General features: G+C 52.6%; 4 protein-coding genes and 3 long non-coding RNA genes across 31 annotated transcripts; 3 read left to right on the top strand and 4 right to left on the bottom strand.

Moving 5' to 3' along the window:
• Positions 1-3,610: 3,610 nt before the first annotated feature.
• On the bottom strand, positions 3,611-10,294 carry LOC142828053 (uncharacterized). The gene is made up of 3 exons (XR_012902983.1): positions 10,035-10,294; positions 7,461-7,520; positions 3,611-4,823 (listed from the first exon to the last, which is right to left on the bottom strand). It is a non-coding gene; the product is annotated as an uncharacterized LOC142828053 (long non-coding RNA).
• Positions 10,295-31,847: 21,553 nt separating this feature from the next.
• On the bottom strand, positions 31,848-59,811 carry UCN3 (urocortin 3). Of its 2 annotated transcripts, none has more exons than XM_025183223.2 (2): positions 59,644-59,811; positions 31,848-32,348 (listed from the first exon to the last, which is right to left on the bottom strand). In XM_025183223.2, the coding sequence occupies exons 1-2, from the start codon at positions 59,647-59,649 to the stop codon at positions 31,881-31,883; spliced, it is 474 nt and encodes a 157-aa protein (XP_025039008.2). In that variant the 5' UTR covers positions 59,650-59,811; the 3' UTR covers positions 31,848-31,880. The 2 variants fall into 2 exon arrangements, with proteins under 2 accessions (XP_025039008.2, XP_006120397.2); XM_006120335.4 differs by lacking the exon at positions 59,644-59,811 and adding an exon at positions 46,150-47,629.
• Positions 59,812-70,542: 10,731 nt separating this feature from the next.
• On the bottom strand, positions 70,543-344,846 carry LOC102464061 (uncharacterized). 24 transcript variants are annotated; one of them, XR_012902993.1, is made up of 93 exons: positions 344,516-344,843; positions 323,871-324,010; positions 316,046-316,226; positions 314,409-314,568; positions 313,232-313,325; positions 312,136-312,309; positions 310,524-310,708; positions 307,302-307,434; positions 305,293-305,409; positions 304,296-304,451; positions 300,933-301,049; positions 297,741-297,887; positions 296,178-296,297; positions 294,524-294,682; positions 292,507-292,629; positions 288,302-288,451; positions 286,273-286,410; positions 284,265-284,411; positions 282,890-283,009; positions 278,217-278,363; positions 277,842-278,045; positions 274,327-274,466; positions 273,657-273,780; positions 269,988-270,131; positions 268,627-268,817; positions 267,063-267,167; positions 262,825-262,851; positions 262,268-262,342; positions 261,272-261,352; positions 261,139-261,165; positions 260,056-260,100; positions 253,159-253,227; positions 251,829-251,906; positions 250,901-250,927; positions 250,063-250,116; positions 248,221-248,292; positions 247,558-247,617; positions 245,819-245,854; positions 242,307-242,351; positions 241,925-241,960; positions 241,009-241,053; positions 239,632-239,667; positions 238,016-238,051; positions 237,467-237,499; positions 226,633-226,704; positions 225,800-225,859; positions 224,404-224,439; positions 222,041-222,113; positions 218,434-218,478; positions 217,598-217,669; positions 211,107-211,143; positions 210,959-211,019; positions 207,791-207,832; positions 204,548-204,592; positions 202,504-202,542; positions 198,625-198,663; positions 186,924-187,058; positions 183,947-184,069; positions 182,475-182,750; positions 180,891-181,007; positions 174,059-174,133; positions 173,908-173,958; positions 171,451-171,486; positions 171,273-171,326; positions 169,856-169,900; positions 168,974-169,009; positions 166,922-166,981; positions 166,175-166,300; positions 164,756-164,827; positions 163,892-163,927; positions 162,876-162,935; positions 158,649-158,693; positions 158,059-158,094; positions 156,038-156,073; positions 151,463-151,519; positions 148,582-148,653; positions 146,269-146,340; positions 143,242-143,277; positions 133,112-133,192; positions 129,574-129,627; positions 128,599-128,652; positions 128,260-128,322; positions 126,383-126,445; positions 118,815-118,931; positions 110,661-110,738; positions 107,455-107,508; positions 103,899-103,947; positions 98,542-98,580; positions 96,997-97,197; positions 92,960-93,028; positions 91,914-92,084; positions 83,419-84,537; positions 70,619-70,747 (listed from the first exon to the last, which is right to left on the bottom strand). XR_012902993.1 is itself a non-coding variant. In XM_075925485.1 (92 exons), the coding sequence occupies exons 2-92, from the start codon at positions 323,944-323,946 to the stop codon at positions 70,680-70,682; spliced, it is 7,869 nt and encodes a 2,622-aa protein (XP_075781600.1). In that variant the 5' UTR covers positions 323,947-324,010; positions 344,516-344,845; the 3' UTR covers positions 70,543-70,679. The 24 variants fall into 24 exon arrangements, 23 of the variants coding, with proteins under 23 accessions (XP_075781600.1, XP_075781586.1, XP_075781619.1 ...); XM_075925485.1 differs by lacking the exon at positions 83,419-84,537 and having other exon boundaries at positions 70,543-70,747; positions 210,962-211,019; positions 344,516-344,845; XM_075925471.1 differs by lacking the exon at positions 83,419-84,537 and having other exon boundaries at positions 70,543-70,747; positions 344,516-344,845.
• On the top strand, positions 228,644-230,225 carry LOC142828056 (uncharacterized). Its single transcript, XM_075925457.1, has 2 exons — positions 228,644-229,504; positions 229,700-230,225. Exons 1-2 carry the CDS (start codon positions 228,955-228,957, stop codon positions 230,170-230,172), a joined length of 1,023 nt encoding a protein of 340 aa, XP_075781572.1. The 5' UTR covers positions 228,644-228,954; the 3' UTR covers positions 230,173-230,225.
• Positions 344,847-346,820: 1,974 nt separating the features above from the next.
• On the bottom strand, positions 346,821-370,473 carry LOC142828074 (uncharacterized). Its single transcript, XR_012903029.1, has 3 exons — positions 370,343-370,473; positions 361,481-361,590; positions 346,821-348,031 (listed from the first exon to the last, which is right to left on the bottom strand). It is a non-coding gene; the product is annotated as an uncharacterized LOC142828074 (long non-coding RNA).
• On the top strand, positions 351,656-366,374 carry LOC106731795 (uncharacterized). The gene is made up of 3 exons (XR_001368059.3): positions 351,656-352,410; positions 360,456-360,555; positions 365,542-366,374. It is a non-coding gene; the product is annotated as an uncharacterized LOC106731795 (long non-coding RNA).
• A 5,117-nt stretch (positions 370,474-375,590) lies between the features above and the next one.
• SLC35B4 (solute carrier family 35 member B4) lies at positions 375,591-404,857 on the top strand. Its single transcript, XM_075925616.1, has 10 exons — positions 375,591-375,763; positions 386,332-386,445; positions 387,485-387,587; positions 390,758-390,807; positions 392,797-392,878; positions 395,003-395,063; positions 397,182-397,291; positions 398,863-398,938; positions 400,445-400,520; positions 401,645-404,857. Exons 1-10 carry the CDS (start codon positions 375,687-375,689, stop codon positions 401,880-401,882), a joined length of 987 nt encoding a protein of 328 aa, XP_075781731.1. The 5' UTR covers positions 375,591-375,686; the 3' UTR covers positions 401,883-404,857.
• Positions 404,858-412,625: the final 7,768 nt, after the last annotated feature.

Raw genomic sequence — 412,625 nt, forward strand, 5'->3', positions numbered from 1 at the left:
CCTAAGAGCTAGGACCACCAAATTCAGTACACAGCTTTCTCCTAGCAAGGTCAGGGTCTGGTTGTGTCAGGACAATGGAATGTGCCTGCAATGGGATTGCTTCTCATAAAACCATACAGAAAAGAGACAGAATCACCAGGCAGGTGAAAGGAACTAGCTGGGGGGAGAGGGGGTTGCTTCCTCTCCACCTGTCTGGGACTACCCCAGCCCCAAGCCTCCCGCCCCTCAGGCACCCTTTAGAGGGGGGGGGGGACTCAAGCCCCCCCCCTCCATTTGTATGGGAACATTGCTGGCTGTTCCCCTTCGTCAGGGAGCGAGGGGAAAGTGCCCAGTTTGCTGCATTCCTCACTCTGGCTGGGAGTGCAGGGGGCAGATGAACCGGGGGACCTGTCCCCCTCCCCCGGCTGTGCTTGCTGGAGGTGCAGCAGCCATGGAGAGACACTTCTCACCTGGCCCCAAGCTGCTACGGTGAGAAAGGCCTGGGGTTGTCCTCTCTCCACAGGGCAGCTTCCACAGTGAACCCCTCTTCCCCAGCTCTGCCCCAGAGCAACGATTCAAACGAAGCCTGGGTGTTTTCATTTTATTTCCTAAAAAACAAACATTACATTAAGGACCCGAGCAATGAATCTGGTAGGGAACCTTTGCTGCTTCTGGGGCTTCACAGATGGCATGATCCTGGTCCCAAATTCTCCTGCTCCGCAACTTCGGGTCCTTAGCACTTGAGCTAAGGAGCGTCTCCTTCTGGGGACACCGTGTGTACAGCCATGTCACACAGGCCTCGGGGATTTTGGTAAAATGTTCCAGATGGTGTGACTGACAGGTCAGCTACTACCCCAGTGGGAAATTTTTACCAAAAGTCCCTGGTACAGAGAGAGTCTTTTGGGTGGCAATTTTATGAAAGGGATTTTTGTTTTCTCAGGGCTGCATTTGGCTGAGATGACTTCTGCTTTGTTGTCATTTGAGTTCCTGTTTAGCCTTTTCCTTCATAAAGGAGAGCAGGCCAAACATAGATTTTGTCCAACCAGCACAAAAACTCAGTGAAGAGAAATGGTTTTATAGTTCTTTTAATGTAAAGTATATTTATAGATCAACTGTGTCTGGCTAGACTGGGCTCCAATGATCCCTTTAATTTTTTCCACCCAGGCGTGGAATAATTTTATGTGCACTGAGGCATGTGTGAATGTGCACCACCAGTAGGAACAAAAAACCTAGCCGTGGATGCTCTGCTGATCAGTGGGCAGCGTTTGACTCTCTCCTGGGTAGCTGCCCAAGCACTCAGCTTACAAGGAACGCTGGTAGGTATCCAAATGCATCAGGATTACACCAGTGTGCCTGAGACTCTGGATGTGAAATGGGTCTGGGAAGGAACATCTATCCCAATAGAGTATAATGCAAAAGAGCAAAGAATCTGCAGATGCAGCATTGCCAACTCCTGCAATTTTAGGAAGAATCTTGCAATTGAGATGTCTGGGGCCTGGGTGTTTCTTGAAACTCTTGATTGCTAGAATCCTATTGCTACCTGAAAACTTCAGCTTCCAGTAAAAAAAAAAACACAGTAGAGAAAATTGCAGGGGACATAAAGTCTCCAACAGCAGAAGGCAAATAAAAAGAACCCCACCTTTATTATTTTGGTAAGTCTCACAGTTTTTAAGCCCATCTCAAGGGCTATGTCTATACTGTGCTCTCTTGTGCAAGGAAATATGCAAATGAGGCAAAGCAGTGAATATCACCACACCTCATTTGCATACTTAATGAGCCGCCATTTTGCGCAAGGGGCTCTTGCGCAAAAAGGAGCCATCTACACGGCTCCTTTTTACGCAAAACTCCCTCTTGAGCAAGAGCAGTTCTTCCTGAAAAAAAGCGTGTAGATGGCTCCTTTTTGTGCAAAAGCCCCTTGCGCAAAATGGCAGCTTATTAAGCATGCAAATGAGGCGCAGCGATATTCACTGCTTCGCCTCATTTGCATATTTTCTTGCACAAGAGAGCACAGTATAGACATAGCCAAGACGTTTGGGGCCTGACTGGGTGTTTGCAATACTGCAGTTGCATGCTGCAAAGTAAATTAGGTTTTGAAGACCACTCTGATTGAACAACCTGGGGTGTTATTCATAACAGACGAGGAATCTGGGGGCATTAGCTATCATTTGTACCTTGTGAGTGTCTGTAACGGGCCTGGCGCTCACCTCACACGAGCGCCCCCCTTTGGCTGAGCGCACATACCTGCGCTATGTCTTTAACAGCCTTTGGGCTACTCAGCCCAGCCGAGTCACACGCTTTGTTCAATCACAAACCCCTTCCAGGATACACCTCTCACAGCATCTCTCAGTTCAGTGCCATTCTCTCCGTTTGTCGCCTCATTCTGAACAAGAGTGGTCCCTCCAGGGCTTCTCCTGCAGACAACTCCTTTGCCCTTAGCTTAGGGCTTTACCTTCAAGCCCATCAGTCTCCCAACCGCCTGCCAATGGACGCTGACCATGGTTCTGCCAGTCAGCCCTGACCTTCCCCTTCCAGATCTAGGCTGCAGCTTCTTATATAGCCCCTCCTGGCCCCTGATTGGCTGGTTTCCTCCTAGCCACTCTAGCCACCTGGAGGACTTCTCTATGGCCCTTTTGGCCTTAGGGCCTAGCCCCATTGCAATATAACTTTAAAAAGACAGTTGGAGGACTGAGGTCAGGTCAGTTGGGGATTAAATCTAGGAATTTAGATTTGGCTTTTTAACAGCCTTTTGGCTACTCAGTCCAACTTCTGATCACATGGGTTGGTTACTTCACTCGCTTATGGCCTTAAACTGCAGCAAGGGAGGTTTAGGTTGGACATTAGGAAAAAGTTCCTAACTGTCAGGGTGGTTAAACGCTGGAATAAATTGCCCAGGGAGGTTGTGGAATCTCCATCTCTGGAGATATTTAAGAGCAGGTTAGATAAATGTCTATCAGGGATGGTCTAGACAGTACTGGGTCCTGCCATGAGGGCAGAGGACTGGACTCGATGACCTCTCAAGGTCTCTTCCAGTCCTAGTGTTCTATGATTCTATAATTAACCCAGGAGTTATTGTTTTGCACCAGACCAGAGCCATAAACCATCCTCAAAGACTTTCTTTCACTGACTCAGCTGTGTTCAACTTCATGCTCCATCCTTCCCTCCCTGAGAGGCCATGGAATCAGTTGTGCCTGGATTCATCTGGCCCTGTGTGAAAATGCACCAGCCTGGTGTTGTGCTTACGGCAATGGAGAAATTCTTTAGTATAAGCACTTAGTTAATTAAAGAAACCCATTAATGCAGCTCTGTGCACAATGTAATGTTACTCCGGTAATGGGAATGACTCAGCCATATGTAACTTGGCACAGTTTTAGATACCTGAAAACTGCTATCATATCCCCCCCTCAATCTTCTCTTTTCCAAGCTAAACAAGCCCGATTCTTTCAGTCTTCCTTCATAGGTTATGATCTCTAGACCTTTAATCATGCTTGTTGCTCTTCTCTGGACCTTCTCCAATTTCTCCATATCTTTTTGATCTTTTGTGTCACCTTTTGGCCATACATCTGTGGGTCATGGCTACAGAACGTCCGTATTTTAGGCTCTTGTCTGTTGTCACTTATGACCACCTGTGGAAGAAAACATTGTCCTCACTCTGAGTTTGTAAGCAACAAGTAGCCAGAGGCAGTTTTATTACGAGCTGCAGCAAGGGAAAAACTGGTTCGGACAGGGGGGGAGTCCCCCCCCTCACCGAGGCAGATCTTCGAATACAAGCAATTATGAAGCAGTTTATATACTGTCTATTAAATATAATAACAATAACAATTAGTCTCCTTGTTATTACAAACACCAATGGCTAACAGTTATTTAGTTCCACCCAGATGCTCCTTATCTCAAGGTCCCTACCAGAGTCAGCGTTCTACCCTTATCTCCGTATGGAGGCGAGAGGCGAAGGCAGCGTCTAATTACAGCTCTCGCGTTGTCTGGCCACAGACTTAGCCTGACTCTTGCTCTCTTGTTAACAAGACCAAGATGGCTGCACACAAATTCCCTTATTCCCTTTTCCTGCCTCCACAATCCCCCCTTTTGTGCCCACAGCACAACTATCCCTCCAAACCTTTATCTTCATTAAACATTACACAATTAGCACAAACACAAAAGCTATCTCTACCACCACATCCCTTACAACAACAATCAAATATGAAACTTTTAATAAGCAAAAGCAATATAATCATTAATATCCCCAATATAATTCTATGATGGGGCTGTTCTATAACTTTAGTAACATCATACAACATATCATAATTAGTAACCAAATTAGGTAGGGCAGGTACATGCTGATAGTACCTGTCCATAAGCACAGAGTCCAGATCAAAGGGAGAAACCCAAACCACTCCCACAAGTTTCTCCTTGGCAATATACAATACTTTGCTTCTTTCACCAAGGTCAGTTCTTAGGGTACGTCTAGACTACAGGCTTTTGTCGATGTCAGAGGAGCGGACTTTTCCTCTTTGTTTTCTTGAAACAGTCGTGGTTCAGCATCATGCAGGGGAGAGGTTACCAGCACATCACCCTGTAATATTTTGGCTCTTCTGGTGTCCAGCAGGTAGGAAAGCAGGACCAGAAGAGAGAGGCTTATCAGCAATCGGGGTAGGATCATTTCGAGATGGAGGGATCTTTTTGCAGTGAGAAGCATTGGCCAACAGTCAGTTCTTGGCACTTCACAGCAGTGTTGGTGGTTAGCAAAACTTGGTAAAGGTCTTTCTAGAGCGGTCTTTCACTGATGGACATACGAGTCTCTATTCTCTGAGCTAAAAGCCAGCTAGCTCCTTTGGAACCAAGGTTATTTCCTAGGAATAAAGCAAATTGTAAAAACAATCCTGCGTGGTTGTTTAGTTGTTTGGTACCAGCCTTATCAAAGTGAGGCCCTTTTGGAATGTGGTTGCCAGGGGAACCAGGGTCACAGTAACTGTTGAACGGTTTTACTTCCCAAGCTGGCCTAATACTTTGAGTTTGTCAGTTCTCAGCAAGATACCATGGACTGCCTCAGTTTACTCCTATAGTTCCTTTCTCTTGACTTTGGGGTTCTCCTTAACCCACCAGGTTAAATACAATTTAAGGGGTTTTAATTTACTCTGGAAGTACGAGTACAGCACCAGCATTATTATAAATGTTAAAATCAAAACTTCCCACATAATTTGACAAACACTATTCAACTCCATCTTCAAGATATTTCATCGCCTTACTGACGCTGCCCATGATTATAGGTTTGACCTCTACTACCTGGTTGAGTGCTGCAGAGGTAGATGTTTGGCATGGTCCACGGTGTTTCCCTATCTGTGTGTACTTCAGACGGCCAGCCTCGATATATCTTTGGGCATTGGCCACCAACTCCTCGATCTTTGCCTGCAGGGCCAGTAAACCCTCCTCTAGGTACTTACTTCCGCCGTGCCACTCAGAATCTCATGTTAGGTTACTCATCACTGCCGAAGTGCGATAGAGCCGCATTCCATCAATGGTCAGGATCATCCAGCGAGGGGCTGTTATACACACAGACGGATATGTAGAGGGGCAGGATGGAGTGGTCTGTCTGGGTAGTCAAACACCAGTAGGTACCGTTTATTTGGACCAGCTCGATGTTTTTGTTTCTCTGAGACAACCACATCAAACCTAGGCAGATTCGTCATGATGTTAAATGGGCAGGTACATAAAATTTCCTTATCAAAGTGGGTGCAACAATCCCTGGGTATAGGGAGGCTCCCACACCTTCAGAATAAGCGATGCCCTCGATTTATCTATATGCTCCTGCTTTGTCACAGGCAGGGAGGTTACCATTCTGATCTGATCTGAGTGAGGAATCCCCAGAGGGGCCAAAAACAAACTGTTATACTATGCCCTGTCCAGGTGGGCCTTTGGGTCCTCATGGATTCTCTACTTCCCCACTCCCGTGGGTAGGACGGGGGAGATGGGGACTCATTACCATAAGGGCTGGGTGGTTAAAGCTATCCTATTCTTCAATACTGGCCGTCTAATACCTTTAATTTAGTTCCATTAATTAACAATCCAATTAGTCTCTGGTCCAAATATCTGGTTAGGTTTAGTGAAATGGACACAGAGCTGGACAGATCCTTCAAACTATTCAGGATCAATCGGTTGGCTTGGCTGGTGTCTAGGCCTTTACGAGCACTGGATATTACTGCATCTACCAGCCTGGATTCTCATACAATTTCTGGGCTATGACATAAGTGTTGCTGACGGAGTTTCCAGGCCCAAACCAATCTGCGATGGTATCTGCTAAGCCCCTTCGTTGCCTAATCAGGCACTTGCCAATTTGATTAGCCAGTCTAGCACACAGCTGGTCTATACCAGTGTGGAACATCACCAAGGTAAGGACCAGTGACAGTTGTCCTGGTTCTGGGACAGGTCTGTTCAGGGCATGATGCACAATTGAGAGGCTCTATTTTGTCCTTAAGGACCTGGTTAATAATATCCAAATGAGGGCAAGTTAGCAATGGCCATTGTTTAACAAATGACAGCCATGCCTCAGGGGTTACCTTTGTCTGGGCTTTACGTGGTAAGCCCCAGTGGGAGTCAGTAGGTCCAACTTCAGTGGCCTAATGTTAGTGTTTAGCTTCTTTCCCACAATATTCCATACAAACTTTAACTTGGAGGACTGTGTATTCTTTGTCCTCCTAGTGTTCATGTTGTTACAATAAACAAAATAATTATGTGTGAATGAGGGGTGGCCCAAGACCATGTATTCCCCATTGCTATTAGCGTGTATTTGTTCTATGTATGTGACTTGAAGGAGGTTACATTGACTAGAGTCACTGTTTCTCTTATAGGACCAAGCATGGTTCACAGATGTTTAATTGTTAATAGGAACCCATGCAATTCCATAATTCTTGAGGCCTTTTAAGGCATCAGGCACCAATGAGTAGCAGGGCAAGTAGCTGTTATTGCAATGGTGAGGTTACTAGTTTCCTCATTGTTGTGGGCATCTTTACTTAAATATGCTGATGTCCACTTGCCCGTGTTGTTTCTTATAAATTTCTTATCTCTGGCCAAACCACTTTATGGTTGGTGTGCAAATTTACAGAAGCTAAATATTTCATTTGTGTAGCCATTAAAGCAAAACCAATCTGGTGGGGGAGAGGGCTGGTACCCCACTCCCAGTCCTTCTGTTCACATGATGCACTCCTTGCTTCCTTCCAGTTCCTTTTTTGTTCACCTGTGGAGACATTGTTAACATTCTCCTAGCCTAAACAATTTCCAAACTATTATCCTTTCACTGAATTTTAAAGTTGCCAATTGATTGGGCCCAATTATTAATTTTGATGGTTTAAATTAATGCTTCTGCTTTACTCAAATTATCCTTTCATTAAAACAATATCCTACACACAACAATATTTGCAATACATATTACAATTAAGACACACAAGACAAACTTGGACAGAACACAAACTTATTGTGTCATGACACAGAACCATGGTTTTTTGTTGTTGTTTGTTGTTTTTCTTCAGCTGGCACCAGCGCTTTCTGATGATCTGAAAGACAAGAAAATATTTCTACCCCCGTCGGGGTGGTCCATTATAACTTAAAATACTGCCTAAGATCTGTTAGGGGAACCTGTTACAGGTAGTTCCTTACCACTCCCATGGGCGAGTGAGCTACAACTTTACGAGAACAAGGGCACTTCATCGGTACTCGTGACCTTCCACTCCCTCGAATTACCTCTAGAGTTGCTAGCCCTCCCCAACAGTGGCATGCCTCAGTTTCCCTCTTGTACTACAGATCAGGCTTAATGTGTGAAGCTATAATGCTTCTCCTTAGCACAAGGTGTTGGTTAGTTATTGTTCCAGCAAGCAAAAAGCTTTTCTTTTCCTGAAAAGAATCATATACAGTGTTACTTATTAAGACTATAGTAATAATAATATTGACATTAAATTTTGTTAAATGGGCACATAAATATTTTGTTTGTAATTGGACAATTTACTTGAGGGGACAGGTGTTTTATATTCCTTTGAAATAGCCAGGCAGCCTGTATTCACATATAATGTTGGATTTGAAAGCAAGTCAAAAGTGTTATCAACTCAGCCTTGAACAGAGACACAGTGAAGTTTCAGGGCTTGGATTCTTAAAACAAAGATTTGTTTTCTTAAAGAGTAAATTTAACCTTAAGGATTGAATGTATAGATTTCATTCTTTTATACAGTTAACCAGTTAAGTGTCAATAGAATTCCTTATGATCTGTCCTGATTCCTGCTAAATGACCCTTCCCAATGACACATGTTTGTCCAGTATTAATTTGGTAAGGAGGATGAGCTTTCCCATTAGCCCCCACACCTCCTAATTCTTTTCTATAGGTAAATCCAAATGTGTATTATTGCAGTCAGCTATTACTAATTTTAAACTTCTCAGTATAGGGTTTTCATAACATCCATGCTGCAGCAGTTGATCTATGCTGCTGACTCTGGGGTGGATCACTCGACCATGCTGTGTAAGGAGATTTATTTTGCAGAATGTGTCTCCTTGTTAGGGCAGATTTAGCTTCTAGTGATTACATCTTCAAATTTAATTCCCACTAGTTGGCTTTTAGGGTGGCTTTTAGGTTACGTCCTCCCACGCCCTCAAGCTAATTATAACAGTGTGTGAGGGAAAGGTTTTAACTGTTTTTCTTTTTTCTGGATGGCCCCCACTTGTGCGTTGAGAAACATCCTTGGGTAGCCTGCGATTCCAGCCAGAGAGGCTGTAGTTATCTATTTGCTAACAAGGGCTTGAGAATCTCCTAAAGTTGCTTGGCAGCCCTTTCCTACTCCTGCATTGTGTTCCATGTATATGTTTCCAACCAAAATGCCTAGGGCCAATATGGCTTGATGGTCGGCAGGCATTCCTTCCTTGAGAATTTGGAGGAATACTTCCCACAAGCTGTTAAGTCTCTTCTAAAACTCAGTGTTTTGCTTTGGATCGGACAGATTTGTAACTAGAGCCCGTTCTTCCAAAGGGAAGATCTGATACCTTTCAATTATCTTCTGTGCCTCCTCTTTATCTTCAGTAATGTGTGATAAGGGCCCATATAGGGCTGGGCATAGAAAGGAGTGGAGGGGGTAATGTTGGGCCAAATTCCCCCCCTAAGCTTGGGAGAGGCTGTGCACTTGCGTGTAAGTTACATTTCTCACAGCAGGGCGGATTTTTGCTTTTCTGAGCTTCAATCTCATCCCTCAAGGCTTTAATTTCTTTCTCTGTCAATCTGTCAAATGCTTACAGGTCCTTGGACCATGATGCACGTACATGTAGTACACAGGGGTGCCTTTCAGCGGTCTGGGAGGGTATGCTTAGACTGATCCCCATCCATTTTAGTCATTCAGGGGAGCATCCTGTCCATTCCCCGTCTGCTCAGTGGCTTATAGGAAACTAAATCTACACACTCCAAAGAAGGGGTCTGCTGGGTCTAGAGTGTCAGACCTTATCAGCAGCTCATGAAATAAGGGGAGTCGTCACTCCCTCACATATCTGCTCGGTCTCGAGGTTTGGCTGACCCCCCTTGCGTTCAGAACTCCCTTGTGGGAGAGCCCTGGTGCGGCTGGAATCAGCTTACTTCTCAGAGACCTGGGCAGCGGCATTCACACTCCACTCATTACATTCACACTCAGCATGCTTTTCACACAGAAATTTTCCCACTTTTAGATGCATCTTTCATTATGGACCTCGTCCATATTTGGGGCGGCAAACAACACTGTTCCCCCCAGGGGCGGCAAACAACACGTTTCCCCCCAGAACCACAGCAGTTCCCAGCACTGCATAAACCTAGGTGCCTTATGTCCGGACGCAATACAACCTTCTTCCCGTACCCGGGGCGGCGCCACCAATACCACAGCAGTTCCCAGCACTGCGTAAACTTAGGCCTACTCGGGGATAACAAAACAACCTCCCCGGAACCGTTTTGCGTCTGACCTTGTTGCAGATTCAAGAAGTTCGGATGGCGTGAGCCCACAAGAAGCAGACGACCCTACAGGCAGTCCTCCTCCACACCCCAGTAGAGATTTCAAAAGGTCTCTTACCTCTCGTTTGGCGCCATGGAGGTGAAGGGGGATGGTCTGCAGCCACTGTCGCTGTCTTCAATCGGGCGTTGCCATCCGAGTCACGGCACCAAATTGTGGAAGAAAACATTGTCCTCACTCTGAGTTTGTAAGCAACAAGTAGCCAGAGGCAGTTTTATTACGAGCTGCAGCAAGAGAAAAACTGGTTTGGACAGGGGGGGAGTCCCCCCCCTCACCGAGGCAGATCTTCGAATACAAGCAATTATGAAGCAGTTTATATACTGTCTATTAAATATAATAACAATAACAATTAGTCTCCTTGTTATTACAAACACCAATGGCTAACAGTTATTTAGTTCCACCCAGATGCTCCTTATCTCAAGGTCCCTACCAGAGTCAGCGTTCTACCCTTATCTCCGTATGGAGGCGAGAGGTGAAGGCAGCGTCTAATTACAGATCTCGCGTTGTCAGGCCACAGACTTAGCCTGACTCTTGCTCTCTTGTTAACAAGACCAAGATGGCTGCACACAAATTCCCTTATTCCCTTTTCCTGCCTCCACAACCGTCCCCTCTAATTTTTTCCATCCATGTGTGGAATACATTTTGTTCTGTGCACCGAGGCACGTGCAGACATGCACCGCCAGTAGAAATTAGGGATGTTAAAAACTCATTTAAAAATGTAACCGTGTAACTGTTAAAAATCCTAGTGATTACACGGTTACATGCGCTGCAGTATACAGCTTGTATGTAAGCGTATACTTTTATATATAAGCTTTATGCTGCAAAGCCCAGAGTGAATTCTCCCTGGGAGCAGGGTCAGTAGCTCCCGCTGACCCGACTCCCATAGAGCCAGCTTGTAACTTTTACGGAAACCAATAAGCTGGTTAGCCGGTTAACTGTTTAAATAGTTACATATTTACATCCTCAGTAGAAACACAAGCTGCCAGCTGTGGACATTGTGTGCACTCTGCTAATCAGTTGGGTGGCATTTGAATCTCTCCTGTAGGGTTGCCCAACTGTCCAGCTTACGGGGAACGCTGCTTGGGATAGTTAACCCAGAATGTATGGCAGATTCCAGTGGGAGAGAAACATCCTGTCTCGCTAAGCAGGGCTCGACAAATTCTGGAAAACCCTACTCGCCACCCTCCCCCCCGAAAAAGTGTTTTTTTAATGGCATAAATTCCTAATAAGAATAAGAACAGTAGTTACTAATAAGTTATTAATAAATATCACCCAAGTTATTAATATATCTTATAAACCTCTACCTTTTTCCTCTGCTGCCATGTCTCCTCCCCAGGGTGGATAATAATTTTTGATGGGAGGCCACTCCAATAATTTGGAAAGTGGTCCATGATATGAATGGAGGAGGTGCGTTGTCTGGGATGGAGGTTGGGTGCAGAAGGGAGCTTGTGGTATGGGAGGGAGTTTCGGTGAAGGAGGCAGTTGTGATGTGGGGCACGGGACTGGGATACGGGGAGTTGGATTGTGACCTAGGTCAGGGAATTGGGGTACAGGAGAGGGTGCAGGGGTTTGGGTTGTGAGCTAGGGCAAGAGGGGACTGTGATCTGGGGCAGGGGATTTGGGTGCTGGATCTGGGAGGGGATATGGGTGCAGGAGAGGGGCAGAGGATTTGGGTGTGTGGAGTAGGGGGCAAGAATGGGGGGCAGAGGGTTGGGGAAGGGAAGGGGCTGGGGTGCCAGAGGCAGGCTCTGGCTGGTAAGTCTCCTGACAGCAGCCCATTCCTGAATCAGTCTCCCTGCCTGCTCTGCCCCTGCACAGGCTGCAGCCATGTGCTCTGGAGCCCCTTGTGCTTCCTGGCTGCCTGTTATTGAAGCAGGCAGCTCCCATTGGCCAGTTTCTGGTCAGAAACTGCCCAATGGGATTGCGCTGGGGGCGGGAGCAGCTCCTATAGCTTCCCCCCCTCCAGACTCATAGTTTTTAAAGAAAAACCGCCCCACAGCCCCGTTTCTCAGCAGTGTGCGAGTGGGGTTAGGCAAGTGAGGAGTCTGCTTGGGGCTTCCTGCAGCATCTGTGGGCCATATCCGGTGGCTTGGTAGGATGGATCCAGCCCATGGGCCTTATTTTTCCTAGGCCTGATCTAGATGGTGCTTGGTCCTGCCGTCAGGACAGGGGACTGGACTTGATGACCTGTCAGGGTCCCTTCCCATGCTAGAAGCTTTTTCGGAAAAAGGAGTGTGTGGACACAGAAGAGTGTTTTTTTTCGAAAGAAGAGGCCTCCAGGAAAAAGCACAAGTGCCCTGGTAGCCACTCCGCCCACAGCAGTCACAACTGAAATGCGAGCTAGCGTCCAATCAGTGTCCAATCGCGTTTTCGTTGCGCTTTTGCTGTGTAGACGCTCTCTTTCAAAAGAAGCCTGCAGTCGAGACATAGCCTTAGAGGACCAGGTCATGGGGAAAAGATCAAACTTTGCATTACTTTGTATAGCGCGCCACCTTGTGGCGATGGAGGGAGCAGCCACCAATGGATGATGGCTGCAAAAACCCAAACCCAGAATCTGGTGGTGTGTTCACAAGGGAAAAAAGAACGGAGGTTGCTGTTGGTATGGAGGGGAGGCAGCCGGAGGAGAGGAGCACAGTCGGGAATGATCAGGTACGACTGTTGTGTCTGCTCTGAGATGTCTGTCCAGATAACAGATACAGCTTAAAAAACAACGAAGAGTCCTGCAGCACCTTAGAGACTACTAATACAGTGGTTCTCAACTCGTTTCAGTCCACGGACCACCAGGCAAATCAAAAACATTTCGTGGACCACCTCCTTTGAGACATGATAAAAAAGAGCAGACAACGAACATGTTGGGTTGAAATTTATTTCTTACTAAAGAATTTTGGTGCCTGCCCACGCCGTGTGACTTTGGACAATGTTCCTGTGGACAACCGAAAAAGTCTTCATGGAGCACCAGTTGAGAACCACAGGACTAATACAGCATGTAGAAAAGCTTCAGAGGAGGAGCCGAGTTAGTCTGTAACTGGAAAAACTTAAACAACAAATGGTCTAGCAGCACCTTAGAGACTAACAAAACATGTAGATGGAATCATGAGCTTTCGTGGGCACAGCCCACTTCTTTAAGATGACCGGAGAATTGAAAGTCCAGATCCGAAAAGGCAACACACAGAAACCTGTTGGAGAACACTTTAACCTGCATGGGCACTTACTTGTGGATCTCAAAGTCACCATATTGTTTCAGGCCAATTCCACAAGCCACATACACAGGGAAGGGTTGGAACGTAACTTCATTTACCAGTTTGAGTCCCATCAGAGAGGAATGAATAAAGATATGGGCTGGCTCACACACTCCCTTCCACATCCTAACGACTTAATCAACCAACGGCTATGTCTACACTGGCATGATTTTCTGGAAATGCTTTTAACGGAAAAGTTTTCCGTTAAAAGCATTTTCGGAAAAGCGCATCTAGATTGGCAGGATGCTTTTCCAGAAAAGCACGTTTTGCAGAAAAGCGTCCGTGGTCAATCTAGATGCGCTTTTCTGCAAAAAAGCCCCGATCGTCATTTTCGCGATCGGGGCTTTTTTGCGGAAAACAGTACTGTGCTGTCTACACTGGCCCTTTTCCAGAACAGTTTTCCGGAAAAAGACTTTTGCCCAAACAGGAGCAGCATAGTTTTTCCGGAAAAGCACTGATGATTTTACATTAGGTTGTCAGTGCTTTTCCGGAAATTCAAGTGGCCAGTGTAGACAGCTGGCAAGATTTTCTGGAAAAGCAACTGATTTTCTGGAATAACTTGCCAGTCTAGACACAGCCAATTAGTATTTATAGAGGTGCAAATTGTTCTTAACAGCCTCTTGTAACTTGAACAATCTAATTCACTATTTTAAAAATTTTTTTCTTTCCCTCCCTTCTTTCCCCCATCCCACTACCCCTTTTTTATTCTTGGCTCTGGACTTTCAATACTCCAGTCATTTGAAGAAGTGGGTTTTGCCCACGAAAGCTCACTATACCATCCACATGGCTGGTTAGTCTTTAAGGTGCTGCTAGACTATTCGTTTTTTAAAAAAATGTAGAGGGTATCATGAGCTTTCGTGGGCACAACCCACTTCTTCAGATGAATGGAATAAGGAGTCCAGGGTACAAATAAATAGCAGAGAAAGAGGGAATGGGGAAGAAAAGAAGGAACAAAATAGGGCAAATATATTGTCAATTTGGGTACATCTACACTACAACGTTAATTCGAACTAACGGATCCAGACAAAGGGTATGTCTACACTACCCCGCTAGTTCGAACTAGGAGGGTAATGTAGGCATACCGCACTTGCAAATGAAGCCCGGGATTTGAATTTCCTGGGCTTCATTTGCCTAAGCGGGGAGCCGCCATTTTTAAAACCCCGCTGGTTCGAACCCCGTGCAGCGCGGCTACACGGGGCTCGAGGAATAGGAATCCTAGTTCGAACTACCTAGTTCGAGCCCCGTGTAGCCGCGCTGCACGGGGTTCGAACCAGCGGGGTTTTAAAAATGGCGGCTCCCCTCTTAGGCAAATGAAGCCCGGGAAATTCAAATCCCGGGCTTCATTTGCAAGTGCGGTATGCCTACATTACCCTCCTAGTTCGAACTAGCAGGGTAGTGTAGACATACCCTAAAAAACTAGTTCGAATTAGCTTTTTGCTAATTCGAACTAGCATGTCCACATTAAGTGGACCCTGAACCGGGGTTAAGGATGGCCGGAAGCAGTGCCGGCAGGGCATCAGAGGAGGACTTAGAGCGTGGAGATGCTGTCTCAGGCTAGCCGAGGACTGTGCTTAAATGGTCCCGACTCCCACCCCAGACAGACAGTTCTCAGGGGTGCCCCGCTTGCAAAGCAGTCCTGGCTTGGATTGCCCGGAGTACCCACACTGGGCACATCACAGCACTCGGCCATCAGACCGGCTGCACTTGCCGCAAGCTGCCATCTGGGGAGAGGGGGCAATTGGGGAGCTGCAGGAAAGCTTCCACCCCCAGAAGCCCGCAGAGCCAGCCCAGTCCTCCCAATCAGGGGCTCGTACCCCATTCCTCCCTCACCTCCTTCTACTTACCCTTCCCTAGCCCCTCTTCTTGATGTACAAAATAAAGATAACGTGTCTTCCAAAATGGAATCTGTCTTAATTGAACAGAACTGGGGGAGACTGGGAAAAGGAGGTGGGAGAGGGGAGGGCAACTAAAATGATCAGGGGTTGGGAACAGGTCCCATATGAAGAGAGGCTAAAGAGACTGGGACTTTTCAGCTTAGAAAAGAGGAGACGGAGGGGGGACAGGATAGAGGTCTCTAAAAGCAGGAGTTGGGTGGAGAGGGTGCATACAGAAAAGTTCTTCATTAGTTCCCATAAAGAAGGACTAGAGGACACCAAAGGAAAGGAATGGGTAGCAGGCTTGAAACTAGTAAGAGAAAGTTGTTCTTCACAAAGCAAAGAGTCAACCTGTGGAACTCCTTGCTGCAGGAGGCTGTGAAGGCTAGAACTGGAACAGAGTTTAAAGGGACGTGAGATCAAGTCATAGAGGTTGGGTCCATGGAGTGGTATTAGCCAGGGGGTAGGAGTGGTGTCCCTGCCCAAGGTTTGTGGAAGGCTGGAGAGGGATGGCACGAGACAAATGGCTTGGTCACTGTCTTCGGTCCATCCCCTCCAGGGTCGCTAGGGTTGGCCGCTGTCAGCAGACAGGCTACTGGGCTAGATGGACCTTTGGTCTGACCCAGGACGGCCATTGTAAGCTCAGGGCTCAGCGTCAGGGGTCTCAGTGGACCCCCTTGAGTCTCTTGCACACCTGCTCCTGGGTGGCCAGGCTGGCAGCTCTCCTGCCCTAGACGGCCACTTTCCTATGCCTAGTGCGGAGATCGTGGACGAGGTCCACGATGTCCGCACTAGCCCAGGCGGGTGCCCGCCACTTGCGGTCCCGGGCAAGCTCCCGGGAGCCGCCAGCCTGGTCCCGGGAAGAGTGGGAGGGCTGGGGGGCATCGGGTGGGTGGCTCGATCCGTGCCAGGTGCAGGGTCTGCTGGCTGGGTGCTGGCAGGCTTGCACCTGGCACGGGCACCATAGCCAGCCCGTGTCCCTTTAAGGGGTCCGGGGCCGGGAGGGGGGCAGTAGAGTTTCCCTGGTGTTGGCCAGAGTGGCCACCAGGGAAAGCTGGGGAGGGCTAGCCTCCCACTAGTTCGAATTAAGGGGCTACACACCCCTTAATTCGAACTAGCTAGTTCGAACTAGGCTTAATCCTCGTGGAATGAGGATTACCTAGTTCGAACTAAGTGCTCCGCTAGTTCGAATTAAGTTCGAACTAACGGAGCGCTAGTGTAGCGCCTAGGAAAGTTAGTTCGAACTAACGTCTGTTAGTTCGAACTAACTTTGTAGTGTAGACATACCCTTAGAGTGTCCGTGGTAAACGAGGCTGATAGAGTGGGCTGTAAGTACCGGGAACAGGAACGGGGTGAAGAGAATAGCCCTTCCACACTGCCAAATACAGGAGCACCCCCGCGAGTTGTTACCGTTCTCCATCTGCCTAACTCTGAAGGCAGTGCTGCGACCCACAGAGGGGCAGAAGTAAGGGAGGGCCATGTCCTTCCTTGGGCACTGTCTTCACAGCTGGCTGGCTGGCGAGCGATGGCCACTGCAGATGCTTAGAGATGGTAAATGCTAAGTTTAACGGCCGATTGGCTCCCACCCACAGGGTGATGCCGCAGGCCTGGCAGGGCCGGGGCAGCTTCCTGCCCACAGCTTCCCCATCCCTGCTGAGGATCGGCCCAAGGTTACATTGCAGGGACTGTCCTGACCCAGGAGGGCCCAGTGGGGTCCCAGCTAGGAGGACAGACTGAGAAATGGATCTTCCAGTCTCTCCTTTCCCGACTCCCCCGTGTCAAGGTAAAATTGCCTCCCACTCCTCCTCGTCGGGCTCACCCCCAAGCTGTACTGGAGCCCGTCTGTCTGGGGATTCAGCCAGCAGGCTTGCCAAGTTGGCCGCGCCCTTGTGCAGAGCCCACAAGGGAAGGGAGAGCCGGGGGGCAGGAGCTGCACCTGCCACAAGACAGCGACGTGTATGAAGCCCGAACACACCCCTGGTCTCTCTCGGTGGCTTTGTCCCTGACCGTTTGTTTCTCTGCATTAGATATTTTAGCACATTTCCGATGCCTTGGCGCTCAATGCCTTGAAACAGCCCATTGCCCTCCACAAAGCACTTTCACGCCCCTTCTCACTCACCCTCACTGCTCATGTCTCTCCTCCCATGGGACAGACTGGGACGTGAGGTGCAGAGAAGGGACATGTCCTCACCGGGCGAGGGCAGGGCCAGAGAGAAAAGCCAATGGTTCTCTCTTGTTCTAAGCAGAAGACAACAAGCCCCCCAAAGGCCACGACAGAGCCCGGGAATTGAGATGAAACAGTTTGTTGGAAAATCCCATGAACATTAATGAAGGCTATTTTTTGAAATCATGAATCGATCTGGAGGACAATTCCTTGCAAAATTGTTTTTTTTACAAAACAAAAGCATCTCCCATTTGTCACATGCTGTAACATTGTCTCATCCTAGACTCTTGAAAACATTTTGATCTAGAAACTAGATCAGATGCTTCCGGTTGGGCTCAGTCGTAGCTCCTCTGAATGATTTAAAATAAAATAGTAAAGAATTTGACTATTTCAGATATTATCCAGCAGAACTTCATTTATCCCATATAATTGGGACTGGGGTCAGATCCAATAATAATAATAATAATACATTCGGATAATCCAGGGAATGGGAACGTGTGAGGCTGCTGCTCCATCTAGTGGCTCCAGGAGAAATCCCTGGATTCTGCACCTGTGTGTGCCAGTTGTCCGGTTAACACGGAAGCCGCACAAAGGAAGGTTGGGAAAACAGCGTTCTGCTGCATGACGTTGTAATCTGTAAGGATTCCTCATGATAGGACACCTCCAATCACACACTGCAGCTAGTGACACTCACACAGATCCTCCCAGCTCCAACTGCCCCTCGCCATGAGGCAAGTAGGAGAGGGTTGTTCTCCTAACTGACGGGGGAAACTAAGGCTGAGAACGGCGCAGGGACTTTCCTTAGGTCACACAGGCAGCCAGGGGCAGAGCTGGGAACAGGACCCAGGCGTCGGGACTTTCTAACGAACCATCAGTCTGGAGTTTCACCTATTGACTGCTCAGAGTAAAGGCAGCTCAGGTGAGCTCCAGCAACCGTCCCTAGTGGGTATTCAGCCAGTGTTTTGGAAGCCCTAGAACCCGAGAGAGACTCAGGAACTGCTCCGAGACAAGCAAGGGCGAGAAGCAGCACCGTTCCCCAAGAGGAATAAGGGACCTTTTGGAAAAAGCTTTATTTTCCAAAAGATCCCCGTCTAGACTGGCGCTTTTTTCCGGCAAAGCCCCGAGCCAGAAAAAAGTGGCAGCCATGTTCATGCAAATGGAACGGGGGAGATGTAAATCCCTGTTTCATTTGCAATTGCGACTTGTCTCATCTGCATCCCTTTTCTGGAAAAGGGGTGCAGTGTAGACACAGCCTTCGGGTGTGTCTAAACTACATGGCTCCATCGATGGAGCCATGTAGATTAGGCTGATCAGCAAAGGGAAATGAAGCCACAATTTAAATAATCGCGGCTTCATTTAAATTTAAATGGCTGCCGCGCTGAGCCGACAAACAGCTGATCAGCTGTTTGTCGGCTCAGCGCGCTAGTCTGGATGCTCCTGCGCCAACCTGAAAGCCCTTTAGCGACCTCCCCGTTATGCCTTGTAGGATGAGGTTTACCGGGGAGGTTGATAAAGGGCTTTCATGTCGGCAGGGGAGCGTCCAGACTAGCGCGCTGAGCTGACAAACAGCTGATCAGCTGTTTGTCGGCTCAGAGCGGCAGCCATCTAAATTTAAACGAAGCCGCAATTATTTAAATCGCGGCTTCGTTTCCCTTTGCCAAACAAACAAATCTACATGGCTCCGTCGACGGAGCCATGTAGTTTAGACGTACCCTAAGGGACCAGGGCTTAGGTGGGGAAAAGTTCTCCCACGGGAACCTAGTGCTTCTGGTGCCTTGAATGTGGCCAAGGCCACGTGGCTCAGGTACCTCGGAGGCTCTGACCTTCTCCAGAGGGTCGTCTGGCTCCTAGCTCAATTAGCGGTAGAAAGGAGCAAACGCCAAAGAGGCTTCTCATCGTGCTCACGTACGTGGACCTGAATTCTCTCGGTCCTCAAGGGGAGCCCCGAAGAAGGAAACTCCCTGCAGCAAAGCCCTAGAGAGCTCTGAAATTGCCCCTGCCCTGCAGCTTGTCCCACCTGCCCGTTGTCATGGATTCTCTGTGAGGTCACCACCTCCCAACATCTTTGGACCAATAAGCTGAGGCGCTGCAAAAGGCCCTTGTGATGTCACTGCCACAGGCCCTTGTGATGTCACTGCCACACCCACCCCCCCCCGCCCACGGCCAGCCCTTTCGCATGTCTGAGCTGCCCGCCCTGTGTGGACCCCACACGCGTGGTGTTAGCGCTGGGGCTCAGGCAGGCTACACATGGGAACAGCGGAGGCCGCTCGGTGCCACACTCGGCTTTGCAGAGATTTGCAGCCTGCAAGGCCAGAAGAGATCGTGAGGTCAGCTACTGCGACCCCGCCCCCGGCTACGTATCACAGACCTCCTGTCTGGCGCAGAAGTGAGTTTTGGGCCAAAGCGCACCCGTGAGCGGCCTCTGCTCTTCACTGGGACGTGTCCCGGGATGGAGACGCCCCCCTGCCCTGGGTAGTTTGGAGGGAATGGATGCCATGCAGGGAAGGGAACTGAATCCGAGGCCTTGCTTGTGAGTCTGGCAGTGCATTATAACACATAGGGTTGCTAGGTGTCCAGTTTTATACCGGACAGTCCAGTTTTTGCGCTCTTTGTCCGGTAGAAAAATTCAGCAAATACCGGATATATGCAATGTCCGGTATTTTCTGAATTTCCGGCTGGGCGCCAGACGGAAGCCTGGCGGGGGAGGGACTGGGAGGTGGGGCCACGATTGGCGCTAGGAGCCCTGTGGTCGTGTACAAAAGTGGGGCGGGGCGGGGGCAGTGGCTGGGACTCCCAGCCACTTCCCCCACCTGGCTTCTGCACACAACCAGAGGCTCCCAGCGCCAATCGCGGCCCCGCCTCCCAGTCGCTCCCCCGCTCCGCCCGGCTTCTACTAGCCACTAGAGGGAGTGCCTGCCAGGGGCGTGGCCCGTTGGACTCCAGCTGCAGGCAGTAGCTGCGCCCCTCCGCCCCCAGCCATTCCTCCCGGCCAGCTCCCCTGGCACCCGATCCTCCCCCAGCTCTGCTTCCTGCCCCCCCTTCCTTCTGGCCAGCCCCACGGCCCCTGACCCCCCTCCCTCCCAGCCAGCCCCGCGGCCCCCGCCCTGCTCCTCCCCTCCTGGTCTCTCCCCTCCGCCCGGTCTCTCGTGTGCCTACGATCAAGTGTGTCTGGTATTTTGGGGAGGTCTATCTGGTAACCCTAAACACACATGCACACCGGCACTGGGCAGAGCTTGTTCACGTCACCTTAATCCTGGTGTTTCCAAATGTTTAAAGGCCTGGGCTACCCACAGTCCTGGTGGCCAGGTTGGAGATGGCAAAGTCTCTGGCTGCATGTGCCCTGCGGCTGCCTTTCAGGGTGCTAATGCAAGGGGGAGGGTTTCTGGGGGTGTTTTTGGAGGGGCATGTAGCTTATCATGGCAGGGAGTGTTCCTTGTCAGCCTGATGGCTAAGTGTCTAGTTTCTCTTCCAGACCTGCTCAAAAGGGGCCTAGGAGGATGCAATCCAAACTTGAGCCCCCCAAACTTTGATTTACATGCTGGGTCAGAGGTGGGGGTGAGGGATTTGGGGTGGGGGAGGGGCCTCTAGGCTAAGGCAGGGGGTTGGGGTGCAGGGTTGAGGGGTACAGGAGAGGGATTTGGGCTGGGGCAAGGGGGTGTGGGGTCCTGGCAGTGCTCACTGTAGCTCCTGGGAAGCAGCTGCCAGGTCCCTGTGGCCCCTTGATACATGGGCGGCTGGGGAACCTCCATGTACTATACTGTACTCTTGTGCCTGCAGCACATGCCTCCTGGGTGTGGTGTACTCAGGCATTGCCCCTGCAGCTCCCATTGGTTGCAGTTCTTGGCCCCTGGGAGCTGCTGAGCCAGCACCTGGGTTGGGGCAGTGTGGAGAGCCTCCCTGGCTGCCATGTGCCTAGGGGCTGCAGGAGTGGGCAGCTGCTTCTGGGAGCCATGTGGACCTAGGTGTGAGAAACACTCGTGTTCATGTACTGGTGTCTACGGGTGTGTAGGGCTGTTCAGTCTCAATCTGTCTGAACTTCTCCATGCAGCTCCCTAGGTAGCTGTTTCCTAAAAAACTCATCACTTGCCGCCTCTTAAAAAGAAGTGGTCCCGTAGCACCATAGAGACCAACAAAAATATACAGACTCATGAGCTTTCATGGGTAAAACCCACTTCCTCAGATGCCTCTGTGATGGCACATTGGGGGTCCCCCGTCTCCTGCACCCCAAAATGGCACAAACAGACTGCACCAGCCGGTGGAATAGAGGAAGTTTATTGCCTCTCCAGGTTACAGCACAGCACAGATGGAATCTGGTCCCAGAGCTGGGCTAGGATGCCTCAGGCCCCCTTGAGATGGGGGAGACTGGGCCCCTAAACTCCAGCCCCTTTCCCTAGGCTGTCTCCTCCATGCTTCCAGCCAGCAACTAACTAACTCTCTTCCAGCCCTGCCCCCCAGCCAGGGCAGCATCCACCTTCCTTTGTTCCTCTCCATGGGGGGGGGTGTCTGGCCACACTGGTTTGCATAGTGACTCATCCTGTTTTACTGGGTCGTGGTACCCACGGCAGCCAGTGGGGGTTACCCCAGAGCCAGCAGCATAGAAACCAGCCAGGTACCCCCACTACGTCACAGCCTCCTTAAGGGGAGGAAGGCAAGATGGAAAACGGCAGGGCAGAACTCGGGGGTACCCTACCACAACAAACCAGTCCGGACTGGGTTTATCTTGAGGCAGGATCAGAGGACAGACTCCAGGCAAAAAGACTAAAGTTTAGAGCCGCTGTGGGAACTGTGTCCTTTCTCCTGACCACGAAGGCTGGCCCCACTAAGGCAGCATTGAGGTTGTGCTGGTCAGTTATTGGTATGCAAGGTGCACACAGCTGGCCTGTGTCTAGACTGGCAAGTTTTTCCGGAAAATCAGCCACTTTTCCGGAAAAACTTGCCAGCTGTCTACACTGGCTGCTTGACTTTCCGGAAAAGCACTGACGATCTCATGTAAGATTGTCAGTGCTTTTCCAGAAATACTATGCTGCTCCCGTTCGGGCAAAAGTCTTTTTCCAAAAGACTTTTGCGCAAAAGGGCCAGTGTAGACAGCACAGTAGTGTTTTCCGCAAAAAAGCCTGGATGGCGAAAATGGCGATTGGGGCTTTTTTGCGGAAAACCGCATCTAGATTGGCCACAGATGCCTCATTCCACGAGGAGTACAGCTAGTTCGGATTAGGAAGCCTAATCCGAACTAGCTACTCCGTGCCGCGTGTAGCCGCGCGGCACGGGGTTCGAACTAGCCGGGATTTAAAAATGGCGGCTCTCGATTTATGCAAATGAAGCCCGGGAAATTCAAATCCCGGGCTTCATTTGCAAGTGCAGTATGCCTACATTACCCTCCTACTTTGAAATAGGAGGGTAGTGTAGACATACCCTCAGTCTCCTCTTTTCTAAGCTGAAAAGTCTCGGTCTCTTAAATCTCTCCTCATATGGGACTCATTCCAAACCCCTAATAATTTAGTTGCCCTTCTCTGAACCTATTCTAAGGCCAGTATATCTTTTTTGAAATGATACCACATCTGGACACTCTATTCAAGATGTGGGGGTACTATGGATTTATATAAGGGCAATAAGATATTCTCCGTCTTATTCTCTATCCTTTTTTTTTGACTGCCGCTGCACACTGCATGGATGTCTTCAGAGAACTATTCATGATGACTCCAAGATCTTTCCTGATTAGTTGTAGCTAAATTAGCCCCCGTCATATTACCTGTATAGTTGGGGTTATTTTTCCCCAATGTGCATTACTTTACATTTATCCACATTAAATTTCATTTGCCATTTTGTTGCCCAGTCACTTAGTTTGGTGAGATCTTTTTGAAGTTCTTCATAGTCTGCTTTGGTCTTAACTACCTTGAGCAGTTTAGTATCGTCTGCAAACTTTGCCACCTCACTGTTTACCCCTTTCTCCAGATCATTTATGAATATGTTGAATAGGATTGGTCCCAGGACTGACCCTTGGGGGACCCCACTAGTTACCCCTCTCCAATCTGAAAATTGACCATTTATTCCTACCCTTTGTTTCCTGTCTTTTAGCCAGTTCTCAGTCCATGAAAGGACCTTCCCTCTTATCCCATGACATCTTAATTTATGCAAGAGCCTTTGGTGAGGGACCTTATCAAAGGCTTTCTGCCATACAGTTCTCCTGGTCATCGTAAACACAGCTAGCTACAATTCTAATGATTGAATCTCCCATTACTAACTGCCTTTTCCTATTGATTGGAGTTCTCTACCCCGGAGAGGTAGCCTCAGTGCGAGAGGATACCCCAACATCTGGAAGGAGGGTCCCGGCTATGGGATGTATCAGAGGGGTAGCTGTGTTAGTCTGGATCTGCAAAAGCGACAAGGAGTCCTGTAGCACTTTATAGGCTAACAGATGTATTGGAGCATAAGCTTTCATGGGCAAAGACCCACTTTGTCAGATGCATGACGTCAGATGCAGTGGGTCTTTGCCCACAAAAGCTTATGCTCCAATACATCTGTTAATCTATAAGGTGCTACAGGACTTCTTGTCGACTACGGGAAGGTTTCTCTCTGCTCCCGTTCACTGCTCTCCTTCCCTGAGCCTTTCATCCTCCTTAACAGCACAGGGGCTGTCTTACCGGAGGTGGGACAATTGTACAGTGTCCTGGAAAGCCTCATCTATGTACCTCTCTGCCTCCCTCAGCTCCTCCAGTTCAGCCACCCTGGCCTCCAAAGCCCGGACGCAGTCTGAGGGCCAGGAGCGCTTTGCACAGAAAGCACACATATGCCACCCACCCACAGGGCAGGTAATCCTAGCTGCTACACTGAGTGCAATAAACAGGAGAGCCCCCATTCTGCTTCTGCCTGCATTCTCTCCTACAGCTACCTAGGTTATTGATAGTTTCTAGTTAATCAAAACTTCCTGATTTAAAACCTTTAAACTATACAGAATGGCAAGCGTACCTTAGCCTCTTCCCACTCCCCTTCCCAACTCCCTCTCAAAACTCCCTGGTTGCTGCTCCTGTTCACAAAGCTCCCTGGTCACTGACTCACTGCTTTATAAAGCCCTGGACTGCCTGGTAGCCCCACCCCCTGACTAAGGCTCAGCCAATTAACAGAGGATTCTAGATTTCAAACCTTTAGAAGCTCGCAGCTGCTAACTGCCAGCCACAGCACACGCTCCTTCAAACAAACAAAACAAGCAAAACAAACACAAGCTCAGCACACAGCAAGTAACCCCCCCTACACACAAACACACACTACAGACAGCCACTTACCTCAAGGGTCCTGTATTTGCTCCTTCTTTACCTGGAGAACTCCCTCTCAAAACTCCCTGTTTGCTGCTCCTGGTCACAAAGCTCCCTGGTTGCTGACTCACTGCTTTATAAAGCCCTGACTTTCCTCATAGCCCCGCCCCCTGACTAAGGCTCAGCCAATTAACAGAGGCATCTAGATTTCTAACCTTTACAAGCTCACAGCTTCCAACTGCTGGCCACAGACCACAGTCAAAGTGACTTGCCTGAGGTTTTGAACCAACTTTTCCTGATTCCTAGTCCTGTCCTGTTGGTTTGGCCTTCTGCTGCTCCGCTGAATGGCACACAGGCTGTGCAAAACCTCTTGAAGATTGTTCCGGGGCTTCACTCGCTTTGTGTTGAACCGGTGAACCCAGCAGTCCTGCCATAGGCTGTCTGGTTTCTGTTTGGTTCCCGGTCCTGACCTGGAGCCCCAAACACTTCTCTAGAGCCCTGGAGGCTTTGAAAGTGTAAGCGGGGGAATGGTCCCGCTCTTGTGGGGAACTTTCCTGGCTTCTATACACCCCGGTGAAATGAACCAGCGAAAGGATCTGAGTCCCCGCTCCCACTTCCTTTACCCCACGGCTCCCTGATCCTGAGGGCTCCCCCTCCACTCTCCTGAGTAGCAGAGCCCTTGAAACCCCAACAAGGCTGGGCCCAGGTTTCCTGGGGCTTAATCCCTGACCTTGTAGTCACTAGGGGCAGGAGTTAGGGTGTCCCCAGTCCGAGGTGCTCTCTTTACACTGCAGGCCTTCTTGGCCCAGTGATCACTTCATAAGGTTCAAAGCAAATACAATTTATTAAACATCAACTGATTAAAGAGAATAGAATAAGAAACAATGAGAATGGTTAAATGAGAACACACAGCCCTGCTCTGTAGCACAGGCACATCAACACAGCAGTCTGCAGAGTGTAAGGACAGTTCACAGTCTCTTCCTTAGAAGCCCTGGAAGTGCTGCAAGGGGCTGCAGGCTGGACACGCTTGCACTGGCAGTGACCACACAGCCTCAGTCTCTAAGTGGCCAGACCCCTCTCCCAGTCCAGAGCCTTTCCCCACACTTTGCAGGTCCCAGTAGCTCACCACATCCAGCTACAGGCTGTGCTGCTTGGCCAGTTCCAGCTCCTTGTGTTGCTTCTCTGTTCCTTTTGGCTTTCTGAGCACTGCCAGTCTGCTGCTCAACACAGGGTCTGCACTGCTTAGCCTGTCTGTGTCTGGTTCTGTCGCTGCAGGACTTCTTCTTGTCCTCCTCTTTCAGCTCTCTGTCTTTGCAGGACCTCTTCTGCACACAGCTTGTTTGTTCAGAGCCAGAGCCAGAACAATCCCCACTTACAACCTGTCAGTCAGGCTGAGCTGGAGTGTTGGCTGCTTTCCATTGTCTCTGGGGTCTGTCAGTCTCATGAACCCTTCCCCTTCTGAAGCTGGTAAACCAAAAAACTCCCACAGAGTTTTAGTAAGGGGTAACAGTCCCCTTACATTAGCAAGAGCTAGACAGCCCTGGCCTTGCCGAAGCAGACAGAGTGAGCTTCCCCACATGGCTCTGCTGAGACCTCATCGACTTCCTTTGGCAGTCCAGCTTCTAGTTCCCTCCTGGGGAGACACGGCCCGTGGTATCAGCTTGCGGGGGGTTCTGACACAGACAGGGAGTGACTCTTGCTTCAAGATGTACAGCCCTATGTGAATGCCCTATTCACCAAACAGAGTCCTTACAAAACAGCCCCCCAGGCAGTGAATTGTTCACTCTTGTCCTTTGCTCTCTGCTTTGCTTACAGCTTCCTGCCCTAAGGAAAAGGAAATGCTCCTACGGGGTAGTCAGAATAAGAACTAACCCTGGCCCCTGGTGAATAAAGGAAGGACAAAGCATTGGGCTAGTTTCCAGGCACCTCCCCAGCCTGCAGAATAAAGCCTCTGCTTTAAAACAAACAAAAGGATGTTTTTCTTCACTCAGCGCACATCCAACCTGTGGAACTCCTTGCCAGAGGATGTTATAAAGACTAGGACTTTAACAGGGTTCACAAAAGAGCTAGATAGATTCATGGAGGTTGGCTATTAGGCAGGATGGGTAGGAATGGTGTCCCTAGCCTCTGTTTATCTGGAAATGGATGACAGGGGAGGGATCATGTGAGGATTATCTGTGTGATCCCTCCCTCTGGGACATCTGGTATTGGCCAGTGTCAGCAGACAGGATACTGGGCTAGATGGACCTTTGGTCTGACCCAGTCTGGCTGTCCTTACGTTCTTCTGGTGAGGTCACACTATGAGAATGCCCACGCTGGGTCAGACCATCATCCGCCTCACCAGTCTCCTGGCTTCTCACAGCGCCACGTGCCTCAAGGGAATGAATGGTGATTCGTCAGCCAGTCCCAGCTTTCAGCGGTCAGACTGTAAGGATACCCGTTGCCTCTCTGGCCATCCTAGCTAATAGCCATTGAGGGACCTGTCCTTTGTGAACGTCTCTCTTTCTTCTCTGAACCCACTTATAGTTTTGGCCTTCACACCAGCCCCTGGCAAGGAGTTCCACAGGTTGGCTGGGTGCGGCGTGTCCGTACGTTTGTGTTAAACCAGCTGCCTGTTCGTTTCATGGGGCGAGCCCTGGTTTGGGCATTTTGTGAAGTGGTAAGTAGCACGCCCCTGGTCGCTTGCTCCGGAGCGTGCAGGCTTTGATGGAGCTGTATCCTATCTCCCCCTTCGTCCTCCCCCTCACAGATTGGTCTCCATTGAGCAGTAGCACCCAAGAGCTCCCCAGGCCTCCGAGAGCAGCTATCTCTGATCCACTCCCGTTTAGTGTTTGCTAAGTGATTTCCATTTCAAGCTGCTGTGACTTCTGGTGCAGGTTCCTTTGAACTTTCCTCCTTTTCCTGCCAGGGTGGTGAAACACTGGACTCAATGGCCCAGAGAGGTTGTGGAATCTCCATCACTGGAGATTTCTAAGAGCAGGTTGGACAGACACCTGTCAGGGGTGGTTTAAATCCAGGGTGGGCAATAATTTTTGATGAGGGGGCACTCCAAGGTTTTGGTCAGTGGTCGTGGGCTGCACTTTTCTATGGAGGAGGTGTGGGGGGTCTGGGCTGGAGGTGGGGTGCAGAGGGGAGCTGGGGATAGGGGTAGAGGAGACAGTGTGGGATCGGGGAGGGAGTTTGGGTGAAGGAGGGGGTTGTGCCCTGGGGCAGGGGATTGGGATGCAGGGTCGGGGAGGGGGTCTGGGTTCAGGAAAGGATTCTGTCCTGGGGGAGGGGTGTAGGAAGGACTGCAGAGTCTGGAGGGAGTTGTGATCTGGGGCAAGGAAAGGGGGTGGCAGTGGGTTTGGGGGGTGACCTGGGCAAGGGATTGGGGTGCAGGCTCAGGGAAGGGGTGTGGCAGCAGGAGAGAATTCTGGTTTTGGGAGGGGTGTAGGAGGAGCAGGGGAGTGCAGAGGGTTTGGGTGGGGACTCAGGCAGGAGGGGGTGGTAACCTGAGGCAGGGAGTTGGGGCGTGGGAGGGGGTGGGGTGCCAGATGTAGGCTCTAGCCGGGAGGTGCTTACCTAGGCAATTCCTGGGCCTGCTTGCCGTAGCCCCAGCTCAAAGCTGCTGGCTGCTCCCTCCATGTGCCACTTGCCGGGGTGCAGAGAGAGTCTCTGCATGTAGAGAGAGTCCCCTGCACCCAGCCCAATCGTAGCTGCTCCCATTGGCCATTTTCCAGCCAATAGGAGCTGCTAAGATTGGGCTGGGGCCAGAGGCAGCGCGTGAAGTAGCCTTTGTATCCTAAGGCACTCGGAAGGAGAAATTGGCAAGGGCATGAAGGACCTAATGCAACAATTGCAGTCTGGGAGGCACCGAGGACTGGTTGCCCCAGCCCCGCCCTTCTGCCTGAGGCCCCACCCTTCCGCCTGAGGCCTTCTGGGAGTGTAGAACCACCCCCACCTTGCTCAGTGGCCCATCCAGTCTGTCGCCCCTCCCAGTGGGCGCCAATCAGGCCCTAAGGGAATGGTGCTGGACAGTCCCAGGATGGGTTTGTTTAGATCAGTGCAATAATGCGATAGCCACACCTGCCATAATGGACCACTAAGGGCTCACCGGATATGTGACCGTTCCCATATGTATTTCATTCTGGAAGCTCCCATTTGTCTGTAGGGCAGAGTAAAGGGGAAATCTGGCCCCGTAGGGACCATTAGGTGATGGGTAAATGGGGCACGCGGGTTAGGTTGAGTGAGGTGTTGTTTTAGCAGGATAACCGCTTGGCCAGGTTTGAGCTGTTGCCGTCTGGCTACAAAGGCTCTGTCGAATGTTTCAGGAACACACAGCTCTCACTCCAAAGTCATTCTTTACTGAAGGTTTCATTGTACTCTTTCGAATCAGCTGATAAGCTAAACGATTGGCCTCACCGTTTTATCAGCGAATCAGGGGCCAGCTTTGCATGTAGCATCCATCTGATTGGCTGGCAGCCAGCGGAAAGGTACAGAAATGACGGCTCTGCAGCCACAAGTGACCCCAGAAACTTAGTGGTTTCCTGTCACCTCACACACCTGGACTTCTTTGAATTGGCGGTGAGCAGGAAAACTCAGGCTAAAACGAGATGCTCATTCGTGTTTGCTTTGTCATGCTCCTCTGAAGACGAAGGCCTTGTCTACACTAACTCCCGCCGTTGCTCGAATCGACCTGACTACAGCAATGCAGCTAGCATGGTGGAAGTCGACACATTTACTACGGTGTCTTCTGTGTAGGGTTGCCAGGTGTCCGGTTTTCACCTGGACAGTCTGTTTTTTCTGGCCCCTGTCCGGTAAACCCCCTCCCCCCCCGAAAATGTCTGGTATTTTCTGTTTCTCTAGGCTGGAAGGCCGATGGCGACAATCTTTCCCTGCCGCATCTGGCCTGGGTGGGGGAAGTGAGGAGTGTGGAGATTCTTAAAGGCGCAGCAACACTTTTTTTTTTTTGCTCAACAACTTTTGTCTATTTTTTTGCTCAACAAGTTTGGTCTCCTGTTTTTTCGGGTGTTTTTGGCCATGTTTGGGATTTTTGGTGAAAGCATCTCACAAACCTACTTCTGTGAGGTAAGGTCAGCGTGGGCTGCTCTTCTTGTTCTGGTGGAGTATCGAGTCGATGGGAGAGGGCTCGGAGATCGATTTAGTGCGTCTAAGCAGACGTGACAAATCGATGGCCGGTGGATGGATTGCTGCAGCGTCGATCCACCCTGTAGTGGAGACGAGCCCCAAACATACCTGACTCCTGGGAGCCGTTGCATGTGGCTCTCCTTTAGCACATGCAGTCAGCTTGAGTTTTAGGAACCAAAATGCTGAGTGGGGTCTAGTCCCAGCTCCCCAGCTGCACCAACTCGATACTAGTTTTACCCAGAAGGCCTGTGTAACTCACCGCACGTCATCATGGGGGTGGGATCTGAGGGCTGGGGATTGCCCCACAGCTTGCGGGGGCCTGAATTCACATGCTTTGAACCCGGACCTACTTTCAGTCTCGGGTCTTCTCTGGATGCAGTGACCTGCCATTTGCTGTCTGATGCGGAAGGTAGAAAGTTGGGTGCAGCATCCGGGCAGATTTGGGTGGGGGCGTCTGGAGGGGAAGTTTGAAAAGTAGTAAGATGAGCTCAAAACAGGCAGCCCCCCTGCTCCCTGCTGCTTGTTACTTTGGGGTGAATGTCTCAGTGGCTTGGTAGGGCTCTGTTTAGCCATCTCAGTACAGCCTGGAGCTGTGTCCCTGTCTTCTGGCCGGTCCACGTCTGCGGTTTAGGAATCTCCTTTAGCTCAGGCAGGAGAGGGGTGTGTGTTCGATCCAGACATCGGCACCCACTTTCATAAATGCTGGGGGCGAGGGGTGCCTGACCTCTGGCTCTGCCCCTGGCCCCACTCCACCCTTCCCACCCTGCCTCTTTTCACCCAGTTCTGCTCCCTCGCCCACTGAGCCTCTCAAAGGCTACGAAACAGCTGATCACAGTGGGCAGGATGGAGGGGGAGGCCCTGATTGGTGGGGCCCGAAGGTCCGGGAGGGGGAAGGGGAGCTAATAGGAGGTGCTTAGCACCCACTAGTTTTCCTCCGTGGTGCTCCAGACCCAGAGCCCGGGTAGATCTAGCGGTCTCCATCCCTGCAGACTGAGCCATCCCAGGGATGCTCGATACAGGGCTAGCTTTCCCCAACGGCTCACTGCGGGGTGCCCTTTAAGTGCTGTCTGGCCAAAGCTCTGCTCCCCGAGGAGGACCAAATGCCTCCTCCCTCCTTTTATTCACGCCACTCTCAGCCCTGCCTCTAGCCAGGTGCACAGGCCTGGAGGGCAGCGGCTGAGAACCCCCAAACTCAGCTCACCCAGGCCTCGGAGTGGCAGCTGGGTGGTGGCACCTAGTGGGCGTCATTAACCCCCTGGAGGGGAGAGGCTGTTCTGCCGCCTCATGTGCGGGTTGGTTAGGCATCTTACCAGGGCCGGCCATTTGGCCAGGCTTGTCATATGCTCAGCGTCCCCTTCTGTGACTGCTTCGTGGGGGTGTCTATGGCAACGAAAGCCCGGGGCAAGCGGGACTCATGCCAGCCGATTCATGCAAGGGACCCGGGGTGGAGCATCCCCACGGCATCGGACCCTGGGGTAAGGTCTTGCCAAGCCAGGCTCAAACCGCTGGCTCTGGTCTCCACACGGCCGGGCACAGCCCCGCGTCCAAGTAACCCTCTCCCAGAATCCTCAGTGTCATCCTCAACGTGACCGCTCCAGCCTTAGGATCGGGGTGCACTGTGGGAAAACTTACCTGCCCTGCCTGTCGCCAGCTCGCTTGATGGCGTGGCTCCTCCCTGCTCAGCCGGGGATCAGGAGACAACGGGGAGATACTGGCCTGACCTGCGGCCATTGGCCAAAGGGGCCATTGCAGAGGGTTGGGAGAGAGGACTAAGGACGTTGTCCCAGGGAATTGTGGGATACGTCCGGCTGCGTTTGATGGCAACACGGTCTTGTCTGGGTCCCAGCGCCTCAGTGACGCATCCCCTTGTGCGACCTTCACACAGATGCCTCTCTAGCCTGAGGGACAAGGCCCCGTCACGCTTTCTTTGCCCAGCGAGGCCTGACTGAGGGGGAAGGACAGGACTGGAAACTCGAGAGACTGTTGCCCATCTCCTTCCCCGTGGTCTGATGCCCCCTCGCCCGGAGCACGCGGGCAGCCGTCGGGGCGCTGAGGGGAGGAAAAGTTCAGCGAGAGAAAGCGAGAGAGACAGAGCGCGCTGAGTGTGATGCAGCTTTAAGGGTCAAAAATAGACAGCACTGACGCACAGTTCCATTTGGGCAGCCCCAGGAGGGGTGGGCTGAAAATGGCCGCCGCCCTCCCCAGCCCACCCAACCCTACCTCACCCGCAAGTTCGCTCCCCGCCCCCTTCACTTCCGCCGCCCGATCTGCGCCATCAAGTGGGCATTGGCGGCAGCCTTTGCCCTCAAGTTCTTGGCCTTGGCGATGTCGAAGAGGATGTTCATGATGTTGGTGGGCACGTCGAGGGAGAGGGTGAATTTGGTGCGCCGGTCGCTCTTGGCCCGGGTCTGGTGCATCTTCCCTTTGAGCGGCGCCTGGTACTGGTAACGGGCGTCCTCTGGGAACGTCCTTTTCTCCTTTTCCTCCTCCTCCGCTTCCTCCCGCGGTGAGGGAGCCTCCTTCCCAGGCGGGTAGTCGGAATTCCTCTTGTCCAGGGGGGAGTTCTCCTCCAGGAGGCTCTTCTCGGCCTCCGAGAGGGCGGCGTTGATGCAGTTGAAGAGGGACTCGGCTTTGTACAGCTTGAGGGACAGGCCCGTCCTTGCGGCGCACAAAATCAGGAGCAGCAGCACGAATCTGGTGGGAGACATGGTTCCCCCCTGAGGCTCAGGAGAGGGAGAGAAGGCAGGGAAGGTAGAAACATAGGTGAGTGTCATTAGTATTAATCAGTGTATGCTCAAAGCAGAATGGTCCAGTAATTCCGGGATGGAATGGAGATTTCCAGGGCTTGGAGGAAGTACCTGTTGGTTAGAGCAGGGAATAGGGCATCAGGACACCTGGGTTTTATTCCCACAGCTAGGATGAAGTGTGGTCTAGTGGTTACAGAAGAGGATGGGCATCGGGACGCCTGGTTTTATTCCCACAGCTAGGAGGAAGTGTGGTCTAGTGGTTACAGAAGAGGATGGGCATCGGGACGCCTGGTTTTATTCCCACAGCTAGGAGGAAGTGTGGTCTAGTGGTAAGAGCAGGGGGGACCCATGGTTTCCCTCTGTAATTTTGGGTGAGTTGCTAAGACCCACAGTTAGAAACGTGGCCTCTAATTGTGCAAGGAGACCGGAGCTTTTGGAGACCTACACGTAGAAATTGCTTTGCTTTACTCTTGCTGACATGCAGCTGCTTCTGGGGCGGGACCCAAGAAACTGTTGTCAGCTCCCGCAATGTTACTTGGGGCTGTCAGATTCTCATTGTCACTGCAGAACATCTTCAGGGTCAGATTCCTTGAAATCTCTGTCACCTGTTAGTTTGTAGTATAGGAAACTGTTGAGTCAATTAGAAATTCTATACTTAGTAATTAGGGGCGGGTATAATTGTATTCATTATTTGCTTATTAATAGTCATTTTATGGGAGTTAACTTTACTAAATTAACATACTAAAATAGATAAAAGGTTCTGACTACAGCCAATTCGGGGCCACTCCGACATCATGTTGAATGTCTGAGGTAAACGTGCGTAGGCTATAAAGCAGTTCCTTTCACCCCATCCGCTCCTGGGTTGCCTGGTTCTTCTCTGACACCCTTCGGCTATGCCTACACGGCCCCCGTTTTGTGAAAAAAATATGCAAAAAATATCCTTTTTGCACAAAACCCCCCTCTTGCACAAGAGCCGTTCTTCCTGAAAAAAATGCGGAAGAACGGCTCTTGTGCATGAGGGGTTTTTTGAGCAAAAACGGAGCCGTGTACATGGCTCCTTTTTGTGCAAAAGCCTCTGGCGCAAAAACAGAGCCTCGTTAATTATGCAAATGAGGGGCGGCGATATTCCACGCTTTGCCTCGTTTGCGTAATTTTTGTGCAAAACGGGAGCAGTGTAGACATAGCTTTCGTGACTCTTTAATACCCTGGGAGCAACACGACAGCGCCCCCCCCCGCCGGGAGCGTGGCTACACACAGGTGAGGCCCAAGCGGAAGCTCTGTGCATTCTGGGATTGTCAGTCCCAGGGGGTCACTCATCCGGCTCGCGCAGGGCCCTGCGACAGCTCTCCGGGACTTGCTGGAGGGGCGGCTGGAGACAATTCCAGGCCACCAGACCAGAGAGCCGAGACTATGAAACCGCACCTGATGGTACGGGCTGGAGACGGGGGCCAGCGGGACAGGAGCCAGCCATGGAAGAGACAGTCCTGCCACCAGCTACTCGGTGCCATGCAGCTCATGGTCCCAAACCTGACTGGGCTCCAGCGGCCATAGCTTTGGGAGCAGCGAAGCAGGAGACAGTGAAGAAAGCCTCCAGGCCGTACCGGCCCTTTAAGGGCTCCTTGACGCCATGCTCCGGGAGTTAGGAGGCATGCTGAGGGCTTCCCACCCATTCCATAGACCTTTTTATTTTAGCTAGCCTGCCCAAGCCTCCATCGGCTCCTAGGGGTCCCTCCCAGCCAGACCCACCTGCTGGGGGCATTATAAGGCTTGCCAGACCCCACATGGAAATCCAGCTAGGGCTGGCCTCTGTAATGGGCCCAAATTGGATGGGGGTGTGGTCCTGATGAGAAACTTCAAGAGGGTGGATATTGGGGGCCCCTCCACTAGCCACCTAAGGCTCATGGGGGCCCCCCAATCCTCTTCCTATCTGTGTGGAGAAGGTTGAGGGACCCCAGAAGCTTTCTAAGGCTTTTGGGATTGGGTAGGGCCTGGGAGGTGGACACCCTTCCGAGTAGCGTTCTGGGACTTGCCAAACTGAGCTCTTCTCGAAGGTGTCCTGTAAACTCCACAGGTGTTGGGCCCGAGGAGATGCATAGGAGGTGAGTGGGGGATGGCCCCTTGAGATGTGCCCCCAAGTCCTCCTGCTTCCCTCATCCCCCCCCTTTTGAGACCTGAGAAGGTCTCTGCCCTTCACAAGATCCTAAGATGTGCTGGAGAGGCACTTCTCTCTGCATAGGCATTAGGGGGTGTGACGTAGTGGGGGTACCTGGCTGGTTTCTATGCTGCTGGCTCTGGGGTAACCCCCACTGGCTGCAGTTGGTACCACAGCCCAGCAAAACAGGATGAGTCATTATGCAAAGGGTGTCTCAACCTGTCTGACCAGCCACCCCCCATGCAGAGGAACAAAGGAAGGTAGATGCTACCCTGGCTGGGGGGAAGGGCTGGAGGAGAGTTAGTTTAGTTCCTGGCTGGAAAGCAGGGGAGAAGGAGCTGGGGAGGGGGGCTGGGACTCCCCTATCTCAAGGGGGGCACTGAGGCCTCTTAGCCCCCAGTTCCTGTAACCAGATTACATCTGTGCTGTGCTATATCCTGGAGGGGCAATAAACAACCTCCATTATACTGGCTGGTGGAGTCTGTTCATGCCATTTCGGGGGTGCAGGAGATGGGAAAATCCCGACGCGTTGTCACAGGGGGTCGGTAAGATGGGAGAGAAAATCACATCCCCCCACTGCTCTCTCCAGTCCCTCGGTAGGACGATTTAGAAAATGAAGTAAATTCCCACGCAAAAAAAGTTCTTCCAGGGTGTTCAAAGCTGCAAGACCATCCCTTTCATAAAATAGCAGAAGTTTTCAGCACTGAGGTTTCACTTCTGTAACAAGCCAGTCACACACACAAAATACCCATAACCTTAACTCTGCCCCCATTTTGCCTCAAGGTTGGAATATTCTCAGTTGGGTTTAGAAAAACTGCATAACATCACTGCAGGGTTAAGGCTTAAAGAAGGCCATGGTTTAGCTGAATGTCTTTTGAGTGAAAGAAGTCATCTAAGCAAGCAAGAGTGAAATGGTCCATTTGATTTATGGACCAAACACCCAACTCTTGTTCAAGCACATTTGGCCCAGAAGGCTTCAAATTCTTACCTATTTGGCAAATCTTAGGGTAATAATGACTAGAATCTCTATGCAGGTTTATAATTATTAATGTGTAAGGAGTGGAGGAATGGCCCCATAATTCCTGTCTTGATGGGTGACTTTACTTACATAACTACATAGAAAACTGTCGGCCTGATTTTTAACTGCCTTATACCTTATATCTCAGGAATCCCTGGATCTAACGATCTCAAATTTGAATCACTGATCCCCATGTTCCTTCCCAAATTTCAAAGCAATCCACGTAACCGTGCAAAGTGTAGAGCACGTTAGAAAAGTTGAGCTTTCAGAAGAAAATTGGTCTCGATTTGATGGCCCACTAAAATACAGTCATTTACACGTGCAAAATGGGTGCCAAGAGGTTGGAAAGACGCTGGTGGCGTTGTGCCCCCGTTTTGCACAGGCGCAATGAACGGCACAATGGGACTGGGCCCACCGTGTTGGGAAAATGGTTTTAAAAATGCCCCCTACCTTAAGAAACTATGTAGTGACGGCGGATTGCGAATGGAAAACGCAGAGAGGGCCTGCATTTGGCCGCTGGCGCAGAATGCATCATCTGGTGTGAGCTGGAGGCATGTCCTACTGAACGCAACTCCCTACTATGGGGCAGGATGTCTAGACAAGGAATCCATGAAGAGTCTTTTTAAGGGGCTCATTTCAGCTCAATGGCTGCAGCAGCATCTTTGCCTGCCAGGACTGGATTATCCAATAAGCAGACTAAGCACGTGCTTAGGGCACCAGCAAAGCAGGGGCACCAAAAAAAATGAGATTTAAAAAAAAAAAAATTTATATTTCAAAAAAAGCATCAAAGTTGTCATCGTGGGAAAAGTCAGAACTCCACAGACCGCTCTTTTTCTCAGCTGAAAAGAATATAAAACCCTCAGAGAACAGCGTGTCAGGACAGACTCGATTCACTTTCCCTATTGTGTATGGAAGTGGACGTGCTTCGTCAAGTCAGCTTTGATGAACGTAGCCAGAATTTTGCAATCAGAAAATCTAGAAAGAAGCTATTTTGTTTTCAGAAGACATGTCAGTTTTGTGTCATTTCGAAAAATACAATTTTATTTTACAGTATAGTATAATACTATATTATATTCCAGTATAGTATAATACTATATTATATATTTTGAATTACATATGGGGGGCACCATAATCTTTTCAGTGCTTAGGGCCTCTAAAACTCTTAATCCGGCTCTGTGCCTGCTCTTCCCAAAGACCAAGTTGTGCAGTGTCTCCATTCCCCACGGATGAGGTTTGGTGGCTGTTGTCTCCACCGCGGCAGAGGCTGGGGCGGTTACTTGAGGGTAACCGAGTGTCAGGTGGTGGAAATGCTAGCTCAGTTTGGAACTCCCTAGGTTTCTATAATACTAATTGTTATCTTGGATGGGCTCAGAAGGGAAGAACTGGTGGGAGAGGTCTAGGTTGGATATTAGGAAATATTATTTCCCTGGGAGGGTGGTGAAGCACTGGAATGGGTTCCCTAGGGAGGGGGTGGAATCTCCATCCCTAGAGGTTTTTAAGTCTCGGCTTGACAAAGCCCTGGCTGGGTTGATTTAGTTGGGATTGGTCCTGCTTTGGACAAGGGGCTGGACTTGATGACCTTCTGAGGTCTCTACCAGCTCGATGGTTCTATGAACCCTGATACAGGTCTGCAGTTGTTATTTCCCCTGGACCACAGGGGTTTGATGGGGACTAGCTAATGTTTGTGTAGGGCTTTGCAAAGCACCATGGACATGCTGCGGGTTTTAATTCTCCCCTCTGAGCTCTTTGGGATGGAACCTTGGATTGAAGGAGCGGTTGGTGTGGTGGCACCGCGGTTTCTCCTGCTCTCCTGAGCCTGTGGCACCCAATTTGGCTTCTTGAGGATGGAAATAGCTGAACTGAATTAAAGAAAGTGGGATCAGTCTAGCGCAGGAGTCTGCAACCTATGGCTCAGTGTGGAGCCAAATACGGCTCTTTGGCCATTCCCAAAATACAGGCCACTGTTTAAATTGAAATGAAAAATTAATTCAACATTTTAAAACCGTGTCATTCCTCCTGCAGCCTGAAGGCGCGCATGAACCTGAATGGGACCAGCTATGATGTAAACTTCAAAGACTGGCTAACCTTGTGAGGAGGGCTTTAAACTAGGTTTGTTGGGGGCAGGTGAGCAAAGCCCACAGGTAAGTGCTGCATGTGCGGGACTGGGAGATGGGTTGGAAATGGGGGGGACTACGGCCTATAATGGCAAGGAGAAAGGAGGGTCAGGGCACAACAGGGAGGCAAGATCCAATCAGTATCTTAGATGCCTATATACAAATGCGAGAAGTATGGGTAATAAGCAGGAAGAACTGGAATTGCTAACCAATAAATACAACTATGATATCATTGGTATTACAGAAACCTGGTGGGATGGGACGCATGATTGGAATGTTGGTATGGAAGGGTACGGCTTGCTCAGGAAGGACAGACAGGGAAAAAAGGGAGGAGGGGTTGCCTTGTATATTAAAAATGTACACACTTGGACTGAAGTGGAGATGAACGTAGGAGATAGCTGTGTAGAGAGTCTCTGGGTTAAGCTAAAAGGGGTAAAAAACGAGGGTGATATCATGCTAGGAGTCTACTACAGGCCACCTAGCCAGGTGGAAGAGGTGGATGAGGCCTTTTTTAAACAATTAACAAAACTATCCAAAGCCCAAGATTTGGTGGTGATGGGGGACTTCAACTATCCAGACATATGTTGGGAAACTAACACAGCGAGGCACAGGCTATCCAATAAGTTTCTGGACTGCATTGGAGACAACTTTCTGTTTCAGAAGGTTGAAAAAGCTACCAGAGGAGAAGCTGTTCTGGATTTGGTTTTAACAAATAGGGAGGAACTAGTTGAGAACTTGAAAGTGGAAGACAGTATAGGGGACAGTGATCACGAAATAATAGAGTTCATGATCTTAAGGAAAGGTAGAAGGGAGACCAGCACAATTGAGGTAATGGATTTCAGGAAGGCAGATTTTGATAAGCTCAGAGAACTTGTAGGTAAGGTCCCATGGGAAGCAAGACTGAAGGGAAAAACAACTGAGGAGAGTTGGAAGTATTTCAAAGGGACGTTGTTAAGGGCCCAAAAGCAAACAATTCCGCTGTGTAAGAAAGATAGAAAATATGGCAAAAGACCAGCTTGGCTTAACAAGGAGATCTTGCACGATCTCAAAATAAAAAAGGAGTCATATAAAAAATGGAAACTAGGACAACTAACAAAGGATGAATATAGGCAAGCAACACGGGAATGCAGGGGCAAGATTAGAAAGGCAAAGGCACAAAATGAGATCAAACTAGCTACAGGCATAAAGGGAAACAAGAAGACTTTTTATAAATACATTAAAAGCAAGAGGAAGACCAAGGACAGGGTAGGCCCACTGCTTAGTGAGGAGGGAGAAGCAGTAACAGGAAACTTGGAAATGGCGGAGATGCTCAATGACTTCTTTGTTTCGGTCTTCACCGAGAAGTCTGGAGGTGTGCCTAACGTAGTGAATACAAGCAGAGAGAGGGTAAGTTTAGAAGATAGGATACACAAAGAACAAGTTAAAAATCACTTAGGAAAGTTAGATGTCAGCAAGTCACCAGGTCCTGATGAAATGCATCCCAGGATACTCAAGGAGCTGATAGAGGAGGTATCTGAGCCTTTAGCTATGATCTTTGAAAAATCATGGCAGACAGGGGAGATTCCAGAAGACTGGAAAAGGGCAAATATTGTGGCCATCTATAAAAAGGGGAATAAGAACAACCCAGGAAACTATAGACCGGTCAGTTTAACGTCTGTCCCAGGGAAGATAATGGAGCAGGTAATTAAGGAAATCATATGCAAACACTTGGAAGGTAATAAGGTGATAGGGAATAGCCAGCATGGGTTTGTGAAGAACAAGTCATGCCAAACTAATCTGATAGCTTTCTTTGATAAGATAACAAGCCTTGTGGATAAGGGAGAAGCGGTGGATGTCATATACCTAGACTTTAGTAAGGCATTTGATACGGTCTCGCATGATATTCTTATTGATAAACTAGGCAAATATAACTTAGATAGGGCCACGATAAGGTGGGTGCATAATTGGCTGGATAACCGTAGTCAGAGAGTTGTTGTTAACGGTGCTAAATCCTGCTGGAAAGGGATAACAAGTGGAGTTCCTCAAGGGTCTGTTTTGGGACCCGTACTGTTCAATATCTTCATCAATGATGTAGATATTGGGATAGAGAGTACGCTTATTAAGTTTGCAGATGATACCAAACTGGGTGGGGTTGCGACTTCTTTGGAGGATAGGGACATAATTCAAAATGACCTTAGCAAGTTAGAGAAATGGTCAGAGGTAAACAGGATGAGGTTTAATAAAGAGAAATGCAAAGTGCTCCACTTAGGAAGGAACAATCAGTTCCATACATACAAGATGGGAAGCGACTGTCTAGGAAGGAGCATGGCGGAAAGGGATCTAGGGGTCATACTGGACCACAAGTTGAATATGAGTCAACAGTGTGACGCTGTTGCAAAAAAAGCAAATATGATTCTAGGTTGTATCAACAGGTGTGTTGTAAGCAAAACTCGTGAAGTCATTCTGCCGCTCTACTCTGCACTAGTTAGGCCTCAGCTGGAGTACTGTGTCCAGTTCTGGGCGCCACATTTCAAGAAAGATGTGGAGAAATTGGAAAGGGTACAGAGAAGAGCGACAAGAATGATTAAAGGTCTAGAGAACATGACCTATGAAGCCAGGCTTCATGAACTGGGCTTGTTTAGTTTGGAAAAAAGAAGATTAAGGGGGGACATGATAGCGGTTTTCAAATATCTAAAAGGGTGTCACAAGGAGGAAGGAGAAAATTTGTTCCTCTTGGTTTCTGAGGACAGGACAAGGAGTAATGGGCTTAAAGTGCAGCAGGGGAGGTTTAGATTGGACATTAGGAAAAAATTCCTAACTACCAGGGTGGTCAAATATTGGAATAAATTGCCAAGGGAGGTGGTGGAATCTCCCTCTCTGGAGATATTTAAGAACAGGTTAGATAGACATCTGTCAGGGATGGTGTAGGTGGAGCTTGGTCCTGCCTTGAGGGCGGGGGGCTGGACTCGATGACCTCTTGAGGTCCCTTCCAGTCCTATGATTCTATGATTCTATAAGAAAAGTGCAAAAAGAAGCAGCAGCAGAAGTCCCATTCGACAAAGTCTGTGAGTGCAATGTTTCATTGATGCTGCTATTAATCCTCAGGTCAGTTATCAATAATACGACGTTGTATATTTGCAGTCATGCAAATGGGCATTCGGATACGGCTCTTTGTTATTCTGAATTTTGCTGCAGCTGGCTCTTTGGTTTGAAAAGGATGCTGACCCCTGGACTAGAGGAGCTGGGGGGAAATATAGTGGCCTGTGACAGGAGATCATAGAATCAGGCAATGTCTACATTGCAGGCTTCTTGCGCAAGAAGCTTTTTGCGGAAGAGATCTTCCACAAAATCTTCTTGCACAAGAGTGCGTCCACCCTGCAAAAGCGCATCTGAAAAGTGATGGGCTTTTGCGCAAGAGAGCGTGCAGACTGCATGGACTCTCTCTTCCAAGAAAGCTCTGATTGCCATTCGCAAAATAGCCAGCAGGGTACCTGTGCTTCTTCCGTTTCCCATCCCCACACACCTTTTTGCGCAAGAGCTCTTACGCAAAAAGGAGTTATTCCTTGTAGAAAGAGGAGTACCTATACCGCAAAACCCCCTCAGTTTTGTTGCTTCACTGTACATTTTCTTGCACAAAAACATTCTTGTCATATGGATGCCATTTTTACGCAAAAACTCTGCAGCATAGACATAGCCTCACAGAATCACAGAACTGGAAAGAAACTCGACAGATCATCAGATTCAGTTCCCTGCCCTCACGGCAGGACCAAGCACTAGGCCGGGGATCTAATGTGTCTATCTGGGCTTAATCTCTATGGCAGTGGTCCCCAACCTTTTGGGGCTGCAGGGTGCTTGAGGCGGGGCTGCTCACACGCCGGGCACCCGAGGGCGGGGCCACACATGCGCCCACGGGCGGGGGCGTGCACGCGCCTGGGGGCAGAGCCACCCATATGCCGTGCGCCCGGTGCCGGCGCCACCCATGTGCCACACTCCCGGGACCGCTGCTGCTCCTGTGCCTCATGCCTGGGGGTGGGGCTGCCCATGTGCCTCACACCTGGGGCTGACGCTGCTCCTGTGCCATGGGCCCAGGGGCGAGGCCGCCCATACGCCATGTGCCTGGGGCCAGCGCCACTCCTGTGCCGGGCGCCCAGGCTGGTGCCGCTCATACACTGCATGCCTGGGGCCAGCACAGCCCTTGCACCACGCCGGCCCTGATCACTCGGCGGGCGCACAGAAATGTCCCGGCGGGCGCCATGGCGCCCACGGGCACCACGGTGAGGACTACTGCTCTATGGTTTAGACCTACGCAGCAGGTCTAAAGTCAAATTAAGTGATGCAACTTCAGCTACGTCAATTGCGCAGCTGAAGTCAAAATAGCTTAACTCGGCTTTTGGCGCTGTCTACGCAGCAGGAAGTCAAGGGAAGAACATTCTTGCTCCGACTTCTCTTACTCCTCGTGAAACGAGGGCCACAGGGCTGTGTCTAGACTACACCTCTCTGTCGACAGAGAGATGTAGATTAGGCACGTCGAAATTGCTAATGAAGCAGGGATTTAAATATCCCGCGCTTCATTAGCATACACATGGCCTCTGCTTTTTTTCAAAACGGAGCTTTTTCGAAAAAAGAAAATGGCAGTCTAGATGGGACTCTTTCGAAAAATAAAGCCTTTTTCGAAAGATCCCTTCTCTCTCATAAAATGAGGTTTACAGGATCTTTCGAAAAAGGGTTGGTCTAGAGGGTTGGGTTTTTTTTTTAAAAAGCTCCGTTTCGAAAAAAAGCGGAGGTCATGTTTATGCTAATGAAGCATGGGATATTTAAATCCCTTCTTCATTAGCTATTTCAATGTGCCTAATCTACATCTCTCTGTTGACAGAGAGGTGTAGACTAGACACAGCCCAGGAGTTCGAATAAGAAGTCTTCCAGCTTGCCATTATTTCGAAATAACGGTTTGCTGTATCGGCACGCTCTTTGTTATTTTGGAATAACGTCAGGTCTTCTTCGAGAGACGTCCCTGGGGGTGCTCCACAGCAGGTGTTGGTGTATCCCAGTGGACTCTCTAGCTGGACTGGGAAGTTGTCTGAGGACAGGCCTGAATCAACTACTACAAGGACCCCGTTCCGCTGAGATCAGTTCAGCAAGGCTCCTCACGGCTGGGCGAAAAGGACGCGCCTGCCTGACTCCTAGAAGACAGGGAGGTGCCTGCGGGAGTCTCACTTAGGATACATCCGCTTGGGGTGACGCACCAGGTGCAACGTGGGTGTAACCAGGCGCCTGCCTGCATCTGCCTGCCATGGCAACGGGAGAAGGACTGCAGAAACGGAGCTAGGCCTGGCTCCAATGGAGGACCTAGGCCTGTGTGTAACACCGAGCCCGTTGGAGCCAGTAGATCCCGCCACATGCTCGCGGCTGCAGGGGCGCTTTGGTGGAAGACAGGGCCCTTTGCGCCATATTTCACCACCTCTCTCTGCGGAAAGAGGCGCACGAGTCAGCTTAGAGCCGGGGCGGGGAACCGAAGGCCTGGAGGCCGGATGTGGCTTGCTCCAGAGGCTTGGGGCTCCACCCCAGTTTTGGGGAGCCTGCGCGCGCACTCCAGCCCCTTTGCTCTCCCACTGCAGGGCTGGAGCATCCAAAATCTACCAGCCTGGCCCCCCCCCCCCCCCGGCTCTGATGTGGGAAGGGAGTGTGGGGAGGGTCTGTCTCCTTCTCGGATGGGGGCCACGTCAGGGAGGGGTTGGTTTCTCTTGTTTGCGTCTCACGTGTGTGCAGCCCCCGGACTGATTTTCCTGTGGGTCAACGGCCCCCGACCCGAACAAGGTTCCCCTCTCCGGCGTGGCTGACCAGGGAACCATCTTCCTCACGTGGGCGCTACCCCTCGGTGCAGCCCATTTCAGAACAACTGGCCACCTCTGTGCGGGGCAGGGGAGCCCCACTGGCGCAAGCGCACCGTGTGGGGCAGCCCGTGCCGGAGCACGAGGGAGGGCTGCCTGGCCTGTGGCGTGCAGGCCGAGCCATGAGGAGCCCGGCTCAGGAGGGCGGCTCCTTGGCACGTGCCCGGCCTCTGCCACCGCTTTGCCTGGCTCCAGCCGGTGGGATTAGCTCCTGGGCCCGATCCTGTGGGGCGTTCAGCACCCTGGACCCTCATTGACGCTTCCTCTCTGCCCCCAGCCCGACCCTCCTCCATCTCCGCCGGTGGGTTAATGCATGTGGGGGCCTGGCCCCAAACTGGAGGGGGCGGGGGAAGACATGGTACAAGCTCCCCCCCCCTCTGGGTCGGGCTCAGCTGTGCGCCAGGTTTGGGGCAGGGGGTGGAAATGTTGCCTTTGCCCCTGGGTGCATAACCCCCTCCCTATGCCTCTGAGGAGTGGGGGACCTATGTGGGTCGCTGACCCACAGAAAAATCAGTCGGGGGCTGCACACAAGTGAGAAGCAACCCCCCCCAGACGTGAACCCTGACTGAGAAAGAGAAAGACCCTCCCCATGTTCCCCTTACACACCAGAGCTGGGGGAGGGTCCAGGCTAGTAGATTGTGTGTGCTCCAGCCCTGTGAGGGGATAATGTGGGGAGGCTGGAGCACCAGCGTGGGGAGAGGGGGAGTCCCAAGCGTCCCATGGTGCCAAGGGGAGTCCCGAGTATCAGGGGGCCTGATCCAGGCAAGCCATGGTCCGCATACAGCCCCCCAGGCCTTAGGTTCCCCTCCCCTGTACTAGAGGGACAGGGCCTCATGGGCGAGGAGTTGTTTGGGGAAAGTAACTTACTGTTCTCCTGCTTGTCTGAAGTCCCCTGCTCTCACTCTGTGTTCCCGGAGTCATCGACTGAGCCAAGAAACCTGGCTGCGTGAGCTGGCGTCAGAGAGATGGAGTTCTGAGAGGTTTTAAACCGTACGCCTGGCAGGATTCATCAGACAGCTGCCTGGACTCGTCCGTATACATCTCAGCAAACAACCACTAGACTAGAAATCCGTGTTGCTGTACATGAATTCTCATCTGTTGACAATTTGGCCCCATGTGCTCTGTTAGGGTCCAGGGCTATTGGCCCTGGATTGTTATTACTAGCGACCGGGCTGCTGGCTGCATTTTCCATTTTGTTTGGAAACACCCAGCTGTAATTCAGAACGAATCGGGCCCCTCCAAAGTGCTCTCTGGGGCTGACAGTCCCCTAATCAGTGTGAGAATCCGTCAGAGGATTTGCATCTCTCTGAGACCTGTACAACTAACTATCAAAGCAGTTTGTACCGTTCTTTATACTATCATCTGACATGGAACGTCTGGCCCGACGTTCGGCTATGCCCAGACTAGCTTGTTCGGTCTCTGAAAACTCTTTGGGGACTTCCTGGGGGCTTGGTGACAAGACTCTTTGGGGACTTCCTTGTGATTGGTGACGAGAATTGTGGAACATGAAAAAATGCAAAGGAAGCCCGCCCTGAAGCATCGTTGGTTTTCAAATCCCCAGAAGAAGGACTAATTTTGTAACCATCAAGGCAAAGCCTCCGCACAATACACTACCGGTGGCCGGGCTAATGCGTTCTCTTTTCTTGGCTACTGCAAAAACCACTCATGCTAACCCTCCGGCTGCATCTCTTGTACCCGTGAATCCTCGTGCACCGTTAGCCATTATAAAATATTGCTTCCCGGAACTGTCACCGAAGAAATGTGGAATTCAGCCGAAAGGAGGAGCAAAGCAGCTTTTGAAGAGGCTTGGATTGAGTCTGATGATGAGACATGAGCCACAGGTGACTTTAGGGGCACATCTTTCGCTGGGATACAAGGTTGTGGCTCCAATGCACAATTTACAGGCATTATATTGAAAAGCTATAGCCAGCTGGAGCTATCAGAATTGACCCTAGCTGGGGACTGCTACCTGCCTCTTAGCTGTTAAAGATGAGAGGAAAAGTGAAGCAGACAGGCAAGGCAGATCGAGCAAGTTGGGAACAAAGCTTTTTCGGAATTATGATTAGTGTCCTCCCTTAATAACGACTCCAGCTAGAGCTAACGAGGTGGATCTGATTTGCTCTGCTTAGCTTCCCAGCACAAGTCGTTGCAGAGTGATCAAATATTACCAGTTTGGACCCAAGCCACGCACACAACCACTCTGAGAACTCATAAACCAACTGCATATTGCAAATGGCCCGTTTTGTTGCTGATGCACCGAGGACAAAACTGATTTTATGGCTCCGTCTTGCTTGCCCAGACTGTTACAAAAACAGCATTTTGTGCCTCCCCTCCCGCGAAAAATGTCCGACCTACCTCTTTTCCCCATCCTGGGAACCAGGCAGTTTAACTCTGAAAATTGCAGCTGAACCTTTGCTTCAGAAACTCAAAAGAGAGAATCATTTTGGTCTCATAATGCAGTTTCCTAGACAGCTTTTTGATAAAATGCCTCTCTCCTTTTGCATAGAAATAGGGCACCCGGCAGGAGCCCAAGCACTTATTGGAAGCACTGAAATATTTAAACTTCCTACAGATGAAACCGGTTCCCCTTTCATAAATGAATTCCAAGCCATGCACTCACCTGCAAGTCTTCTGAGCTCTGGAGCGAGAGCGCTCGCTGTTGCAAGCCGCCGTCTCAGAGTAAGGAGAAATACATCAGGCACATTACCCTGAACTTCTGTCTCCTGCCTTTTCTTTGATTGTTATTAAGAGGGCTGCGATAGTTTTTTCTCTCTATGGAAACGCTTTTCCCTCCTCCCTTGTGTATATATAAAAATGAGCGATCACGGGGTCTGGAGCGTAATTCCAGATGCGGAGCCTTCATTTGGACATGATTTCATTAAAAGGAAATCAGAAGGAGCTGGCCACGTCACGGGGCTGAGATGTCACTTCTCATTCAGAAAGAAAAAAATAGAGATGGCTATTAAGAGTCACACCAAGAAGAGGAGCTGTTGCAAACTCCAGCACTGCCTCGCCAGAACCCCCCTGCTTGGAATGCATAATCCTTAGCAGATTTCTACAGGTATTTGGGCTCCTAATGATGAAGATAGTAAGATTTTTAAAAGCACTGACACACCTATTTGCCTCTCTATAGCTTTACAAATCTGGCCCAGCATCTCCTCCATTTATTTGCAGAGTCTCTGGGCAAAGTCCACCCCCGGCGAACGCCACAGAGTTAATTAACTTGCATCAGGGACAGATTTGGCCTTTGTTCACCAATATTCAACTCAGCCCATTTGTGGCAGATGAGCAGGTATTATTGTCCTCACATGACAGATGGGGGAAACTGAGGCAGCAAGGTTATGAGACCTGCCCCAGGGGACAGAAAGAGTCAGCGATGGGGTTAGAATCTCCAGAGCCCATCCAGCTGCCCAAATAAGGAGCTGCATTGATAACAAAAGACAACACAGAGAAAAAACCACCCAGGACAAAGTCTTTTGAGTCTGTGGCAGTTTTAAGCCCAGGAGCTGGATCAGTGAGGAGTTTGTACAGGCTGAATGGCAGTTTGACTGCAGACCGAAACTACAAAAGAAAAAGATACCTGAACTTCACCTCTGGGTCCTGCCACAGATTGTCTGGGTGACCTTGGCCAAGTCATTTAGTCATAGTTTTGAAGCCCCAGAGACAGGTAACTCTGCTACATACATCAAAGATCTAATTGGTTATGGGCTAAACCCTTCGATGAACCTCAGAGAGAAAGGAAGTGGGGTTTGAAAAGGGTTAACATGTCCCCTTGCTATCTATTTAGGGTTTTCCTTTCTGGTTAATTCCTCCCAAGAACTAGGGGTCACCAAATGAAATTAATAGGTAGCAGGTTTAAAACAAACAAAAGGCAGTATTTCTTCATGCAGCGCACAGTCAACCTGTGGAACTCCTTGCCAGAGGATGTTGTGAAGACCAGGACTTTAACAGGGTTCAAAAAAGAACTAGATAAATTCACAGAGGTTAGGGAGATTAGAGAAGCTGTCAAAATAAAAAACTCAATAATAGTAGGAGATTTCAACTATCCTTATATTGACTGGGTATATATCACCTCAGGATGCAGAGATAAATGTTTTTGATATCTTAAATGACTGCATCTTGGAGCAGCTGCTTCTAGAACCCACAAGGGAAGAGGTAATTCTTGATTTAGTCCTAAGTGGAGCGCAGGATCTGGTCCAAGAGGTAAATATAACTGGACTAGGAAATAGTGACCATAAGTAATAAAATTTAACATCCCTGAGGTGGGAAAAACGCCTCAGCAGCCCAACACTGGAATTTAATTTCAGAAAGGGGAACTACACAAAAATGAAGAGGTTAGTTAAACAGAAATTAAAAGGTACAGTGACAAAAGTAAAATCCCTGCAAGCTTCATGGAAACTTTTCAAAGACACCATAATAGAGGCCCAACTTAAATGTATGCCCCAAATTAAAAAATACAGTAAGAGAACCAAAAAAGTGCCACCGTGGCTTAACAACCAGGTAAAAGAAGCAGTGACAGATAAAAAAAATCTTTTAAAAAGTGAAAGTCATATCCTTGTGAGGAAAATAGAAAGGATCATAAACTTTGTCAAATTGAGTGTAAAAAATATAGTAAGAAAAGCCAAAAAGGAGTTTGAAGAACAGCTAGCCAAAAACTCAAAAAGTAATAGCAAAATGTTTTTAAGTACATCAGAAGCAGGAAGCCGGCTAAACAGCCAGCAGGGCCCTTGGACGATCGAGATGCTAAAGGAGTCCTCAAAGATGATAAAGTCATTGCAGAGAAGCTAAATGAATTATTTGCTTCAGTCTTCACGGCTGAGGATATTGGGGAAGTTCCCAAACTGAGCCAATCTTTTTAGGTGACAAATCTGAGAAACTGTCCCAGATTGAGGTGTCATTACAGAAGGTTGTGGAAAAATTTGATAAACTTAACAGTAGCAAGTCACCGGGACCAGATGGCATTCACCCAAGAGTTCTGAAAGAACTCAAATGGGAAATTGCGGAACTATTAACTGTGGTTTGTAACCTATCCTTTAAATCAGCTTCCGTACCTAATGACTGGAAGATAGCGAACGTGACGCCAATACTTAAAAAGGGCTCTTGAGGCAATCCTGGCAATTACAGATAATTATATCTAATGTCAGTACAACTTACCCATAGTAATGAATAAAATTGTCAGACACTTAGATGAACATAATTTATCGGGGGAAAATCAACATTGTTTCTGTAAAAGGAATCATGCCTTACTAATCAACTAGAGGTCTTTGAGGGGGTCAAAAAAAAGGGGGACAAAGGGGATCCAGTGGATAGAGTATACTTAGATTTCCAGAAAGCCTTTGACAAGGCTCTTAAGTAAAGTAAGTTGTCATGGGGTAAGAGGGAAGGTTCTTTCATGGATTGATAACTGGTTAAAAGACAGGAAACAAAGGGTAGGAATAAATGGTCAGTTTTCCGAGTGGAGAGAGATAATTAGTGGGGTCCCCCAAGGGTCTGTCCTGGGACCAATCCTATTCAATTTGTTTATAAATGATCTAGAGAAAGGGGTAAACAGAGAGGGGGCAACATTTGCAGCTGATACCAAACTGCTCAAGATAGTTAACACCAAAGCAGACTGAAGAGCTTCAAAAAGATCTCTCCACACTAAGTGATTGGGCAACAAAATGGCAAATGAAATTGAATGCTGATAAATGTAAAGTAATGCACATTGGGAAACATAACCCCAACTATAAGTACACTATGATGGGGACTAATTTAGCTACAACTACTCGAGAGAGAGATCATTGTGGCTAGTTCTCTGAAAACAGCCCCTCAGTGTGCAGCGTCAGTCGAAAAAGCAAATAGTATGTTAGGAATCATTAAAAAAAAGGGAGAGAGGAGGGGTGGCCAACCCATTCCAGGCAAAGAGCCAAGATATCAGTGGATCCAGCGTGAAGAGCCGGGGCAAAACCGTAGTGAAAAAAAGAAGGACTGCCCCTTTAAGAAAACGTGTTTAGAGGCTTTTTGGCCACATCAAGCTCCCGCTGGCTGACGCTGTCTTTAATACTCCATCTTTAATGGCTGCGGTGGACGGCTCCCCTGCCCCGGTGAGCACAGAGAGCTGGAAGGAGAGGGCTGTTTTCAGGGGTGCGGGGGCGGGTTTACGAGGCACGGGGGTGGAGGGTTTCATGAGCCACATCCTGGGCGGGGGAGGGGGAAGGGGGAGGAAGAGCCGCATGTGGCTTGCGAGCCATGGGTTGGCCAAGGCTGAGATAGAGAATAAGACAGGGAAAATCTTATTGCCTCAATATAAAACCATGGTACGCCCACATCCTGAATATTGTGTATAGATGTGGTCGCCTCATCTCAAAAAAGATAGATTGCATTGGAAAAGGTTCAGAAAAGAGCAACTAAAATGATGAGGGGTTTGGAACGGGTCCCATATGAGGAGAGATTTAAAAGACTTGGACTTTTCATCTTAGAAAAGTGGAGACTAAGGGGGGATATGACAGAGGTCTATAAAATCATGACTGGTGTGGAAAAAGCGAATAAGGAAAAATTATTTACTTATTCCCACAATATAAGAACTAGGGGTCATCAAATGAAATGAATAGGCAGCAGGTTTAAAAGCAACCAAAGGAAGTTTTTCTTCACTCAGCGCACAGTCAACCTGTGGAACTCCTTGCCAGGGGATGTGGTGAAGACTAGGACTTTAACAGGGTTCAAAAACGAGCTAGATAGATTTATGGAGGTTAGGTCCCTCAGTGGCTATTAGCCAGGATGGGTAGGAATCGTGTTCCTAGCCTTTGTCTGAGGCTGGGAATGGGTGATGGGAGAGAGGTTGCTTGAGGAGTCCCTGTTCTGTTCACTCCCTCTGGGGTATCTGGCATTGGCTGCTGTTGGCAGACAGGACACTAAGCTGGATGGACCTTTGGTCTGACCCCGTCTGGCCGTTCTTGTGTTCTATCAAAGGCCTTTTAACATTATTGAAGCCAGTGGATCTTCCCCAGCAATTGTGGGGTTGGGGGGGATCAGGCTCTGCTGTGCTTTGCTCTAGGGGTCCTGAAACTGACCGATCCCAACAGGGACTCCTCGTTCATTCACCGAGGGGGCCACTGATGATTTCCGGCAGCGGAGAGGGATGGGGCGGGGTGGGGTCAGGAGACTACGATTAAGCAACATCTGCAGGCAGGACAGATCTCTCGAGTCGGGGTCTGGCACACAAGTAGCCCCCCCCGAAGTCTTCTGGGGAGCTTCTTGGGGGAGGGAAGGCCTCACAACCTGGCCTTCGGCTTTGCCTCACCCCTTGCTCAGGCGAAGACCCTGTGACTTGTTTAGTGCGGCAGGGCGAACGATCTCCCCTGGTTGGCTTGTCCGGAGCCCTTGGCCTCGCCCTCTGCACAGAGCCCGCCTTGATAAATGAGACCTACTTTCAGCCGGGGCCCGCGTCCGGGCGCCGTTACAGTGATTTCCCGTCGGACCCAGCCGAGATATTTGAACGCGGAAGCCCCGGCTGGCTCGTTATCAATCCTGCTTCTGCCAGACAAGAGGCTGGGGCAGGGGAGCGGAGTCAGCAGCCTTCGCCGGCAGCTTAATTAGCGTGGCTGCTCCGAGAGACACTGCGGAGAGCCAAGGGCCGAGCGATATTGACATTCCCTGAATAAACGCATGTCTCTGTCGGGGATGGAATGAAGGAAGCGCTGCCCCGAAATACGCGGGCAGCATCCCGCCGTGTGTCTCATGCAAGCAGCTAAATGTGGCCATGTCGGCTATGTCCACGCGCGCGGCGGCTTGCGCGAGAAATATGCAAATGAGGCTAAGCGTGGACTAGCGCCGAGCCTCATTTGCATACCTAAGGAGCCGCCATTGTTGCAGAAGAGGCTCGTGCGCCAGAAGGAGCTGTCTACACTGTCCCTTCTTGTGCAAGAAAACCCCTATTGTGCAATGCCGTTACGCTGATTATTTTCAGGAATAACGGCATTGCGCAAGAAGGGTTTTCTTGCGCAAGAAGGGGCAGTGTAGACAGCTCCTTCTGGCGCACGAGCCTCTTCTGCAAAAATGGTGGCTCCTTAGGTATGCAAATGAGGCTTGGCAATATTCCACGTGTAGCCTAATTTGCATATATCTCGCACAAGACGCCGTGAGCATAGACATAGCCAAAATGTGCTCCTTAGCCCACGCTCTGCGGTTGTGAGATCTGAGCACCTTCCCACCACGGGCGAAGCAACCTGCCTAGAACCGACCACATGGGGCGCTTTCCTTCTATCCCGGGTGGAAAATTCCATGGCGATTATTCTGCGGGATGGCTGTGTGTGTTAGCGGTGGCACGGTGGGAGACGTGCCCCTGGACCAGAAGGGGATGAGGTTGGCGGTGCGTCTCCAATCCTATGGCAGTCGGTTCCACAGGTGCGCGGCGCATGGGCGGCTACTGCCCCGGGCGCGCGGCACATGCACGGTGCTGGCCCCAGGCGCGTGGCGCATAGGTGGTCCCGCCCCCGGACGCACGGCATGTGAGTGGCCCCGCCCCTGGGCACCCAGCAGCCCCAAAAGGTTGGGGACCACTGGTCTAGATCATCCCTGAGAGGTGTCTGTCTAGTAGGGTTACCAGATGCTTTAAAAAAATAACGGACACACTTGATCTCAGAGGGGGGGGAGGAACTGGATGGGAGGGGAGCAGGGCTGGCAGGGAGGAGGTTGGCGGGAGCAGGGCTGGCCAGGGCAGATCAGGGTTGTGGGGAGGGAACCAGACAGTGGGAAGCAGGGCTGGCCAGGAGGGGGTTGGGGGAAGCAGGGCTGGCCCGGGGGGAATCGGATGGCAGGGAGCAAGGCTGGCTGGGAGGGGGTGGGGGGAATGGGGCTGGCCGGGGGAGATTGGGTGGGGTGAGGGAACCGGCTGGCGGGAAACAGGGCTGGCCCGGGGGGAACCGGCTGGCGGGAAGTGGGGCTGGCTGGGACGGGGTTGAGGGGAGCAGGGCTGGCCGGGGGAGATTGGAGGGGGGGGGAATCGGATGGCAGGGAGCGAGGCTGGCTGGGAGGGGGTGGGGGGAGCAGGGCTGGCTGGGGGAGATTGGGTGGGGGGAGGGAACCAGCTGGCGGGAAGTGGGGCTGGCTGGGACGGGGTTGGGGGGAGCAGGGCTGGCCGGGGGAGATCGGAGGGGGGGGGAACCGGCTGGCGGGGAGTGGGGCTGGCTGGGAGGAGGTCGGGGGGAGCAGGGCTGGCCGGGGGAGATCGGGGGAGTGAACCAGCTGGTGGGGAGTGGAGCTGGCTGGGAAGGGGTCTGGGGGAGCAGGGCTGGCCAGGGGAGATCGGGGAGGGGAGGAACCGGCTGGCGGGGAGTCGGGCTGGCCCAGGCGCACGCAGATCCCGGGGTGCTGCCCATCCTGTGCCTAGTCCCGGCAGGGCGCACGGGTTGAGTTCGGCCCCAGCGATTCCATCGCGTCCTGGCCCGGCCCCCTCCTCTTTACTGTGTAGTTGCGTCCTGCCTGCCTGATGGACACGCTCACACAGCGTGAGTGTCTCTACCAGCCAGGCAGGACACAACAACGTACTGATACTCATGATAATAATAAAACTTAATTAGAAAACACTGGACATTTCTGTGTCCGGTATTTTCTCAATTTGTTTCCTGGACAGAAAGCTCAAATACCGGACTGTCCGGTTCAAAACCAGACACCTGGCCACCCTACTGTCTAACCTGCTCTTAAATATCTCCAGCGATGGAGATTCCACAACCTCCCTGGGCAATTTATTCCAGTGTTTGACCACCCTGACGGGTAGGAACTTTTTCTAATGTCCAAACTAAACCTCCCTCGCTGCAGTTTAAGCCCATTGCGTCTTGTCCTGGGCTAAAACAGTCACAAAGAAATATCAACACCCCTCTTCCTGTTTTGAAATGGGATTGAGTGAGCGTGGCGCGAGCATCACTGTATGTTGAAGAGTTTGCTCTGTTAGCTCTTGTTGGTCAAAGCCTCGGGGCTAAACTTTCTCCCCTCCCAGTCCTTGACCATCCTGGATCTCTGGAGTTTGGGCTCAGGCAATTTTTGAATGCCATCATCACGTCTTTTCATGGTAAGTTGGCAGGCAGTGGGCCAGAGGCGGATTTCTGGCTAGAAATCAGGCCCGGAGCCAATACGCTCTGGCCTGGAGTGTAGGAGCCGTTTGATCTGCTGTGCAGAGGTTAAAACTCCTGGGCTATGTCTAGACTGCAGGCTTCTTTCGAAAGAGGCTCTTTCGAAAGCATCTTTCGAAAGAGCCTCTTTCGAAAGATCGCGTCTAGACTGCAGGCGGATCTTTCGAAAGAGAAATCCGCTTTTTCGAAAGAGAGCACCCAGCGAGTCTGGATGCTCTCTTTCGAAGACGGCCTCTTTACATTGAAGAACGCCTTCCTTCGAAAGAGGAACTTTCGAAGGAAGGCGTTCTTCCTCGTGAAACGAGGTTTACCGCCATCGAAAGAAAAGCTGTGTTCTTTCGAAATAATTTCGAAAGAACGCGGCTTGAGTCTGGACGCAGGGGAAGTCTTTTCGGGAAAAGGCTACTTTTCCCGAAAAAACCCCTGAGTCTGGACACGGCCCTGGTGTTCCCCTGTGGGAAGAGGGGGACTCGTGCTGCTGTTGGTGCCCACAGAGTCAGAATCCAGCCCCCGCTGCTGTGGGGACGTGGGACCCGGGCCTCGGCTGGTGTCGTGCACAGGGTGAATCACCGTTGTTCTCCCGGCTCCGTGCAGAGCCAGCTGTGGCGTCTGTCCCCCCAGGGGCCGTGCTCCATGGTGGAGCCAATAAAAGCCGAGCCATAAAGCTCTCTGTAAATTATTGCCTCCGCTAGCTGCTCCCGGCGACCTTTCCGCACCTGCTCCTGTGGCTGGCAAAGAGGCGCGGCGAAGCACAGACCGGAGTGGCAGGCCGGGGTCCGGAAGGGGGCAGGCCGGCAGCCCACGCCCTGACGTCAGCGGGGCCCAGTTTCCAGCTGGCGGGGTGTACTCTGGGGAGGCGTTCGGATAGCACTGAAAGGTTGCTCCACCGGGCTGCCTGTGTGTGTGTAATACTGCCACCCCGACAGCGAGCGTGCTGCTTGTGCAGCCATCTGCAGACAGCCATCTCGGCCTGGCGCCACCCAGCCCCACTCTCCACGCTGCCCCCAGACCCAATGCAGCCTTGGCCCCGGGCTCTTGGCCCCTGCCCTGGCACCAACATGCTGATGCACCTGTGCACGTCACCCGCATGCCCGCCTGCTGGGGGTGGGTCCCTGTCCCATGCAATGGCACGGGGACCACTCACGGAGAGAGGAGGCGTTTCCTCTGCAGCCTCAGCTGAGAGCCAGCTGGCTTGTACCTCAAGCTGTAGAGCAGGGGTGGGGAACCGAAGGCCCGGGGGCTAGATGCGGCCCCCAGCTTGCCTGGATCTAACCCCTGAGGCTCAGGACTCCCCCCACCCCCAGCATTGGGGAGCTCACGTTGTGGGGCTGAAGTACGCAAAATCTACTAGCCTGGGCCCCCCTAGGCTCTGGCGTGGAAGGGGAACGTGGGGAGGGCCTTTCAGGGGCCACGTCAGTGAGGGGTTGGGGTGGTTTTGTTTGTTTCTTATTTGTGTGCGGCCCCCAACTGATTTTTCTCTGGGTCAGCAGCCCCCGACCCCAAAAAGGTTCCCCACCCCGGCTGCGGAGGCTCACACTGAGCTCCAGAGGTTCCTAGTTTGGTCCCGCCTGGCGGCATTACAGGAACTCACTAGCAGCCCCAAGGGAGCAGGGGGTTAGCCGGGGGGGATTTGAAGAACGGGAAACGTATCCTAGCAAAATACACATTAAGCTCCCTTCGCACGAGTGGCCCTGCTCCTTCGTGCAGCTGCAGGAGGCTCTTGGGCCTCTCCTATGAGACTAGTGGTTAGTGTGGGCGCTGAGCACTCAGGTTACCTGGCCAGGGTGGGAGCTGAGCACTCGGGTTACCCGGCCAGGGTGGGCGCTGAGCACTCGGGTTACCCGGCCAGGGTGGGCGCTGAGCACTCGGGTTACCCGGCCAGGGTGGGCGCTGAGCACTCGGGTTACCCGGCCAGGGTGGGCGCTGAGCACTCGGGTTACCCGGCCAGGGTGGGCGCTGAGCACTCGGGTTACCCGGCCAAGGTGGGCGCTGAGCACTCGGGTTACCCGGCCAGGGTGGGCGCTGAGCACTCGGGTTACCCGGCCAGGGTGGGAGCTGAGCGCTCGGGTTACCCGGCCAGGGTGGGCGCTGAGCACTCGGGTTACCTGGCCAGGGTGGGCGCTGAGCGCTCGGGTTACCCAGCCAAGGTGGGCGCTGAGCGCTCGGGTTACCCGGCCAGGGTGGGCGCTGAGCACTCGGGTTACCCGGCCAGGGTGGGCGCTGAGCGCTCGGGTTACCCGGCCAGGGTGGGTGCTGAGCGCTCGGGTTACCCGGCCAGGGTGGGCGCTGAGCGCTCGGGTTACCCGGCCAGGGTGGGAGCTGAGCGGTCGGGTTACCCGGCCAGGGTGGGCGCTGAGCACTCGGGTTACCCGGCCAGGGTGGGCGCTGAGCACTCGGGTTACCCGGCCAGGGTGGGCGCTGAGCGCTCGGGTTACCCGGCCAGGGTGGGAGCTGAGCGCTCGGGTTACCTGGCCAGGGTGGGCGCTGAGCGCTCGGGTTACCCGGCCAGGGTGGGCGCTGAGCGCTCGGGTTACCTGGCCAGGGTGGGCGCTGAGCGCTCGGGTTACCCGGCCAGGGTGGGCGCTGAGCGCTCGGGTTACCCGGCCAGGGTGGGCGCTGAGCACTCAGGTTACCTGGCCAGGGTGGGCGCTGAGCACTCAGGTTACCCGGCCAGGGTGGGCGCTGAGCACTCGGGTTACCCGGCCAGGGTGGGCGCTGAGCACTCGGGTTACCCGGCCAGGGTGGGTGCTGAGCGCTCGGGTTACCCGGCCAGGGTGGGCGCTGAGCGCTCGGGTTACCCGGCCAGGGTGGGAGCTGAGCGCTCGGGTTACCTGGCCAGGGTGGGCGCTGAGCGCTCGGGTTACCTGGCCAGGGTGGGCGCTGAGCGCTCGGGTTACCCGGCCAGGGTGGGCGCTGAGCGCTCGGGTTACCTGGCCAGGGTGGGCGCTGAGCGCTCGGGTTACCTGGCCAGGGTGGGCGCTGAGCGCTCGGGTTACCTGGCCAGGGTGGGAGCTGAGCGCTCGGGTTACCTGGCCAGGGTGGGCGCTGAGCACTCGGGTTACCTGGCCAGGGTGGGCGCTGAGCACTCGGGTTACCCGGCCAGGGTGGGAGCTGAGCGCTCGGGTTACCTGGCCAGGGTGGGCGCTGAGCGCTCGGGTTACCCGGCCAGGGTGGGCGCTGAGCACTCGGGTTACCCGGCCAGGGTGGGCGCTGAGCGCTCGGGTTACCTGGCCAGGGTGGGCGCTGAGCGCTCGGGTTACCTGGCCAGGGTGGGAGCTGAGCGCTCGGGTTACCTGGCCAGGGTGGGCACTGAGCACTCGGGTTACCTGGCCAGGGTGGGCACTGAGCACTCAGGTTACCTGGGTTCACCATGCTACAGACTCCCTGCGTGGACCTGCCCTGCCGACAGCAATGCCAGGTCCCAGGGCAGTACCAGCAAGTCTGTAATCTAGACATACCCTTAGACTGGGCCGGGGCAGAGAAGACGAATTCCCAGGCCAGTCGCCTGACTGAGGTGGCCGGACAGGCAGATCCGCGTCCCCCACGTACTCCGGTTCGGGATCATACGTGCAGCCGCCACCCTGCCAACAGTCACTTTGCCAGGGCCATTTTGGATCCTTCCAGTGCAGGCAGCAACAGTTTGTTTCTTATGTCCAAGTGACTGTCCTGCTGTGATTTCCTGGCGGGGAACCAGGGGGAGGCTTTTACTCCCCAGCTCGCTGTATCCCGCCTCCCCCCCATCCGCGAGGGGCCTGTTGTGTCTGTGGGTGAGTGGGGGGGGGGGGATGTTGCACGTACGCCCACCAAGAGCCGCTGTGGTGCTGGTGCGGGTGATGCAGAAGAAGCGTTCTAAGCCACAGGAGGAGAAGAGCAGCCCCTGGCGGCCAGCAGGTCGGAGGGAGCCCCCGGCCAGGAGAATTCCCCCGTCCGCTCCTGCTCTGGGACTCCTCGGAGCTGCCCCACAGCATAGACCAAAGGGGAGGGATGCCTCAGCTCCCCTGCAAACGCTCCGGTGCGTTTTTAACTGACGTCTAAACGTTCTGACGGATTTTACGGAGAGGCCCAATTTTAGCTCTTTTCGCCAGGATGGTCCCTTATGCCAAGAATGTCTGTGAATTCACTGACGCTTGGCAACCCTGATCCCCACCTCCTCCCAGGCCTCGGGGACCGGAAGTGGGGTCCCCTCTCCCCCTTCCCAGGCTGGGGGCGGCACAGGAGTACCCCACTCACCCTGCCCCTTATTCCAGCACCTGAACGGTGCTGAGCAGGCCAAAGGTGGCCTATGCAGTGTGGAGAGTTAGTCAGGACGGCGCCTGGCCTTTGTCTGGGCCCGGAGACCTTTGTGAGTTTCCTTTGGGAGCCTGAGCTGCTGCGCAGGAGGAGAGAAGATGGCCAAGCTGAACCCCTCAGGCTACACAATCCAAGAGGAGCGTGGGACTAAAAATTGCCCATGTGTGGCAGGCAGGGGCTAAGGGGGGAAGCAGCACAGAGTGGCCGGAGCTGTCTGAGATCGCAGGCGAGGCCTAGAGAGACACAGCAGCCCTAGACAGCTTCTTCATGCCACAGGCCACGGTGCCTGGGGGGAGATTTGATCCACCGGGTGTACTCGCTGTGTCCTTTCTTACCCCCTCAGTTGTGAGCAAGACACGAGAAGTCATTCTTCCGCTCTACTCTGCATTAGTTAGGCCTCAGTTGGGGTATTGTGTCCAGTTCTGGGCACCGCATTTCAGGAAAGATGTGGAGACATTGGAGAGGGTCCAGAGAAGAGCAACAAGAATGATTAAATGTCTAAAAAACATGAGCTATGAGGGAAGGCTGAAAGACAGGCCTCTACAATCTTGAACTATAACCAAGAGACAAGTAAAAAAACCAGCAAGCAAATGGTCAAACCAGCAAGCAATTGGGTTTGTTTAGTTTAGAAAAGAGAAGACTGAGGGTGTCATAAGGAGGAGGGAGAAAACTTGTTCATCTTGGCCTCTGAGGATAGAACAAGAAGCAATGGGCTTAAACTGCAGCAAGGGAGGTTTAGGTTGGACATTAGGAAAAAGTTCCTAACTGTCAGGGTGGTTAAACACTGGAATCAATTGCCCAGGGAGGTTGTGGAATCCCCATCTCTGGAGATATTTGAGAGAAGGTTAGATAAATGTCTATCAGGGATGGTCTAGACTGTATTTGGTCTTGCCATGAGGGCAGGGGACTGGACTCAATGACCTCTCGAGGTCCCTTCCAGTCCTAGTGTTCTATGATTCAGGAGCACAGGACTTGTGCTTGACACATCACTCAGGAAGTACCCGGTTTCCTGTCATGGATTTTGGTCCCAGCCAGCATTCACAAGGCCCCAAACGCTGCTTCCGCTTGGCAAATCTTCCTGACGCCAGGGAAGTGCCTGGCTCCATGCCATGTGTACCCCACCTCAGGGCAGGCTGTTCCGAAGTTGGGCCTAATCCCTCAACGAGCGATGAGTTCTCTAATCAGATTCCACCAGTTATTAAGCGTTCACTCCTCCAGCACTGTGCCAGCCACCGCATAGTGTCACAGTCCCTTTGAGTATTCCAGGCTATCTCGCCACCCAGGTGACCCTACCTTTGCGATAGACGGTCCCCCAAGAATTACAGCCATATTCTGGTTAATCCCAATCCCAAAAGACCAGTCACTTACCCGGGCCCATTGCACCTTAGATCTCCCATCCAAGCCAACACTTGTAATCAATCCAATAATAAGGTATCTAAAGATTAGTTAACTAGGAAAAGGAATTAAGAGAGTCATTTACAAGTTTAAAGCAGGTAAACATACCTGTGCACAGAGGAGTTTCAATCTTAATTGAATAAAATGATAGAAGCTTGTATAATAAGCACATTCTTTATGGCTAACCCAGACTAAACACTGGGATCTTTTGCTTATGCCTAATAATCCTTGCATTTCTAGTCCCTTGCGTTTTTAGTCCCTTTCCCCCTTCTGCGTGGAGCTGCAAACTTAGCCAAGGGAAAAAATTCACTTGCAAGACTTACCTTCATAGTGAGGGAGAGAGTAAACAACCAAATCTTTTGTCCTCTTTAACGAACCACAATAGTCCATCTGTTGTCAACGGGCCTTCCTCGTTTCTGTTGGAAACTCGTATTAGTTAATGTCTTTCACCTGTCAGCTGATTTGCACATTTAGAGATGCCTACAATGCAAACACTCAGATATGCCCTTACAATATGGGATATGGGCGTTACAGGTGAAATTACTGCGGGCAGCAACTCCACACGTCTTCAGTAAAGACTAACCCCATTCTTATAACTCCATTTACCTATTTTAATGCTACTAACACATAGGGGATCCAGTCTGATGTCTGTGTCAGTGTTCCATTGAGGTCTGGGGATGTCGGCATGAGCTTTCACCTAGCCTGCCCACATCACAGTAAGCAGCCGAGAAAGGGAGCCGTTAGTTACCGCTGTGGTCTCCCTGGTTCCTACCAAAGCCCCTTTCTTTTAATTTAACCCTCTTCTTTCCCCCACTAACGTGTTTGCTCCTCCTTACCACGGATCGATCCTTGCGTTCTTTAAATTGTGACGTTAATGTCATAGAAGCTGTGTGCCCAGTGAATCGCCTGACTTCACGGGGAAGGCACTAAGCATCAGTGTTGTCTTCAAGTCATCATTGTCAAGTCTAAGTGGAGTCTCAAGTCACTACAGTTCAAGTCTCGAGTCCCTAAAGTCACTTTCAAGTCAAGTCCCAAGTCGAGTCTCAAGTCTTAATTTTAAAAATGGCAAGTCACTTTTGTACAAGCCATTGATATCGATAAATAACAATAATCACTATCTGTTTTCATTTATTAACCTAAATTGTACTTGCCGTACTTAACTACTAGTAGTCCAGCTGGGAGGCGGGGCCGCGATCGCCATTGTGGACGGTTTGTTACTAACAACAGCGGCATTTTCGGACAATTTTTTCACCAAGTCAATGTAACAAAATTAGCAAGTCTCAAGTCGAGTCTCAAGTCACAAACAACGAACCCGAGTCGAGTCTCAAGTCAAGTCACCTCGGCGACTTAAGTCCGACTCGAGTTCAAGTCATGGGACTCGAATCAACAACCCTGCTAAGCGCTAAGAAGGCCAACTGGTGGAGGTGTTAGACCCACCATCAGTGAACTCAATGAACATTAAGCTGGGCCATGGAGTTAATTTAGGAAGGTATTTGCAGGAGGGAGCTATTGTTATAGATGGAATCTCTCCTCTGTCTAGCTAGATGAATAAAATCTTTATACACACAAGGCTGCGTCTAGACTGGCATGATTTCACACAAATACTTTTAATGGAAAAGTTTTTCCGTTAAAAGTATTTGCGCAAGAGAGTGTCTAGACTGGCATGTGCCTTTGCGCAAAAGATTTGCTTTTGCGCAAAAGCATCCATGCCAGTGTAGATGCTCTCCTGTGCAAGAAAGCTCCAATGGCCATTTTAGCCAATGGGTTTTCTTGCGCAAGAAATTAACGTTCTTATCTACACTGGCCCTCTTGCGCAAGTATTCTTGCGCAAGAGGGCTTATGCCTGAGCGGGAGCATTCAAGTATTTGCGCAAGCAGCACTGATTTTGTACATTACAAAGTCAGCGTTCTTGCGCAAATTCTCGCGGCCAGTGTAGACAGGCGGCAAGTTTTTGCGCAAAAGCGGCTGCTTTTGTGCAAAATCTTGCCAGTCTAGACGCACCCACAAATGTTTTGAGCCCTCAAAACCACAAGTTGTGTGCGTGTATTGCCAACCAGATGCTAACAACACAGACCAGATCTACAGCCACAATCTAAGTCACCAAATCTTGTGCAGTTTGAATCCAAGGCTTTAGTTCAGTGTTTCGAAACCAGTGGTACGAGTACCCATAGGGGTATTCGAGAGCAGTCTGGGGGCACGTCAACACAACTGAAAACTGGAGAAAGCCGAATTTCTGCTTTACGTTTCATAGCGTTTTATTATTTTTTCCTTTTTACTCCCAAAAATTTAATCGCCCGCCTGTCTACGATTAAGTTGTTTAAACAAATGTGTTGCAATAGTAGAAAAAAAGTGTCTGAAAACTGTAGGTACTGGAGTTACTTTTTATTTTTTGGAAAAAGGGGTGCTTTATAAAAAAAGGTTGCGAAGCACTGCTTTAGTGTACAGGGGGAAGCAGCTACGTTTACACTGCACTGTAGTTAATTGCGTATCTTATTTGGAAATAGCTTATTTCGCCATTTGGCGCTGTCTACACAGCACCACATTTTGAAATAACTCACTATTCTGAAACATCCCTTAACTCCTCGTGGAATGAGGTTTACACAGACATCAGAATAGAATCATAGGACACTAGAACTGGAAGAGACCTCGAAATGTCATCGAGTCCAGTCCCCTGCCCTCATGGCAGGACCCAGTACTGTCTAGCCAACCCTGATAGAGATTTATCTAACCTGCTCTTAGATATCTCCAGAGATGGAGATTCCACAACCTCCCTGGGCAATTTATTCCAGTGTTTGACCACCCTGACAGGTAGGAAGTTTTTCCTAATGTACAACCTAAACCTCCCCTGCTGCAGTTTAAGCCCATTGCTTCTTGTCCTCTATAATGGGCTTGCCTTTAAGACGCAGGATAGCTATTTTGGAATACTCCCGAAACAGCATTGCAGAGTAGACGTAGCCAGGAAGTGTCTATTTCTGGATTTAACCTTCCCTAAAGTTTGGGCTTGTTTACTTAAAAGGTTTTTATAACCAGCCCCTTCTTCCTCCCCACGCCTGCTGCTGATTTGAACGAGCCCTCTCCGCACTGAGCTCTGTGAAGTGAGAGAGCAGGATGACTGGCCTGTGGGTGGATGTAATCTCTTTCCGAGCGCGGGCACCCGGCAACCGCTGATGGAAAGGGACCCATTCGCCTGTGAACAGCTGCCTCGGACGGTTGTAATTGCAAAGCTGGGGCTCATTCAGAAGCCAAAATAAGCTGCAGCGAAATGGGCTGCAAGTTGATGTCAAACCACCGACCAGGAGGCTAGCGCTGTGCACTGGCTTCTAAATGGTGGAGGGAAGATGATGCCAGAGAAACAGCAGCCCCAGATACAGAAGTGCTCCATGGACCCGCCTAGCCTGGTCAGTGGCCGCACTGGGGCAGTCCGTACCCACCCCGTTCAGTGCACGGGAGTCTCCTCTATGCATGTCTCTCTCCATCTTTCAGTGCAGAAAGGGGCCTCCACATGCGAGACAGGGCGACAGGGCCTAGCAAACAGGGACAAGCCAGCCTGGACCCTGGCTAGGGACTCTGGTTACCAGCCAGCGCCACGGCGTCTGTTACTATCGCCACGCACGCTAGCGAGATGACAGCGGGCGAGCCTTCACTTCACTGCCACTGCAGCGTGGGTGTGGCAGGGCGCCACTCACCACCCCGGCGCCTCCTGCTGGCCACTCAGGGAATCAGCTCGTCAGCCCCTGCAGCGCCCCCTTCTGGCCGGCGTCTCACCTGCTGTGATCTGTTATTGCGAACCACTTGCCGTCAGGAGCCACGTCCCTCCCAAACGGCAGCGTCCTCCCCACCGGGTACTGCCCCACAGCAGCACCCCCTCAGGGAACCCCAACCCCCTATGCCCACCCGGCTTCAGCGACCCACCAGCAATCGTCAGCTAGCCCCCGCCTCGGGGCAGACTACAGTCTGAAATGGCCGCTCAGCATTGGCAAGGGGGTGTGGACCTGCTGCCTTGGCCTTCCCTGGCTGCCTCCTTGCAGCCTGGGAGCTTGCCTGGCCGGAGCTCCCCAGCCCTGCTCTGTGTCAGGAACCCACCAGCTTCCCTGGGAGCCGGGTCCCTCCTACTCCTCAGCAGCAGCAAGAGTGAGTCAGGGAGTCTCCTCCCCCCAGGCGTCTTTATTTATACAGCCCTCAGCTGGGCCCTGATTGGCTGTATCTGCCTCAGCTGCTGGCTCCACAGATCCAGGCCTCTCCCCTTAAAGGGCCAGTGCAGGGCAGACGCCCCCTCACAGTGGACCTCAATCAGTGACTTTTGTGTGTGGCCATGGGTGCTCCTCTCCGCCCATTGCCCACCCCTGTGCCAGCAGTGGGTGGGGCCTCCGGAGGGACAGGCAGGGCTTCAGGGCAGAGTGAGGTGGTGAGGTCTGGGCCTGGGGGCCTGTGGCAGCCTGTCGGGGTTCCCCCGCCTCCTGCACCCCCGTAGCGGCACGAACAGACTCTACCGGCCAGTAGAATAGAGGCAGTTTATTGCTTCTCCAGGATACAGCACAGCACAGATGTAATCTGGTTCCAGGGCAGGCCTAGGATGCCTCAGCCCCCCTTGAGATGGGGAGACTGGGCCCCTAAACCCCAGACCCTTTCCTAGGCTGCTTCCTCCATGATACCAGACAGAAACTAAAAAAACGTCCCTTCCAGCCCTGCCCCCCAGCCAGGGGCTGGCCTCCCCTCCCCTCCTTCCTTTGTTTCTCTCCCTGGGAGGTAACTGGTCGGACAGGTTGGGAGACCCTTGTCTAGTGACTCATCCCCCATCCTGCTGGGCCGTGCTACAGACAGCAACCAGTGGAGGTCACCCACAGCCCTCCGCCCAGCACAGCCACCAGCAAGTTTCCAACACTACATCACAGGGCCCACAAAAGATTCATCTGGCCCTGCGGACGCGGAGCTGCTCCTGTTTTTGCAGTGGGTGCTTGAGCCTCAGAGCAGCCCTGGAATCAGCGTCTGATGCGATGCACCCAGGGGCACCATTGGCCCAATCCTAGGGATCTCTCTTGGCACATCATGGGATAGGCTGGGGAAGAGTAGGGTGATGCCTGGAACTGGCGAGGAATGGAACATCACCCGAGTCTCTGCTGGCCTTTGGAGTTATTGCCCCTTTGTCGCCCATCTATTTATTTTTCAGTGGGCGTAAATATCAAAATCCTCTAGCGTAGAAGGTGAGTGGAGACCAATGTTCCCTCTAACCTTTCCCTTCCACGTGCAGATTTTTTTCCCACCCATGTGTGGAATAATTTGATGTGCACCGAGGCATGTGCGAATGTGCACCACCGGTAGAAACACAAACCTAGCAGTGGGTGCTCTGCTCATCAGCTGGGCTGCACTGGAATTTCTCCGGAGTGGTGGCACAAGTGCGCAGCTAACAGGGAACACTGGTGGGGACCCTAAAAGGCAGTAACCCCGTTTGTCCGCACCTGCATGAGAAGGTGGTCTTTTGGGGAGGGAATTCTCCCTAGTCGCAGCACGGGGGATCGGCCGTGAAAGAGGAGATTTGATGAAACCGGAGACCAGATTGGGATAACGCCGCCAAACCGCCCTAGTCGATAAAGCTTGCTACTGTAACTGGAGTGACCCTCCCAGTACCGGCTACCCATCCCTAGAACCAGCTCCGTGCTGAGCACTCTATGCCCTGAAACTGGAGCAAAGGCAAAGCCTCAAGAAGTCCACTGGGGCTTCTCTATTGCTAACCTATGTTCTATGGAAGGCACCCAGATGCCATGATGAGGGGCAGCTGTGCGAAGCTCACAGACTGAGGACACTGAGGGGGGATATGATAGAGGTCTATAAAATCATGAGTGGTGTGGAGAGGGCCGATAAAGAAAAGTTATGTATTAGCTCCCTAAATAGAAGAACTAGAGGACACCAAATGAAATTAATGGGGAGCAGGTTTAAAACTAATAAAAGGAAGTTCTTCTTCACACAGCGCGTAGTCAACCTGTGGAACTCCTTGCCAGGGGAGGCTGTGAAGGCTAGGACTATAACAGAGTTTAAAGAGAAGCTAGATAATTTCATGGAGGTTAGGTCCATAAAAGGCTATTAGCCAGGGGATAAAATGGTGTCCTTGGCCTCTGTTTGTCAGAGGCTGGAGAGGGATGGCAGGAGACAAATCACTTGATCATTGTCTTCGGTCCACCCTCTCTGGTGCACCTGGTATTGGCCACTGTCGGCAGACAGGATACTGGGCTAGATGGACCTTTGGTCTGACCCACTCCGGCCATACTTATGTTCTTATGTAGGGAGGGAACACCGGGGTGCTTGTACTTTTAGATCATCAAAACGGCCACACTGGATCAGACCAAAGGTCCAGTTAGCCCAGGCTACCTCTAGATCAGTGTTTCTCAACCAGTGGTACGAGTACGCTTCGAGAGACGCCTGGGGGGTATGTCAAGACAACTGAAATTTGGAGAAAACTGAATTTTTGTTTTAAGTTTTACAGCACTTTATTAGTTTTGTACTTTTTACACCCAAAAATTTCATCACCCACGATTAAGTTGTTTAAGTTTAAGTTAAGCTTAAACTTACAATGAAGGGCTGTGTCTAGACTGGCCAGTTTTTCCAGAAAATCAGCTGCTTTTCTGGAAAAACTTGCCAGCTGTCTACACTGGCCGCTTGAATTTCCGCAAAAGCACTGACTTCCTACTGTAAGAAATCAGTGCTTTTTGCGGAAATACTATGCTGTTCCCGTTGGGGCAAAAGTCCCTTTTGCGCAAAACTTTTGTGCAAAAGGGCCAGTGTAGACAGCTCAGATTTGTTTTGCGCAAAAAAGCCCCAATCACGAAAATGGCGATCGGGGCTTTTTTGTGCAAAAGCACGTCTAGATTGGGCACCGACGTTTTTCCACAAAAAGTGCTTTTGCGGAAAAGCATCTGTGCCAATCTAGACGCTCTTTTCCGAAAATACTTTTAACGGAAAACTTTTCCGTTAAAAGCATTTCCGGAAAATCATGCCAGTCTAGACATAGCCAAGTTGTTTAAACAAATGTGTTGCAACGGTAGAAAAAAAATGTAGAGGTCTGAAGACTGTAGGTACTGGGGGTACGTATAATTTTTTTTAAAGGGGTACTTTATAAAAAAAAAGGTGGAGATCCACTGATCTAGACTGCAGGCTTAACCCATTAGAAGCTTTTCCGGAGGAGCTCTTCCGAGAAAACGTCTTCGAAAAGAGAGCGTCCACACTGCCAAAGTACATCGAAAACGATCTGCTTTTTCGAAAGAGAGCGTCCGCACTGATGGACACTCACGTTTAAGCTGTGATTGCTATGGACGGGTGGCCACCAGGGCACCAGTGCTTTTTCCTCTTTCCTCGTCTTGCAAAAGAACTCCCTTTTCCCCGTCCACACACGTCTTTTCGTGAAAGAGCTCTTTGGGAAAAGGCTTCTTCCTTGTAGAAAGAGGTTTACCAATGTTGGAAAAACCCCTCTGGTCTTTCGATTTTTCCCCCCAAAAGAACACGATTGCAGTGTGGAGTAAGTGACATTTTTTTGGAAAAACAACTGTTTTTCTGAAAAAACTCTGTAGTGTAGACATAGCCCCAGTGTCCAGTTTGCTGACTGTGGCCATTGCCAGATGCCCCAGAGGGAGCGAACAGAACAGGGAATTATCCAGTGATTCCTGCCCTGCTGCCCATTCGCAACCTGTAGCAAAACTGAGGCTGGGGACAACAACCTTGGCCATTTTGCACTGATCGTCTTCAACCCAGAGACCAAAGGAATTTTCTTCATTAAAAACCAGCACCCATGTGATCTGCTATTGACCATTAGCCATTAACAATCCCTTAGGAACTAAATAAAACTCTGATTTTTGAGCTTGCCATCCCGAGGGGGGAGATCCCCACCGGAGAAGAAAAGGGCGTCTTCAAATACAGCGAGCACTTTGGTGTGTTGTGTCTGTGGCATCATCACTATTTATATTGCAGCCGTAGCTGAAGGCCTCTGCCAGAGCTGGAGTCCTACCGTGCCAGGCACTGCGCAAACACAGAATCGGAGATGGCCCCTGCCCCAAAGCGCTTACAAGGAGCCCAGGATGCAGGGTGAGTGAAAGGACAGCGTTTCCCCATTGGACGGGGGTGGGGGGAAACTGAGGCACAGAGTGTTCAGTGGGTCACCCAGTAAGTCCTTTACCGTATGTCCCCTTCCTGCTTCACTGTGGGGGACCCGGAAGATAATTCTTCATCATTTCCTGCCTTTTCCCTGTTTTCTATAACTGCTCTTCGTGGGCGGCAGCTGTGCCAGGCGAGGGAAGACTTTGCCTTCCCAAACCACCAGCCTGGCCCCGCCCACCCCTGTGGTGTGGGGCTGGGAGTGGGGGGAGCACTTGACTCCCATAGGAACAGGGCTTCGGCAGAGGGGAAGGGCTGGGGCTCCACCCACTGTCCATCCCGCTGTTTGCTGGACACAGCTGGAGAATTTAAGGAAATTGGACCCAGGGCAAATGTCGCCTTCACTCTGTCACCGCTTGAATGCCAGCCTCCTTTTTCGAAGACGTGAGGGGGGGAGGGGGGGAAGGGGAGCATCTCAGGCCCGTATGCAAGAGGGCAGGGGGGGGGGGGCTGCGAAGGGTGTGAATGCACCCCCCATCGTCCTCCAAGTAAGTGTGAGGCTGGGGTGGCATGTTCCCCCAGCCTCCCTCCCCCATGCTCCAGCCAGCTGGGGAAAGGCTGGGGGTGATTTCTACCCCCCCCTCCCGCCACCCCAGGAGCGAGGCTGGGGGTGGGGCTGGGCTATGGGGGGCGGGGCAACCACTAGCTCCTCCCACGGCTCGCACCCCGCCCCAAAGAAATTCCTGCATCCGGGCCTGCATCTAGCACATAAAGAAGAAACTGTTTGCAGAGACATTGCGGGGGGATGTCCACAGGCCCCCACGCCCGGGTGCACACCAGGCTCTCATAGGAAAACAAAAACTAGAGACCACAGGGTTAAAAATAGCTTTTCCCCCCTCCCAGCCCTCAGCCAGCTCCGGCTAATGAGGCTGTCAGGCTGCAGACGGGTTTGTTAAAGAGCGCGCGTCCCCACGCCGCTTTCCCACACCTCTCCGGCCATCAGCTGTCTGATCTCTTGACCGGCAAGTCATTCTCCATTCCCCCTCCGTGTAGCAGAGCCCAGATTCCGATTTCCTCTGCCCCGTCCGGCCGGGCGGCTGGTTTATGTTCCCTTGTGCGGAGCGTTGCAGTCGGGCTAAAAGGCCAGCGCCGAGATGGGACACGGTCGACGTCCCATCCACACATCCCCTTCCTCAAGGTGTGGCTGCATGTACCATTGCGCAGCAGCACCCCCTGTGGCTGGTTCTAGGAACTGCGCCCCTCATGGCTTGACTCCTGCCCGCCCCTTGTTTTTCCTTGCCCGCCACAAGAATGGCTCTGTCAGGGGTTCTAGCCCCGCTCTCCCTTCCAGGAGTTGCGCTTCTTGGGGCTCTCACAACCCCCTTAGCCTGCCTCCCATAGGACTCTGGGCTTCCTCTTGCCTGCCCTAGCTGCTGCCGTAGAATCCAGCAGCCTCTGGCTCCATCAGCCTCCTCCTCACAGCCCAAGGGGGAAGACGGCTGCTGGGGGAGGGTGAATATGACCTGGCTTGGGGAAGGAGAGTGAACCGATGGGCGTGTGCGTCAGGAAAGGGTAATGGGGGAGGGGAAAGATGGAGAAGCAAGTGGGGAGCATTGGAAGGACAGAGGCCCCGGGGGAGCCTGGCAGAGGGGTCTCTGGGGCGATCGGGGAGGTTGGTCTGCTGATGAGGGCACTAGCCTAGGAGAGACCCAGTACGGCCGTTCTTATGTTCTTATGGCTCCTGGTTGTGGCCCTATCCTGGCCTTTAAATAGCTGTAGCCAACCTGGGCAGCTGCCAGGCGATGCGGTAGCAGTGGGGCCAGGAGCTGCGAGCCTTTTGCTGTGTTTTCACTTCAAAGCCTCTCACCCCAGGCAACTCCGAGGGGAAGCTAATCCCCAGCCCCACCCCTTCTATCATGGCCCCACCCCTTCCTCCCAGGCCCCGCCCCTTCCTACTAAGCCCCGCCCCTTCTGGGGGTGGAGCCTTCACAAGACCATCTACCAAAATTATTAAGCGGCCCTCCGCTGTGAAAATTACTGCCCAGTCCTGGGTGTACAACATAGCCCTGGCTGGGACGCTTACAGAAGGGGAACAGGTCGATATTCAAAAGCTGCTGGGCAGCATCATGCCCATGGGGCACGGTGAGCCAATGAGAGCCGAGGCGCTCTGACGGGGGCAGTTCATTGGTTGAGGGTGGCACCACCTGACCTCCAGCTGGCAGGAGACGAGGTTCCGCAGGTGCCCCCAGAAGTTTCTCTGAACTCTGTGGCTGCGTCACCATGCGGCCTCCAGACCCTCTTGCTCCAAACCCAGCAGGTACGTAGCTTCCCACCTGAGCCCGCTCTGGGCCCACGGCAGGGGGATGAAAATCTTCCGTGCTTTTGATTCTGGCCTAGGCTGGGAGGGAGCGATCGCCAGCTTCCTCGCGCACGGCCGCCGCTCACATCCAATCTGCGGGGCACAGCAAGACGACGCGAGACGATGCTTCCGTCCCCGCTGTCTGTGCTCAGGGCCATTAGCCTGACTGCATCATTACCAAATTACCCCATTACGCCACCTGCGCCTCGTCAGCTCACAGCCCATTTTCTTTTGTCAAGGTCACTCCCAAACCCAGCACTGCCATTTTCCTCCCCGAGTGCTTTCTGACCACGTCCATCCCGCTACCCGGATACAAACAAGTTACTACGCAACCCGTGCCCCGGCTGACCCCGCCCGGGACGTGCTGAGATGGCTTCCCTCCAGGAGGACGGGGTCACCGAAAGCAGACTCCCTGCCTAGCGAGGCAGCATTGAACCGGTTCTTCGAAATCCAGCAGTGGCATTGGGGCGTCTGTGTGAGGCCGGCGGTTAGGAGTGGATTGCCAGCGGAGGCTGTGAAGACCAGGGCTTTAACGGGCTTCGGAAAGAGCTAGATACATTCATGGAGGTTTGGTCCATCGATGGCGATTAGCCAGGGTGGGTCGGGATGGTGTCCCTAGCCGCTGTGTGTCAGAGCGAAATGGATCACAGGGGAGGGATCACGTGAGGATTCCCTGTTTCTGTTCACTCCCTCTGGGGCATCTGGCACTGGCCACTGTTGGGAGACAGGAGACAGGGCTAGATGGACCTTGGGTCTGACCCAGCGTGGCCCTTCTTATAAGACGTGGGAGGTAATTTTCCTGCTCGACTCAGCCAGAGGGCGTGAGGGGGGCACTTGGAGCTGTGTCCAGGACAGCAACCAAACCGCTCCGAGCGTTAGAAAACCCGACCTGTGAGGAATGGCTATAAAATCCGGGCAGGGTTAGTCCTCAAATCGGAAGCCTGGCGGGAGTGGTGGTGCCGGATAACAGTCTTCCAATCCGTGCCTGGCTGTTAGAAAGAGAACAGCGATCAGTTGTTTTCCAGGCCTGCTGAAGGGAGGGCAGGAAGGAGCAGTCGGAGCAGCAGGGGCGATTTTGATTAGATTGTAGGGAAAACTTTCTAACTCTCCAGACAGTTAAGCTCTAGAATTGGTGCCCACGGGTGGGGTGTGGCCTTCCCCCACCCCATCACTGGGGGTTTCTGTGAACAAGTTGGACAAACACATGGTTAGGGTTACTTGGTCCTGCCACTGCCCAAGGGGGGAGGAAGTGGAGTTATTACAGAGCCTTCCAGCCTATGTGATTCTGTGTCTCTATGGGTACGTCTACACTACAGCGCTAATTCGAACTAATGCGTCTAGAACTAAAAACTAGTTCGAATTAGCGTTTTGCTAATTCGAACTAGCAAGTCCACATTGAGTGGACTCTGAACAGGGCTTAAGGATGGCCGGAAGCTGTGCCGGCAGGGCATAAAAGGAGGACTTAGAGCGTGGAGATGCTGTCTCAGGCTAGCCGAGGGCTGCGCTTAAAGGGTCCCGACCCCCACCCCGGACAGACAGTTCTCAGGGGTGCCCCGCTTGCAAAGCAGTCCTGGCTTGGAGTGCCCGGAGTACCCACACTGGGCACATCACACCACTCGGCCATCAGCCCGGCTGCACTTGCCGCAGGCTGCCATCTGGGGAGAGGGGGCAATCGGGGGGCTGCAGGAGAGCTTCCACCCCCAGAAGCCCGCAGAGCCAGCCCAGTCCTCCCCATCGGGGGCTTGTACCCCATTCCTCCCTCACCTCCTTCCACTTACCCTTCCCTAGCCCCCCTTCTTATTGATGTACAAAATAAAGATAACGTTTCTTCCAACATTGACTCTGTCTTTATTGAACAAAACTGGGGGAGACTGGGAAAAGGAGGTGGGAGAGGGGATGAGAGAGGCTGGGAGAGGGGAGGGCAACTACAATGATCAGGGGTTGGGAACAGGTCCCATATGAAGAGAGGCTAAAGAGACTGGGACTTTTCAGCTTAGAAAAGAGGAGACGGAGGGGGGACAGGATAGAGGTCTCTAAAAGCAGGAGTTGGGTGGAGAGGGTGCATACAGAAAAGTTCTTCATTAGTTCCCATAAAGAAGGACTAGAGGACACCAAAGGAAAGGAATGGGTAGCAGGCTTCAAACTAGTAACAGAAAGTTGTTCTTCACAAAGCAAAGAGTCAACCTGTGGAACTCCTTGCTGCAGGAGGCTGTGAAGGCTAGAACTGGAACAGAGTTTAAAGGGAAGTGAGATCAAGTCATGGAGGTTGGGTCCATGGAGTGGTATTAGCCAGGGGGTAGGAGTGGTGTCCCTGCCCAAAGTTTGTGGAAGGCTGGAGAGGGATGGCACGAGACAAATGGCTTGGTCACTGTCTTCGGTCCATCCCCTCCAGGGTCCCTAGGGTAGGCTGCTGTCGGCAGACAGGCTACTGGGCTAGATGGACCTTTGGTCTGACCCAGGACGGCCATTGTAAGCTCAGGGCTCAGGGTCGGGGGTCTCAGTGGACCCCCTTGATTTTCATGCAAACCTGCTCCTGGGTGGCCAGGCTGGCAGCTCTCCTGCCCTAGACGGCCACTTTCCTGTGCCTAGTGCGGAGATCGTGGACAAGGTCCACGATGTCCGCACTAGCCCAGGAAGGTGCCCGCCTCTTGCGGTCCAGGGCAAGCTCCCGGGAGCCGCCAGCCTGGTCCCGGGAAGAGGGGGTGGGCTGGGGGACATCGGGTGGGTGGCTCTGTGCCGTGCCAGGTGCAGGGTCTGCTGGCTGGGTGCTGGCAGGCTTGCACCTGGCACGGGCACCGTAGCCAGCCCATGCCCCTTTAAGGGGTCCGGGGCCGGGAGGGGGGCATAGAGTTTCCCTGGTGTTGGCCAGAGTGGCCACCAGGGAAACCTGGGGAGGGCTAGCCTCCCACTAGTTCGAATTAAGAGTCTACACAGCCCTTAATTTGAACTAGCTAGTTCGAACTAGGCTTAATCCTCGTAAAATGAGATTTACCTAGTTCGAACTAAGCGCTCCGTTAGTTCGAATTAAGTTCGAACTAACGGCGCGCTAGTGTAGCGCCTAGGAAAGTTAGTTCGAACTAACGGACGTTAGTTCGAACTAACTTTGTAGTGTAGACATACCCTATGTATGTAAAACACTGAGACAGACACAAACACACACATGCATACACACACGCATGCATACATACACATGCATACACACACACGCATGCATCCACACATGCACATACACATGTGCACACACACACACACGAAACAGATGAAAGCGGGTGGGCATTTTTAGACAAGTATTCAGCTACATCTACACTGGCATGTGCTTTTGCGCAAGAGCAACCATGCCAGTGTAGATGCTCTCTTGCGCAAGAGCAACCATGCCAGTGTAGATGCTCTCTTGCGCAAGAAAGCTCTGATGGCCATTTTAGCCATCGGGCTTTCTTGCGCAAGAAATTCATGTTGCCTGTCTACACTGGCCTCTTGCACAAGAACAGTTGCACAAAAGGGCTTATTCCTGAGTGGGAGCATCAGAGTTCTGGTGCAAGAAGCACTGATTTCATACATTAGAACGTCAGTTTACTTGTGCAAGAACACGCGGCCAGTGTAGACAGGCAGCAAGTTTTTGCACACAAGCGGCTGCTTTTGCGCAAGATCGCGCCAGTGTAGACACATCCATATATAGAGAGTATAAACCCAAACTGGCATTTCGACAAGACACCAGAGCTATCTCAGTGCCCATGTGAAAAGTCTCTTGGGATCATAGACGTTAGAGAGGCTAAGACGTGCTATGTCGTAATACAGACCTGACTTGGATGACCTAGGCACTATAGGCCCATGTTTAAGGACTCAGCTTCTGGAGTCATGTGCTTACATCAGCTTTCATTTACAGACAGACTAATTAAAGGTTTGTCTACGCAATTAGTTCTGAACAGCTATGCTTGATTAACTCCATGTGTGGTTGCTCGTAGTTTGGAATAAGAGTGCTTTATTCCAATGTAGTATAAGCCTCTTCCAAAGTACATGGAGCTAATTTGGAGTGAGGCACTTTTATTCTGATATGAGTGTCCACAGGATTGGTTAAGCTGCTTTCCATTCACACTCCATCTTGAAATGACCCCCAATTTCAGCCCTCATGTCTCGTGTCAGGTCACATGAACGTGTTTCAAAGAGCCAATTGCATCCCTTTTTGCAAGGCTGGCTCAACTAGGGGTGGGTCTAGTTCCCCTCCAGTGGAAATATTTTGGGCAGGGGGAGATCTAGGTGCAACCTCTCCGACAGGTGGAATCGGCAGATGCAAGGGCTGGGTTCAGTATTGTGACAGACCCAGGGCAGCTGACAACAGTAGCTTGGTGGAGAGCAAATATGCAGGAAATTAGGTGATCAGTTTTCTGTTCCTGGACTGAACCGGCCAGGGACTGCTACCATGTAATCAAGGAAGGCAGGTACCCGGGGCCAATTAAGAGCTTGTCTGAAGCAGTAGGCTAATCAGGGCACCCATTAAGGCCTGCTGGGGCCAGCTTAAAAGGCTTCCCCTCAGGAAGGGCCAGGGGAAGGCCAAGGACTGAGAGGGAGGCGGTGCAGTGAGAGAGCGAAGGACTGCGAGTGCAGTAGGGGACTGTGGAGGAGCAGGAAGGGTTGCGCAGGTACTAGGGAGACGGTCCTGGGAGAGATCGTTTTGGGGAGGTGGCCCAGGGAAAGGCTGCAAGACTGGGAGTGGAGGAAACTCTGCCAGTGGCTATGGCCTTAGACAGGAACGTGGAGTCGCAAGCGGGCCTGGGTTCCCCCCACCCCCTCCGAGTCTGCCCCTGAGAGGGGGAACCAGGACTGCGGAGGGGTTCACCCCAAACAATGGACTAGCCTAGGGTGAGACTGGCTCAGTAGGCTGTGACCGTTGCCTCTCGTACAGGGCCAGAGGCTGCGCGGAGGGTCACAGCGAGCCCCTGAGGCAAACACTGTCCACCAGGAAGCGCAGGGCCCCGGGGCACGGCCGGAGTTTGCCACAGTTTCTGGGGGTTCTTTTGGACAATAAAACCCAGAACTCTCTTGAGTCCTACCCAGGCATCGGAGAGACCCTCACGCCACCCCGGGGGGCCTCTGAGAGGCGATGCTGCCCCTCTCACAAGCACAGAGCCGCCGTGAGACAAAGAAAACCTGCCATAAAAGGAACCCCGCAGTAATTTGGAAAAACGCCGCCCGGGGGGTTAGAAAATGCATGTGAAACACCCACCTCCGAGCACATGGGGCCGTGTCCTTTCCTCAAGGTCTCTCACCACGTGGGGTGACGTCCCCCCCACAAATGTCCCCTCTCACCCCTGGGAAGCGGGAAGGCAGGGAGCAAGGCCTCAGCTGCTCCTGCCTCCATGTCATTCCCTCTGCCTTGCTCCTGCTGCCACCTCCGGCTCCCTCCCCCCAGCCCTGCGATGCCCTGAGGTCCTGCCCCGAAAAGATTGCCCAGCGGGTTCGGCTGGAGCAGGCTGGGCTGTCTGGTTCCCCACAGCGGCTGTCCCACAAGCACCTCCAAGGGTTCCTCCTTGGACCTGGTTATCAGTGATGTTAGCTGTACCAGTCCACAGCAAACAGCTCTTAATTGGGCCCTAATTAGACCTGCCCTTAGACGGAGAGAAATAGTGTGTGTGTGAATGTGCATGTGTGTGTGTTTTGTGTGCATGTGTGTGTGTGTGTGCTCATGCATCCATGTGCGTGTTTTATGTGTGTATGTATGTGCATATGTGTGAGTATGCATTTTGTGTGTGTATGTGTACATGTTCATGCATGTGTTTTGTGTGTACGTGCATATGTGCGTGTGCGTTTTGTAGGTGTGTGTGTTTTGTGAGCATGCATGCATGATGTGTGTGTTTTGTGTGTGCCCAAGCACGTGTGCATGTTTTTGTGCATGCATGCAGGTTTGTGTGTGTGCATGTGTTTTGTGTATGCATGTGTGTGTGTTTTGTGTGTGTGCATGGGTTTTATGTGCATGTGTGTTTTATGTGTGCACGTGTGTATGTTTTGTGCATGCGTGTATGTGCGTGCATTTTGTGTGCGTGCATGTGTGTGTGGATTTTGTGTGCTTGTATGTGCACCCGTGCGTGTGTTTTGTGTGCATGCGTGCATATGGATGTGGGTTTGTATGCATGCGTGTTTTGTGTGTGCACGTGTGCATGTGTTTTGTGCATGTGGGTGTGGGTTTGTGCGCATACATGTTGTGTGTGTGTGTGTGTGTGTGTGTGTGTGTGTGTGTGCGCGCACAACGGTGACTAGGGCCCTTAGAGCAGAACAAAACCCGTCCTCCTCTCCTCTCCTCTCCTCTCCTCTCCTCTCCTCTCCTCTCCTCTCCTCTCCTCTCCTCTCCTCTCCCCAGAGCTTTAACAGCCTCACACTGGCGTAGCCAGCACAGCCCCTTAGGGCCTGGCCCACCCAGTTCTGCTGTGCTGGGGTCTCACCCCAAAGCTAACGGCCCTTGCTTCCCCCTGCGCCCAATAGCAAAGGGACTTGCCATGCCCCGCCCCAAGCCCACACCCACCTTTGGGCAAGGCAGCCCCGGTCTGCTGCGCCCCTGGGCAGAGTGGGCGTGGTCATGGTCATGCAAATTAGCCTGGCTCCTGACGTCTTCTCCCCCGGCTCCTCTCGGGGATGTCGGGGAGGGCTCGTGCCGACCTGCTGATGGATGTTTGCACCCGGCTGGAGCTCACGGAGGCAGGGGCTGGAGCAGCTGCCACAGTGCACCAGATTGCTGGCGCGTACGTGGGACTCCCTGGGTGCAGGGAGCTGGGCGTTGATGCACAGGATCCCAGGTACCGAGGATAGGCAGGGCCATGGGATCCTGGGCATCAGCCCCGTAGGAATGACAGTAGGAACAGCCAGGACACCCATCCCAGCCTGGAACCAGCTGTTTCCTTGCCCCCGCCACGTCTCAGTAGCTCCCTTCCTTCGCCTCCTCGTCTTGCTGCACGCCAGCAAGAGCAGAGTTCTAGCAGGGGGATTGCACTGCTGCCAATTCTTGTGATTTGTATCACGAGTCTGGCACCAGTTGGCACGGAAGCCCCAGCACCAGGAGTCATGTGATATCTGAAAACAAACCCATCGAGGCCTTGTGGCTGCACAAAAAATCTCTGAAGCGTGACTGGAATGCGACCTAGCGGCTCAAAAACCAGAACTCCCAAAGTAGGGCTAAAACGAAGACGGTACCTGGTTGGCATGTTACAAAGCCAGTTTCTCCTGCCATTAACACTGGCATGTCCACATCAAAAGCTACGCATGGGACACATCCAGCCCACTTAATTAGCCTCATTAACACCGATCCTACAACTGAGAGGTACAGACAGAACCTCTCTAGTCCAGAACGCTCTTGTTCAAAAACAGCTGTGGTCCGGAATGTTTTTAGTGAGCTGGATGTCCACTTTTCATGGGTGTGGTCAAGTTGCCCACAACCCCATAAAGTTTGTTTATAGCCACAAGTCCTGGCTCTCAGTGTTTTGTGCTTCATTTAGCTCTAATTTACCCCTAAATGTCTTCTAAGAGCCCAGGAAGCAGTGGAAGTCTTGGTCATGCCGCTAGACAATATTGATCTCCCATGGTTTGGCAAATTCTCTGGTTTGAAACTGGTCAGGTCCTGAGGGTATGTCTAGTCTTTTTCTGAAAAAACATCACCTGCGTCTAGACTGCTGCTGCGTTCTTTCGAAAGTAAATCGAAAGAATGCGGCAGTTTTTTCAATCGCGGCAAACCTCATTTTACGAGGAATAACACCTTTTTTTGAAAGTACTCTTTTGAAAAAAGGAGCTATTAAATGCAAACTGTGCTTTTTTGAAAGAGCGTGTCTAGACTCTCTTTCGAAAAAGCGGCTCACTTTTTTGAAAGATCTGCTTGTCGTCTAGACGCTCTCTTTCGAAAGAGGCTTGTAGTCTAGACGCTCTCTTTCGAAAGAGGCTTGTAGTCTAGACGTAGCCTGAGGGTGCTGGACTAGAGAGGTTCAACATGTACTACTTCTGCAGCTATATAGATCTCTTGGTTTCTGTCATTTCCACTCCAATTCATCTGATGAACTGGGTTGTGCCCACAAAAGCTCATGATTCTATATATTTTGGTTAGTCTCTAAGGGTATGTCTAGACTACACGCCTCTGCCGACAGAGGCATGTAAATTAGACTACCCGACATAGTCAATGAAGCGGGGATTTAAATATCCCCCGCTTCATTAAAATAAAAATGGTCGCTGCATTGTGCCGGCTCAGCTGATCGTTGGCACAGCACAGCCGTCAAGACGTGGATCGGTCGACAGGGAATGCCTTTGTCGACTGCTCCTGGAAACCTCGTTTCACAAGGCATAAGGGAACGGTCGACAAAGGCGTTCCCTGTTGACCGATCCGCGTCTTGACTTGCACGCTGTGCCAACAATCAGCTGAGCTAGCACAGCGCGGTGGTCATTTTTATTTTAATGAAGCGGGGGATATTTAAATCCCTGCTTCATTGACTATGTCGGGTAGTCTAATTTACATGCTTCTGTCGGCAGAGGCATGCAGTCTAGATGTACCCTAAGGTGTCACAGGACCACTTGTTGTTTTCAAAGTTACAGACTAACACGGCTACTCCCTGAGACTCCCCAAATCGGTTTTTTTTAGACTTTCCCCACATTTTAAAGCCATTTCTGTGAGTTTTGGGGCTCTGACTCCAACTATATATACTGGGTTTGATTGGCGTTCGTAAAGGTCTTTCGAAAGGATATATTAAAGTACTTATGGACTCTCCAGAAGGCTCCCTGTTTACAAGAACACCACCCCTGCATGTCTCTAAAGCAGTCTGCTCCACTGTTGATTGCCTGTGCCCTAAAAGTCTCCTCTATCGCACAATCAAATCAATGCGCAAAACTCAATTACAGTGGCATGACATTTCCAAGGAAACGTGGAGGATACATTCCAGTCATAGTTTGGTCCTACCAAAGCAATTCAGATGGCAAATCAATAGTAAACACTTAAGGCTAGATTTGTTTAAAAAAAAAATCAAGTTATCCATTTCCCATTATGTCCAACCTCCTAGAGTATTGATAGGAAACCCTAGCTGCATCTAGTACACCCAGTTCAGGAATCGTTGGATCCTAGAGAGCCCCAGAGCAGGGCCTGTTCCAGGTCGCTACAAGGGATGTGCGTTTGGGCGGATCACACCTTCCCGCCAGGGATCTGAAAGCACGTGACGGATAACCCTCCCCGCTCCCTTGGCAGGCCGAGGGAAGTTTGATGGTTACAGATGGGACGCAGAGGTTAAGGGACAGGACTTGGGCGTCTGGCCTTCCAGTGTTCCTGTTGTAACCGCTGCAGAACACTCATCCAAGATGTCAAACGGGTGTCCATGGACAGGGAGGGGGGCCCCCTGGGGCAATCTGCCAGATCCTTCATATGGGCAGAGCAGAGATGGGGACCTGTGATGGGGTAGACACACCCCACACTGGGGAAGAGGGGGCGGGCTCTGCCCTGCTGGAGGAAAAAGCCCCTCCCCCGCAGCCCTGCTGGGCATGCTCCCAGTGGGACCTGGCTAGAAGAGACCAGGAGGTAGCTCAATCTGGGCGGACAGCCAGAGGGGTAGGAGCTTATGGCCAAGCTCCAAGGCAGCCCGAGTCGCTGCCACGCCAGCAGCCGGAACAGCCAGCGCAGCAGCAGCCTCAGCCGCGATGCCAGCGACCGCCGGGAAGGACAGGCACCCGGAGGTGTGCTCAGCAGGGGGAGTCACTGGCCGGCTGGTAGGAAGCAGCCCAGGGCAGGGGATTGTGTTCCGGGAGGTCGGCGTGTTTTGGCATCTGACCCTGACAAGCAGGCAGTGGGACGCTACAGTGCCCCCGGGGCACTGGGCTGGGCCCTGGAGGAGTGGGAGGGCCCGGGGCCCCCTGCCTCCCCCACCAGACATGAACCTACTGTCTGCCTTTGGGGTGGGGGAAGACCCACAGGTGGATTAGGCTGGTGCGGCCGTATTCACCCCAGTAGAGGGGACTGCACTGTGGGCTAGGCTGGTGCGGACGTATTCACCCCCGTAGAGGGGACTGCACTGTGGGCTAGGCTGGTGCGGACGTATTCACCCCAGTAGAGGGGACTGCACTGTGGGCTAGGCTGGTGCGGACGTATTCACCCCAGTAGAGGGGACTGCACTGTGGACTAGGCTGGTGCGGCCGTATTCACCCCAGTAGAGGGGACTGCACTGTGGGCTAGGCTGGTGCGGACGTATTCACCCCCGTAGAGGGGACTGCACTGTGGGCTAGGCTGGTGCGGACGTATTCACCCCAGTAGAGGGGACTGCACTGTGGGCTAGGCTGGTGCGGACGTATTCACCCCAGTAGAGGGGACTGCACTGTGGACTAGGCTGGTGCGGCCGTATTCACCCCTGGAGAGGGGACTGCACTGTGGACTAGGCTGGTGCGGCCGTATTCACCCCAGTAGAGGGGACTGCACTGTGGACTAGGCTGGTGCGGCCGTATTCACCCCAGTAGAGGGGACTGCACTGTGGACTACGCTGGTGCGGCCGTATTCACCCCTGGAGAGGGGACTGCACTGTGGACTAGGCTGGTGCGGCCGTATTCACCCCAGTAGAGGGGACTGCACTGTGGACTAGGCTGGTGCGGCCGTATTCACCCCTGGAGAGGGGACTGCACTGTGGACTAGGCTGGTGCGGCCGTATTCACCCCAGTAGAGGGGACTGCACTGTGGACTAGGCTGGTGCGGCCGTATTCACCCCTGGAGAGGGGACTGCACTGTGGACTAGGCTGGTGCGGACATATTCACCCCAGTAGGGGGGACTGCACTATGGAGTAGGCCGGTGCGGCCGTATTCACCCCAGTAGAGGGGACTGCACTGTGGACTAGGCCGGTGCGGCCGTATTCACCCCAGTAGAGGGGACTGCACTGTGGACTAGGCCGGTGCGGCCGTATTCACCCCAGTAGAGGGGACTGCACTGTGGATTAGGCCGGTGCGGCCGTATTCACCCCAGTAGAGGGGACTGCACTGTGGACTAGGCTGGTGCGGACGTATTCACCCCAGTAGAGGGGACTGCACTGTGGACTAGGCCGGTGCGGCCGTATTCACCCCAGTAGAGGGGACTGCACTGTGGATGAGGCCAGGATTACCGTATTCACCCCAGTAGAGAGGATTGAGCTAAGGGCTAGGATGGGGCAGCTGTGTTTGCCCTAGTAGAGGGGAAGTCTACTTTTGTGGCTGCCGGCGCCCAGTGCTGGGCGTCAGGGTCGTGTACGCCTGGAAAAGGCAACTTCTGAGTAGTCAGGAAGCTTGCCCCCCGACAGGAATCTATGGCACCCTACCTCCTGCTCAGTCCTCCCACCCCCAACCCGCTCCTGCACCCTCCTTCCTTCCCTCCCAGATCCACCAACCTTTCCCACACTGAACACACTGGCAGGCCCCTCCCACACTCTTAATCCCTCAGTTTTGGCTCCCCCAGAGCCTACAGCGGCCCACAAATCTACTAGTCCAGGCCCCCCTAGGCTCAGCTATGTGAGGGGAATGTGGGGAGTGTCTTTCCCCTTCTCAGTCGGGGGCCATATCAGGGAGGTTTTTTGGTTTTTTTAATCTCACTTTTCCATGGCCTCCGACTGACTTTTTCCGCGGGTCAGCGGCCCCTGAGACAAAAAAGGTTCCCTGCTCTTGGGGTAGAGAACCCCAGCACCTCTGAAAGTCCCCACTTTTATTTAGGAACCTGCCCTTGGGAGGGAAGAATCCCAAGCATTGTTACAGGCTGGGGACCGACTGGCTAAGCAGCAGTTCAGCAGAAAAGGAGCTGGGGAATCCCGTGGCTGAGAAGCTGGATATGAGTCAACAGGGTGCTCTTGTAGCCAAAAAGGCTAATGGCATATTAGGGGGTATTAGGAGGAGCATTGCCAGCAGATCTAGGGAAGTGATTATTCCCCTTTATTTGGCACTGATGAGGCCACATCTGGAGTATTGCAGCCAGTTCTGGGCCCCCCAGACGCATTGGAGAGGGTCCAGCGGAGGGCGACCAAAATGATGAGGGGGCTGGAGCACATGACCTACGAGGAGAGTCTGAGGAGCTGTCCCTTTCTCCATCCCTGCCCCATGCTGGCCCAATGGGCTCATAGCCATCCGGATCCCCATCTCTGGCCCCTTGCTGCCCTCTAGTGGTCATTCTACAGTATAACCCCCCTTTCCATGTTATGGAACACAATCCCATTCCAGGCACATCCTGTTTTCCTGGCACAACCAAACCCTGACCTTGCTTTAAGTTATGTCAAGAGGAAGCTGCATATCAAATGTGATGTCCTAGCTCTTACAATTTAGGAGGAGTTCTTGAACAAGTGGACTCATGGATGGATAGACAGACACACATTTCTAAAATACATAGATAGATAATTATGTCACTGACAAAATCCACCCCTTTGAATGATGTATTTATACTGAACTAACCCCTGGTCTAGACAGCACTATATCAACCAGAGAACTTCTCCCATCAACATAGCTATCGGCTCCTGAGGAGACAGGAGAAACTCTCCCTTAGGCATAAGTATCATCTTAACTAAGCACTTACAACGGATGTTCCTCCAGGAATGTATCTAGTTCATTTTTTGGCCCTTGTAATAGCTTTTGCCTTCACAACATCCCCTGGCAAGGAGTTCCACAGGTTGACTGAGTGTTATGTGAAGAACTACTGCCTTTTGTTTGTTTTAAACCTGCTGCCTATTAACTTCATTGGGTGACCTCCAGTTTTGGTGCCATGTGAAGGAGTACATAACACTTTCTCCACATCAATCATCATTTATAGACCTCTATCACCTTTCCCCTTAGTCGTCTCTTTTCCAAGTTGAAAAGTCCCCGTCTTTTAAATCCCTCCTCACATGGAAGCTGTTTCATAACCCTAATCATTTTAAAGTTGCCCTTCTCTGCATTTTTTCCCCAATGCCAACATCTCTGGTTTTGAGATGTGAGCTTAGTAGATATTTTTCTATTTCCTCTCCATAACCCTTATTAAAGCACTCCTCCAAACAAGGTTGTCTTTGAAAAATAAACGTGGGGAGCTTTCACAGTAAAATTCACAAAGACAAGCTATCCTTTTCAATTGTTTAATAAAAACTAAGATTTTCTGTCATGCAGGAGATGAGCACCATTATTTGATGAACCAGTAGCAAGAGGGTGTTGTCTGGACAAAAAGAAACTCCTCTGCTTAAAGTCGTGGGCATTTGCACATTTAGTTTTGCTTCTATTTAATCTCTGCTGGTGGCTGGTTTTGGCCACAATACTAAAAATGAAATAAAACCACACAACCTTCCTGTACAATCAATGAACGAGTATCATAACAATGACCAAGAAAGGTTAAGTGACTTGCCAAAGTCCATGGAGGCTAGTCAGTGGCAGAGACTGCCGAGAAACTCTGTGCTTGCACTACTAGATCAGGTTGCCTCTCCCATACAGGACCAAGTCAAGGGAATGTAGCATGAAAGACCATAATTTAGAGACCAGGATGGTTATATGAAGCAAAAAAATTTGACAATTCAGGAGTTGCCTTTGTTAACCAAACTTCTTTCAGTAAGTGTGATTTTTAGCTACCGTATATCTGGGAAAGAGTTAATATTTCCTAACCAACTCTAAGTTCATGATTTCCTTCTTCATTTGCTCACTGGCAATGAAAGGTTTAAAGATCTGAGAAAAGCTAAGAGTCTCTGGTACCTTATGGGATTCAGATGCATCCCACACTGGGTCACCCTGATGACAAAGTGACTCCTTCGATAACGGGTTTCTCTTTTCTTACGGAATCTGGTTCAAAGGATTCTCATCTCCAGGGGACCTTTCAGCCAGGGTACGGCCCAACTTCAATCCAAGACACGGGCATCTTTCCCCGTCTATCCCTGCAGCTGCTTGATCTCAGCCGCTGGCATCTACACTAGTAACAGGTAGAGCTGCCCTCCTCATGTAGCTGAAACATGTAGGTCTAGAAACTGAGTTCGAAATCGCACAGGACAAGGCAACGATTTCCAGAATGACGTGGTATGGCCCAACTTGAGACCAGCTTTTCTTGTGATATTTTAGTAGCCCTTGATATTTCCTCTTCCATGAGATGAACTAACATCCCTGCATTATGAGTGGGAAGCTGAAGCAAAGATAGGATAAGTGATGTATCCAAGGCCAAAGAGAGAGTTCGGTGGCAGAGCTGGGATTAGCACTCAAGGAATTTCAGCCTCCGAGGCCTGGGCTCCTCTCTTGCTTCTGATCTTGGAGGAAACCAGGAAGCGGAGAGACATGTCAAAACAGCGACCAAGCTAGAGTTAGCGAGGGCTGAAGGCTGCTTTGAATGATGATCTAAGTTTTCCCAAACTGGTTCCATCCATCCCTACTGGTGATTTAATACAAGCTTGCAAAATCTTCACAAAAACGTACCAGCCGCAGGCAAAACTGACTGGTCCTTCCTTACCAAACAGATAGTCCTGGAAAAACTATTACATCTTCCTGGCCCATCACCTGGTGAGTGGAATTATGCCAAAGTGGGGTTAACCTACAGTAATATTTAAAAAAATCAAATAACATTTAGGTGTCTATTGGGTGAGAGTGGAACTGTCAAGAGCCGCCGAACACTTCAGCTTTTGCAGCCAAATCAAAGACATCCTCTTCTCAGTGGGATGGATGACATATCCATACCGAGAGCTCTCGCCTTGTCTGCAGAAGTAACAGCTACAGCCTCTTTGCGTTGAAGGGTTTGTCCTGCTGTATTTCCAGCCTCTGAGCTGTCCCGGGTTCACCTCCTGCAGTTCCCTTCTCATTTATGTAATGGGTCCGCAGCCAGTTGCCTTCCTGGGGCGAGAAAGGAAAGAGAAAAGAAATGGGTTCGCTTGGCTGGACGTTCTGCTCCTCCCGGAGGTTCTTAGGACACCCTTGGTCTAACACTAGGGCTTTATTTCAAAATAACCCTCCGTAGGTCGAAGTAATGACCCTTTACTTCGAAATAATGGGCCGCTTATTTCGAAAGCTGTACATCAGAACGGCCAGACTGGGTCAGACCAAAGGTCCATCTAGCCCAGTGTCCTGTCTGCCGACAGTGGCCAGTGCCAGGTGCCCCAGAGGGAGTGAACAGAAGAGGGAATCATCAAGGGATCCTTTTCCCATCACCCATTTCCAGCCTCTGACAAACAGAGGCTATGGCCACCATTCCTACCCATCCTGGCTATTAGCCACTGAGGGACCTAACCTCCATGAGTTTATCTAGCTTTTTTTTGAAACTTAAAGTTTTGGGCTTCACCACATCCTCTGGCAAGGAGTTCCACAAGTTGGCTGTGCGCTGTGTGAAAAAAAAACTTCCTTTTGTTTGTTTTAAACCTGCTACCTCCTAATTTCACTTGTGGCCCCCAGTTCCTATGTTATGGGAACAGGTAAATAACTTTTCCTTATTCACTTTCTCCATACCTGTCATGATTTTATAGACCTCTGTCATATCCCCCTTAGTCTCCTCTTTTCTAAGATGAAAAGTCCCAGGCTTTTTAATCTCTCTTCATATGGGACCTGTTCCAAACCCCTCATCATTTTTGTTGCCCTTTTCTCAACCTATACGCAGTATTCAAGATGTGGGAGTACCAGGGATTTATATAGAGACAATAAGGTATTCTCAGTCCGATTCTCTATCCCTTTTTTAATGATTCCTAATATTCTGTTTGCTTTTTTGACTGACACTGCACACTGACGGGATGTTTTCAGGGATCTTTCCACAATGAGTCCAAGATCTCTCTTTTGAGCAGTTAAAGATAAATTACTCCCCATCATTTTGTATGTATAGTTGGGATTATGTTTTCCAATGTGCATTACTTTACATTTATCAACATTAAAATTCATTTGCCATTTTATTGCCCACTCATCAAGTTTGGTGAGATCCATTTGAAGCTCTTCACAGTCTGCTTTAGTCTGAACTATCTTGAGCTGTTTGGTATCAGCTGCAAAATTTGCCACCTCATTGTTTACCCCTTTCTCTAGATCATTTATAAATAAGTTGAATAGGATGGGTCCCAGGACAGACCCTTGGGGGACCCCACTAATTATCTCTCTCCACTCGGAAAACTTACCATTTGTTCCTACCCTTTGTTTCCTGTTTTTTAACCAGTTACCAGTCCATGAGTGGTCCTTCCCTTTATCCCACGACAACTTACTTTACTTAAGAGCCTTTAGTGAGGGACCTTGTCAAAGGCTTTCTGAAAATCTAAGTATACTCTATCCACTGGATCCCCCTAGTCCACATGCTTGTTGACCCCCTCAAAGAACCAGTCTGTACTCCTTTCCTTGGAGAATAATGCTGATTCCGAAATAGTTCTTTCGAAATAGCGGCAGTGTGGGCGCTCCAGTGCTGCTATTTCAAAATAACGACTCCCCAGAGTCATTCAAAGTAATTACCCAGAGTAATTCGAACTAATTACTCCCCAATTCCCCCAGTGTTGCCTGGAGCTCTAAGCTGAGTTTAAATCAGACAGTGAGATCCAGACTCAGGTGAATATAACCCCTCCCCCCCAAAATGCCTCTATTGCTAAATCTAATGAACACCACCAGAAATGTTTAAGATTGACTGTGGACAGTGAATGTGTCTGGACTGCAACTCACAGGCTGACTGAGCGGTGTGAACCTCAGCAGAGGAGCACACAAGTGTCCCTCTAGGTTAGTTCATTTTACCCACCGATCAGCAGCAGATAACGGTGGTGGTATTGTCGACAGCAGCCGCGGCGGAACGGCAGCGTCCAGTTTCCTCTGGAATGTCTCTGCAAAGCGACAGGCCCCTCCTGACCCCGAAGAGGAGCTCCCCTGTGTATCTAACTCTCGGACTTTACCTCAGGCAACGGAAGTCCAGCTGTGCTTCCAAGAGCAATGTTTGCCAGGAGAGCCCCTGAGCACAAGGGGTGTATCTAGACTACATGGCTCCATCGACGGAGCCATGTAGATGAGGCAGGACGACAAAGGGAAATGAAGAGGCGATTTAAATAATCGCCGCTTCATTTAAATCAAAATGGCTGCTGCGCTGTGCCGATCAGCTGTTTGTCGGGGCATAAAGGATCTGCCGACAAAGGGTTCTGGCGTCGGCAGATCCCCGTATAGACTGCCGCGCTGTGCCGACAAACAGCTGATAGATAGAGCGGGGGTGGGAACCCTTTTTTGGGTTAGAGGCCACTGACCCACGGAAAAATCAGTCAGTCGCTGCACACATGTGAGAAACAACCCCCCCCCCCTCATCAGCGTGGGCTCCCCAATGTTGGGGGGAGCCCCAAGCCTCCGGGGCTGGATCCAGGCAAGCTGGGGACTGCATCCGGCCTCTGGGCCTGAGGTTCCCCTCCCCTGACACTGAGGCAGAAGAAAACGAAGAGGCCAAAGGAAAACCTGAGGGGTTAAAGGGCATTGACCCCAGGGCTCCTGTGAAAGCCAGCCCTGAGAAATAGTAATAGAGAGGCAGCCGTGTTAGTCTGATCTTCCTAAAACAAAAGGACAAACTATGTAGCGCTTTAAAGACTAACAAGATGGTTTAATAGGTGATGAGCTTTCGTGGGCCAGACCCACTTCCACAGATCAAAAAGCCCTGAGAAAGGCTTTTTGTCAGTTTCAAGCATTAAGCGTGGAGCTCGCACTACAAAGGCTGCTTCTAACTCCAGTTTCCGTCTGTGTGCTTCACAATGATCAGAACATCTTGTCTCCACGGGATGGAATTGTTAAGGGGCAGATTGTGTTCGCAAGGGAACACTGTCACCTACGTCCGTGGTGGGCTCAAAGCGAGGGAACTCGTGCTGTCGTCATTCACCGCGTCTGCTTTCTGGCAAGGAAGATGAAAGGGACTCCAACCACACGCAATCAAGCTGCTTAAAAGGGTTCAGGGTCATTACAAACAGGGACGATGGAGCACGCTGCCGGTGCAAGAGTGGAAGCGACTCTTCACAAAGTGCCGCCAACGTACAAAGTTCGCAGATTGAAACTGGGAACCTTCCCGCGTCTTTCAGAGCCAGCGATGTGGCCTTTAACAGCGAAAGGCCGCACGCCACAGTTGGACGCCAGCTGTTCCAATTGATGGGGCCTCCCCCACTACCAAGACCTCTGTGTCTGTTGTAAAACATAGTTCCATTCCCTGCTGGGATCAACCTCCTCCGACTGCCGGATACATTCTCCTGGTGGTCCTGTGCTTGAGACATCGCCACTGTTTCCACGGGTGAGAACTGTGAGGTCACAGACGGACAGATCAGGATCAGCTGACGTGAAGCAGCGCTGTTCTAAAAAAGGGGAGTAACGTAGCAAACACGAGGCATGCATGTGTGTGCCACTGCCATCTGCTGGGGGCAATCAGAGCAGCTCGCCTGTGTGTCATTAGCCCTTTACTGCTGAATGCTAGTGGAGATTCCCCTTTGGGTCAAGGACAGGGGCTTATGCTGAGTTTGATCTCTGCTGTTGATGTGAAGTGGCCCCAGAGTGCAAGTAGTATTTGTAATTACCAGCAAGGAGCTAAGATGGATGAAGGGACAAGCTGGGTACCAGAGCCTTAAGGGTCCCACCGTGGCAGCAGATGGCACGGAGAGCTGTCATTGATAGTTGGGCTGATGCTAAAGAGGAGGTTTTTCACCGTAGGCTCATACTCCCAAGGTATGGGGGAGCCTGGCACCAGATGATTTCCGGGATCGGAAAGGCCAAGTGTGACAACAGGCCTGTAATTTTTGCCTGCCTAGGAATTTATCTCCAAGAGCAGGTCAAATTAGTGTCAGGAAAGAAGTTTACAGAGAGGTCAAAGGACATGGATTAGCAAAATGGCCACATCTATATAATCCAAGGACTGTTGAAAATACGCTTATTGAAAACAGATCGGAAGTTTATGAACCAAGATGGAGGTGCTGGATCTTAGGTGTAATTGTGGGGGAGGGGGGTTGCTCCACCCACCATTCCCTTTGTGGGTCCTTCAGAAAGATCTGAGGAGAGAGGAGATAGAAAGAGCAGACGGAGGCTACTGGACCTGGGACCTCAAGCCTTCATCTTCCTGATCCTACAAGATGTCCTGACCAGAGCAGGCCAGAGAGAGGGACCCAGATGGCGTAACCGCTCCTGACAGCACCAGCGGCATCCCACTGAGATGACATGGGATTGGGCATCTCAACTGACTTCTTCTCTTTCCCCCAACAGGGCAGGTAGCACCATCTTTCCTAGCACCCTAGAGACTGTTGGGCAAGGGGGGGTTCCTTCGAAAAGTCTCTCCAGCAGAAGGCAAGGGAACAATGAAAGCCTAACTTCAGACTTGTCATTTCCGATGCTTGAACTGTCTCCCCTTTGTTTCTGTATCTTTAATAAAAAGTTAAACAACTTGTTTGCCAAGGCCCGTGCATGCCAAACCCCAAACCTTCTTTAATAACACAGCACCGTGATAAAACCCTGCACGTCGAACCAGGAACGTGGGACCCGGCACGAGAGAACAGAGCTGGGTTCTAAAATACCAAGGGTGAAGTCCCAAACTTGTGAGCCGTTTGCCTTCGGCTTAGCTGGAGCTAGGATTTCACCCCAAGGAGGGAGATGCTGTACAGCAGAACCCACTAATTGGCACTAATCAGCAACTGGGAGACCCACGGGGTACAAAGCAATTCACCACCACATGGGAGGTCTCTGGATGCAGTTGATAATTGAAGGACTGTGTGTCCCATGATGCCATTGATGGAAACTCAATTACCCAAGCAAGTCTGAAACAAAGGACAGGACTATGCAGCACTTTAAAGACTAAAAAGATGGCTTATTAGGTGATGAGTTTTCGTGGACCAGACCCACTTCCGGGTGTGGCCCACGAAAGCTCATCACCTAATAAACCATCCTGTTAGTCTTTAAAGTGCTGTATAGTCCTGTCTTTTGTTTCAGGAAGACCAGACTAACACGGCTACACCTCCATTACCAAGCAAGTCTGGCTTTGAAAAAGTAGCTGAGATGCTGTGCATTGTGCATTGTTTGCCTTCCTCACCAGCGTTGTTCCAGATTTGATATGCTGCCAGGCAATGTTCCCATTATTTTTTTTCCATCTGTGAGTGGAATAAATGTTGTCATGTGCACCAAGGCACATGTGGATGTGCACCACCAATAGAGATACATGCTGCCACCTGTGGGTGTTCTGCTAATCAGCAGAGCGCCAGATCTGATGTGCCGTTGGGATGATGTTCAGCATGTTCTATGCTCTAGGGAGGCCTACAACCTTGAGAGCTAAGGTAAGGGCCATATACATTTGAGGTGTCTCTTCCATGACTGTGTTCAGGTGTCAGAAATATAACAGGGCTACGTCTAGACTGGCATGATTTTCCGCAAATGCTTTTAACGTAAAAGTTTTTCCGTTAAAAGCATTTGCGGAAAAGAGTGTCTAGATTGGCACGGACACTTTTCCGCAAAAGCACTTTTTGCGGAAAAGCATCCATGCCAATCTAGACGCGGTTTTGCGCAAGGAAGCCCCGATTGCCATTTTCGCCATCGGGGCTTTTTTGCGCAAAACAATACCGCGTTGTCTACACTGGCCCTCTTGTGCAAAAGCATTTGTGCAAGAGGGCTTTTGCCCGAACGGGAGCAGCATAGCATTTCTGCAAGAACACTGACAATCTTACATGAGCTCGTCAGTGTTCTTGCGGAAATTCAAGCGGCCAGTGTAGACAGCTGGAAAGTTTTTCCGCAAAAGCAGCTGATCATAGATCAAAGAATCACAGAACACTAGAAGTGGAAGGGACCTTGAGAGGTCATCAAGTCCAGTCCCCTGCCTCATGGCAGGATCAAGCACCATCTAGATCATCCCTGAAAGGTGTCTATCTAATCTGCTTTTGAATATCTCCAGTGTTGGAGATTCCACAATCTCCCTAGGCAATTTATTCCAGTGTTTCACCATCCTGACAGTTGTGAAGTTTTTCCTAATGTCTAACCTAACCCTCCCTTGTTGCAGTTTAAGCCCATTGCTTCTTGTCCTGTCCTCAGAGATTAAGGAGAACAATTTTTCTTCCTTCTCCTTGTAACACCCTGAAATCCTTTTAGGTATTTGAAAGCTGCTTTCAAGATGGCTCCTGCCTAGATATGGCTTGCAGTGTTCTAAACAAAAAAACCAAACCAAACCAAACCAAAAAACAAAAAAACTTAAAAAACCCCCAACCCAACCAACCTACTCCTTGCTTCTAATAACTTACAGCCTAGAAGCAGCCATGTGGCCAATGCCATGCACAGAAACATGAATCTTGCATGACGATGTCACCTCGTAAGTCCTGATGGGCTTGGATGACCTGCCTGTCCCAGACGTGGAAGGGAAAAAGGCAACCCAGCTCCTTCAAAAAACAGGACTGTGCAGCACTTTAAAGACTAACAAGATGGTTTATTAGGTGATGAGCTTCCGTGGGCCAGACCCACTTCCTCGGATCAAATAGTTCCTTCAGGAACTGGATTTATCAGGAAGGGGACTGTGAAAAGCTGGTGGCCACTTCAGATTGGAACTGGAGTACGATCCAGCAGGCTTCCTTCTCTGAGAGCTGGGGAATGCTACGGGTCCCTTTCAGCAAAGCATGCTGGGAATGGGAGGAGTCTGAGGCCTTATAAAACACAGGGTCCTCCCACGTAGCCAGTCGGAGGCAGGAGCAGGATGGGTAACACCAGTGCCGGCCTGGTCAGTGTGTTCTAGCAGAGTGCAGACAGGCAGCGCCTGGGAAATAGGTCCCGTTTTCGGGACTCCAGACGCAGAGGCTGGGGCTGGCCTCGCCTTCTTAAAGAGACATGGATTCCTCAGGAAGGAAACACTTTAGCCATGTTTGGGGCACCAGGAGCCCTGAATCGAGCTGCTGGTGACAAAAACCTGGATGGATTTTTACTGCTCCGAGTCTCCCTTTTTCCTGCCACGTCGGGAGTGGTAAGTCTGGCCTGCTAGGGAGTACCAGGAGATATGGCTTTGTAGGAGCTCTTTGAAGGCAGAGAGGGGTAGGAGGCTAACGTAGGACTCACCAGTGCTATGAAGGGGTAGGAGAAGTAACCGGTGTGGCCCCACCCAGGACCTCCTGTGGTCCCACTGCGAACCCAATCAAATTCCAACTTCAGACCACTTGGGTTTCTTGCCCCCCGCTACTCCGATGGGGAGGCCATTGCAGACCTTGCTCCAGGAAGGATGAGAATGGCCCTGGGCCAGTCTCCCCCCATGTGTTCCTGCAGAAGCAAAGGAGAAGTCCCCGTACCTGTTGTGACTTTACACTGACGCTCACAGGTGAGTTTGGATTTAAACCGATTGCTGTTCCCTCCGCAGCCTCCGAACACGAAGGGCCTGCAGGCATCGGCTTCCCCGTGGTAATACCAGAGCAGCGTGTAGTGCAGGCAAGAGCCTTCGTCCATAGGCAGCCGACACGGGTCTGAAACGACACAGATCCCCACCCAGTGATCGACGCTGGGACTGAAAGAGGCTGGCCAGACGTTGCCACCCTTATTCCCGCCGCGCAGCAGCTGAGCGTGTAAACAGCCCGGTTCGTTGCAGTGGGGATTCTGGGGGAGCTAGGCCCAGATCCTGTGCACCCGGCTCCTACTACATTTAAACTGCAGAGTGGCAGCAGCCCCTTATCGACTAATCGTGTATACAAATTGTATCGAGTCTGTGATTAGTCATTTACTCGATATTTAACATCGTTAGCGCTGGGCAAGGTTCCCCTCCCTGCAGGGTCCTGCATCAGAGCCTGCATGAGGGACCCCCCAAATGTTCTACCGTCCCCACCTGCAACACCCCCTGCGGCTCCCGCTCGCCTACCGTGGCTCTGTCCTCAGCAGACACTGCCTGAAGGGTTCTTTGCAGACAGGAGCTACGAGCTCTCACCCGTGGCGAGCATCCGAGCCGGCTTCAGCCCGGCAGAAAATCAGATTCCCAGTGACGGGAAAGTTAGGGGTCATTTTCCCACCATGGATCTCGCAAACCACACCAGGCACTAGCGTCTGAGCGCCAAAAGTGCTGGTTAACCCTTCCACTGCTGATTAACCCTCCGTGGCCCTCCCTGCCCCCAGCACCATCTGTGACACGTGACATGGCATGGCAGGGCTGGAGAACACTGTTGCCGGCGGCAACATGTTGCAATTAGTTATCTGAAGAAGTGGGGAAAATCCAGTGCCTAAGTTCACCGTCTCCACACAGTAGGAGAGAGACAGAGATTTAGCTGGTGTAACTGGCTCCGTGTGTGCGTCTCCTTGAGTGCTCCTGAAAGTGACTTCCCTAAATGCCATTTAATTCAGTGCATTTCACCTTCTAATGGACTACGGGCATGTTGCTGCTCTCGCTGGAGCTGATCCATTATCTGCTTATCACCAGGAGCTGCAGCGAAAGCAAATGGAAATCACAGTTAATGAGGGCGTGCAAATAAATTAGCCGGGATTTAAATATTGATCGTTACAGGCTTACATGGTTTTCCGTCATATAACAAGCTCTTGATAAATGTCACCAAACAACTGGTGAGCGGTGGAAAGCGGCAGCAATAAAATTCTTAATGGCTTTTAACAACTCCGCCAGAAAGGTCAGATGTTAGAGGAAGCGGAGCGAGCGGCGGGGTTGGGGCGAGAAGGGAGATAAATGTCAGAGCGAGGCTCTGTAAATCTGAGAAGTTTGAAAAGCCAGACGCGACAGTCATCCAGCAGTAATAGCTGCCTGATTGCCAAATCCCGGTAGCATTTCGAGGGCTTATCCAAACTCATCCCCTAGCAAAGCCATTCGTGTGCCCTGGTCCTGGCAACCCACGCTCCAATGGGGCTGCCAGTTGGAGACGGACACCGCTGTGATCCAATAACTGGGCCCATGTCGCTGATCGCAAACTCCCGAGAGCCGACATGTTTCTTTGAAGTCAATGTAGGCCAGCTGGGTGATGCCATCGAAGGATGGTAAAGACCCCAACGCGGAGTAGGCAGCACCTTAGAGGACAGAGCAGGAAGGCTGCAAAACTTGGATCCAGAGACCACGTTGGGGGCTGTTTGGATTTAGCTCCCAGTCGGACACGGGCCTGTCTCTAGATGTTGGGACTCTTTTTTTTCATGTGTCTTTGGAGTCCACGCCGGGTGCTCCAATGTCACTGTGTCACCGTCACCAGGCGGATTTGAATCTGGGACCTCTGAAGCTTAGTATAGGAGCCTCTATCCTCTGAGCTAAAAGCCAGCTGGCTCTCAATCTAGGCTGTCGAGGTCTCTTGGTCTTAGCGGTTGCTGTGGTCTAGGTACCACTGCATGGGACAGTGAACCACACAAGGTGTGTGGGTTACAACTGCACTGCAGCCCTCTTCTGACACCCCAAATTTCGACATGACCCTAGGCCAGGGGGCCAAAGCCAAAGCTGGATCCCATGGCCATGGGTGGAAACCTGAACCCGGGGAGTGGGGCTTGCGTGTCAGCTTCAGCAAGTCGAATGCTAGCCCCGACGAACCCTTTAAAATGGGTCCAGGACTCACTTTATCGAACTTTGCCCATAGATACCACGGCGAGGGGCCCCTTGGACAGAATGTTTCTGCTGCTGGGGGCTGGGGCTGCCAGGGAACTTAAATCGGCACAGTGATGCCCTTCAGGGGTGTGAAAAATCCACCCCCAGGAGAAGGAGCTACACTGAGGTAGACAGCGGTAGGTCGATGGAAGAATTCTTCTGTCCACCGAGCTACGGCCTCTTGGGGAGGTGGATTCGCAGCCGCCACAGAGCATCCCTCCCGTCTGGGCAGTATGAAAGTAGACGGTCCCTGGGGGAGTTCTCACAGATGGTACAAAGCAGCACGGACATGCCCCTTCCTTGTTTAAACCACAGTGCTGTGTTTTCAAGGGGGGCCTGCCTGTCTGGGCGATTTCGTCCCTAACTGCAGCGATTGGCGTTGGCTCACAAGCCTGCCTCCGGCTCTCTCTGTTCACGTAACCCAGCGGTTCTCAAACCGGGGGTCAGGACCTCAAAGCGGGTCACGGCCCACGTTTTGCAGCATGGTACAGGGCCCGTGTGATATTGGGCTGCCCATGCGGTGGCATTGGGTCACAAAGCGAGGAGGTGCCCTAGGCCCCACTCCCCACGTGTCTGGTGAGAGGGGCAGGCGTCTGAACCACATTCAGAGAGCTTGGTTCAGTCTGTGTCGTCACGGAGGCAGATTTTCTGCTGCGGCCGCTGTACGGGCCCAGCCACACTTCCTATGCGGCCCAACCGCGTTCCTTTCTGTGCCACCTCGGGAGGTATCTGGGCGGCTGTCCCGCAGTGGCAAGGCAGGAAGAGGCGGAGCGAGGGTGGAGCTTTGCGGGGAAGGGGCGGAGTTGGGATTGGTCCTCGGGAGGGGGGGGTTGCAGGGAGGACCCCCTGGGAATAAATAAAAGTGAGTGCTTAGGAATGGACCAACTTCTGCTGGCGAGGGAGACAAGCTTTCAAGCTGCACAGAGCTCTCCTCAGGACTGGCGGGAGACCCAAAGAAGAACTGTGTGTAACTCAAAAGCGTGTCCCTCTCACCAGCAGTAGTCCAATAAAAGAACTAATATCCTGGGACCACCATAGCGCCAGCACCGCCACATACTATCTGTGTTGGTGGGACAGAGCCATCCCACACGGAGAGACAAGGGACAGGGGAAACACAGCAGAGGGAGAAAAAGCTGAGCTGAGACGGCCTGAAAGCACAGTCATGTGACCCTGAGATAACGATAGAAGAAAACGCTTTTTGGGCCCAGAGTTCCGGGCATGCTGCAAAGGGGCTGTCTCCTGCTGTGTTCAGAGAAACAGGACTTTGCACATGCCTTGTAAGTAAACATGGCTGTTTGAAAGACCATCCCAGACGCCATCTTTAATTTCTACTCCCACCTGGAACGCCCGCGCAGCCAAGAACTTTGACTAGCCGCCAACGTCCAAAGGGCAACTTAACGTATAACATTATTAGCAAATGCTAGTGTCTCGGTCTATTCTATCAGTGACCTTACACCTGTGAGCTACCAAATGGGTCGGGAACAGGGTAGATTTTAACGCTTTTTTCTACGAGCCTTGTATAAATCTGCCATCCAGAGCTTCCTTATTCCATAGATTTAAAGCCAGAAGCACCAGTGCCGGACCCCGGGAGGCCAGAGGGCCATGCTCCCCCTCTTTTTAACAAAAGAAACACAAGCACAGAATTCATGTCCCTGCAGACTTTCCCCCCCCCCCCATAGAATAATAGATCCTGCCTGGGAGGTGCTGCAATTACATCTTTCAGCCACCAGGGGCTGCTAGGGTGCTATAAGAGAGGGCACGCTGGTGTACTAGCAGATCAGCTGGCTATGGAGAGGGAGGGGAGACTTTGGCCATGACGTCCCCCCCCTTCTACAAAGAGTCTGGGGTATCCTTGGTCAGAGGGGCAATTAAGATAAATTAATTGGACCTTCATGACACAGGAAACCTGGAAAACATCACCCAGTAATTCCCACATCTGGCTCTCCAGGTTGGATGAAAGGAGCAACACGCTGTCAGGGCTGGACTTTTGTCCCCTCCCCATCCCCAAAACTCCTGCCCTGGGTGCCTTCCATGGCTCAGCTGGTCCGATACAATCATCTGTTATGCCCAGCGGGCTCAGCGTCCTGCCTCGCCACTCTGACTGTAAAAGTACCACGGGCTGAACCTCTCTCATTCGGGACTCTCTGGTCCGGCAGGACCATGGATGTTGCTGGACCAGAAAGCCCTAGCCAGAGAGGTTGCTAGGGGCTGGGTGCAGTTGGTCTGCTAGGCCAGCAGCCTGCAGAGAGTCCTGGCCAGCAACGGACCCCCATCGGTAGCCCACAGGCCAGCAGCTGTGAGCAGGCCCCGGCTTGGGGGCTGGCAGCTGGAGCAGAGACCTGTAGGGGATAGGCAGCCCACAGGACTGGTGGCCAGGGTTAGTAATGCCTGGCAGGCTGGTTGGGAGCAGCGGCAATGGATGGAGATGATGGGCCAGGAGGGGAGCCCCGGAGACCTGACTGGCAAACTCCCTTGTTTGGGACCCCTCGGGCCCTGAGGCTGCTGGACTCGGGAGTTCCAACCTGTACAACATTTGTCCATGACGGGCCAGGTCTCTCCATCTCGCCGCCACACTAACACGGCACGTGGGACCCTCACTGCGGCTAGTTCTAGGTTTGTTTCCCAACAATCAGCGCTCAGTGGTTTCCATTCATGGCTTTCCCGTCCTATGCCAACAGTGCTCTTGACACGGCCCTCGTTCCAACCCTACTGGGCAGGGGTTTTACAGTACAATTCCCAGCCTGCTGTGGGCGAGGTGGGGAGGGGGTTGTCTTCAGGGGTAGCCCAAGCTAAAATGCACACAGAGGAACATAAATTACCTGTCAGAAATGGCGCTGATTCCATGCTAGGCCTTGCTGGCTGGGTCGCGTTCTGTATTTCACTAAGTAATTCTTGCTGCGCTCTGTCCGCCTTCGCTACGGGCGCTGGCGACTGAAAATTCTCGTTGATATTCCGGCCCGTACCTGCTGGAGAGTCAGCGCTGGGGTCTTCAGATTTAATCAGCAAGGGAAAGGCTTTCCCTGAATGAAAAGCGTTGGCACAGTGTGGAGAGGAGACCTCAGTGCTGTGATGGCAGGAGAAGCCTAGCTTCAAACCACATACAGATCTACAGATTTACTGAGGCTACTCCTGGCTACTATTTCAGTTCACAGGGATGCTTCAGTTATTAGCTGGATCTACAGTGGGCCCCCAAACTTAGCAGCTGTGTTAGAAGCAAAGCGGGTTGAACAGTGCAAAGCCGTGTGTGGGTATGTGCCCCTGCAGGGACAGATGTTCCTGTTCGGAAAAGCTGCTTGGCCCAGTTCCAGGCATACTCTGTAAGGTGCATGCATGAGGAATTTTTGCACCATTGGGCATGTCTATACTGGGGCGCTATTTCGAAATAACTAGATGAGCCTCCTCACTACCCTAGTTCGAAACAAAGGGCTTGTTATTTGGAAATAATAACTCTGGCTCATGAAGAGGGATACGCTTATTTGGAAATAGTGATTTCGGGAGTTATTATTTCGAAATATAATGTAGACAGAACCATTCGGGGGCTGATCACACAAAATGGCGGGAGGTGGCTTCTTCTTTGTACAAGGCCCAGGGAAGATGTGAGCACCCGGATGCTCACCCGGGAACAAGAACAGTCGCGACAGGCTCCCCGGTTTAAAACGCAAAGGTGGTGTTCATCGGCGTTATTTATTTGCATTATGGGAGCACCTAGAATGGGAAGCGACTGTCTAGGAAGGATACTGCAGAAAGGGATTTAGGGGTCATAGTGGACCACAAGCTAAATATGAGTCAACAGAGTGACACTGTTGCAAAAAAAGCCAACATGATTCTGGGATGCATTCACAGGCGTGTGATGAGCAAGACAGTAGCGTTTTAGAGTTTAAAAACTATTTTTCGTTATATGGCATTTGGTTTTTAGTTAGCAGTGGCTGGAGACACAAAATGGCGGACTGCAATAATATCGAATTTCATTCTCCCACGACACTGGGTGTGTGCCCTAATCACTAGGCTAACAGCTGTCTGGGATATGGCTCCTCCTCCTCTTGCCTCACGGAGACCGGCGTCTCCCTGTGGATTGCTGGGAGAGGTACAGGGTTTAGGGGACACCTTTCTCATCGGCACCTCCCATTGGCTATTTCTGGCAGAGCACCACCTAGCTTAATGTCTTTTGTAGACTGTGTTGTAAGGTTCCTCTCGCTACATCATTGTAGAGGGAGTGTAGGGACCTGACTCAGGCTTTGTGCATTGTGATTTTCTAGGTGCTTTGAAGTTGCAACACCTAAGCCCTTTTGTGGCTCTGGGCCCATGTCTGATTTGACTGTAAAACTCCACATGTGGTTTTCAGGTGACATGAACGATAAACTTACCGCTGCTTGTGGACGTTCGTTCCATCTTGCCTGCACAAACTGCAAAGATAGGAAAGACAGCCATTCATGAATAAAGCAAACCCAAGACTAAAGAAGGGAAGGCATCGTGAGGTCAGAGGCAGGGTTAAGGGTGGGCGAAGATTTTCCATCGAAATCAGGTTTTCAGCTCCACAAAGATGTTGACAAAAAGTTTTTGCTTTGCTTGAAAAAGGCCAGAGTGGTTTTAGTCAAAACCTGAAAACTTTTGTGCTTTTTTGATGAAACGTCAGAACTCCCCATGGGGAAGAAAACAAGGATTGCTTCACAAGACATCCGTTAACAAGCAGTAAGGAATGAATGGCTTTGTCATGTGGCTTAAGAACATAAGAACGGCCAGACGGGGTCAGACCAAAGGTCCATCCTACTTGAAAGTAGGAATAAGAGATCTTCCGGAAAAGGGTTTATTTTCCGGAAAATCACGTCTAGACTGGCGCTTTTCTCCGGCATAACCCCGAGCCGGAAAAAAGCGGCAGCCATGTAAATTCAAATGCCGCGGGGGATATTTAAATCCCTCGCGGATTTGCAATTCCGACTCGTCACATTAGCATCCCTTTTCCGGAAAGGGGTGCCAATGTAGACACAGCCCACTTGTTTCTAAACAGAGCACTCTTCCTCCGACTTCCCTCACTCCTCATACAATAAGGCTACGTCGACACTGGCATGATTTTCCAAAAATGCTTTTAACGGAAAAGTTTTCCGTTAAAAGTATATTCGGAAAAAGCGCGTCTAGATTGGCAGGATGCTTTTCTGGAAAAGCACTTTTTGCGGAAAAGCGTCTGTGCCAGTCTAGACGTGCTTTTCCACAAAAAAGCCCTGATCGTCATTTTTGCGATTGGGGCTTTTTTGCGGAAAAGAAATCTTTGCTGTCTACACTGGCCCTTTTCTGGAACAGTTTTCCGGAAAAGGACTTTTGCATGAACGGGAGCAGCATAGTTTTTCCGGAAAAGCACTGATGATTTTACATTAGATCGTCAGTGCCTTTCCGGAAATTCAAGCAGCCAGTGTAGACAGCTGGCAAGTTATTCCGGAAAACGGCTGATTTTCCAGAATAACTGGCCAGTGTAGACACAGCCTAAGGGTTACAGGAGTCGGAGTTAGAAGTCCTCCAGCTTGTCAGTATTTCAACATTATTTCGAAATAGCTACCTGCTGTGCAGAGTCGGACTAAGTTATTTCAAAATAATTTTGCTGTGTAGACGTATGCTCAGGCCCTTCATTTTCAGGGTTTATATCAGTTAATTTTCCCCCGGGAATTAATTGGTGGTTATTAGAACAACAACAAAACCTGGGGAAAATTGGTGGAAAAACTATTAATAATTTATCTGGGTAAATATCAGGGTTTATTTTGATGGACGGAAGGGCAGGAGAAAAGAGTATTCAGTAGATTAATACTCTGATGAACGGAATTCAGTGTGGTTTTCTGCCGAACTAAAACAAACTCAACACACACTGCCATCTGTGAATTGAAGATAACAATAGATCTCTAATCCCCAAGTAAAACTTTTCATTTGAATAAACAGTTTACTTTGGAGATGCAGAACTATTAGCCTATAAATATGCACACCCAATAAACAGGTGTTGCAGCACATACACTCAGCTTCCTCCTTTTCTCATGACTTTGGGTTTTTTTTTTAAACTTTTGAATACTTTCTGGGGTTCTGAAATAGACTCAGACAGATTTTGGTTTCCCTCAGATCTTTACACTATCAGCAAACAACTTGACATGTGCACATGGTGGGTGCGAGATTCATCAGCCTGTTCAGATGTGCGTGCACTTGCGAGCTTGTGTGTGTGTTTGTTGGTTTGTTGTGTGTATTTTCTAGATTAAAAGACAGCCTTATTTAGCAGACAGACTCACGTATTATCATAATACACACATCTCATGCAATGTATTGTATTTTCCCAATACAAGACGTTATTTTTAGATGCCTGCATGATACAAAAATAGGATGAAAATTGGAAAAAAACAAATAATAATTTTGTCAAACCCAGGGTTTTTTTTCCAGTAAATATGGGTTTAAACTGAAAACAAAGGGTTTTAAGTATGATTTAGAGATCACCTCTCAGATCCTCCATTATCCAGAACTCTTTCTTGTTGAAACAGGAGCACAATGCTCCTACGTCTATGAACCCAGAGAAAAGTGTTTCCAAAGACACTGGTGTGACGGACCCCTCCCCCCATGCTTTATGAAACGGACTTATGGACATGAAAATACATAACTCAAAGATGCTTTGAGCAAATTATTTCATGTAACCTGTCACTCTTCATGTCATGATCGGCTGGTTCTCTTTATCTTACTTTGATGTATGTATCATTTTTGTGTGTAAAGTTAGACATGAGGGCTACGTCTACATTGGCACCCTTTTCCGGAAATGCTTAAAACGGAACAGTTTTCTGTTATAAGTATTTCCGGAAAAAGAGCGTCTACATTGGCAAGATGCTTTTCCGGAAAAGCACTTTTTCCGGAAAAGCGTCCGTGGCCAATGTAGACGCGCTTTTCCGCAAAAAAGCCCCGATCGTCATTTTCGCAATCGGGGCTTTTTTGCGGAAACGACTACCGTGCTGTCTACACTGGCACTTTTCTGGAACAGTTTTTCCGGAAAAGGACTTTTGCCCGAATGGGAGCAGCATAGTTTTTCTGGAAAAACACTGACAATTTTACAGTAGATCGTCAGTGCTTTTCCGGAAAAGCAAGCGGCCAGTGTAGACAGCTGGCAAGTTATTCCGGAAAAGCAGCTGCTTTTCCAGAATAAGTGGCCCAGTGTAGACACAGCCATGGAGTGGGGAATACTTTGTGGGTTTCAAGCGCGTGAATGAGAGGCATGGAGGGTGTTCCCTTGATATCTTGGACTACATCTACACTGCAGGCTTCTTGTGCAAGAAGCTTTTTGCAGAAGAGATTTTCTGCAAAAACTTCTTGCACAAGAGCGTGTCCACACGGCAAAAACGCATCAGAAAAGCGATGCACTTTTGCGCAAGAGAGCGTCCACACTGCATGGGCACTCTCTCACAAAAAAGCTCTGATTGCCATTAACAGAATGGCCACCAGGGCACCTGCGCGTCTTTCGATGGGCTGTTTTAGCGCAAAAAAATCCCGTTTCCTGTCCACACACACCTTTCTGCACAAGAGCTCTTGCGCAAAAAGGAGTTATTCCTCGTAGAAAGAGGAATACCTGCACCGCAAACCCCCCCTCTGTTCTGTCGATTCACTATAAATTTTCGTGTACAAAAATGCGCTTGAAGTATGGAAGCTCTGCAGGTTTTGGGGCAAAAATGGCCAAAAAAAAAGCCAAAATGGCCAAAAAAAAAAACCTGTAGTGTAGACATAGCCTCAATGAACAACTGTTAAACAGTCTTGTTTGTCTTTAAGTTTGAGCAGTGATTGGTAGGGGGTGACCTCAATTCCTTAAAAAAGAATAGGAAAACAGGGGTGTGGGTCTTTGGGCTGGGTTGCACCTAAAGGAAGGGGCTGAAGACCCCAGAGTGGGGAAACAGCCCTGGTTTGGAGGGGCAGCTGGAAAAGAGATTTCAGGGTGAGTTTGAAAGGTTTGTACTGAAGTTTCAGTGTCGAGTGAGCCAAGCGTTTTGTTTCTTTTGAGTTTGCTCTGCCTGTTCTCACTTCTTAGCACTGAAATCCTACGGCTTGCACTTAATAAAATCACTTTGATTTTCTATCACAAAGATTTTCTAATCTTTGGGGTTTGTTCCCATTTGGGGAGTGGTATCGCAGGAGGCTGGACCCTAATCTGCCCTTTCCTTGGACCTGAAGAGGTTCAGTGTCTGTACTGCTTCTTGGGGGGCAGGGACCTCAGCTCGGGGTCTTGTCTGGGGGAGACCAGCTGAGCTGGCCCAGCAGGACCGGGCGATGAGAAGCCCCAGAGAGCAGGAAGGTGAGTGGCAGCGGCCGTGGCAGCACCAGAGGCACCCCCGAGGGGTCGTCTGCGACCGCCCCCCGTCACAGTTGAGGGAATGGGAGTTGTGCTGTACCTTGAACTCTGAACATCGGCGTCCTCGCCCTCCCAGAGCTGCTGCCGAAAAGGAGGTGCCTTTCTGTGCAGTTACTGGGAGGAGCCAGAGGGTTGGCATGGGATTAAGCTTTTCAAAGTGCGGGCGTGACCCCGTACTGGGGTGCGGAACGTCAGGCGCCGGGTCGCCTTGCTCAGCCTCCCAGGGACCCCGGTGGCTCTGGTCAGCACGGCCGACCGGGCCACTAAAAGTCCCGGCTAATGCGGGGGCGTGACCCTGTCTTTGAAAACCACTGAGCGAGTCCCAGTGAGTTCTGACACCGCGCTGCCCCCCAGATGTGTCCAGCAGCAGGTCCCGCTCCTAGGTGGGGGGGTCAAGGGGCTCTGCATGCTGCTCCTGCCCCAGTCACCCACGCCACGCTCCCATTGGACGGGAGCTGGACAATGGGAGCTGGGGCAGCAGGGCCTAGGGGTGAGAGCTGCACGGAGCTGCTTGCGCGCCTCCGCCTCAGTCAGACCTGCTGCTGAGCACTTCTGGGGCACAGCATGGTCTGCAGTGCCAGGAGAGGCAGGGGGCTGCCTTAGCCCCCCAGCTGTGCCACTGACCGAGGGGAGCCTCTTGTGGTAAGTCCATGCCCCAATCCCCTGTTGCAGCCATGAGCCCCCCAAGCCCAGAGCCCCCTCCTGTACCCCAAGTCCCTCATCCCCGACCCCTCTCCAGAGCATGAACCCCCAGCTCAGAGCCCTGACCCCTCCTGCAGCTCAGCCCTATGCCCTACCCCAGAATCCCTTCCTCACGCTGAGCACCTCATTCCCAGCCCCACTCCAGAGCCCTCAGCCCTGCAACTCCAACCCTCTGCCTCCGTCCCCCTCCCAGCTCCCGCACCCCAAACCCTTCATCCCCAGCTCCGGTGGGTCCCAGGTATCAACAGTTTTCTTCAACTGGGGCGCCAGGAAATTCGTTTGAGAACCACTGGACGAAGCGGTTCTAGGAAGCCACCGTTAGGGGCGTGCGAGTCCCCCACGGCCCTGTCCCATCCAGTGCCATCTGCCCCAGGGAGCCGGCAGCGTGGCGGTGCGGGAAAGACATTGCTCCGGAAGCCACTTGAATAGAAATGGAAACACGGAGAGATCAAGAGGAAAAATTACAGCCAGGGAAGGAGGTCAAGCCTGTAGCAGGGCCCTGGTGCCCCACGGACGCTTGTATTCATCGGGGGGCTGGACCGGCGTTTGCAGAGAATGGGATGATATTAACTCCGCCACGCAGAGCTGTGCTGGCATTCAAATTGCTCCAATTTAGGCATCTCGGCAAAGCCGCCTCTCAGCAACCGGGGCTTCTTTCGGCGGACTTACCGCATGCGTCACTCATCTCGCTCCGGACCACGTCCTTCACGTCTTCTTCCTGCGTGTGCAACAAGCAAAACGGGGGCTGAGCAGCAGCATCTCCAGTGAGCGACACCAGGCCCCGCTCTTCCATCCTGTGGCCCCCCAGTGATGTGGGGCCACCCACGTGTGAGTCAGCCCTGTCAGCCGGTGACTGTAAGTTACACCCACTTTCCGCCTGTTGCCGGAGTGGTGTGCAGGGACCCCCAGTGTCACTGAGAAACAGGTTGAGGGTGCGCAGCTGGTGGAGAACTCCTCCAGAGCAAGCTCGAAATACACTCGATTAGGGCTGCCTGTTTGACAGTGTAACGAAGTGCGGCTGTCTCCCTTCTCTCATCAGTAGCAGGAGTTACACTGTACAGGGGAGAATCTACACCCGTGCTGTCCAACTGTAGTGGCTACTGCTATAGCCAGCTAGCCACGCTCCCCCAGCCAAATAGCCACGTGGCTAGTGTCTTGGACACTGCGGAGAAACACACACCTAACGCCATGGAAATGCCTGTTCCTTGCTCCAACCCTGGTTTGCTAGGAGGGGTGTTGGTTTCTCACTGCAGAGAGGGGGTGTGATTGCAGCGCATGTCTGCATAGAATCCTAGGGCTGGACGAGACCCCAGGGGTCATCGAGTCCAGCCCCCCCAAAGCAGGGCCAACCCCAACGCAATCATCCCAGCCAGCGCTTGGTCATACCCAAGCGTAGATGACTCATGAGGGGGAGGGGCACCATCTAAAGGCGAACGCGTGGCTGCCCCATGTGCCTCCTCTGCCCTGCATGCCCCCCGCCCTGGGCTCAGCCTGGGGCTGTCGTACTCTCCCCATCCTATGGTACCAGCTGGGGGAGGCCCTGTCCCCCCACCCCCCAAGCTGGGTTGGGGAGAGCCACATGGGCAGCTGTGGGAGCTGGTGTGGAGTCGTGAACTCTTCTCCTGCCCCGGGCGGCTGGGGAACCTGAGGGGTGCGGACATGAGCTGGGAGCTGCTGTGAAAGCCCCCCGCCCCTGCAGGTGGAGGGTATGTGGCTCCCCGCAGCTGCCCAGGAATCCTGAGGGGGAACTGGAGGGGAAGGGCCAGGCGAGGTCTGCCCCAGCAAAAAGTAGATGGGCCAGAGCCCCTGTGTCCCCCGCCAGAGCCCCCCTCACTCCAGTCGGGCTCGCAGGCCGCTGCTGCCTGGGATGGAGCCGTGACCCAGAGGGACCAGCCCCCTCCACCCCCCACTGCCAGGGACTGGGGCTGAGCGCGCCAGGTGCGGTTGGAGGATACAGCCCCTCCCCTTCCCCCACGTAGGCCAGTTGAGGAGGGGGGCTTGGCCGTGAAAACTGCCCCTTCGCCTCTGTACCCAAGCCAGGCTGTGCTGTCACAGGCCCCCTGCGACTGTCATTGGCTGGACAGGCACGACCCCAAGTGTGTCTGCACGTTCGGCAGCCGCACCTCCTCCCTGCGCGACCCGCCGCGGCTCCCCCTCTGCCGCTGAGTCTCCTCTCGCCCCCCCGCTCTCCCTCTGCCGCTGAGTCTCCTCTCGCCCCCCCCGCTCTCACTCTGCCGCTGAGCCTCCTCTCGCCCCCCTGTTCTCCCTCTGCCGCTGAGTCTGCTCTGCCCCCCGTGCTCTTCTCTCCTCCTGCCCGATCTCCTCTCACCCCGCCAGCTCTCCCTCTGCCACTGAGCCTCCTCTGGCCCCGCCAGCCCTCCTCTCCTCTCGCCCAGCCAGCTCTCCTCTTGGTAACTCAGGAACCACAAGGCTCCTCTGCAAAGCTGCTCTGCCCACCCGCTCCCGTAGGTGCACGGCAGGAGGCCTAAGTCACATGGAGGGGCCTTTCACAGCTGGGGGACTTTCACCCAGGTTGATGTCACAGTCCTCTGGAAATGCCAAAGACCAAGAGGCGCCTGTCCACACCTCCAGATGGCTGTCCTGCCAACACAGTCTCTTCAGGGGGCTGTTCGCTTGGCATCTCAGCCCGCCTCTATATTTGACCCGCACGCGAACGGGGTTAGCTGTGGTCAGACTTGTCAGCCCGGAGAGTCCCCCTGGCTCAGACATTCACTTCAAGCTGCAGATGTGTCTGATCCAGGGGCCAGGCCAGAGAACTCATTGCAGGAGGAGTAACTGTAGTCCGAATTAGGGGCTTTAGTTCGAACTACCCAGCCCGTGCCGCGTGTAGCCACAGGCAGGAAGTTCGAACCTCCGGACATTTAAAAATGGCTGCGCCCAGGAACATGCAAATAAAGCCTGGGATATTTTAATCCCGGGCTTCATTTGCAAGTTCGAATGACTACATTAGCCACCCTGGTTCGAACTAGGGGGCTAGTGTAGACATACCCTTTCTCTCCACCAACTTCATTTCATCAGCTCGCAGCCTCACTCCCTTCCTGGAAGCTGCTCCTCTGCTGACGTAGGGCCATGCCACATCCCTCGCTCTGACGACCTTAGGGTTTTTACACAGCCACCCGTCCCCGGGCTATCTGGGCACCTTCTGCTTAAAACAGATTAGCAAGAACCAAGTCCCTACTGAACTTCATGGAGGCTTGGCCTCTTCCCCCTTTTACGAAATACAGTTGGCCTCCAAGGGAGCTGTGTGGCTGATGGGCTGGGTGGCGTGTTTGCTTTTGGGGAGGGGTGGACAGACGTCAGCCTGGCGAACCTCGTTCCCGTGACAAGCTTTGTTCAAACTCCTGTGGAACTCCTCGCCACAGGGTGTGGTGAAGGCTAGGACTTGAACAGGGTTCAAAAAAGAGCTAGATAGATTTATGGAGGTTTGGTCCATTGATGGCTATTAGCCAGGATGGGCAGGAATAGTGTCCCTAGCCTCTGTTTGTCTGGAAAAGGATGACAGGAGAGGGATCCTGTGATGATTCCCTGTTTCTGTTCATTCCTGGTGGTATTGGCCACTGTTGGCAGACAGGATACTTTGGTTTGACCCAATCTGGCCATTCTTATGTTCAGCTCCAACCTAAAGGCATGCTTCTGTCTCCTTTTAATAATGGAAATTGCCTATCTCCTCGAACTGGAAGGGACCTTGAAAGGTCATTGAGTCCAGTCCCCAGCCTTCTCAGCAGGACCAAGTACCATCCCTGATAAATTTTTGCCCCAAATGGCCTCTGCAAGGATTGAACTCACAACCCTGGGTTTAGCAGGCCAATGCTCAAACCACTGAGCTATCCCTCCCCCTCCTACTCATTGTCTGCTCTTGTCTCCCCCATGGAACACCTACCCACGTCAACGCAGAGAACCCACAGAAGAGGATCCACACTGAAGATGGGAAGTTGGTCCCAAGTCTGGCTCCCTTGTGGAGTAGAGCCACATTCTGCTTTGCTGCTCTATTGCTCCCTGCGTTCTCTCTGACTCAGCGTGGAGCTCGCTGACATCTTACCAGCTGCTAATGGCCCGCTGTGCGGCACCCTTATCTCCTGCACCCCTTCTGGCTGAATTGGCTCTGACTGTCTCTCTCCTCCCCCGGACCTCTTAGGCATCGTTTGCCTGATTTTCTCTAATCTGGCGTGTGCAATAGGCTGCGATTTGGCGGTAAAGTACTCACAGAAAGCCCCGGGTCTCCTTTCTCTCCTTTCAGGCCGCCTGGACCATTTTCTCCCTGTTAAAGACACTTAGGTAATTACAGAGGTTCTGCAGATTAGGCAGCCACAGCCTCCAACAGTAAATGCATCCTGAAAGTGAAAAGAACGGGGACGCGGGGGGGCGAACCCAAGGTTCAAACTCAGCGTTTTCCCGTAAATGTAAGAGACAGCAGAAAATAGCTCAGGCAACGGAAATTGCCACATTCATCCCGACGCAGAAGAGTAGGGGATGCATTAGCCTCCCTGATTCTGTGGGCTAGTCTGTGTTTGCCCCAAGTTGCAAAGGAGCTAAAATAACCCAGGGGCTGCTTTAACATACACTCTCTGTATGTGGTCCCTAAGGTTCCAGAGTCCGAGTGAGAATCTGTCTGGCAACAGTGGTCCCCTGCCAGCCCCTTCAGCAGACTCCTACCCCTGACGAGCCCTCAGTTGTATTCCAGATCTCCTCCTGCCAGGTGGATTCTCAGCCAGCCTGCTACGGACAAAGCCTGGCTCCAAACGTTCTGGGGGTGGAGAGAGAATCTGACCCCCAAACTGTGCCTGTGCTATTTTATGCTCCTGCCAGATGGACGGGTTGCACCAGCCAGGCTTCCGGTGGCATTGTAGTTACAACCTCGGGAGACAACGCCACTGTCCTCACAGGGGACAACACCCGCAGGATGGCTGGCCATTTTTCTGAACCTGTGACGCCGAATGGGGGCGTAAGCACGGGAGCAAATTGCATCAGCCTCAAAGAAGGCCCAGAGCTAAACTCACCAGGGCACACCTGTGGCAGATAAAAGTGCTACCAGAAGTATCGCAAAGGAGGCGTCTACACTGCACCCTTAGCTCGAAATAAGACATGCAATTTGCGCTACGCAAGTTGCATATAGTATTTCAATATCTAAATAGGCGATTTCGAAATCTGGCGCATCTACACGGCGCCAAATTTAGAAATAAAACATTATTTTGAGACATCCCTTATCCCTCATGCAACGAGGCTTACAGGGATGCTGAAATAGCACATCCTCTACATTTCGCAATAGTGGATGTGTTCAAAAGACATGGGGTAACTATTTCGGGATATCTTTGGTACCCTGAAATAGCATTGCAGTGTAGACATACCCAATGTAGCAAAGATTTAATTCTGGCTGAGAAGAGAGTACAAAGGGGGATTTCAGAATCGATCAGCCTTTGTACTTTGCCGGTGTACCCAATTCCTGGTCAGACTAACAAGCGCAAATGATTTACGCTGCTTGTCTCTTGCCTCGTTTTGCCTTCCATTAGGATAATTTCGTTACTTGTGTATGGGCAACTTTATTCAGTTGACTTGCTGGCAGGAAAACCTGAAACTCTTCAGATCTTGCGTCTGTTTTTGTTTTTCATAGGTGTAATTTCCTGTTGCTAGCAAACCAAGAGAGAGCAAGGATGTTCAAAACCAGGAGCCTAAAGGCAGGCCGATTCCATAGTCAGCCCTCCAAATCAATGGCCTGATTTTCTCTGGTGTGAGCAATCAGTAACTCGTGCGGTGGTCTGGCCTCCAGCACATCAGACCACCTATTTAGAGACCACAACACAGACTCAGAAGCATCCCTTAATGCTCCCACTTTTGACCTGGTTGGCCCAGGCTTTTCCAGCTAGATGAGTTGGGTGACGTGAGCCCTGCTAGCGAGCCGAGCGTTCTAGAATCCACGGTGGAGGTAGGGTCGCCTTGTTTAATTGGACGACACCACCTGCAACAGCCAATGAAAAGGGGGAAGCTGTCGAGGAAAGCTGGCCAAAGAAGTGTTACAAACATGGGTGGTGGACAGGGATGGAGCATTGCCAGTGCCTAAAACCGACAGAATCTAGCCAGGAAATCCCAGATCACTGACCCTGTGGTGTGTCCACATTGGCGAGGAGGTGTCATTTCCAGCTCAGACAGACAAACCCACGCTGGCTGTGATGGAGCTGTCATGCTAACAAGAGTGGTGGGAATGGTGGGACAGGCTAGCCAAGGGTGGGCAAAATCAGGCTGGGGGTGGGGGCTGGATCTGGCCCACCAAACATTTCTCTCCGACTCACCCAGCTGATTAGCACAGGTGCATACTCACAGCCGGTAGCCTGTGCTCACCTTGCTCCGCCCTGCAGCCAAGCTGCGCCCAGGAGTCTCCTGCTCTCTGTGCAGAGGGGCAGGGGGTGAAGGGGAGCAGGGAGGGCTGAAGTAAGAGTGTCCCCCTGTCCCAGTACCACATCTCCGCAGAGCAGAGGTCAGGGAGAGGGAGACACAGCAGAGCTGCTCCAGTATGAAGCATGGACGGTGAGTGACTCAGAGGAGTGCCTGTCTTAAGAGGCAGTGCGTGCGCACACACACAGACAGACACAGACAGACAGACACAGACACACACACACACTTCCTCCCCATGCCCTAGCTCTGCAGAGTGGGGGAGCAGGTCAGCTTTCCCTGTCTTAAAGAGACAGCGCTTGGCTTCTCTCTGAAATTTACCCCCAGCAGCAGCCAGCTCACACCCTCTGTGTCACTGTCACACCCCCCCCAGTCTGTGCCACGCATGCACACGCACACATGCTCTTCTGTCTCTGCCACACACACTCAATTTGTGTCATAAAGTCTGTCTCAAAGACACAGTGTGTCTCTTTTCCATCCACACACTTTCTGTCTCAATAGCCCCCAGCCCCACCCCTTTAGCCCGAGGCCCCGCCCCTTCCAGAGGGGGCGGAGCCTGCCTGTGACCATGTACCAAATTCATGAAGTGGCCCCCCTGTGAAAATGACTGCCCACCTCTGGGCTCGCCACTTGCGTACGCATGCCGGATTTCAGATCCACACGCTGCCCCCCACTTTGCCCCACCCCCACTGCTCACTGCCCCCTCCCCTTTGTGCCTGCGGCAGGCGGGGCTTCAGGGGAAAGAGGCTGAGCAGGGGTGGGGCCTCGTGGCTGACGTGGAGGGCGGGGCTGTGGGGTGGAGTGAGGGGCGGGGCCACAGAGTGAATATGACCTTGCTCAGTCCAAGGCCTGTTATTACCCGTTATCTGTGTTACCATAGCACCGAGGAGCCCTGGTCACAGACTGGGACGTCCTTGTGCCAGGCGCTGTACAAACCCAGACTCCCAAAACACTCCCTCCCCGTCAGCACCATGCCGCAGCTCCAGTGTCGTTTTCTGAGCTCACGGCGCAGCTCGTCAGACTCACCTTTTCTCCTTTGTGGCCTGGAGAGCCGGGAGGACCCCTGAGGCAGAGCTGAGGCCTTCCTCTCCTGCCTCTTGCACCCTAAAAAATACAGCAGAAAGGGTCATTCTATTCTGGCCGCCTCCCACAGATACTCTTCAGTTCTTTGGGTCCCCCTACTTCCCCAAATCCTCTTCGTGAAACAGCAAGACTCCAGCCACGAACGGCAACGTGGGGCAAACGTCTGGCGTTGAGGTGCTCCCCGAATTCGTCCCCTTTCTCCGAACGTATCTGTTTATGCTTCAGCCCCAGTGCCTGCCGCATCCTCTGCACGTGGGAACCTCAGGGGACATGCAGCTGAGTGTTGCTTCAGCCCCCTATACTCTCAAGGAATCAGCCGCCCCCCCTCGCCTCTTGGGGGCACCCTGCAGCCAGCAACTTCCCCTCCCCCTTTCCTTGGGGGGTTCTCCATTGGGAACCCCATATCTGCCCTCCCTCCAGCGGGGCCCAACACCAAGCTCTCGCTTTCTTTCCCAAGTCTGGCTGCGAGGAGTTTGCAGTCTTGTCTCCGGTGGGAAAAGCCACCTGCTGTCACACACAGAGGCAGCAGCTCCCTCCGCCCCCCTTCTGTCTCCTTTCTGCCACTATTTTCAGAGCCACCATCTCCACGGGAGCTAAAGGGCTCCTGGGGCTTGATGGCTGCGGCTTCCTCCCACGGGCACCTGCTGGGCCTTGGTGCTGTTCCTGAGGCCTGTATTTTGTAATTGAGGGGAAACACAGGGAGCCGTGTGGGCGGGGAAGGCGGCTTCTCAGGGACTCTCTTTAATCAGTGCCAAAGCTAATGATCCTTCCCACAGCTCTTCGGGGTTTGTGTGTGTGCGTGTCTCTTGTACAGCTAATGCAAAAGGCCCAGCCTGTTGAAACAAAGGAGGGTCTCTCTTCCTCTCACTTCCCTCTGCCCCCTCGGACTTTTTTAAACAGTTTTCATCCCCAGTTAGGTAGGAGAGGGGAACAGGGCGGAGCGTGGAAAGGTCCCAAGAAGTGGGGGCCCCGCCTCCTGCTCCGCCCCTTACCTAGGGCCCGCCCCTACTCCGCCTCCTTCCCTGTGGCCCCACCCTCAGGCTGCCTCTTCTCCCGGGCCCTGTCCTTGTTCCCCACCTGCCCCCAAGACCCGCCCCTGCTCCGCCTCCTTCCCTGTGGTCCCGCCCTCAGGCTGAGGCCCCGCCCCAGACTCTGCCTCTTCTCCCGGGCCCTGTCCTTGTTCCACACCTGCCCCCAAGTCCCGCCCCTGCTCTGCCTCCTTCCCTGTGGTCCCGCCCTCAGGCTGAGGCCCCGCCCCAGACTCTGCCTCTTCTCCCGGGCCCTGTCCTTGTTCCACACCTGCCCCCAAGTCCCGCCCCTGCCCCGCCTCCTTCCCTGTGGCCCCACCCTCAGGCTGCCTCTTCTCCCGGGCCCTGTCCTTGCTCCACACCTGCCCCCAAGGCCCGCCCCTGCTCCGCCTCCTCCCCTGAGGCCCCGCCCCCACACTCTGCCTCTTCCTCTGGGCCCTGTCCTTGTTCCACACCTGCCCCCAAGGCCTGCCCCTGCTCCGCCTCCTCCCCTGAGGCCCCGTCCCCACACTCTGCCTCTTCCTCTGGGCCCTGTCCTTGTTCCACACCTGCCCCCAAGGCCTGCCCCTGCTCCGCCTCCTCCTGAGGCCCCGCCCCCAGGCTGCCTCTTCTCCCAGGCCCTGTCCTTGTTCCACACCTCCCCCCAAGGTCCTCCGCTGCTCCGCCTCCTCCCCTGAGGCCCCGCCCCCACACTCTGCCTCCTCTCCCGGGCCCTGTCCTTGTTCCACACCTCCCCCCAAGGTCCTCCGCTGCTCCGCCTCCTCCCCTGAGGCCCCGCCCCCACACTCTGCCTCTTCTCCCGGGCCCTGTCCTTGTTCTGTCTCTTCTGCTGAGCCCCTGCGCCCACTGCATCTCTTCCCACAAAGTCCTACCCTTGCCTCACCTCTCCCTGTTCCCTGCCTCTGCTCAGCCTCTTCTCCACCAAGGCACGACCCACTGCTTGTTCATCTCCATTCCCTCTCCGCTCTAGAGTTGCCAGATGGTTTCAACATAAATACCGGACACACTTGACATTACATCACAATCGACATTACATCTTAGTTAGAAAATACCCGCTATTTATATTTTCTCATTTCTATTTTCTCAGTTTGTTTCCCGAACAGAAAGCTTAAATACTTGACTGTCCGGTTCAAAACCGGACACCTGGCAACCCTACTCAGCTCTCGCTCGTCCTTATAGTACAAAAAAATTCAGAGGCCATAGAGGGCCTTCCCCTCATGTTAAAAGTGATGGGGTCATGGGTCCCCGCTCCCCTGCTCTGGCACTCCTGAAACAGGGTCTGCGATGACTGTCTGTGGCACTCGCTCTCTGTCCACTGGGAGCAAGATTCGGCCCTGTGAGCATGCCAAAGCTAACTGCCCTGCCTCCTATTGCAGAAAAGAAGTTCTAACAAACATTAGGATAACCCCACTGGCCCAGTGTTACTCCTGCTATAAATTCCTCTTCTCGGGGGCTTAGAATTTGGCTGCGCACTTTGACCTGGGCTGGATCTTCACAGATAAAACTGAGTGTGGATTTTAGCAAAGGAGAGCGAAAAAGGAAGTTACTCTTCCTAGGCCAGCTGTCTCCTGCTGCGGCACAGAGGTCAGTTCCTGCATCGTGCTCTTCCATAGCAGTGGGATGCTTGCGACAGGAAAGGATGCTAGAAGCCCATCTGTGGTACCAAAGTGACTTCGGCAAAGGAAGACCTGTTACTTTGTTTGAGCTTCTGCATCGTGGGCCATGTTTTGTCTAGCTCCGGCTATCTCCAAGTACATCACTGAGCGATTAAACCTGACATTGACCATGATAAATGCCAGCTGGAACGAGTCGTGTTTCCACTATTTGTCCTCATCTAGTGGTGTCCTCTCTTGGGGACTGATTCCCCCCCTGCCAGGCACCTTGTGCCAACCCCTGTGAGCTGTGCCAAAGTGAGCATAAACCACGACCTGCATTTTCTATAACACTCACTTTGTCCAGATGTAACGATGAGACACAGGGCAGATCTGGCTGCCGATCCATGCGCGGTGCACAACAGACACATTCACTGCCTTTGTGTGGTCCAATTTGAAGAGGTGAAAGCCACGAGAGGCTGATCTTGTGGGCGATTTTTGCTTGTTTCAAACAGGGGATTTGGAAGTGCTCTTTGTATCCCATGCGCAAACAGAAGCCACAGGGGAACCTCAGATGCTGCGTCAATTATATCCTTCGGTCATTTGGCAGAATTTAGAACTTGGAAATTATGGGCTCTAGATTCATGAAGGAAATGGAACGTTTGAAGTCCAAGCTCAGTTTGACCCTGATGCAAGAAGACCTAGGATGCTCTGTGTCCCGCTCTTCTGTCCGTCTGCTCTGGGCCATCCCAGGAAGTGGGGTTTTGAATGACTTCCATAGGACAACCTCTATTGTTTGTATAGCACTGATGCTGTATTATTGGATCAGTTATACCAGCTCTTCACATCAAAACTCTGCATCTCTCTAGAGGGTGGTATTCAGTGTATGATACTTTAGTCCTATATTTATTATCTGGTCATCTGATGGTTCCCTCTTCTGTTTATTCCCTCTGATGAGGCCGCATCTGGAGTATTCTGTCGAGTTTTGGACCTTCCACTACAGAAAGAATGTGGGCAAACTGGACAGAGTCGAGTGGACGGCACGGACATGATTAGGGGGCTGGAGCACATGACCTATGAGGAGACGCTGAGGGATTTGGGTTTGTGTAGCCTGTAGAAGAGAAGAGGGAGGGGGGATTTGAGAGCAGCCTTTAACTTCCTGAAGGGGGGGTTCCAACAAGGCTGGAGAGAGGCTGTTCTCAGGGGTGACAGATGACAGAACAAGGAGCAACCGGTCTCAAGTTGCAGTGGGGGAGGATTAGGTTGGATATCAGGACAAACTATTTCCCTAGGAGGGTAGGGAAGCACTGGGATGGGTTCCCTAGGGAGGGGCTGGAATCTCCATCCCTCGAGGTTTTTAAGGCCAAGCTGGACAAAGCCCTGGCTGGAATGATTCAATCATAGAATCACAGAACACTAGGACTGGAAGGGACTTCGAGAGGTTACCAAGTCCAGTCCCCTGCCCTCACGGCAGGACCAAGCGCCGTCTAGATCAGTGCTTCCCAAACTTTTCGGCATCATGCTCCCTTTTTGATTTTTGAGAAACCCTCCCTCCCCACGGCCCCCCTCCCCCCCAGCAGCAAAACTTGTTGAGCCAAAAAAAAAAAAAAGGAACTGACCGGGGCAGAAAAACAAAAATAGCAGCAAAACTTGGGGCGGGGGGGGGGGGGGGGAAGGGAATTAACCGGGGGGGGCGGGGGAGGGGGGCTGGGTCACCTCGTGCCTCCCCTGGAATTTCTGGGGGCACGCTCCCCAGTTTGGGAACCCCTGGTCTAGATCATCCCTGCTAGATGTCTGATTGAATTAGAGTTGATCCTGCTTTCAGAGAAGATGGGGCTACCCGGCCTTCCAACCCTAATCTTTTACGAGTCCGTGATTCTGTAACTGACGACCTTCCAAGCTATCGGAGAGACCCTTCCAGCCAGCAAGCTATTCCATCACTGATACAAACCTGACAGGACGTTGCAGCCATTTGTACGTGTATGACTGATTAACCATTCATCTTCTTTTCTTTTCCTATTGAAGTCTTCAGTTAGTGGACTGAGGATTGGCTGACAGAGTGATATTCGAGTGTATTCACCTGGGGATACATGCCGGCTCCTTTGGGATTAGAAAGAACCTCCCACATGGGTTTCAGTAACTCTTACTATAGTAGATCTGGTTGCTTGGATGGCAGCCCAGGGCTGCAAACCTAAAGAGGACGGTGTCTGGGTCGACAGTAGATTTTTTGCTAGAGGTATCTTGAAACTAATTATAAAGTAAACCACCAGCTCTGGAACTGTCTGTCCCATTTCGTGCTGTCTGCACCGAGTGTGACATTTCCAGTGTGGTCCATCCTGGGCACCCAGGCTCACCGCCACTGATCTGCAACATGCAGCCAGCTCTGGTTTGAAACGTATCATGTGACGGGACTGGACTAGACGACCTCTCGAGGTCCCTTCCAGTCCTGCAATTGTACGATTCTGTGAGCCCTCACCAACTCATTTCTTAATGCCTATTTACAGATTAACTTATGGGACATGGTTGGCCTTTCAGACATTCACCTTTTCTAAGCATTGCTCTTCTTCTTGATTCTTTTGACATTCACGCCCTTTATCGTCTCGCAGACGGCTGGAACTCAGCCGTTCCCTGCAGCACAGTGGAGAGGGATGTTTTTATTTTTAGTCCTGTTTCACTGGCAGATTTCTTGTGTGTTTAATAAATGATGCCCGGGGGTTGCTGATTAGCATGAATCTACAATATCCTCCGCTGCATTATGCTGCCATGCGCTCTTCATTATCATAAAATCCGGGGGCAGGATGTTCACATTCCTAAATAGCATTCGCATGTCTCATTTACAAGGCTTTATGTTGTGTTTCAAAGGAGCCCAGCGCGTCTTGTCTACAAAGATGCATCTTAAAGATGGCCCACAAAAAGAGTTTTAAAGCAGAAATATAGGCCCCAAACTCCCCAACCCTCTAAGGTTGTCGGGGTACATTCACCACATTAGCAGCTTTAAATTTGTCATGCTTCCCTTTCTTATTTAGGTGCCAGATCCTACCCTGGAGACTTTACAATGTAGACAGGAAAAGGCTGGAAGAACGGACGTGTTGTTATCCCCATTTTATACAAGGGGAACTGATGCAGAGATGTTAAGTGGCGTGCCCATGGTCACAGAGCAAGGAGGTGGCAAAGGAGCGCTGATCTCCTGCAACTGTCTAGTGGGTCTTAGTCCTTTAGCTCTGCGGAGGCGCATCCTGCTCACCTTCAGCAGTTAAAGCAGCAGGAAAGCTGGCAGCCATGGACTTCTCTGAGCTCACATTCCCACAACGAGGTTTGAGACACCTCCTGCCCCACGCCACCCCTCAGGTCTTTCTTTTGTGCTAAATGTCCTTTTGCCAGTGGCTCTGCATTGCATGGCCTCTGTGGAAGCCCACTGAAGCTCAGAGAGGCTGCAGGACTTCAATGTCTCTCTTGCCTCTCTTCACTTCTCAACCTTCCTGTTACATAAGTGCCTTTTCCAAGTGGTAATTTCTAGCTGGCTCCTGTTGCCATGGTGATGGGCAATGGTTACCCTCACAACACCCTGGTGATGGTGCCAATATCCCCATTGCACAGATGGTAAACTGAGGCTAAGTGACTTGACCAAGGTTACAAAGCGAGTCGGTGGCAGAGTCAGGCGTCTTCTTCATTCCGGACTAGTGCCATCACCACAAGTCTTGCCTTCCTCTTAGTGAGCCAGTAGCTCACAGGGTGGAGGGAGAGGGAAGGGGGCTGAAGTGGTTTACACATGTGAGCCTTTTGGGAAGAGTTTTGCTTGAACTATTTGTTTCCCTCTCCTCGCCAATTTTAAAGTTTGTCTCTTGGGTTAAAACTTAAATATGCCCTGGAGGCAACTAGTGAGGTCAGACTCTGTCGCACGCCACATACCGACCATGCTGTCTGTGGACAAGGCTGTGGTTAGACCTGGCTATGTCACTCGCTCGTGCCAAGTAGGGGAGTCTGTGCTCTCTCCCTAGGCCTTGCACAGATAGCTGGCACAGCCAACCTCAAGTGTACATCCCAGAAAGAACAACCACCTGCACCGTTCAGTGACGAAAGCCCTTGGCCAGATGTTTTGCCTTCACGACACAGTACTAGTGCCCTGGCGCCGTGGTTACAGGTACGCTAACTCACAAGTGTCCAGTGGCAAGGAACGGCTCAGTTAGTGGGAATTTCTGTGCTCCCCAAGAGTGCACAAAGGTTTAAGGTGAGGCTCCCCAATGTTTAGAGCTGGAGACAAACAACTCTTGTGCCATCTTATGTGTGTCATGCCATGTGCTTGTTACTCCCCCTTGTATCATGCTCCCAGTGTCTCTGGCACAACGTCCCTATTCATCCCTTCTAGCAGAGCCTCTTCCCTAGTGGTAGGCCAGGTTGCCTGTGGACTGAGCTTCTGGGGTGTGTTCTCGCACGTACTCAGTGTCTGTGGCTTCTAAGACCAGGTCTACACTCGGAGGCAATGTCGAACTAAGGTACGCAACTCCAGCTAAGTTTGATTTACTGCGGTGTGTCCATGGGTGGGAAGGCGTCGATGGGAGAAACTCTCCCATCGACTCCCCTGACTCTTCTCGATCCAGTGGAGTACCAGAGTTGATGGGAGTGCAATCAGCAGTTGATTTAGCAGGTCTTTACTAGACCAACTAGATCGACCCCCGAAAGATTGATTGCTGCAGTGCCAATAAGGTTAGAAAATGGCCTTACTGTAACACAGAGGCACTGACATCCCTGAGAAAGGAGCATGAAGTCTGCTCTATGGCCATAACTATGAAGCAGCTGGCTTTTAGCTCATGCGGTAGAGGCACATGGCTTTAGCCCTCTAAGATTCCCACGTTCAATCCCCGTTTCCGACAGCTCTGGCGTGTTGGCTTTGCCTCAGGACTGCCTGTGTTCAGCTACATTAGCAATACTTCTGCCAAGGTCAAAGAGTGCACTCTGCTTTAATCCACACCTGACTTTGGTTCCCAGCTCAGATCTCGCACCCAGTGCTCCAGGCTCCATGGGCAGTGAGCGACCACAAGGCTTGGGGAGGCAGGCCTGCCCACCAGAGACCATGGTGCCCACCACTGAAGCCTGCTAGCCTCAGCCCAGCCTCCTCCCCTTCAATATGGCTGCTGGATCTTGCCCCCTCCCTGCCCCAGGGCAGCACCTCCCAGAGCATCAGAGAGCCAGCGGACAATGTGGCCCCCACTGCCTCGGCCCAGAAGCTCTGGAGAGCTGGCCAGCAGGCAGGGCACAGGGCTGGGCCTGCCTATGATACCCATGCCAGGCTCTCTCTATGGCAGACTCTTAAAAGCTGACACCAGTTGGGGGTATGGCTGTCAGCCTCCCAGAAAAGCCGGCTGTAAGTGACTGGCCCCCGGGGTTATCAGGCTGGGCTAAGCCCGCTAGCTCACACCCCTCCAGATAATGACCAGAGTGATGTGAACTGTGCAGCGCATGTTCCTAGAATGTCTTACCTGTGGTCCCGGGTCGCCCTGCGGGCCAGGAGCTCCAGGGGGGCCAGCCGTACCAACCTTCCCTGGCAGGCCAACCTGCCCTTTAAAGCCGCCCAAGCCAGGAACCCCCTTGGCTCCCTGAGAAAACCAAACAGAGATTGGGTCAGAGACTTTCGTGCAAAGACAAAGCACTCCTGGCGTTTGCTACAGAGTTACGTCAATGGGACTCACCTTTGGCGGCACTCTCTAAAGAGCAGGACAAATACACCCACGTCTGATTAACCACCCGGAGCAACCTCGTTATCTCAGAGAAACTCGACCCCAAAGAGCCTCCTATGCTAAGGGACAGCTGGGAGTAGGAAAAACTCCCTAGCAATGCCCATCTCCTTTCCCCTGTCAATGCCAGGGGCAGGTGGGCACACCCTCTGCTAAGGTGCAGTATGGCCAGCCCTGGCATCTGAATGCCTCTATTTATCCACAGACCAGCGACTAACCAGCGAGGGACTCATCCGCCCCTCCATCACTGAGCGCCTCACAGCTGTCCTGATCCTCCCAATTCCCCCCAGGATGCAGGGCCCTGCTATTGTATAGCTGGAGACTGGTGGTAGATTAAGGGATGCACCCAAGGTCATGCAGGGAGTCTGTGACAGAGTCGGTATTTAAATTCAGGTCTTGAGCATCCAAATGCCCGTTCCACTAGTCCATCCTGCCTGCCAGTGCCTGCCCTGCCGACATGCTTCCGCATTCTGCAGCACCTGTCTTTGGGGCTCAGAGAGTCCTCGGATTCCCTGGCCCATTCAATCCCCGACCTTTCTGCAGAAGTTGCCAACAAAGGTGCCGATTGTGAGAGTGGTCACCATGGCCACCCCTTGGGCCCTGCACTGCTTTGTGATATGGAGGTAAATAGGATGAAATCCCACCAGGACAAATGCAAAGTTTCCCCGCTTAGGAAGGAACAAACGGTTGCACCGATACAAAATGGGAAGTGACTGTCAAGGATAGAGTATTGTGGAAAGGGACCTGGGGGTCATAGTGGACCACAAACTAAGTATGAGTCAACAGTGTGACTCTGTTGCAAGAAAGCAAACATCATTTGGGGATGTATTAACAGGAGCATTGTGAGCAAGACACAAGAAGAAATTCTTCCGCTCTACTCTGTGCTCATTATGCCTTAACTGGAGCACTGTGTCCAGTTCTGGCTGCCGCAAACTGGAGAAGGTCCAGAGAAGACCCCGCAGAAATGGTGAAAAGGTCTAGAAAACATGGTCTATGAGGGAAGACTGAAGGAATTGGGCTTGTTCAGTCTGGAAAAGAGGAATCTGAGGGTATGTCTAGACGACATTTATTTTTCAGAAAAAGCTACGCAAAATGCTCTCTGCATTTTGCGTAGCTTTTTCCGATCCTTTTGTCATAGAATCATAGAATACTAGGACTGGAAGGGACCTCAAGAGGTCATCAAGTCCAGTCCCCTGCCCTCATGGCAGGACCAAATACTGTCTAGACCATCCCTGATAGACATTTATCTAACCTACTCTTAAATATCTCCAGAGATGGGGATTCCACAACCTCCCTGGGCAATTTATTCCAGTGTTTAACCACCCTGACAGTTAGGAACCTTTTCCTAATGTCCAACCTAAACCTCCCTTGCTGCAGTTTAAGCCCATTGCTTCTTGTTCTACCCCCAAAGGCCAAGATGAACAAGTTTTCTCCCTCCTCCTTATGACACCCTTTTAGATACCTGAAAACGGCTATCATGTCCCTCCTCAATCTTCTCTTTTCTAAACTAAACAAACCCAATTCCTTCAGCCTTCCCTCATAGGTCATGTTCTCTAGACCTTTCATCATTCTTGTTGCTCTTCTCTGGACCCTCTCCAATTTCTCCACATCTTTCTTGAAATGTGGTGCCCAGAACTGGACACAATACTCCAACGGAGGCCTAACCAGCGCAGAGTAGAGCGGAAGAATGACTTCTCGTGTCTTGCTCACAACACACCTGTTAATGCATCCCAGAATCGTGTTTGCTTTTTTTGCCACAGCATCACAAGAGGCTTTTCCGACATTAGGCCCATCTAGACTGGAATGAAGAATGCAGGGGCTTCCGAAAGGGCGTTTGCTCTTCTGCAAAAAAAAAAAAAAAAAGTGGAAGAGCAAACACATCCCTGGTCATGAAAGAGGTTTTCTGGGATACCTCCGGTATCCTGGAAGAATTCTTGTAGTCTAGACGTACCCTGAGAGGGGACATGATAGCAGCTTTCAAGAAAAGGTTGTTACAAGGAGGAGGGAGAAAACTGGTTCTCTTTGGCCTCTGAGGCTAGGACAAGAAGCAATGGGCTTAAATTGGAACAAGAAAGGTTTAGGTTGGACATTAGGAAACACTTCCTACCTGTCAGGTGGTTAAACCCTGGAATAAATTGCCCAGGGAGGTTGTGGAATCTCCATCACTGGAAATATTCAAGAGCAGGTTGGACAGACACCTGTCAGGGATGATCTGGATGGTGCTTGGTCCTGCCGTGAGGGCAGGGGACTGGACTTGATGACCTCTCGAGATCCCTTCCAATTCCATGGTTCAATGAGTCTATGCCATCCATGGGCTGGGCACTAAAGTGAGATGTCCAGCTCATTTCTCAATACCCGGCCTGGTAACGTATTTCTCACTCCCCTGGGGCCTAGGCTGGATGAGTCAGCAAGCCCGGAGATGGAAAGGCTCCATTACCAATACCTGAGCCGTTAAATGCCTGCTAATGAGCACTAATGAGATTTCCCCAGAAGTGGGACAAGGAGAGAAGAGGAGGTGGAAGGAGGTGGAGGGGAAGGCCTCCGTGATGCAGCCCGGCTGCATTTCTAAGTCATGCGGATGCTTATTTGGAACACTAAAAATAGAAGCCCGTCGTCGGAAGCAAGGGAGAGTCACATTAAGCTCTGATGAAGGGAGAGCCGCTGCCTTTCCCATCCTCCGGACCCCGCCAAAGCCCAGCTCTCTTGCCGGATGAGACGGCGGATGAGTCAGCTGGGTCACTGAGTGTTGGAGGAGCAAGACGGGAGGCCCCCGGCATGATGAATGCCACGCATTCCCCCTGCCCAGCGGAGCCTGCTTTCCCAATTAGCACAGGTGACCCCCGGCCACTCTCCGTTTAATTGCGCCTCGGATGCTGACTTGCATAAGCGCGTGCGTGGCCGCAATACCAAGGAGGCGTTCGCAGGAGCTGGCCAGCCACAAAAGCGAGAACGTCTAAAGCAAACTAGCCAGAAGAAAGTACAAAGCTCCTCTTCTCTTTCACAGGATCACAGGGGCTAGTCCAGAGCCAGGGTCCATCCACGCCACAGCAGGGATGTTAGATATCGGTTAAATGAATAGTCGAGCAACCTCATGAATTTTTATCGGTTAGTTGACTAGTCTATTGTCCCCGGGGGCAGGGCCAGCAGCCAGGTCTCAGAGGCAGCAGCGCAGGGTGACAGGTGGGAGCTGGTCCAGGAGGGGAGCCGGTTTAAAAACCAGCTCCCCTTGAGGACGGCTGCCTGTTGCCCCATGCTGATACCTCTCATACCTGGCTGCTGGTCCTGCCCCCGGGGACAAGAGAATAGCAGAGGCAGCAGTGTGGGGTGGCAGAAGCTCCTGTGTAAGGGGGTCTGAGCTCCTGGACCTGGCGCAAGCCAGAACTGAGCTGGGCTGCCTGCCTGCTTGGCTTGGCTCCTAATACACTTGAAATGAAGAGACACAGCAGGGGTAAGTTCTGGACCTGGCACGAGCCGGGCCTCTGGCCAGCCTGCTAACAAATTTACTAGCTAGGATCGGGGGAGGGAAATGCGTGTTGTCTATAGCATTAACCTATACGCTTTTGCTTATCGGTTAATCAGTTAATCGACTCCGCTATTACATCCCTACTCCAGAGTCCTGTGTCCAACACAGTTCAAGTAGATGCTTCAGAAGAAAATGCAAGAAACCCGCCGCAGGAGGAGTTGGGGATAATCGGCTCCCAAGGAAAACCTCCTCCGACCTGCTTCCTTTCCTCAGTTCTGAATTTGCCACTTTGATGTTACGTCTCCTTGTCCTTGAGAAATGAACCTGGGAGAAAGCCGCTCTCAATTTACTGCCTCTGTCCCGGTCATTATGTGACATGCTTTTATCATGTCCCCTCTTATTCGTCTCCTTTCCCAGGCAAACGATTCTCTCGTCCTCTCTTCATCCTGCTCCCTTCACTCTTGCTGTACCTCTCTTTCCTTCTCCTTGTCCTTTCGCTGGTTAATAGCAGACAGACAGGTAGCCTGGACAATTGTGTGGGTAACGTAGGATGTTACCAGGTAACTGGTTATCTGGTTACCCAGTAAGCATCACCCTTAACGGGTTAATCTTACCAGATAACAGGTAACCGGTACCTGGGCACAGCCCCCGCCTGCGGCCTGCTGTGAACAAAAGTCCCACAGGGCCCCTGCACAGGGCTGTTGGCTCCCAGCCCACATGGGCTGAGATCAGGAAACAGCTGGGCTAAAGCAGACTCTGTCCACAGTGCGAGGGCTGCTCCAATCCACCCATGGTGGGTAGTTGGACCTCTCCAGCCTGTCCCCTCCTGCCCATTTCATGGCTTAACTGGTTAAACTTAATGTTTAACTGGTTAACTAATTAAACAGGATATTTTGCATCCCTATTGGCATTTGGGAATACATCCGCATTGCATCGAGCAGTTCCGATTTCAAGAGCTCCATTTGTCCGTATCATGGATTTCTGAGTTAAAACCCTCTCCCCACCGCAGACTGAGTTTTACAAAGTCTTGACAATAGGAGCATGTAGAAACACCATTTAAGGCTGGCAAGAGAAACAGCCAGCATGAATTCTCCCTCAGATACATTTCCACTGCACATAATAACACAGCGATTAGACTAGAGAAGGGTAGAGTCAATTCAGGGGCATTATTTGCAATGTGAGAAAAAATATGTAAAAGTGAACAGAAAGCCTGTTTTTAATGTCAAAAACTCTCTAGGATACAAAAGGAGCAATACCTAGATAATAGTGTAGTTTGCAACTACAGAGAATAAAAGAATGAATGAACAGCCGCAGAGACCAGCCACTGGAAATACAACAGAGATAGTTGAAAAATTTGCATCACAACAGTTTCCCATTGGAAAATGTCATTTCAACAAAACCAATTTTTTGGAGGGGGAAGAGCAAATGGTTTCAATTTTGATTAAATTTAATTTAGGAAAAAACCACATTTTGAAAGTGACAAAACATCCTGTTTCAATCTTTTTCCAATGCATCCTTCACATTTTCATTTCAAAGTGGCTTTTCATTTTGAAACGTCATTGTCTATTAGACAAAGGAAAAGGACAGAAAGTTATAAACGAAATGTTTCAATTAACCTGCAATGAGCTGGTTTCTGGAATTTCAGTGCATGGAAAAAATAAATTAAAATTTTGGTTCTCTGTCCTGATTTGGGACCATTACAAAAAACACAAAACCTCCAGTTTCACAGGGCAGCACATCTGGCTGCCCACTTGCTGTAATAGTATGCGTCCTTTTGGCACTAAGCTGCAGGCCATGATAAAACTGCCAGCAAACTGCAGTCATGCCTTGACTGATTAAATGACCTGCATGAAATGAACTGGGGGTGCGGGGTGGGTCTCAGTGTTATTCCAACTGGACTATTGCCAATGTGCTAAAAACCACCATTGAGAGCTTCCCTACCGAAGCCAGAAACTGATTGTTCTGAGAGGCTGAACTTTCTTTTTATCCCTAGAAAACAGCACTAGTGATGGTGATGAGATAAATACGGGTGAAGATCGTCTACTTGGCCCCTTTCACCATCACTAAACTCACACGTGCTCGTGCGTGCACAATTATTAATGAGAAATTATAAATCCAGCGCCGTTATAAAACAACAGAGCTGAGAAAAATGCTTCCCTGGCATAGCACTCCTTCCCGAAATCCCAAGCTAGGCTTAAAACCATGAGGCTTTAGAAATACAACCTTCTGGGCTTGTTCTACTTGCTTTCGGGGGCGTGAGCCTGGAGGTTTCACGTTTTCAAGCTTTTCTCCTCCACCACAGGGGGCGGAAACTTGGCTTTGGTTTTGAAAAGGGAAGTTGAGATTCTCAGGCAATCCCATGACTCCGGGAGCTGGGGCTTTAATGAAAATGCATCATAAAGGTGGCAAGAAAGATCATTGAGTCCAGTCCCCTGCCTTCACAGCAGGACCAAGTATCATCCCTGACAAATTTTTTCCCCCAATAGCCTCACTAAGGATTGAATTCACAGCCCTGGGTTCAGTAGGCCTATGCCCAAACCACTGAGCTATCCTGCCTCCCTATAGCAGCTGCAATTAAAAGGAGGCAGGACCAAATAAACCTAGATCATCCCTCACAGGTACAGTGAGCCCTCGCTACTTCGCGGTTCGACCATCGCGGATTCACGACTTCGCGGACTTTTTTCATTACATTATGTATATACGTGAATCCGCGATAGTCGAACCGCGAAGTAGCGAGGGCTCGCTGTATACATGTTAAATATACATGTCCCTACTTCGCGGATTTTCAACTATCGCGGTTGGGTTTGGAACCTATCTACCGCGATAAACGAGGGTTCACTGTATATGTCTTGAAAACCCCCAGTGACGGGGCTTCCGCAGCCTTCCTTGGATACCGGTTTCATCCCTTCACATAGACAGATTTTCCTAATACAAGTTCCTAAGACTCTCTGGACCTGCAACATCCATGGGTCCTGGGCCAGACAGCTCCTGGCCTAGGAGCCCAGTGGCAGGAGACTTGGTGGCGGGGAGTCCTGCCAGGGCCAACAGCAATGGAGCTGGGACCAGCATCAAGATCTGGCAGCCAAGACCCGGGCTAAAGCCAATGCCTGACCTGCATGTGGATTTTGTACCAGTGCAACTGTGTTGCTTAAAGAGGTGCAATTTTTTTTTATCAAAGCCATTCTAGTGGTACCTCCCTCGTGTGGACACATTTCTATCAGCATGAAGGTACCTTATCCCCGTATTGCTTATTCTCCTTTCTGCCCAGGAACAGCTGTGCGGGGATAAAGTGCCTTTACTCTGCTAGAACTGTGTCCCTGCTAGGGGTGCGTCTACACAGCACCCTAAACTCGAAATAAGGTATGCAATTTGTGCTATGCAAATTGCGTATCTTATCTCGACTCTATTTTGAAATAGCTTAGTTTGAAATTTGGCGCCGCTACACAGGGCTAGATTTCGAAATAACACACTATTTCGAGCCATCCCGTATCCCTCGTGCAACGAGGTTTACCGAGATGGCAAAATAGCGCACCCGTTATTTTGAAAAATATATCGAAATAACGGGCAGCTTGTGTAGACACGGGGTAACTATTTCGGGATAGTGTGCAGTGTAGACGTACCCTGGGGGATTTGTACCCCTTTATCTACACCAGGTTAGATAAACAGTGTGACTTTCGTGTCCAGACCAGCCCAAGGATTAAGTGCAGACGATGCTTAATGCCTAAGACAGGGGCCTCTCGCCCGCGGAAAAGGGCACACGAGAGTTAGCAGGAGTCTAACTTCATTAACTCCGTGGGATTGATGGCTCATTCAAAGCATGGTCTCGCAGTGGTCTTTGGAGCAGACTGACCTTTTCTCCTTTCTCCCCAGAAACTCCCACGGGGCCGTCTGCCCCTGACATTCCTCGTTCACCCTGGAGACAGACAAGAGAAAAATCAAAGCCAATTCCCTGCCCTGTGTGTCTTTTACCAAGCGAGCTGTAATTCAGTTACAAATGCACATGCGGTTTGGAAAGGCCCTGGTGCTCCTACTGCGGGAGGAACTCAGTTAGATGCAGGGGAGCCAACAGCCGTGCTGGGTCTATGGGCAAGGCGTGTGTGTAAGGTTGCCAGATGGTTTAACCAAAAATACCGACCCCTCCCCCCCAAAAAAACCACCGGGGAAAAAAATTCTTTTGGGGGAGGGAGGGGGAGACCAAAGCTGTTGAGCAAAAAAAAAAAAGAATGATTAAGCAATAAAATAAAATAAAAACAGCATTAAAACAGCATGTCCCTTTCAGTGCATGCAGATTAGGGATAGAAACAGGGGAGAGGTTGAGCACTAAGACCCAGGGAAGGCAAAATTGCTTCCCCTTGATCTTTAGGCTTTTTGCCAGCGGCCATTTTCTTTTCTTGATCAAGCCAGAACACAGCTTCCCTGCAGAACCAGGTAAGCAGGGTTTTTGGGGGTAGGGGCTGTCAGGAGGCCGGGCCCAGTTGCCGAGTATGTCGTAGGGTTGCCAGGTGTCTAGTATTTTTGCCTCCTGGCAGGGAAAAAACCAGAAAATACCGGACATTTTAGGTGTCTGGTATTTTCTGAATTTTTTTTCTGGATAGGAGGCGAAAATACCGGATTGTCTGGGTCAATACCAGACACCTGGCAACCCTATTTGTGTGTGGGGGGCTGGCTTCATGCTCCTGGAAGGGGCAGGGCCGAGGAAGCCCACCCCAAGCACTGCCTGGATAATGGCGTGCCCTCTCCCAATCCTCAGAGCAGTCCAGAGCGTGTGGCGTGGCAATTTAAAGGCTCTGGAGAGCCAGCTGCTCCTGCTGCTGCCCCAGCCTATTCAGAATATGCTCCTTTGCCCTCCCCGCCCAGTCAGCAGGCCTGTTTAGATGTCATGGCTAGCTAGATTCCCTCCGATGGCAGGGCCGTCTCGAGTCTGAGTGTTGCAGTTCACATTTACTAGAATTTGGTTAGCCCAGGAGACATTCTGATGAGTCACATACAGGGTCTGTCTGTCTGTCTGACTCCCTCTGCAACCCCTCTGCCTGGGTGGATCACTGGCGGCAGATAGGTTGGTCTCAGTGTTCCCTGTAAGCCGAGAAATTAAAATGCCACCCAGCTGATCAGCAGAGCGCTGACAGCTTGCAGCAGCTTCTATTGGTGGTGCACACCCACACATGCCTCGGTGCACAGAAAAAATTATTCCACACATGGATGGAAAAAATTAGAGGGAACATTGGTTGGCATGTTACCAGCTTTGGATGCCACAATGGAGGTCTGGTTAAATGCCATTCAAACCAGTGGGAAGAATCTCATTGACTTCTATGGGCTTCCAGATCAGGCTCTGAGCAAGCCAACTAATGCTTTGACCTGTCACCGGCCCTCCCCACCCCCAACCAGCTGTGGAGATGCGGAAAGGAAACCAACATCAGGAACCAAGCCCAGAGCTCGCGGATGGATATTAACATTCAGCTTTTGCTGTTCAGAAAGGGTGTTCCCTGCAGGGTTCATTAGCCCCGGTAAACTGTCTGAAATTTGCAGCCATTGAATTACATGCGGTTACCAACTGCATGGAAGCTAACGCCAACCGGTCTGAAACTGGTGTAAGCCCGTCTACACGTGAGCTCGCGCCGACTGGACTGCATCCATTTCAAAGCAGACTGTGTTACATCAGGGCCATTTCTGTGCCCAGAAAGCCTGCCGAGAGGGACTTGAGGGTTGGGGAATTCATTTCCCACTCACCTTTGGCCCCAGCTGTCCATCTGACCCTGGGACCCCCGGTTTCCCCAGGCTGCCAATCTCGCCCTGTGTGTGGAACAAGAGAGTGAAAAGTGAAGCAGGTGGGGAACAGAAGATTAGAAAGGGGGTGGGGTGGTTAATGGGATGTGACGTCTGCTCTCAGCCCTACAGGCAGCGACTCCAGGCTGGGACGGAGACTGGCAGGATCTGTCACGGCCCAGTGCTGTGTCTGACCGGTGGCTAGTAACGAGGAGGACCTCACTGCCATGCACAGCCCCTTCACTGGCGCTGAATTCCCTTAACCCTAAAGTCAAAAGGAGGAAAACAATAAAAAGACCTCACCTTTATCCCATCTGCACCGGGGCTCCCCGTCGGCCCAGGAAAACCACGCAAGCCCTTGGAGAGAAATGACAACCCGCGGGTAAAGGTTAGCAGGAGAAAACACAGTGCTGTTCCCCACTGTGCAAAGGGCCAGCACCAACTCATGCATGGCTTAATAGAGCCTTCCTGCTGGGAAACAAGCAGGAAGAATTCGGAGGCATAGTGGGGTGCATAGGAGGAGCATTGCCAGCAGATCTAGGGAAGGGATTATTCCCCTTGATTCGGCTCTGGTGAGGCCGCATCTGGAGTATTGCGTCCAGTTCTGGATCCCCCACTGTAGAAAGGATGTGGACGCATTGGAGAGAGTCCAGCGGAGGGCAACTAAAATGATGAGGGGGCTGGAGCACCTGCCCTACAAAGAGAGGCTGAGGGATCTGGGCTTATTTAGTCTGAAGAAGAGAAGAGTGAAGGAGGGTTTGGTAGCAGCCTTCAGCTACCTGAAGGGGGGTTCCAAGGAGGATGGAGAGAGGCTGTTCTCAGTGGGGGCAGATGGCAGAACAAGGAGCAATGGTCTCAAGTTGCAGTGGGGGAGGTCTAGGTTGGAGATTAGGAAAAACTCTTTCCCTAGGAGGGTGGGGGAGCACTGAGATGGGTGCCCTAGGAAGAGGGTGGAATCTCCATCCCTAGAGGCATTCAAGTCCTGGCTTGATAAAGCCCTGGCTGGGATGATTGAGTTGGGGTTGGTCCTGCTTTGGGCAGGAGTTCGGACTCAATGACTCCTGAGGTCTCTTCCAACCTTAGGACTCTATGATCCTATGATTTGTAAACTCTCTGCATTCCTCTCTTCTTCACCTGCCATCTACCTACCTAGCGGAATGGTCCGCTTGCTGTTTTCTACACTCATTCAGGCCAAGCAGTTTTCATATTTGCTCCCCGCCCGCCCCCTTCTGGAGAACAGCCAAGGTACACATTATTTCTTTGATGGCCATTTCTTACCTTTAATCCTTTCCGGCCAAGGTCGCCTGTTATACCAGGATCACCTTTCCCGCCCTGAATAAATGACACATAAGCCATGGTGTGTGCGTGCATAGCTGAACTGGAGTTCATTTGCAAATTCAATACAATCAATGTAGGGTTGAATAAGGATCTTAACTGGTTAACACACTACACAAAGGCAATTTCCACTCTCTTAATATTCACATTTCCACAACAGCTGCTGTGAATGACCCACTTCCACCTTGACTTGATTAGCCTCATTAACATAATATATATACCCCTGTCTTTGTAAAGTCCACTCTAATTCATCTGATGAAGTGAGTTTTACCTGCTAAAACGCATGCCCTAATAAATCTGTTAATCTCTAAGGCTATGTCTACACAGCAGTGTTATTTCCGAATAACTGACAATTTTTCAAAATGATGGCGAGCTGGAGGACTTCTTACTCCAATTCCTGTAACCCTCATTTCACGAGGCGTAAGGGAAGTCAGAGGACAAGTGTTCTTCCTTTGACTTCCTGCTGTGTAGACAGCGCCAAAAGCCGAATTAAGCTATTTCGACTTCAGCTACTTAGTTGATGTAGCTGAAGTTGCGTCACTTAACTCAACTTTTGCCCGGCTGTAACGACGTGCCCTAAGGTGCCACAGGGCTTCTCGTGGTTTTTGCAGAAGCAGACTACCACAGCTACCCTTCTGAGACGTATTCACAAAGATACGCAATTAGAAAGTTAACAGTACAAGCTCTCCTGATAGCATCTATATTGCCCGTTTTCCCGCAAAGGCTCTGTTACGTTTTATAAGCTTGTATAAAAGGATCACCTTCCCCATGGAAATGCAGCCTCCTCTGGGATGGAACACACATGACGGCAGAGGATATTCAACACACAAAGTGATCCCAGAGTGACTCTCTCTCTGCTATTCTCCGTCATCTTCGCATCGCAATTTACTGATTTCTGCAGGGCTGCTAAGAATGTGGTTGGCGTGTGAAGAGGCTGACAGAGGGCTGTCCCTATCTATGGGGTGGCAGCTTGTTTTATGGTAACTCTAGAACAGGGGCTCCTGATAGCTAGAGGACTGGAATAACACTGCTGAGATCCGAGCCACAATGGAGCAGCAAACCATTCTGGCCTTGAGTGTCCTGAGGTTTGGAAAGAGCCTAGCTGTCACGAATGGTCGGTAATGTAGGCACAGCCTTTCCAAAAGTGCCTACACGCCCAACTGCTGAAGGCTGGGGCAGCCACTGGGGAAGGCTGGGCCCATGGCATGGCAGCCTGTTCCCCCCGGCCATCAGGAAGGGATGGAGCTGTGGCATGGCAGCCCAGCTCCGCTGACCACTGAGGTGGGCCGGGGCATGGCTGCAGCATGGCAGCCCCAGCGCTCCAAGTGGCCAGGAAGGATCAGGCTGGGGATGGGCGGGGCTTGGCTCTAGGGGCGGGCCTCAGGCAGAAGGGGCGGGGCTGGGGCTTGCCTCCTCCCCCCTCCCACCGCCCATGCTAGCCGTGCTGTTACTGCTACCAGTTATTAGCAAGTCTCTGCCAGCTCATATACTAATTACAGCTCCTTTGCTCCAGAGGCAAAGTCACTTTTTGCCTGCAGAAGAAAGCTCCCACAATTCTCCTTGCCTCCCGTAACAAAAAAATCTCCTTCCTAGAAAAATTTGTGGAACTGGCAGCTGGCTGATTTTCTTGCCCATTCTTCCTGCACCAATTTTATCAGGTGCTGTGGATACTGTGGCAGGAAGTCAACCTGTGGAACTCCTTGCCAGAGGATGTGGTGAAGGCTAGGACTTTAACAGGGTTCAAAAAAGAGCCTGATAGATTCATGGAGGTTAAGTCCATCAATGGCTATTAGCCAGGAGGGGTAGGACTGGTGTCCCTAGCCTCTGTTTCTCTGGAGGTGGGTGACAGGGGAGGGATCACATAGAATCATAGAATAATCATAGAATAATAGGACTGGAAGGGACCTCAAGAGGTCATCGAGTCCAGCCCCCCGCCCTCAAGGCAGGACCAAGCTCCGTCTACACCATCCCTGACAGATGTCTATCTAACCTGTTCTTAAATATCTCCAGAGAGGGAGATTCCACCACCTCCCTTGGCAATTTATTCCAATATTTGACCACCCTGACAGTTAGGAATTTTTTCCTAATGTCCAATCTAAACCTCCCCTGCTGCACTTTAAGCCCATTGCTCCTTGTCCTGTCCTCAGAAACCAAGAGGAACAAATTTTCTCCTTCCTCCTTGTGACACCCTTTTAGATATTTGAAAACCGCTATCATGTCCCCCCTTAATCTTCTTTTTTCCAAACTAAACAAGCCCAGTTCGTGAAGCCTGGCTTCATAGGTCATGTTCTCTAAACCTTTAATCATTCTTGTCGCTCTTCTCTGTACCCTTTCCAATTTCTCCACATCTTTCTTGAAATGTGGCGCCCAGAACTGGACACAGTACTCCAGCTGAGGCCTAACTAGTGCAGAGTAGAGCGGCAGAATGACTTCACGAGTTTTGCTTACAACACACCTGTTGATACAACCTAGAATCATATTTGCTTTTTTTGCAACAGCATCACACTGTTGACTCATATTCAACTTGTGGTCCACTATGACCCCTAGATCCCTTTCCGCCATGCTCCTTCCTAGACAGTCGCTTCCCATCTTGTATGTATGGAACTGATTGCTCCTTCCTAAGTGGCGCACTTTGCATTTCTCTTTATTAAACCTCATCCTGTTTACCTCTGACCATTTCTCTAACTTGCTAAGGTCATTTTGAATTATGTCCCTATCCTCCAAAGAAGTCGCAAACCCACATGAGGATTACCTGTTGTGTTCCCTCCTTCTGGGGCATTTGGTATTGGCCACTGTTGGCAGACAGGATACTGGGCTAGATGGACTGTTGGTCTGACCTAGTATGGCCGTTCTTATGATCTTAAGTAACATATAGGCAAATGTCTCCAAAGCTGAATTCAGCATGAGAAAATTTAAAACCCTGTCACAAGAGACTCAGGGCACATTCTCAGCAGGTGCAAATCAGTGTCCAAGGGAGCGACTCCAATTTATACCTGCGGAGAATCTGCCCAAGGCATAGTTCAGAGTTCTCCACTAGTGTCATGCCGTAATTAGCAACAAAAGCACCCGAGGGCCAGCGATTGAAGCTACAGGTTCCTTTTTCTAGAAATCTGGGTCCGTGCTGCCAACTCTCGGGATTTTGCCACGAGACTCACGATAGCCATTGTTTTCCTTAAAGTTCCAACTCTTGGGGTCGTGTGGCTATGTGATGATTTCAGCCTTCTTTCTTAAGGAAAAAGCACGTTTCTAGCACTTGCAGCAGTAGAGGAAGATTCAAAATGCGACCCTGGTGTACCCGAAAGTCTCAAATAGCAAAAGGCAAATAACGCCCCCCACACATTGATTATTTTTACATAATCGCATGATTTTAAAGCCAATCTCATGGTTTTTGGACAATGGAGGCTGGCAATACTGAAAAAGGCTTCAAGCCATTTTTTCAGCCTTCACAATAGCCCTCTCTCGCTTTCTTGGCTAGACTCACCGGTTCCCCTTTCTGACCCTGCAGACCTCGGTCGCCTTTAGCTCCTTTGATTCCATTCTTCCCATCCAGGCCCGCTGTGCCCTGTTGTAAGAGGAGTAATGTTAATTTCTCCAGGCTGCCTGTGGGCAGCCTTAACAAAAAAGAAAACTGAATTATCCGACTCAGGCTGCAGTTCCTCACAGGCATAGTTCAGAAGCAGAAATAAAGGGGCTCATATTAATGCTAGAACTTTGTGTTCATATCCCACCTTTCCCCGAGGGTCTCCACAGCTTTTTCACAGGTCGGGCCTCACACCTATATATTTCATTATCCCCATTTTACAGAGCAGGGAAACTGAGGGAATACAGTTCTGGGATAAACGTGCATTAAAGCATTGAATAGCAAATTGGGTGAAGCTGCTTTCCTGGGCAGATAGATCCCAATTTTGCATCGGACTAACATCATTAGTGTCAGGCAATCTTCATGCATCTTTGGGGACCGCTCACCCCTGAAAGGAAAATCTCCCCTCCCTCCAGTCTCCACACTGGGTACAATCTTGCCTTTTCCTGACATTTGCAAATAAAGAAAACAGACAGCAGCAATTCTGAGAAATGCAGAAATTCATAGATTTGGAGCTGCTCCGGCAGCAATTTAAAGGGCCCAGGGCTCCGGCTGCTGCTACTATGGCAGCAGCAGCCAAGGCCCTAGGCCCCTTTGAATTTCTGGGCCCCACGACAATGGCCCCTTGGCCCCGCCCCTTGTTGGCAGGCCGGCCTAGTGCTCTATGTAAATCACCTCTGTGAGGGGAGTGGCTAACGCATTGGGAGCGCCGTGCCCAGCGCTGTAGCCTGGTTCGCACGGAGCGCCGTAACTTGCTGCCCTTGGGGAGGGGTGTTTTTTCACACCCCTGAGCCAGAAAGTTAGTGTAAAGTGCCTGTGTAGACCTGGCCTGAGGAAAAGAGGAGAGATCAGTGTCCAGGGGCACTTAGCGCAGTCGCGAGGAGCAGTGGCCCAGAAGTGGGATTTTTCCAAGGCCATTTGCATTTGGGAGAGGAAAAGAAGAGCCCAGAAGGGCTGGGGGACAGGGAGGGGACAAAACACTGGGAGATGAGCAGGGAAGAGGGATACATTCAGGTCAGGGCTGGGAGGGGAGGGGGATGAGGGGGATAGTTTGATTATATTTAAATTTATTCCCTAAGATTTACATTTCCAGCTTCTCCAGTTAAATAAAGGCTGGGCAAGCCAGGCTCCTAAGAGGGACATTTAAAGGCAATTACTTTTGGAGTGCTGGAAATAGCTACCACTTAGTCTAATGCTTAGTGGACGCAGTCATTAAGACTGCCTCAGACAGGTTTCAGTTTTAGAATGGCAGGCTAAAGGACCCGCTAGACATTACAATAGCGCAGCGATGCAGAGGGTGAGTCAGGAGCTGTGTCCCCTCTAAATTGTTTCCATCTGTGTGCAGAATAAATTTTGTTGTGTGCACCAAGGCACATGTAGGTGTGCACCACCAGTAGAAACGCATGCCACTAGCTGTAAGCACCACTCACCGGTTTACTGCCTACTGGATTTAGCTGTCAACATTTGACAGGAGGTGTTTGGAGTCAGCGTTTGCAGATGATACCCAACTGTTTAGGATAGTCAAGACAGAAGCAGACTGTGAGGGACTCCAAGAAGATCTCACCAAACGGAGTGATTGGGCAATAAAATGGCAAATGAAGTTTAATGTGGATAAGTGTAAAGTAATGCAGATCGGGAAAAATAACCCCAACTATACGTACAGTATGATAGGGGCTAATTTGGCTACGACAAATCGGGAAAGAGATCTTGGAGTTATCGTGGACAGTTCTCTGAAAACTTCCACACAGAGTGCAGCGGCGGTCAAAAAGGCAAATAGGATGCTAGGAATTATTAGGAAAGGGATAGAAAATAAGACCCAGAATATCTTACTGCCCCTGTATAAAACTATGGTACGCCCACATCTTGAATACTGTGTACAGATGTGGTCTCCTCACCTCAAAAAAGATATTTTGGCCTTGGAAAGGGTTCAGAAAAGGGCAACTAAAATGATTAGGGGTTTGGAACGGGTCCCATATGAGGAGAGGTTAAAGCGACTGGGACTTTTCAGTTTAGAAAAGAGGAGACTGAGGGGGGATATGACAGAGGTCTATAAAATCATGAGTGGTGTGGAGAGGGCTGATAAAGAAAAGTTCTTTATTAGTTCCCATAATAGAAGAACTAGAGGATACCGAATGAAATTAATGGGTAGCAGGTTTAAAACTAATAAAAGAAAGTTCTTCTTCACACAGCGTGTAGTCAACCTGTGGAACTCCTTGCCAGAGGAGGCTGTGAAGGCTAGGACTATAACAGAGTTCAAAGAGAAGCTAGATAATTTCATGGAGGTTAGGTCCATAAAAGGCTATTAGCCAGGGGATAGAAATGGTGTCCTTGGCCTCTGTTTGTCAGAGGCTGGAGAGGGATGGCAGGAGACAAATCGCTTGATCATTGTCTTCGGTCCACCCTCTCTGGGGCACCTGGTGCTGGCCACTGTGGGCAGACAGGATACTGGGCTAGATGGACCTTTGGTCTGACCCAGTACGGCCGTTCTTATGTTCTTATGTTCAGCGTTAGTGCAAAGGCCTCAGCATTGCCAACGCTCTTGATGTTGTCATGAGTTTTTCTCAAAGTTCCAGCTCCTGGAGTCATAGGGAGTTGTGATGATTTCAGTCTTCCAGCTTCAAAACGTTTCCTGTAAGCTGGGTGCTTGTGGGAGGGATTGCAATGCTGCTCAGCTGATGAGCAGAGAGCCCACAGCGAGACTTTTTTGTTTCTACTGGTGGTGCACATCCGCATATACCTCAGTGCGCATAAAATTATTCTGCACATGCATGGAAAAATCTGCATGTGGATGGGAAAGATGAGAGGGAGCATTGGTTTCTAGCCCTTGCAGCTGTGGAGGCAGCTTCAAAATGTGACCCCAGTGCACCCAAAAGGTTAAAAAACCACGTGTTGATTATTTTTCGATAATCTCATGAGTTTAGAGCCAATCTCAAGATTCTGGGAGAGCTTGACTCGTGATTTTTGAACATTTGCCATTGGCAATCCTGCCAATGACACCAAACTCAAGCCTCTTCCCCTCCCCTGCCCCATATGTCTCTTTGTCTTCTTCCGCCCTGCCCCTTTGCTTGGAACATCCCTGGCCACATCCCTCTCCCATGAGCTCACCCTCTCCTCAGGCAAATCACGTCCCAGAAGACCCACTTAGCCATAGGCACCATAACTCTGCCCTTCCTTACTCTCCCCATGCATGGAGCATACGGTACAGCCTCACTTGTCATGCCCGCCTGTGACGGCGCGTTGGGGGTTCCCCGTCTCCTGCACCCCGAAATGGCACAAACAGACTGCACCAGCCAGTGGAATTGAGGAAGTTTATTGCCTCTCCAGGATACAGCACAGCACAGATGTAATCTGGTTACAGGAACTGGGGCTAAGAGGCCTCAGTGCCCCCCCTTTGAGATAGGGGAGTCCCAGCCCCCTCCCCAGCTCCTTATACCCTGCCTTCCAGCGAGGAACTAACTAAATTCCCTTGCAGCCCTGCCCCCCAGTCAGGGCAGCATTCCACCTTCCTTTGTTCCTCTCCATGGGGGGTGTCTGGCCACTGGTTCAACAAGTTTGGCACTACCTTTGCATAGTGAGGTTTTCCCTGCTGGGTCTTGCTCCAGACAGCAGGGGTCACCACAGCCCAGCAAGTACCCCCACTACGTCACAGTTCTCCCCCCTCCGAGAGCGAACTGAGCAGGGTCACTCCGCTCGTGACCTAGGGAAGTTCGGGTCCTCTGCATGGGAACCTGCCCTGGGGACATGGGTGCTCCCCTTGACTCAGGCCGGCCGTGGCAAGGCCCCACATGAGCTGGCTTCCCTCTGTCCACGCGCCGCCCCGCTCCAGGGCGACTGACGCAGGCCTGTCCTCGGGGGTCACACCCACCCTTCCGCTGGCCTTGATCTCTGGCCAGGGTCTCTCGGGCCGGGGCCATGAGCCCAGTGAGCCTTCTCTGGACAGCCAGGGCGGCTTCCACCCCCGATGCTCCATCCAGGGAGGACTTCCCCTCCCATAACTCTCTCAGCAAGCCCAGAGGGTCTATCTGGGGTAGAGACCCCCAAGCCGCTTTCCTCCTGTCTTGGGCCTTCCCGCCCCTCTGGCAGGAGTCACAGGACCGGCAGTACCGCTGCACGGCTGTAAAGATTCCCGGCCAATAGAAGTGCTGGAGCAGCTTCAGCCGGGTGCTCCGGATCCCCCGGTGGCCCCCAACGGGGACATCGTGGGCCAAATACAGCAGCTTGAGGCGATACTTTCGGGGGACGACCAGCTGCCGCTGGACCCCCCATGCCCTCGCCTTCCTGGGGGGGAGCCACTCACGGAACAGGAGCCCACGCTCCCGCAGGAATCTCTCCTGGCCACCTCTCCCCCGGGGCTGAGCTGCATGGAGGCCAGCCTGGTCCCTCAGCCTCTGCAAGGAGGGGTCTGCCTGCACCTCAGCCTGGAATTCAGCTGCTGAGGCAGGGATCGGGACCTGTCCCCCACCTCTGCCTAGGTCCGGAGTCCCAGCCTGGCTGGACCCCGTGTCCACTGGGATGGGACCCTGAGGACGCTGCCAGGAGTCCTTCCCTGGACCCACGTTGTCAGCCCCCCGCTGGCTCTGGCTCTGGGTAGTGACTAGAGCCCGCTGGGATTCATGGGGCCACTCCTCTAGGTCATTCCCCATCAGCACCTCGGTGGGCAAGTGCGGGTGCACCCCCACTTCCTTGAGGCCCTCCTTGGCCCCCCATTTCAGATGCACCCTGGCTACAGGCACCTTAAACGGGGACCCGTCTATGCCCTTCAGGGTCAGCTGCGCGTGGGGTAGTATCCGCTCCGGGGCCACTATGTCGGATCGGGCCAGAGTCACCTCCGCCCCCGTGTCCCAGAAGCCCATCACCTTCCTACCATCCACCACCAGGGGTATGAGGCACTCGCTCCGCAGGGGCCGTCCTGCCCCCACCCGGTACACGGAGAAATCCGCCTCCTGAGAATCAGACCTCCCAGGGGAGGTGCACTGAGCATCCTTCCCCTCTCTCTGAGCTGAGGTTTGCCTGCCAGCCCCTGCCTCTGGGGCAGCCTGCCCTTCCTCCCGCCCCAGCCAGTTAACCCTGGAAAGTCCCCGGTCCTGGGACCTGGTGCACTGAGCCCTCTTGTGGCCTTTTTGCCCACAGCGATGGCAGGTTAGGCTTTGGGCTGTCTCTGTCCAGGCCCTGGCTGGTTCTCTGGGGCGCAGACGACCTGTTCCTTGGTCTCGCCCCGTAGTTGACTCCCTCCGTCGCTCAGCCGAGATCCGGTCTCTGCGCGGTTCCCTCTCTCTCCGGGACTCCCGTTCACACCCGGACCGGCTCTCCGTGAACTCATCCGCCAGTCTCCCGGCCTCCTGGGGGTTCTCTGGTCTCCGGTCCTTGAGCCACAGCCTCAGTTTGGGTGGGCACGCTTCATAGAACTGCTCCATCATGACCAGCTTGAGCAGCTCCTCTGCGGTCTGGGCTCCGACTCCAGACACCCACTTGCGGCAGTATTGCGCCAGGCGGGAGGCCAGGTCCACATAGGTCTCCCGTGGCCCTTTCTGTACCCCCCGGAACTTCTTCCTGTACATCTCGGGGGTCAGCCCGAACTTGTGCAGCAGGGCCTCCTTGACTCGGTTGTAATCCCCTGGCTGTAGGTCCTCCAGCTGACTGAGCACTCCGGCCGCCTCCTGGTTCAGTGCGGGGATGAGCTCCTGCAGCCAGTCAGCTGGGGGGAGCCGTTGCAGTCCACAGGCCCTCTCAAAGGCACTGAGGAACCCGTCTATGTCACCCATGTCCTTCAGTTGGGCCACCACGAGCCTCTCCAAGCGTCTGGCAGTCCTGGGACCCTGGGGCCCATCCGCACTTGGCGCAGCCGGTGCCCCGCCGGTTCTCCGCTCTGCCATGGCCAGCTCATGCTGTCGCTGCCTCTCTCGATCTTGGCGCTCCTTCTCTCGATCTTGGCGCTCCTTCTCTCGGTCCTGGCGGTCCTTCTCTCGGTCCTCTACTTCCAATTCCCTGATCCGCAGCTGGATCTCCAGCCGCCGCAGCTCCGCTGGGCTGGCCCCTGCCCTAGATGGGCTACGGCTTGCAGGCCTCCCGGGAGACGCTGTCTCATCTCTCCGTTGGGTTCCAGCGCTCCTCCCCCTCTCTGAGCCTGACACACTCTCAGGGGGGGGGGTCTGGCTGCTTCCCCTGGGGACAAGATCCTGGCCCTGTGGCTGGTCATTATCTTCCAGCTGGGCAATCAGCTGGGCCTTGGTTGCTTTCTGCACAGGCAAGCCCCTCTCTCTGCACAGCCCCACCAGCTCTGCCTTCAAGAGTCGGGCGTAGGCCATCTGCCCGCTGGGCCCCTCGGTGCAGACTCACCAGTCTAGTGCTGCAGCGCCCCACGATTCCCAGGAACCGCTTCGCTCTGTCTCCAGCACGCCTGGCTCCAGGGCTCTTGCTTCTACTGCGCCTTGTCACTTGCCGCTGGAAGCTCCATCCACGGGGTGCAGTGCATCCCACTTCTGACACCAGTGTGACGGCGCGTTGGGGGTTCCCCGTCTCCTGCACCCCGAAATGGCACAAACAGACTGCACCAGCCAGTGGAATTGAGGAAGTTTATTGCCTCTCCAGGATACAGCACAGCACAGATGTAATCTGGTTACAGGAACTGGGGCTAAGAGGCCTCAGTGCCCCCCCTTTGAGATAGGGGAGTCCCAGCCCCCTCCCCAGCTCCTTATACCCTGCCTTCCAGCGAGGAACTAACTAAATTCCTTTCCAGCCCTGCCCCCCAGCCAGGGCAGCATTCCACCTTCCTTTGTTCCTCTCCATGGGGGGTGTCTGGCCACTGGTTCAACAAGTTTGGCACTACCTTTGCATAATAAGGTTTTCCCTGCTGGGTCTTGCTCCAGACAGCAGGGGTCACCACAGCCCAGCAAGTACCCCCACTACGTCACACCGCCCACCAGCGCTCACGTCCCCCGGGCCCAGCCAGAGGAAGGTACCCCTCTGGCAGAACAGCGCCCCTCGTTTGATACACATGCCGGGGCAACAAACCCGACTGTCTCTGTTCTGCCTCGTGCACTGATGGAGCCAATGTCAGTGGCTCCCAGTGCACCTGCTCCCTTATCCACAGGGTAAGAAAAAGAGCAGGAGAGAATTAGTGCATCCGAGGAGATGCAAGTCCAGCCACGCTCCTCCTGGTGCAAACAAGGCACGTAGGGGTCCCACTCCGGATACTAACCCACAGTCACTTAGCATCTGCCTGGCAGCGGCTCATGTGCAGTCTGGAATCCCCTGTCCACCTTAGGGAGGTTATAATTAGTTTAATCAACTAGTCGATGGATTTTCCGTCGACCAGTCGATAAGGGACCTCAAGAGATCATCACGTCCAGTCTCCTGCCTTCAGGCTGTGCTTGGTCCTGCCGTGAGGGCAGGGGACAGGACGTGATCTCTCGAGGTCCCTTCCAGTTTTAGCCTCTGCCCAGGACCTAATCCCGCTGCGGCTCTGCCTTTTAAATGGATTAAATTAAATTAATGGAGATTGCCTATCTCCTAGAACTGGAAGGGACCTTGAAAGGTCATCAAGTCCAGTCCTCTGCCTTTGCAGCAGGACCAAGTACCATCCCTGACAAATTTTTGCCCCAATACCTAAATGTCCTCCAAAAGGATGGAACTCACAACCCTGGGTTTAGCAGGGCAATACTCAAACCACTAAGCTATCCCTCCCCATCAAAGGCAGCAAGGAGGGAGAGGGGGTGACTAGCCCAGCGACTAGCTTTTGCTTCTCGGATAGTCTACTAGTCACTTACTTCCCTAGTTCAGTTCAGCACTTTTCCCCCTAGCACGTACATGTCACACTCATCACCAAGACCCATCTCTCAGGAACACTCCGCCATGGGCAAAAAGGTCCTGGTGTGTTCTCTCTCTCTTCCGCCCTGAATTTTGGTGCTGCTGATAAAATGCAGCTGTGCTCTAGCATGGACATGCCAAATGAAAACTCATTCTTGCTGTCCCAGCCCAACTCCAATGACCATGCAGGTACTTTTCCTATTGCAGGAAACAGCCCTCATTAATGCACTCTAATGAGGGTGATGAGCCAGTGTTTCTGAACCAGGAATGTTTACAAGACCCCGATCTGCAGCGGTTATGTGTCTGGTACAATGTCGGGAACACCACGTGACACACAACCCAGTGACATCCAAAGTGTCATGTTGAACGGACGGCGCGCTGGTGTGGATGCAATTTGAGAGACAAAATGACTCGAGTTCTCAGTGCTTTCTAGCATAACCACTGCAGCCATTCACCAGGGTCAAGCCGCAGGTGAGCTACGGAATGACTCCGTTCGTTTTAGCCCAGCGAGTTGTGGTCTGTGGAAGTGTGAATAATACGAAGGGACTCCCTATAGTGTGCCTAAATGGAAAGCTGCCATTTAGTGCTAGAGACCCGCTGAGATTTCCAAAAAAGGGGAATCGCAGCTGTATTGTGTACTGCCCAGGGCATATTACTATTTTTGCACCTGTTCAGGAAAGCACTTAAGCATGCGCCTGAACTAATCTTAGTGGAACTCTGCATATGCTTAATGCTAAGCACATGCTGTAGGTTTTATTGAATCAGCGGCTTTGTTATGCTTTGATGAGGAGTTAAAGCATTGGATCATACACATCATGTATATAGTACCAAATCCATGGCTTCCTACAAGTTCCATGATAGTTGCCAGGCAACATAGCATGGGTATGAGGAATTTCATCGGATCAACGGGGATAGATTTTGTATCCTTTCAGTCTTGAGCATCAGCCCCTACCATCTGAGCTAAGGGAAAACACCTTCACACAGTAGAACTGTTCGAAAACAGGTGAGCATTATTTCAGGAACATGTCTTAAAGTCTCTAAAGTATCTTGTTTTGCTCCAAGTGTTTCATTGCATTTTTAGTTTTTTTATGAAAAAAAAAAAAGAAAAAAAGAAAAGAAAAAAATGTCTTTTCACTTGGTGGGAAAACAGCTACTTTCTGTCACTAAACTTTTCCCCCTGTAAACAAGTGGGGGGAAAGTAAAGGATGGAAAACAGAAGTGGGATTTTCCCCCACTGAAACAAAATGAACAAAACAACCACCCCTCAAAGTCTTTAGAACATTTTGAATAGAACGTTTTCATTGTGAGTTTTTGCTGAAAAATGGGACATTTCAAAGAAAAGAAAATGCTTTCGCAAAAAATTTCAGGTCAGTCAAAACGCCTGTTTACGATGAATTATTTTGTGTGGTTGAAATAGTTCAGCCAGCTTCTAGTCTGCAGGATGGGGTCTATGAACAGAGCCGAGTAGTTCTCCTTCCACTCAGCAGAGGGCACTGGTGCAAATTTCAAATAGCCAGTTCATGACAACACACATTACATCCTTTTCAGAATTCCTGGGGATGGCGATATTCAAAGGGTTAACCATGATGACACAGATAAGCCTATAGCTAGACAGACAAAATGGCATTTTGAACACGTATTTGCTTCAGCCCTGCCTATAGAGTCACCCTGAAATGCTGGTGTAGTGCAATAAGGGGAATGCACATTATAAGTGTTCTTTGATGCAAAATGTAACACCCTAATTAAACTGCATCTATGATGGCAACGATCCACACGCCCGCCCTCCTGCTCTTCAGATCTCACTTTTCATGCAAGCGTTCAAGAAAGTTTCACCTAAATTATTTCCTTCCTTGAGGCACCTTCCGCCTTTGAAACATGCGGCCTTAGCTGTGAGTGAGTCAGAGAGAGACACACGGCACATCAAAGCCACCCGAGCCCTTGCAGAAGAACATGATGTGCCAGGAGGGGGCTATTCATGGATCTCCACGTAAAGGAGGGATGTGCCATGGGTCCTGCATATACTATGATCCCAGGTGTCAAAGTGCTAAACACCGGGCAACGTTAGCACTTCTCCCTCATTCCTGATCCTCTTTCAAGAGGCTGCTAATGGCATGATGAGAACGATAGATTTCAGGGTGCTCTGATCAGCAGTGTACAGCATGAGGCTATTAGGCCGAACGGACACGATCCCAGTGCTCCTAACATGAAAAGCTATCACAACTCACAGCAAATCCAGGCAGGCCAGGTTCTCCGGGTTCTCCCTGGGAGAGAAGGGACACTCAGTTAAACACACAGGAAAATCAGCTTGGTCAGCTATACACTGTGCAAACAATCCCTGGCATTTCTTTATCCCTAAGCCTGTTATTTCTAAATAATCCCTCATTTCAAAATAATAAGCAGAGCGTCCACACGACCAAGCCTGTTATTTCGAAATAACAGGCGGCTTATTTTGAAATCTGTGCTCCTGCTTTCCTCAGGGAATAGCACCTATTTCGAAATAGCGGTGATTGTGCACGCTCTGCTGCCGCTATTTCGAAACAACTCCCCAGAGACATTCAAAGTAATTACTCCCCAGCGCTTCCTGGGGCACTAAGGCTTTGTCTACACTGCCAGCTTTTGATGGTAGAAAGTATGCAAATGAAGTGCTGATTAGCATTTTGTTGTGCTTCATTTGCATAATCTATTCGAGTCATTTTTGTTGCGCAAAAACAAGCAGTGTGGACGTTTCCTTTTTGCGTAAAAACCCCTTGCAGAAAAACGGTGTGAATAAATTATGCAAATGAAGCATGACAAAATGCTAATCAGTGCTTCATTTGCAAAGCCTAAGTCGAGGTAGCGCATCCACAATAACAGAGCCTGCCTCAGACTCATTTCGAGGCTCTCCCATAATGGGGATGTACTATTTTGATTTTTAAAAGTTTCAGAGAGGTAGCCGAGTTTGTCTGCAACAGGAAAAACTTTAAAAACAACCAGTAGTTTAGTAGCACTTTAAAACAAAACATGTAGTTGGCATCATGAGCTTTCGTGGGCATGGCCCACTTTTTAAGATAACTGGAGTGTTGGAAGTCCAGAACATTTTGATTTTGTTATTTCTGGAGGTATTATTTCAAATTTAGTTATTTTGAAACCATTTCCTAGTGGAGATGTGCCCGAATAAGGATTCCCCTCCAAAACCAGCAGCATCCTCATGGTGGCTTTCGAAGCAGCCCAAAGCACTTTGTTAGCTGTCTGAATACAGGCATCGCTTAGCACACTAGCGCGACCACCTCTGGGGTGGATGTGGCAGGTGTCCAACAGCCTCCCAGCCATGCGTCACGCAAACAATTTAGGCTGGGAAATGAGGAATAAAGCATCTGATTGAAGAAACTGCAGGGGGAATTTCAGGGAGTAATTTGGTGCGGAAATGGAAGTAACACTGTGACCTCTCGCAAAATGTGCCGGGGACGATAAATGGTCTGCTGTCAGGTGGATTTCATCTATCATCTGAAACACAACGGGGCTAGCTGACCTCATTCCATCTGCAAGCTGATGTTCTGTGGACTTCGCCCCAAACCCTTCTTTTTCTGCAGCTCCGCTAATGGCACCATGCATCCTCAGAATGCATTAGGAACCTCATCCAGGGCACCCAGCACCCCAGTGAGATGACGAGGTAGCCTTTCCTCCAGGCGATAAAGGGACGCTAGGGGCCTGATTCACTATGCCAGCTGAGAGGCACCCAGGGCAGGAACCTTTGCTCCTCCTGGCATTTTGGACCTGGCTGTGGGGACAAGGCCAAACCTGGGGTAAGTTAGAGCAGCCTCAAGATTGCTTCAACGTGCATCCAAGCTGCCCAGGTACCTAGGAGGGGGAGTCAGGATCCTGCATAGACCTTTCCTGCTGCGTCTTGCTTACTTTGAGGCATTTCGCAGGAAGTTGTGGAGGAGGGGGTGAAGTCTGCTGTCTTTAAGGCCCCTTGACACCATTAGGAGCCTTAGAGCAAGGGGGCCCGGAGAGTTTGAGTGACCAGGCAACAAAAGGAGTCAGCACAATCCCCAGGCTCAGGACACTCCTGCTTCCTGGCCCTGCCTGGAGAACCCTACAGTGCATGGTCCCTGACTGCCAACCCTAGCAAGACACAAGCGTGCGCCTTGCACCTGAAGCCCCGTCAGGCCCAGCTACCTGTGGAATGGTACGATCCTTGAGCACAACAAACAGCCCATGTCCCTAGGGGGCACGTTTCACTGAACGTCGACATGCTAAGGGCACTTCAAGAAACGGGCAAGGAAAGGGAACTCCAAGAGCTGCGGACGCCAGAAACTAGCCGCGTGACCCCCAAACACTCCAAGCGACTCCCCGTTACTCTACTGCCATGCACGGGGCCTTCATCTTGGCCGCGCTCAAGCCAGATGCAGAAAACTGAGAGTTGACCTCAACCAATCCTGGCGGCTCGTCACAGGAACTTGGAGGCCTGCTCACGCACTGTCCTCACTCTGCCTTGGGGGCAATGCAGCACCCCCCCAGCTCCAGGGCGGTGGTTCTCTTCAGTCAAAAAGAGAGCCCCGAACCAGGTGTGTAATCAGACGCACCCACTCTGCAGGCTGGCGTTCTACCATCCAAGGGGCTGAAGTTGAGAAAGAGTTTTGCCTCTGAAAAACCCTTCCCCCCAAAAGAGCACGGGGGAAGGCTACAGAAGAACCAAAATGGCGGGAAAGGCAGGGCAACTTGGGTCCTTCAAAACAACTCCCTCCAGGCACTGCCCTCGAACAAAACTACTGGCATGCACTCAGGGGTGGCCCGTGACTATAAGCCGACTCGGACGTTGCCTAGAGCGCCGCCTTCAATGGCGCCCGATGATGTCACAGGGTGCCCGATGATGACGTCACAGGGCACCCGATGATGATGTCACCCCATTGACGGCCGTGCAGGCGGGGGCGCCAATCGCGCATTCCGCCTGGGTGCCAGCTGCTGCAGCCCACCTCGGGCTGCTCCTGCGTGCACTGCATGAAGGGAGATATGGAGGTGGGAAACCTGGTGACATTCTGGCCAAAGGGGGAGTTGGGGAATGTCCCCAAATGTGACTGTGGAAAACCCTGACAAGCATCTGCACATTGCTGGACTGGCAGTGCCCCCTTGTCAACATCCTGCCTCCCCCGCCCCTAGGGACTATTTGAGATAAGTGACAAACCAGGGCTGGGTTGCAGTTGTGGAGTGACCAGCGATGAGGGTGATGACCCTGTAGGTTTCTCAGTGTGCGTTCGGGCCATTGTACTAACCTTCTGCCCCACTGGTCCTCTGGCACCAAACAGCCCCATGGCTCCTTTTGCACCTGCCTCGCCTTTGACCCCCTGCAATCGAACACACCAACCAAGAGGATTTTCAGGCTTGTTGATTCAGAAATTGTCATTTCCCCTTAAAGTCATTCTTTGCCACCTGGCCCGCAACGCCTTTATTTGGGACCGTAGACCGGGCCTCCTCCCCACTCAGCTGGCCCAGGACTTCTCCCCAAGGCGATTTCCAGTATTTTCACGCTGTGGATCAGGTTGTGAGAAAGAAGATTCATCTAGCAACACCTTCACCGCCCATCCCAAACCGCCCAAGCCCCCACTGCTGGGTTCTCAGTCTCGTCCTGCGCCATACTTTAGAAGCACGGAGCAAGATGTTTGACTAACAGGGGCCACTTTGTACAGGTCTCAGCGCCTGGAAATTCTGCCTAGTGAAGCAGGGAATTGACTTCGTAAGAGGAATATTCTACAGGATCGGCGGCTGCCTCCTTTTTAGAAGCTGCATCAAATACCTTGCTGGCAGCCATTGCTCCTGAACGGGCAGCCAACGGAGGAAATGGCAGAGAATTATAATAGCACCCTGCCTTTATATAGCACCTTTAAGGATCTTAAAGCACTGTACATGTGCATAGGTGATAGAAACCAACGTAGAGCACATGGCATAACAGCTGCGTACAGGGAAGAACCGAAAAACCAACCCCTCCCTTCCGAAAAATGCCACGGGACCAGCCATGTCCACACAGAGCAAAACCAATTCCCCTTTTTAAGGAAGCTTTAGCAGTCCTCAGAGGAAGGGGAAATTACATCACTTCCTGTGATGATACCGTAATCGACTGGCTAGAGTGCACGCACACTGCTGCCTTCTGGTGGACAGAATCCGAACTGTTCAACTGTCTGTTGGATCCTAAGGGAGAATCTCCTTTGCGCAGCTGGTGCGAGGTTATGCTTTTCTGGAGGATTTCTACACCCGCAGCCTGCAGGCAGTTCCAAGTGGCAGCCCGGCACAAGTGAAGTCAGAGGTGGCCACAGATTTGTTGCAATTACATGCACAGAATTAAGTGGTTAGATAATTCCCTGTGTTGTGTGTGTTTGCAGCTAAGGGCTCAATCTTCATTTCCAGACACATATGCTTAAGGCCACGTCTACGCTACCAAATGACGTTGACCTAATTTACATCGGCATGCAGCCGCCGCAGTAATGACACCGCTTGTGCGTGTCTACACTTGGCTCTGTGTCAGCGGCGTGTCTCCTTACCAGGAGATTGAACTATCAGTGCGGGACACTGTGCGACAGTTTCTGAAATCCAGCCACAGTTGAAGGCGGCAACACAGTGCTTATTCTGATGTTGCCTCCACCTAAGTACATTGACCCTGACTTTCTGTCTCTCGTGGAGGCGGTGTTATTAAGATAGTGTGACTTCTCAGAGTGGCAGCTGTGTTACTCTGCAGCTGCACAAACATCGGATAAAGTGGGTTTTAACCATGAGAGCTTGGGCCCAAATAAATCTGTGAGTCTTTAAGGTGCCATAAGATAGTGTAGTGGTTGAGTTATCTTGGCCAGAGTGAAATTTTAATTTAGCTCAATGAAGGCTGCCTTGTGTTGACCTAACTCTTGTGTAGACCAAGACTAAGAGCACGTCTACACTCCAGGGAAGATCCATGCTGCTGCGGCTGATCTTCTGGGGTTTGATTTAGCGAGTGTTGTATAAACCCGCTGGATCAAACTCAAAGGATGCCCCCATCGGCACCAGTACTCCTACTCCTCATGAGGAGTGAGGGAAGTCAACAGAAGCATTTGCTCCCGTCGATCTCCCGCTGTGTGGACGAGGAAGCAATGGGCTTAAACTGCAGCAAGGGAGATTTAGGTTGGACATTAGGAAAAATTTCCTACCTGTTAGAGTGGTGAAACACTGGAATAAATTGCCCAGGGAGGTTGTGGAATCCCCATCTCTGGAGATATTTAAGAGCAGATTGGACTGACACCTGACAGGGATGGTCTAGATGGTGCTTGCTTCTGCCGGGAGGGCAGGGGACTGGACTCAATGACCTTCCGAGGTCCCTTCTAGTTCTAGGATTCTAGGATTTCAGATTAATTGGCTCTAGCGACGTAATTTATGTAGTGGGAGTTGCGTATCTTCGGTCGCCCTTCCCCTGTGGTGTAGACCAGGCCTAAGTAAGCAACCGTACACCATCCAGTAGAGTGCACTGAGCAGTACTACCCACGGCATCCTACAGAGGGCAGCAGTGCACCGATAAACCCCGTGGGTCCCAAATGAAGCCCCGCAATGAATAAGGAGGCTCCTACCTTTTCTCCTGCAGGCCCGTCCTCCCCTTTCTCGCCTTTGTCTCCGTCGAAACCTGGCGGGCCCCGTTCACCCTGCAGGATCAGACAGAAGCTCTGTGATTGAGCACTCAGGGACCACACCTCGCAGAGGTGTTCTCTAGGTCAGGGCCCCGCACCTTGCGGCTGGCCAGTGCTGCTCAGTCCCATGCCCTCTAGGGGTTGACTGGACACCGCCCGCCTTGTTTCGCACAGGCAACCAAACGTTCTGTGGCCACAGCCTGGTTAGCCACAGAGAAGTAGCTGATTAATCACACTTCACAGCCGCCCACCATCTCCTGCTTGCAAAGCATTTTACATAGGCAACTAGTGTCATTAACCCTGTTTTCCAGAAGGCTGAACCCAGGGAAGAGAGGCTAAGTTACTCCGTGACCCACCTGGGAACACACTCCAGATCTGCGGAATTCCAGGCCCATGCCCTCCCTACCCTCCCCTGCTTCTCTGTACACAATCCACCCAGGGTGGAAACCAGCCCCTTGACCCAGTCCCTGGAGCTATTCCTCTCCTCTGGCTGGCCAGCCAGCCCTCTGAGATAATCACCGGGCTTGATCTGTTCATCTGTGACCCAGCTCAGCCAGTGCTCCATCTCAGGAGCATAGAAACCCAAACCAGGGCCTGGACTACACAGGAGAGCCGCACACACCAGGCAAGAAGGCAAAGACTGAGGGCTGTCTTTCATGTAGAAAGCTGTTGGCTTGGCGGGGTAGATGGTGCTTGGTGGCCTGTGATAACCAGGAGGTCAAAGCAGATCTGGTGACCCTGGTAGCCTTAAGCTGGTGCTCCGGCAGCTGCACTGGCTTCCAGTATGTTTCCGGGCACAGTTCAAGGTCTTGGTTAGGACTTACAGAGCCCTGAATGGGTTGGGACTGAGGTATTTGAAGGACCATCTCCTCCTATACGACCCCGCACGGGGACTGAGGTCGGCTGGGGAGGCTCTGCTTCGTGTTCCTCCACTTACGGAGATACGATTCACATCTATGCGGGATGGGGCCTTCTCGGCCTTTGCCCCTCGGCTATGGAATTCTCTCTCCTGTTTCGGTGCCAGGCCACGGCCACCTCTTTTACCCGGGCTTGTGTGTGTGTGTGTGTGTGTGTGTGTGTATGTGTGTGTGTGTGTGTTTTAGCAGGTTTTGTGTGTGTGTGTGTGTGTGTGTGTGCGCGTGCATGTGCGTGTGTTTTATAGCAGGTTTTATGTCGTCCCCCCCTTGAGGTCCTGTATTTTACTTTATATATATATTTATTTATTGTGTTTTGAAAATGTGTGTGTGTGTGTGTGTTAGCAAGTTTTATGTCCCTTCCCCCCTTGGGGTCCTGTATTTTACTTTATATATATATACTTAGTTATTGTGTTTTGAAAATGCTGTACGCCGCCTTGACTATTTTAAATAGAGAGGTGGAGTAAAAATATTTCAAATAACTAATTAAGCCCTGTCACTCGTAGTAAGGTCTGTTTCACTGCAATGTAAATTCAGGTTGGTAGAACTCGTGCTAGCAGAGCTGGGTTTGTTAACCGAGGGTTTGGGTGTCTGCACTCCGTTGTAAACCCAGGGAAGGAACTGTTGAACTCTGGCTCCCAACCTGGGCTCCAGCATCTACACAGCGGACCTGAGTCCTGCCATCCGAATCCCAAACTTCCTAACACTCCCCGATTGTGGCCATTCTAGCCATTTGCTCGTGGTGCAGGGTGGGAAAACTTCGACTGTCCACCAGCCAAAGGAAGTCAGCCAGCGGGGGATTGTCGGACCTCAGACTCTCAAAGCACGAGTCCAGTGCAGCTGCGTCCATACTACAGAGCAATAGGGCTTGAACCCTCGTGCCCAGCGTGACTCGGGCTTGGCCCCTCTATGCCTGTGGATCCTGGGTGCGAGCCCTGGGTTAGCATGTGACAGCAGATGCGAGGGGGGGTTAGGGTTGACTATGAGTTTGAATCCTGGGCTTACACTGCTGTGTAGACGCACTCTAAGGGTATGTCTAGACTACACACCTCTGTCGCCAGAGGCATGTAGATTAGGCTACCCAGCATAGGAAAATGAAAATGCTTCATTTAAATTTAAATGGCTGCCACGCTGTGCTGATCAGCTGTTTGTTGGCTCAGCGCGCTAGTCTGGAATCATGGAACCATAGAACTGGAAGAGACCTCAGAAGGTCATCAAGTCGAGCCCCCTGCTCTAGGCAGGACCAATCCCAACTCAATCAACCCAGCCAGGGCTTTGTCAAGCCGAGACTTAAACACCTCTAGGGATGGAGACTCCACTACTTCCCTAGGTAACCCATTCCAGTGCTTCACCACCTTCCTAGTGAAATAGTTTTTCCTAATATCCAACCTGGACCTCTCCCACCTGGGTTGAGGTTTACCAGGGAGGTCGACAAATGCCTTTGATGTCGACCATGGAGCATCCAGACTGGTGCGTGGAGCCTACAAACAGCTGATTGGCACAGCATGGCAGCCATTTAAATTTAAATGAAGCAGCGATTATTTAAATTGCCACTTCATTTCCCTATGCCCAGTAAACAAATCTACATGGGTCCATTGATGGAGCCATGTAGTGTAGACATACCGTCTACACTACTCTCCTAGTTCGAACTACCTAGTTCGTGCCCCGTGTAGCCGCACTGCACGGGGTTCGAACCAGCGGGGTTTTAAAAATGGCGGCTCCCCGCTTATGCAAATGAAGCCCGGGAAATTCAAATCCCGGGCTTCATTTGCAAGTGCGGTATGCCTACATTACCCTGCTAGTTCGAACTAGCGGGGTAGTGTAGACATACCCTAAGAGAGCCACACTGCGGACGAGAGAATGAATGCTGAGCGGCAGGCATGCTTTAAAAGATAAAGATTACAACTCACCGGATCTCCTTTGTTGCCTTTATAGCCTTGAGGTCCAAAAATAGTAACGGGGTCACCCTGTGAAGCAGACAGGTGATAACATTAGACACACACACACAATGAGGCAGAATTACATGCCCCGCTGGGCACAATGACCTTTGCTGCAAATGGCTCCGTAGACAACACACTGGACAACGTACCCAGCAAGAATAAAGGTATGAAAATATCCACCCAGCCCCTGAGCAACACTACAGATGCCACACGCTGGGCAAGAGCCGCACGTGGCAAAGCAGGAGACCTAGGTTCATGCCGGGGCTCAGCTGGCAGGAGCTGCGGCGATGGACGCGTCACGTGAAGGATGGAATATAGTGGCAGTTCACACGCGCTCTCCCCGACGCGGCACTGGGACAAACCGCGGCGGTTACGCCTCGCGGCTCTGCACGTGCTATCCCGTCAGCGAGATGGAGTTGTTGGGAAGGGGTGATGGGGTGTGGGGGAGCCAGGGCTTGATAAGGCCTGATAGGGAGGAGCCGGGACAGCGTTATACAGCCAGGAAGTGAGAGTGGGGCTGGGGGGTGCAGCCATTCTCCAGAGGGAAAGGGATCAGGGAAAAGGAAGCTGTCCAAGGGGAGAGCAAACCTTGGAATCCTGCCCCAGACTAAGGGGTCTGGCCAAAGAACACAGGGAAGTAGCCACGGGGAGCAGAGGAGGTTCCCATGGAAACCCAGAGCTAGAGAGGTGGGGTAGGAAAGAGCTCAGGGAAACAGCACAGGCACCGAGAGTGAGCAGATGTGGATTGCTAGTCCCTGGGTCGGAACCCGGAGTCGGCTGCAGGCCCGGTTCCCCTACTAGCCACTGGGAGGTGGCACAAGGCCCAGAAGGGGGATGGAAGATGGTCTGAAGTGGCTTGTCCGGCAGGACTTGGATACCCCAGAAAGGGGACTGTATTGTAGCCGGCCGGGAGGCCTGAATCACAAAGAGCAAGCACTTCGGGGCCACATCTAGATTGCAGGCTTCTTTCCGAAGAAGATTTTCCAGAAGAGATCTTCTGAAAGACAGCATCCACACTGCCAACACGCATCGAAAAAGCCATCTGTTTTTCGAAAGATAGTGTCCACACTGAATGGACACTCTCTCGCATGTAAGCCGTGATGTGTACCGTGATGTGTACCGGTAGTTCGGAGTAGGAATCCTAGTCCGAACTACCTAGTTTGAGCCCTGTGTAGCAACGCTGCACGGGGTTCGAACCAGCGGGGTTTTAAAAATGGCGGCTCCCCGCTTATGCAAATGAAGCCCGGGAAATTCAAATCCTGGGCTTCATTTGCAAGTGCGGTATGCCTACATTACCCCGCTAGTTCGAACTAGTGGGGTAGTGTAGACGTACCCTCCCTCTTCCCCGTCCACACACGCTGTTTTCCAAAAGAGCTCTTTCAGAAAAAGGCTTCTTCCTTGTAGAAAGAGGTTTACCGATGTTGGAAAAGCCCCTCTGTTCTTTTGATTTATTTTCAAAAGAGCATGATTGCGGTGTGGACGTAAGTGAAGTTTTTTCAGAAAACAGCTGTTTTTCCGAAGAACTCTGCAGTGTAGATATACCCTGAGTCACGAAGAGAGGGAGGGAGCGCAGTGCACGTAACCGACCTCAGGGCGCTGGAACAGGCCAAAGCTAATTCCCAGCCCAGCCCTCAGGGAGGCGCACCCTGCCCTTTACTGCAAGATTCTTGGCGGAGCTTGGATTAGAATACAGGAGTTCCTGGAGCAGCGGTTCCCAGCGCCGCGCACAAGACTGTGGCTTCCTTGGAGAGACGGGGGCCAGGGAAAGGTTGGCAGCTGAAGGGGTCAGGGGATAGAGAAGCAGCAATGGATGATGGGCAAACCGCAGAGTGTGGTTCAGGCATGAGCTAAAATGCAGAGCCAGTGTGAACGCTTTTAGGGGAGGAGCCCTTTGAAGTTTGCAGGGAACGTGTTTCAGTCGTGCTGACACCCCAAAAACTTCCCGGCTCTGGGGGGCTGAACTGTAGTAGTGGGAGCTTTCCAAACATCGAGTTAAGCCCCTAAACTGAATGGTGACAACAGCAGCATTAAGGGCGACTAACTTCCCAAAGGCCTGGCCTATGGGACAGTCAGATGTGCTGTCTCTTGACATACAAACTTGAGGGAGTGCTAGGAGGTTTTGCATTGCGACGCTGGGTATATACTGACGTCCGTATCTATGGGAGAGGAAAGCAGAACCTGTCTGGAGCGCAGCAGAGTGTTTTCCACAGGGTAGTAGGCAAGGCGACATCAGAAAGGGACACATACCGTATTTTCCGGCGTATAGGGCGACTGGGCGTATAAGACGACCCCCTAATTTTTTAATTAAAAGATAGGGTTTCATCTTATATCCCAGCTCCCCTCCTCCTCCTTTGCTCCCGGTGTCCCTGGTCTGCTGGAGACGGTTCCCAGCAGACCAGAGGCACCGGGAGCAAAGCCGCAGCAGCTTTGCAAAGCCTCGGGGGAAGCCGGCGGCGGGGCATCCCAGGTGCGCCTGGGATATATACCCGGCGTACAAGACGACCCCCGATTTTTGGGGGATGTTTTTTAACATCAAAAGTTGTCTTGTACGCCGGAATATACGGTACACACTCTTATTTCCATGTTCTCAGGCTTGCGGCTGATGGGCCCTGTCTTGATGCAGCTTTAGCGGGCACCAAACGCAGTCTTTGTTCGCTAATTAACTACGATCTGTAGCAGCCGCCACTGCATATTTAAATCTCGTGGTCTTTCTTCAGAGGTAAACGTATCCCCTCCATCCTTTTTGTTAGCCTTCTCTGGAGATCGTTTGCCATTTGCACAGTACCCAACACAAAGAGGCCTTGATCTTAATTGAGATCTCTGAGCCCTGGTCTGCATTTGAAACAACCCCCCCTTAGGTCGAATTTAGAAGCGGAGCATCCACATGACCAAGCCTGTTATTTCCAAACAACAGGCTGCTGAATTCGAAAGCTGTACTCCTGCTTTTCATCAGGAGTAACGCTCATTCCAAAGTAGTTATTTCAAAATAATGGTGGGGTGGATGCTTCGGTGTTGCTATTCCAAAACATTTCTTCCCATTCGAACAAAGTACTCCCAGCACTTCCCGGGGCTCTAAGTCGAGGTAGTGCATCCACAATAACGGAGCTTGCCTTGGACTGATTTCGAGGCTTCCCCGTAGTGTGGACACGCTAGTTTGAATTTGTTAAATCGGGGGTTATTAAATCAAATTTACTAATTTTGAAATAGTTCCTAGTGTGGACATGGCCTGGGTGCTGCTGCAGTACAAATAATAAATTCATCATCGTCATCTTCCCTTTCAGTTTGAGACACTCTTCCTCTTTCCTGGTCTTGAAGGGTGCAAAAGCAGACTGGACTGGGATTGAGAGATTTCAAGGCTAGAAGAGACCCTCCGCTCATCCAGTCTCAGTTCCTGCGTGACAGAGAGAGGTGCACACGGTTCCTCCTGGGTTGGTGAAGCAGGTTCTAGAAAGTTTGGAAGCTGTAAGTTGGAAGAAGTGCAGCCCAATTATCTCCCCCTTCCTGTTTTATCTCGCACGCCTCCTTATACTTTATTCAGGCCCCCTTTGGGGAAGGCATTACACATTCCTTCAGGCTGGGAAGTATTTTCAGGTTCCTTCAAGAAAGAGATTAAGAATTGATTTGTCACTAGAGCAGGGCGCCTTTGAAAGTAGTTTCTTCAGACACATATCAGCCTGAATCATTTAATACCGTTTGACTCAACAGTAGAATTTCCATGTAGGTTTTCTAAACTTCCTTTACTGACTAGCCATTTCGCCCAGTAGGAAAGTTAACAGGAAACTTGACAAGATTCGGTACTTTCTGGACCAAAGCAATGGGGCACTTTTCAGATCTCTTCTTGGTGTTGGGTTAATGCTACTTGATATAATTAATCTCATGAATTTTAAGCTTGTAACATGTTTTGGGATGTGCTGTGCAAACTGAAACCAGATATATTTTTCACTTCCTGTCCTAAACTATTATGAAGCTGGGCATCATTAATCAGCTGCCATGTTCTACCTCAGAGGTGGCTGCATTTTTGCAGTGTGTGAAGGATTCCTTCTGCATTCTCATGTAAGCAAGATCTCATAATACTGACTCCAGACAGTCATGGGACTAGCAGAAAATGGTTGAGACTTTTTCATACAGCTCTGACAATCTCATATCTAATCTAGAGAACCGGGCTCCCCTAAACAGAGGATCCTTGATAAAGAAAGACAGAAGTTTACTAGTGACAAACTTGTGTCCACTAAAACTATGCTTTCCAGCTGTGAACCAAGGCAGGATTTGAACCCAGGTCTTTTGGGGCAAAAGGCCCATGGTCACAAAGTAGCTCAGACTCAAAGTCCAGAACTTGCTTCAGATTAGGTGCCCCTCTGCTCAGTGATTACTCTGCTCATGCTTCTACTTGGTAAGAAATTTTTTTTTTCACGTATGTCTCTAATTTGTCCACTCATTGACGACATTCAGAGAAGTCTCTAGCTGCCAACGAGCACCCCCTAAAAACCCTTCCAACTGCTTATATCCCATCTCCCCCAGAGAATCAACTGTTTTTATGTCCCTTACTCTTTCTCCTTTGAGTCCTAGAAGGCCACGATCACCCTGGAATAAAAAGGAGAATAAATGGCTTTTTTCTCTACTATTGGCACATTACTCAACATACTGATCTGTTAATAAACTGCTCTTATACGTGACTAGAACAACCTATGCTCACAGAGTACAATTCAGCGGAGTATCTTCAATCACTTTGAGGGTATGTCTACACAGCAAAGTTATTTTGAAATAACAGCCGTTATTTCGAAGTAAATTTACTAGCGTCTACACAAGCCAACTGCTATTTCAAAGTGAATTCAAAATAGCGGAGGGCTTATTTCGAAATTGGTAAACCTCATTCCACGAGGCAGAGCGCCAATTTCGAAATTGCTATTTTGAAATAAGCGCTGTGTAGATGCTTATTTCGAAATAGGGGGCCTCCAGCCCTTCCCAGGGTGCCCTGCTGGCCGCCCTGGCCACAAGGTAACTTCTGACCTGATGGCCTGCCAGAACCAGTTCCATCTGGCCTTAAATGCGATTCAGCGTCCAATCAGTGTAGACGCGCTATTTCGAAATAGCAAAAAGGTATTTTGAAATACATTTTGTGTGTAGACACGTTATTTCGAAATAAGATATTTCGAAATAACTATTTTGAAATTAGGTATTTCAAAATAATGCTGTAGTGTAGACATACCCTAACTCATCACACACAAAAATGAGTAGTCTTGTGGCCTCTTAGAGACTAACCAAAATATATAGAATCATGAGCTTTCGTGGGCAAAATCCATTTCCTCAGATGAATTGGAGTGGAAATAACAGAAACCAAGAGATCTATATAGCTGCAGAAGAAGTACCTAGTCACTCAATCATGGATTTAAAAGTAGCCATTCCTTTATAAAGAAATTTCACTAACCAATTACAGAGAGAGTCTGAAGAACTGGAATTTATCTATAGATTTGACATAGTTACCCTGGGCTTAAACAAAGAAATTAACTGGTAGGCACATTACAAAGCCAATTTCTCCTGCCATTAACACCTGCATTTCCACATCAAAAGCTATGCATGGACACATCTAAGCCCATTTTATTAGCTTCATTAACATGGGTCCTACAATTGACAGGAACAGTTGCTGTTCTCTCTCTCTCTTTTGGTTTTTATTATTTCCACTCCAACTCATCTGAGGAAGTGGGTTTTGCCCACCGAAGCTCATGATTCTATATATCTTGGTTAGTCTCTCAGGTGCCACAGGACCACTCCTTGTGTTTAAAGTTACAGATTAACATGGCTCCTCCTCTGAGATTTTTCATCTCGCAAAGTCGTACGTAACTTAAGTATCACTATCCCAATTTTATAGCTGGGGAAACTGAGGCCCAGAGGACTTAGGTGACTTGCAGAACAGCAAGAACTAAACCCACAAACACTGATGCACAATCCCTTGGTCAAGCCTCTTTGCTATACAACACTGTCCTTTGTGTTTGGGGTTTCATTGGGATTCTGAATGCAATATGGGGGTGTCTGTCTCACCGTAGGTCTGTAAACAGGCACTGAGAATCCCACAAAATGCAGAGTCCTGGGATTCCTCAGTGCCAGGCAAGAGGAGTAATTCACTCAATTCTTTGCCCCTGAAAACCACCTTCCGTTCTCAAAGTGCTGTACAAACACCCGCCGGTTTCACCATTGTCAGCAGCGCCATGAGGCAACGGAGAGTGATTAGCCTCATCTCGCACCTAGGGGGCGCCCCCCATCTGCACCACACAATGACCAGATGAAGGTGTGTGTGGTCTGACCCTGCTTTTATTCTTGTTTGCGTTAGAGAGCAATGTTTTAGCCTGGGGAGCTCCCACGGTTCTCTCCCAAGAATCTAAGCCCAGAAGCCAGAGCAAAGGGAGAGTGAAAATCGTCTGGCTGGAGCCTGGCTGAAACGGGGCTATTGTCATGAGTAACCGTGTCCAGCGCAGGGCGCTGGAAAACGTGGCGTCCGCCGGGGGTCTGCCCGGCTGAGGTGACCCTCCAAGCCGCTGCGCAAAGTCCCAGCTGAGCCGCCCGCTGCTTACTCGTTCGCCTTTCACGCCGGGCAGGCCTTTCGCACCCTGCAAACACAGGAAAGAGCCCGTCAGCACGAGCAGCGATCGTTCTAGGGACAGAATGCGTGCCCCTGGGTCTGCCTACGTGGGGGAGACTCGGTAGGACGGCGCTGCTGTCAAATGTCAGGGGAGGGGAGATTCGGGCCCCCCATCGCGGCACTTGGCTGGATCCCCCAAAGGACTCTCGCCTACCTCCTCAGATGCATGGGGCACAGCGGTCTATGCACCTGAGATACCGATACGGGATTTGAGCGCCTTGGGGGCTGGGTCATGTGGCTCGGGGTTTCCACTCCACCTGTGGGACCTGCTCACGCAACTCCCACTAGCATTGGAGGAACTGGGTGCCCATCGCTATGGAAACCTCATCCTACAGCGGCATCAACATCTAGGGCATCTCGCCAGCCCGCCTTGGGCCTCGTGCCCCCAACCCATCTTCATGCGCTTCAGGGGACGGATCACTCGCTAGCTGTGGCACCGGCCCGGTGGGAAGACGGGATCTCGGGCGAGAGGGACCCCTGGTCTGACCCACGACATCCCTTCTTTTGTTCTGATTGGCTTACCATCATGCCGGGGGGGCCCCGGATGCCTGCGATGCCCTCCTCCCCCTGTCAGCAAAGAGATGTCGTGTCATGACTGTGTCTATACACGCGGACGCACGGACACCCTGCGCCTTGCGAGCCCTCCAGGCAGGGCGCTCCCGCCGAACCCAACAGAGGCCCAAATCCTCCAAGGTATGTAGGCGCCAAACTCTCACTGTCCTTCGGCGCCTAAATACCTTGGAGGCTCTGGGCCTGCAGGATTGGACCCTCCACCGTCGGCCTCTTCTTTAGCACCCAGCTCCCCTGCTGGAAGTGGAGAGCTTCAAAAATCACAGTGTGTTTGTCACCACCTGGGGGTGGTGGGTGAATAGGGAAAGGGAGGCCAGACAGCCCCTGCCTGGGGAGAGTAAAGGGGACAGGGAGAAGCAATCTCAACTCGTGGGGTTTCAGGGAGGGGTCAGATGCTTTTCTCTCAAGTTGTTCTGGGGACAAGCTGAGGGCCATGCTCTGTGGCATGAATTTCAGGGAGACCAAGCCCTGTGAAAAAGGCAGCGCAGAATTGGCCTGGAATGCACCTCACGGCTCTGTCCCCTCTACGTCTATTGGGAGGACGGTTTGCCTGTCACCTTTTCTCACCCTTGAACCAATTTGTGTAACTGTAGCCTTCATATGAAAGTCCCCCACGTGCTGCTACCTATCTATAACCCAGGCCCCATGTCTCTCGCCTGCTCAGAGCGCCTACTGGTCATGTTTGCGCCCTTCTTAAACCTTCCTGAGTGCCGTAGCCCTGCCGGCTGATTCATCGAGTACCTTGGTCTCACAAGCCAAGTCCGGGAAGATCTGTCTGACAGCAAGCGCCGGAGCGTCACACGGACCTCGGCACAGCCCCTCAGACCGGGTTTTCCCCTCGGTGACGCTGGTGTAAACCCCACACCAGGCCAAAGAAGCCAGTGACTCACTCCAGATTTACACAGGAGCCTTCAAAGCAGAATTAGCTCCTCACTGCTGCCTGGCCTCGTCCCCCCGCCCCACAACCCGTGGCAAGATTTACACTAGGCCTTACCCAGCGGCTGCCGGTCTCAGCCAGCAGCGTTTGCCAGGGGCCTGTTTGCACTGCTCTCCTGGCAGCCGGTGGGGTCGTATAAACGTCTCGCTTGACAGTCAGTTTATTCATAGAAAGTGCAGAGGAAGCAGCGTATACAGCAGCCTGCTTTGCTCTACGCACGAGGATTTACAGGTGCGGGAAGTAGGGGTGCTGCCGCACCCCCAGGTTTTCCACCTGGTTTCTTTCCCATGCCCAGGGGCCGGCCCTGCTACGACTCCCCCAGCCCCATGTCCTGTCTCCAGGAAGCCCCTCTGGGGTCCCACCAGCCCCAGCTGCCTATGAGGTCCTGCTGCCTGTGGGATCCAGGCCACCACCCCTGGAGGCTGTGCTGCCGCTCCGGGTCCTGCTGCTGGCCCAGGGCTCTGCAGCCACCCCCAGCTACGACTGGGTTGCCAACTCTCTGGACCGGACGGAGCAGGAGCCATTAGAGTCAATGGCGTCCAGTCTGTCTGGCCTGGGCGAGTTACCAGTTCTAGGTGTGACCCCAGCCTGGGGCGGTGAGTGGTGGGGGTACAGCTTGGCACCCCCACCCTAAACATAGCACCAGTGCCACTGTGCCGATTGGCGGCCTGCCCCAGGGCTGCACTTTGGGAGAGGGAGGTTTATTCAGCGTAAGCAACTCAGCTCTCGCTAGTCACATTGACGAATAAGATATTTATTTTTATCGGTCACTGTTTAGACCACAGTAGCACCCTCAGGCCCCTAGCCAGGATCGGGCCCTTTGATAATCAGCCCTTTACGGACATGTCTGTGCATGTGTTAAAACTTTCCCTGCCTTTTATGCCGGGGCAGAGGGGAATTCCTGCTTTGTTTCATCTGAATTAATGTTAAATGAACAGAAGGAGCTGGGAGGCCGGGCGGGCCAGCCACATGTTCAACTTCAACTTCCTGAAGGGAGGTTCCAAAGAGGATGGAGAGAGGCTGTTCTCAGTAGTGACACATGGCAGAACAAGGAGCAATGGTCTCAAGTTGTGGTGGGAGAGGTCCAGGTTGGATATTAGGAAAAACTATTTCACTAGGAGGGTGGGGAAGCACTGGAATGGGTTACCTAGGGAGGTAGTGAAGTTTCCATCCCTAGAGGTGTTTAAGTCTTGGCTTGACAAAGCCCTGGCCGGGTTGATTTATTTGGGATTGGTCCTGCCTAGAGCAGGGGGCTGGACTTGATGACCTTCTGAGGTCTCTTCCAGCTCTATGGTTCTATGTTTATGGCAGTGTAGACGGGGAGTAAACTCACAGAGGGCAAGGGAGCTACCTGAGTCGCTGGAACCCAGCTAGCATGGGGCATGTTAGCAGTGAGGCCTGGGCTAGCAAGCTAAGACTGGGCCCAAGGTCTACGCCCAACCTATATCGCTCCAGCTGCATTATAACTACATTCAAAATAATAATCACAAAATCGAAATAGCCTGTCCCCACTATGGGGGAGCCTCGAAATTAGTCTGAGGCAGGCTCCATTATTATGGACACGCTACTCAATATGCTAAACAAGTCGCTACCTTGGACTTAGAGCCCCAAGAAGCACTGGGGAGTAATTACTTTGAACGACTCTGGGGAGTCGTTATTTTGAAATAGCAGTGCTGGAGCGTTCACATGGCTGCTAGTTCAGAATAACGATTTCGAAATAAGCGCTATTCCCCGAGGAAAGCAGGAGTTATTATTTCGAAATAACAGACTTGATCATACGGACGTGTAACCCACACACCTAGGCTACGTTTAGACTGCAGGCTTCTCGCGCAAGAAACTTTTTGCGGAAAAGATCTTGCACAAGAGCGCATCCACACTGCAAAAGCGCGTCGGAAAAGCGATGTACTTTTGCACAAGAGAGCGTCCAGACTGCATGGACATGCGCTCGCAAGAAAGCTCTGATTGCCATTCACAGAATAGGCCGCCAGGACACCTGTGTTTCATTCTATAGGCTGTTTTTGCCCCCAAAAACCCTGTTTCCCATCCCCACACACTTTTTTGCACAAGAGCTTTTGCGCAAAAAGGCTTATTCCTCGTAGAAAGTATTGTGCAAAAACCCTGCTCTTCTTCTGATTTACTGTAAATTTTCTTGCACAAAAACGCACTTGGGCTGTGTCTAGACTGGCATGATTTTCCGGAAATGCTTTTAACAGAAAAGTTTTCCGTTAAAAGCATTTTCGGAACAGAGCGTCTAGATTGGCACGGACACTTTTCCGCAAAAGCACTTTTTGTGGAAAAGCGTCCGTGCCAATCTAGACGCTCTTTTCTGCAAAAAAGCCCCGATTGCCATTTTTGCGATCGGGGCTTTTTTGCGGAAAACAAATCTGAGCTGTCTACACTGGCCCTTTCGCAAAAGGGACTTTTGCCTGAACGGGAGCAGCATAGTATTTCCGCAAGAAGCACTGATTTCTTACAGTAGGAAGTCAGGGCTTTTGCAGAAATTCAAGCGGCCAGTGTAGACAGCTGGCAAGTTTTTCCGGAAAAGTGGCTGATTTTCCGGAAAAACTGGCCAGTCTAGACACAGCCTCTGCGAGTTTTTGCGCCGTTTTTGTGCAAAAGCTCTGCAGTCTAGATGTAGCCTTAGCGTGGTTCACTGTCCCATGCAGTGGCACTCAGCCCACAGAGACCTCTACAGCCAGGGCTGAGAGCAAGCTGGCTTTTAGCTCAGGCGGTAGAGACTCCTACACTAAGCTCCAGAGATCCCAAGTTCAAATCCACCCTCCTATACTAAGCTCCAGAGGTCCCAGGTTCAAATCCACCCCGTTGTGGTGGGAGACACTTTGCTTGTTACTTTGAAGTAACTCCCTAGTGTAGACCAGGGCTTACTGAGGTGTTACTTGCACCCGTGAGGAACTGCACAGGACACGGCTGGGTGGCTCAAAGCCCCAACCAGCCAGCATCATTCCAGTGAGGCCTCATTTGCACCAAGAAAGCATCACCGTGGGGCAGATCGGTAATGGCAGGAGGGAGCATTTGCCTCATGCCAGACTCCTATGGGCTCTGGGGTGGAAAGCAGAAAGCAGCCTCTCAGCGTGGCCAGATTTGGTCTTGGTAAAAATTCCTAGATATTCGGGATCAGGGCCTGCGGGGGCTTCTGAGGTGAGCGATTGTGGCACGTTCACGTGTTCAGCGTGGACACTGAGACAAGAAAACCCGTCTGGGGTGGTGAGGCAACGACCTACCCTGGGCCCGGGCAGCCCGCGGGGCCCTCTGGGACCTGCGCCGCCGAAGCCGATCTCCCCCTGCACAACGGAAAGGAACAGGTGGGGTTGCTTCAAAGACACAGCTGCACTTTCCTCCCCACAACGCCAGGCCCTGAGGCAAAGCCCCCTGAAACTGACGGGCGTTTTTCCGTCGCCTCCGGTGGGAAGGGAATGGGGTCAGTCCCTTGCATTGCAGAGACCGTCACGGTAACGGCTGGGCCCCAACCATTCCCAGGTCCTGAGACTGCCTCATAGACAGGTGACAAATCACAGCCCCTGCCTGGAGGGGCCCACGATTTAAAAGGGCAACATTGGAGAGGGTGTTAACGCAGTTGTGAACCTGGGCTCTTGGCCAGTTAGCCCGGCATAAATCCAACGCACAGAAAATCCTCTGGCGGCCCCGCCTCTCCCTCCACCTGAGGCTTCCTCCACCTGAGGCCCCGCCCAATGACCTGAGGCCCCGCCCCATGCTCCGCCTCTCCCTCTCCCCGAGGCCTGTCACTTCTCCCTTCCTTGCTGCTTGATCCTTCCCACTTCCCTTCCGCACCCATGTGATGGGCTCCCTCTGCTCTAGGGTTGGGACAGGGGCTGCAGCCCCCTGACATGGAGCCTGCTGCCCAGGAGATGCAGGCAGGAGGAGGCCTCGGCTGAGCAGGGGGGCTGGCATGGGCTGATGACCTGGCTCCTGGCTCTTCTCCCCACCCCCTCTGCGGTACCTGGTACCTGGACTTTTGGTGCACGCTCAGTACATTTGACCGGGGCTCAGTACATCTGACCGGGGCTCAGTACATCTGACCGGGCACTGTACAGGGCCCCTTTCAACTGGACTTTCCAGTAAAAACCCAGTCATCTGGCCACCCTAAGCGGGTGGGGATGCTGGGTGGGGTCAGGCCCAGCTTCCAGCCATCTGGACTGCAGCTCCCGCCCCTCCTGAGGCTACCGGCTGGGCATTCAGATCTGCCTCCTCTCTGGCTTTCCGGGCAGCCACAGCTCACCTTGTTGCCACTGATCCCAGGAAGTCCTCGAGCGCCCTGTGGAGCAAGGAGACCGGCACTCGCATTCGCTGCACCTCTAGGACGCCGGCCCCAGGGAACGGAGCCGGGGAGTGACAGGCAGATTGCAACACACGCAGCACAGGGAACTCAGCCTGGGTGAAGGCAGCCAGCGAATGAAGCCTCCCTCCCTCCCCGGAGCAGACATAGCCTGAGAGAGGGGCTGGCGATGAGGGGATGGGTACAGCAGGGTGTTCCGGGCTGGGGCCAAGGAGTTTGGAGAGTGGGAAAGGGATCAGGACTAGGGTAGGGGATTGGGGTGCAGGAGGGGGCTCTGGGCTGGGTTCAGAGGGCAGGAGTGGGATTAGGAGTAGGGTAGGGGGTTGGGGTGTGTGTGGGGAGGGGTCTGAGGGCTCTGGCTAGGGGGTGGGGATTCTGGGGTAGGACTAGGGGGGATTGGGGCTGGGACAGGGATTGACGTGTGGGGGAAGCTCAGGGGTGCAGCCACTAGGTAGCACCGCAAGCAGCTCCCGGAAGCAGCAGCATGGCCCCCCTCTAGCTCCTAGGCAGAGGAGCAGCCAGGCAGCCCTGTGTACAGTCCCTGCCCTGCAGCTCCCATTGGTCCCGGTTCGCGGCCAATGGGAGCTGAGGGAGTGACACTTGGGGCACAGGCAGCGTGCAGAGCCCAATGGCTACCCCCATATGTAGAAGCTGGAGGGGGCCACCCAGCAGGGAGGCTAGGAGGGAGCCTGCCAGCCGGACAGTGAATGACCCAGGCAGCACTGCGCTGGTGCAACGTAGGGCAGATGTTACCAGCTGTTTCCCTTCACAGCTCAAATGAGCTCAGGATTGAAAAGCAAAGGTCACCTGCTTTCCCGCGGGCCCTGGAGGTCCTGCTGGCCCAGCGGATCCATTCCTGCCTCTCTTACCACGTTCCCCCTTCAAACAGAGAAGCCATTAAGAGGGAGAGAACTCGGTGGGCGAGCCTCTTTGTACATGGAGGAGTGGGGGTGGGGTGTCCCCCCCCCTCCAGTGTCCCCCCCCTCCAGTGTCCCCCCCCTCCAGTGTCCCCTGAGAGTGCTAGAGAGAGCAACCTGGCCTGTAAATGACCTTGACATTAGCAGAAGCATTAATCATCAGGAAACTGGGCAAGGAGCTGGGTTAATAGAGGAGGCGGCTGATGATCGGCCTCTAAACCCCCCCCGCCCCCGATCACGCTCAGCAACTCTGAACTTTTCTAGGAACTTTTCCACATAGACCATGGGTTCCCAAACTGGGGCGGGCATGAAGAAATGCCGGGGGGGGGGGGGGGCGCGAGGCGACCCAGCCTCCCCCCCCATCAAGTTTTGCTGCACTGCTCAGTTCCTTTCCCCCCCCCCCTCTTCTCAACAAGTTTTGCTGCTATTTTTTGGGGGGAGGGTTTTTCAAAAATCAAAAAGGGGGGCGTGATGCCAAAAAATTTGGGAACCATTGACATAGACCCCTTAGAGGGCTGGTGCTGCAGTGAGCTCTGGGGATCCACCCAAGGGAGAAACCTTGGCTACTGGGCCAGACAGATGGGTCCGATCCAGCCTGGCCGTCCCTAGGTTGGACAGCTGGGTGGGTCCTTTGGAATTCTCCGGCGGGCTGCCACCGCGCACGCTGACAGAGACACGCGATGCTCCAGCGCACAGACCAGTCTGGGCTTGAGGCTGGAATCTCTCAGGTGAGCTTCTCCAAGTCAGCGTCCGTGGCCCCTTGCAGCTTCAGCCTCGGAGGGCTAATAACTGTGGGGCGGAGGGGCCAAGTGGGACCCGCGACCGGGCACCATGCAAGCGGGGCAGTGTTCGGGAGGGGGTCACCGTGTGTTTTCCCTGGGCTGGACTGTCTGACGTGGTCTAACATTAGCTACAGGTGCCCCAGGGCTTCACCACCGGGGACTGTTGTGTGGGGTGGAAGAGCGGAGTGAAGGAACGGCCCAACCTCAGCCACCCCGTGCGTCAGGCTGTTGTTCGCTCGCAACACGAGAGCCAAGCCCCCCCGCTGTAACTGCTGCGCTGGTAGCACCGGGTCTCATCCGCCGGGAGTCTGGCCTGGGTCAGGCTGACAGTCACTTCCCAGGGAGGAGGCTCTGCGTGCTGAGAACAGCTCTGCCTCGGGGATCGCACAGGCAAGATTTCAGCAGGGGTTGGGTGACCGGGGGTGGTCCTTGGGACTGACTGTCCCCCGTCGTGGGGATACAATGCCGCCCCCTCCACGCCCGACGCTACTGCACTCGCGCTCTGGTACCTCTGTCACATCACCTACCTTCTGCCCTGGCACCCCCGGCGGACCCGGGCCTCCTCTCTCTCCCGGCGATCCGGAGATGCCAGGGTTGCCGCGAATGCCCTGCAGGCCCTGCACACCCGGAGGCCCCGGGGCCCCCGGCTCCCCCTGTTGTGAAGGAATCACACGCAGGTGTAGTCACAATGCGAGCAGCGGGCTCCCCGGCAACATGGCTCGTTGCCGCCACCCCTCGTAGGGGGTTGCAAGGGCTTCTCGGCTCCGGGTTTAGCTGGCAACCCACGGAGTGCCCATGCAAGGCAGGGCCCGGGGATACTGGCCAGTGCCAGGCACATGGCCGACGGGCACGTCTCTGTACAATGCTGCCAACGTGACACCCTGCAACACCCCCCATCGCCCCACGCAGCTCCCACTCCCACCCTGCCCTGCAGCAGCACCCACCGATGGCAGCCCAGATGCCCCACACTGTGTCTTAACCCTGACCTGGGAGCCTAACTAGTACCCTCCACCCCGATTCAGCAGCATCACACTGGCAACAGCAACACAACCCTCCGCTGCCCGCCCCGGAGGAAGCGTCGGATGTGAGCCGGCGCCAGGCAGGAGATGGCTCCCTGGAGCTGTGTGTGGGGAACACATGGGAGGTCTTTCCCACTGGAGCCTCGCCTGGCTTTGGTAGCCCCCCCGGCAAGCCCCAGCAACCCCCCCAGTGGCTGGATTAGCAAGGGGCACAAAAGGATGATGTGTGCACAAAGAGAGACCCCGACCTCTTACCTTATACCCGGGGGGCCCAGCCTGACCAACGGGGCCTCTGAATCCAATTCCTGGCTCTCCCTGGAAACAGAGACAAGAGGGGGAGGTTAAGGACCATCACAAATGCGCCGCCTCCTTTATCACGGGCCCGTCCACATCTGACGTAGTCACGTGCTGCTCACTTAGGCTACGTCGGCGCGGCACATTCATTTCGAAATAACGATTTCGGAAGAGGCGTTGCTTCTCGTAGAATGCGGGTTGCAGATTTCGGAATAAGCCGCCCATTCTTTCGCTCTGATTTCGAAATAACGCGCTTGCCGTGCAGACGTGCGTGCATCGTTATTTTGGAATAACGGTCGTTATTCTGAAATAACGCTGCGGTGCAGATGGACCCTCAAGGCCCAGTCCAGCCCCCCCTGAAGTCAGTACTCCAGGGACAGGATGGATAGAACCCACCCACGATGCCTGATAGATGGAGGACAGACAGGGGTGGGTAACCTGCGGCCCCTGGGCTGTATGCGTCCCATTCTGTTCCAGGAGCCAGGAGCATTCAGCACAATCCATCTTGGGGAAAAGGGGGGCCCAGAGACCCAGTTCGGGGCCCCTGTCCCAGCCCCCTCGGCTCCCTTCTCCCCCAGCCAGCCGAAAAAACTAACTCTCACTCCCAGCAGCTCATCACCCAGCCCTCTAGGCAGCCCCACCTCCTGCTTTGTCCTGCTTCTCCACCTAAGGTGTTATCTGCTCTCACCTGGTCCTCAGGATGTGAGAGACGGACATACTTCCACAGTGAGTCCTGTCCAGACTTCCCCTCCTCATCTCTCTCTCTCTCTCTCTCTCTCTCTCTCACACACGCACACAAAGTTACTCCATCATACCCCCTCACACCCACCCACCCACACACAGTTACTCCATCACCCCCCCCACACCCACACAGTTACTCCATCACACCCCCACACAGTTACTCCATCATACCTCCTCACACCCACCCACCCACACAGAGTTACTCCATCACCCCCCCACACACAGTTACTCCATCACCCCCCCCACACACAGTTACTCCATCACCCCCCCACACACACATTTACTCCATCACCCCCCCCACACACACAGTTACTCCATCACGCACACCCACACCCACAGTTACTCTAGAACAGCACAGGACAGTGGAATCATGAAGGCTATGTCTAGACTACAAGCCTCTTTTGAAAGAGTGTCTAGACAACAACCAGGACTTTCGAAAAAGCAAGCCGCTTTTTCGAAAGAGAGCACCCAGGCAGTCTGGATGCCCTCTTTCGAAAAAGCACAGTTTGCATGACATAGCGCCGTTTTTCGAAAGAGCACTTTTGGAAAAAGGCGTTCTTCCTCGTCAAACGAGGTTTTCCGCGGTCGAAAAAAAACCTGCCGCGTTCTTCCGATTTACTTTCTAAAGAACGCGGCGTCAGTCTAGACACGGGGGAAGTTTTTTCAAAAAAACCCTGTCGTCTAGACACACCCATAAAGGACAACAAAGCAACCAGGGAATGCAAAACCAGAGATTGAACACAGAGCACTACCAGAGTGGGCAAAATCCCCACTACCTCACACAGGGCACGTGGAGTGAGGGGCAGGCGGATCGCTTACAGCGCTGACTGAGACCCAGTGCGCTCCCTCTGCAGCCAATCACGGCGCGGCAATGGTGCAATCGGCACACCCCCTCCCCATCCTAGATGTGCAAGCATGGTGATCAAAACTGCCCTGTCCCCGGAAACCGTCTTGGTTACGACAATCTTGCAGGCCACTGAGATGAAGGAGGCCTGCAAGGCCGCCACATCTGCCACTGAGGGAGGAGAGTTATATGACCCCTGCCCAGAAGGGGAGAACGACAGAGAGACATGGAGCCGCTCTACCCTGGAGAAAACACAGGAGCCAGCGACTGGCAGCGGCTGACTGTCTCCGGTGGCTAGCTCTGTCTACGCGGCCCCGCCGAACACAGCCCCATTGTGCACCGAAAAGAGGCGGGAGGGGCCGGTGGTAGATGCATTGAAGGGTGTAAGAATAGCAGAGTCCTTGAGCCTGGTCTCTAAGTCCTCTCACCTTCTGGCCATGTTCTCCTCTGTCGCCTTTAATGCCCTAGGAATAAAGAGAAAGTTATAGAGCCCACCTGCAGGCCACGCCCCTCCCCTGCCCAGCCCCTGGCACCCCCTTCCCCACCAGAGCCCTGAACCCCCACCACCCCATAGCCGCAGGAGCTCCAGCTGAGGCACTCTGACCCCCGGCTTGCATGCCCCAGTGTTTAACCACCCTGACAGCTAGGAAATTTCTCCAATGTCCAACCTAAAAATCCCTGGCTGCAATTTAAGCCCATTGCTTCTCGTCCTTTCGTTAGAGGCCAAGGAGAACAACTGTTCTCCCTTCCCCTGTGACACCCTTTTAGATACTTGAAAGCACCTTCTCGATCATCCCTGACTGGTGCCTGTCTAACCTGTTCTTAAATATCTCCAGAGATGGAGATTCCACAGCCTCCCTGGGCAACTTATTCCAGTGTTTAACCACCTTGAAAGTTAGGAAGTTTTTCCTAATGTCCAACCTAAACCTCCCTTGCTGCAGTTTAAGCCCATTGCTTCTTGTTCTATCCCCAGAGGCCAAGGAGAACAATTTCCCCCCCTCCCTATAACACCCTTTTAGATACTTGAAAACTGCTCTCATGTCCCCTCTCAGTCTTCTCTTTTCCAGACTAAACAAACCCAATTCTTTCAGCCTTCCTTCATGGATCATGTTCTCTAGACCTTTCATCATTTTTGTTGCTCTTCTCTGGACCCTCTCCAATTTCTCCACATCTTTCTTGAAATGTGGTGCCCAGAACGGGACACGAAACTCCAGCTGAGTCCTAACCAGCGCAGAGTAGAGCGGAAGAATGACTTCTCGTGTCTTGCTCGCAACACTCTTGCTAATGCATACAACACCACTGAAAGGTACCTTTTCTCCTTTGTCTCCCTTGGCTCCAGGAGATCCCTTTTCTCCCTGGAAAGCAAAAAGCCACTTCTTCACTCCTGTGTTCTCACCGCAGTGACTGTGGAGAGCCCTGAATCTGTCCCATTGGCGCCCAGGTGCCACAGTGATGGGCACAATAGAAATACATGGAGTGAGAGAGCAGATGGGGAGGGGGAAGATGTGCTTTCCTCGTGGTGCGGGTGGAAACATGGGAGGTTGGCTGTTATTCTGACACAGGGAGAGGGGCCTGTCTGGGAGAGAACTGGGTGAAATGAGATTTCCCCGGAAATTGCAACCCAAACCGCTTTTGGTCTGCAATTTCCAAAGAAAAATGTTGATTTGGTAGAAATATCAGTATTGAAACATTCGGGCTGAAAACGGTACTATCTGGATTTGGACACACTGTCATGGTGCCTCATGGGAGTTGTAGTTTGGGGACCTCCCACTGCATTGTGACTTACTGTGGCTGGACCCGGAGCTCACAGCCCTTCTAACCAGCGTACCATCACCTATTTCCCCAGCCCGCAGAAAAGGAATGCCGTTTCTCCCGTGTGTACTGACACCTTTTTTCCTGGGGTGACTCGTCTCCTGCTGGAAGCTTGCCTGGGATGCAAGGTGGTTTCTTCCCCAGCTCCCAGTGCGGTGTTTTGGCTCTTAAAGGGGCTGCGATTGCATTTCAGCCTCCAACGCGGCTTTTTTTTTTTTTGCTCAACAAGTTTCCCCTTTCTTTGCTCAACAAGTTTGAGCCTGCAGTACCGGCACATTTTTTCGTACAAAAAAAGCACTGCTTCTAACATCTGGAGTGCACTCCACAGACCTTCTGACTCAGGTCGGTGGCTTGAGCTGTGTCCATACCGGGCTTGGAGCCAAGTTGTGGGATCCAGGTCCTGAGTGCTTGCTGAACCAAGTCAGAACCGATTTGTGTGTGGATGGAAGTGAGGCTTGGCCTCAAATCTGTGTCAGAGCCTGGGCTTAGGGGGAACTGTAGCTACACTCTTCAACTCCCTGCTCCTCAGTTGCCTAGCTGTAAAATGGGGATAATGCTACCTCCTTTCTCCCACCTTTCATCAGTATTGTGTATTGAGCCTGGAAACTTCATATGCATGTACAGCACCTTGCACAGGAGGACCCTGACCTCAGCTGGGGCTTCTAGATGGCACCTTAATACAAATAATAAACAGGAAGAAGAATGGACACCCCACTTTGCTCCGGTGTGAATGACTTTCCAAGACTCCATAGGGAACCATGCTCAATGGGCTGATGATAATTTGGGATCTTAAAAGAACTGAATTTGCCTTTAAATAAAGGCTTTTGAGCTCATCTTTCCAATGGCATCTGATTCCTTGGTCTATGGGGTTAGGGGTTTGTTTGTTTTGTTAAAACGGTAAAGAAAATCTCAGACCTTTTCACCTTGGAATGGCAGCCGCTCTGGATCCAGTGTGTCGGACTCCTGCTTCTGCGAAAAGAAAACAGACCTGACCACACGCCCACACAAGAGATTACGGGCAGAGTGATGACAAAGCAGCTGCAGCTAACACGCACCGAGCTGTAGTCACAGCTCTGTGAAATAAATATATTACCTTAATCCTCCGTGCGCCTTGAGGTCCTGGATATGTCTTGAATTTAAAAAAAAAAAAAAAAAAAAGGCGGTTTTCAAAGGAAAGCCTATCGTGGCATGCGAATATTTCATATTTCACAGCTGTTCCATCCATAAGATGCGGAAAAGAACTTTGAACGTGGAGGCACGTTATGTTTTGGCAGGAATCAACAAACATGTAATGGGAGTCCCTGAGCAGCAGCCGTGTCCGATTGAACACGGGTGAACGATGCTAAAGGATTTCATTGAAGCTATTCCAAAACCAGGCTGTGGGCACCGAGAGCAGACTGGAGCCTATCACCTGTTTTTTCAGAGTGATCAAGTGCAGTGAAATGGAAGATCAGTGAAAGGTTAGGATCAACTCATATACTTGGTCATCTGGAGTTCAGGTGACTTCTGCTCCCCATGCACTTGAGAAACACAAGGCTTCAGAGCCCTAAGCCCAATGGTTAGAAAGGCCGTGAGTGCTCAGTTGTGGCCTTGGCACAACTCCCCAAAGGAATGTTAGTGTTCCAAGACAACAACCTAACAAGGAACTTACATAAAAGCAGGAAATGCCTACTTAAGGTTCTTCTTCACACACAGCACAATTGTGTCACCTTAACTCTGCCCCATATGGAGAGCACTAGGATTCTCACAGTACTTTATTCCCCCCTAGCAAAAATATCTCTGTGCTCATCAGTGATCCTACTTTTGCAGTCTAAGAGGACCCTGAACCAGGTGAGTAGCAGAATCAGGGCTATCTCAGAGAAATGTTTTCTTGTTTAAAAGACCTAGTTTCCACTAGGATTCTTAAGAAAAAAATCATGGAAACATGTATATCAGTCTTAAGTTCTGTTCAAGCTTTTAATAAACCTACTTTTAGGCCAAATTTCACCTGCCCCTTTAAAGGTTACATCCAGCATTCTATGCTCATCAGAACCTGTGCTCCAGAGAAGGTCAGAAATGGTCAGAGATTTTTTTTGTTCCACAAGGGCAGATTCCCTCTGACTGAAATGCATGGAGTCAAACGTTTGAGTCCATTATGGGAGATGTAGTTTGGCCAAGGAGCCCAGCCTATCAGGTGGGCGGGGGGGAGGAGGACAAACTACAGTGCCCATGATGCACTGCAGCACCATATGACAATGCATTGAGCCCATTCAAATAGAAATATTTTGACATTTTCCAATTAATTAATTTTCTAGGGTGGGTGTGGGGGTTGCACTACACATTTGGATTACCTGACTGTCCGGCTGTGTCTACACTGGCACTTTTTTCCGGAAATGCTTAAAACAGAACAGTTTTCCGTTATAAGTATTTCCGGAAAAAGAGCGTCTACATTGGCAGGATGCTTTTCCGGAAAAGCCCTTTTTCCAGAAAAGCGTCCGTGGCCAATGTAGACGCGCTTTTCCGGAAAAAAGCCCCGATCGTCATTTTCGCGATCGAGGCTTTTTTCCGGAAAAGACTACTGTGCTGTCTACACTGGCCCTTTTCCGGAACAGTTTTCCGGAAAAAGGACTTTTGCCCGAGCGGGAGCAGCATAGTTTTTCCGGAAAAGCAGCTGATTTCTTACAGTAAATCGTCACTGCTTTTCTGGAGATTCAAGGGGCCAGTGTAGACAGCTCACAGCTTATTCCGGAAAAGCGGCTGCTTTTCCGGAATAAGTGGCCCAGTGTAGACAAAGCCTCCCTGTTTGGGACAAATCAAGTTTTTTTGTTCCACAAAAAACTTAGAGCAAGTGTACAAATACCAAGAGTTCTGGCCAGGGAACAGAGGAGACGGGGGCCGCCTCCCCTCACTATTTATTGGCTGTATAAGGGTGAGTGACATGGGGAAGGGGCAGAGATGAGCGAATAGGGGGAGGGTCTGGGGTGGGAGGAAAGGGTGGCACAGGACAGGAGTAGGGTCTCAAGGGGAGGAGCAGAGTGGGGGCAGGGGCTCTCGGAAAAGGGGCAGTGTGGGGGCAGGGCCATGGGGAAAGGGGCGGTGCTGGGCGGGGTCATGTTTCAGTCCGTGTCCCCCTCCTCCTGCCCCTTTTAGGGACCTGGCTCCGGCAGGACAGAAATCCTGATTTTTGCTCTGCTCTAGGCTGAAGAACTGTCCAGTCTGTCACACGTAACCGCCTTCCATCCGCGACGTATGATCACGTGTATATTCACAGACCCCTTTGTCGCACACGCAGAACCACCCCAAAGCTGGTCCTTGCCCCCCTGTCACTGAATAACCTGGGTCTCTCTTTTCTTTAAGTAGCGGACACGGCCCTTCCGTGTGTCTAGAGAAGAGCTCTTAGCAGCGCCAAGGGACACTAGTTTGGCTGCTGCTGGGTTATTATTTACAGAGAGCATTTCACCCTCACACTGGGCTCGGAGCTACTTTTAATGAGTGAGGGAGCCGCAAGAGCTGTTACCTCCCATGCCCCTCTCCTAAGCACCCTCCCTGCAGAGGTCCGGCTGTCACTCACCGCATATGCAGCCGGGGATTTCTGGATGCCAGGGGAATGAGGCGAGGGAACCTGTAGACAGGGACAACAAGGAGTCATTGCCACTTCCTCCCAAGCAGTGCGGAGGGCTTGGCCCTCATGCCTAACAGACGGGGGGGAACAGGGTCTCTACCATGTGCCTCTGTCTCTCAGCCGTTCTTCTGACTCTAACAGGACTCGTTAACTCAGGGCCGGCAACTGGAACCTGCTTGAAGGAAAACAGCATCCCTTAGAGCAGCGGTCACCAACCAGCACATCGCGATCGACTGGGAGATCTTGGAGCCTCTGACAGGTGATCCTGACTAGTTTGGCCAAGAGGCTATTGAGTCCCAGCACTTCAGCTGCCCCTCCCTCCTACTGCTGCGTATCTCCTGCCCTTTGCCTTGGCGCTGCCTCCCCCATCCCTGGGAGCCTCCTGCTGTTCAGGGCAGGGGAGGGAGAAGAGGAGCACGGACGTCAAGCGCTCTCCCACCCTGTATCCTATCTCCACAGAGCAGGGCGGGGGGCACAACAGGACTTGGGAGGGAGTTTGCTGGCTGCTTTTGGGAGTGGTGCAGGGCCAGGGGTGAGCCTGCCTTAGCCCCATTGCACCACCACTCAGGAGCCACCTGAGGTCAGCAGGGCCCAGTCAGAGCCCATGTCCTGAAACCCTACCCCAGTCATGAACCCCCTCCTGCCCCTGCCCTAGCCCCAAGCACCCCTGCATCCAAACATCCCCCTAGAACCCCTTCCTGCACCCCAACTGCCTGCCCCAAGATCCGCTCAGAGCCCCTCTTGCGCTCCAGATCCCTTAATTCCAGACTAGAGCCTGCACCCCAACCTGGTGAAAGTGAAGGAGAATGGAGGAGAGAGGGAGGGAGGATGGAGTGAGCAGGGGCGTGGCCTCGGAGAAGGGGCAGGAAGGAGGTGGGGCCAGGGTATTTCGGTTTGAGGTAGATCTTGGATTGCACTTAAATTCAAGAAGCGATCTCGTGCGTGAAAAGGTTGGAGACCCCTGCGAGACTCCTGCCTTAGAGCACCAAGGCGCCAGTAGGATAATTGGGTAGTTTTGCTCTGTGCCTTTACTGCTGCTTCAAAGAAGCCAAACCATTGCAATTGCTAGAGCCTCACTGAACTGTTCCTTCCACTATAGGATCTGAGGAAGTGGGTCTGGCCCACGAAAGCTCATCACCTAATAAACCATCTTGTTAGTCTTTAAAGTGCTCCATAGTCCTGGGTTTTGTTTCAGCTACACCAGACTAACACGGCTACATCTCTATCACTATTGAACTGTTCCAGTGTGTCTAGCTACAGTTTGCTTGCTGTGTTGCTCAAGAGACCAGGTAGTGGTGTCTCCATCCCTAGAGATTTTTAAATCTCAGCTTGACAAAGCCCTGGCCGGGTTGATTTAGTTGGGATTGGTCCTGCCTAGAGCACCTTGATGACCTTCTAAGGTGTCTTCCAGCTCTGTGGTACTACGATACATCCAGGAAGCATGCACCTCTGTGGGACTAGCACATATGCCAACTATGTGTAGGCAACACACAAGTGCTGTGGTGGTCAGTGTACAGCTGAATCTAGGCACTGCACACCCGCTGCGGTGTTCATTGGAGAGGCACGCCAAAATGGCTTAAGCTGCGACCCACAGGTGTTTGTGTAACCACCACCAGGTGGATTTGAACATGAGACCTCTGAAGCAGAGTATAGGAGCCTCTACCCTCTGAGCTAAAAGCCAGCTGGCTCCCAGCTCATGCTGTCGAGGTCTCTTGATCTTAACTGTTGCTGTGGTCTAGGTACCACTTGCATTGCTCAGTAACCAAACTAGGGCTATGTCTACACTCGCAGCTTGTGCAAGAACATCTTGCACAAGGGTTCTTGTGCAAGTCTTGCGCAAGAAAACGTCCACACTGCCATGTGCGAGCTGTGCTTTTGTGCAAGAGCGCCCATGGCAGTGTGGACACTCTCTTGCGCAAGAAATCCGTGCTGAGCATCCACACTTCCCTCTTGTGCAAGAGCTCCTGCGCAAGAGGGCTTACACCTGTTAAAAAAGCCCTCTCTTACCACGCCGGACTGCAAATTTCCTTGAGCAAGAGCGGGCGGGCAGTGTGAATGCTCTGCGGATTCTTGCACAAGAACGGCTGTACTTGCGCAAGAAGCCGCAAGTGTAGACATAGCCGCGGTGTGTGGGTTACATATGCAATGCTCGTGTTTTGGGACATTCTGGGCAGCATACATGTGAGACATATAGGGTAGAAATTGTGCTGTGTCTCCATTTGTGCACCCGGCCAATGAAGCGCCCCAAATTAGGAGCCACGTTTGAAAACAGAAGCTTAAGGGACTTGCCTGAGGTCACATGGGACATCTGTAGCAGAGCACAGCCTAGATCTGCTGGGTTTTGCTACCCACACGCCTTTAACCACACGCCTTTCCTCTCCAGGGAGAGGCACCAAGAAATTCCGAAAATCGGAGGGATCTCTGCCATAAATCTAGTGCCAATTCCTCCTAGAAGTACAGGGGCAATGGATCATGGGATGTGCTCCTGAGCAATTCAATTATCCCTTGGAGAAGAAAGTAGGAAAATCAGGGAAGTGAAATAGAGACAAATATGCCAACAGGAGAGATCCTGGAGTTTTTTCCAAGTTAGTAACTTCTTAAAACCTGCCAACTCCCGTAGCCTGCTTATTCAGAGAACCTAGTGCCAGTGTTACAGTCAGTATCCTCCAAGCCTGTGTGCTTTAGGTGCCCTCTAGTGGTCCCGGAACACCAGCTATTCCCCGTTATTCTGATTTACCGCTGAATAATTTCCGAACTCTCAGGGCAGAGCAGAGCGTTAGGCAGAAGACCGCAGCAGGAAGGCAGGGGAGAAGCTGCAGATCTGGAACGTCTCTGTTCTGAGCAGGGGTGGCTTTCATCCTGATGAGCATCATTGCTGCAAACTACCCGGAACCCAGGCCAGCTGTCGTTGTCGAGATGCACCCCCTAGTTTTCAGCTCAGTGGAAAAGGACACAGGGAGCGCCTCTCCCAGAATAGTCTAAAATCGCATTTCCCCCTCTATAAGAAACCTCTGGAGGCTTGAAATGGGCAGTGGATTTCCATACGGGGCCTCGCTTTGCCCCATCACTAGCCATGAGGGGCGTGGGACCTTCCACGCTGGGAAGCCAGGAGACTGAGCCAGAGGGACCACGGGTCCTTATGCTCTCCTGCTGGAGGGCTGCTGAGCAGAGAACACTGGCTGGTTAGGGTAAGGTCACTCAGGACCACTCGCGCACGACCTCTCGCGCTAGTTCCTTACTGTCGGGCGCAGAGGTGAAAGTAACGCCCATGTCTTACAGGTACTGCAGTACCACCCCCCACACCCCGGAGTGCTGTGGGCAGGGAGTGGAGGGATGGCACTATGACAGTACCTGTTAGAAATGTAAGTGGGGGCTGGCGTGTGGGGGGATCAGGGCAGGGTTTGTGGTGGGTGTAGTTCACAGCATGGGTCACTCACTCCTCCACCCCCTTCCCCACCCAGCCAGGAGGAAGAGGAATGAGCTCTCGCTCCCGGAGGGGAAGGGGAAAAGCAAGCAGTGCCCCCATATGAATCTCGGGGGGCGGGCCACGTTAGCCCCCCCGCCCTCCCTAAATGGCACCCTGGAGGGTTCAATGCTGGGGCAGTCCCAGACCGGTGGGGGAGCGCAGCTGCAGCCGGCCCCGTTGTCCTGCCTGCCTACTGCTTAGCGAGAAGCCCCGGGCGCCCAGCTGGGAGCGTGCCGCGCCTCCTCCTGCAGCCGAGAGCCCCAGCCGGCCGGCTCTGTCTTACGGAGCGGCACTCCGGGCACACCGGCTTCCTTGGGGCGGGCGGCTTGCAGGCACTGGGCTATGCGCACACCAACAGGCCTGTCCCAGGATCCAAGCAGGGGATGGCGGTTAGGCCTGGGCAGTACGGCAGAGAAATACGGAGGCGAGAAATGCCACCCCAGAAGGGGCGAATGCCTCAGCTCGCTGGCTCCTCGTTCCTGGCCCTAGAGCTGCACGACATGCACCACGACTGGGCTCAGGTGGGACAAGGGAGACTTGCTGATTTTCAGGCCCGGCGTAAGGTGCCAAACACCTGCCTGTGCGGAGGGCTCGCTCTCTTGGTTTCCTTCTAGTTCCTCCGCTCCCCAGGGCGCTTTCTTCAAGGGCACCAGAAGCTCCCAAGACTCAGTTCCTGGGGAGCGATATTCAGACTCTGGATGGAGCCTGGATGAGCATGAAGACAGCAGATCAGAAGCAGCCCAGTCCAGTGGACGGAAGCCAAGAGAAGGTGGAAACAGATTTCCGGAGTTCCTAAGCTAGGGTATGTCTACACTACCCTCCTAGTTCGAACTAGGAGGGTAATGTAGGCATACCGCACTTGCTAATGAAGCCCGGGATTTGAATTTCCCGGGCTTCATTAGCATAAGCGGGGAGCCGCCATTTTTAAATCCCCGCTGCTTCGAACCCCGTGCAGCGCGGCTACACGGGGCTCGAACTAGGTAGTTCGGACTAGGTGCCTATTCCGAACTACCGTTACTCCTCATGAAACGAGGTGTACCGGTAGTTCGGAATAGGCACCCTAGTCCGAACTACCTAGTTCGAGCCCCGTGTAGCCGCGCTGCACGGGGTTCGAAGCAGCGGGGATTTAAAAATGGCGGCTCCCCGCTTATGCTAATGAAGCCCGGGAAATTCAAATCCCGGGCTTCATTAGCAAGTGCGGTATGCATACATTACCCTGCTAGTTCGAACTAGCGGGGTAGTGTAGACATACCCCTATGCTCTGACACTGACTTCTCCCGTGGCCTTTGGCAAATCTCTTATCCCTCCTATGCCTCAATGACTGACCTGTAAAATGCGGATATGGCTTCCCAGTCAGGGATAGCTTGTCAGTACTGCGAAGTGCTTGAAGATGAAGAGCAAGGTAGAGGTCCTCAGCATTGTTCTTGCCCATTTCTCAAAGGCACAGTGCCGTTCAGCCCAAAGGCATTATTTGCGGGTTAGCTCTCCTGTAGGTCGTGACGTGGCGCTGCCAGGATGGAGCCCTGCAGCTCCAGGACCGTCAGAGATCCAGCCAGCTCCTCAGCTGGGGCAAATCAGCGTAGCTCCACTGAAGTCACTGGGGCTGTACCAGTTTCCCCAGCTGACCCCAAATTCCACTATTGCGACACTAAGGTGGCGCCTCTGCCCAGCAATGGACTCCTGCTCCAGGGGCAAGCTTTCCAGGAAGAACGCAGGGGCAGATCTTCTGGGGCTCAACTTCCACAGCGAGGAGCAGAACTCGGCTCCCCTCTGGGCTCCTAAATAAAGCTCAAGGTTTCCAAGCGCTCAGGATCCAGCCGCTCTCACTCCGGGGTGGGGGTGGTGGTACTGCAGTACTTGTAAGAGCCTCCAGGACACGGTTTCCATTTCTTCCAGAGCGGCTGAACAACACGCCCAGCATTTGATGTAGATCAGGGCATGCACAGAATCCCAGATTAGGGCTGGAAGAGACCTCGGGAGGTCACGGAGTCCAACCCCTTGCTCAAACCAGGACCTGCCCCGACTAACTCGTTCAGAGTCAGTGGTCGAGACTCTGTTTGGACAACGGAGCTAGGCAGGTTATGGAAAGCAACCAAAGGCTGTGGGGAAGACTCCATCTGCCCCTTTGAGAGAGCGCATGTCCATCCTTCACAATTCTTACCAGGGCTGCTTAGCTCCGCAGCTGTCGTGAGATGGGCGACTAGTAGAAGGGACCAGAGCAGACCCGTTAGTCCAAGAAATCGTGGCTGTTTTTCCGGAAGGGGGGCCCTTGCAGTTATGAGCTGGGACCGTCTCTCTGTGAGATGAAATTAGGCCCGTTCGCTCTCCATGGAGCTGCCCTTTCCGGAGCGAAATACCGTGCAGAATGAGTCTGCAGGGCAGCTCACCAGCAGCACCAGACACCAGGAATCGAGGCGCCCCCCCTGGCTGCAGTGCCCGTCCGTTTCCCGGGAGAGTGTAAGGTGTTGCTTGTGACCCAGGCCAAGGATAGGCGGACGCACTGTTGTGGTAATCTGGGCCCAAGCCTCACTCCTTCAGGCCCAGTACAAACTGGTAACAAAGGACCCCTCCCACACACGTACCTCAATTTGCAGTCTAGGATGGGCCCCTTGAAACTCCAGACCCTGGTAGAGGGTCCCATGTGGGGGCCTCAACGGTACTTAAAGACCCCAGAGCTGCAGGAGTCAGCCAGGTGTTACAGGGGAGGAGAATAGTTCAATAGCCCATGGCCTTACTCCTTTCTGTGGAACTCCTTGCCACAGGATGTTGTGAAGACCAGGACTTGAACAGGGTTCATAAAAGAGCTAGATACATTCATGGAAGTTGGTCCAGCAGTGGCTATTAGCCAGGATGAGTGGGAATGGTGTCCCTAGCCTGTTTGTCAAGGCTGGGGTGGGTGACAGGAGAGGGATCCCTTGATGATTCCCTGTTGTGTTTGCTCCCTCTGGGGCACTTGGTATTGACCACTGTCGGCAGACAGGATACTGGGCTAGATGGGCCTTTGGTCTGACCCCGTCTGGCTGTTCCTCATGAATGAAAGCGCACGTTTGGCTCGGGCCAAGGAGAGTTCTGTAGTCGGGAAAAGCTTCCCGTGAGACTTCCAGGGCATACTACAGACTTGGGATCTCAGAAGTCACAGGCACGTAGGACTGGGAGGGCCATCGAGAGGTTTTCCAGTCCAGTCCCTGAAAATGAGTCAGGTTTAAGCGTCATCTAGACCCTCCCTGACTGGGGAGATTCCACAGCCTCCCTAGGTCATCTGTCCCAGTAATTAAACTGCCCTGGCAAGTTTGAAAGTTTTTCCTAATGTCCAACAAAGGGAAAACTTTCTTGTAGATCCCCAACGATCAACACTCACCCCCTGGAGGCAGCTTCCCTTCGCCTCAATGTTAGGATCACATGTGGGAAGAGAAGAACAGACACTCAGCGAAGGGGCATTTTTATATCTCTCCACCAAAGTGCTTACTCTGCTCAAGTTTTTCTCCTTCCTCCTCTTCTTCAAGGACTCTGGGGTTTCCTCAGAAATGCTTCCCAAGGGGCGCGGTTCTGACCCCAGGGCAAGAGCAGCCGGGCTCTGTGGAGACTGAAAAAAGTGGATTATTTCCCTTTAAGGCACCAAGTCTCTCCCATGTCACATGCTGTAGAGGAGGGAAACTCCTAATGCACTCTCTCATCCACACCCCCTTTCCCTTTGTCAGCTGTTCAGTGGCAACATGACGACCTGTGAAACACTATAAGCACAACTATGCACAGCCAGAGTGCCAGCCTGCTGAGTGCTCCATTGTAAATCCGCCAGGACACAGCGTTCTCAATCAGAATATTATTTAAAAGCAGCGCACGGGCAGTCGGGGTGGCTGTCAGGAAGCTGGTTATAGGTTCTGGCTAAGGCTGGGTGGGAATTTTTTGATGCAACATTTTTGGGCCAGAAAACGCCAATTTTTTGAAATTTAAACTTTTCAGGGAACGGGATCGTTTTTGATAAAAGAATTTCCTGGAGAAGTGTGAGGAGCAGGGTGGAATGAAAAGGATTAGAACAGTGGAATTCGGCATGGAATGCAAAGGGTTAAAACAGGACTGGGAGAGGGCTGAGGATGGGAGCCAATTGGGACAGGGCTTGTGGCAGCCAATCAGAGCCCGGCAGGGCTGTATAAAAAGATGGCTGGGCAGGAGGCGCACGCTGTCCAGCTCTGGAAGGTTTGAGTGGCCGTTTCAGACTGCAATTTGCCCCGAGGCAGGATGGGTCACCGAGGCAAGGTTGCTAGAGGAGTTTGGGAGGGCAGACCCCCCCGACTCTGGGGGTGTTGACACAGGGCAGTACCCTGAGGGAAGGGTGCCATGGTCTGGGAGGAAGGCAGGTCCAGACACGTGGTAGAGAATGGACAAAAAGGTAATAGCAGGTGAGACGCTGCCAGAAGAGGGTGCCTTTAACAGGGTTCAAAAAAGAGCTAGATACATTCATGGAGGTTAGGTCCATCAATAGCTATTAGCCAGGATGGGTAGGAATGGAATCCCTAGCCTCTGTTTGTCTGGAGGTGGGTGACGGGGAGAGGGATCACATTAAGATTCCCTGTTGTGATCCCTCCCTCTGGGGCACCTGGTGTTGGCCACTGTCGGCAGACAGGATACTGGGCGAGATGGACCTTTGGTCTGACCCAGTACGGCCGTTCTTATACCAACCGCCCCTGCGTACCTAGAACGTGCGGGGTGTACGGACTGATCTGTAGCAGCGCTGTGATTGGACGCAGACGGAGTGCCCGGCTTGCACAGTCAATGTGTGCAATCAGCATGCACCTCCCGTCACGTGCCCGTCACTTTAGTAATGCCAGTAGGGAAGGAAAAAAACCCCTATGCGGATAGAAACCAGTGGAATCTGACTGCTTTATGAATGGGCAGTGGAGAACAAAAAGTCTTGTGGGTCACACACAATCCTAATGGGCCACATGCAGGCCGTAGGCTGCCCACGCCTGGGTTAATGCTTAACTACAGGTCTAGCTTGGGAAAATAAAGCAAGTAGAAGCTGCTAAACATACAAGGGGATTTGAAATGGTACCTCTTGCATCTCTCTTACTCCTGAGCGCTCCTCCAGAGATCCCTCCCCTTCCTGGCACTCAAGGCTGGCACTTTTGACAGTGTGGCGCTGCCCTGCAGTAAGCTCTTCTCGGCTCGTTTGTACCCGGGTTGCATTCGGCGCTCCAGGGCCGCCTTCCAATTTCTCAGCCTCCATCTGTCTCTGACAGGAGCTCGTCCGGTTTTCCACCTCAAAGTGGTCGCCAGGACTGGTGGCTGTTGTCTCATCAGCTCGGGGTTTCTTCTGACCTGTTACATCCTAACAAGACAGAGGCAGAGCGGAAATAAATGTCAGCGTGTGAGCAGAGCCGACTGATCTTCTTCCATGTCTTCCAAAGAGCTGCACTCACGTGGGTCCGGGGACCTGGGACTAGGCGTCAGGAGAGCTGGGGTGTCTTCCCCCCTCAGTTCTGTTGTGTAACCTTGTGTGAGTCACTTCAGTGCTCTGAATGGGACGGGGATTTCACTCCTTTGCGAAGCGCTTTGATGTGGTTGTGCTACAGACGTGCTGACTTATTTTAATAATCCCATGCTGGGATTCCTTTAATGCTGTCAAGCTTTGATACCAGTGTGGTGTCTGAGTACCTCACAATCTTTCATATATTCCCTGCAAGGCTGGAAAATGCACTCATCCCTGATTTACAGATGAGGAACTGAAACATAGGGAGGGTGAAACCCAGATTTGTAAACATATTTAGATGTTGCTTTGCCCAACTGTTGCAGTTCCTAACTGACTGAGGCGCCTACGTCCCTTCGACCTGCAATGAGACTTTGGCTCCTAAATCAGTTAGACACAGAGTGTAGCAGTGCCCAAATACCTTTAAAAGTCAGGTCCAAAGTGACATGGCAAAGGTTGTACATGAAGTCAGTAGCAGAGCACAGAACTTGAGTCTCTGGCTAGCATCATACTCAACGGCCCACCCTCTTCTCAGTGATTTCATGAAACAACCAATAACAAACTAAGCTAAAAGCACCGGTGTCAGATTTGAAACAACAACTCAATTTCTATGGGTCTCAGTTAGAAGCATCCCTTCCTGCCACGGAGTCGCTCACAGAGGGGCACCCAGACAGCGAGCAGCTGTTGCTGGCCTTTCATCCAGAGACAATCCAGCCTCACAACGGATTCAGGAAACAGGCAAATGGCAACACCAACGGGAGGGATTTACCAGCGTTCTTTGCATTAAGCCAAACTCTGCCTCCAGTGAAGTCCATTGGATTTGTACCATTCGCTTCAGAGGGAAAATAGGTAAACCAATGCCGGGCTCTTTTGGAAATATTAGTCAAATGGGCACACAGAGGCTAACCGCTGAGTTATCTTCGGAAGGCGCTCAGATACCACGGCGATGGGCACCGTGCAAGAACGTGAGTCTGTCCTCGAGAAGACAGCTAAGCAGGGGCTACCCGTGAAACCCAGCTGCAAAGAATGAACCGTATTCTGCCTCTGTTTGCTATTACCTTAGCAGATGGCCCAGCAGCGCCTGGAACTGTAAGCTGATGCCCAACACCTATACTCAGGTCTTCTTCAGTCACTTCTAGACTGGTCAGAGAGTTGCTAGGAAAATCATACTTCAGTGAAGCCTGTAAATCCCAAGAAAAGTGTTTAGACCCAGTTGAGAGACTGGCGCATAGACCCCCAGTCGGTCAGACAAGACCTTGATCCAGTCCAGGTAGATTAAATTGAGTTCCACGAGACCAGCTGTCTGAAGTTCTTGTAGACGGAGCCTGTGTGAACACATGCACGGCACTCTGGAGGAGAGGAGAGTTTAGTTCCAGCATCACTGGCCAAATATTCCTCTTGGTCCTGCAGATCGCCACCTTCCCTCCCCAGAGGCAGCTGCATTTCGTTGCGGCTCCCCACTGATTGTTCTGTGGGTCAGTGGATCCTGACCCAAAAAAGGTTCCCCACACCTGGTGTAGTCATTGCAGCTCCGGCTCTGAAGCCCATCTTCCTCCCTAGGCTTCAGAGTCTGAACGCCTATGCCTAGGTGGCTGTTCCTAGCGCTGTAGCGTGAGCCTTGCAGGTCGGAGCCTGCCAACCTGGGTGCTGTGTAACCACACCCCAAATAGACACAACAACCCCAGACACCACCGGGGCTTTCACATCCATGCTTTGCTTTTATGTGTCAAGAGACAGGCCAGTAGCACTGGGCAAACAGATGTATTTTATTTCAATTGTACACTTTCAATGATGTTTGATTTTAGCCAAACCGTTTTAGTTAAATTGTCTCAACTACACATTGAACTTCTCTAGCCTAGCACACTCTGGCCCGGCAACATCCGTGGTCCGGCCTAGTTAGCCAGATGTCCACTTATCATGGGTGTGACCAATCTCCCGTGGTCTCATAGGGTGTGTCTAGACTACAAGGCTCAGTCGACGGAGCCATGTAAAGTAGTTTACTTGACATAGTCAATGAAGCGGGAATTATTATTTCACGAGGCATACCGGAGTGGTCAACAAAGGCTTCCCTTGTCGACTGCGCCACATCTAGACTACCGTACTGTGCCGGATCAGCTGATTGCTGGCACAGCGCGGTGGCCATTTTTATTTTAATGAAGCGGGGATTATTTAAATCCCCGCTTCATTGACTATGTCGAGTAAGCTACTTTACATGGCTCCGTCAATGGAGCCAAGTAGTCTAGACGCACCCATAAAGTTTGTTTACAGCCCCCGGTCCTGGCTGTCTTCTGTGCTGTTATTTGGCTCTAATTTACCCCTAAATGTCTTCTAAGAGCCCATTAAGCAGTGGAAGTGTTGGTAGTGGTGTTAGATAATATTGACCTCCCGTGGCCTGGAAAATTCTCTAGTTTGGCCTCACTCAGGTCCTGAGGTTGCCGGATTAGAAAGGTCCAACCTGTAGTATGATTCACCAGCTGCTCTATAAATGTGATCGTGGGGAAAGAGTCGTTTATTTTGCTGTTCTGAGTTTTGTATTTTTCTTGTAGCAGGTTTTTTTTTTTAATCTATATTTTTAATTGAGAAATTGGTTAGTCACGCAGCTTTGCTGATAGGCTAATAGTGATTTCAGCAGAGGGAGAGGAACAGTCTCCAGAAATTCCAACGGAAGACTCCAACAGGCAAGGGGAGGGAAGATGTTGGGTTTGACTGAGCAGATTGTATGGATTTGGCGGTCAAAGACTCTATGTCTACGCTGCCGTTTTTTTCGGCAGAAGATCTGCAAATCGCGCTCTCAATTGCATATCTTCGGCTGATCCTTTTTGCGGAAGAGGTTTTGCCATGTCCTGTGTTAGACGGGGCCATTTGTCGGAAAAAAACCCTTTCTCGCAAGGTCCCTTATTCCTCAAAAAATGAGGTTTACAGGGTCTTGTGAAAGGGTTTTTTTGTTGTTGTTGTTGACAAATGGCCCCGTCTACATGGGGCTTTTTCGCAGCAAAACCTCTTCTGCAAAAAGGATGGGCAGAAGATATGCAAATGAGCACAATTTGCATATCTTCTGCCAACCCCTCCCCCCCCCCAAAAACAGCAGTGTAGACATAGTCTAACTGAGAAGCGGGAGAACTCATGCTAAACTTTTGGGAACTCCGAGTTGCTTCCTCATGCTGCTTTTGTGAGGACTGACTGACTGAATTAGTTTTATTAATTTATGTTCATGTATATTTGTGAAGTCAATGTATGTGGATTATACAGAGCCGTGTTATGTTCTAAAATGACAATTTTATTATTTTAGAACATAACACGGCTCTGTATAATCCACATACATTGTCTTCACAAATATGCATGAACATAAATTAATTGGTACTTAATTCAGTTACTTCCTTTTGTTCTTTGGGGGACTTGAATGAGGGGAGGCTGAATGTGATCCTTGCTGAAATTCCTTAGCGATGGAATTCTACGTCTCCAGCTGTTTTTCTATGGGAGTCGAGGGTTCGGGGCATTGGAGAAGAGCCGTGCCCAATAATAAAACAGGGTATGTCTACACTAGCCACCCTAGTTTGAACTAGGGTGGATAATGTAGTCATTCGAACTTGAAATGAAGCCCGGGATTAAAATATCCCGGGAGTAATGGTAGTCCAAATTAGGGGCGTTAGTTCGAACTACCCAGCCCATGCCACGTATAGCCGCAGGCAGGGAGTCCGAACTACCGGGCATTTAAAAATGGTGGTGCCTGGGAACACGCAAATAAAGCCTGGGATATTTTAATCCCGGGCTTCATTTGCAAGTTCAAATGCCTACATTAGCCACCCTAGTTCGAACTGGGGTGGCTAGTGCAGACGTACCCACAGTGACACGAGGAAGGGAACGTAGATCTTGATGCTGACACCCCAGGACTTGATGTCAATGAGAACAAGCTCTATTCCTGGCTCTGGAGCCTTGAACAAGTTATCTAGCTCTGTCCCTCAGCTTCCTCCCAGCGCTTCTTCCCCTTTTCCAGGGTCTCTGATTCCGAGGAATCTCACGAGGACGAATACTCACAGCATAGTCCGTAGCTTGCGTTGATCCCTCCTTTTTCTTGGCTGGCTTGCCTTTCCTGGTGCTGGCCGGCCGCGGGATCAGCACTTCAAACCCCTCCCTCAGGAGAAGGTCCGTAAGTTCCTTCAGCAGCGCCAGCTGCAGCAGCACAGAACACTCAGTCAAACCACGAGCCCTGCTGCTCCCCAAGGTAACAGAGAAAGCCAGAACCCATGGCAAACGAGAGCGGTAGCCGTGTTAGTCGGTGACTTTAAAATCAACAAGCAGTCCTGGGGCAGTGTAGATCAGGGCTGGGCAACAATTTTTGACAGGGGGGCCACGTTGGAAAGTGGTCGAGGGCTGCACTCTTCCATGATATTAAAGGAGGAGGTGCAGGATCTGGGATGGAGGTTGGGTGCAGAAGGGAGCTTGGGGTAAGGAATTGGGGTGTAGGAAGGAGTGTGGGGTCCGGGAGGGAGTTTGGGTGAAGGAGGCAGTTGTGACCTAGAGCAGGGGACTGGGGTGCAGGGGTTCGGTTTGTGACCTAGGGGAGGAGGGGATTGTGATCTGGGGCAGGGGATTGGGGTGCCAGATCTGGGAGAGGATATGGGTACAAGAAGGTGGCAGAGGGTTTGCTTATGTTGAGTGGGGGGCAGAGCATTGGGGAAGGAAGGGATTGGGGTGCCAGAGGCAGGCTCTGGCCAGGAGACTTACCAGGCAGCAGCCCAACCAGCCTTCCTGCCTGCAGAGCTAAATGCTTGCAGAGCTTAAAACATTTCCCAGCCAGCCAGCCAGCCTGTACAGGCTGCAGGGCCATGTGCATGTGTGAAAAACTGAGGGGAGGGGAGGTGTGGTGCTTCGTGTGCTGCCTGTTATTCAAACAGGCAGCTCCTATTGGCCGGGTTCTGGCCAGAAACCGGCCAATAGGATTGTGCTGGGGGCGGGAGCAGTGCTTGAAGCCTTCTCCCTTCCCCTCTGGGATGACAGTTTTGAAAGAGAAACGGCCCGCAGCCGCTTTTCTGAGCGATGTGCCGGGCTGCGGGACAAGCAGCAGAACCTGCCTGGGGCTCCCTGCTGCATCCGCAGGCCAGATCTGGAGGCTTGGTGGGCCAGATCCAGCCTGCGGGCTGTATTTTGCCCAGGCCTGCCTTAGATTGTCTCTTAGGGCTCGGCTGTAGACAATGGATTGTGTGATGTGTCCTGGATGGAAGCCAGAGGATACATCCGGATTTGCTCCAGTCCCGGGAAGAGAAAAACACTGACAAGATCTCTATCAGGCATTCTTAAAACTTAAATACCCACCTGGGGAAGTAAGGAAACAGATTGACAGAGCCAAGTGAGTTCCCACCTACTTCAAGCCAGGCCCAACGAGGAAAACAGCTGAACACAACTGATCATCACCTACAGCCCTGTCACGTTGCTGAATTGGAGGGAAGCAGCCAGATCGCTGCTGCACCCCTAGGTGGGGGTGTTGGCCCCAGAAATTGGTGTGGGGGGAGCCATGTGGGGTATTGAATGGGAGATTATTGTTTGTTGGTCTTATGTACGCTATTTATGTGAGTGTATAATGTCTGTGTGTGTAGGTAGGAATCTGTAATCTGTGTGGAAGCTGAATATTTCTGTGAATGTGGTTAAGCATGGCTATGGACAGGCTGAGTAGCAAAGCCCTGTGGAACAATGGCTCTCAATAGGCTATGGACACACCCAAAGAATGGGATTTGTCACCTGAGGGCAGCCAGCAGGAAATATAGAGATTGGCCTCTGACCAGGTGACTTGCTGCAGACTAGAAGAGGCCAGGAAGGAGTATAAAGAGGCCATGTGGTCGATGCCATTTTGTTCTCAGCTCAGCACTTCATCCCAGAGGCAGCACTGCAGGGATTGAAGAGCCCGGAAGACCTGTGAACCCATCCTGATCGTAGGATGTGCAATAAGGACTTTTAACCAGCAGCTGCAACATCTCTGCTAGAGCCTGCATCGAGGACTGGGAGATTCGGTGCATGTAACGTACTGTTACATTAATAACCTTACTCTCATGCTTTTCTTTCCTGTAATAATAAACCTTTAGTTTTAGATTCTAAAGGATTGGCCCAGCGTGATTTGTGGGTAAGATCCAGAGGGTAAATTGACCAGGGATCTGTGGCTGGTTTCTTGGAACCGGACAGAACTTGTCCGGGGTAGGTGGGATTGGGTGCTAGGACCCCCCACCTGTGTATAGGCCCGGGGCCATCTGGGGCACGGATATTGCTGGGGTGTCGGAGGGGTTTTGCTCGGGAGGCTTCAGGCAGGCAGCTGAAGCGCTCTGTGGGACTGGTTTGTGGCCGGTTTGGAGAAGTCGCCAGTCAGGGGGACTGTAAGGAGCCCCGGATTTGAGCAACTCGCCCTGAGCGGACGCCCTTAGTTGTGCCCAGACATGGCCCGGTCCGTCACAGTGGCGTAGTCGGCAGGATCCACAGATCTTGGTCAATTGAGCTTTGGGATCAGGACCCCACGCTGTCTAAATTTGATTTTTGGTGTTGAGAGTTTGGTTGATTAAAGAGCCGCTGCGATGAACCCGGAATTATATGAGAGTCTGAGCAGAAGTGCTCTGAAGGATTTGTGCTTGGGGAGAGGCATTGCCTTTAGGAAAAGGGCCTCTAAACTAGATCTGGTAGTGCTGTTATTGACCAGAGATGTGAATGAAAAGGAGCAGAAGCAAGCCAAGGAGGCTGCTGAAAGAAGGCGGAAGGCAGATGAAGAAATTGCTAAGAGAAAGCAGGAGATGGATTGGGAACTTGAGATGAGAAAAGCAGAACATGCAGAGAGAATGGCAGAGTATGCAGAGAGAAGGGCAGAGCATGCAAAGAAGATGGCCCTAGCCAAGGAGGAAAATGCTAGACTTGACCTCCAGCTTAAGAGACTAAAAGAACAAGAGAGACTGTATCCTCCTGAAGGTTCAATGTATAATTCTGTGGGTATGCGGTGTGCTTATGATATGGCAGACGTATTTTACCCAGCTGATGTGAGAACCCAACCCCAAAGCATGTGTGAATGCAAACCTTTTGTGTTACCTGTAGCTAGCAGGGAGGTTTGGGAAGGGGGTGCATGTGGGTATGGAAAGTTTCCTGGAGCTGGTCAGTCTCCGTGTAACCAAGGGGAAAGTGTCTCTACATGTGTGCCTGTGGCAGATGGCTGTGTGTCTGTGCAGGGGGGCAGTGAGCCTGGGGGTGAGGGCCCGTCTGATGCCTCAGAGGTGAGGCTGGAATCAGAACCAGGGCAGGAAGAGCCCAGAAGTCAGGGAAATGTTTCTCTGGGGCAGCCTGGAGTGGCTGGCCAGAGTGAAGTTTTAGTTGAGGAGTTGGTGGCTGGTGAGGTTTGTGGAATTGAACCTGCATAAGCTGAAATTGAGTTGTGTGAAGCACAGAGTGTGCAAGCTGGCAATTTGGCTGGTGGAAGTAGCAGTGGGGCAGTAAAGGAAGCTGTCCCAGTGGCTAGCTGTATGACTGAGATTAGCCAGGGGTGTTGGGACAAGGGAGAAGCTGTCTCTGGTTGTCTGGCTGTGTGTGGGGAAGAGTTTCTTCCTGTGTCTGAGGAAGGTGCCCCACAGCCTGTGAAGGCTGAGAGCAGTGTGGTTGTCCCAGAGTTGGGTCTGGATATGGCTAAGGCCCAGGAAGGGGGTGGCCCAAGGTTTGTGTCTGCTGGGGAGAGGGATGAGGTGACTCAGGTAGAGACAGTCAGTGTTTTACCAGAACCCCAGAGACCAGACAGTGGTGACCCTGATATTGTGCCTGATGCTGCTGTGTTGCTGGCAGAGGGGGGAGCTGCTTGGTGGGAGCAGGGAGACCCCTTAGCCCGGGCACAAGGAGAGAATGAGGGTGTGTTAACTCTGGTGCCTAATGATGGTGTGGACGTTTACAGCCATCTAGAGAGCTGCACAGGGAGTGAAGATGCCTCTGACCCTGTCTCTTGTGAGTCTGTCTATGTGCCTGAGAGGGGATTATCAGTGAATCCACCTGAGGGGCCAGAGATGACTCAGGGAGTAAGGGAATTGCAGGAGGAGTTGGTTGTGGCTCAGCAGGGCAAGGCTGCTGCAGAGCCAGGGAAGGGTGAACTGCTGCCTAAGGAAGCTCATAGGGAGGAGAGTCCTGGCAGTGCTTGTAGCAAGCAGTTTGCTGTGACTGAGGGAGGTGACAGGGCCTTGCTGGGAGAAGGCATTCAGGAGAAAGCTCTGCCTGTAAACGGCAGCAGCTTCTTGTGTGAGGCACTTGTTTTGGTGCCTGACAGACAGAGTTTGTCTGTCAGCAGTGACTCCAATGACTTGGGTTTAGGGAAACCCAGTGTGGATGGTGGTGGAGAGGTCTCAGAGGGACTGAGGGTTGTTCCAGATGAGGCAGGAACAGCCGGAGAATTGGAGCAGGTGGTTAACCCAGTGACTGTGTGTGACCAGCTTGCTGGGAAGTCAGTGTGTGTGGGACAGGATTGTTCCCAGGTGGATGAGGAGAGTGGGAAGTTTGTGTCTCAGATTCAGGAGGAGGACAGTGTAGCCAAGTATGCAGAGCAGAACAGCTGTGTGGTCACTCTCCCTAGGATGCAGGAGATGGCAGTTGTGCTCCCATCTCTGGACACGGTGGACACTCATACTCAATCAGGGAGGTTGATATCTGGTTCCATGTGGAAACAGAGGTTAGAGAGGAACAGAGGAGAGACTTGGGAGTCTACAGCTTACTGCTGTTACCCCACTGAGTGGGGGAAGGGGGAGAATTCCAGGGCCATTGTGAGCCAGGGAGTCGCGCCCAGCCAGCCCATTGTCTTGGTCAGGCCAGAGGTTTCAGGCCTGGAGCCCAGAGGACAAGGGGGAGGGGCAGGACTTGCTTTGGTCAAGAAGATTTGCAGTTTAAACCTGAGAGGCCAAAACTGCAATAGTGTGGGGCCAGAGAAGGGGCCTGACGGAGAATTTCAGTATACACCTGAGATAGGATTGTTCTTGTTACTGATGTTAATTCTTGTAACCAATGTACTATTGTTGCAGAGAATTGTAACGGTATACAATGTGCATGATCCTATGAAAATACCATGTAATCTGTCTGGAGATGTACCAAATGACAGACGGTATGTAAGGGGACCTTGTGATATTGATATTTCGTGGTTAACACTTGTAACTGGTCTTGGAACTTCTTACAGTACAAAAAGGGTTCCAGCCAGAAGGTCCTGTGTAAGAAGGGAAACTGAGGCACACCACCATTTTGACGGGGGAGGCCTGTGATGCCCTCAGTGATGTTACTGGCATCACTTCCTGCATCAATTTTGCGTTGGGGGTGTCACGTTGCTGAATTGGAGGGAAGCAGCCAGATCGCTGCTGCACCCCTAGGTGGGGGTGTTGGCCCCAGAAATTGGTGTGGGGGGAGCCATGTGGGGTATTGAATGGGAGCTTATTGTTTGCTGATCTTATGTACGCTATTTATGTGAGTGTATAATGTCTGTGTGTGTAGGTAGGAATCTGTAATCTGTGTGGAAGCTGAATATTTCTGTGAATGTGGTTAAGCATGGCTATGGACAGGCTGAGTAGCAAAGCCCTGTGGAACAATGGCTCTCAATAGGCTATGGACACACCCAAAGAATGGGATTTGTCACCTGAGGGCAGCCAGCAGGAAATATAGAGATTGGCCTCTGACCAGGTGACTTGCTGCAGACTAGAAGAGGCCAGGAAGGAGTATAAAGAGGCCATGTGGTCGATGCCATTTTGTTCTCAGCTCAGCACTTCATCCCAGAGGCAGCACTGCAGGGATTGAAGAGCCCGGAAGACCTGTGAACCCATCCTGATCGTAGGATGTGCAATAAGGACTTTTAACCAGCAGCTGCAACATCTCTGCTAGAGCCTGCATCGAGGACTGGGAGATTCGGTGCATGTAACGTACTGTTACATTAATAACCTTACTCTCATGCTTTTCTTTCCTGTAATAATAAACCTTTAGTTTTAGATTCTAAAGGATTGGCCCAGCGTGATTTGTGGGTAAGATCCAGAGGGTAAATTGACCAGGGATCTGTGGCTGGTTTCTTGGAACCGGACAGAACTTGTCCGGGGTAGGTGGGATTGGGTGCTAGGACCCCCCACCTGTGTATAGGCCCGGGGCCATCTGGGGCACGGATATTGCTGGGGTGTCGGAGGGGTTTTGCTCGGGAGGCTTCAGGCAGGCAGCTGAAGCGCTCTGTGGGACTGGTTTGTGGCCGGTTTGGAGAAGTCGCCAGTCAGGGGGACTGTAAGGAGCCCCGGATTTGAGCAACTCGCCCTGAGCGGACGCCCTTAGTTGTGCCCAGACATGGCCCGGTCCGTCACAGTGGCGTAGTCGGCAGGATCCACAGATCTTGGTCAATTGAGCTTTGGGATCAGGACCCCACGCTGTCTAAATTTGATTTTTGGTGTTGAGAGTTTGGTTGATTAAAGAGCCGCTGCGATGAACCCGGAATTATATGAGAGTCTGAGCAGAAGTGCTCTGAAGGATTTGTGCTTGGGGAGAGGCATTGCCTTTAGGAAAAGGGCCTCTAAACTAGATCTGGTAGTGCTGTTATTGACCAGAGATGTGAATGAAAAGGAGCAGAAGCAAGCCAAGGAGGCTGCTGAAAGAAGGCGGAAGGCAGATGAAGAAATTGCTAAGAGAAAGCAGGAGATGGATTGGGAACTTGAGATGAGAAAAGCAGAACATGCAGAGAGAATGGCAGAGTATGCAGAGAGAAGGGCAGAGCATGCAAAGAAGATGGCCCTAGCCAAGGAGGAAAATGCTAGACTTGACCTCCAGCTTAAGAGACTAAAAGAACAAGAGAGACTGTATCCTCCTGAAGGTTCAATGTATAATTCTGTGGGTATGCGGTGTGCTTATGATATGGCAGACGTATTTTACCCAGCTGATGTGAGAACCCAACCCCAAAGCATGTGTGAATGCAAACCTTTTGTGTTACCTGTAGCTAGCAGGGAGGTTTGGGAAGGGGGTGCATGTGGGTATGGAAAGTTTCCTGGAGCTGGTCAGTCTCCGTGTAACCAAGGGGAAAGTGTCTCTACATGTGTGCCTGTGGCAGATGGCTGTGTGTCTGTGCAGGGGGGCAGTGAGCCTGGGGGTGAGGGCCCGTCTGATGCCTCAGAGGTGAGGCTGGAATCAGAACCAGGGCAGGAAGAGCCCAGAAGTCAGGGAAATGTTTCTCTGGGGCAGCCTGGAGTGGCTGGCCAGAGTGAAGTTTTAGTTGAGGAGTTGGTGGCTGGTGAGGTTTGTGGAATTGAACCTGCACAAGCTGAAATTGAGTTGTGTGAAGCACAGAGTGTGCAAGCTGGCAATTTGGCTGGTGGAAGTAGCAGTGGGGCAGTAAAGGAAGCTGTCCCAGTGGCTAGCTGTATGACTGAGATTAGCCAGGGGTGTTGGGACAAGGGAGAAGCTGTCTCTGGTTGTCTGGCTGTGTGTGGGGAAGAGTTTCTTCCTGTGTCTGAGGAAGGTGCCCCACAGCCTGTGAAGGCTGAGAGCAGTGTGGTTGTCCCAGAGTTGGGTCTGGATATGGCTAAGGCCCAGGAAGGGGGTGGCCCAAGGTTTGTGTCTGCTGGGGAGAGGGATGAGGTGACTCAGGTAGAGACAGTCAGTGTTTTACCAGAACCCCAGAGACCAGACAGTGGTGACCCTGATATTGTGCCTGATGCTGCTGTGTTGCTGGCAGAGGGGGGAGCTGCTTGGTGGGAGCAGGGAGACCCCTTAGCCCGGGCACAAGGAGAGAATGAGGGTGTGTTAACTCTGGTGCCTAATGATGGTGTGGACGTTTACAGCCATCTAGAGAGCTGCACAGGGAGTGAAGATGCCTCTGACCCTGTCTCTTGTGAGTCTGTCTATGTGCCTGAGAGGGGATTATCAGTGAATCCACCTGAGGGGCCAGAGATGACTCAGGGAGTAAGGGAATTGCAGGAGGAGTTGGTTGTGGCTCAGCAGGGCAAGGCTGCTGCAGAGCCAGGGAAGGGTGAACTGCTGCCTAAGGAAGCTCATAGGGAGGAGAGTCCTGGCAGTGCTTGTAGCAAGCAGTTTGCTGTGACTGAGGGAGGTGACAGGGCCTTGCTGGGAGAAGGCATTCAGGAGAAAGCTCTGCCTGTAAACGGCAGCAGCTTCTTGTGTGAGGCACTTGTTTTGGTGCCTGACAGACAGAGTTTGTCTGTCAGCAGTGACTCCAATGACTTGGGTTTAGGGAAACCCAGTGTGGATGGTGGTGGAGAGGTCTCAGAGGGACTGAGGGTTGTTCCAGATGAGGCAGGAACAGCCGGAGAATTGGAGCAGGTGGTTAACCCAGTGACTGTGTGTGACCAGCTTGCTGGGAAGTCAGTGTGTGTGGGACAGGATTGTTCCCAGGTGGATGAGGAGAGTGGGAAGTTTGTGTCTCAGATTCAGGAGGAGGACAGTGTAGCCAAGTATGCAGAGCAGAACAGCTGTGTGGTCACTCTCCCTAGGATGCAGGAGATGGCAGTTGTGCTCCCATCTCTGGACACGGTGGACACTCATACTCAATCAGGGAGGTTGATATCTGGTTCCATGTGGAAACAGAGGTTAGAGAGGAACAGAGGAGAGACTTGGGAGTCTACAGCTTACTGCTGTTACCCCACTGAGTGGGGGAAGGGGGAGAATTCCAGGGCCATTGTGAGCCAGGGAGTCGCGCCCAGCCAGCCCATTGTCTTGGTCAGGCCAGAGGTTTCAGGCCTGGAGCCCAGAGGACAAGGGGGAGGGGCAGGACTTGCTTTGGTCAAGAAGATTTGCAGTTTAAACCTGAGAGGCCAAAACTGCAATAGTGTGGGGCCAGAGAAGGGGCCTGACGGAGAATTTCAGTATACACCTGAGATAGGATTGTTCTTGTTACTGATGTTAATTCTTGTAACCAATGTACTATTGTTGCAGAGAATTGTAACGGTATACAATGTGCATGATCCTATGAAAATACCATGTAATCTGTCTGGAGATGTACCAAATGACAGACGGTATGTAAGGGGACCTTGTGATATTGATATTTCGTGGTTAACACTTGTAACTGGTCTTGGAACTTCTTACAGTACAAAAAGGGTTCCAGCCAGAAGGTCCTGTGTAAGAAGGGAAACTGAGGCACACCACCATTTTGACGGGGGAGGCCTGTGATGCCCTCAGTGATGTTACTGGCATCACTTCCTGCATCAATTTTGCGTTGGGGGTGTCACGTTGCTGAATTGGAGGGAAGCAGCCAGATCGCTGCTGCACCGCTAGGTGGGGGTGTTGGCCCCAGAAATTGGTGTGGGGGGAGCCATGTGGGGTATTGAATGGGAGCTTATTGTTTGCTGATCTTATGTACGCTATTTATGTGAGTGTATAATGTCTGTGTGTGTAGGTAGGAATCTGTAATCTGTGTGGAAGCTGAATATTTCTGTGAATGTGGTTAAGCATGGCTATGGACAGGCTGAGTAGCAAAGCCCTGTGGAACAATGGCTCTCAATAGGCTATGGACACACCCAAAGAATGGGATTTGTCACCTGAGGGCAGCCAGCAGGAAATATAGAGATTGGCCTCTGACCAGGTGACTTGCTGCAGACTAGAAGAGGCCAGGAAGGAGTATAAAGAGGCCATGTGGTCGATGCCATTTTGTTCTCAGCTCAGCACTTCATCCCAGAGGCAGCACTGCAGGGATTGAAGAGCCCGGAAGACCTGTGAACCCATCCTGATCGTAGGATGTGCAATAAGGACTTTTAACCAGCAGCTGCAACATCTCTGCTAGAGCCTGCATCGAGGACTGGGAGATTCGGTGCATGTAACGTACTGTACTTTAATAACCTTACTCTCATGCTTTTCTTTCCTGTAATAATAAACCTTTAGTTTTAGATTCTAAAGGATTGGCCCAGCGTGATTTGTGGGTAAGATCCAGAGGGTAAATTGACCAGGGATCTGTGGCTGGTTTCTTGGAACCGGACAGAACTTGTTCGGGGTAGGTGGGATTGGGTGCTAGGACCCCCCACCTGTGTATGAGGCTCGGGGCCATCTGGGGCACGGATATTGCTGGGGTGTCGGAGGGGTTTTGCTCGGGAGGCTTCAGGCAGGCAGCTGAAGCGCTCTGTGGGACTGGTTTGTGGCCGGTTTGGAGAGGTCGCCAGTCAGGGGGACTGTAAGGAGCCCCGGATTTGAGCAACTCGCCCTGAGCGGACGCCCTTAGTTGTGCCCAGACATGGCCCGGTCCGTCACAAGCCCACAGCTCAACCCCTCCAGTGCATCATCGACAATCTACAACCTATCCTGGAAAACGATCCCTCACTCCTGCAGATCTTGGGTGACAGGCCAGTCCTCGCCTACAGACAGCCCTGCAACCTGAAGCAGATACTTCCCAGCAGCCACATATCACACCACAGATACACTCACCCAGGAACCTACCCCTGCAACAAACCCTGCTGCCAACTCTGTCCGCACCTCTATACAAGCAACACGTCACAGGACCTAACCATATCAGCCACCACACCGGCGGCTCATACAACTGCACCTCCACCAATGTGATCTATGCCATCAAGTGCCAGCAATGCCCCGCTGCCATGTATATTGGCCAAGCCGGACAGTCTCTGCGACAAAGGATAAATGGACACAGATCAGACACCAGGAATGGTAACACACCGAAACCTATAGGGCAGTAGGTTCTCAAACTTTCTGGCCCATGGCCCACCCCACTCAACACAAATCTTTTCACAGACCACCAGCCATGATGACAAAACGGGTGCTGGAGCGGGCTGGGGTGGAGGCGGGGCTAGGAATGGAGTAGGGATGTTAAAATTAGTTTAATCAACTAATTGAATAGCTGATGGAATTCATCAACTCTTCGATTAGTCGACAAGGGCGCTTCTGCTTTGAAATGTAGCCAGAGCCCGCCCGGCTGTTGCTACATTTCAAAGGCAGAAGTGCCACCTGGCGTTCCACTTTTGAAATACACAAGAGCCTCAGCAGGGACTCCTGTACATTTCCAAGGTGGAACGCCGCCGCTGCCCCCTCCCACGGAGCTGGAGCTGGAGCTGGGGGGGAACTGGCTTTTAAGCTGGTTCCCCACAGCACGCCCTTCTCTCCCCTCCCACCCCCTCGTTGCCTCTTTCTGATAGAGGCAACAAGGCAGGGGAAGCGACTAGTGTGTCGACTATCCGATAAGCTTTTGCATCCCTAGAATGGAGGGGGATGAAGGCACTGCCATCTGCTGTTCCCATTGGCCAGGATTCCGGCCAATGGGAGCAGTGGGGGCTGCTGTTCTCCCAGCTGGGGGAGGGGCAGTGGCAGCAGACAGAGCCACTTCCTGTCCCCAGGAGCTGGATCCAGCCGGCAAGGCTCAGGGGGAAGTCAGTGCTGGTTCTCCAACCATATGGGGGGGAGGGCTAGGGTACCAGCACATTTCAGTAGGTCATTTCCCATTCAGGTACTTGAACCTTCTCATCCCTGCTGGACAGGAGACACATCCCCTTGGATTTAATTAGCACTGATGTCACACTCCTGTCTCTGTATCCCTTCCTGTTTGTTCTTTTCAGTGTCTAAGGAAGTGAGTTGTAGCTCATGAAAGCTTATGCTCTAGCCGAGGACATGTTAGCCTTTAAAGTGCCACCAGACTCCTTGTGGTTTGTTCTACACTGGCCGCCTTCGAATGTTTTTTCTGAATCTTAGCACTTGAGGGCTCAGACACAGTGAGAGAAACAGAGACAGAGACACAGTGTATCAATATTACCATTTTCTGCATCTTTTTATTTACCTTGATCTCCAATCCTGTGCGGGGTGGTCCTGGTTCTCCCTTTTAAAACCAACCAAACAAGACAGATGGTTAACAAGAGCAGCAGCCCAAAGAAATGCAACAACAAGAGCACTAAGTCATCACTTAGGGTATGTCTAGACTACAGGGTTTTGTCGACAAAACTATACCTGCGTCCACACTGCCTTTGAGTTATGTCGACATAACGTCGACAAAACTCAGCAGTTTTGTCGACGTATGTAAACCTCATTCTACGAGGAATAACGCCTTTTATCGACAGAGTTCTGTTGATAGAAGGCATTATTGCATCTACACTGTCCTTTGCGTCCACATGGTTATGTCAACAAAGCGGCTTGCTTTGTCGACAGAACTGGATGTAGTCTAGACGCTCTTTGTCAACAGAAGCTTTGTCGAAAGTATCTGTCGACAAAACCCTGTAGTCTAGACGTACCCTAACATAGAGACTTAGCTGTCTGGGTGCTAATCCCGACTCTGCCACCAACTTGCTGCCTGACCATGGCCAAGCCACTTAAAGTTATGCTGACACTTGGAGGTAGTAGTACGACTCCAAGCTCAGGCAGAGATATGGCTGCGCTCTATTTTAAGCATGCTAGCTCAATGAGATCTGTAGGGCAGAGACATAACAACCTCACAGGACACATGAGAGGGTTAAATTAATCTTTGTGAAGGCCTTTGAAATCTTCCAATAAACTTGGCTAGTGTTGCCCAGCGAGGGTCTCAGGAGTCAGGCCAGGCACTGCAACTGTCAGTGCTCAAACAGCACCATTACACTCCCTCTGGATCTTCCCGCACACCCACTGGCCAAGCCTCACAAGCCCAATGGGAAGATGGCCTTGGCGGTAAACTGAGTCACGCTAGTGGTGAGAGCCAGGATTAGAACCCAGGTGTCCTGACACTAAGTCCCATTCTGTGGCCATTCTGCCTCCCCTTTAACATATTAAGCTGTGGATTTAACTAGAGAAGAGAGTCCTGGGAAATGCAGGGCAGAGGCATTAACGTTACAAAAGGAGGTTTAAACTTTGCAGCCACCATCACAGGAATGACCAGCAAGGCGGCACAATGTCCGGTCAGCATTCTCTCCCGGGGGCAAGGGGCTCGAATGGGAGGGGTTGAATTCCATGTCTGATGGGCTTCATTACACTGAAATCTGGTTTCTGCCTCTACAGATTCCGGTGGAATGAAGGGCACCAGCAAGCCATGGACTGGGGGTGGCCTCCATCACTCGGTGCGTTTCCACAGGAGAGAGAATAATCCAAGAGGCTCCAGAAATCATCCAGCTGTTTACACTGCTCCAAGAAAGTATTGGCTTGAGAGCCATGGGACCTGGGTAATCATGTGATTGGGGCAATCCCTGCCCCCCCCCCAATCTGAGCCCCCATGTTTCCACCCCAGGGCTCAGCATATTTACGCAAAACTTTTCGGCATCACACACACACACACACACACACACACACACACACATGCAAAACTTGTTGAGCAAAAAAAAGGAACTGACCGGGGCCGATAAACAAAAATAGCAGTAAAACTGAGGGGGAGAGGAGTTGAGGGGGGGCTTGGTCGCCTCGCACCCCACTGGAATTTCTTCATGCCCCCCCCTTTGGGAACCCATGCACTAGGCCTTCTGACATAAAAAAACAAACAATGGGTACTTAAGAACAATTAGTACCTTCTCTATCAGCTTCATGCAGCATGGGCACTCTAATTATTTCTTTCCCCTTTTTTCTCCCCTTCTTGTCCCTTCTCTCTCCCCCTACCCACTATTTATTCAGAAACTGAACCTCTAATAACTCCAGCAAAATGCAGGACAATGTAGCACTTTAAAGACTAACAAGATGGTTTATTAGATGATGAGCTTTCGTGGGCCAGACCCACTTCCTCAGATCAAATAGTGGAAGAAAATAGTCACAACCATATATACCAAAGGATACAATTAAAAAAAATGAACACATATGAAAAGGACAAATCACATTTCAGAACAGGAGGGAGATGCGGGGGGGAGGAGGGGGAAGGAAGGTAAGTGTCTGTGAATTGATGATATTAGAGGTGGGGAGACTGGGATGTTTGTGAGCTAATGGTATTAGAGGTGATAATTGGGGAAGCTATCTTTGTAATGGGTAAGATAGTTTGAGTGTTTGTTCATTCCTTCTCGGAGAGTGTCGAATTTTAACATGAATGACAGTTCAGAGGATTCCCTTTCTAATAACTCCAGTCATCTGAAGAAGTGGGTTGTGCCCATGAGAGCTCATCCCACCATCTACCTGTTCCATTAGTCTCTACGGTGCTGCGAGACTATTTCTCGTTGTTCAAGTTTTTCCAGTTACAGATTAACTGGGCTCCCTCTCTTAGGCCGTTATGAGTTTCTCCTACTCCATACCGCCTGCTCTTTAAAAGCGTTTCCAGTGTGATTCTACTGACAGAAAATGGCCAGGACACAGACACATTCTTCGGATTCCAGATGCATTTCCACCTCTCATCCCCCCAACACGTCAGCAATCAGTCCGACTCCAATTGCCTACCATGTCCAAGACCTGCCCAGACCACAGCACCTAGACTTTTTTCCCCTTTCGTGTAGGGATGGGGAACCTTGTTGGGTTGGGGGGCCGCTGACCCACAGAAAAATGAGTCAGGGGCTGCATGCAAGTGAGAAGCAAACAAACGACAACATCAAAAACTCAACCCCCCCAATCAAACAAAAACCAACCCCCCCCCCCACAGGCCCCTGATGGAGAAGGACGTTCCCCACAATCCCCTCACACCAGACCCTAGGGGGTCCAGGCCAGTAGATTTTGTGTGCTCCAGCCCTATGGGGAGGCAGCAGGAGGGCCAGAGTGCTTGTGCAGGCTCCCCAGTGCTGGGGGGGGGGGGCACCTTGAGCCTCAGGGGCCAGATTCAGTCAAGCCAGGGACCACATCTGCCCCCCCCCCGGGGCCTTATGTTTTCCACCCCTGGTTTAGTGTCTCAGCTATGTCCATATGTAGCCAGGCGGTGAGCTACTATGGAGCTTTTCAACTGCAGTTTCTTCTGGGGAAGGGAAGAGCTGTTCGACTCACTCCCAGTGCAGCAAAGTGGCCGTAAGGTGAACACCCCAAATTCATGGCAATTCGAACCTCCCAGCACAAGGCATGTGTGAACATATCTCTGGCGCAATCAGTGGCACTGTTCTATGTGTAACCACCACCAGGGCGGATTTGAACCTGGGACCTTGGGAGCTGACTCCAGGAGCCTCTACCCTCTGAGCTAAAAGCCATCTGGCTCCCAGCCCCTGCTGTAGAAGGTCTCTTGATCTTAACTGTTGCAGTGGTCTAGGTGCCACCTGTAATCAGTAACAACACTAGGTGTGTGGGTTACATATACACAAATATACACAAATAATTTGGTTCTCCAGGTGGAGCAAACAATTCTCCTGCATGGTTCCCCTGAGAAGGAGGAGGACAACACAATTTGTATTACAGAGATATCAAGGGATACCCACCTGCATTGTAGTCACACAGTCCAAACAAATACAAAAGACAGCCCCTGCCCCCAAAGCATTCACAGTCTAGAATGACGGCATTAGAAGCTGTTCCCTTTTCTCCTTTCATCCCCTTTTCTGACATGCTATCCAGCTTGGAGAGGGGGAGAAAAAGGCAGGACATCAGTGCTGAGTGTTTCAGGAACAGACGCACCAGAGTGTAACGGCCCCGGCTAACGAGTAGAGCCTGGCACTTACTAGAGGATTTAACGCGCTTCAGCAAGGCTCGACCCGGCACAGACTGTGTATTCGCGACCTACGTATCAGTATTCTAAGCCCCACGGCTTCTCAAGAAATCACTCAAGTAATGTTGACTGTATGTAGAAAACAAGGCAAGGAAATTAACATACCAGAGTCCCACCTGCAGGCCCTGGCAGACCATCCGGCCCCTTAAAATACAAAATAAAAGTAGGTTTGACCTCATGGTGCTCATGTTGTAAGGAGGCGTTATCTTCACAACTAGAATATTACAGTAAGGAGTGATTGCTGAGTGCTGCTATTGCTCCCTTTCCCAAAGGACCAAAGCATGGGCCACCCACCCATTGCTGGTCCCACGCCGGCTAGAACTCTGGCTGTGAATGAGTTCCAGCAGAACAGCCTGGCACTGACAAAATCTATTCAAGGCTGGTCCTTCCCAGCTGACCAGCCCCTCTCCCCTGCTCGAAGAATCCCCAAGCACCCCCTCCTCTTTGACGGAGGAACCCTGAGCTCGTACCCCACCTGCTGGGATGAGCTCCGGGACAGATGCTTTGTGTTTCTCCTCCCTTCTTCAGGCCCAACCTGCCTGCGCTGGGAAAAGCCAGCAGCATCGTTTGGTTGGAAGACACTTTTGCTATGCCCCATGCAGGCTCCGGGGCTCAGTGACCCCTCCCTGGAAACTGCACAGGACGTATCCAAAGCATCTTTCATCAGTTACGAGGCACGTTGAGGAGCCTGCAGTCGACGGCGGCGGCCCAGCAGAATTGGAATGAAACGTTTTGCACAGCCGAGAGCCGGGGGACACAAAGGAAACAGCTCTCCAGGGACAGGCAAAATGGGCTTTGATCCAATGCTATTAACTTTCCAGCAGGGCGGCCCCGTGTTTCTATCTGGGGGCTGCTGGCTGGGAGGATGATTGCTCTGTATGGGTATGTCTACACTACAAAGTGAATTCGAAGTAACAGCCGTTACTTCGAATTAACTTGAATAGTGTCTACACAGGCAAATCGCTATTTTGAAATAAATTCGAAATAGTGGAGCCCTTATTTCGAATTTGGTAAACCTCATTCTACGAGGAGTAACACCACATTCGAAACAGCCATTTCGAATTAAGTGCTGTGTAGACACTTAATTCGAAATAGGGGGCCTCCAGCCCTTCCCAGGGAGCCCTGGTGGCCACTCTGGGCACAACCAGGAAAACTTACTCTCCTCTCCCCCATCCCCAGAGCCATTAAAGGGGTAGACCCTGGCCATAGTGCCTGTGCCAGCTCCAAGCCTGACAGCTCAGGGCCAACAGTGACCACCAGGGTCCCTGACCCAGGGGCCCCAAAACATAAGCCAGCAAGCCACTGGCAACCAGCCCTCCACCGCTCCCCAGGAGCAGTCTGTCAGCTCCCAGGAGCCTGACAGGGGCTGGAGAAGGAGGGTACCTTCCTGGTCCAGGGTGGAGATCATGGACCTTATTCAGGTTTGGGGGAGATTCCCCCAACGTCCATGATCTCAGCCCTAGCCAGAGGAACGTGGTCGTCAATGGTAGAAAAGCTGCCAGCCTGGCCACCAAAGGCCACAAGCGAACCCAGGAGCAGGTTTGCATGAAAATCAGGTTGGTCCAGCGAGACCCCCCAACCCTGAGCTTCCCCTCCCCCTTCTTCCCCTTGCTTCCCTCTTCCAGCTCCCTCCTCCCAGGTTTCCCCCTCCCCTCTCCCACCCTCTCTCTTCCCCTCTCCCACCTCCTTTTCCTAGAGATCTCCCCAGAGATCCATCCCCCCCCCCCCAGTTATGTTCAATAAACCCAGTTCCTATTTTTGAACATACGTGTCTTTTATTTGACATCAGGAAGGGGGGCTAGGGACGGGTAAGTGGAAGGACGTGAGGGAGAAATGGGGGAGGACCGGGGAGGCTCTGAGGGCTCCCCTGGGTGGACGCTCTCCCTCAGGGCCTCCTGGATCCTGACAGCCCCCCGATGGACCCCTCGGATGGCAGCCTGCAGCAAGTGCAGCCGGTCTGATGGCAACAACACCACGAGATGCATCAGCATGCCCAGGGGCAGCTCTGGCTCCATGTGGCCGAGTGCTGTGGTGTCTCGAGTGCTCTGAAACCCAGCCTCCTGGGGCAAAGCACAGGAGGGACCTGACCCCATTGTCCCTCCCCCTGCAAGCTCCACAAGAGCCCCCGAGCACAAACGCCCACACTCACCCTAGGACCAGGCGGGCCTCTCTCTCCTGTCGCCCCCGGATCTCCCTGTAACCCAGCAGGAACGGGTTAGCGCGCTCTCTTTGGCGCTGCAACACCACTGATAAAGCAAGGCAGGGGTGTGGGGAGAACTTGGCTTTAATGCTTCGTGGTTAGGCAGAGGAATGGGACACGCTCTCCGGACGACTGCTCAAGGCCCTGGTTCTCTCCTAGCCAGCAAGGAAACCACGGCTACCACAAATGCACAGCCAACGTTAGCATCGAACTGAGGCTGTGGTAAGTCCACTCCCTTGGTGGCCACGTTGCCTCTCCCCGTCCCCTGCCACACACAGGGTGGCCGGGTGTCCGGTTTCTGACAGGAATACCTGGTCAAAACCAGACCCTGGCGGGGTTGTTAAAAGTCCAGTTTTAAAGGACTGGCAGGATCCCTGCCCGGCTCCTGGCAAGCGGCCAGCATGTCCCTCCAGCTCCTAGGCAGAGGTGTGGCCAAAGGGTCTCCGCATGCTGACCCTCTCCCAGTGGGCACCAGCTCCGCAGCTCCCATTGGCCAGGAACCGCAGCCAATGAGAGCTGTGGGGGCGGTGTCTGCGGGCAGGGGCAGTGTGCAGAGTCGGCCTGGCTATGCCGCCCCTCCAGTTCCTAGGTGACCTGGTGGCTGCTTCTTGGGAAACAATTGAGTTAAGCACCACCCGGAGCCTGCACCCCTCCCCACCCCCTACACCTCAACCCCCTGGGCCACACTGCAAACACCAGCCCTGAGCCCCCACGCACACTTCAAACCCCTCAGTCCCAGCCCAGAGCCCCTAGCTGCACCCCAAACTCCTCATCTCTGGGCCCACCCCAGATCCTGCACTCACAGCCCAGAGCTCATACCCCATCCTGTACCCCGACCTCTTGCCTCAGCCTGGAGCCCCTCCCACACTCTGAACCCCTACTACACAACCCCAATCCCTCACTCCCGCCTGCACCCCAACCTCCTTCCCCAGCCCAGTGAAAATAGGCAAGTGAGTGAAGGTGGGGGAGAGTGAGCAACAGAGGGAGGGGCGGTGGAATGAATGGGGGCGGGGCCTCAGAAAAAGGGCGGGGCCTCAGAGAAAGGGCGGGGCCTCAGAGAAAGGGCGGGGCCTCAGAGAAAGGGTGGGGCAGTGGGGAAGGGGGCAGGCCAAGGAAACTCAGTTTAGTGCGATTAGAAAGCGGGCAACTCTACCACATGAAGGGTAAAGATGCCAGAAAATGAGGCCGAGTCACAGTTTTCCCTAAACCCTGTGACTTCCACCCATATTTTCTCTCCACTCCATCAGGAGGTGTTCCTTGGCAAAATGACTGCACCGATTAACAAATGACCCAACCCCTCCTCTCGCACAGATCCGATCCGAGGCTTCTTGTGGGCATGTGCTTGGCGCACGAAAGAGGCTGGATCTTTTCCTGTTCGTTTCTCCAGGCAGAAAAATGGGATGGAAGCCTGGCGTGAAGCATCCTACATCCATCAGTAGCGTGAGTGCACCATCCTAACGTTGGAGACAACTGGTTTCTCTCCCCCTTTCCTGAGAAGCCAGGCACCTTGGCCCCAATTCAGCCAAGTGCCCAAGCACGTGCTTAACTTTAAGCATAGGAAGGGTCTGATCCCCATCTTGCAAAGCATTTGGGCCAATGGGAGTTAGGCACCTACAGGCCCTTCAAATCCAGCACTTAAGCACATGTTTAATTCCAAGGACCTGCCTGAGTCCCACTGACTTCAGTGAAGAGCTTTAGTGAATCAGGGCTTGAGCGTTTGCTCCTGTCCGCCCTGCAGGACTCACACAGCTCTGGAAGGAGAGCTGGAGTCCTCCCTGCCGCTTGCATCCTCCACAGCCCTACCAGCTCCACTCCCCTGGCAGCATTTCTGACGGGCGAGGTGAACGCAGCTTTTCAGAGCTCACCGTTTCACACCCCACATGGAATTTTGCAGATTTTGACGTGCAAAAGCCCCCGGGGGCGGAGAAAACTCGGTCTGGAAGTCGGGGAGTGAGTCACGACCGCAATCACAGCCCCGAGCAGTGACAGGGCAGCGGTGAGGGCAAGTCCTGCAAATAATTACCCAGGGTTCCAGGAGGACTTGGACTGCCATGCTGCTGCAGCTACCCTCCTCCAGGACCTGAGCTAGTGACATTACAACTCTCTGGGGCGTGGCTAGTTCAGCTGCCCTCATGCCTTGTGATTGGAGGACTGGGACAAAATAAATCTGATGAGGTTCGACAAGGACAAGTGCAGAGTCTTGCACCTGGGACGGAAGAATCCCAAGGATTGTTACAGGCTGGGGACCGACTGGCTAAGCAGCAGTTCGGCAGAAAAGGCCCTGGGGATTACAGAGGATGAGAAGCTGGATATGAGTCAACAGGCGCCCTTGTAGCCAAGAAGGCTAACAGCAGAAGGAGGCGTATTGCCAGCAGATCTAGGGAAGTGATTATTCTCTTTTTCGGCACTGGTGAGGCCACATCTGGAGTATTGTGTCCAATTCTAGGCCCCCCGTTACAGCAAGGATGTGGACGCATTGGAGAGAGTCCAGCGGAGGGCAACCAAAATGATTAGGGGGATGGAGCACATGACTTATGAGAAGAGGCTGAGGGATTTGGGCTTATTTAGACTACAGAAGAGAAGAGTGAAGGGGGATTTGATAGCAGCCTTCAACTCCCTGAAGGGGGGTTCCAAAGAGGATGGAGAGAGGCTGTTCTCAGTGGTGACAGATGGCAGAAAGAGGAGCAACGGTCTCAAGTTGCAGTGGGCGAGGTCTAGGTTGGATATTAGGAAAAACTATTTCCCTAACGGAGTGGGGAAGCACTGGGACGGGTTCCCTGGGGAGGTGATGGAATCTCCATCCCTAGAGGTTTTTAAGTCCCAGTTTGACAAAGCCCTGGCTGGGCTGATTTCGTTGGGGTTGGTCCTGCTTTGGGCAGGGGGTTGGACTCAATGGCCCCCCGAGGTCTCTTCCAACCCTAGAATTCTAGGATTCTGTGATAGCTATGCTCTTTATTACACAGCAGTGGGAGACCATGTGCTCCTCACATCTGGGAAAGTCTGAGAGCAATTCTATCCTCTCTATTTCATAGTTTTCTTAATTTTTTTAACGTAACCCTTTGCAACCGTTGACAATTGATTTAAAACCATTTTTGTTGCCAGAAAGGAAAACACTCCTGGGTCAAACTACACAGTCAGTCTTAGGGGATGGTCATCTCAAGGGGCTGTTGCTGCTCCGGCACGGGACTTTACCTTCTCGCCTTTGCTAGTGATGCTGTTATCCAGAGATGACACCTACACCAATGGAGGAAAGACAGGTCACAGAGTGTTGTTGGTCTCAATTAGGAACAACACTCAGCAAGCCCCCACTCTCTGCCCACTTTCCTGTTGGTTCTGATACATCCCTTTGGCACAGGCTCAATTAAACTCCCTTGTTTTCCTCCTCTAAAAAGTACCCCATAAACTGAGCTGTAATATTTGCATCCAAACCTTCCAGGTGTTTGGATCGGGGGGGGGGGGGGGTGGGGGGGGGGGGGGGGGGGGGGGGGAGTGTCTAAAGGACCCAATAAGCTGTAGAGATATGGGGTCTGGAGCTGCTCGTCCATCAAGCTGGAGGTGTTCAATTCTGACCCATTACAGAGACTGCAGCCATCTGCAAATCCAATCTCTCGACTTCTCCAGAGCTCGGGGATGCTCCGGGTTTATATGTTGTTTGGACCCTTTCTGCTATTGACGCGACTTTTGCCCTTGTTTGGTTGTTTGTACCGACTCACCAGGCACGTGGCTGCATGGCTTAGAGACAGCTCTTCCCCAAGGACACCGTTGCCCTTTGAATCTGAGGACGACGTGAGTCATGGAGGTTTGGGGGTCATTGTACTAGGACAGGGCAGACCGGGGAGAGAGGCATAGGAATTGAGAGGAGCAGGGAATTGTGAGCTTTCTAGGCAGCCTGGGCTGTACTGTGCTTCCACCACTGTGTACTGTGCAAACGGGAGCCATGTTGGAGAGTGGCAGCCAAGGATGACCAGACCAGGGCAACCAAAGAGCATGAGAGGTGAGCAAGTGCCTCCATGGTATATCCCCTGAGGCACTGACTCGGTTAAGCACTTGCTTAATTTTAAGCACATCTTTAAATCCCATTAAAGTCAAGCATGAGTGTAAATCCTATTGACTTGGCCCGGATTAAAGCATATATTTAAAGTTAGCCATGTGCTTTCTGGGGGTACGTCTACACTACAGCGCTAGTTCGAACTAACTTAGTTCGAATTAGTTAATTCGAACTAAGCTAGTTCGAACTAACGCATCTAGAACTAAAAACTAGTTCGAACTAGCGTTTTGCTAGTTCGAACTAGTAAGTCCACATTGAGTGGACTCTGAACAGGGCTTAATGATGGCCGGAAGCAGTGCCGGCAGGGCATAAAAGGAGGACTTAGAGCATGGAGATGCTGTCTCAGGCTAGCCGAGGGCTGCGCTTAAAGGGTCCCGACCCCCACCCCCGGACACACAGTTCTAAGGGGTGCCCCCGCTTCCAAAGAAGTTCTGGCTTGGATTGCCCCACACTGGGCACATCACACCACTCGGCCATCAGCCCGGCTGCACTTGCCGCAGGCTGCCATCTGGGGAGAGGGAGTAATTGGGGGGCTGCAGGAGAGCTTCCACCCCCAGAAGCCCGCAGAGCCAGCCCAGTCCTCCCCATCGGGGGCTCGTACCCCATTCCTCCCTCACCTCCTTCCACTTACCTTCCCTAGCCCCTCTTCTTATTGATGTACAAAATAAAGATAACGTTTCTTCCAACATTGACTCTGTCTTTATTGAAAAAAACTGGGGGACACTGGGAAAAGGAGGTGGGAGAGGGGAAGAGAAAGGCTGGGAGAGGGGAGGGCAACTAACATGATCAGGGGTTGGGAACAGGTCCCAGATGAAGAAAGGCTACAGAGACTGGGACTGTTCAGCTTAGAAAAGAGGAGATGGAGGGGGGACAGGATAGAGGTCTCTAAAAGCAGGGGGTTGGGTGGAGAGGGTGCATTCAGAAAAGTTCTTCCTGAGTTCCCATAAAGAAGGACTAGAGGACACCAAAGGAAAGGAATGGGTAGCAGGCTTGAAACTAGTAAGAGAAAGTTGTTCTTCTTGACAAAGCAAATAGTTAACCTGTGGAACTCCTTGCTGCAGGAGGCTGTGAAGGCTACAACTAGAACAGAGTTTAAAGGGAAGTGAGATAAAGTGATGGAGGTTGGGTCCATGGAGTCCTATTAGCCAGAGGGTAGGAGTGGTGTCCTGCCCAAAGTTTGTGGAAGGCTGGAGAGGGATGGCACGAGACAAATGGCTTGGTCATTGTCTTCGGTCCATCCCTCCAGGGTCCCTAGGGTTGGCCGCTGTTGGCAGACAGGCTACTGGGCTAGATGGACCTTTGGTCTGACCCAGGACGGCCATTGTAAGCTCAGGGCTCAGTGTCGGGGGTCTCAGTGGACCCCCTTGATTTTCATGCACACCTGGTCCTGGGTGGCCAGGCTGGCAGCTCTCCTGCCCTAGACAGCCACTTTCCTGTGCCTAGTGCGGAGATCGTGGACGAGGTCCACGATGTCCGCACTAGCCAGGAAGGTGCCCGCCTCTTGCGGTCCAGGGCAAGCTCCCGGGAGCCGCCAGCCTGGTCCCGGCAAGAGGGGGTGGGCTGGGGGGGCATCGGGTGGGTGGCTCTGTGCCGTGCCAGGTGCAGGGTCTGCTAGCTGGGTGCTGGCAGGCTTGCACCTGGCACGGGCACCGTAGCCAGCCCGTGCCCCTTTAAGGGGTCCGGGGCCGGGAGGGGGGCATAGAGTTTCCCTGGTGTTGGCCAGAGTGGCCACCAGGGAAACCTGGGGAGGGCTAGCCTCCCACTAGTTCGAACTAAAGGGCTACACAGCCCTTAGTTCGAACTAGCTAGTTCGAACTAGGCGTTAGTCCTCGTAAAATGAGGTTTACCTAGTTCGAACTAAGCGCTCCGCTAGTTCGATTCAAATTCGAACTAGCGGAGCGCTAGTGTAGCGCATAGGAAAGTTAGTTCGAACTAACGTCCGTTAGTTCGAACTAACTTTCTAGTGTAGACATACCCCAAGATAGGTAGGGCATTCAGCACGTGCTCATGGGCTTTCCTGAATCAGGCCTCAGAAGATGGTTGTGATACACGCTTGTGCAAGGGCTGAATACACACGCCAATGCCTCGTGCACGTGTGCTGTGAGGCATTGCTGCAACACAGGAACTGTGGTCTCCACTCGGGTGACTAACGACAGCCCCTCCCCATGAGTAATGTTAGTGCTAGGAGAAGCTCACAGCACATCCCCCCTCCAAAGGAATGGGGGTTCTTCTCATTGCCAGGACAACACACCCCGTTTCCCCCCTCGCACACTCACACCAACGAGCACCTCAGGAAAGGAAGTGGTACTCACAACGCTTCCAGGAGACCCGGGCGGCCCAGGCTTCCCCTGCAGAGACACAAGGCCCCCCAGCCCCAGAAAGACGAGAGGTGAAAGTCAGCGAGTCGGCCCCCGAGCCGGACTCCCGCACGCAAGGTCAAAAGGGGAGTGTGCAAACCTACAGCGTCGCCCTTGAGTCCCTTCGCTCCGGCGGCTCCCTGGAAGAGAGAGGCAGGGTGAGAGCCGGCCCCAGGTGGGGCGCAGTCACAGCAGCCCCCCCTCGCCCGCCTCCGCCAGCTCAATGTCCCCGAGTCTCAGCGTCTAACGTCCCTCTGGCTGGAAACCCAAGTGACTCTTCCTCAGTGGGGAGCAGAGCCACCGACTGTGACTCCACCCCTCCCTGATGGCTCTGCCCCCACTCCGCCTCCTCCTGCCCCCACTCCACCCCTCCCCAATGGCTCCGCCCCCACTCCGCCTCCTCCTGCCCCCACTCCACCCCTCCCCAATGGCTCCGCCCCCACTCCGCCACATCCTGCCCCCACTCCACCCCTCCCCAATGGCTCCGCCCCCACTCCGCCTCCTCCTGCCCCCACTCCACCCCTCCCAATGCCCGCCCCCACTCCGCCTCCTCCTGCCCCCACTCCACCCCTCCCCAATGGCTCCGCCCCCACTCCGCCACATCCTGCCCCCACTCCACCCCTCCCCAATGGCTCCGCCCCCACTCCGCCTCCTCCTGCCCCCACTCCACCCCTCCCCAATGGCTCCGCCCCCACTCCGCCTCCTCCTGCCCCCACTCCACCCCTCCCCAATGGCTCCGCCCCCACTCCGCCACATCCTGCCCCCACTCCACCCCTCCCCAATGGCTCCGCCCCCACTCCGCCTCCTCCTGCCCCCCACTCCACCCCTCCCCGATGGCTCCGCCCCCACTCCGCCTCCTCCTGCCCCCACTTTCACCCCTCCCCGATGGCTCCGCCCTCCCTCCGCCTCCTCCTGCCCCCACTCCACCCCTCCCCGATGGCTCTGCCCCCACTCCGCCTCCTCCTGCCCCCACTTCACCCCTCCCCGATGCTCCGCCCCCACTCCGCCTCCTCCTGCCCCCACTCCACCCCTCCCCAATGGCTCCGCCCCACTCCGCCGCCTCCTGCCCCCACTCCACCCCTCCCCGATGGCTCTGCCCCCACTCCGCCTCCTCCTGCCCCCACTTCACCCCTCCCGATGGCTCTGCCCCCACTCCGCCTCCTCCTGCCCCTACTCCACCCCTCCCCAATGGCTCCGCCCCCACTCTACCGCCGCCTCCTGCCCCCACTCCACCCCTCCCCAATGGCTCCGCCCCCACTCCGCCTCCTCCTGCCCCCACTCCACCCCTCCCCAATGGCTCCGCCCCCACTCCGCCACATCCTGCCCCCACTCCACCCCTCCCCAATGGCTCCGCCCCCACTCCGCCTCCTCCTGCCCCCACTCCACCCCTCCCCAATGGCTCCGCCCCCACTCCGCCTCCTCCTGCCCCCACTCCACCCCTCCCCCAATGGCTCCGCCCCCACTCCGCCACATCCTGCCCCCACTCACCCCTCCCCAATGGCTCCGCCCCCACTCCGCCTCCTCCTGCCCCCACTCCACCCCTCCCCAATGGCTCCGCCCCCACTCCGCCTCCTCCTGCCCCCACTCCACCCCTCCCCAATGGCTCCGCCCCCACTCCGCCACATCCTGCCCCCACTCCACCCCTCCCCAATGGCTCCGCCCCCACTCCGCCTCCTCCTGCCCCCACTCCACCCCTCCCCGATGGCTCCGCCCCCACTCCGCCTCCTCCTGCCCCCACTTCACCCCTCCCCGATGGCTCCGCCCTCCCTCCGCCTCCTCCTGCCCCCACTCCACCCCTCCCCGATGGCTCTGCCCCCACTCCGCCTCCTCCTGCCCCCACTTCACCCCTCCCCGATGGCTCCGCCCCCACTCCGCCTCCTCCTGCCCCCACTCCACCCCTCCCCAATGGCTCCGCCCCCACTCCGCCGCCTCCTGCCCCCACTCCACCCCTCCCCGATGGCTCTGCCCCCACTCCGCCTCCTCCTGCCCCCACTTCACCCCTCCCCGATGGCTCTGCCCCCACTCCGCCTCCTCCTGCCCCTACTCCACCCCTCCCCAATGGCTCCGCCCCCACTCCGCCGCCTCCTGCCCCCACTCCACCCCTCCCCAATGGCTCCGCCCCCACTCCGCCTCCTCCTGCCCCCACTCCACCCCTCCCCAATGGCTCCGCCCCCACTCCACCTCCTCCTGCCCCCACTCCACCCCTCCCCAATGGCTCCGCCCCCACTCCGCCGCCTCCTGCCCCCACTCCACCCCTCCCCAATGGCTCCGCCCCCACTCCGCCTCCTCCTGCCCCTACTCCACCCCTCCCCAATGGCTCCGCCCCCACTCCGCCGCCTCCTGCCCCCACTCCACCCCTCCCCAATGGCTCCGCCCCCACTCCGCCTCCTCCTGCCCCCACTTTACCCCTCCCCGATGGCTCTGCCCCCACTCCACCTCCTCCTGCCCCCACTCCACCCCTCCCCAATGGCTCCGCCCCCACTCCGCCGCCTCCTGCCCCCACTCCACCCCTCCCCGATGGCTCTGCCCCCACTCCACCTCCTCCTGCCCCCACTCCACCCCTCCCCAATGGCTCCGCCCCCACTCCGCCGCCTCCTGCCCCCACTCCACCCCTCCCCGATGGCTCTGCGCTCACTCCGCCTCCTCCTGCCCCCACTCCACCCCTCCCCCGATGGCTCCGCCCCGACTCCGCCTCCTCCTGCCCCTACTCCACCCCTCCCCAATGGCTCCGCCCCCACCCCCGCCTCCTCCTGCCCCCACTCCACCCCTCCCCAATGGCTCTGCGCTCACTCCGCCTCCTCCTGCCCCCACTCCACCCCTCCCCCGATGGCTCCGCCCCCACTCCGCCTCCTCCTGCCCCTACTCCACCCCTCCCCAATGGCTCCGCCCCCACCCCGCCTCCTCCTGCCCCCACTCCACCCCTCCCCAATGGCTCTGCGCTCACTCCGCCTCCTCCTGCCCCCACTCGACCCCTCCCCCAAGGCTCCGCCCCCACTCCGCCTCCTCCTGCCCCCACTCCACCCCTCCCCCGATGGCTCCGCCCCCACTCCGCCTCCTCCTGCCCCCACTCCACCCCTCCCCAATGGCTCCGCCCCCACCCCGCCTCCTCCTGCCCCCACTCCACCCCTCCCCAATGGCTCTGCCCCCACTCCGCCTCCTCCTGCCCCCACTCCACCCCTCCCCGATGGCTCTGCCCCCACTCCGCCTCCTCCTGCCCCCACTCCACCCCTCCCCGATGGCTCTGCCCCCACTCCGCCTCCTCCTGCCCCCACTCCACCCCTCCCCAATGGCTCTGCCCCCACTCCGCCTCCTCCTGCCCCCACTCCACCCCTCCCCAATGGCTCTGCCCCCACTCCGCCTCCTCCTGCCCCCACTCCACCCCTCCCCGATGGCTCCGCCCCCACTCCGCCTCCTCCTGCCCCCACTCCACCCCTCCTCCAAGGCTCTGCCCCCACTCTGCCTCCTCCTGCCCCCGCTCCACCCCTCCCCAATGGCTCCGCCCTCACTCCACCTCCTCCTGCCCCCACTCCGCCCCTCCCCGATGGCTCCGCCCTCACTCCACCTCCTCCTGCCCCCACTCCACCCCTCCCCCAAGGCTCCGCCCCCTCTCCGCCTCCTCCTGCCCCCACTCCACCCCTCCCCAATGGCTCAGCCCCCACTCCGCCACCTCCTGCCCCCACTCCACCCCTCCCCAATGGCTCCGCCCCCACTCCGCCTCCTCCTGCCCCTACTCCACCCCTCCCCAATGGCTCCGCCCCCACTCCGCCTCCTCCTGCCCCTACTCCACCCCTCCCCAATGGCTCCGCCCCCACTCCGCCTCCTCCTGCCCCCACTCCACCCCTCCCCAATGGCTCCGCCCCCACTCCGCCTCCTCCTGCCCCTACTCCACCCCTCCCCAATGGCTCCGCCCCCACTCCGCCTCCTCCTGCCCCTACTCCACCCCTCCCCAATGGCTCCGCCCCCACTCCGCCTCCTCCTGCCCCTACTCCACCCCTCCCCAATGGCTCTGCCCCCACTCCGCCTCCTCCTGCACCCACTCCACCCCTCCCCAATGGCTCCGCCCCCACTCCGTCACCTCCTGCCCCCACTCCACCCCTCCCCAATGGCTCCGCCCCCACTCCGTCACCTCCTGCCCCCACTCCACCCCTCCCCAATGGCTCCGCCCCCACTCCGCCTCCTCCTGCCCCCACTCCACCCCTCCCCCAAGGCTCCGCCCCCACTCCGCCTGCCCCCACTCCACCCCTCCCCACTGGCTCCGCCCCCACTCCGCCTCCTCCTGCCCCCACTCCACCCCTCCCCAATGGCTCCGCCCCCACTCCGCCTCCTCCTGCCCCCGCTCCACCCCTCCCCAATGGCTCCGCCCCCACTCCGCCTCCTCCTGCCCCCGCTCCACCCCTCCCCAATGGCTCCGCCCCCACTCCGCCTCCTCCTGCCCCCACTCCGCCTCCTCCTGCCCCCGCTCCACCCCTCCCCAATGGCTCCGCCCCCACTCCGCCTCCTCCTGCCCCCACTCCGCCTCCTCCTGCCCCCACTCCACCCCTCTCCCAAGGCTCCGCCCTCCCTCCGCCTCCTCCTGCCCCCACTCCACCCCTCCCCCAAGGCTCCGCCCCCACTCCGCCTCCTCCTGCCCCCACTCCACCATCCCCCAAGGCTCCGCCCTCCCTCCGCCTCCTCCTGCCCCCACTCCACCCCTCCCCAATGGCTCTGCCCCCACTCCGCCTCCTCCTGCCCCCACTCCACCCCTCCCCAATAGCTCTGCCCCCACTCCGTCTCCTCCTGCCCCCACTCCACCCCTCCCCAAGGCTCCGCCCTCCCTCCGCCTCCTCCTGCCCCCACTCCACCCCTCCCCCAAGGCTCCGCCCTCCCTCCGCCTCCTCCTGCCCCCACTCCACCCCTCCCCAATAGCTCTGCCCCCACTCCGTCTCCTCCTGCCCCCACTCCACCCCTCCCCCAAGGCTCCGCCCTCCCTCCGCCTCCTCCTGCCCCCACTCCACCCCTCCTCCAAGGCTCTGCCCCCACTCCACCTCCTCCTGCCCCCACTCCACCCCTCCCCCAAGGCTCCGCCCTCCCTCCGCCTCCTCCTGCCCCCACTCCACCCCTCCCCCAAGGCTCCGCCCCCACTCCGCCTCCTCCTGCCCCCACTCCACCCCTCCCCAATGGCTCCGCCCCCACTCCGCCTCCTCCTGCCCCCACTCCACCCCTCCCCCAAGGCTCCGCCCTCACTCTGCCTTTTCCTCCACCCCTCCCCCAAGGCTCCGCCTCTTCCTGCCCCCACTCCACCTCTCCCCCAAGGCTCCGCCTCTTCCTGCCCCCACTCCACCCCTCTCCCAAGACTCCGCCCTCCCTCCGCCTCCTCCTGCCCCCACTCCACCCCTCCCCCAAGTCTCCGCCCCCACTCCGCCTCCTCCTGCCCCCACTCCACCCCTCCCCCAAGGCTCCGCCCTCCCTCCGCCTCCTCCTGCCCCCACTCCACCCCTCCCCAATGGCTCCGCCCCCACTCCGCCTCCTCCTGCCCCCACTCCACCCCTCCCCAATAGCTCTGCCCCCACTCCGTATCCTCCTGCCCCCACTCCACCCCTCCCCCAAGGCTCCGCCCTCCCTCCACCTCCTCCTGCCCCCACTCCCCCCCTCCTCCAAGGCTCTGCCCCCACTCTGCCTCCTCCTGCCCCCGCTCCACCCCTCCCCCAAGGCTCCGCCCCCACTCCGCCTCCTCCTGCCCCCACTCCACCCCTCCCCAATGGCTCCGCCCCCACTCCGCCTCCTCCTGCCCCCACTCCACCCCTCCCCAATGGCTCCGCCCCCACTCCGCCTCCTCCTGCCCCCACTCCACCCCTCCCCAATGGCTCCACCTCCACTCCGCCTCCTCCTGCCCCCACTCCACCCCTCCCCAATGGCTCCGCCCCCACTCCGCCTCCTCCTGCCCCCACTCCACCCCTCCCCAATGGCTCCGCCCCCACTCCGCCTCCTCCTGCCCCCACTCCACCCCTCCCCAATGGCTCCACCTCCACTCCGCCTCCTCCTGCCCCCACTCCACCCCTCCTCCAAGGCTCCGCCCTCACTCTGCCTTTTCCTCCACCCCTCCCCCAAGGCTCCGCCTCTTCCTGCCCCCACTCCACCTCTCCCCCAAGGCTCCGCCTCTTCCTGCCCCCACTCCACCCCTCCCCCAAGGCTCCGCCTCTTCCTGCCTGTTCCTTCTTCCATTCCACCCCTCCCCCAAGACTCTGGCTTCATTCTGCCTCTTCCTGTCCCTGCTCCTCCCCTAGCCTGGGGCACCTCCCGCCAATCCCCGAACAGCTGGTTAGCAGCTGCCCTGAACGGAAGTGGCTAGTGAGAGCCGAGCACCCACAATGCTTTTTCCATGGGTTCTTGAGCCCTAGTGCAGCCACATGGAGGAGTTTTTGCACACTCGCGTGGCGCGCACATCCATGGCAGAATTTCAGAAATTCAGGCTGCTTCCACCCTTCCCACGGGTGAGCAGCCCGTCAATGCAAGGCCTCCCGAGCTACCTCAGAGTTACTGGCCTCTCTTTTGCCACCTGCGCTATTGTCTCCCAAGCGCCCTCTCCTTCCGCCACTCCTTGGGTGCCTGACTCACCTCCTTTCCCGGTTCTCCCATCTCGCCTTTGATCCCCTGCTGGCCAGGATGTCCCGGAAGCCCCACAGGGCCCTGCAAAATGATGCCGAGAAACCCGCATGAGTGAGACAAGAAGCCGATCTTTGCAGATATAGCCCAGTGGGCCGCCCAGACCCTGCCCAGCCACCCAGGAAGTGCAGAAGACACTATCCACCGTCTGAACTCTGCGGTTTTCACGGAGGAGAAAACGATTCCACTGCTGCTGGACGCATGGCCGGATTACGGCATGGGCTAGCCGCCAGCTGCTCAGGGTGCCAACTTATGGGGAGCTCCTGATGACAGCTGGAAGGGGCACACAGCGCCCCTTATAGCTTCCATCAGGCGCCACGCGCCCGGCTGCCGGATCGCGGGCTGCAGCAGCTCCCAGCAGCCACCCTGCAGCGGCCGCCGCGTTAACTCCCGCACAGCCGGCCAGCAGCACCCTTCCGCCGTGGCCACGGGGTCCTGCATGACCAGGCTTGGCCCACCCCAGGCTGCGCGCCAGCAGTGGTAGCCGGGCTGGGCTGGGCACGTGCGTCCTGCCACCGCCAGCTCCACGCACCCTCCCCCACACGCTGGTATGGGGGCGGGGCATGCACCCTTCCCCACCGGGGCACAATTAAACTGTCTGCCTGGGGCGCTGCAATGGCTTGGTTCAGCCCTGGCTGGACGGACAGCCCTAAGTGAAAGCAGAGAACCAGCAAACTCACTGCACATTCTCCTCACTGATCCCTTCTGTAGCTACTTGGACGTGGACACACAGTGCCCGCAGGGTGCCTCCCATGAAACCCATTGTGCACCCCGGAAAGAATTATTACCCGGATTCCTCTCTTTCCTGGCTTCCCTGGGGTACCCGCTTCTCCCTAAAAGAAAGAGGAACCATTTTTAAAGCCGGCTTAGCCGCCTCTGGTAAACAGGCATGTCAGGCTGCCCCAGCACACGCGACAGTCGCTATTCAGCACTTCTGCCAGTTCAAACGGAGAGAATCGAGTCCATTCGTCTGGCCAGCGGCTTTAAGGGAGGCCAGTTTCTCTCCCCAGCATCCACCAGCCAGTGGGGAGGAGCAGCCGGGGATCAAGATGAGGTGGGCCATCAGTAAATGGGGGTGACTTTGTGAAGGGTGCCTGGAGCTGGAGTACCTATGGTCAGATGTGGCAGGGAGACATCAGAAGAGATGGAGGGAGGTTTGCAATTCTCCACCAGTCACCAATGGGATTTTGGGTAAGTCTGCTCTCCACCTCCTAGAAGAGGCAGGGGAGCGCCCCCAGCCAGCCCCCACCCGCAGGACTGGAAGAACTCCCCCAGAAGGAAGAAGGTTCTGACATCCGGTGTGACGGTTCTGTGGCAGGCTCTAGCTTTGGCGGGTGGAACCAAACCCAGACAGAAAACCAGAGTTGGAGCCAGTTTGGGAGACATGTCACTGACATGGGTTGGCTGAGCTGGGCTGGATCAATGCAAACCTGTCCCGCCCTCCTCTCCTCCGAACGGAACCCTTCAAAGTTGGAAAACGACACGACTCGGGCATCACCTCCCAACAGCTTCCTATTAATATTAATCAGAAGGTTCCTCATTCTACTAATTACGGTGGGGAGAGCTCATACCTCTCCACGGATATGGGAACGAACAAAATTCCCACCCTGTGGCCTGGATCCCTTTCTAACGGTCAGGTTAAAGTTCGGTTCGCGATCCATTTTGTTGTTCTGAATTTCCCAATTGGATGAAAGTGCCTGATCTAAGGGTATGTCTACACTACCCCGCTAGTTCGAACTAGCGGGGGTAATGTAGTCATCCGCAGTTGCAAATGAAGCCCGGGATTTGAATTTCCCGGGCTTCATTTGCATGAAGCCGACCGGCGCCATTTTTAAATGCCGGCTAGTTCGAGCCCCGTGCCGCGCGGCTAGACGCGGCATGGAGTAGCTAGTTCGAATTAGGCTTCCTAATCCGAACTAGCTGTACACCTCGTTCCACGGATTAGAAGCCTAATCCGAACTAGCTACTCCGTGCCGCGTGTAGCCGCGCGGCACGGGGCTCGAACTAGCCGGCATTTAAAAATGGCGCTGGCCGGCTTCATGCAAATGAAGCCCGGGAAATTCAAATCCCGGGCTTCATTTGCAACTGCGGATGACTACATTACCCCCGCTAGTTCGAACTAGGAGGGTAGTGTAGACGTACCCTAACTGTGGCCAGTGTAAACCAGCAGTAACTCCTATAAAGCCAGTGAGGCTACATTACTCAAACTTCATTGCACCCGTCTGCCAACAAGAATTATTAATGACCCCAGGGCAGGGAGGGCAAAGGCAAAGCCTAAGGGTTTCTTCCCACAGGCTACATCTACACTGCGGGCTTCTTGCGCAAGAAGCTTTTTATGGAAGAGATCTTCAGCAAAAACGTCTTGCGCAAGAGGGCGTCCACACTGCCAAAGCGCATAGCAAAAGCGATGGGCTTTTGCACAAGAGAGGTCCAGACTGCATGCTCTGATTGCCATTCACAGAATAGTCACTAGATCGCCTGTGCTTTTTTCAATTGGCTCTTTTTGCGCAAAAACCCCTGTTGCCCGTCCACACACACACACACCCTTTTGCACAAGAGCTCTTGCACAAACAGGAATTATTCCTTGTAGAAAGAGGAATACCTCCACTGCAAAACCCCCTCTGTTCTTTTGATTTACTGTAAATCTACTTGCACAAAAACGCGCTTGAGGTGTGGACGCTCAGTGGGTTTTTGTGCAAAAACCCTGTAGTGTAGACATAATCCCAAGGTCGGGAGGGATGCTCAGGTTCTGGCTGTGGGCCAGAACCCCAGCAAATCTAAGGCAATCCCAACATGGTCCCAACTAGGGATGTCAATGGTTAACCAGTGAACCGCTTGCCCAGCTAGGCTAGAGCAGCCCCACCCCACCCACCCTTGTTCAGGCAATTAACTGGTGAAACATAATGTTCAACTGGTTAGCTGATTACATGGGATTTTACATCCCTAGTCCTGACCCACAGTTTAAGCCAGGGGGCGGGGAACCTTTTTTGGGTCAGGGGGCCACTGACCCACGGAAGAATAAGTCGGGGGCCGCATACGAGTGAGAAGGAGAAAGACCCCACATTCCCCTCGCACACCAGAGACTAGAGGGGCCCAGGCCGGTAGATTTTGTGTGCTCCAGCCCTGCAGGTGGGTGGCTGGTGAGCCTTGGGGTCCGGATCCAGGCAAGCCAGGGGCCACATCCGACCCCTGGGCCTGAGGTTCCCCACCCCTGGTTTAAGAAAGATGTGGAGAAATTGGAAAGGGTACAGAGAAGAGCGACAAGAATGATTAAAGGTCTAGAGAACATGACCTATGAAGCCAGGCTTCATGAACTGGGCTTGTTTAGTTTGGAAAAAAGAAGATTAAGGGGGGACATGATAGCGGTTTTCAAATATCTAAAAGGGTGTCACAAGGAGGAAGGAGAAAATTTGTTCCTCTTGGTTTCTGAGGACAGGAGAAGGAGTAATGGGCTTAAAGTGCAGCAGGGGAGGTTTAGATTGGACATTAGGAAAAAATTCCTAACTGTCAGGGTGGTCAAATATTGGAATAAATTGCCAAGGGAGATGGTGGAATCTCCCTCTCTGGAGATATTTAAGAACAGGTTAGATAGACATCTGTCAGGGATGGTGTAGACGGAGCTTGGTCCTGCCTTGAGGGCGGGGGGGCTGGACTCGATGACCTCTCGAGGTCCCTTCCAGTCCTATGATTCTATGATTCTATGATAAGGACGGCTGCACTAGTGTAACCTGAGATAAGGATCAGGGCTTTTCCCTTGACCCCTTTCCTTCGTGGATCAGCAGCGTCCAGGGGTGCGTGGGCTTTACTCGGCTGCAGCACAATGTGATTGGGACTCCAATGACGGAAAGGCTCTTGAACGGGCAAACTCCTTGACCCAAAGGAGAGTCGTATCGGAGGCTTGTCACAAAACACTCTCGAGTGGCTGCCTGCCTCAGCTCCAAGGGAGCAACCCCACGTCCCGCAAAATATCCCAGGTACCCGAAAATGGCCTCCCACGGGTGCGTCTTGATCCCATGCCTTGGGGCGGCGGCAAATTGTGGTAACTTGGTGACACGTCGGCCAGGCGTCGCCACACACATACTACAGGCAGGGCACTGCTGCCGTGAAAGAGCCGGAGACAAGGTCTGGAATGTCCGGAACACACCCTCATTGCTTCATTTCACACCATCTCCACAGCTCACCGACTGAGCCAGGTCACCTAACAATAGCAGGCTCCCATCTCCCGGGGCCCCAAACTAGACTGACACCCACCAGTTCCTTCCAGATGGTAAAAGGGACCCTTTTGCATTTAGAATCCTCTTTTTCCTTCTCGGGTTTCAGAAAGAGGTGCAGTCCTGCAAGCCGTACTGATGTAACTGGTCTTACAGGACCGTTCGCTTCTACTTACATCTTTACCTCTTAGTCCAGTCTCTCCTGGTTTCCCAGGTATTCCTGGTTCACCCTTCTCTCCCTTCGGACCCATTTCCCCCTGGAGAAAACAATGAACACAACAGTTGCTTTCTTCACCTGTATTGCATATCCCTGTGCTCTAGGCCAGTGGCTTGCAGGCCAGGGGTTGTGAACCAGTACTGCAGGGGTGGCTAAACCGTTACAGGCAAAGAGCCAAAATAGTTGTGCATATAGCGCAAAAAGCCAGGGAGGAAAATTTGTCGAACAGGAAAAAAAAAAAAAAAAAGGAACTGCCCCTTGAAGAAATGTGATTAAAGGCTTTTTGGCCACACCACATCAGGCTCTGTCATTTTGAATGGCCGTGCCAGATGGCACAGAGAGCCAGTGCGCACAGGGAGCCAGGAGCCGTTTTCAGGGGCACAGGAGCGGCTTCACAAGCACTTTGCGAGCCGCACTTTCAGGGCGGGAGAGCCGCAGTTGGAGTACTGGGTTGTGGAATGCCAGATGCTGCATCTCATTGCTGCAGGGTGACCAGAGGGGGTGGCAAGGCAGACTTCTTTCAAGTCCTGGCACCACAGACTGTGCAGCGCTTCAGAAGTGGCCAGTAGCGCACTGCTGACTGGGAGCTGCTCAAGGTAAACCCCTCGCTCAAGGCAACCCCCTCCTGCCCCAGACCTGACCCCCCCCCCAAAGCCAGAGTCCCCTCCTACACTCCAAAACGATTTCCCTAGGAGGGCGGGGAAGCACTGGGAGGGTTCTCTAGGGAGGGGATGGAATCTCCATCCCTAGAGGTTTTCAAGTCCCGGCTTGACCAAGCCCTGGCTGGGACGATTGAGTTGGGGTTGGTCCTGCTTTGGGCAGGGGGCTGGACTGGATGACTCCTGAGGTCTCTTCCAGCCCTGGGATTCTCACGCTCTCATCCTCAGCCCCACCCCAGAGCCCACACACTAGTCAAATTCTGTTGGGTTGGGGGCATTAACCATTTCCTTCAACTAGGTCATGGGGAAAAAGTTTGAAAACCGCTGGTCTAGGATGTCTCTCACTCCTATGGCAGCTCTGCCAAGGGATGTGCAACGGGCCCAGCTCGTGCTATTCGGCATGGAAATATTTCCCCCGCATAAGGTTTGTAAAAGAGGAATTCTACATTCGTTCTTCCACTGCCCACCCCTCTGACACCGTGGCAGGCCGTGCTGCAGCCCGACGCATCTTTAATAGGATGAACCAAAGGCTGTGAACTGGACTAGGCCCGGCGCTGGCCCCAGGTGGGAAGTAAGTTAGCACACTGCTGACTGGAAAGGCCTCCACAGAAACACACGGCAACTGTGTGGGCACATTCTGCAGGGATAGGACAAGAACACATCAGCCCCTCAGAAGAGGAGGAGGGAATGGCAGGGTAACGAGGAAATTTGGCTCAAACTGGCAGGTGCCAGGAGAAAGGTGCTAGCGAACAACATCCAAGGGGAAGTTACAGGACGGGCAGTTGTGCTCGCTGAGGTGGCAGGCCCCTGGTGTCCTGACAGAGCTGGGCCCATTGTCACAGGCATATGTGAGCGAATGTACCTGTATCCACGGAGGCAGGCCGCCAGTACCATGCTTTGCCGATAATAGGCGCTTGGCCGGGCTTTTGCCACAGAACTGAACCTGTAGCCTTGAATCAGTGCCATGCACCCTGGGCGAGGGCAGCTGGCATCAGAGCAGCTGTAACAGCTCTCCGCAGCGCTAACAACGCCCTTCCTCACCCCAACACCCTCCACCGCTGGCTCCCCCACTTCTCCACCACATTGAGTGTCCTCACCCTTGTGAGCCTTCTTCGCGGTTCTGGCCTACATCCCCCAAGCACGTAGGGGCGCCCTCCCCCGAGCACCCCTGCCCCAACGCAGCCGACAGTGGTCGTGCTATGTTTGGGGGAGGAACAGTCTCCCAAAACAACATCCTTCTTCAGCAAAGTCTAGGTCTGTCCCAGGAGATAAGTTAAGCAGGGCCCCGACTGACAGAGGACTTAAGTGGCTACCTCCCTCTGAAAGCAGTGTGACTCAGCGCTGAACCTGGGCCAAATGCTGTGCCTAGGTTATTTTCCAGGCCCTTGTCCACTGGCCTATACACTCTCCTACGGCCATGTTGGGGTTAGACAAGACGAGAGAGCAAAGAGGCAGCTTCAGCCTGTTTTGCAATGTGCAGGGCCCCTGCTTTGCCGCATGGAAATGCCGGCTGAGCCTCCATTTGCCTCAAAGTCCCTCCAGTCCTGGCAGCCTCCCGTGACTAGTGGGACTGTCACAGCATCCCCTTTTCCACTGCCAGTCCCAACTGAGCGCAGTCTACTTGGGGGGTACACGCCGCAGCGGTGAGTTTGCTTGGCTGTGCTCACTCACCATTTGGCCAGGTTTGCCGGACAACCCTATGTTCCCCTGTGGAGAAATCAAACTATCAGTCATTTGGCAAGAACAATAGATGCAATGCCCTTTAGATCGGATCTCCCAGTCCTAGCCAAGGCCAGTCCGCCGCAGAGAAAACGCCCGCACGTGATTCCCGGACACCCTGGCACGGGCTGGGAACACGGCCCCACAGCCAAAAGTTGCAGGGGTGGATGGTGATTTCGGGCAGCCAGCCTGAGACACAGGGAAGGGTGTGTTGGAAAGTGCCGAGCGCCGGCGCTCTGACAATAGGGCCCCTGGAAAGGGCTGCAGTTTGGGCTCTCGGAAATGAGTCACGATGTTTTTACGTGGCCTGAGTCTGTTGTTTGGAGGCCTGGCCCTAAAATGGCCATTGTACAGCATGGGCGGGCATGTCTGTGAACTGCAGAGGCCAGCACACAGAGGGACACTTGGGGTCTGCCCGGTGAGCCGACGCGGCAGCTTCCTTGGCTGAGCCGTTGGAAGCCGCACTAAGCTGTCCTAGGCTGCCCTTTGCACCCCTTCAAGCTGTGCGGCTCCCTGCTCTTTGCTTGCGCTCTGTCCGCGGCTGGGCTAACGTGCCGGGATGCGGGGAAGGAGAGAGCGTGTCGTGTCCATCGCAAGAGCTCGGATCCTCGCATTGCTGGGCTCCACAACAGCCAGAGTCCTGGAGCTTCAGGCCAGAAGGGACCTGACCTGAGCACCTTGTCTGACCTCTTGTATAAATCCCAGGCCACCACTCAGCCATCCCCACACCCAGCTCAACAGCCAGGGGAGCCAGCAGCCACTCCAGGCCCCTGGAATGGGGAGGAGCCACAGGAAGAAGGGGTGGAGCCTCAGGCAGAAGGGGTGGAGCCTCAGGCAGAAGGGGCGGGGCTTAGGGCAGCTGGCCTTTCGTGCACTTTCGGGGCAGAAGTGTGGCCCCTCTCTCCCCAGTGTGACACCCCTCTGCCTGCAGTGTGACACCCCCGCCTCCCCAGACAGCCCTAAGAGCCGGTAGAGCACAACACGTGGTGCTCTGGCAGCCATTTTAAGGACTCGGTGCTCTGGGTGCTGCCGTGGCAACAGCAGCCGCCAGAGCCCTGGGCCCCTTTAACTCACTGAGCCCCAAGGCAACTGCCCTCTTTTCCCACCCCTGCCGGTGGGCCTGCCCGGAGGACAGCGAACGGCCGTGTGCCACAGGCAGAGAGCAGGAGGGGCTGAGGCGCAGCCAGTGGATGGATGGAGGCCGGGGAGAGGCCAGATTTCGCTCTCCTGCCGCCTCGCTGAGGTCGCAGAGATTTCACTGCAGCCGCCCAGAACTAACGGTTCAGAATTGAGCTCGGCGTCTCTTGTGTTCGTCCTTCCCCCGCTCGGCTCCCCGGGCCCCACTCACCCTTTCGCCCATGTCGCCCTTCAGTCCCGCTTGCCCTGGAATGCCGAAACCGGGACTTCCCTGCCGGGAGGGAGACATCAATGAACACAAGTTCATCACGGTCACCGTGCTACCAGCAATACCGGGGGGTGGGGGCTCTTCTGCTCTCCTGCCTCCCGGAGACGAGACGTCTCTCCCACCCGCACTCAGTGGCATGCCGAAACGCAGCCCTGGGCTCGGCGGCCAGCATGCGGGATTTCAGGAGGAGCCGGTTCGCTTGGCTAGTATCCTCCAGGGGCAGCCACAATGAACTGGCCGCCTCTGGGGGCCAAGGCTGAACTGCTTCCAATTCAGGCCTCGCTCCTTACAAGGCACCTGTCTCAAAGCCTGTAGCCTCAGGCTGCGTCTACACAGCGTCCCTCTTCCGCAAAAGCCTATGCAAATGAAGTGCAGATTAGCATATTGCTGCGCTCCGTTTGCGTAATTCATTAGGAGCCGTTTTTGTGCAAGAGGTTTTTGCGCAAGAGCCGTTTTTCCTGAAAATATGAGGAAGAACGGCTCTTGTGCAAGAGGGGGGTTTGTGCAAAAAGGCGCTGTGTAAATGGCTCCTTTTTGTGCAAAAATGGCTCCTAATTAATTATGCAAATGAAGTGTGGCAATATGCTAATCCACACTTCATTGGCATAGGCTTTTGCAGAAGAGGGAAGCTGTGTAGACGTAGCCTCAGTGTGCCAAACATGGGCTGCCATACACGGACCGTGCCCCTCAGTTTGGCTTGATGAGAAGATCCACAAGATACAAATATGAATTAACAAAGGAACCGAAAGTTTCCAGAGCTGCAAGCATGGCTTTACCTTCTCTCCTTTCTCTCCTTGTTTCCCTTTGTCTCCCTGTGGTCCTGGGGGGCCGAGTGGCCCAATATCCCCCTACGTGGGAAGAATTTGGGATTTAGGGGTCATAGTGGACAAGTTAAGCAGTGTGACACTATTGCAAAAAAAAATATGATTCTGGGATGCATTAACAGGAGTGTTGGGAGCAATACACAAGAAGTCCTTCTTCCGCTCTACTCTGTACTGATTATGGCTCAATTGGAGAATTGTGTCCCGTTCTGGGCACCACATTTCAAGAAAGATGTGGAGAAATTGGAGAAGGTCCGGAGAAGAGCAAAAAAAAGATTCAAGGTCTAGAAAACATGAGCTATGAGGGAAGGCTGAAGGAATTGGGCTTGTTTAGTTTGGAAAAGAGAAGACTGAGAGGGGACATGATAGAGGTTTTCAAGGGTGTTATAAGAAGGAGGGAGAAAAATTGTTCTCCTTGGTCTCTGAGGATAGGACAAGAAGCAACAGGCTTAAATTGCAGCAAGGGATTTTTAGTTTGGACATCAGGAAAAAAGTTCTGCTTGTCAGGGTGGTTAAACACTGGAATAAATTGCCTAGGGAAGTTGTGGAATCTTCATCACTGGAGATATTTAAGAGCAGGTTTAGGATTTCCATATTTGAATTTTCAAAAAAGAGGACACTCCTGAGAGGGAATGTATCTGTATCAGTATCTACCAACTCACATTGTATTAATATGTTATATATATAAATGTAACACATTAATACAGGCAGCCCCCGGGTTACGTACAAGATAGGGACTGTAGGTTTGTTCTTAAGTTGAATTTGTATGTAAGTCGGAACTGGTACATATTGTAGGGGAAACTCTAGCCAAACATTTTTTTTAGTTTTGGATAGCATAGGGAAAGGTTAACTCCCCTCTAATGTTTGTTTTGCTGTCTGTTCCCCTGTTCAGAAGATTTCACATCTATTTCTGTCCCTGTGACAAACTCAGGACTAAAGGAAAATGCAGGACAATGTAGCACTTTAAAGACTAACAAGATGGTTTATTAGATGATGAGCTTTCGTGGGCCAGACCCACTTCCTCAGATCAAATAGTGGAAGAAAGTAGTCACAACCATATATACCAAAGGATACAATTTAAAAAAATGAACAAATATGAAAAGGACAAATCACATTGCAGAACAGAAGGAGGATGCGGGGGGGTGGGAAGGGGGAGGAAGGAAGGTAAGTGTCTGTGAATTGCTGATATTAAAGGTAGGGAGAGTGGGATGTTTGTGAGTTAATGGTATTACAGGTGATAATTGGGGAAACTGTCTTGATAATGGGTGAGAAAGTTCAAAGACTTGTTAAGTCCTTGTCGGTAAGTGTCGAATTTTAACATGAATGACAGTTCAGAGGATTCCCTTTCAAGTGCAGATGTAAAAGGTCTTTGTAGCAGAATGCAGGTGGCTAAGTCATTTAGAGAGTGTCCTTTCTGGTTAAAGTGGCAAGAAACTGTTTTCTCTTTGTGATCTTGTCTAATATCTGTTTTGTGGGCATTAATCCTTTGGCGAAGTGTCTGAGATGTTTGTCCAATGTACATAGCAGACGGACACTTTCGGCACATGATAGCGTAGATTATATTTCTGGATGCGCAGGAATATGTGTTCTTGATCTTATAACTCACTTGGTTAGGTCCAATAATGGTATCAGCAGAATGAATATGTGGACAAAGCTGGCAACGGGGTTTGTTGCAAGGGAAGGTACCAGGGTTGGTATTAGTGTGGTATGTCCTGTGGTGGTTGGTAAGAATCATCTTGAGGTTAGGTGGTTGTCTATAGGAGACTATGGGTCTGTCTCCCAGAGCCACACTTCGCCAAAGGATTAATGCCCACAAAACAGATATTAGACAAGATCACAAAGAGAAAACAGTTTCTTGCCACTTTAACCAGAAAGGACACTCTCTGGGGGTATGTCTACACTACAAAGTTAGTTCGAACTAACGGACGTTAGTTCGAACTAACTTTCCTAGGCGCTACACTAGCGCTCCGTTAGTTCGAACTTAATTCGAACTAACGGAGCGCTTAGTTCGAACTAGGTAAACCTCATTTTACGAGGACTAACGCCTAGTTCGAACTAGCTAGTTCGAACTAAGGGCTGTGTAGCCCTTTAGTTCGAACTAGTGGGAGGCTAAGGCTTCCCAGGTTTCCCTGGTGGCCACTCTGGCCAACACCAGGGAAACTCTATTGCCCCCCTCCCGGCCCCGGAGCCCTTAAAGGGCCACGGGCTGGCTACTCACTTTGTGCCAGTTGCAAGGCTGCAAGCACCCGTGCCTGCACAGCCTGCACCTGCCACACAATGAGCCAGCCATCCGAGGGTTCCCAGCCCTCCACTGCTCCCCACGACCAGCCTGGCGGCTCCCGGGAGCCTGCCCGGGGGCGCAAAAGGCGGGCGCCCGCCTGGTCAAGTGCGGAGATCGTGGACCTCATCGAGGTTTGGGGGGAAGCCTCCAATGTCCACGATCTCCGCACTAGCCACCGGAACGCGGCCGTCTATGGACGCATGGCTGCCAGTCTGGCCGCCAGGGGCCACCAGCGCAGCCGGGAGCAGGTGCGCTGCAAAATTAAGGACTTGCGGCAGTCCTACTCCCGGGCCTGCCTGCCAGGGGCTGACCCGGAGGCCTGCCCCCACTTCCATGCCCTGGACCGCATCCTGGGGCCTCATGCCGTCCCTGCCCCCCGGGACGTGATTGACCCCGGGGCAGAGGGACCGCTCCTGGAGACGGAGGAGGAGGAGGAGGGCTCTGAGAGCCAGGAGCCTGCCGCCAGCCTTCCCAGGACCCGGGACCCCCGAGGCACCCCACAGAGCCGCTCGCCTGCATCATCAGAGGCCGGGGAGGCGTCCACCTGTGAGTACCCTCGTGTTCCCCTTATGTGTACGGGGGGCTGAGGCGAGAGGGAGCCCCGGGACCGTGCGCCTGGGCCTTGCCCACCACGGAGCAGCAGCTGGGGATCCTGCAGGGGCCCTGGCCTTGCAGAGGGGAGCTGGGTTTCACACACCTGGGCCCCTGGGGTAATTGACCGCTGGTCTTCTTGCACCACAGCTGCAGCACCGGGGCCTGCAGGGCGCACCACACCGCCTGCAGCAGCCGCCCGCGCCCGGGCAAGCAGGACAGCCAGGAACCAGGAGGACTACCAGAGGCGGCATCTCCGGTTCCTGGACCGACAGCTCCGTCTCCAGGACCACTGGGTCCAGGAGGACCTCAGGCTGCGCCAGAGGAGTCTGGAGGCCCTGGAGGAGCAGGGCCGTGCCCTGCGAGGCCACCTCCAGAGCCTGCTGGACCGCTTTCCATTTCCTCCTCCCCCTGCTCCCCCTCTTGCTCCCCCTCTTGCTCCCCCTGCTCCCCCTCTTTCTCCCCCTCTTGCTCCCCCTGCTCCCCCTGCTCCTCCTGCTTCCGCTCCTGCTTCCTCCACACCCCCTGTCCTCTCTGCCCCCCCCTCCACAACCATTCCCCACCGACGCCCCCGGACCCGCAGTGTGGCGAGACGGGAGAGGCAGCCGGACTCCCACCCCTGAGCTTTCCTTTCCCTTCCTCCCTTCCCTCCCCTCCCCTTCCAGCTCCCTTGTCCCAGGTTTCCCCCTCCCTTCTCCCACCTTCATTCCTCCCTCCCCCACCCCAGTTCTCTGAAATAAACAGACGTTTTTGTTTGAAAACCAGGTGTCTTTATTGTACAGTAGATAGGGAGGGGAAAGGGGAAGGGGGGGGTAGGGTGGAAGAAGGCCCCGGTGGGGCATGCAGGGAGAGGTCAGTCCTCCTCCTCCTCCACCTGGAAGCTCTCCCGCAGGGCTTCCCGGATCCGGATGGCCCCCCGCTGGGCTTCCCGGACGGCGGCGGTGCGGGGCTGACCGTAGTGTCCAGCCATGCGGTCAGCCTCAGCCATCCAGGCTGGCAAGAAAGCCTCCCCCTTCCGCTCACACAAATTGTGGAGCACACAACATGCCGCCACCACGGGAGGGATGTTGTGCTCGGCCAGGTCCAGACGGGTGAGGAGGCATCGAAAGCGGGCTTTCAGTCGCCCGAAGGCCCCCTCCACCACGATGCGGGCCCTGCTCAGCCTGTTATTGAAGGCCTGGCGGGAGGGATTGAGGTGCCCCGTGTAGGGCTTCATGAGCCACGGCTGCAGTGGGTAGGCGGCATCCCCCACCAGGCAGACGGGCATGTCCACGTCCCCGACCCTGATGTGGCGGTCGGGGAAGAAGGTCCCGTCCTGCAGCCGCTGGCACACGGAGGAGTTCCGGTACACCCGTGCGTCGTGTGCTTTGCCGGACCAGCCCACATTGATGTCCGTGAACTGTCCCCGGTGGTCACACACGGCCTGCAGGATGACGGAGAAGTACCCCTTTCTGTTGACGTACCGGGACGCCTGGTGTTCCGGGGCACGGATGGGGATGTGCGTCCCGTCGATGGCCCCCCCGCAGTTGGGGAAGCCGAGGGCGCCGAATCCCCGGATGACGGCGTCCGGGTCGGCGAGGCGGACCACCCTGCGGAGCAGCACCCGGTTGATGGCCTTGACCACCTGCGGAGAGAGACACAGCAAAGCGTCAATCAGTGGGGCGCCCGGGTGGCTGGGAGCGTGCGTGCCCTGGCAGTGCCCCGCGCCCCACTCCCGGAAGCAACCCCCCTGGCGGCGTGTAGTACGGCCGGGACAGCCCGACCTCTCCGGTGCGGGGCGCCTTCGCCTCCTCCCGCCCCCCCCTTTGTCCCTGGGGTGGCCCATCCCCTCCTCGCAGCCCCCCTCCCCCCCGGCTCGGTGGCCGACGAGCGCCGTACCTGCATGAGCACTGCTCCGACAGTGGATCTCCCCACGCCGAACTGGTTCCCGACGGATCGGTAGCTGTCCGGCGTGGAGAGCTTCCAGAGGGCGATGGCCACCCGCTTCTGGAGGGGGATGGCGGGCCTCATGCGAGTGTCCCTTCTTTGCAGGGCAGGGGCGAGCCACTCGCAGAGCTCCAGGAAGGTGTCCCTCCTCATCCTAAAGTTCTGGGTCCACTGTCGGTCGTCCCAGTGCTCCAGGACGATGCGGTCCCACCAGTCGCTGCTGGTGTCCAGACGCCAGATGCGGCGGGGCACGCCGGTGCCGGGGCACCGCCGCGGCTCCTCCACGGCCCCCAGGACGGCCAGGTGGAGAGGCAGGGGGCTGACGTTCCCCAGGTGGTGCCAGGCAGCCTCGAGCCATTGGTGGCAGGCTTGCAGCAGCAAGTCCAGAACGTGCACCAGAAGGTGCAGGGCGAGCCGTGGCTCCATGTTGCCACCTGCGGCGGTCCCCCCCGAAGGGAAGCACCGACACAGACGGGCACAGAGACCGATGCTTTGCTGTCCCTCGGCGAGGTTGGCAAGCAAGCAGGGAAAGCTGAGAACCGGCTGTCCAGGGGGGTCCCTTTAAGCACGAGCCTCAGATAGCCTCAGACAGCAGCCACACAAAGCAACTGCTGACCTGATGCCCTGCCAGAACCGGTTTCAGCTGCCCTTAAATGCCCCCCTGCGTCCAATCAGTGTGGACGCGCTAGTTCGAACTAGCAAAACGCTAGTTCGAACTAGTTTTTAGTTCTAGATGCGCTAGTTCGAACTAGCTTAGTTCGAATTAACTAATTCGAACTAAGTTAGTTCGAACTAGCGCTGTAGTGTAGACGTACCCTAAATGACTTAGCCACCTGCATTCTGCTACAAAGACCTTTTACATCTGCACTTGAAAGGGAATCCTCTGAACTGTCATTCATGTTAAAATTCGACACTTACCGACAAGGACTTAACAAGTCTTTGAACTTTCTCACCCATTATCAAGACAGTTTCCCCAATTATCACCTGTAATACCATTAACTCACAAACATCCCACTCTCCCTACCTTTAATATCAGCAATTCACAGACACTTACCTTCCTTCCTCCCCCTTCCCACCCCCCCGCATCCTCCTTCTGTTCTGCAATGTGATTTGTCCTTTTCATATTTGTTCATTTTTTTAAATTGTATCCTTTGGTATATATGGTTGTGACTACTTTCTTCCACTATTTGATCTGAGGAAGTGGGTCTGGCCCACGAAAGCTCATCATCTAATAAACCATCTTGTTAGTCTTTAAAGTGCTACATTGTCCTGCATTTTGCTTCAACTACCCCAGACTAACACGGCTACATTTCTAGGACTAAAGGAGTAACTCATCAAATACCAAACAGCTCTGCACCATGCTTTGAGCTAATAGCTTTATTTCCACACACCACCCAGGGTTCTAGGAGGAGGGTCCTTTTTTTGCTAACACAATGAGGCCAGCACTTTGTTTGTTTTGGTGGAGTCTTTGTTTGCCCAGGGAGCCCAGCATGTATAGGGGGAGGAGGGGCGGAGAGGCTGCTTTTGTCTGCTGTTCGGCAGCCTGTTGCTCAGGGGAGGGGGCAGCCTGTTGCTGGCAGGGGGGAGGAGGGAGGCGTGCAGGATGCGAGGCCGCGGGGGGGGGGGGGGGGCAGCGGGCGTGGGGAGGCACTTTTCCTCTGCCCGGCAGCTCTGCGGGATCCCTGTCCCTGTGGCCAGCTGCTGCAGGCAGAGGCCAGTTGGAGCCGGCCGAAGAGGAGGAGGAGGTGGATTCTAGGACCCAGGTGAGCGAGCCCCGGGGACGCTGCTGCGCTCCGGGAGCCCGGCATGTATAGAGGGGAGGAGGGGCAGAGAGGCTGCTTTTGTCTGTTCGGCAGCCTGTTGCTCAGGGGAGGGGGCAGCCTGTTGCTGGCAGGGGGTGGGGGGGGCAGCGGGCGTGGGGAGGCACTTTTCATCTGCCCGGCAGCTCTGTGGGACCCCAGTCGGAGCCGGCCCGAGGAGGAGGAGGATCCTAGGACCCAGGTGAGCGAGCCCCGGGAATGCTGCTGCGCATGTGCGGGAGTTGCCTCACCCCGTTCGTATCTAGGGATCCGACGTAAGTCGGATCCACGTAAGTCGGGGACTGCCTGTACAACGTGAGTTGGTAGATACTGATACACTCCCTCTCAGGAGTGTCCTCTTTTTTAAAAGTTCAAATATGGTAACCCTAATTAGACAGACACCTGTCAGGGATGATCTAGACAGTGCTTGGTCCTACTGTGAGGGCAGGGGACTGGACTCGATGACTTTTTGCGGTCCCTTTTGGTTCTAGTGTTCTATGAAGTCAGAAAGTTAGTAAGGTCTCCTAGCCGAGGCTCACCCTTCCTGAGTGGCTACTGGAATCCATGCAATTTATGGTTCACAGTTTTCAATCCGCTTTGAAGACTGATTTCTTTGAGGCATTGACACATCTCTCTCAGGCCTTGACTCCACTAAAAGGAAGATCACCGCTCCCACAATCGCTCTTCTGGAGTTTGATTTAGCGAGTCTTGTTAAGACTCGCTAAATCGAGCTCAGAGGACTCCCCCCGCTAGCATCTGGTACTCCTCCTTTAGCGAGGGGGTAAGGGAAGCAGATGGGAGCAAACCCGTTGTGAGGACACCGCCAAACTCGAAGCTGATGTTACGTATCTTAAGTCAGGATGCTGGGTCTCCTGTAGACCTGGCCTTAGGGTTTAATCCTGCTGCCCATCACTATAACTGGGTGCCTACTATGTAAAATCGATATCTATTGTAAGTCTCTAGGGGTATGTCTACTCTACCCTGCTAGTTCGAACTAGGAGGGTAATGTAGGCATACCGCACTTGCAAATGAAGCCCGGGATTTGAATTTCCCGGGCTTCATTTGCATAAACCGGGCGCCACCATTTTAAAATCCCGGCTAGTTCGAACCCCGTGCCGCACGGCTACACGCGGCACGGAGTAGCTAGTTCGGATTAGGTTTCCTAATCCAAACTAGCTGTACTCCTCATTCCACGAGCTGTACTCATTCCACTAGCTCATTCCACTAGCTGTACTCCTCATTCCTCTTCCTAATCCGAACTAGCTACTCCGTGCTGCGTGTAGCCGCGCGGCATGGGGTTCGAACTAGCCGGGATTTAAAAATGGCGGCGCCCGGCTTATGCAAATGAAGCCCGGGAAATTCAAATCCCGGGCTTCATTTGCAAGTGCGGTATGCCTACATTACCCTCCTAGTTCGAATTAGGAGGGTAGTGTAGACATACCCTAGGGGATTTCATGGAGTCTGTGGCTCTGAAAATAATATTCTTCACTGTGAAAATGGGGAAGGAATTCAAAGCGTTAGCAGGACTTTACTCTCGCTTACATTCGTTTAACTCCATTGGAGTGACTCCTAATTCACACTTGTCTAAATGTGATGAGAACCTAGCCCAGGAGTTGTATGCTAGGAAGTTTCAAAAGAGACTGGTATTTCACCAACAAGAATGACAACCGGTCTGGTAAATCTGAGGCAAGGGGAAGGCCTAAGGACTTTGCAGACCTCAATCCTTTTCCATCACTCACAGAATGGAATGAAATATTTTAAAACCCAAGCAGCTGCCAAAGGGGCATTTGCTAAGTCCCACAAGCAGAGGTGGGTCTCATGAGAGGGTTAGAACATAAGAACATAAGAACGGCCATACTGGGTCAGACCAAAGGTCCATCTAGCCCAGTATCCTGTCTACTGACAGCGGCCAGCACCAGGTGCCCCAGGGAGGGTGGACCAAAGACAATGATCAAGCGATTTGTCTCCTGCCATCCCTCTCCAGCCTCTGACAAACAGAGGCCAAGGACACCATTTCTATCCCCTGGCTAATAGCCTTTTATGGACCTAACCTCCATGAAATGATCAAGCTTCTCTTTAAACTCTATTATAGTCCTAGCCTTCACAGCCTCCTCTGGCAAGGAGTTCCACAGGTTGACTACACGCTGTGTGAAGAAGAACTTTCTTTTATTAGTTTTAAACCTGCTACCCATTAATTTCATTTGGTGTCCTCTAGTTCTTCTATTTAGGGAACTAATACATAACTTTTCTTTATCTGCCCTCTCCACACCACTCATGATTTTATAGACCTCTATCATATCCCCCCTCAGTCTCCTCTTTTCTAAACTGAAAAGTCCCAGTCGCTTTAACCTCTCCTCATATGGGACCCGTTCCAAACCCCTAATCATCTTAGTTGCCCTTTTCTGAACCCTTTCCAAGGCCAAAATATCTTTTTTGAGGTGAGGAGACCACATCTGTACACAATATTCAAGATGTGGGCGTACCATAGTTTTATACAGGGGCAGTAAGATATGCTGGGTCTTATTTTCTATCCCTTTCCTAATAATTCCTAGCATCCTAAATTAATCTCTTATAGGAGTGTCCCACAGAATGGAAACAGCTGGAGAAAAATGGGCATCGGGCATGCTCCAGTCTGAAGAAAAGAAAAGGAGTAGCTTGTTCTGTTGAAAAGGGGAGCAGAGTAACATATTCGGCTCCTTAGGCCACATCTTCACTTATCGAAGGATCAACACTCTGGCGATCGATCTTCCAGAGTTCAATTTAGTGGGTCTAGTAAAGACCCGCTAAATCGAGCGCTGAGGTCACCCCCGTCGGTACTCCCCACTGTTGTAAGGAGTAAGGGAAGTCAACAGGAGTGGTCTTCCATCGACCTCCCACTGTGGAGACAGTGCCAAGCTCGGCTTAAAGTACATCGACTCCAGCTATGTTATTTACATAACCAGAGTTGCGTAACTTAAGCCAACCACCCCCCCTGCAATGTAGACCTGGCCTTAGTGAAGAAAGGCAGACCTAGCCAGGAGGGCTGCTGTAGGGATGATGTAGCATAAGTCCTGTAGCTCTGTGTCTGGCAATGAACTCCTAAGGGAAGAACTGGTGTTAGAATATTCCGGGCCAGACCCATCCATAAGGGTGTGGGGGAAAAGGAAATTAAATCAATCCTGTTGTCAAGCCCTGGATAACACAGCAAGAGGTCTCTTCCACCTCCAAGGAAACCCTGGATTTTGGAAACTGAGTTTACTCTAGCAATGTCAACATCTTGCCATGCTAACCAGAGTCCAGATTCTGTCTCGGGCACTGGATGTGTACTTTCTTAATGTCCTTAATTAGTCCTCCAAAATCTAAGCCTTTTCCATAAGCTGACCCTGGAAACAGAATGGCTGGAAGCAAATTTACACCTACTATATATCGAGATGTTATGCAGGAGATTACATTTGCTTGTATATACACAACGACAGATTAATGGGCAGAATCATTGTTGCTGATCGTGTGTCACTACACCCACACTTTGAAAACAGCTTCCAGATGAGAAGTGATTAATAAGAGAGGGACAGTTCAGCTTAGAAAAGAGACAAAAGAGGGGACATGCTGCAAGTCTGTAAAATGATGAACGGTGTGGGGAAAAGAGAATAAGAAAGTGGTTATTAACTTCGACATAACACACAAAACAAAGGATCACCCAATGACGTGAATAGACTAAGTCTGAAGCAAACATAGGGAAGTCCTTCTTCACCCAATACACAGCCAACCTGTGGAACTCACTGCCAGGGGATGTTGTGAAGGCCAATATAACTGGGATCAAAAAAGAATTGAATAATTCATGGAGGACAGGTCCCTCAATGGCTATTAGCCAAGAAGGTCAGGATCACAGCTCCATGCTTTGGGTGTCCCTCCACCCCAATTGCCAGAAGCTGGAACTGGATGCCAGAAGATAGATCACTGAATGATTTCCCTGTTCTGTTCAGCCCCTCTGAAGCACCTGCCAGGGGCCACTCTCAGCAACAGGACACTGGCTAAATGCGCCACTGGCCTGACCCAGTCTGGCCGTTCTGATGTTCCACTCAAGGTCCCTCATTTCTTGAGGCCGGGTCTCTGTCTATCCCAGGGATCTCAGGGAGTAACATGGTCCTAAGCCCGAGCCTTCTAAGACAAAGGTCGCGTGCAGGCTGAACACAGGACTGCCGAATGAACTCACTCTAGCGCCCTTCTTGCCTGGTGGTCCAACAACCTAGGAGAAAAGGAAGCCACGTAAGTGTCCCGTTATGTGGCGGGATGGCTTCCCTGCCACAAGTGGCTATTCAGATCATGTGACACTAAATTTTATTGGGAGAGGACGCGGGGACACAAGCCAAGTTCCAAATCAGAATAAGCTCCACCCACCTCTATTATCCCATAGGCACTTGCGGCCTGTGATTTAATGGCAAAAGCCGACTCCTGTCCCGTCGCCAACACCGGAGAGGACGATAGTCCTGATCCAAAAATCAGCCCATCTGAGACTAATTTGGAACTGGTATTCGAAATTCCATCACCCAGGAGACTGATTTTCCCAAGTCTGTGCAACTGAGGAATACCCAGGAGTTGAACAGTGAGCGGGAACAGGCAGGTCAGTAAGACACGACTTCCCTAGCTCTTTAGCTTTTCACACTGCCTGCCGTACAGCGGTGCGTTAAGCAGCACAAGTCATGTCCGTATAGTGCACTGTGTGCCGCAGCGTTTAGTACGAGGGCGAGTTACTAGAACTTACCCCCATGGCCGGAGCACCTGGAGAGCCCTGGATTCCCTGTAAGGAAAAAGTAAATGCGTAAAGTTAAATTGTTAGAAAATTAAAAGCGATTATGCGTAAAAAACCTAAAGGATCGTTTCTTAAGCCAGCCCCCAACCCAGGCACAGAAGAACAGAAGTAAAACATTAAGACGGTGCTTCAAATTCACGGTCCCTTTTGATCCATTTCACAGTTCTAGGATGTTTAAAGTTGCAAATGTCATGATTTCAGCTACTTAAATCTGGCATTGTCACTCTAGGGGTCCTGACCTAAAAACGGGCTGTGAGGAGAGGTCACAGTGTTATAGTTGGGGGGATTAGGGTATTGGCACCCCTCCTTCTATGCTGCCTTCAGAGCTAAGCTCTCAGCCAACCCGTGCCATGCTGCAGCTGCCCAGCTCTAAAAGCAGTGCAGCAGGCTGGCAACCTCTCCTGCTATAGCATTGTGACCCCCCCCTACCAGAGCACCCTATTGGGCTGGGACCCCCAGTTTGAGAAACGCTGGCCTCCCCCACGGAGTCTGTATAGTAGGGAGCAGAAGTGCACAAAGACCAGATTTCATAGGCTGGGATGTGTTTTTCACAGCCAGGCGTGTGGCAGGCCCTAACGATGCGGCTCGTCTGCCGTAGGCCCAATGAGCAGGCGTGTAAGGAGAGATGGCTGCGACGAATGAGACGCACAGGGAAAGAGAGTGCGAGATGGACACAGTGGCTGGGGGTTGGGCATTCTCCTGGGCGGTAGGAGACCAAGGCTGAGAAAGCTTTGCAGCAGAATAGCGCATGGCCCGGTCACCTGAGAGGTGGGAGACTCAAGTTCAAATTCTATCCACAACAAGGATCAGAGGGGATTGAACTAGGGTTTCCAACATCCCAGGTGATCACCCCTAAGCACTGGGCTAAAGGAGACCCCCACCGCTACCCAGCTTGTGAATTCAGTCCTTTAAAAATGCCAGAAATATTTTTGTTGGACTCGAAATGGATTTTTTTTCCCCAGTTGCTGAGTTTTTTGGCAGTTTTCCTGATTTGGTTTGCTAAATGAATTTTCTAACCAAAATGTTGTAGCCACCCGCAAACTGAAAAGTCAGTTGTCCCCCTCTGCTCTGCTTGGCACAGACACGAGGAAACTTGCCAAGGGAACTCAACACAGTCACTAGTTTAAGGTTGGTGTCTGATTGTCAGAAGTCCGGTCTCCCGTCCTCGGCCCTGGCTGCTCGATCTAAGGCCGTGTCCAGACTCAGGGGTTTTTTCGGGAAAAGTAGCCTTTTCCCGAAAAAACTTCCCCTGCGTCCAGACTCAAGCCGCGTTCTTTCGAAATTATTTCGAAAGAACGCGGCTTTTCTTTCGATGGCGGTAAACCTCATTTCACGAGGAAGAACGCCTTCTTTCGAAAGCTCCTCTTTCGAAAGAAGGCGTTCTTCAATGTAAAGAGGCCGTCTTCGAAAGAGAGCATCCAGACTCGCTGGGTGCTCTCTTTCGAAAAAGCGGATTTCTCTTTCGAAAGATCCGCCTGCAGTCTAGACGCGATCTTTCGAAAGAGCCTCTTTCGAAAGAAGCCTGCAGTGTAGACATAGCCTAAGTGACTCCCTCCTGTGATACTTACTTGGTCTCCTTTCTGCCCCACCATTCCCGGAAGGCCCTGCAATACAGCCAAGGAACATTTCCAACAGGTTATAAATGTTGCAGTCATTTAATTACAGGGTCCCAAAGGGGCCACACTGTACGGCAGGGGTCACAGCTCCCCCTGCCAAAGTCCCACAGCCGTGCTGTGGAGAGGCCTAGGCGAGAGAGGCCCCCTCCAGCTGCTGGTGTCTCGGCCAAACCTGCCCCCAACGGGTTAAACGTGGTGAGGATTTTAACAACATGAAAACTCAGCCAGCAGGGAGTGGCATGAGATCCTCAGCCCCTGGCACACTGGCTACCCGTCAGCCATCAGAAGGGAACAACAATTAGCATGAACTGATCTGAATAGGGCAGCGGACCCCGAACTGTGGGGCACGCTCCCCAGGGGCAGGAGAGGAACGTTGGAGGCAGGGAGCACCACTCAACTCAGCCCCCAGTTCTGCTCCAGCCCCACCCCCAACTGCTGCCCTGGCTCCTGCCCCACCTTGTCCCAGGCACCTACCTGCAGGCCCACGTCCACAGCCCGGTCTCACTCCTGACCCCAGCCCTGCTCCTAGCCCCACCCCTAAACCTGACCCCTTTATCAACCCATCCTCCTCCTTCCCCCAACTCTGGGAGCCACAGCCCTGCTCCCAGCCTGGCTCCTGGGGGGGAGGGTGTGGTGTGGACAGAAGTAAGGGGGCACAGCCATGACAAGAGTGGGGACCTCTGGACTAGGGCAGCCTAGAAGCGCTACACTCCATGTCCCCACCACCAGACTTTTCCACACCACCATCCCGTAGCTCTTCTTCGGGGCCCTCTGGCCAGAATCAGGCCCACACACAACGCTCCCTAGACGGTCTGTTCTCAGGAGATTTCCCTGAAAGACGTTTGAACACAAGAGCAGACGGCACCCCTGAGGGCCGTCAGTGTGAGAGAGAGACCTGCCGGTCACTAGAAACCCTAAATCAAATGCTAACGAGACACTCAAATCGGCCATTCCAGCAGGCTGAACGGGGATGGGGCAAAACTTGAACCCGAATGCAGCCCTTGTAGACTCACAGGAATGAAGAGCCTCATTCTCATTAACACCATGTTTCTTTCGCACCGTTCTGGCAGGCAAGTGGCCCAATTTAATGCCTCTTTGCCCGGAGGGGCAGAGTGGGGTATTCATATCAACAAGAGCCGGAGCCGGTGTCTCTGGCACCAGAGATGCCAAAGAGACTACACGGTTCACCAGAGCCTTGGCCAGTAGCTCTGAAGGCACTACAGTGTCTGGAAGGGGTGGGCGCTGTCATGGTCTCATCCCAAAATGCTCCCATTTGTTACATGCAGGGTCATTCGGACAGCAGCTTGTCAAACAACTCGAGTGGCTTACAGCAATTCCTTGAGGTCCCTTCAGCCCCGTTTCTCCAGGTTCCCCCTGCAAGCGAGAGAAAATATACCGAGGTATTAGGTGCATAGGAGTTGCCAGAGCAGCCCAATGGTCCATGTAGTTCCATGTCTGATCCTGGAAACTGCAGAGGAAGGAACTGCCTCTCTGTGCCACCATACTGTTTCACCAGGAGAGATACCTTCCTGTCCCCAGCTGGTAATGAGTGCGGGCCCTGAAGCATGCAGGTTGGTAGCCTATTTTTCACCTAGCGACTGGAAGTCTGCAAATGCTAACAAAAATGACCAATTTCATTTTGATCCTGGCTTTAATAAGGAAACGAAAGTGCAAAGGAACGTGCCTTGGGGAACCTATAAACTAACAAATACGCACGGGAAACATTCCTCAAAAGAAAACTGAGCACACGGTCAGCAAGCTGAGACAACTCAGACATGGGGCTCAGTTCTGCTGCCGACCGCAGTGGTTTTAGATCAGTGTAACGCCACCCACTTTATCTTTGCTCGATGCCAGTGTTATCATTAATCTATACCATACTACCTCCTCTCCTGTCCAAGTGTCATTTATTTCTATCAGTTCATAGAATCATAGAATCATAGGACTGGAAGGGACCTCGAGAGTTCATCGAGTCCAGCCCCCCGCCCTCAAGGCAGGACCAAGCTCCGTCTACACCATCCCTGACAGATGTCTATCTAACCTGTTCTTAAATATCTCCAGAGAGGGAGATTCCACCACCTCCCTTGGCAATTTATTTCAATATTTGACCACCCTGACAGTTAGGAATTTTTTCCTAATGTCCAATCTAAACCTCCCCTGCTGCACTTTAAGCCCATTACTCCTTGTCCTGTCCTCAGAAACCAAGAGGAACAAATTTTCTCCTTCCTCCTTGTGACACCCCTCTCACCTTCTCCCCTTTGACTCCTGCGTGGCCTTTTTTACCCTGGAAAACAAAAGGTGCTTTTGTTAAGGCAAAGATCCATTTGCAAAGAAATTCCAATCAACAAACATAAAAAGGCCGGCACTTAGCAAGAGAATGAGCTTTGGATATTCCGGTGCCAGGAGTTTGCAAAGCAAGAGGGAAATCTATCTTCATTTTAAAAAATCAAAGGGCTTTGCCTTCGCATATTGCGCTTCAGCTGAGGGTTTCAGAGAAGACAAATAATAATTAATTCTCACAGTGTTTTGTGTATTACGGTAACACCAGCTGAGGTTGGGGTCCCATTTTACTTGGGTCGTTTAGGCTCTACATTCACTGACTTTTTAAAACTTTGATTAGGATTCCCTACCCTGGGGCCAACCCGTCCTTCTTGTCCAGGCAATCCTTGTTCACCCTAAAGAAAAGAGAATGGATGTTATTTCTTGACCAGAAAGAGTCACAGTAAGAGCTTAAACAAAATACAGGACTATGTAGCATTTTAAAGACTAACAAGATGGTTTATTAGGTGATGAGCTTTCGTGGGCCAGACCCACTTCCTCAGATCAAATAGTGGAAGAAAATAGTCACAACCATATATACCAAAGGATACAATTAAAAAAATGAACACACATGAAAAGGACAAATCAAATTTCAGAACAGAAGGGGGATGCGGGGGAGAGGGGGGAAGGGGAGGTAAATGTCTGTGAGCTAATGATATTAGAGGTGATAATTGGGGAAGCTATCTTTGTAATGGGTAAGGTAATTAGCATCTTTGTTAAGACCCCGGCGTAAAGTGTCGAATTTTAGCATGAATAACAGAGCTTATTGAAACTGCCGTTAGTTATAGTTCTAGGGCCCCTTAGAGAAAACACTCCGGCTATTTTCTTAAATGTGCAATTGCACGTGCAAAAATGCACATATAAGTGCACACCCAGGCTATGTCTACACTGCAATAATCTATCGGAAAAAGGTACGCAAATTTGTGTACCTTTTTCCGATAGTTTTTCAAAAGAGGCTTTTCCGAAATGTGGCCCATCTACACTGGACCAAAGTTCAGAAAAACGTCTTTCAGAAGACCCCTTCTTCCTCATGGGAGGAAGAAGACAAGGCTTCTGAAAGAGCACATCTGCTCTTCCGCAAAAATAAGCGGAAGAGAAGACATGTTCCCTGGATGCGGTGGAATTTTTCCACCCAGAAAAACCCTGTAGTGTAGACATCGCCCCAAAGGCCAAGTTAGAACCCAACTGGCAGATGGCGGTGTGCATGGGTACATACATAATTCCTGTGCACTCTTATAAACATACAGAAGCATTTTTCCACATGCAGGCAGGGCACAGCCCACAATATTGCCTGGAGGGGGCAGTTCTTGGGAGAGCCAGCTCTCCATTCACTAGACGAGCCATACGGTCCATCTCCCAGAGTTAATGCTCTGCAGAATCCTCTCCGAGCAATAGCCACTGTGCTGGAAAGGCAGGGAAGAGAACCAGACTGCTGATTAGTGAGGTGTAGTATCCTGCCTCCAGCCGTGGCTGACATCTAATGCTTCCAGGGCAGGCAACTGCCTACTCAATCATGCATCTAGGTACTTGTTCAGTGTTCCCAGCTGGAGGCTGAGGGATCTTCCCAGCCCCTGGAGGTCAGGGAAGATCTCATGCCCTAGATTTGAGTATCTTTCACTTACCTAAAACTGGCCACTCTCTGGGCCTTTTTCTTACATCAAGAAATCACAGTATTTGACTCACTGATCTTTGCCCCGCAGCGAAAGTCACACACATTTTCCTCCCCACCAGCAGCAGAAGCCTTGCCGTTTTCCCTGCATCTCTTCCCCAACAGTCACTGCCCCCCACCTTTGTGAGGGGCCTCCGTCACATACACTTTGTACATGGAAGGTTGCAGAGCTGCTTACCAGCAAGTCAGGGCTCTGCCTGTGTACAGAGCTCCCTTCTCAGCGACACACACACACACACACACGATGTCATTCATGTCACACACCAGATGTCACACACACTGTCATTCATGCTTAAATTAGACACTTTACGCCTGAGTTTGAATAAAGAATCTAATTACCTTACCCATTACAAAGATAGCTTCCCCAATTATCGCCTCTAATATCATTAGCTCACAGACATTTACCTCCCCCCCATCCCCCTCCTGTTCTGAAATTTGATTTGTCCTTTTCATATTTGTTCATTTTTTTTAATTGTATCCTTTGGTATATATGGTTGTGACTATTTTCTTCCACTATTTGATCTGAGGAAGTGGGTCTGGCCCACGCAAGCTCATCACCTAATAAACCATCTTGTTAGTCTTTAAAGTGCTACTTAGTCCTGTTTTTTGATTCAGCTACACCAGACTAACATGGCTACATTTCTGTCACTACACCAGATGGGGTCACTACAAGACCCTTTTATGTATTGCCAGCAATGGCTGAGGTAGCTTTAAACAGATAGGCTAAGTCTACACTGGCATGATTTTCCAGAAATGCTTTCAACTGAAAAGGTTTTCGGTTAAAAGTATTTCCGGAAAAGCGCATCTAGATTGGCAGGACGCTTTTCCGGAAAAGCACTTTTTCTGGAAAAGCGTCCGTGGCCAATCTAGATGCGCTTTTCTGCAAAAAAGCCCAGATCGCCATTTTTGCAATCGGGGCTTTTTTGCGGAAAACACTACTGTGCTGTCTACACTGGCCCTTTTCCAGAACAGTTTTCCAGAAAAAGACTTTTGCCCGAATGGGAGCAGCATAGTTTTTCCGGAAAAGCACTGATGATTTTACATTAGATCATCAGTGCTTTTGCGGAAATTCAAGCAGCCAGTGTAGACAGCTGGCAAGTTTTTCCGGAAAAGCGGCTGATTTTCCGGAATAACTTGCCAGTGTAGACACAGCCATACAGTGCCTAGAGGTACATGGTAAGATGCCTTCCCTGCCTCCACTGGGAACCTAGGAATTCCCAGGCGGGCTCAGAACACAGAGCACCAGATGCCCCAGGGGAAGGCATTCCCAGCCGATGTGAGGCAGATGTGGGCTAATCCGCCCCTCATGTGGGCAGCAGTAATGTAGGCAAGGGAAGTCATTGCCTTCCCAAAAATGCCTGCACTCCACGGCCACCAGGGAAGGCTGGGAACGCAATGCAGCCCCAGTTCTCCAGGTGGCCAGGCAGGATGGTGCTGGGTTGGGCAGGGCTTGGCTCTGCGGGGGGTGGCAAAGGTTGCTGAAGAGGCGGGGCCTCGTGTGGAAGGGGTGGGGCTGGGATTCTCCTTCCCCAACTGAGCCTCCACCTGCCACCCATGGGTCCCTCCCTTCAGACTCATCCTAATAGTCAGAGATTGGATTAAGCCTTGAAGCATGAGTTTTAATCTCTTCCAAAACGGATGTGCGTTAGCGTTAACTACTGCCACGCTGGCTATTCTGGCTAGTTCTAGAAATAGGAACGTAGATACAGGACTCAAAGGGCCTCCTGTGTCCTGGAGCCCAGCCGTTATTATAGGGAGTCACATCATCTTGTCCCATTCATAAATGTATCAAGCACCATCTGAAATCTACTTAGGCTGTTTGCCTTCCACTACTCCTCTAGGGAGGCCGTTCCAGAACTTTACTCTTCTGGTGGATAGAAACCACCTTCTAATTTACAACCTAAAATCTTTTCTTCTTGGGTCTTGCTGGATTATTGGCCTGAACGTTATCCTGTGGCGGGGAGTTCCGCAGTCTAATTTTGCCTTGTGTGAAGGAGGATTTCCTTTTGCTGGTTTTGAATGCTGGGTAGTGGCGTAGAGTGCAAGGACACAAGTGATGTCCCTCTGACATTCCCCATCATAAGACCATTTCCAACTCCCCCCCTCCAGCCCCCTAGCACAGGTTCAACTTTGACGAGTGATATCAATACCCGCCTTTTGTCCTTGTGCTCCGGGTGGTCCCACGTCCCCCTGAAACAGAGAAAGAAGAAAGTTCAGCCTCTAGGACTCATTGCTGGTTTCTGTCCTCTTCTTCATCTCCACCCTTCTGTGTTTCTCTCCTTTTTCAGCCCCCGCAGCAGTGCATGAGTTTCAAACACCTCCCCGCTGTCACCCAGCTATTTACAAAGGGCCGATTTGGGTGGGCCCTATCCCCCACCTATTCGGTGTCTCCTGCAACAGTTTGCTAAGTCCAGCTGCTCAGAAACTCCAGGTCCAGCCTGAGTCTGACAAACGAGGCTGTGTCTACACTGGGTTTTGCTGCCAAACACCTTTCTCCTGGTAGCTTCGTTCCACCACAGTAACCACAGGGGAAACCAAGGTTCGCACCACTATCACTGTTTTAATCATTGAGACATCCCATGCTAATGAGCAAACATCGTGATAAAAATGTTGGTGGCCACTGACCCTTTCTCTGAGCCATTACAGCTGGTGGGAAAAAAGCAGGAACATTTTGACAATAATGGAAAAAACATATTTCAATGGTTGGCAGAGATTTGAATGCAGGGCTGTATCTCCCATGATGCACCATGGTCTCCCCTTCTGGAGACAGGAAGTAGTACATTGTGGGAGCCTCTGGCCGTGGTGCTTTATGGAAAATGTAGTCCCTCCTGGCAGTCCAACCCCAGAAGAGAATGGGGTCATGAGGCAAGGAAAACTCCCATGAGGCAATGTGGCAGCATGCTCATTTTGAAATATTTCGGATTCGGCCAACATGTTTAGATTTTCTCACCGAAAAATTTAGAAAATTTCCTCTGAGAGCAGATAAACGTTGCTCAGAGAGGTCTAGCACGAGTATATCTATGTGAGGTGGGAACTCCACCCTGATCTTCATGTATGGATAGAATCATAGAATCATAGAATAATAGGACTGGAAGGGACCTCGAGAGGTCATTGAGTCCAGCCCCCCGCCCTCAAGGCAGGACCAAGCTCCATCTACACCATCCCTGACAGATGTCTATCTAACCTGTTCTTAAATATCTCCAGAGAGGGAGATTCCACCACCTCCCTTGGCAATTTATTCCAATATTTGACCACCCTGACAGTTAGGAATTTTTTCCTAATGTCCAATCTAAACCTCCCCTGCTGCACTTTAAGCCCATTACTCCTTCTCCTGTCCTCAGAAACCAAGAGGAACAAATTTTCTCCTTCCTCCTTGTGACACCCTTTTAGATATTTGAAAACCGCTATCATGTCCCCCCTTAATCTTCTTTTTTCCAAACTAAACAAGCCCAGTTCATGAAGCCTGGCTTCATAGGTCATTTTCTCTAACCTATGTAACCTATGACCATGTAGTCCAGTGTTTCTTAAACTTTTTAAGACCAAGGAACACCAAACAATACTTTTTTTTTTATGAGGAACACCAAGGATTTTTTGTTGAAGAAAAAAAAAATAAAGGTCAGGGGAAAGTTATTGAGAGAGAAAAAAAAAGAGGTCACCTTCCCCCTTTAAGGACAGCCATTTTGAACTCTGTTGTTCTCCACAGCATACCTCCAACTGCCATGGAACACAACTTAAAATACACTGATCTAGTCGGCCCTCCTAGCTAGAGAAGGCCAGATTTTGGGGTTTGGTTCAATTCCTCAATAACTACATCTGGAGCATTGAAGGAAAAAGGGAAGGACGGAGGTTACCTGTTGCACATGTACAAATCAGGCTGCAAAGACTTAACATACCTTTCCTCCTTCTGCTCCCTTACGGCCAGGTGTGCCCGGAATGCCAATCCCTGCCTCACCCTGCAAAGCAAGCACAGCCAAAGTGAAGGTGAGACTCCCAAGGCAGAAGAGATATACCCCCCCCCCCCGCACACACACAAAAAGGGGCTGTAACTGAAATCATTCCTATCTCCAGTGGCCCCTCTGAACTCCCGCTGGGGGCCAGCAATTTAGAGCAGGACCATTCTCTCTGGAGAGGTGCCCAGTGGCGTCACCTCGGCATTACAGGGGTGTGTTTATAAGGTCCGCCTCAATTGCTTGGAAGGGGAGACGAGTTAAGAAAAGGACTATGGAGGGTTCAGCTGAGATTTGAAAGAGGATGGGGAATAAAGGAGGCAGGGACACCAAAAGAGACCATCCCACAGGAGAGAAGAAGGCCCTGGTTGCCAAACAATGCAGATATCCAGGGAGGAGATGGCTTGGAGGAACAGGGAAGGCTGGCGAGACAGACAATGTCTGGTCTGTCCCAGGATATTGGCTGCAGCAAGTCGATGGAGCAAGGGGAGATGTGACAATGCATCTCCATCCTCCTCACACCTGGTACGTCCTACCATAATGGTGACTTGGCTATTTCTGTCCCCGTTCAGCAGGTGAAGAGGAAATATATTTTGCAAGCGTAATAACCTTTTCTCCCCTGGGTCCAGCGATTCCAGGAGCACCATCCAGCCCGAGGGGCCCCGGCAGACCAGGTTTGCCCTGTGACGGAGGAGGAGAATCTGGGTAAATGCCGTGCCTTTCACGCCCAAGGCATTTAGGGCTAGTGTCAAGCCACACGATAAAAGCAAGGCCCCCACAGTGTGCTGAGAAATAGCTCATACAGCGTCTCCGCCAGTGAAAGCTGCTGCCCTCCAAGAAGGGGGATTTGATGCTACCCAGAGACACCTTGCTCCTTGGCTTTCTCCGCTGTCTCCAGTTTTTGGGCCTCTGTCTTGGCCAGTTCTAACTGCAGCTCTCTTCCTGATGCCTCTCTCAGAGCACAGCTCTTAGCCCCTGGCAGCTTTGACTGCAGCTTCCAAGCCACAGTCAACCCAGAAATTCATAGAATCATAGATACTAGAACAGGAAGGGACCTCGAGAGGGCATCAAGTCCAGTCCCCTGCCCTCATGGCAGGACCACGCACCGTTCAGGGGTGTCCAAACTTTTTTCAAAGAGGGCCAGATTTGATGAAGTGAACATGCGTGAGGGCCGACCATTTTGCCTGACATTCTTTGAACCATTAAAATTAAATGCAAATTAACTATTTTATGCAAAGTTTATTGCAAACGGCATACTTTTCATTTCGTCACATGGATGACAAATCTAAACAGGTGTTAAATCACTCTGCCTTTCATATCTGAAGGCCAGATGAAAAAATAAATCCAGGAAGCTGAAATATATGTCAGGAACATTGTAAAGTACATTACATATTATTGGTAATAAAGGTTGTCTGTCAACTTTTAAGTTCAAAAAATATGAACAGGAACATAACACCAAGTATACATGTTGTGTCCAAATATATTTATAACTGATTTAGACCAACTGACATTAACTGAGATTTTACAATGTATTCATCTCAATACATATGGATTCGTTGGGGGCCATAAAAGATAGATATTGCCAAATTACCTGTGGGGCCGTATTAAACCGGAACACGGGCCGCAATTGGCCCGCGGGCCGGACTTTGGACATGCCTGGTCTAGACCATCCCTGATAGATGTTTGTCTAACCTGCTCTTAAATATCTCCAGCGTTTGAGATTCCACAACCTCCCTGGGCAACTTATTCCAGCGGTTAAGCACCCTGACAGTTAGGAAGTTTTTCCTAATGTCCAACCTAAACCTCCCTTGCTGCAGTTTAAGCCCAGTGCTTCTTGTCCTGTCCTCAGAGGCCAAGGAGAACAATTCTCCTCACTCCTCTTTGTAACACCCTTTTAGGTACTTGAAAACAGCTATCATGTCCCCTCTCAGTCTTCTCTTTTCTAAACTAAACAATTCCAGTTCTTTCAGTCTTCCCTCATAACTCATGTTTTCTAGGCCTTTAATCATTTTTGTTACGCTTCTCTGGACCCTCTCCAATTTCTCCACATCTTTCTTGAAACGCGGTGCCCAGAACTGGACACAGTATTCCCGTTGTCTAACTGCAGGCTAGCAAGCTTGGCACATTTCTCCAGCTCACTCAAACTGCCCTTCCCTTAATTCTAGCTCCCTTACAAAAAAGAAAGAAAGAAAATAACTAACCGTAACCTTTGTCTTCATGTGTTCCCAGCCTTCTCCCCTGTGACTCTCTTAGTATCTATGCTATCTGGTGTGTACATGGAGGGCATGTGACCCGTGGCTACCCAGCAAACAGGGGTGTAGATCCGGTGGACAATGCTTTTGTGACAGGATGCATTGTGCTCCACCCTGCCCTAGCAACGGCCTGCGTCTGACAGACACTGCCTGGCCCAACGTGACTATCGGTAAAAATTCACCACCGGTGTGTACTCACAGCCTCTCCTGCATCTCCTTTGTCACCCTTGGCGCCGCTTTTCCCTCGAGGCCCCTGTGAAACACATGAGAGACGTTCGCACTGCCTAGAACAACGCACGTTTCCAGACAACCCACAGTATTAATCCTGTATCCAGTGATTCCCAGGCATTAAAGAACCTTCCGGAGACAATGGCACCTTGGAGACCCTCGAAGGCCTCCCCAAGGCACAAGTTGCAGCGGAAAGCAGAAGCGCAGGGGAGAATCATACCCGATTTATTGTGTTATTGTGGACAGTGATGGTCCTAGGTAGAGCCCTACCAAACTCATGGCTCTGGAGAACGTATCGTGCACTGTGACATCTGGCCTTTTAATGTGCTTTTATCCGATACCATGCTAATTTCACAGGGGAGACCAGAGTTTCTCAAACTGGGAGTCCTGACCTAAAAGGGAGCTGCTGGGAGGTTGCCGGATTATTTTAGTGGGGGGACTGTGGTGTTGCCACCTTTACTTCTGCGCAGCTGCTTTCAGAGCTGGGTGGCTAGAGAGCAGCGGCTGCTGATCGAGGGCCCAGCTCTGCAGGCAGCAAGGCAGAGGTCAGTGGGCGCCCCACGGTGAGATTTCAGAATGAAATGGACAAAATCCTGAAATTTACTATGGACATGAAATTGTCCCAAATGGACTCCGAGTTTGGTAGGTCTCTAGTCGTAGGATATTAGAGAGGGACGAGGTGGCTGAGGGGACGTCTTTTATAGGACCACCCTCTAATGGAGAAAGAGAAGCTCTCAAGCCATATACAGATCTTCCTCAGGTCTGACAGACAGAGGGAATGAAACCAGGAGTAAATCTCAGCTACTTACTCTCCGGCCTGCGTCTCCAGGCTCACCCTGTAACAGAGGACAGGGAACATCACAGTCTCAAAACAAGACAGGGGCACTCTCGTTTCCTTCTTCTTCCTCACCCTTCTGCTGGAGCCTCCTCTCGTAGACTCGCACAATCTGGGCTGGAGTCTGCCCCCCTCCCCCAGGAATCATCCTGCCCCCAATGTGAGTGAAGGGAGCTACCTCCCATGTTTGCCCCCAAGCAAGATGCTGCAGGATTCACCTCTTGGCTTGTGCTCTGCTGCCGTTTCAAAGCAAGCGTCAGGGTTGGATTTTTTGTTTCCTTCTGTGAATTTATCAATGGGTCCGACAGTCCCATAGGCCGAATATCTTTGCCCCCCCCCCCCCCGCCAGGACAGGCATAATTGCAATTTGAGCTTCCACTGTATTGCACAGCCCAGAGGCCTCAACCCTGGAGAGCCAACTTGGGGACCATGTCGGGGGGCAAGAGGGGAGTTCAAGCCCTACTCCACCTACTCTGCCTCTACTAACACTCTCCACGGGGGTGACTGCGCAGGGAGGCCACTCCTAAAACTATGCTGCACAGATGGAAACCAGGCTTAAATATTTCACCTCAACCATGCCCAGATGGTAACAACGTGCACTCGCTCCTGCCCAGGCTGCGTTCAAACTGGCCCCCTACATCCCCTGAGACTGCGGCTGGACCCCAGTGTCTAGTGATAAGAGGTCAAGCTATAGGGAGGGGCCGGATCCTGCACTCACAGATGTCACCAGGAAAGCCCCATCGGTGTCAATGGCATAGGGTCACTTGGCCTGCTCCCTCGCTGGGTGGATTCCCCCTGCCTTGACAAGAGCCACATGGCTAATTCCCCTTCATTGAGCACATGTCCCCAGGTGTCCATGGCAGAGCAAAGCAGGCGAATGGCTTCCTCCCAGTCGCACGCACCTTCACAGACATCCCAGGTGGTCCCTGTGGCCCGGGCGGTCCTGTTGCTCCGGGAACTCCCGGCTGCCCTTTCTGCCCCTGAAATGATTCAAGCCAGACATTTGAGAGACACAGGCTGTACCCAGAGCAGCGGATGGACCTAGGGTGAGTGTCCCAGGTCCCTCAGTGGGGACCTCGCAGGCCAATCACTGAGCGGCATGGAGAGACACTGACAGTGAGACACCCAAACCTGGCTCTCAGGAGGACAAAGGATGGCTGCAGAGGAAAGAGGGGATGAGGACACTGCAGGAAATGCCGAGAGGGCGTAAGAGGATTTAGAACATACATATTGAGATCCATGCACCCAGCACTGAAATGCTGCCACCTCTGGGGTGAAAGGCAGCAGCTGGCTAAGCGCAGGCAATAACACCGCCAGCAGCCCAGGCCAGGCCGTGAGGAAGGATCTTGGTGAAATGACAAAGGAGCCAGAAAGCAGTGGTCCATCAGGATTTGGGGGTTAACAACCCTAATCTTACATAGACCCCTAGCAGAGGCTTAATGCAACATAGGGCCAGGTCCATAATCTTCTGTCTCCATGCTAGGGAGGTTAAATTTAGTTAATCAGCTAGTCAAGGGATTTTCCATCAACTAGTGGATTGGTCAATAAGTGGGGGAGTCACAGTGGGGTTGGCTCCCGGCCCCAGACAGCCCCACTCTACCAACTTACCTTCAGGGCGTCCCTTATCCCGCCTTCCACTGGGGCGGCCTGGCTGTTGGTTGTCCTGTCTCATCCCTCCTAGGTAGGTGGGTGGGATGTGAGCCCACCTGTCGGCTCTTAATACATTTCAAAGGCTGGTGCATAGCAGGGTGGACCTGGCGTGAGCTGGGATAGCTGATTCTAGGTCCCGTCCCCCCGCTGCGCTTCTGATTTTTAAATGTATTAAGAGCCAGCAAAGATTCAGCATCTGGAACTGGGCTGATTCCTGGCTTGTGCCCGATCCCTGCTACTCCCGTCTCCCCTGCTCCCCTGTGGAGATGGTGCTGGTGGAAACCGGCTTTTAAGGGGGGGAAGCAACTAGTTGAGAGACTAGTCAACTATCCGATAAGCAAAAGTCGACTAGTCACCTATAGCCCTACTCCATGCAGCAATTTTCCCCATTTTGATCCTAATGGGCTCTGCCCTGTGCCATACAGGCAAGTACAGGGATGAGCACAACGGGGCCCTGATCCTACCCGAGTCCCTGTGGCCGCTATTAGACTACAGCTATTACAAAAGGCCTTGTTTGAGATCTGTGGTGAGCACACACCATGTGGAGACACCAGCAGTAAATGGGAGGTGGGTTATACTCACCGGAGAGCCAGGTTGTCCGTTTCGGCCAGGAATCACTTCCACTCCTCCCAGCACATAGCCCGGTTCCCCCTGCACAACAGGAAGCAGGAGACACAGCGGTTTATTGGGGCATCACGGAGATTTTCTGCTCGGATTTTCATTCGAGGAAGCCCTGTACGCGATACATGCAGCCCTGCTGCAAAACACAGGGTCCGATTCACAGTTGGGGTTGGCCCCCAAGGTGCCACTGACTTCAATGAAACTTCACCCATTCACACCAGCCGAGGAGCTGGTCCTCCTCGCTCATTCGTCAGTTACTCTATGGCTCCAGAGGCTGCTTGACAGGCAGACAGGCATAGAAACAGTGTGACTGACAGACTGGATACTGACTCCTTTGCATACAGACTGGCTAATGCAGGAGGAGGGCTTTAAACTAGGTTTGAGGAGGGCAGGAGGGCTGCAGCCGTGCGCTCCGGGTCATGGCTTGCTTGTGATCCTGTTTCCCGGACGCTAAGGGAGCGAGGGGAAAGAGGCATGTGTGGCATGCCCCACGCTCCCTTAGCTTCTGGAGAACAGGATTAAAAGCAAGCCATGTCCCAGCACGCACGGCTGCTGCCTCTCCCCACGTGCTCTGGTGGGCCCAAGCCTTGCTTTTAAAAAGTGTCCATGGACCCCCTGCAGTGCCCTTGCAGAACCCCAGGGGCCCACGAACCACAGGTTGGGAACCTCTGTTCGAAGGAGTCGTTTTTCAGCCCGCCCCCCACCACAACAGAAAAGGAAGTGGGCACATTGGAAAGAGTCCAGCAGAGGGTAACAAAAATGATGAGGGAGATGGGGCACATGACCTATGAGGAGAGGCTGAGGGATTTGGGCTTGTTTAGTCTGCAGAAGAGAAGAGTGAGGGGGGATTTGACAGCAGCCTTCAACTATCTGAAGGGGGGTTCCAAAGAGGCTGGAGAGAGGCTGTTCTCAGTGGTGGCAGGTGGCAGAATAAGGAGCAATGGTCTCAGGTTGCAATGGGAGAAATCTAGGTTGGATATTAGGAAAAACTATTTCCCTAGGAGGATGGGGAAGCACTGGGATGGGTTGTGTGGGAGGGGTGGAATCTCCATCTCTAGACATTTTTAAGGCCAGGCTTGATTTAGTTGGGGCTGATCCTGCTTTGAGCTGGGGCTGGACTAGATGACCTCCCGAGGTTCTTGCCAACCCTAATCTTCTGTGGTGCTATGGAATTTTTTTGCAAAAATATTTTCTTACAAAACAAAAGCATCCTCTGTTTGTCACATACGGTTACATTGTCTCATGGCACACAAAGAGGAGACACTTGGATCTGGAAACGAGATAAGATGCTTCAATCCGGGCTAATTAGTTGCTCCATTTAATAATTTAAAATACGAAAATGCCCATAAAGTAGAATATTTCAGCTACTATCTGGCAGAAGCCCATTTTCCATGGGACCATGGCCAGGTAATCAAAAATTCGGATAATCCAGGGAATGGGAACGTGTGAGGCTGCAGCGCCATCTAGTGGCCATAGGAGAAATCTCTGGATTCTGGACCTGTGTGCTCTGTTCTTTCAGTTAATGTGGAAACTGCACAATGGAAGGTTGGGAAAACGGAGTTTTGCTGCACGATGTCTGAATCCATAATGATTCCACGTGATAGGACACCTCTGATCACACACTACAGCTAGTGACACTCTCACATGGACCCTCCCAGCTCCCCAACTGCCCCCCGCCGTGACTCAAGTAGGAGAGGGTTGTTCTCCTAACTGATGGGGAAACTCAGGTTGAGAACGGTGCAGGGACTTGCCTTAGGTCACAAAGGCAGCCAGGGGCAGAGCTGGGAACAGGACCCAGGAGTCGGGACTTTCTAATGAACCATCAGTCTGGAGTTTCACCTATTGACTGCTCAGAGTAAAGGCAGCTCAGGTGAGCTCCAGCAACCGTCCCTAGTGGGTATTCAGCCAGTGTTTTGGAAGCCCTAGAACCCGAGAGAGACTCGGGAACTGCTCCGAGACAAGCAAGGGCGAGAAGCAGCACCGTTCCCCAAGCAGCTGATTGGATCTGGCTTAATTGCTGGGTCTTAAACGAGAAAAACCAAGTCCAGAGTCTCCTTCCTATCACTAGACCCCCCAGCTCAGCCAATCAGCACCGAGACGCCTGTGAGTGATGGACTGCAGTGTCCCCAGTGACTATAAGGGACAAAGGGTGGAGATGGGGGGGGGGAGGATTTCCAACCTTAACTTAGTGCTTTCTGTGCCCTGAATGTGGCCAGTACCATGTGGCTCAGGCTGCAGAGGTACCAAGCCTCTTGGAGGCTCTTACCTTCTCCACAGGGACGTCTGTCTTCTAGTGATGGCACAGGACAAAACTCCAACGTGTTCATGTAGGTGACCCTGAATTCTCTCTCGGTCCTCAAGGGGAGCCCTCAAGAAGGAGACTGCCAGCGGCAAAGCCATCGGGGTCTCTGACATTGCCCCCTGCCCTCCAGCCTGTCCCACCCGGCCGTTGTCATAGACTCTCTGTGAGGTCACCGCCTCCCAACCTCCTTTAACCAATAAGCTGAAGCGCTGCAAAGGGCATTGTGATGTCACTGCCACACCCACCTCTGCCCTGCATGGCCAAGTGTCCTGCCCCCGGCCAGCCCCTTTGCGTGTTTGAGCTGCTCCTCTCCCCCCCCCCGTCAGCCCCATTCACTCAGTGTTAGTTCTGGGGGTCAGGACGGCTGCCCGTGAAAACATCAGAGGCTGCTCCATGGGCCAAACTCAGTTTTGCAGACTTTGTAGAATCACAGAACTCTAGAACGGGAAGGAACCTGGAGAGGTCATGAAGTCCAGTCCCCTGCCCTCACGGCAGGACCAAGCACTGTCTACAGCAGAGGAGGGAACCTTTTTTTGGTCGGGGGCCACTGACCCACAGAAAAATCGGGGGGAGGGGTGCACACGAGTGAGAAGCAAAAGGAAAAAATCCCAACTGAGTCCCCAACTAAGAAGCAGAAAGAGAGTCCCCACATTCCCCTCGCACACTCAGAGCCTAAAGGGGGCAGGATGGTAGATTTTGTGCGCTCCAGACCCCCAGGGGAACAGCAGGTTCCCTAATGCTGGGGGGGGGGGGGCGCAAAGCCTTGAGGGCCAAATCCAGGCAAGCCGAGGACTGCATCCACCCCCTGGCCCTTAGGTTCCCCACTCCTGGTCTAGACTATACCTGGAAGGTGTTCGTCTAACCTGCTCGGAAATATCTCCGGTGATGGAGATTCTACAACCTCCCTAGGCAATGGATTCCAGTATGTAACCAGACTGAACCTCCCATGTTGAAATTTAAGCCCATTGCTTCTTGTCCTGTCATCAGAGGCCAAGGAGAACAATTTCTCTCCCTCTTCCTTGTCACACCCTTTTAGATACTTGAAATTTGTTATGTCCTCTCTCAGGGTACGTCTACACTACAGCGCTAGTTCGAACTAACTTAGTTCGAATTAGTTAATTCGAACTAAGCTAGTTCGAACTAACGCATCTAGAACTAAAAACTAGTTCGAACTAGCGTTTTGCTAGTTCGAACTAGTAAGTCCACATTGAGAGGACTCTGAACAGGGCTTAAGGATGGCCGGAAGCAGTGCCGGCAGGGCATAAAAGGAGGACTTAGAGCATGGAGATGCTGTCTCAGGCTAGCCGAGGGCTGCGCTTAAAGGGTCCCGACCCCTACCCCGGACACACAGTTCTAAGGGGTGCCCCGCTTGCAAAGAATTTCTGGCTTGGAGTGCCCTGAGTGCCCACACTGGGTACATCACACCACTCGGCCATCAGCCCGGCTGCACTTGCCGCAGGCTGCCATCTGGGGAGAGGGAGTAATTGGGGGGCTGCAGGAGAGCTTCCACCCCCAGAAGCCCGCAGAGCCAGCCCAGTCCTCCCCATCGGGGGCTCGTACCCCATTCCTCCCTCACCTCCTTCCACTTACCCTTCCCTAGCCCCCCTTCTTATTGATGTACAAAATAAAGATAACGTTTCTTCCAACATTGACTCTGTCTTTATTGAAAAAAACTGGGGGAGACTGGGAAAAGGAGGTGGGAGAGGGGAAGAGAAAGGCTGGGAGAGGGGAGGGCAACTAACATGATCAGGGGTTGGGAACAGGTCCCAGATGAAGAAAGGCTACAGAGACTGGGACTGTTCAGCTTAGAAAAGAGGAGACGGAGGGGGGACAGGATAGAGGTCTCTAAAAGCAGGGGTTGGGTGGAGAGGGTGCATTCAGAAAAGTTCTTCCTGAGTTCCCATAAAGAAGGACTAGAGGACACCAAAGGAAAGGAATGGGTAGCAGGCTTGAAACTAGTAAGAGAAAGTTGTTCTTCTTGACAAAGCAAATAGTTAACCTGTGGAACTCCTTGCTGCAGGAGGCTGTGAAGGCTAGAACTAGAACAGAGTTGAAAGGGAAGTGAGATCAAGTCATGGAGGTTGGGTCCATGGAGTCCTATTAGCCAGAGGGTAGGAGTGGTGTCCCTGCCCAAAGTTTGTGGAAGGCTGGAGAGGGATGGCACGAGACAAATGGCTTGGTCATTGTCTTCGGTCCATCCCCTCCAGGGTCCCTAGGGTTGGCCGCTGTTGGCAGACAGGCTACTGGGCTAGATGGACCTTTGGTCTGACCCAGGACGGCCATTGTAAGCTCAGGGCTCAGTGTCGGGGGTCTCAGTGGACCCCCTTGATTTTCATGCACACCTGGTCCTGGGTGGCCAGGCTGGCAGCTCTCCTGCCCTAGACGGCCACTTTCCTGTGCCTAGTGTGGAGATCGTGGACGAGGTCCACGATGTCCGCACTAGCCCAGGAAGGTGCCCGCCTCTTGCGGTCCAGGGCAAGCTCCCGGGAGCCGCCAGCCTGGTCCCGGCAAGAGGGGGTGGGCTGGGGGGCATCGGGTGGGTGGCTCTGTGCCGTGCCAGGTGCAGGGTCTGCTAGCTGGGTGCTGGCAGGCTTGCACCTGGCACGGGCACCGTAGCCAGCCCGTGCCCCTTTAAGGGGTCCGGGGCCGGGAGGGGGGCATAGAGTTTCCCTGGTGTTGGCCAGAGTGGCCACCAGGGAAACCTGGGGAGGGCTAGCCTCCCACTAGTTCGAACTAAAGGGCTACACAGCCCTTAGTTCGAACTAGCTAGTTCGAACTAGGCGTTAGTCCTCGTAAAATGAGGTTTACCTAGTTCGAACTAAGCGCTCCGCTAGTTCGATTCAAATTCGAACTAGCGGAGCGCTAGTGTAGCACCTATTAAAGTTAGTTCGAACTAACGTCCGTTAGTTCGAACTAACTTTGTAGTGTAGACATACCCTCAGTCTTTTCTTTTCCAGACTAACAAACCCAGTTCTTTTAGGCCTAATCAGTGCAGAGTAGAACAGAAGAATGACTTCTCCTGTCCTGCTCCCAACGCTCCTATTAATACATCCCAGGATGATGTTTGCTTTTTTTTTTTTGGATCAACAGTGTCACACTATTGACTCGTATTTAGCTTGTGGTCCACTATGACCCCTAGATCCCTTTCTGCAGTATCCTTCCTAGATAGTCGCTTCCCATTCTGTATGTGTGAAACTGATTGTTCCTTCCTAAGCGGAGTATTTTGCATTTGTCCTAATTAAACTTCACCCTGTTTACCTCAAACCATTTCTCCACTGTGTCCAGGTTATGCTGAATTCTAATCCTGTCCTCCAAAGCACTTGCAACTCCTCTCAGCCTGCCCTCCCGGCATGACTATGCACTATTGATAGCTACTCTCTGGGAACAGTTAACCAGCCAATTATGCATCCACCTTACAGTACCTCCATCTAGGTCAGGGATGGGCAAATACCAGCTCATGGACCAGATCTGATCTGCTAGGGTTAGCTCCTGGCTGGCTCCCACACCACCATATTTACTCCGTCTCCGAAGGTATGGGGGATCACAGCTCCCGTTGGCCGCAGATGGCCATTCCTGGCCAATGGGAGCTGCGATTGCCTGTACCTGTGGAGGTGCAACCTGACCTGCACTCAAGCCCTTGTGGGATTTATCTCCATCATTTTACAAACCAGGCCAGAGGCCTTCCTCGCCCGCCCATGCCCACATGCCATGCCCAGTGAGAGCTGAGTGCAGGGACCACAAGAACCAACCTTCCCCAATGCTACAATCCACACCCCCTCTGGGCCTGTTCATTTTACAGGCTCTGCCTCCGGGACAGCTGTGCTGCCCTCGTGGTTGACAGCAACTCACTGGTGTCATTGTGGCTGCACACTGTGGTCACGGGGAACGTCACTGTCCCCGAGGAGGTACTCAGACCTCACCTTCCCAGGGCCCGGGCCCACAGAACCCCCATCAGCTGTACATGGCCAGAGACATGCACTGGAAAAGTTCTGATTCTATCCAGTAGAGCGCAGTGGGGTGGACACAACTTACTAAGAGGGGAGTACAGATTGCACCTCTACAATCCGGGATTCTCTGGCCCAGCATGACCACGGATGTTCCAAGATCAGAGAGTCCTGGCGTGCTGCAGGAGGGTGGGGACCAGGAGCCGGCACCTGGCTCGGTTGGGTTGTGATGGGAGTGGGGAGGGAGCCAGAACATGGCTCAGTTGGGCTGCGGGGGGGAGGAAGGGGAGTGGGAGCCAGCCTGGGGCTCATCTGGGCTGCGGGGGGGGTGGGGGGGGGAGGGGAGAGAATAGGCAACTGGTGTACAGCTCAGTTGGGCTGGGGAGGGGCCGAGAGCTGGCGCGTGGCTGAGCTAGGCTGTGGGGGAGGGAGGGGAGTCAGGAAGCCCAATAAGGGGAGGTGACGGGTGGGCGGGGGAAGAAGGAGGCGGCCAGAAATGACCTCCCCTGGTCCGACAAAATCCCTCATCCAGGACCACTCAGGTCCTGAGGGCGCCGGAGCAGGGAGGTCCCACCTGTACATGGCAATGGCAAACACGTAAAGGGAACTCACTCTGTCTCCTTTCGGCCCCGCCGGCCCTGGGTATCCAGGTGGTCCCTGGGATTTAAAATAAACCACACAGCGGTAAATAACGGAGTGAAGCCAGCACCCAGGAGCACTGCCACTCCCTTGTGTGAGGTGATCTCTTCTAAACCCTCTGCCGTCCGTTCCGTCCGGCCGCCTCCGAAGCTGTCAGCCCGTCTCCAGTAGGGGACACATTTTGTTGGCCCATTGAACGATGCCTTAAACAGGTTCCTGCCTTTGTGGTACCCACATCAACTGGAGTGTGGTACCCACTAGTGGGGGGTGTTACAGGTTTCCCCCTAGTGGCTGATGCAGGTAAGATGTTACTCCTTTGGCTCAAGTGGTTGACAGCTGTGCTTTTAGCGCTGTAGGTCACAGGTTCTGTCCCCGCTATGGTGACCCATGATGGGTCATTGCACCCACAGGGACCCCTCTAAATGGAGTCAGAAGGGGTGTTTCTTTGCAATGGGGGTTTCTGTGACTGGCCCGCCTGTGGTGGCAGCCTCAGGGAAAGCGCCTTGCTCAGGAAAACCAAACGCATCCGAGTGAAATGAATGTGCCGCTATCCCAATTCCAGGCACAACATTTACACAGCGGGGCTTCAGCTGGAGAGCTGCACCTGAACCACAGGGAGCCGGCTGTGAGCTTCCCTGGAGTCAGCCACTGGCAGGCGACCTTATCACAAGCACTTAGCCAGCATGTTATCACAATCACGGAGCTCCAGTGAGTGCGAGCCGGCACGACGCTAAGTCACGGGCGTTACCCTCTGCACTGACTGGTAGAAAGTCCGTGCACGGCTCCCTTGCGACAGAAGAAGCGACCCAGCCTCAGGCAGGGTCCTGCGCAAGGTGATGCTTCTCTGATAGGCCTCATTTCGGCTACAGGGCAGGCGCAGTTTGGCAGAGGCAACACCCGTGCAACATGGGTGTAGAATCAGACTCCCCATCGTGCACAGCACGACTGATGGGGCACTTCAACAAGCAACACTCCACGGCAGTCCTGTGCTTGGTCCAGCACGGGTTCTACGCCTGCCATTGAGTGTCGGAGACCCTGCGGGTTCAGAATACTCACCAGATCCCCTTGGGTCCCAGGATGCCCCTGTAAATCAAGAGGGAGAAACACAGATGTGCAAATACCAGAAAAAGGTCGTTTCCCCCCATTTCTAATCCCAATGTTGACCATGCTCATTAATCCAGATATTTACCATCAGCCCGGGGGAGCCGGGGGGGCCTGCTCGCCCCGGTCGTCCCGGCAACCCAGGAATTCCATCTTTCCCAGGGAGCCCCTAAATAGAGGGAAAGCAACAAGGTCAGAGACATGGGCATGGCTTGGGTAGAGTTGCTAGCACTGCCAGCCTCGAATAACTGGTCAACGGTAGCTGTTTGGACAGAGGTGGGAGAGGATGTGCTAATAAAACCCCGACACCGGCTTCCCTTTCCCTAGAGAAACTCATCAGTGTTTCCTCTGAGGTTGGATCCCCACCGGAAGTAGGATCTCCCAGCTTAGACAAGTTGTGTGACCTTGAAAATCGGTTTGATGGAGTTTGCCAAGCCCGGAATTCTGCCGGGGTCATCCATCCCTCATTCCACGAGGAGTAACGGTAGTTCGGACTAGGAAGCCTAGTTCGAACTACCTAGATCGTGCCGCGTGTCGCCGCGCGGCACGGGGTTCGAACCAGCCGGGATTTAAAAATGGCGGCGCCCCGCTTATGCAAATGAAGCCCAGGAAATTCAAATCCCGGGCTTCATTTGCAAGTGCGGTATGCCTACATTACCCTCCTAGTTCGAAATAGGAGGGTAGTGCAGACATATCCAGAGGGAACACCGAGCTGGTATGTAACAGGCAAAACTGATAGACTCTATAAGCACCTAACGACCGTCAAAAGAAGCAGATAAGGACCATTAGTTGGCGTTGAGCGGAAGGGCACTAACACCAGAATCTACAGACTACTACTAAGGAGAGAGCAGGTTTTGCAGTCTTCACAAGGAGAATAATCTTTGAGAAACTAAAAATAAAGTGTCACTCCCGGCCATGCATGACTGTCTCTCGCACATGCCTTCCTCCCTGCTTGATGGTCAAAGCCAGCGGGGAAGAGGACAGATTACTGCTCCAGAGAGTGGGGCATGTCTTTTGTAACGATTCATTCCCTGGCTGCCGTGTGCTAATCAAGCCAGTGCATCACAGCGGCTGCGCAACTCACCCGCTCTCCCTTCTCTCCCTTTACAGCAAAGCCGTAGGGATCATACCGACCCCCCGTCGGCACGCCGGTGAAGCTCTCGGAAAGGAAAAAGAGAAACAACCATTGTCAACCTCCACGGAAACACCGATCACCCCGCCCCCCCAAAGTCCTGGAAGGGCAGTGTAGTCATCTGTCAGCCGTTGCGCATCTTAGGAGGTGGGCGAATCATAGAATCATAGAATAATAGGACTGGAAGGGACCTCGAGAGGTCATCGAGTCCAGCCCCCCGCCCTCAAGGCAGGACCAAGCTCCGTCTACACCATCCCTGACAGATGTCTATCTAACCTGTTCTTAAATATCTCCAGAGAGGGAGATTCCACCACCTCCCTTGGCAATGTATTCCAGTCCCTGGCTCCCTTTGGAAATCTAATCCTCTGCAGGAAAACAAATGGCACTTGCCAGAGGAAACGGTCACACCCCAGGCCTGTTAGCCTCCTTTCTGATGCTGGGCTTTGCTTTCCCATCCCCGGGGGCGTGTCCCTGGTTCCCCCCGGAGGATGTTCTCGGATCGTACTCACCGCTTTCCCAGGTGGGCCCCTTGCACCCTGCATGACAAGGAAGCAGAATTAGAGTCCCATGAGGAGGCACTGCAGAACAGGGCGCAGGGAGCGTAAACTGGGACAGGGAAAGGGTCCGCTCAGTCACCGGGCCTGGGAAATGCTTCCTGGACAGCTGGCCTATGTCACAACAGCTCCTGTTCTCAGCTGCACACAGTGGGCCTAGAACACTTCCACCACGGGGGTGCTGAAAGCCAGTCTCCTTGCCCCGTCTCTGGGAGGGGGGACCCGGACAGGGGAAACGGGGGCAAAGCTGCAGCCACAGCTAGGAGTGACCATGGGGCCTGGCCACAGGAGGGCCATAGCTAAGAGAGGGAGCAGGGCCAGTGGCCAGGGAGCAAGGCACGGGGCGCAGTGGCGCAGGTCCGGGGTGCAGAGTGCCAGGTGTGGGACTGGGGGGGCCTGGCACTGTAACCAGTCAGACACGACCCCCCCTCCCTCCTCTCCACTGGCATCTAGTGGACTCGACATACTCCTGCTTTTCCCTTCTTCCCTGACCTTGGCTTTCTTAGTTATAATGTACGTTACGTTTTTCTATCATGCCTTTGGTATGCTCTCTTTAGTACAATGCAATTTCTTGTTCCTCAAGGCCATGAGGCCCAACGCTGCTTAGAAACTATATTGCTTATGAATATGTATGTAACGTGTGAATGAGGAAGACCCAATCACAGGCAGTTTAAGATCCGCAACCTGTTAAGACGTGCAAAGCCCCTGCAAGCAGATAAATTAACTGAGAAGCGGCCAGAAAAGCTCTCTCTCTCTCTCGGACAAGATGCAATATCACAGCAGAAACCTGGGACCGGCCCAAAGAAGTAAAGCCTCCTGCAGATCCGAACGGATCTCCCAAGGAACATCACGGTTGACTCTCCAGGAAGCGGACGCCTGGCCAGCACTCCAACCACCAGCGAAATCAAAAATTATCTACACCGCACTTGCGGCCTGACTCCAAACGGCCAGCATGACTGTGATGAGTGGGTGAGTACTGTTTTACTCTTAAGAATCTGTACCAATAACAACCCCCAAAGCAATCCTGCTCCAGCCCACCCTTTGTTCCTCAGCAGGTCTGAGGAAGTGCAACGGGCACAGAGTCCCAGGCATGGGGCTGGCAGCTGGAGAGCAGCGATGCTGGCTAGGATCTGAGTCAGGGGCATAGGGCTGTGGAGCGGAATCTCGGGGCAGGGCACCAGGTGCAGGCCTGGGAACGGGGCTCCCTGCATGGACCTCAGGCTAGTGAGCAGGTGTGGGGCTGGCATCGCCCCACACTCCCTAGTTCCCAAGCCGATGGCTGCACAAATGCAACAAGATGGTAACCTCTCTGGGTAAGAATTCTCCTCTTTTTGTTATGTATTTGTACAGCACCTAGCGCAGTGGGTCTGCAGCCTCTAGCTCATGCGTTCCCAAACTGGGGGGCGTGCCCCACTGGGGGGGTGTGAAGAAATTCCTGGGGGGGCATGAGATGACCCAACCCCCCGCATCAAGATTTGCTGCCCCGGTCAGTATGTTGGGTTTGTTTGGGTTTTTTTGCTCAACAAGTTTTGCTGCTATTTTGGAGGAGGAGGGTGTGAGGGTTTTTCAAAAATCAAAAAGGGGGTGTGATGCCGAAAAGTTTGGGAACCAATGCTCTAGGTGCTGCCTCAATACATCCTCCTCCCCAATTCCCCACCCCTCCTGGGGAGTTACATCACTGGAACGGAGATCAGAAGTTGGCAGGATGAAATAAAGAAGAGCCTATTTTCCCCTTCTAGGCCAAAAGCGCTCTCTGCCCTGTTTTGAATAGTCTCCTTTTAATGTAGCCAAGCAACTGAGTTTTTAGCACATAGGTAGGACAGAAGGAGTAACTTGTCTAACTTTTAACAGCTTGATCCTGAAGATAGCGACAAAGTGTGGTGTGGGATTGGGAGAGAGGGGGATTAGATCCCTAAAGTTCCAAGATATTTATATGGCCCTCATTGCTGTAGCCTGCGAGCATCTCACAATCCTGAACGTATTTATCGTCACCACTGGAGCTAGAAGGAAAATGGATTTTCCACCTTGTAAAAAATATAGAAATTTTAAAAACAAACAAACAAACCAAAGGTTCTAAATTGGGATGAAAAGTTTTGCAAAACCAAATTGTAAAAAAATAACCCCTTTGTTTCAGGTCCATCGTTCCGATTTTCACCAATTTTAATTTTTAATTTTTTTTTATGAAATCAAGTAAATTTATAAAAAAATATCATTTCAAAATGAAAAAAACGGAAGCTTCCGTTCGGAAATGTTAAAATGTTTCATTCTAGCGTTTTCTACGTCATTCTTTCCAAACATTCCCCCCCCCCAAACGAAATTGCATCTGAATTGATACGCTTTTGTGAAGAAAACCATGAGTTTCATTGAACTGCCATTTGCAGGTGGAAGCCCGTTGGATGGAACACTTTTAGACCAGCCCTACTCACAACCCTGGGGCCAGATATTGCTGTGATCCTGTTGTACAGAACGGAGCTGGGGCCTGGGGACACGCCGGCAACATTTACGCTGCTGCTGGATGTGAGCCTGGGCAGGTGGATGCTTCCGCTCTGTTTGAGCTCCGTGCTAAAAAGAGCCGTGTGGCTGGGGTAGCACAGGCTGCCCGCTGGAGTACGTAGCCAGTGGCTCCAGGGTGCAAAAGCAGATGTGCTACCTGTGCAGGGCTGTCCTTAGGGTTTATGGGGCTCTGCGCATTGCTACGGGTTGGACTTCCCTGGTCTGGCAACCTCAGGACCAGACTGGTCCCGGAGGAGGGATTTTGCCAGACCAGGGAGATGATTTCTGGCCCCTCTGCCCTGCTGCCCCACCGGGCTTCCAGGCTCTGCCCCTCCTCTCCTACCCTCCCTAGCCCAGCTGAGTTGCAGACTGGCTCCAAGCCCCAGAACAGCTAAACGAGCGCCAGCTCCTGCCCCACCCCCCCAACCCAGCTGAGCTGCCACCAACTCCTGCCCTGCCCCCCCAACACAGCTGAGCCATACACTGGGCTCCCGATCTCCCATCACACTGGGTTCTCCCCCCACATCGTGCCCTTGGGGCTCTCTGATCCCGGAACATCCGTGGCCCTGCTGGACTACAGAGGTGGCCGGACCAGAGCGGTCTGGTTTAGAGAGGTGCAATGTGCATCCTACTGGTGCCTCTCTGCCTCATGGCCGCTGCGAGGAGGACGAATGTTTCGAGATGTGATTTTATCATCTTCAGCAACACACGCCTGAAATATTTCAAACGCACATTTTAAACTCAGGGCCTGTCGACTGGCACAGTGAATTCAGACACCGACAGGATAGACCCGGGGTTGGCGCACGCCTGCTCTTTCTGGTATCCCACAATAGCACTGCTCCCTAAGTCCATGAGATCCTCTGCGGAGGAAGCAGAGCCTCCGAACCGGGGGGGACATTAAGACCCAGCGATGCCTCAAATTTTCGGGCGCTCTACGCAGCTGCATGTTCTGTGTATGGGTAAGGAGAGCCCTGTAGCTGGGCTGTGCCTGCGCTAGGACAGAGAAAGGCTGGACTCAGCCTTGTGATCCAGAAGGGATAAATGTGCAGAATTCCCATCAGGTACTAGCCACGTGAGCCTGTTAACCCTTTCACTGCCGCTTCGGGGCCTGGCCTGCTCCCACAGTCTAGTGCGGGGACGGCCTGGGGGAATCCAGGCAGTTTGGAAAGGCCTTGCCTTCCTCCACCTCTGACACCTGCCGCCCACGCCAACGCAGGTGCGCTTGCAGCGATGGGTTTGCCAGTGGCCAGCAGGGGGCAGGAGTGCTCAGAGCCAGCCTTCTGGATCTGGACATACAGCCGCTGATTTGACCGTGGATGGAGGAGGCGCGATACCTAGCTTAAGGCCCCGCTATGGGGCACACCCCAGCCCGCGGCAAGGCAAGGGCTTGAGGTCTGAGAGGCGGCTGGTGGCTCCTCGTGCCTCGGGACACTGCGTGGTTGTGGCCTGCGCCTGGCGGGTGTGAGGCTGAGCTCTCCAAATGTGGCCGCCTGGAGACCTAGGCCAGGGCTCGGCCCCACGTCTCCGGAGGTACGTGGCCACCGATGGCGCTTCCTTCGAGTCAGCGTGGTTACGCCAGCACAGAGCTGGAGTCCGAGGGGACGGAGGGCCAGCCCCAAACGAGTCAGGGTGCTCACTGCAAGCTGCTCGCTCCCCCCTCCCGCCCACACACTCCACGGAGCTTCCATCGCTCCTCTTACCTCCGCTCGCTGGGTTTCTGGGTCGGCAGGAGCCGGATCACGGACCCTTGAGTTGCTCTCCCTGCCACCAGCCTGCTGCAGTTTGACCGTCTCCTGCAGAGCCAACTGCAACATGCAGCTCGGGTGAGAGCAGTGTCACCAGCCAGTCGATTGCGATCGATTGGCAGATCTCGGAGCCTCTGACAGGGGACCCTGATTGGTTTGGCCAAGTGGCTGTCAAGTGCCTGCTCTTCAGCTGCCCCGCCCCCCACTGCTGCTCTGCTCATCTTCTGCCCTTCGCTTTGGAGCTGCTCCCTCAGGAGCTTGCTGTGCAGGGCAGGGGAGGGAGAGGAGGGCGCTGATATCAGGGTGCCCCCCTTCCGCTCGGTACCTATCCACAGAGCAGAGAGGGGCACAGCAGGACTTGGGAGGGAGTTTGCTGGCTGCTTTTGGGGAGCAGTGTGGGGGCAGGGTGGGGTAAGCCTGCCTTAGCCCCACTGCCCCACCCCCCCAGGAGCCACCCGAGGTAAGTGGGGCCCAGCTGGAGCCCGAGCACCCCTGCATCCAAACACCCTCCCAGATCCTGCACCTAGAACCCCCTCCGGCACCTCAGCTGCCTGCCCCAGGCTCAGCTCAGAGCCCCTCTTGCACTCTAAATCCCTAAACCCAAGGCCAGAGCCTGCCCCCCAAACCACTGCCCCTGCCGAATGAAAAGGAGGAAGGACGGAGTGAGCAGGGGGCGGGGCCTCCGAGACGGGGCACAAAGGAGGCGGGGCCAGGGGATTCGGGTGTGACGTAGATCTTGGATTGCACTTCAGTTCCACAAGTGATCTCATGCCCAAAAAGGTTGGAGACCCCCGGGTTAGAGTTTTGCCTTATCCGAGAGGATTGTGGGTATTTGGGGTTACCAACTACTGACATCACACTCCCCGGGCAGACTGTGCACCCCACCGTCACCGGGAGACGACTGCAATTCGCTCATGTAGTTTTTCCCCCTGCCATGGATCTGCCCCTGACTTCACTGACAGCCGGGGAAAGGACAGATTTTGATTTCCTCCGTGCCTGTTGTACACCGCTAGCATCGATGCTAAGATGGCCAGCTGACTCCAGCGGATAATAAATAAGATCAGCATGAGCCCCAAAGCCTGTTTCTAATACTTAGCCCTGCTGTGAGGGCAGGGGACTGGACCAGGTGACCTCTCGCGGATCCCTCCAGTCCTGCAGCTAAATTTGAATTAATGGAGATTGCCTATCTCCTAGAACAGACCTTGAGAAGTCATCGAGTCCAGTCCCCTGCCTTCACAGCAGGACCAAGTACCATCCCTGACACATTTTTGCCCCAAATAGCCTCTGCAAGGATTGAACTCACAACCCTGGGTTTAGCAGCCCAATGATCGAACCACTGAGCTCCCCCTCCCCACTAAGCTCTTTTGGCTTTGCTTTGAATCAGAAAACAGGGGCAGGAGCATGGGCACTCGCTGCCAGAAATGATCCTGGGAAGGGAGCCGGGTTCTACCCCAAACTCCCAGCAGAAAACAGAGCAGAGACATGGAACCAGTGTAGGCTGACGGAGACAGCGGCTCACCTCTCCGGGCTGCGGTCGGGCTTCTTCCTGAGGCACATCGGAGCAAAGGGTCTCGATCACCTCCCGGATGATGTGGGGAAAGTCCTCGAAGGTGCCGATGTAGAAAACGTTCTGCGGGTGGCGGTGTAACAAGATGCTGTTCAGTTCTTGGGGGTCGGCTCTGGAGACCCCCACGGCGAGGACACGGACGCCTGAAACAAATGGCGCCTGTGTTAGAAAAGGCATACGGCTGGAGATCTTCCAAACTGGCCCGGGAGGGGTGGGAGGTTTCATCCCACAGTGCCCATTGGCCCTGATTGACGGGCGTTGCCGGGTTGAGTCCACCCATCTGCTTGGAAAATCTCACTGGCAAAGTAAATCCATGCTCAGATCCCGGCTCCCCGCTCCAGCTTGTCTTGAGCCACTAGAAATCGTTCACACTGATGTGCGGAGACCTCTTAACCCCTAAGGCTTTTGCTCCCCTTTGTCATGTGGAGTTGGTGGCTCAGATGTCCTCACACAGGCAGGGACAGATCAGTCTCCACCTGCGGAGAGGGCTTCCTGGCTGAGCGCGGAACACTTCCACAAGTCCTTGGGCTACGTCTACACTGGCATGATTTTCCGCAAATGCTTTTAATGGAAAAGTTTTTGCACAAAAGGACTTTTGCCGGAACGGGAGCAGCGTAGTATTTCCGCAAGAAGCACTGATTTCTTACATGAGATCGTCAGTGTTCTTGCGGAAATTCAAGCGGCCAGTGTAGACAGCTGGCAAGTTTTTCCGCAAAAGCAGCTGCTTTTGTGGAAAAACTTGCCAGTCTAGACACAGCCTTATTGTTCAGGGACGGGACAGAGACTCCAAACCAGCATAACACACTGCTCAGAGGAGTGACTAGCACGTCGGACAATGCTGCTCCAAGCCCACCCAGCCAAAAGTCCATTAGGGTCTAGCTGCATAGCAAAGTTATTTCGGAATAACACTGCGAGCTTCTATTATTTCGGAATAATTTCGAAAGAACGGGAGGCTTATTCCGACTTCTGTAACCCTTATTCTGCAAAGAATAACGCCTATTCCGAAATAGCGATTTCATAGAATCATAGAACACTAGGACTGGAAGGGACCTTGAGAGGACATCGAGTCCAGTCCCCTGCCCTCACGGCAGGACCAAATACTGTCTAGACCATCCCTGATAGACATTTATCTAACTCACTCTTAAATATCTCCACAGATGGAGATTCCACAACCTCCCTGGGTTTTTTCTATTTCAGAATAGGGGCTCCACTTCTGCTATTTCAAAATAGCCCCTCCCCAGGGCCATACTAACATTCCTCCCCAGGGCCAACACTCCCTCCCCCCAATAAACACCACACCCAGAGATTCTTACCTAGCGCGTGGGCTGCTCTGGCTGGTGGCAACACGTCGTCCTGGGACTGTCCGTCGGTCACTAGCACCAGCGTGCGAGGCACGGCGGGTCTCATCCCTTTGGAGGGCTGGAATAACTCCTTTAGCACGTAGCCTAAGCCACGACCTGGGGGGAAGAGAAAGATGCACAGTCTCGGTCCTGCAGAGCCAAGTGCATGAAGATCACTGGGTCTGGTCCGCTTTGCAGGGGGCCGTGTTAAAAAGTGTACAGGCTGGCCACATTAGGAGACACGAACCGGTGCCAGAGCCACGTTAGCCACGGGGCAGTCACGACTGGAAGGACGTCCTAGGCCACGGAGCCCAAGTCCCAGTTACTGCCGCTAACCTGGGCACATGCTCCTGTTCATAAATGTATCAGGCACCTTTTAAAACTAGGCAGATGGTTTATCCCGCCCCCGGTCATGGGCAGCAGGTGAACTCCCCCTTCAGGTGAACCCCCCCTTGGCCCACTGGCTCCACCCCTTCTGCCTGAGGCCCATGGGGTGTGGGTGGAGGCAAGCTCATAGCCCCGCCCCTTCTGCTCAGGTCCCGCCCCCCCAGCACCACAGAGAGGGAGGAGGAGGAGACGCGGCCCCAGCCTCTCCAGCCCCCAGCACTCTGCCCCCAGGACACCTATCGCAGGCATTCTTGGAGTGTGGGCGGGGCCATGCCTGGTGGGAAGGCAAAGCCTTCCCCTGCCTAGCGTACCCTCCACCCCTGCTGAGGCCTCACCTGAGCCCTGAGCTCCCTCTACCACTGGCCAGAGAAGCCCTGAGTCCTCTCATCTCTCACAGCCTGAGAAGCCAGACTGCTGTGCTGGCCGTCCCACACCCAATGCCAGGCTGAGCCACCTCCCCTCCGCCCAGTGCCACTAGCCCCCAAGCCAGCCCTGGTGGCTGGCGGGCCTGAAATGCAGGCTGGAGAGTGGAACTGATTGCCCCCACGTGCTTCAGGGAAGAGAGGGGGGCCTAGGGCAGGAACATGGGTGGAGCCACAGGTCTGGGTCAGGGGAGGCGTGGTCTGCCCTGGCCTTTGATACTCCCCCCACCCCCCAATCCTATCAAAATGCTGCTCCAGAACCTCCGTGGTCTGGTGGCTGGAAGCTTTCACTTAGTTCCTAACCTCGCTAACGACCTCCACCAGAGCAGGGGTGGCCGGCTACGAACGGATAACAGGGCTGCCGTCCCCCAGCGCAGAGCTGCTGTGCATGTGTGTCTGACCCCTTGCCGTAGGAATGTAGTTGTGTTGTCTGACCAGACGGCTACATGGCTAACCCTTCCCCAGCAGGCTGCCGTTACAGACGGCGCATCTTCCTACAGCTGAAGCCCGGGGGATTTTTTTCCCCCTACATGAAATACGTCGGGTAGTTCTTCCTTTACTAGCCTTGATGCTCCCAATGTAGGCGAGGGACGTGTGGGTCGTTTTACCCCCAAACGCTCTGAACTGGGCTCTCTCGCCCTGTCTCTTGAAGTCAAAAGTCCCCTTGATGCCAGTGGGAGTGGAGACAGGTCAGTGCTCTGAGCTTCTGAAAGTCCTGCCTCATGTGCCCCCTAAGTCCCAAGGCTGAGTCGTAGACGTGCATCGAACAGGACCAGAGCCCGTGGGTTGAATCAATCCCAAGGAAACAGAATCTAGCGCTGAACCATCAAACTCAATGCTAGGAATTCTGACTGGGAGTCACGTGCTGCTTCTGCATCCAATCCACGCTCTGCTACGGTTCCATCGGCAAACCCTGCAAATTCTAGGCAGGCAAGCGCGGTGAGCAACATTACCCTATCCCGGGAGACTCTTGGTTACGACAAGCTTGCAGGCCGCTATGATGAAGGAGGATTACTCATGTGGCCCGCTCACTAGCCTACATTGCTCATTGCTGTATGGAGGTAAAAGCACTCTTAGGCCAGGTCTACACTAGACTCGGCCACTCGGCGTAAGATATGCCACTCCAGGGCTGCGTCTAGACTGGCATGATTTTCCGTAAATGCTTTTAACGGAAAAGTTTTCCGTTAAAAGCATTTGCAGAAAAGAGCGTCTAGATTGGCACGGACGCTTTTCCACAAAAGCGCTTTTTATGGAAAAGCGTCCGTGCCAATCTAGACGCGCTTTTCCGCAAAAAAGCCCTGATCGCCTTTTTCGTGATCGGGGCTTTTTTGTGCAGAACAAATCTGAGCTGTCTACCCTGGCCCTTTTGCACAAAAGCGTTGCGCAAAAGGGACTTTTGCCCGAACGGGAGCAGCATAGCATTTCCGCAAGAAGCACTGATTTCAGACAGTAGGAAGTCAGTGTTCTTGCGGAAATTCAAGCGGCCAGTGTAGACAGCTGGCAGTCTACTTGCCAGTCTCGACGCAGCCCAGCCGTGTAGAACAGGTAGCTGGCTACCTTAAGCCAAGCTTGGCGATGTCCCCCGACTGGGAGGGTCACGGGGCTGACTCAGCACCATGGCGCCTCCAGCTGGTTGCTCTGGGAATTAGCTTGTTGTCTCACCAGACGCCTCCCTCTAGCTGGTGTCTCCGTGTGTTCTCTTGGACCACGGCGTCCTCTTCAGGACACGGCCCTCCGGCAGCGCCCACTCTGGTGTCGAAGCCCCCCTTCCGGAGGTGGGTGTTTATCCTGCCTGCACTCCAGGGTCCTCCCCTCCCCAGGGCACCCTGTTCTCCCCCCAGGGAACACCCAGTTCCCTTTGCCTCAGTGACCCACTGCCTGTCTTCATCTGGCCCCTGCCTCAGGGGCAAACTGCAGTCTGTAGTGGCCACTCATCACTGGCAAAGAGGGATGGACTTGCTGCCCCGCCTACCATGGCTGCCTCTCTACAGCCCTAGCAGCCTCGGGCCTTGCTTCAGGCCCTACAGCCTGGGAGCTTGCTTGGCCAGAGCTTCCCCAGCCCTGCCCTCTCTCTAGGAAGCCTCCTGCTTCCCTGGCAGTCAAGTCCCTACTGCTCTCTGTCCAGAGCAGCAATCAGTTGTCCCACTCCCTCCAGGAGTCCTTTACACAGCCCCCAGCTGGGCCCTCCTTAGCCCCAACTGCTTCAGCTGGGGCTTTACTCTCAGCTCTTGCTCAGGGCTGGGGTTTTGCCCGTAAAGGGCCAGTGCAAGGCAAACGCCCTGTCACAGGGAGAATGATGAAAGCAAATGCTCCTGTTGGCTTCCCTTATTCCTTGCAAAAGGAGGAATACTGGCCACTGATGGGGGCGCCCTCTGAGTTTGATTTAGTGAGGCTTAACTAGTCTCGCTAAATCAAACTCGGGAAGAATGATCGCAGCAGCGGCGATCTTCCTTTGAGTGTCAACAAAGCCTTAAAAATATTCCCTGTAGGTTGATACCCTTACGGCTAGGGATCCGTGTTGTTTAAAAACTAAATGAAGGAAGGGAGTGATAGGATATACAATTATAGAGAAGGTCAGGAGAAAACCTCGGCCGCTTATGATAGAACCAGAATAGATGGCCAGGCTATTATTACAAATGGGTCCAAACCAAAATTCTAGACACGCCTCAATCCATCTTTAAAGAAGCTTAGATTGCAGCTTCACAGCCAGCCTCTGATTCAAAACTCTAAAACAAAACCACACCTGCTGGGAAAAGTTGAGAGCCAAATGCAGATCCACCGTTGGTGACCTGGGCTCACATTTCTAGCTGTAACGTGCACGGCCGGCCCCCACCTGTCTTCGTATTGCCTCCTTTGTACTGCAGCTCCTTGAGGGCGTTGAGAACTCCATTTCGATCCTTGTACTGGTTAAAGTGGAATTCAGTCCGGGGATCTTCGCTGTACTGAGCTACAGCGACCTGCCAAAGTGCACAGGAGGCCAATGAAGGGGGAGGAGGGGGCTGGAGAGGGTGGGTTATGGATAGAAGCACACACCGGAAAAGGGCACAGATCGTGGACGGGGCACGATTTACGGTCTGCAACCAAGGAGAATCTGAAGCTCTACCTACAGCGCCTACCCAAGCCTAGCAAAGCCAGTAGGACTCTCTCCACTAACTCGCTGAAACTCAAGGTTTCAGTCACACTGAGATCTTCTTTCTTAGTGAGAGCTGGGGCTTGGGAAAACTGCTAGAAAATGCTATAAATAGATGCCCAGCAGGGACTGGCCAGCTGGAGTTCCAAAGGAAGGACGGCCCAATGGTTAGAATGCTAATTCCTGGCTTGAGCAATCTTGGTTTTATTCCCCTCTCTGCCACAGATGTCCTGTATGACCTCAGGCAAGTCATTTAGCCTCTCTGAGACTTAATGGGGGACAGCATTCCCTTAACTCACAGGGGTGCTGTGAGGATGAATAAAATGAAGCGAGGTACCTACGACTGTAAATATATAAAAGAACAGTCTCTTGCCTGTGTCCCTTCGGGCCCAATCCTGGGGAAATAGGAGACGATCCGGAAGAGGAAGTCCTTCACTTTATTGAAATTGCTCTGGCCAATGCTCGAGGACTCGTCCACCAGGAACGCAACATCCGCTTGGAGCTTGCCACAAACTGCGAAGGGAAGGCGGAACCTCAGTAAATCGGGGCTGGGAAGGCCGTGCGTCTCCATTCTGCCTCATGTTTGACGGGATTTGTCATACGAGGCAAATTCTTATTTGTGGGAGAGCTGTGCCAGACACGATTGCTCCTAGTGGTTTCAAGGGTGCGTGGAGGGAAGAAGACATAACGCATTCACACGCATGGCGCTGCACACTTCAATGCTCGTATGTGCACTTTCTGTATGTATTAAGCATTGACCTCCATCAGAGACAGGTTCGTCAGTCTGTCTCAGAGCAGTGGTGGTCTCAATATCATTATGATTTAAAAAGACGTGATTAACATTTCTCTCTGGGCTTTCACCTGCTGACAGAGCCTATTGGCGCATGCTGATTAGGCCTCCTCTGGAGTGTTGCATCCAGTTCTGGGCACCACGTTTCTGGAAAGAGCTGTCCAGATGGGAGAAAGTCCAGAAAAGAGCCACAATGAGGTTGACAGGTCTAGAAAAGATTATCTATGGGGGAAGACTGAAAAAAGTGGGTTTGTTCAGTCAGGAAAGGAGAAGACTTGAGAGGGGACATGCTGGCAGCTTTCAAGAACCTAAAAAAATATTATAAAGAGCAGCGAGAAAAATGGTTCTCCTTGACCACCTCTGAGGACAGGACAAGAAGCAATGGGCTTAAATTGCAGCCAGGGAGGTTTAGGTTGGACATCAGGAAACACTCCCTGTCGGGGACACTGGAATAAATTGCCTAGGGAGGTTGTGGAATCTCCGTCAATGGAGGTTTTTAAGAGCAGGTTAGACCGACATTTCTCAGGGATGGTCTAGAGCAGGGTTCTCAAACTTTTTGGTCCATGACCCATCCTGCTCAACGCAGACCTTTTCGCAGCCAGACAACCACTCTTGCTGACAAAATGGGTGCAGGAGAGGGTAGAGATACAGGGTCTGGATGGGAGGTTGGGTGCAGGAGCGGGCTGAGGAGGGGGGGCTGGCTGGAAGGGAGGGTGCAGGAAGAGGCTGAGGGTTGGGGGGTCTGGGTGGGAGGGAGGATGCAGGAGGGGGCTGAGGGTGGGAGAATGTGGGTTGGAGGTGGCAGGAGCAGGTTGAGGGTGGGGAGGTCTGGGTGGGAGAGAGGGGGCAGGAGCAGGTTGAGGGTGGGGAGGTCTGGGTGGGAGGGAGGGGGCAGGAGTAGGCTGAGGGTGGGGGGATCTGGATGGGAGGGAGGGGGCAGGAGCAGGTTGATGGTGGGGAGGTCTGGGTGGGAGGGAGGGGGCAGGAGGGGGATGAGGGTGGGGGGATCTGGGTGGGAGGGAGGGGGCAGGAGGGGGCTGAGGGTGGGGGGCTCTGGGTGGAAGGGAGGGGGCAGGAGTAGGCTGAGGGTGAGGGGATCTGGGTGGGAGGGAGGCGGCAGGAGGGGGCTGAGGGTGGGGGGATCTGGGTGGAAGGGAGGGGGCAGGAGTAGGCTGAGGGTGGGGGGATCTGGGTGGAAGGGAGGGAGCAGGAGGGGCTGAGGGTGGGGGGATCTGGGTGGAAGGGAGGAGGCAGGAGGGGCTGATGGTGGAGGGATCTGGGTGGAAGGGAGGGGGCAGGAGGGGCCGAGGGTGGGGGGATGTGGGTGGGAGGGAGGGGGCAGGAGGGGGCCAAGGGTGAGGGGATCTGGGTGGGAGGGAGGGGGCAGGAGTGGACTGAGGGTGGGGAGATCTGGGTGGGAGGGAGGGGGCAGGAGGGGCTGAGGGTGGGGGGATCTGGGTGGAAGGGAGGGGGTAGGAGGGGGCCGAGGGTGGGGGGATCTGGGTGGGAGGGAGGGGGCAGGAGTGGGCTGAGGGTGGGGGGATCTGGGTGGGAGGGAGGGGGCAGGAGTGGGCTGAGGGTGGGGGGATCTGGGTGGGAGGGAGGCGGCAGGAGGGGCTGAGGGTGGGGGGATCTGGGTGGAAGGGAGGGGGTAGGAGGGGGCCGAGGGTGGGGGGATCTGGGTGGGAGGGAGGGGGCAGGAGTGGGCTGAGGGTGAGGGGATCTGGGTGGGAGAGAGGGGGCAGGAGTGGGCTGAGGGTGGGGGGCTCTGGGTGGGAGAGAGGGGGCAGGAGTGGGCCGAGGGTATGGGGCTCTGGGTGGGAGAGAGGGGGCAGGAGTGGGCCGAGGGTGGGGGGCTCTGGGTGGGAGAGAGGGGGCAGGAGTGGGCCGAGGGTGGGGGGCTCTGGGTGGGAGAGAGGGGGCAGGAGTGGGCTGAGGGTATGGGGCTCTGGGTGGGAGAGAGGGGGCAGGAGGGGGCTGAGGGTGGGGAGGTCTGGGTGGAAGGGAGGGGGCAGGAGGGGGCTGAGGGTGGGGAGGTCTGGGTGGAAGGGAGGGGGCAGGAGGGGCTGAGGGTGGGGGGCTCTGGGTGGGAGGGAGGGGGCAGGAGTGGGCTGAGGGTGGGGGGCTCTGGGTGGGAGGGAGGGGGCAGGAGTGGGCTGAGGGTGGGGGGCTCTGGGTGGGAGGGAGGGGGCAGGAGGGGGCTGAGGGTGGGGAGGTCTGGGTGGAAGGGAGGGGGTAGGAGGGGGCCGAGGGTGGGGGGATCTGGGTGGAAGGGAGGGGGCAGGAGTGGGCTGAGGGTGAGGGGATCTGGGTGGGAGGGAGGGGGCAGGAGTGGGCTGAGGGTGAGGGGATCTGGGTGGGAGGGAGGGGGCAGGAGTGGGCTGAGGGTGAGGGGATCTGGGTGGGAGGGAGGGGGCAGGAGTGGGCTGAGGGTGAGGGGATCTGGGTGGGAGGGAGGGGGCAGGAGTAGGCTGAGGGTATGGGGCCCTGGGTGGGAGAGAGGGGGCAGGAGGGGGCTGAGGGTGGGGAGGGTTTGGTGGGGGGAGGGTGCAGGATCCAGCTGAGCCAATGGGAGCAGTGCGGGAACCTCTAGGCGAGCGGTTTCCTGCGCTGTCATCCCCCCAGCTACTTCCTCTCCCCGTGAGCCGGCCCGGCCCGTGAGGCTCGCCCCCCTCAGCAGGAAGTGCTGGTGTGCCAGCCTCACATGGGAGAGAGGGGGTCCATGGCTGGAGCGCCAGTGCAGGCTCCCTGCTGCGGGGGGGGAGCGTCCCGAGCCTCAGCCCACCTGCAAGATGCTCGTGGCCCACCCGTGGTCCGCAGGCCACACGTTGAGAACCACTGGTCTAGATAATACTCAGTCCTGCCTCGAGAGCAGGGGACTGGACTAGATGTCCCCTCGAGGTCCCTTCCACAATTCTATGACCCTCAACAGACTCCCTGTAGCACCTGCTTTTGCCCTGGAGTTTCCTCTCCAAGTATTCCCCCACCCCACCCCAGTTTGAACGCGTGAGATGAGAGAAGGCCACGGCGTCCAAGAGGCACGAGGCTTCTAAGGCTCCAATTCAGCAACACCGAGTCCCGGGAGGATTCTAACTCACTTGGCCCAGGCGGAGTAGTCAACGGTGGCGATGCTTGAGTCGTCACAGCTGTGGTTGCCGGCGTTGTTCCCAACGTCACGGGGGTGGCCGTTGGAAGAGGAGAGGCCCTTGTGCTGCTAGGACCTATGGACAGGGGTCTCGTAGTGGCAGGCGGTAAAGAAGGAACAGCAGGAACAGGAGGGGAAGGATTCCCTGGAGACCCCACTGTAAAAAGCAAACAAAGGAGGGGAACGACATCCATCGCATAAGTGGGTCATTGTAAGAGGACCCTTAACTCTGAGAGGCCTTGGAAGTGCATGAGACCAAGCACCGTCTCGTAACAGGAAAGGCCCCAGAAGGAATTGCAACACAAAGCCCCGGTTCTCCAAGTTATACCTATCTCCTCCATGAGCACAGCCTCTGGCCCCTCCAGCTCTCCAAAGAGCGGCCGTACTGAAAACGAGTACACCGCTCTCGGCTTCAGGTCTGTAACTCGATACGATCGCGAGGCTGCTCCCAGCAGTTCAGTGGAAAGCTCAGGTGCTGGAAAAGGGACGGGAAAGAGGGCATGTTACTCACCGACTGTAAGGCCTGCAGGAGAGAATTCAAGTGACAACAAAAGGAGAAGGTGAAAAAGGGGGAATAAAGCAGCATTAATTTCGCACAAAGATGTCAAGAGCCAAATGAATCACGAAGACAAGACACCACTGAATTGCTTAGTCACGAACTCTGGGAGCCGGGGTGATAAGCAAGAGGGATTTGATTTGCTCCAATGGGACCTCACGGGTATCACTGAAGCCAGAGGGACGATGCGTAGGAATGGAGTGCCACAATCAGCGGTGAGGGTCTATTGAAAGAGGACAGCGTGGGCTAAAAGGGAGGAGCAGACACGGACAACTTGGAAGCAAATCGTCTTGAGTGCTCATGGATCAATGTCCTAACAGATAAAGACAAAGAACGGTGTCTAGAGAAGTGGGTGTCCACCTCCGTAAGCGCCTCTCTGTAACATGCAGGGAAAGGAACCGCGTTATCACAGATGTGAAACAAGATCCAATGGCTGGACGTTGAAGCTAGACAAATTCGGACCAGAAATAAAGGTCCATTTTTTGATCAGGGAGGGCAAGTCACTGTTGGAACAGTTTACCAAGGGTTGGGTGAATTCTCCACCATTGGGAATTATTTAATCAGGAGAGGAGAGGAGAGGAGAGGAGAGGAGAGGAGAGGAGAGGAGAGGCAGTGTTTTTATTCCCTCAAAGATCTGCTCTCGTTCAACCACAGGCAGAGGACTAGAGGCAGGGATTAATTCAGGGAAACCAATGGAGTCAGATTAGAGAATCCCAATGTTCCTTAATGGATGGATCCAAAAGCTTAGGGGTATTCAGACTTGGGAGGGAATTTGGTGGTTCAGGCCTATCTCTAACTGGAACGCCTCATGGACAAAGGCTGAAGTAAAAAGTTCCTTAACGACTGACTGCCTTGTTTCATGAATGGGGGGGGGGGGACAAAGTCTTTTCAAATCCCGTCATCTCCATATTCCTGGAGTGGCTGAGTCACACAGAGCCAAGTGAAGGTGGATTTGAAGCAGATCCATTCAAGGAGAGACGTCTCTTCCCCTCGTCGTCAGGCAATATCGGGTGAAATTCTATGACCCGAGTTACGCAGCTCGGACGCCATGATCGTAATGGTTCCTCCTAGCCTTAAACCCTATTGAATCTGTGAACTAGGCCGGACAGTTTGAAGAAAGGCTGGCTGGTTAACAGTGGAGTACAGCATTGGTGATTTTCAGTCCAGGTAATTTCCTCCGCCTTGCCCTTCCTTTGCTGTAATGCACATGTGTAACCCACACACCTAGGGGGTGTAGTTCACCATCTCATGTAGTGGCACATACAGCAAGATTAGAACAAGTGAGATCTATGGCCAAAGCTAAGAACCAGCCGGCTTCTAACTTAAGCAATAGAGGTGCTTATACTAAGCTCCAGAGATCCCAAGTTCAAATCTGCGCAGTAGTAATTACACATGCAGGAGGAGAGATGCACTGGAATTGGGTTCTAGGACCATCCCTTCTGTGGATTTATTTTGATTCCCCTTACAATCTCCGGTGGTGGGGGGTGGGGAGAAGAAATAGATGGAAAATCGAAAGCCGGACTATTGCAGAATTTGAATGACAATTTGCTAGGATGTGACCATCTTGGCTCTTCCATGAGAGGAAATCAGGCTTCTCAAAATCCTCAGAGCAGTGGTTTTCAACCTGTGGGGTGTGGACACGAGGAGTCTGCAGACTATACCAAACGGGCCCACAACAGGGTCGTTTTTACCATAAACAGTCATTCTCAGCCTGTGTCCCGCACACTCCTGGGGGTCCACAGACTGTATCTAAGATCTCCTAAGGGGTCCACCCCCCACGCTCCCGTACATGACAAAAGGCTGAGAGCCAGGCCTTAGAGAAAACAAATGAAAGGAGGCAAAGCTGAACGAGGGACTGAGTACTGAAGGCAGTGGGAGATGGGGTTACTCAGTAATTCTCTGCTCTATAGCACCGTCCATGCACGGATCTTAATGCCCTCTGCACGTTTTAGCTCAGTTACATCTCCCGACGCCTATGTGGGGTAGGTATCATCATTCCAAGTATTTATTGGGAAACTGAGGCCCAAAGATGACTCCTCCAAGGCCACACAGGAAAAGGGGTACAGCGGGGAGAGTCCAGAATCCCTGTTCTGGGCACTCGCTACTAGCCAAGACTCTTATTTCTTGGAGGGATATGAAGGATGTAGGAATAAAAGTGCTTAGCCAGATTCAAAAGAAGGATCAGGCATGTGTGTGGATAACATGAAAATCCACAGTGGCATTAGGATGGATTCGAAAAAGATCAGGACTATCACCCTTGATGCTTCAGAGCCTATTCCAGCCACTGATTGGCTGAGGTTAGAAAGACACTTCCTCTGTAGGGCTGCGTCTAGACTGGCAAGTTTTTCCACAAAAGCAGCTGCTTTTGCGCACAAACTTGCCAGCTGTCTACACTGGCCGCTTGATTTTGCGCAAAAGCACTGACGTTCTACTGTCTGAAATCAGTGCTTCTTGCGCAAATGCTTTGACGTTCCCGTTCGGGCAAAAGCCCTTTTCCGGAAATGTTTTTGCGCAAGAGGGCCAGTGTAGACAGCGAAAAACTGTTTTGTGCAAAAAAGTCCCGATGGCGAAAATGGCGATCAGGGCTTTCTTGTGCAAAACCGTGTCTAGATTGGCATGGACGCTTTTCTGCAAAAAGTGCTTTTGCGGAAAAGCGTCCGTGCCAATCTAGACGCTCTTTTCCGCAAATGCTTTTAAAGGAAAAACTTTTCCGTTAAAAGCATTTGCGGAAAATCATGCCAGTCTAGACATAGCCCAGATGTTTTAACCCATGATGGCAGTGGTTCTCAAACGTTTGGGCCCACGGCCCACTCCGTTCAACACAAATCTGTTTGCAGACCACCAACCAACCACCTGTAGGGGAGCCTGGACAACCCCGTCTTGACCAGAATAATAACATCTGTGGAATCCAGCCCTGCCTTGACCGGACTAATGATGGCTGTCTTGACCAAAGTGCGGCTTCTAACAAAGCAAACCAGGCCTGATTCAAGCCTAGTGCATGGGGGCCAGGCCGACAGTTGACCTTTGGAAGTTGGGAGTGCGTTAAACGAGAGTATTGGTGTAGAGAAACCGTGCCAAGAGCATCAGGAGTAACCTGGTACTGGTATGTAACAAAGCTAATGAGCAAAAATCACTGATGCAGCCATAAAACTATCAATTAAGTGTAGTGTAGTTTGACTAGCAGGACGTAGCCAAAAGAGGGGCGTACACAATACATAATTAATCGGTAGATTTTACTAGAACGACCATGTCAAGTCTCGCTTTGCTACAGAAGTAGGTGTAGAAAAGGTAATTGGTGGGTGAATTGGGTAAGCGGTCCCCACTACCTTACTCGCTGCAACTAGAATCTGTGCCTGTTCCTGCTGACTGATGCACTGTGGATTCCTCAGCACGTGGGGAAACTACGAGGCCACGACCTCACGTCTGACAATCATCTGACAATTGTAAGGTCTTAGAGGTGGAACTGTGTGATTTATAGAAATAAGTACATGTATATCTCTAGCCTTAAAATCAAGTATCTTGGGTATTGTCCTAGGTGTAGGTGTTATATTATTGTCGGTGCTAACTATCCTGTGTATTGAAGCAAATCTGTGTAACCTTGCACGGCTTTCTGTTAGTATTCTGTGCATAATAAAGTTAACAAGAGTTTATCGGAGGTGTTTTTACTGGTTCCTCTCAGATCCAAAAGCCGAACCACACGACACCACCCATGATGGCAAAATGGGTGCAAAAGCGGGCTGAGGTGGGGGGGATCTAGGAATGGAGGGGGATGAAGAAGCACGTATGTGGCTCTGCCCCCCCACACCACACCCAAGCTCCGCCCCCCCCCCACTGCTCCCATTGGCCAGGATTCTGGCCAATGGGAGCAGTGGGGAAACTCCAGGTAAGCAATTTCTTGTGCTGCTGTTCTCCCAGATGGGGAGGGGAGGGGGAGAGGCAGTGCACAGAGCTGCTTACTGGCCCCACGAGCCAAATCCAGCCTGCAAAGCTTCAGGCTCAGCCCCCCCCCCCCAGTGTGAAGCTGGCTCCCCAGCCATGTTGGGGGAGCTGGAGTGCCAGCACAGACTCCCCGCTGAAGGAGTGAGGGGGTGAACTCCGAGCTACAGTCCACTTGCAAAACGGTCGCGGACCGTGGACCACACTTTGAGAACCATTGCATGATGGGGTTCCGTGCGCTTCCCTCTGGAGCACTCTTGCCTCTTGTCAGAGTCAAGACACTAGATTAAAGGGGCGTGAGGCCAGATCCGGTCTGGCTGTCCCTATGCTGTCATGAACTAAAAACTGGCCACGCCGGGGGAAGATGTGATATTTGGCAACATGGCCTTCTCGAGAGCTTTCCGGTGAGCCCATTTTCCACACCTCCCCACCTCCCGTTCTCTTCTTCATTCCTTACGCCGGCTTCCCTTCTCTATCGCCATTCCTCGAAGACGCCTCAGAGCCGTTACCTGAGGTGAGGCGCCATGTTAATAAATATGCTGATGCCCCATGAACGCCCGTCCAGCTCAGCAAAACGCTGCCTTCTGTGTGCTCCTGAACTGCAAACTGAGCCACTTTGGGCAGGCCCACTGTGGGAAAGGAAAGAGGACAAAGGCGGCTGTTTAAATTGCTGCTCTTCAAACCCTTAAATGAATGGCATTGGACAAATGAGCTCAGAGAATCCACTGAACTTCACAGGGCCTGAGGGAACCCCCCGCCTCTCCACCATGCACGGGTGGAATCCTGGGCCCCTTGACATCAGTGGCAAACATTCCAACGAGGCACGACAGAAAGAAAACCGATTCCCGGCCTCTTGAGGTTGGTATCTTGTCTCTGGCAGGGACGCTGCGGAAGATCCAAAATAGCCCAAGCGGCACCTGGCCCATCATGCTGTGCCACACATCGGCGGGAAATTCCTGCCAGCCGGTTATCAGCTCCAGGACCCTACCCACGTGCCCACAGCGGTACCGATAGTCAGCCTGCCCGGCGGGGCTGACAGCCACCGTGGGGTGCAGGGTAAGCTGGGGAGAGGCTCTACGCCCACAGAAGGGGCGGGGCTGCTGACGGAAGGGGCGGGGCTGCTGGCGGAAGGGGCGGGGCAGGACAGCTAGTTCTCAGCGCCAGCCAGGCTGCGGGACTGGTCCCCCGCGGCCCTCAGAGCCCCATGGCATGTCCTGCGCAGCACTCTGGTGGCAATTCAAAGGAAACCACGGCTTCAGCCACCACCAGTGCACTAGGTCCTGGGGCAACTGCCCCCTTTGCCCCCTCCCCCCGTCAGCAGGCCTAAACCTGCCTCTCTAGCAGTGTGTGCGGGAAGAGAAGGAATAGTTCCAAGAGCTTGGTACAGACCCTCCATTAATCTGAGTAGCATCTGGAGCCATGGAGACCAGGGTAGCTGTGCCAAAACCAGTGGCACGACACCAATTCACTCCCACCGTAGCCATGATCCCTATACTTTAGGCTGTTTCTCTGAATTGATCCCAAACTTTGGATACTCTGAGATGAGCACAAACGTGTTAGCCTGAACAGACCTACTTCCCAGGTACAATGGTGACATTATGGCCAGGTCTACACTCAAAGGGAAGGTCGAATCAAGATACCCAACTCCAGCTATGGTAATTATGTAGCTACAGTCAATGTACCTTGTTTCGAGTTTCCCTGCCGTCCACACAAAATCAGTAGTACGGGCCACCAATGAGGACACCTTCTGAGTTCGATTTAGCGGGTCTTAACCAGACCCACTAAATAGAACTCCGGAAGAGCGATCGTGGCAGCGTTAATCTTCCATTTAGTGAAGACATGGCCTATCTAGTACAGTCTGCCCGCATCTACCAAGCCACTCACATGTTTTAGCAGTGAGAAGCACGGGGCTTCCCTCCCGTTCCTGGATCATCGAAGACACACGGACAGTGTACGTAGTATTGTGCTGCAGCTTAGTAATGGTGAAAAATATGATCTCTGCTGGGACGATGTGTGAGGCCTCCAAGCCACCTAATTAATAACAAAAAAGTGGAACAGCTTGTGAGAAGGGCAGGAGTAAGTAATAATGCTTTTTGCAGTGAGCATTATTTTTACAGTCCTTTTCAGTCACAGAGCCTCCAAACACTTGGTAAAAGAGAATGAGTGTTGTTAGCCTTATTTTACACCTGGAAAAACTGAGGCACAGTGGGATTAAGTGACTCGCACAAGGTCACTTAATGTATCAGTGGCACAGCTGGGAAGAGAACCTGGACTCGTGGCTCTTAGTCCAACACTCTATTTACTGGTCTATCCTGTCTAAAGAGGACTGATATATTTGGTAGAATTAAAAATACAGAATATTTGATGGGGAGCCACTCCAAGGTTTTGATAAGTGGCCAAGGGCTGCACTTTTCTATGGGGGGCTGTGGGGTCTGGAATGGAGGCTGGGTGCAGAAGGGAGCTGGGGGCAGGAGAGGGTGTGAGGTCTGAGAGGGAACTTGGATGAAGAAGGGGATTATGATCTGGGGCAGGGGCTTTGGGCGCAGGAGAGGACTCTGGCCTGGGGGAAGGATGGGGGAGGAGTGCAGGGTGTGGAATGGATTTATGACCTGGGTGAGGGGTGGAGAGGGCCTGGGTGGTGACCTGGAGCAGAAGGGGGTGGTGGCTCGAGGCAGGGAGTTTGGGTGCAGGAGGGGGTGGGGTGCCAGAGGCAGGGTCTGGCTGGCAGGTGCTGACCTAGGCAGCTCCCAGCCAGCAGCCCAAAGGGACCCTCTTCCAGGCTCCCTGCCTGCCACAGGGGCAGAGCTCAGACTGGATTGAAGGGCCCACAGCCCATATCTTGCCCACCCCTGTGTCAACCCCTCCACGGATGCAGACATTCCAAGCCAACTTTAGTCAAGCTAGCTCCGGTACCGGAGCAGCAAAGCCGCGGCAGCGCAGTGGTTCATCACGGGCTGTATAAGCCTATCAAGAAACCTAGAAAACCTGGCGTAGCTAATGGGGGCCGACATGGCTTCCCTGTTCTGGTTCCTGAGTTCGATTAAATGATGAGGGGTTTGGAACAGGTCCCATATGAAGAGAGATTAAAACGACTGGGACTTTTCAGCTTCGAAAAGAGGAGACTGAGGGGGGGTATGAGAGAGCTCTATAAAATCATGATGGGTGTGGAAAAGTGAATAAGGAAAAATGATTTACTAGTTCCTATAACATCAGAACTAGGGGTCCCCCAATGAAATTAATAGGCAACAGGTTTAAAACAAATTCAAGGAAGTTTTTCTTCACGCAACGCAGTCAACCTGTGGAACTCCTTGCCAGAGGAGGTTGTGTAGACCAGGACTTTAACAGGGATCAAGAAAGAACTAGATAGATTCATGGAGGTTGGGTCCATCAATGGCTATTAGCCAGGATGGGTAGGAATGGTGTCCCTAGCCTCTGTTTGTCTGGAAATGGGAGACAGGTGAGAGATTGCTTGAAGATTCCCTGTTTTGTTCACTCCCTCTGGAGCATCTGGCATTGGCCACTGTCGGCAGACAGGACACTGGGCCGGATGGACCTTTGGTCTGACCCCGTCTGGCTGTCCTCCTGTTCTTAAAGCTACTTATGAGCGGGTGGAATAACTGAGCAGCCCAGAGGAACGTTTCCTCCAAGGACAATGGAAATCAAACCCAGTTGCCAGAAGCCTAAGAGGAGAACAGAAGGGTTCAGCTAAATCTTACGAATCTAGGCGTGAACCCCAAATTCCCCCAGAGCACCGTCCCCTCTCTGCCAGTTTAGCGTCTGTCCCCTTGCATGCGCACGAAGAGCTGGGGGGAACTGAGCCGAGAGTCCCTCCTCAGGGACCCTGGTGTGCCCCCCGCAATCCTGTACGTGGCCCACGGAGCCGGATGCCTACCGCTGATCGGGGCCCAGGCTATCTTATAGTGCGTGACCCCCGGGGTCCTTTTCCAGGAGACCTTCAAGCTGTTTACTCCAATGTCAACGATGCGCAAATCCTGGACGGTCTGGATGGGGCGTGAGTCCGCGAGCGAGGCTGCAAAAATGAATGACAGAGCGAGATCTGAGCCAGAGGTGATACCTTTCCTGCCCCTGAACGGCCCTTGCTCCATGACTAAGCCTGCTCATGTCAGTGGGTCTGTTCCTGGGGAAAGGTGCTACTCACTGAGGGTGTGTCTAAACTACATGGCTCTGTTGATGGAGCCATGTAGATTAGGCTGATCAGCACAGGGAAATGAAGCCGCGATTTAAATAATTGCGGCTTCATTTAAATTTAAATGGCTGCCTCGCTGAGCCGACAAACAGCTGATCAGCTGTTTGTCTGCTCAACGCGCTAGTCTGGACGCTCCCGCGCTGACATGAAAGCCTTTTATTGACCTCCCCGGTAAACCTCATCCTACCAGGCATGACGGGGAGGTTGATAAAGGGCTTTCAGGTTGGCACGGGAGCGTCCAGACTGGTGCACTGAGCCGACAAACAGCTGATCAGCTGTTTGTCTGCTCAACGCGCTAGTCTGGACGCTCCCGCGCTGACATGAAAGCCTTTTATTGACCTCCCCGGTAAACCTCATCCTACCAGGCATGACGGGGAGGTTGATAAAGGGCTTTCAGGTTGGCACGGGAGCGTCCAGACTGGTGCACTGAGCCGACAAACAGCTGATCAGCTGTTTGTCGGCTCAGCGCGGCAGCCATTTAAATTTAAATGAAGCCGCGATTATTTAAATCATGGCTTCATTTCCCTTTGCCGATCAGCCTAATCTACATGGCTCCATCAATGGAGCCATGTAGTTTAGACACACCCCTAGTGTCACTGTTCTTCCAGATCAGACATGAAGGGTGTGTCTAGACTACACCTCTGTCGACAGAGAGATGTAGATTAGGCATGTCGAAATTGCTAATGAGGCCAGGATTTAAATACCCCACGCCTCATTAGCATAAACATGACTGCTGGGTTTTTTCGAAACGGAGGTTTTTTTTTTAAAAAACCGGCAGTCTAGACCCAGATCTGTCAAAAATAAACCCTTTTTCGACAGACCCTGTATTCCTCAAAAAATGAGATTTGCGGGATCTGTCGAAAAAGGGTTTATTTTTGACAGATCCGCATTTAGACTACCGGGGGGGGGGGGGGGGGGGTTTCCAAAAAAAAACTCCATTTCGGAAAAAAGCAGCAGCCATGTTTATGCTAATGAAGCATAGGATATTTTAATCCCGGCCTCATTAGCAAATTCAAAGTGCTTGATTTGCATCCCTCTGTCAACAGAGGGATGCAGTCTAAATGTAGCGTAAGACGTTATAACAAAAAAGAGGCAGTTTTTCTTCATGCAGCACACAGTCAACCTGTGGAACTCCTTGCCAGAGTCCCAGTCTGGTCCTTTATCAACAGACCAGCTTTTTTCCAGGGAGTTCCCACACTGAGTTCAAAAAGAAGGCCAAAGAACATCATAATGAGGTTTTGCTATAGACCAAGCTAAAAATATTACCCATGGGCCTCAAACTCCAGTTGTTCCTAACACAGCAGGTGCTCAGCACTGCATGCTCTCAGGGTTGTCTCGCTCATACACAAAGGAGCCTTGGAAACATGCAAAGTCAGCCATAAAGGAAGGAGGAGCAATTTGCAGGACATTTCCAAATCCCACAAGGAACAACAGGGCCTGTAGCTGAACTGAGCTGGGTAAGAAAGACTGGAAGGATTTGGGAACCTAGGTATAATGTTACTGTTCAAAAAGGCCTAAATCTAGCCCTATTTATACAGGAACAATGTAAGAGACGGGCAGAATGCACGTTACATTCTGCTCAAGGATAACAGTCTACTACTGCTGCAAATTAGCAGGATTGCTCCTTTAGGTCAAGTGGTAAAGGTCTGTGTTGAAGGCCATAGGTTCAAATCCGCTGTCCTGTGGGAGAAGAGCTTGTGACAGCAGAACTCACCTGTGCGTTGAGCAAGGGTCGTTTCTGGTCCCTCGGACGTGCTGAATACAACGCGAACTCCAAGTGCATAGTGGGTATTAGGCAGCAAATGGTCAATGTGATAAGTAAGCTCGCTGCGGCTCACATACTGGCTCTTGGCGACTCCTCTTCCTGAAAGGACAAGGACACCACAGTGCACATCATTCACCAAGAGCAGTGACTCTTCTCCACCCAGGCCAGTAGTGTTATTTCCGGGGCTCTCTGGGGAAGGATATACACACAAAGTTGCGGGGAGGGATCATAAGAACTAGCGGGCACCAAATTAAATTAATAGGTAGCAGGTTTAAAACAAAAAACATGAAGTTTTCCTTCATGAAGCGCACAGTCTATCTGTGGAACTCCTTGCCCCAGGACTTTAACAGGGTTCAAAAAAGAACTAGATAAATTCATGGAGGTTAGGTTCATCAATACTAACCTAATCAGGTGTCCCTAGCCTCTGTTTGTCGGGGGCTGGGAATGGATGACAGGAGAGGGATCATGTGAGGATTCCCTGCTCTGTTCACTCCCTCTGCTGGAAGACAGGGCACCTTCAGTCTGACCCAGTATGGCCGTTCTTATGTATGACCATTTAGAGAGGCTCAAGGGATGAAAAGCTGGAGGGAAGGGATTAAACTGAACCCAGGCAAATGGGGGCTGAATGAGGAAAGGTGTCCTGGCAGCTAGCCCTTATGCCCTGTAGCCAAACCCACCTCAGCCTTGGACTGGCTCTGGACCAGCGGCATCGGTGGCATGAATGGTCTGGAAACCAGCTAACTATCCCCCTGGGGTGAGGGAGGGTGATGATGATTTTTGAGAGCTGTGACTTTCCAATCTTCGGCAACGCGCCCACGAAATAGTTTTCAAATACATGTTCATCTCAGGCCCTGTCGACTGACACAGTAAATCCAGACACTGCCAGGACCTGCCTGGGGTTGGCACACGCCTGTTAAATGGCTTCATTCTCACTTGAATGGCTCTCCACAGGTTCAGTGTTCTGCTACTAGCTCCGCAGGCTTTGTCATTTAAGTTATCTAGATGCTCTCCAGAGGAAGCAGAGCCACAGAACAGAGATAGGAAGAGGCAGGTGGGTGGACATTAAGACCCAGCGGTGCCCCAAATTTTCAGGTGTCTTACGCAGCTGCACGTTCTGCATATGGGTTAGGACGGCCCTGGATGTCATGAGTCATTTGTTGTTAACGGTTCTAAATCCTGCTGGAAAGGGATAACAAGTGGAGTTCCTCAAAGGTCTGTTTTGGGACCCGTACTGTTCAATATCTTCATCAATGATGTAGATATTGGGATAGAGAGTACACTTATTAAGTTTGCAGATGATACCAAACTGGGTGGGGTTGCGACTTCTTTGGAGGATAGGGACATAATTCAAAATGACCTTAGCAAGTTAGAGAAATGGTCAGAGGTAAACAGGATGAGGTTTAATAAAGAGAAATGCAAAGTGCTCCCCTTAGGAAGGAACAATCAGTTCCATACATACAAGATGGGAAGCGACTGTCTAGGAAGGAGCATGGCAGAAAGGGATCTAGGGGTCATAGTGGACCACAAGTTGAATATGAGTCAACAGTGTGATGCTGTTGCAAAAAAAGCAAATATGATTCTAGGTTGTATCAACAGGTGTGTTGTAAGCAAAACTCGTGAAGTCATTCTGTCGCTCTACTCTGCACTAGTTAGGCCTCAGCTGGAGTACTGTGTCCAGTTCTGGGCGCCACATTTCAAGAAAGATGTGGAGAAATTGGAAAGGGTACAGAGAAGAGCGACAAGAATGATTAAAGGTTTAGAGAACATGACCTATGAAGCCAGGCTTCATGAACTGGGCTTGTTTAGTTTGGAAAAAAGAAGATTAAGGGGGGACATGATAGTGGTTTTCAAATATCTAAAAGGGTGTCACAAGGAGGAAGGAGAAAATTTGTTCCTCTTGGTTTCTGAGGACAGGACAAGGAGTAATGGGCTTAAAGTGCAGCAGGGGAGGTTTAGATTGGACATTAGGAAAAAATTCCTAACTGTCAGGGTGGTCAAATATTGGAATAAATTGCCAAGGGAGGTGGTGGAATCTCCCTCTCTGGAGATATTTAAGAACAGGTTAGATAGACATCTGTCAGGGATGGTGTAGACGGAGCTTGGTCCTGCCTTGAGGGCGGGGGGCTGGACTCGATGACCTCTCGAGGTCCCTTCCAGTCCTATGATTCTACACAGAGCTATTAAACTGGTGCCCTGGTGCCCGATGGCAGACCGAGGGGAGGGGTGATAATTTTTTAGAGACGCGATTATATCTTCTTCAGCAACGCACTCATGACATACGTCTAAAGGGGATTTTTGACTAAGGTCCTGTCAACTAACACAGTAAATCCAGAATCTGACAGGATAGACCTGGGGTTGGCAAATACCTGTTAAAAGGTCCATTACCTCTTGTGTAGGTTCGAAGTGCTGCTAAAAGCTGTAGCAGCTTTTTCACTTTTACGTTCACTAGATTCTCTCGGGAGGAAGTGACACCACAGAGGGACAGGAAAAGGGTGGACATTAAGACCCAGCGGTGCCCCAAACTTTCAGGTGCCCTACCCAGCTGCATATTCTGTGTGTGGGTGAGGACAGCCCTGGGTCTGTCCTACAACCTAAGTCAATATAAGGTACGTCACTCGGGTGTGTGAAAGCCTCTCCCCCAGTGATATCACTTTTGTGCTGTCCACACCACTGCTATGTCGGCAGGAGATGTTCTAGCTGGGAAAGGCAAACTCCAGCCCCTCCCCTTCCACCCAAGGCTCCGCCCCTTCCCTGCATGACGCCAAGCCCGGGTCCCACCACAGTGGCTGGTCCCTACACCCTGAACACTCCAAGACCCCATTGCCCCCCTCTTCCAGCAGGTGGTGTGATCCCACTGTTCGTGGCCAGCCAGAGCAGCTGCACCGTAGCCTGATCCTTTCCAGCCCCGCTGGCCAGAGTGCGGGCAGTTTTGGAAAGGCAATACCTTCCCTTGCCTACAGTACCCATCACCCCTGCCCAAGATACGTTTGCTTCATGAGGTTTCTTGATCTGCAGCAAGTAGGGTTGCCAGATGGTTTAACCAAATAGACAGAACACCCCTCCCGCCCCCCAAAAAAAACACTGGGGAAAAAATTCTGTTGAGGAGGAAAAAAAAGGGAGGCGGGGGAGATCAAAGTTGTTGACAAAAAAAAAAAGGACCCCAACAATTATTAAGCAAAAAAAATAAAATAAAATAAACAGCATTAAAACAGCATGGCCCCTTTAAGTGTGTGCAGAGTCAGAATAGGGACAGGAATAGAGGAGAGGTTGAGCACTAAGACCCAGGGAAGGCATTACTTCCCCTTGCTTCAGGTCTTTAGGCTTTTTACCGGTAGCCATCTTGTTTTCTTGATGAGCCAGAAGGCAGCTTCCCTGCAGAACCAGGTAAGCAGGGGATCGAGGGGCTGGGTGTCCAGGGGGGCGGGGGCGGGGGCGGAGGCTGGGCCTGGTTGCTGAGTGCATGGAAGGTTGCCAGGTGTCCAGTATTTTCACCTCCTGGCAGGGGAAAAAAAAAACCAGAAAATACCGGCCATTTTAGGTGTCCAGTATTATCTGAATTTTTTTACTGGACAGGAAGAGAAAATACCGGACTGTCCGGGTCAATACTGGACACCTGGCAACCCTAGCAGCAGGATGGGCTGGGAAGACCAGCCTAACACCTGGGACTTTGCTCCTTGTGGTTCTTAACATCAGCCAGAAGTGTAAAATGGGAACCTACCCCAAGATGTACCCAACAAGCTTGATTCCTTTCCTGCCAATCATAATAATCATCAAATCACATGGTCTTCAGTCCATTACTCTTACTGGGGGGGAGGAAGTTAGGCCTCTGTTGTTCCACAAACTCCCAGCAAAGTAGAAGAAGGGGGAGAAAAGGCTATCCTAGACCACATCTTGATTTCCACAACTCCCTGACGTACCGCTCGCAAAGATGATTAGATTAGCTACAAAGGGAGAGAAGAGACTGAGATAAGACTAGTCCTAGGAGGCAGGACAGTGGCGGTCAGTGGCGGCCATGTTGGAAGGCCTAAGACATGCCAAAGATGGAGGTCTTGTCTCCACGACCTTCCACGACGGCGCTCCAAACCCCTCTTGAACGTCCGCTACACATATCCGGGTATAACCAAAGGAAATCACGGTGCCCGATTGGTACTTACCCGTTCCCCCGGGTCTCCAGGAGATTCGGTATCCGGCAGCTGCAGGGTTGGCGCTCCATGCCAGAGAGATGGATGTGCTCGTGTAGGAAGTGACTCTGAAATTGGACACGTAGCCAAGCGGCGCTGCCAGGGAAAGTGAAGTAATTAGGAACAGGCTCGAGAAAAGCCAGTGTCTCTGGGTTCTCGTTGCTCACAGCACGGGAGTGGTGGTTATGGGGCAGGGACTTTCAAAGGACGGGGTTCGATTTTATCTGTGTGCTGCTGCGAGTCAGGCAGGGATACAGGCCTCCTGACACACTGCTCGGGGAGTCCTACGGCATCTCCTCGGCAGCTAAAATGGCACAGCTCCACCGCCGTTGCTAGCAGACAGCTGAGACACAACAGCAGAGGTGCGGGCTGGTGACGGCCGGCAGCAGGGCTGTCTTTAGGATTTCCAGGGCCCTCCGCAGTACGATTAAACTGGTGCCCCAGTGCCTGATGGCAGCCAGGGAAGGTGAAGGAGTTGATGATTTTTTAGAGATGTGATTTTATTCTCTTCAGCTACACACGCATGAAATAGTTTTAAAGCAAATTTTAAACTACGGTCCAGTCGACTGGCCCAGTAAATTCAAACACCGACAGGCTAGATCTGGGGTTGGCGCACGCCTGTTCAATAGCTTCATTATCACCTGAATGGCTCTCTCTCAGGTTCGATGTTCTGCTCACAGCTCCGGCAGGCTTTGTTACTTTTACGTTATCTAGATCCTTTCTGGAGGAAGTAGAGCCAAGAGCAGGGATAGGAAGCGGCAGGCGGGTGGACATTAGGACCCAGCGGTGCCCCACATTTTCAGGCGCCCCACGCAGCTGTGTATTCTGCATATGGGTAAGGACGGCCCTGGATGTCGGAAGTCTGCCCAGCCACATGTACGGATCAGCTCATTCTGTCATCCCTTCTCATAGCACAGGCTGGGTCGGATTAAGTTGGGTGAGACGCGGGCTGGGAGGGAGGCAGCCAAAGGAAGGCTGGGTTACTGCAGGGCCAGGGAGTGGTAGCTGGTGAGGGACTGAGCCGGACACCCCACCCCATCAGTCATAGGATCTGTGCTGCTGGAGGTGGTGTCGCCTTTTGGAAGGAACATGAAACGAAAGTCCAGGCCTTTCTTTCTGCCTAACAATCCCCTCGCTCTTCCCAGCAGAGCAGCTCTTACCCCAGAGTCCAAATTCCAACACTGGCAAGTCCTGTCAATTGCCCCTACGTTTCTGTTAGCTGGAGTGTTTTCCCTGGAGCGTGTCCTGGTCTGTAGTGTCATAGCATCATAGAATCCAAGGGCTGGCAGAGACCTCATCAAGTTCAGGCCCAAAGCAGGACCAACCCCAACTCAATCATCCCAGCCAGGGCTTGGTCAAGCTGAGGCTTAAACACCTCTAGGCATGGAGATTCCACCCCCTCCTTAGGGAACCCAACCCAGTGCTCCCCACCCTCCTAGGGAAATAGTTTTTCCTAATATCCAACCTAGATCTCCCCCACTGCAACTTGCGACCACTGCTCCTTGTTCTGCCATCAGTCACTACTGAGAACAGCCTCTCTCCATCCTCTTTGGAACCTCCCTTCAGAAGATTGAAAGCCGCTATTAAATCCCACCTCACTCTTCTCTTTTGCAAACTAAATAAGCCCAAATCCCTCAGCCTCTCGTCATACATCATAAGCTCCAGCCCTCTCATTATTTTGGTTGCCCTCCGCTGGACCCTCTCCAATGCGTCCACATCCTTTCTGTAGCGGGGGGCCCAGAACTGGACACAATACTCCAGATGTGGCCTCACCAAAACTGTCATGCTGCTCTGTGTGTTAAACTTGATCGTTCTACCCCAGAGCTGGCTGCATTCCGGGCAGGGGATACTGCTAGCTCATATAGCACTTTAGAAGGAAAGGCTGTGATCACGGCATCTCTGTGCTGTTGGTATGTACGGGGTATGAGCTGGGTACCTGAGCTCCTTGGGCCAAGGAAACGCCCCACTTCCACCTGGTGCATATACTTACACGTCTTGGTTGAGGCGGTGATCCCAGGCCCCTCCGCTGAGCCAAATTGCACATAGAGGGAAATCACATACTCGCTGTCATGGGCTAGGTTCTGGAGCTGGTAGGCTGTGGTGGAGCTGTTCAGAACCAGCTGCCGCGGTCGGTCCTTGCTGAAGAATTCTTTTGGCAGGAAGAAAAAGAAGATGAAGAGCAAACAGTACTGGCAAGTAGATCAGCTTGGCGGAGGCAGGACCTGGGGAGCCAGCGAGTAAAGCTAAGAGGCATTAATGCCAGACTCTGGCAAGCCAATCTGTCCTCCTGTATAACGCAGGCCAGAGAAATTCGAAGACCGAGTCGAAGACCTGGATTTCTACCCATTCGGCCTCTGGGACCAGCCCCCCTGCATTTGCAGTATCAAACCCTCTGTTAGTTTTGCTGGTGCCGAAAGTACCTTTCCAAGACATCAGCACGGGATCGAAACACTTTTGCACGGGGGAGTTTTACTGAAAGGAACGAAAAGCAATAAAGGAACCAACACAGGAGGGGCTGTCTCTAGACTGGCCAGTTTTTCAGGAAAATCAGCCGCTTTTCCGGAAAAACTTGCCAGCTGTTTACACTGGCTGCTTGAATTTCTGCAAAAGCACTGACTTCCTACTGTAAAATCAGTGCTTCTTGCGGAAATACTATGCTGCTCCCGTTCAGGCAAAAGTCCCTTTTGCACAAGCTTTTGCACAAAAGGGCCAGTGTAGACAGCTCAGATTTGTTTTCTGCAAAAAAGCCCCGATCGCGAAAATGGCGATCGGGGCTTTTTTGCGGAAAAGCACGTCTAGACTGGCACGGACGCTTTTCCGCAAAAAGTGCTCTGGCAGAAAAGCGTCCGTGCCGATCTAGACGCTCTGTTCCGAAAATGCTTTTAACGGAAAACTTTTCCGTTAAAAGCATTTCCGGAAAATCATGCCAGTCTAGATGCAGCCAAGGTGCGGCAGGGGGCTCTTGCAGATGCCGGAACTTGCTAAAATGAGTCAGTTTTCACCTTCCCAAAAGAATCGAGTGGAAAGGAGCGCTCCTTTAAGGAAGGACGGGCTGGAAATCTGGTCTGCCGAATTTACAGCCTCTACAGGGGGGAAAAGCCACGAAGTCAGGATGCCTTTCCCATAAGGCCCTGCGGATAGGACGTGATAGTCATCTAGCTCTTTCCCAGACCTGATGCAGGGAGCGGGCCAAGAGGTCTAGGTGGCTCCTTTGGACTTTCCCTATCCAAGAATATGACCTGCCCCCCCCCCCCCCCCCAGTGTAAATCAGTGCAGCCTCCTGGCTGCTCTAGGCTGGAATGTGCTTCCCGTGGTCCTTAAAACTAGGGAACCCTAGCACCGTGGGAAGCCAGGGGTGGTGTGTGCAGAATTCGTCTGTCAGCTGGACGCTGGAGGGGCAGGCCCTTAGTGCAGGGATATTCAGAGAGCCTTGATGCTGCCAAAGCAGCCGAATGGGCCCTTCGTGCACCCGAGAATTGGGAGTGAAATTAGCTCCCTGCCCCGAGGCATGTGGGTCGCCCAACGTGGAGCATCACCACTGCGATTCCCCGGCTTTACGCGCCCGCCGTTTCAGCTTTCGCGCTGCATTCGTGCCGGGGGGAGAGGGCCTGTCCATGCTCCAGACTCGGCCATCACGAGCTTACCTGGCGTGGGGCCCCAAACCACTCTGTACCCAGTGGCCCCCGCAACTGAGTCCCAGGAGAGCCGGGCGGAGTTGGTCGTTACGTCGGTCACTCTCAGGGTCTGCACAGCGCTGGAGGCCACTTTGAGAAAGAAAGCCGAGCAGCGTGGGTAAGCGGAACGGCTTAGGGGGCTGCAATAGCTGTAGGAAGGCTCCCCCTGAATTCACGAGGACTTGGACGAGGGTCCCACGGAACCTGAGACAAACCACGGTGCACCCGGCTGTTCTCTGCGTGCGGTGGACAGACACGGGTGGTGGGTGTGTGGGACAGGGAGACCTGGGTACAGGCAACACCGGGATCAGCCTGGCTGATCATCTCTTTTCGGGGTTTGCACTGCCACCCGTCACCACGGCAACCAAGCATCTCCTCAGGTCTTACAGTGCTCTGTAAACTAACATCGTCTGGGGACGGAAATTGAGGCACAAAGAGGCAAAAGGACTTGCCCGGAGGTCACCAGCTCAGGCTGTTCTGGCGCCACTGTTGCCTCTGCGGGGGGTGAAAGGCGGAACTGCAGCGCATTTTCTGCAGGGAAAAAAAAAATCCTGCCTCTCTCGGACAAGAATTCTGCGCAAGCCACAAACATCACCTGAGGGGAGGGGGCAGGAAGTGAGACAAGGGGTGGGGGAGGAGGCTCCCCCCTACCCCCCCGAACAGTGCGACCAGTGGCAGCAGGGCAGCAATACAGCCCCAAAGACTGCAACTTGCAACCCCGAAAAGGCCCTGGCAGCCGCTGGGGAAAAGCAGCCCAGGTGGGCTAGAAAGTCACACACGAGGCAGCCCGGAGGTACGAGCTTACTGTGCCTAATTGGAAGTCTGACCAGCACTAGCCCTTTTCTCCCTTCCTCCCCCGCCCCAGCCGGCTGCCCATTCAGCCTCTCTGACTCCCTGCTACACCTTCAACCGGCCCCAATCCCTTGCCCTTCTAGGCCGGAGGTCTCGCTGACCTCAGCCAAACGATCCCCACTTGCCCGCCCCAGCACCGCCCCAAGGGGGGCACAGAGCCTGGGGCAACCCCTTCCAGTGCCCAGGGACCCCCCCGCCACAGGCCCCTCCCCTGCCCCCCACCCTTATCTCCTCCCTCAAGCACCGCAGCCCAGAAGATTGTGGGGCCCTTGTGTGGGGGCGGCAGCAGGGGGTCCCCTCCCCTCCCGGTAGCCTGCTCCCCACCGTGCCACCCTCTGCCAGCCGGCCGTGCCTCGCTTCTCCACAGCGCCGGGACTCGGAGCCCCCCCGGGACCTGGCGCCCTGTTTCCCGCTGCCCCCAAGAAGCTGCACGCAGCGGGCTGGGAGAGGGGGGCGCGGCGGGGAGCAGGCTGCTGGGCGGCGCTGACTCCCGCCACTCACGGGGTAAGTGGGGCGGGAGGGACGCTGCCCTTGCGACTGCCACCCCAGGGCCCCATAACCCCCGGTCCTGCCTGTCCATAGGACTATTGGGGGCGGCCCCCAAAGCGCAGGGCCTGGGGCGAGCGCCCCCATTCATCCTATGGACAGGACGCCCCCACGTCCCTGCCCCGGGACACTTACAGGTGGTCACCCTGCCGCTCACCACAGGCCCCTCCACGTCCCCAAAGATGGGGTTGACGGTGACGGTGTATTCCAGGCCCGGCTGCAGCCCCGGGATCATGTAGTGGGTACACGTGTCGTCCAGGTTCACCGTCTGAACGCCGCCCTCTGCGCCGGAGAGGAGACACCTGCTGAATGCGCCTGGGTCTGGCTCTCAAGGGACACTCGCCTGTGTCTGGCCCCCCCACTTCCTTTCCTGCCCCCCCCCCCAGGCTACAGCACGCAGGACGCCCATTAACTGCCACACGCTGCCCCAGTCCGAGCCAGCAGGGGTCACCCTAATGGGGAAGACTCGGGTGGGCCGCGAGGAGAAGAGGAAGGTTGGTCTTGTGGTGAAGGCGCCAGATGGGGATTCATGAGCTCTAGGATCGGCTCCCCTCCCTGGGTCCTCCCCCTTCGGTAGTAGGAGGGAACCAATTTCTCCCTGCAGCTCTCCATTGGCTGGGCAGGCCAGTTGTGCCGTGCCTCAGTTTCCCACGTAAGATAGAGATGATGCTATTTCGTTTCTCTGTCTCACATGCGTCTCAGCTCTTCAGGGCAGAGGCTGTAAGGCCAGAGCTTAGCCCCATGGCACCCTGATCTCGCTCGGGGCCTAGTGGCTCTACCGTAATCGCAAATAGTGAAACATGGCCACGCTGACAGACCCGGGGTGGCCTGTCCCCAGTCTCCCAAACTTCCCAGGGGCCAGCGAGTCGTCAGGAGGTCCCCCACTCCATGGCCTAAGGAAAACAAACCAAAGCAGCACACTACAAGCGGCTGCCTGTGATTGACACCCCTACGTGTAACGCTGCTCAGCCATTCTGCAGGGCTGTGTTCACAGCCCATGTTACGGCCGGGGAACAGGCAGCACCAAGATGGGCTCCTGGAGAGTCATGGCACAGCTGGGCTGTAGACGCTCAGGACCTCAGACCTGTATTCCTTCCGCTAGGTCACCCCGAGAGATGAGGCCTTTTCACTGTCCCACGAAAGCCCTGGGCTCCGCACCTGACCAGCTGGGCAGAGGGCCAAGCAACCCGCTTCGCTCCTGATGGGAGGTTTCGGAGCCCAGCTGGATCCAAAGGGGCCCGGCTCACGGCAGAGCGGTTCGTGGGTCCCCCAGGGAGTCCTCTACCATCTCACTGGCCTGATAGGGCTGCCCCGAGGGCTGAAGTTGAGGGCGGTGCGTATCTGTGGGACTCGGGAAAGGGGTCAGCTCCTCTTCTCTAGGGGATCACACAAAGTATGCTGGGACCAAAAAGCTGGGAGATCCGCCGGGGACAGTCCTGTCCTGGCTGGAAGGAGACAGCCAAACCTCCCACTTTCCCATGTCTCTTTCGAGTTCCTGCAGCGATCATTCACATGCAGAAAGCCGGGGACGGCTCTTCTTAGTTCAGCCACATGGGGGTGCCATGCCCCCACGTTCCTTCTGCGGCAGCAGCATCCCTATCTCCCCCACCCCCTCCCACACACACATACATACACCCTCTGCATCAGTGGCTATTTTATTTGATCTGCTCTCTGCCTTGGAAGCCGGGATCAGCCCCATCCAGAGAGACACGTTCCCTTGGAGGAGGAAAGCTGCCGTGTGGACCTGTCCCTCAAAGCAGCGCTCTACAAGCAGGGCGGGACAACGACCGGCGCTGGCTTCGTCACCAAAGGGACAACGGTGTGTGAGTTACAACGCCAACACAGCGGTCCCGACCCCTTCTGGGCTCCAGCCCCAACGCCGCGTGCCAGGGAAATTTGCAGGGGTTGGGTTTTGTTCCTTGCAAGGGATACGGTGCGCCCGCGCCCACACAAACAGCCCTCTTGCTAGGAAGGCCTTGCAGGGCTCATGACACTCAGTAGAGCGTTTCTGATTACATCCAGCAGGGGGCAGTCATGCCACATGCACACGGCCCAGTTCCTCTCCCATTGTGGAAGGGGGAAAAGGAGGCACTGAGAGCTAAAGTCAGGCACACACACACACACACACACACACACACACAGCCCCTCTCTTCTGGGTGAGCTGAAATGCAACACAAGAGCCTATTCTTAAGGACCAAGCCAGAAGCAAAAGAACCGACGGTTATCTTATATTCCCAGCACGGCATAGTGCCAGGTGCTGTACAAACACAGAGCAAAAAAGACTGCCTTATGCATGCCCACTCTCCTGATTTCCAGCCAAATGATCCAAACCCAGCTGGGAGGACCAGCTTCATTTCTGCAAACTTGGGGGCTGCGTCTAGACTGGCATAATTTTCCACAAATGCTTTTAACGGAAAATTTTTCCGTTAAAAGCATTTGCAGAAAAGAGCATCTAGATTGGCACGGATGCTTTTGCGCAAAAGCACTTTTTGCGGAAAAGCATCCGTGCCAATCTAGATGCGGTTTTGTGCAAGAAAGCCCCGATCGCCATTTTCGCCATCGGGGCTTTTTTGCGCAAAACAGTTTTTAGCTGTCTACACTGGCCCTCTTGCGCAAATACATTTGCGCAAGAGGGCTTATCCCTGAGCGGGAGCGTCATAGTATTTGCCCAAGAACACTGACAATCTTACATTAGATCGTCAGCGTTCTTGCGCAAATTCAAGCGGCCAGTGTAGACGCAGCCAGGGTGTTTATTTGCCCTTTGAAACCCATTCCGTACGAGTTTATTACAAAGTAGCAGGAATGATGCCACTTTTCCTTCCCTAGAACATCTTCTCACCAGGGGATCTTAAAGTGCTAACAGATACCATTGAATCAATGTCCCTAAACAATGGGCATTATCCCCATTTTACAGCTTGGGAAAGTCAGGCACCCCGAAAAGTTACTTGCCCTCGGTCACCTGGGAATTCCTGACTCCCTGTTCTTTGTTTTAACCACACAACTCTCCTTCCCGCAGGGTAAACATAAAATAAGCAAATCTGGATTTCGAACACTCCTCCTGCTCAAACCAGCATGAAGGGTGTTTGAATCAAGGGTGAGAGAAAAGACTCCAGGACAAAACTCTGGATTCAAATCCCACTTTAGGGCCAGGATTTCAACCTGCTCTATGTCTAATCGCAAGCTGTGTTGGGAGAAACTCGGGTGGGAACCCGGCCCTGGTGCTGCTAAACAGGAGCTGACCAAAGCAAAAGCAGAGCTAATCATGATGCAGGCTGCTAAGAGAGCATCATGAAAACAAGACAGTCCTCTAGTTCCTAGAGGCGCTACCTGCGGGCATCCAGGTCAGCCTGTAACCTGATGCTCCCCTGACCGGGGTCCACCTGGCCTGGATGGTGTCCGTCGTTTCGTTCTGCAGCAGGAGGCTTTTCACTGGCAGAAGCTTCACTGTAAGAGCAAAAGGGAATAAACATTTCAAAAACGCTGCCTTGCAACCCATGCACTCGCCAGCTGCCTCCCGCCGGCGTTCGCCAGCAGGGAGAGAGATTTCCCGGAGTTCCTGCAGCGCCTGTCAGTTGTAACGCATCTCATAAGAGGCAGTTGTCCACTCATCAGGAACAGTCACTCTGCTCGAGCTGTCACCGTCGCGTTCTCCAGCCCGCATGGCGGATGTGCCGGTCTGGTTTGATTTACACGGCGGGAATAGAAAACATGGGGATGCCAACAGCTCTGCAGGCCGAGGCTTAGCGAGAGAGCGAGGCGCAAGGGGGCAGAGAGGAAGGCTACTTGTTTTAAAGCCGGGGTGGGGAAGCCCCTGGCTTGCCTGGATCCAGCCCCTAAAGCTCGGGGTTCTCCTTTCCCAGCATGGGGGAGCTAGCTCTGGAATTCCAGCCCTGCGGCCCCCACTCTTGCACCTCCCCTCTGCTCCTACCCCCTACCTCCCGCCCACACCCCAGTTCCCGGCAGCTCCCTCCCACATATTGAACCCCTCATTTTTGGCCTCACTGGAAAGCCAATGGGGGGGGCACAAAATCTACTAGCCCAGGCCCCCTAGATTCTAGTGTGCGAGGGGAAAGTGGAGAGTGTCTTTCTCTTTTGCACTTAGGAGCCATATCAGTGAGGGTTTTTTTTTGCTTCCCACTTGTGTTCAGCCCCTGACCGATTTTTCTGTGGGTCAACAGCCCCTGGCCCCAAAAAGGTTCCCCACCCCTGTTTTAAATACTGGCCAGACACTCAGCTAGTATATATCTCTGCCTAAATCCCAGCGACTTCCATGAAATCGAGGATCTAGAACTGTTTAATTTAGAGCTCCTGAAATTTCCGTTCTGGGTTGGGGGTGGAGCCTAAACAACCAAAAGGCCCGCCCCTTCAGATGTGGGAGGGGCCACAGAGCCCAAACAACAACTAGCTGCAGTGAAAGTGGCCAGCAAAGGAGTCCTCTTTATCCAGAACACAGTCTGTAGCATGGCTAGTTTCCTGCTTCTAGACCCCTGCCTCCCACTGGACATGCTGAGCCCCACATCCAGGAGCAGGAGGGAGCTGGCCCAGCTGCTGAAATTGACAAGGAGGGTGTCAAACAGAGAGTGGGTGGAACCGATTAGGAATCTGTTGACTAAATGTTGAGGTTCATCCCCCAAAAAAATGATTGGACTAAACCACAACATTTAAGGAGAAATGGCCAGGTGCAAAGAATTTCTCAATTTACAATTTTTTGGAAAAAAAAAAGTTTTGAAATATCCCTTTGCAACGTGACTGAAACACAAAACCCTAGTATTTTTGTCCAGAATTATTTTCATTTAGAAATTCCAGCATATTGGAGTAAAAAAGGGTTTTCTTTTCATTAAAAATGAATGTCCAAACGCAAAGCAAAACATTTTGATTGGCCGGAACGGACAACGTCATCTGATTTTTGGTTCACCAAGGTTTTGAAAATGTTGCCTTTTTGTCCTGATTCAGAAAAGGAAACGGTCTAGAAATCTCAAAACATTTTCCAGGATGGGGAATGCATTTCCCACCTAGCTCTGGTGATGGGCTTTGAGTGACAGGAAATAAAGGAGGTGAGGCTTTCTCTGAAATATCAAGAACAGGTCGTAACTGATTTGATGGTTCAATAAAAGACAGTTACCCATTTGGCCAAGACTTGTTTAAAATGGCTCCTAAATCCTTCCTTTGACTTCAGACAGCGAAAGGAGAGCCCGAGTGAGTCTGTTTTATGATATTAAAGGGGTCGGGACGGAAGCTAAACGGTTGAGAGCAGTCTCCCAGCGTGTGCCAGTGAATGTGAGCATGTGTCTGGGATCGGAGCGGAGTGAGCATGCAGAGGAAAGTGTGCCAACGCACTGGGGTGGATGGAAGGACATACCTTAGCATGCATGAGAGCACAAAACTAGGGGTTTGTCTACACTGACCCGTTTTGACTCCAAAACCTGCCTTTCGGCAACAAAATAACATGGCTGTGTCTAGACTGGCCACTTTTTCCAGAAAACCAATGTCTACACTGGCAGCTTGAATTTCTGCAAAAGCACTGACGATCTCATGTAAGATTGTCAGTGTTTTTGCAGAAATACTATGCTGCTCCCATTCGGGCAAAGTCTTTTTCCGAAAAACTTTTGCGCAAAAGGGCCAGTGTAGACAGCAGAGATTTGTTTTCCACAAAAAAGCCCCTATTGCAAAAATGGCGATCGGGGCTTTTTTGCAGAAAAGCGCGTCTAGATTGGCCATGGAAGCTTTTCCACAAAAAGTGCTTTTCCGAAAATGTTTTTAACGGAAAACTTTTCTGTTAAAAGCATTTCCAGAAAATCATGCCAGTGTAGACATGCCCATGAGTGTTTACACGGCAATGTGACTTTTGTGGGGGAAAACCACTCGGTTTTGGTGACAAAAAACTTCCAGCCCTGCGAGAGACTTTTCTTTTCCCCTCCCTTTATTGTTGACAAAGAGCCAGTGTGGCCTCTGCTGTTTATTTTGTCAAGAGAATTGGATTCCGCCAGTATCCCACAATGCCTGCCCTGACAGCTCTGTTCAGTGTTTTATGATCTCTGCTGCCCTGCAGGCATGCACCCCCCCCCCCCCCCCTCCTGTTTCAAAGCTCCGGGAAGTATCTGACAGCTGAGTGAGCTGCTCTCTCTGAGGAACAAAGAACAAAGCATTGGAGTGATCTTGTTCTGCCCTGCTAGGAACACAGAGACAGGCAAACTGCTGCTACAGCGGGAGGGCTGGAGAGACAGCTGTGCTGCTTTGACATTTGTCAGCATGGAGAGCTCACGGAGCTACAAGAGAATCCCAAGAAGCGCAGGGATCAGCTCAGCCTTCCCACAATGCTGCACTGTGGGATGCCCTCCCACAGTGCTTTGCTCTTATCTACTGACAGGGAGCTAGCAAAGTGGCCATGAAACCTCGACAATGGGAGGCAGAAAAACCGGTTTGACCGGTTTTCACTTTTGGTGACTTTTGCATGTCAACAGCACTTATGTGGCCAAACCTTCCCAGGATAGAGCTAGCCTAGGGGTAGAGTGTGCGTGAATGAGGCAGGTGTGAGAGCAAAAGCGAGCGTGCAAAGAAGACCGTACAGCTGCCCATCCAGCATGCAATGGAAAACATTCCTGGGCACAGGGCAGGCATGCGAAGGAGAGCAGGCATGAACCCCAAATCCCGCGCAATTCAGAATCCCACGGGAGCAGCCAAACCTCTTACATGTTCTCCCCGTAGCGGACACTGGCTGGCTCGGGCCCTGGCGGTACACCGCATAGATACTGACGGTATATTCTTTATCCTCCTGCAAGTTGCCAAGCACGTGGGACGTGACCTCGCCTGGCAGGATCTGCTCATAGGTCACGCCGGGCCTGTCTGCTGTAGGGACCAAAACCAAACAGGACACCCTGGTGAGTGACGCCTGTGGGCGGAGACGTGAGGCATATTGGCCGGTCTAATGTCAGAGGATTAGACGTGGGACAGCCCCTGAATGGTACCGTCGGGGGCTTCCCAGGAAAGACCCCACTTCAACGGGACCGTCCTGCTTTTTGCAAGAGGCTTCAACCTCATTGAGAGAGGCCAACGCCACATAGCCCCAGGGTGACTGTAAGAGGGCGCAACTCACCGCCACGGCGCCTCCTGCTGGTCACGTGGGAATTGGCTCTTTAGCCCTGGGGCGCCCCCTTTCGGCTGGTGTCTCACCCTCTGGGACCTGCAGCTCGTGTTAGGAGCTGTGTCCTTTCCCGACCACAGCACCTTTCCCTCCGGTACTGCTCCACCACAGCACCCCCACGCCTCAGCCTAGGAGCTTGCCTGGCCAGAGCTCCCAGCCCTGCCTGCCTTTCCCCAGCCCTGCTCTGTATCAGGAAGCCTCTAGTTTCCCTAGCAGCCAGGTCCCTCCTGCTCCTCAGCTGGAGCAAGAATGAGTGAGTCTCCTCCCCACCAGGAAGCCTCATTTATACAGCCCCAGCTGGGCCCTGATTGGCTGTATCTGCCTCAGCTGCTTGCTCCACAGCCCCCGCCCTCTCCTAGGGCTGGATTTAACCCTTAAAGGGCCAGTGCGGGGCAGACACCCCATCACAATACCAGACAGCTCAGCAATGCCACACGATCTTCACTGCACTGTGAGGCCAGGGCTAGGCCTTAGAGCACAGAGCTCCCGAAGTGGGCGTGAAAATACATGCGGCTGGTGAGCAATCCCGCGTAGCTCACGACTTACCTCTGGGGATGTAGATCTTGTAGCCTTCTAGCTTCCCGAGCGGAGGGGTCCAGGCTACCTTGAGGCTAAGGAGTCCTTCTTCTATGACCCGGAAATTGGTCACTGGAGGTATGGGCGCTTTAAGACACACAAGGGAGCCAGAGGTTAAAGGGCAGGGCTGCCTCCCTGGGAAGACCGCCTTACAAAGAGAAACTCCCACAATCTCCGAGGAGGAAGAGACGCGGCGGAAACAGACACCACTCGCCCAATGGCAGATCCCCCATGCTCCCGTCCCTCTCCTCACTAGCAAAGTCCCTTGCTTCATCCCACCCACACACCCTCACCTTGCAGGGTCCCTGGCACATGCGCAGAGTGCAGGTCGCAGGCGCAGAATGTTTCAGGATCGCCCACAATGCACCACTGCGTAGGACAGCGCTGGGAACGCTAGGGGGTCTACCTGCTCCTGGGTTTACGATGGCGCCGTGGCACTGTACCCACATCCAGGAGGCACCCGCATGTGGCCCTTCTTCCCTCCGCTCACACTCCCTCCGATGCTCCATCCCGTTCAGCCTCCCACCCCTGAGGTTCCTCTCCCCACCCTCCCTCCATGAAAATGGTGGGCGGGACCTCTAGGGAAGAGGCCATGTGAGGGCAGAGCCTTCAGACAGAGCACAGGTGGAAGAGGGGCGAGAACATAAGAACATAAGAACGGCCATACTGGGTCAGCCCATCTAACCTAGTGTCCTGTCTGCCAACAATGACCAATGCCAGATGCCCCAGAAGGAGGGCTCATAACAGGTAATCCTCATGTGATCCCTCCCATCACCCATTTCCAGACAAACAGAGGCTAGGGACACCATTCCTACCCATCCTGGTTACTAGCCATCGATGGACCTAACCTCTATGAATCTATCTAGCTCTTTTTTGAACCCTGTTAAAGTCCTAGTCTTCACAACTTCCTCTGGCGAGGAGTTCCACAGGTTGAATGTGCACTGTGTGAAGAAAAACTTCCTTTTGTTTGTTTGTTTTTGTGGCGCAGTGGGGGGGGGCTGCCTGCTCTGTGACTCGGGGTCCCCCTGCGCTGGGATGGGAGATTCTCACTGACTCTCCCAAATGTGTATTAACCCAGACACCCAGGCTCAGTCTCCCAGGGAGAGACAAAGGAAGGAGGGCGGAGACCAGCACCTGGCTGGGGGGCTGGGCTGGAAGAGAGTTTTAGTTTCTGTCTGGTATCATGGAGGAAGCAGCCTCAGCAACGGGCTGGGATTTAGGGGCCTAGTCTCCCCCATCTCAAGGGGGGGGGGCTGAGGTATCCTAGGCCTGCCCTGAAACCAGATTACAGCTTTGCTGTGCTGTATCCTGGAGAAGCAATGAACTCCCTCTATTCTGCTGGCTGGCGGAGTCTGTTTGTGCCACTACGGGGGTGCAGGAGGCGGGGGACCCCCAACGCTCTGCCACAGTTTTAAACCTGCTGCGTATTAATTTCATTTGGTGACCCCTAGTTCTCTTCCCCCCGTGGCTTGTGCCCCTCCCCCCCACAGCAGGCCACATCCTGGCCCCCGCATGGCTCCCACCCCCTTGTCAGATAACCAGAATGTTTGTTATCCAGCATGCCCGGGGATTAGGGCATGCCGGTAACACAGGTTTTACTGTATTAGGATTCTGGGGGGAAGTTTCTGTAACCAGAGCCTGTAGAGGCAAAGTTTTCAAGCTCTCTTGCGGGCCCCCACCGTCTGCACTCAGAGTGCCAGAGTGGGGAACAGCCCTGACACCCCACCACAGCTCCCATTGGTCCAATGCACAAAGCAACTTGCTGAATTGTGGCCCAAGAGAGCTCACTTGTGCTCAGGCCCTTGGAAATCGTATTGCATCGCACAGCATTGCTGATGAATTGGATACCATCGTTCATTCAATCGGACAGTAACGCATGCTTTCAAAGCGGCACCAAACAGACACACGGTGTCCCGCTGGCTTCCGGACACGTCAGCAAACAGACAGCGCGGGAAGCGGTGTCCAAAGGACACACTCACTTGTCTTGCCCGTGACAGTCGCCGACTCTCCACGGGTGTCTGCGTAGATGGCCAGGACCGTGAAGAAATAGTTGGTGTCGGGCTGCAGATCTGGCACTAGCACGCTGCTTTCCTTGCCATCCACAACGATCTGCCGCAGGCAAGAGAGGAGAGGTGGCCACAGTTGGATGAAGCAGGCTCGGGCTCTGATGAGCTATACAACAAGCCATGCAGCTATGGGAGGACGGGGCTAGAATGCCAACAAGGAATTCAAGCATTTTGATCTGGCTGGGCGTAAAAGGGGATTTGCCCTCGCTACAGATACAAGCTTGTAAATACCACAGAGAGGAAACCATTACAAACAGGGGCGTCGACAAACTTGCTGGGCCCCTCGGCGAGGTGTGGCACCACCTTCCTGGAAGGGGCAGGGCCTCTGGCAGAAGGGGCGGGACTTGGAGCACACCTTGCCCCCTCCCACCTTAGAGCTGCCTGAAGTGCACGGTACGGTGCGGTGCTCCAGCGGCGTTTTAAAGGGCCAGAGGCTCCAGGCTCTTTTGAATCACCGGATCCTGGGGCAGTTGCCCTTTTTGCCCCCTTCCGCCACCCCGTTGGTGGGCCTGATTACCAAGGAGAAGGGTTTTGATCTAATGCCGTGTTCTCAAGTCAGCGGGAGACGTTCCATTAAGGTGAAAGGCTTTTGGATGAGAAGTCACGGGGTGCAATTGGTAAGCAGAAAACGGAGGCTGAACATTTATTTTGGAGTTTTATTGGGCTAGTCCAGCTCTCCAGAGCAGAGGCCGACTCTTGTCGCACACACGCGCAGCAGGGCCCTGGTTTCAATCGGAGCTGCTGTGATGCAAATAATAACGACATGCAGCGTAATATCTCGCCCCCGGCCGCTGTGAGAGGGCCCACTGGAATGAGCAGACAGGACCACTCGCCGGGCACTGGGGTGGCAGCATCTGCTCCAATGGGATTAGAGATCACTGCTGTTGACTGGTGTGCGGGTCCCCCCGAGGCCCCGAGGACAGGAAGGGGAAGGGCGGGCGTGTGCTGAGGAAGTGGTTCTACCCAAGCCAGGCGGAAGACTGGGAGCACCGGGACGCCTTTGAGAGAGCCTGCTGGTGAGATTTCCAGCCTCAGCTCAGGACAAAGGGAGTTCGGGATGGAAAAGAGCCATTAGATTAGCCCCGCCTCTCACCCGCCTCTAGATTAGCCCCTCCCCTCTAGATTAGTCCTGCCTCCCACCCTCAGGGTGGTTCAGGACGGAAAAGAGCCATTAGATTAGCCCCGCCTCTCACCCACCTCTAGATTAGCCCCTCCCCTCTAGATTAGCCCCACCTCCCACCCTCAGGGTGGTTCAGGACGGAAAAGAGCCATTAGATTAGCCCTGCTTCTCACCCGCCTCTAGATTAGCCCCTCCCCTCTAGACTAGCCCCGCCTCCCACCCTCAGGTTGGTTCGGGACGGAAAAGAGCCATTAGATTAGCCCTGCTTCTCACCCGCCTCTAGATTAGCCCTTCCCCTCTAGACTAGCCCCGCCTCCCACCCTCAGGGTGGTTCGGGATGGAAAAGAGCCATTAGATTAGCCCCGCCTCTCACCCACCTCTAGATTAGCCCCTCCCCTGTAGATTAGCCCCACCTCCCACCCTCAGGGTGGTTCGGGACGGAAAAGAGCCATTTGATTAGCCCCGCCTCTCACCTGCCAGCCCAGGTGTAATAGCAGCTTTGATGGCTGGGATCATGGCTCCCTCTAGTGGCTGGCCCTGGTGCTCACAAGGGCCTTCTACAGCTCAGCCAGGCCTGTGAGTTATACGAATTAGGCTCTGGACCAATTGCTAGTCTGGCTGGCTCTGGGGGTTGGCCTGGCCCTTAGGAAAGTGGAGGTCAGTTCCCTGCTCTGCCCCAGGCTTCCTCCTTGACCTTGAGTGAGTCTCCTAGCCTTTCTGTGCCTCAGTTCCCCATCTGTATAAGGGGGATACTAGTCCTTGCTCTATCTTTCTGGGGTGTATAATAATAAACAACAATGCTGATGGGGAGCCCATTACTGTCGGAACTGAGCACGCGTGTTACGGACCAGGAGGTGCTCGGTTCCTACAGCGTTGTTGTTTATTACCATAGTCCCCAGGAGTCCCACCATGGAGTAAGACCCCCTACTATCAGGGGCAGCAGGACTGTGCTACCCAAAGTTGGTGCCAACAGGAAATCTGAGATTTCCACATGCCCAATCCCTGTCGGGAGTGGAAGGGGTTATAAATCAATATCTTGAGCTTCCCCCTGGCCCGTGAGGTACGGTCCAATCATTTCAGTGAGAATGACCCGGCAACGGGACACTACACCCTTGTGGAGTGATCCCATGGCTCGTTCCTGGCCAGTGGCAGAATCTGGCCCATTACCACCTGACATAACCAAGGCTCCCGTGCCCCATGTGTGAAGTTCAGACTCCTCTAGCGCCAGCTGTTTGATCCCTCCCGGGGGCGTCCCAGCCTAGCCCCCCGTGAAAAATGCACACTGCTTTAGCGGTGTTTTAAGACGTGTGCATAATATTAACCACACCTGGCCTGTTTTTTCAAAAGTCTTCTACAGAGACAAAAGAAGACTTATTGGGGCCCTGGGCACCAACAACATTTCAGCTCCGCCTCCTCCATTCTGCCTCACCGCATGGCCCCGCCCCCTGCTCCTCCCCTTTCCCCAGGCCCTGCCCCCTGGCTGGACGAGAAGCCAGAGCTGGGCCATGGTAAGAGGTGCTCAGAGAGCCCAAGTCGTTGTGAGGACCCCTGGATGCTCCACCTCCCCAAGAGATTGGCCAAGGCGGCAGCCATCACACCGTGTGTCTCTGAAAATCAGGGGACGACCAACACTCCAAGTGCCGAACTCAGACGGTTCCCCTATGACCATGGAGGGGAAGGGAGAGGACGGTTCCCCTATGACCATGGAGGGGAAGGGAGAGGACGGTTCCCCTATGACCATGGAGAGGAAGGAGAGGACGGTTCCCCTATGACCATGGAGGGGAAGGGAGAGGACGGTTCCCCTATGACCATGGAGGGGAAGGGAGAGGACGGTTCCCCTATGACCATGGAGGGGAAGGGAGAGGACGGTTCCCCTATGACCATGGAGAGGAAGGGAGAGGACGGTTCCCCTATGACCATGGAGGGGAAGGGAGAGGACGGTTCCCCTATGACCATGGAGGGGAAGGGAGAGGACGGTTCCCCTATGACCATGGAGGGGAAGGAAGGATGTCTACCTGCCGCTGGTCCTCAGAAATGGGCTGCCCCGTAGCGGAAAGTGAATTCAGGAGGACGTGGTATTCCGTCACCTTCCCCGTGGCTGGAGTCCAGGTCAGCCTCAAAGAGCTGTAGCGTTGTTCGCTGACAAGTAAATCCCGGGGCCCGATGATCTTCTCCACTGAAAGCAGGCGGGGAAATAAATCTGGATTTGGGCTGTGGGGGTACGTGCTTATTGTGAAATAAGCTATTTCGGAATAATATCAGAGGGGTCGCCGTGTTAGTCTGAATCTGCAACAGCGGCGAGGAGTCCTGTGGCACCTTATAGACTAACCGAAGTGTAGGAGCATAAGCTTTCGTGGGCAAAGACCCACTTCGTCAGATGCATGTTATCTCATGTCATCTCGTGCATCTGACAAAGTGGGTCTTTGCCCACAAAAGCTGATGCTCCAACACTTCAGTTAGTCTATAAGGTGCCACAGGACTCCTCGCCGCTTTTTTGGATTAATAATGCCTGAAACAGCTATTTCAAAGTAGGCGCTGTTCCTCGTGAAATGAGGGTTTATTATTCCAGACTAAGAAGCCCTTTACCCTGAAATTATTTCGAAATAACAGGCTTGCTGTGTAGACGCTCACCTTGCTAATTCGAAATAACGCTGCAGTGTTGTGGTGCCCTTACAGCCACTGCAGGAGAGGACTTCTGTTAACAACCCTGCCCTTTCCCTTCCAGAGACAGCCTTGAAAAGGAAGTCTCGGCTAAGGCAACCCAACGAGTAAGACTGAAGGAGACCGGGAGCTGGACTCGAGATCTGTGCCAGGTTTGAAAGCTCTCATCCCCCAACAAAAGGCAACATGCCATTGTGGGGTGAAGAGAAAGATCAGGGACACCCATCCTGCAGGCTGTGTCTACACTGGCCACTTATTCCGGAAAATCAGCCGCTTTTCCGGAATAACTTGCCAGCTGTCTACACTGGCCCCTTGAATTTCCGGAAAAGCACTGACGATCTACTGTAAAATCATCAGTGCTTTTCCGGAAAAACTATGCTGCTCCCGTTCGGGCAAAAGTCCTTTTCCAGAAAACTGTTCTGGAAAAGGGCCAGTGTAGACAGCACAGATTTCTTTTCCACAAAAAAGCCCCGATCACGAAAATGACGATCGGGGCTTTTTTGTGGAAAAGCGCGTCTAGATTGGCACGGACGCTTTTCCGGAAAAAGTGCTTTTCCGGAAAAGCATCCTGCCAATGTAGACGCACTTTTTCTGGAAATACTTATAATGGAAAACTGTTCCGTTTTAAGCATTTCCGGAAAATCATGCCAGTGTAGACGTAGCCGCAATGTTTCCAAGCTCTTCGTTTTGCCAAAAGATTCAAAAAGGTTTCTTTTGAGTCGATGTGGCCCCGGGATAGATGCAAACCCTGTTCCTTGCATGGAAATGAACCAGCCCCAGGGAGTTCAATGCAGTGTAGACACACCCTACAGGTCTCTAAAGGTCCATGCATGTGAATAAAGGGGATGCAGGAGAGTAAGTCTAATGGGAGGTAGGGGACCGCCTGGGAGGAGGGAGGCTCACTGAAGGAGGAAGGGGTTGACTCAACCAAACTGAAAATAAGGGTGGGCAGAGGGCTGGACTCACCGCTCACAGCTTGCTTGGTGGGCTGTGGAGGCTCGGAGGCCGTGATGCAGAGCCTTCGGGAGAGTTTAGGGGACAAGTGAGCCAGTTGGTGGAAATCTTCAGCGTAGAGCATGTGCTCCTCGACGGGCTTGGAAGCTATTCTCCGCAGCTCCTTCCTATTGGCATTCTGAATGCCTAAAGGCGGGGAAAGGAAGGGGAAACAAGAGGCCTGATTCGTCACTGCCTTCTACCTGGCGGTGCCTCTTAGGCATGTCTACACGAGGCAATTATTTCAAAATAACTATATTTGACTCAACTCCGGACTTTACAAAATCGAAATAGCCGCTCCCCACTTCAGGGAAGCCCCAAAAGTAATCCGAGGCAGGCTCCATTAATGTGGACACGCTACTTCGACTTAGAGCCCCAGGCAACACTGGGGAGTAATTCGTTCGAATGACTCTGGGGAGTCGTTATTTCGAAATAGCGGCAGCGAACGTCTACACGACCGCTATTTCGAAAGAACTATTCTGAAATGAGCGTTATTCCCCAAGGAAAGCAGGAGTCTGGATTTCGAAATAAGCAGCCCGTTATTTTGAAATAACAGGCTTGGTCGTGTGGACGCTCCGCTTATAAATTCGACCTAAGGGGGGTTATTTCGAAATAACACCTTAGTGTAGACCAGGGCTTAGACTGCTGCATAGCGGAGTGGAGAATCAGAAACAAGATTTAGAGGTGTATCTCTCTAGAGGATCGGCAGGTCCCACGTTGTGTTTTCTCAGGGGTATATACGATATTTTGCAGTGCATAGCCCTGGGTGTATGCAATATTCAGTGATGTAGGTGTAACCACCACCCAGTGGATTTGAACCTGGGACCTCTGAAGCTTAGTATAGAAGCCTCTACCCTCTGAGATAAAAGCCAGCTGTGTCCCAGCACATGCTGTACAGATCTCTTGAGCTTAGCTGTTGCTGTGGTCTAGGTGCCACTTGCATTGGTCAGTGAACCACACTAGGTGTGTGCGTAACCTAGGTCCTAGAGTACACCCGATGTACGCACTGCCACATATACACCATGCATGGTGGGGATGTTCTAAACATCTCCATTCCTACCGCACCTACCGACAGCAAACACTGTGACTCCTCTGTCCTGTAGCACCACGGCAGCGTCTTCCACTGAATCGGCCGATTGCCCGTCTGTGATCAATACAACGACCTGCAAGGAAGCAGAGCCACAGCTCAGTAACGAGGGTGTCTAACATGAGCGATTTGCAGCACCGAAGGTGACTGGCCACAGCGCTCTCCCAGCGGGCGAGGTGTTTCCTCAGAGAGCCCGGCAAGGAAGGAGCCAGGTTGACGACCCTGGAAAGGGGAGGCTGTAGCTTTTCCACAGAACAGAGATCCCATCCACGCAAGCTTCCTTCCCTACACACCTTCCACTGCCCAGCCAGGGCATCTCAGACACCACAAACTCACCACCCGCAGGCCTGAGGCCTGCAGGGAGCTCTGCTAGGGAAGCTACTTTCAGCCACGGCCAGATTGGAAACGGTGGCTGACGTGGGTAGCTCCATATCTCACTGCTCGTTCCTCGGAGCCACCTTGGTAGCCACGCCCTTGTAGCAGTCAGCTGAGAAGAATCGGGCAGACCCGTGGTGGGATGCTCCTTTTGCCCTGTCCCTCGCGGCTCTGCAGGGCAAACAAGACCTGCTCCCGAAGGCTTAACAGACACCAGAGTCCCTAACATGGAAAGGACGATGCTGTTCCACACAGTGTCTCTGTGGTGCAATGGGTCAACGCACTCGAAAGACAGGGCAGCAGAGGTGTTAAAGCCGTGCTTCTTGGTGGCCACTCAAGTCCTGCTGGGAGCCTCCTAAGCCCCTCCCCTTTTTTGGATTTACTTGGGATTGGTCCTGCTTTTAGCAAAGGAACTGTTGGACTTCTGAGGTTTCCTCCGCCCCAGGATGCTAGAATTCTAGGCTGCATTCCAGTTTGGGGAAGCGGGTGACCCCCAAGTCAGGAGCGGGCACCTCTAATAAGAACCCACCGCAACGCCCAGTTTCATTGCTGCTCCGACATAGACTCCTCATGGAGACCTTCCGGGAGGACACAATCCATCTGCCACGTCAGCGGTTCTTCACGTACCGGGCCCCAAAACAAGGGGACCTTCGTCCCCCTCTCGAGGCTAAGCCGAGGTTCATGAGTCTGTTTCTGCCGCCACGCTAGCAAAGCTGTCCCGTTTGCTCAAGCAGTACGGGCTCACGGTCCAACCCTCGCAGGGAGGCCGGGCGGGAGAACTGACCTTTGCCGCATCTCCTCTCGCTGCTGCGGGACCGAAGACCTCCTGGGCCACAAACGCCAGCGCACGCCCTGGTTTGGCCCTACCCCCTTGAAACGAGAGTTCCCGGACCGCACCCAGCACCTCCTCGATGGTGACATAGTCCGTCAGTTCGATACTCGTCCTGGGAGCCGGAAACAAAAGGAGAGGTGCAAAAGAGGGTTTTCACAGCAGGGATCTCACTAGACCTCACCTAAAGCGGGGGTCACCAGCCCATAGGTCGGGATTTACTGGTCCATCCTGGAGCCTCTGACATCGGATCCTGCCTGGTTTGTCCAGGAGGCTCTCACGTCTTGGCCTTTCAGCTTCCCACCCCTCACGAGGAGCTGCCCCCCTTCTTCCCCCTTGCAGTGCAGGGTTGGGGAGACTGTGGAGGGGGAATGCTGAGATATTAGAGTGTCCCTCTCCTCTTGCCCCCACCCACCATCAAAATCTCTTCGCTCCCATTGGCCAGTTTCCAGCCAATAGGAGCTGAGAGATTTTGCTAGGGATGGGGACAGTGCGCAAAGCCTCCCCCTATCCTTGTGCAGGAGCTGAGAGGCACAGGGAGGGAGCAGCCAGCGGTTTGGAGCAGCCTGAGCCTGCCTCAGGGTCCTGCAGGGCTGCTGGCTGGGAGCCACCTAGGGAAGCGTCTCCCGGTCACAGCCTGCACCTGGCACCACTTTCCCTTCCTCCCCTCAACTCCGCGCCCCAGGCCGCCTCCCCCTCCTGCAACAGGTCACTATCCCAACCCTTTGCACTCTCCCTCTCCCTGGTCACAGCTCCCTCCCAGACCCTGCACCCCTTCCTACACCCTTCCCCCAGGCCAGAATCCTCTCCTGCACCTACACCCCCTCCCGGACCCAGCACCCCAATCCTCTGTCCTATATCACAACCCCCTCCTTCACCCATACTCTCTCTCAGACCCTACACCCTCTCCTGCACCCCAGGCCCCTACCCCGAGCTCCCTCCTGTACCCATCCTCTGCCCAGACCCCGCACCTCCTCCATAGAAAAGTGCAGCCCTTGACCACTTACCAAAATCGTGGCGTGGTCCCCCATCAAAAAAGATGGCCCACCCCTGCTCTAAGGATATATTTACAAAGCAGTTCAACACCCCTGGCTGGCCCAAGTTAGCTAACTTGGGTGGGTGAGAGCTATGGTGTGGAGATTCATGCTCAGACATCTATACCACAATTTTACGGCCCCACATAGGCAGGTGACATAACCCAGCTGACTCTAAAAAGCTTTATTCAGCAATATGGAGGACGATGGGTTTCCACCACACCAGCTCCCTGGGGCTGCTTCACCTTCCCCTCATGCCAACGCAACGCCGCTGCCTTCACCAGAGTGGCTCCCGGAAGGGAGATGGCGAAGAAGCTGCGAACGGGGTTTCCTGTCTGAGGGAATCCAGGGCAGCTTTGGGAAGTCTCCCCAAAAGGGGTTTATTGGGGCAAGGGACAATCCTGGTTCTGAGCCAGATTTTTAGCCCCTTTCCCGTTAAAGATTTGAATGTGCCTTCGAATGGATGACGAAGCACATGAATCCCATCATGCCTCACTGCCAGAAGGAGGTGGGCCTCACAGGCTCTCTGTGTTGAGAGGAAACGGCGGTTTGCCTCACCTTGGCTTCTCCGCGTAGAGCGTCACTCCCAGACGGACACCCTCTTTGCCCATGACGACGTTCTCGAAGGAGAGGACCACGCTGTAGATGAAGTCTTTGATCAGCCGGAAGTTCTCTTCGCCCACGCTCCAGGACTCGCCCACCAGAAACAAGATGTCGGCCAACTCTGCGGTCGCACACACTGGTGGGGAGAAGAACCGAGGGGCGGGGTGGGCTCAGTGGCAGGCGCTAGGCCACGGAGCGTGTAACAGATTAGTCAGCGTGGAAACCGTCTCAAGGAACTTCAGCACTGCAGGTCGTGTAACTCCCGAATGACACTGGCTGCCTCAGCCCCGCCCCTTCCGCTGTGGCCCCTCCCTTCCACCTGAAGCCATAAGAACATAAGAACATAAGAACGGCCGTACTGGGTCAGACCAAAGGTCCATCTAGCCCAGTATCCTGTCTACCGACAGTGGCCAGCACCAGGTGCCCCAGAGAGGGTGGACCGAAGACAATGATCAAGCGATTTGTCTCCTGCCATCTCTCTCCAGCCTCTGACAAACAGAGGCCAAGGACACCATTTTATCCCCTAGCTAATAGCCTTTTATGGACCTAACCTCCATGAAATTATCTAGCTTCTCTTTAAACTCTATTATAGTCCTAGCTTTCACAGCCTCCTCTGGCAAGGAGTTCCACAGGTTGACTACACGCTGTGTGAAGAAGAACTTTCTTGTATTAGTTTTAAACCTGCTACCCATTAATTTCATTTGGTGTCCTCTAGTTCTTCTATTATGGGAACTAATAAATAACTTTTCTTTATCAGCCCTCTCCACACCACTCATGATTTTATAGACCTATAGAAGCCCCGCCCCTTCCAAGACACAGAGCCAGCTTCACCCACACACACCTTGCCTGGGGGCCCGTGAAAGCTGTCAGCCCCTCTGGGGGCTAACTGATCACCATATTTGGGTCAGGAAGGAAATGTTTCACTTTAAAACATGCTTAATCTGGTTTAACTGAATTTCATATTCTGCAGGCATTGTGCACCAACATCGCTTGGACCGAAAGCAGGCGATTTGGTGCAGCTCTCAGGTAACACCATAAATATTTTCTTTTTTCCATCACTTTACTGTCTTTATTTAGGCAGGTGATGGATTTGTAAACTTGGACATTTTAATGAGTGTTTCTCACTCCGATTCAGGAAAACACTGATTTGTTATTGTAGGGCTGCAAGAGGGCTGGAATGGATGCAAAGGTTTGTTAGCGCTGGGTTGTTTGAAGTGGTCTCTTAGGATACATCTACACAGCAACGTTATTTCAGAATAACTGTCGTTATTTCAAAATAACATAGGGTGGGTACATCTAAACTACATAGCTCCGTCAACGGAGCCATGTAGATTAGTGTATTCGAAAAAAGGAAATGAAGCGGCAATTTAAAGGATCTGCCGACGAAGGGTTCTGGGGTCGGCAGATCCCTGTCTAGACTGCCGCGCTGTGCCGACAATCAGCTGATCGGCACAGCGCAGCGGCCATTTTGATTTAAATGAAGTGGCGAATATTTAAATCACCGCTTCATTTCCCTTTGCCATCCTGCCTAATCTACATGGCTCCGTCGACGGAGCCATGTAGTTTAGACACACCCTGTGTGTCTACACAGCGAGCCATTTTTTCGAAATAAAGTCGAGCTGGAGGATTTCGTACTCCGAATCCTATAACTCTCATTTCACGAGGAGTAAGGGAAGTTGAAGGAAGAGTATTCTTCCTTCGACTTCCTGTTGTATGGACAGCGCCAAAAACCGAGTTAAGCTATTTCGACTTCAACTACGCAATTGATGTAGCTGAAGTTGTGTATCTTAATTCAGCTTTTGCCCTGCAGTGTAGACGTATCCTTAGTGCAGAGTCATTCCGGAGTGCTTGGCTGATGCGTAATTTTGATGTAGCCTGGGCTGAGTTCATTATTATTGTAGGGTTGCTCAACCGCACAGGGCTGCACCCAGCTTTGTTCCTATAGGCTGACACAGACTCAGGGCTGCCCCCTGGTTTGTTATTGTAGGGTTGCTCATGAGGCGTGCACTGCACATCTGTAACACCCTGACCATGCCAGAGCCCTAACTGTCTGTGCTCGGGGCTTTCTTCGGGTCTTTAAAACGGGAGGAAATATACAGACGACATGAATTTCGGACCCAATTCTGTACCCCCGATGCCTATAACGAAATGGGGCTCCTCATGAGAGTAGGGGTGGGCACAGCTGAGCTGCTTAAAGCTGAGTGATTCTTTTCCATCACAGAATAACAGTTCTTTGATCTTCCTGGTTTAACTGGCATTGTTAATACCCTCTGGATGAGGGGCGAATTAAGAAAGGGCTGATCTGGGACACTGTACTTGCCCACAAAGGGGCGTGCTGGCTCAGACTGGAACAGTATCTGCCCCCTACTGTTATTCACAACAGAATTCCAACCTACTGCCGCCGTCCTGCTGGCAAGTGAGATCCTACGGGCAAGTCAAAGCCAAATTCTTTGACTCCCTTTTTCTGGAAATCTCGACATGAAATCCCAGAGAGGGACTTGTCCCTTCCCCCACTGCCCTTCCCCTCTGTTTTTTCAGTGTAATCATCCTTCACGTTCAAGATGGGCGAGTCCTTTCCAGGGAGACTTAATGATCAAACCAAACCCCGAGCGCTGTTCTTTGAAAATCGTCTTGCAGTCGGTGTACCCAAGTGCCGAGCATTCTGGGCACGATGTGCAATACAAACCACTGCCGCTCAGGGCTTAGCATCTTCAGTCACAATCCAGAAAACAGCCTCATCTCCCGGGGCAAAGCGTCCGTCGGATCACCGCCCTTGCTGCCTACAGGGGCCTAATCTGCTTATCATTACTTACTCCACTCACATAGGGTACGTCTACACTACAGCGCTAGTTCGAACTAACTTAGTTCGAATTAGTTAATTCGAACTAAGCTAGTTCGAACTAACGCATCTAGAACTAAAAACTAGTTCGAACTAGCGTTTTGCTAGTTCGAACTAGTAAGTCCACATTGAGTGGACTCTGAACAGGGCTTAAGGATGGCCGGAAGCAGTGCCGGCAGGGCATCAGAGGAGGACTTAGAGCGTGGAGATGCTGTCTCAGGCTAGCCGAGGGCTGCACTTAAAGAGTCCCGACCCCCACCCCGGACACACAGTTCTAAGGGGTGCCCCTCTTGCAAAGAAGTTCTGGCTTGGAGTGCCCTGAGTGCCCACACTGGGCACATCACACCACTCGGCCATCAGCCCAGCTGCACTTGCCGCAGGCTGCCATCTGGGGAGAGGGGGCAATTGGGGGGCTGCAGGAGAGCTTCCACCCCCAGAAGCCCGCAGAGCCAGCCCAGTCCTCCCCATCGGGGGCACGTACCCCATTCCTCCCTCACCTCCTTCCACTTACCCTTCCCTAGCCCCCCTTCTTATTGATGTACAAAATAAAGATAACGTTTCTTCCAACATTGACTCTGTCTTTATTGAACAAAACTGGGGGAGACTGGGAAAAGGAGGTGGGAGAGGGGAAGAGAAAGGCTGGGAGAGGGGAGGGCAACTAACATGATCAGGGGTTGGGAACAGGTCCCAGATGAAGAAAGGCTACAGAGACTGGGACTGTTCAGCTTAGAAAAGAGGAGACGGAGGGGGGACAGGATAGAGGTCTCTAAAAGCAGGGGTTGGGTGGAGAGGGTGCATTCAGAAAAGTTCTTCCTGAGTTCCCATAAAGAAGGACTAGAGGACACCAAAGGAAAGGAATGGGTAGCAGGCTTGAAACTAGTAAGAGAAAGTTGTTGTTGTTGCCAAAGCAAATAGTTAACCTGTGGAACTCCTTGCTGCAGGAGGCTGTGAAGGCTAGAACTAGAACAGAGTTTAAAGGGAAGTGAGATAAAGTGATGGAGGTTGGGTCCATGGAGTCCTATTAGCCAGAGGGTAGGAGTGGAGTCCCTGCCCAAAGTTTGTGGAAGACTGGAGAGGGATGGCACGAGACAAATGGCTTGGTCACTGTCTTCGGTCCATCCCCTCCAGGGTCCCTAGGGTTGGCCGCTGTTGGCAGACAGGCTACTGGGCTAGATGGACCTTTGGTCTGACCCAGGACGGCCATTGTAAGCTCAGGGCTCAGTGTCGGGGGTCTCAGTGGACCCCCTTGATTTTCATGCACACCTGGTCCTGGGTGGCCAGGCTGGCAGCTCTCCTGCCCTAGACGGCCACTTTCCTGTGCCTAGTGCGGAGATCGTGGACAAGGTCCACGATGTCCGCACTAGCCCAGGAAGGTGCCCGCCTCTTGCAGTCCAGGGGAAGCTCCCGGGAGCCGCCAGCCTGGTCCCGGAAGAGGGGGTGGGCTGGGGGGCATCGGGTGGGTGGCTCTGTGCCGTGCCAGGTGCAGGGTCTGCTAGCTGGGTGCTGGCAGGCTTGCACCTGGCACGGGCACCGTAGCCAGCCCGTGCCCCTTTAAGGGGTCCGGGGCCGGGAGGGGGGCATAGAGTTTCCCTTGTGTTGGCCAGAGTGGCCACCAGGGAAACCTGGGGAGGGCTAGCCTCCCACTAGTTCGAACTAAAGGGCTACACAGCCCTTAGTTCGAACTAGCTAGTTCGAACTAGGCGTTAGTCCTCGTAAAATGAGGTTTACCTAGTTCGAACTAAGCGCTCCGCTAGTTCGATTCAAATTCGAACTAGCGGAGCGCTAGTGTAGCACCTATTAAAGTTAGTTCGAACTAACGTCCGTTAGTTCGAACTAACTTTGTAGTGTAGACATACCCATAGAGACAGTCTGTGCTCCGCAAGGGGCCTGATTCTCCACAGCCTTCTTTGGACTGTTTACCCCATGGGGAGCAGCTGTTGGCCATTACTAGCCTTGTTTGCATGCACATTGCACACGTGCAAATGGGGAATCAGTCCTGAAATCCCCCACGGCAGCTGGGCGGCAGCAGTAGGTTGGAATTCAGTTGTGAACAACAGTAGGGGGCAGACACCCTTCCAGTCTGAGCCAGCACGCCCCCTTGTGGGTGGGCGCAGTGTTGCAGAAGAGCCCTTCCTTAATGTGTCCCTTATCCAGGGTCTCAACACATCCAAACAGGCCGTTACGCGCTAGAGAGCCCCTCCTGGTAGAGAGTCTATTGGTACCAGTCTGCCCTGGCTGCTTGACCTCTTACACCTACCGGGGTAACATCCTTCTTAGGATTCTCAGATCTGGGGAGGTCTGCAGGCTGACACTGCTTCTGGGACTGCCGTGGATCCTTGCCTGGCCGGCTTTCAGCCAACAGCTGGGGGATGAGTGGCTAGGAGGCTGCCTTCTCCAGGCGCTCCTCTTACAGGCTTCCCCAAAGAATTCCCAGCGAAGGCTCCCCATTCTGCCTCACGCTTCCCAGGCTCGGGAACCCCCGTCTCTCTTTGGAGTTCGGGCTAACTGAGCTCGGGTAACTTTTCTGAGGCCCAGGTGGTTCTTTAGCAACCAGCCTCCTGGGACAGTCAGGCTACGTCTACACCGCACAGTTATCTGGAAATAAGCTGCTCCGGAAGTTATTCCAAAATAGCTTATTTCAAAATATCACGTCAACACTGCAGAGAAGCCTCAACACTTAGTCTGAGCCCAGTTTCCCTAATGTTGACGTGCTATCTCGATTTAGAGCCCCACGAGGAATAGCTTAGGATGGCTTTGGTGAGGGACAATATTTCGAAAGAGCAGCAGTGGAGCGTCTACACACGCCTTATTTCCAAAGAGCTATTTCGGAACAGGCATTATTCTTTGTAGAATGAGGTTTACAGACATCGGAATAAGCCGCCCGTTATTTTGAAACTATTTCGAAATAATGGAATTGCTGTGTAGACGCTCGCCTAGTTATTTGGGATGAACAGCTGTTATTCCGAAATAACTTTGCTGTGTAGACACACCCTTAGTTACCCTTGGGGCCTTCATAAGGCAGTCATGTGCAGACGGGAGAGCAGCTGCCCCCCGTTCATACAGAGCTTTCAGCGCGATGTAGAGACTCAGTGAAATCCACAAGGGCCCTGGGTCTGCAATGCTTCTTCAGCTCAACACCCCAACCAGAGACCGTTTGGACAGGTTGGATCCAGCATACGATGTGAAGTGTCTCCGGATTGGTACCTTCTGGAGCAAATTCCAGCACAGACAGTTCTATTAATCACAGGGGGATATGATTTTATTTGAAATTTTCCATGCACTTCCGAAATTACCCCGTTTCATCCATCAAAGGTTTGCCGGAGACATCTGTAAACGCTGATTTATTGCACTGTTCCAGGCTATGAATTAAACAGCATTATAGTCAAAGCTATTGGCTTAATTGACGGGCAGGAATTTAATCAAGTTAATGTTGTAGCCAATTCCAAAGCTGCCATTAACCCCTTGCTGAATGTTCAAGAGTTTCCAGGCAATGTCTTAAAAGCTCAGAGCCTCATTCTGCCTGGGAAGTGCTGTGTTCTAGCAAAGGTCCTGGCAGCTGAAGCCTTATTCCCAGCCAAAGAGGCCCTAGAGTTGGGCTCAGATCTGTCTGGGAGAAGGAGCGTTGCAGGGGAGTGAGTTTCAGCAGCAGAAAGTCGCAACAGCTCCAAACTACCCAGCTGTGGTGACCCTTTGGCCTCAAATGCAATGTGTTTTTGCGCAAGAGAGCGTCCACACTGCATGGACACTCTTGCGCAAGAAAGCTCTGATGGCTGTTCATGGAATGGCCATCAAAGCACCTGTGCTTTTTGTGATAGGGGTTTCTTGTGCAAAAACCCCTGCGGAGCATCCACACATGCCTTTTTGCACAAGAGCTGTAGTGCAAAAAGGAGTTTTTCCTCGTGGGGAGAGGAATCACTCTACTGGAATTTACTGTATTTTTTTTTTTTTTTTTTTTGCACAAAAACGCACTTGAGGTATGGACACTCCACTGGTTTTTGTGCAAGTTTTTGCACAAAAACCTTGTAATGTAGACATAGCCTATGTGTGTGTCACTTGTAATGCTGGTAGGGGAAACACTAGGGCTACGTCTAGACTGGCATGATTTTCCGGAAATGCTTTTAACGGAAAAGTTTTCCGTTAAAAGCATTTTCGGAAAAGAGCGTCTAGATTGGCACGGACACTTTTCCGTAAAAGCACTTTTTGTGGAAAAGCGTCCATGCCAATCTAGACGCACTTTTCCGAAAAAAGCCCTGATTGCCATTTTTTGCGATCGGGACTTTTTTGCGGAAAACAGATCTCAGCTGTCTACACTGGCCCTTTTGCGCAAAAGTTTTGCGCAAAAGGACTTTTGCCTGAACGGGAGCAGCATAGTATTTCTGCAAGAAGCACTGATTTCTTACAGTAGGAAGTCAGTGCTTTTGCGGAAATTCAAGCAGCCAATGCAGACAGCTGGCAAGTTTTTCCGGAAAGCGGCTCATTTTCCGGAAAAACTGGCCAGTCTAGACACAGCCTCGCAGAATCAGGGAGGATAGATCCATCACTGGCTGTTGGTCGAAGTGGGTGGGGATGTGTCCCTACTCTGTTTGTCAAGGGCTGGGAGTGGGAGACAGAGAATGGATCATTTGATGGCTCCCTGCTCTGTTCATTCCCTCTGGGGCACCTGGTGTTGGTCACTGTCAGGGGAGAAGGTGCAGGGCGGGATGGACCTTTGGTTTGACCCAGCATGGTCAGTCTGATGTTCCCATCCCTCCTGTCCCACTCCCCTAACCCCCTACTCTTGCCCACCCACCCAAAGTTGGGGTTCGCCCAAGGGGGCCCTTCTGGCTATGCCAGCTCGTTATGCCAGCAAATACAACCACCTAGAAAAGCCATTACCCTCTCTGCCATGGGCATTAGCCTTGGCTGCACTGCCTTTGGTTCTGCGGGGCACGACACACGTACCTTCATGCGGAGCCGAGCCTGGCGGCTGTGCCAAGAGGACTGCTAGTGTAAGGATGCTGGCACATGACACTCTCATCTTCCTAGGACAGACTCTCCTCTCAGGTCACCAGAGCGACTGCAGAAACCGAACGTCGATGGGTCTGGAAGAGAAACCAAGGCTTCGTGCAAATGTAGCGCTGGTGAAGATGAAATCATTTACTATCCCACAGGCCAATGGGGCTGTCTGAGCTTCCTTCCAGCCTCGGTCTTTACTTAGCCAGACTGCCACTAAGAACCAGTCTTGGTGGTCTCTTAATTTCTGGCCTCCTGTTGAGACAGCCAATGAATACCTGTCCCCCAAGGAAAGGGGAGGAGAATGACCAACTCTCATCACTTGATCTTTCACACAACACAAAGGCAACCTGTGGAACTCCTTGCCAGAGGATGTTGTGATGACCAGAAGTTGAACAGCCACCAGATTTAACCCCCCTGAGAGAAACATTTTCAGAAGCCTCTACTAAATTTTGGAGACCTAACTGGAGAGCCCTCTCTGGGTCCTCATTTTCAGAGGTCCCGAGCAATTGCAGGTCCTGGAGGGACAGAAAACCTGCTTCAGCCTAGGGCACAACCAAATCACTAACTAATGGGGTTAAGAAATGTTTCCTTTATAGGATGCTACACAATTCAAGCCTTCCTCAGAGACATGTAGTGCTGGCCACTGTCAGGGACAGGACGCTGGTCTTGGTGGACCTCACGTCTGATCCATAATGACAGCCCCTATGTAACGTTAATTAACAAACTTCTCCGAGAAGAGAATGTAACATGTGCTTAAGAAAGGGGGGTTAGAACATTCTACAAACCTCTTCTGCCACCCTCGCTACAGCCGTCGCTCTAATAGGAAGGAGAAGCCTCGGCATCTTCAAAGCCCCAAAAATCAACGTGAGAGCCTTGCATACAGCAGCCTGCCACACGTCATGCTCAGCTTCTCATTAGACTATTTTACAGCTAACCCCTGGGTTCCTCGAGCTAGTGGCTCTAATGAGCAGCTTTGCACACAGCTGCAAGTTTCCCTTGTCATTGTGCAGTGGGCCTGGAAAACATTTGTTCCTGTCCGTGTGTGACATCCCGAATCCGCAACAAACACTGATGGCTCATTAAGGCTACAGGATCCTCGCTCTAAGTAGCAATAGGCGCAGTATTGCCAAAATGGGTTTTATTCTTTCTTAAAGGACTATAGGAGAGCGTCTCCTATTCTAAGCTTCTCCTCTTTAGCCCAGACTGAATAGACTCTACAGGTGACATACAGGGAACTTCCAGGAAATCACAGACATCATATATATAGTAGCCCAATGTCTGTGTGACTGTAACGCTGAAACGCTGGCTGTTCCCTCTGGGCGGCGCTGTTCTCTCAGGGGTGCTGCATGGGGAGCGCGGGGCCCAAACGGCCGCTTGCTTCTATGCGGCGGCCCGGCTGAGCGGCGCAAACGTCAGCCGAGCACCACGGCGGGAGGTGAAGGAGGGCGGAGAGGTGACGTACACACGCAGGGGGCGGGGCCTGGATGAGCGTGCATCCCTGACGGAGACAGAGGAGAGCGGAGAGAGTGAGAGGCAGGATGGGGAGAAAAGAAAGAGAGAGATGGAGAGAGAGACAGAGGCAGTAGGAGGAGGAGCGAGAGAAACAGAGACGGAGCGAGAGACCGGAGGCTCAGGAGAGAAGACCGACGTGGAGGAGAAACCTGAAAATCCCGTCTTATGATGAGCTAATTCTCTAGTTAGAGAAATAAAAGACTTAATATATCACCCAATCCAGCTCTCTGCCAGGAGAGGACTGTTCCCAACAGTAAATAACATGCAATCAGCGAGCTACAATAGTGCCTAATAAAGCTGTTGATTCACGTTGTTTCAGGTGAAGGAAAAGCACGAACAAGAAAGAACAAAAGTAAAGTCTCAAGGTGGGGGCATGGGATGGGATGAGAAAGCCAGCGAGAACAGGTTGCCGTGACAACATTGTTGCTGTCTCTGGGCCAGAGCCTCCCCAAATCCCTGGTTATTCTGATCGATTGCTGTTTGGATCTAACCAAATCTGAACGTTCTGAGACATTTCAGTGAACTGAAAAAAGTTAGTTTCGGGTCTGTTCCAGCTCAAGGATTCAAATGTGAGTCTCTCAGATCCAAGGTGATTGTCATAACCACCAGCCTAATGGTTTGTGAGGGGCAGCAGCAGCAGCTTTTCCAGCAATGCATTCTCACCAAATAAACTAATCATCTAAAAAACAAGGCGCTCAGTTTTACTGCGAGGACAAGGGGAGATATTTAGAAATGCATGGCCCGCTTTTTGCAAGGCCAGCTCCCTAGCCTGGCAACACCAAATGCTCCAAACACCATTCTGTGTACACAAAACTCTGCCAGTCTTTAATGTGTTTAATGTTTTCTCTCCCCCCTGCCCCATTTCTTGAAACTTGTGCATTAAATGTAGGTCTTTGTTGCCTAGCAATGAGCCTATTCCAACCCCCTATTCTTCGCCTCCTGTCATAATCTGTTTGTGACACCACCATCAGTTGCTATGGAGATGGCTTGGGTGTGAAAAAAATCTTTCCAAGGCTTTTTATAAATTCCAATAAAGAATAAACAACAGAAGCAAACCGATTGCTAAGAACTAAAGTTGCTATGGGGAAAACGGGTCCATCACTGGGTTCGGTTTCCTATTCGGTTACAGGTTTATTGTGTGACTTTCGGCAGGGTTCTGCGCCTCGGTTTCCCTTTTGTAACCTGGGGTTCATTACATTTCCCTTCTGTCCTGCCTATTTTGATTGTAAGCTCTTCAGAGCAGGGAACTTCCACCTGTTTGTAGTCCAATGGGATTGGGTTTCCAGGTGCTATTTTCATACTACTAATAATTTACGCCCCTCCAGGAAAGACACAACACAGACCTCATTTTTCAGTGTTTCCCAGTGGCTCTATTTCCCCTCCCCAAATGTTTTCTTCTCTAGCAATTTAGCTCTAAGGAAGGGACGTTTTGGCTCTAGGAGCATCACCAATGGGGCTGGGAATGTTTGATTCTAGAGCTGTGAACAACAGTGTAATGGACCATGGCCCTCAGTCAGCAACGTTCACTGCAACAGGGAAGTCAACCGAGTCACGAATCTACACCCACTTCGGATTCTCCGGTCATCACTACGCTGCATGCTTCAGCGTTGCGCAAATTGACGGTAACCGTGGTGCTAGAATTCCATGCATGTCCACACCGAAAGCCCACACTGCTACATACAAGCTGTAGGAAATTAACTCGTGGTGGAGGGCAGGATCTTTCCAAAAACATGAAAGGGATTTGGGCACAGAGGCGTTGCCATCAAATCCCTTAGGTGATTTCATAATCCTCTTCTTTAGCCTCTGCACCTTGTTGAAATATCTCATTTCATCCAGCAACAGATAGTGGTACATACATATACCAGCCAGTCCGCTGTCCTCTTTTTAGCACCTACTGTTCTAGCCACATCCTTACACTGCACGGGGTTTATCAGAGCCCTAGCTTGGAACACGCTCCTGGCTGCCTGTAGATGCAGAATTCTCATGTTGTCTTATAGTGTAACCCATACACCTGCGCTCATAGGCTGTGTCTAGACTGGTCAGTTTTTCCGGAAAATCAGCCGCTTTTCCGGAAAAACTTGCCAGCTGTCTACACTGGCTGCTTGAATTTCTGCAAAAGCACTGACTTCCTACTGTAAGAAATCAGTGCTTTTTGCGAAAATACTATGCTGCTCCCATTCGGGCAAAAGTCCTTTTGCGCAAAAGTTTTGCGCAAAAGGGCCAGTGTAGGCAGCTGAGATTTGTTTTCCGCAAAAAAGCCCCAATTGCGAAAATGGTGATCGGGGCTTTTTTGCAGAAAAGCACGTCTAGATTGGCCATGGACGCTTTTCCGCAAAAAGTGCTTTTGTGGAAAAGCGTCCGTGCCAATCCAGACGCTCTGTTCCGAAAATGCTTTTAACGGAAAACTTTTCCATTAAAAGCATTTCCGGAAAATCATGCCAGTCTAGACACAGCCATAAGGTAGTGACTAAGGAATGATTGGTCACACCTGGCCTACAGAACAAAGTTGTGCCGGCAGAATTGGGCTGGCTAGAAGTGTTAGCTAGGTCGGCAGAACCCTCACTGTAGCTCAGCTGACCGAAGTATTGGTCCTATGGAACCGGGCAGCTCAGTTAAGCTCTCTGTGCTGATTATAGACTTGAGGGTTAATTCAACTCAAAGAAAGCAAATGCCATCCTCAATCAGTCTAGTGCTCCACAAAGTCCTGCAGCTTAACGACAGTACAAGAGGTTTCAGAAGAAGGCGCGCAAAACCCCAAATAACCTACCAGCTGCAGCCTACAGATTGAATACAAGCCGTGCTATCTTTGCTTCCTAGATATGGAGCCCAGTTGTATAGCCCAGATCAGGCTCTGTATCCAGAATCAACATCAAAGTTGAACTGAACTTTTTCAGATTTCAACAACAAAAAAAGTTCCGGAATTGTGTTGGGTTTTTGCTCAACCACCTTTCTGGCTACCTTCAAAATCTACATGTTAGGGTCAGCTGCATATGAAATGCCCAGATCCTAAGGAGGGCACCATTATAAGGATGAGGAGCGGCTCAGCGTCCCCAAATTTTGGGAAATATGCACCAGTAAAACTGTGAGGAAATGCACCAAACAGGCTTCAGCCTGACCCCAAAAGCCTCGCTCTCATGCATAGAGATGTACTCCCTTGTCTCATTCTGAGATACACAGCACCACATTGCTGGGGAACAAATCCATATCTGTTTCTTCACGCAACACACAGTCAACCTGTGGAACTCCTTGCCAGAGGATGTGTGAAGACCAGGACTTTAACAGGGCTCAAAAAAGAGCTAGATAAATTCATGGAGGGTCCATCAATGGCGATTAGCCAGGATGGGTAGTAATGGTGTCCCTAGCCTCTGTTTGTCAGAGGCTGAAAATAGATAATAGAGGAGGGATCAGTTGAAGATTCCCTGTTTTGTTCATTCCCTTTGGGGCACCTGACATTGGCCACTGCTGGAAGACAGGACACTGGGTTAGATGAACCTTTGGTCTGACTCAGTATGGCTGTTCTTATGTAGCGTGTCAAAACTCTCACAGACACCAAGAGATTTAGGGGCAACAATTTCAGGAGGAATGAGGTGCCTAAAGACCTTTGAAGACTGGGACCCAAGCTCTTACAGATCTGGAGGTGTCATCTTTTAGCACAGGTCTATTTTAATGTAACACATATGGAAAACTGCCAATTGCTAATGGCAAGACAAGTAGGGAATTCCCGATTGGCTAAGAGCGACACTCGTCCAGTTACTTTTGATCCTCTTTCTATCCCAGCTGGCCTGCTCATCTTTTATATAGTAAACTCTTTAGGACTGGGATGAGGAACTTCCCCATTCTACTTGCTTGTACAGCACTTGTCATGGGTTGACGCCCCAGGAGGTCCCATACTACAGTATAAACGTTGTTATAATAAATGATGGGGCCGCAGAAAAGCATTTTCTACAGCACCAGACTGAAGATGGACATGGTTTTCCAATCACGCATGTTCATCATTCACTGGAAGAAATGTTCCAACTCCTCCATTTCACTTAGAAATATTTATGTGAAGATGTAGGGTGAGAATTTCAAAATGTGCAACACGGGGCAATTAGCTGCTACAAAATCTTTAAAGAAAGCCGATGGGGGCATGGAATTGGCCTCCATAAACTTTAAAGCTTTAAATGGAATTTCCTTGATCTTTTATTGGTTAAACATCATATTGGGGCAATTTTGCTTTTGTTTTCCCAGTCTCTTAAACAAATCCATTGCAAGTGCCGTAAAGCAGATGGGTCTGATCTCTGGTCTGTTACACTCGTTTTATCTCCACTGGAGCCAAAGGAAGTGCCATGGTGTAATCCCAGCGTCAAAGAGAGGCAAATCAGGTTCTTTATATTTATGGTATCACCAAAAACTGAGCTATACTCATCAACATTCCTCCACTGTGTGCAGTTTTAGGAAGCCTCTTTATTTTTATGTGGAACAATTTTAAGGAAGGAAGGAAGGATCTGCCAAGTTTGTCCATAAAGGATAAGATTCAATGGCATATGGACTGAAACAGACTACTCCCTGATGTACTGATTCTTTTTTAATATCTAGAAGCATTGGGATGGGTTGCCTAAGGAGGGGGTGGAATCTCCATCCCTAGAGGTTTTTAAGTCCCGGCTTGACAAAGTCTTGGCTGGGATGATTTCGTTGGGGCTGGTCCTACGTTGGGCAGGGGTTGGACTCGATGACCTCCTGAGGTCTCTTCCAGTCCTAAGATTCTATTTATAGGCTTTTGTGATTATTTCCTATTTTCAGAAACATTAAGGCCCTAAGTTAGTTTGCAATTGTTCACACATGCATAAAGTTCTTTCCTGCCATGGAAAATGCAATCATGGTCTATCTTAAACAAGGAGCATTTATTACAGGAAATACCAAGGAATTTCTGACAACTAAACAGGCTTCTACACAACTTAAGCCACAGCTTTGTCCCTGGTAAACAAACAATGACCAGCCCCTAACTGGAATGCCATACAACACCTGGAGACATCTAGTGGCTGAATAATAAAGGACATGACCACTATCATTATGAGAAGACGCGGGAGATGGAAAGGGCATGTGATGAGAAGGGAGGCAGATGCCATTGTAAAGGTAGCACTTCACTGGACACCTGAAGGACGACGGAAACATGGGAGGCCCAACACAACATGGCGGCGTACTGTTGAGGCAGATATGAAGAGAATGAACTACAACTGGGACACACTGGAGAAAATGGCCAAAGACAAACAAAAACGGAGAAACTTCGTTGCTGCCCCACACGCCAGAGAGCGTAATAGGCATTAACTAACTAAATATATCATTGCACTGACAGATGTGCTTACAGGATCCGGGCATGAGTTTGCATTTACTGTCTTGTTAAAGGTTTGCTGGTTTTCCAATCACGCATGTTCATCATTCACTGGAAGACATGTTCCAGCTCCTCCATTTCACTTCGAAATATTTATGTGAAGATGTAGGGTGAGAATTTCTCTCCCCCCCTCGGCAGGCCCACTTTTCCTGTTCAAGTCATCCTAAAACCTTGAGCTCTATCTGGGGGGAAGAGGCAGGCTTGAGTTTTTCTGCATGATAGGAACAGGACTGCAGGGTCAAAAGTTTACAGGGCTGCATTACATGTGGTTTGTATTGTAACTGATAGGTCTCCATGTGTTGCAGACAGGCTATTGAAATGGCATTTGTACATAAATATTACCGTATTCATTTCCACCGTCTGTAAACTCTGCCTGCCGTACACTGGTGGCCCGTGAGCAGCCAGTGTGGTTAAACTGCTGATGAGAGATGACAGCAGCTCAGAATTCAAAGGGCCAGTCCTGGTATAAATCAGCACAGCTCCATTGACTTCTGCCAAGCTCTGCTGGTTTACACCAGTCAAGTCCTGAGCTCTGTGAGAGCAGGAGCGAGATTAACCTCTTACATGCCGGCGATGATTTCGGAGGAGGTCAGAGATTCTTTTAGTCGCTTTATCGAAGTCTTCAGAACACTCCAGGCTGCTGCAAGCTAGGGTTGTAAAAGGTTACCCAGTTAACTGGTTACCCAATAAGCATTAGCCTTACTGGCATGCTTACCCAGTAAACGGTTAACCAGAGGGCCGGGGCTGGTGGGAACAGCCCCCCACCTGCAGCAAGGGGCAGCCGGAGCTGAAGGAGCCCCCCTGCTCATGGTGGACTGGCTCGGAGGACCCTGCTTGAAGAAACAGTTCTGCACCAGCCCTTCACAGTTAACGATTAACATTATATCATTTAACCAGTTCTCTTTTTTAAAGGGGTTTCCCTATTGCAAACCTCTTTGAAACCCACTTGGGCAGCTCTTCCCACTGGGCACGTCTAGAGCTATAATGAAAGCTGCCCCAAACCAGTGACTGATGAACTCACCATCCTGCTGGACTAACTCAGCCTGAACACACTCCGACAGCCCTGGCTTTTCTCCGCTGTGTTATCTAGAGGATGGGCCCTCCGGCCAATCTATTAAATTGCTTCTACTCATTAAGAAATAATATGCTGGGGATCCTGACCACAGGTCAGCCGCAGCATCTGAATGTGCCCTGAGAGCTAAAAGCAGTAACTGCATTAACGGGCAGCAGTTGTAGGCTGTTATCCTCTCAATGGCGTCGTCACTTAGAAGTGGGCCATGATACACATTTTGCAAGAGTGTCCGTGTTATGGACCAGAACAGCCAGCATTGGCAAATCACAGCTCTACCTGCAAAAAAACTATCTCTTGCCCAGAAGGGAAGATGTGATTCCATTGGGTTGGTCTACCAGGTTGAAATCCTCAGCCACTCTGAACAGCATTGAATGTCACAGCCCAGCAACAGAAAATTAAATTCTCCAGTGCAGCCAAGATCAAGGCAGGACACATGATGTACAAGCTGATGCCCTGTGCTCCAACTCGCCTAATAACAAATCACCAGACACAGGCCAGCAATACTAAAGTAAATAAGCTGTTCTTGGGGGGAGCAAGGCATGAACTCTAGCTCTGAAGGCAGAGACTTGATTCACTGCAACAACAGAGGAGCCCCCTCACTGCCTTACCTTCATGCCACCCACTTGGCTGAGCTGCCTAATTGAAATCAAGGCATCTGAGTTGCTGCTGCTTTACACCAGGCATTAGTCCACTCACACCTGTGCTATGTGGATGCCAAATGCCACCTAACCAGAAGGGCAGCATCTTACAGCTTGAGACAAGTGCTAATGACAGAAGTGCAAGGCAGAAGAGAATTAGGTCCAATGCCGGAGCAAGGACTAGAGCATGGGTTCCCAAACTGGGGGCTGTGCCCCTCGGGGGGGGGCATGAAGAAATTCCAGGGGGGGCAAGAGGCGACCTAGCCTCTCCCCCCATCAAGTTTTGCTTCCCCGCTCAGTTCCTTTTTTGTTTGTTTGTTTTGCTCAACAAGTTTTGCTACTATTTTGGGGGTGGGGGTTGAGGGTTTTTCAAAAATCAAAAAGGGGGGCGTGGTGCCAAAAAGTTTGGGACCCACTGGACTAGAGAGTCAATTTCCAGGAGATGGTACCTTTGATTGGACCCACCCATCTGGTCTCATATCCGGTGGGGCAGAGCTCCGGTCATACCCCCAGGTCTTGCGCTTCCTGGTGGATTTTTAGGTCACCTCAGAGGCTCACGGTGACCCTCCCCCTGACTCAACTCTCCCAGACGCAATGGTCCCCGCTTAACGAGGATATTTGCATCACAGGCCGGTCACTAGCTCAAGGGGGAACCCTTCCGCGGTCCTGGGTTCCTTTTTTTCCCCAGTGGCAGCCCACCAGGCGTGGGAGGGAACCCAGTCCCGTTCCCTTAATCCGCATTCTGGCCCAGGGCCCTTATCCCCACTGAATAGCAGCCTCTTTCTGAGCCGCTCACTCACCCACTCCCACAATCCCTTCTCCCTGGCATTTGGAGAAACCCTGTCCTGCCGGCCTCGCTCTGTGCTTCCTCCTCGGCTCCCGTCCCGCCCTCTTCTCCTTCCCCCTCCTTGCCTGAGGGGAAACTTGTAATGGCCCAGCAGTCCCTCACTGGCTGCAGGTGTCCCATTAGCCGGCTCTTAATGAGTCCCAGGTGCCCGCCTGTCTTAGTTGCTGGGCAGCCTGTGCCGGGAACAGGAACCTGCTCTTCCCACTGCCCAGATACCCGCCCTCCATCAAACACCGGCAGCCCGCTGCCTTTGGTCTGCCCCGCCTGGGACCGATAGGGTTGCCAGGTGTCCGGTATTCAACCGGACAGTCCGTTGTTTGCACCCTCTGTCCAGTTAAAAAATTCAGAAAATACTGGACATGTGCAATGTCCGGTATTTTCTGCTTTTCCAGCTGGGCACCCAACAGCGGCTGCGATCGGCGCTGGGAGCCCTCAGCTGGTTGCATGTGGAAGCCTGGCGGGGGCGGGAGCGGGAGTGGGGGAAGTGGCTGGGGAGGCGTGGCTGCGATCGACACTGGGCGGATCATGTAGTCAAAATATATGATGTGTGGAGTATTGATTGTTTATAATAATGTTCCCATTCAGGTCCAAGCATAGTTGCTAGTTGCGGTGGTTTTTGTTGTTGTTGTTGTTTTTGCTCAACAAATTTTTAGCACCTGTGTGCGGTATTTTTTGGGAAACCAGCCAGCAACCCTAGGGACCGACGTAGCTACCGTTACGTGGCACAAGCAGCGGGGCAAGTGGGCCAGTCCGATACGCCTACCAGAGAGTTATTTTTAGCCCGTACGGAGTACCGGAAAGACTCCCTGCTAGCATCCCCCCCCACCCCTCCACTGACTGACGCATCTCTCTGTGCAGGGCTGGGCTGAGAGCGCTATGCTACTGGGGTTCCGCTCTTTTTTCCATGCTGCCCTTCCCAGTAGGGAAAGGAGCAGACCTCTCAATCCTGCCCCCACCCCTATCTACACACAGCTCCATGGAGGACCAGGGGGTGGGGCTGGCAGGTCTGCTCCTTTCCCTGCTGGGAGGGGTGGGGGGAAGTAGTAGAGCTGCTGGCAGCTCCTTTGGCTGGCCTGCCACCACCAGCCCCCTCCGCCCCCCCAGGTAATGTAGGACAGGGAGGGGAAGAGTGTGGGAAGAGGCTGGGGCTGAAGTGGAGTTATGTGGGGGTGTCACATGATCCCCCCTCTTAGCTGGGGTTCCCTCCTGGTAAGAACTTCTGTTTCCTCGTGTAACCGCCTCATGCGGATTTGAACCTGGGTCCTCTGAAGTGGCGTATTGGAGCCTCTATTCTCTGAGCTAAAAGCCAGCTGGCTCCCAGCCCACGCTGCCAGGGTCTCCTCAGCATGACTGTTGCTGTGGTCTAGGTACCACTTGCATTGCTCAGTAACCACACTAGGGGTGGGGGTGCACTTGCACCATGGTGCAGGAGTAAGAGCTACTCCGATTGGGAACCAGCTGGCGGCACAGGCCCAAACAAGCAGCCGTCTGGCCAGTCCAAGCAAGGTGCGAGCATTTGCAGCTGAGCTCTTGTTCCGGGAAAGCCCCCAGCTGGATGTGGAAAGACACCGCCTCCCCTCCCCACCCCACTCCCACTCCCACTCCCCCACTCCCGCCTGGGAGCGGAGGGAGGGGTCCCCAGGGCTACGGGAAAGCGGGGGAGGATGCATTTGGAACGGTGGGTGGATCTCTGCCTGGAGGGCAGATCTGGGGTTACCCTGACACTCAGGCAGATGACACATTTTATATCAGAAGGATATTCTCACGTATCGCAACGTCGCAGGCCACATTTCAGCAGCTATCCCTGATCTGATGACTGCGCCTTGCCCTCCCACCCACCACCCCCCAGCTTGCTGGAGTGTCTCAATTACAGAGAGGACAAGTAAACCTCTCCACCCCAACTAGAGGAAAATTGAAAAGACACCAGAACAATGTGCTAGGAAGCCTTCCATCCTCTAAGCCACTTAAGTAGACTCAGGGTGGTAGATTCCAGTCTATATTTGGTACTTATATGGCCCCCCTCCTCACCAGAGTATCACAGTACCTCTGAGGCAGGGAATTGCGATTATGCCCATTCTACAAATGGGGAAACCGAGGCACTGGGAGACTAAGTGACTTGCCCAAGGTGACACCGGGATAGGGTTGCCAGGTAGACCCCACCAAAAAACCGGACACACTTGATTGTGGGCGGGAGGGGAGGGGGGCAGGGCTGGCTGGGAGGTGGGCGGGGCGGGAAGCAGAGCTAGCGCGGGAGGGGTGTCCAGGGGCCGCGGGGATGGCCGGGAGGAAGGGGGAGGACCAGGGGCCGGGGGGGGCTGGACGGGGGAGAGGGGGGCCCGGAGGAAGGGGGGCGGGAAGCAGAGCTGGAGAGGGGGTCGGGGGCCGTGGGGCTGGACGGGAGGAGAGGGGGGCCCGGAGAAAGAGGGGCAGGAAGCAGACCTGGTGGGGGTGGGAGGTGCAGCCACTGGCCACAGCTGGAGTCCTTCGGGTCGTGCCCCCGGCAGGCACTCCCTTTAGTTGCTAGTAGAAGCTGGATGGGGGCGGGGGAGGGGCTGGGAGTCACTCCCCCCTCCCGGCTTCTGCTTGCAACCAGAGGCTCCCAGCCGGGAGGCATGGCCATGATTGGTGCTGGGAGCCTCTGGTCACGTCCAAAAGCCGGGCGGGGGGAGTGGCTGGGAGTCCCGGACCCCGCCCCACCCCACCCAGCTTTTGCACGCGACCACAGGGCTCCTAGTGCCAATCGCGGCCCCGCCTCCCAGTTGCTCTCAAGCCCCCGCCAGGCTTCCGTCCGGCGCCCAGCCGGGAATTCAGAAAATTCCAGACGTTGCACATATCCGGTATTTGCTGAATTTTTTTACTGGACAGACGGTGCAAATACCAGACTGTCTGGTAGAAAACCGGACACCTGGCAACCCTGCACCGGGAGTCTGTGGCAGGGCAGAGGTTCGAACACTGGTCGCTCAACTACTAGGCCTCAACCACTGGACCGTCCTTCCATCCACCATAGCCTTACAAAAAGGAAGAGGACTCTTCTTGCTTCTCCCAAGCAGGGCATGCATGTTTCTAAAGCAGATAAGAACAATCGTGTCACTGGACTTAAAAAACAAATTTGCACATGCAAGCAAATAAATAATGACATTTTGCCCTAGACAAAATTGTTCCCCCCCCAGCAGCTGTCCAGTGGTCCCTCTGAGCTGGGATTCTCACCAGAGATCGTCACAGGGGGCTGACTGGTCCCATCTGGTTAGCAAGACTCCCAGAGCAGAGCAGAGCGCATGGATGGGACTCCATCTTCCTACATCCACCGCTTCTCAAACTGAAAGTCACAGCGCGAAGGAGGACACACAAGAGAGGCCGATAGACACTTAGGCTATGTTTACACTGCCCCTGTTTTGTGCAAAAAATATGGAAATGAGGCAAAGCATGGAATATCGCCATGCCTCATTTGCATAATTAATGAGACTCCATTTTGCGCAAGAGGCTTTTGCACAAACAGGAGCCGTCTACACAGCTCCTTTTTGCGCAAAACCCCCCTCTTGCACAAGAGCCGTTCTTCTGCATTTTTTTTCAGGAAGAATGTCTCTTGTGCAAAAACGGAGCCTCGTTAATTATGCAAATGAGGCACGGTGATATTCCACGCTTTGCCTCATTTGCATATTTTTTGCACAAAACGAGGGCAATGTAGACATAGCCTCAGGGTACGTCTACACTGCAGGGCAAAAGTCAAATTAAGATTAGTAACTTCAGTTGCGTCAATGGCGCAGCTCAAGTCGAAATAACGTAATTCGGCATTTGGCACTGTCTACACAGCAGGAAGTCGAAGGCAGAACACGCTTCCTTCGACTTCCCTTATTCCTCGTGAAGTGAGAGTTACAGGGGTCGGAGAGAGAAGTCCTCCAGCTCGACGTTATTTCGAAATAATGGCTTGCTGTGTAGACATGCCCTTGGAGACCAGCTGAAGGGCTCCCGTGGAATTTCCACGAAGGCTGAGAGGAAGCGGCGGGCGGTGCCGGGTCCTGTTGTCAGTCGCACAGATGCCACGTCACAGACGCCCCGGCCCAGCGCCTGCTACGTTCCAGCAAAGAGGCAGACAGCAAAACAGGCCAGTCGACTGCCTGTCGGGGGGCTGTCTCGCTCACCAGATGGAAGCGCTGTGGTGGAGGAGGCTTGCCCGCAATGACCTGTCCTGTGCACGTGGAGGGGTAAATCAGAGTCACTCCATCTTAGTCAGTAGCTTCACCAGGTTGCCCCACAGACAACGGGCCACCCGTCTCCAGGCCCACAACTCCAGTGCTCGCCTCTCCCACCACCACCACGCAGGGTAAGGCTATGGAAAGCTGCTGTCTAAGGAGCGTTCTATCCATTTAAAAGGCAGAGTCAGCAACCGCCAGAAATGGCTGTTCCGGCAGATGGGCCAACTCCTCTCCTCTCGGAGCAAGGGTTTTGAGAAAGGGTTGATGGGGAGGGGGAGGAGGCGGCTGAAATGCCATTAGTACGAGATTCTGTGAGGCCTGGCGAGGCTGTGAGGGGGTGAGGCCTGGGACTGTTTAAATGAGAGGTGGAGAAGTCTTGTCAGGCCGGTCAATAGAGGCCGAGGGAGCACGTTCACAAGGAGGAGGCCTATTTTCTGCTCTGGCACCCAGCTCGACACGTCGGGATTGTTCGAAGGCAGTGACCCAGCAGGGCTGACAGCCTCCCTGTCCCGTGAACTTGAGGGTGAGACCCCATGGCTATTGTCTCCCCCGGGATGTCAGAAAACACGGCCTGAGGGAAAAGCAGCCGCATTAGCATTTCAATGGGCCCCGTGAGAATGTGCCCGCTGCTCATTAATGGGGGATTTATAAAGGTCTTGGCGGCCATAGACGCTATCCTCAGCCCCGTGGATACCAGACCATCTGCCTTTCAAGCAGCTCTCTGTTCTTAGTCTCCTCTTATCCCAACTGCACACGAGTAGCCGCTCCCAGCTGAGGCAAGCTCCTACCAGCTCAGACAAAAGCATCCGTCCCATTTCGGCTCCTCTTCCCGTTCTGAAGCTTATGGACACAAAGGTTCCCCAGAGTCTGAACTCCAAGAACCAACACATGGGGAGACCCTGCTATTTGAAAAGCCAGCTCTAATATTCAGCAGAGGCAGCCAGCCCTGCCTTTTTGCTACAGCCACGGGTGACGCTTTCTTCTCTCAGCCCTTTCAATGGCTATTATGAAGCCACAGACGTCCACTGCTGCAGCTAAACAAATAGCCCCATTAGCTGGCAGTAGTGGGTTGTTCTCCTCTAGTGGATCAGCACTATAGGGCAAAGAGACACATACTTTGCCAGCATGTTAGTATAATCTCCTTTTTCTCCCACTGCATCTGTTGTTCTGATTGATTGCATCTAGTTAACCCCAAATTTGCTTTAATTCATTGGGTCTCAAGGGACACCAGCATACAAGGATACACTGAACCATGTTGGGTTATCGGGATATTCACAAAGGGCGGGAAAAAAATCTGCAAATTTCTGAGGACTACACAAATCTTCGGGAAGGCTATAATATTCAGGAGTTATCCTGTGCCGTTTTAAAAATTCCACAGGAGTGGAAAGAAAGAAGAAAGGATGAAATCATGCACAGTTTACAAGAACTACACGTCTGAGAGGGGTAGCCATATGAGTCTGTAATTGATATGCCAACAAGTGCCAGCAATGCCCATAGATTAGCCACACTGGACAGTATCTACGACAAAGGATTAATGGACACAAATCAGATATTCAAAATGGTAACACAAAGAAACCTGCAGGGAACATTTTAACCTGCCCGGGCACTCACTCACGGATTTAAAAGTAACCATTTTTCTACAAAGGAATTTCACCACCCAATTACAGAGACAGAGTGCGGAATTGGTATTCATCTACAGATTTAACACTGTTCTCCTGACATTAACTGGATGTCCCATTATAGAGTCAGTTTCCTCTGCCTTTAACAACTATATCTTTACATCAAAAGCTAAGCATGGGACACTTCCAGCCCACTTAATTAGCCTCATTAGCACTGGTTCTACAATTGACAGGTATTTTTTTCTTTGTTGTTATATATATCTCTTGGTTTCTGTTATTTCTACTCCAGCTCATCTGATGAAGTGGGTTTTACCCACAAACTAATGATACTATATATTTTTGTGAGTCTTGGGGGTGCATCTACACTGCACCGTTGGTTGAAATAAGATACACAATTTGAGCTATGCAAATTGCGTATCTTATTCTGATCTTTTTTCAAAATAACCTGCTATTCCGAAATGTCCCCTAGGGTGCATCTACACAGTACCCTAAACTCGAAATAAGATACGCAATTTGCATAGCGCATATCTTATTTCTACACAGCACCAAATTTCGAAATAACACACTATCCTGAGACCTTCCTTAACCCTTCTGGAATGAGGGTTACAGGGATGCCGAAATAGCGCATCTGCTATTTCAAGACCTATCTCAAAATAGCGGGCATGTTCAAAAGATGCGGGTAGCTATTTTGGGATACTTCCAGTATCCTGAAATCGCCCCGCTGTGTAGACATACTTTTACTCCTCCTGGAATGAGGTTTACAGGGATGTCAGAATAGCGAGCCCGTTATATTTCTAAATAATGGGCTTGCTGTTAAGCTGTTGGATAGCTATTCCGGTACCCCGAAAAGCGCTGCAGTGTAGACATAGCCTCAAAGGGCATAACAACTCCCCTTATTTTGAAATATAACGTTCAAGGCAAGCGTTCACACTACCAAGCCTGTTATTTCGAAATAATAGGCTTGTTATTTCAAAATAATAACTCCTGCCTGTGAGGAGGAATAAGCTTCTTTTGAAATAGTTATGTTGGGAGTTATTGTTTCAAAATAACTTATTTCAAAATAACCTGGTAGTGTAGACATAACCTAAGGTGCCGCAGAACTACTCATTGATTTTAAGAACTATAAGGACTTGACTTAGAAAGAAAATCCATGAAGGAAGCACCAGGAAATTAGAAAGAAACAGGAGGAAGAATCCTGTACAGTATATAAATATCGCAGGAAGAGACAGCATCTGCTGTCTCTGCTCCAGGTTGTAGTGAATCCACATGCATCGAGTTTACACACACACATGCACTGCCAAACAAAAAACTCCTTTCTGATAGATAAGGTGGTAAATACTGTTATGGCAGGATGCTGCTATTATACATAGTCTTATAGGTTCTTTTCCTTGTTTAGAAAAATCAACCTTATGCAGCTAAATTCAACCTAAACTCCTAGTGTAGACCAAGCTTTAGCCTGGGAGCTGTGAACAGTCTTTGAAGAAAGGCTGCATTGTGGTTAGTGTTGCACTACGCTTTTTGGGGAGCTCTGGCAAGCAGCAAAAAAGTTTGTTATCTTCCTTAATCTTTCTAACTAGGATTAATTTGGGGGACAAAGTTGCTTTCTGGGAACCAAGCATTGATTTGGGAGCTGAGGTTTCCAAAACGGGGGAGAGGTTCCCCCTGCATAGGCCACTTGTGACCACCTCGGTCTACAATGGAAACAAAGAAACTGCACTCCTTGTCACTAATTTCTCCTGCAATAGAAAATTGACTTGCCAGAAGTCAGCATCGGCCATTGCTCTACAGGGGGGCAGCTACACATAGGGTATGTCTACACTACCCCGCTAGTTCGAACTAGCGGGGTAATGTATGCATACCGCACTTGCTAATGAAGCCCGGGATTTGAATTTCCCGGGCTTCATTAGCATAAGCGGGGAGCCGCCATTTTTAAATCCCCGCTGCTTCGAACCCCGTGTAGCGCGGCTACACGGGGCTCGAACTAGGTAGTTCGGACTAGGGTCCTATTCCGAACTACCGGTACTCCTCGTGAAACGAGGTGTACCGGTAGTTCGGAATAGGCACCCTAGTTCAGGCCCCAACACCAGCAGGACCCCAGGGCCATCCTCTCTATTTTACTGCTCAGCTATGAGCCCTAGAATCAGAACAACCGTTCACAGAGATCGATATATATATAATAGGACTCTGAAATTTCCTGTTTGAAAAATTCTTGCCACTGCTTTATCCTTTCAGTGTCATGGCATCTACAACACTTTGCTTGTGAGGTTTCTTGGTGTGTGTGGTTTTTTTGGGGGGGGTACAGTATTAATTTCATTTTTCCAGGTTTATTTTTAGCAATCTGAATTTCCTGTAGGTGTCCAAAAAATCAAGGGATTACAGGGCTCTTTGCATCTACTGGAATGAATAATCTCTGGAATTTCTTTGCCATGCTCGTGTAATGGCACAATATTAAAGCACACTCGGGAACCTGCAGTGCACACCAGCAGGGTCGACATGGCTCCATGAATGTGCAACACATTGGTGTGTTTTGGAAATCACAATCCCATACTCTGCATTGCTGCTCTGTGTAGATAAGCCCTCAGATACACGTAACCATTTCTGGGGTTTATTGGATAAACACTGGAGCTGTGTCTAGACTGGCCAGTTTTTCCGGAAAATCAGCTGCTTTTCTGGAAAAACTTGCCAGCTGTCTACACTGGCCCTTGAATTTCCACAAAAGCACTGACTTCCTACCGTAAGAAATCAGTGCTTTTTGAGGAAATACTACGCTGCTCCCGTTCAGGCAAAAGTTCTTTTGCACAAAAGTTTTGCACAAAAGGGCCAGAGTAGACAGCTGAGATTTGTTTTCTGCAAAAAAGCCCCGATCGCGAAAATGGCGATCGGGGCTTTTTTGCGGAAAAGCGCGTCTAGATTGGCCACGGACGCTTTTCCGCAAAAAGTGCTTTTGTGGAAAAGCGTCCGTGCCAATCTAGATGCTCTTTTCCGAAAATGCTTTTAACGGAAAACTTTTCTGTTAAAAGCATTTCCAGAAAATTATGCCAGTCTAGACGTAGCCCAGGGCTATGTCTACATTGGCAAGATTTTGCACAAATACTTTTAACACAAGAGTTTTTGCGACTTTTAACGCAAGAGTTTTTGCGTTAAAGTATTTGCGCAAGACAGCGTCTACACTGGCATGTGCTTTTGCGCAAAAGCATCCGTGCCAGTGTAGACGCTCTCTTGCTCAAGAAACCTCCGATGGCCATTTTAGCCATCGGGCTTTCTTGTGCAAGAAATTCATGTTGCCTGTCTACACTGGCCTCTTGCGCAAGAACAGTTGCGCAAGAGGGCTTATTCCTGAGAGGGAGCATCATAGTTCTTGCACAAGAAGCCCTGATTTCATACATTAGAACGTCAGTGTCCTTGCACAAGAACACACGGCCAGTGTAGACAGGCAGCACGTTTTTGCGCCAAAGCAGGCACTTTTGCGCCAAATCATGCCAATGTAGACACAGCCTAGGGCTGTCAAGCAATTAAAAAATGTAATTGCGATGAATCGCGTGCGCCTCCCCTTTGAATAGCAGCGGTGGTGTTTCAACGGGGCAGCATTGCATGGAGCCAAGCATCAGCTGGAGTCTCCAGCTGACCCCCGGCTCCATGCAGTGCTGCCCCTTGGAAGCGCTGGGGCGGCGTTTCCAAGAGGCGTGTATTAGGAGCCTGGGATCAGCTGGAGACTCCAGCTGGTCCCCGGCTAAGCGTTGCAAAGCCCCTTTAAAGAGCTGCCCTACAGGCCAGAGAGATGAGGCACAGAGCACCTGCTATTTTGCCAGCAGGCTTGGGACCTGACTGAATGCCTGTAAATCCTAGTTCTACCAACAGCGGAGAGTCCTGGGCTCAGATTCAATCCTGCCACACCCAGGCTGCTGTGGGGAAGTGGATGGGGCTGAAAGCAGGGCTTGGCCTTTGATGCATCGCCCCCCCCCCCCACCCCAGTGATGCTAGAAAGCCCATGCAATGTGGGGCAGCAATCCTGGCAGTCCATGCCCGGGGGGGGGGGGGGTGTCATTTGAGATGTAGTGGGGGGAGGCAGCTGTGTCAGCATATAGGACAAGGGTGGGGGATCTCAGGCTCCAGATGTGGCCCCTGGCTTGCCTAGCTCCGGCTCCCCAGGCTCAGGGCTCCCCCTACAGCGGGGAGCCGGTACTGGCGCTCCAGCCCTGTGGCCCCCATGTGGCTCCTCCCTATGGGGCAGATGTGCCAGCACTGGCTCCTGGAAGGATATGGGGAATCCTGGTGCCTCGCAGGCCAGAACCAGGCAAGTCCGAGGCTGGATCCGACCCATGGGCTCTGCCTGCATGAACTGCCACACCCGCTTCCCTGGCTTAGGAGTGGGGGGGGACACGGAACCATATGCAGCCCCACGGAGCTGCACCAGTAGTAGCCCCCCCCATCGCCCAGATCCCCCACCCTCAGGCTGCTCCTACACCCTACCTCCCCCTAAAGCCCCCCATAGCCCACTCCTGTACCCTCCCTCCTGCCCACACCCCAAGCTCTCTTCCTAGAACCCCTCATTTTGGGCCCCACCCCATAGCCTGGGGGGGAGCCCCCAAAGTCTTGTAGCCCAGGCTCCACTAGGCTCGCGTGTGCGAGGGGAACGTGGGGAGTCAGAGGCTTCTCACTTGTGGGCAGGCCCCGACCGATTTTTCTGCGGGCCAGCGGCTCCCGACCCAAAAATGGTTCCCCACCCCCGCGACAGAACGTTCTGTGTCCGCCAGACACTCAGCCCTCTCCTCTGCGATTCGGTTTTATCCTGAAAAGCCGGGGGAGGCAAAAAGCGGAAGACATCCCCGCGCACAGAGATGCAAAAGTTGGGGGGGAGGGGAGGAACGACCCCCCCTTTCCCGACAGCAAACCATGCCCCGCCGTGCAGCACAGAGCGCTTCTATTAGGCAGTACCCCAGAGGCCCTGCCATGCAACACCAGGGCTAGCGCACGACTCCGGAGAGCAACGTGCCTCCGGCATCCTAATGACCCAGGTTTTAAAGAAGTCATCTCGGCTCCCACAGGCAGGCAGGCGTGTCCCCCTCCCTGCCTCTCTCCCCCCCGCACTGCTAGCACACGGCGCGTGCAACACACCGACAACGTGGGACGGAAGTGAATGCACCCCCCGGGTTGCAGATTTTTCTCCCCCTCTCACCCCTTTCCCTTTGTCGCGTCCAATCGCTTGCTACGGTTCTGTGACCGTTTCTCACGACGGGATTCGTTCCGCGGCCGCGACGAAGAGCAACCCGCGGGCCGGCCGGTACCGATGTATATTGCCTCCAGCGAGAGTGGCAGTCACCAGCCCTCGCACCCCTTACCTGTGTGAAGCCTTCACATTTTGGATTTCCCCCCGGGCACAGGAAGGATACAATCATCCGACGCCTTCGAATTCCTCCGTCCCGCCAAGGTCCAGCCCTCACCAGCCGTCCTTCCGAGCATCCCCCCCGGACGGCGTGCGGGTTCGCCTGCGTAATCCCCGAGTTGCTGGAGCCCCAGTCCGGAGACGCGCCGGGCCCACTGGCCGGAGTGCAGCCCTCCGCACAGTTGGAAGAAGTTATGAAGCAGGAGGAGGGGCTGCTCTTTATTTCTGGGACGAGGGCTGACAGGGATGGGCTGCGCTCGGCGGAGGGGCCTTTTCCTCCCCTCACGCTTTTGACAGGAATGTGCGGAGGGGGGGAAGGGAAAGGAGAGAGCTCCCTCGTGGGCAAAAATACATGAAATAGCTGCACAGAGCAGGAATGTCGGAACAAGGCCTCCCGGCACACCTGAGGGGAAGGGAGGAGAGGGGGGCAGGCTACATTACAAAGGGGGCAGAGGTGAGAGAGGCGAAGGGAACGCAGCAGCAGGATGGCCAGCCTGGTCCCACAAGGCCGTGGGGTGGGGAGGTGACTGCCTCACGGGCTGCAGGCCGCTGGCTGGGAGGACGGGCCATTTCTAGCAATTGGCGATTGCTAGCTGCCGCTCAAGGGGCAGATACCATCCGACGCAGTCCCCTTTGCGTCTGTGCTGCACCCGCTGTGGGGGCCTGGCGGGGGGAAGGGAGGGTGTAGGGACCACTCCGCAAAACACCTGGCCAGGCACGGACAAGAAACACAGCAGCCCTTTGCCCCGAGTGTCTCAATCCACCGGGCCAACGGGCTGTGTAAACACGGGCAAAATAAGTCCCCTCCCGCCGTTCACGGGGCGGGACTTGCCGCTGCGGCGCCTCCTGCTGGTAGCTCTGGGGAAATTCGTCCTTTCTCAGCAGGGCGCCTCTGTCTGGCGGGGGTCTCCCCCGTCCGCACTCCTGTTCCCGACCCGCGGCGCTCCCCGACTGCGGCAACACCGCTCTCCGGTAGGGCCCACGCCAGCGGTCTCTCATGCCCCCTTCCAGGGGTATCGGCCGGCCGCCATCCAGCAACTGCCACCGTGGCCAATGCAGCCTTCATCTAGCCCCTCACTTCAGGGCAAGCCACAGGCCTTGCAGGCCACACAACCATGGCGGCCAGATACGGTACAAGGGGGAAAGGAGGGACCCAGGCCCACCCGTTGCTCTGGGTCCTGACCCAGGGAGCCTCTGGCAGCAGCCTTGTCCTGCCCTCCTCTGCTCCCCTTCACTGCCTCGTCTCCTGGAACCTCCCTGTCTAGCCCCCCTGAGCCTGCCCAGCTCTGCTCTAGGAAAGATGCTTCTCCAGGAACCAGGCTTGCACCTTCCCTGGACAGGGCGTAACTGACTCACTCTACTGGGCAGCTCTTTATATACAGGTCTGCCCCAGCAAGCTACACCCGGATTGGCTCCTTAAAAGCTGCTGCCTGACTGGCCAGGGCTCTGTGCAGTCTCCCGCCTGCCGGCTTTAACCCCTTCCCAGCCAGGCTACGTCTACACTGCAGGCTTCTTGCGCGAGAAGCGTTTTGCGGACGAGATCTTCCACAAAAACGTCTTGCACAAGAGCGTGTCCACACTGCAAAAGCGCGTCGGAAAAGCGATACGCTTTTGTGCAAGAGAGCGTCCACACTGCATGGACGCTCTCTCACAAAAAAGCTCCGATTGCCATTCACAGAATGGCCACCAGGGTATTTGTGCTTCTTTCGATAGGCTGGTTTTGCGCCAAAAACCCGTTTCCTGTCCACACGCACCTTTCTGCGCAAGAGCTCTTGCACAAAAAGGCTTATTCCTCATAGAAAGAGGAATAAGTATTGCGCCAAAACCCCCCTCTCCTTCTGATTTACTGTAAATTTACTTGCACAAAAACGCGCTTGCAGTGTGGACGCTCCACGAGTTTTTGCACAAAATCTCTGCAGTCTAGACCCACCACACCACCTTTTGAGGTCAGTCAACACTGCCCCCATTTCACAGAGCGGAAAACTGAGGCACGGGGGAGGTCAGTGGCTTTGTCCAAACCTGGAAGGGAACTTGAGTGTCCTGACTTTAAGCAGTCAGACAATGCTAATCCCTCTCCAGCCGTGGGCACAGGTCTAATTATTTGCGTTGCAGCAGCATGTGCACGTACAGCGAAACGTGGTCCCTTTGGAAGAGGTGCTGAACATACACAACATAGGAGACCGTCCTTTGTGGATGCCATTTGGAGCTGGATGACCTTTAATGATATCACAGAATTGTTTCAGGCTTATTGATTAAAAAATTATGCACACTATCGAACAGTCGGCAAAATATGCTAAACATATAATCCCTTCCCGCCTCAAAGAGCTTAAAATGGCAGACCCTGATCCTGCAAACGCTTGTGCACATGCTTAACTTTAAACACAAGTGCATGCAGACCTGGGTCCTTAAGGCATAAGTAGGAACAGTCCTGTAGGGGACGTAGAGTCCAGGGCAGGTAGAGGGGTGGGGGGACAAGGACTATAGCTGGAAGGGAGGATGGAATAGCTGGGTGTTTGACAGGGTGCTAGCGAGGCATGTGGTGTCTGGTACTCAGGAGACTGGTCTAAGCATCAGAAGTGGGGGGTGCAGGTGACAAGTGGTCCAAATGAAGGAACAGGAAGAGTAGACGGAAGGAAAGTTGGGCCAAACCAATGAACAGGGGAGTGGATAGCATCTAAGGACAGATCGTAGAATCATGGAACACTAGAACTGGAAGGGACCACGAGAGGTCATCAAGTCCAGTCCCCTGCTCTCATTGCAGGGCCAAGCACTGTCTAGATCATCCCTGATAGATGTCTATCCAGTGGCCCTGCAATATTTAAAAGCAATCAAGTGAAAACAAGACAGGGAAAACAAAGAGGATCCTTCGTGTGCACTCCTCACCTGCTTTCACACCCGGCCTTCTTAGAGAGGAGAGAATTCTCATGTTGTAGCACTCAGCATGTGCTGTATCATTGTGGTCCTGGGGGCTTCCAAAGTTGAGTAGCCCTGATCTAGACGGTGCTTGGTCCTGCCATGAGGGCAGGGGACTGGACTTGATGACCGGTCGAGGTCCCTTCCACTTCTAGTGTTCTACGATTCTATTAGCTGTGCTACACGGGACGTCAGATCAGATGATCACAGTAGTCCCTTCTGGCCTTCATATCTACGACTATCTGGAAAAGGGGGTTGAGCAAAGAGGTGGTAAAATCTGCAGCGGATGCAAAGTCCCGTAGGTTCGCCAGGACGGAAGGAGGCCCCTGCAGAACTTCAGAGAGACCCAGCCGAGTTAGATGAAGTATTCCATGTCCTCTCCTGCCCCTGCCTTGCAGCCAAGTCACTCAGCCAGCCTCGGGAGGAATGGGGTCGTGTCAGTTGCGGTCTAACACTCGTGCTGATAGTTCAGGTCTCAGATCTGGCATCAGGTGTCGGCATTGCCAGGAGGTGGCTGGACTGGTGGGTTCGAGAGCAGCCAAGCCGCAGCGTTAATTACCTGTGGTAGGAAACAGGAAATGTGGATTCAGATTTAACACCTGGGAGGAAGGATGGTGTTGGGGTTAAAGCATAAGGCAGAGATCTCTTTCCTTTCTTGGCCTTGTTGCATACTGACTGCTTGAGCATGGGTGGATCATGGCTGCTCTGTGCCTCAGTTTCCCCATCCGTAACATTTGAAATACAGGGGTGGGGAACCTTTTTTGGGCCAGGGGCTGCTGACCCACAGAAAAATCATCTGGGGGCCGCACACAAGCGAGGAAAAAACCCCACCCCACTGACATGGTCCCCAACTGAGAAGCAGAAAGACACTCCCCACATTCCCCTCGCACACAAGAGCTGGAGGGGGGGGCTGGGCTAGTAGATTTTGAGGGTCCCCAGGCTCCGGGGTGGGGCTCCAAAATGAGGGGTTCAGTGTGTGGGAGGGGGCTTCTTGGGAAGAGGGCTTGGGGTGTGGGGGTGGGCAGGAGGGAGGGAGTGCAGGAGTGGGCTGGCAGTGGGGGATCTGGGTGATGGGGGGGCGCTTACCTGGCGCAGTTCCCCAGGGCTGCATATGGTTCCGTGTGCCCCCCTGGTCTCCAGCCAGAGGAGATGGTGCAGCAGCTCACGGAGCCACATTCTCCCTGGCCGGCACAGCCCATGGGTCAGATCCAGCCCCTGGCTTGCTCGACTCCAGCCCATGACGCTCGGGGATTCTCCCCTCCTCCCAGCTGGGAGCTGGTGCTGGCACTCCCGCCCCCTGGGGGCTACGGGGCTAGAGTGCCAGAGCCAGCTCCCCACCGCAGGTGGGAGCCCTGAGCCTGGGGGGCCGGAGCCAGGCAAGCTGGGGGCCAGATCTGAGCCATCTCTCTGTTGTCCGGGCCCAGCTTCTGGCAAACAGGTCAAGGCAACATCTGGCAAACATCCCAGCCCATCCCGGCTACTGGCTGGACAATGTGAACCGATCTGTAAGTCTGTTAGGGTACGTCTACACTAGCCCCCTAGCTCGAACTAGGGAGGCTAATGAGGGCGACCGAAATTGCAAACGACGCGCAGGATTTAAATATCCCGCACTTCATTAGCATGTTCCTGGGCGGTCGCCATTTTGGAAACTGACTAGCCCAGAATAACTGCCCACGTCTACATGCGGCAGTGAAATGGGAGTTCGAAGTAAACCCCTAACTCGAATTAGCTGTTACTCCTCTTGGAATGAGGTGGGGGTCTTCACGCAAAACACCACCCATATGAGAACATAAATTGCCTATCTATGTCAACCACCAATCTATGTCAAAATATTTTGCTTCTATAATTTCATAATGCTTCTATTTTGACCTTTCTTTTCTTATTTTAGCCTCATCAGCTTACGTTTTGACATTAAAAAAAAAAATTCAAACCCAAATTCTGGAATCTGTTCTTTCAAGAGAATCGGAATGAAACAAGTTGACGATTCCAGAACTTTTTTATTAGTATTTTTAAGTCAGAAAACTCAGGAAAACTGGGGGCAGGGGCTGTCCCCTGAGCTGGGGTGAACTGCACGCAGGAAACACCCTTCAGCCGTAGCGCGGGCCGGGTAGCAAACTCCACCCACTGTTTGCAGCACACCCTGTCGCTCCGTGGCCTGCGCTCTACGGCCCATGGAGATGACAGCACCAGGGAGCTCAGAGGAAGTGCAGGGCAGACAGATAATAAAGTCTCTGGAGGCACGGGACCGCAACAGGCCTCCAGCCCCTGTTATCACACCTCCCACCCCCCTTCCCCGAAACCTCCGCCCAGGGAAGTGACTCGGTCTCCCTTTTCTCCAGTCACCGTGGGTGGGAATGGAGTTACGGCCCCCCCAGCACAAACAGCTTTTCAGCCCCAGGGCTCACGCGAGGATGAGATATAAGCAGCCAAGGAGAGAAGGGTGGGGGGACTGGCATTACCAGAATCCCTCTCCGGCCAGCACTCTAGCTAAATAAGGGTGCCAGGGCCTCGTGAGTCTGTGCTAATGGAGCACAGCTCGGCGTGGAGAGTTATAAGAAAGGCTGGGCTGGAAGCAGCACTGTGGCCGAAACCAAGAGGGTCTTCATACCCACTTGCCCGCCAGAAGGGGAGAGCCCAGCTAGCTACTCAGCCAGGCTCGCTGGAGTCCCCTCTCCTCTCCCTGCTCTCAGCATGGGCACTGAGGGTTGCTTTTACCACCCTGATACCGCCCCTGTCCATCTGACCCTGGAAGGGCAGGGTCAGATTCTAGCCTCTACCCAAGCAACTGCCGTCAGCCCCCCCCCCCCCCCCCCCCCCCCCGGCCATCTCAGGTGTTTCCCCTACCTTCTGCCTGCAGATGACTTAGTGCTTCACTGTTGGCCCAGAGGGGTCACCAAATGAAATGAAGAGGAAACAGGTTTAAAACAAATGAAAGGAAGGGGTTTTTTTCACACGGTGCACAGGCAACCTGTGGAACTCCTCGCCAGAGGATGTTGGGAAGACCAGGACTTTAACATAGTTCAGAAAAGAGCTATGGGGAGGGTCATCAAGGACTCCAGTTTCTTTGGAAGGGGATGGGTTGGTTTGTTTACCTATACATCTCATAGAGCTGGAAGGGACCTTGAGAGATCATAGAGTCCTGTCCCCCTGGTAGGGCCAAATACCATCCCTGACAGATTTGCCCCAGATCTCCAAATGGCCCCTCAAGGATTGAACTCACACCCCTGGGTTTAGCACACCAATGCTCAAACCACTGACCTATCCCTCCTCTTTAATAGAGCTCAAAAAAGAACTAGATAAATGTATGGAGGTTGGATCCCTCAATGCTTATTAACCAGGATGGGTAGAAAGGTGTGCCTAGCCTCTGTCTGTCAGAGGCTGAAAATGGGTGACAGGAGAGGGATCACTGGATGATTCCCTGTTCTGTTCAAGTCCTCTGGGGCACCCGGCATTGGCCTCTGTCGGAAGATAGGCCACTGGGCTAGATGGACCTTTGGTCTGACCCCGTCTGGCCGTTCTTATGTGCATATGTCACTCCCGTTGGCCACACCCTCCCCAACTGCTGGTCAGAAGCAGAGAGACGCTTTTCTGCCCCTGGCACGGCACAAAACGGGAGTTTAAGGGCAGGCTCGCTCAGTGGCCTGGCAGCTCTGGCAGCGAGCGGCGTCGCAGGACGGCGAATCGTCTCCACAGACACCTGCCTGGTCTCCCTGAATTGCTCCCCTGGCCCTCTTCACGGTAGGACCTGAGCCCGTCGCAACTGTTAACGGGTTTAGCCTCGCAGCACCCAGGGAAAGTTAGGGCCGTGCTGTTTGCCCTTCTCCCCACAGGGTGAGCCAAACCTGAGCGCCTCGGTGATTTGCCCCAGGTCAGACTGGAAGTCGGTGGAGGAGCAACAACTTGAACCTGAATGCTTAGGTCCCGCTCTAACCATTAGGCCATCCTTCCTCACCCGGCACGAGGGAAGCCCTGCCACCCCCGGAGAGTTCATTCCAGGAGCAGGACGGTTGCAGCTGCTCAGCGCCTGTGGCTACATTTTAACTTTGAAAGGGGGCCCGTGTTGCTTTGACAAGTCCCTGCCCCGGGCTCCCCGTTCACAAAGATTAAACCCTCCATCAGCACCTTCCCCCTCCAGCGGCACGGGCTGCCCAGACTTGACGAGACAACCCGTCTGTCTGGACATGTCGCCCGTGGAAGAGAAATTATAGCATCCAAGGTGGGGGGGGGGGGATCATCCGGAAAGCTCCTGGCCCTCCCCCCGTCCCCATGTGGCTCAGAAAGTCAGCATTCCAGTTACCGAATCTGCCTGGCGGCCCGGGAATAGACAGAGGACAGAGGTATGGCTTTAGCCCTGGGAACTGCTCTGCGACGGAGCTTTAACTCGACCTGATGGGACCAGGGTGTAGAACGCAGCGCGCTGGCGTTTCCATTTCTCATTACCTGCTTCTTACTGCTCTAGCTATAGATACGTGAGCAAGAGGCTCTGTTCTTCGGCCCGCCCAGCTGGACAAGAGGCCGAGGACAAAGGCGACTTTAAGCCACTTTTACGCCATCCCAAGCCTGGGACATTCCGGATACCGTCTCTGTCCCAATCTAAAGTCCTGCCGCTGCTGCAGGGGCTGTTCTGGCAGCATCATGGAGAGTAGCCTGGTATGACAGGGGTGTATCAATCCCGCACTGGGGCTGAAGGAGTTAACCAGTTGATTGAGAAGGCCCCGCCCCCACGGCCCTGCTGAGCATGCTCCATCTAGAGGCCGGCTATAAAGGCCTGTGGAGCTGCTCAGCCAGAGCTGATGGCTGCAGGGGAAGGAGGTGGTGCAGGAACTCCAGGGGAGGAAGTGCAGCTGGACCAAACAGTGTGAGCCAGGCCAAGAGGGACTGTGGTGGAAGCCTCTGGCCCAGAGCATGAAGATGGAGATGACTTCTTATAAGATACAGGTAGGATGTAGCCCAGGACCATACTGCTCTGTCCCGTTAGAGACTGTGTATTGACTCTGTAGCCACAGGGCCGTGCTATATGTTGATTCTCCGTGGCCGTGGGGCCGTGCTATATGTTGACTCTCTGTGGCTACTGGGCCGTGCTGCATATTGAGTCTCTGTGACCGCTAGGCCATTCTGTATATCAATTCTGTGGCCACTAGCCCACTTCACTTCATTGGCAATTTCAGAGTAAAAAAACAAACCAAAAAAACCTGTTTGGGATGGCCCAAAACCCAAACATTGTCAAAACTTTTGGTGAGTGAACTGAAAAACAAAAACAAAAGAAATCTTTTGAATTAAATAAAATGAATGTGATTAAACCTGATCAGAAAGAACACAGCCCTCCCCCGTCCCAATCCCTCCCCCCAAGGGATAATGCAGAACACATTTCATTTTGGCTGCAAGGCGCTCAAGGGAAATCTCTCTGCTACGATCTGTCAGGGGGCAAGCAGGCTCTGGCAGCAGGCCATGACCAGGAAGCTGGACTGAAGTTGCATCGCGCCCCAGTCACACGTCCCGCTTAGGGTTGCCAGATGGTTTCAGAAAAAATACCGAACAACAGCAAAAAAACATGCCAGGAAAAAGTTTGTTGGGCAAAAAAAAGGACCCTGAGAGTTGTTAAACAAAAAAACCCTGTGGCCCCTTTAAAAAAAACCACATGGTGAGACTTTTTTGGACCTAACAAGCTGCCAATGGCTGCCCGCCATCTTGTCTCCGTGCGCAAGGCCGGACAGCTCCCCTGTGGAACCCAGTAAGCACTAGGGTTGCCAGGCTGCCTTCGTAGTGAGCCGGTCAGTCTGGGATTTTCACCTCGTGGCCGGGAAAAAATCAGAAAATACCAGACCTTTTCGGTGTCTAGTATTTTCTGAATTTTTTTTACCGGAGAGGAGGCGAAAATACCAGACTGTCCGGTTCACTACTGGACACCTGGCAACCTTAGTCCCACTTCAATTTACCGGCCCTGCTTGACAACAATTGTGGCGGCATTCGAGGAGAGGCCATGTGGCAGATGTTAGATGATCTGAAATGGAGCAATCAGACGTAACAAGGCCAAGCACGATCTGAGACCAAACGGTACAATTAGCGAGGTTCAGCGGGGCAACCGTGTAAGTCTGTAACTTTAAAAAAAAAATGCATTGTCCTGTAGCACCTTAGGGTATGTCTACACTACCACCCTAGTTCGAACTAGCAGGGTAATGTAGACATACCGCACTTGCACATGAAGCCCGGGATTTGAATTTCCCGGGCTTCATTTGCATAAGCCAGCCGGCGCCATTTTTAAATGCCGGCTCGTTCGAACCCCGTGCCGCACGGCTACATGCGGCATGGGCTAGATAGTGTGGAATGGCTTGCTAGTTCGAACTATCTAGCCCGTGCCGTGTGTAGCTGCGCGGCACGGGGTTCGAACGAGCCGGCATTTGCAAATGAAGCCCGGGAAATTCAAATCCCAGGCTTCATGTGCAAGTGCGGAATGTCTACATTACGCTGCTAGTTCGAACTAGCGGGGTAGTGTAGACATACCCTTAGAGACTAACAAAAATATACAGACAGTAGCACTAGCTTTTGTAGGCAAAACCCACCTCTTCAGATGACTAGAGATATGAAGCAAAAGGCAGGACAATGTAGCACTTTAAAGACTAACAAGATGGTTTATTAGATGATGAGCTTTCGTGGGCCAGACCCACTTCCTCAGATCAAATAGTATTTGATCTGAGGAAGTGGGTCTGGCCCACGAAAGCTCATCATCTAATAAACCATCTTGTTAGTCTTTAAAGTGCTACATTGTCCTGCCTTTTGCTTCAGCTACCCCAGACTAACACGGCTACATTTCTATCATTATTCTACATGCTAGAGATATATATAAGATGTAGAATTTGTTACTTTGAATTCTATATTAAAATTAAATAAATGAATAGAATGAAATGAATTAATATAGAAAACATTTAGAGAAGCACAAAGTAAGCACCTGCAGTATCGAGTAGGCTAATTAAACACCTATTCATGACTCATGTAAACTAAAAACGAGGGGGAAATGGGGATAGAAGATGCAATTAAATATCAATAAACAAGACTATTATAAGGGGGGAGGTTCATAACTGGCTAGATAACCGTTCTCCGAGAGTAGTTATTAATGATTCAAAGTCATGCTGGAAAAGCATAACAAGCGAGGGGTCTGTTCTGGGACCGGTTCTGTTCAAGATCTTCATCAACGATTTAGGTACTGGCATAGAGAGGACGCTTATTAAGTTTGCAGATGATACCAAGCTGGGAGGAGTTGCAAGTGCTTTGGAGGATAGGATCATAATTCAAAATGATCTGGACAAACTGGAAAAATGGTCTGAGGTAAACAGGATGAAGTTTAATACAGACGAATGCAAAGTGCTCCATTTAGGAAGGAACAATCCGTTTCACACATACAGCATGGGAAGTGCTGTCTAGGAAGGAGTACGGAAGAAAGGGATCTAGGGGTCATAGTGGACCACAAGCTAAATATGAGTCAACACTGTTGCAAAACAAGCAAACCTGACTCATGAAGTGTTGTGAGCAAGACACGCAAAGTCATTCTACCGCTCTACTCTGTGCTGATTAGGCCTTAGTTGGAGTACTGTGTCCAGTTCTGGGTACCACATTTCAAGAAAGATGTGGAGAAATTGGAGAGAGTCCAGAGAAGAGCAGCAAAAACGATTAGAGGTCTAGAATACATGAGCTAGAGGGGAGACTGCAAGAACTGGGTTTGTTTAGTTTGGAAAGGAGAAGACAGAGGGGATATGATAACCATTTTCAAGTATCTAAAAGGTTGTTACAAGGAGGAGGGAGAAAAATTGTTCTCCTTGGCCTCTGAAGATAGAACAAGAAGCAATAGACTTAAATTGCAGCAAGGAAGGTTTAGGTTGGATATTAGGAAAAACGTCCTGTCAAGATGGTTAAGAACTGGAATAAATTGCTGAGGGAGTTTGTGGAATCTCCATCGCTGGAGATATTTAAGAGCAGGTTAGATAAGTATCTGTCAGGGATTGTCTGGATGGTGATTGGTCCTGCCGTGACGGCAGAGGACTGGACTTGATGACCTCTTGAGGTCCCTTCCAGTTTGAGTGTACTATGATTCTATGGCCAACAAAGTTATAATATACAACAGAGGAAATACTTGGGCTGCTGGTGCTGTGGGACACCACCACTCAGAGCGATGAGGAGATAGCAGGCCTGGTGCGCCACCTCAGGCAGGAGATCTCTGAGGAAGTGGTTGGGAAGGAATCGGAAAATCCATGCCTGCTGAAGGTATGGCTACACTGCAGAGTTTTTTCGGAAAAAACATTATTTTTCCGAAAAAACTTCACTTAACGTTGCAATCACAAAAATAAATCAAAAGAACTGAGGGGGTTTCCGACATTAGTAAACCTCTTTCTATGAGGAAGAGGCCTTTTCGGAAAAAGGCGTGTGTGGACGGGGAAGAGGGAGTTCTTTTGGAAGAAGAGGAAAGAGGAAAAAGCACAGGTGCCCTGCTGTGTAGACGCTCTCTTTCGGAGGACGTTTTCTGGAAAAGCTTCTTCCAAAAGAAGCCTTAGTCTGGACATAGCCTGAGTTCGTGTTCCTGTTGTGTGGTGTGTAGTTGCTGATGAGTATTTGCTTCAGATTGGGGAGCTGTCTGTGAGGACTGGCCGGCCCACAAGGTCTGTGAGAGTGAGGGGTCGTTTTGCACGTTCGGTTGTAGATCTTGGATGATGTGCTGGAGAGGTTTAAGCTGGGGGCTGTAGGTCAGGGGTCTCAACCTTTTTAAGCACAAGATCATTTTTGGAATTTAAATGCAATCCAAGATCTACCTCAAACCCAAATACCCTTGCCCCACCTCCCTGCTCTGAGGCCCCTCCCCTGCTCACTCCAGCCTCCCTCCCACCCCCCTCCATCCTCCCTCACTTTCATCAGAGAAGGTCGGGGTGCAGGCTCTGCTCTTGGATTAAGGCATCTGGCGTGTGAGAGGGACTCTGAGCTGAGCTTGGGGCAGGCAGTTGGGGTGCCAGAGGGGGTTCTAGGTGCATGCTCTGGGAGGGTGGTTGGATGCAGGGGTGCTCAGGAGCAGGGCTTGGGGTGCAGGAAGGGGTTCATGACTGGGGTAGGGTTGGTAATAGTCACTTGGCCAAACCAGTCAGGATCACCTGTCAGAGGCTGGACGATCTACCAGTAGATCCTGATCGACTGGTTGGTGACCACTGCTCATGGTGATTCTGTTACTTTCCTTGTTTCCTCTACTAGGTAACTTCTAGGTTCTCGTCTGGCTCTGTCAGACTGTTTCTTCACTTCCCCAGGTAGGTATATGGTCCCCAGAAAAAGCATTAGCATGTAACATCTTTGCATGGGTATATATACCTGCCAAAGTGAAGTTTCCATTTCATGCTTCTGACGAAGTAGGTTCCAGCCTACCGAAGTGTATGCCCAGATAAACGTGTTAGTTTTTACGGTGCCACAGGGCTCTTTGTCTGGGCTGTAATCTACATTGTTAAACAAAAATGTATCAATCCCATCCACCTGGGCCCTTTTAAATCACCACGCCCCTGAGCAATTGACCCTTTGGCCACCCTAGGGCTGCCGGAGAGGTTAACGAGGGATTTCCTTTTCATGGTTTTGCAACAGGCAGGGAATTGTCTGTGTTCAGTCGGAAGTTTCTTACGCCTGAGCTGGAGTTGCTTACGAAAGGGCACCTTGCATAAGCAAGAGACCTTACTGCATCGGGCTCCGGCGATCTGCACTCGTTTTTTGTTCAGCTGATCTAGACCGTGAGGTTAAATAGCTCCATAAAGTGCAGCTGCGTTGCAGTCGGGGAGCAGGGCCCGGCTGTGCGTGCTATGGTTGTAACCCACACGCTTGGGCTATGTCTAGACTGGCGCGATCTTGCGCCAGAAATATGCAAATGAGGCTCAGCGTGGAATATCGCAGAGCCTCATTTGCATATATAATGTGCCGCCATTTCTGTGGAAGAGGGTCTTGCACATGAAGGAGTGTCTACACTGCCCCTTCTTGCACAAGAAAAACCCTCTTGCGCAATGCCGTTATTCCTGAAAAGTAATAGATGTAACGGCATTGCGCAAGAGGGTTTTTCTTGCGCAAGAAGGGGCAGTGTAGACACTCCTTCTTGCGCAAGACCCTCTTCCGCAAAAATGGCGGCACATGATATATGCAAATGAGGCTCAGCGATATTCCACGCTTAGCCTCACTTGCATATTTCTGGCGCAAGATCGCGCCAGTCTAGACATAGCCGTGGTGTGGTTCACTGTCCCATGGAGCAGCAGGCATGTAGACCACTTACAGTGAGAGAGAAGAACAAGGGAGCTCCACAACCTAAGCTGAGAGCCAGTTGGCTTTATAGCTCAAGCTGTAGAGAACATAAGAACGTAGGAATGGCCGTACTGGGTCAGACCAAAGGTCCATCTAGCCCAGTATCCTGTCTGCCGACAGTGGCCAGCACCAGGTACCCCAGAGAGGGTTGACCGAAGACAATGATCAAGCGATTTGTCTCCTGCCATCCCTCTCCAGCCTCTGACAAACAGAGGCCAAGGACACCATTTTATCCCCTGGCTAATAGCCTTTTATGGACCTAACCTCCATGAAATTATCCAGCTTCTCTTTAAACTCTATTATAGTCCTAGCCTTCACAGCCTCCTCTGGCAAGGAGTTCCACAGGTTGACTACACGCTGTGTGAAGAAGAACTTTCTTTTATTAGTTTTAAAAATAGACCTGAGCTACAAAATTGGGACCCAGGTCTGAGCTTATCCAAAATGTGGGGCATTTTTAATCTGAATTTTGTCATCATAGTTTCCTCACTCCTGCCTTTTCCAAACTACTTGGCTGAAGGAAGTGAGATCTATCAAGCACAGCAACAACTCCAAAAGTTCATGGCATAAATCCACCCAATGAGAGAGAACAAGACGACATAAAACAATCGCAGGCTTTCACTGCAATGGTGGGGTTTTTTTGTTCTGTTTTGCTCTGAATCAAAATTAGAACCAGACTTTCCTGGTTCTGCAATCTATTATCCAAGTGACTGTCCACAGAAGGCTTTATCTTGGGGCTCTCTAACACTTCTAACCCACGTTGACTTCCATTCCCATTTATCTTGCCAATAGGAAGACGTGAAATGACATGCACATGTCAGTCAGCTCAACTGTGTTGTATTGTTGAAATTCGTTCTCTTCTGAAGCCTCTCCAAACCCTGGGTCATAGCTTAAAAGGAGAAGGGGATACAAATACCAAATCCATCTGGAAGACATACGGAAAACCCTGCAGACTCCACAAAGATTAAGATAACGGAGAAGCAAGCTTGCTGAGTTTCCTTCAGCAAGAGAGGCAGATGTTGGCGGTGAGGTATTGAGTGCAGAGAAAGCAGATGTTGCCAGCAAAGTGTCAGAAAGAGACCATCACTGGAGCTGGGAGAACTACTGGCATGAGTCAGTTACAGTTCCCTAAGCCCTTCATGTAGTCACTTATTTGGATGTGGTTTGGATGTGGTTGGTCACCGAGGGCTTGATTCTTGGAGGCATCTGATATAGACTGGGCTTAGGAGAGGTGGAGGAGCCAGATAAGAGCCAACGGTGGCTCCATCATAGACCTTGAGGTTACTTTCATCAATACCCCAACTATGAGTGCCCATGCGTGTCAGTGCACACTGCTTTCGGTTCACTGCTCTGGTCCTCAGCCAACCTCTCTCCTGCTCTAGGGGCCGAGAGGAGGGCTGGCTCTGGCTATGCTAATTATGTCACCCAGGGATTCCCCTGACCATAGACTCATAGAATACTAGGACTAGGATTTGAATTTCCCGGGCTTCATTTGCATAAGCGGGGAGCCGCCATTTTTAAAACCCCGCTGGTTCGAACCCCGTGCAGCGCGGCTACACGGGGCTCGAACTAGGTAGTTCGGACTAGGCTTCCTATTCCGAACTACCGGTACACCTCGTTCCACGAGGAAATTCAAATCCCGGGCTTCATTTGCAAGTGCGGTATGCCTACATTACCCTCCTAGTTTGAACTAGGAGGGTAGTGTAGACATACCCTTATAGTCCTAGCCTTCACAGCCTCCTCTGGCAAGGAGTTCCACAGCTGATCATCAGCACAGTGAGCGAGTCAAGAGGCGGATTGGTCGACAAGGGAAGCCTTTGTAGACCACTCCCTTATGCTTCTGTGAGCAAGACATGAGAAGTCATTCTTCCCCTCTACTCTGTGGTGATTAGGCCTTAGTTGGAGTATTATGTTCAGTTCTGGGCACCGCATTTCAAGAAAGATGTGGAGAAACTGGAGAGAGTCCAGAGAAGAGCAACAAAAATGATTAAAGGTCTAGAAGACATGACCCAGGAGGGAAGACTGAAAGAACTGGGTTTGTTCAGTTTGGAAAAGAGAAGACTGAGAGGGGACATGATAGCGGTTTTCAAATATCTAAAAGGATATTACAAAGAGGAGGGAGAACAATTGTTCTCCCTGGCCTCTGATGACAGGATAAGAAGCAATGGGCTTAAACTGCAGCAAGGGAGGTTTAGGTTGGACAGAAGGAAAGACTTCCTAACTGTAAGGGTGGTTAAACACTGGAATAAATTGCCCAGAGAGGTTGTGGAATCTCTATCACTGGAGATATTTAAGAGCTGGTTAGACAGATACTTGTGAGGGATTATCTAGACAGTACTGGGTCCTGCCATGAGGGCAGGGGACTGGACTCGATGACCTCTCGAGGTCCCTTCCAGTTCTAGTGTTCTATGATTCTACAATTCTATGAATCCCCTTGCTGCTGGAGCCAAAGACAAAAGAGATGGGAAGGGTATTAGTAGAGACTACAGCTCTGGAAAACTAACCAAACTGGGAACCAGTGTTACCAATGCTCCATCTGAATTCAGGGGCAGGATTTTCAAATGGCCTCTACAAAAACTCCAACCAAAACCCCAGATCCAAGCACTTGAGGGATAAGCAGAATATTGCAGCTTGAGCCCATCTCTTGTTCATAAAGGTTTTTGTGACTTCCCTTCCAGTCGCTCTACCATGGAGCACCGAAAAGACCACAAGGAATATTTGAGGATGATGTACGAAGTGTGATGAAGAAGCCTCTCTCTGTGACGCTGTGATGTGACGGTGAGTTCGTGCACAGTTCCAAACCAGCCTCAGATTGTTAGCAAAGATGAGTTTGATCGTTATCACTCGTGGTCATTTAGCCGTGTTACAGATTTCTCATGTCTCCCGCTTTAGGAATTAGCAGCTATTTCCGGTCAGAAACGGACTGGCTGCGCTCCTCCGGTTTGGAGGGAGATACCCGGACATCATTGTTCCTAGTAAGGTGCACGCCTGCACAAAAAATCTTCCCCCACCCACCTCCTTTGGAGAGCCACGCATTAGCACTGATGTGGCAGGCAGCTGCTTCAGTGGGCGGGGCCGGCTGAGACAGCATGGTGAGGGAGCTGCTGCGGTGGGAGGCCAGGATCTGCTGCGGCCACGTGGCGGGAGGGGCAGGCCTACTCTGGTGGCCGAGGCTGCCATGCCACATGGCTGGGGGGGGCGGAGTCTACTCCAGCTGCTGGGAACGGGACCTGACAAATGGCAGAGGAGAGGGCAGTTTCTGCTCTGGTGGCCGGGAAGGTGTGTGGGTTAATAAACTGGGTGTCACAGTGGCACACATCCAAACCAGCACTCATGACCTCACTATTGGTGCACAAGCTGAAACTCACTCCTCTCATGGTTGGAAAATCTTAGAGGGAACCCTGCTGGACATGCCTTTGTGGTATGGACTAGAGCTGCAAAATCAGAGTGGTGTGTTTTTTCAGGGGTGAAGTATGTTGAAAGAGTTGTGTAGTGCAGATCACAAAGAAAATTTCAGAGAGAGGCCATCTAAATATGGAAGTGCATTGACTTAAACCGAAAAAAAAAAACCTGCCCACATTTTGCCAAAGCTAGCAATCCTTTGCTCTTGAGACTATCATAAATAATGCCTCCCCTCCTTTTTTTTAATAAAAACAACATTTTTCGTAGAGCCCATCAATCATAGACACTAAGCCATACGCACCCGCTGAAAGCATTAAAGACGCGTCCAATTCAGAGAGATCCTCGAAAGGAAAAAGTGCTCCAGGCTGCAATTCTTCCAGCTCGTTTAGAGAGCTGTCAAGTTTAACGATCCTAAGGAATGAGAGAGGGAGAAAAAAAAAATCAAACTATTTCCAATCTCTCCCCTCCCCCCCAATGGAGTTTTTAACTTCTGATGTAATCACCACATTAGACAAGCGGCAACTGACACAGATTGTTTCAACCCCAGTACGGCCTGATTTGAGGAACTGTATATTGGAAACCACCCAAAATAATACTCTTTAGACAAAAGGGGAGTTTAAAAAGTAACATGAATACGAGAGAGCCAGATCCTTGGCTGATATAGATCAAGTTAGTACTATGTATCTCATATTTGGTAGTGGAGTTATGCCAGTGTACACAGCAATGAAAGTAACTTCAAATTTCTTACAGGTGCTGTCCTATTGCAACCCGGGTCTCTGCCATCTCTTTAAATAGATCCCTGCTGGCTTTTGCCACAGTTCTTGCCGGAGCTGTACACCAGGGCACAGACACTTCCTTGCACTTCTGAGCATACACAAGTTGGAGATGTGGTGCACAGTGTGTCTAGAAAACATCTGTACACGACAAAACAGTTTGCACACCTTCAGAAACAATCAAACATGTGAAGCAGTCGGTCTATCTGCTAGATTGTTCAGAGGAGTGGTTGTTGGTGAAATGCATGGGACCACGGGAAGACCCACAAGGGCAGAAATGTGTGTGGGGAATAGTGGTGAGATGTTGAGCAAATAACAATGGAAACGACTGAAAAATATACCGAAGACGTGGGGGAAGGAATACTCTGGAGCTGGAATATGATATGTGCAGTGCCAAAGAACACAAAGAAAGAAAGCAGAAAGAAGAGGGAGGAGGATATCTCTGACTTGCTCACCTAGAAACATATCACTGGTTTAACAAGAAAGTAATGGGGGTGTCATTCATATTTAGGCTAGATAGCAAGAAAACTTCCTGACAGTGATAGCTATTAGGCTGTGAAATAGTCTCCCAGCAGAGGTCTGTCCAGTCATAGAAGCCCCATTGCTTGGGATATTTCCGACTAGGCTGGAGAAAGCAGGGTGATTCTCCAGCTGTGAAGCACCTGTGGGGAACTCTTCCTGGTAATTATCAGAGAATAAAAGACACGGAGAGGCAAGTGGTTGGAGATTGTGGCATTGGCAGCCAAGGATCGCTCCAAGAAAGGATTTCTCTTTCAGCCCACAGACAGGAAACATTTGAGAAAAGACTCCGACCTTTTTGAGCATACAGACCCCTTTCAATCTATTAAAATGTCATGGACCCCCACTCCCTGGGGAAGAAAAAAGAAAAGTAAAAGAAAAGTAAAGATTGGACCCACTGTGGTGGGCCTGATCCTTTTAAACTTTCCATGAACCCCCCCTGAAGTACCATCGCAGACCACCAGGGGTTCCCTGCAATACCGTCAAGGACCACCGGGGTCCCCTTGCAGTACTGTTGCAGGCCACCAGGGGTCCCCCTGCAGTACTATCACAGGCCACTAGGGGTCCCCCTGCAGTACCATCACGGACCTCCAGGGGTCCCTCTGCAGTACAGTTGCAGACTGTCATGGCTCCTTCCCCTGTGTGGCAGGATAAATGCAGAAGTGGGGGCCAGCAAGTGTACCCCAAAGCCTTATCTACCAGGCTTTGGTATAAAACTTCCCCCAAAATCTTAAAAACCTAGATTTTGGGAATAAAACTTTTAATTTGCCACCACCCAAATATTAATAAGGAGATTAGGGAAAAGATCATTTGGGAAATCTCACCCCTATTATAAAAATCAGGACACACAAGTAACCAATGCCAGGTTAATAAAAAGAAAAGAAAGAACTTTTATTATTACAACAATATTCCTGTTGCAAGCATAAGGATCAGATGGAAAGGTAACAAAATAGACTCGTGGAGGAATTACACCATGGGCTAGAACTTAGTTAAAAAGAAAAGCCAAACATCTCTTAAGCCATGCCAGATATCAGGTCCCAACCCTTAAAACAATAAAGCCTAACAAAACTACCTAAACTTTACCCTACTTACAGAAAGTGAAGAATTGTTTCTTGGAGGGAGAGAGACATGTTTGTCCCTCCCTGTAGAAGTAGAGGACTCACCCCCAGAGACAAAAGGAGAAAGGAAAAAAAAACCAAACTCCTTTGTCCCAGTCCGAAAGTCCCACCCACACTCCCACTGGCCACTCCACCTGGCTAGGTGCAGTCAACCCCCCAATGCCCAGGCTGCTGGCCAACCTCCATAATCATGATACAGACCACCAGGGGTGTGTGGACCAGAGACTGGGAACGACTGAACTAGATCACGTACTGTAGGCAGGGCTACTGGCTGCAGGCCCCAACAAATCTTTTCTAGTGAAGGCTCTTTGGAAAGCACGTGGCTGTAAGTTCTTCACAGGTGTTTGTAATTGTGCTCCCCCACTTCCGCTGGAATGGAGAGGTTAAAACGACTGGGACTTTTCAGTTTAGAAAAGAGGAGACTGAGGGGGGGATATGATAGAGGTCTATAAAATCGTGAGTGGTGTGGAGAGGGCCGATAAAGAAAAGTTATTTATTAGTTCCCTAAATAGAAGAACTAGAGGACACCAAATGAAATTAATGGGGAGCAGGTTTAAAACTAATAAAAGAAAGTTCTTCTTCACACAGCGTGTTGTCAACCTGTGGAACTCCTTGCCAGAGGAGGCTGTGAAGGCTAGGACTATAACAGAGTTTAAAGAGAAGCTAGATCATTTCATGGAGGTTAGGTCCATAAAAGGCTATTAGCCAGGGGATAGAAATGGTGTCCTTGGCCTCTGTGTGTCAGAGGCTGGAGAGGGATGGCAGGAGACAAATTGCTTGATCGTTGTCTTCGATTCACCCTCTCTGGGGCACCTGGTGCTGGCCACTGTCGGCAGACAGGCTACTGGGCTAGATGGACCTTTGGTCTGACCCAGTATGGCCGTTCTTATGTTCTAAATACTGGGTTGATATTTTAGGACGGGGGCTGGTAGAGGTGGAATGGCTGCCCACTGTCCTGGAGAGCAAGGAACCCTGCCCTGAGCTCTGGTGGGTGGAGTCCCACCCCACCCAGCATCCAGCTGGAAGCCAGGAGGTGGGACGGGAAATATAAAAGGCAGATCCAAGAGCTTAGTTGGAGCCCAGCCGCCGGAGAAGCCAGACGCCTGCCCAAAGGAGGGAGGCTGCTTTGGACCTGAAGCTGGGATCTGGCTGGGATCACAGAGAAGCTGCCAACCCTCAGGGACGTTGTTCCAGCCCCCAACGACCCAGACAGCCTGTTACTGAGCCAAGTATGCCCCAAGGGGGAGCTAGGAAGTAGCCCGGGGTAGCTGATGCTGATTGTGGTCAGGATCCCTGCTGATCCAGTGGCAGGCCAATCTGGGTGGGATGCAGTGGAGCGAGCGGGCCTGCATCCCATGGGTGGCAGGCTACCCCGACTGTTTGCTGCCTACCCTGAGCTAGGGTCTGGGTTCCGCCGGATCATAGACCCCGAGCCCCTGAACGAATGCTGCTTGCCCCGAGAGCTTATTAACGGTCGGCTTGGCCTGAGTATAGGGCTGAGACGCTGGAATGGGTTGCCATCCCACACCATGACTCCGGACTGGGATGCACTAAGTGTACGGGTGGAGCAGGTCCTGGCCACCGGGCTGCACTCGTGACGCTAAGACACCAGGCTGGTTCCCCGTGTGTGACCCGGAGGCAAGGAACCCCTCCCTGAGCCCTGGTGGGCGGAGTCCCGCCCCCCCGCCCTGAGCCCTGGTGGGCGGAGTCCCGCCCCGAGCCCTGGTGGGCGGAGTCCCGCCCCCTCCCTAAGCCCTGGTGGGCGGAGTCCCGCCCCCTCCCTAAGCCCTGGTGGGCGGAGTCCTGCCCCCACTTGGACTACCGGGTTGTTCTTGTGAGTTGCGATCCTGGAAAGGCGGGGGAAAGTCGGGGAGTAGCGGAGCAGAGGTGGGATGGGGCGGAGCTCTGAAGGTGGAGCACCTGCTAACCATGAGCCCTTTCCTTTTGAACAGATTGAGCACAATCCTGTTGTGACAATTTCATCCTTCCAACCCCCCATGCTTTACGAAATTGCCTTATGGACACAAATATGCATAACTCGGAGATGCTGCGGACAAGATACCTCATGCAGCCTATCAATCTTACGTCACAATCTGCTGGATCTGTAGCTCTTATTTTTGGTGTAGGAGTCACGCTTGTACGTAAAGTTAGAAATGGGAAGCACAGACTGGTTTATAGTTTTAAACGTGGGAATGAAGCCATCAAGGGTGTTTCCCTCCATGTCTGGGTGATGATTTGTAAACAGCCCTTTTGTCCTTTAAGTCTCGGTAGTGGTTGGTCTTAGGAAGTCATGTGACCTCCCTAACTCGGAGGGTCCGAGGAGATAATTTTCCATGAAAGGGTGGAAGGCACAGACAAAGAATTCCCATCTAAAACAGGAGGCTATTTAAAATGCAACATTTTTCAATCCCTTTGTCTTGGTTGGCATGTCACTCCCAAGAGAGTGAACCAGAGACCCCAGGGAAAAAAGATCTTCCCTGGTTTGAAGATTTAGATGAAAGAAGACCAGTTGTAGGGTATTGTACTGAGCTTTTGGTGTTCAGACTAGTTCTGTGTGTTCTGTTGTTTTAAACTTGTAATCTACTTTGCTCTGCCTGTTCGCACTTGCAACCACTTAAATCCAACTGCCTGTACTTAATAAAATCACTTTTCTTTACTATCAAGCAATGTGTAAACAACAGGTGCCTAGGGGAGCAAACAGTGCGCACATCCTCCTTTCATTGTTAAAGGGGGCTTACCTGAAAGATTTATTTGAAGTTCTGATCCCATGTGGGGATTGGGTTCTTGGAGGCTGGGCCCGAAACGACATTCTCCGGAGGCCTGAAAAGATTCAGTGCCTGTTTTGCTCTTCGGAGGGGCGGAGGGAGGTTGATCTCAGCTCTGTGCCTGGTGCTGGGTCACAAGTTAAGCTGATTACAAGGAGCAAAATACCAGTCTATCTGCTGAATATCTAGCGAATCCAGCTAGCTGCCGGGGGAGCATTCCTTCACATCCTGCTTAGACGGACGGCAGACGGCCACTTCTGGGAGCCCAGGGCAGGCAGGCAAGCAGGCCGCCTGCCTGAGCACCCCGTTGCACTGTGGGACTTTTAGCGGGCTAGAAGGTCATGGCAGGTCAGATCCTGCCCACCTGCCTTATTTTGCCCACATCTGTTCTACACTTATCAGTGCCCTGAGTGACATGATTAAGCCAACCTCATTTTCTAGTGTAAATCAAGCCTCGGATTCAATACTTCGACTGTAGCCTCACTGGAGCGGAGTGAAGGCCATATTTTGTTCTGTTTGTACCTCACCTAGCACAATGAAGTCTTGGCTCATGACTGGAGTTGCTGGGCACAACCATTCCACAAATAATAACTAACAGATATTAAAAGCATTTAGTTCTGTGGGCGAGGCCTCAGATGGGAATATAAGGTCTCTCAATGTCAAATACTGCCTCATAGTTTTGTGAACCTGAGAAAGGCCCCAGATTAAGTATCTATTTAAAAAACAGGGAGTAAACTACCATTCTGAGTTCTGGGTCTCCATGAATCTTGACTTATAACAGACTTGGAAGGATTTTTTTTTTAAATCAGTAAATATCCCTCCATGTAAATTTCACTGTAAACACACAAACCGACAAAATGTTTCTACAGACAATAATTAAAAGGTACAGAAACGCAAAGTGAAAAAAATCCTGCTTGAGAAATTCTTAAGAGTTTGATTTGAGGGTATACATTTTGCGTGCTTGACATGGGATCTCAACAAATTACATTTTAGTAGTTATAAAGCTTTAATTTTTCACATCTCAAGTAGGGATGTTAAATTTAGTTTAATCAACTAATCGACTAGTCGGTGGAATTTCCATCGACTAGGGGTTCTCAACTCATTTCAGTCCACGGACCACCAGGCCAATCAAAAAATGTTCATGGACCACCTCCTTTTTGAGACATGATTTAAAAAAAAGCAGACAACGAACATTTTGGTTTGAAATTTATTTCTTACTAACAGATTTTTGGTGCCTGCCCACGCCGTGTGACTTTGGACAATGTGCCTGTGGACAACCGAAAAAGTCACCATGGACCACCAGTTGAGAACCACAGGACTAGTCGATTAGTCGATAAGAGGGGTAGCCACAGCAGGGTTAGCTCCCAGCCCCAGGAGCTAACCCCTCTGCAGCTCTGCCTTTGAAATGTATTAAGAGCTGTCCGGCTCTTAATGCATTTAAAAGGCTGGTGTGCAGTGGGGAGGACCTGGCGCGAGCCAGGAATCTGCTGTCCCGGCTCGCGTCAGGTTCCCCCTGCTGCGCTTCTGCTTTTTCAATGCACTGAGAAAGCAGAGGCGCAGCATCTTAGGACTGGGCGCAAGTCAGGAATCAGCTGATTTCTGGCTTGCATCTGGTCCTCACTACCCTTCTGCCTCCTCTGCCCCTGTGGAGATGGTGGAGAGTCCCGGTTTACAGAGGTTCAACCTGTACATAGAAATTGCAGTGTGGGCTGGAGCTCGGGGGAGCGTGGGTAGGCTTCACTGCTAGTATTCCTTGACCTAGCTCAATTAAAGTTCACTCAGGCATGTCGACATGTGCTACAGCCACACCCTGAGTGCAGTGGAGATGCATCTCTGGTCAGCCGGACCAACAGCCTGGCCAAGGCGGGAGGGGCTGCTCCACACCCTCAGAAGGGGCGGGACCTCAGGCGGAAGGGGCGGTGCCTCAGGCAGAAGGGGCGGGGCTGGGGCGAGGCAGCCCTCAGTGCCACCCAGAGAGCACTGTGCCCCACTCCAGCAGCCCTCAGTGCTGCCCAGCATGCACCGCATGACAATGTCAAGGGGGTCAGCTATCTGGACCCTTTTGCATTGCCAGGTTCTAGGACAGTTCTCCCTTTGCCCTTCCCCCGTTGGCGGGACTGCCTTTAGTGTCCTTGTTCAGACTGCGAACACCTGCTTCTTGGGAACTGGATAAGGACCATGACTGTGTTTACACAGGCTACTGCTCTGAGCTGTCAGGTGATAATGATTTTTGGCTATAGCTGACCAGGGGTGGAATTGAACTGACGGAAAAGAGGGAAAAGGCTCCATTTCTCGTCATGATTCTTCTGAGTCAGGCAATCCTCCACCTTCCCCCCAAAATAACCCCTAAACTTCCCCTCGTGGCTGAAATGTTGAAAGGGACTTTAAAGGGCTTGCCAGCCAGAGGCCATAACCATCCACAGGGGCCAAGCAACATGAAATGTTTAGGTGTTTTATGCACTGAGATTTTATTTTTATTGTTATGCTGGAATGGTTCAAAAGAAGCAATTTGTTCTGCGGTAATGCACTCAGGAAGTGAGGGGCAGCAGATTTATCACGAGGGAGGAAACGTTGAAGCAAAGAGGAAGTGACTAGGAAGAAAACAAGAATAACCAAACACAAGTATGCAAGTGGTTATTAATGACAGGAGGAGAAATCCATCATTCTGACCCACACAGCAACTGACAAATTGAGGGTATGGAGTCCTGGACATACTAAAACGCTCCAGCGAGCAAAACCATTTTTCTTTATTCAGTGTTATTGAGCTGTGTTGCTTTTTAATAATACTGTATATAAATTAATAACAGAGGGCCTGACCCAAAGCAAAATTACATCAATGGGATCCTTTGTATCAACTTCAATAGGTTTTTGGATCAGGCCCTGTGACCCTCGGCATGCTTTTCTGCCAACTGGCAAAGGGGCTACCGAACATACTGTTTGCAGAATCTTAAGCCAGCCATGTAAGGTATAATTTAAAAACTAGTGAGTCGCTTTTCACGACTATTGCTGTGTGATGTATGGATGGTTGGTGTATAAAGGGTTATGTATGTGTGTGCCAGAAATAGGTTCCTAAAAGATGTTGTGGAGGCAGTTGATAAACCAATCTTCCCTAAGAAAAGGAATGTGGATTCATCCCTCGACTCGGATCAAGCTAACAAGCAAAGGGCAGCAGAAGTGCAGTTGCCTCTAACATTGAAGTGATCAAGCCAATCAAAATAGCAAATTGAGCAGTGGATGAAGATGGATATTGGCGCCTGTAACCCAGAGAACAAGCAGTCGGGGAGAGGAATTCCTGGTTTACTTTTCAAAGAATACATTTCCAAGGGCTTCTGGACTATAAAAGGGGAGAAAAGAAGGATTCCTTTGTTAGCCATCCCGTAGGGGACAAACCCTCTGATTTTATGAACGATGGGTCCTCCTGCCTTTTTTTGTTGTTGTTGTTGTTAATACTGGGAGAAGCAGCGGAAGGCATTTTCACAATTTCAGGGTAATTGCATCTGTTTTCATCTCTCTGGCGCTCACTCCAGGAGTTCCCAGACACGTCCCAGGTCTCCAGCCAGACTCTGGGCTCACACTTTTCTGACCAGGGGTTTTAAGGTTACCTAATCTCCTGCTGTAAGCTCCCTGCTTATTCCGCGTGTCAGTCTGCCAGTGTCTGTGCTTTGCTCACTCTGGGTGCAACAAATGACATGATTCCCAGCAGTTGCAAGTTGCCACCCAGCTCTTTCTAAGCAAGCACATTTTTTCTTAAGGCCAAAGCATAAGAGAGAAAACATATGAACAAATTGAAACACACAGCAAACTACAGTCTACACCAGGGGTCTCAAACTCCTAGCCCACAGGCTGTCCCTGGCTGGATGTCAGGGGGTGCACACCCCCCCCTTGTGCCTCAGTGCCCCCTGACTGTCCTCATATAGCCTCTCTCAGGGCAAGTTACAGTCTGTTTAGGTTGCTCATCATAGGCATTGTTCTCACCAGCTCTGCTTACCTAGTCGGCCTCATGCTCGGCCCACAAACCAGGGGGCTTTGTCTCCAGCCCCTAGCCAGGGGAAGTCTTGGCTGGTCCTCCTCCAGCCTTGGCTGGTCATCCCCAGCTTGTCTCCCTCCAAGGAGCTCCTGCTTCCTCTGCCACCAGCCCTGCACTGGCTCCCCCCTTAGCAAACTGTGCTCCTCCCTTTATAGCTGCCAGTAGGGCTCGCCTAGCCACCTGGGCTTTTCTGTATCTCTGACAGCTGGGCTCTCATTAGCCTAACCGCTTCAGCTGGGTTCTTCCAGCCACTCTAAGGCTCCAGACATGAGCCTTGGGCTTAAAGGCCCAGTGCAGGGCAGGAGCCCTGTCACACTGGAGTACCTGTACAATCTAGCCCAGGATTCTTGGCCAGCCAAAGGGGGGTCCTGGTCATGACCATCCCCCAAGCGCCACCCTTTCCCACCATCGCCCCGCCCTCTCTCCCGCATGGTACCTCATCCCCTGAGGATATGGCTTTGGGGATGACCGAGGGACGTGGTGCGGTGGAGCAGTAGAGGTCACCCCCCCACACACACACTCACACACACTCCCCGCGGCAGCAGGAGCTGTAGGGAAGCGGAGCAAGTACAGTGTCCCAGTGCGCTCTGCTTCTCCGCAGCTCCTGTCGCCACCGGGAGTGCTGAGGCGCCTGACCGCTGCCACCACTCCCCACTAGCCCCGCCTCCCCGATGTATATCATGAAATTGATGTTTATCGACTGATAAAAGTCCAATGCCACTGCTTCTCCAGGGAGTTTGTTCCACGGCCTAATACTTCTTTCTGGGATAAAATTCTTCTGTCTTTTCACGTCTGATCCAGTTCCCGTTAAAGTCAAAAGCTTGCACTAAATTAGATCGGCACAGAATTGGGGCCTCACTGGAAATCAGTAGGAGGTTTGTGTGACCATCAGCCTGCAGATCCTCAAAACATGGCTTCCAAACCTCAAAGAATAAGCAATTGAATCAATGGATTGTATACAATAGGGCTACTCAACATGCGGCCCACGGGTGGAGCCAAAACAAAAAAGTTGTCGATATAATGGTCGTCTGTTGAGATGTGTTTTAGTAGTTAAATTCCTGGACTGTCATTGCGCATTAAAAGTGCCGTCACATGGGTGGAATTCGGTAAATATTGCATGTTATTAATATCAGGAGAACTGACTTCAATGGGGCCTGCATGTTGTGTAGTCTTGCCTTCATCTTTGTATTCATACCTGTCAGTGTGAAAGAATCTATTTGCATATATTTGCATATATATTTGCATGTACATGCAACCACACTTAAGTTGCGGCCTTCAGTATGTGCTGTGAGTCAGAGTTGTTGAGTCCCATGACTTGAACTCGAATCTGACTTAAGTCGCCGAGGTGACTTGACTTGAGACTCAACTCGGGTTCATTGTTTGTGACGTGAGACTCGCTAATTTTGTTAAATCGACTTGGTGAAAAAATTGTCTGAAAATGCCGATATTGATGGCTTGTACAAAAGTGTCTTGACATTTTTTAAATTAAGACTTGAGACTCGACTTGGGACTTGACTCGAAAGTGACTTTAGGGACTCGAGACTCGACTTGAGACTTGAACTGTAGTAACTTGAGACTCGACTTGGACTTGACAATGACGACTTGAAGACAACACTGCTGTGAGTATCATTGTGGCTCCCAGAGTTTCCAAAGTTGAGTAGCCCTGGTATACAACATTACTGTGCTATAGCAATGTATCATGCATAGCCTATCACCCCACACTGGTGGTTAATATCGTGTATGTATTAACACTCAATGCTGAATTATAGATGCTCCTGATATTACGACTTAAAAGTCTGTGCTCCAGCAAGGATTGAAGATAGCTATCAACCTGTCTCCAGTTTCAATTAAGCATTATGTAATCAAAGCAATGGGAGCCTTACTTACATCTGAACCAGCGGGGGAATGAAAAACTCACAAAAAGGGAAGGACAACAGGAAGTCATCCCGATTGTGGAGACAAATCAAAGAGGGAAATATAAGTAGGGATGTAAAATCCCATTGAATTATGGAGCTAGTTAAACTGGTTAACAGATTAAATGGGGGCCGCTGGGGGGGGCACTCCACCCTACTGGGCCGGAGTGGTCTCACTGCCAGCCACGCCCCGGCTTCTCCAGCTGGCTGCCAGCTCACAGTCTGTGTGGGTTGGGAGTCGGCAGCCTCACACAGGGCCAGAAGTAGCAGCAGGGTGGGGGGAGGAGGCTGACAGCTCCCAGCCCACATAGACTGACGGACCGCGTGCAGGAGTCTGCTCTCGGGTAGCAGTTAACCGTTACACGGTAAGCATCACCCATGCTCACTGGGTAACCGGTTACCAAGTTACCCATTCACATCCCTGAATATAAGTCGAAGGGGGGAAAAGCCATTACTTAGGGGGCATAGGAGCAACCCCCGGTGAAAGCAGGATCCCCTAGTCTAGAGGACTAAGGATGCTGGTAACTTGATGTAAGAAAGGAACCGGCTTAGGCACAGATCGTAACTTGCTAAGACTACCTTTTAGTCATGGGAAAGTGTGTTTTATTTTGCTTTATTTGTAACCATACCCATCTCTTTTTCTCTTATGTTAGTCTCATGTAAATGTCTGGTCTTTGTTGCTAAACCTATTCTTGATTTGTTACAGAACCAGCGCAGTGCTGCCAGGTGTAAGTCTTCAGCTCACGGAACAGGCTGATGTGTTCTCTGTCCCTTTGGAGGCAGGCAGCGAACCTGGTGACTTTGGTGAGGGAGAGGGACTGATACTGCAGAAACAAAAAACAGGACTATGTAGCACTTTAAAGACTAACAAGATGGTTTATTAGATGATGAGCTTTCGTGGGCCAGACCCACTTCCTCAGATCAAATAGTGGAAGAAAATTGTCACAACCATATATACCAAAGGATACAATTAAAAAAATGACCACATATGAAAAGGACAAATCAAATTTCAGAACAGAAGGGGAATGCGGGGGGAGGGGGGAGGTAAATGTCTGTGAGCTAATGGTATTAGAGGTGATAATTGGGGAAGCTATCTTTGTAATGGGTAAGATAATTAGCGTCTTTATTCAAACATGCTTAAATTTGACACTTTACACTCAAGTTTGAATAAGGACTCCAGCCCACGAAAGCTTAGACCCAAATAAAAGTTTCAGAGGGGTAGCCGAGTTAGTCTGTAACTGGAAAAACTTAAAAAACAATAAAAGTGTTTGTCTTTAACGTGCCACGGGACTCCTTGTTGTTTTAGTAATCACACAATGGTTCAGACGTCTGGGGCTTCTTGCATGAGAAATATGCAAATGAAGCTAAGAGTGGAATATTGCCAACCCTCATTTGCATACCTAATGAGCTGCCATTTTTGCAGAAGGGGCTCTTGCGCCAGAACGAGCTGTCTACACTGCCCCTTCTTGCGCAAGAAAAACCCTCTTGCGCAATGCCATTACTCCCATTATTTTCAGGAATAACGGCGTTGCGCAAGAGGGTTTTTCTCGCGCAAGAAGGGGCAGTGTAGACAGCTCCTTCTGGCGCAGGAGCCTCTTCTGCAAAAATGGTGGCTCATTAGGTATGCAAATGAGGCTCGGCAATATTCCACGCTTAGCCTCATTTGCATATTTCTTGTGCAAGACGCCGCGAGTGTAGACATAGCCTGGGAGTCCTAGACTCTAAGGAAAGAGGGTCAGAACGATCTCACCACGCTCTAAAAATGAAGGATTTTATTCTTGCTAATTCACGCCATTCACCACCGGATCTAAAGCCCATTGCAGTCGAAAGGAATCTTTCCTACGACTTCAGTAGCCTTTAGATCAGGCCCCTTGAGGGACCATTGCTCAAATCTTAGACTGGGGAAGATTTTATATCTCCATGTTTTTGGAGTCATTTTGGTTTCTTCCCCCGTACTCTAAGCTCTTTGGAATTACGGGCTGTTGCAATGGGGTCTGTCCATTCTCCAATAAAAGGATGCTCCCTGGTGAGAAGTGAAGGAAGACAGTTCCGGGCCTGGAGCCTTTGGTGGAAGATGTGGGGCAGCAGGATGCTGATTCCCGAAAGGGCCCATCAAGCCCCTGGCTATGTGTCATGGAGTGTGGGGGAGTCACCGGGCCCTGCACCCCATCCGCAGTGAGATGTGATTTTCAGCCAGCAAGTAAAACAGAAAGTTTCTTGGTTCACAGCGTGGCTCAGATTTGTTGTTACAGGAACCAGGAGCATTCAGCGCAGCCCATCTTGGGGAAAGCCCCAGCCCCCGGCCAGTTAGGTTCCCTTCTCCTCCAGCCAGCCGAAAACTAACTCTCACTCACAGCCACTGCTCCCAGCGCCCCAGCAGCCCCGCCTCCTCCTTGGTCCTTCTTCCAGGCCCAAGGTGTTATTTGTGGTCACCTGGGCCTCAGGACATGAGCGACTGCATAATGGGCTGTGCCCATGAAAGCTCATGATGCCATCTATATGTTTTGTTTGTCTTTTAAAGTGCTACGAGACTATTTTTTTTTTACGTTTATACTTCCACAGTGAGTCGTGCCGAGCCTTCCCCTCCTCATGCAGATAGTGCTGCAGTGCCCAGGGAAACTGAGGTGCGCGCGCACACACACACACACACACACACACACACACACACAGAGTTACTACAGAACAGCACAGGACAGTAGAATCACATAAAGCACAACAAAAAGCAAACTGAGTGCATACAAATCAGAGTGACGACAGCAGCCGACACAGTCCCCACTGTCGCACTATGGTCAGTTCAAGGGGGCGGCGTGGGAAAGTTGTGTCTAGCGCCGTACAGCACCGAGCACGCGGTCGGCATTGAACGGGCAGTCGTGTTCCTTAATGCTAATCGTCTCTCTGATCAGCCTCAGCCAATCATTGAGCAAAACTCAGGGGCGTGGGAATTCTGCCAGAGCCCCCCACCCCCTCCAAGTGGGGGGCAGCGTGCAGCCCAGAAGGTGCCCAGTGGGGCGAGCGTGGGAGAATGGGGCAGCCAGGCTGTGAGCTCTGGTCCTGAAATCCTCGTGGGGAGCTGCTCTGCCCTCAGCACCCCCCTTCCTCCTGCCCCTCGCCCTACCCCCTGCCGCTGCTAGCACGCCTCGTGCCCTGGGCTCAGCCAGGGGCGCGGCAGCAGCCCTGGGACTACAACTCCCATCACCCCCCGCTGCAAAGCTGCCGGCGTCGGCGGGGCCGCGCGGAGGCTTCTGGGAGCTGTAGTCCCCCGCGGGCGGAGCGGCCGTGGCGAGGCACGGCCGGCGGGCGGGGGAGGAACTACAGGCGGGCGGCGGCTGCTCCCCGGGGAGGTGGCGCCGGGACCGGCTCGGCGCGGCGCTGGGAGCCCCCCGCCCGTCACCATGCGCCTGGCCGCGGCCGTCGGGCTGGTCTTCGGCGGCTGCTGCAGCAACGTGGTGTTCCTGGAGCTGCTGGCCAGGTGCGCGGGGGGGCCCTGGGGGGGGCTGCGGGGCTGGGGCCCCTGGGGGGGTGGGGTGGGGTGGGGTGGGGTGGGGGATGGGGGGGGAGAAGGGCTGTGGGGCTGGGGCCCCTGGGGGGGGGAGGGCTGTGGGGCTGGGGCCCCTGGGGGGGGGAGGATGGGGGGGAGGAGGGCTGTGGGGCTGGGGCCCCTGGGGGGGTGGGGGATGGGGGGGAGGAGGGCTGCGGGGCTGGGGCCCCTGGGGGGGTGGGGGATGGGGGGGAGGAGGGCTGTGGGGCTGGGGCCCCTGGGGGGGGGAGGATGGGGGGGAGGAGGGCTGTGGGGCTGGGGCCCCTGGGGGGGTGGGGGATGGGGGGGAGGAGGGCTGTGGGGCTGGGGCCCCTGGGGGGGTGGGGGATGGGGGGGAGGAGGGCTGTGGGGCTGGGGCCCCTGGGGGGGTGGGGGATGGGGGGGAGGAGGGCTGTGGGGCTGGGGCCCCTGGGGGGGGGGAGGATGGGGGGGAGGAGGGCTGTGGGGCTGGGGCCCCTGGGGGGGGGAGGATGGGGGGGAGGAGGGCTGTGGGGCTGGGGCCCCTGGGGGGGGGGAGGATGGGGGGGAGGAGGGCTGCGGGGCTGGGGCCCCTGGGGGGGGAGGAGGGCTGTGGGACTGGGGCCCCCTGGGGGGGTGGGGGATGGGGGGGAGGAGGGCTGCGGGGCTGGGGCCCTCTGGGGGGGTGGGGGATGAGGGGGAGGAGGGCTGTGGGGCTGGGGCCCCTGGGGGGGTGGGGGATGGGGGGGAGGAGGGCTGCGGGGCTGGGGCCCCTGGGGGGGTGGGGGATGGGGGGGAGGAGGGCTGCGGGGCTGGGGCCCCTGGGTGGGGTGGGGGATGGGGAGGAGAAGGGCTGCGGGGCTGGGGCCCCTGGGGGGGTGGGGTGGGGGGGAGGAGGGCTGCGGGGCTGGGGTCCCTGGGGGGAGGAGGGCTGCTGGGCGGGGGGCAGAGCTCCTGAGCTTGGGCCCCGGGGCTGGGGGGGGGGGGGGGGGAGAAAGCAGGGCTCCTGGTGTGGCTCCTGGGCTAGAGGGGGCGGGCAGGGACAGGGCTCCTGGGCTAAGGGCTGGGGGCAGGGCTGCTGGGATGGGGTTGGAGCTAGGGGTTGCCAACTCTGACTGAAGTTATCCTGGGAGATTCCCCCCCGCCCCCCCTTCTCTCTCTCTCTCTCTCTCTCTCTCTCTCTCTCTCACATACAGAAAGAGAGAGAAGAGAGACCATTTTCTTACAATAGCCTATTAAAACCTCCAGGATAGCTTTCCTTGGGCGATTGACACCGATTCTGGAAGACTCCTGGCCAGTCCTGGAGAGTTGGCATCCCTCTCTGGGGATGGGTCAGGGATGCCTGATGTGACTTCTGGGCTGGGGCGGGGGGAGGGAGCAGGGCTTTTGGGCTTGGTGGTGGGGGAGGCAGCGGGGTACCTGGGCTGGTGTTGCTAAGGGATTGGCTGCACTGACACATGACTGCACTGTGACTTTCTTGCTCAGGGGTCTGGAAACACCCCCCTCCCCTGCTTTAGGGTACACTTGAGTCATGTTTCCAAGCTTTTCTCTGCAAATTTAAGTGGTGTCAATGAAAACAAAATATGTGAATGTATTCCCATGACTCAAGGAGCTCGGGCACTAAAAAGACCATGGGACTCATAGTAAAATCATGAGATCTGGCACCACTGCTCTGCTTCCGGTGCAAGTCACTGCCTCTTTCTGTGACTCGGTTTCCCCATCAGTAGCACACCAGTGTACCTACCTGGTATATATTGAAAGTTCCTGTGGTGTTTACAAATGCAGAGTGCTGTGCGGGGTTATTGGCATGTGGCAATGTTTTAATAGGCCGGAGCTGAGATCCTCCTCCTTAAAAGAATGAAAAACCTCAAAAAGGATTTTCTGGTTATCAAAAAAAAACGTGGAAAGCCATGAAGTTTCAGAATCAACGCTACAATCAGAAGAAAGCCAAACTATGAGTAGCAAGGTGCGGTGTGGGGTATCAAGGGCCTTTAGCAATGCCCTGAGAAAAAGCCCTCTCTGAGGTGAATTTGCCTCTCCGTTACAAAGTCAGCTCCTCACTGATCCAAGAGAAGAATTTTACTTCCAATCGTACAGTGGTTAAACCAGGACTGCACTTCTTGGTAGCCTTGCACAGTTCATAGAAAGATGCGTTTTACCAGCAGCATACTGAGGAAAATAATTTCTCCCCTTCCCCCTCAAATTTCCCTGTGCTACCAATAAGGGCAGTTCCATTAGACACAGACCTACCCATGTAGCTGTCAGTCCCAGGATATTAGAAAGACATGGTGAGTGAGGTAATATCTTGTACTGAGCCAACTTCTGTTGGTCAGAGACATAAGCGTTCGAGCTACACAGACCGAATGTTGGTTTTCAAGCCTTCTGGCCATCGGTCAACCAAATAAGGCCCCGGAGCCTTGAGGTTCAATATCAGGGATGCAAAACCGCAGCCCGGGGCCAGATGCAAACCCTAACTTATCCAGCCCATAAGGCTCAGGGCCTCCCTCCCCACCCAGCCACTCCACTGCGGGGCTGGAGCACATGTGTGGCCCCCAACTGATTTTTCTGTGGGCCAGCAGGCCCCAACCCAAAAAAGGTTTCTCACCCCTGTTCTATACAGCGGACTGAGTTGTGTAGATCCAGTTGCAGGATTAGAGCCTAAGATGACCACTTACAAAGAAGAGAGGTGACTGGTTAGCAAAGCTTCACACTTCACGTCACAAAGACATCCATATGAATCTAGTTAACCAACCTGAGTTGTGTGTGTGTCATGTTTTGAAACGTCACCTGAGCAGGCTGCAGGTAAATCATCCTCCGTAAATGTAAGAGGCCAGTTTTCTTTCCCTGTGTAAATTGGGCACGTGCTTTTCTTCTTTATGATGTGTGAAGGCCTAACAGGCCTGAGCACACTGTAATGGACTCTACATAAACACGTACGTCATGCTAGAGAGAGGCTCTGGCCAGTCCCTTTATGAAGACTGATAGAAATGCATCTGAGCAGCATTGTTAAAACAGTCACTATGGTGCGCTGAGCAAGCCAGTTCATTCTACCAGTTCTCCGAAACTGTGGTCCACTTTCCAGTGGCGTGCTGGCAGCTGGCTGGGTACATGCTGTTGGTTATGCTAGTGCCATTGTGTCCAACATGCTAGTGGCATGTGGCTATTTGGCTGGTTGAGTGTGGCTAGTGTTTAAGTGTGACTACTACTTCAGAACTGATTAGACCCCACGGTTCGAGTGGTTTCCAGCTGCAAAATTGCATCAGGAGATTCTTGCTAACTCTTCCAGCTAGCTGCTGTGGTTCTGGACGCTGAAAGTTATGTGATTGGGAATGGATGGGGAAGAGGTGGCAAAACTCCCTGTAATGAATTCTAGAGCAGTGGTTCTCAGCCAGCGGTACCCCAAGGATTACGAAGAGGGCTTCCAGGGTCCATTAATTCATCTAGCTGTTTGCCTAGTTTTACAACAGCTTGCATCAATGTCACTGGTGAAGGCAGTGCAAATGACATTTTCATACGATGACTTGTTGATACTGATCTATGTACGATACGCTTGGAAGTAAGTGAAAATCGTGTGAGGAAGATGAGCAGTTTTTCAGTAACCGTGTACTGTGACATGTTTGGATTTTTACGTCTGATTTGTGTAAGCAAGTACTTTTTAGGTGAAGTGAACCTTGGGGATAGGCCAATAAATCAGACTCCTGAAAGGTGTAGTCTGGAATAGGGATGTTAAATATCAGTTAATTGACTAGCTGAGTAACCTCGTGAAATTTTATCGGTTAGTCGCCTATTCTATAGTCCCCGGGGGCGGGGCCAGCAGCCTCTGTATCAGAGGCAATGGCGCAGGGTGCCAGGTGGGAGCTGGTCCGCGAGGGGAGCCAGTTTAAAAACCAGCTCCCCTTACGGACGGCTGCCTGTCGCCCTGTGCTGCTGCTTCTGAGAAAGAGGCAGCAGTGCGGGGTGGCAGCAGCCTCTGGGAGGGGGTCTGAGCTCCTGGACCCAGCATGAGCTAGGACTGAGATGGGCCGTCTGCCCACCTGGCTCCTAATACACTTGAAATGCAGAGCTGCAGCAGGGGTAGGTCCCAGACCCCTCGCAAGCCAGGACTGAGCCAGGCTGCTGACCAGCCAAAAAAATGAACTGGCAGGGAGAGGGAAATGCGTGTTGTCTATAGCATTAACCTGTAAGCTTTTGCTTATCGATTAATCAGTTAATTGACTACACTATTACATCCCAGCTGTGTCTAGACTGGCAAGTTTTTCCGCAAAATCATGTGATTTTCTGTTAAAAGCATTTTCGGAAATTCATGCCAGTGTAGACGTAGCGCCCTAGTCTGGAAAGGTTGAGAACACTGTTCTAGCCTGTGCTGTGGAGAAATCCTGCATTCTGGACTTTGGACCAGACCACACAGAAGAGAAATTCAATCTCCTAGAAGGCAGGAAGGGTTGTGATCTTAATAAACTAGCGAAATGGGAGACCCATGGCCACCCAGCCTTCTGGTGTCTCGCAAGTTGTATGAATGTAAGTTTATTGGAGGATTATTGTCCTAACAAAAGAGAATTGCCTCGCTGACACAAGTTGAAATAGCTGTCGAGAATTAATTAGTGTGCTTAGGCTCTTAGCTGTTTCCTGTAAACCTGTCAAGGTGTCAGGAGACTTTTATCTGGGTGTGGCCAGTTAGTCTGTTTTTCTTTTGCATTTGTCTTTGAACATTTGCAGATGGCTTTCTGTCAACACAATTGGGCTTGTCCCTGATTTCTTACTTTACATGAGGCGCAAGGATGCAGACTTCCTGCGGCTCCATAAGAACGGCCGTACTGGGACAGACCAAAGGTCCATCTAGCCCAGTCGCCTGTCTGCCGACAGTGGCCAGCACCAGGTGCCCCAGAGAGGGTGGACCGAAGACAATGATCAAGCAATTTGTCTCCTGCCATCCCTCTCCAGCCTCTGACAAACAGAGGCCAGGGCACACCATTTCTATCCCCTGGCTAATAGCCTTTTATGGACCTAACCTCTATGAAATTATCTAGCTTCTCTTTAAACTCTGTTATAGTCCTAGCCTTCACAGCCTCCTCTGGCTAGGAGTTCCACAAGTTGACTGCACGCTCCGGAGATTGTGAAGAGGAATTGATTAAAATGGCCAAATCCTAGTCTAACCAGAGACCACCCTGGCATCCTGCCAGGCATTTGATTTCTCTTTCCCAATCCCTCTCCAATCACCACACCTCAGTAGTGGGACGTGAACCAAATTCAAAGGCCAGAGAGAGACCTGCACATGGCTAATTGGACACATTTGTCTCCACGTTCCTTGTTAACTGAATTTGCAGCTTAGACACAACTGGACAGCAAATCCATGAACAATGGGCCGTCTCCCGTCTGAAACCCCACGGTATTAGCTCTTCGAGCCCTGTGTTCAGATCTCTTCAAGTGTCTTTTCCCCTGGTTAGAGTCAGAGGCTGCGGTGATTTATGAGACTGCCAGAAAAGAAGTGTAAGCTCAAGAATATTCATCTCCCACCACTATAAAATAGCAATAATGAGCATGCAATTTGAGGGGCGGGAGAGAGGAGGTATCTAAGAGCCCAGTTAATAATTATACTCCAGCAAATCTTAGAATTGAATTGAATTCTAAGGCTAGAAGAGACCTCGGGGAATCATTGAGTTCAATTCCCTGCCCAAAGCAGGAGCAACCCAACTAAATTATCCCAGCCAGGGTTTCCTCAAGCTGGGACATAAAAACCTCTAGGGATGGAGATTCCACCCCCTCCCTAGGGAACCCATCCCAGTGCTCCCCCACCCTCCTATGGAAATGGATATTAGGAAAAAACTAACCTAGATCTCTTCCACCGCAACTTGAGACCATTGCTCCTCGTTCTGCCATCTGCCACCACTGAGAACAGCCTCTCTCCATCCTCTTTGGAACCTCCCTTCAGGTAGTTGTAGGCTGCTACCAAATCCCCCCTCACTCTTCTCTTCTGCAGAATAAATAAACCCAAATCCCTCAGCCTCTCCTCATAGGTCAGGTGCTCCAGCCCCCTCATCATTTTGGTTGCCCTCCGCTGGACCCTCTCCAATGCGTCCACATCCTTTCTGTAATAGGGGCCCCAAAATTGTCCTGCTCAGGCAGCAAAGTTCTTTGGGAGAATGTTGGCCTTGACTCTTCTATGGACACTGTCACACCTTTGCTTCGTAGATTAATTATGGTTTCTCCATTTGCTCCCACAGCTTTACAATTCCCATAAGACTTTATCTGTAGCATGACAGGCTTCCAGATCCTGGGGTGGGAATGAGAGCACTGAAGGGGACAAGTACTGGAGGAGGATCACACTAGTGGTATCCAGACTCCTCAGTGACCGTTGGGGTAGGGTGATGGTTGGGTCTCTTGGGGGAGAAGAAGAACCACAAAGCAGGGACCTGAGTCTCTAGGGTCGGGTTGTATGTATCTCAATCATAGAATCATAGAATACCTCGAGAGGTCATCAAGTCCAGTCCCCGGCCCCCATGGCAGGACCAAATACTGTCTAGACCAGGGGTGTCCAAACTTTTTTCAAAGAGGGCCAGATTTGATGAAGTGAACATGCGTGAGGGCCGACCATTTTGCCTGACATTCTTTGAACCATTAAAATTAAATGCAAATTAACTATTTTATACAAAGTTTATTGCAAACGGCATACTTTTCATTTCGTCACATGGATGACAAATCTAAACAGGTGTTAAATCACTCTGCCTTTCATATCTGAAGGCTAGATGAAAAAAAAATCCAGGAAGCTGAAATATATGTCAGGAACATTGTAAAGTACATTACATATTATTGGTAATAAAGGTTGTCTGTCAACTTTTAAGTTCAAAAAATATGAACAGGAACATAACACCAAGTATACATGTTGTGTCCAAATATATTTATAACTGATTTAGACCAACTGACATTAACTGAGATTTTACAATGTATTCATCTCAATACATATGGATTCGTTGGGGGCCATAAAAGATAGATATTGCCAAATTACCTGGGGGGCCGTATTAAACCGGAACAAGGGCCGCAATTGGCCCGCGGGCCGGACTTTGGACATGCCTGGTCTAGACCATCCCTGATAGACATTTATCTAACCTGCTCTTAAATATATCCAGAGATGGAGATTCCACAACTTCCCTGGGCAATTTATTCCAGTATCTGACTACCCTGACAGTTAGGAACTTTTTCCTAATGTCCATCCTAAACCTCCCTTGCTGCAGTTTAAGGCCATTGCTTCTTGTTCTATCCTCAGAGGCCAAGATGAACAAGTTTTCTCCCTCTACCTTATGACACCCTTTTAGATACCTGAAAACTGCTATCATGTCCCCCCTCAGTATTCTCTTTTCTAAACTAAACAAACCCAATTCTTTCAGTCTTCCCTCATAGGTTTGTGGAAGCCCAAGACTGTAAGAAGAAACCTTGGTTTCTTTCTGGTTGTTCCTGAATTGCCTAAATAAGACTTTGTGAAACAAGGTGCGGGGAGAGTTAATTGTCCCACTATTATCCTGGGACCAGACCAGCTACCCCAGCGCTAAAGAGCCCAAGTCTGCCAAGCGCTTACTGCTGCTGTCTTGTCTGATTGCCCAAGCTAAGCAGGTTTGGGCTATATCCTTTTTGGTGTGGGAGGTCTCCAGGAAACACCTAGTTGCTGCCATAAATGGTGTACACAAATCACCATGCACGTAATCCCCTCACAAGACACTAGCAGACCCACAACAGACTAGGGGACATAAAAAGTCTTTTGAAAAGGTAACCGTGTAACTGCTATAAGTCCTCGTGGTTACACACACTATGGGCTCTGCAGTATAAGGCTATCAGACTTGCTTCTGGGGGGGCACAGCATGTAACTTGCGGAGGGGGGCTGGTCCAGCCGGCCCCCTGCTTGTGGTGGGCCCAACAGGGCTGGCCTCTCGCCCAGCATGGGTAGAAAGCTGCTCCATCCCCTACAGGTTAACTGGACCTTAATAGGGAGGCCGATCAGTTAACTGATTGACCTTTTACATGCCTGTAACAGACAACTGAAAACAAGCGCCAGAGCAAGCCATTCGCTCTTCCTTGGTTGGTGTCCCAGGGGCCATGATATAAAAAAACCCCACTCCAAAGTGATCACATGACATGCCAAGCCGTTAAAGCAAGTCTGCATCCCGCACGTCCGGGAGAACAGCAAATCGACAATCAAATCCCCACCAGCAAACACGGAAACGTCCCCCTGCCAGGTCTCCATAGCGCAGGGAGACCTGCAGAACGTAGGCAGATGCTTCCCAGTTCCTCCGCTGGGACTTGCGCAAGGAGGAGCAGCCCTGCTATCAGGGTCCCTCCCGCTGTCCAGACTCTGAGCTTATGGGAAACGCGCCTCCTCGAAAGAGCGCCTGTCGACATGCAAGGAAGGAAAAGGGAGCGTGGCTCTGACAGCAGTGAAAGAGGTGACAACTGGAATATCTGGCACCCTGCTACCACCTAGAAACAAATACGGAATGGACGTCTGGCACAAACGTTCGTTATTCCTGGCATGCCCTAGCCTGTGCCTGTCTGGACTGTGTCTTGTACGCTTGCTCGCCTCAGTGAGCTTTCTCTAAATGAGTGATTCGGTAGGTGGCAGTTTTCACTTTGGGCCGGGCCTGAGCAAATGCCCCTGACGGGGACTTGGGTAGCAGGTTTAAAACGAATAAAAGAAAGTTCTTCACACAGCGTGTAGTCAACCTGTGGAACTCCTTGCCAGAGGAGGCTGTGAAGGCTAGGACTATAACAGAGTTCAAAGAGAAGCTAGATAATTTCATGGAGGTTAGGTCCATAAAAGGCTATTAGCCAGGGGATAGAAATGGTGTCCCTGGCCTCTGTTTGTCAGAGGCTGGAGAAGGATGGCAGGAGACAAATCGCTTGATCATTGTCTTCGGTCCACCCCCTCTGGGGCACCTGGTGCTGGTCACTGTCGGCAGACAGGCTACTGGGCTAGATGGACCTTTGGTCTGACCCAGTATGGCCATTCTTATGTTCTTATGACTCATAGATGTCACCGTAACCCAACTCTTTCTGATGAACTGAAACACCAGCCTGTTATGGGGGTTAATGATCCAAGTCCTTTCTGTAGGAATAAAATGCAAGCAGTGGGGCCCAGAGCCACCATGGGCCCCAGGGCAACCGCCAGAAGGCCTTGGCTGGAAGGGGTGGGGCCAGCCCTCAGTGCCACCCAGACCACAGTGCATACCCCCCAGTCCTCACAGCCATGCAGAGCAGCACTCCGGCGGCGATTCAAAGGGGCTTGGAGCTCTGTCCACTGCGGTGGCAGCAGTGACCTGGGCCCTGGGGCAACTGCCCCTTTTGCCCCCCTCCTGGTGGCAGGTAGGGTTGCCAGGTGTCCCGTATTGAACCAGACAGCCCGGTATTTGTGCCTTCTGTCCGGTAAGTAAATTGAGAAAATACCGGACATACAAAATGTCCTGTATTTTCTACTTTTCCCGGCTCGGCGCCCGACAGATGCACAGCGGCGGAAGTAAGGGGAGTGGCAGAGGAGCGGGCCCGCCAATTAAATGGGCCGCGACTGCATTTCGTGGCCTGGCGGGTTTTTTTTTTTTTGGTGGGGGTTTTTTTTTTCTCAACAAAGTTCATGGGGTTTTTCTGCGTCAACAAAAGTGGTTTTTTTTTTTTTCCTCAACCAAAATTTCCCTGGCGCTTTTTTGCCGAAACCATCTGGTAACCTTAGTGGCAGGTCTGAATGCCAGATAGTAACGCCAGTGTCCTAGCTGAATTCCAAATGGTCTGTTGTTCCCCTGGGCCAGTTTTCACTGCCGTTGCTGATGGATAACGATCTAACGGTTTTGGACTGCTTCTCACTGCCTGGATATCTGAACTAAGACCTGACGCTCCAGAGGACGGACTTTGGTCAACAGCTCCACCCCTCTGGTGCAGAGAAACTTTCTCCCATGAGGGTGAAGTGCTTCGAGAGACAGAGCTTTCTCCGGGACTGGTCTGAGAGTGGAACAAACTCTCCCAGGGACTAAGGATCATCATAATCCTTATCTCCTTCCGCTCCAAGTGCAAGGTGCACCAACCTTTTCTAACACAAATAAAGTAGTTTATTGGTTATAATCTCTCTCTCCTTATCAAAACCAAACACTCCACCACTCCCATCATTCTCTACTGCCATGGGTGACAGCTGCAGTAAGCAGTGCACATAACATGTCTGGAAGGTGCTCAGATAGACAAGGGTCATGGCAGTCAAAGAATCGATATAGAAGAAAACGGTATCCTATTTCACTTCCTGCCTTAAGCCTGCTGAGCAGTGTTACATGCTGTTACACAGCTGCCAAGCTGCTCCCCAGAAGTGGCTACATCCTGGTGATGAGTGACGTGATCCCCGTGAGTTTATGTATGTGTGAGTTTATAGTGGATAAGTCTATACTGCTAAGAATCACGTTAGGGAAGCTTATGTGGTGCGTTAGAATGGTAAATGCTGTGGGCCCTTCATCCGTGCATTCTATTGCAATAGATTGCATCATTAATTTTCTCCTTCTCTCTCTTCCTCTCAAATCCAGAGAGTTTCCAGGATGCGGGAACATAGTGACGTTTGCACAGTTCTTATTCATAGCAGTGGAAGGCTTTATCTTTGAAGCCAATTTTGGAAGGAAGCGGCCGGCCATTCCAATAAGGTACGGTAGACTTAAATGCTCTGGCGGGGTTGTAATCTCTTAGAGTTTAATAACCCAGCTCATCCATTTATCCTGTCTACACCCCGTTCCTTTTCCAGAGTTAGCATCGCCTCGTTCAGAAGTTGTCACATCTGGTAAAATATTAACAGTCCTAGATAAATGAGTTAATAGGAAATTGCTTTCAGCCTTCTCTCCTAAGGAACATGTGGTTAGCTGTTTAGTAAACGAGAGCTACTTTTAGGGGACTGGACCTCTCTGGGGTTTGGTCATTAGCGGAGCCCAGCTGGAAATCTGTGAGAAATAAGTCTCAAAATTCTTTTTCCCCTCACGAATTCTTCATTGGCAGCAGAGCGGACTACAAAACCTGTTGGCTTTTCCACTTCTAGTTCCTGTGACTTGACAGCCTGTGTGAAAAGACTCCTGTTTCCAACTGGTGCCTAGGGGACGGCTAAATACAAGTTGAACCTCTCTAATCCAGAACGCTCTGGTCTGGAAACATCCGTCATCCAGAAAGATTTTAGTTACCCAGATGTCCACTTTTCATGGGTGTGGCCAAGTTTCCTGTGGTCCCATCAAGTTTGTTTACAGCCCCCACAACTAGCTTTGTGTTCTTTGCTGTTATTTAGCTTTAATTTACCTCTTGCTGTCCTCTAACAGCCCAGTAAGTGGTGGAAATGTTGGTCATGCTGCTAGATAACATTGACCTGCCATAGTCCGGCACAGTCTCTGGTTCGAAACCGGTCCGGTCCTAAGCAGCCAGACTAGAGAGGTTCAACCTGTACCAGCCATGTGGAGACTGAATTCTCCACCCAGCCTCAGAGCGGATTCCTCCAGGCATCTCTGAGTAGGTGATGGGAGTGCAGTTGCCGTAAGGGAGAGAGATCTGCACAGCCTCTGCCCTTCCTGCTCTGAGCAGAGAACGTGTGTCGCTGGGGTTCACGGACTGGCGTTGTCCGAGCATTGTAAGAGAGTATACCTGGAAGGAACATCCCAGGCGTCCGTTTTCTCCGCTGACCAGCCCCTTGTGTTTCCCTTTCAGATACTACCTGATCATGGTGGCCATGTTCTTCACAGTCAGCGTAGTGAATAACTACGCCCTGAATCTAAACATAGCCATGCCACTGCACATGATATTCCGATCCGTGAGTACTTCTGCCGGCCTTTCTTTCCATGCATGCATGCTGAGTTCTCTGCCCCGCGTCCAGTGGGAGCGGAACCCATGTGGCTTAGTCTCGCTGCAGGCCTGGCGGAGGAGGAGAACTTTGCGTTGACCTGTCATGCTTTGTAGCGACACTACGATGCACAAAGACAGCAGAGTTATTCATGGAAAAAGGATTAGGGGTGTAATAGTGTAGTCCAGTGCTTCCCAATTTTATTTGGCCATGGAACCCTTTTCAGCTTAAAAGAATGAACCCCTGTGGTTGCCAGGGTAAAATTTGTCAAAAAAAAAAAAAAAAAAAGACTCTGTCTCTTTAAGAAGGGGCGGGGGAGTGCCCCCTTATTGAGGAACCCTTTCTTTCGCTTCACGGAACCCTGGGGTTCTGCGGAGCACCAATTGGGAAACACTCCTGTAGTCGATTAACCAATCAGCAAAAGCTTATAGATTAATGCTGTAGACTGCACACATTCGCTCCTCCTCCAGTACATTTTTTAGCAGGCAACAGGCAGCCGGTCTGCGAGGGGAGCTGGTTTTTAAACTGTCTCCCCTTGCGGACCAGCTCCCGTCTGGTACAGAGGCAGTGCGGAATGGCAGGGGGCTTCTCGGGAGCAGGGCTGGAGCACACTGGCTGCTGGTCCCCGCTCTTGAGGACTATAAAATAGTCGAGTAACCAAGAATTTGTGCGGTTAATCGACTATTCGATTAACCGATATTTAACATCCTTAGAAAGGATGGCCTTGTAGTTAAAGCATGAGGGCAGGGCTTAATATGGGTTCAGTTCCCAGCTCCGCAGAAGACTTTGGAGAGCTTGGGCTGTTTTCTTATTGCCTGTGCCTCATTTTCCCCATCTGTCAAATGGAGATCATGTGATCCCCTAACAGGTGATCTGAGAGCCAGCTAATCTTTTGGAGGCATTTGCGTTTTTCAGGGAGACCCATTGTAACACACGCACTTGGCTCTCAGGGCTGGGTGTGTCTGTTTGTCCGCTCCTTATCCCAAGGAGCATCAGGGCCTGGAGAAGCTTCCTTCTTACATGTGGGGAAACTGAGGCACAGAGATGGTGAATAACTCACCCAGGGAGTTGGCGTTAAAGCTGGTATCCAGACTCTGGAGATCCTGAGTCCCCCTCCTGCTCTCAGACTGCAAAATCAACTTGCGTCTGCTGCCTGCCAAACCCTTGCACTTCACGAGTATTGGGATCGGTTCTTCTCTGCTTGGCATGGTAAGGGATGGATTTGCAAAGACTGCCCACGCCGAATGCAGTCAGGGAGCAGGGTGCATGAGTTTGCATGTGCCAACGCTCGGTAGCTATTAGTTCTACTGGGCACGTCAGTAGCGTGTCTGAACAGTGACGTCAAATTCCGCCTGCCCTTTGCACCTCCAGTTCCCTACAACTTGCAGATTCACTGGTGTATTTGTAAGGGGCTGCAAAGGCACGGTAGGGAACTGTGCCAAAATAAAACTACTGGCACAGAGAGGAGTATGAACCCAACGAGTCATGAAATGTACTAACAGACTCATTTTGGGGAGGAAGATGTTGCCTGATCTAGGAATTCTGAATACTGAGTCCCCCTTCAGGAAAACTAAACCCATCTCCCCTCCTTCTTTCTGCACCTCCATGCTGTATTAAAGGCTCACATAGCATGCATGGGTGTGCACAGACTGCTAGTCCTTCGTGTCCCCCCTACAGGGATCGCTTCGTGTTTTAGAAAACACTGTCCCATCCATCTTCCACACATTCTGATGACTGCAAGACAAGTGCCACGGTAAACTTACATCAAAGCAAAAAGGAAATCTATGCTCGAGTGTCAGGGTACTAGGGATTTGGACTAGGGATGCAAATGAAGACAACCGAAGTAGTTAGTGAAGCGGGGATTTAAATATCCCACGCTTCATTAACATGATATCACTGACACGAGATCAAAAAATGAGGAGTAATGTTAGTTCGGACTAAGGGCTTTAGTCCGAACTAATGTGTCCCGGCGCGCACTTCCTGGTTCGAATCAGCTGTGATTCGAACTAGCACGCCGGCGAGATCATGTTAATGAAGCACGGGATATTTAAATCCCTGCTTCATTAACTACTTTGGTCATCTCCATTTGCATCCCTAGACCGAACTAGGGATGCAGTGTAGATTTACCCTCAGATATCAAGTACTAAGCTGTAGAGCAGGACAGGGATTTGGCCCACCTTACACTTTGATCTGGTCTGCGGACTGCATCTGACCGCTTTCTATTTACATCCCGTTGCCTGTGCCATTGAATTTCCAGGCCCCGCCCCTTCCTCCCCAGGCCCCTCCCCCTTCCAGGGGGTGTAGCCCACCTGTGACAGTATACCAAAATTCATTAAGTGGCCCCCCTGCAAAAATTATTGCCCACTCCTGCAGTAGAGTAACCTTCCGTGAGAAGCAATAGATCTGCCCAGTGGCTTGGTGGATCTTAAAATTTGACTGTTTAAAAAAAAAAGGGGGGGGGGGCAGATTGTCTGAATCAGTCTGGCATAGAACTGGATAACCTCCATGTCCTCTCACCTGAACATTATCCTTCCTGAGCCATCCCAAAGTAGGGGACTTTCTCATGCCGTTGATGCCAGAAATGCACGTTCTCTTCCCGATCTTCCCCTGGTAACTGTTTTAGCCTAAATATGCGGACTCATAAACTTTAAGGTCAAAAGGGACTGTTATGATCATCTAGTCTGACCCCCCTGCACAGTGCAGGCCACAGAATCTCACCCACCCCCTCCTGTAATAATCCTCTCACCTATATCTCAGATATTGAAGTCCTCAAATGATGGTTTAAAGACCCCAAGATGCAGAGAATCCTCCAGCAAGTGAGCCGTGCCCCATGCTACAGAGGAAGGCAAAAAACCTCCAGGGCCTCTGCCAATCTACCCTGGAGGAAAATTCCTTCCCGACCCCAAATAGAGAGAGCTAAAGATGTCCCTGCAAGCCCTGTTACTTCTTGGTTTTCTTCTCTGGGTCTAAAGAGAATCAGTCCCTCTCTGGTTTCAGTCTCTCTCCATCCTGTTATGGCTATGAGTGGCCTGTACTTAGCTGTTCAGAGCACACGGGTTTTCTTGTTGAGTGTGTTTCTATTTCTGGGCGGGTGCCTGCCACACTGACCTTGTTTTGCTTTTCTCTCTCCCCCTCCCCAGGGCTCTCTAATAGCCAGCATGGTTCTAGGTATCATCATTTTGAAAAAAAGGTAAATTCTGGCACCCTGATTCATCAGCACAATGACTGAGTCTGGTAAACCTCGTACAGAGTCCAGCAACAGTTGGCTCACGTGCAAAACTTTTTATCTGCAAAGTGCTTTAGGCCTGATCTACCATCCCCCCTCCCCAGAGTAAATGCCCTCCTCTCATAGATGGGGAAACCGAGTCATTGGAGTTAAGTGACATGCCAGATGCCAGGAAGAGAGTCAGTGTCACAGCTGGGATTGGGGTTCCAGCTCAGGCAAACCGAGGCTGACTAGGGAGCATTTTAGGGTCATAGCCTTGCATTTCTGCGCCACCCTCCTTCCGAGGAGCTCAGTCTGCGGTGAGCATCAGGCGACGAAGCCCTAAATCGCCCCTTATTGGCAGGGAGGTAGTGAAGGAGAGTTGGCCCCGGGTTCCTGCCTGTCCGCTGAAGAATCAGCGTGACTAGAAGCAGCCGGGGAGAGGGGAACAGAGCGCTTTGTCACACAGCAGTAGCCCCGTTGCTCCTGTTGCAACCACCAACCCTCCGTGTGGGGTCTCTGCTTCAATGTTGGACAAGCAGCTTTTGGTTTCGCTGCTGGAGGAGCAGGTGGGGCTTTGCCCCCCTCCCGTGGCTGGTTTGTCTAAAGGATAAATTGACACCTAAGCGAGATGCTGATGCCGTTAGCACTGGCGAGCCAGGGCTTGGAGCATGCAGGAACTGCATCCTCAGCACATTCGCGGATGACTCTAAGCTCGAGGGAGAGGTAGATATGTTGGAGGGCAGGGGTAGGGTCCAGAGTGACCTAGGCAAATTGGACGATTGGGCCAAAATAAATCTGAGGACGTTCCACAAGGGCAAATGCAGAGTCCTTCCCTTGAGAGGGAAGAATCCCAAACATTGTTACAGGCTGGGGAGCGACTGGCTAAGCAGCAGTTCGGCAGAAAAGGCCCTGGGGATTCTGGTGGATGAGAAGCTGGATATGAGTCAACAAGGCGCCCTTGTAGCCAAAAAGGCTAATGGCATATTAGGTTGCATTAGGAGGAGCATTGCCAGCAGATCCAGAGACGTGATTATTCCCCTTTATTCGGCTCTGGTGAGGCCACATCGGGAGTATTGTGTCCAATTCTGTGCCCCCCACTATAGAAGGGATGTGGAGGCATTGGAGAGGGTCCAGAGGAGGGCGACCAAAATGATTAGGGGCCTGGAGCGCATGACCTATGAGGAGAGACTGAGAGATTTGGGTTTGTTTAGTCTGCAGAAGTGAAGAGTGAGGGGGGATTTGACAGCAGCCTTCAACTCCCTGAAGGGGGGTTCCAAAGAGGCTGGAGAGAGGCTGTTCTCAGTGGTGGCAGATGGCAGAAGAAGGAGCAATGGTCTCAAGTTGCAGTGGGGGAGGTCTAGGATGGATATTAGGAAAAGCTATTTCCCTAGGAGGGTGGGGGAGCACTGGGATGGGTTCCCTAGGGAGGGGGTGGAATCTCCATCCCTAGAGGTTTTTAACTCTCAGCTTGACAAAGCCCTGGCTGGGATTGGTCCTGCTTTGGGCAGGAGGCCTGGCTTCATGACTCCTGAGGTCTCTTCTAGCCCTGGGATTCTGGGATTCTCTGAATGGGTTGTGTGAGGACGGGGTACTGCAGCGAGAGCTCTCCTCTGCTCCCCTTCCCATCCGGGAGTGGGTTTCAGGGAATGAAGAGTAAATGGCTCGAGCAAGAAAATAATTGGAATGACATGATCCTAATGCTCCCTGTTTGGTGATCTCGGGGGCTAGGAACCTGTTGGCTTTGGAAAGGAAGCACTTGCATCTCTGAGCATGGCGAGGCTGGAACCGAAAGAGCTTTCCCTGGGTTCCCTTCTGTTCCAGTTTCCAGTCAGTAGTTGCTGCAGATTTGCACCAGGGGAACAGAGCAGAATCAGGCCCCAGTGCATCTACAGTGTCGCATGGGGTGAGCGCTCCCAGGTTGGAAAGGGCAGAGGAGGGTGCTGAAGTCTCCTTGTTCTTCTCTTGTTGCAGGTACAGCGTGTCCAAATACACATCCATCGCCCTGGTGTCAGTGGGGATCTTTGTCTGCACTTTCATGTCTGCCAAACAAGTGGTAAGGAATGCTTTTCACGTGTCGCTTTGGACTGACGGGAAGAAAGTACACTGCCCGTTTTTTGTCTGCTTCCCTGGGGATCGCCTTCCCTCCAAGACGCCTGATTTTTGCTGGCCTTTGCATTTTTCTTTTAGTTCTCGGTGCCTTTTATGGCAGGCTGCTTAGTTTTTGCCTTCCTTAGGGGCACGCACGCTGAACATCAAGTTGCTTTCAGCCTCAAAGGAAACAAAAGAATTGGGGGTTAATGTATTTAATGATTAGCTTTTGCGCTACCAATGTGTAGACACCGCCACTGCCAGTCTAAGCAATCTTAAAACTTCACTCTGGGCTTCCAGATCCAGTCACTTTTCAGACAAGAAATTCCAGGTCTGGCCTGAAACCAAGTGTGATTTTGGGGGAGGAGGGGTGTAAATTTGAGGATAAACAGGGTGGCAATTTTTTGTGAGCGAAGAGAGTGTGGTTTGGAGCTGGGGAGGATGCCCACAAATGGGTAACTTTTTTTCTTTGAGGTTTTTCCTTCTGGGTTTAGCATCAGAAGAGGTAAGGCTGGAAAATTGAAACTGACCATGGAGATCAGGCTTAGAGAGATGCAACTGTCTAGTCTCTTGGTTGAAAGCTGGTTTAATTTGGCCTAGTTATGAGGGTCTTGAATATTGTGCAAGCCTGCTAGAGACTTGTAGCGACAGGAATGCTTTGAGAGATGTTGCGTTTCACAAGCCTCTTCTAGGAAACAGGACGGCACTGCCTGTGTGGGGTTAAACTAGCTGGATGGGGGGAAAACACTTAAGGATACAGGATCAGAAAGGACTCCTGGGTCACGGAGACCAATCTCCTGTTGTTACTAACGACTGTGGGGGGGGGGGAAGCTTATAAGACTCTTATGGAGCCCAGACTGTGCCGTCGGTGTAAGCTGCTCTCTTGCTCTTTCACCGACGGCTGCTTACACCAAGTGTGCAGTGTATGGGGCAGGATTCTGCAGGATCCTGGCAGATTTAAATGCAGATTTCAGGAGATTAAGGCATCACAGATGCATTAAACAGCTGAACTTCTAGACTAGACTAGTCGCAACAATCCGAGCTCACTTTAATAAGTGCACAGCAAATGCTGTGAGCAAGGCATGTGCCACAGAGCGCAGGGTGGGGCATCGGCGTATGCGCGTCCGGATCATTTTCAGTAGACACTGTCCTGAATAAGTCTGTTTTCCATCCTGCAAAAGGTGCTGTACGCCTGCGGGTCCTAGTACCTCCCCCTCTCTGAGCAGCGGGCCCCTCTTGCTTAGGAAGGCGACTCTACCGTGAGAGCTTTGCCTAGCGCTCTCCTTCTCTCACCCCCGTCCCGCTAAGATGACAAAATCGCCAAGGAAAGGACAGAAATGTTTGCAAATTGGAGACGCTTTTCCTGTCCGAGACTTGGGCTGGAACAGCATGTTACTGATCGTGAATATTGGTAACTGATTATATTTTCCAAATGCAACAAATAACCCCGAATACCAGCTTTGTCATAACACAGAGTCAGTCGAGGGTTAGGATAAAGGGAGGGGAAGCGATGTATCTTCAGCCCACATCATGGGCAGCGGGTAAAGGCCCAGCTGGGGAGGGCAAGCCAAGGCCCCGCCCCTTCTGCCTGGAGCCACACCCCTTTCCCCGAGAGCATGCCCCTTCGACAACCTCCCCCAGTGAAGCCCTGCCCAACCCCAGCTGGAAACCCTTCCCCGGCCCCCAGGGTGCTGCATGAGATGGCCCCAGCCTTCCCCGGCCCCCAAGGAGCTCCGGCGTGGCCCTGGCCCCTTTCAGGCGGCTGGGCAGCGTAGGCAGTTTTGGGAAGGCAGTGACGTTCCTTGCCTACGTTACCCGCCGCCCCAGGCCCGCGTGTGACTTTGAAAGGGATGCTGGTTTTGTCTCTCCTCATAACCCAACCGTTCCGCTGAGGCGGGGGTGCGAGCAGTTTGCACCGGGTCTGCCGCGTACCGCCTTCAACCAGAGGGACGACGTGCAGGTGCCCTCGATACTCTATTTACCTCGCTTTGGAGCGCAGTCCCTCCGCTATGGGGAGCAGAGCGAGCCACTTGGAAGCTGCCCCTCTCTCTCCGTGGTAACGAGCCGTCTCTTCTCCCCGCCTCCCCAGGCTTCTCAGTCCAGCTCCGGCGAAGAGGACGGACTCCACGTCTTCCTGTGGTGGCTGTTAGGTCTGTAAGTGCGTGACACTCATCGGCGTGGCGGTTAGGTTGGCTGGAGTTTCTCTCACGGGGCAGAGAGCTGGGTGACGCCCGGCTCCAGGGACCGGTTGCGTTCCCGCTGTCGATTGAAGCAGCATCACGGTGCCCACTCTCGCCCTGTTGACAGAGCCGATCCCACGGCAAAAGGCTGCTTCCAACCAGCTGGTCAAAGATAGGATCTAAAGTGCTCGTGTGAGGGGAGGGTTGGGGATGGGGGTGGGTTGCTCCTAAGTGAATTTGGGAGATTCATGTGAAATCGAGACGGGCGGAGTCTGATCTCTGTTAGACGGGGGCTGCTGAGGCTCTGGGCCGCCCTCTGTAGCGCTGACGCCCCATAGGAGAGAGATGTGGGAGAACAACCCAAGAACTGTTGGCTTCTAGAAATGCCACAGCCATCAGCGGGGGCGGGGGAGTAAAAGAACTGCTTAGGGGTCAAAGGACGGTCTCAGTCCTGGACGTGGCTCCATGGACGTCAGCAGGTTTACACCAGGGCTGTATTCGGCCCCTAGATGCGTGCTGACAATATTGGCCCAATTCCTCCCTACAGCGGAGGGACCTTCTTGTCTGCAGCACCGGGGTGATGAACAGCGCCAAGAGGGAGCAGTTACCTGCGAGCATGGGTGTAACCTGTGGGTGTGATGTAACACGAAGCCTCTTAGAAAACCGGCTCTTAAGAGTTGCCAGTCTTCACTTTCTGGCTGCTTTCAGGGGCTGCGGTTAATAGTAGAATTGGAAGGGACCTCGAGAGGTCATCAGGTCCAGTCCCCTGCCTCACGGCAGGACCAAGCACCGTCTAGACCAGCGTTTCCCAATTTTATTTGGCCACGGAACCCTTTTCAGCTTAAAAGAATTTCAAGGAACCCCTAGGGTTGCCAGGGTAAAATTTGTCAAGCAAATTTAGTTTCATCTATACGGCTCCCTTCTTGTGCAAATGAAGCATGGATTAGCATATTGCCAGGCATCATTTGCATAATTAATTAGGGGCCGTTTTTGTGCAAAAGCCTCTTCCTCATTTTTTCAGGAAGAATGGCTCTTACGCAAGGGGGTTTTTGCGCAAAAGCCTCTTGTGCAATAACGGCCCCATATTAATTATGCAAATAAAGCACAGCAATATGCTAAGATGAGCTTCATTTGCATAGGCTTTTGCGCAAGAAGGAAGCAGTATAGACGTAGCCTTTGTGAGGGGGAGGGGGAGTGCCTCGTTTTCGCGGAACCCTTACTTTCGCTTCACGGAACCTCGGGGTTCCGGGGAGCACCAATTGGGTAACAATGATCTAGACCGTCCCTGAGCGGTGTCTGTCCGATCTGCTCTGAAATATCTCCAGAAATGGGGATTCCACAACCTCCCTAGGCAACTTATTCCAGTGTTTCACCACCCTGACAGTTAGGAAGTGTTTCCTAATGTCCAACCTCAACCTCCCTTGCTGCAGTTTAAGCCCATTGCTTCTTGTTCTATCCTCGGAGGCCAGGAGAACAATTTTTCTCCCTGTAACACCCTTTTCGATAATAGGAAACTGCCGTCATGTCCTCTCTCGGTCTTCTCTTTTCTACTCTAAACAAGCCCAATTCTTCCAGTTTTCCCTCACAGGTCAAGGTTTCTAGACCTTGAATCATTCTTGTTGCTCTTCTCTGGACTTTCTCCAGTTTCTCCACTTCTCTCTCAAAATGTGGTGCCGAGAACTGGACACAAGACTCCAGCTGAGGCCTAATTAGTGCAGAGCAGAGCGGAAGAATGACTCCTCGTGTCTTGCTCACGTATTGTCCCTAGTCTCTTTGTAAGTGGGGCGCTTACCCTGCAGGGGCCAGCTTCCGATTTTCAAAATCAGTCCGGGGGAGAGGGGATAACAAGCCGCTGAATCACTTTTGAAAATGGGCCTGAGGTGCTTACCTCCTCTTGACTTGCAAGGAGACCCAACGCCCAAGTCACATGGGTAAAATAGTCAACTGCCCCATGGCTGCCGCTCCAGTCTCTCCTGGGCTTTCCCGTTCTCTTGTGTTTCAAGCCAAGCCTGGAGATCTGCCAGTGCTGATTGACTGGCAGTTTGTGAAGTCCTGGGGCCGGACAGTAAGGCTGCTTTTGTGTTACAGGTATCGCAGCCCTGACCTTCGCCCTCCTTATGTCGGCCAGAATGGGGATCTTCCAAGAGACCCTCTACAAGCAGTTTGGGAAGCATTCCAAGGAGGCGCTGTTCTACAATGTAAGTGGCTCTTGGCTTTACCTCCGGCCACCCGCTTCTGAATAAACATGTCGTCAGGGCCGTGACAAGGGTGGGGCAAGCGGGGCGTCCGCCAAGATGCAAGAAGTAAAAATAATAAGCTGGAAAAGTGAAGTGCGTGACACAGGCTCCCCTAAGAAGAGGGGGCGCAGAATTCCAATTTGCCTCCGGACGCAAAACATACCTAGTTGCGGCGCTGCATGTCATGCAGCTTTCCAGCCTGCTCTGTGGGGTAGAAACACTGACCAGGGTGGGAACAGTTTTAGAGAAAATGCAGAACGTTAGATGCTTGGTCAGAGCCATGCGGGTCACCCCTAGACAATGTCTTATAGTCCAGTGGCCACAAGTCTCCTTGAGCATACGGTGTCCTTTTCAATCTCTTAAAATGTTATGGACCCCTCACGTCCCTCAGCCGCGCTCCTTCCCGGGTTGAAGGATGTGCTGGCTGCGAGAGGCTCCCTGCGGATCCCCTACAGTATCGACGGGGGACCCCCAGGGGTCCGCGGACCACAGGTTGGGAACTGCTGTTGTAGGGGATAATCCTACATTTTATAATAGGTCTCTTCCGAGCTCTACGTCCTGTGATGCAGGGATGTAAATACCCCTTCAAGAAGTTACCTGGTTAAGCTGGGGTGGGGAACCTTTTTTTGGGTTGGGGGCCGCTGTCCCACAGAAAAGTCAGTCAGGGGCCGCTCACAAGTGGAAAGCAAAAAAAACCTAACTGATGTAGCCCCCGACTGAGTAGGAGAAAGATACTCCCCACGTTCCCTTCGCACACCAGAGCGCAGGACGTGGGGGGGCAGGGAGGTAGATTTTGTGTGCCCCAGTGCTGCAGCGGGGACAGCAGGGACTGGAGCACCTTTGTGGGTTCTTCCAATGGTGGGGGGCAGGGGCAGCCCTACGTCCTGGGGGCCGGATCCTGGCAAACCTGGGGCCGAATCCGGCCCCTCGGCCTTAGGTTCCTCGCTGCGTTAAACGATATAATTTTAATCGGTTAACTGGGGGCCAGACAGCCTGCCACAGTGGGAGAGGCTGCTGCCTCTCTCACCAGTTAATCAGATAAGCATCAAGTAACCCTAACTGGGTAGCCTTTTACATCCCAGCTATGATGCCAGATTTGCTGTACTGCAGGGGGTAGGGGAAATGAGGCCTACAGGGACCAAACACTGTCCCCAAACCTCTCCCTCAGATGTTTGCCCTTTAGAACAGGAAGGCTGGGTCAAGGGATGCATGTCATCCTGCCGAGTGTGACTGGTGGGTTTTGTCGCGGGATAGGAGGGATGGATCAGCTGTACATGAGCTGGTGTTTAAGTCTCGGCTTGACAAAGCCCTGGCCGGGTTGATTTAGTTGGGATTGGTCCTGCCTAGAGCAGGGGGCTGGACTTGATGACCTTCTGAGATCTCTTCCAGCTCTGAGTCTATGATTCAGCTTATACAAGGGCCACCATTAACGCTAATGCATTTTTCCTTTGAGTGGTTGAAATGCACTGATGTGACGTCTCCGCAGGGTGCCGTTTTAAACTGCTGCGTTGACTTTCTCTCTCTTGCTACAGCACGCTCTGCCTCTCCCTGGCTTCCTCCTCCTCGCCCCGGACATCTACGCCCATGCTGTTCTCTTCAGCCAGTCTGGTGAGTTTTCTTTGGGCAAGTCGCTGCTCAGATGGATCTAAGCAATGACAGTGAATGGCTCTAGAGAATGCTTTAACCCAGCAAAGGAAATAGAAACTCGTTGTCTAAGTTCCCAGCCCTGCTAATACATCCGTGTTTAACTCTTAGCAGTGGTCCTGTCTAAATCAGTGGGTACGTTGGTGTGCGTAAAGTTACCCGCACAAGTGAAACCTCAAACACTGGTGAATTATTAAATAAACCCCACCTCTCATCACAGAACCCCAGTGTTTTCTGACAGCCAGAACCTTTTCATAGAATCCCAGGGCTAGAAGAGACCCCAGGAGTCAGCAAGTCCAGCCCCCTGCCCTAAGCAAGACCAACCCCAACTCAATCGTCCCAGCCAGAGCTTGGTCAAGCCGGGACTTAAAACACCTCTAGGGATGGAGATTCCATCATCTCCCTAGGGAACCCATCCCAGTGCTTGTTTTGTTAACAGGCTCCCCTGTAGTGTCCAGTTCCTCTTCCCTAGTCAGTAACAGCCATTTTAAAATAAAAATGTTGATACTTGAGGGGAAGCGGGGCTGTTCTTCCTCCCCATTCGGAAAATTCTTCCTGACTGCAGTCGCACACGGGAAACCTCGGCACGGGGCGGGGGGTGAGCACAGCGGGAAGGGACGGGCCAGATTCTCTGGTTGGCGTAGCTCTGAAACGGGAACCAGTGAAGCGGCGGTGAGTGCATCTGAGTGGACGTGCTGGGCGAGAACACCAGAACCGTCTTCAGGCAGCTTTTTGAGGCAAGCGTCTCCAGTCGGGGATGGCCAGCCCAGGGCAGCCTGCGTGACGTTTCCTTCCCGCCCCGCTAAGCGCTCAGAAGCCTGGGCAAGCCGCAATTCGGATTGATACGGGCTGAGAGTTCAGGAACGCACGGCTCCGGCGGCTTTGCCCAGCCGGGGTGTGGAATGCACAGACAGTGGTAGACCGAAGTGCCGTCTCCTAGGGCTGGAACACCTACAAGGGGGAAAAATAGGAGGGTCAGTGCCTCCCCCTTCCCCACCAGGATCTCCTGCCCACCAGCTCCAATCCAGCACCTCTGTTCCACAGCATCCCGGGAGGTGCTGGGGAGCAAGGGGGAGGAGCTAGGCGAGGAAGCGGTGGAGTGGGGGCGGAGCCTGGGGCGGAGCCAGAGTCGAGCACCCCCAGCAGCTGAATAAGTGGGTGCCTATGGCAGCAGACTCCATGGTGAGAGAGGCCACCTCCCCGTGAGATCTCTGTCCAGCCCGAACAGGTTACCGCTCTGGGTCAGATCCGGGGCCTTTCCAGAGCCGGTGGCCTCCAGGGCTGTGGCGTACGTCTCCCTCGCACAGGCAGCCACAGGGCAAGCTCCCTCTGCCGGGCTCTCTGAGGGAGACGCCGTCGGGGGAGCGTCCCCGCGGAGACCACCGAGAAGGGGGCGAGTCGCTGTGGCGTGCGGCTCGAGGCAGGGCTGAGACCAGCCGTGGACCTTTCTCCTTTCCTCTCTCCTCACAGAGCCGTTCCAAGTCCCGGGGATCGGGCTGACCTTGCCCGTCATGTGGTTCTACCTCATCATGAACGTCGTCACGCAGTATCCTTCTCACGCGTGGGTGGCAGGGCCCGGGTGGCGGGGATGCCAGTGTGCTGGGGAAACGGGGCCTGAAGATTAGTCGTGTAAATCCCGCCGTGCATGCTCGGACCTCCCTGAGCTCAGGGCTGAGGCCTCCGTCAGCAGCTGAAGCCGAGTATTGGCAGGGGGGTTAAGCCGGACACAACAGCTAGCCCTGTCTGTTGGGTGGAGCTGTGGGGGGAGCAGGGCTGGAAGAGAAGGGGCAGAGCGGAGGGGGCAGGGTGGAGCTGTGGGGGGAGCAGGGCTGGAAGAGAAGGGGCAGGGTGGAGCTGTGGGGGGGGAGCAGGGCTGGAAGAGAAGGGGCAGAGCGGAGGGGCGGGAAGAGCTGTGGGGGGAGCAGGGCTGGAAGAGAAGGGGCAGAGCGGAGGGGGCAGGGTGGAGCTGTGGGGGGAGCAGGGCTGGAAGAGAAGGGGCAGAGCGGAGGGGGCAGGGTGGAGCTGTGGGGGGAGCAGGGCTGGAAGAGAAGGGGCAGAGCGGAGGGGGCAGGGTGGAGCTGTGGGGGGAGCAGGGCTGGAAGAGAAGGGGCAGAGCGGAGGGGGCAGGGTGGAGCTGTGGGGGGAGCAGGGCTGGAAGAGAAGGGGCAGAGCGGAGGGGGCAGGGTGGAGCTGTGGGGGGAGCAGGGCTGGAAGAGAAGGGGCAGAGCGGAGGGGGCAGGGTGGAGCTGTGGGGGGAGCAGGGCTGGAAGAGAAGGGGCAGGGCGGAGGGGCAGGGTGGAGCTGTGGGGGGAGAAGGGCTGGAAGAGAAGGGGCAGAGCGGAGGGGCAGGGTGGAGCTGTGGGGGGAGAAGGGCTGGAAGAGAAGGGGCAGGGCGGAGGGGCGGGAAGAGCTGTGCCCGCAGGACCACGCGGAGGAGGGGTTGTGGGTCAGGCCCGAGGGGCGTTGGCAGAGCTGGGTGCCAGGGTCTCAGGACTGCACGGCAGGTTTGGCGGCTCAGGAAGCCGCGCTGAGCTCCACTGATGTGGCTCAACCTGCCGCCCTCCCCCTGGGTTTCCCGAGCGCTGAATCTGCCCCCGGGCCCCGTGTTTCCCGGCGGCCGGCCACCGGCCTGTCCTCCCCCTGCTCGCTGCCCCTGAACTCGCCCCTCAGATACGTGTGCATTCGGGGCGTCTTCACCCTCACCACGGAGTGCCCCTCCCTCACCGTCACCCTGGTGGTGACGCTGCGCAAGTTCGTCAGCCTCATCTTCTCCATCCTGTACTTCCGCAACCCCTTCACTGCCTGGCACTGGCTCGGCACCTTCTTCGTCTTCGTGGGCACCCTCCTGTACGCCGAAGTGTGGAGCAGCCTGGGGGCCGGGCGGAGGAAGGAGGCCAAGGAGGAGTGACAGGCTGCCTCCGCTAGGACCTTTTGGATGGTTTTACGGGACGAAACGCCGAGGGGTTGGTTCTATAATACAGACGAGCTGCTGGCAGGGCCGAGCTGCTGGGGAGCTTGTAGCCCCCCCGGGAAGCGGGGGAGGGGTTTAGAAATGGCAGCCCCGTTAGCTTGAAAATGGCCCTTTTAAAATTTGTAATACTGTAAAGGAGACGTGTGTCTGTTAGCTGCTAGCCCCTGCCTGTGGTGTTCCTGGCCCGCCCTCCCTGCCCGCCACAGAAGTCGGTCTGATTGAACCCCCTGGCTGCCGTTCCTTACCGGTCTCACGGTTTTGCTAGTGGCGGAGCGCAGAGCCAGGGTGCGCTTGAGCCCACACCTGCCTGGTGTTGCTACGGCCCAGCGCGCCGTCGTCATGCTCCGTGACGAAGCGTGGATGCTGAAGCCCGGCCTCTGGGCTCACTGCCTAGCAACGGGGCATTCAAAACCAGCGCTGCCCGCTCTTCCAATGTCTCCCGATCCCGCTGGGAAATCTCCACCGTTCTCGGCTCGCTGCACGGGGCTAGGAATGGTGCATTCTGCGCCGGCACCGAGCCCGCGGGGAGACTCCATTTGTGATATCGTGTGATGGGCTCTTTAGCAAGCCCAGAAGCGCGCCTGAGAGTCACTGAGCTAGGAAGGACTTTTAACCCATCTGTAACGCTAGTCCCGGCCTTCTGCTTCGTCTAGGGCTTGACTCAATTTCTCTTGACTCAGTTTCTCTTCATGGTCACATTTGCAAGCACAGGTGGCAAACGGCACCGGAGGACTCCATTGTCCACTGTGCAGTTCGCAGGCAGGGTTTTTTCCCCACTCCTAATTTCTAGCATAGCCATGAGCCAAAGAGCCCAGCAGGTTCTGCAGGCTGATTTAGAGCCGCGGTGCCTCCTAGCCAAGCCGAAAGGGTTTGTGAAGATGGGACTAATTAGAAGTTAGACTATTGTACTGGCGCACCAGGCAGTAGCCAAGAGGGAGCGAGCTGGAGTCTGTTGCCTCTGCAGAGCTAAGGTAGAAGCTTGCTTTGCGTTACCGGACACGGCCTCTTGGATCCCCTTTGCAGAGGAGAACCACTTCACGGAGCGAGGCGCCCCGTTAAATCATAGTGCTCCCCCGCATTCCCGTGGTTCAGTGTCCCCAGAATCCTGCACCAATCTAACATGGCGCGTTCCCTACGGTCCCCCCTCTGCTGTGGCGGATCCTGCAATGTTGGCCACAGAGGTGGCTTCTGCTGAGCGTCAGGCTAAGCGTCAATGCAAGATCCAGCAGCCAACCCTTACAATAGATGGAGATCTACCTAGCTCATAGAGCCGGAAGGGACCTTGAGAGGTCAGGGAGTCCAGTCCGCTGCGCTCCCAGCGGGACCGAGCACCGTCCCTGACAGATTTGCCCCAAATGGCCTCAAGGATTGAGCTGTCAACCCTGGGTTTAGCAGGCTATTGCTCAACCCCTGAGCTATCCCTCCCCCAACTGTAGTTGTGAACAGTCCCATGTCCCCCCACCCATGTTACGCTGTGAGTGTGGGCTGTGCGCGGCCTAGCGTTGGCCTGCAAGTGCACGGACAAGTCGACCTGGCAACAGCAGTGTTAGGAATGGGCTTGCGCAGGGCGTGGCGCATGTACAAGGCATGGTGGCAAGGTTCTTTGTTCTCCTTTGTAGGAGCAAGGAGGAAAGAAAGAAACCTGGGGTGCTGTTTGGGGGCGAACGTTAGACCTACGCGGATCGGAGTGCAAGCCACGACGTTCCGCATTAGAGTAGTATTACCACCCTCTTGCCGCTAGCCGCGCATCTGAGTGGAGTAAGACTTGATAGTCAGCCGTTGGCTCTGTCAGCGGAGAACGAGGACTGAATTAGCCCCCATAATGACCTTCAGTGGTGTCCCTCTAGGTGATAGTTGCTTCCTCGTGGGAAAACTTGTGTTCCCACGTCCGGTAACTCTTCTCTCGCTAGCTGGGCACCCAGCAGCCTGGTTACCTCCCTGTTTTCAGCTGTCTTGGCTCTGAGCAGCTGCCTAAACCAGCGCGCAGCTTCCTTCCTTTGCGATTTCAAGTGTCTGCTTATCACAGAGAGCCGTCAGTACGTTCTGAGTGCAAAGGCCGCGCCCGACCGGCTCTCCTTTTCACACTCCATTGTTTCTGACGCCCTTCGCTTTGACAAGGCTGGTTCCGTTGACTGCACCTGCAGTTTGTCAGCCAGCACACGAGCCAACCCCCCTGTGTTACAATCAGTGTTTGAGTGCAAGGGATCCACTGCCGTAGAAGTTCGTTCTTCCCTATGGCTGTGACGCCGTCCATAGCAGAATGGCGTTGGCATCTAGTTCAGAGCCGTATCGTTGTGGAGCAGAATGAACTGTCTTCGGCGTGCCCCAAATGGCACCTGGCTTTCAAAGTATTTTCTTAGGCAGGGGGAGAATCAACCTGGCTGTTCACTAAGAGGTCTAGCCTTCCCTCCCACAAACAACTCCGTTTAAATGCTGCTTCCGCTCACGAGCTGGTCTAGACGTACCCCAGGAAAGGCCTTTCCACCTCGGTCTTCATCACGGGGAAAAAGCGATTTACAGACTCGGAGCAGGGAGCGTGCGCCGCACGAGTAGAATTCAGTGTTAAAGCAGCAGTAAAGCTTGTTAGATCAAAGAGTATGGGGCTGAGACCTGGTGTCGAATTCAGCCCTGGGCCCCACTCCGGATGGGGCCAGTGTAGACTAGCAGCCGATGTGGCTTCTGTCGTTTGGGTTCGCTGGTGCTAGCCGAACAATAGCTCGGGAAGTGCAATGGTGAATGTAACATTGCGTGTGTACGTGGATCACCCTTTGTTTAGCAGCTAGACTGTATGTGAGCTCCCGTTTCGGGGGGGCTGGTGCTTTTGGTTTTTTGCCACGTTCTGTGTTTGGATTTTATTGGAATGAACTCACCCTGATGGTTTTCCATCTCCCTGGTTACTGTGCAGTTGTGGCGTTGTGGAATAGTTCTCGCCAGACATTGGCTTCCCTCCCGCCTTCAAGAATAAGTGATTGTCTGTAAACTCCTGAGAGTGGGGGAAATGGCGGGAGGGAAGGAAAATGCGGAGACACTCGCACTGCCTGGAGATGCTCTGGTAGGGTCACAGAGTTTGGGGAGTACATTTTTTTTTAAATATGCACCTGAATGACTGACAATGATTTACTGCCTATGCAAGTAGATACTTGAAGAAGCCCAGCACCGAAGATCTGAAATGCTTTCTGGATGGAAGTAGAGATTTATGTTTGGGGGGAACGGGGGGGGGGGGGGTAAATTAAAAAAAATCTGCTTGTGACTCTTGGCTTTTCTTGTGAGTGCCGACTGCGACGGTCATTGTCCTGTGTTCCTTCCACGGCGTGGGGGACGTCACCCGGGTGCTGCTGCCATGGAGTCATGCTGCCTTCCGTGGGTGGGCACTCTGGTTTCAGGGCTACGCTTCCCACGGGTGCCGCTGGGCCGCGGCTCGCTCCAGAAGGTCAGTCGCTTGTGGTCAACGTTGGTTGGCCAACAGACATGAACACTGAGCCCTTCTCTTTCTGTGGCTACCAGCGCCAATTCCAGAGAGTCTTGACCATCCGTCAGGGAAGAACACACTGAGGAGGAAGGCAGGCAGGCAGCCAAATCAGAGTTAGAAGTGGGCGCTGGAGGCCAAGTTTTCTCCAATGGGGAAGGAGCCCCCCTCTCTACCAGAGTGGAAAACCAAGCCCTTTGATTTTCTTGTCTAGTTGGGAGGACACGGCTGCTGAGAGAGCTAACTTCTCAAAAGTTCAGAGCAGTAGCTACTTTAGCTTGTTTAACACAGTCTCTTATCAGCCTTCCCATTGCAAGTATTTCTATCCCCTCTACTAGTGGGGGCTGGGGCACCTCATAATCCACCAGAACACCCCTCAGTGTACAAATGGCAAACGGGTGCAGAGAATTGAACCCACGTGTCCTGAGTCGCACCCTAGCCATGTGGCCAATGTTTCCAGAAAGAAACAGACTATCAGGTTTCTTAGAAAGGGGTAGGACCTAGTGCCTGGGACGGGAAGTCATTGGCATTTTCATGTATTGCAACAATCCCTGTATATGGCCCATTGCCTTCTCCCATACCTGGCCTACCCCTTAAACACAAAACTCCACCTCCCACAATGCAGTTAATCTGTGGAACTCACTGCTGTGGGATAGTGAGCTGACAAAAATACAACTGGGTTCAAAAAAGAAATAAGTTCATGGCTGAGAGGCCCCACAAGAGCTGTTAGCCAAGATGGGCAGAGATGCCACTCCATGCCCAGGGTAACCCTAAATCTGATTGCCGGAAACCAGGAGGGGGAGATATTTTGGAGAGATCCACCTTGCCCTATTTTGCCCTCTGCCTGAAGCGCTCATACTGGTTGCTGCCGGGGGCGGGATGCAGAGCTAGATGGGCCATAGGTCTCATGCGCCATGTCGGTTCTTAATCAGCTGCTCTAGACCTGTAGAGGAAAGACCAGAATAGCAATAAGGTTTCCCGTCTTGGTTGCGGGTAGAGTAGGAGTCTGGATTCTATTTTGTTTTTTTAAGCCTGTGCCAGTTTAAGCTAATCCATCAGGAACAATTTGGAATCCCCCCGGCCCAGCACCCCTGCCCCACATGAGTCTCGTTAATTTCGAGGCTGTCTATAGCCACCGTGAATTTTTTTTAGCAATCCAGACCCCTCTCACACGAACCCAGATTCTCAGAAGTTGGTACCTAAAGTGAGATGTCTCAGCCCTTAGTGGGGGCTGCTAGAGCCTCTGACTATCAGGCCTCTGTGTGAGTTCCCTAAATATCGACTTCGTGGCCTGAAGTCAGGTGGGTAACGCCTGCGAGCCGTGGCCAAGAGGCGGACAGCAGAGCCTCCAGGACAGCTGACTCAGCACTGCTGTTTGTCTCGCCCGCCAATGAAGACGTACGACAGACCTCCCCCAGGCTCTCCACGATGAAAGCCAGGCGGAGGGTTTCTAAAAAGCAGGTGACTGGAGCCTTTCTATGCAACGGTCACTGTATAAAGTAATCCACTAACGAGGATACCTCTTCCAAGCCAGGTCATCGCTTTGGCTATGTCTACACTCACGGCTTCTTGTGTGAGTAATATGCAAAGGAGGCTAAGCATGGGATATTGCCAAGCCTCATTTGCATACCTAATGAGCCACCATTTTTTTTCAGAAGAGGCTCTTGTGCAAGAAGGAACATCTACACTGCCCCTTCTTGTGCAAGAAAAACCCTCTTGTGCAATGCCGTTATACCTGTGACTTTTCAGGAAGAACGGCATTGCGCAAGAGGGGTTTTCTTGCGCAAGAAGGGCGCCATGCACCCTTGCCCGCTGTGTGGAAGGGATAAGGGACTTGTAAAGCACCGAAGAAAACCCTTCAGGTTCCTTTGGAGAGCTGACAGCTGGCTACTTTTGCAGTGTGAAACCAGCTCCTGGCCCTTAATTAAGAGGGGGGAGGGGCAGGGGATGCTGCAAGCTTTAACGATGTCTCCATAAATCACCCCCGAGCGCACAGTTCATTTTGTAGAAGCCTGGCTCCTTCCAGGGAATGTAAGTCAGCAGCTGCGGAGGCCGGGGAGGTAGAAAGGTGAGTGACTGACAAGGGAAAGGGGGATGGGAAAGTCGTTTGCATGGTCGCAGGTAGGTGTGGTTGTCCCAGTATTTCTCCCCGTGCCCTCAGTGGTCCAGCATGGGCTTCAGCACCCCCGCTGTCACCTCCCTTGGGAGAAGACCCACATCTCTCTCCAGCACTCAGAGCTCCCCAGCAAGGCAGATTGCTGCAGCTTTTCCGGCCTTCCTCTCCAAAGCAGTAATCGAGCAATTCCCACAGGTGGAAGCATTGCAGAGAAATATATTTAATAAACAATGGAAGTTCCAACATGCGGGTTAGTGAGCTTACTGGACATTCCTGCATGGCCAACAGGGCTCCGGCCAGTGACCTGTTCTTCAAAAACAAACACCACACATGCATGTTTGCTTAGAACACGCCACCCCCCATGAATCTCTGAGTCAAAGTCTTTATCCGTTTTTGGCCTCTGAGCGTGTTCTCCAGTATTGCAGGGTTACTGGAGGGCAAGATCAGAGGTATGGGAAGTATTTCTATACATATCACCCAATCAACCTGTGGAACTCCTTGCCAGAGGATGTTGTGTCAGCCAAGACTATAACAAGGTTCAGAAAATTAGGTAATTTCAAGATCGATAAGTCGGTCAATGGCTATTTGCTGGGATAGCGAGGGATGCAAAACCATGTCCTGATGTGTTCCTAGCATGTTTGCCAGAAGCTGGGAATGGGTGTCAAGAGATGATTACTGGATCATTCCCTGTTCTGTCCATTCCCTCTGAAATACCCGGCATTGGCCACTGGCGGCAGACAGGACACTGGGTTAGATTCCCATTGGTCTGACCCAGTACGGCCGTTCCTATGTGTGATCCCCCAGAGGGGGAGGCTGGAAGATGGTGCGGGGGAAGGGGTTGGGTGGGGGGAGGCCCGAAGGGGGAGGCTGGAAGATGATGGGGGGGAAGGGGTTGGGTGGGGGGAGGCTGGAAGATGGTGCGGGGGGAAGGGGTTGGGTGGGGGGAAGCCCGAGGGGGGAGGCTGGAAGATGATGCGGGGGGAAGGGGTTGGGTGGGGGGAAGCCCGAGGGGGGAGGCTGGAAGATGATGCGGGGGGAAGGGGTTGGGTGGGGGGAAGCCCGAGTGGGGAGGCTGGAAGATGATGTGGGGGGAAAGGGTTGGGTGGGGGGAGGCTGCCACCTCCCGGAGGAACCCAGCCCCCTATGCCACCTGAGGCGGGCGAGGACTGCGGGGGCCGGGGGGGGGAGTCTACACCACGCTGGGCCCACAGCGCACCAGGGCTATTCACGGTGCTGTGAGCTGGGCACGGGTCTCACCCCCCCAAGACTTGCCCCGGCTGCAGCAGGAGGGACACCAGCCCACGCTGACAGAGCGGCCACCAGGCCACGGCCCCTCCAGAGCCTCTGGCTGCACGTTCCCCCTCCCCGTCCAGGCCCCACATGGGCACCAGCCCTCGCCAGCCTCCTCCTGGCCTCGGCCCCGCCAGCCGCCCAGTGCTCCGGGAGGAGGCGACAGCGGGGGGGGGAGGGGGGAGCTGCTCTGTGCCTGGCTCCGTTCCCGTCTCAGAGGCCTCGGGGGCGCCCGCAGCCTCCTGAGTCTCTCTGCTCCGTGTCCCCCTCTGGGGCCCGCCCGTGGCTTCACGCCGGAGCCAGTTTTCTCGTGTGTTGTCCCCCCCGTAATCACTAGTAGCCTGGGCTCAGTGGGGCTGCCCCTTGGCAGAGGGGGCGGAGGGTAGCTACGAGGAGCCCACTGCTAGCCTCAGCCTGGGCACCTCAGCCTGGGCACCGCTAGAGGTCAGTTTGGCTGGAAATGCACGTAGGCGCGCCCTCAGGGTCACTGGCTGGTCCCCCTACCCCAGTGTGTCATAGGGTGACCCCGTCCATTCAGGGTAGGGTGAGAGGAGTGTAAACGCACCAGCCAGGTGTTCACTCCCTACTCAGTGTGTGTGTGTGTGTGTGTGTGTGTGTGCGCGCCTGCTCACCTGTGCAAGAATGGGGAGTTGTGGCTGTGTCACACCCATCCCATGCAACACAGAGAGCCTGTACATGGGAACAAGGGGGAATCCCCCCCCCCCCGCTTTAGCCCTGGCACGTGATCGCAGCCAGGGTCCCGCTCAGGCGGGAGGCGTACGATGGATACGGGGGCTCCGTTGTTGGTGCCTCACCCCCCACGTGAGAAGCACGCGAAGGCCCCAGGTGGGGGGGGTGCAGTGTGTTTTGTTGTAAACAGCCTGCAGCTCTGTGATACAGAGCCGGGCCTTTAGCGGCGTCCTGGGGGAGGGGGATAGTGTAAACCTCCCCCCCTTCCGCCACGCGCACGCACACGCGTGTGCGGACACGCAGTTGAAACTGGCAGCGGCGTCGCCAGGCCTGAGCATTTTAGGGACAAACTTAGCTGGTCTGCCCGAGGGATTATTCTGGGGGCGTTCTCCGGCCGGGCGGGGCAGGCGAGCAGACTAGCTGATCACACGGGTCTTTTTGGGCCCGGGGCTCTGAGCCGGTCAGACAAGGGTCCCAGCCGAGTCGGATGAGCAGGCGGCAGCAGTACGGCTCTTTAGAAGCACCCACGGATGGCTGCAGAGACTTGGGCCCAGTGGCAATTAAAATCCAATAGGCCAGCCCCTCCGCTGCTGTAACAGGACGCTGGCTCGGAAGTCAGGCCCCCCGAGGAATGGGGCCCAGTGGCGTGCGGGCGTGCACGAGGGATCACGCTCATCGATGCACTGGCAGAATGCCCGTGCGTTTAGCCTAGGAACGCGTCTGCCCCAGGGCTAGGAGGGGGCAAACGCAGGCCCGGGGGCCGGATCCGGCCCATCAAGCGTTTCTCTCCGGCCGGCCCGGTGGATGAGCAGGGTGGGCAGCCTGTGTTCAGCCGCCCCTCCCCCATGTTGCTCCGTCCTGCAGCCAAACTTGGCTTCACTGAGAAGCTTAGCCAGTGCACACGCACTGTGTGTGTGAGAGTGTCATAGGGCAACCAGGTAGACCCCCCCCCAATACTGGACACACTTGATCGGGGGAGGGACCAGCCGGGAGGGAAGTGAGGCTGGCCGGGGGGGCCGGGGGGCTGGCCAGGAGGAAGGGGGGGTGGGAAGCAGAGCTGGGGGGGATTGGAGGCTGGGGGGGGGGCTGGAGGAAGGGGGGTAGGAAACAGAGCTGGTGGGGGGAGGGTGCAACCGCTGGCCACAGCTGGAGTCCAACGGGCCATGCCCCTGCCAGGCACTCCCTCTAGTGGCTAGTAGAAGCCGGGCGGGGGCGGGGGAGCGACTGGGAGGCGGGGCCGCGATTGGCGCCGGGAGTCTCTGGGTGTTTGCAGGAGCCAGGCAGGGCAGGGGGGGGGAGTCCCAACCCTAATCCCGCCCCCTGCTCCACTCGACTTTTGCACACGACCACAGGGCTCCCGGCGCCAATCGCGGCCCCGCCTCCCAGTCGCTCCCCCGCCCCCGCCCGGCTTCCGTCCGGCGCCCAGCCGGGAATTCAGAAAATACCGGACATTGCACATTCTGGTATTTGCTGAATTTTTCTACCGGACAGAGGGCGCAAATACCAGACTGTGCAGTAGCAAACCAGACACCTGGCAACCCTAACACACTCGCACACACACACACACTCACACACACTCACACACACTCACATAGAGGCTGTGCCACACTCACTGCCGCACATGCTCCTGTCTTTGTGCCACACACACTCAGTGTCACAAAAAATCTCTCACACACACTCGCGTGCTCTCTCCTGCTCTCACGCACACATAACCATGCATGCATGCCCCGCCCCTTTCACCTGAGGCCCCGCCCTTTCTGGGGACGGGGGAGGGGGTGGAGCCAGCCCGCAACCACTTATGAAAAATTTCTGAAGTGCCGCCCTTCCCCCCCCGCCCCGCCAGCAAAAATGATTGCCCACCCTGCTCAAGACTATTTGGCAGGACAGAGGACACTCGTGGCACCTCTCTTTGTAGCTGCGCCTGATCCCCTGGGCTCAGGGCCTTTAGCCATGGCTGCCAACGTCATGGGGGCTGGGGCACCCACAGAGAAAAATTTGCGGGTGTTCAGCACCCACTGGCAGGCAAACTGCCCCCAGCCCCTTCTTCCTCCTGCTCACCAAGGCCTGCCCCTCCCTCCCTGGGCCATGCGGGGCGAGAGGGGGAGGAGCGGGGATGTGGCATGCGCCGGGGACGGGGCACAACAGGGGTGAGGTTTGAGGGCGGAGCAGAGGAGGGGGCTTGGGAGAAAGGCTGGTGGGGGGGGCAGGACAGTGGGGTGAGGTAGGGGGGGTGGAGCAGCCCCCGTTAGAGGGGAAGGCGGCACCTATGCTCCTAGGTGATGGGCTCTGTACAGCCAGGCCGTGCCCTCAGAGCACCACGCCCCCCCCATTGTGAGCGCCGTCAGCACCCGCCGTCCGGCCGGGGCCCGTGCGTCGTCCGAGCAGCCTGCGGGCGGAGCAGAAGCGCCTTCACCGGCGTGTCATAGGCCCATCTCTCGTCAGGGCCAAAGGGAAAACCCGCGCTAGGGGCGTGAGGCCAGTTGTACAAGGCACGACGCTGCCCGGGCAGGAGCGAGGGCTGAGGGCAACGGGTGCCACTCTCACGATGAGCGCGTGGCTCTCACCGGACGACCTGCCAGCACCTAACAGCTTGGTACTCAGAGACCGGGCCCATTCCCCGTCATAGACGGGCAAGCGGAAGCCCAGGAAAGCAGCCCCCAGCGGGCTGCAGACCCAGGCCCAGAGCCGAGCTGTGCTTGCGGCGGTCGCGGAGACGTGTGGAAACCTGTCCTTGCGCCTCAGCCCCCCGGTGGCATTGGCCTGGTGGCTGCTCTGAGCTAAGCGGGAACAGGGACAGTGTGGCCATGTCTACACTCGCGGCTGCTTGTGTCGGAAGTATGCAAATGAGGCTAAGCGTGGAATATGGCCGAGCCTCATTTGCATACCTAATGAGCCGCCCTTGTTGCAGAAGTGCTCATGCACTAGAAGGAGCTGTCTACACGGCCCCTTCTTGCGCAAGAAAACCCCTCTTGCGCAATGCCGTTCTTCCTGCAAATAATCAGCGTAGCGGCGTTGCGCAAGAGGGGTTTTCTTGCGCAAGAAGGGGCCGTGTAGACAGCTCGTTCTGGCTCTTCTGCAAAAATAGCGGCTCATTAAGTATGCAAATGGGGCGCTATTC

The sequence above is a fragment of the Pelodiscus sinensis genome, chromosome 1 (genome assembly GCF_049634645.1).
Source record: "Pelodiscus sinensis isolate JC-2024 chromosome 1, ASM4963464v1, whole genome shotgun sequence".
NCBI lineage: Eukaryota > Metazoa > Chordata > Testudines > Trionychidae > Pelodiscus > Pelodiscus sinensis.

Bases quoted from the DNA above. Each gene is read 5' to 3' on its own strand.
- LOC142828056 (XM_075925457.1), top strand. From the start codon at position 228,955: ATGAGCCAGCCATCCGAGGGTTCCCAGCCCTCCACTGCTCCCCACGAC. The intron at 229,505-229,699 runs GTGAGTACCCTC...CTTGCACCACAG, and splicing joins GGCCGGGGAGGCGTCCACCT to CTGCAGCACCGGGGCCTGCA.
- LOC102464061 (XM_075925471.1), bottom strand. From the start codon at position 323,946: ATGAGAGTGTCATGTGCCAGCATCCTTACACTAGCAGTCCTCTTGGCA. The intron at 297,888-300,932 runs GTAGCGCCTCTA...TCTCCGGCGCAG, and splicing joins GCTGACCTGGATGCCCGCAG to AGGGCGGCGTTCAGACGGTG. The intron at 222,114-224,403 runs GTGAGTGAGCAC...TGTTTTCTCCAG, and splicing joins CCGGCAAACCTGGCCAAATG to GGGGAAATGGGTCCGAAGGG.
- SLC35B4 (XM_075925616.1), top strand. From the start codon at position 375,687: ATGCGCCTGGCCGCGGCCGTCGGGCTGGTCTTCGGCGGCTGCTGCAGC. The intron at 375,764-386,331 runs GTGCGCGGGGGG...TCTCAAATCCAG, and splicing joins TTCCTGGAGCTGCTGGCCAG to AGAGTTTCCAGGATGCGGGA. The intron at 387,588-390,757 runs GTGAGTACTTCT...CCCCCTCCCCAG, and splicing joins TGCACATGATATTCCGATCC to GGCTCTCTAATAGCCAGCAT.